The sequence below is a fragment of the Stenella coeruleoalba genome (genome assembly GCF_951394435.1).
Source record: "Stenella coeruleoalba genome assembly, chromosome: 12".
In the NCBI taxonomy this organism is placed as follows: Eukaryota; Metazoa; Chordata; class Mammalia; order Artiodactyla; family Delphinidae; genus Stenella; species Stenella coeruleoalba.
The window spans coordinates 41593750-42133183 of record NC_137158.1 but is presented as its reverse complement, the minus strand read 5'-3'; the positions used below and the strand labels follow the sequence as shown (position 1 = coordinate 42133183).

Sequence of the window (539434 nt, the reverse complement as noted above, 5' to 3'; positions counted from 1 at the left end):
CCCGGTCTGGGAGGATTCCACGTGCCGCGGAGTGGCTGGGCCCATGAGCCATGGCTGCTGGGCCTGCACGTCCGGAGCCTGTGCTCCGCAATGGGAGAGGCCACAGCAGTGAGAGGCCCGCGTACCGCAAAAAAAAACAAACAAAAAAAAGCAACAAAAAAAGGCAATTCAGAAAGAAAAGACAGCTGGAGAGAAAACTTCCATCTTCTTAGGATAAAGAACATAAATAATCATGAACAGAAAGTTGGTAGAAACATGGACATTAAATGACATTCTGCTGAGCTCTCAGATGAAAATGAGAAACAGGTCATTGGAAACTGGAGAAAAGGCAATCCTTGTTACAAAGTGGCAAAGAACTTAGCTAAACTGTGTTCTAGTGTTTTGTAGGAGGTAGAAATTTTGAGCAACGAAATTGCTCTTAAAAGATCTCTCTTTGGGCGGAGGGGAAGTTGGCGGAAGAGTAGGACGTGGAGATCACCTTCCTCCCCACAGATACACCAGAAATACATCTACACGTGGAACAACTCCTACAGAACACCTACTGAATGCTGGCAGAAGACCTCAGACCTCCCAAAAGGCAAGAAACTCCCCAGGTACCTGGGTAGGGCAAAAGAAAAAAAAAGAAAAAACAGAGACAAAAGAATAGGGATGGGACCTGCACCAGTGGGAGGGAGCTTTGAAGGAGGAAAGGTTTCCACACACTAGGAAGCCCCTTCGCGGGCGGAGACTGCGGGTGACGGAGGGGGGAGCTTCGGGCCGCGGAGGAGAGCACAGCAACGGGTGTGGGGGGGCAAAGCGGAGGGATTCCTGCACGGAGGATCGGTGCCGACCGGCACTCCGACAGGCTTGTCTGCTCGCCCGCCAGGGCAGGCGGGGCTGCGAGCTGAGGCTCGGGCTTTGGTTGGAGCGCAGGGAGAGGACTGGGTTTGGCTGCGAGAACACAGCCTGAAGGGGTTAGTGCACCACGGCTAGCCGAGAGGGAGTCCGGGAAAAGGTCTGGAGCTGTCGAAGAGGCAAGAGACTTTTTCTTCCCTCTTTGTTTCCTGGTGCGCGAGGAGAGGGGATTAAAAGCGCTGCTTAAAGGAGCTCCAGAGACGGGTGTGAGCCGCGGCTAAAAGTGCGGACCCCAGAGACGGGCTTGAGCCGCGGCTAAAACCGCGGACCCAAGAGATGGGCGGGAGACGCTAAGGCTGCTGCTGCCACCACCAAGGGGCCTGTATGCGAGCACAGGTCACTATCCACACCCCTTTTCCGGGGAGCCTGTGCAGCCCGCCACTGCCAGGTTCCCGGGATCCAGGGACAACTTACCCGGGAGAACGCACGGCGGGCCTCAGGCTGGTGCAACGTCACACCGGCCTCTGCCACCACAGGCTCGCCCCGTACTCCGCGCCCCTACCTCCCCCCAGCCTGAGTGAGCCAGAGCCCCCGCATCAGCGACTCCTTTAACCCCGTCCTGTCTGAGTGAAGAACAGACGCCCTCCAGTGACCTACACGCAGAGGTGGGGCCAAATCCAAAGCTGAGCCCCTGGGAGCTGTGAGAACAAAGAAGAGAAAGGGAAATCTTTCCCAGCAGCCTCAGAAGCAGCGGATTAAAGCTCAACAATCAACTTGATGTACCCTGCATCTGTGGAATACATGAATAGACAACTAATCATCCCAAATTAAGGAGGTGGACTTTGAGAGCAAGATTCATGATTTTTTCCCCTTTTCCTCTTTTTGTGAGTGTGTATGTGTATGCTTCTGTGTGAGATTTTGTCTGTATAGCATTGCTTCCACCATTTGTCCTAAGGTTCTATCTGTCCGTTTTTGTTTTAATTTTTTCTTAATAACTTTTTTAATTTAATAACTTTATTATATTTTATTTTACTTTATCGTCCTCCTTTCTTTCTTTTTTCCTTCCTTCCCTCCTTCCTTCCTTCCTTCCTTCCTCCCACCATCCCTCCGTCCCTCCCTCCCTCCCTCCTTTCTTTCTTTCCTTCTTTTCTTCTTTCTTTCTTCCTTCCTTCCTTCCTTACCTTTCTTTCTTTCTTTATTCCTACTTCTACTAATTCTTTCTCTCTACTTTTTCTCCCATTTACTCTGAGCTGTGTGGATGAAAGGCTCTTGGTGCTACAGCCAGGAGTCAGTGCTGTGCCTCTGAGGTGGGAGAGCCAACTTCAGGACACTGGTCCACAAGAGACCTCCCAGCTCCACATAGTATCAAATGGTGAAAATCTCCCAGCGATCTCCATCTCAACACCAGCACCCAGCTTCACTCAACGACCAGCAAGCTACAGTGCTGGACAGCCTATGCCAAACAACTAGCAAGACAGGAACACAACCTCACCCATTAGCAGAGAGGCTGCCTAAAATCATAATAAGTCCACAGACACCCCAAACCACACCACCAGACGTGGACCTGCCCACCAGAAAGACAAGATCCAGCCTCATCGACCAGAACACAGGCACTAGTCCCCTCCACCAGAAAGCCTACACAACACACTGAACCAACCTTAGCCACTGGGGACAGACATCAAAAACAACTGGAACTACGAACCTGCAGCCTGCAAAAAGGAGACCCCAAACACAGTAAGATTAGCAAAATGAGAAGACAGAAAAACACACAGCAGATGAAGGAGCAAGATAAAAACCCACCAGACCTAACAAATGAAGAGGAAATAGGCAGTCTAACTGAAAAACAATTCAGAATAATGATAGTAAATCTTTAGATGATCCAAAATCTTGGAAACAGAATAGACAAAATGCAAGAAATATTTAACAAGGACCTAGAAGAACTAAAGATGAAGCAAACAATGATGAACAACACAATAAATGAAATGAAAAATACTCTAGATGGGATCAATAGCAGAATAACTGAGGCAGAAGAACGGATAAGTGACCTGGAAGATAAAATAGTGGAAATAACTACTGCACAGCATAATAAAGAAAAAAGAATGAAAAGAACTGAGGACAGTCTCAGAGACCTCTGGAACAACATTAAACGCACCAACATTCGAGTCATAGGGGTTCCAGAAGAAGAAGAGAAAAAGAAAGGACTGAGAAAATATTTGAAGAGATTATACTAGAAAACTTCCCTAATATGGGAAAAGAAATAGTTAATCAAGTCCAGAAGGCACAGAGAGTCCCATACAGGATAAATCCAAGGAGAAATACACCAAGACACATTAATCAAAGTGTCAAAAATTAAATACAAAGAAAGCATATTAAAAGCAGCAAGAGAAAAACAACCAATAACACACAAGGGAATCCCCATAAGGTTAACAGCTGATCTCTCAGCAGAAACTCTGCAAGCCAGAAGGGAGTGGCAGGACATACTGAAAGTGATGAAGGAAAAAAACCTGCAAAACCAAGATTATTCTACCCAGTAAGGATCTCATTCAGATTTGATGGAGAAATTAAAACCTTTACAGACGAGCAAAAGCTGAGAGAGTTCAGCACCACCAAACCAGCTTTACAACAAATGCTAAAGGAACTTCTCTAGGTAAGAAACACAAGAGAAGGAAAAGACCTACAATAACGAACCCAAAACAATTTAGAAATAGGGAATAGGAACATACATATCGATAATTACCTTAAATGTAAATGGACTAAATGCTTCCACCAAAAGACACAGAGTGGCTGAATGGATACAAAAACAAGACCCATATATATGCTGTCTACAAGAGACCCACTTCAGACCTAGAGACACATACAGACTGAAAGTAAGGGGATGGAAAAAGATATTCCATGCAAAAGGAAACCAAAAGAAAGCTGGAGTAGCAATTCTCATATCAGACAAAATAGACTTTAAAATAAAGACTATTAGAAGAGACAAAAAAGGACACTACATAATGATCAAGGGATTGATTCAAGAAGAAGATATAACAATTGTAAATATTTATGCACCCAACATAGGAGTACCTCAATACATAAGGCAAATACTAACATCCATAAAAGGGGAAATCGACAGTAACACATTCATAGTAGGGGACTTTAACACCCCACTTTCACCCATGGACAGATCATCCAAAATGAAAATAAATAAGGAAACACAAGCTTTAAATGATACATTAAACAAGATGGACTTCCTTGACATTTATAGGACACTCCATCCAAAAACAACAGAGTACACATTTTTCTCAAGTGCTCATGGAACATTCTCCAGGATAGATCATATCTTGGGTCACAAATCAAGCCTTGGTAAATTTAAGAAAATTGAAATTGTACCAAGTATCTTTTCCGACCACAACGCCATAAGACTAGATATCAGTTACAGGAAAAGATCTGTAAAAAATACAAACACATGGAGGCTAAACAATACACTACTTAATAACAAAGTGATCAATGAAGAAATCAAAGAGGAAATTAAAAAATACCTAGAAACAAATGACAATGGAGACACGACGACCCAAAACCTATGGGATGCAGCAAAAGCAGTTCTAAGAGGGAAGTTTATAGCAATACAAGCCTACCTTAAGAAACAGGAAACATCTCAAATAAACAACCTAACCTTGCACCTAAAGCAATTAGAGAAAGAAGAACAAAAAAACCCTGAAGTTAGCAGAAGGAAAGAGATCATAAAAATCAGATCAGAAATAAATGAAAAAGAAATGAAGGAAACAATAGCAAAGATCAATAAAACTAAAAGCTGGTTCTTTGAGAAGATAAACAAAATTGATAAACCATTAGCCAGACTCATCAAGAAAAAAAGGGAGAAGACTCAAATCAATAGAATTAGAAATGAAAAAGAAGAAGTAACAACTGACACTGCAGAAATACAAAAGATCATGAGAGATTACTACAAGCACCTTTATGCCAATAAAATGGACAACCTGGAAGAAATGGACAAATTCTTAGAAATGCACAACCTGTCAAGACTGAAAAAGGAAGAAAGAGAAAATATGAACAGACCAATCACAAGCACTGAAATTGAAACTGTGATTAAAAATCTTCCAACAGACAAAAGCCCAGGACCAGATGGCTTCACAGGCAAATTCTATCAAACATTTAGAGAAGAGCTAACACCTATCCTTCTCAAACTCTTCCAAAATATAGCAGAGGGAGGAACACTCCCAAATTCATTCTACGAGGCCACCATCACCTTGATACCAAAACCAGACAAGGATGTCACAAAGAAAGAAAACTACAGGCCAATATCACTGAAAACTACAGGCCAATACCACCATCACCTTGATACCAAAACCAGACAAGGATGTCACAAAGAAAGAAAACTACAGGCCAATATCACTGATGAACATAGATGCAAAAATCATCAACAAAATACTAGCAAACAGAATCCAACAGCACATTAAAAGGATCATACACCATGATCAAGTGGGGTTTATTCCAGGAATGCAAGGATTCTTCAATATATGCAAATCAATCAATGTGATAAACCATATTAACAAATTGAAGGAGAAAAACCATATGATCATCTCAATAGATGCAGAGAAAGCTTTTGACAAAATTCAACACCCATTTATGATAAAAACCCTGCAGAAAGTAGGTATAGAGGGAACTTTCCTCAACATAATAAAGGCCATATATGACAAACCCACAGCCAACACTGTCCTCAATGGTGAAAAATTGAAAGCATTCCCACTAAGATCAGGAACAAGACAAGGTTGCCCACTCTCACCACTCTTATTCAATATAGTTTTGGAAGTTTTAGCCACAGCATTCAGAGAAGAAAAGGAAATAAAAGGAATCCAAATCGGAAAAGAAGAAGTAAACCTGTCACTGTTTGCAGATGACATGATACTATACATAGAGAGTCCTAAAGATGCTACCAGAAAACTACTAGGGCTAATCAATGAATTTGGTAAAGTAGCAGGATACAAAATTAATGCACAGAAATCTCTTGCCTTCCTATACACTAATGATGAAATATTTGAAAATGAAATCAAGAAAACACTCCCATTTACCATTGCAACAAAAAGAATAAAATATCTAGGAATAAACCTACCTAAGGAGACAAAAGACCTGTATGCAGAAAATTATAAGACACTGATGAAAGAAATTAAAGATGATACAAATAGATGGAGAGATATACCATGTTCTTGGATTGGAAGAATCAACATTGTGAAAATGACTCTACTACCCAAAGCAATCTACAGATTCAATGCAATCCCTATTAAACTACCACTGGCATTTTTCACAGAACTAGAACAAAAAATTTCACAATTTGTATGGAAACACAAAAGACCCCAAATAGCCAAAGCAATCTTGAGAAAGAAAAACGGAGCTGGAGGAATCAGGCTCCCTGACTTCAGACTATACTACAAAGCTACAGTAATCAAGACAGTATGGTACTGGCACAAAAACAGAAAGATCAATGGAACAGGATAGAAAGCCCAGAGATAAACCCATGCACATATGGTCACCTTATCTTTGATAAAGGAGGCAGGAATGTACAGTGGAGAAAGGACAGCCTCTTCAATAAGTGGTGCTGGGAAAACTGGACAGGTACATGTAAAAGTATGAGATTAGATCACTCCCTAACACCATACAGAAAAATAAGCTCAAAATGGATTAAAGACCTAAATGTCAGGCCAGAAACTATCAAATCTTAGAGGAAAACATAGGCTGAACACTCTATGACATAAATCACAGCAAGATCCTTTTTGACCCACCTCCTAGAGAAATGGAAATAAAAACAAAAATAAGCAAATGGGACCTAATGAAACTTAAAAGCTTTTGCACAGCAAAGGAAACCATAAACAAGACCAAAAGACAATCCTCAGAATGTGTGAAAATATTTGCAAATGAATCAACTGACAAAGGATTAATTTCCAAAATTTACAAGCAGCTCATGCAGCTCAATAACAAAAAACCAACAACCCAATCCAAAAATGGGCAGAAGACCTAAATAGACATTTCTCCAAAGAAGATATACAGACTGCCAACAAACACATGAAAGAATGCTCAACATCATTAATCATTAGGGAAATGCAAATCAAAACTACAATGAGATATCATCTCACACCAGTCAGAATGGCCATCATCAAAAAATCTACAAACAATAAATGCTGGAGAGGGTGTGGAGAAAAGGGAACACTCCTGCACTGCTGGTGGGAATGTGAATTGGTACAGCCACTATGGAGAACAGTATGGAGGTTCCTTAAAAAACTACAAATAGAACTACCATATGACCCAGCAATCCCACTACTGGGCATATACCCTGAGAAAACCATAATTCAAAAAGAGTCAGGTACCAAAATGTTCATTGCAGCTCTATCTACAATAGCCCGGAGATGGAAACAACCTAAGTGCCCATCATTGGATGAATGGATAAAGAAGATGTAGCACATATATACAATGGAATATTACTCAGCCATAAAAAGAAATGAAATTGAGCTATTTGTAATGAGGTGGATAGACCTAGAGCCTGTCATACAGAGTGAAGTAAGTCAGAAAGAGAAAGACAAATACCGTATGCTAACAAATATATATGGAATTTAAGGAAAAAAATGTCATGAAGAACCTAGGGGTAAGACAGGAATAAAGATACAGACCTACTAGAGAATGGACTTGAGGATGGGGGGGGGAAGGGTTAGCTGTGACAAAGCGAGAGAGAGGCATGGACATATATACACTACCAAACGTAAGGTAGATAGCTAGTGGGAAGCAGCCACATAGCACAAGGATATCAGCTCGGTGCTTTGTGACCACCTGGAGGGGTGTGATAGGGAGGGTGGGAGGGAGGGAGACGCAAGAAGGAAGAGATATGGGAACGTATGTATATGTATAACTGATTCACTTTGTTATAAAGCAGAAACTAACACACCATTGTAAAGCAATTATACTCCAATAAAGATGTTAAAAAAAAAAAGATATCTCTTGCGGTGGTGGGGAAGATGGACTGGGTAGGTCCAACACACAGAAAGCATGTTGGAAGGCATACTGAGGAGGAAGAAGACGCACCTTAAACACTTCGGGGACTTCCCCAGTGGTTAAGAATCCGCCTTCCAAGGCAGGGGACGCAGGTTCAATCCCTGGTTGGGGAGCTAAGATCCCACATGCTGCAGGGCAACTGAGCCCATGTGCCGCAACTACACAGCCCATGCGCTCTGGAGCCCACGCGCCACCACAAAAGATCCCGTGTGCCACAAGACCCGACGCAACCAACAATAATAAATAAATATAGAGAAGGGCACGTAACTCAGACCAAGGAAGTACAGAATACTCTCTGAAAGTCATGCTTGTTTCAGAACCAATTTATGCCTGTGTACTTGTTACTGTATTTCTATAACTTAATTACATATTATAAATTAAAATCTACGTAAGATAAATAAATTTTAAAAAAACATTTCAGACTTTTGTCTTCCTCTGGTCTTGTCCTCTGTATTCATTTTCTTACATGCATTGGTTGGTCCTGGTCACCCACCTTTGAAAGATCTGGTCCTCCAAGAAAATGCTGTCATGTACCAAGTTTTTCTTTTGGTTGCAAGATCAACCTAAATTAATTGAAACCTATAGATCTTAAATTATAAACAAGATGTTCAAGATTTGACTGAATTCAGCTGTAGGTGCCATATCTGCGTTGAAAATGCATGATTAAATCTCTACTGGCATAATTTGTAAGCAGTAAAATGCAGAGATCTTAAGTGTATAGTTCAACGAACTTTGAGAACTGTATGTATCTATGTAACAAAACCCAAATCAAGAAACAGAACATTTCCATCACTACAGAAAATTCCCTCATTCTCCTTTCCAGTCAATACCCCACACTCACAGAGGCAACCACTGTTCTATCAACAAGTATTAGTTTTGTCTTTTTAGAATTTCATTTAAATGGAATCATACAGTTTGTACTCTTTTGTGTCTGGATTCTTTGACACTAAATAATGTTTTTAAGAATCACCCATATTTGATATATCACTTATTTGTTTCTTTTTATTGCTGAATAATATTCCACTGTATAAATATACCATAATTTATTTAGTAATTTGTCTGTTGATGGACATTTGGGTAGTTTTCTCTTTGTGGTTATTATGAGTAAAGCTACTCATATTTTTGTAGAAGTTTTGTTGTGGACATACATTTTCATTTCTCATGGGTATACTTAGAAATGGAATTGTTAGGTCATAGGATAGGTTTTCTCTTTAAAAGAAACTGACGAAGAGTCTTCTAATTTTGTATCATTTTCTACTCTGTGAGTAGTGCATGAGAATTCCAGTTGCTTTACATTTTCAGTAACATTTAATATTGTCAATCTTTTCATAAATCGTACCAATGTTCTCTTAGGTCAGCCTCCCAAGTCAATAAAATTAGAACAAAAATAAACAAATGGGACCTAATCAAACTTACACGCTTTTACACAGCAAAGGAAACCATAAACAAAATGAAAAGACAACCTATATAGAATGGGAGAAAATATTTGCAAATGATGAGACCAACAGGGATTAATTTCCAAAATATACAAACAGTTCATACAACTCAACAACAAAAAGACAAACAACCCTATCAAAAAATGGACAGAAGTCCTAAATAGACATTTCTCCAAAGAAGACTTACAGATGTCCAATAGGCATGTGAAAAGATGCTCAACAGTGCTAATTATCAGAGAAATGCAAATTAAAACTACAATGAGATATGATATCACACTGGTCAAAATGGCCATCAACAAAAAATCTACAACAGTAAATGCTGGAGAGGGTGTAGAGGAAAGGGAACCCTCCTACACTGTTGGGGGGAATGTAAATCGGTATAGCCACTATGGAGAACAGTATGGAGGTTCCTTAAAAAACTAAAAATAGAGCTACCATATGATCCAGCAATCCCACTCCTGGACATATATCTGGAGAAAACCATAATTCGAAAAGATACATGCACCCCAATGATCACTGCAGCACTATTTACCATAGCCAGGACATGGAAGCAACCTAAATGTCCATCAACAGAAGAAGGATAAAGAAGATGTGGTACATATATACAATGGAATATTACTCAGCCATAAAAAAGAACGAAATAATGCCATTTGCAGCAACATGGATGGACCTACAGAGTGTCATACTGAGTGAATAAGTCAGACAGAGAAAGACAAATATATGATACCAGTTATATGTGGAATCTAAAAAAAGTGTACAAACGAACTCATCTACAAAACAGAAACAGAGTTACAGATGTAGAAAACAAACTTATGGTTACCAGGGGGTAAGGGGAGGAGGGATAAATTGGGAGATTGGGATTGACATATACACACTACTATAAATAAAACAAATAACTAATAAGGACCTACTGTATAGCACAGGGAAGTCTACTCAATATTCCGTAATGGCCTATATGGGAAAAGAATCTTAAAAAGTGGATATATGTATATGTATAACTGATTCATTTTGCTGTGCACCTGAAACTAACACAACATTATAAATAAACTATACTCCAATAAAAATTTTAAAAAACAAAAACAAATACCATGCCCTCTTCTCAAGGTATGACTAAATTTGATTTGTTTTACTCATGAAATGCTTAAATAAATCTTAACTAGCTTAAAAAAAATGGGCAGAAGACCTAAATAGACATTTCTCCAAAGAAGACATACAGATGGCCGATATGCACATGAAAAGATGCTCAATATCACTAATTATTAGAGAAATGCAAATCAGAACTACAATGAGGTACCACCTCACACCAGTCAGAATGGCCATCATTAAAAAGTCTACAACTAACAAATGCTGGAGAGGGTGTGGAGGAAAGGGAACCCTCTTATACTGTTGGTGGGAATGTAAGTTGGCGCAGCTACTATGGAGAACAGTATGGAGGTTTCTCAGAAAACTAAAAATAGAATTACCATAAAACTAAATTACCAAAAAATTACCAAAATTACCAAAGAATTACCGAAAAACTAAAAATAGAGCTACCATATGATCCAGCAATCCCACTCCTGGGAGTATATCCAGACAAAACTATAATTCAAAAAGATACATGCACTCCTATGTTCATAACAGTACTGTTCACAATAGCCGAGACATGGAAACAACATAAAAATGTCCATTGACAGATGAATGGATAGAGAAGATGTGGTACATATATGCAATGGACTACTACTAGTCAGTCATTAAAAAAAAGAAATGATGCCATTTGCAGCAACATGGATGGACCTAGAGATTATCATACTAAGTGAAGTAAGTCAGAAAGAGAAAGACAAATACTATGTGATATCACTTATATGTGGAATCTAAAATATGACACAAATGAACCTATCTATGAAACAGAAACACGGACATAGAGAATAGACTGGTGGTTGCCAAGGGGGATGGGGGTTGGGGAGGAGTGGAGTGGGATGTTGGTGTTAGCAGATATAAGCTTTTATATACAGAATGGATAAACGACAAGGTCCTACTCTATAGAACGAGAACTATATTCAATATCCTATGATAAACCATAATGGAAAAGAATATAGAAAAAAGAATGCATATATATTATATATGTATAACTGAATCACTTTGCTGTACAGCAATAATTAATACAACATTGTAAATAAACTATACTTCAATTAACATATATTTAAAATATTGTCAATCTTTTAAAAAATTTTAGCAATTCTAATATATATGCAATGGTATCTCACTATGGCTTTCATTTGCATTTCCAAGCTAACCAATGATGTTGAACATTTTTTCATGTGCTTATTAATACATGAAAGATCATTAGTATCATCTTTTTGTGTAGTGTCTAAGACTTCTTTCCACTTTTAAGTTGTTTTATGCCTTCTTTATATAGTCTGAATATAAATCCATTGTCAGATATATGCATCACAAATACTTTTTGTTTTAATTTTTAATTTTGATGAGCTCCAATTTTTCCATTTTTAGTGTGTGTATATATATATATCCTAAGAAACCCTTGATTACCCCAAGGTGTGAAGATAGTCACCTTTATTTTCTTCTAATAGATTTTAGTTTTAGCTTTTATTTTTAGGTCTGTGATCCATCTCAAAATAATTTTTGTGTAAGATGTGAGGTAGAGGTCAAGGATCTTTTTTTTTTAATAAAATATCTGGTTATTCAGGTACCATCTGATAAAAAGAAATTTCTTGCCCTCACTGAACTGCATTTGTGTCTTAGTCAAAAAAATCAATTGACTGTGCATATATGGATCTATTTCTGGACTCCTCATTCTGTTCCATTTAACTATTGTCTGTCCTAGCCAATACCACACTATCTTAATTCCTAGAGTTTTATAATAAATCTTGAAATGAGGTAGCAGAAACCTTATAACTTTGTTCTTATTTGCAAGATTGTTTTGGCTACTCTAGATTCTATACATTTCCATATACATTTTAGAATTAGCTTGTAATTTCTACAAAACCTGCTGGGTTTAATTGTAATTGCACTGAATCTATAAATCAATTTGGGATGAGTCGGTATCTTGAGTCTTCTGGCCCATGAACATGATATACCTTTACACTTATTTAGGTCTTTTTTTCTTCTTAACATTTCTTAGCAATGTTTTGCAAATTTCAGTGTAGAATCTGAACATCTCTGTTAAATTTTTTTTTGCTAGTATAGATAGCACCTTAAATTTTTCATTTTCTAATTATTCATTGCCAGTATATAGAAATACAGTTGGTTTTTGCATATTGCCTTTATATTTTGCAACCTTGCCAAATTCACTGTTCTAGTAGTTTTTGTTTGGGGCAGGGGGTGGGGAGGATTCCTTTAGATTTTCTACATATACAATCATGTCATCTGTGAATAAGAGAGTTGAACATCTTCCTTTCTAATCTGATTAACTCTCATTTCTTTTTCTTGCCTAAATGCATGGATTAGCACTTCCAATACAATGTTGAATAAAACTGGTGTGAGTGAATACCTCACAACGTTCTCAATCTTGGAGAGAAAGTATTAGATAAAGGTGTTAGATACAATTTTTCATAGTTGCCCTTTATCAAATAGAAGAAGGTTCCTTCTGTTCCTATTTTGACAAGTTTAATCATGAACAGGTGCTGAATTTTGTTAAATGACTTTTCTGTATATGAGATGATTATATGATTTATTCCCTTTGTGTTGTTAATGTAATGAGTAACATTGTTTTTTGTTATTGTTGTTGTTTTGGCTTTAAGCAACACAAATTCATTATCTCACAGTTTCTGTGGGTCAAGAGTGTGGTCATGTGGGTTGACTGGATCCTCTGTTCAGGGTCTCACCAGATCTCAAGGCAGTAATTGGAACTTCAGTCTTGTCTAAGGCTTGGGGTCCTCTTCCAAGATCATTAATTGTTGGTATAATTCAGCTCCTGTTGTTGTAGAATTGCTTGCAGTGAGTGGAGGGCTATTAGAGGCTGCCCACTGTACCTTGCCATCTTGCCCTCTCAACAACATGGTAGTTGGCTTATTCAAGGCTATCAGGAATGGAGTTTTATATAATGTAATCACAGATGTGATTATTCCATCATATTCACAAGTCCTGCTCAAGTGAGGGAATTATACAAGGTGTGTACATTGGGGCCTACATTGATTGATTTTTGATGTTAAAACCACCTTGCACTTCTGGGATACACACAGAAGAGAAGGCAATGTGAAGATGAGGGCAGAGATTGGAGTGATGCAGCCACAAGCTAAGGAATGCTGTCAGCCACCAGAAACTAGAAGAAGAAAGGAATAAAATTTCCTCTAGAGCATCTGGAGGGGATGTGACCTTGCTGACATCTTAATTCAGACTTCTGGCCTCCAGAACTGAGAGAGAATAAATTCTTGTTGTTTTAAGCCACTGAGTTTGTGATAATTTGTTATAGCAATCATAGGAAACTATTATAGATTTTGTTCATGATGTATTATCATTTTTATAATTTGCTGGGTTTTATTTGCTAATATTTTGTTAAGAATTTTGGTATCTATATTTATGAAAGATAGTGGTCTATAATTTTCTTGTGATGTCTTTGTCAGGTTTGGTATCAGGGTTATGCAGGACTCATAAAATTATTTAGGAAATGTTCTCTCTTCCTCTGTTATCTGAAAGACTTTGTACAATATTTGTATTATTTCTTCCTTAAATATTTGGTAGAAGAAATCAGTGAGGCCTGAGGCCTGGAATTTTCTTTATGAGAAGAATTTTAAGTATAAATTTGATTACTTTTTTTTTTAAGATTTTTTTTATGTGGATCATTTTTTGAAAGTCTTTATTGAATTTGTTACAATATTGCTTCTGTTTTATGTTTTGGTTTTTTGGCCGTGAGGCATGTGGGATCTTTACCTCCCTGACCAGAGATCAAACAACGCACCCCCTGCATTGGAAGGCAAAGTCTTAACCATTGGACCACCAGCTAAATCCCAAGTTTGATTACTTTAAAGGATATAGAGCTGTGCAGATTTTCTATTTCTTCTTGAGTCAGTTTTAAGTTGTATTTTTCAATGAATTTATTTCATCTAAGTTGTAACTATTTCTCTTAAGATGTATACTTACACATGGAACTGTCAAGTCAAAAGGAATGAGTATTTTAAATTATGACAACATTTATTGAGCTAACATGTAGTGAGCATTGCTATATACACTTTGCATATATTAACTCATTTAATTCTCACAACAACTGTATGAGGTGGGTATTATTATTGTCCCCATTTCTAATTAATGAAAAACAGGTGAGACAGAGAGGTTAAGTAACTTGTATGAGTCACACAGCTGATAAACATCAGAGCTAAGCTCCTAACCACTTACACCAGTGCTTCTCAAAATGTACTCCCTGGACCAGCATCATCAGCATCTTCTGGGAACTTGTTAGAAATGCAAATTCCCAGACTCCACCCCATATCACAATATCAGAAACTCTGGGGGTGGTGCTCAGCAATTTGTGTTTTAATGAGCCTCCATGTGATTCTGATGCATGCAAAAGTTTGAGAACCACTGACTTATACCATACTCTTCTCACACATATTCCCAAATTACCTTCCGAAAAGGCTATTACTTTATTTCTACCAGTAGTGAATGAGAGTGTCCATATCCCTCGGCCTTACCAACCTCACTGTGAGCAATCTTTATACACCAGTCTGATAGACAAAGAGTAGTATCTTGTCTCTTTAAGAAAGTATTTCAATCCTCCTTCCAATGAGAGAGACAGGTTCTGCCCCTTCTCCTGTTCTGCTTGGGCTTCCTTTCTTCTGCATGGCTTCTGGCTCTACTGACCTTCCATTTTGGGGGGTTATCAATCCTAACAGTTCTGACTTTGCCAGGCAACCATGTGGTGCTTAGCTTGAGTCCTACGTCAATCTCATTCTTTGGGAGTAGGGAGAAGCAACTAGGAAGTAAATTAATACTTTGCATCATGGTGCCAGTGTGCTGAGTGGCAGTGGGGATGATACAGGAGCAGCAAAGATCTGTAGTCACCCCAAGTGATAGCTTCAAAAGTGTTTGGGGGACCTAATCCCCAATCTCAAGATTTTTTTTGAGAGAGGATACCTTTCTAATGTCCAAGAGCAGAAAACCCTTGGTTAACAAGCGTTCCCATGAATTGATTTCATGGTGTTTCCCATTATATTTTCACCACATTGCAGAAAAGCACATAGACGTTGAGCTGGTTAAATCTCACAGGGCTAATCCCACTATGGTCCCTAATAATTATTGAGTTGTAATATTCACCTCCACATCAGCCATATCAACACAGCATAACAGAAAAAACATGGATTTCGGAGACAGACTTAGGCTTGAAACCCAGCCCTTCTGCCTCTGAGATGTGTGGCCTTGGATAAGTTACTGAACCTCTTTGATCCTGTTTTATTATCTATAAAGTGCCAAAAATAGCACCTATCTCACAGTTTAAGGATTAAATAAGATAATATTTGTTGTGCCCAGCAGAGTGCCTTGCCCATAGGAGACACTCAATAAATGGATGCCATTGGTTTTCTCTTTCCTCTGCAATTTCTCTGTGCTTGAATGTGTGTTTCTAGTGTAAATGATATGTTTAATACCCTTTGATGATCTCTCTTTTGACAGATGACATCTACATCTGTGCAGACTACTAGGTCGGCCACTTGCAGGTCAAGAAGGACACCACCCTTCATGCCAAGGAGCGCTCTTACAAGCAGAGGGTTATGTAACGGGCACCAGGGTTTAGCTTCTTTAATGAAACTCTATCAAAAAATGAGGGACTCCTTCCTTGTGTTTTGGTAGCTTCACCCATCACCTCTTTTTTTTCTACCTCAACAAGAAGTTTATTAAATTGTGTTTCCATACCATTTATAGCTGTAGTTATACCAATGAGAGCAACTCTCATTTCTGGACAAGCAATTGCAACATGAAGCAGAAGCCACCCACCCAGTCTGGATCCAAAGAGTACATAATTCCTCCATTTCTCCACTGCGGTTCTCATAAATTAGCACCTGTACTTCCAACTCCCGAGTGATCAAATCTCAGAAAGACATGGTCCAGAAATGGGCAAAACTCAACTACCAATACTTTCGTACCATTCACATGTGAAACATCTCCAGGAACAAAAATAACTCCTAAGTTTTGCCTTTTAGCCCCTATAGGCTAGGTTTGGAAGGTCCGGCCCACTAAGGGGAGAGGAGGGGAGCAGTAAAGAGAAAGAGATCCTCTCTTTGTGACCACACAAGGAGTCCCTCTGAGAAGAGCAGCCCGTAGTGGGTGAGTCTGGCCATTCCAGAACTCCAGCCTGCCGGTGAGTGCCATTGCGAAAAGGGCTGATGGACTTGGAGCAGTCTGGGCCCAAGCTCCAAACCAATAAAACAAAGTTCCCTTCCAAAAACTCCTGCACTTAGGAGGAACTGCTGGAAGCATCATCCAAATTGAAGAAGGCAGGGGCAGCAAGGCCAAAGGAAAGAGCAGGTCCAAATGAAAACGGGAGGGAGCAGGAGAGGTGGGTCCAGAAAATCCAAAGTAATTTTTTTTCCCTAACCTATTTGTAGAAACTTAAGTTTTGTTTTGTTTTGTTTTGTTTTGCGGTACGCGGGCCTCTCACTGTTGTGGCCTCTCCCATTGCGGAGCACAGGCTCCGGATGCGCAAGCTCAGCGGCCATGGCTCACGGGTCCCGCCGCTCCGCAGCATGTGGGATCTTCCCGGACCGGGGCACGAACCCGTGTCCCCTGCACCGGCAGGCGGACTCTCAACCACTGCGCCACCAGGGAAGCCCGAAACTTAAGCTTTTTAAATGACGAGCATTTCAATTCCACTCACGTATCTAAAAATCTTTTTAAAATACCCACCTTCTTGATGTACCATTGGTTTTAAAAGTTCCATACATTTTTCTGTATAAGGAATAGATTTATATTTGCTTCTCCACTCACACTATGTATATAAAAGCTCTTTTGTCATGAACAAGGAGCTTAGCTTTGATTGTAATATATGTGTGTGTATAATTACTTATTTGCAATTCATAGGAACTTTCATTGAAGAAGATAATCCAAAAGAGAACCACCAGTTAAGTACGGGCTCCTGCCAACTAAATTATGTGAACGGTTCTTGTATGATTGTTTGTAACATGTTCTTTTTTTCTAGTGAGGGTTGGACAAAGGAAAATCAGTTTTTAAAAGCAGAAATTCAGGGTGTGTCTGTCTCATGCAGCCTTAATACTATCTGGTGACTTTCTTCTAAAATTTCCCTACCTCATTTTGCTATCCTATTATTTTAACATTTGGACTTGTATCTTGACACCAGCTAAATAGCGCTTGTTAAAGCAAGGACCACGTTTCTGATTTTGTTCATCTTTGAATCTCCCAGGACCTTGTCAATATAAGGAATGTCCAATTTCACTGTTAGTGAGCTATGGAAGATTCAGGTTGGGCACATGGAATAACTTCCTAAGTGGAAACTTTTAAAATTGGTTAGTGACCTAAGTGAGGCCACATACCCTTATTGTTGGACATTATTAACCATTACATTGCCCTTAGGGTGGTTTAATCCGTATGACTTGGATAGTCTCTTTGGATTGTTCCTGTCCCTGTGTCCTGTGGGAAAACAAAATAATAGAAAGGCTGGACATCTTATCTGGAACTCACCCTGGCCAACAGAATTAACTTTTGTTTGCTCCAAAGGCTAAGGAATGAAAACAACGGACCTAGAATCTAGATCTTTTCACCAGATCTAGTTTCAGCAAACAAGTCAGTCTCCAGCCTGCCCCGGTCGCCATACCCTTTCTAATTCAGAGAAGGGAACAAATGAATTCTGCAACGTTTTTATGCTCTTAAAAAAAGTAGCAAAACGCTCCAAATTAAAACTGTCTAAAATTCTTCTTCTAAATGTACCTGCACATAAAACTTACTAACACCTAACTTAAAATAGTTACGAAAGCAAATGAACGTCCAGTATTCAACTCAGTGTCTCACAAACAGTGTTTCATGGAACACTACTTCGTAGATTTTCACAAACAAAACATGTCCGTACGTGGTCAAATACACCTGAAAAATTCTAGGTTAAACACAAAGTACAGCTGGCGCTGCCCTCTGCAAGCAGCTTCTGCGCTAGGCCAGCCGGGCCGTGGCTGGGATGCCGGCACTGGGCCTCCGGGCGGGAGGAGTGGCATGCATTGAACAACAGCGCCTAGACAGCCGCCACATCCTCAGCGAAGACGGGGATGCAAGCGCCGCCCCACGTTACGATTTTATACACTGGCTGAGTGCACGATCTGATGGCCAAATGCTTGGAAAACACTCGGGTGCTTCTCCCTGAACACCAGCACCCTTCCCTGTCTCCCCTAAGTACCTGGTTCTCCGCCTGGCGCTGCGCGGGAGCCCCTAACCCCAACCTCCCCAGCTGAGGCTGCACTTGGGGGGGTCTACATAACCCCCAGGGGCAGGCACGGCCGCTCGGAGCCACCCGGGGGCGCGTCTCCGTGCTGCACCAGCGGGAGGAGGGGAGGAACCCCCGGCGCAGAGCGCTAGAGGGCCATGGAACGGGTTACCTAGGCTGCCGAGGCTTTGCTCCGCGCCCACCCCAGCCCGCTAGCCTTTCATCTGGCAGATGCATTCTTAGGAGTGATTGCAAACGCGATTCTAGAAAATTCGCTTGCTGATATGATTCTTTCATAAACTGGACTGTTATCCTTATTTTCTACCGTTCTCCCATCATAAAGGGAAACAATCACTGGAAAAACCCAAAGTAAAGACTTAAAAACAAAAGCAGCAGACCTGGTTAAATCCTGGGTTAACGAAGCCATTAAAAGCCAACGCAAAGTTAAATTTTTACCTCCTAGATTTGCTGAACGTGGGTGCACGCCTGGAGTTCAATTTCAGGGCTTTAGTCACTGGTGCCCCACCTTTAGCCACCAAAGGAAAGGCTCTCAGCCATCCTGCAGCCTCCTGATTCCAGGTATACAGGGAAAACCCTGGGTAAGTGGGGAAAGGAAGGAGAGTGGTGGAGTGGTGGATGATACACCGTGGCTCCTCCCATCACCAGCTGAGGTCAAGGCCCTTTACCCACCTGAGGCCAGGTGTTTCTTCTTTGTGAAAGGGGCTCTTGATGCCTACTCACGTTGTTGGGCTGCACGCCACAGGCCTGCAAGGCCTGCACTTGTCCAGCTTTAAGACTGAAGAAAGAGCCAGAGGCAGAAGCAGAGACAACAATGGTTTGATGGATAGAGGAATCTTACATGTCTGAAGCAAAGTCCTGGAGTGACACCCCACTGTGTGCAGCTGACGGTGGGCAGGACATGGTGGCAGTCTTGCTTGGTGAGCGGGGGAGGGAAGATTACCAGTTATAGGGGAATTGATGTCAGGTGGGCTCATTAGTTACGAGGGAAACCAGTGGAATGGCACGCCCCTCACCGCCCCTTTGATAAGAACAGTCACCAGCTGGGGCCTGGGACAAGAACAAAGGAAGATCAGTTGTGTATACGGTTTAGGTGAAACAGGCACTGGTCAGGCAGGGGATGTACAGAGAGCAAGAGAACAGCCATCTTGAGAAGCCTGACCATACACACAGGTTACTTAAATCGTTGCCCAAATATTGGGGAAACAGCAGAAAAGAAAAAAAGAAAACACAAAGTACAGGCTTTCTCAGAGGCTTTCATATGCTGAAGACGTTGTGAATTTTCAGGAACTGATATAGTGCACCCTTTTCCATGCTTATTTGACCAAAGAACTCCTTTTTCCTGCACCTCCAAAGAATGCTCTATGGAAAACAATTTGGAAATCCCTAGTAGTGACACACTACGGGCCTCCTCCACAACCTTCCCCTGTTTTCTCCTTGCTGTCAGAAGCCTGTTTGGTTCATTCTAGCCTTCCATAGAGGCTGGGTCCCTCCTCAGCTCCAGAGGATGGACAGTGACGAGACCAAAACCAACACATTTGATCTCATTCCCTTTGGTTCAAGCATGAGCATGTCATGCAATTCCGGCTGATAAAATTTGAGAGAAAACCTTTTGGGGAGTTTTCTAGGAGGATTTGTTTCAAACTAAAAAAAAAACAAAAACTAAGACACTAACATTCCATTTTCTATGTCTGGACTTCTGTATATGAGTTGGCAACTGTGACCACCAATGGGACCATGGAGAGAGCCAGCTTCAGAGGCACGCTGAAACACCCAAGATCACTGAGAAGATGGAAAGAGCCAGAATCCTCGAGTGGATCGAATCACTGATTTTACCAGCTCTGCAACTGTCCTATCTTCGGAATTCTCTTCTGGGACATTATAAATGTCCTTATTTTAAGTCACTTTGTTTGTTTTAAATACTTGCAGTTAAAATCATCCAGGTATGGGGGTCTAAACTTAAGTCAGAACCTTAATACCACTGGCACAAGTACAGAACATTCAAAATATGTGTTTGGAAATGTTAATTGTTGAAAAGCAGTAGCTTATTTCAAATTAAGTGTCTCCTACCATTATTACTGGGATTTGAAATCTTTATATTTAAATGAATGACTCTAATATCAACATTTTTAGTGTCACTAAATTAGAAAATGAAACATTTATTCCTTAGCAACCGCAATGGGCTATGATGATAATTAATCATGGAAGTGCTGCAACAACGAAATCCATAACCAACCGATGAAATCCCTCAGAGCCTCTTAGGGAGCAGAACGTGCACAACAGCCCCATGTCTCTCTGTGGTGGCCTGGTGTGTGCTGCACCACGTGAGGGCTAAGACTGTTCTCCCCTTTGTGTTCAACACATTTGCGTAGAGTCCTCCCTGTGTGCAAAGCTCTGGGTGAGGTTCCCCTCCCCTGTCCTCCAAGCCTTACTCCCCCATGAAAGTCCTATTTGAGTCTCATTTCTGTGAAACCTCCCTAATTCCTGCAGCCTCCACTAAGCAACCTTCTCAAAGAATTCTTCCTAGATGCCCAGTCTGAACCCTTTACTTTGGCATTTAATTGTACTCACCCCATAGTTTCTCTTATTAGTTAATATTTTATCTGGGCCCCTCTGTTGAATGAAAAGTAATAGAGAGAAGGTGGAAGTGATAAGAATATTGTCTAAGTTGATGGTTCTCAACTGTCAGACCCAACACCCCCTTTTTATATGAAATACTTTTGTAATGCCATTTATCTATGAAATTCATAGCTAAGGTAACTGACCTACACATATAATTTCAAAATATATCAATACAATGCCCTAGCTGTAGTTTAAAAGAGAATAGGAAAGTAACTTATGATAAAGTAATATCTATTTCAATATGTAAATGACTGACATGATTGCATTGCGTTAGAAGCCACAATGAATTATGGAGAAAATGCAGACTGATACAAGATGTCTTACAACTCAAATACCACACATCATGGTGCTATTAGTGATGTGACTTTCTGAAAGGATAAACGAAATTTGCTGAAGTTAAAAAACAAAAAGTCAAAACACAACCTACCTTGATGTATGTGGTAGGCTCAATCCTAGCAATTCAGCATGTATTAAAACTATAAAAAATACTTTCTGTTTATATGTAAAGTAAGTTTAGTTCTAAGTTCAAATAATTATAAACAGGTTTTTCACCTTATGAATGACTGAAAGGATATTCAAAAGTTGCAAGGGATGCAGGACAATTCTTCATTGTGGGGCACAGTCCTGCACATTTTAGCAGGACAACAACTCTGGCTCTTGTCCACTGCAGGCCAGCAGTAAGCCCCAATCATTAGATAACCCCTAAAATCCCCACGAATTTCTCAAAAGCCCTCTGGGAGGTATTGGTTCTAGTGAGATCTGCTGAGCTAAACCAAGGCCAGCTGAAGATGGGATTATTATGGATAATCCAGAATCTTACCCTCAGCTTTAAAGGCCCTGAGAGCCTGAGTTAACCCCATGATGCCAGTTTACTGGTTCACCCCATGGTTCTCAAGGGGGAGCTGCAGACCAATCAAAGAAGGCAGCAAGTCGGGGCCTGGGGCACAGTCGAGGGTGGTCCGTCTGCTTCTTTCTCAGGTGTTTTCCATTTGTTCCATTTACCAGGTGAGTTCCATGTATTCTTCTGTTTGAACAAAGGGTTCCTTAGTTTTAGGAAGTTAATGTTATATATGTTTTGACAGGTTTTTTTCCAGATTTATAATTTCTGAGAGAAGATGTGTTGACCTCCTCACTCCATGCCATAAGTGAATGTCCCATTTGGTTCTTGTTTATGATTTCTACTGCTTTATTGAGACTCACTATGTACTGAATCGCTATCATCATAGTTTCCTTTAATTCTTTGAACATATTCGTAATAGGTGCTTTGAAGTCTTTGCTAACTTCTGGGCCCACTCAGAGTCAATGAGCTCTGGCAACTACCCAAACCTGAATCTCACATCTCAATGTTCAATCAGGATATTTGCTCCCTGTGGTCAAAACTTCAAGGGAAACCATGTCATTGTAAGTAGCTGCCTTTAAAATTCACCATGAGAAATCCCTCTCCAAGGATAGAAACCTCTCAGGCTAAGGCCTTACTTATCAATTCCCATTCTCCTCTGGGGTTGGAACGGCCAAGGAGAGAGGGCCCTAGAGGGAGAAGGACGTGTGAACCACGGCTGAGTAGCCTGAGTCAGCCGTCAGGGTCTTCCGGAAGAACTGCAATGACAGCATCCCCAAGGAGGAAAGAAAGTGTCCCCTCTCTGGCACTTCCTCCTCTCGCAGGTGGCCCATGAGAGAGGGTACAGTGAGCCTGGACACAGAGGATTCCCTGACTTCAAGCTCAAGAGGCTGGAAACTATGATCCATTTCTACTCAAAACACTTCTGACACCAAATGGGAGGTTTTTGACACCAAGCCATTCTTCAATTTTCTGCAGACACAAACTGGGTGTTCTACAATTTAATTCAATTCTGACAGTAACTACCTAGAGTTAGTGAGGTCCCCACAGTTTGAGGGCTCAGTCCCACAAGACTGTCCCCACTTCAGGGCCGGTTGAATGTCTGGGCTCAGGTTTGATAATATGATAGAACAGCTCGCAGAACTGTTATTTACTACTACCAGTTTATTATAAAGGGTACAACACAGGAACAGCCAAACAGAAAAGAAGCACTGAGCAAGGTATGTTGGCGCAGGAGCAGTGGTGGCTGTGGAGCTTCTATGCCCTCTCTGAGCACCTCATCTTCCCAACACCTTGGTGTGTTCCCCAACCCAGAAGCTCTCCAAACCCTGCTCAGTTTTTTTTTTTTTGCGGTACGCGGGCCTCTCACTGTTGTGGCCTCTCCCGTTGCGGAGCACAGGCTCCGGACGCGCAGGCTCAGCGGCCATGGCTCACGGGCCCAGCTGCTCCGCGGCATGTGGGATCTTCCCAGACCAGGGCACGAACCTGTGTCCCCTGCATCGGCAGGCGGACTCTCAACCACTGCGCCACCAGGGAAGCCCCTCCTGCTCAGTTTTTATGAAGGTTCCATTATGTAGGCACGATTGATTAAATCATTGACATTTGGTGATTAACTCAATTTCCAGGCTCTTTCCCCTCCCCAGAAGTTGGAGAGTGGGGCAGAAATCATGCCTCGGTCTTTCTGGTGAACAGCCCCTAACCTGAAACTATCTAAGGGCCCCCAGCCATCTGTCACCTCATACCATACGAAAAGATACTCATCACTCTTGAGATTCCAAGGTTCTCAGAAGCTCTTGTTTCAGGAACCAGGGACTAAGACCAAGTATGATAACAAAAGATGTTACTATTGCCCCTATCACTCAGAAAACTACAAGGGTTTTAGGAGCTCTGTGCCAGGAACTGAGAATGAAGACCAAATATATATTTATTACATCACAATATCACACTGATGTATTCATCTCACAGTTGGATGCCCTGGGAGCCTGTGTCTGGGTTAGAAATACTCAACTCCTCGGCCAAGTTCTGGTCCCTGACTATGCCTGTGTCTGTCTTGTTTTTTAATCTATCTTGGCCTCTCCTTTTCTGTTCTTTCATGGCTGACCCACCCCTAGCCCCACCTGAGTTTATTTATTGGACATTGAATATATTCCACAGAAGCTTCTGGGCCTGGGACCTATTTTGTAAATATCTCCTCTTTGATCCATTGACAGTTTAACCCCCACAGAGTAATATTATTTCTCACATTTCCAGTTCCCAAGAGAGCTCACTTGAGCCTCCAGGCACAGACAACCTCCCCACCTGGATGATGAGCTCTGGAGGGGCATAACGCAGGGTTGGGTCAGGCCGACGTGGGTCCCAACTCCTCCTGACCAGTTGTGTGTGTGCCCTCGGGTGAATAATTTCTCTCTCAGAGCCTTGTGTACTAAGCTGTGAAATGAGAATCATAACACTTACTTCATAGGACTGATATGATGACCAAATGAGATAAGGTGTGGTCAGCACCTGGCTGAGATGTTATTGATAAACACTGTTGTCTTTTTGGTTTCTTCACGGCAGGGGTCATATTTCCTGTGTAGGTTCCTCCTACAACCTCTAGACCAGTGTCTGGTGCCAGCTGCTGCTCAGTAAATATTTGTTAGGGAAATACCTGCTGCTGCTCTAGTCTCCTGCATTTTTTGTTGATTTTCACACTGTGCTCAGTGCAGTCTTGGGGGTTCTGAGGAGGTGCCCAAGGTGCCCACCCCCATATATATATATATATATATATATATATATATATATATATACTTTTTTTTTAAGAAGGTATTCTGTGATTTAAAGTTTGAAAATAACTGCTTTATACTTGGAATAGCTTAGAGGAGGAATTTAGTTTTACGAATGACACATATGTCTATATCTTTATTCTCCAAAACATTAGCCACTGTAATTAAATTAAATTTAGACATTCAATTCTGTTCCTCAATTTCACTAGCCATATTTCAAGCACTCAATAGCCACGTGTGACTAGTGGCTACTATTTTGGATAGTACAATATGAACATTTCCATGATTGCAGAAAGTTCTGTTAGACAGCACTGGTCTATGGTTTATATTATTTAAATCATAGGACTTAATTGACAGTGGTCGGGTACTGTGTGCCGTAATATGTTTGCAGGCTTAAAGGGTAAGTTGAGTTGCCCATAGATGTAGGTTTGGGTCCTGCCATCAACTTGCCTACTGGACTGGCTTCAGGTTCCCTCATCTGTACCAGGGCGGGTCTGGGCCACATCATAGGTTTCCACCTATTTTATCTCCAAGGATCCCTTTGATTGTTACTTTGTTCCCTTGGACCCACACCCAAGTTTAAAATAAACTGCTTTATTAGGTAATAATTGGCTTACCATCCCACTTTTGTTAACCGGTACAACCGGTGCTATTTATAACTACCAACAAAAACCTCTGATCAGCATAAGATTACCAGAATTCTTATTTTGAGTTGAAGTAATTTCAGCCCAAAACTTAGAAATGGGACATTGTGGTTAGCTTAGCCTTATCTCTGATAATTGTATAATTTCCCTGGGGAGTTTTTCAAACATTGAAAATAATGTATTGATTGTTCCTCCCTGTCTCTGTTACTACTTTCTCCCACCCTTAGGGTTTAAGGTGCCCAAGTTAGGAATCTCCTGACTACATGATCATTTAAGATTTCTTTGAATTTTTAAAGGGATTCTGGGTCAAAGGAGGGAATGATCCCAAAAGTCCAATTTGGGAATTTAGAAAATCAATAAAAAGAAGCCAAATTATCAAATGCACAAATCAAACTAAAAATCTAGAATAGTTAGACTTTTCAGTGTAGAAAACAGGATGTGCAGTGTGATTGCATTTTAAAACTATATATTGGGTAAGACTTCTGGCTGTGGGAGAATGAAGAGGTTGGCAAATTCTCACCCCCAAAAATAAAATATAAAACTGGGCAAAATTATAAGAAACAATTTCAAGGCTTTGGAAATCAACCAAAGGGAAATAACAAATTGAGAAACATTTTGTCATGAAAAGCTGCATAAAATTTTATGAAAGAATGATGAGTCTGTGGCTTTCCTGCCTGGAGCTGCTCTCTCCCCTGAGCCCCTAGCACATTTAGCCTGATGATTTTACCAGGGCAATACTGGCTGTGAAAACCAGCAGCCTCACTATCAGAGGTGGAGTGGATTTGATTTGGAATGGAAGGTGAAAACCCACAACCAGCAGTGTTGTCAGTAAAAGTAGCAAACTCAGTAGGAATTGAAAAGGAAAACGCACAGCTCTCCTAGCCTGAAATTGCAGTCCTGGTTGAAGTGAGCCTCTGACGAGCCAGAAATGTAAAGGGGAAATCCTAGAAATGAGAGAGCCATAGAAAAGCTATATAATCTCTCCATGCATCCCTGGCTGACCAGGAAACTATGCATGTGTCTATGCAAGGGAGAGTCAAGAGAGCCTGGAAGAAAGTACAAGTCAGGCAGCCTTGAAAACTGACTGAACTCTGAATGAATTCCTTAACCCACACACACGTCCATCAGCAGAGGATGGATCTTATAAACTTATGGTGTTTGAGCACAATCTCTGCCTAATCATTGGCTGACCACTAAACTATGCAGACACAGGGGACAACCCCTAGGCAGCCAGGCTAAAAATTAAATATAAGAACTTAAAACAAACAAACAAAACAACTGAGCAGAGACATTAGTGGCCATACACTTGAAACCGAGCAGGACCCTGTGGGGCTCCTGGGCATGAAAGCCTTTCTGGGTCCCCCTTTCTAGACCTTCCCTGAGTTCCAAAGGGCAGGTTCAAATGGTTGTTAATCAGGGAAGGGAGGGGATGCAGAGACAAGGGAGGAGCAGTCAAGAAACAACAGTGCAGCCTTGGGACAGGATCCTGGTTCCCCCTCAAGGGACACACGTAACAATATCTTTGAGCTCTTCTGCAGAACTAAAACCCCCAAGAAATGGAAGATGTTAACTCCTTGATGAAGCATTCTTCATTCCAGAGAGAAGGTCACAGTTTGATAATCTTGAGAACCACAGAAGCTCATCAGGAGACCACCTGAGGCCTAATTAAAGGGATGCAGGCCCTGCACACACCCTGATCCTTATCAACAACCCCACCCTTGAACCATTGCTATAAAACTCCTCACCAAATCCCCCTAAGTTAGGACACACAGTTTTTAAGGGCACAAGCCTGCTGTGTCCCCATTTGCCTGTCAAAGCAATAAAGCTGTTCTTTTCTACTTCACCCAAAACTCTGTCTCCAAGATTCAATTTGGCACCAGTTCACAGAGGCCAAGTTTTCAGCATCACACTGCAGAGACACAGATTCTGCTGATTAAGTACAAGCAAGTTAATAAAAACAATAATAACCACCTCAGGAAAATAAATCAGAGTCCAGAGTTGCTACAGTATATTATCTAAAATATCAGGATTTCAACAAAAATTATGAGATGTGAAGAAACAAAATCTGATTCATACTCCAAAATAAATATGGCCCATGCTCAGGGGAAAAAGTAAACAACAGAAACTAACTCTGAGAGGGCCCAGGACTTAGATTTAGCAAGTAAAGATTTTTAAAGCAGCTATTATAAATAGGTTCAAAGAACTAAAGGAAACCATGCTTAAGAATTAAAGCACTGGGTAATGGCAATGACTCAACAAACAGAATCTCAACAAAGAAACAGACATTATAAAGGAAGAAGCTAACGGAAATTGAGTTGAAATATATATAGCCGAAATTTAATAATCTATGAGAGGAGGTCATAGAAGAGTCAGTGAACTTGAACATATTGGGTTGGCCAAAAAGTTCGTTCGGGCTTTTACCATAACATTTGACAGACCAAACCCGAACGAACTCTTTGGCCAGCCCAGTAGCTCATTAGAAATCATTCAATCTGAAGAACAGAAAGGAAAAAGATTAAGGAAAAATAAACTGAGCCTCAGAGACTGGTGGGACAACAATGAGCATATCATTGGAGTCCCTGAAGGCTAAAAGAGAAAGTGGCAGAAAAATATTTAATGACATATGGCTGAAAATTTCTCAGATTTGATGAAAACAACAATCTACAGACCACAGAAACTCAACAAACCCCAAGGAGAATAAATAAAAAGAGATCCACATCTAGACACATCATAGTCAAATTACTGGAAGGCAAAGACAAGAGAAAATCTTGAAACCACTTAGAGAGGATGACTCATCATGTACAAGAGAACAATATGATTAATGATCAACTTCTTGTCAGAAACCACGAAGGCCAAAAGAGAGTAGAATCACATATTCAAATTGCTGAAAGAAAAACACCTGTCAACCAAGAGTTCTATATTTAGTAAACTATTCTTTAATAATTAAAATGAAATAAAGATATTTCCAGATAAAGACTGAGAGAATTTGTTGCTAGCTGACCAGCTTTACAAGAAATACTAAAGGAAGTTCTTCAGGCTGAAAGGAACTGACACCAGATCGTAACTTGAATCCAAAGAAGGAATGAAGAACACAGGAAATGGTAAATACGTCAGTAAATATAAAGTTCTTATAAATATATTTATTTTCTTCTCTTAATTTCTTTAAAAACCATAATGGTTTGTAAAGCTGTAATTATAACACTATATTTAAGCTTATTATACATATATATAATATATAAACAATAGTAGCATAAAGGAAGGGTTGAAATGGAGTTATATTGGAGCAAAGTTGCTGTATTTTACTGGAATTAAGATTGAACTAGATTGTGTCAAGGTAAGAGGTATATTTTAATCCCTAGAGCAATCATTAATAAAATACATTTTAAAAATAGTTTAAAAATCAGCAATAAAGATGTTACACTTAAAATATTTGTTTAACACAAAAGAAGACAGTAAAAGGGCAACAGAAGAACAAAACAAATCTGCAATATATAGGAATTAAAGAGCAAAATGATAGACGTAATCCAATCCTATCAATAATTTCATTAAATTACATTATTAATCATTCAATGAAAAGGCAGAAATTCTCACACTGGCTATAAAACACAACTCAAAGATAAAAATAGACGGACAGTAAAAGAATGGAAAAATATTTGCTATGTAAGCAATAACCATAAGAGAGCTGAAAAGTCTATATTAATATCAGGATATATAGACTTTAAAACAAGAAATACACTGCAGACAAAGAGGTATTTCATAATGATGAAAATGTCAATACATCCAAAAGATATAATAATTATAAGTGTATACCCATCTAACAACAGAGGCTCCAAATACATGAAGCAAAAGTTGACAGAATTGAAAAAAAATTGACAATTCTGTAACTATAGAGATTCCAATACCCAACTTTTGATAATTGACGGAATAACTGGACAGAAAATGAATAATGGTAGAGAAGACTTAAATTGAGGAGAATACACATTCTTTTAAAGTGCATATGAAACATTCTCCAGGATTGATCATATGCTAGGCCAAAAGCCAAATCTAAATAAATTTTAAATGATTGAAATTATTTAAAAGATGTTCTTTAACCACAATGGAGTTAAACTAGAGATCATCAACATAAAGAAACTTGGGAAATCTCCAAATATTTGGAAGTTAAACAATGCACTTCTAAATAACTCATGGACAAAAAAAGAAATCAAAAAGGAAATTTAAAAACATGAATTTAAAATCAACAGAACAAAATATATCAAAATTTATGAGATGCAGCTAAAGCAGTGGTTGGGGGTAATTCATAACCCTGAATAGCTATATTAAAAAAGAAATATTACAAGTCAATTACATATGTTCACATTAAGAGTTAGAAAAAGCAGAATAAATTAAACCTTAATTAAGCAGAAGAAAGGAAACAACAAAGATCAGTGTAGAAATCAATAAAACAAAAAAACAAAAATAAAACAAAATCAATTCTATTAAACCAAAAGTATGTATTTTGAAAAGATTAAAAAAAAAAGAAAAACCTTTAGCTAGACTGAATAAGAGAGAAGACACAAATTATCAAAATCAACAATGAAAAGAGGGGACATCACTACCAATCTGATAAAAATTAAAAGAATTTTATGGCAATAACATAAAAGACACAAATTACCAAAACTTACTCAAGAAGAAATAGAAATTCTGTATAAATCTATAACAAGTAAAGTAACTATTGATGTTTAAACCTTTCAGTAAACTCTAGTAAATTATTTCACTGGTATAACTATAAATGGATTATAACCTTTAAAAACTGTGAATCACTGTATTGTATACCTGTAACTTATATAATATTGTAGATCAACTATACTTCAACTAAAAAACAAATCCAAAACAACCTAGTCTAGGTACTGCTGTGAGGGGGCTTTCCAGATGTAATTAAGATCCCAAATCAGTTGACTTTAAGATAGGGAGATATTCTCAGTGGGTCTGATCTAATCATATGGGCCCTTAAACGATGATAGACTTTCCCTGGTGAGAGAGTTTTGAAGCATGAGAGGAATTTGACATAAGGAAGTATTACAGACTGAACTGTGTCTCCCCAAAACGCCTTTGTTGAAACACTAACCTCGATGTGACTGTATTTGGAGACAGGGCCCATAAGAAAGTAATAAAGGTTAAGTGAGATCATAAGTCTGGGGCCTTAATGTGCTATAACTAGTGTCTTTATAAGAAGAAGAGACACCAGAGACCACCCCCTCTCTGCACACTCAAGAGAAAAGGCCATGTGAGGCCACAGCAAGAAAGCAGACATCTACAATCCACGAAGAGAGGCTCTCACCAGAAACCAATTCAGAAAGCACCTTGATCTTGGACTTGTGGACTTCAGACCTGTGAGAAAATAAACTTCCTCTGTTTAGGCAACCCAGTTTGTGGTGTTTTGTAGTGGCAGCCCTAGCAGACTACTACAGAAATATTCTCCACTTCATGTTTTGAAGACTGTGAGGGTCATGTGACGAGGAGTATGGAAAGTGGCCTCCAGCTGACAGCCATCAAGGAAACGGAGCTCCATCCTATAGCTGCAAGGAACTGAATTCTGACTCAGTCAATTGAGCTCAGAAGAGAAGCTCAGGATCCAGATGAGGACACCTAGACTTCAGCCTTATAAGAACCTGAGCAGGGAACCCCGCCATGCCATGCCCAGATGTTTGCCCTACAGAATAGGGAGTTAGCAAAGGAGTTTTGTTTTAAGTTGCATAAACAAACGAACAAATAATTTCACTGGTGAATTCTACTAACATTTAAGGAAGAAATAATACCAATTCTACACAATCTTTTCCAGAATAAAGAAGAGGAGGAAACACATCCCAACTCAATTTATTAGGGCAGCATTACCCTGATACCAAAACTCTCACCAGCAAAGCCAATTAACAATTCCTGGGAAATAAAAATAGAAGCTGGGCAATAAAATAAAGTCTAACCTGTCTCTTTCTTTTCCTTGGGCTTCTCTAGTTTCACTCGCTCACAGGGTGCCGCATGCAGAGGCCTTGCACCCAGCACATCAGACCAGGGTTCCTGCGAAATGCCTGCAGCCAACACCTCAGCTCCACGGGCCGTGTGCAGAGACGCTGCTCCAGCCCGGCACTGCGATCTAGAACGTGAGCAGCTGCGCAGGCTCCGTGAGAATTCTGCCCCCTCCCCAATTAAGGAGAACCCTATTAAGGAGCCCCACTCACAGCCTGTGAGGAGCGCGCGTGCTCTAGAGCGCAAGCTCGCGTCTCTCCTGTCTTTGACCAAAGAGTAAAGCTTTCCTTTGCTTCTGAACCAAACTCGGTCTCGTTCTATTGGCACAAAGGACACCGGGCAGAAGGACCCTTGTTGGAGACCAACTTGAGAGGGCTGGTAACAAAACTAGAAAAAGATATTACAAAAAATAAAACTACAGACTCAAATTCCTCATGAATATATATGCAAAAATCCTTAACAAAACATTAGCAAATCAAATCCAACAGGATATATAAAAGGATAATACATCACAACCTAGTGGGTTTTATGCTGGTAATCAAAATTATAAATAATAATTGTCTCTGGATCCTGGGATTATGGGTAGTTTGTTTTCCTCTAAATTTTCAATAATGAACATGGCTTAGTTCTTCAACAAGAATTTAAGGCGTCGCGCCCCGCCCAATGCTCCCTGAGCGCCGGGGGCGGGCCTGTGCGGCACGTGGCTGGAACCCGGGGGATATCCGCGCGGGCTTGAGCCATGGCTGAAAGTGGCCGGGCACCTCAGGCTCGGGCCCTCCTGCAGCAGTGCCTGCACGCCCGGCTGCAAGTACGTCCCGCCGAAGGGGACGCCGCGGCCCAGTGGGTGGAGGTCCAGAGAGGATTAGTGATCCACCTGTGCTTTTTCAAGGGAGCTGATAAAGGGCTTCTTCCCAAAATGGTTAATACACTGTTAAATGTGAAATTAAGTGAAACAGAAAATGGCAAGCATGTCTCTGTATTGGATCTACCTGGCAACATTCTTATCATCCCTCAAGCCACCCTTGGGGTGAGAGTAAAAGGAAGAAGCGTGCAGTATCACTCTAACTCTGGAAAAGAAGAGGGGTTAGAACTTTATTCCCAATTTGTGACTCTCTAAAAAAGAATTAGCTGCTAACAGCAAGTGTGCCGAAGCTGGGGTTGTGGTGGAACATGGTACTTACGGCAACAGGTGTTAAAGCTCGACACCAATGGACCATACACACACCTAATCGAGTTTTGAAAAATTAAAAGTTTCTACAGTTGTAATTAGATTCTCTTCCCCTTCTGCTTCAGTACACTCATCTGCAGCATTTTTAGACAAGAAAATCCTGGGTCCCATCCATAACTCTGCAGCCTGCTACTTGGACGACCTCGCCACGTCACCTAAACACGGGATCTCAGTCACCTTCCATCCTGCTTTCCCCTAAACTCACACTCAAAATTTTGAAAAATGCCTTGTATTCGCTTATAGTCATTGATAAGAACATGGAAATGTTCTTAGAGAGCTGTATTTAAGCATTTTGCAAAATCAAGAAAAATATGTTTCTTATACCCTCAAATGTATGTAATATGTAGTGAAAATCACTATTTGTGTTACGGTTACAATTATAATTTTGTCAATTTTGTTTTAGTATTTCAGATTTCCATATTTTGAATGAAATATGCAATTTACTATTCCTTCTAATAACATCTATGAAAATGTAATACAAAAATGTTATTGTACATTTTAATATTATTTTCCAAGGACATCCAAGTGCTTTAAATTATTTTAAGAATCTTTAGTTGATAGAGCAATAAGGTATGGGGGACTAAAAGTTGTTTTTATTTAATATACTAACGGCTTAATATTCTGTTTCTCAGTTTTTTACCAAAGCAATGTGTGTTGCACTTTCTGTCTTTGGTTTTTAAAAGTTACTGTTTCATTAAATTAACGTTCATAAATTTTTTTAGGAAGTTCCTTTCTTGTTGGTTTAGATTGCTATAAAAGGAATAAAAAGGGGAAAAAAAGAATTTAAATATTATTATTTTAAAGAAATACAAAGAATTTTCCTCCAGTATTTCCTGGAGTATATAGGAAGTGGAAGAAACACTGATTTGGGTGAAAGAGTCACAAAGTAAAAACATTTCTCACAGAGTAAAAGATGAAATGAAAGCATGAAACAAAAAAATAGTAAATGTTTACATATGTGATGCCCCCTCCCCTTTCCTACAAACAAGCAGGAGTCAAGCAGAGTTCTTAGTGAAAACCAGGGGCCTCAGCCCCCAAGCCCTTCCCTGCACGATGGGGGCTTTTGCATGTGAACATGAATCAGGCTTTGTAATTTGCATGGCACTTAGCTCCTCTTTGAAGGAAATGTGATGAAGAAGTCATCAAAGTGGCAGTTTTTTAAAATGGCATGTCATGTGCAGAAAAGAGAAATTCCTAAGTATTAATTCATTCCCTGTTCTTAGCTGGGAACTTGAACATTATTATAAGTAAACAGTTGCTCTAGCACCAGGTACTGAATGAGGTTATTGTGCATTTGGTCTCTGCTGATGGGAGACCAGAACTGGCCTACCTCTGAAAGCACTGGCAGAGATTTAAAATGTAATTTTATATTTCGTTTTGCAGTTTGCAGAAGGAAACAGTGGTTGATAAACAGAGCAATTTCTCTCCGTATCAATCTCCCACTTTCCCCGAAGCTCTGGTTCACAGCTCTGGTGACACAACTTCTTCTCCCTCAGTTTGGACCAGAGTGGCACATTTGGAGACTAAATCTTGAGACAGTTGAGGCAGACCCACTGAGCTGGTACCAGTGCTGCGACGGAGCAGGGTTCCACCCTTGGGCCTGCCTGGGTCTGAGATGCGTGGGATCCCTCTCTACTTGGGCCCCAAAAACCTCCCCACGTATTTGACAATGCCCCAAATTCCTTTAAAAAGAGCATTTACACTAGAGACAGAAGGTCCAAAATGCTAATAACTATAGGAAAGGACAACCATGGGCTGATATTCAAACTAAAATGCAAACGACTGATAGAGAGCTGTGTCAGAGAGCTGACTGCTGAGAGTTCAAGGTCCCTGAAAGGAGGAATGGAGGATTCTTCCCACAGGATTTTGCCCATGTTTGGAAGCCATCTCTCCACCAGACCTGAAAACTGCCTCTGTATTCTTGTCAAAGCACAGCTTTGGATCCTTGGGGTCTCTGAGCTAAATAACATAACCAAGAATTCTATGATGCAACATGGCTGACTTCACACAAATAATTACCAAATTGCAGCTCTCATTCAGGGCACACAACAGAGTGCCAGAAGCACCACACACACAGTGTATCTCGAATCAAAAGGAGAAGGTGCCAGGCCTGATTTATCAGGAGGAATAATTCTATGAAGGATGCTGCTACTGGGCTGCGAGCTTCCGACAAGTACAGCAGGAGGCTGGAGGTTGGCTGACTGGGAAGAGGACATGAGACAGAAATTGAGGGTGAGAGCAGTCCAGTTACAGGACAAGAATCAGAGGTGTGAGAGGCCCTGGGCTAGGGGAGAGTGTGCAGGGTGGCTGAGGGCAGCTTGGGACAGGTAGATGAGGATTGGCCTTAGAGGAGGCTGCAGAAGCCCACTGAGGGCAGGGCCTGGGGCCACCAGTGTGCATGAGTGTCAGCAGTTTCCCCTGAGGCTGATTGTGTCAGTGAGGCCCTGACTCCCTTGAGGCTGCCTCAGTGCTCTCCCTGCAAACCCAAAATACCACCCCTGCCCATCTCACCTCAGAATCTGCTCTGCTTGGGTTTGGCCAGGGCCAGGACATACATGAGGAACCTGAGAGGAAACCCCCTTAAGGCTTGAAGGTCAAGTCTTACGATTCCCACCTATGAGGCACAGCTCCAGGGTCACTGTTCACAGAGCCACGCCTTGTCTGCCCCTTTCCTCCACTTCCCATATCCCTGGTCTTGCACATGCTTCTGTTTGCTGGGCTCCGCAGGCTCTTGTTGCTTTACTTGGCATCTGAGTGTCACTGTCCAGGTGCCCACCTAAAATTTTATCAAAATGCAATGTGACGTAATGTGGTGGTTAAGCAGGTGGACTCTGGTGTCAGACTGCCATCCACTGTGCAATCATGGGCACTTAAGCACTTTCTGTCTTGGTTTCCCTATATGTAAAGGGGGATAATAACACAACCTGTTTACCTAAGGTTGTTACAAGAATTGAAAGAGCATTTGCTAATGCCTGGCATGGGTCACAAGAATTGGCTTTAGCTTATTTATTTAGTCATTCAACACATTTGTATGGAGCGCCCGCCAGCCACATGCTGTCTTAGGTGATGGAGATACAAGGTGAGTAAAAGGAAGCACTGTCCTTGCCCTCAGGAGGCTTCCAGTCTAAATGAGGGATGTCTAGACTCTAATCAAATATTACAATGTAATTATTGCAAATGCATTTTACATGTAATATAAAAGATGAAAATGTATTATAAATGTGAGTAACAGGAAACAGTGCTGCCGAGAGGAGGTGTGTAGTACTAAGAGAGTATGATGAGGAGTCTCACTCGGGGAGGGGTGAGATGTGTGAGGAAGGATGAAGGGCACTTTATTTCCTTGATCCCACCTTCTCACCTGGCATCTTGAAATAACCACTAGCTACCCCTTGGACTGTGATTGATGAAAAGGAGCCAGGTAGCTTATTGAACTAAATCAGTGCCCGGTGATTGTATAAACACCAACCACCATAGTGTGTCAGCAAAACATACTATGGCTCTTCCACCAGCTATAGGACATGGGACAGAGCTCCCATTCAGCTGGGCCTCAGTTCATCAGCTCTGGAGTTAACTGCCATAAGCCCCACTCCTAGAGGTCTGTGGGGGCCCTGGCGCCTGAGGAGACCTTGACCTCTGCAGCAGGTGGGGTGAGCCTTGTTGGATGGGTCCTGAGCATTTATGGGGAATATTTCAGACTCTTACAGTGCCTTGAAGCCCAGAGTGATGAATCATGACAGAGGTGCTGAGGGGAGTGTAAAAATCCAATGACTACATTAGACATATTTAAAACGGTTCAGACTCTCAACTCTCAAAGAAATGCTCTATATCTTTGGGAGTATGCACAAGAAAGCGGTAACTGTGGTTACCTCTGGGGGGCTGGGATGAAAATAGAAGTTATTTTTCATTGTCTTCTTTCATACTTTTTGAACTTGTATCTGTATCATTGAATCTGTATCATGTATCTGTATACAAATATAGTAATTTATAATTAAAATAAAACAAATGGTGAGATTTAAAAATAGAACATTGTTAGGGCTTCCCTGGTGGCGCAGTGGTTGAGAGTCCGCCTGCCGATGCAGGGGACACGGGTTCGTGCCCTGGTCCGGGAGGATCCCATGTGCTGCGGAGCGGCTGGGCCCGTGAGCCATGGCCACTGGACCTGCGCGTCCGGAGCCTGTGCTCCGCAACGGGAGAGGCCACACCAGTGAGAGGCCCGCGTACAGCATAAAAAAAAAAAAAAAAGAACATTGTTAAAAGCCAAATAATCGGATGTAAATTATAAGATACAATGGTGATTTTTTTGGGCCTTTAAAAAAGCTGTAGTTTTTGTCCTTTGGTAACCTTACTAGAGCAAGTGATTAAACCAGAAGTTAGGAATTAGTTTTCATTTTTTTCATTCAACAAATACCTACCATGTGCCAGGCACTGTTCTATATACTGGGGATACAATGGTGAACAAAACAGATGCTGCCTCAAATTTCCTTTCCTCATGGAGTTTAAATTTTAGAAGACCTAAGTTTTACTCCTGTATATATTACAAATTAGCTGTTTGACCTTGGAATCTATGGACTTACATGTTCCCATCTTTAAAATTCATACCATACAAGCTCTTAGACAGCTTTAACCATCAATTCTGACTCTAAAAGGTCAATAGTATATAGCAGAGTAGGCTAGGTGCTGTACTGGTTTTCTATGCCTGTCAACAAATGACTACAAATTTAGTGGCTTAAAACAATACAAATTTATTTTCTTACAGTCTGGAGGTCAGAAGTCTGGCACAGGTCTCACTGGGCTAAAATCAATGTGTTGGCAGGGCTATGTTCCTTTCTAGATGTTTTACGGGAGAATCTGTTTTCTTGCCTCTTCCAGCTTCTAGGGGCCATCCGCATTCCTTGGCTGGTGGCCCCCTTCCTCTGTCTTCAAAGCCAGCAAGAGCAGGTCAAGTTCTTCTCACATTGCATCGTTCTGGCCTCTTTTTCTGCCTCCCTCTTCCGCATTTATGGACTCTTGTGATTACACTGGCTCCACCCAGAGAATCCAAGAAAATCTTCCTATTTCAAGGTCATCTGATTGGCAATTCTATCTGTAATTCTATCTGTAATCTTAATTCCCTTTTGCCATGTAACATAACATATTCACAGATTCTGGAGATCAGGACTTGGATATCTTTGGAGGGGGTGCATTATTTTGCCTAATACAGATGTTAAGTAAACAATGCGAGTCAGCATTTCTCTGACTTTTGAATTTCACAAACCATTTAAACAAACAAGCTGTCTGGTTATCTATTTCTATGTAACAAAATCATCCTCAAATTTAGTGGCTTAAAACAATAGAAATAAAAAAAAAAACAGAAATCATTTATTTCCCTCACAAACCTGTAATTTGGGCAAGGCTTAGTGGGGAGTCATCTTTGCTCCATGTCGTATCAGCTGTGGCAGTTCAACTGGGGCTGTAGGATCCACTTCCAGAAGGGTTCACTCAGTGACTGGCAAGTTGGTGCTGGCTATCAGCTACGAGCTCATCCAGTGCTGTTGGCCTGGGCCTTGCTTCATCTCTCTATGGGCTTCTTCTCATGGCTGCTTGAGCTTCCTAACAGCATGTCAGTTGGGTTCCAAGAGGCCCGGGAGGAAGCTGCAAAGCTTCCTATGACCTCGTTTCAGAAGTTCTAGAATGTCACACTTATCACATTTTTAATAAAGTAAGTTTATTACTTTATATATATTTTTAGCCAAGTAAGTCTCTAAGACCCTCCCAGATTCAAGGGGAAGAAAATTAGATGCACCTCTCAGGGGGAGAAGCGCCAAAGAATTTGTGACCATCATTAATCTACTACACACACACACACAAACAAACACACAAACAAAATGGAGGAATAACATAGTACTGTCATATTTTATTTTGATAAACAGGAATATGAAAAGGCAAAACCAAAAGTGTTATCATGTAGTATATTATCCAATCTGTTTCTTTTTTTTTTTTTAACATCTTCAATTTGTTTCTTAAAAATACTTTTCTTCTACCAAAAAAGTAGAAAGGACACAGTACCAGAGCAAATGGCAGTTCTTTAAAATTCAGCAAATTTGCTTAGTGAAAAACTTACTATGCTATGCTTGTTTTTCTCATTTCAGCTTAGGTTAGAAAACTAGGTCATGGATAGGGCATCCAGATGGGTCTTGGGAAACCACCAGGCATAAGGCACGAGTGCTTCTGTGGTTCAGAGCAACAGTCCACTGCCACCCCCTTGTCCTGGTGTGCAGCCAGACATCCACGACCCTGTGTCCTGCTGGCTCTGGAGCCTTACCACCCTATTCCATTTCCAGTCCCCCGGGAGCTGCCAACGGGCAAGCGGGCAGAAGGCTCTGCCTATTGTCTGAGGTTTGCCTTGGGGCCTCCATGACAGGGCTTTTTTCTGGCAGTGTCAGGCTCTCAGGCCCCATCTTGGGCTTCTTCCAATGTGGCTTTCGCTCTGTGAGCTGGGCTCTTCTGACGCCGCAGGCCTGGACAAGGCAGTGATACAAGCAGCCTGAGATGTGGGAAGCCTGCCTGAGGCCTCTGCCATCACCCCGTCTGAGCTTAGCAGAATCCCTGGGGGAGACTTTCAGCACCAGCCCCCACCCTCCATGAAATCCCGACACCCCCTGGGTACTATGGTGTCTCCAGGTTCCACAGTGGAAATGTGTTTTTAGATCAACAAGGGACCTTTACTTGATCTTCTGAGACCCAGGATGTGGAGACCTCTGAGCCAAGTCAATGCTGTTTTTCTGCCTCTCCCACCACAGCCAGACCCAGGAAGGGCAGAGGGCCTGGCATCAACGAGGCTATTCTTAAAAGGATGACTGAGGCTGACCTGTGGAAGGAAGTCACCTGCTCACAACCAGCTCCTCAGGTGGTTGAGGACTGATTTCCCTAGTGTCTCTGACCTGCACAGACAAGCATGTCACAAGTGGGGAGTAGGAGAGTGCCAGCCAGGGAGGCCCATACCCTCTGGGTCACCCCCTGCTCCAAGGCCTTAGTGTTTCGGAGAGCAGAGGCCTAGCCCACTTTCACGCCACAAACGGTGAAGAGGGACATTTCCAAAGTACTCAACGCAGAGGGAGGAGCCAGGGTTTATTGCTGACCTTATTCATTTTAGGTAAGTCGTTCCCTCTTAGAGAAATGATCTCAAATTGGACTTTTGTTAATTAAAGTGTTTGTCATAGGGCCCAGCAGTGAGGCCAGGTGAGAATCCCAGAACCGGAGATACCAAGAAATGTAGGCAACATTCAATTCACAAGTCACTCGGTTTCTTGTACACAATTAGCACACAACACAGGATTGTCAAAGTAGGGGAAACAGAAAAGAGGAAAACGACCACTCCAAGGAGAAGTCCGGGAAGGAGGCGTCTCAGCAGCCCCAGCCTGGCAGCAGGTCCATGATAAGTGTGAGTGGGAAGAAGTCGCCCTCGGCTCCAACAGAGCCTCGCTAGTGTCCCCTCCAATGGCTCTCAGCATCATGGAGTTGGGTCCTCCAGTGAAGAGGCTTCCAATCTCTAGGCTCAGTGGTCTCTCTCTTTTTATTTTTTGGCCGGGCCACGCGGCATGTGGGATCTTAATCCCCAGACCAGGGATCGAACCTGCACCCCCTGCATTGGAAGTGTGGAGTCTTAACCACTGGACCGCCAGGGAAGTCGTCAGTGGTCTCTTTTTAAGGAGTCTGCCAGTAGGGTGTAATGGATACACCCCAGGGTCTTATCTCTATCAGTTGCTCCTTCTGTTCCAGTGAAATCTTTCTGCAAATGTTACCAAATAAATTCCTTACCTAAAGTAACACTCTTAGCTTATCAAAGATGCTAGCAGTCCTACAGCAGACGTTTCAAAACAACTAACATGCAAGTTCACGCTGGCCACTGTGACTCCATTTTGAACGACTTAATGTAGCTTAAATCCTACGTTTTGCACGAGATGAGTAGGAATCACAATGCAAAAGAAATCACATCATAACATAAAGGTCTTATAGGAGTAAAAGGGCAAACTAGATACCAGTCATTGTCTATTCATGTATCTTGGAAAGATGTCTTGTTTTAATGACAGGTGTGGTGAGGGGATGAGACAACACCCCCTCGGGTGTTTCTCAATATGGGACATCAGAGAGCGGGATCGGAGGTCACCCTCCCCATCTAGTGATGCCTCTGAGAAGCAGGTCAGCTGAGCACAGGCCGGTACAGAGCCCTCCGCAATTAGCACAAAGAGCCAATTCAACAGCACACAAAGCTCATCCTCCGTAATTGTCCTAATTAGAAACATTATACATAAGGAGGCGAAACAATTTACACCAACTCCAGCGTGAGCTCAGGGCAATAGAGTTGTTTGTTTTTCAACCCTGAGGCTATAGTCACACACGTCTCAAAAACTAATGCATGTGTATTTTAGAGCCTGATATTTTCAGACGCTCGAGAAAAATGTGGCAGCAGCAATATGCCGTGGCAAAACAGCCTCAGTCACGACTCTCCTCCGCCTTAACTTCCTCTGCTCTCTGTATTGGGGTTAGGATTTTGTTAGTAGCTTACTATTTCAAAACCTAATTTACAATCTGTTCTTTCTTCTCTGTTCTTGCATAACCTTGAAATTTAAACATCTTTCTGTCTGCTTTTTGTCTTTTTCCACTGGGCGGACTCTGATGATGTTTCCCTTGCTTAACAGAGTGGAAATCAGCATGCGTTTCTGTTTAGCAGCGATGCTGCCTGGAGGAACAAAGTCAGCACGTTACTTGCGTTAACACTGATGCTACTTCACTGTTGCTAGGGGAGCCAGAGAGAAAAGACAAAGAGCATAAACCACAGCATCTCATTGATATTTTATATCCGTACTCTTCTCTCCCCTCCTTTGGAGCAGGTTTTTGGTTTTGTTTTTTTTAATTTTCTCTGCATTTTCTCAGTCTGTAGAAGTGGACTGGAATTCTCCACCCCGGCTTCGGGACATTCACGGGGCATGTTATCCAACCCTACCTGCTATGCCCCTCCTTTTTCTGCCTCCTGCTCTGTTCCCTGACTATACCCACAACAGCTGGTGGATAAGTGCATGGTCTGTGGGTCCACATCGCCTGGCTTTGAATCCTAGGTCTTCATCCTGCGATCTTGGGCCACTTCATTAACATCGCTGAGCCTGTTTCCTCCTCTGTAAGATAGGGGATGTGCTTGGTCCCCTCCTCAGGGTATTGTTTTCAGCATTAAATGAGACACTGTATGTGTGAAGAGCCGAGAACAGAATAAGAATTTGATAAACATGGTTTATCTTATCATTAATATTCTCATGGCTTTCTAGATTTTTTTGGTGACTGGTCCTCAGTGAAACTGTGATAATGGAGGACAGCAGCATGTCCGGAGTACACATGGTTCAATAGACTCCACATGATGAATACCATTTTCACTTAGCCCCCAAAAGGGTGCTGAACATAAGGAATTGTTCGTGGTTTGGAAAGCACATCACGACCTTCCCATACTCTGGGGTTGCTGTTTTAAAACGTCTGGGTAGCATTCTATTGCCCTCATGAAGAGGCGAAGACTAATCAATGGACAGAATGCCACGCCAGCCCAGCTGTACCCTGCTCCCTCCTTCCTGCCAAAATTGAAGGCTTTTCCTATGGACTGAGACAGGGGTCTGGTCCCACAGCCTGTTAGGAACCGGGCCGCACGGCAGGAGGCGAGCAGCGGGCAAGGGAGCAAAGCTTCATCTGCCGCTCCCCATCGCTCCCCGTCGCTCACATTACCTCCTGAGCTATCCCCCCACCCCCGAGTCCATGGAAAACTTGTCTTCTGCGAAACTGGTCCCTGGTGCCAAAAAGATTGGGGACCGCTGGATTGAGATAAAAATTCTCTGGAGGCATCACCTCAGGTTGTACGGGCAGTGTGGGGAGTATTAAGTAACACACAGTGAATCTGCCTTAAAGACAATGGTTGAAATCGTTCTTCCTTTAGTTGGATGCAAGGTATATTTTGATATGAGGTTCTTCCTGAGTAAACGATTTCATTTTCCCACGGTTTTACCTATGTGAAAATGCTCTACTTTCAGACTGTGTTTAATTCAACAATCTCGAAAAATTTACAAGTTCACAAAAGAAGTTAAAACAATTACCAAGGTATGTACAGAGGGGTGTTTTTGGACTGCTATCAAATATCTTTATATGCACATATTGTGTGTTTCCCCAGGTGGGCCTCGTCTTGGCCCCGCCTCCTCCTCTGCCCTGGGAGCCGGGCTTAGCTCTGGCCACTGAGGAACTGCAGGTGTAGGAGAGAGGTAAAAAAGTGCAGCTGAGCTCTGAACCCAGGAGCAATCGCAAATAACTCCAAACACCAACACTGAACTCACAGCACAAAGACAAGTTCCGTTCCTTTGTGCTGCCTGGAGCCTTTGCCAGACCTTGGGTCACGTTGCCCGGAACCATGTGGTCCTGCAGTGAAAGGCCCCCATTGTAATGACTAATCAACAAGGCAAAGCCAAGGTTGCCTTGTGCATCAAAACCTGGAACGTCCTGCCTTTTTACGTGCTGAGAAGTGTGTGCTTAGTATTGTGTTCAAGTAAATGGGGAGGGGGCATTTCCTTTAAAAGTACTTAAAGCAAAGAAAAATAGCTACTTATCTGCTGTGTCCAAGTTGGAGGCTTTTTAAATGACCTGAAAAATGGGCTATTGCTTTCATTGTTTCCTTCCTTCTTCCTCCTCCTTCTCTGGGACACTTGTCTGCCTTTCCAAAAACTTCCTCTCATAGTGACCCCAGGTTCCTGTTGGGAATTCTCACCCTGCTGCGTGGATGAACAAGCAAAACAAACTATCATATGTCCTCTGAAAACATGGACAAAAAGACTTGGAAAAGTTTCTGATACAAAATTCCAGCTGGGTTTGGAGTAGTTCTTGTGGGTAAATGATGTAGTGAGCTGAATGTATATTATAAATTCAACACCATTAAGAGCTGACTGTTTAACACTTAAGCACATCATCTTTCAGAGGTGGGCATCTGAGTGCAAAACCAAGACCTTAGCCCTGTCTGGGTGCACCAGTGAACCTATCTTATCCCAGTTTCCTTGTTTATAAGATGATATGTTGGCCCAGATGCTCTTCAGGCTCCCCTGGGAAGTCTTTGGGGTATGAGCTTAAATTCCAGTTCTGCTACCTGCCTCCTTCCTGGTTCTGAGATTCCATAATATCTTGCAATTTTTCTAAGAGATTGAGTTGATAGAGAACATCTGGAGGGAACGGAAGCCTCTACATTATCAATGCAGAAATTGAGGTAAGGGGCCAACACTGAAGGCACAAAAAATGGCAAATGTTGAAATGAGGAAGACAGTGAGACACTGAGAGCAACTAACTCTACTTTCTCTTTGACACAAAGGAGTCTTTATTTGAAGTTCCCCAAGTTCCTTCTTTTCTCCCACGAGCTTACTTCTTTGAAAACAACTTCCATCAGAAGTCAGGAGACCTGGCCCAGTTCAGAGTCTGCCACAAACTCAGCCTGCTCCCTTCTCCCATTCAGTTTCTTCCCTGGCAAATGGGAGGTATGGACTTAGATGATTTCTAAAAAGCTCACCTAAGAGCTAACATCCATGATTCCAGGAATTCCAGGAAATGCACACTAAAACCAGGATTCTGAATCAAGTGAAAAACCAGACCAAGTATTTGAACCAACGATTTTCAGACATTGGACCACAGTAGTGCATGACAGTGATTCCTGAGAGTGGGGGAAAATAATGAGGTGAGTCTTATGATTGCCCCCAGCTTACTGCCTGGAGAGAACTTACAGGCCATAGCATTGGGAAAGGGAATATGGGTGGACCCCAGCAGTATTCCTTCATAGAGAAGATGGTGCTGGGATCCCAGAGAGACCAATGAAGCTAGAATTAACAGAACAGAATACTGGAGAAGAGAGAGCTACACAGAGAGAGAACTCTGGAGTTCTATAGAACGTCTTTGAGTTTTCAGATGAATACTGATCAGTGCATGTATATGAGGGAACTGCATGAGGTCAGGGAAAGAGCCACCCAAAAGGATTAGAGAAAACAGTCCCTGGAGATCACATAGGACAGGGAATAGACCCCATTCCCACCAAACCAGAGTTGAAGATCTTATAATTCATGGGGCACTGAGCAGAGTACTCACAAGGGCATTGTTTCAATTGTGGGGCCTTAGACTAAAAGCTGTTCTGGTCCTTCCTAACAAACCTTAAAAGCAAGTCTTGAAGGGATCAAACTATTTCCAAGTAACTTATGATGCCCAGAACAACACACAAGAATATTTTAAAAATATTGAACAAGGTAAAATTCAAACTAGAGAAATATGAAAAAAATACTAAGGCACATCATAATCATATTTCTCAAAACCAGTGATAAAGAGAGAATCTAAAAGTAGAGAAAAAAGTTATGACATGAAAAGAGGAACAAAGATAAGGATTATATCAGAGTTCTTGTCAGAAACAAAGCAAGTGACAAGACAGAGGAACAATAATCTTTGAAGTATGTAAAGAAAAATATTGTCGATCTAGAATTCTATACCCAGCAAAATATCTTTCAAAAATGAATGCAAAAGAAAGACTTTTGCAGACATGCAAAAACTGAAATAACTGCTCCCTGGTAGACCTGTACTATAAGACATGTTAAAGAAAGTCCTTCAGTTTGACATAAATCATAGCAATATTTTCTTGGATCAGTCTCCTAAGGCAAAAGAGATAAAAGCAAAAATAAACAAATGGGACCTAATCAGACTTAAAAGCTTTTGCACAGCAAAGGAAACCATCAACAAAACAAAAAGACAATCTACAGAATGGAAGGAAATATTTGCAAATGATGTGACTGACAAGGGGTTAATATCCAAAATACATAAACAGCTCACACAACTCAATACCAAAAAAAAAACAGACCAAACAACCCAATCAAAAAATGAGCAGAAGACCTAAATAGACATTTTCCCAAAGACATACAGATGTCTAACAGGCACATGAAAAGATGTTCAACATCAACATCACTAATTATTAGAGAAATGTAAATCAAAACCACAATGAGGTATCACCTCACACCTGTCAGAATGGCTATCATCAAAAAATCTACAAATAACAAATGTTGAAGAGAATGTGGAGAAAAGGGAACCCTCATACACTATTGGTGGGAATGTAAATTGGTGTAGCCACTATGGAAAACAGTATGGAAGTTCCTTAAAAAACTAAACACAGAACTACCATATGATCCACCAATTCCACTCCTGAGATATACCCGGAAAAAACAAAAACACTAATTTGAAAAGATATGTGCATCCCAGTGTTCACAGCAGCACTATTTACAACAGCCAGGACATGGAAGCAACCCAAGTGCCCATCAACAGACTACTGGGTTAAGAAGATGTGGTACATGTGTATGTATATGTGTGGAATATCACTCAGCCATTAAAAAGAAGGAAATACTGCCATTTGCAGCAATGTGGATGGACCTAGAGAATATTATGCTTAGAGAAATAAGTCAGACAGAGAAAGACAAATGCTGTATGATATCACTTATATGTGGAATCTAAAAAATAAATACAGATGAATGTATATGTAAAACAGAAACAGGCTCACAGATACAGAAGTTATGTTTGCCAAAGGGGAGAAGGAAGTGGGGAGGGACAAATTAGGGGTATAGGATTAACAGATACAAACCACTATGTATAAAATAGATAAGCAACAAGGATATAGCACAGGGAATTATATCCATTATTTCGTGATAACCTGTAATGGAGTATAATCTGCAAAAATACTAAATCACTATGCTGTGTACCTGAAACACACACAATATTGTAGATCGACTATATTTCAATTTTAAAAAAATGAAAGAAGGAAAGTCCTTCAGGCAGAAGAAAAATGATACCAAATAAAATTCTGGATTGACACAAAGGAATGAAGAGCTCCGGAAATGGAATTTTATTTACTTTAAACACATTACAAGCTATTGAGTGGGACTCTTTTTGTTGTGTTGTGTTTGACTACTAGGACTCAAGAGTAAAGACAGAGGGGAATTCCCTGGCGGTCCAGTGGTTAGGACTCGTTGCTTTCTCTGCCTGGGGCCAGGTTCAATCCCTGGTTGGAGAACTATGATTCCACAAGCCATGCGGCACGGCCACACACACACACACAAAGAGTAAAGACAGAGAAGTTCTCTATCCCTGAGCTGACATCCATAGGAACCAGAGAACCAAGCATTCATACGAGGAGATCGATGTTCCACCAACCACCATCTTCTACCTAACAAGACTAGGAAGGAGAGAAGGAGAGAGAGAAATCAGTCTAAAAGTCTGGAGTGTAATGATTATGAGGAGATGCTATTCCTCCCCTTCCTGTGGGGATGGGAAATGGAAGTAGCCATACTTGGTCTCTGGTGAGGGGGTTCTAAGAAAATCATTCATAAAGATAGGGTGTAAATTAGTTCCCCATTTGGACATTTAATTAGGAAAAGGGTTTTCTGATTTACCAGTACATCATTAGGAGCAGAGAAGAATCTTGAAGAAAGAAAAGAAGGGAGAAAGAAGGGTTGCAGGAGGTAGTCTGAACGCACCCAGTTTGTCAAGGCTGGAGAAGGAGTTCCCTGTGGTTCAAATGCGTGCTGCTTAGAAAGTAGTTGGATTTGTGCCATCCCCATCCTAAGACAGTTCTCCCCTCCTCCCCAGGAAGCTTAAGCAGAAAGAATTTGTAGAGTATACATCCACAGGTGACAGGAGCTAAGGGGGCATGGATGGGCTGAACCTGGAGTTGCCATATCTCTGCTCTGTAAGTCCTTCTAAAGAACCTACATGTATCACCCAGAGGAAGCCAGCATTCGGGTGCTTGCCTTCCAGAGAGCATCTGCAGTCAGTCCAGGCTGGCCAGAGAAGCAGCAGCTACTACCAGGCATAGCAATTATAAGGCCCGCTGCCCCTTCCCTGTCCTACCTCGTAGCCCAACTAGAGGAACCAGCACTGGAAGGGTAGAGTAGCGACAGGGGCTCCTGGAAATACACCTCCAATCACTCAGGGTCTAGGTTCAAGCTTACATTGCTTAGGGCGGGAGAGGGAAGGAAGTGAGAATAGAATCAAGTTTGGAATTGATGTTTTCAACTGCACTGAGACTTAGTATCTGAAAACAACTGGAAAGTTATGGATCTGCCTAAGATGCCATTAAGAGAGCTACTAACCATTGGGGAAGGTAGACTTGGTATAGTACATTTGGGAAGAGTGTTTAAGAAAAATAAAAAGCTTTTATGTCTTAAAAAACAAAAAAACCCTGTCTTTCCCCCACAGGTACAATTACTTCTGTGAAGATGCTTTTCATCTTAGTGCTCTGATCCCCAGAAGTGAGTGAGGTGCTAATGAGGCCAGGGAGGCACTCAGGAGAGCCCCCCACTGTCACCACCCTGTTCCTGGTAGGCTCACTCCCAGCACATCTGGTCCTTGGGCCGTGGTCTATTTGACTGGAAGGAAAACAGGAGAGAGTGATGACCTGGCCCAGTGAGTAAAAGCCTCAGGAGCTATGTGTCCCTTTTCAGCAGAGGGATGATTTCTGGGGCCAAGCTCAGCTCTGCAGTTGCAGTCCAGGTTGGTCCCATAGGAAGGCCACAGGTGTTGTCTCTGCCTGAGGATGGGATGGGCACATCCTACCTGGCTCTCCTGGGAAGAGCTCTTGGCAACAAGTCAGCAGAAGCTGAGCTCTACCCTGGTTGAAACCTTGACACTTGGTTATTTTCTTTCTTTTTCACTCCACAAGTAATACATGTCCTTAATAGAATAAATTAGAACATACAGGTAAGTGAATGAACAACCTCCCATAATCTCATCACCAAATAGTTACTAACATTTTTGAGTATCTCCTCTCAGATTGGGTGAGTGTATGAAATATATATATATATATATATATATAATATATAGTATATATGTATATATAATATATATATACAGGCACACAAACACAAAATGGATAAATATTATGCACATATATTGTGGGGCATTTATATTCTTCACAACTTTCTGTTCGCTTAAATAATGTCCAATGAACACCCTTGCACACAAATCTTTGCACATATTCTTTATAATTTCCTTTGAATAAATTCCAAGAAGAAAACTGTACCAAGGAGGTAGTATTTTAATAGGTAGTGTTTTAACAGGTAGTGTAGTGGTGGCTCAGAATACGTCACCCCAAAATATACCACTTTGGCATATTGATTATTGTGAATTAAAGGAACTTGAGAAACATCCAGGACAAGAAGGACACTCTGAACCTCCTTTGTCCTCCTGAAAGCAGGAGATAAATCTCCCATGTGAAAGGTACCTCTCCTGACCAGGAAGGCAGAAAACATTCTTGTCAACTGAGATGGGGAATTTAAGACTGAGAAGGCTATATAAACAAACCTCGTTACTTCATCACCAACTTACTATCCCAAGCTCAAATCCCTTTGTCTTGTTAATTGGTCACAAATTTATTGTTTCTTTGTCTAAAAGGTATAAAAGCTTCCTGCTTTGGTCAAGTCTTTGAGTCTCATATCTTTGCCGGGCTCACGTTAGTATATATGTACATAATTAAATTAGTTTTTCTCGTTAATCTCTCCTTTATTACAGGGGGTCTCGGCCAAGAACCTAGAAGGGTAGAGGGAAAATGATTTTTCCTCCTCTACACAAGTAACTGGATTTCTGTGATAGAGGAGGACCTTGAGAAGAAGGTAGAGGAAGAGGAGAAGCTGGACCCCATAGGTTAGAGAAGCTGCGCCTGTCCTTTCCTCCTGTTTACCTATTGTATCCACCCTTCCCCTCTCCAGGCTCCCCTCTTCTCTCTCTCCCCTTTCACCCTTTAATTCCTTCATCCTTTGCCCCTTCTGCCATTTCAGCTCTGGACTTTTTCCTCTCTGTGCTCAAATCCCATTCTGTTTTTGGGCTTTGAGCTCTCTCCATTGCTCAGCCTGCCTGCCTTTGTGCTGGCTTCCTGGCCAAGTGCCATGTGGTGACAACATGGCCGCAGCAACCTCAGCTTTACATCCTTTTGGGTCTAGACAGACCTGCAGGGAAGAGTGAGTGTCTTTTCCAGTGGCTCCCTTAATTCCTCTGTGAACCTCTCATTGGATTGACATAGGTCACATGCTCACCTCTGAACCAGTGACTGTGGCTGAAGAATATGATGTTTTTATTGGTTATATCTGGGCCACTTGCTGCAGCCCTGGAGTTGGGGTGAAGCCTCACCCAGCGCACAGGAACTAAAAGTGGGGGAGGGAGACCCTTAGATGAAAATCAAGCTCTGTTCTGGGAATCTAGCTCTATGCTGGGAACATCTACCTTAGGAAATAGTGAAATGCTCCTTGCATTTTATTTTGCTTTTAAATGAAATAAGTGCTAGAGTCATGTCTAAAGAGTGACTGAAAAGAATACTAAATAAATAAGAATATTAAATGGACACAAGTCTGAAGGGTACACGGTAGCTTATCTAATACTACGGGGTTCTTTTTGTTTCTTAAAAAAAAAATCTCTCCTGTCTCTTGTAAACACAAAAAGGATTCTACTTGAAGAACAACCTAGTCTTCCTTTTCACCCAAATTTACAGCGTTAAAAATAATTTTACTATTAATGAGAACTTTTTCATTCCAGGTCTTGAGCTTTTTATTTTTTTAATTTTTTTTAAGAATATCTTTTTATTTATTTATTTTAAACATAGGGGCAAATCTTCTTTTTTTCTTATAAATTTATTTATTTATTTTTGGTTGCATTGCTGCACGCGGGCTTTCTCTAGCTGTGGCAAGCGGGGGCTACTCTTCGTTGTGGTGCACGTGCTTCTCATTGTGGTGGCCTCTCTTGTTGTGGAGCACAGGCCCTAAAGCGTGTGTGCTTTTATTATTATAATAATAAAAATATTATTATTTTTAATCCTTACAACAACTCTGCAAGGTAATCTTACTAATCCCATTTTATAGATGAGGAAACTGAGGCTGAGGGAGGTTAAATAACTTTCCCAGGTGATACAACTAGTAGCTCCCACCAATTGATTCAAACCCAGGTTGTATATACCAGCACCTCTTTCTCTGATAAGAAAACATAAAGTTCCCTAAACTTGTGTTCAGTTGAATTTCTGAGGGCTTTTAGTGCCCAGAGTGCTTTTGTGCCTTCAGAAGCTGCAGCTTCAGTTTGCTTTTGAACATCTCAATGGCCACAGGGGCAGAGTAGCACTAAATGGCAGAAGAAATCCAAAAGAAGACACTAAAGTTTCAGATATTGCATAGATAGAAAGATATACTACTTGGGTCTTTTCAAATGGGTTAAAGGATGCCACACTTAGGTTTTCCAAAAGAGCTATTTCCTTTTGGCATGCTGGGACTGGTGAGGTGCATGTGTGGGCTACTCAGAAGCATTCTGATGCCATCTCCTGGTATGGTCAAGGGCTTGGGAACTGAGATACATGAGAAACAAGTACCTTACAGTGTATCCTCTCTGTGCCTCCAATGATTTCTACAGGCTGAAGTTTCCTTTTAATTTTTGCATCACATCTTTAGCACAGTTTGACTTCCTGGAACTCTCAGTCACAAGATTTCAGGTTTGAAGTGATAGCTTTTGTTACCACCTTATCTGCTACCAGAGCCCCTTTTCTGTTATAGAAATTCGGAGCAGGAAAGTTGATGCTTTCCCCAACAGGAGAGTTACCAAGAAAGAGTTTGAGTTCCCAAAAGGTGATGGTTCAACTCCAAGCTGGTGAATTTCATGAGCAAACAAAGCTCTGTTTGTAACCCTGTCAGATAAGAATAATCTGCAGTGTGTTTTGTCTTTGGTACAGGAAATGAGAGGTGGGTGATTCCACTTTGTGGAATTTGGCAATCATCTCTTTGGTCAGTATCTCTTATTTTGTTACTCATATTTTAACAGAAAGAAAAGAGGTCTTTTAGAAGACTATGAAACCCATATTTCGAATGGGAAAAGGTAAGAAAGGAAGCGTGGGATGTGTCCAGAGGACAGACAGTTCATACCTTTGGCTGGAGCAAAGGGTATGTGACGGTCAGGAGAGGGTCAGCGCCAGTTCAGGGAGGGTCTTGAAGGCTCAGCTGAGGAGTTTAGGCTTTTTTCTCAAAGTAGTGGAAGTTACTGAGGGTTTTTGATAAGAACTGTGTTTTAGGGAGAATAATGTATTAACAATGTGTGAAATGGAGTGGAAGATAGAGAGTGGTTACAGGGAAACCCAAGAGACGTCCACTACAGTCTCCCAGGCTGAAGAAGGGGAGCAGGAGAATGTCGGATGGAAAAGATGTCATAGGGGTGAGGTGAGGTGGTAGAGCTACTGTAGATGTAAAAGTTACAGGGTCAGAGTGGCTATGGAAGGCACTGGGTGAGTGGGAGGATGGTGGTGCCATGTAGAGATCTGGGGAGAACATGGGGCAAGGGAAGCACAAGTTTGAAAGAAGAGACCATGAGTCCCCTTTTGGGACATACTGAGTTTGAGGGGTTAATGGGACATGTAGGTGGAGATCAGAAGACAACAAAGCCTTGGAGGCTTAAGCTATTAGCTAAGCTTTTGGTCCAAGCTTCAGCTTAAATGAGTCATCTGAATTGAGTTCGTTGAAGCCATAACACTGGATGAGAACATGGGAGGTTTCCAAGGGAGCAATCAAAACTAAGGGGTACCAGGCAGGTCCTTGAAGAATCCTGACTTTGGGAACAGGGGGAGAAGGGGTTAGAGAAACAGTTGAACAGGAAGAGAGCAGGGGTCTGGGAAGCTGAGGAAAGAGTTTTAAGAAGGAGGTGGTCAGTAGTATCCACTTTGGTAAAGGGGCTGAGAAGGTGGAGGATGGAAGCTGGTGATCTTTGAGAGAATCATTAAGGACAGTGGTGAGGGTCAAAGCCAAATTATAAAGCACTGAAAAGTATGTGGGCGTACTTAATGTCACTGTAATAGTATAATGTATATTTAAATATAATATTTAAATTAAATTAATTAAATAAATAATTTCTAAGTATTTACTGTACCAAACAGAAAATTAAATAGTACGTTTAAATATGGTTAAAATGGCAAACTTTGTCATATTTTACCACAAAAAAAGTGGGAGAAAAATTTAAACATCTCAAAAGTCATATCGCTCTCTACACTTCTATGCTCGAAATACATCATAATAAATTGCTTTAAAAAGTAAGTGGAGGGACTTCCCTGGTGGTGCAGTGGTTAAGAATTCGCCTGCTAATGCAGGGGACACGGGTTCGATCCCTGGTCTGGGAAGATCCCGCATGCCGCGGAGCAACTAAGCCCGTGCACCACCACAACTATTGAGCCTGCGCTCTAGAGCCTGTGAGCCACAACTACTGAGCCCACGTGCCACAACTACTAAAGCCTGCGTGCCTAGAGCCAGTGCTCCGCAACAAAGAGAAACCACTGCAATGAGAAGCCCATGCACTGCAGTGCAGAGTAGCTTTCTCGCCACAGCTAGAGAAAGCCTGGGTCAGCCCGCGCAGCAACGAGACCCAGTGCAGCCAAATAAATAAATAAATTTATTTTTTAAAAAAGTAAGTGGAGAAAAAATTAAGTGGTAAGTCAGAAATGGAGGTAGCAAATACAGATGACTCTTTGGAAGAGTCTGATAGCTGAGTGAAGGAACAAAAGGATGGATGGCAATGCTTGATAAGGTTAATGAGATAGAAAGAATTTACTTTTCTTTTGATGAGGCAGCTTGAACATGTTTCTAGATTCAGTGTGAGGATCCAGAGGCAGGGAGAGAATGAAGATGGGCTGGGGGGAGGGCATGTAGTGGGTTGAGTGGTGATGTCCCAAAAGATTGTCTATGTCCCAACCCCGGAACGATGAATGTGACCTTATTGGGAAAGAGAGTCTTTGCAGGTGTAATTAGGGAGTCTTGAGTTCATCTGGATTATCCAGTGCATCCTAATCCAATGACAAGTGCCTTTATAAGAGACAGAAGAGACGACACAGGGAGAATAGGAGAAGGCCATGTGAAGACAAAGGCAGAGACGGCAGTGATGCAGCTACAGCCAAGGAATGCCTGGAAGAGGCAACGAAGGAGTCTTCCCTACAACTCCTCGAGGCAGCATGGCCCTGCCCGCAGCTTAATCTCAGACTTCCGCCCTCCAGACATGATAGAATACATATCTATTATATTAAGCCACCGGGTTTGTGATTATTTGTTATGCAGCCTAGAAAACTATACAGGGGTGGGGAAGGCATTTGGCCACAGTCTGAGGTCCTGAAACAGACCTGGGGCTGTGTCTCAGGCATCTTAGTGTTCTGTGCCGAGCCCAGGGAGACCACAGCTAGGTGCTCAGTGATTCGTTTAGAAATTTGGGGCTCAAATAAACAGAAGAGAATTTCACTCACAGAAATCATTTTCCTTTGTCTTCACTTTTTCTTTTCTCATTCCCTCTCAATTTTAGAAAAATCAACAAAGATCTCACAGTCCTGATGTCTTTCTCTTCCACCTTTCATCTTTTCAGCTGTGACAGTGGAGCCAGCATGGTCCCCAGGGGCTTCTAGGGGGAACCTCTCCTGGGATCTTACACCTCATGCTCATCTGCACAGGCCAAGCGACCTGGGGGCCTGCGATCGAGCTGGGCGGCAGGTGGCGAAGGGTGGAGCCCTGCGGAGGCCTGGAGACAGGCCTTCCCCTCATAAATGTTATGCGTATTAGTTGCTTAGACATCCCAATCCTTCCAAATTCCAGTGACAGAGAGGGCCTCACTGAGGGGTGGGCGCTTAACAACCAGGGAGAGATGACTGTCCCTTTAAGTCAACTTTCCTCTGTGTTTGAATGAGCCATTTATTCCCTGCCGAGCAAGCTGATATATATGGTGGAAAAGCCTTTCCCAGGGAAAAGCTGGAAAGCAGAAGCTCATAAAGTACCTGAGGACAGGAGAGACTGTGCCACATATGATAGCCTTGCACTCTGGAGTCCCACACACACAGTGGATGCCCAGTAACATCTTTTGTTTTTACATCTATAGCAGAAACTTAACTCTATTTAACTTAACCCATATCCCACTCCACTTCCCACACGGAGTGTTTCATCATTACAAAACTACCAAAGTAATTTAAAAATTTTTTTAAAACCATGCTTTACTGAGGAGCTGCTGGCTAAGGCCTTTGAATCTGTGCCCCTGAAGGCTCCAGGGCGGGACTCCAGCTGGGTGGTGTAAGCCTTGGTGTCCTGACGTGGGTGGCAGTTGTTAGAACAGGGACTGTTTAATTTCATTAACACAGTGAAGTATGCTCTCAGCAGGCAGCAATAGCCACGGTACAAGATGCAACCAAATCTGACTGATCCATCTTGCTCTAGCCACAGGCAAACTCTTCCCCTTTACGGGTTCTCCAGGAGAAAGATGGGAATCACACAAGGAGAGCCCCCTTGAAGAGGAGTTATGGTGAAGTCAATCTAAAGTGACCTGAACAATCAGCTGCCTTAAAACTGCTGCAAACGCTGTATGCTACAAAGCAGAATTCACCATCCAGAGGGGCTGTCTTGGACTCCACCCAAGAGGTTTTAGTTTTTGAAGAGCCTAAAAGATTCCCAGCATATCTGTAGGATGAGTTGTGAGAGCCAGATTCCAGAGGATTATATTGCTCATGGATGCTTTAGCACCCTGATTAACAAGAATTTAACAGAAATGAATGATTGTTTAGCTGGAGTAGATGTATCTAAGAAGCAAACCTTTCTTAAACCCCACTAATGTACAACCTCAATCCACAACTGGATTCAATTACCGCGTGGAAAGAAAGGCATTTTCTCATAAAGCCGCTCTGTTTCCGTGCCTGGCTGCGAGCTGGGTCAGCCATGACAAAGACAAGTCTGTGCGTTGTTTTTGGTTGTTTTTCTTTTCAAGCTCTTCCACTGGTACTGCCAGGCCCCAAGCTGTTTGGATCAGTTATGTGGGGGCAGGTTTACTTGTTTTGGCTTTCAGCCTTTCTGTCCAGCGTTGATGATAGAAAGAGGAAGCTTGTGTCCTACTGACCAGTGGAACTGATGGGCTACCCAGCAAGATTCAGCTGTTGTACCATGCTCATGTGCCCCTTAGGAGCAGCATTTGTGAGGAAGGTCAAAATTCTAAGGAAGGAGCGTGGGAGACATTGTAGGGTACTGAAGAGTCTAGCATAAATGAGGCTAGGTGTTACTGTTCTCAAATATTAATAATAATACCTAATATATACAGTGCTTACTATGTGCTATGTGCTATCCTGTCTTAAGAGCTTTACATGTAGTAACTCACTTAATCCTCCCAACAATCCTCTGAAATAGGTACTCTCATTATCTGCACTTTACAGATGGGGAAATTGAGGCACAGAGAGGTGACATGATTTGCCCAAGGTTAAACAGTTAGTAAATGGCTCCGAGCCCAGGCCTTGGTCACTATATCATCAAAGAGGAAGTTGCAGAAATTTTTAAACCATGATTGGCATTTATTTAGCTACTATACATATATGCAGTATTCTTAACTCATGATCTACCTTAATATACCTGAACGACATTTTTGTATTGTAAGGTGCATGTTTTAAATCTTAAGACCCAGCAGACCCATGTGGCCCAGCCTGCCTTGGGGCAGACAAGACATGATGATTACTATGGAAAGCCAGTGGGCTTGCATAAAAGATATTGCACCCAAGAAGGTGAAGACCAGCTCACTCAGCTGCCTGATCAGCAGCTCAAGCTTCTGGCATGAGCTTAGATCTCTGACAGGAAAATCTGGGACTTCTGACCTGGAATGAACATGGGTATAGCTCAAGCTCCACCCGTCTGCTTAATTCATTATGACATTTATCATTTTGTTGCCTCTTGGCTCCAAATTGACCCTTCATTACCTGCTTGGCAATAACGGAAAAGCAGTTCTCTTTGACAGCTAGTGTGGTGTTAAGTTTTGTCAGTAGAGGGTCCTGAAGGGACACCGTGAGAAGAAGGGGCTTCTCTTCCTGGTTCCAGTGGCCTTGCTCATCAGGCTCCTGCAGTGGGCATAGCTCTTCCTGCAGTGCCAGGTAGCCAGCAGCAGTGGTGCCCTCTGTGGGTAGCTTCCCTGGGCACCTCCCTGTGAATGACTTCTGGGGCAATCCCCACAGGAGGCTTCATAGTAGAGCGCCAAAATGGGTGGATGGCTTCCTTGGCACCCCACCGGGTAGCTTCGCAGTGAATTCTGGGGCCTGGTATCCCACTCTATGGATGGCTTCCTCAGCACTCCAGAGAGTAGGTTCTGCAACGTTTCACCGGTCTGGTCCCCTATGAACTTTTCTACCATCCAGAGAGCTGTGGCCATACCCTCTCCAATGAGGTCTAGATCTCAGCCCTGGGAGGAGATGGCCTCTTCGTGAATGCTCTATCTCAGCCCTAGGGGTGATAGCTGCTCTCTGTGTTTGCTATTCCTGTTTTTCTTTAGTGCTATCTCTACCACTTACTAGCCAAACTCACGTACTCTAATTCCCTTTCAAAGATTCTTTTTTTTTTTTTTTTGCCATGCGGCACGGCTTGTGAGATCTTAATTCCCCAACCAGGGATTGAACCCAGGCCCTCGCAGTGAAAGTGCCAAGTCTTAACCACTGGACCGCCAGGGAATTCCCTCAATAATTCTTTAGAGTTAACTTTCCTTGTAGAAATTACTGTGTGGTTTCTGTCTCCTGTTTGGACTCTAACTAATACATTCACTATATTTTTTAGTCCACCATTTAAAATAAAAATGTAGCCTCCTTTAAGAATCATGGAAGAAACAAAAACAACATAAGAACATAAAAACACTTGCACAGTAAATACCAATGCTTAAATAATACATTTACTAATAAGTTAGAAGGCTCTGTGTCCTCTTTCAACCTTTAGCTCTATACCCGCATGATTCTTACATGGTTGCAACCCTTGTGCACAGCTGAGTCTGTGCTCTATGTTTACCAGTTTGACATCAGTTTAAACAGTTTGATGTAGTCCCATAATCCACATGTACCCACTGTCCGCATAGTCTTGCGTTTATCATCACTCAGGGCAATATAATATTCCATTTTTCTATATGCTAAAATCTGTTTAGCTAGTTCTTGATCATGGGATACTTGGGTTGGTTCCTGCTTTTCCATGTTACAAAAAGCACAGCTTGAAATATCTTTGTGCAAGTTGCATCAGCCTCATGTGATTTTTCCTCTTGTCTCTCCCTTGCTGACTTCTCTAACAGCTGGGCTCACACATGTTGCCACTGGTAGACAACAGATTATAGGAAAAGGGATGAGAAATACGGGGGGAATGTCTGCCCAAGAAGGAGGATGAAGCTTTTACTGAAGTAAGGGCTTCAAGAAGCAGCAGATTCTACTCAGGAAGTAACTCCTCCCAGGAACAGAACCGGTCTCAGTGACCAGGGGCAATAACTGGTTGGAGTGGGAAGCACTGGGAAGAAAGTCATTCCAGAGACCAAGACTGTCTTTTCTTGGTTCTCTCATATTGTAACTTGTGACTAATGCATTAGTCATACTGAGAGCCTGGAAACTACGCAATATATACTAGAAAAACATTTTAGTTCTCAAGAATAGCCTCAAAATCTGACAATGCTTGAAGTAATTGAGTGGGAAGCATATTGTGGTTACCTCTCTCTGACATTTTTTTTTTTGCGGTACGCGGGCCTCTCACTGTTGTGGCCTCTCCCGTTGCGGAGCACAGGCTCCTGGACGTGCAGGCTCAGTGGCCATGGCTCACGGGCCCAGCCGCTCCGCGGTATGTGGGATCTTCCCGGACTGGGGTACGAACCCGTGTCCCCTGCATCAGCAGGCGGACTCTCAACCACTGCGCCACCAGGGAAGCCCTCTCTGACATTTTAAACCACCAATAACTCAATTGTTTCCTGAATTCCCAGAGAGTCAGGGAACACGAAAAACCCTCCTTGTCACTCAACTAAGTAAATGTTAATCTCATACTTAAATCTTTCTTTTTCTTCACAAAAAAGCATTCCTGGTATGGTGCCCAAAAAGGAGCTTAAGCATAGCACTCATCATATTGTTCATTTTTTTGTTCAAATATAACGTTTATCTGAAGATTATTTCAACTCATTCTTAAAAGTTGTTTTGCTGCACATGCTTTCCCAGTTATTTTCTCTTATCACTTTGAAGATATCATTCTAGTTTTCTGGTTTCTATTGCTGTACAAAGGTGTTGGCTGACAACCTAATTGTTTCTTTGTAGGACATCTGCCTCTTTTTCTGTTTCTTGCCTTTAAGATCTTCCTTTCTGAGCTTAGCATGCTGCAGTTTTACTTCAACGTGTCTGGGTGTAGATTTTCAAACATTTATCCTGCAAGGTATATACATATATGATGCTTTCTGTATCTGTGGATTCATATTGCTCAGCAGTGCCGGACATTCTCATCCATTATCTCTTTGAATATTGCCTTTTCATCTATTCTCTCCAGTCTTTTCTGGGACTCCTATGATCAGTATACTAAACCTCACTTTATCCTCCATGTCTTAGTCACTCTTTCATATTTTCTATCTTCTTGTCTCTCTGTACTGTATTCTGGGTAATTTCTTCAGACACACTAGTTAACTGATTCTCTTTTCAACTGTGTCTTATTTACTGTTTAATCTAGCCATTGAGTTCCTAATTTCAACAATTATATTTTTCATTTATAAATGTTTTACTTGGCTCTGTTTCAAATCTGCCTGGTCATATTCCAGTCTCTCCGTACGTGCACACACTTATGATTCCATCGTGGATTTCTTTAAATAGTTCATATACAATATTTTAAACTCTGTATTTAATAAGTCCAGTACCGAAGTCCTGGGAGTATAAATGCATTGCTTGTTGTTTCTGCTTTCTCTTACCTGTCGTGGCTTATTTTCTTGCTCTTTGGCGATCTTTGATTCTGAGCTCAATTTGCTCCATCTGTGGGAATCCTGAAGGTCTCACTTGGAGGTGTTTACTTCAGCAGAGGTCTCCCTTTGCTTCCTCCAGGACCCAGAGGGCCAATGTAGCCCCCTTCAAGTGTCAGGGCTTAAAGCGGGAGACTTAGTTTAGCCTTTGTCCCTTGCAATGGGCCCAGGGTTTAGCGTTCTAGTTTGGTCTGCGCTTCCCACCTCCTACTTGGATTGCAGCTCACTGCTTGTTTCTTTGGACTCTGGAGGGTTTCTTTGCTACCTGCAAGCCCAGCAGCACGCATTAAAAACCACACTGTATTCAGGATCTAATTGAATTGTGGCAGGAGGGTCTTCAGATGATCGGCTCTGCTGTAATGCTGGGAATGGATGTCACGTGTTCATAATGTTCAGGGCATTTGGACACAACAGCAATATATGCACATGCAGAAGGAGGCCTAGCCTGCACTTCAAAAGTTTAAGATAAAGATATAAGAAATAATTAGAGAAAATTTCAAAGCTCTCTCTGCCTCTCTTCATATATATGTATGTATGTGTATACATGCATATATGTATAACACACACATATATTTTTATATATATAATAAACAAGAGATGGGTGAAGAGCTGATATGTGAAGTTAAGTATTAGACTCTAAGGAACAGCAACTAGTATTCAGAGAGGAGTAAACAGAGGCACCAAGAGGGAATCAGTAAGACCTTATCTTTGAGTCTCTGTTTATAAACCAGGCCTTGCCTTACTGTTATTTTATCCCTTTGGCTTCATAATTATGACTTAGCTAGTAATTTTCAAATGAATATCCCTTTTGAAAGTCCTCTATAATTTCCTTATTTACAAGATGGGTGCTCATTAGAGTCCTCCTGGCCTTATCAGGTGGCTTTTATCCCTGGACAACGAACGGATGGACCATGTCATTTACTCTCCTTAATGATATTGTAGTGAAGGGTGCTGAAATCAAACAATAGCTCAAAGAGATGCACCTTATTTTCTACTTCTGCATGCAAAGTTAACGTTTTCTTCCTTTCAATATCCACTTATTGAAGAAGGTTTTGAGAGGACTGGTTTCGGTTTTTATCACTAAAATCCCCTCTGATGTGTATACACCTTCCCCCCTGGTACAGCAAAGTCTGTCTGGCTCTGCCTCTGCCCAGATCTGCAGCTCTCTACTGAACTTTGTAGCCTTCAAAACAGAATGATCTGAAACAGGGCCTGCTTCTGGGCTGGGAATTAATTGAAGAAAAAATCTGGGCTCTGAACAAAAACCACATTTAAAAGAGTATGTCTTTTCTTTTATTGGCTTTTGCTCTAAAAAGCAAAGGCTGAAAAACAGCTGTTAGCTGTTTATACAGTATTTTTTATTTAAGTGTTAGACAATAGCTGTTTTCTTCTCCACTTAGAATGGCACATTTTTTCTCGGGCCATTTAAGTCTTCTCTCCGTGTGGCCACAAGTATTGGTATGCACCTCCTCTCTCTCCCTAGGTTTCTGGAGGAGATTAAGGTTTTATGGGGTTTTTTTCCCCTTTTTTTCTTGTGTCTGGTTTTCTTGTTTTAAATTCAGACTTGGGTTTCTCAGGATAGATGGCTGAGTTTGGTATCAGGTCAGAACGCTGCAGGTCAACTTTTGGACCAACTTGACACAAGTACTCACAGCAGACACTCTAGAGGAGGTTTCTTTAGGTGCAAAGTGTTGATCGTTTGTGGCGAAATCACATGAACAGAATTAGTTATGGACTCAGTGACTGTCATCTGTTCTTCACCCCTAAACGTTGATGGGTGGTTTCCACTATTTGTAATTCAGAAGATAATTCCTGCCAATCCCCACTTCTTTGGACATGCTCTAAGGTCACCGTCATTCATCATCACCCCCACTGTCCAGAGCAAAGCAAGATCAGCAGGGGGAAGTTTTGTAGATGAGAGAAAAACACACCCTGGCCTGCAAAGGGACTCAGTCAAAATGTCTTCTTGCATCCTCATCTCATGTGTTACCATAGCAATTCTTTTCACATAAGACAATGGTAACAACATCAAGTTACATGTTATTTCAGGTTTTCCTGGGGTTTTATTTGCCCACATCCTGCTTCCTTTTAATCAGTTTAGCTTCTTCAGGTCATCAACTTGTATTGATTCTGTGCAGGAGAATAGTCTAGCCTACGATGTTTGGAAAGGGTAGCATCCTATACCTCACCAAGAATAAACAGTTGCTGGGTATATCTCTCTGAGATATCAGATATTTAAATCCTGCCTGATGAACACTGAGCTCCTTCATTTATTCATTCATCACACCATGGGCCATGCTACCTCTAACCCAGTGTCTAGAACTCAGGAATTCTTACAAGGTGACATCCGCGAAGCATTGTAAGCTTGTTGAAATAAAGATGCACCTGGATGAAAGACAATCTTTGTACCCTTCACTTGGACCCTAGGTATTTGCAAATCTACAATGATACTGTTACCTCCAATCCCCTAATAATCCCCTAAAGTTACTCCTCAACCTTACTTTTTGTCACATATAATTAAACAATATTTGCTCTTATTTAATAAGGAATAACACATTAGGATTTTTTCTTTTAGAATAATTGGTCCAAATTAGATGATTAGAAAACCAGTTCCCATGTATATAACTCCAAACCCTAGGTTTGTATGACATTATTTCAAAAACAAGATTTGTAATAAATAATATCCCTCTTTGGGAGATAAAGTTTGATATATTAAAGACTCTGAGAAGTCCTGTACTAAGGAAACTTTATGAAACTCTATTTTCACGGGACAACTCTTAAGCTCTCTCAGTACCTCCACTGGGAAAAACTGGTTCTGAAATCTGTCGTGAAGTTCACGTTGCTGGCATCCTCACATTCTGCTTGGCAGCCCAGGCCTAGGAACCACCAGGAATCCTGATTTCAGCCACCCTATCCTCCTGCTGCCACCTCTCCACTGACCTCACCAACTCCCTTTGCTTATGGGGCAGGGTTCAAATAAGGAGCAAACACCCAATAATGGTGTCAGTTCCCATTGACTTCTCAGAGGCTTGAACTGAGAGGGGAGAAGTGCCAGTGGTTGATAAAGAATCTGCTCCTTCTGCATTGCTGTCCTCACCTGCCCTCTTGCTTACTGCGGGCTGCTTCTCTTTTGTGGTGTACCTGCTTCCATTATTAGTAATTGCGTGGTCTATCTGCCACCTTGTTCTATGTGGTGGGCAGAGCCATAATTGGTATGAAAGAGAAGGATGATGAACCACAGCTACACTTACAGAAAGGGGCAGGCATTCCCAAAATATAGGGGTAAGGGCTTTTACCCTTAGCCACATTAGGCTGGCATGGAACATGAAGTCTAAATTGAAATGGGCCTGGCAACCACAAAGAAACACATGTGACTCTGCAAAGGGGGAAAAGTAGACAGTGACTTGGACCACTGCATCACGCCACACAGGCACCAACTTCCTGAGTGCGGAGGCATCCGTTTCAGTCCAGACATCAGAAATCTTTGTAAGATCATGTGCCAACGTTCTGCCCACTCTCCCACTGGGCATCCAGGGGAGGTCAGGGAGAGCAGAGGGGCAAGAAGGAGGAGGGAACAAGCACATTCTGGCCAGTAATTCACTTGAGCAGGGGCCAGTGCAACTTCTCACAGGAGGGTGACTTCCATCTGTCAGTGAAATCTGCCTGTGTGTGTCATGCTTGCCATGCATGCCACAGGTTGCATGTGGTGTTGCACAACAGGTTTATTTCGTTACATTTATGCCCACATCCAGTGTACATGCACACTCTTCGCCAGGAGAAAATAAATAGCTAGAAACCGTTTGCATGACAATGATTAGTTTCATAGCTGAGTAAGTTATTCATAACAGCGCTTTCAGCTATTTTGTTACTAATCTGACCCCAGGAGCAAGTAAGGTTGATAAAATGTTTATGGGCTAGTAAATATTTTTCTACTAATTTGCAAGGCTATAATAAAACCCGTGAACTTGATGGCCTGCAGGAAACATACCAAGAACTGGGAATGTACAGTAATTTGGAGCTAGAAGGCCTCTTAAGGACCTACAGGAAATGACTCCCAGAAAGGAGATGAATTGCAGTATTTTAAACAGAGAAGAATGATGCTAAGTTTGTGCTTAACCAGTTATAGCCTTGGAAAAGATCTTCCAGAAGGAAATGGTGGAAATTTCCTGCTTTCAATTATTCTTGCTTTAAAGAATAAAATTAATTCAAATATACAAAAAAAACAGTCTTCAAATGAAAAGTTACTGGAGCACAGTTTATCCTGCCTTGTAATATTAACTTTTAGGATTGTAAATTGTTTTGTGAAGTATACACAGTCACACTGTGCCCTCTTGTGGCAAAAGTATTATTACAACTAGAACTTAGAAGACACACCCTGCTGTATTTTATATAGTAATGATCAGATACATTTGGGAAAGTTTGTTCAAGGGAAAAGATGGCTTACAGAAGGTGTTTGGCAAAAAGAGGCATTTCTAGGGCACTTGAGAGCATGTACATCTGGGTGAGACTGTCCTTACACAAGGGGAGCAGCAGTTGAAAGGAACCCCAATGTTTTCACAGATGCAAAGAAATATTCATCACAGAAACCTGAGTTTAAATTTTGATATTAAAATTTTTTCACTTTTAACATTTTATAGTTATCCACATCTACGAACAACAGTAACTGCTATCATTTAGCAAACGTGGCAGGCAGTTTGTACACATTATCTCATTTTGACTCAAAACTCTGAGGTTATATAGGGAAACAGAGGCTTGGAGATATTAAGTAACTGTTTGCGTTTATCCAGTTAGTAAATGGCAGACCTGGGATTTGAATTAATCTTCCCCTGATTCCATAAGCCTGCACGTTTTCCATCGTGCCAACTTGACTCTCTAGCCAAATTTTTCTTGAGTACTTAATACATGCGAGACACTGCTTGCCAGGCTCCCTGGGACTTATAAAGTGTAAGATACTCTCCATTCTTCAGGAATTCACGGCCTAAATAGGGGATTAAAAACATACATGGAAAAGAAGCCACCATACAATGCAGTATACAAGGAGTATCCATGTAGAACTATTTTTTAAACAAACAAAGGATCTGTATGGTCGTGTACATTTTTCCCCATCAATGCAGAAAAGCTATGTACATTCTTCAATTGCTTTTGCTATTGCTTTTGGCCTTGAGTGCGGGCAGGACCTGCAGCTTGCTTCTAACCAATAGAATATGGCAAAGCTGACGGGATGTTCACGAGTATGTGTGATTATATGACTAAGTTACTTAAGACTTTAGCATCCATTTTGCTAGGGTCTCTTTCTGGCTTTGAGGAAGCAAATGGTAATGTTGTGAAACCCCATGTGGTAAGGAACTATGGGCAGCATCTAGAAGCTGAGGGCGGCCTCTGGCCAATAGCTAGCGAGATATGAAATCCTCAGTCCTACAAGAAACTGAATTCTGTCAATAAATGTCCCCAGTGAAGCCACGAATGAGACCACAGCCTAGCTGACATCTTGACTGCAGCCTTGTGAGACCCTAAGCTGAGATGTCACCTACCCACTCCTGGACTCCTGACCACATTTTGTTATTCTGAGTCACAAACAAAATGTGTGTTATTTTAAGTCACTAAGTTGGTAGTAATATTGTTACTCTGCAATAGATAAATAGTACAGTTATCTTTTAGAAGTTTTATAATTTTAACTCTCATGTTTAGGTCTTTAATCTATTTGAAGTTAATTTTTATAGATGGTGTAAGGTAAAGGTCTTTCTTTTTCTTTTTCTTTTCTTTTTTTTCATATGACTAATCCAACTCTTCTAACACCAGTTGTTGAAAATATCATCCTCTGCCCACTGAATTACCCTGGGATCTTTGTCAAAAGACAACTGACCATATATATGTGAGTCTATTTCTGAACTTTCTGTTCAGTTGCTCTATCTGTCTACATTTAAACCAATGTACACTGTCTTAATTACTGTAGCTATATAATAATTATTAAATTCCTGTAGCTATATAAATAATTCTTAAAGAAAGTTGCAACTCCTCCAACTTTCTTCCTTTTTTTTTCTTTTTTTCTTTTTTTTTTTGCAAAGAATTTGGCTCTTCTAGGTGCTTTGCATTTCCATATAAACTTTAGAAAGCAGGTTCATCAGTATGCCCTGTCCCGCACCAAAAACCACAGCCTCTGCCTGGAGCTTCCCCAGCCCTATATTACTTGCCTCTGTGTCTCACAATTTCAGGGGACCCATATCAAGCTCTCTGCGAGGTTTCCTGGAAGCTCCTCTTACTAGGGTTGTGAGAAGGTGCCATTGCCCCTCTCAACGTAGTAGCCACTCTTGACAAGGAACCCTATCCACCAGCCCACTCAGTGGAGAGTCACTGGACTGTTTTATGCCTTCAGTGTGGGTTGTATTCTTGGCCCGCTGTGTTGAACATCTTCATCTTGGTCTGTCTCATAACTTGCTTTATATGTCTGATAGTTATATCTTGGCATCTTACTCAAACTTCGAATTTAACATTTTGTTATACATTTAAATTTAGATAAATTAAAACATTTAAATAATTTCATTTAGCATTTTTAGTTGTTTTGTAGGGGGAGGGTTGTCCAGGGAATCAAGTCTGCAATACTACCAGAAACAGAAGTCTGCAGTTATTTTTTATCCCAGGATTGCCACTAACCTCTTCCTGTTACCATTATAGTTATAAATTAATTGTATGGAATGTACAAATTGTTTCTCTGCAGTGCAATTGCACCACAGAACATAGATAGAACTTTCCTACTTGGAGAGGTGGAAGAAATGAAGGAAGACTTCGCCTTCTGAATATATTGGGGAAGAAGAGAAGTGCTCAGAACTCAATAAACCTGAAATTTTCCAAGTCCTTTTCAACCCTTAAATGTACCTCTTGTGAGCACTAAGCCTAGCTCCCAGCTGGGCAGTGCTATATGCAGCAGCATTTAAATGGGAGATGAACAATCCTAACCACATGCTGGTTCTGAGGCAGTTTCATACAAGATGACTGTATAAATCCAGATGAGTGCTTGTTAAACACAGGATTATATACCCACAGTGCTGGGTGGAAAGCATGTAGGCAGCAATAAGCAGGGTGGGCACAGTTTCTAGGATTAATAACATGGCTATCTATCAAAGAAATAGAGGATCTCCCCTGCATTTTTTTTTTTTTTTAAGGAAAAGGCCAATATTTACGCTCAAATATCTTTACAGTTTGGGATACATTTTTTATTAAAACAAAAATAATACATAATTGAGGCATTGTATATACATATGGTTTGGTTTGGGCCAATAATTTTTTTTTATAAGTGTGCTTGGGCCAATAATTTTTTTATAAGTGTGTAGCACAAATCCAAGGAAAAAAATTTGAACTAGTAATTAACTTGGGGTTTAAAAACTTGCTGACGGGGGTAATAATTAAAATAGTAACAGTAGAAATGTTGTATATAATAAAGGTAGCACTTGATCAGTGGAGAAAAAGTGGATTAGTCAGTAGATAGGTTTGAGACAATTGTCAGTCATTTGGAAGAATGTAGTATCCTTATCTCACTCTTTACACTGATGAAAATTCCCAATGAAGCTTTGTATATAAGAGAAAAACACAAACCAACCAGCAAACCTTAAAATGCCAGAAGAAAACATACATATGTAAGTATGTGTGTGCCTTTGTGTGTGCATGCATACATATACTCGTGACCAAAATTTCTTTATCCCTTGACAGGTTGTTTCCAATTTTTCCCTATTACAAACAATAAAATTTCTAGCCCATGTCCTCTTGTGAGAGTTTCTCGAAGGTAAGTTCTCATATTTTCAAAGGATAATATTGGCTGTTGTGTTGAGAGTAGACTTGGGTTAGGGAGCAAGAACAAAAGCAGGGAGACTGGTTGGGAGGCCACTGAAATAGTCCAGATGAGGGGTTAAGTGGCTTAGTGGTGGCAAGGATAGTGGTGACAAGTGTTTGAAATGAGATACATTTCGGAGGTAAAGGTAACATGACCTGCCAATGCTTAGACATAGCATGTGAGGGGAAGAGAAGAGTCAAAGAAGATTCCAAAGTTTGGGGCCTAAACAACTGAGAGATTAAAGGTACCATTCACTAAGATACGGGTCACTGGGGGATGAGCAGCTTTAGGGACAAGATCAATATCATGAAATCTGTTTTGGAAATATTAAGGTTAAGTGCCCATCAGACTTCCCAGTGGAGATGTCAAGAAATTGGAGTTCAGGGAAAAGCTCAGTGCCAGAGATACTGACTTAGGAGTCATCAGCATAAGGATGGTATCTAAAACCATGAGACCAAGAGGGAGTGAGTGCAGAGACAGAAGGGGTTCATGGCTCTTCTTAGAGCATTCCAGCATTAGAAAGTGAAAAGAGGAATAAGATCCAGAGAAGGATACCAAGAAGATATAGCCATCAAGACAGAGGAGACCTGGTTTCCAGTTTGATAAATGCTGCTGACAGATCCAATAGTAACATAAAGACTTACAATCGACTATAGGAATTGACAGTGTGGAGCTCTCTGATGTGGGCAAAAGCCCGACAGGACTGGTATCAAGAGAGAATGGGAGGAGAAGAATTGAAGACTGATTTTATAATCAGTCTTTTGAGGAATTTTGCCTTAAAAGGGAGGAGGAAAAAAGGGACATTAACCTGAAGGGATATGGAATCAAGTGAGGATGCTAAGATCAAGATATCACAACCTTCTTGTATGCCAGTGGGAGATCCCAAGAAGAGAGGGGAATGCAGAAGAGAGAGGAGGTAACTGCATGATTGATGTTCCTGAGTAGGTGAGAGATGGGTACCCAACACACACATTGCTGGGCTGCCTGAGTTAGAACAGTTTATCTTTCACATGGTGGAAAAGCAGGGGTAAAAGCGGAAGAGAGGTTAGATGTGGTGCCGTGGGTGAAAGTTCTCTAATTTTTCTCTGCTATGTTCTCAGTGCAATAAGAGTAAGAGCTGAGACTGAGGGCTGGTTGCTTGAAGGCAGTCACACAAGAGGTGAGGGAGAACTTTTGCCTATAATGGAGGACAGCTGGTCAAATTGTGCCATTAAAGATAAGTGAATTTGCAAGACCATCATGCCTACCGGCCAGGCAGGCTGGTAAGCCGTCTTAGAAAACCAAAGCAGTTTAAGGACAGCTGAGCAGCGGGTGGAGGGGTGGGGAGATGTGGGGTGGGCCTTTACTGAGCAATTGTTACCTTCTATGGCACTGAATTCATTCAACAAACACTGACTGAGAGCCCACACCAGGCCAGGAGGTCAGGATGTGATTGTGGAAGAGATCCCTCATGGATCATATAACCTATGGAAGTATAATTTTCTGTAAGAATAAGTTTCAATTTTAGCAGTGAAGTAAATGGGGGACAAAGGGATGGTCTCAGGTATCTAGTGAGAGTAGGTGCAGAGAAGGAAGGTTGTGAGAACTGACGAATGCAAAGGCAGGGGGATGGGAGGCATACATTTTACAACTCGGAACAGACACAAACATTCCTCCTTAGACTCGGCTCTCCTTTTTACCTGTTACGCAGAGTTAGTTGCTGCCCACTCTGCCATCAGCTTGATGGTGTGGTCTTCAACAAGTCTCTTAATTTATGGGCAAAAGTATCCTAGATGAGTTGTTCTCTGAGGCCCCAGCAACAGTGCCATGATTCTGTCACGGAAACTATTTTTCCATTAGTAGCAAAGGGAAGGTGTTTTGTCAGACTATAATGAAAATCCATCCAAAATATTAACTGTTTTTGTAAGCCTCTCAATTTGAGGAAGGAGATAGATGGGCCTCAGGTTAGACATTTACAATTAGCCTCCTGTTTGCGCTTTGAGACAAAGATAATAACAGGAATAGGATAAGCAGCTTGACTTTGTCTCCTGCGGACAATTCAAGATAATGGAAATGGCAGGAACAGAGATGGGCTAAGCCCTGCTTAGGTAAAAGATAAAGAGGCCACATAGTTCTCATTCTTGGGGTCAAGAAGACCTCCCAGACTGTACATGTGCAGCAAGATTCCTCGGGGGGGGGGTGCTAGCCCATAATATGTTCTGCCAACCTCTCAGAGACCCTACTGCTGGAATCCACCTTGGCTAAAAGATGCACGTGCACACAGGGAAAGGCCCTGAGTCAGACTAAATATGGACCCAGAGCCAGACAAAGCAAGATGACTGGTCAGAGGAACCCTGGGAAACTGCCTCCACATATGTGATTTAAGCCACCCGAAAGGTGCAACTCTCTCTCCGAGCCTGCCTTTGTGCCTATCTGCATGTACCTGTCTCTTAATAAACACTTTACCTGTTTCACTATTCTCTGTCTCTTTGCTAAAATTCTTTTTTTTCAAAGAAGACAAGAGCCAGGGCCCTGCTTCTAGCCACTAGTCCCTGGGTGGTCTAATGGTGAGGATTTGGTGCTCTCACCGCCATGGTCCAGGTTCAATTCCCACTCAGGGAGCTTAGAGCCCACTTCAAGCCACCACACACTGCGGCCCACCCCCAAGATCAAAGTCATCCTGCCTCTTTCCTCTCTTATGGTTCCAGATAAATCCTGAGAGGTCATCATTGAATAAACCACAATTGCAAAAGATACGCTAAAGCGTAGTGGGCTTGGCCTTTTCTGCTCCTTAGCTGGCAAAAATAAAACAATCAATCATAGCAGGATTCTGTTCTAAATCAATTCTGTTCCAAATGCAATTATTGTTTTGGCTTCTTTCTGTCATTATTCCAAAGAGAACCACACTGAGCTCACACACTTTCAAAATGACCATTTGTTTCTCCACACTACAGAAAGTTGTACAGAATTTTCTATCTCAGATCTATTGTTGTTTTCCCATGGCACGTTTACGTCTCAAAGCTACATCACTTGATGTTTATTGCATGCTACGATTTCCATTTACTTCTTTCAAATGCCCTTTCTTAATGGATTTTAAGTAAATACAGTTTTTAGCTAATTAAACTTTACTCCACCTTTTTTCATCTTTATACAGGTTAATTATTTCTTTATTCTACTGGAAACAAAGAAGTTCTAGGTAATGATTAATTTTAGGCAATCACATCAAAGGAGCCATGTAACCATTTCCCATTCAGGGCTAATTGCTGAACACTTAGTAAAGGCAGTAATAATCTTTTTGTTTTATTCTGACCTAACAAATGTTTTTATTTTCCCATATTCTTCTGTGACTCAATTATATTTATCACACAGTGCTAAAAATTAAGCGATTCTAAGTTCCTTCTGCAATTGGAGGTGTGAGTGAAAGATGTTACCAGCCATATCAGTAAACAAAGGATGTTGCAGCCATCAAGCCACTACAGCCGCCCTGACAGTGAGCCATGAGGGAACTCAAGAAGGAGACAAATGGGCTGCCTATCGCCTCAGCCACTGCAGCCGCCCCCAACGGTGCACCTTGAGGGGACTCAGGATGGGAAAGAACAGGATACTGGCCTAGACAGGTAAATGCATATCAGAGGAATGATTTCAGTGAGCCCAGACTCTTGCATCTTCCCATATATAGAAAAATACTAAATTCATTAACTTGAGATTTCTAGTTTTAGTTAATGGTAATATTTTGATATACCAACTACCTGGTCTTCCTGGCAAAACCCCCTATATATCCTGGCTCCTCCTTTACCTCTTCAGAGCAGTTCCCTCAGAGCTATTCTCAGAGGCTGCCTCCTGGGCTTGAAGTCCTCAGAAAGTCTGCCAAATAAAACATAATTCTCAACTTTTAGGTTGTGCATTTTTTTTCAGTCAACACAGGGAATTTCTTTGTGACTGCACAAACCTTCTATATTTTGCAAGCTGGGATAAATCCTCCAGTGCTTTTCTTCCTCAGCTGAGGTCCATCTATCCTTAAAGCTTATTATGAGCTTTCCAAATATCTTTGTATGAATTAGGATTCTGGATTCTATGTTGCAAATAACTCAAAGTAGCTTAAACAATAAAGAGAAATGTCAGTTTATGTAACAGAAAAGTCCAGAGGTAGTTGGCTTCAGGTAAGGTTTGGTCCCGCAAACAATGTCATGAAAAGAATTTTAGAGAGTGTCAGAACATTCAGGAAAAAACATTAGGTTGGTTTCCAGATTTTGTGAGTTTTTTTTTAATTAGTCAGCTTTATTTATTTAAAAAATTTTTTAATTTTTTGGCTGTGCTGGGTCTTCTTTGCTGTGCATGGGCTTTCTCTAGTTGCAGCAAGTGGGGGCTACTCTTCGTCGCGGTGCACGGGCCTCTCATTGCGGTGGCTTCTCTTGTTGCGGAGCACAGGCTCTAGGCGCACAGGCTTCTAGTTGCAGCACGTCGGCTCAGTAGTTGCGGCACGTAGTCCCCAGAGTGCATGGGCTTCAGTAGTTGTGGCGCGTGGGCTCAGTAGTTGTGGCTTGTGGGCTCTAGAGTGTGGGCTCAATGGTTGTGGCACACGGGCTTAGTTGCTCTGTGGCATGTGGGATCTTCCTGGACCAGGGATAGAACCCATGTCCCCTGCGTTGGCAGGCGGATTCTTAACCACTGGACCACCGGGGAAGTCCTGTATTAGTCAGCTTTTTGAAAATCGTAAGGTATTGTCATATCTTTTCTTACTCTAAGTAATTTTGTATTCATTATTTTTATCCTCTAAAGTGGTTTCTGCAAATTGCATAAACTTCAAGCTTCACAAAACCTGGATCTGTCCCTGCTGGAGAGGATAGAAGGTTGCTCTCAGAAGAAAATATGTTATTAAAATGAGGGTGAAAGGACATCTAATGAAAAAACATGACCACTAAAGTTTTAAATCTGTTTTCAACTTCCTTTTTTTTTAAAAAAAATTGTGGGGTGCACCACGCAGCATGAAGGATCTCAGTTCCCCGACCAGGGATCGAACCCACACCCCCTGCAGTGGAATCGTGGACTCTTAACCACTGGACCACCAGAGAAGTCCCTAATTTCAACTTTCTTAGCTTTCAATTCTGCCTATATGAGTCTGATAAATGTTTTGTTGGTAATGAAGCTATTTAAAAGCAGGGACTATGTGTTAAAACCTTGTCTGGCTGTACTTCCAGTGATCAGCAAAGTAATTTGTATGTAAAAACATACTGACTTACTAATGCTTCTTTCCAGTACTCTGATTCCAAAATGATTATACTTTCTTTTTATTTGAACATACACAAAAGTCCAAGCTCCACAGAGGAGTTAAACCATAAATTCAAAAAACCCTATATAGAAATACTATTATAACAATAGCAAAACATTTTTATAGAACAACACAATGACCTAAGCCTTGTCCATGGACTTACTTGTTTTGAATAATTATCTATCGGCTATGTCTCTGATATTTGTTGAAATACAGCTTTAAATGAAGTAAGAAACCTTGCCTGAGATAAGATTCTTATAAATTCGAGAAGTATTAAATGTAACCCAGTGCTTTCCAGCATCCTTGAAGAGTATATGTTTATTTTATTTATTTTTATTTTTTATTTATTAAAATTTTTGTCCGTGCTTCGCGGCATGTGGGATCTTAGTTCCCTGACCAGGAATTGAACCCTCACCCCCTGTACTGGAAATGTGGTCTTAACCACTGAACCACCAGGGAATTCCCCAGCATATGTTTACTTTAGAGAATGCTCTAGAAAAATGCATTTTAGGAAAGAGTTAATGTGAAATTACTCAGGAAGGAAATATTTGAGTTATACTGTTCACCCTAGCACTTCCAGGAGAGATTTGGGATTCATGTTGTTTTGTCATTAACTGAAATTCATCCTCAGTGAGAAAGTTTGTGAGAATGAATTTTGTCAGTTTTGTCTAGAGATTGTTGTCACTGCTCTGGAGAGGGGAATATCTTATTCCTGCAGCATCTGTGGCTTCTTCCAGAACTTCTTCATTTGTCAGTTATGAGTGACACTTTGGTACATTATTAAATAACCACAGTTTTGGGTTTCTTAGGGTCTATTGGGAACAAATCCAAACAAGCCTGCATTTATCTTTTGTACTTTGCCGTTTGCCAAGTCACCTCTCTCAGCACAGCATCTTCATATGTGAAAACAAGGGGGCTGTTCCAGAACGATCTCTGAGGTCTAAGCAGTTGTGACATTCTGTTATTCTAGGATCCTACTCTATATATACTCAGACAAATGTTAAAGACTTGATTAACATGGGAAATAGTTCCATGAAACTCAGGAATCTTCTTCAACATATTGTGAATGTATTGACTTTAAACTTTTCTGGAAATTTTCTGGGAACAAGTAATGTTCTCCAAGATATTTTAGAAAGGAGGAGACTTTTCTTTCCCCTCAGCAGTTACATCACCCTGCCTCAGAAATCATCTTGGATTGGGAATATTTACAGAAGTGGTTGGAAGGCCTCAGAATCACCTGGGGGTCTATTAAACACAGATTGCTGGTATGCACTCTCAGAGCTTATAGTTCAGCTAGTCTAGGGTGGGGCCTGAGAATGTGCATTTCCCACAAGTTTCCAGGTGATGCTGGTGCTGCTGGTCCGGGACCAAACTTAGAGAACCAATGGTTTACAGCATTCACCCACTTAGTTGACCCTTCCCTTGAAGGGTGGAGGACATCTAAGGTTTGTGGCCATTATGTAGGATGTGGTTTACATATTCTTGTCCCTAAAGACACCTCTTCTCTCCCTGCACCACATCGTACTGACACAGGCCAGGAAACTCAAGTCTGTGATACTAGGCAGCCCAGCCAGATGGTGGGTACACAATTTTTAATCTCTGGCCTGAAGTATGGAGGGGGACTAGACAATACTTTCTTCTTTTCACCAGTGGTTTGTACTGGGAGACTTCTTATTTGGGTGGACTGGAGCCAGGTAGCATTCCTGACCTTCCATCCAGTTAATTATAAAAAGATTCTTGTTTAATCCTGAAATATGGCTTTTCATCCATCTATTTATCTATTTGCCCAGCCATTCAGCTATAATTCATAAGTACCCTAGAAAAACTGGAAAATAGATGTAAACAAAAATGAAAAACATTCAAAATTCAATTAGCCCAAGAAAACCACTTCCAAATGTTTTTTTGACAACTATAGAAACACAGATTACAAAAATGAGATCATATTGCTCTGAAACATGCATCACCATCTATTGTGAACATTTTTCCATGTTAATAAATATACAATTATGCCATCATTTTAATTTTAAAATGATATATTATTGATTATAAAAGTAACAATTTCTTACTGTAAAAGCTTCAGACAATCAGGAACATATAAAAAAGAAAGTCTTACCCTGAGGAAAAAGAACAAAGCTGGAGGCATGACCCTTCTAGACTTCAGACTACACTACAAAGCTACAATAATCAAAACAGCATGGTATTGGCACAAAAACATATAGATCAATGGAACAGAATAGAGAGCCCAGAAATAAACCCACACATCTATGGTCAATTAATCTAGAACAAAGGATGCAAGAATATACAATGGAGAAAAGGCAGTCTCTTCAACAAGTGGGAAAGCTGGACAACTTCATGTAAATCAATGAAATTAGAACACTTCCTCACACCATATACAAAAATAAACTCAAAATGGCTTAAAGACTTAACTATAAGACATGATACCATAAAAATCCTGGAAGAGAACATAGGCAAAACATTCTGTGACATAAATTGTAGCAAGATTTTCTTAGATCAGTCTCCCAAGGCAAAAGAAATAAAAGGAAAAATAAACAAATGGGACCTAATCAAACTTAAAAGCTTTTGCATAGCAAAGGAAACCATGAACAAAATGAAAAGACAACCTACAAACTGGGAGAAAATATTTGCAAGCAATGTGACTGACATGGGATTAATATACAAAATATACAAACAGCTCATACAAATCAATATTGAAAAAACAAACAACCCAATCAAAAAATGGGCAGAAGAGCTAAAAAGACATTTCTCCAAAGAAGACATACAGATGGCTAATAGGCATATGAAAAGATGTTCAACATCAGTAATTATTAGAGAAATGCAAATCAAAACTACGAGTTATCACCTCACACCTGTCAGAATAGCCATCATCAAAAAGTCTACAAATAATAAATGCTGGACAGGGTGTGGAGAAAAGGGAGCCCTCTTATACTGGGAATGTAAATTGGTACAGTCACTATGGAAAGCAATATGGAGGTTCCTTAAAAAAATAAAATTAGAGCTACCACATGATCCAGCAATACACTCCTGGGTATGTATCCAGGAAGAACAAAAACGCTAATTCAAAAAGATACATGTGCCCTGATGTTCACAGCAGCACTACTGAGAAAAGCGAAGACATAGAAGCAACCCAAGTGCTTATGAAGAGACAACAGGCTTAATAAGATGTGGTATTTATATACAATGGAATATTACTCAGCCATAAAAAGAATGGAATATTGCCATTTGCAGCAACATGGATGGACCTAAAGATTATCATACTAAGTGAAGTCAGACAGAGAAAGACAAATATCATATGATATCACTTATATGTAGAATCTAACAAGTAATAGAAATGAATCTATATACAAAACAGAAACAGACTCACAGACATAGAAAACAAACTTATGGTTGCCAAAGGGTGGGGGAGGGACAAATTACGGGCATGGTGTTAACAGATAAAAACTACTACACGTAAAATAGATAAGCAACAAGAATTTACTGTATAGCACAGGGAATTATATTCAATACCTTGTAATAACCCATAATGAAACATAATCTGCAAAAAAAAAAAAACTGAATCACTATGTTTCACATCTGAAACAAATAAAATATTGTAAATCAACTATACATCAATAAAAAAAGAAAGTCTTATTTTCCCATACCAAAACATCATTTTTAATAGCTGCAGCGTATTTTACTATGTAGAGAACACCATAATTTAACCAGTCCCCTGTGAACATTTAGCCTTTAAGTTGCTTCATCTTTTGCCTGTATTATAAGTAACACTGCATTGAAAAATTTTGCATATAGACATTTTCACATTTCTATGGTTATTTCCTTATTTTAATGATATTTTTATATCCTTATGTTTATGAGGGTAATGTGTGTTTATAAAACTTAGAAATAATAAAAACTTTTTTTTTTTTTTTTTTGCAGTATGGGCCTCTCACTGTTGTGGCCTCTCCCGCTGCGGACCATGGGTTCCGGATGCACAGGCTCAGCGGCCATGGCTCATGGGCCCAGCCGCTCTGCGGCATGTGGGATCCTCCCGGACCGGGGCACGAACCCGCGTCCCTGCAGGGGCAGGCGGACTCTCAACCACTGCGCCACCAGGGAAGCCCTAAAAACATTTTTTTCTGAGGCAGCTGTGACCAACAGATGGTTGATTAACTGAAAAAGTTGGTAAAGCAAGGAATCAAAAAAAAAAAGAGGAATTTTATGAAAGATTCAGATGACTCTAATGCTATTTAAACTGTTCCAGAATAAAGAAAGAGAAATAAAGCATCCAAATTATTTAAATGAAGCTAAGATAACACTGATAAAAATATACAATTATTGTACAAGAAAACTATAGAGCAGTCTCACTTATGAATATCAATACAGCAATTCAACATAAATATTAGCAAACAGACTTCAGTAGCACATTAAAAGAACAACATTAACAATTAGGAATTCCAGGAATGCAAGGACCATTCAATATTTGGGAACCTATTATTATGATAGGAGAAAATTAATATTATCTTTCCAACAGGAACTAAGAAGGCATTTGATAAAATTCAATATCCATTCTTGGTAAAGATGCAGTAAACTAGCAATAGGTGGATACTTTCTTAAAATGGTTAAATATATCTATCACAGTCTAAGAGCCAGAATTGAGCTTAATGGAGAAACAATACACATTTCCATTAAAATCGAAAACAAGGCAAGGATGTCTAGTAACACTGCAATTATTTAACATTATTCTGCAGGTACTTACTAATTCAGTTAGATAAAAGAGAAACCAGAGGTATATATATATATATATATATTTTTTTTTTTTAAAAGAAGAGCTAACAATCACTATCTGCAGATGAGGTAATGCTATACCTAGAAAGTCTGAGTCAATGAAAAATGATGTCAAACAATATGGGAAGTAATTTGGCTTGGTAAAAAACAAAAACAAAAACAAAAAACCCAACAGAATGAAACAGTCCTTTGGGACTTTCCTGGTGATGCAGTGGTTAAGAATCCACCTGTCAATGCAGGGGACAAGGATTCGATCCCTGGTCCGAGAAGATCCCACATGCCACGGAGCAACTAAGCCCGTGTGCCACAACTACTGAGCCTGCTAGCCACAACTACTGAAGCCTGCGTGCTCTGCGACAAAGAGAAGCTACCGCAATGAGAAATGCAGTCCATGCACTGCAAAGAAGAGTAGTCCCCGCTTGCCACTAGAGAAAGCCCATGCACAGCAACAAAGACCCAACACAGCTGAAAATAAATAAATAAGTAAATAAATTTATTTTGAAAAACCAGTCTTTTAAATAAAAAACAATAATCAATTACAGGATGTAACGGAAGACCTTACTTGCACTGTAACTGAAAAAATAAGCTGAAAAGAAATACGGAAGTTCTAATTAAAGAAAAACTTAAAACACCACTGAGGGATACAAAAGAGAATGTGGACAAATGGAAAGGCATATTCTGCTTTTGAGTAAAAAGACTTAACATTGGAGTCATGTACACTTTCCTTACTTGGCCTTCCCTGGTGGCGCAGTGGTTAAGAATCCAGCTGCCAATGCAGGGGACATGGGTTCGAGCCCTGGTCCAGGAAGATCCCACATGCTGCAGATCAACTAAGCCCGTACGCCACAACTACTAAGCCTGCGCTTCAGAGCCCACGAGCCACAACTACTGAGCCCGTGGGCCACAACTACTGAAGCCCGCACTCCTAGAGCCCATGCTCCACAACAAGAGAAGCCACCGCAATGAGAAGCCCGCGCACCACAACAAAGAGTAGCCCCCGCTCGCCACAACTAGAGAAAGCCTGCGTGTATCAACGAAGACCCAATGCAGCCAAAAATAAATAAATTTATTTTTAAAAAAGACAAAAAAAAAAAAAACAAAAGGTTTAAAAAACAAACAAACAAAAACCTTTCCTTACTTTAAGGCAATCTCAGTAAAAATACTGTAAGGAACTTTTTTGAGACCAATTAAGATACCTCTCAAGTTAATATGAAAAATAAATGGGCAAGAAGAGCCAGGATAATTATAAAAAATAACAGGGGAAAACCAACCCAGTTATTAAAACATTTAAAGTCAAAACAATTTACACAGTGCAGTGTTGGCATATGATAAGCAGCTCAGTGGAACAGAGTATAAAGTCCTGGACTCGACCCCAAAACTTATATATGACATAGTATATGACATTTACTGTTGTTCTGGTATATGATAAAGGCGCATTTCAAATAAGAGGAGGAAAAATAAATTTATCAGTCAATGGCATTGGGACAAATTGGGTAACTCTCTGGAAATAAACTACGTTGGACCCATACTTCATACCTTACACCAAATAAATTTCAGGTGGGTCAAAGACTTAACTATAAGAAGTAAAGAGAAGTAGAAAGGAGTATGGAGATATTTTCATCTTGGAGTAGGAGAATTTTCTAAGTACGATATGAAACCTGGAAGGTTTGAAAAGAAGTTTGATAAACTGAACTATATAAAAATGAAAAAGTTCAGTATGAAAAATATTACCATAAGGAAAGTCAAAATACAAATAAACTGGGCTTCCCTGGTGGCGCAGTGGCTGAGAGTCCGCCTGCCGATGCAGGGGACACGGGTTCGTGCCCCGGTCCGGGAAGATCCCACGTGCCGCGGAGCAGCTGGGCTTGTGAACCATGGCCGCTGAGCCTGCGCGTCCGGAGCCTGTGATCCGCAACGGGAGAGGCCACAACAGTGAGTAGGCCTGCGTACCACAAAAAAAAAAAAAAAAAAAAAAAAAAACACAAATAAACTGGGGGGAATTTGCAATTCTTATCACGCATAAGTTTTATTTTCCTGTTATAATAAAGAGCTCCTACAAAACAGTAAGAAAAATACCTACACCTAAAACAGGATGTGAACGGGAGAGGGGGAAGATGGAGGAAGAGTAAGAAGTGGAGATCAACTTCCTCTCCACAGATACATCAGAAATACATCTACACGTGGAACAACTCCTACAGAAAACCCACTGAACGCTGGCAGAAGACCTCAGACCTCCCCAAAGGCAAGAAACTCCCCACGTACCTGGGTAGGGCAAAAGAAAAAAGAAAAAGAATAAACAGAGACAAAATAATAGAGACGGCACCTGCACCAATGGGAGGGAGCTGTTAAGGAGGAAAGGTCTCCACACACGAGGACGCCCCTTCGCGGGCGGAGACTGCAGGTGGCGGAGGGGGAAAGCTTCGGAGCTGCTGAGGAGAGCGCAGCCACAGCGGTGCGGGGGGCAAAGCGGAGAGATTCCCGCACAGAGGACTGGTGCCGACCGGTACTCACCAGCCCGAGAGGCTTGTCTGCTCACCCGCTGGGGCGGGAGGGGGTGCTGGGAGCTGAGGCTCGGGCTTCGGTCGGATTGCAGGGAGAGGACTGGTGGCGTGAACACAGCCTGAAGGGGTTAGTGCACCACGGCTAACGGGGAGGGAGTCCGGGAAAAGGTCTGGAGCTGTCGAAGAGGCAAGAGACTTTTTCTTCCCTCTTTGTTTCCTGGTGCGCGAGGAGAGGGGATTAAGAGCGCTGCTTAAAGGAGCTCCAGAGACGGGTGCGAGCCGCGGCTAACAGCGCGAACCCCACAGACGGGCATGAGACGCTAAGGCTGCTGCTGCCGCCACCGAGAAGCCTGTGTGTGAGCACAGGTCACTATCCACACCCCTCTTCCGGGTAGCCTGTGCAGCCCGCCACTGCCAGGGTCCCGTAATTCAGGGACAATTTCACCGGGAGAACGCACGGTGCGCCTCAGGCTGGTGCATCGTTACGCCGGTCTCTGCCACCTCAGGCTCGCCCCGCACTCCGTGCCCCTCCCTCCCCCCGGCCTGAGTGAGCCAGAGCCCCCCGAATCAGCGGTTCCTTTAACCCTGTCCTGTCTCAGCGAATAACAGACGCCCTCCGGCGACCTACACGCAGAGGCGGGGCCAAATCCAAAGCTGAGCCCCTGTGAGCTGTGAGAACAAAGAAGAGAAAGGGAAATCTCTCCCAGCAGCCTCAGGAGCAGCGGATTAAATCTCCACAATCAACTTGATGTACCCTGCATCTGTGGAATACATGAATAGACAACGAATCATCCCAAATTGAGGTGGTGGACTTTGAGAGCAAGATATATTATTTTTTCCCCTTTTCCTCTTTTTGTAAGTGTGTATGTGTATGCTTCTGTGTGAGATTTTGCCTGTATAGCTTTGCTTTCACCATTTGTCCTAGGGTTCTGTCCGTTCGTTTTTTTTTTTGTTTGTTTTTACTTAAAAAAAGATTTTTCTTAATAATTATTTTTTATTTTAATAACTTCTTTCTTCCTTCCTCCCTCCCTCCCTCCCTCCTTTCTTCCTTTCTTTCTTTCTTTCTTTCTATCTCTCTCTCTCTCTCTTTTATTGTGAGCCATGTGGATGAAAGGCCTTTGGTGCTGCCGCCAGGAGTCAGTGCTGTGCCTCTGAGGTTGGAGAGCCACCTTCAGGACACTGGTCCACAAGAGACCTCCCAGCTCCATGTAATATCAAATGGCAAAAATCTCCCAGAGATCTCCGTCTCAACACCAACACCCAGCTTCACTCAACGACCAGCAAGCTACAGTGCTGGACACCCTATTGCCAAACAATTAGCAAGACAGGAACACAACCCCACCCATTAGCAGAGAGGCTGCCTAAAATCATAATAAGGCCACAGACACACCAAAACACACCACCAGACGTGGACCTGCCCACCAGAAAGACAAGATACAGCCTCATCCACCAGAACACAGGCACTAGTCCCCTCCATCAGGAAGCCTACACAACCCACTGAACCAACTTTAGCCACTAGGGACAGACACCAAAAACAATGGGAACTACGAACCTGCAGCCTGCAAAAAGGAGGCCGAAACACAGTAAGATAAGCAAAATGAGAAGACAGAAAAACAGCAGATGAAGGAGCAAGATAAAAACCCACCAGACCTAACAAATGAAGAGGAAATAGGCAGTCTACCTGAAAAACAATTCAGAATAGTGATAGTAAAGATGATCCAAAATCTTGGAAATAGAATAGAGGAAATGCAAGAAACATTTAACAAGGACCTAGAAGAACTAAAGAGGAAACAAGCAACGATGAACAACACAATAAATGAAATTAAAAATACTCTAGAAGGGATCAATAGTAGAATAACTGAGGCAGAAGAACGGATAAGTGACCTGGAAGATAAAATCGTGGAAATAACTACTGAAGAGCAGAATAAAGAAAAAAGAATGAAAAGAATTGAGGACAGTCTCAGAGACCTCTGGGACAACGTTAAATGCACCAACATTCGAATATAGGGGTCCCAGAAGAAGAAGAGAAAAATAAAGGGACTGAGAAAATATCTGAAGAGATTATAGTTGAAAACTTCCCTAATATGGGAAAGGAAATAGTTAATCAAGTCCAGGAAGCACAGAGGGTCCCATACAAGATAAATCCAAGAGGAACACGCCAAGACACATATTAATCAAACTGTCAAAAATTAAATACAAAGAAAACATATTAAAAGCAGCAAGGGAAAAACAACAAATAACACACAAGGGAATCCCCATAAGGTTAACAGCTGATCTTTCAGCAGAAACTCTGCAAGCCAGAAAAGAGTGGCAGGACGTATTTAAAGTGACGAAGGAGAAAAACCTACAACCAAGATTACTCTACCCAGCAAGGATCTCATTCAGATTTGATGGAGAAATGAAAACCTTTACAGACAAAAGTTGAGAGTTCAGCACCACCAAACCAGCTTTACAACAAATGCTAAAGAACCTTCTCTAGGCAAGAAACACAAGAGAAGGAAAGGACCTACAATAACAAACCCAAAACAATTAAGAAAATGGGAATAGGAACATACATATCAATAATTACCTTAAATGTAAATGGATTAAATGCTCCCACCAAAAGACACAGAGTGGCTGAATAGATACAAAAACAAGACCCATATATATGCTGTCTACAAGAGACCCACTTCAGACCTAGGGACACATACAGACTGAAAGTGAGGGGATGGAAAAAGATATCCCATGCAAATGGAAACCAAAAGAAAGCTGGAGTAGCAATTTTCATATCAGACAAAATAGACTTTAAAATAAAGAATGTTACAAGAGACAAGGAAGGACACCACATAATGATCAAGGGATCGATCCAAGAAGAAGATATAACAATTGTAAATATTTATGCACCCAACATAGGAGCACCTCAATACATAAGGCAAATACTAACAGCCATAAAAGGGGAAATCGACAGTAACACATTCATAGTAGGGGACTTTAACACCCCACTTTCACCCATGGACAGATCATCCAAAATGAAAATAAATAAGGAAACACAAGCTTTAAATGATACATTCAACAAGATGCACTTAATTGATATTTATAGGACATTTCATCCAAAAACAACAGAATATACTTTCTTCTCAAGTGCTCATGGAACATTCTCAAGGATAGATCATATCTTGGGTCACAAATCAAGCCTTGGTCAATTTAAGAAAATTAAAATTGTATCAAGTATCTTTTCTGACTACAATGCTATGTGACTAGATATCAATTACAGGAAAAGACCTGTAAAAAATACAAACACATGGAGGCTAAACAATACACTACTTAATAATGAAGTGACCACTGAAGAAATCAAAGATGAAAGCAAAAAATACCTAGAAACAAATGAAAGTGGAGACATGATGACCCAAAACCTATGGGATGCAGCAAAAGCAGTTCTAAGAGGGAAGTTTATAGCAATACAATCCTACCTTAAGAAACAAGAAACATCTCAAATAAACAACCTAACCTTGCACCTAAAGCAATTAGAGAAAGAAGAACAAAAAAACCCCAAAGTTAGCAGAAGGAAAGAAATCATAAAGATCAGATCAGAAATAAATGAAAAAGAAATGAAGGAAACGACAGCAAAGATCAATAAAACTAAAAGCTGGTTCTTTGAGAAGGTAAACAAAATTGATAAACCATTAGCCAGACTCATCAAGAAAAAAAGGGAGCAGACTCAAATCAATAGAATTAGAAATGAAAAGGGAGAAGTAACAACTGACACTGCAGAAATACAAATACAGAAATACAGAAATACAAATACAAATACACTCCCAAACTCATTCTACGAGGCCACCATCACCCTGATACCAAAACCAGACAAAGATGTCACAAAGAAAGAAAACTACAGGCCAGTATCACTGATGAACATAGATGCAAAAATCATCAACAAAATACTAGCAAACAGAATCCAACAGCACATTAAAAGGATCATACACCATGATCAAGTGGGGTTTATTCCAGGAATGCAAGGATTCTTCAATATATGCAAAACAATCAATGTGATACACCATATTAACAAATTGAAGGAGAAAAACCATATGATCATCTCAATAGATGCAGAGAAAGCTTTCGACAAAATTCAACACCCATTTATTTTAAAAACCCTGCAGAAAGTAGGCATAGAGGGAACTTTCCTCAACATAATAAAGGCCATATATGACAAACCCACAGCCAACACTGTCCTCAATGGTGAAAAACTGAAACCATTTCCACTTAGATCAGGAATAAGACAAGGTTGCCCACTCTCACCACTATTATTCAACATAGTTTTGCAAGTTTTAGCCACAGCAATCAGAGAAGAAAAAGAAATAAAAGGAATCCAAATCAGAAAAGAAGAAGTAAAGCTGTCACTGTTTGCAGATGACATGGTACTATACATAGAGAATCCCAAAGATGCTACCAGAAAACTATTAGAGCTAATCAATGAATCTGGTAAAGTAGCAGAATACAAAATTAATGCACAGAAATCTCTGGTATTCCTATACACTAATGATGAAAAATCTGAAAATGAAATCAAGAAAACACTCCCATTTACCATTGCAACAAAAAGAATAAAATAACTAGGAATAAACCTACCTAAGGAGACAAAAGACCTATATGCAGAAAATTACAAAACACTGATGAAAGAAATTAAAGATGATACAAACAGGTGGAGAGATATACCATGTTCTTGGATTGGAAGAATCAACATTGTGAAAATGACTCTTCCACCCAAAGCAATCTACAGATTCAATACAATCCCTATCAAACTACCACTGGCATTTTTCACAGAACTAGAACAAAAAGTTTCACAATTTGTATGGAAACACAAAAGATCCCGAATAGCCAAAGCAATCCTGACAATGAAAACTGCAGCTGGAGGAATCAGGCTCCCTGACTTCAGACAATACTACAAAGCTGCAGTAATCAAGACAGTATGGTACTGGCACAAAAACAGAAATATAGATCAATGGAACAGGATAGAAAGCCCAGAGATAAACCCACGCACATATGGTCACCTTATCTTTGATAAAGGAGGCAGGAATGTACAGTGGAGAAAGGATAGCCTCTTCAATATGTGGTGCTGGGAAAACTGGACAGCTACATGTAAAAGTATGAGATTAGATCACTCCCTAACACCATACACAAAAATAAGCTCAAAATGGATTCGAGGTCGAAATGTAATACCAAGAACTATCAAACTCTTAGAGGAAAACATAGGCAGAACACTCTATGACATAAATCACAGCAAGATCCTTTTTGACCCACCTCCTAGAGAAATGGAAATAAAACCAAAAATAAACAAATGGGACCTAATTGAACTTCAAAGCTTTTGCACAGCAAAGGAAACCATAAACAAGACCAAAAGACAACCCTCAGAATGGGAGAAAATATTTGCAAATGAATCAACTGACAAAGGATTAATTTCCAAAATTTACAAGCAGCTCATGCAGCTCAATAACAAAAAAACAAACAACCCAATCCAAAAATGGGCAGAAGACCTAAATAGACATTTCTCCAAAGGAGATATACAGATTGCCATCAAACACATGAAAGAATGCTCAACATCATTAATCATTAGAGAAATGCAAATCAAAACTAAAATGAGATATCATCTCACACCGGTCAGAATGGCCATCATCAAAAAATCTAGAAACAATAAATGCTGGAGAGGGTGTGGAGAAAAGGGAACGCTCTTGCACTGCTGGTGGGAATGTGAATTGGTACAGCCACTACGGAGAACAGTATGGAGGTTCCTTAAAAAACTACAAATAGAACTACCATATGACCCAGCAATCCCACTACTGGGCATATACCCTGAGAAAACCATAATTCAAAAAGAGTCATGTACCAAAATATTAATTGCAGCTCTATTTACAATAGCCAGGTCATGGAAGCAACCTAAGTGTCCATCATCTGATGAATGGATAAAGAAGTTGTGGCATGTATATACAATGGAATATTACTCAGCCATAAAAAGAAACAAAATTGAGTTATTTGTAGTGAGGTGGATGGACCTAGAGTCTGTCATACAGAGTGAAGTAAGTCAGAAAGAGAAAAACAAATACCGTATGCTAACACATATATATTGAATCTAAGGAAAAAAGAAAAAAAAATGTCATTAAGAACCTAGGGGTAAGACGGAAATAAAGACACAGACCTACTAGAGAATGGACTTGAGGATATGGGGAGGGGGAAGGGTAAGCTGTGACAAAGTAAGAGAGTGGCATGGACATATATACACTACCAAACATAAAATAGATAGCCAATGGGAAGCAGTCGCATGGCACAGGGAGATCAGCTCGGTGCTTTGTGACCACCTAGAGGGGTGGGATAGGGAGGGTGGGAGGGAGGGAGACGCAAGAGGGAAGAGATATGGGGACATATGTATATGTATAACTGATTCACTTTGTTATAAAGCAGAAACTAACACACCATTGTAAAGCAATTATACTCCAATAAAGATGTTAAAAATAAATAAATAAAAAAGGATGTACTGTTGAAGAAAACACAGAAGGCTCTTAAATATATGGAAAGATACTCAATCTCACATATAATAAGGAAATGCAAAAAAAGAACAACAACTAAAAAGAACATTTTATATATCAATTTGGCAAATCTCATAAGTTTGCTAACATACTATGCAAGTGAAAGTGAGGGAAAAATAAACATTATTACACATACTGAATGGAGTCTAAATTGGCAGAATGACTCTGAAGGGCAATTTGGCAATATCTATCAAGATTATAGATATGAATATACTTCCACCCAGCAATCATTTCTAGGAAATTAGCCAACAAATAGCTCTCATATGTGCAAATGGTATACGTGCAAAGTTATTCATTGTAGTATAATTTGTAATTACAAAATACTGGAAACAATCTAAATGTTTAGCAACAGAAGTTTGGTTAAACGAACTACTGTATATTCATCCAATGGAAAAAATGTCATGCAACTACTGAAAAAAGAGATGTAGTGACTTGGATTATTCTTCAAGATAGAGTACGGCAAGGTGCAGAACCATTTGTGTGAAAAAAGGAAACTAATAGAAATATATTTAATTTTGCTTGCTTATTCATAAAGTATTTCTGAGTGGATCCCCAGTATCTTAGGTCAGTCTGCAACTAGACTAGATGCCACAGACTAGATAGCTTAAAGGAAAATGAATTTTCTCACTGTTCTGGAGGCTGGAAGTCTGGGATCAGGGTGTTAGCATGCTCACGTCCTGGCGAGGACTCTCTTCCTGGCTGAAGATGGCTCTCTTCTCCCTGTGTGCTCACATGGTGGAGAGGGAGTAAGCTCTCTGGTATCTCTTCTTACAAGGGCACTAATCTAATCCCATTATGGGGGCTCTACTCTTAGGACCTCATCAAAACCTAACTACCTCCCAAGGGCTCCATCTCAAGATACCATCCCATTGGGGTGGGGGGACTTAAGCCTTCAACATATGAATTTGGGGGGGGGGGATACAATTCAGTCCATAGCACTAAGTAACTGATAATAGCAGCCGTCTCTTGGCCCAAGGAGGGAAACAGGAGCTAGGGGATAGGACAGTAAAGGTGATTTTTCACTGTTTGCTCTTTATACCTCTGTAATTCCCCAACAGCAGCTGGATGTCCAACAATTTGATTCAATTCTGATACTATCTACCTGGAGTTAGTGTCAGATCCCACAAATGAAAGGGCTCAGTCCCACAAGGCTGCCCGCACTTCAGATGCCAGTCACAACTCCTGGGCCACCAGTAATTCTGACCAACCAGCTATAAATTGGGGGTTCCCGTGACCCCTTTCTCAGGTATGATAATTTGCTAAAATGGCCCGCAGAACTCAGGAAAACATTTACTGGTTAAGTATAAAAGAGGCAAATGAACAGCCAAATGAAGAGGCACATAGGAGAGGTCCAGAAGGGTCCTGAGTGCAAAAGCATCTGTCCCTGTGGAGCTGGGGCGCTTCATCCTTCCAGCATGTGGATGTGTTCACCAACCTGGAAGCTCTCCAAACCCTGTTTAGGGATGTTTATGGAGACTTCATTGCAAGGGTATGACTGATCAAATCACTGGCCATTGGTGATTGAACTCCATCTCTATCCCCTCTCCTCACCCCTCCCCAGTGGTTAGGGGGTGGGACTGAAAGTTCCAACCCTCTAATCAAGGCTTGGTCTTTTTGGAGACCACTCCTGATCCTGAAGCTATCTAGAGGTCCACCAAGAGTCACCTCATTAGCACGAACTCAGACACGGTTGAAAGGGGCTTGTTATGAATAACAAAAGACACTCTGTCACTCAGAAAATTCCAAGGGTTTTAGGAGTTCTGTATCAAGAAGGGCATGGAGGGGGACACAAAGACCAAATATATATTTCCTATAATATCACAACACCTTTCCTTTTTAAATTTTTTTTGATGTGGACCATTTTTAAAGTCTCTGTTGAATTTGTTACAATATTGCTTCTTCTTTTTTTTTTTTTACCAGAATATTCTCACATTTTATTTATTTCAAGGCACTTTCCACCAGAAAGTGTAAAGAGAAGAAATAAACTACCCTGGTAAAACATTACATTTTAACAAAACAGTGAGATCCAAATGAGACAAAGCAGAAAAACTGACATACTTAATGTTCATTATCTTGAAATGGCTTAAAGTAGTTTGCCTGCTGAAAAAACAGAGACTGCAAAAAGGAGGAAACAGAGAAGTCTGCCAAGATGCCCCCTTGAAGATTTTGAGCCCATGGGGAAGGAACTAAACCCTTTAAACAAAGGTAAAGAACCGAAGAGTAACATCTGAATTCTCCACATCTCGCCAGCACCCAGCTCACATGGGTTTTAGAACTGGCTGATCAAGTCACTCACTGATGGAATTGGTGAATAAAATAGCAACACTTCTCATAAGCATTTAACAACATTTCATGCACGTGACAAACCCCATTCAGGTCCCAATAGCTTATGGATGATTCTTGCCCATTACTATACATCTCAAACCCTCTATTTTGAAAAATATGTCAAATTGATTATATATTAATTATGCACATAAACGATCTTATATACACTAATAATAAAGGACTAGGAATATGCTGAATTACCTAGTGCTTTTCAAAAAATGTACGGTTTTATCTCTACTTCCCTAATATTTTCCTTCCAGCTTCTGCTGTATTTAACTCTTAATTTCCTGAAGATTAAAACCCCCTTTCTCCTTAACTTATTTTTATCCTCAAACCTCAGAGGAAATGATTGTACAGAAAGGTCACACCTGAGGCTGACGACGGAGACAGAATTGAAATTCATCACTTCTAGGGGGTAAGGAAAGGACCCCTGCCCCAATCCTCACAAGGTCCAAAGGGCAGCACAAAGGGCCAGGTCTAGGCCCTGAATGGTCTACAAGGACCGCAGCAGTTTTGCCTTTGCACCCGTTACTGAATTACACCATCACCTGGGGAAGGAAGAAAAAACATGGAACGCTTCATGAATTTGCGTGTCATCCTTGTGCAGGGGCCATGCTAATCTTCTCTGTATTGTTCCAATTTGGGTATATGTGCTGCTGAAGCGAGCACTGCTTCTGTTTTTTATGTTTTGGGTTTTTTTTGGCCGTGAGGCATGTGGGATCTTAGCTCCCCGACCAGGGATCGAACCTGCACCCCCTGAATTGGAAGGCAAAGTCTTAACCACTGGACCGCCAGGGAAGTCCCCCACAATACCTTTTGAATTTTGACCTATGTACACACACACACACTAAATAGTATTAAAATATTGAAGAGGGGGGAATGCTCAAAAAGCCTGAGTTAACCAAGTTCACATAACTTGCTAGGGTGAGACCTGGGCCTCAGATTTCCTTACTTCTATTTAAAGATTCTTTACAATGTGTCATGATTATTTTTTCATCTCTTTGAAGATGTTTACTGCTTTTGTGACTTCAGGGGTCTGAGACTTCTAGTTTTCATATTTTAAAAAGGTGAGTCCTCCAGACTTTGGGGCATGGGACACTTGTGGGAGATCAACATTAATGTAGTTTTTCTCCAATGATCAGTGCAAGACATAGTATACAGAGACAGTTATTTATATCACGCAAACTGGGAAAGACCTGGAAACCATCCCATACAAAATACCTCTCTACTAGTCTGTTCAACGACCTGAAAGAAATCCTACTACTGTAAACCTATTAAGAGAAATGCAAATATTTCTAAGAGAGGTACTCTCACACTCTGAACAACCATTATTAACTCCGCCTGAAAAAATGAGTTTATTAGGTTCCTACCTCCAGGTCAGATTCCAAGAGCAAGCTCCTAGAGGAATGGGACTAAGGATAGTAAATTTCGGTAAAAAAGTTTTAAGGCCCAGTTTTATCATCTGTAAAATGAGTGGGCTGGACCAGTGTCGCCTCAGATTTTCTTCGTAAATACTGCTCTGCTAAATACCTTATTTCGTTTGTTCCATGGAAAAACTGGGATGTGTGAAAAGGGGAGAGGGGATTGTTTTTCTTACTTGTGAGATGAGGAAACTGAGGCTCGAAAGAGTTGGGTCTCTTGTCCAAGATCATCAGCCCAGGAGCCTGTTGGACATGATCATTAAGTCCAGGTTCAGTGACCTTTCCACATCATATTCGTTGCTTCATCTTTTGAGCCCCTACTACAGTGTACGGTGCTGGGATACAAAACTGAAAAGATGAGGCTCCTGCCCTCTTGGGGTCTGGCCGCCATTGGAGAAGATAAGTACCTAGCCACATGGTCAGCTCCATGCTGGAGAGAGAGATAGATGGGAGGATGGAGAGTTGGGAGTGGGGATCAGCTAAAGCTTCACAGGAGAGGCACATCGCTGAAGCTGAACTAGGAAGGATGAGCAGGTGTTTGGCATAAAGAAAGGGGGGGCCAGTGCTCTCAGGAGAAGACTTCACCTTAAAGTGGGATGCAAGGTGCAGTGAGTTGTCTGCAGCAGATTGTCAGAGAGAAACTTTGGGGCAGAGGGGCCTTTCAACCTCTTTTGGATAACATCATTTGTCATTCCCTTGTTCAGGTCTGTGCCAGATTGTTGGGGTCCTAGGCTCCTTCTGACTGGCTCCTCTGCCATCCCTATGTGGTCCTTTATTAAAGGGGCTATATTATGAAAGAAGATGAAAAGTGACAGACGAATAACCGACCACGCCATAACTTCTTCAGTTGTTTTATACTTAGTTTTACTTCCCAGATTATGGAGTAGGGGATTGGAATCGCCCTTGAAGTTTTCACAAGACTCAGTAACACACCCAGGTTACAAGTGAAGGACACAGACAAAATTTTCATCATTGATTAAAGGAAGAAATCCATCAAGGCTACTGCCTGGGCCAGCTGGAGTCATGGGTGAGGGCTCCTGGAACGGGACAGGTTGCTACCAGATGGCTTTGAGACACCGCATTGTGCAAGCCTCCCCTTAACATCCCAGAAACGCACTTTGGAAGTAGAACTAGGAAGTCTCTCTCTTCCCTTCCTCACGTTTGCTCCTCAATTTTTGACCACTTGGGTCAGTATCACTCTGACATACATCTGTCTCTGACATGTCAGTGGTTCTCATTTAGCTCACTTACAGACCTGTAAACACAGACAGACAGACACACACACACACACACACACATATACAGACCTCTTGTACCTCTCTCCTGAAGTGGGTGAAATCCATCTTCTGCTACACTCTTTACATTTCTGACACAAATACAATACTCAGGGCTCCTAGCCAAAACTCTAATTCATTTCATGTTCTTAAAAGAGACCTAAGTTATTCCAAATCTTTTGTCCATTTTACAAATTCCCTCTTGTTTGCTTGTTTTCTTTTACGGTAATGGGGGAACACTGCATTCACCTGAGTCTTTCTTAACACATTGCATTTGTTTATAAGTCAATCCTTTTAAAGCTGCTCCAGGTAGATCCCTTGGTGGGTGTGCAAGTGAAATGCACCAGAGAAAGATTGTGCTGTCTAGGATAAGAGAAAATTGCATAGTTCACGAAAGAGAGTGGGAGGGAGGGTGAAGATGAAAAGAGGAAGGAGGAAAGAGAGGAGCCCGAGGGGCCAGGCCACCACCTTCCCAGTCAGCCAGGTTTGTAACCTCAGGGACTTCTCACCTCTTCACATTTATGTGCCCTCCCCAGGCAGCCAGTTGCCAAAGCCTGCCATTCTTCCTTCTCTGCCTTTTAAGTGGGAATCTCCTTCATTCTGTTCTTACTATCACATCTTTAACCGGGATCCTGAACACTGAGCTCGGAATATATCAGCCTCCCAGCGGACCAATTTATCAGCTTCCCGGCTGACCTTCCTACCACCAACTTCTCTACCCTCTGTCACACTCCCATTATCAGACCAATCTTCCTAAAACATAGTTTGTCCACCACATTGGACAAAGCCTTGGCGGCTCCCCACAGACGTTTAACTAAAGCTCGCTAGTTTTAGCCTAAAATTCAAGGCCCCATGCATGTGGCCTTAACTTACTCTTTTTGGCCTAGCTTCATAGCATTAGCTATTAGTAAACACTTACCAAGGGCCAGGCACGCTGTTAAAAGCTTCTAAATGTTGTTTGTCTAGTTGGAATCTCTTTCCAGGAAAGGCGTTTGTCCCCCCGTTAGTGAGATCCCGTCCGGTGGCCATTAACGAGAGCTGAGCATGTGACACAGACCAGCCAATCAGAGCATTCTTCCACCCCAAGCCGCAGGCCAGCCAATCAGAGCATTCTGCTCTCCCCCATCTCCAAGCCCAGCTTTAGGAAATTTGACTTAAAGGTACGAGAGAGAGTGGGTTTCTCTCTTCTTCTGGGGTTGAAATCTACACAGAAAAGCAGAGAAGAGCAGAGAGGAGACGAGATGGAGAATGAGAGAGAGGGGGAAACCTGATGACATTGTCCCTCTGGATCCCACCACGCAGGCAGCTAGTTATACGTCCGGCCTTTTACCATAATGAGTCAAAAAGTCCGTTCCTTACTTAAGCTTTTCTGAGTTAGGTTTGCTGTTATTTGCAACTGAAACGATGACTAGAGCACTTTACAGGACTTAGCTCATTAGACCCTTACCATGGCCCGGTGAAGTAGGACTGTCACTTTCAATCATTTTGATGAGTCAGTGACACTAGAGAGATGTGACTTTCCCAGGGTCTCGCAGCTTTTATTGCGGAGATATTTACGACCAGGCGTCCGACTACAGAGCTCTTACGGTGTGTTCTAAGGCCCTTCAGGAAGACATGCCCAGTATTTCCTGTGTGCCAGGTAGGAGGCTGAGTACAACACACGCCTGCTCCCATCCCACCTGTTCATGTGCTGCACACTAAGGCCTCACACAGGTCCTGACTTTTTACATCTGGATCTTTACTCAGGCTATCTTCTCCACCTGAGCATGCTCCCTACCCCACCTCTGCCTGGCAATATATACTTAGCCTTCAAATCTGAAATCAAATGTCAAATCCTTCTGGAGGCCTGTCCTCAAAGGCCTCACCCAGAAGAAATTACTTCCTCCTTTGAGTTTTAAAGACTTTGACTTGAACACAGGGCCAAATGAGTGTCTTCTGGGGCTTACTGCACAGTAACTTGTGGGCATTTCTTATGGAGGTTGAGGGGACTTGTGGTTTGAAGTCACCAGATTTCCGCTCCAGTCATTTCAACGGTAACTCTGCAAAACCCACACGTTTTGTAGCAAGCAGTGCCAGTGTTGTGGTCATGAGTGGTAGCTTTAGAGTGAACAGGGCTGGGCTGGAACCTGGCTCTGTAACTCTCAAGCTTCGGCAACCTTAAACAGATTGTTTGTTCTCTGGGTGTTTCATTTTTCTTATCTGAATACGGAGATGAGAACAGCATTGATTTAGAGAGCTGTGAGAAGTAAATGAGATAACCAACGTTAAGGCCTTAGCATACTATCTGGCATATAGCATATATCTCTATCTATCTATCTGTCTATCTATCTAAAGTTTTTATGTAAGGGATCATAGCTTCTACTCATGTTGCCTCCTCATACAGAGCAGACACAAGTAAAACATGTATTTATTAAGCGAAGGACCAGTCTTACAGATATCCACTCCCTTAAACCTTCTCCCAGGCTTCTACAGCAAATGACCAATTACAGCTGCTTGAGGAAATGAAAGACAGTTGGAAGCAGCAGGAGAGAGGTGGGGGGGTGGGAAGGAAGAGGGAAGATGGGGGTCAGGAAATAAAAGCCCCTTTCAAGGAAGAGTATTGGGACTTCCCTGGTTGTCCAGTGGTTAAGACTCACCTTCCAACACAGAGGGTGTGGGTTCGATCCCTGGTCAGGGAGCTAAGATCCCACATGCCTTGTGGCCAAAAAAGCAAAACATAAAACTGAAGCAATATTGCAACAAATTCAATAAAGACTTTAAAAATGGTCCACATCCAAAAAAAAAAATCTTAAAAAAAAAAGACTATCATAAGAGCAGCGAAGGTAATCAAAAACCAGAATTATTTTTGTTCCTTAGACCACCCCTTCCTTCATCCCTTATTTGTCTTCTCTCAGTGGACATCAGGTGAGGTAGCCAATGACATAGGCTCCATTATCTTTTGGAATTGTGCAGCATTACCAGTTCAATCCTCTTCCTATAAGTGGGCATGAGACGGTCGTGCTACAGTGGTGGCAGCAGCTGCACCTGCAGTTGCAGCAGCCTGCTGACTTCTGGGCTGCAACTATGGTGGTGTGACCTTGAAACAAATATTCAAGCTGTGGCCCCTGACTCCTCCTCCAGTCCTTCCAACAATATTGAAAGCATATAATCCCTTTTATTGTATCCCTCTCTTCTTGAAATACCTAGAGAGGTTTCTGTTTCCAGCACTAACTTCTGCTTAATACATATAATATATTTAAAACAGCATATTAAAATTAGTTTTAAAATGTTAGTCAATTTAAAGTTTATTTTAAAATATACTTATAAACATGATATATAGATATGGCAATTATCATGAAGATGATCACCCATGGCTGGATACTAAAGTTGAGGAGACACGGATCTCGTTTAACACTCATAACCAAGTTGGCACTATTATTACCTACAAGAGAAAACTTTGAGAGGTTAAATGACTTGCCCAGGATCACACAGGTACTAAGTGATTGTTCTGACTCCACCTTTTTTAAACTGGAGAAAGGACTTGGAACTTCATTTGATTGTCATCAAGGATCAGACATCAAGCAGCACCTGAGCTGTGTCCTGAAGAATTAATTGATTTAGCCAGTAAGCTGGGGAGGTGGGGGGGGATTTCTAGGCTGAACGAACAGCATGAGCAAAGGGATGGTGGTGTGAATGAACATCCCTCATCACAGGATCCGATGGAACCTTACAATTCTGGAGAAGAGGGACATGACTGGAAGTGATGCTTGAGAGGTAAGCAGGGATCCAGTCCTGGGAGGCCTTGGAGGCCATGCCGAGGAGATGAAACAATTCTGAAAGCCAGGGGGCCATGGAAGGATTTTACTGATGGCATGGTCTATTTACATGGGAATTTTAGAGAGGTCATTCTGGTAATCTGAGGCATGATGGGTGGAGTTGTCTAGTAGAGAGCTGGGATAAGGGGCTAGAGCTATGGGAGAACAGTGGGCTGGGGGGGTCTATAGGTAGGTGATGAGAACAGAAACCACCTATCTTTTTTTTTTTTTTTTTCTTTTTTTGCGGTATGCAGACCTCTCACTGTTGCGGAGCACAGGCTCCGGACGCACAGGCTCAGCGGCCACGGCTCACGGGCCCAGCCACTCCGCAGCATGTGGGATCTTCCCGGACCGGGGCACGAACCCCTGTCCCCTGCATCGGCAGGCGGACTCTCAACCACTGCACCACCAGGGAAGCCCAGAAACCATCTATCTTTGCATGGTTGATGGTCCACATTGAACAAGACAGTCCACATTGGGATGAGGGCTGGGATCTGGAGGCTGTGGGACCACAGGACATCAGAATATTTTCTCACATGCCAGGGACCCTAAGTCACCCAATCTAACAACTACTCTTAGATTTAGAAGGATGCACGAACACTGTTTTCTCTTAGGCCCCTTCCTTTATCCCCTCCCTATCTGCCCCTGTCCCTTCCACCCACTGGCAGAAATACATCTGCACTGTATTTGTGTTAAAATGACCTCATTGTATGTCTAAGATGGAAAGTGTGCTGTTAGTGGGCTCCTCTTTAGGAAAACCCAAGACTTGTCTGAGTGGTGGGTAGTGTTTGAGCCAGGCCCTTTTAGTTTTCTTCCATTCATTTGTGGAGAAACTGGTGCCCTTAGGAAACTGCTTAAATTTTGTTTCATTATTCCCTATGTTTGGATTATGTCCATTCAGTCATTCAATACATACTGACTGTATTCAGTCATTCAACACACCTGCTATATGTCAAAGTTCCTGCCCTCATGGAGATTATATTCTATAGTAGTGATAATATATATATATATGATATGGTAGTTATATATATATATATATATATATATATATATATATATTAGGTTGAAGAAAAATAAAACAAGGTGGCATGGTAAGGGGCTAGAGAGTGATGAAGACTGATACTTGAGGAGGAGCAGAGGAATCTTCTCACAAAAGACAACATTTGAACAGTGACCTGACTGAAGTAAGGAAGTGGCCATATGGCTCTTGGGGAAACAGGTCTCAGGTAGAGGAAATTGAACTCAGAAACAGAGACTAGATTTGTGGTTACCAGGGGCAGGGGGTGGGGGTAGGGGTAGGGAAAATGGGTGAAGCTGGTCAAAGGGTAAAATTACCAGTTATAAGATGAATAAATTATGGGGATCTAATGTACAGCATAATGAATACAGTTAACAATACTGTATTGTATACTTGAAAGTTGCTAAGAGAGTAGATCTTAAAAGTTTTCACCAAAAAACTATATGAGGTGATGGATGTGTTTCCTAACCTTACTACAGTAATAATTTTGCCATTTATACATATATCAAGTCATCACATTGTACACCTTAAAATTACACAACGTTATATGTCAATTATATCTCAGTAAAGCAGGGAAAATAAAAGTTACAGGAAAGTTTCCAGACTGTGGCAGGCAGGGCGTGATTTTTTTTTGTTGTTGTTCTTGTTTTGTTTTTGGTTTTGGCCGTGCTTTGCGGCTTGTGGGATTTTAGTTCCCCAGCCAGGAATCAAACCCAGGCCTTTGGCGGTGAGAGGGTGGAATCGTAACCACTGGACCACCAGGGAATTCCCTGTTTGATTTGATTGTTGTGGCTGTTTTATTTGGGACATAATCTTAAATTGAAAAATAAACAGAAAGTCAAAGTGGAAAAAAAAAAAAAAAAGAAGTTCTGAAGTCGAGGGAATAGCAAGTGTAAAGTGCAGGGACCGGGGTGTGTTTGCTGTGTTAGAGGAATGAGCTAGGAGGCCAGTGTGGCCGGAGTGAAGAGTGGTTGAGAAAGAGAGGTAGGAGATGAGTCAGAGAAGCAGCCAGGGCCATGGAAGGACTTTGATTTTATGCTAAGTGCGCTAGGAAGCTGCTGAGCAAGGGAGTGTCATGATCTGAATTTTATTTATATATGTATATTTTTTTCCCATAGAAAGCAGAAAAATTATTTATTCCAAAAGATGGCAGAAATAAGAAATTCATCCTGAAAATATACTTTGGTATATATTTTTGGTATAATTCTGGTGAGACAGATTTTCCCTCTGAACATGTTCTCCTACTGACTGCCCCACTGCAGTCTTACCGTGTATAACAGTTTTCAAACGCTTCCCTCATTCTCATGTTGTGAGCAGGCAGCAGCCACCTTCAAACCCACAGGATCCGAGGAGACACAGTAACATTATTTCTCAGAAGGATGGTACTTTCTATCTCGGAACAGTACATAAACATTTTGTGGAGGCAGCACAGTTTAGATTAAATAGACACATCATTCATCAAAATGTAAAGGAGACAGGAAAAAATACTGCATTCTAGAATAAGATATTCAAATGTGGTGTGAATGTTTAAGGCAGCTGACGGCCAAAGTGGGCAAGTCAGGGAAGGTGGTCTGGGTATGGAGGTGCTTTTGCATCTAGAGGAGTTCTCTTCGTGACCTCAACGACTGAGCCCTGGCGAGCAGGTCTTCTTCCTCAAGGCCAATGATGTTTGAGGTACCTACCAGATGGTTTCATTTTTCAACTGTGGTCCAAAGCGAGGGTTAAGTTGGGCCAGGACTGCAATCAGCCAAAAGAGATAGCAGCAAACTGAACAGGTCACCAAGATGGTGATGATAATGATGATAACTCCCCAGTTGGGACCCTTAGGGATGAACCCAGGGCACCAAGAAGCCAAGGAAGCCCTAGAACACACTCATCACGACGAGAGGCACTGTGAAGCCAGTATACGCCATGGTTGCTGCGGGAGGTGTCAGTCCCTGCCCCGCCACCTCACTTTGGTCCCATCCGGAAGTGTCAACTTGAATTATATTTTTCAGAAATGCTTGCCTGCTGTGTGGGGCGAGGGAGGAAGCAAGGGGATCAGTTAGGAGGATGTTGCATAATCTAGCAAGGGATGATGGTTTGGATAAAGAGGTTAGCAGTGGAGGTGGAGAGAAGTGTTCAGAATCAAGCTCTATTATAAAGGCAGAGCAACTAGAATTTTCTGATGGAAAAGGATGTGGAGTGTGAAAACGGAAGAGGACTAAAAGAAGATACCAAGGGTTTTGGCCTAAGCAACTGGGTGAAAGTAGTGCCATTTACTGAGGTGGGAAGTTCTGGAGAGAAGCAGGATTGAGGGTGGCCATGGTAAGTTTGAGGTGGCTTTTAGATAGGTGATGGAGACATGGAGAAGGTAGTGGTATTAACAAGTCTGGAGTGCTGGGGTGAGGTCAGCTTGGACATATAAATTTGGGAGTCATTAATGTAAGTTTTGAAAGCCATAGGACTAGCCATAGGACTAGATCACGGGTTGGTATGCTGTTTTCTGTTTGCCAGCAGAAGGGCAAACAGAAGGTCCAGATAGTAAACATTTTAGGCTTTGTGGGTCATACAGTCGGTCATAGTTACTTAAGTTTGCCACTGTAGTATGAAAGCAGCTGTAGGTAATCTATGAATGAATGAGCATGACTATGTCCCAATAAAACTTTATTTGTAGAAGCAAGTGGCAGGCCAGATTTGGCCCATGGACTGTAGTTTACTAACTCTTGGGCTACATGATGCTACTACGGAGAGTGTAAAAAGAGAAGAGAGAGCTCAGAGGCCTGGGGCACTCCAACATATAGAGAAAATGGGAGGAAGGGAAGGATCGAAGAGACTTGAGATACAGAAAGTGGCAAAGTAAGAGGAAAATCAAGAGACGGGGCTGGCACAGAAGCAAAGGAAGATGTTTCAAGAAGGACAATATGATATTGTGGTGCCAGTAAACACTGTGAAAGATTTTGAAATGAGCACCCCCCCCCGCCCCCACCTGCCAAATAGAATGTCTGTCTAGTATACCCTTTAGGGTTATCTTCATCTATCATTGTCTTTGAGCTATTTTATAACTTTTTAAGTTGTGGAAGCCTGATCATAACCAATAATTCTTGTCCACAGAAATGAATTGCATCCTGTGGAATGCAACTGATTGTGCTGGTGGAATGCAATTACCCTGTGGATAGACCAGTTCTGCATCTATTTGTAAATCTGTTCTAGCATTCCTTATTGCTTTAATACTTGGGCTTCATTGAATTCTTCTTTGAACTGATTGTAACATCTTATTAGTTCCCTCATTAATTAATGATTAAAAGAGGGGCTTCTCTGGTGGCTCAGTGGTTAAGAATCCGCCTGCCAGTGCAGGGGACACAGGTTCGGGCCCTGGTCTGGGAAGATCCCACATGCCGCGGAGCAACTAAGCCCGTGCACCACAACTGCTGAGCCTGCGCTCTAGAGCCCACGAGCCACAACTACTGAAGCCCGCACGCCTAGAGCCCATGCTCCGCAACAAGAGAAGCCACTGCAATGAGAAGCCCACACACCGCAACAAAAGAGTAGCCCCCGGGCTTCCCTGGTGGCGCAGTGGTTGAGAGTCCGCCTGCTGATGCAGGGGACGCAGGTTCAAGCCCCGGTCCGGGAAGATCTCACATGCCGCGGAGCGGCTAGGCCCGTGAGCAAGGGCTGCTGAGCCTGCGCGTCCGGAGCCTGTGCTCTGCAACGGGAGAGGCCACAACAGTGAGAGGCCCACGTACCGCAAAAAAAAAAAAAAAAAAAAAGAGTAGCCCACACTCGCCACAACTAGAGAAAGCCCGCACACAGCAACAAAGACCCAACCCAGCCAAAAATAAATAAAATAAATAAATTTTAAAAATAAAATAAAATCATTGATGTGTTCATTGTATATTTGTATGCAAGTCATGATTTTACCTTTTATTTTTTAATTTTATTTTTTTTAATTCATTTTAACATCTTTATTGGAGTATAATTGCTTTACAATGGTATGTTAGTTTCAGCTTCACAACAAAATGAATCAGTTATATATATACATATGTTCCCATATCTCTTCCCGCATGCGTCTCCCTCCCTCCCACCCTCCCTATCCCAACCCTCCAGGCGGTCACAAAGCACCGAGCTGATCTCCCTGTGCTATGCGGTTGCTTCCCACTAGCTATCTACCTTACGTTTGGTAGTGTATATATGTCCATGCCTCTTTCTCGCTTTGTCACCGTTTACCCTTCCCCCTCCCCATAGCCTCAAGTCCATTCTCTAGTAAGTCTGTGTCTTTATTCCTGTTTCACCCCTAGGTTTTTCATGACATTTTTTTTCTTAAATTCCATATATATGTGTTAGCATACGGCATTTGTCTCTCTTTTTCTGACTTACTTCACTCTGTATGACAGACTCTAGGTCTATCCACCTCATTACAAATAGCTCAATTTCGTTTCTTTTTATGGCTGAGTAATATTCCATAGTATATATGTGCCACATCTTCTTTATCCATTCATCCGATGATGGACACTTAGGTTGTTTCCATCTCTGGGCTATTGTAAATAGAGCTGCAATGAACATTTTGGTACATGACTCCTTTTGAATTATGGTTTTCTCAGGGTATATGCCCAGTAGTGGGATTGTTGGGTCATATGGTAGTTCTATTTGTAGTTTTTTAAGGAACCTCCATACTGTTCTCCATAGTGGCTGTATCAATTTACATTCCCACCAACAGTGTAAGAGGGTTCCCTTTTCTCCACACCCTCTCCAGCATTTATTGTTTCTAGATTTTTTGATGATGGCCATTCTGACTGGTGTGAGATGATATCTCATTGTAGTTTTGATTTGCATTTCTCTAATGATTAGTGATGTTGAGCATTCTTTCATGTGTTTGTTGGCACTCTGTATATCTTCTTTGGAGAAATGTCTATTTAGGTCTTCTGCCCATTTTTGGATTGGGTTGTTTGTTTTTTTGTTATTAAGCTGCATGAGCTGCTTATAAATTTTGGAGATTAATCCTTTGTCAGTTGCTTCATTTGCAAATATTTTCTCCCATTCTGAGGGTTGTCTTTTGGTCTTCTTTATGGTTTCCTTTGCTGCGTAAAAGCTTTTAAGTTTCATTAGGTCCCATTTGTTTACTTTTGTTTTTATTTCCATTTCTCTAGGAAGTGGGTCAAAAAGGACCTTGCTGTGATTTATGTCATAGAGTGTCCTGCCTATGTTTTCCTCTAAGAGTTTGATAGTTTCTGGCCTTACATGTAGGTCTTTAATCCATTTTGAGATTATTTTTGTGTATGGTGTTAGGGAGTGATCTAATCTCATACTTTTACATGTAGCTGTCCAGTTTTCCCAGCACCACTTATTGAATAGGCTGTCCTTTCTCCACTCTACACTCCTGCTTCCTTTGTCAAAGATAAGGTGACCATATGTGCGTGGGTTTATCTCTGGGCTTTCTATCCTGTTCCATTGATCTATATTTCTGTTTTTGTGCCAGTACCATACTGTCTTGATTACTGCAGCTTTGTAGTATAGTCTGAAGTCAGGAAGCCTGATTGCTCCAGCTCCGTTTTTCGTTCTCAAGATTGCTTTGGCTATTCGGGGTCTTTTGTGTTTCCATACAAATTGTGAAATTTTTTGTTCTAGTTCTGTGAAAAATGCCAGTGGTAGTTTATTGGGATTGCATTGAATCTGTAAATTGCTTTGGGTAGTAGAGTCATTTTCACAATGTTGATTCTTCCAATCCAAGAACATGGTATATCTCTCCATCTATTTGTATCATCTTTAATTTCTTTCATCAGTGTCTTATAATTTTCTGCATACAGGTCTTTTGTCTCCTTAGGTAGGTTTATTCCTAGATATTTTATAATTTTTGTTGCAATGGTAAATGGGAGTGTTTTCTTGATTTCACTTTCAGATTTTTCATCCTTAGTGTATAGGAATGCCAGAGATTTCTGTGAATTAATTTTGTATCCTGCTACTTTACCAAATTCATTGATCAGCTCTAGTAGTTTTCTGGTAGCATCTTTAGGATTCTCTATGTATAGTATCATGTCATCTGCAAACAGTGACAGCTTTACTTCTTCTTTTCCGATTTGGATTCCTTTTATTTCCTTTTCTTCTCTGATTGCTGTGGCTAAAACTTCCAAAACTATGTTGAATAAGAGTGGTGAGAGTGGGCAACCTTGTCTTGTTCCTGATCTTAGTGGAAATGCTTTCAGTTTTTCACCATTGAGGACGATGTTGGCTGTGGGTTTGTCATAAATGGCCTTTATTATGTTGAGGAAAGTTCTCTCTATGCCTACTTTCTGCAAGGTTTTATCATAAATGGGTGTTGAATTTTGTCAAAAGCTTTCTCTGCATCTATTGAGATGATCATATGGTTTTTCTCCTTCAATTTGTTAATATGGTGTATCACGTTGATTGATTTGCGTATATTGAAGAATCCTTGCATTCCTGGAATAAACCCCACTTGATCATGGTGTATGATCCGTTTAATTTTTTGTTGGATTCTGTTTGCTAGTATTTTGTTGAGGATCTTTGCATCTATATTCATCAGTGATATTGGCCTGTAGTTTTCTTTCTTTGTGACATCCTTGTCTGGTTTTGGTATCAGGGTGATGGTGGCCTCGTAGAAGGACTTTGGGAGTGTTCCTCCCTCTGCTATATTTTGGAAGAGTCTGAGAAGGATAGGTGATAGCTCTTCTCTAAATGTTTGATAGAATTCGCCTGTGAAGCCATCTGGTCCTGGGCTTTTGCTTGTTGGAAGATTTTTAATCACAGTTTCAATTTCAGTGCTTGTGATTGGTCTGTTCATATTTTCTATTTCTTCCTGATTCAGTCTTGGCAGGTTGTGCCTTTCTAAGAATCTGTCCATTTCTTCCAGGTTGTCCATTTTATTGGCATAGAGTTGCTTGTAGTAATCTCTCATGATCTTTTGTATTTCTGCAGTGTCAGCTGTTACTTCTCCTTTTTCATTTCTAATTCTATTGATTTGAGTCTTCTCCCTTTTTTTCTTGATGAGTCTGGCTAATGGTTTATCAATTTTGTTTATCCTTTCAAAGAACCAGCTTTTAGTTTTACTGATCTTTGTTATCGTTTCCTTCACTTCTTTTTCATTTATTTCTGATCTGATTTTTATGATTTCTTTCCTCCTGCTAACTTTGGGGTTTTTTTGTTCTTCTTTCTCTAATTGCTTTAGGTGCAAGGTTAGGTTGTTTATTCGAGATGTTTCCTGTTTCTTAAGGTAGGATTGTATTGCTATAAACTTCCCTCTTAGAACTGCTTTTGCTGCATCCCATAGATTTTGAGTCGTTGTGTCTCCATTGTCATTTGTTTCTAGGTATTTTTTGATTTCCTCTTTGATTTCTTCAGTGATCACTTCACTATTAAGTAGTGTATTGTTTAGCCTCCATGTGTTTGTATTTTTTACAGATCTTTTCCTGTAATTGATATTGAGTCTCATAGCGTTGTGGTCGGAAAAGATACTTGATACAATTTCAATTTCCTTAAATTTACCAAGGCTTGATTTGTGACCCAAGATATGATCTATCCTGGAGAATGTTCCATGAGCACTTGAGAAAAATGTGTATTCTGTTGTTTTTGGATGGAATGTCCTATAAATATCAATTAAGTCCATCTCGTTTAATGTAACATTTAAAGCTTGTGTTTCCTTATTTATTTTCATTTTGGATGATCTGTCCATGGGTGAAAGTGGGGTGTTAAAGTCCCCTACTATGAATGTGTTACTGTCGATTTCCCCTTTTATGGCTGTCAGTATTTGCCTTATGTATTGAGGTGCACCTATGTTGGGTGCATAAATATTTACAATTGTTATATCTTCTTGGATTGATCCCTTGATCATCATGTGGTGTCCTTCTTTGTCTCTTCTAATAGTCTTTGTTTTAAAGTCTATTTTGTCTGATATGAGAATTGCTACTCCAGCTTTCTTTTGATTTCCATTTGCATGAAATACCTTTTTCCATCCCCTTACTTTCAGTCTGTATGTGTCTCTAGGTCTGAAGTGGGTCTCTTGTAGACAGCAAATATATGCGTCTTGTTTTTGTATCCATTCAGCCAATCTGTGTCTTTTGGTGGGAGCATTTAGTCCATTTACATTTAAGGTAATTATCGATATGTGTGTTCCCAGTCCCATTTTCTTAATTGTTTAGGGTTCGTTATTGTAGGTCTTTTCCTTCTTTTGTGTTTCTTGCCTAGAGAAGTTCCTTTAGCAGTTGTTGTAGAGCTGGTTTGGTGGTGCTGAACTCTCTCAGCTTTTGCTTGTCTGTAAAGGTTTTCATTTCTCCATCAAATCTGAATGAGATCCTTGCTGGGTAGAGTAATCTTGGTTGCAGGTTTTTCTCCTTCAACACTTTCAATATGTCCTGCCAGTCCCTTCTGGCTTGCAGAGTTTCTGCTGAAAGATCAGCTGTTAACCTTATGGGGATTCCCTTGTGTGTTATTTGTTGTTTTTCCCTTGCTGCTTTTAATATGTTTTCTTTGTATTTAATTTTTGACAGTTTGATTAATATGTGTCTTGGCGTATTTCTCCTTGGATTTATCCTGTATGGGACTCTCTGTGCTTCCTGGACTTGATTAACTATTTCCTTTCCCATATTAGGGAAGTTTTCAACTATAATCTCTTCAAATATTTTCTCAGTCCCTTTCTTTTTCTCTTCTTCTTCTGGAACCCCTATAATTCGAATGTTGGTGCGTTTAATGTTGTCCCAGAGGTCTCTGAGACTGTCCTCAGTTCTTTTCATTCTTTTTTCTTTATTCTGCTCTGCAGTAGTTATTTCCACTATTTTATCTTCCAGGTCACTTATCCGTTCTTCTGCCTCAGTTATTCTACTATTGATCCCACCTAGAGTATTTTTCATTTCATTTATTGTGTTGTTCATCATTGTTTGTTTCCTCTTTATTTCTTCTAGGTCCTTGTTAACTGATTCTTGCATTTTGTCTATTCTATTTCCAAGATTTTGGATCATCTTTACTATCATTATTCTGAATTCTTTTTCAGGTAGACTGCCTATTTCCTCTTCATTTGTTAGGTCTGGTGGGTTTTTATCTTGCTCCTTCATCTGCTGTGTGCTTTTCTGTCTTTTCATTTTGCTTATCTTACTGTGTTTGGGGTCTCCTTTTTTGCAGGCTGAAGGTTCGTAGTTCCTGTTGTTTTCTGTGTCTGTCCCCAGTGGCTAAGGTTGGTTCAGTGGGTTGTGTAGGCTTCCTGGTGGAGGGGACTAGTGCCTGTGTTCTGGTGGATAAAGCTGGATCTTGTCTTTCTGGTGGGCAGGTCCACGTCTGGTGGTGTGTTTTGGGGTGTCTGTAGACTTATTATGATTTTGGGCAGCCTCTCTGCTAATGGGTGGGGTTGTGTTCCTGTCTTGCTAGTTGTTTGGCATAGGATGTCCAGCACTGTAGCTTGCTGGTCGTTGAGTGAAGCTGGGTGCTGGCGTTGAGATGGAGATCTCTGGGAGATTTTCGCTGTTTGATATTATGTGCAGCTGGGAGGCCTCTTGTGGACCAGTGTCCTGAAGTTGGCTCTCCCACCTCAGAGGCACAGCACTGACTCCTGGCTGCAGCACCAAGAGCCTTTCATCCACAGGGCTCCTTAATTTGGGATGATTCGTTGTCTATTCATGTATTCCACAGATGCAGGGTACATCAGGTTCATTGTGGAGCTTTAATCCGCTGCTTCTGAGGCTGCTGGGAGAGATTTCCCTTTCTCTTCTTTGTTCTCACAGTACCCAGGGGCTCAGCTTTGGATTTGGCCCCGCCTGTGCGTGTAGGTCGCCGGAGGGCGTCTGTTCTTTGCTCAGACAGGACGGGGTTAAAGGAGCCGCCGATTCGGAGGCTCTGGCTCACTCAGGCCGGGGGGGGGGGGGGGGGGGGGGGCAGGGCGGGTCACGGAGTTTGGGGCGGGCCTGCGTGACGCTGCTAGCCCGAGGCGCGCCGTGCGCTCTCCCGGGGGAGTTGTCCCCGGATCCCGGGACCCTGGCAGTGGCGGGCTGCACAGGCGCCCCGGAAGGGCATGTGGCTAGCGACCCGCGTTCGCACACAGGCCTCCCGGTGGCGGCAGCAGCGGCCCCAGCGTCCCATGTCCGTCTCCGGGCTCCGCACTTTTAGCCGCGGCTAGCGCCCGTCCCTGGAGCTCTCTCAAGCAGCGTTCTTAATCCCCTCTCCTCGCGCACCAGGAAACAAAGAGGGAAGAAAAAGTCCCTTGCCTCCTCGGCAGGGCCACACCTTTCCCCAGACTCCCTCCCGGCTAGCCGCGGCGCACCAGCGCCCTGCAGGCTGCGTTCACGCCGCCAACCTCAGTTCTCTCCCGGCGCTCCGACAGAAGCTTGAGCCCCAACTCCCAACCCCGCCCGCCCGAGCAGGCGAGCAGACAAGCCTCTCGGCTGGTGAGCGCCGGCCGGCCCGATCCCCTGCGCTGGAATCTCTCCGCCTTGCCCCCCGCACCCTCGTTGCCACGCTCTCCTCCGCGGCCCCCAAGCTCCCCCACTCCGCCACCCGAAGTCTCCGCCCGCGAAGGGGCCTCCCAGTGTGTGGACACTTTTCCTCCTTCACAGCTCTCTCCCGCCGGCGCAGGACCCGTCCCCATCCTTTTGTCTGTTTAGTTTTTTCTTTTGCCCTAACCAGGTACGTGGGGGGTTCCTTGCCTTTTGGGAGGTCTGAGGTCTTCTGCCAGCGTTCAGTAGGTGCTCCGTAGGAGTTGTTCCACGCGTAGATGTATTTCTGGAGTATCTATGGGGAGGAAGGTGATCTCCGCGTCTTACTCTTCCGCCATCTTCCCGGAAGTCCATGATTTTACCTTTTAAAATTATTTTTTAACGGTGGACATTGAGTAAAATAAGGGTTGAAAACTGACCATAGAATTTGGCAATATGGAGATCATGGTGACTTTGGTAAGAGCTATTTTGGAGAAGTAGTAGTAAAAGATTGGAGCAGATGCATAAAACTAAATGATAAAGACACATGGGCACAGGAAAAAGTAAATAGACCAATGGAACAGATTTAAAGAGTCCAGAACAAACCCACATGTAAATAGAAACTTTATAGATGACAGAGGTGAAAATGCAGAGAAAAGGATGGAATATATTCCATAAATGGTGCTGGGACAATTTTTTACATGTATGGAAAAAAACAAAATTGGATCTTTACCTCAAATCAAATAATCTGTTCCAGTGGCTTTAAGACCTAAATAAGAAAAGCCAAAGGCTAAAACTTTTAGAAGAAAATAGAATATTTTTGTGACCTCATGGAAAAACAAAAATTTAAAACAAAATAGAAAATCACAAACTATAAAGGAAAATATTTATGGATTTGACTTAATTAAAATAAAAAAGTACCACTTCTGATCATCAAAAACACCATAAAGAGATTGAAAATACAATTATTCCTAATGCTTAACTGACAAAGGTGTCTGGAATATGCAAAAAGCCCTTACAAATCAAAATAAATAAAAATAACCTAATAGAAAAATGTGCAAGAATATGAATAGGCAATTCTCAGGAAAGGAAAACCAAATGATCAATGAAGATATGAAAAGATGTACAACCTCAGTACTAATTAGGGAAATGCAGATTTAAACTCCAACATAATACCATTTCACATCTCTGAAACTGACTAATGTTTAAGGGTCTGATGAAACAAGTATTGTGACAAAGGTGTGGGGAATTTTATAGCCTCCCAGTTGGAAGGCAAATTGGTATGACCACTTTGGAGAGCAATTCAGCAATATTTAATAGTTGATGTATGTGCCTTACAACACAACAACTCCATTCCTAGGTGTATACTTTAGAAAAACTCTAATATATGTACATAGGGACTCTTTATAGCAGTATTGCTGTAGTAAAAATCTGAATACAATCTGCATGTCCATCAATTAGAAAATGGTTAAGTAAATTGTGGTTTGTTGGAACAATGGAGTACTAAATAACAATGAAAAAGAAATGAACTAGAGCTGCACATATTAATATGTATGAATTTCACAAACATTCAGAGGAAAGATCAAGTTGCAGAGTACATGCACATACCTAGATTTTAGTGATATATCTTGCACATTTTTTGTTAGATTTATCCCTAAATATTTATATTTTCAGTGCTATTAAAATGTTTTTTTTAAATTTCAATTTCCAGTTGTTCATTGCTAGCATAGAGACAATTAATTTGTTGTATATTAATCTTGTTATCATGCAACTTTGCCAAGGTCACTTTTTCTAATAGGTTGTTTTGTGGTTTTTTTTTGGTAAACTCCATCAGATTGTCTACATAGATTATCATATCATCTGTGAATACAGACAGTTTTACTTCTTCCTTTCCAATCTGGAGAACTTTTTCTTTTTCTCTTTTCTTGCCTGAACCCCCAGTACAATATAGTGGCAGTGAGAGTGGACATCCTTATTTTATTCCTGATCTTAGGGAGAAAGCGTTCAGTCTTTCAGACATTAAGTATGCTATTAGCTATGAGTTTTTTGTTGATGACTTTTATCAGATTGAGGAAATTCCCTTCTGTGATATTGTAATATAATAAGAAATACATATGCCGTCTTAATTCTCAGTTCCCGATACAGAGCTCCTAAAGCCCTTGTAAGTTCCTGAGTGATAGGGGTGATAGGAGGATCTATTGTTATCATATTTGGTCTTAATTCCCAGTTCCTGACACAAGAGCTTCTAAGACCCTTAGAATCTCTAGAGTGATAAAGGTGTCTCTCTGGTATGGTAGTAAGATGACAGGTGGCTGGAGGCCCCTAGATAACTTAAAAATGGGGGCTGGTTTCTAGAAAGACCAAGGTAGGCATTAGAGAGTTAGAACTTTCAGTCCTACTTTCTGACCTCCCAGGAAGGCAGGGGGCTGGAGTGTGAGTTAATCACCAATGGCCAATGATTTAATCAACCATGCCTGTGTAATGTAACCTCTATTGAGACTGAGAGAGCTTCTGGGTTGGTGGCGTGCCTTCCGTGCTTCTTCCTCCGTACCTCGCCCTATGTATCTCTTCATCTGGCTGTTCATCTGTAGCCTTTAATAATAAACAGGTAAATGTAAGTAAAGTGTTTTCCTGAATTCTATGAGCTGTTCTAGAAAATTATTGAACCTGAGGAGGGGGTAGTGGGAACCCTGATTTTTGTCAGTTTATCAGAATTACGGGAAGCCTCGGACTTGGGATTGGCATCTGAAATAGGGGACAGTATTGTGGGACTGAGCCCTCAACTTGTGGGATCTGATGCTAACTCCAATAGTTAGTGTCAGATTTGAATTACATTTAGGTAACCCAACTGGTATTTGGAGAGTTGGAGAATTGGTTGTTGGTATGAGCAAAACCCCACACATTTCATGTCATAAGTGTTCTATGGGCAGAAACAGATCATAATACCTTCTATTACTAGTTTGTTGAGTGTCTTTATTATGAAATTTTGTTAGGTTTTTTGTCAAATGCTTTTTTTTGCATCTATTGAGATAATCATATGGTTTTTCTTTTTTAGTTTGTTAGTATGGTGAATTTTATTGATTGATTTTCAGATGTTAAACCACTCTTGCTTTCTTGGGATAAACCTTACTTGGTCATGATGTATTGTCCTTTATATAGAAAGATGCATTCAATTTGCTAAACTTTTGTTAAGAATTTTTTATGTCTATCTTCATGGGGTATACTGGTCTGTGGTTTTCTTATGTCTTTGCCTGGTTCTGGTGTCAGGATAATACTGGCCCATAGAATGAGCTGGGAGGTATTCCCTACTCTTCAGTTTTCTTGGAGTGTTATGTGCAGAATCTGTATTATTTCTTCATTAAATGTTTGGGCCTCGGCTTTTCTTTGTGGGAAGGTTTTTAACTACACATTCAATTTCTTTAATAGATATAGGGCTATTCTGGTTATCTGTTTTTTTCTTGAGTGGGTGTTGGTAGTTTGTGTCTTTCAGGGAATTTGTCCATTTTATCTATGTTGTGCCATTTCTATTTGGTGTAATTAGAATAGCAGATAAAAGTTCAACTTTCCCCATATCTCCCCCCCCCCGCTTCCCCCACCACGTGTACCTCCCCAGCATTTCCAACCTTAAGACTTTCTAGTTAGTAAGAAGCTACCTAATTAAAAAAAAATCCATTCCAAATTGTTTATTACTTAATGGATTAGTCATTCCAGGAGCATTTGCATTTCAAAAGAAAATAGAATTATTCATAGCAAAAATAAATAAATCGTTAATGGTGTTATTTCAGGCTTTGTGACAAGTAGGTAAGGGAAGTACTTTGGGAGATGCGCTTTCCTCTTTTTCAAATCCTCTTCAAGTACAAGTTTGCTATTTTCACTATTCTGCTTAAGTTTCTACCCAGGGAGTTCCCTTTGCCCTTTGGTTAACATAAGATATTTCACACAGCTCTGCAAGATCCTGCCACTTCTCAGGGTCATCAGAATCCATTCTCTATGCCCTGCTCTTGTACATGCCTGTCCTGGCCCTCAAAAGGGTGGACTTCTCTAAGAAAGCGATATTTGTGCCCAAGAGTGGCGTCCAGAAATGTGCATATAAAACCAAGTGCTGGGGTAGACTCAAGCGCAAGTTTGAGAGCCACGGAGGTAAGGCGCGCGGCTCCAGACCGAACCCCGGCCTCCGCATTCCCGCCTTGAGCTGTCGGGCGACAACCTTTACCCAGGCACCGGCGCTTCCCTCGAGCGGCGACCCAAACGGACGTGGTAAGTGTCCAGAGTCTGATGGGGCGGCGGGGAGGCCGCGGGAAGTGGCGGGGCTGGGCGCACCGTGCTACTGCGGGCTCCGGGAGCACAGCGCACTGTGAAAGAGGCCGCGGCGGCGGGGACTCGCTCGATGGGAAGAGAGAGGAACAAAGCCTGGCCCCGCGCGCGGCTCGAGCACTTTGACGCGCGGGGGACGCAGAAGCCGGGGCGGGCCGAGGCGCGGCGGGCGGGGGCCGGGCTGGGTTGGGCTAGGCTGGGCTGGGCTGGGCGCTGTGCCCGCAGCCCCCGGCTCTAGGCGAGCCTCGCGCGTCCTGCTTAGGAGCGCGGGGCACGGCGGCAGCATGGGGTGCGGCAGCGTGGGGTCCGGCAACTTGGAGCTGATTTTTGACAGCGTGGGGCACTTTGGCAGGTAGGGAGTTGGAGTGGGGGTGAGGAGGGAGGTCGGTGCCTGGGGGCGGAGGGGGAGCCGAGTCGGGGGAGGCGCCGGTGGGGTCTGTTTCTTCCAGTTGCGACGGGGTTCTCGCGCTGAGCTCGCGATCCGAAAACATTTCCATCCCTCCTTTCCCAGAGAAGTCGGGAGGCCTGCGTCCTGACTCCTGGCCCTGGCTGGGCTCATCCTCTCGAACTGTGGCGGCGGCACCTCCCCAGAGCAAGCAGTGGGCTCTGGGGCTCGCTTCGGGAGTGGTGGGTGCAGGGCTCGTCCGGCGCGCCTACCGCTTGGCAGGTGGAACCTGGGGCGCGCCGTCTGCGGGTGCCGGCGTCCGGAGCCCCGGCTGGAAAGCCAGCTCACAGGAGTAGAGGAATGCCGGTTCTTGGCGGCTCATTTCTCTAATCGGCCAAACGGGCTCCTCTTTCACTTCCCCAGAAGACTGCTGCCCCGCCCCGCCCCGCGGTAGAGTCTTCCTCAGTGCCTGGCAGGTATTGAATTGCTCCAGAAACAACCTTTAGCGGTTGTTGTTTTGTTTTGTTTTGTTTTCTGTTTATAGAAACCTAATATGTGCCAGCTACACAGTGCTTTATTTGATGCCCACGGAATCTTGCAAAGGGGGTGAATCCTTATCTTAATGATCGAGAAACTGAGGGACCCACAGGTCCCTCAGTCTGTGGGTCAAGGACCCAAAGCTACGGCAAGGTGGGACCTAGGTTTAACCTTTGTACGATTGTCACCCTCTTTTCATTTGTCAAGTTAATTAAAAAAATTTAAAGTGTATTCATTCATTCATTCATGGAGAAAACACTTCTCTGTCTTACCTGGAACGTTTTGGGAGGAGAGGTAGCTGGGTGAGGGGCCATACAGCGTGCGGATCAGAGGTTAGGAGCTCAGTCTGAATCCTGGCCTGCCACTCACCGCGAACGTGACCATGGGAATACTGTGCCTCAGTTTCCTATCTGCCAAGTGAGAATTATAATCATTCCTGCCTTTAGCTCCCTCCCAGGCTTGTGGTGAAGAGATGATGATGTGCTGTTCTCCAGGGTGGAAAGTTGCACAAAAAGTTGGTTATGATTCTCAGTGTCCACAAAAAAGAAGTGGTGGAGCAGGTAGAGGAGGGGCAGGAGGTCCCAGCTCTCCCCTGCTTCCTCCTGACACCTGCGTTATTGAATGCTGAGCTGTGCCTGGCTCTGTCATAAGTTCTTTGTATATGTCACCTTCTTTAACCTTCACTACAGTCCCATGATATGGGTGGCATCACTGATTTCACACATGAGAAAACCAGGCCTTGCGCCTACATCACAAATCTGTTAGTAGCAGAGCAGAATTGGACGTCCATTGGCCTTCACAGTCCATGCTGTCAACCATGGCGCTCTCCTGAGCACAGCCCTGGGACTCAGCCCATGTATTCCCAGGATCACGTTAGCAGTGAGTGGCAGGCCAGGATTCAGACTGAGCTCCAAACCTCTGATCTACACGCTGTATGACCCCTCGCCCAATATTATCTCATCTTAGACTCCTTGAAGAAGAATAGCATGGGGATTACAAAATCAGCTCTGGGGATGGATGTCTGAGTTCCGATCCTGACTTACCAACTATTAACCGTATGGTCTTGGACATTTGACTTACCACTTCCTCATCTGTAAAATGGGGGTAATAATAGTACTACAAATGTTTATTGTAAGCACTCCACCTTCAACCTCTCATTTCATCCTCACAGTAACCCTATGAGGTAGTAGTTACTAATGCCATTCTTTCCCTATGTATTTTAGGGATTAACTAAGATACTTAGGTGCTATAACAAAAAGATCCCTCAGTTGGATTTTGTTCCTCTCTGGTAACTGTGCAGGGCAGGTTGTGCTCCATGGGGCTGTCCAGGGACCCAAGTGGGTGAGGCAGCTCCGCCATCCGCAGCGCCGGGGGCAGCTGCTCCATGTCCTTACCCACATGGTCAAATGTGGCTCACCATGGTGGGAGAGGGGAGAATGGATTTTGAGAGACAGCTCTTAGCCAGCCACAATAATGTATGCAAAAGTCTTATTATTCAGTGAGTTCTCAATAAATCATGGCTATTATTACCTAAGTCCCCATCCTAGTGGGAAGGGTAGATTGTGAAAGCTGCTTATAGGAAGGAAAAGGGTAACAAGTCAATGCTTACAGCAAAAGGTGAAAATAGTGTACAATACTATAAAATATCACAGTACCCATATTTTCTTTGGCATTTGCTCTAATTGGTCTTTTTATTGTTTATAAGCAGAGTTTATTGTGTATTATTATTATTTAGTCTTAAGGAAACCTAGTTTATTGTGTATTATTATTATTTAGTCTTTTTTTTTTTTTTTTGCGGTACATGGGCCTGTCACTGCTGTGGCCTCTCCCGTTGTGGAGCACAGGCTCTGGACGTGCAGGCTCAGCGGCCATGGCTCACGGGCCCAGCCGGTCCGCAGCGTGTGGGATCTTCCCGGACCGGGGCATGAACCTGCGTCCCCTGCATCCGCAGGCGGACTCTATTATTTAGTCTTAAGGAAACCTAGTGAAAGTGTTAAGTAGAAAACCCTAATTATCTCTCATTTCTCATTAGTCATTTCTAAGGTGCGGAAGCACTATCCTAATCACCTTTAAGAGAGGAAAGCGGGACACCTAAGAAGAATTAGGTTTCCAGGACTCGTCCTGAAGCCATATTGAAGTTACAAAAACTTCAAGGCTTAAGTCCCATGTTAGAGGGAGTTGAGGAAACCAAGATTCAGGCATCTGTGTTGGGGGATCTAAGAACCTGGATCTTTGAGTTATCTTGGGATAAAGGGAGAGATGGTTTAAAATTTCAGAGTTGGAATGTTGAGCCTTGTGACTGACTTAATCTATGGATATAGGTACTGGGGCCAATATATGAACCTTTTAGGTTTTTTTATTTTTATTTTGGTTGCATTGGGTCTTCGTTGCTGCAAACGGGCTTTCTCTAGTTGTGGTGAGCGGGGGCTACTCTTCGTTGGGGTGCGCGGGCTTTTCATTGCAGTGGCTTCTCTTGTTGCAGAGCGTGGGCCCTAGGTGCGTCGGCTTCAGTAGTTGCGGCATGGGCTCAGTAGTTGTGGCACGTGGGCTCAGTAGTTGGGGCTCACGAGCTCAGTAGTGTGGCTCGTGGGCTCTAGAGCGCAGGCTCAGTAGTTGTGGTACATGGGCTCAGTAGTTGGGGCTCGCGGGCTCTAGAGCACAGACGCAGTAGTTGTGGCACATGCGCTTAGTTGCTCTGCGGCATATGGGATCTTCCCGGACCAGGGATCGAACCCTTGTCTCCTGCATTGGCAGGTGGATTCTTAACCATTGCACCACCAGGGAAGTCCCTTAGGTTCTTTTTTGACTTCACCTTATGAACATCATAATAACTAGCACTTTTATGCACCTACAGTATGCCACAGTGCTTTCCATGTATTAACTCTTTACATTCCCACAACAACCCATTTTTCACGTGAGGAAACTGAGGCTCAGAAAGGGTAAGGATCTTGCCCAAAGACCCAGATGGTAAGTAACCAGAGACAAGATTCAAACCATGGCAGTCTGGCTCTGGATCCATGCTCTTAACCACAATGGGATGACACTAGTTATGCTTCATTATACAGAATTATATAAATCTAGGACCAAAAGTAATCTTCTTCACCTGTCACCCAGATAGCATGAGTCTGTTTCCTGGGGGTTCTGATCATCTTTGCTTTTCCTTGCCTCTGGGTTTCCTGTCTATTGTGTCTGTATGACTCTTTTTCCATTAGTGTTTCTCTCCAGCTGTGGGCATAGTGATATGTTGTGTCTCTGTTGTTCTTTTTTTTTTTTAATTAAAAAAAATTTATTTTGCCTGCATCACGTGGCATTGTAGGATCTTAGTTCCCTGAGCAGGGGTGGAACCTGAGCCTCCTGTAGTGGAAGCGTGGAGTCTCTAAGTCTGTTTTTCTGAAGGGGCCTTAGGCTGGGGGGGACACCTTATGGACAACAATCTTTATAAGGGACAAAGTGATATGTTAGAATGCTAGACACCTAAGGAAGTAGGGTTTTGTTTTTTTCAGGAAGTTATCCTTGTAACAGGGAAAGGGAAATTCAAATTGAAAGAGCGCTCAAGACCTTCCCAGCACGTAGAAAGTATAATTATATGAACTAGCATGGTTTGTTTGGGGACTGCTAGGTGGCTTATTATTTATGGAGTATAAAGTATGAGGGTGAGAGAAGGCCAGTGAGGGGTACACTCACAGTCATCCACAAGAATATTTTCGATGTCATGCTAAACAGTTTGGGTATTAGGATCACTGTGGAGAATGAAAGGTGCATTGGAGGGGCAGGAGTTGGGGCAAAGAGACCAGAGAAGACCCAGGTAAGAGCCCTGGTGGGAGATAATGAGGGTCTGGACCGGAGCAGGGGCAGTGTGAGCAGGTAGGATGGGATAGTTTTAACCGGTGGAATTGATAGGTCCTCCAGGCCCTAAGGCATGAAGGAGAAGTGGGAAGGACCACGAGGGCCCCCCATGCCCTGCCCCTACCCCATATTTCTGGTTTGTGTGGATGGTGGTGCCCTAAACTCAGAAGCAGTTACACTCCAGGTGGGGCAGTCTTGGAACTTAGGTATTGAGATCCATTGGAGGCTCTTAACGCAAATTCATTGTGGGAATTCCAATAAGAAGCCAATATGTGGTATTACATTGGTACATTAATGATAGAGGCTTAATGGACACAATTTGACACTTTATCATTGTAATCATTGTTTTTGAATAGCTAGAAATGCTCATAATGTATATGTCTACACATTCCTATATATTTGTTGTTTTTTGAATGTTGGACCATAGTTTATTCCTGCAAGTCACACTGAAAAGAAAAAACAGCTAACATGGAGGTGGTAGGTGTATGCTGCTGTTAGAATCTTGCACCACTAAAGTTCTCCATGGCACAAATTATACCCCTTTTGTTGTCATAATAGATATACATAAATTTTTAAAATTTATAAGTGCCAGTCTTTTTTTTTTTAAACATCGTTATTGGAGTATAATTGCTTTACACTGTTGTGTTAGTTTCTGCTGTATAACAAAGTGAATCAGCTATACGTATACTTATATCCCCATATCCCCTCCCTCTTGCATCTCCCTCCCACCCCTCTAGAAGACACCTTCTTGTCAGCATGGATTGGGTGGCCAACCAGGGCTGCAGCTAGATGATACGCACCATGTGGACAGATTGGGTGTGCCTCGGCAGCCACTCCAATCACACCTCAGCAGGGGCATTGCTGAATACTTTTTCCTCTCCCTGGGTCTTGCAAATATAAGACTTCTAAATTGATGTATTATGTATATACAGAAAAGTGTGTACCCTAATCTACAACTTGATGAATCATCATAAAATGAACACATACGTGTTACCACCCCAGATCACCCCTTCTCATGCCCCCTTTCTCTCCCCCAAACTCACTACTATCCTCACGTCTAACACCATAGGTTAGTTTTGCCTGATTCTAAACTTTGTATAATTGGAGTAAAAAATCACGTACTCTCTGTCTGGCTTCTTTTGCTCAACACTGTGTTTGTGAGATTCACACATATCGTATGTCACAGTAGTTTGTGGATTTTCATGGCTGTGTCGTATGTCATGGCATGAATATTCCACAGTTTATTCATTTACTGTCAACAGATATTTAGATTGTCTCCAGGTTGGGTTTATTATGAATAGTCTTTCTTGTATATGACTTTCGGAGCTCATGTACACACTTCATTGGGTATTTTCCTAGGAAAGGAATTGCTCTGTTACCTGAATGTGCATGTGGTCAGCTGCCAAACAGTTTTGCAAGGTGGTTGTAATAAATTACACCCTTGCAAGTTGTTTATGAGACTTCCAGTGGCTCCACAACAATTGTTAAGTATTTTGAATGTCAAACGTTGTGTCAGCATATGGTTAAACCAGGGAATTCAATTTTTCGGAGCAGGAAGCTTGCTTGCTTATTTATTTATTTATTTATTTATTTATTTATTTACGGCTGTGTTGGGTCTTCTTTGCCGCACATGGGCTTTCTCTAGCTGTGGCGAGCGGGAGCTACTCTTCCTTGCGGTGCGTGGGCTTCTCATTGCGCGGGCTTCTCTTATTGTGGAGCACGGGCTCTAGGGTGCACGGGCTTCAGTAGTTGTGACATGTGGGCTCAGTAGTTGTGGCTTGTGGGCTCTAGAGCACAGACTCAGTAGTTGTGGCGCATGGGCTTAGTTGATCTGCGGCACGTGGGATCTTCCCGGACCAGGGCTCGAACCCGTGTCCCCTGCATTGGCAGGCAGATTCTTAACCACTGCGCCACAAGGGAAGCCCCTCTCCTGGGAAGCTTATTAAGCTTGTATAGAGTCCTGGATCCCACCTCAGGCCTCCTGAGGGTGGGGCAGAGAAGACAAATCCTAGCTTCAGAGGCCTGCCAGGGTAGGTACTCTGTTGCGGGGACTGTGTGTGAATGGAGAATGAGAATAGAACACTTGTGTGACTCTGTAGAGAGCTCTAGTGACAACTGTGGGGTTCAGGTTGGCTGGGGAAGGACCTGAGGCCAGGAATATGGTGACAAACTAGAGAAGCTGGTGGGATTCAAAGACTGGAGCCCTGGACGGTGCAGGAGGTGGGGTGAGTGGGAGGGACAGGGGGAGCTGGGAGGATGGGAGGCCGTGGTCAGAGGGCAAAATGTGAGCTTTTCAGCAGTGGAGCTGCACCAGGTGATGAGACTACTTAGGAACCAAACCCAAACGCCTTCAGGGGCAGGTAAACTTCAGACAAACAAAATCTGTCTGCTGCTTGCGGGGGCTGTGTTGTACTTTGCAGTGTTGGAATTTGGGGGGTGGGAAGGAGTGAAAGACTTATAACAATGATGTATGTTACATTCTCAGTCATATTCATATAGGATGCCTCTTAGGTCCCAAACAGGATTTGGTTGCAAGAGGATCTGGTGCCCAAGTCTTTCATTGCCTCGGTGTCTGGCAGTTAGACACGGGCCCACCGCAGACTCCAGTCTGTGATGATCTAGACAGGGTGATTCTCCCTCTGTTCTAGACACCAGGAGCTTGCCTTTAGTGAAAGACTCCATGCTGCCCTTTTCCTCTGGCATCTCCCAGGCAGCATTTATAACTTTTACCATAATTTATATAACTAATCTCCTGCTGGAAGACATTTAAATTTCCAGTGTTTTCCAGTTACAGACTAAACTTGTACATTAACTTTGGGAGAGTTGATATCTTTATGATGTTGAGTACTTGTTACTCCAGGGAAGTAAAGAATAAAACTTACTCTCAAGGGCAGATGGTAATACCCATTAGTCTAATATCTTCTAGTGTAGTAGAGATGCTTAGGTGCTTGATTTTAAAAAAAGAATTAGTAAATCTGAACTCTTTTCTTAAGTAAGATTAGCTTTCCACTTTATTTACATGAGTAATTTGCTAAGCAAAGATTGACCAAACTTCAGGTCACTGTCGGTTTCAGTCTGTAAATTTCAGACCCTACATTTACTTTTAAAATTTTGAATAAACTTTTAATTTTTGGACAATTTTAGAGTTACAAAATAGGTGCAAAGAGAGTAAGGAGTGTCCCTGTGTGACCCTCATCGTTTCCCCCATTGTTAACACTTTATATTACCATGGGATATTTGTCAAAACTGAGAAACAGACATTAGTACGTTACTATTAGCTAAACTCTAGATTTTATATAGATTTCATCAGTTTTTCCAGGAATGTCCTCTTCCTGTTCTAGGATCCAATCCCGGGTACCACACTGCATTTAGTTGTCATGTTATCCCACTCTTCTCTGGTCTATGGCAATTTCTCAGTTTTTCCTTGTTTTTTATGACCTTGACACTCTTTAGGCGTATTGACCAGGCAACCTATAGAATGTCCCCCAATCTGGGATTATCTATTGTTTTTCTTATGATTAAACTGGGGTTATGGTTTTTGGAAAGAAGGCCACGGAGGTGAAGTGCCTGTTCATCACATCACATGCGGGGGAATGTGATCACCCATACAACATCACTGAGGATGTTAACCGTCAACATCCGGTTAAGGTGTGTTTGCCAGATTTCCTCACTGTGAAGTTTCCTTTTATCCTACTGTGTTCTTTGGAAATGAGTCTCTAAGTCTAGCCAAGCGGGAAAGAGTGGGAATTAAGGTCCATCTTCTGTAGAGAGGGAATATCTACAGGTATTAGTTGAAATTCTACTGTAAGAAAGATTTGTTTCTTCTTTCTTTTTTCTTTATTTGTTCAGTCATTTTCTTATATAAGTATGGTGTATTTGTCAGGGTTCTCCAGAGAAACAGAATGAGTAAGAGATAGATAGATATAGATAAAGGTAAGAGGAGATTTATTGTAGGAATTGGTTCATGTGGTCCTGGAGGTGAGAAGTCCCACAATGTGATGTCTGCAAGCTTGAGACCCAGTGCTATAATTCAGTCCAAGTCCAAAGGCCTGAGAACAAGAAGCTGATGGTGTAAGTCCTGGTCTCAGTCCAAAAGCCCAAGAACCAGGAATGCCAGTGTCTTTGGAGAGCAGGAGAAGACGGATGTCTCAGCCCAAGCAGAGAGAGCAAATTCGCCCTTCCTCCACATTTTGTTCTATTCAGGCACTCAACAGATTGGATGATGCCCAACCTCACTGGTGAGGGCGATCTTCTTTACTCAGTCACATGCTAATTTCCTCCAGAGTCACCCTCACAGACACACCAGAAATAGTGTTTTATCAGATGTCTGGGGATCCCTTAGCCCAGTCAAGTTGACATGTAAAATTAAACAACATAGTATAGGACATCATATCATATGACATCATATCATATCATATATCATATATCCCAAAGTATTAAAAGGATTGTCAGTGCAGGCTATCTTTCAACAGGTTAAAAAAATATATATGACACGAATGCTCACTAGATCTGATTTGCCTTCTGAATGACATAGTTGTGAATACATTTTATTCAAAAGCTATCAGCATGTGTACTGCTGGAGTTCAAATAACTTTAAATGTTGTGAAACTAATTTTATTAATGTAGCTAGTGAGTGAATGGCACTTTCACATTACGGTGCTACCTCAGGTTTTAGCTTGACATTTGGAAAGAGCTTGCTTTGGCTTAAGATAGACTGAATTTATCTCCCAGCTCTTAATTCTGTGCTCTGAGCAAGTCACTGGCCTTCCCTGAGCCTCAGTTTCCCTCTCTGTAAAATGGAAATAAAAACTACTTCATGGAATTCTTAACAAATGTTTTATTTTATTTTATACTTTGGATTATACTGTGCTATTTATTTTGTTGCTCAGATTGTCTCAGCTTTGCCCTTTGGGAGCTCTTTCATAGTGGTTCCTCTGTCCCCCTGACACGCCACCACGTTTTTTGTATTTTGAGTACTTCCTTACTTTCTGATACTGTAAGATGCTCCAGGCTTATTTTGTATTCTCCCTGTCCTGGTCTTAGAATCAGACAATTTTCCTGGTTCCTTTTATTGGAGAATGATATCTAGAGCCCAAGATCTGGGCACCGATGTGCTTGTTGCTCTTGGGATATCATCCCTTTTAGGCCCTGTTGACAGATATATACACATATGTATACACACATATCTACAATTATTTCTGTGTTTATCCCTTTATCCAAGCTAAGGCATAATGGAGACCTTTCATATTTGCATATGTCTTTTTTTAGCCCATAGGCCAGATATAATAACTTGATTTTTTTTTTCTCTTTGCAGATACCAGATATTCCTCTATTTTATATGTGCCTTCCAGAACATCTCTTGTGGTATCCATTACTTGGCTTCCGTGTTCTTGTCAGTGTCCCCACAGCATACTTGCAGGCCCCCAGGCAATGTGAGTCGGGTCCTTTTCCAAGATATCTCTAGTTGGAGGTTGGAGGACATCTGGACCCAGTCTTCCATCGGCCGTGAAGATCACATCATAGTGCAGCTACAGGACGGTGAGATTTGGGAGCTCACAAGCTGTCACAGGTTCCGGAGGGATGACAAGTCGAGTTTGAACTATGATTATAACGGCCGTAAGAGTAGCTTCCCTTGCTTGGATGGCTACATCTATGACAGGAGCAAGTGGCGCAGCACCGTGGTGACTGAGTGGGATCTGGTGTGTAACCGAGAATGGTTTGGAAGGCTGATCCAGCCTACATTTATGCTTGGAGTCCTGCTGGGAGCCGTGATCTTCGGCTACCTTTCTGACAGGTAAAATGAAATGTTTAGTATTGTTACATCAGTGTAGGGTTCATTTTCCTATCTGATTTTCTTAGGGGACAGGGAATTATGCTCAAAACTGTAGTCATTATCATACATCCTATCTCAATTCCTTGTTGATCTGTTATTTAGAGACACAAAATAACATAGTGTTTAGGGGATGGGTTCTGAAGACAGTCTGCCTGTGTTCTGCCATTTATTAGCTGTGGGACCTGGGTGAATTGCCTAACATGTGTTTTAGAATCTCATGTGTAAGCTGGCAATGAAAATAATAGCGCTCACCTCAGAGGGTTATTGCAGAATTAATACAGAAAAAGTACCTTGGACACATAACCACTCAGTAGTGAATTTTTTTTCTTTAAATAGATTTGCTTTTTAGGAGGATAGTCTGGTCCTAAGCAATAATATCTATGAAATTGTGTGATATACCAGCCATATTTTTAAGAAATGCACATTAAAATGAATATGTAGCTCTTAAAAGAAAGCGAAGTTCATCTCTATATGGACATGGACCACACTTTTCGTATCTGTCCTAAAGTACAGAGATGAACTTATTTATTTGGTCCCCATAGTTGTGAGTTTTACAGGTATGTGCTGGGCACTGGGAACCTAAAAACAACTGCTTAGGTCAGAAATCCTTGCCCTCAGGGTGTGCTAGTCAAATGGGGCCAACAAACATGTCCAAATAAAAATTATAGGACTTTGTTTTGTCCAGGGCCATACTAGAAGTAAAAGCAATGGAGGCAAAGACTGTGGAAGCCTAAAGGGAGGAGTACCCAGGTCTTTCCCCCCAACACACACATCCCCCCCAGGAGGTGGCATTTGAATAACGAAATTGGAGCAGAAGCGGAGTCTAGTTATTATTTGGTGATTGAAGTTATGTTTCAGTGTTTAAGAATCTTCTGCTTCATAACTGTCTTCCTGGGAAGTGTGGAAGTTAGGGTGTCAGTGGAGAGAGGAACAAAATAGGAGATGAAGAGGTAGATATTCCCTTTTGGTAAGTCTGTCAGTGCAAGATGCAAGGTGGCTACCAGAGTGATGGGGTCCAGAGAAGGTTCTTGTCTTTGACTGGAAGAGACTTAAACTGAAAGGGCGAAGTCAGAGGTGAGCAAAAGACAGAGGAAAAAGAAGTAATTGGTAGAATAAGGCCTCAGAGGAGGTGGGAAGAGACATGATCCTATACAAAGACTGCAAAATGGTATTTGGAGAGAAAAGGGTGTGGTCTCTGGAGAGGAGGAAAGAAGAGAAGCCTGAAGGCAGATGCAGGTCATGTTGGCAGGTGGGCAGACAAGGAACTTGTGGGGCTTTCTCTTTGATGGTCTCTGTTCTCTGCAGGAGAGGGCTGCTCATCTGCTGAGAGTGAAGACTTTGTGGGTGGTACAGGGGGTTGATCAGGGATGGATGAAAAATAGTTTTAAATGGCATTCAGGACTCAAATGAGATTGGGAACATTTATGTGCAGGGCCAACAATCCCTACTAATGCATGTGGGAGCAGAGAAGGCTGAGGCCATGAAAGTGACTGTTTCCAGTTTGCTTGCATACCCTCTGCTGCACTGGGCAAGCCTGTTGGTTGGAATCTCAGGACTGTATTTTTTTTTACCTTACAATTATCTGTCAGGGACATCTCACAGGGAGAAAATATCTGCAAATCACATGTCTAATGACAGTCTAGTATCTAGAATATATAAAGAACACTTATAACTCAACAATAAGAAGACAAATAACCCAATTTAAAAATGGACAGATGATCTGGATAGATATTTTGCAAAGAATATATACAAATGGCCAAAAAACACATATAAAAATGCTCAACATCATTAGTCATTAGGAAAATGTAAATCAATGCCACAGTGGGATAACCCCTGCTCACTAGAATGGCTATAATCAAAAAGACAGGCAACCACAAGTGTTGCCAAGGATGTGGAGAAATTGGTGGGATTGTCAAACTGGGGCAGCCATCCTAGAAAACAGTTTGGCAGTCCCTCAAAAAATTAAACATAAAGTAGCTTATGACCCAGCAATTCCACCCCTAGGTATATATCCAAGAGAATTGAAACATAACTTTACACAAAATCTTGTTCGCAAATATTTATGGCAGCATTATTCATAATAGCCCAAAAAGTGGAAACAATCCAGGTGTCCATCAACTGATGAATGGATGAACAAAAGGTGGTATTAGCCATGCAATGGAATGTTATTTAGTCATAAAAAGGAATGAAGGACTATAACATGGATGAAGATTGAAAACATAATGCTTAGTGAAATAAGCCAGGTTATATATTGGGCAACTCCATTTATATAGAGAGAGTCCAGAATAGGCAACTCTGTAAAAACAGAAAGCAGATTAGGGGCTGTCAGGGGCTAGAGGGAGCAGAGCATGGGGAATGGTGACTCCTGGGTGCGGTTTCTTTTCGGAGTGATGAAAATGCCTTGGAACTAGATCGTAGTAAGAGTTGCACAACTCTGTGAATACACTAAAAGCCACTGAATTGTGTACTTTAAAAGGTTGAATTTTATGGCATGTGAGTTACATCTCATTTTTTTTAAGTCTGCAGGCATATAATTGTTATTTGTTTGCTTTTTAGGCAAAGAAATGCACTTCCTAATTATGAAAATATAGGGCAAGTAAGCAGCTTATTCTAGTAACAGGATGTAGCAAGACTTCTGTTTTTAGAGGGGCTTAATAAGAGTTGTCTCCCCTTGGTGGGCTGAGCCAGCCCAACAGAGAAGATGATCCAGCAGGTCACAGAGCAGGTCCTGACAGGGAAAGGACAAATCTTCCCTCTCCTTGCTCCCAATCTCAGGTTAGGTGGTCCTTTGGGGACCACCCAGAGTGATCGAGTGTGTATATTAGCAGCTCAGGTGGAGACCAGTCACTGAAAAACTGACCTCTTGAAGAAATCATGTGTTAACTCATGATTTGCTCAAAATAAATGAATGAGTAACAACAATCAAATATTGATACATAAGGTATTAAAATATAGGTAGCACTTATCTTTCTTGAATTAGAGTGGATGTTTTAAACTGTTGCAGCCACACCTTGCTCCTTCCTCTGTGTAATTCTTATTTTTCAGGGCAGGAAGACGACTTGTCTTGTGGGCCACAAGCACCGGTGTATTTTTGTTTGGCATAGCAGCGGCGTTCACGTTTGATTATTACAGCTTCATAGTCGCACGCTTCCTTCTTGCTATCGTGAGTTGGGTTGTTGTTGGTTTGTTTTGTTTCGTTTTGTTTTGCCTCTTTAATTCCACTGCAGGACTTTTATATTAAACCTTAACTCTCTTAGTCTTGTTCATTTAGAATCTAGTGAGAGAGATCAAGGACTAATCTTTGTTCACTCCACTGCAGAAGTCTTTCTGTAGAATATTAATGTCCTATGCTTAGAATGGAACTCATTCAAATGAAAAATTGTTGCTTAGTAAGCAGAAACTTTACGTTTGACTCGATGCCTGACAGGTGATCCACATTCCACGATTACTAACAGCAAGGATTTGTGGAACATCACTTCCACTTGGCATTGTACTGGGGATTCTAGCCGATACTATAAAGCAAAAGAGAGAGAGGAGACAGGGAGAACAAGAGGGAGAGAGGAAGGCATAAGGGGAAAGAAAGGAAAAAAAAGTCATCATTTGTAGCCATTACAAATAATCGCTACAAATTGTTTTACTTCTGAGCAATTGTATGGGTCTAGTCAGGCTTTGTATGCACGAGCCAAACAGAAGGTTCAGTTGTATTGTTAAGAAAGTCATTTGTATAATGTGCAGGAAGAATGAGAACAAGAAGGCATCGGGCATTTCTGTTATGGGGAACAGAGTAGTAGAGTGGAAAGGGCATGAGTTTGAATCCCAGCTTTGTCATGTATTGGCTTCTCAACTGTATGACCTTGGGCAAACACCTTATCCTCTTCAAACCTTAATTCCTGATCTATAAACTGTAGAAAATAATACCTGCTTCACTGGGCTGTTACCAGAATTCATGTAAGCATCCACAGTTCAGTACCTGGCACGGACTTGGCACTCCCGACAAGGGTGCTATTACTGGAAGTGGACCAGAGAGTGAGGAAGCTGTTTGCACACTTGGTGAGGCTTCCAGACAGCTTCCAAACTACCAAACAACAGCAGCAGTGGTTCTGTTTGGAGGTCACTGGTCAAGGATAACCAGGTGAAGTTTTATCTTCAGGGAGAGCTTGTGATCTTGCTGAACACAGAGCAGGGCATGCATCCCCTCTCACCAGAATGGATGATCCAAGAGTCTGGAGAGAAGCCAAGGACTTCAGTCTCAGAAGAAGAGGTCACTGCACCTCCTCAGAGGGCAAGGTGGTGTATTCTCTTTTGGAGTCTTCATCGATGGCTGGGAAGGGTTCCTAGAAAGCCACACAGATGGCCAAGGGTAGGAGGATGCATTAAAAAAAATTTAGGAGAATTGAAGGTGTTGCCTCTTAAAAAAATGTACATATATCTAGGTATGTAGAGAGTTTTTAATACAAAAAATAAAAACCAGCAGTTCTGTCTCCACTGAGGATGGAATAAGAGGAAATGGCTCTGTAGCTACAGAGTGAGATTTGATAAGAGACCTTCTGGTGAGAATGATGGTACAACAGAGGCACAGACAGGACTTGAGAGGGTGTGGAGCCCTCTTTTGGAAGATTTAAGAGGATAATTCTAAAAATGTCGGTTTCAGTCTTGCAAAATACCATGAGTTGATTTCCAGAGCCAAGAAAATGAGACAGGCCACCCATAGAATACATCTGTAAAATGTGGCCTTAATTTTCTGTGGCTCCTTCCTTTGGTTTTTATGGGAAATGTATTTGTGATACAATTTTGAGTAGGGAAGATGCAGGCAGATTCATTCACTCAGCACATTTATGCATCTGCCTACAGAGTGTAATGCTAAGTAAACCTGACCAGGCTGTTTCAATATCCCTACATCGTAGAGCAAGTCAAGACCCTGACGGGCCATTTTAAAAACCCATACAATGTTGACGATGGAGGACTAACAGTGGAGGGGGTCCCGCAGCGGGGGATGGGATGGGGAGTCTGGAGAGTCAGGGGCTTTTTAGTCTGAGGGGTGGGTGAGAGAAGAACCTTCCAGGCAGAGGCAGCAGCAAGTGAGAAGGCCCTGAGACATGAAGAAACTGAAGGTCCCGATGCCTGGAGAATAGAGAGGAGGTGAAATACATGATAAGGCTGAAGGAGAGAGAGAGGACAAGGCAGGGCCTTGTAGGATGACAAAGAGTTTGCCTGGTTTCCTAAAGGCTATGGGAATCCCCTGAAGGAGTTCAGTGAATTCAGGGGTGAAGTGGTCATTTTGGCTGCTATGTTGGCGGTGGGGTCAGGGTAGATGTGAAGAATAGAGTGTTATCAGTGGAGGTGACAGGTATGAATGGTGTCAAGGAGGCTTCTGGAATTATTTAGGCAGTTGTGCAATGGATTGTTTGAACCCAGTGACAGAAGTAACCAGTAGGAAGTGGGAGTGAACACAAAAAGAACTGGCACTGAAAAAAACATTTTGGGGACTGATGTTATAACTTACTTTAATGGGGAAATTTGTAGTATTTGAAGGTTTAAATTTACCAAACAACTGGATTCTTCAGTTTGGGAGTCCTCATTATCAGGGTTCGTTATCTGAGTCTTGCAATTGCAAGGTTTCGTGGGGAAATAAAAGCTGTTGCCACAGAATATGAAACTGACCATTAATACAATAGTCCCCATCCAGCACCTCTCTGCTTACTGCTAGCAGGCCAGCCTCTTTGCGACTCTGATGCAAAGTGAAATTGCAGATCTTACCAAAGATTCTAGATTACAGAAAGTCTTTGAAAGCAGTGGGGGAAAACTGCCTGAATCCTACACAGATCCCTTGACCAAGTGGGATCTGGCAGAGATAAACCAGTTAACTTTTTTTTTAAATTAATTTTTATTGGAGTATAGTTGATTTACAATGTTGTGTTCATTTCCTCCGTACAGCAAAGTGAATCAATTATGCATACACATATATCTACTCTTTTTAGATTCTTTTCCCATATAGAAACCAGTTAACTTTTGAAGAAATTAGCATCCACAAGGATAATGACAAGATGAGCCTTCAAAAGAGTATGATTCAAATATCAAAGGATTAAGAGAGGCCTTTGGAGAAATCAGTGGCACTCTAGAATAATTTTGCAAAAATTAATTTTACGATTTGTTTTATAAAAGTCAAATGTGAAATAATTTTGTAGGAAAAATTCTAATCCTTTCACCACCACCCCCCTCCACACACACACACAAAAATCCATCATTTGTTTCATTCTTTGTTTATTCCATGAGGGGTCACACATTGTTATTATAATCTAAATTTTGTTAAATTAAAGATAGGCCTATTTGGGGGGGCTTACCTGGTGGTGCAGTGGTTAAGAATCTGCCTGCCAATGCAGGGGACACGGGTTTGATCCCTGGTCCGGGAAGATCCCACATGCTGCAGAGCAACTAAGCCCATGCACCACAACTACTGAGCCTGCGCTCTAGAGCCCGCGAGCCACAACTACTGAAGCCCGTGTGCCTAGAGTCAGTGCTCTGCAACAAGAGAAGCCACCACAATGAGAAGCCAGTGCACCGCAACAGAGAGTAGCCCCCCGCTCGCCGCAACTAGAGAAAGCCCACACGCAGCAACAAAGACTCAATGCAGCCATAAATAAATAAATTTATTTATTTATTAAAAAAAAAAGATAGGCCTATTTTCAAAATAAAGTTTTTTCCCCCATTTTTTTTATTGTGGTAAAATACACATAACGGTATTTACCATCTTAACTATTTTTTTTTCTTTTTTCTTTTTTGCGGTACGCGGGCCTCTCACTGTTGTGACCTCTCCCATTGGGGAGCACAGGCTCCGGACATGCAGGCTCAGCGGCCATGGCTCACGGGCCCAGCCGCTCCGCGGCATGTGGGATCCTCCCGGACCAGGGCACAAACCCGCGTCCCCTAGCATCAGCAGGCGGACTCTCAACCACTGCGCCACCAGGGAAGCCCCAATCTTAGCTATTTTTAAGTGCATACAGTTCAGTACATATTAAGTACATTTATATTGTTGTGCAAGCATCACCACTATCCATCTCCGGAACTCTTTTCATCTTGCAAATCTGAAACTCTATATTCATTAAACAATAACTCCCCATTCCCTCTTCCCCCCCCGACCCCTAGCGACCACCATCCTGCTTTCTGTCTTATGAATTTGACTGCTCTAGGTACCTCATAAAAATGGAATCACATAGTATTTGTCTTTTTGGAGTTAGCTTATTTCACTTGGTATAATGTCCTCAAAGTTCATTCACGTTGGAGCATATGTCAGAATATTCCTTTTTTAAAGCTGAGTAGTACTCCATTGTACGTATAGACCACATTTTGCTTATCCATTCATCTGTTGATGGATGCTTGGCTTGCTTCCACATTTTAGCGACTGTGAATAATGCTGTTGTGAACATGGGTATAAAAATATTTCTTTGAGCTCTCACTTTCCGTTCTTTTGGGTATATTCCCAAAATAGGATTGTTGGATCATATGGTAATAATATTCTTAATTTTTTGAGGAATTCCCATACTGTTTTCCATAGCAGCTGTACCATTTTACATTCCTACCAATAGTGCATATGGGTTCTGATTTCTCCACATACTCACCAACACCTGTTATTTTTTGTTTGTTTGTTTTTTTGATACTATCCATCCTAATGGCCATGAGGTGGCATCTCACTGTGATTTTGATTTGCATTTCCCTAATGATTAGTAATGCTGAGCATCTTTTTGTGTGCTATTTGCCATTCCTGTATTTTCTTTGGAAAAATCCATTTTTGAATTTGATTGTTTGGTTAGCAGACGTTTGTTCCTGTCCAAAGCATCCATAAAACATTTGGTCCAGGCCAAAAGGTACTTGATATTTGGTCCTGTCCAAAACCGTTTGGCATAGACCAAATATGCTCATGGATGTTTTGGATAGGAGCAAATTTCAAGGACCTTTAGGTGTGGACCAAATGTTTTGTGGATGTTTCTGACAGAACCAAATATCCTGTAAGGGTTTGTTTTATTGTTGAGTTTTAGGAGTTCTCTACATATTCTGGATGGTAGTCTCCTATCAGATACATGATTTGCATATATCTCATTCCGTAAGTTGGTTTTTCACTCTGGTGATAGTGCCCTTTGATGCACAGAAATTTTGAATTTCCCTGAAGTGCAGTTTGTCTGGTTTTTTTGTTGTTATTGCTATTGCCTGTCAAAATGAAGTTTCAATCAAATCTTTTTTCTTCCCACTAGTTACCATAAATTGTTTGTCCCCATTTAAAATTTAGGATTTGATAATAAGGCTCTTCTCTATATAGATAAATTGATACACACATTTGCAAGGAACTGAGACATAAATTCACACTGTAAAGGAATATTTAAATGAAGCAAAAGGCAGTGTCTGACATTTATATCATGCATAACCAGTCAAGTTTTGCCATTTGGGGTGGACAGGGTGTGGGAAGATGAAAGGACCCATTTAAAGAAGAAGGATGGATCGGATTAAACGCCATTGTATAAATATGATATGGGTTTCAGAAAACAATGCTTTGTCATTTTCTTTCTTGCCTATGTGTGATTTGCAGAGAGATTGGACTCAGTAGTTACGTGTATGACCTTAAATCTGGACCACCCTCCCTGCTTTGTTTTGCAGTCTGGAAGTGGCTATCTCGTGGTGGTGTTTGTCTATGTGACAGAATTTGTCGGCATGAAGTCTCGGACGTGGGCATCCATCCACTTGCATTCCTTTTTTGCTTTTGGAACCATGGTGGTGGCTTTGACAGGCTACTTGGTCAGGACCTGGTGGATCTATCAGATAGTCCTCTCCACAGTGACTGTCCCCTTTGTCCTGTGCTGTTGGATGCTCCCAGAGACACCTTTTTGGCTTCTCTCAGAGGGAAAATATGAAGAAGCACAAAAAGTAATTGATACGATGGCCAAGTGGAATAGGACGAGATCCTGTAAACTGTCAGAACTTTTATCACTGGATCACAATGGTTCTGCTGGTAATAAGCCCTCTCAAGTTGAGAAGCACACCCTATCAGATCTGTTTTATGACTGGAGAATTGGAACAAGGACACTTATTGTTTGGCTGATTTGGTTCACGGGTTGTTTTGGGTTCTACACCTTCTCCTTGAATTCTGTTAATTTGGGAGGCAATGAATATTTAAATCTCTTCCTCATGGGTAAGTGGTTAAATTACATTTAAGTTGTAGCCATGAAGTGAAATTTCTACCAAGTTTTGAGAGTGTTTCTATTGTCTTTTTTTTCTACCAGGAACAATACTGCCAACTACGTGATTATGGTCTCTTTTAGTGTTACACATGTATATATTCTCTTTAAAAAAATGCAAACAGTTAGAAAACTTGAGTCCCTCCTTCCTCTTCTGCCTCTTCTCCTTGTTTGCTTCCTTTCTTTAAGCCCATTGCCATCTCAGAACTATCTTTCAGAGGTAACTTCTATAACCTTTGGCTTGTACTTTCAGATCTCTTTTTATGCATCTCCATACATTTGTGCAGATAAACGTTTTATATTTTAACATAAATGAGATTATTCACTACATACTGTTCTTTGCAAGTTGCATTCCTTTTAATATTTAACATGTCTTGGAGACCTTCTGGTATCTTTCTACCTTCAAATGTCCTTAATTTAGGAATTTTAGTCAGTAAAATAACCTAAATACATGCAACTGTAATTTATGTTGTCATGCTTCTTTTAATTAAGTAGCAGGTTAAAATAGCTTCAGATACTGCTGTGATAGCTTGAGGCGTGACTCCTAGGGTAAACCAAATTCATACCAGACACGAGAGAATTATCAGAAATGCATTTGTCCAGCTGGTTACTTCCATGTAGGCTGCTGGTATTTGATATTATCCCCAGAAAAGTTTGCTTTAAAATTTTTATACATAGCTAACATCCCTTCTCATTAAAGTGCTCTAATGAGACACCTGTTTTTGTTTATTATAGCTCAGCAGAAATTATGAGATAAGTAATTTTAAGAAAAAAACTTTACTCTTTTTTTGGGCAGACCAACAAGTTTGTAAAAAGAGCCTATCTTGACTTCAAATACATTCTATGTGTCAATTGGAGAAAGGATGCAGTATTCGTAGAACAGAGCAGCAAATGGTAGGAGAATGAAGTAGGGTGGGGTGTGGCATAGGGAAGCTTAGGAGTGCTGGAGTTTTAGATCTTTATGCTATAGTCTTAATTTTGATGGAGATGTAAATTCTCAAGAAACCGGGCAATCTCGTAAATATAAAAATCTTTCCGAGACACACACCATGGTTTTATAGTCTCCACTGCCTTTGATTTTTCATGTCATTACCCTTGCCAGCAGCCCTCTGCCTGACAGGCGATTCTAGTCAACACTTCCGAGCTGTGAAATTTTTGAACAAGTTTTCACCTCCTGAGATGGTTTGGTGCTGGTGGGAATTTCAGCTTAGGTTTTGTGCTACTTGCAGGTGATAAGCGCTACAGTAGCCTGAAGGCATATCTTTGAGGTTATGTGGAGACAGGAGCAGAATGGAGTTATACATTATAAAGTAAAGAAGATAAGGGCACATGGTCCTAATCCCAGACAGATTGGGCCTCATTGGTTGCACCATTTCTATCCCAGACATAGTCAAGTCAAAATTTAGATGCAGCATCTATACAACAACTCAAGAAACATCAAGGTGGAATATACTTTAAAAGGTCTCTTCAGCTGTTTCCCAGTTGCTGTGCAGCTTTGCTAGACTCCAGGAAGTTGGTTGGTGGCCTTGCACACAGTGCTGTAGAGAGGGGAGCCCTGAGTCAGACGTGGAGGGAACCAGACCTGAGGGAGGGAGGTTGCAGGAAAGGGGCCTTGGCTCCCAAAGACCAGTCCCTGAGCTGTCACTTACTCACTGGGCTCAAGTCATTTAATCTGAGTTGGAAAGTGGGGGTAATAATCCAGGCCTATTCCCATGAGGTTCTTTGGAGAATCATTGACTTATTTAACCTTGAAAAGTGTTTGATAAACAAACAAGCAAAAAAAAGAGTAGAGTAATAGATGTACCTACTGATCGGGCCTGGAGGCACGGACCCTACAGCAGGGTCTGTGAAAGGGAGGCCTTTTCTCTGGAGTTGTTTATTTTCCATGTTAATGAAAAGGAGGGAGGCTGTCTCTCCAATGGGGCTCAGAATGTTATTTTTTTGTCTTTGCCCAGCCATTTTTTTTGTTTTTTTTCTGAGCAGCTGCAACTGAGTTTAATTTCTGATGTACTGCTAAGAATGTTAACTCAGAAAATATGTGTCCACCTGCAGAGATATGTTCCCAAAACTGTAAGAGACATGTAGACCCAGACCTGCCGGTCCAGGTGCTTGCAGCATTCTGTAGTTGAATGGGAAAATGCACATCAGTCCTAAAAGGCAGTGGTGGGTAGTGTCCTGGGATTAGGCAAGGTCCGGAGGGTCGAAAGAACGGACCTTTGAATTACGTGGACAAGCTGGGCCAGTAAACAGTGACAGTTTCTCAAAGGCTATTATTGGGTTTGGTCAGTTTTGCTGAGAGAACTTCTTGCTTGCTCCCTGATGCATTCTGGCTGATAGATGTAAAGCTGGCACTGAATTTTCTACTTTAATTGCTATGTTCGAAGTTACAGTACAAACATTTCCCCATAGTTCTGCCAAGCAGAAGAAGCCGAAGGTCAAAAAAGATCAATGTTGCCTATTAATTTACATATTTATTCATTCAACCAGCCCATGCTCCAGTCACTGTGTTGTGTCCTGGGGAGCTTCCTGCCTAGTCCGGGATAAGATTCCGAAGACAGGTGATAAGTGCTAGGCAGATTATGTGAGCATTAGCGCACGTCACAGCAAACATCCTGCCCGCTCCAGTGAGTTTAAAAGTCGTGGGGCTTGCTGCCTCTCAGGCAGTTGTTAGTTCTTAGAAGCCCCTGGCAGCAGAGAGAGGGCTGAGCATTCCTTCTGGGGGGCATAGGGAAGCTCTTTAGAAGGCAGGGTCCCCTTGTTAGAAGGCAGGGTCCCCTTGTTCAGTTGGACACTGTGGCTATTGAGATGTATCATTTTGCTCCATGACAGGTGCAGTGGAAATTCCTGCCTACATCTTTGTGTGCTTTGGGATGGACCATGTGGGGAGAAGAAGCATTCTGGTTTTCTCCCTTCTCTCAAGTGCAGTGACCAATGGTGTGATTATGGTGATCCCCAAGGTGAGTTACTTTATGTGTTATTTAGGGAATGGTTAGTTATACTATGACAGTGTGATGGGAGCATTTTCAGCTTAGGAATATGAAGATGAATTAAGACATATGGATAGAGTATATGCTGTACATAGTATTTTAAATGTTTTCTTTAAAAGTGATTCTTTCTCTGTTGAGAAAGTTTGAAAATAGTTGAAGATAGTTGAAGATAGTTGAAAATTTAAGGAAAAAAAGAAATGTGGGGCGGGGGTAGGGGGAAAAGCCTATAATCCCACTTCCGAGAGATGGCCACGGTTGTATCTTGCCAACCTGATCATCCTGAGTGAGAAGAGTGGATTGCACCTTCCAGTAGTTATCGTCATCTTAAACTTTTATTCATTCATGAGAGATCTATCCAGCATCTAGTATGTGCCAGGTTCTTTTCTAGGTGCTGAGGATGTGCAGTAAGTCAAGTTTCTCTGAGTATAATAAAGAAAAGCAAAATAGGATGAGGGATGGAGAATGACTGTGTATGGAGGGGGAACACACATGTGAACTATTTTATTTTATCTAAGGTGACTGAGGATGGTGTGCCTCTCAGAGAAGGTGATATTTGATCAGAAACCTGGAGGGAGGAAGCCATGGAGACAGCTGAAAGATATGATGAGTCTTATGTTCAGGATTGGTCCAGTTTAAGTAGTCTTGTTTTTTTTTTTCCACTGTGGTAGATTAGTAGTTTCCAATTTCTAGTGTGCATAAATCCCCCGAGGAGCTTGCTTTTAAAATTCAATTTCTTAGTGAGAAACAGTGCCATAAACTACTGAAACGACTTTCACGTTCCTGTATTTTGGCAAACTCCATCCCCTAGAATACCTCTTGCACCCAGAAGTGCTCTTCTCTTTCCCCCCAAAATGGAAAACCTGTATTTTCATTCTCAATATGGAAAATGTGGTCACTATGACAATACTTTAAAATACTTTGTTTTAAATCGATTTAATAATTATTAAGCAATAGTATCTCAACATTTAGATCAAGGCATTTTAAGTTTTGCATATTGTTTGAAATTTAACTTAAGCTAACCAGTGACTTCCTTTTATAGTAACGCTTCACTTTGGTGAATCAAATGTTTTAATGTATTGACGTTTCCAGCTGATTGATATATACGACTGATACACATCAGTTAAAACTGCTTAAGACAAGGAGGTCTCTGCCAATTTGAGGGAGCTTCATCCACACCCTTTTTGTTTGTGTTTTTAAGTAGCTTGCAGTTATATTTGTTGAGTTGATGGCAGCTGTCTTTGAGCGGTGAAGATTTAGGGAAACCCTAGAACCTTCAGGTTCTACGGTGGTTAAGCCCCAGCGGCAATGTGGAAGACAGGAAAGTGGCTGATGGGGATTTCTAGAAATAGAGTACTAACCCTTAGCCACAAATTTTTCCCCTCTAATAACACTTCTCTCCAAATGGTAATGTCACAATACAAAATTTTTAAGTCCCATTAATTCATCCAACAAATATCGTCTACAATAGTAATTAAGGTGGCAAGGTGACATTGGTTGCCTTAGTAGAGGCACCACCAAATCTCAGTAACTTCACATCATAGACATTTATTTCTTGCTCATAGAAAGTTCGATGTGGGTGTACCTCGTTGGTGGCTGTGGGAGTGGTGAAGGGGGTGTTCGGCTCCATGGAATCATTCAGGGACTCGGGTTGACAGAGGTGCTGCCACTCCTCACGCATGAGCTCCAAGGTCACCTGGGTCTCAACACCCAGCTGGCAGACAGAGGAGGAGAGAAAAGATCGACTGTGGGAGGTCTCTGAGAACCACTGCAGGAAATAGAACATGTCAGGGACGACAGCAGAAACCATCTGGGAGGGTCTCATTCCAAAGTGTCTCTCCCCAAATAGCTTTTCTTATTTGGTAATTTGAAATCTCCAAGGCTGCAGGGAGGCACAATAAAACTTTCCTCTAAATTTCATAAAGATGGAAAGCTTTTGCAGACCATGTGTCGAGTTTACAAAATAAAACTCTTCATTGTTCTGAAAAATACTGGAGAATTAGAAAGTTTTAAGTAATAATTTTAAGGATTTTCTATTTTTCTTTTAAAAATATTACTTGATGACAAAATGATGGTCTATTTTGCTAATATATATTTTTTCAGGATTACCATGTTTGGTGTGTGGTGGCAACTATGGCTGGAAAATTTTCCATAGGGGCAGCGTTTGGCCTTATATACCTTTATACAGCAGAGCTGTATCCAACCATTGTAAGGTAAGAGTTACTTATTTTTCTGTTGTTTTCTTGGTATCTTTCACTTATGTGTCATTTGATTACATCTGGCCTTTGAGTATAAATGCTTTCTTTCCGTAGAAGTTACTGGAGCTCCAAGCTATGGGAGGGTTACATGATGACGCTAATTCTGAATCTGAGGCTTTGTCTATACGTCATTAGCAAGGATATTAGAGAACTTGTTTTGAAATAACACTCTTATTATCCTAAAACCATTTTAAGTCTCAAATACAGTCGACTTACATGGACTCAAGGCTAATTTTCTCAGGTTGTATCTCTTGATGTCCTGATGTTAGTTGTGTTAGTTTGTCGGGGCTGCCATAACAAAGCACCACAGACTGAGGGGCTCAAACAACAGAAGTGAATTTTCTCACAGTTGTGGAGGCTAGAAGGCTGAGATCAAGCTGTGTGGCAGGTTTGGTTTCTCCTGGGGCCTTTCTCCTCAGCTTAATAAGAGATACTTATTCCTGTTGAAGGCACATTCTTTGCTTCCTACTAGACATTCTATAAGGTTTAAATAACTTTTAAAGGAATGCATGTTAAGATATTGCTTGACTTTAAAAAATTGAAATAGGATGTTCCATAGATATAAATCTTTCGGTTTCCCAAATCCCCACTCCACACCCCAAATAAACTCCTGCTCTACAAGACTGATGTTATCCTCAATATTAGACTCAATGAGCGTATGTAAGGGCCTCATCTGCATAGCTGATGCTGATTGGTTTCCCTGCTTTTTTGGTCTTGAATTGTCTTGAATTATCTGCATGTTTGTTCACACTGCTGTTTCACAGAATGAGAATATAAATCATGAATGATTCTTAAAAAATCAAAGTAAAATTATTTCCAAGTATATTAAGCTAAGTTAAGTTTTACTATTTATTCTCTGCTAGAAGGGTGGACAGGGGCTCTGGGCAGCTGTTCCCTCACTCTCTGCAACCTGTGCCTTTCTCGTCTTCTGTTCTTGCTGCTGTATGAATCCTCTCTGCGTTTCCAGGTCGCTGGCTGTGGGGAGTGGCAGCACGGTGGGCCGTGTGGGGAGCATCGCGGCCCCATTCTGCATTTACCTCTCCAGCGTTTGGATCTTCATGCCACAGGTGTTCATCAGTTGATAGAACTTTACTGAGATAGCAGCGAGGCAGAAGAGCTGACTGCCTCCTTTATTTTTATTTATTGGAAGCCAATTTATAATTCGGTTATGGGGGTTTATAGAAACCTAATTAACAGCTCACCAGCTGGTAAGTAGGGTGGTGGGTTGCTGTTTTTCTTGTTCGTTGATTGCCTTCTCCCCCTCTTCCCCATCCCGCCCCGCCTTCGGCCGTGAGCTGTTAATCAATCGCAGCTCTGCCAGCCAGAGCAGGGCCTCTGCTCAGCACATCGTGAAGCCGGGACTGCGCAGGGAGAGCTCTGGTCTCTGGTCTCTCAGCCTGCGCCCCTCTGTCTGGATCCGCAGGCTGCCTCCCACCCCCAGCGCTTGCCTCTGTGTTCCCACCGTGTGACGGCTGGTCAAGGCCAGTTCTGGAGGCTGCTGCTCCCGGAAGGACCCAGTGGTGTCTGGCGGAGAGGTGTAGGGATCTGTGGTTTCCAGCTTCCCCAAAACTTGAGGGGCTCTTCACAGGCAAGGCTGCCTGCGTGCTTCCTCCTGGCTCCGGCAGTGTGAGCCGTCCTCCTGGTTATGAAGTGTGCGAGGGGTTCTGTGCAGTTTGCACGTGTCCTCGTGGCCGGGCTGAGAGTTTGGGAAACCACGCGGACCACTGTTACACACCCGGGTCAGGAAGAGGATGGGGGGAGGGGAGGGGGCAGGGAGATGCGGACAGTCCGGAATGTCGGGGGTGGCCTGAGGGGCTGCACCACCAAGGGGAGAGCCCTGGGTGTGCCGGCCCTCCCTCCCCCTCCAGGCTCCCTCTCCGGGACTTCTTGGTCCTCGTTCTCTCTAGGCTGTTCCCTCTGGGGCTCCTCCTGTGCTCCTGTCTTCTTCTGATTGCTTCATTCTCCAAGAGCCATTCTGGCTGTCTTTCTCAGTCCCTGCGCGGGTGACCTCTCCTGATTCTGACTTCTCTTCCAAGCAGCAGACCCACTAGCCTCATGGATAGTCTCCCTGGGTGACTAAACAGCTTCACCGTTTCCCAAACCCAGCCGGCCGGTGACTTGCATTTCCTCCACCCGACTCCGCTCTGCGGTAGGAGTCCGTGGCCTGCAGCGTGACCCTTGAGCACCAACTTTTTATTCTCCAACCCACGACACCGAGTCCTCTCCTTCTCTCTCACAAGCAGCCTACTCACCTACTCCAGTCCAGCCCCTCATCACCGCCTGCCTCTCTGGTTCCTTCCCTGCACATGCCCCCGGCCCCATCAGAGTAGTTTGCCGAACCGGAGCTCTGGTCCAACTGCCCCTCACCTTCAGAGCAAAACCCAAACTCTGCCTGATACTCATGGCCTTTCCAGATTGACCCCCTGCCCATGTTCCCTATTTTGTTTTGTTTCCTCACACACTTCCCCCTCCTCTCCACACCCTGTTCTCATTCATCCCCACCGGCGTCCTCTGCCCGAACATCCCCTCTGCAGAGAATGCTCCTCCCCCCACAAACTTCATGTATCTTTATTTTTTTTAAGAGAATGGGACCAGTTTTATACATTCTGTAGCCATGAAAGTAATGTTAAAACCAGAAAAGCAGATGAGGCTTATTGACTAAATCAGGACCACCTGTGGAGGAGAGAAGGGGAGGCTTCTGGGGTACAAGCAGTGTTTTCTTGTGGGTGATCAAGACCATGATGTGTTTGCTTTATAATTATTTCTTAAACTGCATTTGTTTTATGCATTTAAAAAAATTATGTCATTTTATGGTAGATAGGTAGATAGATATAGACTTTTTTTTTTTTTTTTCCTTTTTGAGAGGTAAATCCAAGAACTTTTAGGATCCAGGCTGCCTCAGAAGCTTGCACTCCATCTGGGTCAGAGCCCTGAGGGCTCCCAGGACCGTAAGATGCGTTAAGGCAGTGACTTCTTCCCAGTATGTCTATGAAGTCCCTTTCACAGGGTCTTCCTGGGCTTCGTGGAGAGCAACGGCCTCACCAGGTTCTTCTGGATGAGGATGTCCTGGAGCTTTAGTGGCTGTGACTTGCATGGCTGGGGAAATGCGACCAGAGCTGGACCCACTTGCCTCATTCCTAGTTCGTCCGCCTGCACTGCCTCTGCCGGACAACTAGTGGAAGGCCCAAAGCTCTAGGGGTTTAGATGAGGCAGCTAAACCTCTTTTAAGACCAGAGCAAACCCCACTTCTTTAAGAAGCCCACCCAGATCCAGTGATGCAACCTCTCCCTTTCCCAGGTCTGCATAGCATTTCGTGTGTACCCTTTCCACAGCCGGCTGTCGCAGTCTGGCTCTATTATTCACACGTATGTCTTTGTCCCCCAGTTAAATTGTTGAACTCTTGCAGGATAGGGCATTTTGTGTACCCACAACTGAGTCCACTGGAGCATTTCTCTCACCTTGCGTGCCATTCATGCTATAATTTACTTAATATTTTAAATCAAATAGAATGGCTTTTAAAATTTAGCTTTGCCCTAAACAACAGTAACAGTGAAATCATGGGTGTTATACTAGTTACATGTTTTTCTAAAATACACTAACAATCTCATAAGTAGTAAAACAAATTGTTTGAGGTGTTCTTAAAAAAAAAAAAAAAATCACCTGGCATACACAGGTGGTATGCGTCTGCTCTTTGGGAATCATTGTCTCAGCATGGTTCTCTCTCGTGTCCCAGTAACAGGCACTCAGTCAAGTTTGCTTAATTGGGGGCGTAGGGTCTGGCCTACACAGGAAGGAGTTTTGGAGAATCCACCACTCTTTTTAGGTCACGGACTTTTCCAGAAGCATCTCCTTTGTGCTAGCACTTTATGTTCTTTGTTAAATAAATAAAAGATAAAAATGGAAAAGGTGTTTTTAAAAATAAGCTAAGACACACAGAAGAAGATAGACAAATCTATAAAAGCAAACTGCTATAAAATCACTAAAACCAAATAAAGATTTTTTTTTAAAGGACATCCATAACGGTTCATTATGGACTACAGAGTTAAAAGGGGTTTTTAAATTTTATTTAACAGGTACTTAAATAGTGCTTGTTATGTAACAAGCTCTATTTGTTTGTTTTTTGCTGTATGCGGGCCTCTCACTGTTGTGGCCTCTCCCGTTGCGGAGCACAGGCTCCGGACGCGCAGGCTCAGCGGCCATGGTGCATGGGCCCAGCCGGTCCGCGGCATGTGGGATCTTCCCGGACCGGGGCACGAACCCGCGTCTCCTGCATCGGCAGGCGGACTCTCAACCACTGCGCCACCAGGGAAGCCCACAAGCTCTATTTTAAGTGCTTTACAAGAAGTAGTCTTCACAGAACGCAGGTACTGTTTTTGTTATCCCTATTTAAGTGACAGAACTTGGGTTCAAACCCAAATACCATGCCTTTTGCATAGGTCAAACAAATAAACAACCAGTCCTAAAAGGGATACAGAGAAATAAGTTTTTCCTCCACCCTGACCCTGGTCCCCCCTTCCCCAGGACAACCTCTGTCAGCAGGGTCTTGTGTATATTTGCAAAATTATTCTGTGAAGTTACTTCCTTTGGACGTAGTAGATGTTACTTGTTATTTTTAATGAGTAAAAAAATAAATTATTAAATTTCTCATTAAGCTTATTTATGGGTGTCAAACTGCCTAGGGAGCCAGTATTTTCATTTTGAGGAATAGAAATGGTAATCTAGAAGATAAGCTTATATTTTCTCTTTCAAAAAGAAGCACATGAAAATCACTCCTTCTGTTGCTTTTATTATCAACCATCATTTTTTTAGTAATCTAAGGGGAAAAAGTGGACGCCTAATTCATATCCTGTTTGTATTCATGAACTCATTTGGCAAAGGTTGAGTGTTGATTTTGAATTAGCCTCCCTGCTAGGTGATAAGCAGCAGAGATGAAAGAAACAGCGTTTGTCCTGAGAGATGTCCAGTCTGGTGCAGAAGGTAGAAGCCCCAGAGAAGAGGGCTGTGGTAGGGAAATGCAGGGGTTATGGGGTGGTAGGCGAGGGCTACCAACCGAGGCTAGGGCCAGAGGGGAGGTTTCCCAGAGGAGGGGGCTTTAATCTGTGTCTGGAGGAGCCAGTGAGAGTCAGCAAGGTGGAGGGGGAGAGAAGGGAGTTCCACGCCGAGGAAACAGGAAGGCAAAAACTTAGAGGGAAAAGGAACTTGACCAGTTTGAGTTTGGGTGCAAGCATTACTGCTAACACCCAGGGTGGGTTGAGGGAGCCAGGATATATGGGTGAAAGGATGGGCAGGATCTCAAAGGAGAGCAGAACAGAAGAACATTCAGACCTAAAGGTGGGTTGGAGAGGACAGGATGCAAAAGTTGTATCCACAGGACCCATGATGAGTTTGCATATGGTGGAGGGGGGCAGCTGGAAGGATGGGAAGCTTGTTCTCGGGGCTGGAGGGAACCCAGAGGGGGAACAAGGTTGAGGTGGGGAAGGACAGTGCACTTGAATTGTGGGTGATGAATGTGAGGTACCTGCTTGACGGCGGAGGCTGGGGGAGGCATCCAGGTGGCAGGTCTGGAGCCCAGGGGACACGCCCATGGGAGGTACAGATTTGGGAGTCAGCTTATGAAGAGGTGAGGGAGACTGAAAAGCAGAACCCTGGGAACGGTGGCATTTAAAGCCTGATGGGAAGAGGGGTCCAGGGCAGAGACTGAGATGCAACAGCCGGGGAGACAGGGAGGTGACCAGAACCCCAAAGGAGGAGGGCAAGTGAGGAAGGCAGGACAGGACAGCGGCTAAGAAAGAGCAGAACAGGGAAACGTGCATCAGGTTTGGCAGCTAGGAATCTGTGGCCTGGGAAGAGCAGCTTCTGTGGGTGGTGGGAGTGGGCCATGCTGTGGGGAGCAGGATGGAAGGAGAAGCAGTGAGCGCTGTGGAGAGGATGGGCTGGGGGCTGCAGTGGGTGTGGGCTGAGGCAGAGGGCCTCTTTTGCTTGTTTCAAAAGACTCGAGAGTAGTAATGATAGCTACCATTTATTGACTCCTTAACATAAGCCAGTCCCTGTTTTGAGTGCCCTAAATGTGTCACTTAATTTTATCCTTCCAACAATCCTTTGGGGGCAGGTAGTAGTATTATTTCCATTTTACAGATAAGGAAACTGAGGAGCAGGAAAGTTAAGTCACTTGCCCAGGGTCATACAGGTCGCAAATACAAGTTCCTGGGCAGAGTGGGTGCAGAAATTATAAGAGGCTCAAGAACATCTATTTTTACCGAGGGAAGCTAGCCAGTGGAAAGGAAAGGATCAAACATCAGTGAGAATTGGGATTGACATATAGAGACTACTATATATAAAGTAGATAATCAACAAGGACCTATTGTATAGCACAGGGAACTCTTCTCAATACTCTGTAATGACCCATATGGGAAAAGAATCTAAAAAAGAGGGGATATATTTATAGGTATAACTGATCCACTTTGCTGTGCAGCAGAAACCAACACAACATTGTAAGTCAACTATACTCCAATACAGATCTTTTAAAAAGTTAGATCCAATTGATGCGTTCCAAAAAAACAAATCAGCGGGTAAGAAGGGAGGTCTACTGATGGAGGAAGACCCCACCCCACCGGCACCCTTCCACCTCCCACCCACAGGAGGAGGTGAGAGGTGACAAAGGCTCCTCCTTGCCGGAGGCAGGGGCGGGGCGGGGGGGGGAGAGGAGGGTGAGGGGGCAGGGGGGAGTGGGAAGGGGTGGGGGGAGGGGGAGGTTTTGGGGATGCTTGTAGTGGGGTTGGGGGAGCTGGCCAAGGGCCGTGGGAGACCAGGTCTTCTGCTGAGAGTGAGAGAGGAGATGGAGGGTTCTGAGTTTGTTTAGTGCCTGACTATTCTTACCACCAAGTTAAAAAGGAAAATCCAGTCTTGTCTTGGATATTCCATTTGATTCTATTTCTTGTTTAGACTTATTCAGTGTTTTTCAGACCCTGGCAGAGGGCTCTTCTGGGGTTTCTACGTCCTTTGCAATGTCACTTTAGATTCTGTTACTGCTTCTAGGCTTACTCATGTATTTCTAGATTTAGGTTGTCAGCGTTCTGCAAACAAAGTAAGGAACCGTCTTCCCGGGTCACGTCTGTTAGTGATGTGGCCTCACAGCGCGTCACAGTTGCACTGTGTCTCAGAGGCTGTAAAAGCATAAGTATGCAGATTTATCAGAAAAACGGTGCCTTAATTTATTTTTATGGGGTCTTCCCGGGCAGTATTTTTTGCTAAAGGGGTTTAAATTATATAAGGACAAAGTTTTTACAGACCATAAAGAGATTTAGTTCTAAAATCCACCCAAAATCTACATAGTGATCAACAGAGAATAGATGTGCAGACTTTAGTTTTTAATGTGATTTGCATTTTTAAAAGCAAACACCTTGGTGCTAGTCTAAAAGGTTGCCTTTTATGTGTCAAAACCTGGAAAGTCAAGAAATACTGAATTTTTACAGGAAATCACTTGGACCCACCCCTCCCCCACAGTAGCAGCTAGTTTCCATTGCCTCTGTTTTGTTTCCCCCTAAATTCTGTAGGTTTTGGTTCATTGAAACATTCATTTGTGCATACATGCATTCATTCATTCCCCACCATTTATTGGATGCTGATAGCATGTCAATTTTTGGGGCCGGGGCAGGGTTGACTAAGACAGTCCCTGGCCGTCAAGTCCAAATCCAAGACTCTGGGTTTCCCCATGAGACTCTGGAGTCTGGGAAGACAGGGCAGGGACTTTTTTTCCCCTGTGTAGCTCCTAGGACAGTGCCTACATGAGTAATAATGCAGGTAGTAACTGGGATTTATTTAGTAGGTGGTTAATGAGTGATCAGATTAAGCCTAGTCAACAAATTAAAGAACCCCTGGACCAGCATAAGTAACCAAAAGGTCTCACTAAGGAATAAATGACAACTGTTAGGTCAAATTCAATTCTGTTGCCCTCTGAAAAAGGTTCAGAAATGACTATTCTCTGAAGGATACCTTTCTTTCTCGATGTGTCACTTATTCTTTTTTTAATTCCTTCTAGTTGCTTGTTGGGACTTCAGCCTTCGTGAGTGGAGTGCTAACGTTCATGCTTCCAGAAACCCTCGGGAAGCCTCTGACAACTACTTGGGAGGAGACTGAAAAAGAGAGCAGTTCAGGCAAATTACTTTCCACAACCGATAATACTGCGTTAGAAAATATCGCAGTGGTTAACTCTGAGGATTCCGGTCTTAATAAATAAATGTGCCAGACGTGCTGTGTAGCACCTGAAATATTGTTTAATGCTTTTGTATTAGAGGAACATTATTCTCATCTCCTGCATGTCACGAGTATGTGTCTTTTTTTTTTTTAATTTTGTAAGAACGTTTTGAAACAATGGCTTGGTAAAAGTAGAAGAAATAAAAAGCAAGATGAGAATTCGCATTTTTTTTACACTGCTTTCTTATTGCCACAAAATATTTTTCCATATTTGTTCTTCTGTGTCACTGATTCTTGCAGCCCTGAGGGACTGCTACACACTCCCTTCAGTATCAGGATCCCCTCCCCACAACCGGGGACCGGGACTGTCGACTGGGAAGAGGAGGGGGCATGTGAAAGTGTTTTTCTTTTGACAAAGCCGCTCGAAGATTCTATTTCTGATATTCCTTCCTCTCTTAGGAGAATCATAGCTCTAAATTCAAGTTTTCAAGTCATTCAGAAATGCCCCATTAAAAAACACTTGTCTAACCATAAAAGTTATAGCTACACAAAAAGATATCTTGCTTTCCAGCACCCTGAAGGAAGAGGGCTTGAATATGCAGACACATGTGCTTGTGTTTGGCCCAGTTAAGGGACACACATCTGCTAGGGGCCAGGAGTGAGTTTTCTAGCCTGACAGTCTGATTTTTCCTAAATTTACCAAATTCTCTCCATAAGTCTCATTCCCTGTACATAGAAGCTGTGGCATTTTAGTGTACTGCAAACTTTTTTTTTAAAAAAAAGGGAACTTGATTTTTATTTATTTATTTATGTCTATGTTGGGTCTTCATTGCTGCGTGGGCTTTCTTTAGTTGCAGCAAGCAGGGGACTACTCTTTGTTTTGTGCAAACTTGTTATTGCAGTGGCTTCTCTTGTTGCAGAGCACGGGTTCTAGGCACATGGGCTTCAGTTGTTGTGGCTCGCAGGCTCTAGAGTGCAGGATCGGTAGTTGTGGTGCACTGGCTTAGTTGCTCTGAGGAATGTGGGATCTTCCCGGACCAGGGCTTGAACCCGTATCCCCTGCATTCGCAGGCGGATTCTTAATCACCGCACAACCAGGGAAGTCCGCAAATATTTTAAGTTTGTAGATCATCTAGGAAATTGACATCTGGATCTGTTCCCAATATTAAAAAATTTTTTTAAGTATTCTTGCCTTTTAAACATAATTTATAGAAAGATTTACTTTTGTAAAGATTTTACTTTTGTAAAGTAATAAATTTTGTTTCCTCAACTTCACTTTTTTTTTTGCGGTACGCGGGCCTCTCACTGTTGTGGCCTCTCCCGTTGCGGAGCACAGGCTCCGGACGCGCAGGCTCAGTGGCCATGGCTCACGGGCCCAGCCACTCCGCGGCATGTGGGATCTTCCCGGACCGGGGCACGAACCCGTGTTCCCTGCATCCCCAGGCGTACTCTCAACCACTGCGCCACCAGGGAAGCCCTCAACTTCACTTTTATCTGGCAAAAATAGATTAAGATCCTGAACATTTCAGCTGCAAAATTATGGCATAACCTTATCTGTTAGAGGAGTTTGCAGTCTACATAACTTTCCCATAGGTTTTGGGTATTTTCTTCACTTGGGTTTCATCAGAAGTTCATTATTTTTTCCTTTGCTCTTGAAATTTAGCTGTTGGATATGTCTTATGTCCAGTACATTAGAATTGATGAAGCATTAATGTTATCTGCAGAGGCAAGTAAAAGATTAAGACAATCGTAGAGATACTGTTGTTTAAAAAGCAATTGCTGGGCTAAAAAGCATTGCTTGGGTCTTGATTTGTGACCCAAGATATGATCTATCCATGAGCATTTGAGAAGAAAGTATATTCTGTTGTTTTTGGATGGAATGTCCTATAAATATCAATTAAGTGCATCTTGTCTAATGTATCATTTAAAGCTTGTGTTTCCTTATTTATTTTCATTTTGGATGATCTGTCCATTGGTGAATGTGGGGTGTTAAAGTCCCCTACTATGATTGTGTTACTGTCAATTTCCCCTTTTATGGCTGTTAGTGTTTGCCTTATATATTGAGGTGCTCCTATGTGAGGTCCATAAATATTTACAATTATTGTATCTTCTGCTTGGATTGATCCCTTGATCATTATGTAGTGTCTTCTTTGTCTCTTGTAATAGTCTTTATTTTAAAGTCTATTTTGTCTGATATGAGAATTGCTACTCCCGCTTTCTTTTGATTTCCATTTGCATGGAATATCTTTTTCCATCCCCTCACTTTCAGTCTCTATGTATCCCTAGGTCTGAAGTGGGTCTCTTGTAGACAGCATATATATGGGTCTTATTTTTGTATCCATTCAGCCAGTCTATGTATTTTGGTTGGAGCATTTAATCCATTTACGTTTAAGGTAAATATTGATATGTATGTTCCTATTACCATTTTGTTAATTGTTTTGGGTTTGTTATTGTAGGTCTTTTCCTTTTCTTGTTTTTCCTGCCTAGAGAAGTTTCTTTAGCATTTGTTGTAAAGCTGGTTTGGTGGTGCTGAATTCTCTTAGCTTTTGCTTATCTGTAAAGGTTTTAATTTCTCCATCGAATCTGAATGAGATCCTTGCTGGGTAGAGTAATCTTGGTTGTAGGTTTTTCCTTTTCATCATTCTAAATATGTCCTGCCACTCCCTTCTGGCTTGCAGAGTTTCACTGAAAGATCAGCTGTTAACCTTATGGGGATTCCCTTATATGTTATTTGTTGTTTTTTCCTTGCTGCTTTTAATAATTTTTCTTGGTATTTAATTTTTGATAGTTGGATTAATATGTGTCTTGGCGTGTTTCCCCTTGGATTTATCCTGTATGGGACTCTCTGTGCTTCCTGGACTTGATTATCTATTTCCTCTCCCATTCTAGGGAAGTTTTCAACTATAATCTCTCAAATATTTTCTCAGTCCCTTTCTTTTTCTTTTCTTCTTCTGGGACTCCTATAATTCGAATGTTGGTGCAGTTAATGTTGTCCCAGAGGTCTTTGAGACTGTCCTCAATTCTTTTCATTCTTTTTTCTTTATTCTGCTCTGCAGTAGTTATTTCTACTATTTTATCTTCCAGGTCACTTATCCACTCTTCTGCCTCAGTTATTCTGCTATTGATTTCTTCTAGAGAATTTTTAATTTCAGTTATTGTGTTGTTCATCATTGTTTCATCTTTAGTTCTTCTAGGTCCTTGTTAAACGTTTCTTGTATTTTCTCCATTCTATTTCCAAGATTTTGGATCATCTTTTCTATAATTAGTCTAAATTCTTTTTCAGGTAGACTGCCTATTTCCTCTTCATTTGTTTGGTCTGGTGGGTTTTTACCTTGCTCCTTCATCTGCTGTGTGTTTTTCTGTCTTCTCATTTTGCTTATCTTACTGTGTTTGGGGTCTCCTTTTCTCAGTCTGCAGGTTTGTAGTTCCTGTTGTTTTTGGTGTCTGCCCCCAGTGGCTAAGGTTGGTTCAGTGGGTTGTGTAGGCTTCCTGGCAGAGGGGACTAGTGCCTGTGTTCTGGTGGATGAGGCTGGATCTCGTCTCTCTGGTGGGCAGGTCCACATCCGGTGGTGTGTTTTGGGGTGTCTGTGACCTTATTATGATTTTAGGCAGCCTCTCTGATAATGGGTGGTGTTGTGTTCCTGTCTTGCTAGTTGTTTGGCATAGGGTGTCCAGCACTGTAGGTTGCTGGTCATGGAGTGGAGCTGGGTCTTGGTGTTGAGATGGAGATCTCTGTGATTTTCACCGTTTGATATTAGTTGGAGCTGGGAGGTCTCTGGTGGACCACTGTCTTGAATTTGGCTCTCCCACCTCAGAGGCACAAGCCTAACACCCAGCCGGAGAACCAAGACCCTGTCATCCACACGGCTCAGAATAAAAGGGAGAAAGTAAGAAAGAAGGAAAAAAAGAAAGGAAGGAAGGAAGAAAGGGAGGAAGGAAGGAAGAAAGAAAGCAAACTTAGAAAACAAATCCAGCAATGATAACAAGTGCTAAAAACTATACTAAAAAAGAAAAAAAAAAAAAGGACAGACAGAACCCTAGGACAAATGGTAAAAGCAAAGCTATACAGACAAAATCACACACAGAAGCATACACATACACACTCACAAAAAGAGGAAAAGGAAAAAAAAATTATATATATCGTTGCTTCCAAAGCCTACTGCCTCAATTCGGGATGATTTGTTGTCTATTCAGGTATTCCACGGATGCAGGGTACATCAAGTTGACTGTGGAGATTTAATCCGCTGCTCCTGAGGCTGCTGGGAGAGATTTCCCTTTCTCTTCTTTGTTCTCACAACTCACAGGGGCTCAGCTTTGGATTTGGCCCCGCCTCTGCGTGTAGGTCGCCTGAGGGCTTCTGTTCCCTTCCGGAGAGGATGGGGTTAAAGGAGCCGCTGATTCGGGAGCTCTGGCCGCGGGGAGGGAGGGGTACGGAATGCGGCGCGAGCCTGCGGCGGCAGAGGCTGGCGTGACATTTCAACAGCTTGAGGCGCGCCCTGTGTTTTCCCGGGGAAGTTGTCCCTGGATCACAGGACCCTGGCAGTGCCGGACTGCACAGGCTCCCGGAAGGGAGGTGTGGAGAGTGACCTGTGCTCGCACACAGGCTTCTTGGTGGCTGCAGCAGCAGCTTTAGAGTTTCATGCCCGTCTCTGGTGTCCACGCTGATAGCCGCGGCTCGTGCCCGTCTCTGGAGCTCGTTTAGGCGGTTCAGTCCCCTCTCCTCGCGCACTCTGAAACAATGGTCTCATGCCTCTTAGGCAGGTCCAGACTTTTTCCCAGACTCCCTCCCGGCTAGCCGTGGTGCACTAGCCCCATTCAGGCTGTGTTCACGCTGCCAACCCCAGTCCTCTCCCTGGGATCCGACCTCCGAAGCCCGAGCCTCAGCTCCCAGCCCCCGCCCGCCGCGGCGGGTGGGCAGAGAAGCCTCTCGGGCTGGTGAGTGCCGGTAGGCACCGATTCTCTGTGCGGGAATCTCCCCGCTTTGCCCTCCGCACCCCCGTTGTTGTGCTCTTCTCCGCGGCTCCGAAGTTTCCCCCCTCCGCCACCCACAGTCTCCGCCCGCGAAGGGGCTTCCTAGTGTGTGGAAACCTTTCATCCTTCATGGCTCCCTCCCACTGGTGCAGGTCTCATCCCTAGTCTTTTGTCTCTGTTTTTTCTTTTGCCCCTGTTTTTTCTTTTGCCCTACCCAGGTACGTGAGGAGTTTCTTGCCTGTTGGGAGGTCTGAGGTCTTTTGCCAGCGTTCAGTAGGTGTTCTGTAGGAGTTGTTCCATATGTAGATGTATTTCTGATGTATTTGTGGGGAGGAAGGTGATCTCCGCGTCTTACTCTTCCGCCATCTTGAAGGTCTCCTCCTTTTAGCCATTATTGTGGTTTATCTCTACATTTACTTGGATTGTCTTTAATGTCTTTCAATGAAGTATAATTTTCTCCATAAATCATGCACATTTCTTGTATTTTTCCTAGGTAACTATTTTTATTACAATTAGAGATGTTAAGTTTCTAATATATTTTCTACTGTTTATTTTGGGCATAAAGGAGGGTGCTTGATTTTTCTATGTTGCTCCTATATCCAGCAACCTTGATAAAGAGTGTTTTTAACTCAAAAGGAAAAAAAACCCACTTTATTGGGAGAAAAATTGGGCTTTACAGCATAACAATTCACAGATATGTCATACAGGAAACCAAACATACTTTGTTCCTCTAGCATTTCTTAGTATGCACAGCTTTCTGATTTTATACTTGAAAAACAGTGATGTTGTATATCTATAATAGTTGGAAGCTAGTCATACGTAGCACATCAAACCCGTCTCTGGTTGTAAACATTTCAAGGAGTGCTTTACCACCACATTGGAAAGCTCAGAAAACAACCCACATACAAGTAGGTAAACTTCAGGCAGATGACCTTGTTACCAGTTCTGTTTAACTGTGGACCATACATCAACTTGACCTCAACAGGCAATGAAGTGTGAGGGGCAGTGGAAGCACGTGGATTCAAACAAACAAACAAAAAACCTGGCTATCAGCCTTCTCACTTGGGCAAATCAACCTCTCTTTACCTCAGTCTCCTCATTTGAAAATTCAGGAGCATAATAAAATGTCGCTCACAGGACTGAAAAGATGAGATACTATATCTACATCATTTAGTGCCACCCTGCACAACCCAGATACTGTACCATGCTGTTTCTCCATGCACTTTATACGATTCCACCATGCAGTCAAGGAGAGTGTGGCAGCCGTCCTGTCCAGTCTTGGTCTTGGCCAGCTGGCATTTGGAGCCCATCATGCTGTCTCTGTCCAATTTGATTGTGTCCTACAACATATGTTTCTCCCTTGAGGACTCTGCAATTTAGATTGTTCTGGTGATAGTTTTGGCCCATAATAGCTGCAGGGAAGACTTACTGTGAAGCTAATGAGGCACAAACTTCAGACTCACTTCCCTCACTTGCACGGGCTCTTGAGAAAGACCTTAGCAATTGGTTTATTTGGTTATAAATCTTGGTAAATTTTGTAAAAAAAATTTGCAAAAGTAAGATCTATTCACTGCAATCAGTTAAGACCACTACCTCTTTCTACTCTGTTTTCCTTCTGTAAGATATCCCCTGTCAGATGACATCAAAGTGGTTACAGACATTTTGTTCTTTCATGATTTTGTGTGTGTATATATATATATATATATATATATATATATATACACACACACACACACACACAAAAGAGGGCTTAAACCTGTATAACTTCAGATCCCATAAAAACTGAATCTGTCCTCCTCCCCCCACCCCCTGAATCTCTGTTAATAGCTATGTTGTTAGGTATAAGTTCATATTAAAAATATACTCTCCGAACATATTCAATTGAACAGTCAGTTCTGAGGGGCTGACCTGTCCCCTTTTGATCACTCCTATCAAATACTTACCACATACTCAATACAAAGGGTTCATTCTGTAAAACGGCATTATGCGAAGGGGGTACATAAATTCTTGTGGTGGTGAAGAGGAATATTTTCTTGTTTAAGATTGTGAATTCTGACTGCGGAAACCAGTCTGTGGTATCTCCCCCCAACAGAGTGTCTGGGAGTTGTGGGTGTTCATGTCTTATCTGAATTTGCCAAGGGTCAGTAATGGCTGCTCATTTTATCTCTGAAGCCCACACTGTACCAGTATATACTGACAGCTTCTTGTTCCCTAAGTAACTTCATCTTCTTCCTTCATTCCCTGCCTCTCCCTGTGCCCACCTATCCCATCAGGGACCAAACGTTAGAGATTTTCTTGGATGTACAGGTAAGTCTTTTTTTTTTTTTTAATATTTATTTATTTATTTGGCTGTGTAGGGTCTTAGTTGTGGCATGTGGGATCTATGGTTGAGGTGTGCGGGCTCCAGAGCATGCAGGCTCAGTAGTTGTGGTGCGTGGGCTTAGTTGCCCCGTGGCATGTGGGATCTTAGTTCCCTGACCAGGGATCAAACATGCGTCCCCTGCATTGGAAGGTGGATTCTTAACCACTGGACCACCAGGGAAGTCCCTGTACAGGTAAGTCTTAAAAGTCTTATTTTATAAGGAAGAAAGTGTTCAATTATAGACTCTGCTCTACTTTTGTGTCCCAAGTCGGAGCTAAGCCAATGTATCACAGACTCGAATCTCCCTGAACTCACCCCTCCCATGCTTCCCTGCCCCAACCTGCAGCCATACACTGCTGAATCCCTGGTCCCATGAGCCTTGCTTCCTCAATAACCTCTGAAGAGGCTATTCAAGTTCCATTGGCTTGAGGCCCTTGATGTACTGGCAAACTAACACACCAGCAAGGCTAACATGTCTCGAGCCATTGACGCCCATGGAGAGCAGAGCAGGAGGGACTGGTGGGCAGGGAGGACCCCAACACACTGCACAGGTGAGCCTCTGGGGACCTCCAGAGCCCAAAGTAAAAAGTTCCTGAAAAACTGTTGGAGAGGAGTGTGAAGCTGAGCTCACCTGCAGTCTCAGGGAGATCACATCAACTCCTGGACTTCAGCACCTTGGCAACCACAAGTCTGTTCTCTATGTCTGTGAGTCTATTTCTGTTTCTTAGATAAGTTCATTTGTGTCACATTTTAGGTTCCACATATAAGTGGTTTCATATGGTATTTGTCTTTCTCTTTCTGACTTACTTCGCTTAGTATGATAATCTCTAGGACCATCCATGTTGCTGCAAATGGTGCTATTTCATTCTTTTTTATGGCTGAGTAATATTCCATTGTGTATATATACCACATCTTTATCCATTCATCTGTCGATGGGCATTTAGGTTGCTTCCATGACCTGGCTATTGTAAATAGTGCTGCTATGAACATGGGGTGCATGCATCTTTTCAAATTATAGTTTTGTCTGGGTATATGCCCAGGAGTGGGATTGCTGAATCATATGGTAATTCTATTTTTAGTTTTCTGAGGAACCTCCATACCGTTCTCCATAGTGGCTGTACCAGTTTACATTCCCACCAACAGTGTAAAAGGGTTCTTCTTTTTCCACACCCTCTCCAGCATTTGTTATTTGTAGAAGGAATTTTACACATCTTAATTCAGCAGGTGCTCACAAAATTAGTTCATTTCCAATTTTCAAATGGGGAAACTGAAACTCAGAAGCAAGGTGACTTGTTCAAAGTAAAACAGACAGGTCTCCTGACACCAAAGTACGTGCTTTAGTTAAGACTTTGAGCCTTGGAATCTAACACTCAGATGAAACTTTGCCACTTAAGAGCCTTTGGGCCTGTCCTTAGTCTTTTGGAGCCTCAATTTGCTCATCTATAGAGTGGGAATAATAATAACAGTACCTACCTCATAGGGTGATTGTGTTACATGGTATCATGAATGTGTCTGGCACAGGGTTAATGTTAAATACATATTAGTTACAATATTATTATCATTATTCTGATACTTCAAACTGCTTCCCTATAAACAGACTCACTGACTGTAAAGTGTCTACCACACAGTGGACACTCAGCAAATATTTGAATACGTGGGCTAAAGAATCATTTGATTCTTATCCTAGATTAATTCCTGAATCATTTTTTCCAGCTGCAATCAGGTCATCATCTTAGTGATCAACAACATTATTCTGCCCTCACCCAACCCCACTCCCACCCCCATCAGCTGATTCAGCAGAGCCAGGCACCAGGAGAGGGCCGCTAACTCGGGGCAGCCAAATGAGGAAAACGCGTCTGCTTCTGGATGGAACGTGCTGGAAGTTGGACAGGTTCACCCCTTATTTACCATGCTTACAAATCAGTTGGAGAAATCCCAGATTTGTGGCAAGACAGAGGGTTTGTAAACCAGGAAGAGAAGCGAGGGCTGCCAAGCACGGACCGGCTTCCAGGGGATCAGCAGAGCTGCAGCTCCACGGACGAGATGAGGTCAATCGCTCCTTTCTCCAGGGTAATAAGTGACAGAGACAGAGGCGTGTGGGCCAATGGAGATTAAGATTAGAGGGAATGTCCTTAATAAATCCGCCAATGGGAAGCAGTTTTGCTTCTTCTGTCTCTTAGGGCACTAGACCAACCACTCACTGGGAAAACAAGTTTTGGTGCCAGAGCCTTCGGTGGGTTCCAAGGCTGCCTTTTCAGAGACAGGTACTTGAATGCTCCTGCTTTCCGCTCAGGGGTGGTTCTGGACCTACTCCACGAGTTTGGGGGATGTGTCTAAGGGGGATCAGGTGACAGAGATTCACAGGTCACTGGACCAGAATGTACCCCCTTTGCTGGGTCACTTTTCTCTTCCCTGGTAGCTGGATATTCTCAGCCACAGGTTACTTTCCCTTTCAACTTAATTTATTCAAGCTATTTTGAGAAAGTTGCTGGGAAGGGGAGGCCTTGTGAAATAGGAAAGCCGGTAAGGGGATAGGTGTCTGCTTTCTACCTCTAGGGGCCACGCACAAGACTACGCTCCTCAAGCTTGCCCCCCATCCACTGGTCTGCTCCTTGCCCTGGACCCTTCCCTTCTCTTCCCTCTGCCCTGGCAATCCTGTTCCTTCTCAGCTAGCCAGCCCACTGGGGAGCAGTCAGATAAAATTATGGCTGAGGAAACTGTATACTGCTTGAGAAATGGAAATAACACACACTAAACCACTTTGGAAGACTTTACAATATCTCAGTGCCAGAGACCTTCAGAGATGGAAGTGAGCGCTGACTGCCTTTGCTGTACTCACAGTGGAGCGAACCACGCCACTCCCTCCTGAGAAAAGATGAATTTTACGTGCAGGTGGCCGTGTTTTGTACCACATGACCTGATGCCCTGGCTATTGCTGACTGGACAAGGAAGGACACCTGTGCCAAGGGCAGATTTATAGGCTCTGTCAGCCCAACAAGCTGGGCTGGGGCTAGAGCTTTGTGTAATAGGGCTGGTGACGACCAGTTGGACTAATTGCATTTTCTCTCTCTGGAGTTTCCACCTGAGACCTATTAGGGGAAGTTAGCTGGAACCAGAAGTGGAAAGATAAGCAGGGAAGCTTGGGGGAACACGGGAGCTGACGGTGGAGAGGGCTCAGTGGACTCCTGGTGCTCAGAGGTGAGGCGGTGGGAGAGTGCTGAACCCTCATCAACCCTCTGGTTTCCACCCTGGGTGCCGGTCTCAGGATGCCCAGCCCAGACCCCTGGATGTCTGTCTCCTGCATTTCCCTATGCACTCTCAGAAGAAGCCCCCTTTACAAGACAACCTCAGTGCATCTCTGTTATTTACCACCCGCAGGATCTAATAAAGAATTCACCCGGCCTGGTTTACAGATGAGGGAGTGGAGGCGAGGAGACCATGGCTAGCTCCCCAGGTTACGGAATCAGAACTTGAGTCCACGAAGGAATCCAAGCTCCTTACCTGGAAAGCCTGCTCTCAGAGGATGGGGTTTCAGGACAGAGGTTTTTGTGGGAGGAGTGGGTTTCCAGTTAGAGTGAAGAGCAGGAGAGATGCTGAGTTCCGTTGTTCGGACTTTGCATCACATTGTTATAATTAAAAAGCAGTTTGTAAACAGTAACAGCTGAGTTCTAAATTGCCCCAGGGTCTGGGTCGTGCCCTCTCCATGGCTGCTCCTCAGGAGGTTTCTGGGAGCAGATGCAGCAGCTCTGCTGCTCTTGTCCACCTCGCTTATTTCACCAACCTTCCCTAGGCCGTGTCCACAGGGAAAAGGGTTTAGGAATGAAATGAGTAGAAATCCACCCCCAAGGGCAGACTTACTCAGCTGTCCTTTGTTCTAAAGGCAACTTAGTCCCAGGTTTGGGACTAATGTCTAAACTCCATGGAGACCTTGTTGTCCGTACCCTGACATTTAATGGAAAGAGGGCTTACAGGGAGCTCTCTTTATCCCATGAGAAATGCCGGCAAGAAAGGTCGTATTTGGAGAGGCTGTGGACCTAAGGAAAGAACCTTCAGGGCCAAGCTTTGTACTGGACGGAATAACTCTTGAAACAAGGCTTGTAGCTCACACTGTGCCTCCTCACAGGCCCATGGGTACAGTACGGATTGCAACTGTGGGAGCTGGTGTGATGGGACTCTCCACTGCTGTGTGCATTTCCAAACTAGTCCCGCGATGCTCCATTACAGTCATTTCAGAGCAGTTCAGTCCCGAGACCACGAGTGATGTGGCAGCTGGAATGCTTATTCCTCCTGTTTATCCAGGTGAGAAAGAGATTTCTGCTCCTCTGTCAGATATGATGGACGTTAGATAGAATGACGTTGGTGGAATTCTGTTGACGAAGACAGCTGGATGTTCACGTAAGTGTAATGTGCACTTTTGACATCTTGTTGGTTCATCTGTTAGGAAAGGCTCAGTTATGCAGCAAGACAGAAAGAACCTTCAAATCTTAGCAGCTTAAAAAGCAAAGGTTTATTTCTTGCTCATGCTGTATGTTGATTGAGCATCAGCAAGGGTTCTGTTCATCACTCAGGGGTCTAAGCTGATGAAGCAGCCAGAGCCTTGAATGCGGTCAGTACCTGTAGCTGGGGATTGAGAGCCCTGAGGGGTCTTGCCTTAGCAATTAAAGGTTCATGGTCAGGAAGCAACATTCATCACTTCTGGTGACAGCTCATTGGCTAGTGCTAGTCACATGCTCCCACCCTTCAGAAGGAGGCCAGGAAGTGCAATTCTATAAGGCTCCCAGAAGGTAGACAGCCAGAGTATTTGGTAAACAGCACCAATGGCTACCACAGTTGGTAACTGGTAACTCGAAGTCTTTCTACTGATACCAGTAGTGACCATCAAGTCAGAAAATACTTGTAATGGGACTAACATTATCCTCACTTCTAAGCCAGTTTAAAAACAATCAGTCAATATGTATTCAGGACTAAAAATGCATTGATTTTTTTAAAAAATTAATTAATTAGTTTATTTATTTATTTTTGGCTGCGTTGGGTCTTCGTTGCTGTGCGTGGGCTTTCTCTAGTTGCCACCAGCAGGGGCTACTCTTTGTTGCATTGTGCAGGCTTCTCATTGCGGTGGTTTCTCTTGTTGCGGAGCACGGGCTCCAGGTGCCCAGGCTTCAGTAATTGTAGCACGTGGGCTCAGTAGTTGTGGGTCGAGGGTTCTAGAGTGCAGTCTCAGTAGTTGTGGTGCACGGGCTTAGTTGCTCCGTGGCATGTGGGATCTTCCCAGACCAGGGCTTGAACCTGTGTCCCCTGCATTGGCAGGCGGATTCTTAACCACTGCACCACCAGGGAAGTCCCAATGCATTGATTTTTAAAAACACTTTCATGCGTCCTTTCCATTCTGTATTCGTCATACGAAATGGGAAGAGGAGGAAATAGCATTAAATAGGAAACAAAATCACTTTGCAGCTAATGAAGTTTATACTCAGTGTCTTCACTTCCTCATTTCCATTCTCCTTTTTCCCCTTTAATTTTAGTTTTTATTTTTGTATCAAAGTTATACATGGACATAGTTTAAGCAGTCAAATGCTTATGTTATTACAAAAAAACAGCAATCTGGACTTTGAAAATTGCCCTGCCTATTTAATCTGGAAACTCATGTCTCCAGTTCAAGATACAATCTCTGAGTTACCCAACTGCCGATTCCTCCCTCCTGCCGTCTCTGCCTTTCTGTCCAGAATTGCTGTTTTGCTGGGCTTCCTGGACGAGTCCTCCCATTGGCTCAATTTTTTCCCCTTCCTATTTCTATCTTTTTCTCTTTCTATTTTACTTTCTGGGAGATTTTCTCAATTTTTTCTTTTTGCCTTGCTGTTGGATTTATTATTTCTACCGTAGCATTTTTAATATTCCAAAGATCATTTTTATTCTCTGAATTTCCCTTTGTTATACTATTTGTGTTCTGTGGCTGCAATGTCTTATCTTTCTGAAGACACTAGTAATAGTCTTAAAAGTTTTTCCTCCCTGCATAGCTTCTGTTGTCTCCAAGTTGTGTTTTTTTATTTGATGTGCTCGTTTTTCATGTTACAGGTTTTCCTTGGCCATGTGGTCTGGCCATCTTTACCTGTCTGTTGACCTTTAAGAACAGGATCCTAAACAGCTGATGGGAGTTTCTGGGTCCTTGCGTAGGGCTCGTTGCCTTGAGGCTCACTGGAGTGAGATGGGAGTGCTGTTTGGTTGGAGAACCTCTGATGTCATTATATTTAAGTCTTTCTTCTTGGGCAAGTCATGTTTCCCAGAGAAGAGGCTTCCAGTCCCCTGGCTAGGGTGGGTGAAGGCCTGGCTGGCAGCATTCTAGAAGGAGGGGGAGAAGAGGTCTGAGGTCTTAGCATGTGGTTTGCACATGTTTCCTTAACGCTCTTGTTTTCACTAGGGTATTCCTGCCTTTGCCTGCACTTGGTGTTTTCCTAGTCCAGAGACACCCCCTGCTTCACCTAACAGAGGATAAACCCATTTTCTGCCAGAGTGGGAAGGGCAGTCGCCTCACTATTGCAATCCAGGAAATTGGCTTTGTCAGCACCCGTGATGCTAGTGTACCTCTTGGGAGCTGCCTTGCAGGAAACAAGCACAGGAGCCTGGTGTGTGTGCAGAATGCTAGTTCACACTGGACACCTTTCTTGTGACCAGAGTCCTTGTGTCCATCTCCCAGGCATCCCCTTGTATGCATCAGGCCCAGGTGAATGGTGAGAAGGCTGCCTGATAGTCATGGAATCATCTTCAAATAAGGAGACTCACCTGAGAGTTCATTCAGGCCCCTGAGGCCCAGCTCACCCTTTGGCTGGGTGATTGGGGCCCCTGGATCAGGGTCTTTCTCTCTGGTGCTGCTAGATAGACTTTGGTTTTCTCTCTGGGCTTCTTTCAGACCAGCCCCAGTGATGAAAATCTTCTGTGCCCATAAATGTCAATACCATATGGGGACTATACTGTCCCATAGGTTTGTTGTGAGGATTAAATGAGTTAATACATGTAAAGCACTTAGAACAGTGCCTAGACGTAGTAAGTGCTATGTCAGCACTTGCTATTGTTATTACCGCTACTCTGGCTACAGTTTTCTTTTACCAGCACTTGAACATGAATTAGGTCCCAGGCTTGCTTTACCCACTGTTGAACTGGAATTGTCTATTCTTTTGGGGTGACTTTTGCAGTATGTGAATAGCAGTCACTATTTTGTTTTTTAAGGTTTGGAGTGGGAACAGGGGTGTGCATTTCAATACAGCCTCGTACACTGTCTTAGATTGTTGGGGTATAATCCATATGAGGTCTAATTTAGTTCTCTCCAGTTTATTATTTATTTCCTCCTTATTTGTAAACCAGTAGACCCAGTCTGCAATTTTGGGAGTGTTGAGTTCACACGGGCATATGTTTAAAGACAACAGCACAGATCCACTACTAAAGAAATATTTACTGGCTCCTGAGCAAGTGAATTGCTTTAAAACCTGCTACTGAAATGCCCTCATTCACCTGGAAGCAGGATGCCTCCAGGGGCTTTTCGTCTCTACCGTGAGCTCTAGAGACATCTCTCCAAGCAAAGCTGACCCAGTATCCTCTCTGCTCAGTTCCCCCATCTCCTCTGTGTCTCCCCCTATAGCAGCCCCTCAGGATTACTGTTCCCCAGTCCCTGGCCTGACCCTGGACTCTTTCTCATGACCTTCCCACAGGGATCAGACGGCCAAATACTTCATCCACAGTTGGATTTGTCAGTGCTTCTGTGTCATGCTTGCTCTCTGTGCCTACACTGGACACTATTATTTTGGGGCTTGAACCCTGACCCGTATTTTCTCCCTGGCAGGCCTGGAACCCTTCCAGAGCTATGTCCAGATCCAATCTCCTGTACACAGGCAGGGATGCCTGGGAGATAGGGGGCACTGTTCCACAGGACTCTGACAGAGAGGTGTGGTCCCGGCACACCCCTGGTGACCCCAGGAATGCTACTCCAAGCTGGTCTATGATTCCATGGAATGGAGGGGAATGGAGGTAATGGCAGCCGTGGATGGGGCTGTAGGGAGCTCAGTTCCACAATGCAGGACTTGTTTCCTTGTATCAGAAGGGTGAGCAACCTTGGCTTCCCACTGACATTCAGTCTGTTCTTCGACCTGGTTGATCTGGGCCCCACAGATCTCCCCTTATCTCCTGCCATGTTTTCAGCCCTCAGGAAAGAGGCCCTGGGTTCTTTCTCCTATCATCTCGACTGTGTGGCCAGCTGGATGCCTCAGCCAGATTGGCTAACTTGGCTCAGATTGGTTATGGACCTTTCAAGGACCTCTGAAATATGCCTAGTGCCAAAGGCCAATACGCCCTTTCCAGCTGGCCCATATGTTAGATTTTTCCCTCATCGGTTGATTTCCCCTCTGTTGATTAATAATTATATGAACCGACCCTGACAGCAAGTGTCAACATTCAAAACTCTGGTGGCTGACTGATCCTCCGCCACAATGCGGTACTTTATCTAAATGTTCCTCCCTGCCTCTTTAGTTTTTCCCAGTTTGTAGGAAGGAGCTTCTCTGAAGATAATCATTGTCATTATTTTCCTTTCTGTTCTGCTTTGCTTTTCTCCACCATCACAGACACACCCATTCACAAGCAGAAGCAGTGGTTTAAAGAGACTTTTGATCACCTGTTTGCAATTGCCAATTCTGCAGAAGCTGAAGATGCTGGTGTTCTCCTGGTGTCTGGGTAAGAGAGGAAATCTGAAGTTATTTTAGAATTTAGAGTGATCTTAACAGACTTTAGAGTTCAACAGAAAATATCACTGAGTACCTGCTATGAGCAGAGTGCTGAACTAGATGTAGGAGGATTTAGAAGAACATTTTAGGCTTTACTCCAAAGAACTCAAGAAAGACAAGTTATAGCATTAGACTTTTAAACAATAAACAACCATTATAGTTTCTCATCACAAATGCTATTTTGAGTTTCCTCAGGGAATATGCAGTGATTTACAAATATGGCTAAAAATATATATAGCAGGTAAACACTGAGTTTGGGTTATATGGGGCTGATGGGGGGGGGGGCTGATGGAAAGCAAACAGGTGTGATTGATATGGGAATGGGTGCAGAGGCCCAAGGCACAGGCACATCTTTCTTATTTGGTGTCCATGGAGAATGAAGTGTTCCAAAAAAGCAACTATTATAGGTCACTAAAGTTACCTTTTAAAGTGCCATTTGGGAAAAAATATTTCTGAAATGGTCAGCAAGCTTCATTTGATTTTTCACATCCAATTTCCGAAGAAATGCAAAATTAAAGAGTTTAAAATATTAAACATTTCTAACACAAACTGGCACTTAAAATATAACAATACCTTTCTATATCTTCTCAGACAGAAATCACTAACCATACTGTCACTTTTAAGTTACGACATAACACATACATTGTCTGTGTTATTCTATGTGATAACACAACTATGCCCTACAGCCTTCTGAAGAACAGAGGGATGTCTGCCTTTTACTAAGTTCTCAAAACCACTGCATCTTTTGTGCTGTTTAAAAAAAAAATGTCCTGTCTCCTCTTTTGAGTTCAGGCTGTCTGCTGACATTTTCTGTTGGTGAACGTACCTGTATCAGGCAGATTTCTACTCTATTCCGCTTCTTGCTCTCCCTCACCATCACAAACACCAAACGCTATTGATATCACTAATTTCTCAAAGTCCCTACCCAAAGGAGCAGCTTTACTTCTCTACCTTCTGAAGATGGATTGAAACTGTAACTCTCTCCAGAGCCAGTTGATAAGCCACATAGAAACATCGTTGTCATTGATTTATGGTCACACTTTGTTTTTGTCCAAACCCAGCACGACCCAGTCTAATTCACAAACATCAGCTCTCAGTAATTTTTGGAAAGAGTTGTGTCCAAGATTCAAATGTCCTTTCAAGAGCAAGACGTTGCCACTATTGAGGATATTAAAAGGAATGTACTTTAAGCCATTCTAAAAAAGAGTTATTTATTTTCCTCATATGAATGATTTTTATCCCACTTGCTTCCAAAAAGTATTTGAATCAGTCAAGTGAAGATAAGGGAACAAATGTCCTATGCACCTTGACATAAGTATAAACTTTATTCATCTACTTATTCCTTCAAAACAATTTACTCAGCATTCACCAGTATCAGGTACTCTTCTAGGAATTAGGGAAATAGAAATGAGCAACTTAGTACATATTGCTTGGCATATAGTAGATGCTCAATAAATATGTGTTGAGTGACTTTTTGGGAAAGACAGACATGGTCCTGCGCTCATGTAGCTTATGTTCTGTAGGGAATGTCCTAAATCTAATGAGTTACATATGAGACATGAGTCACCAAGGGAAGAGTACAGGGTGCTATGGAAGCATTTATCTGGAGAATAAACTTGTTCTGGTAAGTTATGAGAAGCCACTCAGAAAAAAAGTGATGTTTCAGTGGAGACCATCCACATGAGTGTAGGTTAGTCTGCTGACCCTGTAGAGGTGAAGGGGACAGAGATAGGGTCCAGGGCAGAGGAGGCAGCATTCAGGTAGAAGCAATAGTACATGCATAGACCTGAATCTAGGCTGACTCTGGTGTGTTGGAGGGACTGAAAAACGCCTAGGGTAATGGAAATCCATTGAGGGATTTACACAGTGAAGTAACTGATCATATTTGCACTTCAAAAACATTCTGTCTGCAGTGTGGAGAACAGATTTGTGGAAAGAGAGATGATGGTGGGATAGATTAGGTGTTGATAGTGGGCACAGAGAACAGATGGATTTGAGAAATGCTTATGAGGAGATTAGATGGGACTTGATAATTGATGGCATGTAGCGGGTGAGAGTGGAGAGAAGGTCAAGGATGATTCTCTGGTTTCTGGAGTTAGCACCTGGGTGGATGGGGAAAGGGGGAGGGAAAGAGCAGTGGGCATGGGGTAAATGTCTGAGACATGGGGGTAGACTTCTCCAGTAGAGAGTAGGCAACATGGGTCTGGATCTGGTTTTGGAGCTCAGGAGAGAGAAGAGGAGATAGAGTCTTCTGAGTGTTTGGCCTATAGTATGATGGTGAAGACAGGGAAGAGGACAATCTAGCCCAGGGATAGTGTGCAGCATGAGACAGCAAGAGGGCCTGTTGTAGAGACCTGCAGCAAACAACATTTATACCTTCCACAGGAACCGTATAGAATGAATTACTTAGAGATATAAATTCCAGTACATTAATTACCATAGCATTAGCAACCATGTATAGCACTCAAATGACTTCCCTTGCTACTTTAGAGCAGCCATGCTTTGCAACATTTATTCCTATTGATGTAAAGAGCCCGATACTTATAAATCCAAACATGTGCCTACCAGCTATTGATAGCAAAGTTATAAGCTTCTTGTTAACAACTAATATCTTTCTAGCCTCATCAGCCCCAGCCATGACTGAACGATAACAGGGCTTGTCCTGACAACTCCTGGCTTCTCTTATCAAGAATGTAACGTGATGATCTACAACTTAATTCATAATTCACAGCCCTGTCTCCTGCACCACCACCGTTGCTTCTTCTAACTTAGATATTTTGTTCAGAATTGAGGCGAACCGTTAAACTTTTGATGGTTTACTTACACTTTATGTAAAGCATTATGCAAAACAGAAAAATCTTTCCTCAAAAATGCATCATCATAAGTAAATAAAGAAAATCTGGGCAAGAGCTTTTTAGAAAAAGAGAGTTAAATTCAATCTTTAAAAGGCACACAACTTTTTAAATGTCTTATTCCAATGCCGCACCCCCCACCCCCGCCATGAACATTTTAAATTTAGCTACTGAGTTATCTGAACCTGAGAGAATTGAAGAATAATTTCTTTCTCTGTATGGGTATAAGAAGTGTGTTTTAAAAATGCTTTAGAGAATGTAACATGGAGTTCACTAGAAATTTCATAGAACTTCAGGAAATTTTTCCACTTTATGTGTTTGAGTTGGCAGATATTTCGGAGCATTCCTACTGAGGAAGTGCCATTCTGGGCTGATGTGGTGCTGGGATTTCGAAAGATGACTGAGGATGAGCTGAAGAAATTCCCCCAACATGTGTTCGGTCAGGCTTTTACTACACTCAAATGTGAAGGCCCTGTCTACCTCCCGTGGTTGGAGAAAAGGTCAGTTGAAGTGGCTCTTTGCTGCTTTCTTTGTCTGTCACACCCATAAATAACTTCATAGCTTCTCTGTGGCTCCTCAGAGCTCTTGTGCACTGTGTCTTGCTGTTCATTAGTGGCTAGGGCTTTGTACAACATTCTGAAGACACTGTGCCACAAGGAGTGAGTCATACCCAAGTTAGTAACACGTCCATCTTCTGCTTCACTGTGCACCTTGATGCACGATTTGGTCCTTCTCTCCGCACCAGTAAGACCCCCTCGTTGAAACAGTATCTTACTTTGCTCATCCGTAAAGTGAGATGTTTGGAGAATATGCTTCCAGCTGTAAAATAATATGATTTACTCTAGTTCTTTCGAGAATCTTAGGCTTATTATAAGTTATTTTTGAATTTTTTTCTCATTAGTGAAAAAGAAAATAACCCCACTATTTTATTTTGTTATGAGCAAGAACTTTAAAAGTGAGGGCTTATCTAAATTAGGTAATTGCTTCCTTACCAAGTTCAGCCCCAAATTTCATGAACTTGCATTTTGGCTTGGTTTTCAGGACTTTCTGTTTCCAGTTGGTTAGGAAACACATCAAGGGTATTTTTATTTAAGACACATCAATAAATCTCTCTTTAGTTTCATCTTGAAATTGCAAACATGTTGAAGGTTGTGAAACTTTGGCCCTTTCAATCCCCAAGTCTGTATATTTGGTAGATGAATAGGAACAATGCAAATTATTGGGTAAATGTTGGAAAAGTGACTTCAGGTAAGCAGTGGCAGCAATGGCTTGGTCCCAGATGTAGGAGATAGGATAATTAATTGGAATAATTAATTAATTCCCTAATTCTTTGTTGAACTTCTATGTATACCTAGCACTGTGCTAGAAGCTAGTCAAAAATGAAGGATAAAATATGATCAATTTTCTTAAGGAATTCATAGTCTATTTGGGGATGATGGTGTATATATGTGTGTGCACATTGATATACATGTTAATTAACAATTACAGTAACACATGTGATGAGGGTTAAATACAAATTTATGAAGGTGGATTGGGAGTGCAGAGGAAGGAACCTAAGTCTGTTAGGCACATGCTGGGAGCACCATGATATATTTTTGTAGCTTTATAAGTGCTCTTTTCACTTTTATCTCTTAGCAATTTATATGGGACTTTTTTCTTCTTAAAGTGCCAGTTTCATAAAACCTACACTTTTGTGCCTTGTCGCTGGCCCATAAACCCCTGTTTGTATGCCAAATTTAAACCACTGTATATCAGCTGATAAATGAACATTTGAGCCATCGTGTGATGGAGTTACCCATCAGCCAACATTCCAGTTTCAGGGCATCACCATCTTTTCTGAGTGGCAATGTTGTGTGGTGTTGCATTTTTGTCTTTATATTATAAAAATGCCTGGAAAAAGAACATTGGAATTGCTAATGCTATTGATATGTAGTTGGGGTATCATATATCTTAATAAAATTCAGATAAGGGGAAATTATTAGGCAAGCCATAAGTGGGAGAGCTCTGTTGTAAATATATACATATTTATTTTGGGCCACCCTCAGCCAGTTTCACACGAGAACATATATTACCTGAACAATGTGTTCAAGTATCACCTTCTAGAAAACAGGCCCCTTATTTCCATAATAACCTTATTTTCGAGCCTAATCTCTAATTGTGGGATGAAGGCCTGGGAAAAGTCTTGATTTTCTCTCATTAGTTGGAAGCCTGCTGTCAGCGTTTTACTTTACTTAAAATAACCCTGAGCGAGTGGTACTTTGTGCCAGTGGGAGCCACCTCCCGGGTGCAACACCATCGGGCCTGATGACCAGCCAGCTGGAGTCATGCCTTGGAGCATGCTGTTTCCTGTCTGTTTTTAGGTGACAGAGTCAAGGAGAAGAGGTCTGAGGGGCTGCTTTTGTCCCCATAGAGTCCCGGGGAGGACTTTTTAGGTCCATTTGTTTGATATACGTGTCCACCATGACAGTGGGTGGGGACATGTGTGCCTCAGACAGACAGTACACACAGTACACACTGTTGCAGGGAAGCCACGAGGAGACCCCCTTCCTAGCTGTCCCACCCCCGCCCCACCTCCTGCTTTGGTACCCCCCTAGGTCCCTGATACTTCGTGCTTCCTCTTAACCCCCAGTGAGGGGCCTGCACAGACAGTATGCAGGGGCCTCCTCTCTGTAAGATTGGTCAGCCCCCCTTCCCTCAGGCCCTGGCACCTGACCAGAAGGCCAATGTGGGGGAGGAAGAGGGTCACCCGTTCCCTTTACTTCTGAGGAAGGCTTTGTAGGGCTGGGACTCCTTTAAGCCCAAGGCAACCCTCTCAGAGCAAGGACTTCAGGCCAGGTGGGAAGCCAGGCAGCATGGTGGTGAGAGCGTGGGACCCCTGGGGCTCCCTCTGTAGGCTGCCACCCACTTTCCACCTCGGATGACCCAGCTGGGGAGCCATACAATCCCTGCTTGTTCCTCACACCCAGGGTCTGTTATGTTGCCTCCTACGCCCCTTCTACACAGTGTGAGTGTTCAGCCTGCAGCGTTCTGACTCAAAAACAGGCATTTTACTTAGCAAGCCGCATAACAATGCCTTCAATTTGAGCTCTATCCTTCTGAAATAATATTAATTTCCAGGAAAGAAAAAAAAAGTTTATAACCACAAAGTAGATCGTTAGCATTTTTCAAAGAACAGAAAGAATCATCCGCTTCTCAAAAAAAAAAAAATCCAATAATACCCAGAACAAACAAATAAACAAAACCCCCTGAGGGTTAATCAGCCATGCAGATCATGTTTTATATCTTTGGCCAGTGGAGTTATATTCTGCTGCTTTGTACTTGCCCTTCCAGGAAATGAATCACAGAGGCAATAAGTCAACTGAGCCTGTCTCTTCACCAGGCATCCTACCTAAATAAATCATCCCGACTGGAGCAGGATGGTCCTGCCTTGGGAGACATTCAGAAAGCGGCATGCCCCATTTCGGTGCTGGGGGCCCTGTAACGTTGGTGCGTTGCCTTCTTTCCAGCAGGCCACGCCTTATTCTGTGGCCCTGATAAGGGCCCTGCACTGAGCACAGCACTAACCACACTGAGCTTCTCTCCCTGCACTTTCCTTCCCACTCATCTAATGAGTCCTCTCTGTTACTTTCCCTGCAGGGTCCCAGACTCTTGTCTCCTATAGCTTCTGTTCTCCTACTTGGCCTGACTCACAGCAGTGCCTATGCCACTCCCTCGACAGTTGGACAGAAATATGGATTGTACATCAGGCATGTGACAGGTCATCCCTGCCTAACAAATGTCCAACTTGCAAAGGTCCCTTCCTGTGCACAGTAGACCCCTGCTCCCCCATGCCCAACACACCCCGTGCCCACCAGAGCACAGCCTTCCTTTTCCAGGCCCCTAGAGAGTTCCTCCTACTCCCAGCATTGGCCCCTGGCCCTTAACCAGAGGAGGCATGGGCAAAAGTTGGCCTTAGACACAGGTCTAATATGAACTCCCCACTTTCTTCCTGGTTACACAAGGATGAGGCAGGAGGGCACCAGCCAGGAAAGTGGAAAATGATGGTGTTTATTTTTTTTTCAGTTTATTTATTTATTTACTTTTGGCTGTGTTGGGTCTTTGTTGCTGCGCCTGGGCTTTCTCTAGTTGCGGCGAGTGGGGGCTACTTTTCGTTGTGGTGTGCGGGCTTCTCATTGTGGTGGCTTCTCTTGCTGCAGAGCACGGGCTGTAGGCGCATAGTCTTCAGTAGTTGTGGCTCGCGGGCTCTAGAGCACAGGCTCATTAGTTGTGATGCATGGGCTTAGCTGCTCCGCAGCATGTGGGATCTTCCTGGACCAGGGCTCGAACCCATGTTCCCTGCATTGGCAGGCATATTTTTAACCACTGCACCACCAGGGATGTCCTATTTTTTTCTGAGGATGGCAACAAGGTTAGTAGGGAATAGATGGAGGCTGGCTGTGGTGCAATGGCCTTGGGGGCTTCCACTGGGGCTCCAATTGCTGCCCTAAGGCAGTGGAAGAGGGGAACCCCACCTGCTGGACTGACTAAGGGTGCACGGCTGCTCCCCTCCGGACCACTCTGCCCATAGAAACCCCAGGCCTCATCCACACCTCCTCCCCAAAGGGAACAGAAGCTGCTCTGTGACTGAACAGGGCTTAGACCGATTAAAATAAGTTCGTGCAGTGGACAAGGCAGAGATGGATCTTCCGAGAAGTGGGAAATAGAATACAGTTTATTTTATTAGAACATGCATTGCAGCAGAACGAGTGAGCAGTATGGTCATCAGATGAGGTTAAAATTATCAGGTTAAAATTATATGGTGAGAGAGACAGACAGAGAGAGAGAGAGAGATTTAGTTGCTTTGTAAACCTAAAATGCATTTTAAAAATTCTAACTATGATATTTTAAGTATAGCTACATTAAGTGTCACTAGGAATAAACAGTGGATTTTCCCCCTGAATCTCTATGCATAGCATTATTTGCCAACTGAGATTTTCAGTTAGTTTTCTTCTTTTTCTCCTTTTCTTCAGACAAATGGACTAAAAATTGTTAATTTTCTGATTGCTGTTAATAAAGTACCCTGCTTCAGGTTTGAAGCAAGGATGCCAATGTGGTGCCACTCTCTAGCTTTTAGGGTTCTCTAGAGAAACAGAACCAAAAGAAAAAATATATATATATAAAGAGATTTAATATAAGGAATTGGTTCACACAGTTATGGAGGCTGACATGTCCTAGGATCTGCACGGTGAGTTGGCAAGCTGGAGACCTAGGAGAGCCAAGGCTGTAATTCCAGTCTGAAGGCTGGCAAACTTCAGACCCAGGAAGAGCGAATGTTTTAGTCTGAGTCTGAAGACAGGAAAAAGCTGATATCCCAGTTTGAAGGCGGTCTGGCAGGAGGAAGGTCAGCCTTTTTGTTCTGTTCAGGCCTTCAACCAGTTGGATGAGACCCACGTGAAGGAGGGCAATCTACTTTACTCAGTCTACCAATTTATGTGTTCATTGCATCCAAAAATACCCTCACAGAAACACCCAGAAGAATGTTTGGCTAAATATCTGGGTACCCCATGGCCCAGTCAGGCCAAAACATAGAGTTAATCATCATATACCCAAACTAGGATTTCATATTGTCTTCAGTATTGGCCAACACTCATGTCAAGTCCACTAGGTATTGGGCATTGAGCTGGGTCATAGGTGTAGTGAGAAGCATAAGACGTAGTCTCTCCCCTTGAGAAATTTATAATTTATTGATATCAGTCCCCTAGAATTTGTTGTGCTCACATCTTGTGAACCACTGTCATGCCTATTATTTCACTTGAACTTGAACTTCACAGCCATCTCTGAAACAGGCAAGGGAGGTGTCATCCCCATAACACAGGTGAGGAAACTGAGGGTCAGAGACAAGAGGTGAGCTGGCCCAGACCTCAAAGCTAAGCTAATGTGAGGCAACTGGGACCTAAACCCATGCTTTCCAATTCTACATCACCTCTCATTTGGAACTTGCTTCATTCTGCCAAATATTTACACTCTGTCTCCCAACTCCTTTGTCAATCCTGAGGAAGGGCCCTTTGCCTCTAAGCAGTACCTTGCACACAGGCATCCAACCTGCACCCTGGTGTAGAGAGCCGCCAATAGTCTTTTTCTCATATTACGTCTCCTATATTCTACAAGTGACCTATGAATAAGATGATAGGACCTGGAGTTATTGTTTAATAGGTACATAGTTTCATTTTGCAAGGTGAAAAAGTTCTGGAGTTGGATGATGATGGTGGTTGCAAACAATGTGAATGTATTAAACTTAATGCCATTGAACTGTACACTTAAAAATGGTCAAAATGGTGAATTTTGTGTTATGCGTATTTTACTACTATTAAAAAATAAGATTACAGAACTTGGATAAACCATTTCTTTTCATTCTTGATGTACTTGGTCCAAAAAATCATTAGCAACCACAACTGTTATTTAGTCCATCAGCTGCAAATATTTTGTGTTCCTCTTATGCTAGCATCCTTGTGGTAGACATAAGGAGGAGTGCATGTGAGCCCTGTCCCAACCATCTGGTTAGGGAGAACAGAGTAGTACACCGGAACATGCAAGAGTTAATTAACAACATGAGACAGAATGTCCAAGGCAGTAAATTTTTTTTTTGGCGGTACACGGGCCTCTCACTGTTGTGGCCTCTCCGGTTGCAGAGCACAGGCTCCGGACACGCAGGCTCGGCGGCCATGGCTCACGGGCCCAGCCGCTCCGCGGCACGTGGGATCCTCCCCGACCGGGGCACGAACCCGCGTCCCCTGCATCGGCAGGCGGACTCTCAACCACTGCGCCACCAGGGAAGCCCCCAAGGCAGTAAATTTAAGTGCTAAATAAATGGCATGAACAAAAAGTGCTTGGGGTTTTTAAAATACCAGGTTAACCTGGTATTTATTTCGCATCTAGAATGATTTAGGAACTCCATTAAACATAAAAAGGATGAAGCAGGTAGTTTGCTTTGAGTTTTTGAAATAGGTATTTATTTAGTTAGGTTCAACTTTAGGAATCCCTGGTTTCCAAGGATGTGAGGCAGTCAGCTAGAATTTGGCCTGCTTGGGCCCTGGAAGCTCTGGAGGTATTTGATCATTCGATGATCTCCTCAGTTTTGTTTCTGAGTTCCTGTCCATCACTTCTGTAAGGGGTTGAGCAGGAAACTGCTATGGCTCACTTCATGGTCTCTCGTTCTCCCCAGGCTAAAAGGAAGTGGGGGTCTGATACTCACCCGAAGAATAGAAGACCTGTGGGAGCTTCACCCGTCCTTCGACATTGTGGTCAACTGTTCAGGCCTTGGAAGCAGGCAGCTTGCAGGAGACCCAAAGATTTTCCCAGTGAGGGGTCAAGTGCTCAAAGTGCAGGCTCCCTGGGTGAAGCATTTTATCCGAGATGGGAGTGGGCTGACATACATTTACCCAGGTATATCCAATGTAACCCTGGGTGGAACTAGGCAAAAAGGAGACTGGAATCTGTCCCCAGATGCAGAAATTAGCAAAGGGATTCTTTCCCGATGCTGTGCCCTCGAGCCCTCTCTCCATGGAGCCTGTGACATAAGGGAGAAGGTGGGCTTGAGGCCCACCAGGCCAGGTGTGCGGCTGGAGAAAGAGCTCTTAGCCCAGGGCAGCCAGAGGCTGCCTGTCGTCCATCACTACGGCCACGGTAGTGGGGGCATAGCCATGCACTGGGGCACTGCTCTGGAGGCCGCCAGGCTGGTGAGCGAGTGTGCCCAAGCCCTCAGGACCCCTGCTCCCAAATCAAAGCTGTAGGCATGAAGTGACAGCAAATGGCCCCAGAAACTATTAATCAAAATATAATTTAAGTACCAGAAGAGATTCAAATAACTTTTCCATTGAATGAAAGTTTAATTGGACATGGCTTTGCTTTCAAAATTAGAAATGATGCAATATGTATCAGTAGACTTAAGATTAGTACTAATCTAACTTAGTACTAGACTTAAGTCTAGTACTAATGACATAGGGCATAAAGCTCTATTTTTGTTAAAAAAAAACTTGCTATAAAGTAAGATTTCTTTTAGATCTCGTGTCCAAGGATCTATGCCGATTCACGTGGTTGCAGGGATTTTTTTGGCTCATAAATCCAGAGGAGGAGATAATGTATGGAAAACACTTAACTCACTGTTGGTTGCAGAGCTGCCCATGACGCTTATAGGTTGCAGTCAAGTGAACACCATAATCCTTTAAAATTACACAGTGATATACAATTCAGGCTTATTCCATTTAGTGGAAGACAAAGCATGATTCCTGCTAGTGCTAGTGGCAACCTCTACTTTCTCTCAGCTGGTACTGATGGTAGAACATAGGGATGATGTTGCCTACAGATGTGGCATTAACTCAATTGCGGTCTGGGGTCAATCACCTGAGGGGTGTACTTTCCACTACCACAAATGATTGAGAGCTGGTTTGTTGGATGGTTGACTTTGCCTGAGCATTTTTGAAGATTGAATAGTATGTGCAGCCAAAGGGCTAATTTGCTAATTAAAATGGAACAATTACTCTGAATAAAATATAAACAAAGAGTTTTCTGCAAGTCGTTAAAAGGTACTGGGGAGGAGTGGAAATGTATCTCATGATAAAATGAGTTTGGGAATTGCTGAATTAATAAATCTAATCTGGATTCTTGACTTGGTCTTTAATCTGTTCATGTGTATTGTGAATTCTTAGGAGGGTTTTTGGCTGAGTGAATGGTAAAGGAGATGCTATTCATTGAGGTAAGGAAGCTTGGGAGAAATATATGTAATTATTTTTTTATGAGAATAGTCTGTTTTATTTTTTTCTAGGACTGGAGAATTTCTAAGTTTGAATATTTCTAATTTAAATATAGGCCTAAATAGTAGGCCTTAATAAGATGTAATGTGTATGGTGTTTATGTTATAGTTATCGGGACTTCCCTGGTGGTTCATTGGTTAAGACTCCACGCTTCCACTGCAGGGAGCACAGGTTCGATCCCTGGTTGGGGAACTAAGGTCCCCCATGCCTTGTGGTGTGGCCAAAAAAAAAAAGTACAGCTATCGTTGAAAAGGTGAATGAAAATAGATACATGAGGGTCAAAAAAAAGAAATATGTGTAATTTTAATTTTTGGAGGATATAGCTTATGTTTAGTGATGATAAGTTCTATTTTAGACATCCTGGGGGGAGACGTGGAACTGGCAAAGAGAATGGGAAAGAGAAAGCCCCCAGCACATGTCCATTCTTGCTGTTTTGTTCGTTGAGCTTTTGCATATGATTTTTTTTTAACATCTTTATTGGAGTATAACTGCTTTACAATGGTGTGTTAGTTTCTGCTTTATAACAAAGTGAATCAGCTATACATATACATACATCCCCATATCTCCTCCCTCTTGCGTCTCCCTCCCACTGTCCCTATTGCATATGATTTTGTTTGCAGAGAATGTTGTGCTGGGAGAGAGAAAGATGGAAAGAGCGGGTGTGCATTGCCAGTGTACTAAAGGACCTTAATCATCCCTTGCAGTATTAAGGTTCCCAAGTTAAATCGCGTGGATTCTTTTCTATAGATTTCCACCAGGGGGTGGTGGTGTATCAAATTCAGATAAATTGGTACATTGGAAAATTTAGAAATGGTTAGAAATAAAAATTGGATACCAGGTGTGTGGAGTATGTGGGTGATTCTTTTGAGGTTTTGGAGTTTATATGCCCTAAATGCAATTGTTTTGAATTCTGTTTAAAGTATTTGAGAAATGTACAAGCTCAGATAGACTGAAAATACACACATCCATCCACACACTCACACATGCACTCACTACATATGACCAGTGAGAAATAATATGTTATGACAAATGGCATTTGGAAGAGGGGGAATACATTTTTTAATGGTTAAAAATGAAAATCTTCAGAATAGGTGTATTTCAGTCATTGTCACAGCAGTTTTAAGTGTACTCAGTTGTTCCTTATGCCCACAGTTTAGACCCTGCAGCATTTTCATTTCCTGTAGGTAGGTTCATACTCTATGACTATTGCCTATTTGCAATGGTCTAAGCAATTACTCTAGTTTAATTTAACTCTGCATTTTATACAAGACTGAAAGATTAGAGGTTTCTTGGGAAAGTGGTCACGGGGGCATGCCCTGATTTCATTTTTACTAATTGATAAATATTTGCTCCTTCTCTTAAAGGTTAATTCATTTCGATCAGTACCTGCCAACCTGGGTTGCACATTAAAGTCACCGGGGAAGTTTGAAAAACTAATCATTCCCAGCCCTGCTCTAGTAAATTAGCATTTGTTGGGGGTTGGGTGGGGCCCTGGCAACAGTATTTACTCATAACCCGCAGAGTTCTATCCAATAGCTGGGACTGAAGGTTATGAGCACTGTTTTACTCCTCTACTCACGGGGCTCTGCCACTTCTATAACCACTCGCCTCCCTTTCCTTCCTCACCATCTTGGGGCATTGAGCTAAGAGGGATGTTCTCACATATGCAGGTGTGTTCTTAGGCACTCCTGGGCAAGGTGGTAGGTAGGAATTAGCTGTCTCCCAAAGTGGCTCTCTAGAAATGCTGGGAACCACATTGTTGGCTGTAGGTCAGCTGCCTGTCTGAAAGATGAGAGGCTGAATATACAAATGGACAGTGGCCAGACTATATATAAAAGAACTCTGATCCATGGTCTGCAGCAACCTGCCTGGGAAACTAACCTCTTTCTTTACAGTAGCCAGCAGGGGAGCCAGTCTGCTATAGGTCAGATTTGTAAGAAGCTACATTGCTATCTCTAGTAACAATCCAGAAAGTTAAACAATCATTTCTGGAACAATTGGTTCCAAATGGCCAGTACTTGGTTAATAACTGCCAGCTGCCCCAATTCCTGTCCTGTTTCCAACTTAGGACCAACCGGAGAAAGCCAAATATGCACCCCTGACCAATCACACAGGATGCCCCACTTCTTAATAGCCTGCCAACAGCTTCCCCATGCCAAGAGCATCCATTCAGGGCACACCTGAAGTCTTCTCTTTTGTCACTATAAAGCTTTCCCACTCTTCTGCCTGCCTTGGAGTTACGGTGGCTGAACTCCCTTACTATAGCAAGCTCTGAATAAATAGTCATTGCTTTTCTCATTTGGCTGGTCTTTTTTTGGTTGTTGTTGTTTGTTTGTTTCCACAAAGATTTCCTGTTTTTGTAAGCTGAAGTCTTAGATCACTATGCTAAAGCCTGAGAATGGGCCCCCATTTTCTATGACAGATCATTTAAAAACTTTTTCATAACATGGAGAACAACCGATTTCCTTCTTAAATCCCTGCTTTCAAGGGTCTGACATTTGTGGCTGAGCTAGGACCTGCTGCAGCCATGACCCAGTGGGACACAGCAGCTTTGCTGAACCTCTTCTTCAGCAGACAGAGGTTATGTAGACTTCTAGGATTTTATTTGCTTAGGAAGAAAAAGTTAAACAGAAAGGCCATAGCCCACTAGGACACGGTTGTACAGAAGAAAGGCTATTTTAAAAAATGATATAGATTCTTCCTTTTATTGAATACATGCATTCAACCCAATTGATATTTGAACTATCTTTTTTTCCTCAATCCATTAAGAGCTTTTAGAGAAAAGGAAGAAAATGATGGTGGGAGCTGTGTCCTCTGGGAGTTGTAGTTCTGGGAAACATGTTCCAGGACTCTCATAACTTGTCAGATATTTGAAATGAACGTAGCACTTAGAGTATTTTTTTCTTGATTCCTCTCATCTTTCTTCTTGAGGGTGTGAATGATGGAAACACATTTGAAACCTGTTTCCTCTGGGTATCATTCACTGAGGAAAAGCTGAGGGAGATGTTTAAGTGGTCTCTTTCTTCTTGAAAAATCTCTGCAGTTTGCCACCAGGCCTGGGGACTTTATTATCCTGAGTGACTTTGCTGCCTATAAATCACAGCCCTAAGTGGCTAAAGGGAATGAGTTAACCAAATGCCTGAAAAAATGTAACCAATGTTTCTTCAATTATTAGCAGAACAATTGACTTGCATCTGGTCAGGGCACCTGCAGACCTGGCCTGCAGTCGTGTTACCTATAATTCCACCACTCAGAGCCTAAATTTCCCTTGAATTACAGTTTTTACTCTGATGCATGTTCTGAGCTATCAGTCCAGCCCCCAATTTTTTATGCGTCCTAGTATTTCTCTTCCATACAAATCCAAGTGGTCTGGCAATGGAACTCAGCTATTGTAGTGAATACTCCAAATGGTTTGCCTGCTCTACCCAGGACCCCTTTTCTGGGAAATCTGCTCAAACCTGGGAGTTCACTATTTGGGCAGCATCCCCAGTACCCTGCCTCTCTGGTTATAGTTATTGGGTCAGAGGAAACTTTCAGCTAGGTTTAGGTTCAGTTATACGTAACAGAAACTCTCCCACATAGCTGCTTAAATAAGATGGGCATGCATTTCTCTCTTACTTGGTAGAAGCCTGGATTTAGGCAGTTCTGGGCTTGTGTGGGGACTTCATCAGTGATCCAGGCTCTTCCTGCTCATGTTCTGCTATCTCAAGGGTATGGTTCCAAGATGGCAGTTGGAGCTCCAGCCATCGCATCATTAATCCACTCCCAATGAAACTTTCCAGAAGACTCACACAATACTTTTGCTTATATCTTATTGCATAAGCCTACACTAGATTCAAATGAAGCTGGGGATGTAGTCTTTTGACTATGTGAACAATGTAAAAGTCAAGGTTTTAGCAGGCTCTGCTAAAAGTAAGTTGGGTTAAGCTAGTCAAATTCTTAAGAATTTGTACCAAAGGATTCTAAAACTGTTTCCTGGTAATGGCAGGCTCTGGAGGCATGTAGACTTGGGGCAACAGTGGAGGCTGTTCAGGTTTATGTAGAGGAAGCAAGGCAAGAGAGAGAAGGCAAAGAAAAGCAGAAAACGGAGAGAAGAAAGCCCAAGGGGATGTACTTTGGGGGAAGCATCAAGAATGACCCAGGTCCTGACCCAGTTCCACTCCTCATGCTGTCTGCCTGGACAGTCAATTCTGCATTCCTCAGAAACCTCATGTTTTTAAAAATTGCTTTTCAGAAATTATTGTGTTAAGAAGAGAAAGGGTATGGGAGCTGGAGAGTTTCAGATTCCCCCAAAAAGAAGTTATTTTTTCCTGGAGCTATTAATGATACATATTATAGCTATAAGAGTAAAATCTTAATATCATGGAGCAAATCCAGCATTTGCTGAATTCTATCTTTTACTTAGAAATCTTGTCCTTTCTTTTCCTAAACAGGGACATTTTATATATCCTTATATCCTTATCTCCTTTATAGTTGTTATCACCCTTTGTTAGGATAGACAAAGTCTAAACTACTCAAATAAATCTCTTGTGTTCTAACATTGGTGTTACCCTACCTCCTGAATACATTATCAGTCCCTGGTCAAGATCCTATTGTAATCAGTGGTATTCTTAGTAGTGCATATTTTGGCCTTTAATTAGTATAATTGAATTATGGCCAATTTGTATGACTGTAGGAGTAATATCTGTATTTCATTTCCTGTCTGTGGATTCTATGGGGAAATATTTTACCATAATCCCCTTTTCTCCTTGAGCCCATTAAGTAGACCCTCTCCTTTCAACCAAAAACTTTTGTCTAAGTCTGCTTATAAAAAATGAGTGGATCCCTGGGATACAAAAACAGATTTCAGCTATCCACTTAGACCAGGGGCAGCAAATTGCTTCTGTAAAGGGTCCAATGGTAGGGTCCAATGGTAAATATTTTAGGCTTCGCTGGCCATGCAGTCTATGTTGCAACTTATCTCCTCAACTCTGCCACCATAGCCTGGGAGCAGTCTGATAATGTGTAAACAATGGTCACGGCTGGGTTCCAATAAAACTTTATTTACAAAAACAAGCAGAGGGCCAGATTTGACCTAAAGGCTGTAGTTTGCCTTGTACTAAACTATAAGCTCCATTTGGGCAGGGACATATCTGATTTGTTGAACAGTTTATACCCAGCTCCAAATGCCAGGTCTGTTTCTTGGTAAACATTTGTTGAATGACTTAGTGAGTAAACTATCAATGTGACATCAATGGACAGATTATTCCAGCTTAAATTTGAAAAAAATTGTCTTTCCTGTTGGCTTTCTGACTGATTTTCCTTAAAAATTGTGAAAATCTATCTATTACTAAAATCTCACAGATTGAGAATATCACAGAGGACTTCCCTGGTGGCACAGTGGTTAAGAATCTGCCTGCCAATGCAGGGGACACAGGTTTGAGCCCTGGTCCATGAAGATCCCACATGCCGGGGAGCAACTAAGCCCGTGCACCACAACTACTGAGCCTGTGCTCTAGAGCCTGTGTGCCACAACTACTGAGCCCACGTGCCACAGCTACTGAAGCCCGTGTGCCTAGAGCCCGTGCTCCGCAACGAGAGAAGCCACCGCAATGAGAAGCCCACGTGCTGCAACAAAGAGTAGCCCCTGCTCGCCACAACTAGAAAAAGCCCGCGGGCAGCAACGAAGACCCAATGCAGCCAAAATAAATAAATAAATAAAATTTATTTTAAAAAAAAAAGAATATCACAGAGAATACATTCATGGCCTGGATTCTCAGGTGGCTGAATTACCTAACCAGCTAGAAGGACCAGGACGAAGAACATTTTTTTAGGAGCAAAGCCATGATATCTGTGCCCCCATTCAAGCCTGTATATCTCACTGGTGTTATTCTACTGAACAAAGGTCTTGTCTTCATGGAGTTTACATTCAATTAGTGGAGGTAGAGTACATAAGTACATACACTCGTGTTCGGAGGTCTTAAGCGCTATGAAAAAAAACTTGTTTAAAAAAAACTGGGAGGCGCAAAGCCTGCTATTTTATCTAGAGTGGTTTGGTTAGTGTACGGAGCAGCACGCACAGTGGAGTGTGGTGGGGTGCTGTGAGCCAGAAGGAGAGTGGGAGCAGATTGGCTCAGCCGTGTAGACGGGGGTCAGATTTGCAGCTATGGTAAGGATCTTGGATTTTGTACTAAGGGCAATGGGAAGTCATCAGAGAGTTGACAGCAAAGGAATCACATGATCTCGTGTTCCTCTGGTTCCTGGATGGAGAATAAACTGAATGGAGAGGCGAGGAAGCAAAAAGGGAGACAGTACCAAGGAGGCCATTGCAGGGGTCCAGGGCAAAGAGGAGAGTGGGCTGGACTAGAGTAGTGCAGGTGGTAAGGAGTGGCAGGACTCTGAATATTTTGAAGGTAGACAACAGGATTCACTAATGGATCTGATGTGGGATGTGAAAATAAAAGAGGAGATAAAGCTGACTCCAAGGCTTTTGGTCTGAACATCTGGATGAATGAAGCTGCTGTGTTTCAAGATGGAGAACACCGAGGGAGAAGAAGGTTTAGTTGGAGGGTGGGAGGTAGAAATAATCAGAAGTTTGGGGTATGTTAAATTTGAGACATCTATTAGGTACCCAGGTGGAGATGTTGAGTACGCAGCTGGATATATTTGTCTGGAGTTCAGGGACAGGACCAGGATGGAGGTATAAATTTGGGAGCTATTAGTGGGAAGCAGCCGCATAGCACAGGGAGATCAGCTCCGTGCTTTGTGACCACCTAGAGGGGTGGGATAGGGAGGGCGGGAGGGAGACGCAAGAGGGAGGGGATATGGGGATATATGTGTGCATATAGCTGATTCACTTTGTTATGCAGCAGAAACTAACACACCACTGTAAAGCAATTATACTCCAATAAAGATGTTTAAAAAAATAACTGAAGTCTCTAAAATAGAAAACCTAAAAAACAAATGTAAAACTTCCCTGAAATAAAGGAAGAATCAAATAGTCTAAAAAAAAAAATTGGGGAGCTATTAGCATATTTAAAGTTATGGGAGTCGATGAGATATTTTGGGAGTGACTATAAAAAAAGAAAAGAAATACCTGAGGGCCGAGCTCTGCAGTCAGTCAGCATTGAGAGGGTGGGAAGATGAAGAGGAGATAGCAAAGGAACTTCCAGTAAGGTAGAAGCAAAACCTGAAGAATATGGTGTCTCAGAAGTGAAATGAAGAGTTTGTCAGGAAGGATGCAGTAATCACCTGTGTTGAATGCTGCTGAGAAGTGCAATAAAGCAAGACCTGGGAACTGACCATTGGATTTGGCAAAGTGGAAATCACTGGTGGCCTGAGAAAAGTAGTTTCTCTAAAGTGGTGAGGGAGAGAGTCTGACTGGAGTAGGATCAAGAGAGAGTGGGAAGAGAGGAGGTGGAAATATTGAGTATAAGACAACTCCTTTAAGGAGTTTTTGCAACAAAAGGGAGTAGAGAAAGGGGGCGGTGGCTGGAAGGGGTGGCTCCAAGAGATTTGGTGAGATGTTCTCCAGCAGCCTCAGCAAGTAGCGTGGAAGATGGTAACTAGACCAGTTCAGGGCTGGGGACTGCAGAATGGGTGCGGCAGGGGGATGGGAGGCCAAACCATCCAGGGTGCTGCTCAGAATGGCTAAAGTAAGCCCCCTGGGACTGGGTTGGATGGCCAAGGAGGTAAAACCATGATCCTTAGGAGGAAAGAAGTAAGGGAACCAGAGAGATAGGACACTGTGGTCAGAGAGAAATACACAGAAAATTAGAATCAAAGAAGTAAAGCATTTGATGTCAACGTCTATACTGCAACATTGAGAATGGCTTTCTTAATCGGAGTGTGATACCAAGATGAATGAGGAAGAACAACCAGGAAACAAGAAGTTTAGAAGACAAAGTAATAGTGGGGAGAGAAAGAAACTAACATGTACTGAGGACCTACTATGGGCTAGGTGCTTTTTACATGTACTATCTCTTTAAAATATCTTCAAAAGCCTGAGATATTAAAATTCCCATTTTATATCCAGGGAAATTGCAATTCAAGAGGTTAAATAACACGCCCAAGGTCACACAGTTAGCAAATGGTCAGAATTTGAACTTGGTTCTGCCTGGCTCTGAAGCACATGAACTCCTGTTGTCCGTTCTTCCTTCCTTGCTGAGGTACAACTTATATACACTGACATGTACAAGTCATACTTGTATAAGTTACAAACTACACAGAGGTAACTATCACCCAGATCAAGATACAGAATATTTACAATGCCCTAGAAGGCTCTCTCATGCCCCTCTCATTTTGCATCCCTCCAAAGGTAGTTTTATGTGTCAACTTGACCAGATCATGGGATGTACAGATAACTAGTTCAACATTATTTCTGGGTATGTTTATGAGATTAGCATTTGAATCCATAGACTCAGTAAAGTAGATTGCCTTCCCCAGTATGGGTGGGCTTCATCCAATCCACTGAGGGCCTGAGTAGAACAAAAAGGTAGAAGGCAGGAACTGCTTTCTCCCCACCTGGCTGCTTGAGCTGGGACACCAGTCTTCTTCTGTCCTCCGTGCTCCTGGCTCTTAGGCCTTCAGACTGAGACTGGAATTTACACCACTGACTCCCAGGCCTTAAAATGACACCACTGGCCTTCCTGGGATTCCAGTTTGCAGAATGCCTCAGCTTGCAGGTTTGGAGCCACAGTAAAGATTTTGGATTTTGTACTAAGTGCAATGGGAAGCTATCAGAGACTTGAGAACAAAGGAATGACATGATCTGGTATTACTCCGGTTGCTGTGTGGAGAATAAACGGAATGGAGGGGCAAGAAAGCAAAAAGAGAGATGTAATCTCCCTTCTCCATAATCACGTGAATGACCAGTCAGAGCAGGGGCTCATGGAGGTGATCGATGGAGTATTAGCTCAGGTCTGTCTCACAGTGGGCCCAGTAGGTCCCCAAACCCATCCTGTGATTATCCCCCCAGTTCTGGAATGCATAATTGGAACAGATGTACTCAGCAGCTGGCAGAATCCCCATGTTGGTTTGCTGTTATGTGGAGTGAGAGCTATTATGGTGGGAAAGGTCAAGTGGAAGACACTAGAATTGACTCTACCTAGGAAAATAGTAAACCAAAAGCAATACCACATTCCTGGAGGGATTGCAGAGATTAGTGTCACCATCAAGGACTTGAAAGAGGCAGAGGTGGTGGTTCTCACCACATCCCCATGCAACTTGCCTGTTTGGCCTGTGCAAAAGACAGATGGATCTTGGAGAATGACAGTAATTACCGTAGGCTTAACCAGATGGTGCCACCAATTGCAGATGCTGTACCTGATGTGGTTTCATTGCTTGAGAAAACTAGCACATTCCCTGTCACTTGGTATACAACTATTGAACTGACAAATGCCTTTTCTCCATCTCTGTCCATAAGGTCTACTAGAAGCAGATTACTTTCATCTGGTAAGGCCAGTAATACACCTTCCCTGTCCTACCTCAGGGGCATAGTTGATGTCAATCCTCTGTCATCATTTAGTTTGCAGGGATCATGATTGCCTTTCCCTTCCACAACATATCACACTGGTTCACTACATTGATGACATTATGCTGACTGGACCTGGTGATCAAGAAGTAGCAACTACTCTAGATTTACTGGTAAGACATTTACATGTCTGAGAGTGAGATAAGTCTGACAAAAATTCGGGGTCCAGTGGCGTGAGACATGTCAAGATATCCCTTCTAAGTGAAGGGTAAGTGTTGCATCTGGCCTTTCTTATAAAAAATTAGAGGTACAATGCCTAATGGGTCTCTTGGATTTTGGAGGCAATATATTCCTCATCTGTGTGTGTTGCTCTGGCCCATTTGCCAAGTGATTCAAAAAGCTGTTAGTTTTGAGAGAAGCCCAGAGTAAGAGAAGGCTCTGCCACAGGTCCAGGCTGCCATGCAAGCTGCTCTGTCACGTGGGTCATACGATCCAGCAGATCCATTGATACTTGAAGTGGCAGTGGCTGATAGGGATGCTGTTTGGAGCCTTTGGCAGCCCCTATAGGTGAATCACAGCACAAGCCCTTAGGATTTTGGAGCAAAGTTCTGCCATCCTCTGCAGATAACTACTCTTCTTTTGAGAAACAGCTATTGACCTGCTACCAGGCCTTAGTATAAACTGAACAAATGACTGTGGGCCACTGAACTACCATACGACCTGAGCTGCCCAACGTAAACTGGGTGTTATCTGACCCACCAAGCCATAAATCTGAGCATACACAGCAGCACTCCATCATCAAATGGGAGCTGTATGTATGTGGTTGGATCCCAGCAGGCCCCGAAGACACAAGTAAGTTACATGAAGAAGTGGCCCAAATGCCCGTGGTCCCCACTCCTGCAACACTGCCTTCTCTCTCCCAGGCTGCATCTGTGAACTCAGAGGGAGTTCTCTATGATCAGTGGAAGAGAAGACTCAGACCTGGTTTACAGATGGTTCTGCACAATATATGTAGGCACCACCCAAAAAGTGACGATTGCAGCACTACAGCCCCTTCCTGGGACAGCCCTGCAGGACAGTGGTGAAGTGAAATCCTCCCAGTGGGCACAACTTCGGGCAGTGCACCTAATGGTATACTTTGCTTGGAAGGAGAAATGGCCAGATGTGATTATATACAAATTCATGAGCTGTAGCCAGTGGTTTGGCTGGATGGTCAGGGACTAAGAAGGAACATGATTGGAAAACTGGACAAGGATATTTGGGGAGGAGGTATGTGGATAGAACTCTCTGAATGGGAAAAAACATGAATATATTTGTGTCCTATGTGACCTCAACAGAGGAGGATTTTAATAATCAAGTTGATAGGATGACCTGTTCTGTGACATCAATCAACCTCTTTCCCCAGCCACATGAACAAAGTGGCCCTTGTGGCAGGGAGGAAGGTTATACATGGGCTCAGCAACATGAACTTCCACTCACCAAGGCCAACCTGACTGTGGCCACTGCTGAGAGCCTAAACTGCCAGCAGCAGAGACCAACACTGAGTCCCTGATGTAGCACCACTGCCTGGGGTGATCAGCCAGCCACCTGGTGGCAGGTTGATTACACTGGACCACTTCCATCATGGAAGGGTCATGTTTTGTTTTTACTGGAATAAGCACTTACTCTGGACACATGAATTTGCTGTCAATTGTGTGCAATGGATTTGCACACAATGCTTCTGCCAGAACTACCATCTGTGGACTTACAGAATGTTTTATCCCCTGTCATGGTGTTCCACACAGCATTGCTTCTGATCAAGGAACTCACTTCACAGCAAAAGAAGTATGATAATGGGTCCATGCTCATGTAACTCACTGGTCTTACCATGCTCCCCACCACCCTGAAGCAGCTGGTTTGATGGAACGATGCAAAGGCCTTTTGAAGACTCTGCTGTGTTCTCCCGAAGGCTGTGTATGCTCTGAATCAGCATCCAGTGTATGGTGCTGTTTCTCTGACAGCCAGCATTCAAGGGTTTGTCACCGGCAAAGCTCACTCGGGTCCCCGGAAAAAATAAGATGGAATCTAGGTGATACGGTCTAACCTCTTCTTTTGTGCTAAGTCTAGTTTCACTCACCTATAGGGTGTCGTGTGCAGAGGCCTTGGAATTGACAGGTTGGATCAGAGTTCCCAGCACAGAACCGCTGTGCCTGACACCCCAACTTCTGGGGCTGTGTGCAAAACACCTCAATTCAAGATGGCGGCAGCAGGACGGGTGCAGAGAGGCTGCGCCTGGCACTGCAATTTGGAGCCACGAGCAGCGCAGCTGTACCGCCCGCCAGCTGATGACTGAGGCTGACACTGACACTGACACGAACCCTATAAAGCTGCCCCGCCCACAGTCTGTCAGGAGAGCGTGGACTCCAGAGCAGGAGATCCTGCTGCTCTGTTCTTTCACCAAAGAATAAAGCTTTCCTTTGCTTCGAACTGAACTGCGTCTCCTTCTACTGGCCCAAGTGACATCCGGCAGGTGGACCCCTTGTTGGGGCCTGACTTAAAAGGTTAGTAACAGGTCCAGGAATCAAGAGGTGGAAATGGAAGTGGCACCACTTATTATTACCCCCTAGTGACCCCTGAGGAAAATATTTGCTTCCTGGTCCCACAACCTTATGCTCTGCTAGCCGGGAGGTCTTAGTTCCAGCGTGAGGTAATGCTTCCACCTGCAGATACAACAGTGATTCCATTGAACTGGGAGTAAAGACTGCTGCCTGCTCACTTTGGGCCCCTCATGCCTCTGAATTAACAAGACAAAGAAAGGAATTTTGGTGTTGCCTGGGGTGATTGGTCCTGACTAAGATGGGGAAATCGGACGCTTCACAATGGACGTAAGGAAGAATGTGTGAAGTACAGGAAATCCCTTAGGGTATGATTACCACACCCTGTGATTAAGGTCAATGGAAAACGACAACAACGCCATCCAGGCAGGGCTACTAACGGCACAGACTCTTCAGGAACGAGGGTTTGGGTCACCCCAGCAGGTTAAGAACCACAACCAGGTGAGGTGCTTGCTGAAGGTAAAGGGAGTACAGACTGGGTAGTGGAAGAAGGTAGTTAAAAATACCAGCTATGACCATGTGAACAGTTAACAGAAACAAGGACTGTAATTATCATGAGTATTCCTCTTTATTTTGTTATGAATATGTTTGTGTGTATGTGTGTGTGCTATTTGCAGCACAGTAATTAATGTTTATGGTTATGATTTGGGGTCGTTGACAAAAAATAAATTGCATTTAGTCTTTTTTTTTTTTTGAGGCTGGGAAAAGTGGAAAGCACTTGAAAAAACGTTTCACAGAAAATAGTTAAAAGAAATGTATTTTAATACTTCAAGGTTGGTCTTCAGTTTAATTGGAACTTCACTAGGCAGGAATACAATGTAGTAGATTTGTTAACAGCCCTTTTGAGTCAGGCCCCAGCATGGGTCCTTCTGCCCGCTGTCATTGGAGCCAATAGAATGAGACTGAGTTCTGTTCTGAAGCAAAGGAAAGCCTTATTTTCGGATCAAAGAATGGAGAGATTCGAACCTGTATTCTAGAGCAGGGGTCCCCAACCCCAGGCCGAGGGCCGGTACCGGGCGAGGCCTGTTAGGAACCGGGCCGCACAGCAGGAGGTGAGCAGCGGGCGAGCTAGCGAAGTTTCATCTGCCGCTCCCCCATCGCTGGCGTTACCGCCTGAACTATCCCCCCCTCCCCCCGTCTGTGGAAAAATTGTCTTCCACGAAACCAGTCCCCGGTGCCAAAAAGACTCGGGACCTCTACTCTAGAGCACAAGCTCTCCCCGCAGGCCGTGGGCGGGGCTGCTTTATAGCCTTCCGGGCAGCGTCAGCGGGGAGGGGAGGGGGCGGAGTTCTCCAGTGCCGGGTGCAGTGTCTCTGCACACAGGCCGCCGCCATCTTGGGCTGAGGTGGAGTGTGCAGCCTGTTTAGCTGAGGTGTTGGGCGCAGACGTTTCACGCTATGAACTTGGGTCAGAAGTTCCGGGTGCAAGGCCTCTGCGCACCGTACGCTATGAGCAAGTGAAACTAGACTGAGCACAAAGGGGGAAAAAAAAGGTTAGACTTTATTTTATTACCCATATTCTATTTTTATTTCCTGGGAATTGTTAATGGGCTTTGCCAGTGACAGATTCCGTGAAATGGTCAAAATTTATTCTAATGTCCTTATAATGCGCTTTTCTGTGATGTAGAGTCTGGAAAGTTAAAAACTACATTTCCTCGGGAATTCCCTGGCTGTCCAGTTATTAGGATTCGGCGCTTTCACTGCCGGGGCCCGGGTCCAATCCCTGGTCAGAGAAATAAGATCCTGCAAGCCGTGCAGCACGAGGGTGGGAGTGGAGGGGCGGACCTACATTTCCTAGACTGTCTTACAGCTAGGGTTCCATATGTGATTAAGATTCCTTTGGACTTGTGTATTTGCATGAACCTTGGATTTGAAAGTGAGTTAAGTGTGGAAACTTAAACTGAGTGAAGTAGATGATGGCAGAGGCTTCGCGGTTCTACATCAGCCACTTCCTGGTTCCGCTGCATCTGATAGTAATGGCAAATGCTTTTCCCAAAATGGCAGAGGCAGTTGGGCATTCTCGGTAGCTCAGTTAGTACCCATTCCTCTACTTTTCCATGGTTTAGGAAGCCACATAATACTTGGAAATAAATACTTTTCTGCTTACATTGCAAGTAGAATCTGTTGTCTACAACTGAATGCTATATAATAACCATGCCAGGTGCCTGAGAAGCTATACGCTCCACCACCCAGTTCTCAGTGCTTGGAACCATGCAGTCTTGTGACCAGGGTTAGGTTAGCCTGTAGATAGACTAGGTAGCACCCAAGTCAAGTGACTTTGGGGGATCCCCTCTGTTCCCTGAGTTTATTGACCTCAAATTTCGCCTGAAACTCTACTCTTAGTATTAAATTTCTTTAATTTAAGGTCTTTTTCCCCTTCCTCTAAACTGTTCCTCTAAACTATGTGCATCACACCCGTGTGGGACCATCTCTTATTATATATAGTGATTTTTAACAGTGGTGAGATTTCCTCTCTGCTGTGTTCACTGGTGATAGGTTGTGGGAGTGAATATACATGAAGGATGGGGAGGGAAGTTGTGTTATAGTCAAAAGGAGAGGCAACCAAAGTAAAAATGTTCAGGAAGGTGTAGCTCCTTAAGCAGACATTATTGATTTACACCTTATGTGAATAAGTTGCTGGTCTCAGCTGAGAGCTGCTTTTGATTAGGTAGAATCAGAGCTGGGGAGGGTTGTGGAGTAAAAGGTGAAAATGTTTGGGAAATCCACATATATCAGGTCTCTTCTGGAGTTGCAAGTGTTTGTTGCCTAAGGGCTTGGTGTGCAGAGCATGGAAGTATTGAAGATACATCTGCTGAGGGTGGTCATGCCTTTATCCATTAGAGCTTAAGTGAGAGAATAGTATATGCTGATATGGACAGATGAGAAGAGGGTGTGTAAACAGTGGGCAATGCATTTGCTAGTTGTTATACTTGGAAGTAGACAAAGGAAAATGTGTTTAGAGAAAAGGAAGGGAGTGGGTAATGGGAGTATTTCCACTCCGAGACAAGGCAGGGCTGCTGGAATTTCTCTTCTGACTAATCCAGGAAGGGTTTGGAGGGGGTGGTGCAATTCTTTTTTTCTTTTTGTCAGTCACATATTAAATACTTCTGGGCTTCAAGTGGAATGATTTTTTTTAAAATTAATTTATTTGTTTGTTTTTTATTTTTGGCTGCGTTGGGTCTTCGTTGCTGTGCGAGGGCTTTCTCTAGTTGCGGTGAACAGGGGCTACTCTTCGTTCCAGTGCACAGGCTTCTCATTGCAGTGGCTTCTCTTGTTGTGGAGCACAGGCTCTAGGCATGCGGGCTTCAGTAGTTGTGGCACGTGGGCTCAGTAGTTGTGGCTTGCAGGCTCTTGAGCGCAGGCTGAGTAGTTGTGGCGCATGGGCTTAGTTGCTCTGCGGCATGTGGGATCTTCCTGGGCCAGGGCTCAAACCCGTGTCCCTTGCATTGGTAGGCAGATTTTTAACCACTGCGCCACCAGGGAAGCCCCCAACTGCACCACCAGGGAAGCCTCCAAGTGGAATGATTTTTAAAGAGCTATTTAGAGGCAAGGTTACTGATTGCTTGGTCAGCAGAATCCTGGGCTTTTAATGGGAGAAGGCTGTGAGATGGGATCATTATGACTATTTTAAAGTTCCAAGGAACAAGTTTATCCACAAAGCATTTCTCCAGTCTTTCCTAGGAGAATTAGAAACACTTTCACAACTATCTAATTTTAATCTTTTCAACATCCTTGTGAGGTAGGTAAGAAATATTTTTACACTTTTTTTTTTAACAGATCATAAAATTTCATGACAAGTAGTTTCCAAAGAAACCACATGGGGCCAAAATGTGAAACCAGTCCGAACAGTCAGTCTTCTGAAAGCAGAGCTGTCTTTCTTGTTGCCGAAGCATCTTGTTCAGTGTGTCCTTTCTTCTTTCTGTTCTGATCTTACGGCTATTGGTGGCCTTCAATGTAGTAATGCAGGGTTTAGCACTGACCTGTAATGGATTCATAAGTGTGTTAATTATGAAGGCTTTCCTCTGGTTCTGAGAGTGGACTGTGCACAGAATATGCTTTTCTTTTTCTTTCTTTTTTAATTTTTTTGCTAGGTTTTAGAGAGGTTTCAGGGCTACAGAAAATTTCTCTGGTACATGAAGCTGTTGAACCTTAGGAGTTGTCTTTTATTCAGCAACTCAAAAAGCCTTTACTGGAGTATGAACTGCTAATGAAAGGCAGAATTAAAAAAAAAAAAGACATGGCTCATCATTATCTTCCTACCTTCTATTACTGTAGAAATAATTCTATTGATCTACTCCACTAAGTTTTACCACTGTCAGTAACAGAGACTTAATTTCTAACAACACCGGATGAATAATAGACGAACAGCCAATTTATCCTGGGATGTTAAAGCCTGAAAGATAATGAAACCACTTCTCTTTAACATAGGATTTGAAACAGGCTACATAGAAATTGTTGTATTACATTACAGCTTGGTGGTCAACAGGATACAGACCTTTGTGTTAAAGGGGTGTTTCTCTGTTTTAAAGATAGACTGTGAGTTTAGTTTTGATTTTAATTTCCTATCAATGAAACCTTAAGCTATCTCCTTTTCATATTTAATTTCACTGTTAAAAAAAAGCTTAGGGGTGAAAGACCCTTGTGAAACAACACCCTTTTGCTTTTAAAGCAGAGTTAGGCAAAATGAAGGATTTGATTGTTCATATAGATGCCCAATGCTGACTAGCTCCCCCTTTATGCTGAAACTGAATGCTGGAATACGACTGTGTGACTTGCAAACTATTTTCATTATTGTCCACAAAACTTGGGAAGGCTCTAATCTAATGTAATAAATATACAAAATCAAGATTTCCTTAAAACTTCACCAGTGTTGCCTTTAAGAGCTTCAAGAAAGATACATGAGATGTATTTTAAGGTTACTCTCAGTGCATTCTGTGAGGCTGCAGCAAAAGTGAGAGGATTTGTTCTGAAATAATTATGCTACACCATTATCTAATTTCGTGTGAAGGAAATGTATAGTTGGACAATGACTGCTTTATTTTCTTATATCTCTGTGTTCGAAACTGATAAAATTCTATACATTACTGGGAGCATGATCTAAAGTAAAAAAAGAGGTCCATCTCAGTCTTGGGTGATAAGGAGAAGCAGAGAAAGACCTAGAAAAGGGTTCTCTTTTTGCACTTAGAATTTTACATTCAAAAGATGTAGAATCAAACTTTTTCATTGTCAATGTATCTGATCTTTTGTGTTTTACTGATTGGTACTGTTTTCACTTTGAAGTATACAGATGGGGGTTTGGGAGAGCCACCATCTGCATTCTTAGGGTCTATGAAGGTCTAAATCAGGCTCTACCTTGAATTCATACCAGTGTCTTCTGCCCAAAAACCATCAATAACTCCTCATTTACCATTAACTGAAAACCTAACTATTCAGCTAGCTTCTTTCCAAACCTGCCCAGGACCTTCCCATCTCTAGGACATGGCAAATTAGTACGAGAAAAGGTCCAGAGGCAGGAAAGCAGAGTGGTGTTTGGGGTATAGCCATTCGGGGTTCCTGGCTGGAATGTGGGGTGCCTGAAGGTTGGGTCCATTTTTACGAAGTCCAGCATTGCAGGGTTCTTCATACACTCATTTTACTGAGCTCCTCTCCATGCCAGAGACTGGTTACAGCAGGGAGGCAAAAATGAATAATTCACCATGCATGTCCCCATCCCTGCATCTACTGTGGGACTTAGACTGGTAAACAAGCACTGCAGAGACAGTTAAGTGCTATGATACCTGATGGGCCAAAGTTATGGCAATAATGGGAATTTGTTTCCTGGTTTTTACATACTATTTTCCCACATTAAAGGTCAACAATGTGGGGCAATAGTATGTAAACCCACAAAGACATTAAAAGAAGAACTGCAGCTATTAAAAACCCATTCCAGTGACCTCATACTTTGCGGTTGAAGCAGCTAAGGGTAGCTACACACCCACAGTATTAGCAAGACACAGAAACTCATCCCCACTCTGTCATCCAGTTTTTTCTTTTCTCCTGGAGGCCCTTTGTGGCGGGAACTATTTCTCCTTCGTTCTCTCCTAGCAACAGCAACATTCTTTCAGACAGCATTTGTCTACCTCTCTGAGCAATCCTCTAAGTCACGGGGTGGGGGTGGGGTGGAGTGGGTGGGAGGCGGGATAGTAGTTCCTGGCCTTCTTCTCCCCTCTGGGAGAGAGCTGCTCTTTGGAAATTCTCAGCAGGCTTCTGCACTGTGAACATTCCTGAAGGAAGTGTGGGGAGATGTGTTCTCTGCAACGGGGTTTGTATCTGATTGATGATGCAAACTCATAGTCGAGTGATCAAGGCTGTGGCTGTTCTGAGGGGCAGGTGAAAAGGTGATGGAGCTGGCCCAGTATGAAGAGCATGCTTTAAAGAGAAAGTGTAAAAGTGAGCAAGCAAACACAATAAGAAAGGTACGGGAGAAGAGTGGTGTGGGTTATGGCACACCAAACCCATAGGAATCAGAAATAAAAGGAAGAAAGGACATAGTTTAGAATACTGCAGGTCAAAGTGGGAAGGAAAAGACTTGCTAGTTAAATTGGATCAAGGTGCTTTCCCAGAAACAATGGAAACCTTAGGAAGATACACCCTGGCATGTGTTGATTCTGAAAGAAAAAGACTGTGGGCTGGGTGGTAACACCAGAAACAGAGGCGTGGTTTTCATTTCCCCTCTTATGCCAGTCAAGACCCAGTCTCAAACCCCAAACAATCCAACCTAAAGGCAAAAGGAATATAATCTAGAGCAAAACTAAAACAAACGTCCTTTCTGACTTACAGTGAGTGACAATAACACATTACACATGACAGCACTTACTGTGGGCCAGGCACATTAAGTTCTTTAAATACATTAACTCATTTAATCATCACAACAACCCAATGAGGAAGGTACTAGTATTATCTCTGTTTTATAGATGAGGAAACTGGAGCACAGAGAAGTAAAGTAACTTGTGCAGGGCTACACTGCTAGTGAGTAGTTTCAGAGAAGCCAAGCTTAGACTAGGGTCTTCTGCTTCATCTGATCTTTTGACTTTGTTTCCTTTACCTGCCTTCTTGAGTCCATCTCTGTTTAACTCTCTGGGGTCCTTTAGTGAGCTGAAGGGCATTGTATCTCAGCGAGGGCTTTGCAGATTTCCAGGTGCTACTGCCTTACTTTGAGTAAGCAAGGAGCAGCTCTGCCCATACAATATTCCTGTGGGTGCCCCCAGCTCCTTCCCCTTTCATTCCAGATCTCTGAGAAATTCCCAGAGCAGATAAGGGAAGGAAATTCTCCTCTCGTACTCCCTTCACCTTCCTGTCAGGTGTCATAGGGAAGAATAGAGTAGCTGCCAAGGGAGACCCTGAACTTTTGAATATGAGGACCCCTTGTTAACTTCTGAAAGTTTGTTAGTAACTGTACTTAGAGGATTGAAGGAGAACATTTGCACCCATGGATACATGGGACACCTTGTAATAACTGCTTCCTACATTCTGCAACCCCTTTATCCCCCTCAACCATCAATATGGCTGGGGTCCATGTCAAGGCTTCTAAAAGTTTGGTCACAGACCTTCTGAAACTTGTTAAATGAAAGATTTTGGGGACTCACCTCTGACTTAATCTCTGGAGGTGGGGCTTGTGAACCTACATTTTCAATAACTCCCAGGTGGTTCTCACACACACTTAAGTATGAGAGCCTCTCCATTATGATCTAAAAATAGTATAGTTCTTCTGCTCTCTCTAGGGCTAGAGCAGTGATGTGATGAAAAAGCAAAATGGCTTTTGATCCCAGGATTTTTAATATATTCACAAGCTAAGTTGAAATGACAGAGCCCTGAGATGTTTGCCTTTGGACATGCTGTGCTTCACTTTATCCTGTCAGTTCCCTGGTGATCTTTTCTGACCTTAAAAGGTTTCTTAAGCCCTTGACTTTGGGAAAGTTTCAACCAGGAATGTTTGTGACTTCAAAGTGATCTGTAGTGGGGAGATTATTTCTGGCATGTGTCTTAATAAGATGAGTTGAGGGTGAGGGAGGGGAAATGCTCCGTAGGTGGTCCTGGTCCTATGAAAGAGGCAATTTTTTTTTTTTTTTTTTTTTTGCGGTACGTGGGCCTCTCACTGTTGTGGCCTCTCCTGTTGCGGAGCACAGGCTCCAGACGCGCAGGCTCAGCGGCCATGGCTCACGGGCCCAGCCGCTCCGCGGCATGTGGGATCTTCCTGGACCGGGGCACAAACCCGTGTCCCCTGCATCGGCAGGCAGACTCTCAACCACTGCGCCACCAGGGAAACCCAAGAGGCAATGTTTTGATCGTTCTTAACCTAAGCTTTATTGTCATAAAATCCAGGAATGTCTGTCTCATCATGAGAGTTGATGTCTATAAATAAACCTATCTAACAATGCTTCAGATATGTTTTCAGAATACAGGAAAGTGTGTGTGTGTGTGTGTGTGTGTGTGTGTGTGTGTGTGTGTGTGATGTGTCTTTTATGAACTTCCTTTCCAGGCCTAGAGCTATCAGCCCTCATAATTTTCACCCATTCCATGTACTGCTCTCCCCACACCCACATCTTTCTTTTTTCCCAGTGGCTTATGTGAAGCATTCCCTGATTCTTCCCAAGTTCCTTGAGGGGAAGAAAGGAACCAGGTTGGAAATATTACCTGTGAGCCATCCAGCACGGGTTTGAGCATGATTCTTTATTGGTTAGGGTGGATGAGCACCAGGATCTGCTGGAAGAAATGTGTTATCTTGGGTCTGATTTCAGCGGGGTTGGGTGTGATGTCTGCTGTTTGTCAACACTTCTAGATGTCTGATTGAGGCCGTATCCACAAAAGGCATTGCAGGGTTGCAGAGGTGAGTAAGACCCCATCCCATGCTTGAGAAACAGCCTGTGTAGAGGAAGGATAAAGCAAGTCCACAAATGCTTGAGTAAGACAAACACCAAGAATGAGAGAACACAGCATTAGGGGATTCAAAAGAGGCAGGAAAGAGCTCTTTCCCAAGCAGGCCGGGGGAATGGAGATATCCTCCAAGCATTTTCCATAAGACTAGCCCAAAGCCGGCTTTATTAGGTTGTAGACTAGGCAGTGGTGTGATTTTAGGGAGGGCTCCCAGCCCCAAATAGCAGTTCCAGTGTCTGTCATTCTATTATAACTTTGTTCTTCTAGGTCTTGAAAGCTTTCATCTTGATGAGTTCTTCCTTTAACATGGATGCTTCTGATGGGGACTTAAGTCGTGTTGAAGTCATCTTAATATTTAGCTACATCCTTAGGGTGGGGAGGAGGAAACTAATTGACAGTTCAGTGAACACAATCCCATCTACGATGCAGCTTGAGATGGGCATTGGAGGGGAAATCAAGTTGGTTCAAGTGTAGTGAGAGAAGTAGGAGGGAACTAAAAATAAACTGATTAGTTTATCTTAGAGGCTGGCTCAAGCTATCCTTTGAGGTTTCCCACTGATAACAAAGGAGTATTTGATGGGCTTTAAATGGCATTAATACAGTCTTTTTTGATGGACTGAAAAATTAATAATAGCTCTTCACATCGAAAGACTTTCAGTTTTGCTTTAACTTATCAATTCTGCCCTTAAAAATTTAACATAATTATTAATACAGATTTGATTCACTCTTCAATTCAACAATTATTTATTGAGCACATACTACATGCCAGGTACAGTTCAAGGAACTGAGATTATAGCAATAAAGCAAAGTCCCTGACCTCATGGAGTTTACGTTCTAGTTGGAAGAGACAGGTAATAAAAAAGCATGGTGTTATCAAATCTCATGGGCAGTTTTCAGCCCACATTTTATTAAACCTCTCAGTCTTTTACTTCTAGAAATACTTTCTTCACTTGGTTTCTGGGACACCACATTCTTACTTTTCTGCCTATCTATCTACAAATCCTTTGTTGGATCCGCCTCATCTTCTTGACCTTAAACTGATCAACCCCAGAGCTAAGCCTTCAAATATTACTTCCCTCACTCCCAACATCAATATGCTGATGATCCAAATTTATATTTCCAGGCTTCACTGCACCCCTGAATTCCAGTCTTTTAAATCCAACTGCCTACTTGACATCTCCACTTGGATGGTTTCCCAAACTTAACATGACCACAAAAATCAAACCCTTGATTTTTCACCCAAACAACTCTTACTTGAGCCTTTCCCTTCTCAGTTAATGGCAACTTAATTCTTCTAGTTACTGAGGAAAAACCTTGGAATCATCCTTGACTTCTTTCTTTTTCTCAGTCTACCTCTGATTCATCAGATTTAGCTACAAAGATGTCTATCACAGTATTGTTTATAAAATGAAAACTTGACAATGATCTAATCATTCAACAGTGAAAGATCTGTTAAATTGTGGTATATGCAGCCATTAAAAATGATGTTGTAGGTTAATAGGTTAATGCTTAGTGACATTTTAATTATGGAACATTTCAAACATACTCAATAGTAGAGAGATGTGAATCCCCATCACCCAGCTACAACAATTATCAGCTCACAGCTGTTCTTGCTTCATTTATACCCCCGCTTATCTCCCACCTCCCCACTGGATTGTTTTTAAGCAAATCCCAGACATCATATTATGTAATATATGATAAATTATGTATTTAAATATTATATAATTATATATTAAATAATATACTTTATTATTTAATATGTAAATTATATAGCATTATGTTACAAAAGCAGATTATAAGGAAATACACATGATACGAGTTCTCTTTTGTTTTATATATATATATATATATATATATATGAATAGGAACAAAATATAGCTCTATTTGAATTGTGGTATTATGAATGATTGTTGATATCTTCTTTTGCTTGTGTATATTTTCCACAATGAACAGGTATTACATGGAGAAAAGAGAATGGGGTTTAGGGGAAGATGTTAATGACAGCTCCATTCCTTTCTAAGTTTGATAACTTTAATTCAGTTTGGATACTTCACATTGTGAAACAGAAATAACCACCTAGTAGAGGTGAGGATCCTAGTCTGTCAGCTTCTGTTCTCTCTCTGGACAGCCTCTAATTAAAAGTTGGTACATTAACATCCATGGCTAGGACTTTCTCGGTGGTCCAGTGGTTGACTCCACGCTCCCAATGCAGGGGGCACGGGTTTGACCCCTGGTCAGGGAACTACATGGTGTGGCCAAAAATAAAAATAAACAAAAATTTAAAAAAACCCCACAAAGTAAAAACAAACAAACAAACAAAATGTCTTCAGAAATAGCCAGTTGTCCTCTAGGAGGCAAAATTATCCCTGATTGAGAACCACTGCACTACAGCATGTGTGCAAGTTGAAATGTATGGTGTCTAGGAGATTAGTAGTAAAAATTTTCGGTTTCACTCCTTTTGTTGGCTGAAACCTTAAGGAGGATGTAATTTGTGATCTGATGAAAGCTGCTTTTGTGGTTTACTCAACTGCACATTTAACCAACCTACGACTCAGTGGTTAATGATTATCTGCATTTTGGAAACATCCAGAAATGACTGAGACAAGTTCAAGTCTATAAGAAAAGCAAAGGTCGTGAATGAAAGATTGCTTGTCAGCTCTCACAGTGATCAGTTAGATTTTCCTCTATCAACTGACCCATTTCCTGATTCATTACCATTGACAACACATGGAAATATGCATGCAAGTTAAAAATAGGAGATTCTTTCCTAGAAAATTAATGATGCTACATACATATAAACAGTTCCTTTTTATTAATAATAAACAAGTGAGACATTTGCAAATGGTAAGGAAAAAGGGCCTTTAAATATTACATTTTATTTGGATTTTCCCCTGCATAATGGAAATATTAGAGAACCACAGAAATGAGATAAGGGAAAACATGAGGTCATCTTGCCTCTTGCCCATTCTCAAGAGCTACACTGTTCTGTGTTCCCCTCCTCCACCCCCAGTTCAGAGTCTCATTTTAATAATATAGGATACTCCTCATGTTTCTCCCCTGGAGAGGAACTCAGCAGATGAGCAGAGGGTATAATTTAGTGGTATAATCTTCAAAAGATGACTTCTTTAGTTAGTGGCACTATGTTGGTTGCATAGAAATTAAAACTTCTAGCAAAGTCCGCATCAGACATTGGTGATCCACAATCACCACAAGCACAATACACATCATATCTTCAAAAGCTTCACACAATTATTTAATAGAGTGCATTTGTGGGATCTTGACTTTTAGTGGTTGTTTCTTGCAGCTGTTGGGTACTTCTAATCCAGAGAATACTGTGTAAAGTAAATATCTTAAGGATATACAAATACCCTTCTACTTTCTTATGTTTATCTATCTTGGAATGCTTAAATTTTGTTTTTCATAACATCCAGGATTTTTTTAATGGTAAATGATAAAAACAGTTACTGTTATTTGAATAACTTCTATAACCATGCATTATTTAGGTACTGAACATAAAATGTTTTATGCAATCTTGTCATTCTACCAGATATACAAGTCTATTTACACGTGAGAAAACTGAGGCTCATAGAGGTTGTCAAAAGTCTCACAGCTTCTGAAAGGCAGGGTCCTGATTCAGCACACAGTTCAAGTGTAACACCACAGCTCATGCTGTTTAAACAGTCACAGAATAATGAGGTTTTCTCTGAGAGTTTGTGTCAGGAAAAGTGTACTTGCTTGGATTCTTTAAAATAGAGCCCATCTATTGTGCAATAGCCAGAGGGCTACATCTATGAAAAATACAAAAATCATAATGAAACACTCAGAAGCCTGAGGACCTAGCGTGCCCAGGGAGTGGACTAGATCAGGTTGAGAAGTTTTGTTACATGTAGAGAAATAGCCCAAGTGTTCTGTGAGTGACAAAGATTAAATCACATCTTTCTTAAGCCAAGGAGATTTTAGAAAGGCGGACGCTATGGGAAATTCCCAAAATTCAAATGGAGGTGGGGTTTCCGTATTTGTTCTCTGCTGTCCTTGCTATAGGCTGTCAGGGGGAGAGGGTTGTTCGGCAGGGGTAATCTAACATGAAAGCATGGAAAATGCAAGCGTAGAGTATGAAAAAAACGTAGCCCCAGCTAAAGAAAGCAAACTCAAACCCAAACCCAAACCTCAAACGGGTGGTGAGAAAGAATTTTACTAACAATTGAAAACGGAATCAGCCAACACTGGACTTCAGGCTGTGAGCGTTCAGGCTGATTAATTGAGGTCAAGGTGGTGATGGAAATACCAGCTGGGGAGCATTTTGCCGAAAGATAAATTTGTCCCTGTTTTTCTCTGCAAGACAGCAGGGAGGTGTGTGTTTGGAGCTAAATTAATTTGATTTACATCATGCCATGGTAACTTCTGTTCTCTCTCCCTGCTGTCAGATATCTTAGCTGGCTTCCCCGCCCCCCCTTCCTTCACCTCCTACACATTTCATAACACGAGGAGAAAGCACGGGTTGGCTTCGGGCAGAATTTAGAAATGGAATAACTTTAATTTGATTATTCTGCATCCAGCGCTATTGTCTCCTCCCCCCTTCCCTTCTTTCTTGAGGGAGAGAAGTTGTAAACCTGAGCATAAGTGTGACGTATTTTTATAATGTGCTTAATGGCACAAACTGCTTGACAATCAGAACTTGTTCCTTGTAGCAAAACCTGTCAGCTCACCTATCCTCCTGTGTTTCTTCAACAACACTAATACTAGAAAATGAAGTTATAGCCTAGGATCCCGTTAGGACTTTTTTTTTTTCGTGCTTTTTCTGGCTATGTAGCTTTCAGGCTCCGGGGGCCGGGCTGGGGGTCGCCTCCTCCGGGACCCTCAAGGTGGGGCTGGGCCCGGAGTCTGGCTTAGCCGAGCTGCCTGCGTGCCGCCTGCCGTCGCCTGCGCCGCCGGGACCCCTCCTGGCCCGTCGTCCCTCTCCCCTGCCAGCCGGGCGCTCTCGACCGGGCTGGATAAGGTTACGCCGAGGCTTCCTTGGACGGAGGAAGGGAGGCGGGTCCGAGCCCGCGCCCCGGCCCGCGTGGGAGTCGCCACAGTTGGCAGCTCGGCCCGAGGGGCCACATCCGGGCTGCGGGTCGGCGCGTGAGGGCGGCGGAGCGCAGCCCCGGGCCCGGCCCGCCATGGCGTGGGAGAGGCTACCGGGAAGGGGCTGCGGTGCCCTGCACCGCTGTCTGCTCGGCGCTGCTCTGCTGCTCGGCCTGCGGCTCTGCACGGAGCTGCGGCGCGCCGGGGCCCAGCCCCCGGCCCGCAGCGGCCTGCCGGGCCCGGCCCCCCGACCGCCCGAGCCGCCCCTACCGCCCGCGCCGGCCCAGCGGCGCGGTGCCAGCCGGAGGCAGGTGACGTACGTGCGCAGCGGGCGCCGAGCGCCGCCGGGGGGCGGCGGGAGCGGGACGCAGGAGCCGGGCTGCTGCCCTCCGCGCGGGCGTCCCCGCCGTAAGGTCAGTTGCAAAAGATACAGTCTTGGGCCTTAGACCCGGATCTCCCTCCCGGTCCTCGCTACAGAGCCCTCATTCAATATTCAACCAGTATTTGCTGAGCGCCCACTGTGTGCCAGGCCCCCTGCTATGCGGGCATCCAGGAGGGAAGGACCAAGCCCTGCTCTCAAGGAGCTTATCTTTTGGGGAGGGAGGGCGTGAGCGATTTACAAGGCCAGGAAAAGAGAGGAGTTGTGGTTTTGTTGATGTTTTGTGCCCCTCCCCGTTTTCTCCTTGAGGCCTGGACAAAGCTGGGTGGGTATCCACTGTGAATTGCTTTTCCATTCTACCTTCATCGCGGTGATGAAGATACACTTAGTCGAAATTTCCTTGAATTCCACCGCAGACTTTGGCAGGTTGTTGGGTGTGGGGTGAGAAGTCGAGCCCCCAGCACCACTTAATGGGAAGTTAATTGGAACTTGGAGGACTGTAGTAATAACCGGGGTTTTTCTTACAACACCAACAGTGTTGGTCTCACTCCCTCATTAACTTCTTGGCTCACACATTAAGTCGTTATCTTACTCAATTTTAACCTCTGATTGTTAAGCCTCTGGCCTCCTATCCACCTGTTGGAGCTCCATAATTTACTTGGTATTTGGGAGTGAAAAGATTAAGAACTGCAGGTATGAGCTTGCCTGGTCTTTATACCCATCAACCCTAACAACGTCCTTTGCCTTGCTTTCCCTCTTTTCTTTGAAACATCCCCCCTGCATCCCTCCAGCTTCCCCACCACCCCACTATTGGGAAGAAAGAAAAACTCTTCCTTGGACTCTGCTGCTTTCTTTAACTTCTACCTTACTTTTCAATATCATGTCCACCAATTTCTACTACTGTTTTCCTTTCCCTCACTTCCTCTCCAAGCCTTGCCCTCTGTCTTTCCACACCACTGCTGTCCCTGTCTAGGCCATCAGTGTTATCTTCCTGGATAAACTCATATATATATATATCTGAAACGTCATTTCCTATGTAAAGTCCTAATTTGCTTTTCTAGAAGAATGTAGTCACTTCTTCATTGTCCTAACGCACTTTTCATGATACCATGTTTTGTTAAAGGCTTTTCAACACTGTTTTGCCAAGGGATTACCAGGTCCCCAGTGCTGCTTCAGGTGCTGGGGACACAATATGAGCTCAGAGTCTAGTGGGGGAGGCACACAGCACAGACATCCAGTACTGTGACCATTGCTATACTTAATGTCTTGAACTCTGCCTGGGGAGTCAAGAAAGGCTAACCCGGAGGGGACCTTTGACCTAGGATTTGATATTTCTTAGGAGTTCAGGTTTTTTTTGTCCCTCTGGATGTCCTCAAATGTTCCATCCTTGGCACCTTCAATCCCACCTTGCACTTGCCCTTTCACATCTGCTCTCAGCCTCCGTTGTTTCCGTTTCACCTGTTCAAGAATCATTCTTAAATGATTAGTCTCAGTCTCTACTTCAGATAACAGAATCGATAACTGGAGCCTGTCCTACAAATGGAAAGGTTTGAAATGCATAGACTCAGAGGGCTACTGGAGAGTAAGTTCAAATCCACCTCCTTTAGGAGGCTGCTGTAGTGATTCCTGCAGGAGATAGTGGTGGCTTAGATAGGATGGTTGAAGTGGAGGTGTGAGAAGTGGTCCAATATTGGATATATTTTGCAGGAAGATGAGAAAGGAGTAGGTTTTTTTTGTTTGTTTGTTTGTTTAGTTTTGTGTTTTCAGTGGAGTGGATGGAAATCAGGAGTTTTGTTTTAAACATCTTGAATTTGAGATATCCTTTGGACAGCCATGTGGAAATGTCAAATAGGCAGTTGGACATATGAGTCTGGAGGTGGAGGAAATGTCCAGGCTGAAGATAGAGGTGTGGGAGTCATCAGTGTACAAGTGGTCCTTTTAAAGCCATGAGACTGCAGGAGATCATCTGGGCAGTGAGGGTGGCTAACAAAGACAGAGATCTGAGTCTGAGCCCTGGGGCTCAGTTTTATTAAAATTAAATTAAAAAAAAAGAAATATTCATATGGCTGATTCACTTCACTGTACAGTAGAAAGTAACACAACACTGTAAAACAACTATACTTCTCCCCCCCAAAAAAGGAAATATTTGCATCGAACCTTACATGTTGTAAGCATTCAATAATGGTAGCTTTAATTTTCACTAATCTGTCCCAAGTCTTTAGCCTCAGCCATTTGCTAAATGTCCTTTGTTATAACCTATTTATATTCCTTTGGTTTACACTGATGCTTTTACCCCCATCCTTCTTTCCTATGATTCATGCCCTTTCCACCCTTGAACATTCAGGTCAAGGATCGTGGCCTGGAAACCTTTACTCATCATTCCTACTTCCTTGCTTATCTTTGCCAGTTTGGGAGACAACAGAAGTGCATTCTGATTTGTGAGTTGCTTTGTACGTGTTTTGACCTAATAATCTATTTCAGATTGAATGTTTTGTCTGCACAATTGTTTGTGATGGAAAGGATCACATTTCCCAAAGTGACCCTTAGTAAATGCTTACTCCCAAGACACCAATAAGTAAAACAAATAAGAATCTTATTATTTCAACCTATTACGTATAACTCTAAGTGTCTTTGGTTAAAAATATATAAGAAAGAATTGAGTGAAAATAGCAATTAAAAATTACTATTTTTAAAGTATTGTTTTAGTTTTTAGCCTCTTAAAGAAAAAAAATTCCCTGGATTTTCTTTTCCCTATCTACTTAGTTATTTATTTTCTTATTTTCAAGGTATACATTCTAAGCTTCCCAAATTCCTAGATAGTAGAAATCTTGAATTTATTTCATTTTTCCATTATTTCACAGTTGAATTAAAATGTTCCTCAAAACTGGAAAGACCAGTTATCTAATCTGTTCTCCCACTTCTGGGAACAGAGTGCAATGTCCCTTATCTCTCAGGGAACAAGTCTTGTTCCTTTTTAGCCTCCCATCAAGACAAGGTGTAATATAAACTGAATGCACAGTTAAATAATTGATATAATTAAAGTTTGGAAGCTATGTGTTAAACTCCTTGGATCCTATTTTATTTAAATTTTGTTTGTTGTGGATAATGATAAATAATGTTATTTAGGTTCTTGGTTACTTTGCCGTAGGCACCTACCAGATTGGTGAAGGAGAAAAAGTTCCATTCTATTTTGAGGATGGCTTTCTGGGTGGATGAGAACCTGCATGAAATAATTGGGTTGCTGAGTGTTTCTTGTCAACATGCTTCCTTTGCAGGTGTTAGAGGCTCAAAAATTTAGCAATTATATTGCCACTTTAATCATAGCTTATGCTTCTCTCAAAGAAAATAATCTATTATAAAAAAGAGAAGTGAAGTGTAGTTCCGGTATAATTCTTTTCCTCTTTTCTCATCCCCTTCTTTCACCAACCTAAGAAAGAAAGAAATAGCTCTAAATAGTAAATCTTCTTTCACATCAGGGGTTCTAATCTTACAGCATTATGAATTGAGGACAAATGAGACATGATGGATAAATAGTGTCTTATGTGATTACGACTCCCCTGGAACCCATATATTTTTGTATATTACAGAGGCTTTAAGCCTACAAATACCACTATAATTCTATTTCATTCCTTTCCTTTCTCTCTGTTTTCTGTCTGTGTTTCTTTATGGTTTTTCTTTCTTAAACAGACGTTTACTATGATTACATGGGTAAAGTTATTCTAGGGGGCGTTAATAGAGGACTAATGATGGTCTTCATGATTTATGCTTTTTTCTACAATCTTGGGTAGATGTTTCTTTTACACGTTGGCAATCCACCTAAAAGACAGCAGCAAAATATATGTCTCATATGCACAGGAGAAGTACTGTTGACAAAATAATTAATCAGTGGTCTATCTAAGAAAGAAATGGAAAATTTTATTTGAGCCAAACTGAGGATTATAACCCAGGAGACAGTCTCTCAGAGAGCTCTGAGAACTGTTCCAAAGAGGTAAAGGGAGAGGCCAGGATATAAGTGATTTTAGAGAAGGGCTAAGTGCAATCAAGCACACAACTTGGTGAAGGGTTACTATTATTCGTAAGGAACAGATATCTTAGTTAATGGTTTTAGTGCTTTTCTAAGTATGGGAAGATGAAAGAAACTGTGTTCATGAATTTTCTCCTGAAAATATCTATCTGAAGGCCTATTCTGCTGGTTTTCTCAGAGCACAGTGCCTCATCCTGATTTTGCCCACAATTCCTTTCTCAGGGTGTATTGTAGGTCAGTGACTGCAGTGGCTAATAACTTGATTCTTGTAGAACTAGATGGTGGGCAACATTGTTTATTTTACAATCCCCTCCCTTTTGGTCTTAATTTTGACCTAAGTTTGGGAGGCATTTCATGATCAATTTGTCTCACAGCACTAGGAATGCGCATTCCCAGGTCAGTCAGGGATTTCATTGATAGGCTATTCAACATGCTGTTACTAGAGTAGGCCCTGTTAACAATAGTCAAAAGCCTCTGGACTACTTGTCTTACTAGTCTGTTATAGTCTAGGAAATGCTTGCCTGTTGTTGCTTTTTCTTATATCTAGAGTTACACTATTACAATCTGTGATCTTACAGGACTATATATTTGGGCATTTGTTTCAAGTTGCCTCATCATCATTCATTTTATTGGAGGCTCCATCACACATTTGGCAGTACAAGAAACAATTATCTTGTAAAATAGGCGGACTACAAGTAATATAGCTAGTAACATTAATAAGGTCCTAAGTAAGTATTTAAGGTAAGAATTTACATTAGTTGAGGCCCAATATCTCCCCAGGTCATCTGACCCAGTCTGTTCTGTACCAGTTGCTATCTTTTAGGGAAATGATATATTAACATTGTACATAAAGTTCACCAAAAAGTCTGCATGTATAAGGTGAGTGGTGGGTCATCGTGACCTTTTACAGGATTGAGAAAGGAAGTTTAACTTCTAAGGAATTACATGGCTGGCTCCAGAAGAAGAAAAATTGATCTTTATGGTTAAGCGGGTATTTCTGCCATTGGGGTGGTCTGGTTAATGTATAATGCAGATGCACAGTGCACGCTGGAAGGAAAGGAGGAGGTCCAAACAGGCAGAGAAAAGAATCTTATGTTTAAATTTTTCTCGTATTGCCTTAAAATATGAATTTTGTTTCATTAGTATTCATACAGGAGACAAGCTTCCTGAAGAAATTTTCTTCTCTCTTACCGGATGTATTTTGCTTGACATTTAATATGTTGGGTAGAAAAGTGACTTCTGAGTCACAGGCCTACAGAACCCAGCAATGTGCTGGCTTGGTTTGTTAGTTACAGATCCTTTGGAACAATGTGTCAGGGGAAAAAAAGTGCTGTTTCCTCTTCTCCTGAAAAACCATATGGCAAAAGTTAGTCTTTCTTCATCACTTCTTGTTATCCTCTTAGTTTTCTAATTCCATGATGGTCATCAAGAAGGAGGAAAAATGGCATAGTATGCCCCTTGATATATCCAACTGCCTTAAACATTATTCTTCTTTACAAAATACTTGAAGGTAGGTTTGAATTGCTTGTAAAATATGGCCCAGCAGTAGTTTCCAGCTACTTAGGTTTCTGCTGTATCCCTACACTTCTGTCCTTCAAGAACAACATTCATTAATCCTCTCACATTGTCCTCAGGAGGCAAAGCATTTTCATTTTAAGCAGTCGTTGAGGGTAATTGAATGTGCTCCAGCAATATGTGGGTGTGAAAGAGCAGTTGCTTAGTTTCACAAAGAAAAGCAGGTTCTGATGAAAACTTTGATGTGCTGTAGGTGGAGAATAGGCTTCTGCACTCCTTCCAAACCCCGCAGTTCCTCAGAGAGCATTCTGTGGGCAAAGAAACTGCTAATGGAGGCCCCACTGTTTTCAACAATTGGTGGTGGAGATTTTAGGGTTTTTTGTGTGCAATTTGTCCAGTTCATTTTCTCCAAGGAACAGAAAGCCTTATTGGTTTTCTCGAATTGGATTTCATTTTTGGTCTGTGAAGAGAATCAGAGCTGTGTAGTTAAACTGGAGACTGTTAAGAGTGGTAGACATTTGATTTTTTTCCATCTGTGTTATGACACCTTTGGAGTCCTTATAAGGAGTTTGACTCTTTATTCTGTGATTCATAGAAAGTAACAGGTGCCTGCTTCATTTACCATGAGATGCTAGCGTTGATAAGCTTCTCTAAAAGCAGCCCCTGAGTCCTCTTAGATACCTCACATCAATCCCATTAATGACCTATAGAGTTTTCTGCTAAAACAGGGTGGGAAAATTTGCTGTCCAAGAAGCATTTTTATTCTGCTCGAATGACTGAAACAAAATTGAGTTTTAGCCTTCTAGTCTAGGACCACATGTAATTTAAACTAATAGCAAGGTGGCTTGTTAGTTTATGGCTCAGGGAGGTAAATTGGACCCGTGAAGAATTTTGTTTGAGCCACACGGTGTTTTTAAGTATCTAAACATAAATATCTTTAGATATGACATATAGTGTCCAGTGGAGTCCAGTTCAGCACTGTCTCCCTTTATATTATCTGTCTGATCTGTGAAGGCATTTGAAGTTTCAACCTCTGAGCCAGATGTCAAAATTTGCAATTGTCCAGATGAATGGATAAAAAAGATGTGGAACGTATATTCCATGGAATATTACTCAGCCATAAAAAGAAATGAAAGTGAGTTATTTGCAGTGAGGTGGATGGACCTAGAGACTGTCATATAGAGTGAAGTAAGTCAGCAAGAGAAAAACAAATACCATATGCTAACACGTATATATGGAATCTAAAAAAAAAAGGTTCTGAAGAACCTAGGGGCAGGACAGGAATAAAGACGCAGACATAGAGAATGGACTTGAGCACACGGGGAGGGGAAGGGTAAGCTGGGACGAAGTGAGAGTGGCATGGACATGTACACTACCAAACGTAAAATAGATAGCTAGTGGGAAGCAGCCGCATAGCACAGGGAGATCAGCTCGGTGCTTTGTGACCACCTAGAGGGTTGGGATAGGGAGAGTGGGAGGGAGATGCAAGAGGGAGGAGATATGGGGATATATCTATATGTATAGCTGATTCACCTTGTTATAAAGCAGAAACTAACACACCATTGTAAAGCAATTATATTCCAATAAAGATGTAAAAAAATAAAACTATTATTTAAAAAAAATTTGCAATTGTTTTTCCTAAAAAGTGACAAGCGAGGTTAATGCTGCTAAGCTCAATGGTAGCATGGCACATAAATACTTAAATACACAGAAGCTGAATGTCTTTTAAGTCATTCCTAGTCAAGAGAGTTGAGTTACCTAAGGCTAGAGTTGGCTATTGGGGAGAGTAAGATTATAGGGGAGTGTACTTAGTTAATACAATATTCTTTTGATTATAAACAAGAAAGATGGACTCTGGCCTAGCTTAAGCAAAAAAAAAAAAAAAAAAAAGAATTAAATAAATGTATTGAAACTTTGGAATTTACCACTGAATTGGAGGAAGAGTTAAATGATCATACTGTTGAGGAGAGAAAGAATAGGTTACTCTAGAATTCCCAGCTTTCCTTGGGCTTCTCCCTCCAGGTCCACCACAGTAAGACTCACCTCCCTCAACTCCTGGGTTTGGTCTCTTAGATACTCACCTTGGGTCAGCCAGCACTAACCACAGGCCACAAATAGCCCAGCAGCCCCTGTCCCTGTGCAGGGAGCCATTTTTAGAGAAAGGAGAGACTTTCTGAGCACCTGGAAATAGAGTGTAGGTCTTTTTTAAAAATAATAATCTCGGAGCTTAGCCTCTGTGCCTCTGTGTGTGTGTATTTCTTTATTGGTTAACTGTTTCTCTATTTAAAACTGTTAAAGATAGCCTTACTTCCAAGTAGCACTCAGCAATAAGTTGGTACCTTGTGCATACTTCTGATTTTTTATTCAGTTTGGTATATATACACAAGATCTATACTTAGGCAATATATATTTTTTTGGCCGTGCCACGTGGCATGTGGGATCTTAGTTCCCCAACCAGGGATCAAACTGGCGCCCCCTGCATTGTAAGCAGAGTCTTAACCACTGGACCACCAGTAAAACGTTATTTGTGAGGACTTTTGTGGAGAAGGTAAATATAATCAGTATTCATCCCGTGATCCCCATTAGGGTTCTCAAACCAAAGTTATTAGAATTTTATGTTCTTTGATTTTTTGTCTGTCAGTTCAGAAAGTTACTTTGCAAAAAAGATCTGAAAAATTCTTCAGAGCATCTGAATATTTATAGCCCTTTTTGCAACTGGTTGGTTTGGGATTCTTTAACATATGATTACTTCTGTATCAGGACTCTCTAGGTTGCAAGTGACAGAACCCAACTGAAACTAGTAAAAACGGATTCATCGGAAGGGTACTAGGGTAGAACTGAAGAAAGAGCTGCAGAAACCAGGACAGCTCTCGGAACTTGATTATGGACTAAAATGAGTATTGAGTACGTTAGTTATCCGTATTACCCATTACCAAAGGTGTAATGGGTATTTATCATTCTTTTTTGGCCACACCTTTGGATTCCCTTTCTGTGTTTGAGGAATTCTCCACCTTTCTAAGAAAAAGGTAAAAAATAAATTTCCTTGGCCCTAAAGGGCATTCTTGTGACCTGGGCTTTACCATTCACATACACCCGCGTGAGAGTTTGGATTGTACTTTAGAGATTTGAAGAAGCAAGCTTCAGCACAAGGATCACAGAGCTCCAGGTTCTAGCAGAGACATCCAGTGCCTAGGGTGGTGAAAAGAGCCATGGAGTCTGTGCCCAGTGGTGCGGTAGTGCGGTCTACACTGGTGTCCACGGTGGTGTTCCTCCTGCTCTTGAGATTCTGTAAGCTAATAAATCTTTAATTAATTCCTTTTCTACTTAACTAGCCAGAGTGGTTTCTGTTGTTTACAACCAAGAACCTTGGCAGATCAATAAATTAGAGTTGGCAGTTGGGAAGGTTACAGCTGTAGCTTTCCCTCTTCAATTTTGCTTGCTCTATTTAATTCAGATTTTGGAACATGATGATTGGGGTCCAAGTGAACTATGGGCTAAGGGACCTTTCCCTGACAAGATAATAACATTTAGCACCAGATACTAAATCATACAAATCTGCTGACTTATCACTAGAAACACCAAGCCCTTTTTCACGGCACCATTTGTCTAGGGTATCGGGCAGGGGAGGCCAGTTTATGCTGTGATCACAGACAACCCTCAAATCTCAGGGCGCTTACCAACAAAGGTTTGTCTTGCTTATGCTGCGTATCCATTGCTGGTTGGCAGGAGTGGGGTGCTGCTCTATGCTGTCTTCATCCTCTCTCTGGACCCCAGTCTGGAACATTGCCTGTCACCTCGGCAGAGCAGTGAGTGCTCTAGAGAGTCTTGCGTGGCATTGTTAAATGCCCTGACCAGAAGCCAGATATAACACTCCTGCTCACAATCCAATGACCAGAGCTGTTTGCTGGGCCTTACCCAGTGCAGGAGGCCAGGGGTCTGCCATGTGCTCAGAAGTCAGAGACAGGAACTGTTTGGTGAGCAGCACTTACGGTCACCACACTATGGTAACACTTCAATCATCCGTATCTAAATGGACATCGTCTAGGTCATGTTTCATGCTTGCCATTTCCAGTGCCTCACTGAATCTGCACATTTGGCAGTATTGAATAAAGCATGCGAGGCTCTTTTCAGGGGATGTAGATCTAAAATGAAGCAGACATCTGAATTTAGCAGAACAGTGAAATAAAACAAGACGCGATTTACATCTTATAAACAGTGCTGTGGCATGTCCTGGAGTTTGTTAAGTACAGTGATTCTCGTTGACGTGTTTATGTTAGATTCTTTGTGCAGAGCAATGATGGGATGATGGTCTGCAGTTCTGCGGAGAAAAAGGGCAAGTTATTTTAATAAATAAAGCCATGAGTGTAAATGAACCGAAGGCCTCTGGTGAGATGAATCAAACTCCATGTTTAAATGCATCTTCATGGCAATCGCTTACTCATTTTTACTTAGAGCAAGCTGAAAGACTTCCAAGCTTGTTTTCAGAATCTGGCCACAAATCAGAGGCAGTATTCATGTTGTATAGTGTTTGCTATTGCGCACAATGACAACAGTATTTTTAGTTTATTTTCCATCTACTTTGAGTGCAGCACAACAAATCAATTTAAAATCCTAATTAGGGCTTCCCTGGTGGTGCAGTGGTTGAGAGTCCGCCTGCCGATGCTGGGGACGCGGGTTCGTGACCCGGTCTGGGAAGATCCCATATGCTGCGGAGCTGCTTGGGCCCGTGAGCCATGGCTGCTGGGCCTGCGCATCCGGAGTCTGTGCTCCGCAACGGGAGAGGTCACGGCAGCGAGAGGCCCGTGTACAGCAAAAAAAAAAAAAAAAAAAAACCCTAATTAGCAAAACACATGCCCATTGAGTGCAGAAGGATTCAGTCACATATGGAAGGAGACCTCTTCTTTCAGCAATTTTTGGGGTAGAATATAGAGAAGCCAAGTAACGCGTGAGATCCTAGGAGACTTATTTACCTGTATTTGCAAATATCATGAAAACACTTCATTATGATGCATCCTCACCTCTAAGATGGGCTCGTAATTTTACACTTGAGGTCAGAAGTTTAAATTCTGCTCCCCTACTTACTGGGTGTGGACAAGTGGCATACCCTGTCTGAACTTTAGTTTCCTCCTCTGTAAAAATGTAGTAGTACTTAACTCATGAAGGTTAAAGGAGAGTGAGTAGGTGAAAACACCTGGCCTATGGAAATAGTCCTGTAAATGAAGATTGTCTCTGTTCAGCCTCGTACTGCTGGCTGTGACACTAGCCCCTGAATCTCAAAAAGGTATAGGCATGTGTGTCTGTGTGGTGTAAAGCACAATATTCATTGGAATTTTTAATACTTCTTTTATTATTCTTGAAATTTAAAGCATATATAATATGCTGAGCCATCAGAGGTGCTGGAATATTTTTAATCTTAAATAAAAGCTAAAGTAAATATTAAATTTTTGTTAGCATTTTTATTATAAGCTTATTCCTCATGTAACTCATTTATTATAAAATTGTTAAGACTTACTTTTTCATATAAGTTTGTGATTTTTTTCTCTTAAATCCAGTTACAAATATCTTTTACAACATTGCTCTGTTAAATAATTTTCGTCCATGTTAGGGTTGACTGTATAAAATGCGTTTCCAAGCTTTCAAAATACAATTTTCACTCAAAAGAATGTTTACAAATCTCCTATTATCTGCTGCTTACTGTAACTCTGCTGCTTCTTTAGTTCAGGAGGGGCCACTGGAGTAATTGTGGGTGAAAGAGCTAATTGCTAAACTGTTTTTCTGGTTCTGTCTTCCACATTTTAGTCTAATAATTAAGTGCGTATTATTCTACTTGGTACTTTGTATGCATTTTATTATTTTTATTTATTTATTTTTTTGCGGTACGTGGGCCTCTCACTGTTGTGGCCTCTCCCGTTGCGGAGCACAGGCTCCAGACACGCAGGCTCAGCAGCCATGGCTCACGGGCCCAGCCTCTCCGCGGCATGTGGGATCTTCCCGGACCGGGGCATGAACCCGTGTCCCCTGCATCGGCAGGCGGACTCTCAACCACTGCACCACCAGGGAAGCCCAATGCTAGTATTCTTTCACTCAATACTCACAAAAAATCTGCAAGGTAGGAATTGTCCTTATTTTTCAGATGAGGGAGCTGAGGCTAGAGACATTAATAAATGTGAGTAAGACATAACTAAAAGGGATGGGATGAAGGTTTAAACTCACAATCCGTGACTCTTTCAATTTGCCCAATGAAATGGGCAGCTAACAACCAAGTCTCACGTCAGATAGATCATTTACCAGCTGAAAATTAAAATCTTCATGTAAACAAAAGACACCACAGAGTTAAAAGGCAAGTCATAGGCTGGGAGAGGATATCTGCAATGCATATCACAAATAAAGGATTAATATTTCAAAGTTTAAAAAAACCCAACAAAACAATAAGAAAAAAGATAAACAACTGAACAGTAAAACAAACAGGGCATTAACTAGGAGTTAACAGAAGAGGGAACCTGGAAGAGATACATATATAACACATATATAACTATCAAATAACAATATAATATAATATAATTATAATATGGAAAGAGAGAGTGTGAGTGCAGAGAGATGATAACTCCTACCAATAAGCAGAATAAGCAAATCAAAACACAGTGGGATTATTTTCACCCCCAGTCATATTGGAACAGTGCAAAATGTCTGATAAAACAAAGATTGATAAGAATGTCGAGGAAAAGGAACTCCTTACTAAACTACTTTATCCAAAGTAGCTCCCTATCCCAGTTGCTCTTCTAATACCTTCTCTTATTTTCTCTATGGCATTCCCACTCTCTGATATTTTTTCCTTCTCTAATTCTTGTTTGCAGTTTCATCTCCTATGAAGGTAGGGGCTCATCTGTTCTGCTCACCACTCTATCCCCAGAGACTATGATAGCATTAGCACAAAGCAGGTGCTTAGTAAATAGGGCTGAAAAACGGTTATTTCAATCCGCTGGGGTACTAGACCAATGTGTTTGAGGAACATTTGGATCTTTCAAGAGCTTTTCTAAAGCCCCCTCCAGATCTCTTAATTTCTCAGTCAGGGTTTTACACCACAGACTCTTGGAACAGAGCTCCCAGTCTTGACTTTGCTTCAGACAACAGTGACTATACTACAGAGATTTGAAGCCACATCCAGCCTGTACCTGTTTTTGTATGGCCCATGAGTAAAGAATGGTTTTTATAAGATAAACATTTTCAGTTGACTTGATGTTAGGAAACACTGACTTTGAACCCCAATGAAGCAAAATACTATCCAAAAGTAATATAGTATATCTATGTTACAAAACATTCTGCACAATTTTTATTATATGTTGAATTTTATCAATAAAAATGTAGAAATTTATCTTCTCTCTTATTATGTAAGAATCTACTTAATATCCTTGATTTTGCCTCTTGGCTCCGCAAGGTCTAAAATATTTACTATCTGACTCTTTACAGAAAACATTTGCCAACCCCTGCTGTGGAAATAGCCTCAGGGCAACCTACACTTGCCTCAGTCGAGTCCACGAGACTCTTGTGCTAGAGTTTTGCCATCCTCAACATGAGAAGAATGGTCCTAGCTTCCAACAGGGATACTGAGAATATGTTTTGGTCCTCTGTAACCATTCATGGGAATGTCATCATAGTTATCCAAGGTCTTTGTTTTGAGACCACTGCCATGCAGTGAATGTTAAAATGGTTTAAATCCTGGTGTTTGCTTACTACTGCCTGTTACCCACCTTTTCTAACACACATGTAGATTTGTTGAGATTATATTGTGACAGTCAGATGACCATATTTTTTCCAGCTTCTGGGTTCACTCTTTGTTTAATACTTAAAATGGTTTGAGCCGTGTGCTGTGAGAGGTCCAGTACCTTTCCTCCCCTCAATGTTCTGATAATATCTGGGGCTTACATTTTTCTGATCACTCTCCTAGCTGAGTGTTTTACCTCTGGCCACTGCTGTCTCCTCTGTTCTGCTCTGCCCACTTCTTTTATCCCCCAGAATGATGCAGGCATTAGTGAAGGTCTTAGGGTAATAGAGATGTCAGTGAAGTTCCAAACAAATTCACCTTAAAATTGATTAAAGATTTCTTGCCCATTGGGAATTTCTTACTGGCTGTCTTTTCTTCTTAGGCTCCTATACCATCGATCCTGCCTTCTCTTATCTACACATCAATCCCTTTCTTCCATTTTTCAAGCCTTCAGACCATCACTTGCCATCCTATTCTCTTGAACTTACAGCAAACAAATCCCAAATGCATGTCATTTTCTTACTCAGGCAGTTTAGTTTTCTCCTCTCCTTCCAGGCCTGGCATAGAGATGAATTATACCACTCTGGCAGGAAAGCAGAATTGGTTGCAATCAGTGTTTGTTTTAAAAAATCATGTTTCCTGGGCTTCCCTGGTGGCGCAGTGGTTGAGAGTCCACCTGCTGATGCAGGGGACACGAGTTTGTGCCCCAGTCCAGGAAGATCCCACATGCCGCAGAGTGGCTGGGCCCGTGAGCCATGGCCTCTGAGCCTGCACGTCCGGAGCCTGTGCTCCACAACGAGAGAAGCCACAACAGTGAGAGGCCCGCATACCGCAAACCAGCAGCAACAACAACAACAAAAATCATGTTTCCTACATCCTCTCTACTATTAGACAGTCTGTATAATGTGCTCAGCACAGTGCCTTGGATGTATGTAGTAAGCACTCATTACCTGTTGATTGTGCCAGCTTATGTCCAGTGCTGGTCCCCTCATCCTGGCTGTGGCTACTGCTGTTTTGTGATATAGGGGAAATATATTACTAGTGACATTTTGGGAACAGTAATATGTTGCTTCATGCAGAACTTCCTTTTTCCTTCATACGTGTCTTCATTACTTCCTTTGGCTTTTGGGGTCCCTGGTGAACTATATTTCCTTCTGTCTGCCATGGAAATTAGTTTACATAGAGGGTGCTAACTTGAACTTTAGGGTTCAAGAGTGCCTAGAAATGGCACACCTAGGAACATACCCAAGAGAATTGAAAACATGTTTGCACAAAACTTGTTTGAATAGTATAAATGAATGTTTACAGCAGCACTATTTATAATAGCCATAAGTTGGAAACAACCCAGATTTCCATTAAATGATGAATGCATTCACAAAATGTGGTATATCTGTATGGTGGAATATTATTCACCTATAAAAAGCATGAAGTCCTGATACATGCTATGATGTGGATGAACCTTGAAAACATGATAAGTGAGAGAAAAAAGTCACAAAAGGCCACATGTTGCATCACTCCATTTTAATGAAATAACCAGAATAGGCCAATCTATAGAGACAGGAGTAGATTAGTGTTTGCTAAGGGGCTGGGGGAAGAGGGGAATGTGAAATGGCTGCTACTGGAAATGGTTTTTTTTTGCGGTGATGAAAATATTATGGAATTAGTGGTGATGGTTGCCTAATCCATGTATATGTTTAAAAGCCACTTAATTGTTCACTTAAAAATGGTAAATTTTAGGGTGTGTGAATTATATCTCAGTTAAAAAAAATTCTCAGAAGCCCATGGAATAAATGGCAGGTGTGAAACCACATGCTTTGCTCTGTCTGGATAAAGGTAAATTAACTGTGAGAGAGCCCTGGGACCCCAGCCTGATGGTGCTCACTAATTGGCATGGGTGTGCTCAACAGAAGGGCAGAGTCCACATGCTTGCTTCTCTAGGAAGTACCTGGCTTGGCCTCTCAGGAGTGGTCACTTGGCTACTGGTGAACTGCATGGTGCTCACTCTCCCATCAGCTCCCCAGGCGTGGCAGACGCATTGCAGAATCAGACACAAGCAGCCGTACATTAGGAATCCAGGAGCCGGCTGTTTGCCAGATAAGGGGGAAGCTGAAGCTGCCATCACTGTGAGCTTGCTGGCCTCCTAGTGCATCAGTTTTTTTGTGCAGAGCACCAGGGGTTTGTCAAAAGAGGTGGCCAAGCACGGGAGCACCTGCAACCGAGCCCACTGCACCTCTTCTAGGAGTGAGTTCTTCTGCTTAGGACTTCAGTTACCTTGGCTCTTTCTTTTTCTCACTTTCACCCACAGGACCCTTGTCACCTCATTCATAATGACTTGTGTGCAGGGAGCATCTTATACATTTTGGAGGGCATTTGTGTTAAAGGGAACAGCAGTTATACCAATACCTGCTTTTATACAACTCTCCCCACCTTCCAAAGGCTTGCTCTGATGTTACCCCAAGTGGCTCTCATAGTAGCTTTATAAGTGAGATGGCTGTTATTTCCATCCCACCAAGAAAGAATCTGTTTAAATAATTAGTTCAAGGTAAATAGAGATTATAACCCAAGTTGGCTGAGGTCATATTTAGTATTGTTTCTACTATATACTATGGCTACCTCCATGCTGAAGTCTGGATCTCAGAAAAATAGTTGACTATTGTAGATGTTAAGTTTGATACAAAGACTTCTTAGATATTTTCCAAGTCAAATAATGTATTTTAACATTTTTTTTTTCTTTTTGCGGTACACGGGCCTCTCACTGTTGTGGCCTCTCCCATTGCGGAGCACAGGCTCCGGACACGCAGGCTCAGCGGCCATGGCTCTCGGGCCCAGCTGCTCCGCGGCATGTGGAATCTTCCCGGACCCGGGCACGAACCCATGTCCCCTGCATCGGCAGGCGGACTCTCAACCACCGCGCCACCAGGGAAGCCCCAAATAATGTATTTTAAAGCTTACTTTTAGCTATTTTATCAGGTTGGAATTTTCAAGCATGCCTTACATTACTTAAGAACAAATTTGAACTGATTATATAATTATGATAGGTCATGTTCTTTTGAATAGTGAATATTCATTTTGTACAGAAATAGTAAAAAATGGCTTATTTAACTAATGTGCACTTAGAGGACATTAACCTCAGTCAGGAGCAGACAGCTCCTGAGTTTTGAAACTGAGTTTTGAAACTGAAGTGCTTGAATTTCTTTGGGTACCCTGGATACAGAGAATTGTTTTGGAAAATCTGAGTGCCTAGGCCTTCCTCCTGGACAGAGAATGTTCTTACTTATAAAAGCAAACCACCAGCACAGATCGGAGCCTGTTTAACACATACAACATTGTATCCTTCCTTGTTATGAGTACTATCTCTATGTATAATTTGTTATTTTAAAAATATAGGCAAGCCAGGATGCTGATAATTAAAATAAAGGCACATATGTTTGGTCAAGTCATTAACCTAATAGGAAAAACAGAGCAAAAGTTCTCTTAAGGTTTTAAAAAAAGTTTCAGTAACAAAACCATACAAGAGTGGGAGAGGACTTCCCTGGTGGCGCAGTGGTTGAGAGTCCGCCTGCTGATGCAGGGGACAGGGGTTCGTGCCCGGTCCAGGAAGATCCCACATGCCACGGAGCGGCTAGGCCCGTGAGCCATGGCTACTGAGCCTGCGCGTCTGGAGCCTGTGCTCCACAACGGGAGAGGCCACAACAGTGAGAGGCCTGCGTACCGCAAAAAAAAAAAAAAAAAAAAAAGAGTGGGAGAAGTGGAGTAAGGGAAATTGGAAATTTAATTTTCTGTGTCTTTTATTGGAGGAGTTCTTAGATTATAGTTATTTTGAAGCCAAAAATTTTCAATTTAAAAATAGAAGTGAAGAAATAGGAACAGATTGGAGTTTGGAGGAAAAAAAATTAGAGCAAAAAAGAGAAATATAACAGGAAGGCTCTGTACAGGGAATGCTTGTCTTCAGCTTCTCAGATTTCCTCAGGATTGTGTAGACAACTAGTGAGGTGAAGACTAGAATCAAGTTCAGAACAATGAGTCTTCACAATTTTTGAGTTATGAAAATTTGATGAAAACAATTAGATGAAAGCTATGGATAAGCATTCCAGAATACTGAACATCTGTTTGCATACACATTTGTTTACAGTTGATTTCAGGGGGTTCATGGGCCTCACAAAAATTCTTCTTTTGAGAGTGGATCAGAATCATTCATGGCGTTTTCAGAATACAAATGCCTCAGCCTCCCATACCCCAGACCTCCTCCCTGAGGGAGGTGTGAGTGCTGGGTTAAGACAGGTTCCATTATGGTTGGGACGGTTGATTCCTAAAGTTGGGATAAATGTTTCAATAACTAGTGTTCGTCTCTAACTGAGGGGTGCCCCCGTGTGATGGGCTTTTGTCTGCTGGAATCATCTCACTGCTGGCTGGGCTGAGCTTCCTCAGAAGGTGGAACTCGGAGTCCTGGTTAACAGCCTGTAGAGTCGGGACCAGCCCAGGTGAGGCCTGGTGTTGAGATACGGTGCTGAGAGGTATTACCAATCCTACTGATGGCCTCTTCTGCTCTCCGGGGTCTCAGGCTACACCTTGAAGAAGAGCCAGGTTTTGTTTTCAGAATAGCAGCCAATGGTTCCTCCCTGGTATTGATTTTTATGTTTTTTCATTTGTAAATAAGTGCATGTTCCATGCTGTTAAAATATTGAATGCTAAAAAAAATTTTTAAGGCAGAAAAATTCATAGCCTCTTGAGAAGCTTATGTTTATTATGTTATGGGTCATCTCTTCCAGTCCTCTGCCTTGTTTACAGTCCTGCTTTATGTTTATATTTCTCTAGCTATTCACCATCGTTAGTCCAGGATCTAAGCTAATTGGTAACGTTGCACTCTCTAACTATGCACTTATGGAATCTCTAAAACGATATAATTAGCAAGTGGGCCCATATCCATAGTCACCAGTTCACAGTAATTGGTTAGTTACATAGAAGGTGGTTAAAATAGAGAATCCCCAAAAGTATACACACAGCCTATTTTAACTTAAAACATATGCAAGTGCATTCTTTTGCCAGTCTTTTGTTCTGAGTATGAGCCCCTGCTGGAGTTCTGGTCTCTTGCAAAAACCCATGAACTGCATAACCCACCATTTTCAGTTTTGGTTTCTTTAAAGTAGAGCAAGAATTTGACACTTGTGAAGCAATCTGAGTGCCGAACATCTCTAGATTTTAGTGATTTTGTTATTCTCTTTTACAGTTACTTCACCCATGCCTAACCCGCAACAGTATTTAAAAAGAGCACCTAGCTTTTCTCGACTTGGTTTTTATAGAAAAGAGAACCCGTTTTCTTTCTGTGCACAATTTCATCATTTTACCTAAATTTTAATTAAATTATATAATTTCAGTAACTTGTACAACTGATATAAACTGGTTTGGGAACAAATCAAATGACTCCTGGTAAAAATATGACTAAACTGGTAGCAGCAGGAGTACACAGGTAGAGTAAATACTGACAACAAAGAGTAGCCCCCTCTCGCTGCAACTAGAGAAAGCCCACCCTCAGCAACAAAGACCCAACGCAGCCAAAAATAAATAAATAAATTAATTAATTTAAAAGAAGAGGATCTACACAGCATTGTTGTACAGATTGAATGATTAGAACTAGATCAGGGCAGTTATGAGCAGAAGGTCAATCTCTACAAGGCTCTGTGGAATCAACCTCCCATGGCAAACATAGTTTTCACCTTTACCTGAGCATTTAATTTTTCTGCATTTAACAAAATTTACAATAACAAATATTTATAGTTTCAAGGTTACGTGCCAACAATCTTTAGAATTATGAAAAAAACGTTCAATTTTATAGAAAAGCTCTGTGCTCTTGTTAACAAATAGATTTGGATAAAAGCTAACTGTGATTTCAAGATATAGAATATGTACAGATTTAACTTAAATTTTATAACCAGTATATAAATATTAATTAACCTTTTAATCTATCAAAACAAATGTTAATTAAAAAATTTTTTTTATATCCCCGCCCTCTTGCGTCTCCTTCCCACCCTCCCTATCCCACCCCCCTAGGTGGTCACAAAGCACCTACCCAGCCGATCTCCCTGTGCTATGCAGCTACTTCCCACTAGCTAGCTATTTCACATTTGGTAGTGTATATATGTCAATGCCACTCTCTCACTTTGTTCCAGCTTACCCTTCTATCAAAACAATTGTTAATTTTTTTACCTTCAGAATCTCTAAATTTTTTCTTTTGATTTAACAGAATTTTTTTTTTTTTTACATTGTATGATTCCATTTATGTGAAATGTCCAGAATTGGTAAAGCTCCAGAGATACAATGTAGGTGGATGGTTGCCAGAGGTGGAGGAGGGGGGAGTGAAAGTATAGGTAATGTTATCATCTGTACCTTTATCCACCTTTGAGCCTGTGTCCTAGATCCCATTTCTAACTAGGCTGACAGTGTCACCTGTAGCCTCTTAGCTTCCCCACATCCCATAAATCCTAAGCTCTGATGACTCCACTTTCTTTGATTAATGGCTTTCAGGAAGGATTTTGCTTCTGCTGGATGGTGACAAATTGTGGGATGGACTGAGGTCACAAAACCTGTTTTCTCTTTTGGGTTCAGTGAGGTTTGAACCCAAGTCTCCAGAGATGAAAAATTACTTCTTTAACCCAGGACATGAGGAGCCTCCCCTTAATCTGCAGGATCTCTGAATATTTTTTAAAATTTTTATTGGAGCATAGCTGATTTATAATGTTGTGTTAGTTCCAGGTGTACAGCAACGTGAATCATGTATACATATACATATATCCACTCTTTTTTAGATTCTTTTCCCATATAGGCCATTACCGAGTATCGAGTAGAATTCCCTGTGCCATAGAGCAGGTCCTTATTAGTTATCTATTTTATTTTATTTTTTTGCGGTACGTGGGTCTCTCACTGCTGTGGCCTCTCCCGTTGCGGAGCACAGGCTCCGGACGCGCAGGCTCAGCGGCCATGGCTCATGGGCCTAGCTGCTCCGCAGCATGTGGGATCTTCCCGGACCAGGGCACGAACCCGCGTCCCCTGCATTGGCAGACGGACTCTCAACCACTGCGCCACCACGGAAGCCCTATTTATCTATTTTATATATAGTAGCGTGTATATATCAATCCCAATCTCCCAATTTATCCCTCCCCGCCTTACCCCCTGTTAACCATAAGTTTGTTTTCTACATCTGTGACTCTATTTCTGTTTCATAAGTAAGTTCATTTGTATCATTTTTTTAGAGTCCACATATAAGTGATATCATATATTTGTCTTTGTCTGACTTATTTCACTTAGTATGGTAATCTCTAGGTCCATCCATGTTGCTGCAAATGGCATTATCTCATTCTTTTTATGGCTGAGTAATATTCCATTGTATATATGTACCAAAACAAATGTTAATTTTGAATGAAATGGCTTAAATTCTCAACAATGCTTTCTTTATTTTTTTCAACAATGCTTTCTTAAAGTTTCTGTCAGAATTCCTGCTAAACTTCTTGTCATCTCTGTTTTTACTTTAATTTGAATCAAAGACATTTAAGGTTGATAATAATTTATTTCCACCTCAATAAATAGTATTTATGTTTAGCTAGATTAAGATATTACTATAAAGCCCAGCTAGTGAATTTCCCTACTTTCTTCAAAAGTATTAAAAAAATTGTCCTTAATCCTAAGAATGCTATCATGTTCTTTCCTCCCTGGCATTTAAATCAATGTAAAAATGTCCCTTGGAATAATATCTCTGGGGGACTGCAAAAGAAATAAAACACATGGTGTCCTCACAAGACTTGTAGTCTGGTTTGAGAAACAAGATTGACACACTTGAAACAAATTATAGCAAACATCTGATTTAGTATAAATGAGAAGTACAAGCAATAGTTGCTGAAGATCCAGCTTTGCATAATTTATTTTGTGTATAGTAGAGGCTTGAGTGATTAGGAAATTTGGGGGAAGTATGTGGGACTAAAACTGGATCCAGAAGAATAAGTGGAATTTGAACTGACTAGGGAATAAGAGAGAGAATTCTGGGTAGGAGGGAAAAGGCCTGGCCTGGCATGTTAGGGGCAAGATGCTTTTAGGAAACAGACCAGAGAGTAGGATCTGTTTTGTAATCAGTGTCCTTATGGTCTTTATCTGAGCACTTCCTAACTTCCCTGAGTCTTGTCTTGGCAATGAATTGTCATTGGTTACACTTCCTTTTTTTTCCTTATGGGAGAATCTCCATAAGACCAATCATCCATTCTAGCCTACCATTCAGTCCTTGACGGCATGGCATTGGGAAGGTTCTGTGGGGATGCGTTTATAATAATGATAACCATCTTTTACCCAGTGCCTTTTAGGGACCTGTATCAGTCAGAATAGGCTAGGTTATACTGCAGTAACAAACATCATCAAAATTTCAGTAGGTTAAAAGAAGAAATATTTATCACTCATGCTGTATTCCCAGTGTGGGTTGGGGAGGGAGGTGAGAGGCAAGATCTCACCTTCTTGCTGTCATTCAGGGACTCAAGATGCCCTTGCCTCAACTTAGATATACCATTGTCATTCATCAGAGAGGCCTGAATCTTTTCTAATCCTCCTTTTTAACTCACTGAGGATTCATCGTCCATGACATTTTCAGAGCCACTGGTGAATTTTTTAGTATATTCCACATCTTATGGATGAAGAATTTCATAAGTTTGTTACCCCTTGCATCAATGAGTGTGTAAGTGCAAGACAGCCATTGTGGTTTTCACCTGGGAATCCCTTCTAAGTTGCTCTTGGGCGTAAAATGTCTATCTTTTTTTTTTGCGGTACGCGGGCCTCTCACTGTTGTGGCTTCTCCCGTTGTGGAGCACAGGCTCCGGACGCGCAGGCTTAGCAGCCATGGCTCACGGGCCCAGCTGCTCCATGGCATGTGGGATCTTCCTGGACCAGGGCACGAACCCGTGTCCCCTGCATCAGCAGGCGGACTCTCAACCACTGCGCCACCAGGGAAGCCCAAAATGTCTGTCTTAACAGTAAAACTAGATATGGGGAAGATAAAACTCTTGGACCTGGGATGAAGGCAGCATGGTGTAGCAGAGCAACGATGGGACTAGCAGCCTAGAGGTATGGGTCCAAGTCGCAGCCCTCCTCCTCCTACCTATGTGACTTGTATGTCACTTCACGTCTCTAAGCTTCATTTTCTTCAATTATAATATAAAGGAGTTGGTCTAGATCACTCTTTAGGTCTTTTAGAATACAGTGATTCTCTATTAGTATGAAACAAATAAAATTTAAGGCTAGAAATAGTTTCTGTCTTCTGAATTCTATAACTTGTTTATTTTTAAAGCTCTTCCTGTGGATGGAAGTTTGCTTGTTTTTCTTTAATGCAAGGAGTGTTAGTGCTCCTTTCTCATACAATTAAGAAATATGGTCAACATTTTTCATCAGTTTAGATCTGCTGTATTTATTTTCACAGTCTGTCCCCTTTACTCTTGTTATTTCCAGTTTGAGATGGGGAAAGGGAACTGGGCCAAGGTCAGATGACACTTCGGCAGCTTCACTTCTAACCTTTGAGAGTCCCTTTCTCTTTCACCAAAGAACTCTCAGTTCAGAGAGTTACAAACCCGGTAATAATTGACCTCCGAAAAGGTCTGCTTCCTTCGGCAATTCTTCGTGTTCCTGAAAAGGGCCAGTTAATGATAAGCTTCCATTTAGGTTTGAAGCTTAAAGTGCTTTTGGTTCCAGAGTTGTCCAGCCAGCTCTCTCTCTGCCTTGTTTTACACTGCTGGCAGCCTCCCACAGATGAAAAAGAAACATTTATTGGGCTGCTTCTACTTGTCAGACACTATAACTTACAGTGCACTCAGACAGAAAAATGTTCTATAAATATAGAATCATGTGAGGAATGTCCCAGAACCAGAGTCTTATCTCTAATTGTCAGTAGGATTCACTTAGGCTACCAGATACTATATCATAATCAAAAGGGCCAGAGAGTGGCAATATGGACAGTATATATGGACAATATAAAGGTGACAGTTAATAATGAATGAACAGACACTTAAAACTGAGAAACACATATATGCATACATACACACGTACACATATACATACATAAATAGTTGTGTGCAACCGATGGCTTATAGTCAGTGGGATATGACAGCCTCATCAGGAAACTGATGATACCCTTGAACCGTGGTGTGTGGTTTTTCTGGGGTCCTGAACCCCATTTTCCTCTTTCTGTCCCACCCACCCTCGGCTGTCCTACTCACGGCAGAGCACCTTGTCTTGCTTGCTATGTCCTTTTTCAAAGGAGGCTACCCAAGCATCATCCAGTGTGTCTGGTTGATTTCCAGGGATGGCTTTGTGTCCCATCTATGCATTGTGCCACATGCAGCTGCTGTTCCCCCTGTCAGCCTGCGGGGTGGCTATTGGATGCTGCAGCTCTGCATCTCAGATGTGGCCTCTGGGATGCATTCTTTTTGCCATGATCCCCATCTCCCTGCACTTGGTGATGCTGGATGACGCATTTTAATTCTTTTTGGTAATAAAAATCATGTCTTGTTTAGACTGTAGAACTGAAACACTTTCCCTGTGAAACTGCTCAGCAGCACTGAGCCTTGCCACTGACAGGCTTTCTGCTCCACATTGTGCCACAGAGCCTCTTTAGAGGTTCGGAGGCTGAGAGGCTAGGGAGGCATCTGCATGGACGTGACTGGCAGCCTCAGGATCACACTGAGGGAACCCATGGGGGGGACTTGTGGTTTGGCATGAGGTTTGAGGACTCATGTGGCTCATGAGAGCCACCAAAGAGTCCTGGGTACCACTTATTGTACAACCCTGGGTCCCAGGTGAACTTGTGGGGAGGATGGAGATTGCTGAGCAGGCATTGGGGGAGCAACCCCTTTTCCTCTCATGCCCCCCACTTTCTTGTTTCCCTTCTCTATTCCTCTCCCTCCCTCCTGGTGGTTTTCCTGTTCTCCCTGCCCTCTGCTAACTCCATGTCTCCTTTGGCTTTGGCAGCTTCTCAGGATTCAAGAATCCTTGAAATAACACACCATTGTAAAGCAATTATACTCCAATAAAGATGTTAAAAAGAAAAAAAAAGAATCCTTGAAATGGGTTTATAGGGGTCCTGCAGACCTTCCATTTTGAGAGGGTCATGTTTTGGGAACTGGTAAATAACTTGGGGGATACTAACTGGCTGGAGTTTTCAAACTGAAGTAAATCCATGACCTCATAACAGATTGATGTTGATTCAGATGATGTTAAGCTTCTAAGATTCTGAGTCCCAAGTCTGGGTAACTTATATGTTTTGAATACAGTGTGCATGTATGTGGAGGGGTGTGTGTGTGCCAGAGAGAGAGAGAGAGAGAGAATCCTTAAAAGTGTGATAAGTGCTGTTTCTACATTCCTTTTTGCTTTCTTAGGCAAACAGTCTTGTATAATCTTACTTTCATAAGACAAATGAAACTCCTCCCTTCCTTTCATGGTTGATGTGTGACCCTAGTGAGATCCATGATTTGACATTTGAGTGCCTACTGTGTATGCAGATGTTATATAGTTTCTATATCATGAAAATGAATGAAAACCTCTGCATTTCACTGGATCTACTCCAGGAATTTGGCTTCTCTTTCTGTTGTCAATGATAAAAACCTAAAATACATTATATATTTTATTCTCTTCACCATCCCTTTGTGTGTTTCAATCTCACCCAGACTTGAACTGTTTTGCCACACACAGAAAACACAGTGAATTTAAAGATGTCAGTTTAAGAACAAAACCCAACTCAAATTAGTTTGGCATTTCTTTCCAACTTACCAGGATAACTTAGAGAATAAATCCAGAGCTGAGCATTTATTCCTCCTTGTCCTTTTATTTTTTATTTTATTTAAAAAATTTCTTCCTAAAAGTTATCTGCTTGAATGATAGTGCATTTTTTCTTGTCAGAGTTGACTTGATTTCTGGTTCCCTTGCTTCCCAGCCTACGCTCTGTGTAATGTTGCAGAGGCGGCAGATTGATGGGGAAGGGATTCACAATGTGCTCTGGATTTGGGTTTCAGTATGTGTGCTTTCTGCTGCCAAAGACATTTAGCAGATGGACTTGGGGAGGTGGGACTGGGCCTTGACAGGGAGGGGACCTCAGGGTAAGAAGCCCTTTTGAGCTCAGCTGGCTCTGCCTTTCCCATCTAGCCATTTGGACCCTGGCCCACTATTAAGTCTATCACAAGATTAAAGAGACTGAGCTTTTTGTTGTTGTCAGTGTCTTTAGTTTTCAGCAGTTTGATTAAGATGTGTATGGGCATAGATTTCTTTGTGTCTTTCTGTTAGGGGTTTGCTGAGCTTCTTGAATCTTTAGGTTTATGTCTGATGTCAAATATGAGAATCTTTTAGCCATTATACCTTTAAATATTTTTTTCTGCACTGCATTCTTTCTCTTCCTCCTCTTGGATTCCAGTAACTGAGTGTTAGATCTCTTGATATTGTCCACAGGTCCCTGAGGCTCTTTTCATTTTTTTAAAAAATAAATTTATTTATTTATTTTGTTTTTGGCTGCATTGGGTCTTCATTGCTGCGTGCGGGCTTTCTCTAGTTGTGGTGAGCGGGGGCTACTCTTCCTTGTGGTGCGCAGGCTTCTCATTGCGGTGTCTTCTCTTGTTGTGGAGCATGGGCTGTAGGCGCACGGGCTTCAGGAGTTGTGGTGCGCAGGCTCTAGAGCACAGGCTCAGTAGTTGTGGCGCACGGGCTTAGTTGTGGTGTGGCATCTTCCCGGACCAGGGCTCGAACCCGTGTCCCCTGCGTTGGCAGGCGGATTCTTAACCACTGTGCCACCAGGGAAGCCCTCATTTCTTTTTCAAATAATGTTTTCTCTCTGTTGTTCAGATTGGATACTCTCTATTGATCTATCTTCAAGTTCACTGACTCTTTTTTGTGTTATATTCATTCTGCTATTGAGTCCATCTGTTTATTGTATTTTTCAGGTCTGAAATGTCCATTTGGCTCTTCATATATCCTATTTCTTTGCTGAGACTTTCTATGTTTCTGTTGGTTTCAAGAGTGTACACTATTACTTCTTGGAGTATTTCTGTAATAGTTGCTTTTAAGTTTTTGTCAAATAATTCCAGTATCTGTGTCATGTCATTGGCATATGTTGATTGTCTTTTCCCCACACCAATTGGGATTTTCCTGATTCTTCATATGCTGAGTAGTTTGGGGTTATATCCTGGGTATTTTGTATGTAATATCGTGAGACTCTTGAGTCATGTTTAAATACTATAGATAATGTCCATATATTTGTTTCTACAGGCACTTGACCTGGTTGGGTTCAGGTCTTAAGTTCCAGCCAGCCTTCTATGGATTATGGTTTCAGTATCAGTTCTGTTTTCAAAATCTTTGCAGTGTTCTTCAGATCTGTCCCACATGCATGACACCAGGGGCCAGTCTGGCACCTGGTGGAAGTCTGTCTGTTAGCTTGGTTCTCAAAGTTTTTGATACGCTAATGGTTCAGATGCACGTGCAGATGCAAGTATCTAGGTATCTGGGGTGGGGAGGGGATTGTTTTTAGCACGTGCACTGATACCAAAATCTGTGGATGCTCCAGTCTCTTATACAATGGCATAGTACGTTCGGCCCTCAGTATCCCCAGTATTCCGCATCCACAGATACCGAGGGTTGACCGTATTATCTAGCTCCCTGCATTTCTGCACCTCTGGCTGGAAAGGCTAGACTTTAGTTACTCTTTGCTCTGCTTGTGTTTTATGGCACCCTTCCCATGACTATGTCCACGTCCAAGGCCAAGCTGCCCGAGAAGAGAGAAAATACTCAGCAGGGTTTGGGGCCACAACCTCAGATCAGAGAAGAAACTTCCCTTTCCTCAGAGTTTTAGGTGCTTGCGGACTCCTGCTGTGGCTTCCACCACTGCAGTGGGATTGCCTGGGAGTTGGGATGCTAGAGTGAAGGAAAAGAAATGCAAGGAGAGAGGGAAATGGGGAAGCCCCCTGCTTTCTCTGAGCATTAGGAGACCCCTTCCCTCCTTGAGCCTGAACTTGAGGGCTTCTCCTGGAGCTCTCGGTCTGCAATGATGTCCACATCCAGTGTGCGGCTGCCTGAGTCGGGGCTTGAGGGGGATACCAGGAGAAAAACAGTGGTGACCTCACTGCTGGTTCCTGGTACTTTTGAGTTCTGGCCTTCAATCTGCCTGCCAGTATTTACTTTTCAGATTCCTCAGATGGCTGCCCTCTGCATTCTATCCAGGTTTTATTGCCGTATTCAGTGCCAGACACAGGGTGCGGGCGTGCTTATCCATGTTACCCAGAACTGAAACTGAGATAATTTTTTTAATGAAATTTTTGCATGGGGTACCTGAATTTTAAGTGTTACAATAAAGTGTGTAACTGACCCCTGCTCTTTCCAAAGCAGGACTGATTCTGAGAGAAAGTCCTGTTACATGAGACTGGTGGGGAGAGACATGTGAGCTGCCACCCACAGACTCAGGGAGCCCCTAATCCCACTCGAGCGAAGTCCTAGAAACTGTGGTTATCTCAGGGCATTCCAGAAAGACAGTGGTGGTGCTTACCTAGATTCATGCTCTGCCCAGGTACCATTTTGTGCCTCCGCCTCCCCCAACAACTCCCACAGCCCCCCTTCTCCTTCTAAAAAGGAGCAAACAATTTCCTTCAATCGTTTCCTGCCTACTGACAGATGTTCTTAATTAGCACAGAATTGCAGCAGAATTGCCAAATAAATAGATTTTGCTTGTTTTGAGTTTGTTTTTTTTTTCTAGAAAGCTTAGGCTTCCCAAAATCAACTCATCACACAGGCTCAGCGTATTGTTTAGTTTGAGTCAAGGACTCACAACCTTGTTCTTTTCCACAGGCACAACCACAGCACAGAAAATCAATTGTTAGCCGTCTCTCCCAGCAGAAAATTGCTGGTTCTAAAACCATTCAAGAGCTTAGTAGCTGTGGGAATGCGCATTTGAGAGTATTGAAACATCGTAAAAATATCCCAGACACTCTACCAATTATCCATCACAATAAAGAAACTGATTATTTAAATCACTTATCATACAATTTCATCCCCAAAGAACTGTAGCATTGAAACACAGAGGAGTGGGACCATTAGACTTCTTCTTTGGTTCTTATTTTAAAAGAAAGTAAAAAACATGCATGTACAAAACTTGCTTGTACAACTGATGGTGGAACTGTTGCTAATTGGACAATTTCTGTGTGGCCTGCATGAGGTCATTCATGGGTGTGGGGAAAACGGCCTCTGAAGAAGGAAGCTGCTGTTCCAAATTTCAAGGCAAAGAAAGCTTTTGCACAAGGCAGAATCGATGATTCTCTTTTCAGGTCATGGGTGGCTCTGCTTTTATATGTGTGTGTATATATATGTGTACATATATATATACATATTTTTTAATGCAACCAGTTTTGCTTGGGGCTTATGGTCTTGAGTTAATATATTTCTATTATATGCATACATATAGGCTGGTAGGCAAAAGAGTATTTTAAAAGATTGCTTTATTTTTTGCATTATCTTTTATTAGTAAAATCTTGGAATTCAGTTTCTCTGGCTTGAAAGAATCATTTTCTTTTTTCAAGAAACAAATTTGATGCTGAAATCATAAATTATAAAAATATGTGGAAGCCGCACGGCTGTGCTTGCTGCGGTCTTTAGAGCCAGATCCATCATCTCTGTGCACCAACTTGGGCTGACTCAGCGATCACTTTTTACCCTTTGGGAAGAGATGCTCAGATGTCTGCAAAATAACCCCCAAACAACATGAGTTAGTTGTGTATAGAATCCTTTGCTTAGTGTTAATTTTTGGAATTTTTTTCTGTATAATCAAAACATTTCCCCTCGTTAGAAACCAGTTCACTTTGCAACGCATGTTTCCTGGAGGAAGTGCAGGATGAATCCTTCACAGACGAAAAGGGGTGGGGGCTGCTGCCTTTCCTCAGAAACCTGGGACCCTGCCTTTTCTGGGATGGCTGTCTTTGTTGTGGGAGGGGCTCCTTTGAACGACTGGCCTGGTGGTTTAGGTAGGGGCTGGACCACAGATTGCAAAGGAATTGGACAACGCCCCGCGCCCCTGCCCACCGCCCCTGCAGGGGCTCAGGAGCCTGGCCGCTCCTCTGTGGCAACGCATTGTGTATGCTCCATTTGACGCTTCAGCTCCAGCCTGCCAGGGACAGACAGACCAGCCCCCAATGACCCCAGTGACTGTACCTCCACCACCTTCTGCTTAAGCTGCTCCTTTACCCACCTGAAGAGGAAGTGGGGGTGACAAAAGGGACTGGGAATCTACCTTCCCACCTCCTGGGAGAGAGGGGGGTAGCCTTGCCCTGGCCACTTGATATTTGGACCACATGGCTAATAGTGGACGCTGGCATTTTAGGGAACTGTTTGAGGGTAAAATCATAATGATAAAATCTTTTTAAAAGAAAAAGATGGGTTTTTTTGCCTTGTACTAGTAAACACCAACCATGGGTATTTTAAGGTGCTCAGAGCATTCTGTTTGTGGGATCTTTGAAGGGCAAATATTGATGTGTGCACTAGAGAATCAAGACAAGTGATAATTGAAAGAGATGATAAAAGCTAGTGCTTTCCTTGGGGAAATAATCACAAACTGCTGTCACACTGATGCCGATGAGAACATTACTTTATGTGAAATGTTTTTTAAACAGCTCAACCAAAGCATTAAGCCAGAGCACTTCTGAGGGCATCTGTCTGCTGTGTATTTCTATTATATCCCCACCTGAGGCCCCTCAACTTACGTTATTCACCATTCCAGCTGTCGCGTTTAGCTTTGTTGTGGTCAATGCTCAGTGAAACTGAAATATCAGATAGCAAGATGGATACTGCTTGTGGATTCTTAAGATAATTATAGTTTTGTCATGTTGAGTCACCGTATGGATTCACTGTTACTGATCTGTGACATTACTTTCGTGTGTTAGCCCAGGTTAAGTGCTTCTACTGTTTTTAAGTTGTCTCTTTAATGAGAGTTTTGGACTTCTCACATTGGAGACTGCTTCCTATAATCTACATTTGGATTCTCTAGCATTTATTTTGGAGTGGTACTTGGGTACTTCTCTCCGTGACCCCTTTGTGCCCTGTAGAGATTTCAGTCAGAGCTCTTGCAGAACTTCATTGCATTTACTGGTGTACACAGCTCTGTCCTATATTAAATTGTAACCCAGAGCCTGGCACGAGGCACAAATGGCCACTGAATGAATGAATGACTCCCTGGTCAAGTCTCAGTGCCTCTTTCCAGAGATGCTGTGCAGGAGGCCTTCCACTTGCCTGTCTAGAGCCACTCTCCATCCTGCTCCTCCTGCTCTGCACCCCCTAGGCTGACCTGTGGGCCCACCACAGCCTCCCTCTTCTCTAGCTTCCCCTTCGATTTGACAGTTAGGGTGGGTATGTAATAGGGCTGGATGTGATGGGATTGGCTGTGTTCTTCTATGAAACACCTTCTCCATGCAGTTTCCCTCTCTGGGTTCCACAAATTCCTCCCCCTCCTTGCTCCTTCAGGCTCAGGGTTTGTAAGGGCTCCCTGGTGCTACCAGCCACAGGTATTGCATTACTCCTTATTTGTTTCCTAAACTCTGCCTACACCTTTGTATTATAAATAGTCTCTCTATTAAATTCTTCCCACTGTATCCTGCTGGGACCTGGCCGATATTTCCCCAGTCACCCAGATGACAAAGTTGTTTGTAACCTAGATATCATAATCTGTGTCTCTTGCATTATTTCAAGTAAACACTCTCCTCTAGGCTGGTCTACAACCAAATGAGAATCAAGTAGAGCAGGGGTCAGCAAACTACAGGCTTGCAGGCCCAATCCAGCCTGCTGGCTGTTTTTGTAAATGGAGTTTTATTGGAACACAGTCCTGACCATTTGTTTACTTACTGTCTTTGAGCTACAACAGGCGGTGAGGAATTGCAACAGAAACTGTATGGCCTGCAAAGCCTAAAATATTTGCTGTTTGACCTCTTATAGAAAAAGTTTACAGATCCCTGATTTAGAGGAAAACCATAATGTGGGAACTTTATCATTTTCATCAAGACGCTCCTGGGCCAGGTGCCAGGGTACTTGTCAGGGTTCCACGACAGTCATGTGGGGAGTTTTAAACCCCAGGGCTGGACAAGCTTGCATGCAGCATTGTGTTGCTGTGCTGACAGCAGCGGCAACCTGGGAAGACACTCTTTGTCATTAGACGCAAAAGGAGTGTGACCAAGCAAAACTAAGAGGTGTTTGTACTAAAGTGTGTCTATAATTTATGGTTTCATAATTAAGTAATTTCCCAGAAAGAATGACTTTCCCTAACGTTTCGGCATTTCCCTGTCAAACTTATCTTGTATGTATCTGTCTCCCCCACCAGACTGTGAGCACCTCCCAGGAGCCTCCAGGTGTTGTTCCCACGTGTGCCGACCAGTGCCTGGCACAGAGTGGCTGATGCTCAATAAGTATTGTTTGACTGAATGCTAGTCAACAGCTAATTTAGAGAAGGAACAAAGAAGTAGGGGGTGGGAGCCATTAACTGGGAAGATACATTACTTAATGTTCTCAGGCTCTCTGACTGGAGTCTCTTTGCCTACTCAACCTTCACAGAACAGGAACAGCTATACGAAAAGCCTGTTTCCCAAAAAAAGGTGCCCCTCAGGGCAGACTGACTACATAATTTGCAGGGCTCAGCACAGAATAAGAATGTGGAGGCTCTTGTTAAAAAATTATTAAGGGTGTCAGCACTGAGCCAAACACAGGCCCTTCTAAGACTGTGCAGGTTGCGTGGCCATGAAACTGTCCCTGCCTTAAGGATTCCTGAGGAAAAGACAGCCTGTGGGAAATCAGTGAGGGTTTTTTCAGTCCAGAGGACTGCAGGGGTCTCCGCCACCGTAAGGCAGTGCAGACCTGACTAGCCAAGAAGACTGTGGGTTCTCGGGACTTGGTGCAGTGATGAGAGTCTCATAATGCCTAACCTGGAAGAACGCCTTACCACTTACAGAGTGTCTGCATTTATCTCTGACCCTTATGCCAGAGTGTACGTACTCTTCTTCCCCAAGCCCACACGCTTGGCTCCACACTGACTAACCTGCTTGCCCCCCGCTCTTCCTTGCTTTCCGTTTAACCTCAAGTAACCTAGGCCACCCCATTTAGGGGCAAAAAAACCATAAATGTACTAAAGTGCCTCAGGGCTAGCCTGTTTCGATATTTCTTTGTGGGTGACAGACAGTTCTTGCCATAATACCTGTCTTAGGCTGTTCTGGCTGCCATAACAAAATACCACAGACTGGCTGGCTTACAAACAACAGAAATTTATTGCTCACAGTTCTGGAGGCTGGACGTTCAAGATTGGTGTGCCAGCGTGGTTGGGTTCTGGTGAGGGCCCTCTTCTGGGCTGCAGATGGCTGACTTCTCTCTGTGTCCTCACATGGTGTTAGGGCCTAGGGAGCTATGAGGAGTCTCTTTTAAAACAGCACTAATTCCATTCATGAAGGCTCCACCCTCATGACATGAGCACCTCCCCAAAGTCCTATCCCCTAACATCATCACACTGGGCATTAGGATTTCAACATAGGAATTTGGGGTGGGAGACAGACGTTCAGACCATTGCAATACCTGACTGGAGAACAATGTGTGTACATGAACAGTCCCTTTATTTTGTCCCTAGAACCCTCCCCTGCCCCTTTCCTCACCTTAAAATGGGGTTTAGGGGCCCATCTTAACCACTCTGCAGGAACCCCTGTGCCCAGACCCCCAGAGTCTTTCCTGACGCTAGATGTTCACCCTGCCAGCTGCTGGGGCTTCTCCCTGCCCAGGCCCCTGCCCTTCCGCATCATACACTCTGGGCAGTACTCTGCCTTTGGGATCACAGTGAGCCTCCGGAGGTTTCCAGGTGGTGACAGCTGTAGGCGGGGAACTTGAGCTCTAGCAAGGATTTTATGACTAGTGCTTCCTTTTGATTGGAGGGGTCCCCATTTTTTATTCTTCTAGGTCACCACTACTTTCCTCCAACCCTTCCTCCACTCTACCCTTGCTGTAAAAGGGGGCTTAGGGTTCTGATCCCCCTGCTCCTGGGAGCTCCTCATGTCGTCAGCTGAAAGCTGGAGGTTGTCTCACAGTGCTAGAAGGCCACCCTTGCCAGCCGTGGTAGTGCCAGCTCCAGGGACTGTTGGCAGGTGCATGGTCCAGATGACAGGTGCACTGAGGTCTAGAACTCTGGGTGCCGCCCCCCGCTTGCTCGGGGGGAAGGTGCCCAAGCGCCCTGAGGATTCAGGCATTATGGGACCATGACAACAAAACTGGCCCCTAGGAGGCACCTATTTCTGAAGCTCTAAGCCTTGGAAACCATAGTAGGCAGGGGAGGTTTTCTCCACAACGGGTAGCGGCTCCGGGTAATACAAAGCCGCAGCTGAGAGAGCCTGACGGGGTCGAGTGGAGTTTGCCTTTGATCAGAAGCTCGAAACAGACACCCCCTCTAGCTTTTGCAGTCTCTTGCTTAATCTGGTAGCCGGGCTTTCTCAGGCCTCATTTGTCTCCCTGTGATTGATGTGGCCTTACCTATAGCAGCTCCGAACCAACTCCCTGCCACAAAGTGCAGCCGTGTTTGTTTTGCAGGCGGCTAGTAGTCTTGCCTCCCTGATGCTCTGCATCCTGCCCACCCCCATCCCAAGCTCCTGATACCTTACACACTGACCTATGTTTTCTCCTTACAGGGTCCCCGGTGGCATATAGACCTCCAGCCTTGGGCAGGCCCTGCTCGGTCCCTGGATGAAGAAGCCTTGAGGTTCCTGAGATACATCAGCACCATTCAGGTTGTGTTTCAGGCACAAGTGGGTATGGAGACTCTGTAAAAGACGCTAATTGCCCCCTTAAAATTTTTATTTATTTATTTATTTTTGGCTGCGTCGGGTCTTAGTTGCGGTGCACAGGCTTCTCTCTAGTTGTGGTGCATGGGCTCTGTAGTTGTGGCGCACGGGCTTAGTTGCCCCATGGCATGTGGGATCTTAGTTCCCCAACCAGGGGTTGGACCCGAGTCCCCTGCATTGGAAGGTGGATTCTTAACCATTGGACCACCAGGGAAGTCCCACTAATTACTCCCTTTTAAAGAAGGCTGGGGAGTTTCTCAGTGCCTCCTGATAGGGACTTGATAGAGTTTCTGATGCCTAGCTGCTTAAATATATTCACTCACTTAGAGGCATATAATAGATGCCTTCCATCTGCTTCGGCATCTTATCCCTTCCAGGAGTATCGTCACCCTGAGATGTTTTAATGATTCATCCCGATGTGTTTTAAAGATCCACTTTAGAAAATTGTTTTGGAAAACCATGTGAAGCGACAGATTCGTGCCCATGAGTAGGCAGTCCAGTGTGTCACAAACCAAAACCATCATCTGGAGGTTCAAATTCCATTTTGTATTTGGAGAAGTCTGCCTTTTCGCTTTTCTGCCACAGAAGCTTGGCAGACAGGGATGCGTTAGGCCAGAGAGTAAAGGAGGCTTTGCAGGCAGCAGGAAGAGAAGCTACTGAATCCGAAGACTCTCTGTTCTTAAGGCACTTTAAATCATTACTGAGCACTGGCCTTCATTAGTGACTTAACACATTGTGGCAGCTCCTGCCCGGGCGACCCGAGCAGGCAGAGACCCTCCCTTAAGGAGAGTCTATGGCTCTTGACACATTAATCAGGAGGTTCCATTCTCAAGTAGCCTGATCTTGAGGAAAGAGAGACGGAAAAGAAAATCAAGGCCCGAGGGAAACTTCGCCCTGAACTGAGAGGTGCTAGTAAATTAGAAACTCAGACTGCCTGTGAAGCTGCAGCTGAGGAGGCTGCACTATGGAGCTGGTATGGCACTGGGGGTCCCTGGGTCTTTTGATCTCCCTTCGGCCCACTCGCTCTTGGCAACCCACTTCCCCTCTCAAACCTCACTGGCGGCCAAGCCCGTTTTTCATCCATGGGAGAGCATATATTTCTGGAATTTTAGAAGGCTAGTTTAGGGGTAAAAGAAAGTCCCATTTCTCATATGATGCAGTCAGACAACCAGGAATTTTAATGTTTGTCACCTAGACATGGAAGTAAAAGCTTGTTGAATTCATCATGAGTAATGGGATGATAAATTGGTCCCTGTGCTTTACATAATTTCGTCTTATTTTGCTGCTGCAAATTAATTTGGTGGGCTCACACAGACAATTAAAATACTGAAATTTTAATTTTATAGTTTGGTTTTACACGAAGAATAAGAAGGTGGATCTCGTAACTATGACTATAAGAAGCCCTTAAAAGCCCTAGAGAAAAATGAGAGGTGTTAAATTTATGAGTTCAATTTGAGAATTGTGAGCTTCACCCCCCAGTATAAATTGACCACATGAAAGCCTCTAAATTCTATTTTATATGTATTTTAGGTTAATGTTCTGTAACTTATAAAAGGCATGTTAACTTAGAAGAAGCTCTTGAGGCGTGAAAGTGTTGTTTCAAGCCCCTCTTGGAGTTTTCCCATGAGTTATGGGCTGAGAGGGAAAAAATTCTTTAAAAAAAGCATCCTGTGATGTAGTTCAATGTTGTGACCCTGGGCAAGTTATTTTGCTTGTTTGGCTCTGGCTGTTCTGATCTTGAAAATGAAGAGATTGTATCAAATTATTTCTAAGGTTCCTCCCAGCTCCGTGAGCCTGTACTTTGTTAAGACTAGTGTAGAATTGTTATTAACCAAGTATTACTGAGCACCTACTATGTGCCAGGAGCACAGGCCTTGGGAATACAGTCTCTGCCCTCAAGTGGCTAACAAACTAGTCGGGAAGGTAGATAAATGGACATATAATTATTATTCAGCTTGATGAGTATAATAATAGAGAGTTGCTTGTTAAAGCTTGCTAGAAGATTTTTTCATCCTCTAGAAAGAACAAGATAAAGTTCCAGACCTCACAATTGCTTTGCAATCAGAGGTCATTTTACCCAGTTAAAGTCCTGTGCTTTTGTGTGCTTCTGAGTCACTAGACCAGCAGGTGGGAGCTCTTCAGAGATGACACTAACTGGTTTAATCAGAATCCTACTGACCAGTGCTCCCTCCCCCTCTCTATGTAATGCAGAGTTTTCGGCTGCTTTGGGAGCTTATGCCTCATTTAGAACTCATCTTGACAATGAAAGCCTGCAAAGCTGGCAGAATATTAGAGTCACTATTACCTAAAATTTTCACAGTTAGCAGTAGTGAGTCATAATGGGCAAGGGAAAAAAAAACCCTCTGTAGGTACTTAAGCAAATTCCACCTCCATCCTCTTACACTGCTTTTATATATATATATATATTTCCCTCAAATCCGTGTTCAAGCTTGTACAGCAAGTCCTAGCATTTGATATGTTTATCAGTTGATTTATTCATTCCTCAATTCAGCAGGCATTTGTTGAGTACCTGCTCTGTGTATGACGCTGTGCTAGGCACTGGCTGGGATGTCAAACCTGAATTAAATACCGCCCCCCAACCCCCGGCCCACAGTGGTGAATGGCTAGGATGCAAGAGAGCTGTGTGTTCTCTAACAGGGTGGACAGATGGGGTGGGTAAACTTCCCCAGGCCAAAGGAGCTTGGGAACAGAAGCACAGAGCAAGGTATTTGGGTAGAGTGGGCATAACATCAAGCTCAGTTTTACTAGGTATTGTTTTCTAATGTGAAAGGCCATGGTTACATCTCTGAGTTCTGGAGTAGACGATACACTGCTGCTAACAAGAAACAGTTAAATCATAAACCCAGTGCTCTGTTCTAAAGGAAGGCTCCAGATCCAGCTTTTTATGGCAACCCCCGAACCATATGCCTTCAGGAAGCATGGCTTGCAGTATGAAATTAATCTAAGCAACAGTTGCTGTTTTAAAAAGAAAAAATACGTTTTAAAGTCAGTCTATCTATCTATCTAATCATCTACCCATCTAACTGATTGTAAGAATGACATAAGAACCTATGGATCTAGAGATTCAGATTTTACAAATTTTACAAACTTTTTTACAAGAAGTTTCTATTATATTTACTGCTACACACATGCACACACACACAAACCGGGATAAAAGCAACAAAAATACAACTCTTTCATTGATATTTTACCTTTCAAAATAATGTATTTCATTAACATACAGTTTGATTATTGAAGTAATTCTTGCCAAGTCCCCAAAATTTAAGGCCTCCCTTTGCCAGATTCTACTTATGGGTTGGCAGAAATGCTGTTCAGGCTTTTGGGATACAAAATGAAATGAAAATAAATTAGATCCCTTCAAGTTAAATAACTAAAAAGCATTTCAGAAAACACTTTTTCCTGGAGTCTATTTCCTTTGTCCAGGCTTAATTCTGTTTATATGGCTAAAATTACAAGGGGAATTAGAGAGAGGGAGAAAAAAACCCATAATTACCTAAGTTAGAACTTAGCTAGGAGTTACTGCCCTCGCTGATTTTGCTCACAAGAGAGTTCATTGAAGCCCTGGCCATAAATCTTAACAAGAAAGTTTGAAAAATCAATATTTAATTAATTTTTAGGAGCTGAATTTTACTGAGTCCTTACTCCTAGTTGTTTTCAAAAGCTAATGTATATTAATGAAATGGTTAATAAATGGTTAAAATGGAAAAACTTCTGTGTTCTATTTTTGAGCTAGGAGAGGAAAGGGGAACATTAGCAGAGATTGAATGGAAAAGAATGTTTTTCCAGTAGGGATATCTGTGCAAGATGAAGTCTGTGGAAGAAGAAGAAATGCTTAAAGTGTTAACTTTAATAGAATAAAACCCCACTCCTCAAGGTTCAGTGGAGGAGCAGCTGAACCTCAAAGCCCTCTATCTTGACTTAGCGGACTCTTGGGGGCCTCTGGCTAATTGTGGGGGCCGCCTCTCTGGCCCTTTGCTAGGGGTGAGGTTGGAGAGGCTGCTGTTTTCAGTTGAAAGCTCTGGCCCAAGTGTAGCCTCTTCCCTTAATTTGCTAAGGCACAGGTGAGGCCAGGCTGGAACATTTCAGTGGGACTTTACAAAAGGCTGCCTGGAAACTCACAGGACCACCTGCGTAACAATCACCTGGGGGAGCTTATTAAAATGCATGTTCACGTGCATCGGCCTCAAAGATTCTGATTTTATAGAATGGAGTGGGACTCAAGAATTTGCATTTTTAAGTACTCCCACATCCATCAGAATGTAGGTGGGCCACACCTTGAGAAACGCAGTGGGAGAGGCTAGAGTTAGGTTTAAATGGTGTTGGGAGGGTTCCATGAACAAGTACCTGCGAAAGTCAGTCTCCTGATCTGTCTTTTGCAGGCTCTTAGGGAGAGTACATACAAAGAAACAATAGCAAATCATCATACCATTTTAATAAATAAATAAATCATCATACCACTTTAATAAAAATACCCCCAGGAAGCTGCCCTAGAACAAAAGGTTCAGTCTTACGAGATCCAGGCACGTCTTTGGGGCCCACCAAACTGCCTGGGCTTAACTAACTGCCTGCAGGAGCCAGGGCGTGGAACCAAGTTCCAGTGAAGGTTGAAGGCATCATAATCTACCTACTAGTGAAAACCAGCCAGATGAACATTGAGCTTTGACTAATTAGATTAGCAGCTTCTCCTTTGGGTGGGTGAGTGGAGGCAAGAAGTGGGCAGGCAGAGGCATAATTTCCATTTATTTGTGGGAGAATCGTAGGAAATGAATTATACAAATTAACATGTTGATGGATCCAGTTAATAAGTGTGTTCTGTACTAGTTGCTTGAGAGAAGATTCAGTTCCATTTTCTATTATCACTTTTTTCTTTAAACCATGGTTGTGGATAGAGAAGTATTGAGAGCAAGATACTGGGTTGAGGATGTTGACAAAAATTAATCAATTAGTGAATCTGAGAAAGAAATGGAAAATTTTATTCAGGCCAAACTGAGGATTATTACCTGGGAGATGGTCTCTCAGCTCTGAGGACTGTTCTGAGGAGGTTAGCGGGGAGGTTAGTAGATACATGATTTTGACAAAGGGGTCCATGCAATCAGTAACACATCTTGGTAGAAAGTTACTATTAATAGCAAGGAACAGGTATCTTAGTTAATAGTTATAGTGCTTTTCTAAGTATGGGCAGATGCAAGAAACAGGATTCATACATTTTCCCCTGAAAATATCTAACTATCTGAAGGCCTATTCTGCCAGTTTTTCCAGAGCACAGAATGTCTCATCCTGATTTTTGCCCTGAATTCCTCTCAGGGTGTACTGTAGGTCAGTGACTGCAGTGGCTAATGAGATTCTTGTAGAACTAGGTGGTGGGCAACATTCTTTATTCTACAATCCCCTCCCTTTTGGTCTTAATTCTGACCAAGGTTTGGGAGGCATTTCATGATCAATTTGTCTCACGGCACTAGGAATGCTCATTCCCAGGTCAGTCAAGGATTTCATTGATAGGCTACTTAATGTGCTATTACTGGACTTGGCCCTGTTAAGTATAGTCAAAAGCCTCTGGACCATCTGTCTTTCTAGTCTGTTATGGTCTAGGAAATGCTTGCTCTTGTTGCTTCTCATGTCCAAAATTACACTATTACAATCTTTGATCTTACAGGACTATATATTTGGTCAGTTGTTTCAAGTCATCTAATCATCATTAATTTTATTGAAGGCTCCATCACACATATGGTAGTACTACAAGAAACAGTTATCTTGCAAAATAGGCAGACTGCAAGTAATACAGCTAGTAACATTAATAAGGTCCTAAGTAAGTATTTAAGCTAAGAATTTCCATTAGTTGAGGCCCAGTATCTCCCCAGGTCATCTGACCCAGTCTGTTCTGCACCAGTCTCTTATCTTTAAGGGGAAAGATGTATTTGCATTGTACATAAAGTTCACCAAAGATGTCTGCACATACAAGGCGTGTGGTGGGTTATAAAATTTCATGTTTAAATTTTTCTTGCCTTAAAATGTGAGTTTTTATTTCATCAAAAGAAAAGAACAGATAAATATTTAGGATTTCACTTTTTAAGCTTTCCTATAAAATGTCCAGATTCTAGCAGAAGGCTCTCTCTCAGTCACTGATAGATAGTGCCAGGATAATTTTGCCAGGCCAGCCCTAGATTACAGCGAGAATAAGGGAGATGCTGGCTCCATGTAATATGCTCTTTTCAGATTAACATTTTGGAAAATCAGTTAAATAAAAGGATTGGGCAAGTCTGGAGTACCTTCTTAAGAAGAAAATTGTCCTGTTATGTTTTCTAATGCATTAAAGCAATGAACCTCAAAACATCCTTTGCATCTGGAGTGGTCTGTTGTCTGGGATGTGACAGCAAAAGCTGCTGCATGATTCATGGAGCATCATGACGACTGTGAGAGTTTTGAGGGATTAGGCGGAAATACTGTTGCTCAGTAAGATAAATACCTTGGCCACAGAACTTGTTTTCTTTGGTTCCAACAGCCTCAGTTGTGCACACAGTGCCAGCCTCCAACACAAGTCAGAATTCCTCACTAAGTATGTTTACTTAATGTGCATTTGAAATTAGAGACTGGCTTCCTTCCACTTGACTTAGATACATGTTCCTTTTGGTTTTCTTATCTAATTTTGATGGATGAGTTAAGAGAGTTGCTTTGGCTAGCTCTGGAAAACCTCCTTCCTGGCTGGGGCTCTTGCCCTTTCCCCCCAGGAGGAATTTCAGTGGACCAGTGTAACCCAGAGAGTACTGTTTTGTTAGTAGGAACTATGCATTAGTCTCACTTGACCCCATGCTGTTTACCTTGGTTAACACATGCTTGGTCAGACCATGGTGGCCCGACTGTATCTGCCTGAGATAAAGAGTAGATAATCTTGTATCCTTCAAAGATCTATGCTCTTGGTCATATCTCACAATTTCTAATAGGAATGCTGTGGGTAACAGACCTCTGTGGTTTGGGAGCACTGTTCTCCATGTCTGGAATGCCCTTCTTGGTCTCAGCCTCTTAGTCAACTTCTGTTCCTCCTCCAAGACTGACATACCTCTGTAGAGCTTTCCTGACTTTTTCTCCCTGCCTTCCTTGCTCCTGATTTGTTCTCCCCTGTATACTCCATGCACAAGGCTATAGCAGTTCTTAACTTCCCTTCAAACCTGCCTCTAGTCTCCACGAGGTTACTTATAATCTAGTATTTGGAATTCCTCCAAACATTTTACAGCAGTCTTGTGATTCCCTGGGGAGGGGAGTAGTTATCAGTGGAGAAGGACATAACTCTCCCGTTACGGTTTTCAGGGACTGGGAAAGCAGTTAAATCTCTACCTACCATCTATCACCCGGTGCTTTAAATTATTCACATTGATTTCCAATCCTTACAGATTGCGTGTGATCACGTGAGCACAGACAGCCTGGCTACTGACTCCAGCCCTTCAAAAAAGCCCTGGTCTGTCTGTCTTGATGACAGGTTTGGCTTAGGTCATCAAATTCGCAACAAGCAGTGCCGCCTCTATTCTTTAGGGTAAGTACATTTTACAGCAGAAAACAAAAAACGCTCCTGCAGGCAGCCAACGCTTTTTCAGCAACACAAATTATGAATGGTTGCAGGGTATAACGGGTGCTATGCTTCTTCTCCTGCCATCATTTCAGACTCATCTCTCTGTTATGTAACTGTGGGCACTTGCAGAGCACCAGTGGCCAGGGCCACTTTCTCTCCCATTCTGTTGGTAGTAAGTTGACAACTTCCATTTTCAGCATGATGATGATCCTCTTGGTGAAGCCGATGATTCTCAGCTAGAATTAGAGCATTCTTATTAGAAACAGAAAAGTATTAAGAATGCACCTAGAAAAAAAAGGAACAGTGAGTATGTTAGAAATTTTATGCTCAGTTATGATGAGTGACCCAAGACAAATGGCCACTGTTGGATTTTTATGTTTTATGTTTATTTTATGTTCAATGCCAATGGTAAATCTGTGTGTACTTTTACACTGTAAAAAGAAAGAAGAGGGAACTCCTATGAAAATAATGAGATTTTGTCAAAACTGTGGGAAGTTATTGATATTCAGTTATTCAGGCTGAAAATGACCTAAATGTATGCATAGATATAGAGGGCTTTTTGTAAAAGGGTGAATATAAAATAATGAGATTATATAAAAAATACACGAAACGCATCAGTATTCATATAAACAGTCCCGAGAATTTTCAGATTATATGTGTCTCAAAAAAAAGGTAGGAGAGGGTTATTTTTGTTTGGAATACTCTGTTGCATCGACTCTAGAAGCTGTGTGGTTAGGTTCTCAGGCAAGATCCCTGGAGTCCTTTACAAAATACTGGGGACCCTCACAAGTGTCCTCTGCTTGTTCCTCACCGATAGGTTTCATCTCCTCTATGATTTACATTCAGGCTCATGAGTGACAGCTGCCACCCAGAATCCTAAATGATAAGGGTTCAGAGCTGATTTTTGGGTGCTGTGGAGACCCACCAAAAGGTGCTAACGCACGGAGGATCACGACCGTTGTCAAACTTCACCAAACAAGAATTCTTAGAGTCATTGTGGATTAAAACAAAAGCAAAAACAACAAGTTTGAAATAAGTTTCAGGATAATGGACACATTCTTCTATGGGTTAAATGAAGAGCCATGGTATATTATCAGTGGAGCGTGGTACACGGTAGGCACTAAATATATATTTGCTACATAAAGATTGCTTGAGGCAAGAAGACTAAAGAGGGAAGCTGGTTCTGCCATGGTTTAAACTAGGAGCCTGAAGATTAGGAAATGAGTTGCTCAGCCAGTTGATTAGAACAGAGCTCTTTTTCTGGGAACCCACCAGCTATGATGCAAGATTGTATAAAGAATGGGAACTTGTGAGAGTCGAAAGTTTATTTTATATCATATTAACAATGTATGAAAATAGGTCATAAAAATAATTGCACAGTACTACATGCAAATTAGAGATCTCAGCTTGGTCCTGTTTTCTTGCTCCAAACTGCCTTTATGTTTTGGTTAATATTTTACACCCCGGAATAATTTCATTTAAAGCATACAACTGTGTAAAACAAAACTGTGAAAGCTGTTTTGGGGGAAATTTTTCACGTTCCTTTTTGCTTTCCTTATACTTCAGAGCCATTAGATGAAGTGGTTCTGCTGTGAGATTTCAGATTATTACATGTAAAAAGGTAGTTTCTTATTTTCATTTAAATGTTCACTATTCAAAATCAACTTTGTAAAGAGCAGATAGGAGCAGTTGAATTCCACTGGGAAAAGAAGTGAATATATTTTAAGTGCCAACATTTGATTTAAAACCTAACAATGCTTAATTGAAAACTGGAAACTAAAGAAAATATTTCTTATGTCCTAAAAAAGGATGCTTTGGATTGTGGATGTTTGTGTTGATTGTCCTGTTACTCAGGATTGAGAATCTTCTCAGGTGAATTGCTTGCTTCAGGGGCAGGTAAATAGCCAACTGACAACACCTCAATTGATGCTGAGGGAAGAAGTGGTGGTCCTGAGGTGCAAGCATTTAGGCGTGTTGGGATAGCTGTGAGATGGGTGGGGAGGGCAGGTGGCAGGTGGGTCACGGGGCACCCACATCCAGGCAGTATGTGCTCCAAACCTCAGGGCTGTGGCAGCCATTCCTATCCTGAGCATAATGAATGAAGCTGCAACGGAGGGGTGAGGAGGGGTGGTGGCCTTCTGGGGGTGAGAGGAAGAAGGGATCTGAGGATATACTGATCAGAAAGCAGAGGCTGAATGCCCTCCTTCTGATCCATGTCCTACCTTTCTTCCACTCCCAAGAACTGAAGCAGCCGTCACCTCTACCTTCTCTCTGATGTCTGAAATTTCTTTACTAAGAATCAAAGCTTTTTATTCTGTAGTTAATGTAAAAGACCTTTTTCTAGGAGAGTATACTCTGAGTAAAGTTCAGTTGAAAATTTAAAGAAGCTCCTTTTCAATTTTGAAAAGGGATAGAATAGACCAATTAAGATAGGGGAAGGCACTGAAAAGGAAGGTTATGTTACGGAGAAAGAGAAAGAGAAGAGATAGGAGGAGAGGATGTGGGTTCACATGATGATATTTTGTCTACTGCATGACTTTAGATGGGGCCTGCCCTGAAAGTCTTTTTGTGTGTGAGGTGGAGGGGTGATGGTGGGGAGATGGGGTGGGGATGAGGGTGGTAGCTAAAGTGCATTGGGAAAATCATCTTTTTATCCTTCATGTCAAAGATTATATTTCAGGGGTAGGAGTGGGAATAGAAGAGAAAACTTGAGAAGGGATAATACATAGGTAAATCTTTTTCATCTCTCCTTTAGTTCTCTGACATGTTAATACCACTTGGTTTGAAGACAGATTCTCAATGTGAGACAGAAGAAAATTTGATACTGATACATGGTTAGGCAACAAGAGCCAATATCTTAGGCAGAAAATCTGGGACTTCTGGTTGCCCTGAGCATTTCAAGAGGAATGAATGAGCTTCAGAGCCAAAATTTTTATCTTTCAATAGTTTAATTAGCACAGCAGGAGCTCATATTCTTTTTTTTTTTTTGCGGTACGCGGGCCTCTCACTGTTGTGGCCTTTACCGTTGCGGAGCACAGGCTCTGGACGCGCAGGCTCAGCGGCCATGGCTCACGGGCCAAGCCGCTCCGCGGCATGTGGTATCTTCCCGGACCAGGGCACAAACCTGCGTCCCCTGCATCGGCAGGTGGACTCTCAACCACTGCGCCACCAGGGAAGCCCAGGAGCTCATATTCTATATGAATGAGGAATCAGAAAATCATGGACCCAAGGACCCTTTTTAGACAATTTTTTTCCTAATCACTCTCCCCATGAAATTTTAATACTATAGATACACCGTATATCTATTTATGTAACATATGTATTATCTATGCTTTAGACATAAAAACAAGAAGATTTTTTTTGGCCCTCAAGAATCAATTTTTGCCTGCTTAGGTGTGATATCATCCCTGTTAAGAATATATTTTAGATGAAGTCTTGTCGTTTTATGCAATGTTATTTAATAAAAATTAATAATTATAAAATATTTTAATCCACTCTTCAATGTCATTTATGCTTTGGAAAACCTATTTCTCCTTCTCTAGTAGTTGGCAGTTTACAGATCTAGATAATTATTTGGCCAGATTCTCTGGTTCCTGCTAGGATGAGGAATGGACGACTGAAACTCCTCCTGGGAAAAACACTAATTGTCTTACTTCTTCCAACCTTTCTGTCTTCAGTGATGAGAGTTAAAAACTTTCCCTGTATCTGCTCTGATTTTATTTTTTTAAACAGCTTTAAATTGAGGTATAATTCACATAACACACAATTCATCCATTTAAAGGGTACAGTTCGATGGTTTTTAGTCACCACAGTCAATTTTAGAACATTATCATCACCGCAAGAAAGAAGGCCTGTACCCAGTAGCACTGACTCTCAATTCCCTCCAACCCTCTTTCAGCTCTTTGTCTCCCAGTCCTAGGCAACCACTAATCTACTTTCTGTCTCTATAGATTCACCTATTCTGGACATTTCAGATAAATGAAAGCATATAATATGTGGTGTTTTGACTAGCTTTTTCACTTAGCATAATACTTTCAGGGTTCATCCGTGTTGTAATATGTATCAGTACTTCATTCCTTTTTACTGCCAAATAATATTCCATTGTATGGGTATACCACATTTTATTTATTCATTCATCAGCTGATAGACATTTGGGTTGTTTCCACTTTTTTGGCTACTATGAATAATATTATTATGAACAGTCATGTATGAGTTTTTGTGTGGACATATGTTTTCATTTCTCTTGGTTATATACCATTTTATGTTCCCACCAGCAATGTATGAGGGTTTCAATTTCTCCACATTGTCATCAACACTTACTATTATTGGTCTTTTTGATTATAGCCATCCTAGTAGATGTGAAATGGTATCTCATTATAGTTTTATTTTGTTTCTCCCTACTGGCTAACGATCTTGAGCATCTCTTCATGTGTTTATACTCTGAGCTTTTGCTTCTTAGGGAACATAAAGGATAGTCACCTCAATACTCTTGGAAATATTTTAAAAGAATAACCAAGGACTTGAAACAGTGCCACATCCATCCCTTCTACTCTTCAGTAACACTAAAGGGGATGCAGTTGCCAGCACTGTAGCTAGTTCAAGGGACACTTTTATACAACATGGGAAAGGCATTTGCTCTCTCAAGAACCTTTACTTATCTGCTGCATAATCATTATAGTGATTAGGCGTGGTGCCCCCTAGAGTTGTTTTGTGCACATCCTGCACACCCACACTTAGGGATCCTAGTTGTTGCTTTCTGAGACATCAGGAGAGGAGGGCAAAAATGGTTACTCTGTTATTCTACTACCTTTGGCTGTTTAGTCCTGTTATCTGCCCCCTTCCTATTTCTTCAACAAATCCCTCAGATTTGATGACCTTTCTGTACTGAAGAGTTTTTGTGATCTCAAACCTCTCCATTAACATATACAGCGTAATATTTATAAGCATGAGTTATATAATTTATCTCTCTGCCACATAGAAGGATAGGTTACAGTCTTCATGAAGGCTTATACCTTTGAATATATGTATTAACAGCTTAACTATTTCAAAAATGGGTTATAGTAGAAATTGCTAATTGTCCCCCAGTATTCATTCTTCCATTCTTCTTTGGTAACGGAACTCCTGAGTTTAGCAGGGCACGTGGCCACCTTGCCAAAGATTGCATATTCTAGCCTTCCTTGCAGCTACAAGTGGCCATATGACTAACTTTGAGCAATGTGATATGAGTGCAAGTGATGTGTGCAGTTTCTAGGCCATGCACCTAGGAGGAAAGGATGTGACCTTCACCTCCCTTTTTACTTTTCTTGATGGCTGGAATGCAGTTGTGATGGCAGTAACTGGAACAACTGTCTTAGACTTTGAGGTAAAAGCCATATGATCATGATCTATATATATGTATATATATAGATACAGATAGACAGATAATTTCTATAAAGTAAAATTTTCTACAGCGAATTCTCTTTCCAGTTAAATAAGTGCAGAAAATAGTTTCCTTATAGACTAAATAGATTTTTGCTATAAAAAGAATTTTCTTTTACTTAATTTATTGTAGTTATTTGTTCAAAGATCTTTCTTCTTTACTACTTCTGAGTTTCTTCAGATCAAGGATCATGTTTAATTTATCTGTCTCTGGTGTCTAGGGTACTGCCTTGAACATATAAAGTGCTCTGTAAATATTTATTAATAAACATGAATAAGTCAGTGAAATGTAGCCCATTCCATGCTGTGTTGGATATTGTACTGTATATTCTGGGAATTCCAGACCCTACCTAATAGTTTTCTTTTACTTAGTGCAGCATTTTGTGGGTTTGTCTGTCATCATTCATCTATCTCCTCAGCACTAGGGATATAGAAATAAGCAAGATTGACACAGCCCTTTACTTCATGGAGCTTTACTATCTAGTAGCTGACAGTTTCCTAGATCCCTAAGTTCACAAATATTCCTTCCATGATTCTGTGTCCTACCCTTACTTGCAGTGAGGTAGAGTGTAAAGAGCCCATGCTTTGGAACTACCTGGATTGGATTTGAGTCCTGATTTTACCCCTTTGGGCCACTTTTTGCAACACTTACGTATATTAAATTTGTTCTTCCTGTTGCTTTTTACACCTACCACAAACTTGACTAATTTAAACTAAGTGTGAAGAAGTAGCAATACCATTTTGAATAAATGAAAGTAAGAATTACAGACCTTGATTAAATAAATGTAGTTTATTACTTTCCAATACAGTACATATTATACATTTAGATTAAATGGATTTTGTTTAGTAAAAGCATAACAGAAAATTTACAAATTTCAGTAGTTTCATGTTATTTAGTGTATCATACAGAATAGTTCCCCTTCATCTAATGATTAACTTATATATGTGTATGTGTACTTATGATATTTCTAATAGAGAATCCTTGTACATGTGTAGAAAATCTCTGGAAGGATACACAAAAAATTGCTAACTGATTATCTCTGGAAATTGATGGCTAAAATTCTCCTGGTAGGAAACTTTTTGTTTTATATACTTATATACAACTTTAACTTTTTCTAAGTGTGTTTGTTATTTTTTTAATTGTAAGAAGCTAGTTTAAATTGAAAACATATCAATACATAATATAGTGCCTTACTAAAAAAACTAGTTACACAGCTGTTATGTGGTTAATTCTTAAAAATTTCTGAGGGCTTGATTAAAATACATACATGTTTTACAGTGGAAAGTGTTTTCTTGAAATTATATTTTGAAAATTCATGGAGAAATCATTCACTTTTTTACATAGAAAATTTATATGGAAATTATATTTAATGAGTACTTATTTGACTAGTGTTTTGTTCTCTTAGTAAAGCTACAGGACTGCCATTTTTCCACTGGGTTCCATGTTTCCATGATAACACAGGTTTTGCTCATCTAAATTTCAAAAAACTCTTTTTTTTTGGCCATGACACACGGCTTGCGAGATCTTAGTTCCCCGACCAGGGATCAAACCCAGGCCCTTGCAGTGAAAGTGTGGAGTCCTGACTATTAGACTGCCAGGGAATTCCCTAAATTTCAACAAATTCAATTAAGTGAAAAATCTCTTGGGACAGGTGAGTTCTATAACATTCTGATCTATAAAGAAATAAATCTGTGTACTAAAAAGTGCTTTGCAGCGTCTACTGCAACTCTTAGATATACATTTAATGCCAGGTTTATCAGTTAGCTGTTGCTATGTAACAAGTCACTCTAAAACTCAGTAGCTTAAAACCATTATTTATTGTTGCTCACATGTCTGCAGATCAGCTGAGCTTCAGCTGATCCACGTCAGGCTCAGCTGAGAGACTTTACTTCAGGCTGAGGTGGCTAAGGGCAGCTGTGTGTTTCATAGAAGGCCAGTGGATTGTCTGGGACACCTCTGCTCCTCATGTCTTTTAGTTTCCTGAGACCAGCAAGCTATCCAGGGTATGTTTTTGTCACAATAATAGTACAAAAGAGTGAACCATTGTTCATTCTTGAAGTGCTCGAAGCCTAGGATCAGGACTGGTATCATGTCCCTTTCTTCCAAAAAGCAAGTCACATAGCCAAGCCAAAAAATCAAGGGACAGGAAAGGACACTCCATACGTGATGAGCATGGCAGTAGTGTGGATGAAGGGGTGAAGAGTTAGGGCCAGCAAGTCAATCTGCAACACCAGATTAGATAATGAACAAATTGGGGGAAAGCTTGGATAGAGATTACAATGGTCTGAGCTGTGTGGGTTCAATAGGAGGTTGAAAATAGGAAACAGGATCTCTTGGGTAGAAGGAATGGGAATGTTTGTGAGAAGAGTGCTGAATCTTTTTCTAGCCAAAAGTGTCAAGAGAATTACAGCTGAAGAATAGCAGAGGGCTAACATGACATGGGTCCGGTGAGATTAAAAGAATGTAGTGGGAGTGAAGGGAGAGAACAAGGCAAACAGAATATTAAGAATGTTTAGGTGGAAGATCTCTGTAGTGAAGACTTACTTTAGTTAACTAAATTGTTACCCAATAAGCTTGTATATTTCCAAATTATAAAATAGTCTGTAATAGTAGAGTCTAAGAGGATGAAGCATTTCTGCCCTGGGTTCAGGTTTGGCCAATGCATTATAGATACTCTGGGATTTTGGTATCTTTAAGCACATCTAATTATAGTATTTGGGGCAGAAAAGTCATAATCACCTTTTTTTAAAAAAAAAATCATCTTCTCTTGGTTAATTTCATGTGTTTTCATTCAAAATGATGCTTTAATCAAAGTTATGAGTCTTATATCACCAAGTAAGGAATATTTATGAGTAAATTAAAAATTTGTAACTATGAATATACCACAATATGTGTTACCTAACTGGGTACTTAAGTACAACTAATTCATGATTTCTACCCCCTGCTGATGTGAATTTAGGTGATATACCTCTTGCTTCTTGAGTACTAGATCCAGTAGAACCACATACGTCTGCCTTTTTTCTTTAACTGTACTATTTAAAATGCACTCCGTTCTTAAGAAAACAGCTGTTGTCTTTAAGTCAAACTGCATGCACAGCGCCATAGCCATGCACCTCTCCCTAAGGGAACTGTTGCTCAGACTTATATTTTTGACATATTCTGAGAAAATCTCTTAAGACGACTAGATAGTCTTCTTTGTTTCATTGCTACTATAATTTATATCTTTTTTAAAAAAATCAATTTGATACGCTTCTACATGTTTGAACATGTGGTTCTCTGGTCTGCATTTAGCACATAATTTCTCTCCTTTCTTTTATCCAGAAGCTTTTAGCTTTAATGCTTTTTGTGAAGGAAGGTTTATGGAATGTGTACAACAAGCCATGTGTTAAAACAGGAGAAGGCTTGATATGACTAAGAAAATTGACCTTGGCACTGTCATTTTTGTCAATACAACACTTTTGCTCCATATATTTTTTTGTTGTTGATTTTCATCCTCTTTCTTTACAGGCTGGGAAGTGATGATACCCATTTTGAGGTCAGCATGGCCAATGATGGATGTGAAGTGCATCGTTTTGATCCTACTGTTAAATCAGCTCATGTTCTGGAGAGTGAGCGTTTTTGGTATCACCGCTTGTCCGTCGACTGGCGGGACTCCCATCCAGCTGTTGCTGCCCGAAAACCATATAGCAACACCAGAAAACTGAGAACCATTTTGAATGAATTTGGGCATCACAAGGTCAGATTTTTCATTTGATTTCATAGTTAAAGTGAACAAACTCATAAGATTTTTTTTTTTTTAATGCAAACCAAGGATTGGATAGTTGAAGGTCCAGTTTTAACCTTACTGATCACTTATCATTATTTATTGAGTCAGCTCTGTAGATATAACGTTTGGGCAAGGATAGAGATTTTAAATTGATTTCAAGATTTTAGTTGCTTTTGAGTAGTGCTAAGGTTTTGACCAAGACTGGGCAAGGAGAGTAAGAAACTTACTCTGGTGTGGGCTCAAGAGTACCATTTCCATTTGGGAACTGATTTTAAATTTCCAGACAGAGCAAACTACTTATGTCAGCTTCAAATACAAAAAGTAATCAGAACCAGGTTTGTGTTTGATAAGAGATCGCTTGTTTCTCACTGTTGTAACAATGATTTTGAGTCTCTTAAAGGTCAGAAGATACATGTAGCTTTGATTAAAATGTACTTTGTAAAATTGAATGGACATTATATGTATTGCAACTGATATAATTATGTCAAAAGACGTCAAATCTCTACAAATATTTTATTGTGAATGGATAGCAAAAGGAAACTCAGTCTTTGAACTGCATGTTTTGAAAGCAATTTTTAGATGTGACTAATTGCATTCTGTAGGTAGATACTAGAGAAATTCTCCTGAGTGTAGTTGTCTTGCCTTTGATTACCAGCTCTTCTTGGGCTTGGCCTATCTTGGCCTATTATTCCCAGCCAGAGATGACATGTAATTTAGGACATGCCAGAATGGGTGTTCCTGAGATACAGTGTACATGGAACTCAATTTTAAATCTGAGTTGGCTGCTTGATCTTTAATAAAAAGACTTTTCCTCTGCACTGTTCTTTTTGCTCCCCCTCCCCCTCCTCCCCTTCTTCCTCCTCTTCTTCCTTTTAAAAAAAAAAATCCAAAAACAGAAAACAAAAACTTCCTTTAATTGGACAACAGGAACTTCTTCAAGAACAACTTCAAAGAATTTGGTGTTCTTTTAACATGTGTTTTGAATTTTGTATTTATTTTGATTTGTATTTTGACTTGCCATTCAGAGTAACTAGCATTTAATAGTTAGGAGCCTTAATGAAACACGTATAGGGGTTTTTGCGTAAAATCTTTGAACAGAACCCAAAGAAGTGAGAGCATTTTTTCAGAATATTGTTTTGTTTTTGCTGCATGTTACCTTCATAGACATGTTTTTTGTAGCTGAAAATTACAGGCTTGACCCTTTTAGCATGTCAACTCTAGGTTATTCAAAGAGCTAACTACTGATTCCTTGTGTTCATTTAGGAGTCTTGCTACTCCCCCTTAATGCTCTTTACATCCTGGCCCTCCACCCCCATTCTTCAAAGAAAAGACTGAGTAGAGAAAAGAGGTGAAAAACACAAAGCCATTTTGCTTTTATTGGATAATATTTTAGCCAAAGATTTGGAAAATGTGAGGATAAAATTGACTTTGAAAAATGATCTGTGGATATAATTTATCTGTGCCACATTTCATATGAAAAACGTATTTTCGGATAACCAGGTAGGCACCTGAATTGTGCTTGTTTAATTAACTCCATGGGAGCTGCAGTGGGCGAACCTTTATGCTGTAGCTGAAGCATGATGCCTTTTACAACACTGCTCCTGAGACAGCAGAAATATTTACAGTGATACTTAAAAGGGATAAATGTTTTAAAGGATTTTTTATATTCTTAGGGCTATTTTATTGAAAACACTAATAATGACACTTAAAAATGATTAAGATGGTAATTTTATGTTGCGTGATTTTTACCATAATAAAAAAAAATGGAGGAAAGAACCCCATAAATAGTGAAAGTGATCTGGCTCAGAATTGCCAAGTATGTATTTGTCGCTTAAAAAAGAGTCCCTTGCTGAAAATCGAAAAGATACTGGTATTCTTTCATAGAGATTTTTTGGGTGAATCCTTTAAAACAAAAACAACAAAATCTAAAGCCATTGGTGAGTGATTGCTTCCATTAGGAACATGCTTCTAGCTAGAAGCTACGTGGTGCCAGATAAAAGGAAACCTCATTTCTGGCCTGCAGCAGGCAAGGTCTGTTTTCATTTCTCTGCATGTGTACAGACCCTGGTAAATACGATGTAGCGCTCTGGCAGGGAAAACAAATGGGAAAAACACACTAAAAAATGTCAGTGTGTTTGCCTTGCCTCCTTCACTTATTTTTCCTGCAAGTGACCATAGAGACCAAAGGGGTTTTGTTGTTTTGTTTTCACTTCATGACTTTAAAATATCACATATAGTTTTGCGATGTTTTCCATTTTAAGGAGTTATTTTTCTTCTTCTCTTTAGCCATATGTACATTCCAGCAACTCAGGAAAAAAATGTAGGCAAAAATGAAAGGCAGAATTTTGAGATGGTGACAGTAAAATGCATGTGGCTTTCTTACTGCTTTTAAAACTCTTGGGTAATTTCAACTTCAAGCCGTAAATCAGAAAACCTTTCTAGAGCATCAAGTGAGAGCAGCTGTATCAGCAAAAGTGTGTGCACGAGAAGCCCAGTCTGTCAGGGAATAATATCACCTGGGTCCAGCATTATTTGGAATGATTAACTGTCTTCTCTTGGCTGAAGTGCTTGTTGCTGTAACTATGCATAAGAATTTTTCCAGAACATGACTAGAAATATCGAATCTGAGATTTCTGCTCATATTAATCATAATGGTTGCTTTCTTCTGAAGACTTTATTACACAGAGTATCCTAAATCATCCAGGCTGGTTAATGAGAATTATTATTTTCAGTCATAACCATGCTGGAGATAATATGAATAACAGGACTGACTGCATTAGAGCTTACCTCTGTGAGCTCATTACTCTAGGTTTGAGGCATGGGTGCTCTTGTTGGTTTTTGGCATTGGGCAAGTCATTTAACCTTTCTGACGCTCAGTTTGACTGTCAGTAAAATGGGGATATTATGATACCACCTAAATGGATTGTTTCTGAGAATTGGGTCAGAGAACACAGTGTGAAAGCCTTCAGCAGAGTGCCTGGCGTCAATTTGTCATTTGATTGTAAATTCAAAGAATTTTTATTAACAATTTCAGTAAGTTTTTACTAAATTTTATAGAAATGTTTTCTTTTTTCTCTTTGTTTCCAGGGAAAATATATTGGCAATTTCTTTGGAAATTGCTAACTGCACCTAATTCTAGTCAAGAGTTTTTAATGAAAGTTTTGTGTGAAATTGAAGGGAATTGGTCGTTCAGACTTGGTCATAGAAGAACTGTTCTTGTTTGCCTCCTCAGGGCACTGAACAGCTTTGTGGTGATTGTATAGAAAGTAAATCCTGTGCTGTATAGAAGTGAAATAAGCTGCTGAGAGTTAATTCAGAGCAGATGTAGACCATGGGGGTTGGGGCAGCTGGTCAGGTGATGCAGGTGCAGCTGACTTCTTGCTTGTTCAGCCCTGGGGGGGCAGGTCCTCCCTCGCCCAGGACGTTGCCCCCGAGGCTGAGTGCCCGCTTGGACTCTGAAAGGAATGCCAGTTTCTGCTTTCCTGGGCAGCCAGCCCGCTATTAATTGCAAAACATCTGTTGTATGCTTGGTGCTGTGTTTAAGAGAATATGAGCTTTGAAATTAAACTACAAAAAGATTCCTTTTTCTTCTCGCTTATCGAGTTTGCAAATATAAACAACATGTTGATACTGCCCTACATTGAAATGCTTGTTGGGAATACTGTTCACACTTTGCTGCTGGAAATGGAAAATGATAAGATTCTTTCAGGAAGAACATCGGACCATGTGTATAAGTTATGTCACTTTTTATTTCTAGAAATCTTCTTTGCCTTAAATTCTGTTTTGTCTGCTGTTAGCTCTGCCATACCAGCTTTTTTTTTTAGCGGGGGGGAAATACGTTTTATATTAAATGATATTCTAGAGTCCTTTATTTTTATATTTTTTGGATATAGTTTCAGTTTATGTGTAGCCTGTAAGAGTGACATATTAAGTATAGGCCTGGACTGTATTTTTAAATCCAATCTGAGAGTCTGTCTTTAAACAGGTGTGTTTAATTCACTTACCTTTATTGTGATTACTGGCATATTGGACAAATTTCAATTCTTTTAAATTGGGCTATTTTTTTAAAATTCGTCTTGGTTACCCTTAAATTTTAAATGTATATTATTAACTATAAAATTTTAAAACAACGTATCAAATTAGTCAGTATTTCTATATTCCTCCTAAACACAACAAGGATCCTAGCAACTTAACTACCCATTGAATATGAGCCCCACATTATCTGGAGTTTTAGTTTACCTCTTTAAAATTTTTATATTTTCTTTTGAAAAGATGTAAACATAAACGTTGGAAGAATAAGAATAATACAATGAACTCTCATATATTCATCACTGAAATTCATCAATTGTTAATATTTTGCCACACTTGCCCTCTCTCATTTGTACAAATATTACATTTGCATTTGACTGTTGTCTCTGCAGATTTTTAAAAAACTCAATGGAAAGGAATGGATGGATACTTCTATAATACATCTATGTATGTGAATTTAATCCATTTGTATTTATCGTGATTGCTGATATATTTGGATTAATTGCATCTTTGTTATATCAGTTGGCATCACGATTAATGTTGAAACAATGAAAATATCCTTATTAAAGTCGGGGAAAAATAAGGATACCTGTCATTATCATTAAAAAAAACTGGATTAGAGCTCTTTTAAAAAAAATCTTATTTTGAGATAATTATAGATTTGCATGCAGTTGTAAGAAATAATACAGAGATTCCATGTCCCTTTTCCCAATGGCAAACCTATAGTATGATATCACAGCCAGTATATTGACAATGATACAGTTCAGATACAGACCATTTCTAGTACTGTTGGGATCATGTTAACTTTTTTTTTTTTCTGCGGTTCGCGGGCCTCTCACTGTTATGGCCTCTCCCGTTGTGCAGCACAGGCTCCGGACGCACAGGCTCAGCGGCCATGGCTCACAGGCCCAGCCGCTCCGTGGCATGTGGGATCTTCCCGGACCGGGGCACGAACCCGTGTCCCCTGCATAGGCAGGCGGACTCCCAACCACTGCGCCACCAGGGAAGCCCCCATGTTACCTTTTTATAGCCACACCTACCTTCCTTTTCTCCACCTCTTTCCCTAGCCCCTGATAACCACTTATCTGTTTTCCATTTCTATAATTTTGTCATTTCAAGACTGTTATATAAACAAAATTGTACAGTGTATAGTCACGGTTATTTAACACAGTTCCTAAGATAATAGTTAACACAATTAGAAAAGAGAAAGAATCTTAGGGGTAAAATTTAGGAAGAAGGAGGTAAAAATTGTTATTATTATATGCATATGTATTATTATTATTGGAGCACTCATTATTGGTAGATAATATGATTGCATACTGGAAAACTCAAGAGAATCTAATGAAAAACTATCAAACAATAAGAGAATTTAAGGAACTGTTTGAGTGCAGTGTACAAAAATTAAAAACATACACTTTCATGAATAACCAGAATATATAAAGGCAGAGAAGACACCATTTACAAAAGCAACAAAAAAAAGATAAAAATAAACTTAAGACATGTGCAAGATCTATAAGAAGGAAACTTTATTTAAGAATTTAAAATAACACTTGAACAAATTCAAAAGCATAACATGTTCTTGGGTAGAAGGACTCATCATCATAATGATTTAATCTTTCTTATGTTAATTTATTCATTTAACATGATCCCAGTAAAATTGCTGGTAGAATCTTTTTTTTTTTTCAGAACAATAAACACATTCATTACACAAGCTAAGATAGGAGGGAGGAGGATTTATTTGATTTTCCAGGCCTTGATTTTCCTTAGATAGAATTCCAGCTCCTTTCCCTCTAGCACGTAGCCGTCTACTCGGCCACACTGGCCTGGTCTTGAAGCAATGCATGCAAGAACCTTGCCCTGCTGGAACTGCTCCTCTAGAAGACTGCTGATTTTGGCATCCTTTTTCTTTCCATCATATTTCTTCTGAATTTTTTTGATTGTTTTTTGTTTAATATCTCTTCCTCCTCAGGAGTCATCTTGGCCCCCTTCTTGCAGCCCAGGGGCAGTGCATAGTGGGACTTGTGCCACTGTCCGTATGGTGTGCTGTCAATGAGCATGATGCAGTTCTTCACCAGGGTCTTGGTACAGAACAGTTCGTGGTTGGATGCATTGTAGACAACATCAGTTATCCTTGTCTTGCACGTACAACATTCCGAGCCCCAGAAGAAGTTCCCTACATCCAGCCTCAAGGCCTGGTACTTCCTGTTGCCTCCCCACCCACGGACTGTGTGTATGCAGTGGGGGGTCAACCTTGGTGTCAGTGGGGTGTCCCAGCACATACTTCTGCTTCTTGTGGTAGGGCTTTCTCTTGCCCCCAGTCTTGTGGTGCTTGTGCCAGTTGTCCCGAGAGATGCCAATCACTCGGTGCTGGCTAGAAAGAGCTGTCTTTACTCCTTTGTATATTCTTGCCTCCTTTGTCACAGATTAATTGACCATAAGTGTGTGGCTTTATTTCTGGGCTCTCTATCTTGTTCTATTGATCTACGTGTCTGTTTTTGTGCCAGTATCATACTGTTTTGATTACAGTAACTTTGTAGTATAGTCTGAAGTTGGGGAGTGTGATTCTTCCAGCTCTGTTCTTTCTCAAGATTGTTTTGGCTATTTGGGGTTTTGTGTCTCCATATATATTTAAAAATTTTATGTTTTATTTCTGTGAAAAATGCCTTTGGTATTTTGATAGGAATTGCATTGAATCTGTAGACTGCCTTGGGTAGTATGGCCATTTTAACAATATTGATTCTTCCAATCCAAGAACACAGCATATTTTTCCATCTGTTTGTGTCTTATAGTTTTTGGAGTACAGGTCTTTTGCCTCTTTAGGTAGTTTTATTCTTAGGTATTTTATTCTTTTTGCTACAATGGTATTGTTTCCTTAATTTCTCTTTCTGATACGTCATTGTTAGTGTATAGAAATGCAACTGATTTTTGTATATTAATTTTATGTCCTGCAGCTTTACTGAATTCACTGATGAACTTTAATAGTTTTCTGGTGGCATCTTCAGGATTTTCTACATATAGTATCATGTAACCTGCAAACAGTGACAGTTGTACTTCTTCCTTTCCAATTTGGAAGGAATTCCACTCCTGGTTATATTCAGGAAAAAACCCCACTAATTCAAAAAGATACATGCACCCCATTGTTCATAGCAGCATTATTTACAATTGCCAAGATAAGGAAGCAGTCTAAGTGTTCATCAACAGATGAATGGATAAAGAAGATATGTTATATATATTTATACACACACACACACACACACACACACACACACACACACACACACACACACACACACACACACACACACACACTGGAATACTACTTAGCCATAAGAACGAATGAAATTTTGCCATTTGCAGCAACATGGCTGACCTTGGAGGGCATTTTGCTAAGTGAAATAAATCAGACTGAGAAAGACAAATACTGTATGATATCACTTATATGTGGAAAATAAAAAATACAACAAACTAGAATATAGCAAAAATGAAACAGACTCAGAGATACAGAGAACAAACTAGTGATTACCAGTGGGTGGGAGGGGTGATATAAGGGTAGGGGAGTAGGAGGTACAACTACTGGGAGTAAGATAGGCTCAAGGATGTATTGTACAATGTGGGGAATATAACCAATATTTTGTAATAATTGTAAATGGAAAGTAACTTTAAAAATTGTGTAGGGGGTGACTGGTTCAAGATGACAGAGTAGAAGGATGTGCACTCACTCCTTCTTGCGAGAGCGCTGGAATCACAACTAATTGCTGAACAGTCATCGACAGGAAAACACTGGAACTCACCAAAAAAGATACCCTACATCCAAAGGCAGAGGAAAAGCCGCAATGAGATGGTAGGAGGGGTGCAATCACAATAAAATCAAATCCCATAACTGCTGGGTGGGTGACTCACAAACTGGAGAACAATTATACCACAGAAGTCCACCCACTGGTGTGAAGGTTCTGAGCCCCATATCAGGCTTCCCAACCTGGGGGTCTGGCAAGGGGAGGAGGAATTCCCAGAGAATCAGACTTTGAAGGCTAGCGCGATTTGATTGCAGGACCTTGACAGGTCTGGGGGAAACGGAGTCCACTCTTGGAGGGCACACACAAAGTAGTGTGCGCATCAGGACCCACGGGGAAGGAGCAGTGACCCCATAGGACACTGAACCAGACCAACCTGCAGGTGTTGGAGGGTCTCCTGCAGAGGTGTGGGGGGGTGGCTGTGGCTCACTGTGGGAACAAGGACACTGGCAGCAGAAGTTCTGGGAAGTACTCCTTGGTGTGAGCCCTCCCAGAGTCTACCATTAGCCCCACCAAAGGGCCTGTAGGCTCCAGTGCTGGTTTGCCTCAGGCCAAACAACCAACAGGGAGGGAACCCAGCCCCACCCATCAACAGACAAGCGGATTAAAGTTTTACTGAGCTCTGCCCAGCAGAGCAACACCCAGCTCTACCCACCACCAGTCCCTCCCATCAGGAAGCTTGCACAAGCCTCTTTGATAGCCTCATCCATCAGAGGGCAGACAGCAGAAGCAAGAAAAACTACAATCCTGCAGCCTGTGGAGCAAAAATCACATTCACAGAAAGACAGACAAAATGTAAAGGCAGAGGACTATGTACCAGAGGGAGGAACAAGATAAAACCCCAGAAAAACAACTAAATGAAGTGGAGATAGGCAACCTTCCAAAAAACAATTCAGAATAATGATAGTGAAGATGATCCAGGACCTCGGAAAAAAGAATGGAGGCAAAGATCGAGCAGATGCAGGAAATGTTTAACAAATACCTAGAAGAATTAAGGAACAAACACCTAGAAGAATTAAAGAACAAACAAACAGATGAACAATACAATAACTGAAGTGAAAAATACACTAGAAGGAATCAGTAGCAGAATAACTGAGGCAGAAGAACAGGTAAGTGACCTGGAAGACAGAATGGTGGAATTCACAGCTGCAGAATAGAATAAAGAAAAAGGAATGAAAAGAAATGAAGACAGCCTAAGAGACCTCTGGGACAACATTAAATGCACCAACATTATTGTTATAGGGGTCCCAGAAGGAGAAGAGAGAGAGAAAGGATCCGAGAAAATATTTGCAGAGATTACAGTTGAAAACTTCCCTAACATGGGAAAGGAAATAGCCACCCAAGTCCAGGAAGCACAGAGAGTCCAAGGCAGGATAAACCCAAAGAGAAACATGCCGAGACACATAGTAATCAAATTGACAAAAATCAAAGACAAAGAAAAATTATTAAAAGTAACAAGGGAAAAATGACAAATAACATACCAGGGAACTCCCATAAGGTTAACAGCTGATTTCTCAGCAGAAACTCTGCAAGTCAGAAGGGAGTGGCACGATATATTTAAAGTGATGAAAGGGGACTTTCCTGGTGGTGCAGTGGTTGAGAGTCCGCCTGCCGATGCAGGGGACACGGGTTCGTGCCTCGGTCCGGGAAGATCCCACATGCCGTGGAGCAGCTGGGCCCGTGAGCCATGGCCGCTGGGTCTGCGCGTCCAGAGCCTGTACTCCGCAACGGGAGAGGCCACAACAGTGAGAGGCCCTCATACTGCAAAAAAATAAAAATAAAAATAAAGTGATGAAAGGGAAGAACCTACAATCAAGATTATGCTACCAGGCAAGGACCTCATTCAGATTCGACAGAGAAATCAGAAGCTTTAGAGACAAGCAAAAGCTAAGAGAATTCAGCACCACAAAAACATCTCTACAAGAAATGCTAAAGGAACTTCTCTACGTGGGAAGAGACACAAGAGAAGAAAAGGACCTACAAAAACAAACTCAAAACGATTAAGTAAATGGTAATAGGAACATACATATCGATAATTACCTTAAATGTGAATGGATTAAATGCTCCAACCAAATGACACAGGCTCGCTGAATGGATACAAAAACAAGATCCATATATATGCTGTCTACAAGAGACCCACTTCAGATCTAGGGACACATACAGACTGAAAGTGAGGGGATGGAAAAAGATATTCCATGCAAATGGAGATCAAAAGAAAGCTGGAGTGGCAATACTCATGTCAGATAAAATAGACTTTAAAATAAAGAATGTTACAAGAGACAAGGAAGGACACTACATAATGATCAAGGGATCAACCCAAGAAGAAGATATAACAATTATAAATATATATGCACCCATCATAGGAGCACCTCAATACATAAGGCAAATGCTAACAGCTATAAAAGAGGAAATCAACAGAAACACAATAATAGTGGGGGACTTTAACACCTCACTTACACCAATGGACAGATCATCCAAACAGAAAATTAATAAGGAAACACAAGCTTTAAATGACACAATAGACCAGATTGATTGATATTTATAGGACATTCCATCCAAAAACAGCAGATTACCCTTTCTTCTCAAGTGCGCATGGAACATTCTGCAGGATAGATCACATCTTGGGTCACAGATCAAGACTTGGTACATTTAAGAAAATTGAAATCATATGAAGCATCTTTTCTGACCACAACGCTATGAGATTAGAAATAAATTATAGGGAAAAAACATAAAAAACACAAACACATGCAGGCTAAACAATACGTTAGTAAATAACCAAGAGATCACTGAAGAAATCAAAGAGGAAATCAAAAAATACCTAGAGACAAATGACAACAAAAACGTGACAATCCAAAACTTATGGGATGCAGCAAAAGCAGTGTTAGAGGGAAGTTTATAGCAATACAATCCTACTTCAAGAAACAAGAAAAATCTCAAACAATCTAACCTTACACCCAAAGGAACTAGAGAAAGAAGAACAAACAAAGCCAAAAGTTAGTAGAAGGAGAGAAATCATAAAGATAGAGCAGAGGGTCTTCCCTGGTGGCACAGTGGTTAAGAATCCACCTGCCAATGCAGAGGACACAGGTTCAAGCCCTGGTCTGGGAAGATCCCATGTGTTGCAGAGCAACTAAGCATGTGTGCCACGACTACTGAGCCTGCGCTCTAGAGCCCGTGAGCCACAACTACTGAGCCCGTGTCCTACAGCTACTGAAGCCTGCATGCCTAGAGCCCATGCTCTGCAACAAGAGAAGCCACTGCAATGGGAAGCCTGCGCACTGCAACGAAGAGTAACCCCCACTAGCCACAACTAGAGAAAGCTCGCGCGCAGCAACAAAGACCCAATGCAGCCAAAAATAAATAAATAAATAAATTTTAAAAACAAGATCAGAGCATAAATAAATGAAAAAGGAACAAAGAAAACAATAGTAAAGATCAATAAAACTAAAAGCTGGTTCGTTGAGAAGATAAACAAAATTGATAAAACTTTAGCCAGACTCATCAAGAAAAAGAGGGAGAGGACTGAAATCAATAAAATTAGAAATGAAAAAGGAGAAATTACAGTGGACACCACAGAAATACAAAGCATCCTAAGAGACAACTATAAGCAACTCTATGCCAATTAAATGGACAACCTGGAAAAAATGGACAAATCCTTAGAAAAGCACAAGCTTCCAAGACTGAACCAGGAAGAAATAGAAAATATGAATAGAGTAATCACAAGTAATGAACTTGAAACTGTGATTAAAAATCTTCCAACAAACCAAAGTCCAGGACCAGATGGCTTCACACGTGAATTCAGTCAAACATTTAGAGAAGAGCTAACACCTGTCCTTCTCAGACTCTTCCAAAAAATTGCAGAGGAAGGAACACTCCCAAACTCATTCTATGAGGCCACCATCAACTTGATACCAAAACCAGACAAAGATACTACAAAAAAAGAAAATTACAGACCAACATCACTGATGAATATAGATGCTAAAATCCTCAACAGAATACTAGCAAACAGAATCCTACAACACGTTAAAAGGATCTTACACCATGATCAAGTGGGATTTATCCCAGGGATGCAAGGATTCTTCAGTACATGCAAATCAATCAATATGATACACCATGTTAACAAATTGAAGAATAACCATATGATCATCTCAATAGATGCAGAAAAAGCTTTTGACAACATTCAACACCGATTTATGATGAAAACTCTCCAGAAAGTAGGCATAGAGGGAACCTACCTCAACATAATAAAGGCCATGTATGACACACCCACAGCAAACATCATTCTCATTGGTGAAAATCTGAAATCATTTCCTCTAAGATCAGGAACAAGACAAGGATGTCCAGTCTCGCCACTATTATTCAACATAGTTTTGGAAGTCCTAGTCATGGCAACAGAGAAGAAAAAGTAATAAAAGGAACACAAATTGGAAAAGAAGAAGTCGAAACTGTCACTGTTTGCAGATGACATGATACTATATATAGATAATCCTAAAGATGCTACCAGAAAACTACTAGAGCTAATCAATGAATTTGGTAATGTTACAGGATACAAAATTAATGCACAGAAATCTGTTGCATTCCTATACACTAACAACAAAATATCAAAAAGAGTAATTAAGGAACAATCCCATTCACCATTGTAACAAAAAGAATAAAATATCTGGGAATAAACCTACCTAAGGAGGTAAAAGACCTGTACTCAGAAAACTATAAGACACTGATGAAAGAAATCAAAGATGACACAAACAGATGGAGAGATATATCATGTTCTTGGATTGGAAGAATCAATATTGTGAAAGTGACTATACTTCCCAAAGCAATCTACAGATTCAATGCAATCCCTATCAAATTACCAGTGGCATTTTTTACAGAACTAGAACAAAAAATCTTAAAATTTGTATGGAGACACAAATGACCCTGAATAGCCAAAGCAATCTTGACGGAAAAAAATGAAGCTGGAGGAATCAGACTCCCTGACTTCAGATTATACTCAAAGCTACAGTAATCAAGACAATATAGTACTGACACAAAAACAGAAATATAGATCAATGGAACAGGATAGAAAGCCCAGAGATAAACCCACGCACCTATGGTCAACTAGTCTATGACAAAGGAGGCAAGGATATACAATGGAGAAAAGACAGCCTCTTCAATAAGTGGTGCTGGGAAAACTGGACAGCTACATGTAAAAGAATGAAATTAGAATGATCCCTAACACCATACACAAAAATAAACTCAAAATGTATTAAAGACCTAAATGTAAGACCGGACACTAGATAACTCTTAGAGGGAAACATAGGAAGAACACTCTTTGACATAAATCACAGCAAGATCTTTTTTGACCCACCTCCTAGAGTAGTGGAAATAAAAACAAAAATAAACAAATGGGACCTAATGATACGTAAAACCTTTTGCACAGCAAAGGAAACTATAAACAAGACCAAAAGACAACCCTCAGAATGGGAGAAAATATTTGCAAACAAATCAACGGACAAAGGATTAATCTACAAAATATATAAACAGCTCATGCAGCTCAATATTAAGAAAGCAAACAACCCAGTCAAACAATGGGCAGAGATCTAAATAGACATTTCTCCAAAGAAGACATACAGATGGCCAAGAAGCACATGAAAAGCTGCTCAACATCACTAATATTAGAGAAGTGCAAATCAAAAGCACAATGAGGTATCACCTCACACCGGTTAGAGTGGGCATCATCAGAAAATCTACAAACAACAAATGCTGGAGAGGGTGTGGAGAAAAGGGAACCCTCTTGTACTATTGGTGGGAATGTAAATTGATACAGCCACTATGAAGAACAGTATGGAGGTTCCCTAAAAAATTAAAAATAAAATTACCATATGACCCAGCAATCCCACTCCTGGGCATATACCCAGAGAAAACCATAATTCCAAAAGACACAGGCACCCCAATGCTCATTGCAGCACTATTTACAATAGCCAGGTCATGGAAGCAACCTAAATGCCCACCGACAGATGAATGGATAAAGAAGATGTGGTGCATATATACAATGGAATATTACTCAGCCATAAAAAGGAATGAAATTGGATCATTTGTAGAGACGTGGATGGACCCAGAGACTGTCATACAGAATTAAGTAAGTCAGAAAGAGAAAAACAAATATTGTATATTAACACATATATGTGGAATCTAGAAAAATGGTACAGATGAACCAGTTTGCAAGGCAGAAAAAGAGACACAGATATAGAGAACAAATGTATGGACACCAAGGGGGGAATGGTGGTAGTGGTGGGATGAATTGGGAGATTGGGATTTACATATATACACTAATATGTATAAAATAGATAACTAATAAGAACCTGCTGTATAAAAAATAAATTAAATTAAATTTAAAAAATTATGTAAAAAATCCTGGAGTAAGGATGTCATAAAAGAAGGAATGATTAATTTGATTACATATAAATATAAAATTTCTACACAGTAAAAATAGCAAAAGCAAAATTAAAAGGCAAATAAAAAACTGAAAAGTATTTACAACTCATTTCATAAGCAGAGAGCTAATTTCACTGGTATGTAAGAGCTTTAACAAATCAATAAGTAAAAGGTTAGCAACTTAACAGAAAATTTGATAAAGACTGAAAAAGTAGTTCACATAAAAGGAAATACAAATGGCTCATGAAAAAGTATTTAAACTTGCTCATAGTATGAGAAATGGAAATGAAACTACCCTTAGATACAATATTCTCAGGAATCAGATTATCAAAGATAAAGAGTGGCGTGAACATAAATTGGTACAGTCTTTATGCCAGGCCATTTGGCAATATCTGTTACACTGCAGATGCAAGTACCTTTTGATCCATCAATTCTACTTCTGTGAATTTGCCATACAGTCATACTCCCATATATGTGAACTGCTATATGAACAAGGTTATTATTATTTGCCTCATTGTTTGTAATAGCAAAGGACAGGAAATAATCTACATGTTTACCATTGTGGAAGTGTTTAAGCAGATTATTTGACTTGTATTCAGAATACATGAAGAGCTGTACAACCAAAAATGAAACAACTCAACTAAAAAATAGGCAAAAGATTTGAACAAACATTTCACCAAAGAAGATATTACAGATGGCAAAGCACACATGAAAAGATACTCAATTTTGTTAATCAATAGGGAAATGAAAATTAAGGCCACAATGCAATACCACTTCACAAACACCAAGATGGCTAAAATTAAAAAGATTGATGATACTAAGTGATGATAAGGATGTGAAGTAACTGGAACCGTCAAACATTTCTGGTGGGAAGGCAACTTCTTTGGAAACGAGTTTGGCAATTTCTTACTACGTTCTTACATTTACCAATTGACCCTGCAAACCCACTTCTAGGTATTTACCCAAGAATGTTGAAAACATATGTCCACACAAAGACTTGTACTTGAATGTTCATAACAGCTTTATTCATTATCACCCCAACTGGAAACAACCCCATTGTCCATCAACAGGTGAATGGTTAAGGAAGTTATGGTTTGAATATACCATGTACAATATACCATACACCATTCCATCCATCTATGATGGAATAGCACTCAGCGGTAAAAAGGAACAAGTATAGTGATACATCAACATGAACAAATCTCACAGACCTCATATTGAATGAGGGAAGTGAGACACAAAAGATTACATGTTGTATGATTCTCTTCAGTGAAGAAGAAAAACTATCCTATAGTGATAGAAATCAGACCAGTGGTTGCCTGAAGCATGTGGTGGTGGAATGGAGGAGATTTACTGAAACGGTCACAAGGGAATGTTCTGGGGTGTTGGTGGTTACATGGGTGTATACGTATGTCAAAACTCATCAACCTGTATACTTAAAATATGAATTTTGTTGTATATAAATTATATCTCAAAGACAAATTGCAGAAGAATGTATGTAGATTTTTATCATTCACATACTTGTTTTTATACATATAGGATCTCTCTGAAAATATATACAAGAAACTGGTGATACTAGTTGACTCCAGGGAGGAGAACTGAATGGATGGGGAAGGGACTCTACTTTCTATATCTTTTAATTTTACACCTTGTGAATATTTGAAAAATTAAAATATTTTCAATGCTTCTCCTCCAATTTCCTTTATTCTCTACTTCTGGTGTTCCCTTTAGATGTCTTTTGGAACCTCTCAGTCTTGAGAGGTTCCTCCTTGTCTCTCAATTGCTTTTTCATATTTTAAAATCTCAGTCACTGGCCTACTTTTGGGTGAATTCTTCCGTGCTGGCTTCCAATTCTTTAATTTTCTTTTTAACTATGTCCAGTCTAGAGTTCATACCCTTTGTTGATATTTTTAAGAATTATAATTATTGTATTTTTCACTTCCAAGATTTTTAATTGGTGTTTTGCCTGTCCGTCCGTTCTTTTTTAGTTCTGCATGTTTTTATTTCAAAGTGTATTGCCACTACTTCCGCCTTTGTGAAAGTAAATATTATTCTTACTGATTGCTCTGAGTGCCCTAAACATACTTGTTTTAAAGTTTTGTCAGACTGTTCAACAAAATTAATTTAATCTCGGAATGAAGTAATGTTCCAGTTATTGGCTTTGGTTGGCTGTTTCTCATCATTTAATTTCTGTGTGTATTTTCGAGTTTCATTTGTTAGTTCATTTTCAGTGGAAGGTTTTTGGTTTGGTTTTGCTTTTTTGTTTCCTTTTTGGTTCCACCCTTCTCTGCCTAGTGATTTTATAATAGCCTTCAGGTCTGGTCTTTTGTAAGCATTTGGGGACTCCTGCTTCTTCCAGTGATACTGGGAATATTCAGTTACTGAACCATCTGGGGTCTGGCTTATTTGCTGTCTGCAGGGGTGAGTCTCTCTTCTCTCACCTCCCTAGGCCAATGACTGGTTTTAAGCCATAGCCGCATCAGTGGTTGTCAGCAGTTTATTTTGAGCTCCTTTCTGGATCCAGGGTACTCCATTACAGACTTTGGTGTTAATCAGTGAATGTGGCCCAGCTGCTCTCTCATGGGAGCACTTTTAGTTCCTGTTCTCTGCAGGAGATGCACCCCCAGGACCACTGCTATACCTGCTTTATGTCGAGAACCCAGCATGTCCTCGCTTCAGTCTTGCTCACTGCTCTGTGTTCTGGTCCATGGAGACGTTCATCTTGTTTTTGAGCCCTGCTTTGATCTTTTTGTCCCCTCCCTCATCATTCTCTTTTTCACTTTGTGTTTGATACAATGGGGAGGATGTGCATCTTGCCTTCATACTTTTCTTTAAATTGATTCACCTTTCTTCCTTAGAATTATTTGCAGAAATAATATCCATGGACTCATGAGTCAACTGTCCTGGCTGTTTTCCAATATACATTAAAAATACCTTACGTGAAAGATTTTGAAATCCTTATTTATCTTGCCCTAAATCATATTCTTTACCAATATTTCTCATATTTGCTGTGTATGTGAACCACCTGGGGAATCTAATGAAAATGTAGATGTTGATTTAGGAGGTTCAGCGTGGGGCCAGAGACTCTGCATTTCTAGCAAGCTTCCAGGCAATGCTGATGTTGCTGGTTGGGGACCATACAATGACTAGCAGCTAGGTGTGTACCACAGTCTGAGAAGCATAGGAGCGGAGGATATTAATAGTAATTGTCAGTGCTGGGACCTGAACTTAAGTGGTGTCACCCAGAGGCCCAGCACTGGGCCACTTTGTGTTCTCCTGATGTCCTCTGCCTCTAGCCTGAGTCCTTACCAAAGGTGGAGCGAGGCACAGATGCTGTGCTTCAGGTCATTTTTCTATTCATGTGCCAGCCTGTTGCACCAGCTTTGTGTACTAGACTTGCTGTTTTTCTGGGACATTTTTTTTTTCTCAGGAGGAAAACTCCTTTATAAAAATATCCCCTGGTCATCTGCCACACCAGTGCAAGGCCCAGACATGCCTGAGTCCTGGATGACTAATGGCTTTACCCTGTAGCTGGACCTCTGCTTCGCAGGTGTGTGCTTCCAGCTGAACTGCGTGGGCCTCAAGACCAGAGACTCTGTATTGTATGGGGTCACATCCCGACTACCCAGTGAGGAGCTCAGGAAATATCTGCTTGTCCACCTGACTTTGTCCTTGGTACCTTTCTAAATAAAACGTGCAGGGTATCAAAGTTTGAATACTTCACCTTTTCCTACAACCTACCGTGGAATTAATCAGCAGCAGTATGAGCATCCAGAGGCCTTAGTCACTGGTATTTCAGAAGAACATTTGGGTAGAAAACTGCATGAAAACAAGATATGCTGTGATAAAGGTAGAAGTCCAGGTGATTCTTTTAGGGCCCAGTGGAATCTTCTATTTAGACTTGTTTATATTCCTTTTTCAAAGAGAGGTATGTATCTTTCTGTATATTTGAAGGCACCTTCATCTCTCAGAATTGCTATTTAATCATGATGGTGCTGTGTTTCTGTGAAATAAGCCAGTGGCAATTTAAGAGTCATGAGTCATTCATGGTACTGAATTGTAATTTGAAATGCAGAGACATCTTTCTGTCTCCATCAATCTGCAGTGGACCCTAAGGACAAGCCATCTTGAGAACATGAGTCAAGCACTTGTGCACTCAACATTTAGGAAATGAGTTTTGGCTTTTTTTACCCTGTTCACGCATCAGTAAATGGTGAGATTTGCTGTGAAACAAAAAGGCTTGGCTCTTCTTAATAATTTTCAAACCGTTCAGTGCCTCTGCATTGAGCTACAGTTTTTGTTTCCTTAGATGTGTCCTCCCCTTGGTTTTCCATGGCCAAAAGCCATGACCGGAAAGGTTGTGTGTGAACAGTGCCCTGGAATCCAGAGACCCACTCCTACCTGTACAACCAAGCGCTTCTCGGATTTCAGTGTTAGAATTCAGAACACCAGAAAACAAACCAAAAATAACAGCAACAGGCCACCGTCAAAGCATCCAGTCTTCTAGGGAGATTGATTCAAATGTCAAGCCCAGGACCAACCTCAGAGATTCTGATTTAACTAGTCTGGCATGGAGCTCAGGAGCCTGCATGTTTAACCAACCCCACCCCGCTCTGCCCCAGGTGATATGAGCATCACCCTTTGAGGAACCTCCCTGTGTAGAGAGGACTTTAGTGGCTCAGCCTTCCGTTTGCAAATCCCTCATCCCCTGCTGTGCATAAAACCCGTTAAACAGGAATGGAGTCCGGAGCCTGGCTGTCAGCTTCTGTAGCCTCACTCCCTCGCTCCTCACAAAGTCTCTGTGTCCTCTGTGCCTCAGTGTTCCCTACTAAAAGGTGAGTGATATGGATCTCTGCCATTTGAGAAGGTTGTACAGGCAAATAAACTCATGTTGGTGACAGTGATGAATGAAGAGTATTCATGGAACCAGAATTGGAACTTTATTTTATAGAGCACTGTGACTGACTCTCACTCCTTTGAGATTTTCAAGGGGGTCCAGTGTTATTACCAAAGAGGAAGATTTCACAAATGGAGGAAATTAGGCTCCAGGAAGCTGGCATTTGTTTTTCTTCGTCGCTGTGTACCAGGGCTGGGTGTATTTGTCTGAGAATCTTCCTTTTTGACAAACTTTGGGGCGTGAGAGCCAAATGAATCCTGAGGGAGCAGAGGGGGTCTCTAAGCTCCAGGTGCCTCTAAAGGTTTCCTTTTTTGTGACTTTCTTTCCTAAAGGAGATGGGCCGATAGAGGGATGCTATGCTCAGTGCTACACAGCTCAGATTCACTGGGTCAGGCAGCTCTGCAAGTTCCTTTATGTGTGTTAAAAAATGCTTAATGCCTTTTGACATTAAGAGCCCCAAGAACTTGCTATCATATTAGCGAATCCTCTGAGGGAGAGATTCCTGAACAAATCTGTGAGGTCACGCCTAGGCCGGCTGTTTCTGCCTCGGGAGCTCAGCCATGCCAGCCTCTGGGGTGCCCATGCATAATAAACCGCCCACAGAGCAGGCTCCAAGTGCATGGGGAAAGGTGGTCGCAGTTTCACTTGGAGGTAAAAGCTGATTTATTTTTCAGCCATGAAAATATTAGAAAAGGAAGATGTCATTTGCCACTTTTTAGTTAAAAATATAAGGACCTTTTAAAAAACACAAATTTCCTAGCATGGAGTGGCATTCAACAGTTTTGCAATTAAAATGATAATGAAACATTTCTCATAAGAACTTCTCTTTAAAATCAGTGCGATGGGTTCACAGCACACCATTAGAAGGAATTATGTAAAGCAGCCTCTCTGTTCCAAGTTTTAAGATCTAATTTATTCCAGATTCTGCGGGAAAAAACCGTTCATGTGACAAGCCTGCTAACAGATGTCAATTTAGTTTTATAGCACATGCCTGCACTTCAGAGTCAGAAAATGGAGATTATTCTTTTCGCCTACTGTTTATTACACGACACAGCTTCATAACACTATGCCCTGGAGGACAGCTGATTAATAACCTGTGGGCAAGCAACTTATCACCCGCTTTCATCTTCTGCAGTGTTGAGTGTAAGCTTTATTTCACATTACCCTTTCGGATTAAGAGAGGTGCTGGAAAAAGCAAAGGTGACAGAAAATGGATTTTTCTGTTTTAATGTCTTGTAGGTCAGAGGACAGATTATACTGTAGTGAAGAGAAATAAGAGAAAAAATAGGAATTATTCAACTAGATAGAACTGAATCTATATAAAAACGTTTTTGTGGTGTTGGTTGGTAAAACAAAGTAATTCTATATGAAAGATATTATGTCAAACCAACCGTAACAAGAACTCTCCACTTCTTCAACATTCACAGGGCCCATTTCTCAATGTTCACACGGTATAGTAATTATTGGTTTATATGTTACATTTCTGTTCACATTCCCATCTGTCCAGTCCATCCATCCATTTATCCATTCCTCCATCCATCTATCCGTCTAATAAATATTTATTAAGCATCTTCTATATGCAAGGACCTGTGCTTAAATAATAAAGATGTAGGGGCAAACAAGTCTCTTTTTAATTGAAAAAATTTTAAATTGTGGTAAAATACACATAACAGAAAATTTACCATCTATCTATTTTTAAGTGTGGTTCAGTAATGCTATGTATGTTCACATTGTTGGGAATCTCTAGAACATTTTCATCCCACAAAACTGAAACTCTGTACTCATTAAACACCAATTCCCCTCTTCCCCCAGCCCTTGGCAACCACCATTCTACTTTCTGTTTCAATGAATTGGACTATGCTAGGTGCCTCGTATAAATAGAATCATACACTATTTGTCTTTTTGTGACTTATTTCACTTAGCATAATGTCCTCAAGATTCATCCATGTTGTAGCATGTGACAGGATGTCCTTTCTTTTTAAAGCTGAATAATATTCCCATGTACGTATATACCACAATTTTGTTTATCCATTTATCTGTCAGTGGACAATTGGGTTGCTTCCACCTCTTGCCTATTGTGAGTAATGCTCACAAAGGGTGTGCAAATATCTTTTCAAAACCCTGCCTCTAGTTCTTTTGGATATATACCCAGAAATGGAATTGGTGGATCCTATGGTAATTCTATCTTTAATTTTTTTGAGAAACGGCCATACAGTTTTTCATAGTGGCTGTACCACTTTACATTTCTACAAACAAGTGTCTTAAGATTTAACACATTTCTAAAAAGGCAGAAATGTGAATCTGTAGTGAGTGCTACAGAGAAGTGTGATGTGCTATGGGGAGTGTTTAACAGAGAAATCCAATCTAATATGCCATTTATTTTTGTATTCCTGATGCCTAGTCGATAGTGGAGACTCGGTAAGTGTTCGGTGGGTGGGAGGGTAGGCCATGGCGACCCTTTTCCTTTGTTTCCTTCCTGCTATGCAGCTGCCCTCTGTACTGCAGGAATGGTAATGGAGGTCAGTGAGAGCATTTGTTAATAGATTACTAGCTTTTCCTTGGTTGCCTCTACGGCTCTTTTGCAAGATTATGGAAAACATTTTCCCAGTAATGTTCTTTTTCTTATTCTGTACCTCGTCTAATACTTAGAGATGTTGAGATGTTTCCAGCAGATATGTCCCTGCCTCTTCTTTGGGGGAGAAAAAAGAAAGCTGCCTGAGTATGTAAGATGACAGTGTAGTGATGTTAGGGAGTCGTGGGGTATTCAGGGAGAAAATGTTCTTTCTATTCTTAGAACACTGCCTGTATTCCCTAGAAAATTTTGTTCTATCAAGATAGCAAAAGGGCCTCTCGCTCATTTTCTCATTCCAGTAACATTTTTCTCAATCCTGTGCTATTTATAGATACTTTCAGTTGAAATTTCATTTTTGAGATTTTTCAAGGGATTGTCTGATATTTAAGATATATAGGCATATTTGGAGACTTAAACTTCTTGATCCTGGTTTTACAAAAGGAATCTTTTTATCTGATCCCCAAACCAACGAAAGACATGTTTATTATTCTGCCCAGTTTTTAATTTTGTTAGCAATTGAGGCAAAGGAAGAGGCTGGCTACAGAAATACTTGGCACAGCTCTTTCCTTAGAAACTTAGATTGTTTTTGCTGTTTGCTATGGCATTATTATTCTGATGGGCTAGAGAGATCCAGTTATCTGTCTGAAATGAGTCCTGAGGGTTTTTCACAGTTGCCCTGCACACGGTATTGGCAGAGGAAAATAAACGTTGATGACATTTTCCGAATGCTGTTTTGGGGGCAGGTGGGAGTATGGGGCCAGGTTGCCCAGTGGAGGGGTCACTGGCTTTCAGCCAAAAGGTCTCTAATGCTGCCTTTCCCTCCTGCTAGTTGTGTGAAAAGCATAGGCAAATTAAGCCCTCTGAGCCATGCTTTATTTTTCTGTAAAATGGGGATGATAATACCTTTTGTGTGAGATTGTTAGGATTAAAGACAAAAGGTCTATAAAGAACCTAGCACACAGTGCCTGGGCTGTTGATCCCCAGATGGTAGCTGTGTATTTAATAGTTGCTGGGTTGAATTGATTTGAATTGTTTTAGGCCGATATTCAAATACTTGGAATGGAATATTATGGTGTGGACCATTTGGTGTATTTCATTGTTCTTCTGCTTTCTTAGTGATAGTGGGGTATTTCCGATAGGTCAGCCATTTACTCTAGAAAATGTTAGGGAGTCAGTATCCTGGATTGGATTTTGGAAGTGCTTAGAACAGCAGCAATGTGAATCTGATGTCCAGACATGCCTTCAATGTCCCTGGGATCAATCTTTCTGCAGTGACAGTAATAAATATGGTTGGTGCGCATTTCAAATAGTTCACCTGCTTCATGGCATTGGTAGAAAGCTTGTAATTCAGTCATTTTTTCCCATGTCCATGTCTTGGGTATAAGCCCCACAGGCTTATTGAGCATACCGTTGTGGAATCATTTGGGTGGTGAGTATTGATGTCTTCGAAGGTATTTTATATAGTAATAACTCTTTAATACTTGCCACTACATTTGCCTTATGACATTGAATCTCCTCTAGGTTGATCTTTCTCTCTCTGAAACCCTCTGTTAGATAATTTTGACTCCTTTTTGGAGACACATCAGGTATAGCACCAACTGTTGGCTTAACTAAGTGTTCAAGAATATTCTGAATAACTAAATTTTCTGACTAAATGAAGGATGTGCTGTTGCTCACCTCTGTCTTTATTGTTCCTCTACTGTGCTACTTACTGTGTTAAGTATAAACACCTCATCTGATGTGCAAGGTCTCAATTCAGTTTCCAACTTCTTTATTTTCCACCACTTTTCTACAGATATTCTATGCTCTAACCTAACTAGACAATTTTATTTCCAACTTGCCAAAACTTCCTCACCCCATATAACTTCAGTCACAATTCCTTTTGTCACTCATATTTTCTCTGTATCTGAACAAGTCAAAATTTCACTCATCTTTCAAGGTCTGCTTCAAATGCTGTCTCATCCACAAAGCTGTTCTTAAAAACATTTATTTTAGTGGTTTTTAATTATATAAATTGCATATGTGCATTGTAGAAAATTTAGATAATAGAGAACACAGAAAGTAAAAAGATGAAAATTAAAATCACCTTTAATTCTACCTCTAAGATAACTACTATTAATACATATAGTCAATCCTTTCAGATTATTCTCTGTATAGTAAATATATTTTAACAAAATTAAAATGGGATCATACTGTATATGCTATTTTATAATCTGCTCTTTTGTTATTGACTATTTTTTTTAGAGCAGTTTTATGTTCACAATAAAATTGAGCAGAAGGTACAGAGATTTCCAGTATACTCCCTGCCCCCCACACACGCAGAGCTCCCATTATCAACGTTCCCCACTAGAGTGGTACATAGTTTATGATATGATTCAGTCTTCTGTGGGTTTGGACAAATGTGTGATGACATGTATCATTATTATGCTATCATGCAGAGTATTTCCACTACCCTAAAAATCCTCTGTTTTTACCTCTTCATCTCTCCTGTTGCCCACTTGCCCCAGACTGCTGGCAACCTCTGATCTTTTTACTGTCTCCATAGTTTTGCCTCTTCCAGAATGTCATACAGTTGGAATCATACAGTATGTAGCCTTTTCAGATTGACTTCTTTCACTTAGAAATATGCATTTAAGTTTCTTTCATGTCTTTTCATGGCTCGATAGCTCTTTTTATTTATTTATTTTTTTTTTAGTGTTGAATAATATTCCATTATCAGGATGTGTCACAGTTTATCTATTGACCTACTGAAGGACATCTTGATTGCTTCCAAGTTTTGGCAATAATAAATGCAGCTGCTGTAAATATCCATTTGCTGTTTTTTGTGTGGAAATGTTTTCAACTCCTTTGGATCTTATAAAAATAGTGTTTAATATTGTATGAAACTGCAGAACTGTCTTCTAAAGCGGCTGTACCAGACCATTACGTATTCCTACTAGCAGTGAATGAGAGTTCCTGTTGTTACACATCCTTGCCAGCATTTAATATCAGTGTTGCAAATTTTGGTCATTCTAATAGGTGCATAGTGGTATCTCATTGCTGTTGTAAGTTGCATTTGCCTGATGACTGACATATGATGTGGAACATTTTTTCATATACTCAACTGCCATATGTGTGTCTTCTTTGGTGAGGTGTGTATTAAGGTCTTTGTCTAATTTTTAATCTGGTTGTGTGTTTTCTTATTGCTGAATTCAAAGAGTTTTTTCTCTGTTTTTGGATGTATCCTTTGCAAATATTTTTCCCAGTCTGTCACTTATCTTTTTCTCCTGACATTTTCTTTCACAGAGCAGAAGTTTTTAGTTTTAATGAAGTCCAGTTTATCTTCTTTCTTTCATGGATCATGTCTCTGGTGTGGTATCTAAGAAATCATTGTCAAATCCAAGGTCGTCTAGATGTTCTCCTATGTTATCTTCTAGGAGTTTTATAGTTTTGTATTTTACATTTAGGTCTGTTATCCATTTTGAGTTAATTTTTGTAAAGGGTATAAATTCTGGGTCTAGATTCATTTTTTTTTTTTGTAGGGGATGTCCAGTTTTTCTAGCACCATTTGTTGAAAGACTGTTTTTCTTCCAATGCTGTCCTTTGCTCCTTTGTTAAAGATCAGTTGACTGTATTGATGAGGGTCTATTTCTGGGCTACCTATTCTGTTCCATTTATCTATTTGTCTATACTTTTGTCAGTACCACAATGTCTTGATTACCATAGCTTTATAGTAAGTCTTAAAGTCAGTTAGTGTTAGTCTTCCAACTTTGTCCTTCTCAATCAATATTGCATTGGTGATTCTTGGTTTTTTCCTCTCCATATAAACTTCCGGATCAATTTGTTGACAAAAGAAGTTGCTGGGATTTTGGTTAGGATTACATTGAATCCATAGATCAAACAGGGAAGAACTGACATCTTGGAAAATATTGAGTCTTCCAAACCGTGAATGTGGAATATCTCTCCATTTATTTAGTTCCTACTGGATTTTATTCATCACAGTTTTGTGATTTTCCTCATATAGATCTTGTACATATTTTGTTGGATTTATATATATTTAAATATATTTATTATATAAATATATACTAATATATAAATATATATTATATATAAATGTATATATTAATATAAAACATACATTTATATGTTGTATATTTATAAATACAACAAATATTTATATATAAATATTTATTAATGTATAATTTATATATTAATATATATTTATATATTATATAATATAATACATATATAATATATAAATATATAATAATATATTTATCCATACAATTGCATTCTCTGTGACTATTTACAAACATGCTATAGAACTATATTTTGCTAATACATAAAGATATCTGAGATAAATGTTAAAGGCCCCAAACAAAGATCCAAATAGTATGTTACCCACTATTTGAATAAACGTGAAGAGTTTTACTTACATATGTATGTGTGTGTACTTTTTTATTTTTTAATAAATTTATTTATTTTATTTATTTATTATTTTTGGCTGTGTTGGGTCTTCGTTGCTGCCTATGGGCTTTCTCTAGTTGCGGCGAGCCGGGGCTACTCTTCATTGTGGTGCGCGGGCTTCTCACTGCAGTGGCTTCTCTTGCTGTGGAGCACGGGCTCTAGGTACGCGGGCTTCAATAGTTGTGGCTCGCGGGCTCTAGAGTGCAGGCTCAGTAGATGTCGTGCACTGGCTTAGTTGCTCTGCGGCATGTGGGATCCTCCCGGACCAGGGCATGAACCTGTGTCCCCTGCATCGGCAGGCGAACTCTCAACCACTGCGCCACCAGGGAAGCCCGAACATTTTTTTTTTTTACCGTGTGTATTTTATACTTTTTCTATAACCTATAATGAAATACATATTTGCAATGTAAATTTTAAGACCTGCATATATTCTGATTAATAGGTGTATCAGAGTTTATTTAACCACTCCCAAAATGTTAGGCATGTCGATTATTTCCAGTTTTTAACTACTATAAACTGTGCAGTGTTAAGGCTTTTCATACATATTGCTAAATTACCCTCAAGAGAATTTGTACCATTTTACTTTACGGGGATTCTTACAGTGAATGTGATTGCTTACCTCTTTGAGTTTCCCAAAATTTTTTTTTTTTTCACACAATAATTCCACATTTACTAGAGGCTGTAATTCAGTGAGTAAAAAATGATACTAGAATATTAATATTTAGATATTGGAAAAGAGTGACAAATGTCTTTGAGATATGACTGTGATTTTTTTTTTAACATCTTTATTGGAGTATAATTGCTTTACAATGGTGTGTTAGTTTCTGCTTTATAACAAAGTGAATCAATTATACATACACATATGTCCCCATATCTCTTCCCTCTTGCATCTCCCTCCCTCCCACCCTCCCTATCCCACCCCTCTAGGTGGTCACAAAGCACCGAGCTGATCTCCCTGTGCTATGCGGCTGCTTCCCACTAGCTATCTGTTTTACGTTTGGTAGTGTATATATGTCCATGCCACTCTCTCACTTTGTCACAGCTTACCCTTCCCCCTCCCCATATCCTCAAGTCCATTCTCTAGTAGGTCTGTGTCTTTATTCCTGTCTTACCCCTAGGTTCTTCATGACATTTTTTTTTCCTTAGATTCCATATATATGTGTTAGCATACAGTATCTGTCTTACTTTCTCTGACTTACTTCAGTCTGTATGACAGACTCTAGGTCCATCCACCTCACTACAAATAACTCAATTTCATTTCTTTTTATGGCTGAGTAATATTCCATTTTATATAAGTGTCACATCTTCTTTATCCATTCATCCGATGATGGACACTTAGGTTGCTTCCATGGCCTGGCTATTGTAAATAGAGCTGCAATTAATTTTTTGGTACATGACTCTTTTTAAATTACGGTTTACTCAGGGTATATGCCCAGTAGTGGGATTGGTGGGTCATATGATAGTTCTATTTGTAGTTTTTTAAGGAACCTCCATACTGTTCTCCATAGTGGCTGTACCAATTCACATTCCCACCAGCAGTGCAAGAGCGTTCCCTTTTCTCCACACCCTCTCCAGCATTTATTGTGTCTAGATTTTTTGATGATGGCCATTCTGACTGGTGTGAGATGATATCTCATTTTAGTTTTGATTTGCATTTCTCTAATGATTAATGATGTTGAGCATTATTTCATGTGTTTGTTGGCACTCTGTATATCTTCTTCGGAAAAATGTCTATTTAAGTCTTCTGCCCATTTTTGGATTGGATTGTTTGTTTTTTTATTATTGAGCTGCATGAGCTGCTTGTAAATTTTGGAGATTAATCCTTTGTCAGTTGCTTCATTTGCAAATATTTTCTCCCATTCTGAGGGTTGTCTTTTGGTCTTGTTTATGGTTTCCTTTACTGTGCAAAAGCTTTGAAGTTTCATTAGGTCCCATTTGTTTATTTTTGGTTTTATTTCCATTTCTCTAGGAGGTGGGTCAAAAAGGATCTTGCTGTGATTTATGTCATAGAGTGTTCTGCCTATGTTTTCCTCTAAGATTTGATAGTTTCCGGCCTTGCATTTAGGTCTTTAATCCATTTTGAGCTTATTTTTGTGTATGGTGTTAGGGAGTGTTCTAATCTCATACTTTTACATGTACCTGTCCAGTTTTCCCAGCATCACTTATGAAGAGGCCGTCCTTTCTCCACTGTACATTCCTGCCTCCTTTATCAAAGATAAGGTGACCATATGTGCATGGGTTTATCTCTGGGCTTTCTATCCTGTTCCATTGATCTATATTTCTGTTTTTGTGCCAGCACCATACTGTCTTGATTACTGTAGCTTTGTAGTATTGTCTGAAGTCAGGGAGCCTGATTCCTCCAGCTCTGTTTTTCGTTCTCAAGATTGCTTTGGCTATTCGGGATCTTTTGTGTTTCCAAACAAATTGTGAAATTTTTTGTTCTAGTTCTGTGAAAAATGCCAGTGGTAGTTTGATAGGGATTGCATTGAATCTGTAGGTTGCTTTGGGTAGTAGAGTCATTTTCACAATGTTGATTCTTCCAATCCACGAACATGGTATATCTCTCCATCTATTTGTATCATCTTTAATTTCTTTCATCAGTGTCTTATAATTTTCTGCATACAGGTCTTTTGTCTCCTTAGGTAGGTTTATTCCTAGGTATTTTATTCTTTTTGTTGCAGTGGTAAATGGGAGTGTTTTCTTGATTTCACTTTCAGATTTTTCATCGTTAGTATATAGGAATGCCAGAGATTTCTGTGCATTAATTTTGTACCCTGCTACTTTACCAAATTCATTGATTAGGTCTAGTAGTTTTCTGGAATCATCTTTAGGATTCTCTATGTATAGTATCATGTCATCTGCAAACAGTGACAGGTTTACTTCTTCTTTTACGATTTGGATTCCTTTTATTTCCTTTTCTTCTCTGATTGCTGTGGCTAAAACTTCCAAAACTATGTTGACTAAGAGTGGTGAGAGTGGGCAACCTTGTCTTGTTCCTGACCTTAGTGGAAATGGTTTCAGGTTTTCACCATTGAGGACGATGTTGGCTGTGGGTTTCTCATATATGGCCTTTATTATGTTGAGGAAAGTTCCCTCTATGCCTACTTTCTGTAGGGTTTTTATCATAAATGGGTATTGAATTTTGTCGTAAGCTTTCTCTGCATCTGTTGAGATGACCATATGGTTTTTCTCCTTCGGTTTGTTAATATGGTGTATCACATTGATTGATGTGTGTATATTGAAGAATCCTTGTATTCCTGGAATAAACCCCACTTGATCATGGTGTATGATCCTTTTAATGTGCTGTTGGATTCTGTTTGCTAGTATTTGGTTGAGGAGTTTTGCATCTATGCTCATCAGTGATACTGGCCTGTAGTTTTCTTTCTTTGTGACATCCTTGTCTGTTTTTGGTATCAGGGTGATGGTGGCCTCATAGAATGAGTTTGGGAGTGTTCCTCCCTCTGCTGTATTTTGGAAGAGTTTGAGAAGGATAGGTGTTAGCTCTTCTCTAAATGTTTGATAGAATTCGCCTGTGAAGCCATCTGGTCCTGGGCTTTTGACTGTTGGAAGATTTTTAATCACAGTTTCAATTTCAATGCTTGTGATTGGTCTGTTCATATTTTCTATTTCTTCCTGATTCAGTCTTGGCAGGTTGTGCATTTCTAAGAATTTGTCCATTTCTTCCAGGTTGTCCATTTTATTGTCAAAGAGTTGCTTGTAGTAATCTCTCATGATCTTTTGTATTTCTGCAGTGTCAGTTGTTACTTCTCCTTTTTCATTTCTAATTCTATTGATTTGAGTCTTCTCCCTTTTTTTCTTGATGAGTCTGGCTAATGGTTTATCAATTTTGTTTATCTTCTCAAAGAACCAGACTTTAATTTTATTGATCTTTGCTATCATTTCCTTCATTTCTTTTTCATTTATTTCTGATCTGATCTTTATGATTTCTTTCCTTCTGCTAACTTTGGGGTTTTTCTGTTCTTCTTTCTCTGATTACTTTAGGTGCAAGTTTAGGTTGTTTATTCGAGATGTTTCCTGTTTCTTAAGGTAGGCTTTTATTGCTATAAACTTCCCTCTTAGAACTGCTTTTGCTGCATCCCATAGGTTTTGGGTCGTTGTGTCTCCATTGTCATTTGTTTCTAGGTATTTTTTGATTTCCTCTTTGATTTCTTCAGTGGTCACTTCATTATTAAGTAGTGTATTGTTTAGCCTCCATGTGTTTGTACTTTTTACAGATCTTTTCCTGTAATTGATATCTAGTCTCATAGCATTGTGGTCAGAAAAGATACTTGATACAATTTCAATTTCCTTAAATTTACCAAGGCTTGATGTATCCTGAGAATGTTCCATGAGCACTTGAGAAAAATGTGTATTCTGTTGTTTTTGGATGGAATGTCCTATAAATATCAATTAAGTCCATCTTGTTTAATGTATCATTTGAAGCTTGTGTTTCCTTATTTATTTTCATTTTAGACAATCTGTCCATTGGTGAATGTGGGGTGTTAGAGTCCCGTACTATGAATGTGTTTCTGTCGATTTCCCCTTTTATGGCTGTTAGTATTTGCCTTATGTATTGAGGTGCTCCTATGTTGGGTGCATAAATGTTTACAATTGTTATATCTTCATCTTGGATTGATCCCGTGATCATTATGTAGTGTCCTTCTTTGTCTCTTTAATAGTTTTTATTTTAAAGTCTAGTTTGTCTGCTTTGAGAATTGCTACTGCAGCTTTCTTTTGGTTTCCATTTGCATGGAATATCTTTTTCCATCCCCTCACTTTCAGTCTGTATGTGTCTGTAGGTCTGAAGTGGGTGTCCTGTAGAGAACATATATATGGGTCTTGTTTTTGTATCCATTCAGCCATTCTGTGTCTTTTGGTGGGAGCATTTAATCCATTTACATTTAGGGTAATTATCGATATGTATGTTCCTATTTCCATTTTCTTAATTGTTTTGGGTTTGTAATTGTAGGTCTTTTCCTTCTCTTGTATTTCTTGCCTAGAGAAGGTCCTTTATCATTTGTTGTAAAGCTGGTTTGGTGGTGCTGAACTTTGTCAGCTTTTGCTTGTCTGTAAAGGTTTTAATTTCTCCATCAAATCTGAATGAGATCCTTGCTGGGTAGAGTAGTCTTGGCTGCAGGTTTTTCTCCTTCATCACTTTAAATATGTCCTGCCACTCCCTTCTGGCTTGCAGAGTTTCTGCTGAAAGATCAGCTGTTAACCTTATGGGAATTCCCTTGTGTGTTATTTGCTGTTTTTCCCTTGCTGCTTTTAATATGTTTTCTTTGTATTTAATTTTTGACAGTTGGATTAGTATGTGTTTTGGCATGTTTCTCCTTGGATTTTCCCTGTATGGGACTCGCTGTGCTTCCTGGACTTAACTATTTCCTTTCCCATATTAGGGAAGTTTTCAACTATAATCTCTTCAAATATTTTCTCAGTCCCTTTCTTTTTCTCTTTTTCTTCTGGAACCCCTGTGATTCGAATGTTGGTGCATTTAATGTTGTCCCAGAGGTCTCTGAGACTGTCCTCAGTTCTTTTCATCCTTTTTTCTTTATTCTGCTCTGCAGTAGTTATTTCCAGTATTTTATCTTCCAGGTCACTTATCCGTTCTTCTGCCTCAGTTATTCTGCTATTGATCCCTTCTAGAGTATTTTTCATTTCATTTATTGTGTTGTTCATCGTTGCTTGTTTCCTCTTTAGTTCTTCTAGGTCCTTATTAAATGTTTCTTGCATTTTCTGTATTCTATTTCCAAGATTTTGCATCATCTTTACTATCATTATTCTGAATTATTTTTCAGGTAGACTGCCTATTTCCTCTTCATTTGTTTGGTCTGGTGGGTTTTTATCTTGCTCCTTCATCTGCTGTGTGTTTTTCTGTCCTCTCATTTTGCTTAACTTACTGTGTTTGGGGTCTCCTTTTTGCAGGCTGCAGGTTCGTAGTTCTCGTTGTTTTTGGTGTCTGTCCCCAGTGGCTAAATTTGGTTCAGAGGGTTGTGTAGGCTTCCTGGTGGAGGGTACTAGTGCCTGTGTTCTGGTGGATGAGGCTGGATCTTGTCTTTCTGGTGGGGAGGTCCACGTCTGGTGGTGTGTTTTGGGGTGTCTGTGGACTTATTATGATTTTAGGCAGCCTCTCTGCTAAGGGGTGGGGTTGTGTTCCTGTCTTGCTAGTTGTTTGGCATAGGGTGTCCAGCACTGTAGCTTGCTGGTTGTTGAGTGAAGCTGGGTGTTGGTGTTGAGATGGAGATCCCTGGGAGATGTTTGCTGTTTGATATTACATGGAGCTGGGAAGTCTCTTGTGGACCAGTGTCCTGAAGTTGGCTCTCCCACCTCAGAGGCATAGCACTGACTCCTGGCTGCAGCACCAAGAGCCTTTCATTCACACGGCTCAGAATAAAAGGGAGAAAAAGTAGAAAGAAAGAAAGACGATAAAAGAAAATAAAGTAAGATAAAAGAAAATAAAGTTATTAAAATTAAAAATAATTATTAGGAAAAAAATTGTTTTTAAATAAAAAAAAAACAAAACCAAAAAAACGGATGGATTGAACCCTAGGACACATGGTGAAAGCAAAGCTATACAGACAAAATCTCACACAGAAGCATACACATACACACTCACAAAAAGAGGAAAAGGGGAAAAAATAATAAATCTTGCTCTCAAAGTCCACCTCCTCAATTTGGGATGATTCTTTGTCTATTCAGGTATTCCACAGATGCAGGGTACATCAAGTTGATTGTGGAGATTTAATCTGCTGCTCCTGAGGCTGCTGGGAGAGATTTCCCATTCTCTTTGTTCTCACAGCTCCCAGGGCTCAGCTTTGGATATGGCCCCGCCTCTGTGCTTGTAGGTCTCCGGAGGGCGTCTGTTGTTCACTGAGACGGGACGGGGTTAAAGGAGCCGCTGATTCGGGGGCTGTGGCCCACTCAGGCTTGGGGGAGGGACGGGTGCGGATGCGGGGCGAGCCTGCAGCGGCAGAGGCCGGCGCGACGTTGCACCAGCCTGAGGAGTGCCGTGCGTTCTCCCGGGAAAGCTGTCCGTGGATCCCGGGACCATGGCAGTGGTGGGCTGCACAGGCTCCCAAGAAGGGAGGTGTGGATAGTGCCCTGTGCTCGCACACAGGCTTCTTGGTGGTGGCAGCAGTAGCCCTAGCGTCCCATGCCCGTCTCAGGGGTTCGCGCTGCCAGCCACGGCTTGCTCCCGTCTCTGGAGCTCCTTTAAGCAGCGCTCTGAATTCCCTCTCCTCGCGCACCAGGAAACAAAGAAAGGTCCCTAAAGGTTTGTTTGCATGTCTTTTATAGAACGTAGCTAGCTCCCTGTATCATAATTACCTGGATATGTAGTGTATCTTTGTGATACATTGTTTCTGTATGATACACTATGAAATTTCTGAGATAGTGACTCTATCATATTCACCTTTTCTCCACTGCAGCACACAACATAGTGCCTGGCCCATGTGAAATATGTAACAAATAAGTACAGGTGCAGTTAAATGAGTTAGTTTCACACTGTTAGTGAGCATCTTTCTACAATGATGGTAGTGAAACTTCAGCTGGGTGAGCATCCTGAGCTCATAACCCCCTTTATAGGCCACTATACTCATTGTGGAACATCGTGAAATACCAATATCTGTAATTTAATGATTTGACCTAGGAATAATTTCACCAGGAGAAAACATAACTCTTTATATGTATGTAATATAAACTCAGAACAAAGGCCACGTGTAACCAAGCTGTAGGACTAAGCAGGATTAACGACTTTAGCCAATTAATAATTGGTTGCCACCTTCCATTCATTTTCCTTCTATTGGCCCTTGGTGGCAGACAATTAGCAGAGAGTATGAAGGCTTAAGAAACACTGATGATTTTTGTCATGTGGGAAATTACCTTGATGCAATATAGCCTTCACATATACTACCAGGTAAACTATCCCATGGGTTATGCATCACAAATTAAGATGCTTTAATCACATGGTTTATTGAATCAATTAAAAACACACAGTGAGAAGTAAGGGGAAAGAGATGGAGTAGGTGTATGTACTTAGGTTTGGGTGCAAGTGAGGTAGAAGGACCACGCTGCATGAGTCTTGGTCAGTTGGTCAGTCTCCGCCTCCTCTCCCCCCACCCCACGTTCTCCCCCTGCAACCCTTCCTCTCTCATCAGCCTTCCCTGCTGATGGTGTGGTTACAAGGAACAGACCTGAGGTTTGGAGCAAGAAAGCTCAATTAGAGAGATACAGGGACAAGTGTGTCTGGCCACAATGGTAAGCTCACCAACTAGTCTATGAGCAGCTATGGATTTTATCTGGCAGACTCTCTGTGGAGCTAGAATGGGTGTAACCAATGGGTGACCAATTTAAGACTTCATAAATATTAAGTGTCTCATACATCATGTATGTGTAATGTTTAGTGACAATTTTAGTGTTTACCTAGCATTTCTATCTCTTTCTATGTTCAGCACATCTATGTATTTTATTTATGCCTAATGTCTCATAAGTTACTTATCTGTATTTAGCATATCTTACAAGTTTCACCTATCCCATTTGATTTCTCATTTTCTGTAGCAGAATTGCATATTCTCAAATAAAACAATTTAAAACTTAAAACTGATAAAATTGTGTTGATTGTTAATCCACTTCAGCATTTACATGTTCAAACATCTGTATCCAGTATTCCATAGAAGCCATTAATAGGCCCTAGTTAATAAAAAAAAAATAAAGTGAGCAAAGTGAGGTATTTGACAATCCTGTAAAGTCACTCTGAACTTCACTCTTGTGGTATAGAAATTAGCTGTAGAAGATAGAACTGGGTATGCACTTATCTTAGGACTGTCCCTGGAAATTGTTTTCATTTTTTTTTTTAAATTTATTTATTTATCTATGGCTGTGTTGGGTCTTCGTTTCTGTGCGAGGGCTTTCTCTAGTTGCGGCAAACGGGGGCCACTCTTCATCGCGGTGCGCGGGCCTCTCACTGTCATGACCTCTCTTGTTGTGGAGCACAAGCTCCAGACGCGCAGGCTCAGTAGTTGTGGCTCACGGGCCTAGTTGCTCCGTGGCATGTGGGATCTTCCCAGACCAGGGCTCGAACCCGTGTCTCCTGCATTGGCAGGCAGATTCTCAAACACTGTGCCACCAGGGAAACCCCTGTTTTCATTTTTTTTTTAAGATATATTTGATGACCATTTTTAAAAAGCTCTTTATTAAATTTATTACAATATTGCTTCTGTTTTATTTTTTGGGTTTTTGGCCATGAGGCATGTGGAATCTTAGCTCCCCAACCAGGGATTGAACCCACACCCCCTGCATTAGAAGGTGAAGTCTTAACCACTGGACTGTTTTCATTTTTTAAAAACAAGATTTCTTATATGAATTTGTTCTTTCATCATTCAACTCCCTTAAAGTTGATCTGCAGAAAAAGTTATTTTGGCATATTTTTAAGCCCCATATTGCCCAAGACAGTGCTTTATGACAAGTAGAAATTTTTCTCCTGTGGTTAGATTCTGGTTAATTGAGATTTTGCTGTTCAGCTGATGGCTATCATTTCAGAGATGGTTGTCCTGGAAGATATGTGTTTGAGGTACAAAGTCTCTGTTTTAGGTACAGGACAGCCAGGATCTTAACACTTCATAGAAAATTGAACTTGCCAAATCACGAAGTCCCCACTCGTTAGCCATTGGTCTCAGTTTCTTCCCTAATCTAGGTTTTAACACAAGCTGTTTCAAAGAGGAAAGTAAAGAGTTAAACTTTAACCTCATCTAGTTTTCCTGTAAAAAGTGCTAATGTGTGGAGAAGCCAAAAGCATGACCAAGGGCTTCCCTGGTGGCACAGTGGTTAAGAATCCGCCTGCCAATGCAGGGCACACGGGTTCGAGCCCTGGTCTGGGAAGATTCCCACATGCCGCGGAGCAACTAAGCCAATGCACTGCAACTACTGAGCCTGAGCTCTAGAGCCCGTGAGCCACGACTACTGAGCCAGTGTGCAGCAGCTACCGAAGCCTGTGCACCTAGAGCCCGTGCTCCACAACAAGAGAAGCCACTGCAATGAGAAGCTTGCGCACCACAACGAAGAGTAGCCTCCACTCGCCGCAACTAGAGAAAGCCCACAGGCAGCAACGATGACCCAACGCAGCCAAAAAAGAAAAAAAGTATGAGCAAGGGACATAAACAGAAGGAATATTCTACCCACTGGAAAGTCTGCTCTCAGAATGCCCTTTGTTCATTTAACAACACAGGGAACCAGAAATGGAAGACCCAGCACACTCAGTGAAATAATTACTTAGGGCTCAGAGAGTTACAGGAAGTAGAGGGACAGGGATTTGGCCAGCAGTGTGGTTTTTACATAAAACAAACATGTGCCAATGTCATGGATGGCACTTTCTATAAGTTTCCCCATGGCAGTTACTCGAACTTTTCTCCCTCATGGTTGGGCCTATAACAGACAAAAGCTGAAGAACATTTGTCATGTACAGAAAACCAAATATCATTCCTTTTGCTTCTTACACATTGTTATCAAGGGTATTCTTTCATTAATGTTTAGGGGAAAGTCAGAATAATTTTGCATGCTTTAGTTCAGACCAGAATATTCCTATTTATATTTTTTGACAGGCTCACATAAGTGTGTTTAATTGAGGCAAATTCAGTTACGTATAAGAAGACTCCACATTCAGTAATCAAAATGAAGAATAAGATATTGTGGATAAGAAAATCTCCTATCTCAGTAGAAGAATGTTAATGTATTGGAACAGCAAGAGATATTAAAGGAACTTTGGCTTTATATGACATTTTCCTGACAAAGATTCCTGTACTGTAACTTAAAGTGCACTTTTTGAGGAGCCTTTGCATTTAGAGTAGATTTAACAATCATAGGTATAATATAGAGTAGAAATTTCCAAGATATTATTGAATAGCAAAGAATAAATGAATCCTGTTCCCTAGGCAACCACATGGAGGGGTATAACATCCCTCATGCTCCTGAAACGAAGTTTAAAGTTGCTACTATTTTTGGTTTTGGCTTCCCCTGAAAATGGTTTTTATGCCTTGAAAACTTTTTTATATATATAATGAATTTTGAGCCCTTTCCAACTCTTCTCTCTATAACATTAGTCTTGAATATAACAGCCTCTCCATCCTTTGATCTCAGCATGTGTGGCTATAAGAGAAATGGCCGCCCTGGAAATCAGATCAAATTGGGGATGGAAACTAATATCACGAGAAGTGAGGGTAGAGCAGAGACACTTCCAGCCATTCAGCAGGCTTTCATAATTTCAGGAAGAAAAGTACTCTGGGGTTTTCTAATCCACTCAGTCTTTTATGTCTTTTTGTTTTTGTTTCTTTTTTTTAGCTAATATGTTATAGGACACTCAGCTTTTTTAGGGGAAAAGCATTTTAATGATGGGATGGATGCATTTCTGATGTTTTCAGTAGTTTTTTTGTGTGAGTGCCCAGTGTCATCTGTTTGGGCTTTTTATCTCCTGTGTGATTCTCCAATATTGACATCCTTTCTCATCTGTCACTCTTCTCTCAATCTTTTCCCTTCTTGCTCTCTTGCCTTAATTCTATTTGTTTTTTTTTGTTTGTTTGTTTGTTTTTTTGCGGTACGCGGGTCTCTCACTGCTGCGGCCTCTCCCGTTTTGGAGCACAGGCTCCGGATGCGCAGGCTCAGCGTCCGTGGCTCACGGGCCCAGCCGCTCCGTGGCATGTGGAATCTTCCCAGACCAGGGCACGAACCCGTGTCCCCTGCATCGGCAGGTGGACTCCCAACCACTGTGCCACCAGGGAAGCCCCTTATTTGTTTTTTAATGATTTATTTCTACCAGACCAAAAGTGTATACACTGAGCGATTGTGATCTTCTGAGCACCGACCCTCTAAAGAAGGTACACTGAGAAATCCCTGCAGATGTGCCTGATGTGGGCAACCTTTCAGAAATACGGGGTCTGGTTGCTGACACCATCTCTTCCATCTTGGGGCTGGTAGGGTCTAAATACCCAGAAAGTCCAAGGGACTTCAGGAATGCCTTCCAATAAAAATATCTCTTAAGTACATTCTGCTGGTTAGATTCATTTGAGTTAATTAGCTAATCTTTTATTTTTTTCCGGTTTTAATATTTATTTATTTTGTTTATGTTTTTGGCTTTCTCAGGTCATAGTTATGGCACGTGGGGTCTTTGTTGCGGCACGCGGGCTTTTCTCTAATTGTAGCGTGCGGGTTTTTCTCTCTCTAGTTGTGGCGCACGGGTTCCAGAGCGTGTGGGCGCTGTAGTTTGCAGCATGCAGGCTCTTTAGTTGAGGCACACGAGCTCAGTAGTTGTGGTGCAAAGGCTTAGTTGCCCCACAGCATGTGGGATCTTAGTTCCCCAACCAGTGATCGAACCCGTGTCCCATGCACTGGAAGGCAGATTCTTTACTGGACCACCAGCGAAGTCCCAATTAGCTAATCTTTTAAAAAGCCATCTCTCTCTGGAAGATTGAGCTTATTCTTGCCTGGACATCAGCTACTTAAATCATATGACCTCATTTGCTTCTCGGGTAGGTGTCTCATAACACTTGGCTGAGGGAGTGGAAGTTGACCGAGATGGAAAAGTAGGAAATTTCTGTGTCTGGCTTGATGAACATTTTGTAGTAAAGAGCTTTGTCCAGCCAGAGGGCATCTGAGAGTGAATGCCATGGGTGTGAAGTCACAGGAGGTGAGAGAGGAAGGCAGAAGGAGGGCAGGAAGGAGAAATACTTAGGTATAGATTTCCTTCTTGGTCATTTCGATTGTGGCTGTGGAAGTGCCCAACAGCAGTTTCTTAGCATGCTTTCCTTGTGCAGGGCAGCCATAGATTGTTATGTACTTGTTATGTACTAAGCACTCTGAATTACTTCATATTCCATGCCACAGACAAAGAAGAGAGCCTGGATTTTTGTTGTTGTTTTTTAGTTTTGCTGGATACTGTTGAACACTTTTTAGGTGTTCAGTAAACACTTTTTGAGGCTCTCCTGTAAATCAGGAACTCAACCAATGAAGGGCAGCAATGATGAGGGTCCTTTCCCTCAAAGACATCATGGTCTGTAGGGGGAGACAAACATTTGTGCAAAAATTATCCTGAAATGTACTAAGTGCTAATGCAAGAGAAGCAGAAGAGGAGATGTATAGCTCCTTTTAGGTGGGGGGTCAGGGAGATATCACAGAAGAGGTGATACTTCAGCTGGCTCTTAGAAGTGGAATGGGAGGTTGTCAGAGGTAGGAGTGAGGGGAAATAGTAAGTGCAGGGGTGGAGACTTGAGAAAGAGAATCGTGAATTGCAAAAAGATAAAAAATTCAGCGTGGCTTGCACAAAAAGTGATCTGTGGAGAGAAAAAGGATATGAGGCAAAAAAAGAAGGTTAAGTCCAGGCTGTGAGGGCCCTAGTGAGCCCTGTAAAGGAGCTTGGATTTCATTTTGTAGCTACAGGGAGCTAGCAGAGGCCCTGAAACTGGGGACTAAAATACAGTAGGCCCCTACACATGAACCTTCAAGTTGAGAACTTTCAAATATGCGAACGTGTGTTCGCATGTCAAGTCACATAAGTTCACGTGTTCACATGTCTGGCATACACTGTCACGTTCGTGCATCCTCTACAAGTGGTTGTGCTTTTGTGTACTTTACTGCACAGTACCGTATGGAGTACAGTAGTACAGTGTCTTTATTTCAAGCCCAAGATGTCCAGAAGCAAGTGTAAAAGCAGTGGTAATGTAGCTGGTACTGCTAAGAAGCGCCAAGAGATAACGATGGAAACAAAAGTGGACGAAGAAGAAGTAACTGAAGAACTGAAGAGATTCATGACACAGGAAATGGCAAGGGGATTTTCTTTATTTGAGGAGGCTTTGTTAGTTTTTGAGGCATAGGACCCAAACATAGAACAGTACGTGAAGGTTGCAGCGGCCGTTCAGAATGCAATCCAGTGCTACAGTGTCATCTATGATGAGAAGAAAAGAGCTACTACCCAGACATCGCTGGATCATTTTATTAAGAGGGTAGATAGAATTGAATCCAGCAAGGAACCAGAACCGTGCAGCCAACGTCAGGCATGAGTGAAACTGCAGCTTGCCCTCCATCTTCTATTGCTGATGATCCTTCAGCTCTACCATCTCCCACCTCCTCTCCCTCCTCCAGCCAGTAACTCTTCTTGCCTGTTCACTCAGTGCCAGCCCCTGTATGCCAGCTGTTGTACTGTACTACTGTACTTTTCAAGGCACTGTACTGTAAGATTAAAATTGTTTTCTTTATTTTTTGTGTCTTTTTTTTTACATATTATTTATGTGAAAAGTATTAGAAACCTATTACAGTACAGTATTGTATAGCTGATTGTGTTAGTTGGGTACCTAGGCTAACGTTGTTGAACTTAGAATTAGAAACAAATGGGACTTACGAACATGCTCTTGGAACGGAACTCGTTCATGTGTAGGGGACTTACTGTAATTAGGTTTAAAATTAGGTAGATAATTCTGGAAACATTGTGGAAGGTGGACAGTTCAAGGCTGTGAACTCTTGAGAGAAGGCATAGTTCATTAGAAATATTGGGCAAGCAAGTACTAAAAAGATTGATAAGAGCCAGTGTTGGTGAAGGTGCTATCAGTCAGCCTTGGCATTTTAGCAATAGCTATTACATCTATCAATCTCTACCAAAATTTAAAATGTGGGCAGGAATAAGGTACTTTTACTTTTTGTTTTATACATTTCTGTCCTAGTTGCATTTTTACAACCGCTTTAATAAAACAAATTTATTTTTGGAAAAAAAGTCAAATCCTACTGCAATAAAAAATTAAAGCTACAAAGTCAGAAAGAGAAAGACAAATACTGTATGCTAACACATATATATGGAATCTAAGAAAAAAAAAATGTCATGAAGAACCTGGGGTAAGACGGGAATAAAGACACAGACGTACTAGAGAATGGACTTGAGGATATGGGGAGGAGGAAGGGTAAGCTGTGACAAAGTGAGAGAGAGGCATGGACATATATACACTACCAAACGTAAGGTAGATAGCTAGTGGGAAGCAGCCGCATAGCACAGGGAGATCAGCTTGGTGCTCTGTGACCACCTAGAGGGGTGGGATAGGGAGGGTGGGAGGGAGGGAGACGCAAGAGGGAAGAGATATGGGGACATATGTATATGTATAACTGGTTCACTTTGTTATAAAGCGGAAAGTAACACACCATTGTAAAGCAATTATACTCCAATAAAGATGTTAATAAATAAATAAATAAAATAAAAATTAAAGCTACAGCATGAAACATTTTAAAACTATTTAAGAATTCATTTTAAAAGAAATATTCATTACTAAAACATTTAAAGTTGCTCTGGGGCTTGCTATAAACAAATTTGAACTGGGTTTTGTCTATGAAGAAAATAGAAATAAGTCACATTACCCACAAATAATGAAAGCTGGTTGTGCACTATCAACAATTTATTATTTTCCTCCAGGGATCTGGTTAATCCAAATTGTATATAACTAAAAATAAATATTTGATATTTAGCTATGAAGTGTACATGTCTAACTGCTTTTTGAATGTGGGTTTTGAAATTACCCCATAGATAACTGAGAACTGACTTCAAAAAATATATAGGCTATATAGACTTTTTACAATAAACTATGGACTCCTTTTAATCCTTCCCTGTTAATTTTTTTTTCAATTTCAAATGTGTATCTGGTTGACAATTTCTAGCACATAGATCAATAAGCTCGCATCTGATACAGTACACCACGCTCAGTTTTTTGAAACAACAAATTAAAGATGTATGCTCTTAACTAAAGATATTAAGAAGCTGTTTTTGGCATGAATTCTTTAGTTAAACATCCAGTTAGTAAGGAACTCAACTAAATTTGGCAACTCACTTCAGAAGAACCAAGATGGTACTGCTTTTCCTCCTCTCATAAGAAACAAGACAATTAGAACACATTTATCTCCATTTAGACATTTATGGAAAACACTGGTATGAGGATCACTAGTAACTGAAAGAATTTAAACTTGCTAAGTAAAATGTCTTGTAAGAGTTTTGGCTTTCCAAGAAGTTTATGTGTTATTACTACATTATATTCAGGGAAGTAGCCAGTAGGCTGTCATTCTACTTAATATGATTCAGAGCTAACCTTGGTGCCTGAAATATGTCTGCCTGAAACCACTCACTCCCTGAAATATAGGGAAGGTGTTGTTCGTGGTGACAGGTTAACAACGGACTGGCCACCAAGCTCCACAAGTGGTGTATACCCGTTAGGGAAACGACATCCTTCCTTTTGTTTCTATTGAAAAGATGCCATTTGGAAAACTCCTCTAGCTCCAATAAAACTGCATTGCCTCATGGCTGAAACCTCCCAGGCATCAGCAATTCTTTTAAAAAATAAAGGAAGATGAATAAGAGGATAGAGAATCCTGGGAACCTCAATTTAAAAATTATAAAAACAGCTACCACTGAAATCAAGCAAGATGATGAAGTCCTTGGCTGACAACCCATAAAACTTTCATGATTACCTCCACTCTCTCTGTTCTGGGCCAACACACAGGCTTAAAAAAAAATCTATTATATGTATTGATCTCTTTGATTCAGTTAGAAGTGTATAGATTTGGGTGATTTTCAGGTGATCATCTGCCAAATGTCCCACATGTCAATTCATAGCAAACAAAGTAGTAAAGGCACCTTTTCACCTTAACTGTTGGGCAGCCATTCTACTTGCTGTGAGACTGAGGAATAAGAAAGGTTTTAGGGCTGTTAGAAAGGAGAAATCTCAACCAGAAGTCCTCTACAAGGCACAGGGCAGTTGGAGGATGAAGCTGAGTCTCCTCTCCCCCCTCCTCCTCCTTCACACCCTCTTCTTTCACCTCTTCCTTGTCAAACGAATGAGGCTCTTGCACACTTTTTATCTTGATAAATGTTTAAATGACTCCTCCACTTCTCCATATGTGCTTCCTTTCTTTTGAATTTGCAATCTTTCCTGCTTGTGTAATTCAGAGAGTGCCAGGTGTAAATCAGTAGATGTTGTAAAACATGAAAAAATACAAATTTCTCACTAAATTCATATTAGCATGAAAATACAATGACAACTCTTATTTTTCAGGAAGGTCAGTTCCCATCTTGTCACGTAACTCTATGGAGGGTAAATTGTGAGGGCGCATCTTCACTTCTATGGAGCAGAAAGTCCCAGGACAGCCTACTGAATTACGTCTAAGAAAAGCTTGGCCTGTTTTCAGATGTCTCTAGAATGTTCCAGTCAAGCTGTTGAAATGCTCTTTGCCTGTAAAAAAGGGCTCCGTACATGAGTATTAAGCAGATGACCTTTTAAAGTGAAAAAACAAGCAAAGCAAAAACTCCCCATTAGAAAGAGATTTCAGAATTATATGTACTGTTTGATCTCAATTATTTTCTAAGGTAGATAAAATACTGCAAGAAATATAACCAAAATGTTAATAGTTATTTCCACTTGGGACTGGGATTTTAAACAGTTTTTTCCTTCTTCTCTATATCTTTTTGTACTTTCCCAATTTTTAACAAATTCGTGTCTTATTTTTATAAACAGAAACAAACAAACAGCATCCCAAATTATTGCCCTTTAGGGAATGGAGAGGCCTGAGGTGGATGGAATGTCATATATTTGTTTCTTGGTATGCTAGGGTTCAAATAATTTTTTTTTTGGACAATTTAACACATGACATGGTGTTGGCTATAGACCTGGCCCTTTCTGGTTGGACCTGAATCTGAAATTAGGAATTAAAGGGAATACATAATCCATTTTTGGTGTGGAGGGGATGAATTAGCGGGAGGAAACCCCTCTTTAGCTAAGGGACACGAGTCTTGTGTCTGTTGTTCCAGCCAGCCTCCACAGATGCAAATGGTGGTTTTCTTATTATTATGTATTTATATTACTTTGTATGGAACTTTATAAAACATGACTTGGTAAAGAAAATGTCTCAGCCCCAAGTTATGCCTTTTGGTCATACAAAAGTTATGAAATGAATATAGTGACAATGTTATTATTCTAGAAAAAGTACGTGGAACAAAGGGGAGAGGGCACTAGTTCCAATGATAAAATAAGCTATTGATACAACTGCTAAAATGTGGGTGTTTTGTCTAAAGCCAGGCCTAATTGCTACCTTTTACCCCCAAGAATGGCAGCAAGGGGGCCATACACATGCTAGGAGCTCAACAAAGATGTATTAGGTTAATAAACACTCCATATTTGCTTTCCACCTGTCTGTCATTTTTGCAAAGGGAACTGTAAATCCAGAAACCCTCCACAATATCATATTTTGTGCTTGGTTTCCTTAACATTCTGAGGATATAAAAAGATGGTGTTAAGAACGTCTGTTTTGATGTCAGACCCAGTTAGATTCCTGATTCTACCACTTAATAGCTGTGTGACCTGGGTTGGTTGATTAACTTCTCTGAATCTCAGGTTTCTATGGAAACTGCTTGGGTTTGGCTTTGGCTTCACCTCTTGCAAGTTGTGTGACCTACCTAGGCCTCAGTTAGCCCATCTGTAGCATGAGGATAATTAAACACCTCATTTGTTTGTTGGGAGATGAATTGGGGGCATTGAATGAAAAGTGCTTAGTATGCTGCTTGAGTGGGCATATAGCAAGTGCTTGATTAAAGTAGGCTATTAATTTTTTTTTTATTACCAGTAGGTATAAGATAAAAAGGTATGTTCTGAGGGATGGCGCATCTAGAGCAAATGTTAGGGACTTTTAAGTAATATCCAGTGAGAACCAATGAGAAAATTTCTCCATCATTGTCTTAACATTTTCCCTAAGATGAGGCTTTAGATACAAGCTGTGTCTGAATATCTAGCAGATTTCTTTGGGTATTTTATTGATAATTTCCATATGTGATAGTCGGCACTGATATTTCTGTGTATAAAGTTTTTCTCCCCTCATTGAAATTGCTACATAAATTTAACAGGAGGTTCAAAACTGGTACTGCTTGAATTTTTTTCTTGTAGGTTTTTAAAAAACTCTTTATTTTTTGGCTTTTAGCCATACATCTGTTTATAGTTCGCTATCATTTAATCCTCTTTTCTCTTGAGTTGGGACTTGTACATATGTCTTGATTATAAGCAGAAGTGATTTTACCTAATTCTGTATTTGTAATTTTATATTTTTTTCTTAAAAAGGGTCCTCAAATTAAATAAGCTTCAAGCTTCACAAAACCTGGATATACCCCAATTATAAGTTACATTTGTTTTGCAGGTGAAAGACTTGACACATTCAACTTAAAATTGCCTAAAGTGAATGTTATTATGAGAGCATTATAAGACTAAAGATATCTTTATTTTCTTGCTCCAGTTGAGGACTGACTGAATTTTGCTTTGATTCTTCAAGAGAATGTATCTGTGCTTTCAATAAAAATATACAAATGTGTAGATTTCATTGAATGGTCAAGATAATAAGTCAGTATCTGGCTTCTTAAGCATATACTAGAATTTCAAATGTATAGAACAGATCAAGAATAGTACTAACTTCATTAACATGATGACTCAAACCTAGATTTTTCAGGCTAAAAGAACTGACCAGGTGTATTTTGCAGATCCATTTTGTTAATGCATTGTAAATTTATGCGTTAAGAGAGGAAGGGAGAGTGCAATGTGGTGGTCATAAGAATTCTGGGAGGAGAGGAAATGCTATGGTTTTGGAGCAAAGGAAGAGGAGGCCAGAAAGAAATATGTAGGGAATCTAGAGGAAGAGTAGTAATTCCAGAATTAGAAAGTTGCTTACCAATTCAGGAAGTGCTGAATAAGTTAATTTCCAGCAGGCATGGATTCCTGGTCTGTTTCACTGCCACTAACTACTTCTTCACAGAAGATTTCAATTCTAAATAAATTTTTCAACAGAGACACCACTCTTTATTAGCAGCTAAGAATACTAGAATATGTTGAATGTATTTAAAATTAGGTTGACTGGGGGCTTCCCTGGTGACGCAGTGGTTGAGAGTCCGCCTGCTGATGCAGGGGACACGGGTTCGTGCCATGGTCTGGGAAGATCCCACATGCCGCAGAGCGGCTGGGCCCGTGAGCCATGGCTGCTGAGCCTGCACGTCCAGAGCCTGTGCTCCGCAACGGAAGAGGCCACAGCAGTGAGAGGCCCGCGTACTGCAAAAAATAAATAAATTAAAAAAATAAAATTAGGTTGACTTACATGTGAAAAAAATTATAGTGGCTTAAACAGTAGGAAACTTTTCTTCCTCTCATATAAGAGAAGTCTAGAGGTATGTAGTACAAGTCTTGTATAGAGACTCCATAGTCACCAGGAATCTGAGCTTCAACCAGCTCGTCTTTCTTCTTAGGGTGTAATCTTTCTCCTCATGGTGCAGTATTGCTGCTGCAGCTCCAGCCATCACATTCTCACTCCAGGCAAAGGGATGGAGGAAGCACTAAGTACAGCCTTTTCCTTTAAGGGAACTTACTGGAAATCCCACATGACAATTTTACTTTTATATCATTGGTCAGGTTTTAGCCACATGGCCACACAGCCATAAGAGAGACTAGGAGATACAGTCTTTTATCTGGGCAGCAATGTGATCAGCTAGAAATCAGGGTTTTGTTATTGAGAAAGAAGAAGGAATGGATATGTGTGCAAGTGATACCTCTGCCATGCTACATTTCCCTTTAAACTAAACAATAGTATATGTTGCTATTTTTCTCTACTAAGAGAAAAGCATTTTATAGGATCTGAATTTGTACTAATGTTCTTAGTGGTGAGCTGGTATTGATCAGAAGTAAATTTAGAAAATGCCAGATTGTGCTTTTCTGGGCACTTCTGGTGCAAAGTGATTCTTGGCAGAGAGGGATATTGAGAGAAGAAAGGAATCATGCTTCTTTCTCAAATATTGTAGCAGTCATGAAATAAAACACTTCGCTAGTCCTTAAGTCTCAAGGAAAATAAAGCTTAGAGTTGTAGACTCATCTCAAAGCTGTATTAATGCGTGATAAATGTTACTGGATGTATGTGTATGTATGTGTATGTGTATCTAAGACTCAGAGCAGAGAGTGATGTTTGAGATGTAGAATATCTGCCACTGATTAATTAATTTGTGATCTTGGACAAATCATTTAGCCTCTTAGGCCGCAGTTTTCCTTGTCTAGAAAATGAGGAAGTGGCCCAGATATTCACGTATCATTACTGGCTCTAATCTTCCAGAACCTGGATCCTGGGAGGTCCATTTAACCATCTCTCCATTCTCTTATCCATCCACCTGTCCATCTATTCACTTGTCCATTCATCCATCTATCTACCTATCAATTATTTTTACTTTTTTTTTTTTTTTTTTGCGGTATGTGGGCCTCTTGCTGTTGTGGCCTCTCCCGTTGCGGAGCACAGGCTCCGGACACGCAGGCTCAGTGGCCATGGCTCACGGGCCTAGCCGCTCCGCGGCATGTGGGATCTTCCCAGACGGGGGCATGAACCCGTGTTCCCTGCATCGGCAGGCGGACTCTCAACCACTGCGCCACCATGGAAGCCCAGGCACATTTTAATATTAGCTTAAATAAGATAATCTTAACTGAGGCAGGGCTAATGAAGGGGTTATGGACCACGCTGAGCATTTGTGAAAATAATAACAGCTGCCACAAACAGAGCACATACTCTCTGTTAGGTGCTGTGCATTTCTGTGAGTTATGTGCATTTCTCCTTTAACCTCAAGAGAGCCCTGTGGTAGGAGAGGCTAAACAACCTGCCCTAGACCCATGTGATAAGGCAATTGGCCCCAGAGCCAAGGTCCCAGGGACTAGAATTTTCTTAGAAAAGTGCTCTTGGAAATAAACACATTTTTCTGTACACAGTCAAGGAGTACAAGCCTTATCAACACCTTGGTGATATGTTTAGGAAACCCTGACCTAACTGTATCCTAGTAAAGAAAACATCTGGTGTTGGAAACCCACCATATACCTTCCAAGCCAAAGATGACCAGTGTGTAGATACTTTCTTTCTCTCTCCCTTTTTTTTTTCCTTTTTTGGCTGCATCGGGTCTTAGTTGCAGCACTCGGGGTCTTCCTTGAGGCGTGTGGGATCTTTCGTTGTGGCGCGGGCTCTTTGTTGTGGCGTGCTGGCTTCTCTCTAGTTGTGGCATGCGGGCTCCAGGGCGTGTGTGCTCTGTAGTTGTGGTGTGCAGGGTCCAGAGTGCATGGGCTCTGTAGTTTGTGGCACATGGACTCTCTTGTTGAGGCGCACAAGCTCAGTAGTTGTGGCATGTGGGCTTAGTTGCCCCACGGCGTGTGGGATCTTAGTTCCCCAACCAGGGATTGAACCCATGTCCCCTGCATTGGAAGATGGATTCTTTACCACTGGACCACCAGGGAAGTCCCTACCAGTGCGTAGATACTTTCTGCATCTGCTTATGAGAAGGGGGAGAACCCAACCTGTGCTGAGGCTGAGTTCTTTGCAAACACACCATGAAAAGCTCACCCAGTGTCATCGGCCAAGTCCGATGTGTGGTTCTCAAAGTGTCATCCTTGGACCAGTAACAACATCATCAGCTGGGCTCCTGGTAAAAATGTAAATACTCAGGCCCCACTCCAGATCCACTGAATCAGAACCTGTGTGTTCACAAGCCCTCCAGCTGATTCTGATGCATGTGATACTCTGAGCAGCACTGTCCAATAGAACTTTTTGTGCTGATGGAAATTAAAGCAGTTGCCTGGTGCTGTCCTTGGTGCTGCCTGACTCTGCCCTGGGCCAGGTCCCTTGCTGCCACCTCAATCCTGCCTAAATTTGCACTGCTTGGTTCCTTGCTGTTGCATGTCACCAGTAGCCCTGCTGACTTCTTGACTTGTCACCAGCTCACCCATTTCCTGTCTCTGACCTAGGTTTCTGGGGTTACATGTTATATGACCTCACCCAGCCCAGAATGTTCTTGCCCGGCAGCTTCAGGTTAACTCCTTTGGAATAGGCTAGAGATTTGGCAGGAAAAAAAAGTGTTTGCAAATGTTTCCCTTAATTCCTTTAAAATTCATTTACAGAGTGTTGCTCCTTGCAGAGGTCACTTCTGTGAGCCGATTACTACATACAAATCATTTTCTTTTATTATTAGTTCAGAATTGCTCCTACATTAGCTTAGAGTGACCCTTCATATTTCCCATACTATGCAGGGCAAGTCTTATCTCCCCCTTTCTGTAGTGGTAGCAAAAATCCTGTAATGTTACATTTCTGCCAGCCAACACTGATAATTGGGCCTGATTTAGTGTGTTTAAAGTTTAAGGCTTTTAAGGAGACTTTTAATCCTCTTCTTCATTTAAGATAAATTTCTTGTATTTTTCTACAAAAACAAGATCCTCTTTCTAATGTGTTCAGCTTTTAATTTTGTAGGTGCAGATATATCTTGCTTTAAGCAGACAGTATATAAAAGCCTGGATTTACCTTGCTTCAATCATTAAATAACAACTTTTCATAATTAAACTAAAAGCCAGGAAGAAGTTGTATTGATAAAATAATTTTAAAATTATGATTGAATATTGACCTAAACCACGGTGAATATGGAGAATGAATGCAGCATGTATTGTTGGGGTGCTAAGTAATTGCTGAGAAATTAATTTAAAAATATTTATAAATAACTCAATGAGTGGTCAAATAATAATTTAAAAAATAGAGCCTAATTACAAAAATCAATTTCCACACTTTTTCAGGAATCTATCTTTTACAAAATGTGAGATATATCTGTAAATGCCATATACGTAGTATCTGATTCTTGCCTCAGAACCAGACTGCCCATAGTGAGGCAAGCAGCTGTGTTTGCAGGTCAATTCTGGTATGAATGGGAAATCCCTTGTTCTGTGTTAGTCGATTGATAAGCTGTATGGTTAATATTGACATTTTATTGGCGTTATGTAGTTTTGGCTCTTAGCCAGGGATTTTGACTAATATAATGATTAATTAGCTTTATGAGGGATGGTGATGCCAGTTTGAAGCTTTAATACACATTTTCTGGGTGGAAAAAGAATCTATCTTCTTTTAAAGATTTAATATAGAACAATAGATAAAGCATTTTTTATTAAAATGTTTAAAATAAAAAGTTATATAAAAACAGTTTAACATGTATTTAGTTAAAATTGATTTGTCTTGTTTTCTCTTTCTTTAAATGGTTTTTGTCTTATCTAGAGAATCACTGGGACATAAAAGTATAGGTCTGTTTAGGAATGCTCCAGAGTGTCATGTGGCTTCAGGGTAAGAAAACAAGCGAGTGTAGACTGGGCTGATAACAGTGGAGGAGCCTTTTGTGGTCTGCCTGCCCGTGCTTCCCACCTTAGGGCAACCTGGTTTGTCCTCAGTTTCTCAAGAGAAGGGATAGGAAGGGGTTGCTGGTTAGTAAAATTATTAAAGGTGTAAACTGTGCCTATGCTTTGAACCTGCTACTCTGCTTCTGGGAGTGTTCTTCTTCTAAGGAAGGAATCAAACACACTTAAATATTTAGCTGCAAGTTGGTTGAACATGTCAGTTTGTAACATCATCCAGTTGGAAAGAACCTAAATGACCATCAGAAGGGGAATTTGGTTAAGTAAATTAAACCAATATAAAAATTGTTAAAAAAAATTATAGCTGGAGGCTTCCAAATTCTTTTTTTCTTAGGCAGGAAAGCTCTTTCTTAAGCAAAAATTTACAAGGGATTCCAAGCATATAAAAGAGGGAAAAGGGGAGCTGCTCCTGTTGAATCGAGGCAGAAGGTCTGGGGCCTCCTCCACATCTCCCTCACTCCTGCAGGGGCCTTACTCACCTCCATCACATTCTTATGAAAGCTCCCAAGGATGCTATTTGAGAGAACGTTTTAGATGAAAATTTATTGGCCTGGAAAAATATTCATGGCCTGTTACATTAAAAAGCAAATTTTAAAACAGTATAATTCTAATTTTATAAACAACATGTGTATTTGAATTATGCCCATGTAGGCTGTAATCTGTGGGGTGTGTATGTGTGTGTGTTTAAGACAAAGAAAAATGTTTAACAAGAAGTATACCAGGTGTTCAAATGAATTGTTTTTAAACTCTAGATGATGTGTATTTTAATTCTTTTTCTTTTTGCTTATCTGTAGCTTTAATTTTTAAATAATGACTATGTACTGGTTTTTTAATAAGAAAATATCTTTGGTTAAATATACATTAATTTCTAGAAGTCATAGCTTTGGAAAATATAGTATTTGACACTATACAAGTAACTTGTAATGTTTCAAAAGAAGACTTGCATAAACAGCACTTGGTCTCTGTTCTAGTTATTTCCTGTCACATAATGAGTCACCCTCAAAACTTAAAGTTTCTTAAAACACCAGCAATTGATCATTTTATTATCTCTCCCAGTTTCTGGGGGTCAGTGTTTGGGAAGGGCTTTTCTGGGCAGTTCTGGCTCAGGATCTCTTATTGGGTTGCAGTCAGATGCTGGCTGGAGCAACTGGGGTCAGTCAGGCATCACTCTCTTCATATTGATTGAGTCTCTTCGTATGGTCTCTCTGCAAGGGCTAGTTTGGACTCATAGCATGGTGGCCTCAGGGCACTTGGGCACCTTGCATGTTGGCTAAAGTTTTCAAGAGAAAGAGTACCAGTGAACAAAGGAGAAGCTGCATCACCTTTATGGCCTGTGCTTGAATGTCACCTAGAGTCACTTCTACCAGACTTTAGTAGTCCCTAGTCACAAGCCCATCAAGATTCAGGGGGAGGATAACAGGACAGGATACAGAATTTGTGGGGCTGAGTACAAAGTGAAAGTGTAGGGTCTTTTGTTCAAAACGTATTAAGAAATTCAAGTCAGTGACAACAGAGCATTAAACCAAGTGTTGAGCCCTTTTAAGTGCAGGGCCTGGTGTGACTGTGTACGTTGCATCCCAAGAAGCTATCCCTGGGGAGGGGACATCAACTTCATCTCTTGATGGGAGGAAGATCAAGGCCATATTGTAGAAAAGCATGTGAGATGGGCATTAATGGTGAGACCACCTTTGGAAAATAAAATCTGCCACAGTGTCTATGACTTACCTTCAATTAATTAGATGGCTCACATTTTTACTACCCAGAACTGGAGTAGCCATTAGCTATGCAGGAAGAACTGCTGGCCCTCTCCAGCAACCGGGCTGCCATAGCAGTAACAGGGATGTATTTTAAAACTCTTCGTGCAGAGATACTGGTTGCCTCTAAATAAAGTACAGCAAAAATACCTGTTTTATATCTGTTATGGACTGAATTGTGTCCCCCCCAAATTCACAAATTGAAGCACTTATCCTCAATATGATTGTGTTTGGTCATAGAGCCTTTAAGGAGGTAATTAAGGTTAAAATGAAGTTGTAAGAGTGGTGCCTGATCCAATAGGACTGGTGTCCTTATAAGAAGAGGAAGGGATACCAGGAGTGCTCATACAGCGGAAAGGCCATGTGAGCACAGTGAGGAAGCAGCCTTCAGCAAGCCACGAAGAGGGACCTTAGGAGAAACCAAACCTATTGACACTTTGATCTAGGACTTCCAGCCTCCAGAACTGTGAGAAAACAAATTTCTGTTGTTAAGTCACTCAGTCTGTGGTATTTTGTTATAGGAGCCCTAGTAGACTAATATATCTAGGACTTATACATGTTTACTTGTTCTTTTCAGAATTTTCTTTATTAGTCATCTTTAATCCATTGGATATCCCAGGTTCTCTGTCAACTTCCAAGGAAAGCCAGTTCTAACAGAAAATACCATGTTTTAATTAATGTCCCTTCTTTTTTTTTTTGGCTGCACCGCGAGGCTTGTGAGATCTTAGTTCCCCAACCAGGGATTGAACCCGGGCCCTCGGCAGTGAAAGCATGGAGTCCTAACCACTGGACTGCCAGGGAATACCCTAATGTCCCTTCTTTAATAATATTCTGATGAATAAAGGCTTTATTATTCATTTTTCCTGGAGTGTTGCTTGTGTTCATTTAAGGCTCATGTCTATGGTAATACTGTAGTTCATTCATGGATTTGTATATAAAATAATATTGTTTTCAATCATTGGGGTCAATTATCTGCAGACATGGCTGTGAACAATGACTATCTCCTCGTTTCTGTGTATGCCACTCCTCCCCTCAAGAGTGGCATCTATTTCATCTCCCCTTGAATCTGGGCTAGCCTCGTGGTTTGCTTTGGCCAATAGAATGCAGCAGAAATGATGCTGGTGTTGCAGCTTCCACTTTGCCCTCTTGAAAGTTAGCAGGCATGTAACAAAATCTTCCTATCCTGCTGGAGAACCCCCCCAAAGGGGAAAAGGCTCAGGTGGGAGCTGTAGGCATGAGGACACTGACTGCCTGAAGGAGTTCCAGAGGAGGGAGAGGGATGGGCTAGGGAACAGGAGGGTGCCAAACAGGAGCCACACCTGCTGGGCCTGGTTGTGTGGCCAAGAAAGACCCAGGGAATGAAGCAAAGGGGTTTCATGATGATGGTTTTAATTGGCTTTGGAGGCTTGTTGATCTGCCTTGGGTTTGACATTTAGCAAGATTGGAGCTGTCAGTGTTGGCTGATGTAGGGGACCAGCAGGACAACATCCATAATTCCCTCAGATAGTTGCTTGCCCTTGGATCTCTGGTACAGGACACTTTCCCTAGGCACTGGCCGCAGAAAACTGGCTCCTAACACATACTTGCCAAAGCTCTATAGCAGTAGTTACTTCCAACACTGTTGTGTCCTCCCAAAATACGTACGTTGAAGTCACAACCCCTGGTTCCTCAGAATGTGATCATAACTGGAAATAGAGTCAGAGTCAAGCCAGACGTAATTAGTTTAAATGAGGTCATAATGATGGGGGGTGGGTCCCTAATCCAATATGATTGGTGTCCTTATAAAGAGGGGAAATTTGGACACATACACAGGAATAACATTGTATAAAGATGAAGACAGAGATCAGAGAGATGAAGAAACCAAGGAATGCTAAAGATTGCCAGCAGACCACCAGGAGCTAGGAGAGAGGCATGAAACAGAGTATCCTTCATAGCTCTCAGAGGAACCAACAGTGTTGGACACCTTGATTTTGGACATCTAGCCTCCAGAAATGAGACAACACATTTCTGTTTTTGAAGCCACACAATGTGTGGTACTTTGTTACAGCAGTCGTAGCAAACTAATACCCATGCCAGTGCACCTTACTCTCCTTTCCTCTCATCTCTGCATTTCTGGGTGGATGAACGCAGGATAAACTGTGCCCATGAAGAGGAAGCTGCCAGGTGGCCTCACATCTTAATCCAGTTAAAATTAAAATTCTCATTTCCTCAAAAAGTTCTATAAAAGGTGATTTATTATATATATCAGGCACAAGGAAAAGGAGATAACTTTGATGGGAGGACTACTTTAATGCCTCTGAATTTATACCAAATAGGTTGCTTCATCTACTTCCTTTGAGAATATGTCCTCAGTTATTCCGGAGTTTACAGAGAGCTAACATTTAGTTGTTTTTCTCAAGAAACCTGATTTAACCTAACTGTATTAGGATTGACACTTGATTATTCCGATATAGTAATTTGCATGATTTTTAGTGCCATAATTGTTGAAAGCTGATATTAGAATCTTAAGAGTGGCATACCTTATTCAGAGATGTTTAGCACCTTATAATAACAATAATACTGGGTGCATTACGCAGTAATAATAGAAATTACACTTGCAAAATAGCTGTGGTAATAGAACATTCTGAAATGCAAGAAATAGAAAAAGCACACTGGAAGAGAAAACCGTGTTTTATTCACCGCATTTGGCTGTCTGTGCGCTAAGGCTGGAAAATAGGAAAGAGCTATGTCTTCCTCAGTGTTGTACTACCCCTGGGCTGCATGATTTAGATCAACCTTTATAATTCTGATTGAAGTGGAGAATTTTCAGTCACTGGATTCAAAAGGGGGTGGGGGAGTGTGGTCATGTTTGAAATACTTTTTGCTCTTTAGTTGGAATAACATTTTTTTTTTTTTTTTTTTTTTTCTCACTGTTGTGGCCTCTCCCGTTGCGGAACACGGGCTCCGGACGCGCAGGCTCAGCGGCCATGGCTCACGGGCCCAGCCGCTCCGCGGCATGTGGGATCTTCCCGGACCAGGGCACGAACCCGTGTCCCCTGCATCGGCAGGCGGACTCTCAACCACTGTGCCACCAGGGAAGCCCCCTGGAATAACATTTTGTAAATGAAAATTGCATTTCTAAAGAAAGCATGTATTTGCTATGAATTAGCCTAATAATTTGTTTTTTTCCAGTTGCGCATAACTTCTTTTATATAAATTTATTTATTTATTTTTGGCTGTGTTGGGTCTTTGTTGCTGTGCGCGGGCTTTCTCCAGTTGTGGCGAGCGGGGGCTATTCTTCGTTGCAGTGCGCGGGCTTCTCATTGGGCTGGCTTCTCTTGTTGGGGAGCACGGGCTGTAGGCGCGTGGGCTTCATTAGTTGTGGCATGCGGGCTCAGTAGTTGTGGCTTGCGGGCTCTAGTCCGGTTGCTCATAACTTCTGATTGATGGCTTGTTTTAAAAATATGATTGAAAAAATATGTTAAGTATATTCCTCTACACTTCACCAATATAATTTTTAGGCCAATTTTAGGCTGAAATTTTAGGCTGATTAAGTTTACTCTGCCCCTCTAATACTTTGATTTATTGATCATATTCAATATATCCAAACTCACAGAAAGCCATAGTAAAAAATAAACCTGTAAGAAACCTAAGATATTCTTGACTATGTGAACTGACACAACAAATGTTGATTTTGAATATTTTCTGTATAAGTTAAAAAATTCTGTGAAGTTTTGATTTAGTATTTCTTTTGGCAGCCTAATTATCCTAATTCAGGAATATTCTGCTTAAAACTTTGAAGATTAAACAAAGCCAAGGATGCTCCAGGGCAGCAGAGATAAGAAAAGAGTGAATTAACTCTATTGTGTCCAGTTCACAAGAATTATTTCAGCCTTGTATATGTTCACATGAAACCTGCCTTTGCTCGCTTCCTTTTAGAAAAGAAAGTTGCTTTTGTTTCTTTAAACTTTTCCCTTTGATTTTGGAAGCATTGAACAACAACAACAACAAAAAATCTGGTTTATGGATATCTAGCCTTTTCTAAGGCCTCCTGATATTCTTGGGGTTGTTACTATCACTCTTTCTCTGGTGGACCAGGAGGTACTATCCAAGGCAAGTGAGTGAAAGTCTCTCCTGCAGGGTCTCAGTATGCTGGGCAAAGGCCATTTTCTTGGATCAATTATATCTGAATTCTATGCATCTCCTCCAGTCAACTCTGAAATGACACAAGGAATTTTACCATTCACTGAGAGCCTCACATCTCAGCTGCAAATGAGAAGCTTGTCAAATAGACATGCACTGAGAGAAAGGAGAGGCTGGGGCAGGATTGGCCTTGGTTCTTATTCATCCTTCTGAAAAGTCAAAGATACTTCACTTTCATGGGTAGGATTTTGGTGACTTCAGTTAGCAGCTTCCTGAAGAGCTGTTTAGGGTTTTGCTGTCACCTCTTGGAACTATAGGCTTTGCTCTATTGCAGTGATTCCCTGCATGTTGATTATTCCCGTTTGTGTCTGAATGTGCCAGCCTTCCTCTGTGTGGTCAAATTATCCCCTTTAACTTCTCCCTCCATTTCTTGGCAGCAGAAAAGTCATTTTTACCAAATCCTTGCGTACCGATAGGGCTGTTTTGCTGAGATAATGTATGTGGAAAGTGATTCTTTAAGCTGGAAGGTGCTCTGCTTTCCAGTGTAAAATGGCGATGCTGATAACAATACTTGTACTCACTGACCCTTACTCCCGCTCCAATAGCACCTTATTTTCCAAACCAAAGCCTTTTAGGAACTCTGAGTTACCATTTTTCCTCTTGTGGTTTATGGGAATTCAACATCATGTCGTGGTTAAGAACATGGGCCATGTAGACAGACTCAGTTCAGAGTTCACCACTGTCTCTCAAGCTATGTGACTGAGGATGAATTAATCTCTGAGTCTGGTTTTCTCAGCTTTAAATAGGGATACACCGCTGTAGAATTGTTGAGAGGAGTAAATGAATATTGCGAGGTGAAGCACTTAGCATAGTGCCAGGAGCAAAGTAATTAGCTTTCATTGCTTTCTGGAAGTATTTGGTATTCTGCTATTCTAACGGATTTTGTGCAAAGTCAGCAGAAAGGAGCTGCTTCTCGTAGCTTGATTAATTGCAAAATCTCTCCCATCCTACTCTTCTTCCTATGTTCCATTTCACCTGGAATGTGAACGTGTATTCATTAAATGAACAGAGAATGGTTTTATTAGAAATTTTTTTAGAACACTGTACTGGTATATACTTTTTAAAGCAATCATGGAATAATGTTAATAATTTTCTTTTTCAAGTCCAGAATTCAGATACCTGAGAACTCTTTCCCTGGCTTCCAATCTTGATGAAGTTGGTGGGGGGGTAAGGTTTTTTGAGATGGTTCCTGTAGGCAGTGGCCCTTTGTCAGTCCCTCCCTGCAGGCTACCATTCTGCCAGGACATGGCTGGGTTCCTCTGAGCAGCATATAGGTTGCTGGGGAGAGGCTGTGGACATGGTGCTTCGTGATATACATGCTCCAGCATCTCCTTCTTGGACATCCATTCCCACTGGGCAGAGAGTAAGAAGGTCCATCATGATTTCTGACTGGTATTTCATTATTTGTATATTAACATTTGGTGTGGTGTGAGGTTAGGAATTCATGTCATAAGTGACCATTTGAAAAAGACTTCTAACTCTAAAATTTGAAAAATTCTGCTTTCTTGGAAGGTAGCTACACAGTGATGCTTCTGATATCAGTGGTATTTTTAACAATGTTTATTGACTCTGCTAATCTCATTTCATCATTTTGTTACAGATTGATGTTCTCAAAGCAGATCTGGAAAGCGCAGAATGGAAAGTTTTGGAAAATCTTATTCTGGAAGATGTCCTTGAACAAATTGGACAGCTCATCTTTGAGATCCATCTCCACTGGCCCGGGTTTGAGGTCAGTGGCAGTGACAGCAGTGTTGTGCGGTTCTGGTACAGCCTCCTCAAAGAGTTAGAACTACAGGATTTCAGGCTTTTTCACAGTTACAAAGATTTATCTAAACCTCAGCTATTCCTGAAGAAAGATATTTTCAATGCGAGTAGCTGTTATACTCTGAGTTGGGTGAATACAAGATGGAAATAGGATGCAGGAGCTCATCAACAACTCAAGGAAATATTTGCAGCATGGATCATGTCCATGATTCTAGTTATTCTGGTTTACTTGTCCAGTCTCCCACTAGCCTGTGACCTGCTTGAGGCAGGGATTGTGTTATTGCCTTTGTAGTACACGTAGCCTGGCATCTCACACATGGTAGGGGAACAGTTAATACTTGCTGAGGGGATGGACACAGGAGTGCCACAGTAGTCAGTCTCCATCTGCCCAAACCCAGGCTCTTTGCCTGTCTGCCTCTGACAGAGTGGGGATGCTTGTCCTCTTTCATTTCAGCTTGGAAGATAATCCCACACTTATCTCAGTTTTCCCTAAAATTAATTATGTATCTGTAATCCATGAATTTACCACCATGAAAAAGAAATTATTTCACATTTCTGTTTTTACTGGGTTGATGAGCTCCTTAAACGTGTAGCCTGCTGTTTAAAATAGGGCCTTTCATCTGATGTTAACTCACCTTTTCCTAGGATTTTCTTGTCCAGTGTGTCAATAACATTCTTTACAGCCTTGTAGATTTCAATTATTCTTCCTCAGTTTTTGTTGAGGCCATGCTGTGACTTTATAAGAACCACTGATTCTGGTTTCTGGGAACTCAGACACACCAAATTCTGTAACTGAGTTTAAAAGACTAGAGTATCAAGTTATTCAACTCAGGATTCTTTTCATGCTCAGCCTTAAATCCCCTCTGTTCCTATGAAACTAAACACAAAGCAGAACTTGGGTGTCTTCAAACCTGATTTCTCAACCTCTGACTTGCCTATGGTGTCAAATCTTTTTTTTTTTTTTATTATCTCCAAGATTAAGTTTTTCCTTGCTGCCAGTTGGCATTCATTGTAAGCCTGTGGCCTGAGGGCCAGAGTCTCTCTCTTTCCCGGGACAGGTACAGTGTGTTTTGGTAATACCAATCCTTTTTTGTGTATATTTTTTAATTAAGCAGATAATGCATGTTCTCAGTAGTTCAAACAATCTCTATCATTTCTATTTAGAGGATTAGACATTTCCCCCTACAAATGATTTTCAAAAATCCTATTTCAAATAAATTAATTAAATAGTATAAAAATAAATCAAATTATTATCTTATTATAAATTAAGTACATCTTCTGGTATTTTTTATATCCCAAGAGAGCAGGAATACATACACTGTTCATTTAAGGAATTTTGGGAGAGCATAAAATACTGATTACTACTAGACCTCGATTCCTTCTCCCCATCGTTTTACCTCCTTCCACCCTAGACACGCCCTGGGTTGCCTTTTTGCTTTTTGCAGTGGTTTGAAAATACCATTCCTCAGGTGAGAAACCAAAATACAATAGAGTTATATCATCTTACTAACTTGGGTTCAAAAGGGAATAAGACTTTCTGAATTAGTAGTGATGATTTTTTAAAATATAAATGAGGTTTTTTATATTAAAACTTATAGTACACTAATAAAAGTCATTGAAGTGAGAGGACCAGCTTGAATAACTTTGATTTGAAATAACAGTTTAGTTGCTTTCAATGTCCCTAGGTATTTCAAAAGTACAAAAAGTTTATCAAACTCAAAAGTGGTTTTTACTGTTAGTTTGCATGGTGTAGCCTCCAAAACAAAGTTAACTTCAGTCCTGTTTGGATTATATCACAGATTGTCTTTCATTTTTTAATAAAAATTTTATACACTAAAGTAAACACAGATCTTTTTATACATTAAAATTTTTAACCCTTCTTATATACCAAGGTATGAAGTATACTAATCCTAAGTATCTAGTGTGACTAGGTTTTAGATGTATTCACACTCATACCAAGATTTTTAACTCATGGGATTGAAGATTAATGGCATTACTGAAAGCCCCCTTTGTACAGGACAGGTTACCATTGATTCTGGATTGGTGGTGCAGAACATTGACTTCATCACACTATATATATCTGAGCAAGAATGGAAGTACTGTTAAGAAAAAAATAAAGACAAACTCAAAATAAATCCCAAACACACCCACCCACACCCACCTACTAGGCAGCCTGTTCAATTGTTATTTGTACTTATTTTATGATATTTTTTCTAAGACTGTCCTTCATTCCCTTCATGGAGAGTTTGAAATTTGTGATGAATATTCTGACTGTTGCTATGGTTTCCCTGCCTCTAGAATTATTATGTTTATTGTGTGGGCCAGGGTTTTTTAACCTCAGCATTATTTCCATTTGGGGCTGGATAATTCTTTGTTGGGGGAGGGAGGGCCATTCTGTGCATTGTAGGATGTTTAGCAGCATCCCTGGCCCTCCCCCTAGGTGCCAGGAGCACCACAAAAACAACACAAACAAAATACAAAAAACAAACATACAAAATCAAGAGCTGCTATTCATTGAGAGCTTACTATGTGCCCAGTACTGTGCATAGATTATTCCTAATTCTCCAAACAGTCCTATAAGGAAGTGTAATTTTCCCAATTATACAGGTAAGGAAACTCTCAGAGGTTAAATACCTTATTCAGATTATTCAAATGGTGAAGTAGGAATCCATATCTCAGACTGCCAGATCCCAAAGCCCATGCAGGGCCCCTCCTCCGTCTGCTTCAATAGCCTTTGACAAACGTAAGGACATATTTTTGCCTCCCGATTAGTAAATGGGAAGAAAAGCCTACAAATTTACTAATACCAGACCTGCAAATCTGTTAGAGTTGGGATCATTTTTATAGCATGCAGGTTTAATTTAAACAGTCTACTTAATTAAAATGTGCCCACCAAATGGAGGCTTACTGAAAAAATATGGGGTCCCAACAGTTTCTCTGGTTGCCAGGAAAGATCTTGCAAGTCCTGGAAATGACCCTTGGCCCTCATTGGTCCCAATATGCCGCACTTTGCTCCTAGATTTTAGGGAAGGCCCAGTCACTTGGAAGTGTAGTGTAAGTTTCCTTTGTTTCAAACTCGCCTTTGACCTGCAGATATATGAGCTCAGATGTGAATATCTGTGACATACATCTCTTAATTAACTCCTAACAGAGCAGTGCTCATAAATGAATCTGAAGATAGAAATTTAATAATGCTCTTCTCAGATGATTTTAAAAACTGTTCCTTTTTGGATGAAAGACATATGAGGATGTAAGAGATTCAGAGGTCAACCTTTTAGCACAAAAGGTTGTGCTAAATCACGATTTGAGATTAAAGTCAAAGAAAAGCAGTTTTCCCATTCTCCCTTTTCTTAGAGTGATTGTATTTGACACAGTTATAATAGGTTATCATATAAATATTTGTAACTATTTGACATAGTTCAAATGAAGTGAGCCAGGAAGAGATAAACAAACATGTTAGAATTGACTGAAGGTCCGCTAGTATTTACATCAGGGTGGAACAAAAGCAAATTCATGAATTTACAGTGTTTAGTCCAAATCAGTTATTCATGTAAGCATTTCTGCTTTGACTATAAGATTTTAGTATATAGTAAATACAGTACAAGATTTGCATTTCCTAAGTGTTACATGTTTGGATTTTGCAAAGCTTGAATTAATACCAGGGAGCCGGCCTCGTTGTCATATTTCTCCAGATGAAAAATGAAGGCCTCATTTAAACAGATTATTCTACTTGACTATACAATGGTAGGTACCTACAAGCTCAATTACATAATATAATTCTCTTCTTTTGGAGATAAACTTATTTTGCCTTTTAAGCAATAACATAATTCTTTTTTGTACTAGCCAATTGCTGGTTCTTTGTGAATTCAGTGCATTTAATTGTATGCTAAAATATGTTCCTTTTTCTTACATTTAAAGAGGTATTTGAACTTTACTTATCACATGAAATCGTAATCCAAAGATTCAGGATATTCTTAAACTGCTTAAATTTAGAAATTCTATAATTTTATTGTATTTCTGTCCTTAAGAAAAGTAAATCAAGCAAGCTTAATATTGTCACACTTTATATTTAGCACTGTATGGAGAAATGCTAGTCCCCAACACTTGTTAAAACTAATTGCTGTGTAAAACTAGCAGTTTATATTCTCATATAAAATATTATAAGTTTTTCTTAGTGATTGGTTTTATGCAATAAGATTGTCTGAAGTAATAAGGGTTTTTTTTCCTGTTAAGTTTGGATTCTAATCTAGACTATTTTAATATAGAAACTCAGTATATATAGGACAGATATGCAATCAGTGTGTACCAGGGAGCAGAGTTGGTGAATGACTGTGGTCCTCAGTCCTCCAGAGGTTCTCCTCCACTGCATTGCCTCCCACAAGACCCCCAGACCGCCCCAAGATCAAGCAATTAATGCACAGCACAATAGGCATCCTCCAGGACCCTGCACCATCCCTGTGTTTAGGTTCTATTCTAACTGCTCTATGTCATGCGTTACCGGTCATTGGATATTTTGACATCGCCCCTAGGTGGGTATATATAATAACCAAAAGTCCAAGTGGGTTCCATAACATTATTGAGAAACCACAATTATGTATCAATAAAAATAAGCTATTAGTTATCTGTACAAGAAAGTATTACTTCTCAAGGATTGGTGTCAGATCGAACATCGTTTTCTCAGGGACTCCCATATTGAAGGCCCCCAGCTATGTCTCCTTACAATGTCTTCTATTCTCCCCCGCTTCACACTCCTTTTACTTTAATGGATCTGCTTGTGTAATGGCTTTCCCAGCAGACTGTAAGCTCCATGAGGGTAAACACCATGTCAGTATTCCCAGTGCCTACCATGGAGCCTGCTAGGTCAAAGGTGCTCAATAAATATTGTTGAATATGAATATAAAGAAAGCTATTTCACAAAGGATTTTTCAGTGAAATTATTTCATCATCATTTGTTATTGACTTTTTTTCTGGTATTAAAAATGTCTTTGGAATTTAGATGGACCAATATTTCTCATTTTGGTTAATTTAATTTTAGGCACAATTTGTCCTTTTCTTGACATGGTTGTTTATTGCACTGCTTGCAATAGTCCTCATTCCTGATTAAAGGATGCTAACCTGAAGATCTTTCTTGACCTCAGGGACTTGAGAGCTATATAATAATTGAATCGAATAAATACAATAATAATTAAAGGCTCAAGTATTGGTAGAAGGTACCCTAGGATATAAAACCTCAATCTTCCTTTCTCATTCCTCATTGTCCTTTTTTTTTTTTTTTAACCAATTCCCAGAAAACACACTTTAGAGTCAGTGTATTTGGTCACAACTCACAGTAGCATGGAGAATATTTTTCAGTTTATGAGAGAAAGAAGGTATGATGTAAAGGACAGGGGCTGGTATTTCTACAAAAATGATTAAAATCACATTGTTTTTCTAGGACAAAAAAAATTAAGGTAGTTGTTCAAAGAGTACAAACAAGGTGAGAGAGGGTATTATGTTCTCCAGAATATTTGAAGTCTGACCAAGAAAAGTCCTTTCGGGCAGTTATCATTAGGTCTAACTCTCAAGGAAGAGGCTATGAGAATCTCTTTAGCTATAGGTTCTGTTTTACTAAAAGATGAAATAAATACAGTCTTTAAAACTACCTCAGTGAAAGCAAGCTGGAAGCCACAAAGATTACAACACAAATCTTGACAGTTTTAAAAATACACACTTAAGTGGCAGTATGTAGAAGAGAAAGGATAGCAGGATGAAGGGAGAAAGATTCTGACCCTGCTGCTAACCAGCTGCGTGATACCAAGCAATTCATCACCCTCATCGGCCTATTTTCTTATCTTAGGTTGGAATATTTGATTTCTAAGGTTTCTTCTAGCTTGAAAATCTCATTATTCTAGCATTTTATAATTAGAGAAGGCTTAGACAGTGGTTAGGTAATTTCTTGATTTGTGTGCTATAAAGTCTTAGGATAAATTCAGGAGAATCCAAATGATATGTTTATTCAGAAGACAAGCCCCAGATAAAAGATGAATCCATTATGATGCCCCTCCAGTCATCGAGTGAAGTGCCCTTAGGTAAAGTACCTTTTTAGGATAACACACTTAAACTCACAAGGTTCTAAAAATCAGAATGTTTCAGACTGCACTTGTTTACACTTCAGTGTTTTTAGACTATCCTAACAAAGTGGCAATATCCAAAGATACTAGATTAAGTATTTATCTTTATGGTGATCCTCTGTATGTATATGTGTGAATATGTATGTATGCATTTATCTATGTATGTATGTCTATGTGTTTATGTACATATATGAATGCCCAAGAAAGAAAAATCTTCAGGCACAGAAAGCCCGGGGGACCCTAGAACCAGAGAGGTAGAGCAGGAATCTACACTGCAGTGGTCCTAGTTCGGTATACTAGTGATGGCCAGTGGCCTAGAGCATTAGAGATAAGGCCTGCTATGTTGGGGGAAAGGATTGGAACTGAGTGAGATACTTGAAGCAGTGGGACCCTTGGAGGGCTACAATCTCGATGGAAGAGGGTTCTAAAAACTACCCCTATCCCCCTTCCTCCGAGCACAAGGAAGTCTACCCTTGCTATAGCTCTGGAGAAAATCAAATTTTCTCATGAGAATTTGAAAACTTCAGCCTGTTTAAAGAGTTGAATCCATAATCACGTGGTTAAGAAATCCATAAGCTGAAAAATTTAGATATAAAACTGGTTCTAGGGGGTGATGTCTCAGGGGTACATGGCAGAAGCAAATGTAAAACCACTCAAAGGGACTCTTCAACTTGGACTACAAAGTATTTCTTCCAAAAAACAAGACCCACGTAAGATGAACTCCTAATAAAAAATTACAACTGACAAGGAAATGGCCCACCATGAGATAGAGTTAACAGACACATCATACACTGGGATTTTCAGTCCAAGAATTTGCGATAACAGAATAACAATCTTAAAGAAAGTATAAATTATTTGATGTGATTAAAGGCATAAAAAACTATATAGAAACCATAAAAAATAAGACATATGAAGAACAGGTAGATATAAAAAAGTACAAATAGACCTACCACAAAGGAAAAATAGTCACTGGAATGAGTTTAATGAATTAAACAGCAGATTAGACACAGCTGAAGAGGCTGTAAAAGTGAACTGGAAGATAAACCTGAGGAAACTGTCCAAAATGTAGTACAGAAAAATATGAACATTTATATTGTTTAAATAAGACATCTTATGAGTAGTTTGAACCTTAAAATGTCTTTCAGAAGATGAAGCAGTAAAGCTGGGTATTTGAGCCACTGTGTGTAAAAAGTGGTACTAGAATTGTATGGACAGTATGGTAACCAGCAGTCACACGTTGCTACTGAGCATCTAGCATGTGGCTAGTATGACTGAGGAGATGAATTTTAAATTCTATTTACTTTTAATTAAGTTAAAAACTTATACTTGATTCAATTATTAGAAAACTCTTAGTAGGTCTGCTTGGAACAACTTAGGCGTGTAAATCTACTTTGTGTGAAACAGATAAAATATTTGATGAAAATTTAGTGTCTGCATTGAGATGTGCTGTTAAGCGTAAAATATACACCAGATCTTAGTATGAGAAAAGTAAAATATTAATTTTAAAAATAATTGAATGTTGAAAGAATATTTTGGATCATATATTATTTATACTAATATCCCCTTTTTAATGTGGCCATTAGAAAATTAAAAATTATGTATATGGCTCATGTATTTCTATTAGTGCTATACTAGAACACATACTTAAATACAAAATGTTTGAGATTTGAGTTAGTCCCTCAGATCTCAAAAATGCTGAAGGTTGGAGAGTAGGATGTGGGGAGCTAAAAAATCATCTGAAGACAGTTATTGCAGTTACAGGAAGCTGTAAAAGCAAAGGAGTTATCACTTTGTCACTAAAAATAAAGCCACTCTAAGGACTCTGGCTGCAAGTTGTGACTTAAGTTTCAGATAAAATTTCAGTGTTTAGATTGAGAAAATTGTTTCTACAATTATTAAAGTGACTTTGAACAGGGAAGGTGTACATATAAACATGTAAAATGTATATCATATTCACATACATACATGCATATAAATACATGCACACACATACACACACGTGTATATATTTTTGGTTAGCTACATTTCTCTGAGTTTACACACTCTAAACAGTGTAGTTTCTGAAATCCTCAAGATAAACTCAGACTCCGCTAATTCTCATTCTTAGTGTGCATATCATCTGGGGAACTTACTATAGTAAGTGCTGACTTTGAACCAGGGAATGAATATATAGTATTTGTAAAATTGCAGTCTTTTGCTAGTTCATTCACTTTATTTACCCACTGATCAAATAAATATTTGATAACATAAATTTTGAACCAGCTGCTAAGATGGAATCTTCTTTCCTCTGGATCTTCTCTTCTCTTTCTTAGGTCCCTTAGTAATTGCCTTGTTTACACTGTATTTCATCAGTTATTTCATGATCCATTAAGAAAGAATGCCGCCAATTAAACTATGACACATCATTGATTTTAAGACATAGCCCTATTTCAGAGATGTTAAAAATGTGAAAAACCTGCATCTTTGATGAAATATAGCATCAGTGTTCCCTAGGTCTCACTTTGAGACCCAAAGTTAATACTGCTGATGGATATTTTGGCCTGGATGGCACTTCACACTTCCCTTCTCCATACCTGAATTCATTATGGTTTCCTCAACCAACCACTACTTTCTTCTGAATTCTGTATCTCAGTAAGTGACACCATCTCCAGGTGGTTCTCAGTCTACACTCTGAGAAACAGTATTCTTCAAGTAGAGTCTCTATAATTGTTGCTAGTGTTGCAGTTCTTACAGCTACCATCCAAGGGTTTGCTATTTCATTGTCCATGTTTTCTTCCAGGTAATTAATAAACATGCTGAGGACATGAACCAGCCTCACAATGTATCCTCAAAAATCACTCTATACTGTTCTACTTAGAGAAGTGCCTGTTTGAGGCTACGCCCTGTTCCTTATCTTAAAACGGGCTCCCTATTTAGGACAACATATTCTCAGCCTGTGCTTCAGTATTGAAATATTCATTAAACCTTCACTAAAGCATCACTTTTATTCTAACTTTTAGGAAGGAAATCTGTCCTGGGTGTGACAAAAGGGTTGCGGTGAGGAAAAGGAGCCAGATGGTAACCACTTAATTCCAGTCACAACATAATCTGTAAACTTTCTTATGCTGGAAAAGAACCCCACTCATTTGTATCCTCTAAAATGGATGCAATCATGACTCAGTGGCACCAAGTGGATAAATATGGACTGTGTTAAACTTAATCTATGTGCTCTGAGGACACTGCCCTGTATTTTTGTCATTTATTTAGAATAAACCCATTAATATACTATACTCACCTTTAAAGCATCATTTCTCCCCAGAAAATCAAAATGACCCATTTAAAATATGCAAATGGTTTAACGTGGTGTCTCAGAGTTAAGACTTAAAAGGAGACTAAGAACGAAAATTTTGATAACACTTTCTACAAAAGTGCTTTATTTAAAAATACAGTCTTTTAAAAAAAAGCGACAACTTTTATATACAGTTCCTTAGTTTAGAAACAGTTAAAAACACAATAAAGTAAACCCATATTTTGAAATTATGATTTGTAACATACACAATACTGGTGCTGAACAAGATAGTTCAAATGTATGATTAACTTTTTGTCCCATCATATTTCAGTAATTCACATTTGTTAAAACCAGTGGTTGGGACTAAAGAAAAGCTCCTGTCTGAATTTTTTCCTCTCCAGGAAATGGTAGGCACCCTTCCCAGCAGATAAAGAAATAGAAATCACAGCAGCCAGGCAGTGTATTCTTATTTCTTTGAGTGCCTGTGTGTCCAAAAATACATCTCTACCACTTTTATTCTCTTTTTCTATTTTCTTCTTTGAAATTTATTTATATGTGGCTATAGCACCTGGTCATCTATACCAGGTCTTTTTAAATTTAATGTTTAAAAATGGAAGTTCTAAGGGTATGGAGCATGAACTGCTCTTGATAGCACAGGACTCAGAGCTAATAATGATGTTCCTAGGATATCAACACTCAACATGATTCTGGTCTCCAAGTCAGCACTCTGAGCAGCTATGAACCAATCTTTTACAGCATGGTATTGAAATATTTCACACTACATTCAAACATCTAACATAGATTTGTAAAAAAACAGGAGAAATGTCTTGTCAAACTAAAGTGCTCTTGGTTACTATATTTAAGAGGCTATCTTGATTTCACAATCTGAAGTTGAAAAAAAATTTTTTTAACCAATCACAGTCCCTGCTTCTCAAACTGGGAAACCTAGCCATCTTTCTGGAGTGTCAATTTTACCCAAAGATTTGGAAAGAAGTTTAAAATTTTTCTAATCTTAAAAAGTTTTATTGAATATATTCATAAGAAGAATCAGATTAATTTTAATAGATAAAACATACAGCTTCAAAGAAATTACAAGTTGACATTTTGAACTATGTCCTCACATCCAATCTCCTATGAGGAGTATTTCAGTAGTAACAACAGTGAAGAGGTGAGTGACCTAGGAGACCCTGATTTTTGAAAGTGTAGCCAGGTCTTTATTGGACAGTAAATACAAATACAGTTCAAAGTCTTGATTCATCCTCTTAAGTTCCATCTTCAAAAATAATGTAATTCTCTAATTATATACAATCCTGTCTATACTGATCAGGAAGAAAGTCAAGGAAAGAACTCTGGACTGATTTTTATTTTACACTGTTTAATAATTAGAGGAATGCTGCAGTCAGAGAAGATTGCTGGCTTACAACTAAACAGACACAACATATGTCATAAAAAATAGTGGAACTCGTGAATCCGAAAGATTAGAACTTGACCCACTGAAAATAATGGGAACAGTAACTGTGGGTGGTTTTATCCTTCTTTCAGATTCACATTAAATTATACCATCCCTGTTCTTCCCTTTTTGTTGAAGAGGTAATCCACTAGGGATTCCTTCTTAGCTCTAAAGGGATCCTTTCAGTACGTCATGGGAGTAAACCCAAACTGCCTGCCAAAAATAACTACTTGTCAAATATAAAGTTAATGGTCATTCTCTGTATAAATAACATCTATAAAGAACAAAATGAAGTTGCCAATGAAATTATACGAGCCAAATTTACAAAGTTTTTTTCTTTTAAAACAATGGTTCAACTTCATAAGGCCACGTAAGAAAATCATAATCTGTAAATCAAGTTGTCATCTAACACATTTAATAATTAAATATAGTTAAATATGATACTGGATCAAAAATGATCCCAGATAGTATAAGGATTAATCCCATTAATCCCACAATTTAATGAGACCATCCCAACCACAAGTTATGACTTTAGATGTTTCATGAGGATGCCACACTGCACCTATACACACTTTATCATGAGCTTTGAATCTACTGTAGAGTTTTGTGGTCTTCCAGTCCCAGATGTTTAATTTTCCATTTCCATCTCCTGAAATCACATAGCTATAATGAGAAGAAAAATAAATTCAAATTATTCAAACACCTTCAACTGGTAAAGTGGGTGAGGAACAGAGAAATAATTTATCTTTTCACCTTAACGTAAGAAAATCACTGTGATTATATAATACTTAGAATAATAAGGTAGAGTATAAAGCAGTCTATAATTTAAACTTCTATCAGAAAACCTCCCCACTGAGTGACCAATCTAAGAGTGAAAAATTATTTTTAACTTGGAAGATTGGGAGAGCCAGGGGCCACAGTGAATGCGGTATCACAATCACTCTCTAGACAGTCAGAAACAGTGTAAGGGAACCAATTTCATACAGAGCCAGCAAACACATGTAGACCCATTCAACTATAGTGGACTCTACCACCTTCGTAATTATTTTTGGCTCCAACAGCTTCTGAATATATACAAGATTCACTCAGAGGTAGGAGTCTAAATCCCAATTACCAGGCTAAACATACAAGTTTATAGGGATTTCTAAATTAGTGATACCCATACATTTTAGCTTAACAATAGGGGAATGAATGCAGAGTTTCACTCTTAGGAAGGCTATAGGCTTCAGAAATCTAGTGTGACCAGAAGATGGATTTGAGGTTTCAGCACAGAAGAGCTGTAGTGAAACTGTTAACTTCAACCCTGCAATACAGGATTAATTCTTCTGGTGCTCATTCAATCACAGCAATATAGAGATTACAGTCCTTCCAGCCTTGCTTAGAAACGCAGAAAGAAAGTAGGACATAGCCTATAAAGACAGGGATTCATTATGTGGTTAAAGGGCACAGAACTAAACAATATAAAGAGACAGACTAAAGAACTTAAAAAAAAGCCAAATGTAGCTGTCTTAATTTGTTCTTGCCTTTTATCTGGCACTTTGACAATCTGAACAATTCTCATGCAATTACATATATAAAAGTGATTTGTACAGTGTTATTTGTACAGCAGTAGTTTATATGATTATATATGAATATAGGAATACATGAGAAGGTTTAAACTTACCTCATGTCTGGTGAAAAGTCTACCTGACAAGCATAGCCTGCTACCATATGGCCCTTAAAAATTTTTTTCTTATTTAATCTAAATCTGTTCTGTGCTCCAAAAATTAAGATTTGGTTGTCCATTGATTGGCACGCTAGCCATTTCCCTGTAAATTCAATAAATGAGACATTTTAGAGGAAGACTGAAAATTTTAAAAAGACTTTATTTAAATATGTTCAATCATTAATATTATTTTATTCCCAACTACTTCATAATAGTAGGAAAATTAATTTACCATACCACCTGTAAAGTGTTACAAATTTGTTGCTGGTGAGAGGTATTTATATATAAAGTAATGGATTTTGCTCATACAATCTTATATCATTTAGCACTTTTCCTATAAAAGCTTTTTTGTTTGTTTAAATTAGGATATACAAAAACTCTGAGTTTAGCATTAATAAAACTAAATTTTATGAAATGAAATTAATTTGTAGTAAGTATAAACAATAGAACCATGGAGAGAAAGAGACTTATTTATGTTAATTATGGAAAGAGGAAGGATAAACTCCAGGTGAGAAAACCTAGGATTATTAAATAAAACTGTATAAAGAAAGATATGACTAAAAAAATTCTAGTAACTGTTGTTGTGGGCCACACTTGTTTTTAAAAAATTTTTTTATTGAAGTATAGTTGATTTACAATGTTGTGTTTAATTTCTGTTGTATAGCAAAGTGACTCAGTTATACAGATATATATTCTTTTTATATTCTTTTCTATTCTGGTTTATCACAGGATATTGAATATAGTTCCCAGTGCTATACAGTAGGACCTTGTTTATCCATTTTGTATATAATAGTTTGCATCTGCTCATCCCAGATTCCCAGTTCCCCCTCCCCCCACCTCCCCTCCCCCCACCTCCCCTCCCCCCACCTCCCCTCCCCCCTCCCCTGGCCACCACAAGTCTGTTCTCTGTGTTAAGTCTTTCTGTTTCATAGATATGTTCATTTGTGTTGTATTTTAGATTCCACATATAAGTGAAATCATACGGTGTTTGTCTTTCTCTTTCTGGCTTACTCCACTTAGTATGATAATCTCTAGGTCCATCCATTGTGCTGTAAATGGCATTATTTCATTCTTTTTTATGGCTGAGTAGTATTCCATTGTATATATGTACCACATCTTCTTTATCCATTCATCTGTCAGTGGACATTTAGGTTGTTTCCATGTCTTGGCTATTGTAAATAGTGCTGCTATGAACTAAGGTGCATGTATCTTTTCGAATTATAGTTTTCTCTGGTTAAATGCCCAGGAATGGGATTGCTGAATCATATGGCAACTCTATTTTTAGTTTTTTGAGGAACCTCCATACTGTTTTCCTTAGTGGCTACACCAATTTACACAGTATAAGAGGGTTCCCTTTTCTCCACACCCTCTCTAGCATTTATTATTTGTAGACTTTTTAAAGACAGCCATTCTGACTGGTGTGAGGTGGTACCTCATTGTAGTTTTGGTTTGCATTTCTCTAATTAGCAATGATGAGCATCTTTTCATGTGCCTACTGGCCAGCTGTATGTCTTCTTTGGATAAATGTCTATTTAGGTCTTCTGCCCATTTTTCAATTTGGGCCACCTTGCTTTTATCTACCCAGGATCCACCAAAGCCACTAGAGTCTTAACTGCAGTATCTTTACATCCTATATATTTGTAAACATGATTAACTAAGGGATGACTCTAACAGTGCTCACAGTCTGACTGGGTAAATGGCCTTGTTCAAGATGGGCACAGTATTTGTAATGGATGGTTTAAAAATACACTATATGAAATTCAGGTGCACAGTGACAAATGTGACTGTATACAATATAGTGATTATCAGAACAGCACCCAGTGAGGTTGCTCTTCTCATAAAAATCATAGGGCATTTGACAAATATCACTGATTTGCCTGTGGCAGATGCCCCGACTAGAAAAGCAAACTCTTTCTTGTCCCCTCTTCCTCGCTCTATACTCACAGTAGCTACTGAGTTCACAATGCTGCCCAAATATCGGATCCTCCACTTTAATATCGTCATGTAGAATTATATCAGTATATCTGTAGTACTTGTACTTAAAAGGCAATGAATTATTAAATAGAAAATGGTATTAGACTTATCTTTTTAATTTTTGCCTGAAAAAATCTTTTACAGTAAATTGCTAAGGTGTTCTCTATGAGGAACCAGAACAAAATTTCCTATTCTCTGAAAGAAAAAGAGCTCACAATAAATCACTGAGCTGTTGAACATGATTCTGTTGGAAGGATAATTACATATAAAAAAACAAATCCTGATTCTCAGATAGAAATCCTTAGATGCTCGGGCAATGTTAGTTGCAAATCATCATTTCTTTTATATTTACCTTTTAAAAATAACAAGAGAATGGGTGAGGTGACTCACACATGAAAACCAGTGATTATTTCTAATATTGAAAAGATTTCCTTATATAAGTATGGCACTGTGACAGACTTCCCCTAGGAGGGAATGGCCAAGGCTCTTTTGAAAACAGAGCTCATTTAAAAACACTATCTACTAACTTACCATTTGGAGACAAAGTCACTGCAGGCATTGAGTGCATGCTGGGTTCTGCTATATACTTGAAATCCACAGGGATATCCCTAAAAATTAAAAATAGCATATCAGAATAGTAATTTCTAAAAGTACTTTTAGAATAATAATCTCTGAAACAAAAGAGATGCTCTTGAAATTATATATTTAATAAACCTTTCATGAAACTTCCTGGAAGAAGGAAAACCACAAAATGACATTCTATTGATTATTATAAAGCTTTTACTTTACAAATGACTTTCCATGATAATTACAAGTGTCAGTGATTTAGTTTTCTATCTCTATTTGATTTAAACTTTGGCCTTTATGTTTAAAAAAAATCTGTTACTATAAGTTCTTTAATAATGAACTCATCTAAAAATGTACCACGGTAGGCAGAAGCAAGATGTCTGAGCAAGCCTACAGGGAAATATTCTTATTTTACCTGCCAGTCAACCATAACTTGTTACTCTGCAAGCAGGTGAGAGTGCTAAAGAGCTTTCAGCAATGCAAGCAGATAGATGTTAGGCAAAGATGTACAGGGATCTGCAAGCAGGTCGAGCCCATCCAGATGGGTAAGGGATGGGTAAGGTAGATTAAGTGCTTGGTACCTGGACATCTTCTGTTTTTCAGCTTATTTGTAAAGTATTCCAAATGTGTACAGTGTAGGAGAAAAAGCATTAAAATTTTTTTCTTGTGAGTGATACAAAAGATAAAACAAAAACAACAAAAATCCAAAACTAGTCACCTAAATCTAGACCTATCCAAAATTCTAAGTGTCTTTTCATTTTTAATATTCTCCATGATAAAAAAATTCTTTACTAATTCTGAAGGATTTTGGTCCTTCAGAGACCATGAGACATCAGAATTGTTTTTTATAGAGTAATGTGTGGGAAATGTAATCTGATGAATAATACAGACTATAAAGCACCAATTTCAATGTCAAACCATGGTTCAAGTTCAAAGACTTTGATTAATTAGAACAATAATAATAATTTGCCTTTTAAGTAAGCATCTTCTCTAACCATCTCTCTATCAACCCGGAAGAAGAAGCAAATGATTGGAAAAAACTCTATCAGAGTCTTGGTTGGAGGAAAACATTTTCAGGTATAACCTGAAGAACAGTATCATTTATCAAATCTCCAACCCTTTAATAGCTCTAAGTTACCAGTGAGAACTGACATTCAGAATGAATGACCCAAATGTATTGAGAAGAGCCTCAACCTTAAAAAGGTTCAACTACTTTTCCCTTCTCATTATTAGTGGCTGATAATTTTATAACATGAATTAAAAAATAAGAGCATTTTCTAAATTAAGTTAATGATAGTTCAGGTTCATATCAATCAATGGTTTACTAAAATTTAAACAGATCCCTTACTTCAAGGACTCTTGGTGCAATGAGCTCTATAACATGAAAAGAATCTGAACACCTGTGAACTTCATAATTGCTAGTAAAAATGCTAGGCATAGTTCTATTTAATAAACATAATACTATATTCTAATTAGAAATTGTAAATCAGTATAATAAGCTAGTAACTTATGTTACAAATAATCTTCAGTCTGGAAATGAGATCATCAAAAAAACAAAACCTAACAAAAACCTATGAAATTTTAAAAATAAAAGAGACATTTGTGCCAACCACTGTAAAATTTTCTTTTAAAAACATTTTAAGAAAAATAAATGCCTTTGGGAGAAAACATGCCTATAATATCTCATGAATTTAGAATTTAGGCAATTAGGATACCACAGGATGCTCAATATCTAATTACAATCTCCTGTTCTTCTTTAAAACTGTATAATAGTCTTAGTTTGTATAGTATTGTTTAAGAAAACCAAGGTTCCTTTGGGTGAACCTGGAGGGTAGGTGTTATGCTAAGTGGAATAAGTCAGACAAATACTGCATGGTATCACTTATTTGTGCAGTCTTAAAAAAAAAAAAGTCAAATTCATAACAATAGAGAGTGGAATAGTGGCTGCCAGGGGCTGGGTGGAGGGGTGGGCAGGGAATTAGGCAAAGCTAGTAAAAGGGTACAAACTTTTATCTGTAAGATTAATAAGGTCTGAGGTTCTAGTGTATACACCATGGTGGCTATAGTTGGTAATACTGTATTGCATAATTGAAATTTGCTAGGAGAGTAGAACGTAAGTGTTCTTACCAAACAAAAAAGTAAACATGTGAGGTGATGGATATATTAATTAAGGGTTAATGAATTATTTCACACCGTATACGTATATCAAATAATTATGTTGTACACTTTAAATACATTACAATTTTATTTATATCTCAGTTTTAATTATACCTCAATAAAACTGGGGAGAAAAAAAGGAAAAGAAAAATCTTTGGAGTGGCTTCCCTGGTGGCGCAGTGGTTAAGAATCTGCCTGCCAATGCAGGGGACACGGGTTCAAGCCCTGGTCTGGGGAGATCCCACTTGCTGCGGAGCAACTAAGCCCGTATGGCACAACTACTGAGCCTGCGCTCTAGAGCCTGCGAGCCACAACTACTGAGCCTGCATGCCACAACTACTGAAGCCCGCGTGCCTACAGCCCATGCTCCATAACAAAAGAAGCCACCGCGATGAGAAGCCCGCGCACCACAACAAAGGGTAGCCCCCGCTCGTCGCAAGTAGAGAAAGCCTGCGCGCAGCAACGAAGACCCAACACAGCCAAAAATAAATAAATTAAATAAGTAAATTTATAAAAAAAAACAAAAAAATCTTTGGAATCAGTTTGATCTGAGTTTGAATTCTGGCTCTTTCGTTTCTCGGGGAACCTTGGGCAAATTACTTAATCTATCTCAGTTTCCTTATCTATAAAACAGGAATAGGAAATACACCTATCTCGTAAGATTACTTGCCCATTAAATGAAATAGTTCATGTAAAATGCTTAGTGTGCCTGGGACATAGAAAGAGCTCAATAAATGTAAGATCATTAATAATCACGACAATGAGTTCCTTAGATATTCAGTGCATACTACATGCCAGGCACTGTGCTGGTGTTGAAGACAGATGGAGAATTTGACTGACACAGTTCTTTCTCTCATGATTAAGAACTCGTCAGGATGCAACACTGTAAATCAACTATACTTCAAAAAAAATTAAAAATAAAAAAAGAACTCAGCAGGGAAGAGAATAAATAAGCAAGAACTAAAAAGCTGTGAGAAGCAAAGGGTTGTCTGTGGGATAATAGAGAAGATGCCTAATCTCATGTGAGGATTGGTTAGGAAGGCTCGAATAGCAAGTGAGAATTAAACTAAAATCTACAGGATGTCATCATTTATAATGAACCAGTATCATGAGTCTTAGGAGTATTTCTTAAGCTCTGAGAAGGAAAAAAAAGAAACATGATCATTTAATCAAAATATTTTACTGACCGATGCTCTAATTAGAAAACATACACAAGTGTTCTAAAAGCCCTGTAACTGGTGCATCATTCAAACATTTACCAATTTCTTTTATACTACTTCCCATTTTCAAATGGAGCCGAAAATATCTGATAGAAACACCTGAAAGTTTAAGTATAATCAAACTGTTACAGTACATAAAACAAAACAGCTATATGTACACTAAACTATCTAGCTTGTTGTGCAAATGGTCTATATGGCTCATATAAAACTATATCCTTATCAGGTCCTCTGCATGTAACATCATTTCTGAAGTAGAAGAGATCTTAGTTATGAGATAGTCTCAAACCATGGACATTAAGAATGATGTTAAGACTATGTGTAAAGTACAGTCAACTCTCCATTAATTGGGGGTAATTTGGAGGGGTATACTGGTGATGGGAGAAACAGCAGTTAAATTACATTAAATCTTCAATTACCCAAACTGTCCTGACAATGGTTAGGGACGTGCTCAGGTCCCCAAACAGACTCAGTTTCAGGAGGAAACTACTGCCTGTAGTTCAAGGCTTCTCACTTCCCACAGCTGAACAACTTCTGGGGGTAGGGAGATAGTTTCTAGTCCCCACAAGGCTGTAACCACAGTTGAGTTGTGCCTTATAATTGACTATCAAAACAAGCTGGGTTCCAACCAAACATTAACTCTAAAAAAAAGATTATTATGCATTGCTTTGAAAATCAACTATAAAACATGATCTATGATAGATACTTAGTGAAATCAGCTTTAGTATTTCTTGACTTTAGAAAAGTGTTTTTTTCTCTAGGAAAGCAAAATTAAGCAATATATTCTGATTATACTCTACAAGTAAAACATTATGGGCTATAAACAGCAGGACACAGGGGTGATGACATGGGGCAATTTTCAGTACTGAATAATCAAAATGCAGACATTTAAAAAATTAAGAGATTTAAAAAATATTTTCTTTGGGTTGGTTCTAAGGCTAGGATGTTATGCTCAATCCCTAGCATAAGGAACACAGTCTATACGTGTGTGACCCCTACTTTTCGTCAGTCATTCTGCAAAGATGAATAAGATACCTAATAAAGAATGTAAGATGGCACTATATAAGCTTTTTTACTAGTGCAAGAAAAAGGACTCAAAATACATATTCTTTAGAAAGATTATCTAAAGACTATGAAAAGTAGCATGTTTAAATTTTTATTTTCATATTCTGGATACCTAAATAGTTAAACCAGTTTGACTGACAGGCCAGAGATCACAGTTGTGAAAATATTCAAATTGAAAGCCTTTCACTACAAAATTTTAAATTGTTTGCTTTATATTAATTAGATTTTCTACTGATAAAAACTCACCATTCCCAAACTCTTAGGCTCTTATCATCAGATGTGCTCACAAATCTCCTATTCTCATCAACAAAAACAATGGTGTTGACAGCTCCCAAATGCCGATCATATTCCTGTACAATTTCTCCACTTCGAATGTCCCACTGTATATCAAATAAGAGAAATGGCAAAGAGCAGATTTATGAAAACAAAGATCATAACTGTGGAAAATGGAGAAGGAAAAAAGATCTCCAAAATCATGTTTTTATAGATTTACTGCTTCCAAGACTAGAGCATCAGCACTCCCTAGAAGTAGCAAACATTAAACAAGTTAATATTCCTTATTCTAGCCCCTCATATAGTGTAAAGCTCAGGAATCTTAATAAAAATATTGTGAAAAGACTTACTTGCACAATCTTTTTATCAGACATCCCAGCCACAAAGAGATTTTGCTTATCTTCATCAGGATTAAATTTGACACAATAGGGTACTTTTCGGTTTGTAAATCTTGATATACACTGTCCTAAAACCAAAGACCCAAGTTAAAGTAGGTAAAATAAATTTGACCCTTTAAAGATAACCCTGGGATTAAGATCTAGAGATCATTTGCTAATAAATTTTGAGGAATGGCAACCTGCTTGTTCTTTACTGTAAACTACATTGTCCCTTTTCAAGGATTTTTAATGATTAAAAATAGTATATTCAAGGGGCTTCCCTGGTGGCACAGTGGTTGAGAGTCCGCCTGCCGATGCAGGGGACACGGGTTCGTGCCCTGGTCCGGGAAGATCCCACATGCCGCGGAGCGGCTGGGCCCGTGCGCCACAACTGCTGAGCCTGCGAGCCACAGCTACTGAAGCCCGCGTGCCTAGAGCCTGTGCTCTGCAGCGGGAGAGGCCACCGCAATGAGAGGCCCGCTCACTGCAGCTAGGGAAGGCCCGCGTTCCCGCGTGCAGCGGCGAAGACCCAGTGCAGCCAAAAATTAAATAAATGAATGAATAAATAAATTTATAAAAAAAATGCAGCTAGAGTTGAGGACCACTGCCAAAGAGGTTAAGAGTATGGGCTTTGGCATTACAGAGACCTTGGTTTGAACCCAATTCGACCATTACTAGCTGTGTGACCCTAGAAAAGTTACCTCTTAAGCCTCAGTTTCCTCATCTATAACAATAATAGTATTTAATCTCATAGTGATATTTTAAGGATTGACCAAGATACTGCAATATAAGCACTTAGTACAATGCCTGGTAGACAGTGTTCAATAACTATTACCTATTTTCTTTATCCTTAAAACTCAGGATGAAAGATGGTTGTCTAATTATATAAAATTATACTAGCCACAACGTGCTGATGTAATCAATATGTCTGTGAATATATAAAACCAATCTTTCCATGGAAGTTTAGACCTACATTTTAACCAATTGGGGCAATTAAATTAAATTCTGCTCATCAGTTATTTATTGTGCTTCTATGTTGTGCAATGCAGTGTGCTAGGTTATGTAGGGGAACAAAAAGATCAATTAAATAGTCTACGGAAATTTTTAAATTTCCTTGTCTATCAATATATTTGCTTTATAAATTGTAAATATTTGGTGGAAAAGAAATTTCATAGTAAAAGAGCTACTTATATAGCTGAGTTTCAACTCTACAAACATTTTGTGATATTAGCTGATAGTCAATGATATGAGAATCAGCAGTTAGGGAAGGTACCATTTTACCACAGAAGACCACTCACATTGTTTCATTTAAAAACACTAATTTATAAGGTAAATAGATGTTAGTATAAGTGAGCTCTTTCTTACCTGTCTCAGTGTCCCAGAGCTTAAGATACCTGTCATAAGCTGCACTGAGGAACTGTGTTCCTGCAGTATTAAAGCAGATGTCCCTAACAGCTTTACTGTGACCTAAAGGCAGAGACAATAGAAATGGAGGTGAGGTGAAGTATGTTCTTTTAAAATATAAGCACCATAAGAGAAACAGCATTAAACAGTATTTTTCAAGCCATGCTGTGAGTCAAAATCACTGGAACCCCACATGCTGATTTACTGACTCAGAATATGTTATGTGTGGGCTTGGGAATGTAGGTGGTTTTTTTCCCCTTTGAAAAGCTCCTCTGGTGATTCTGATGCATAAAATTTAGGTAAGAACCAAAAGAAAAGATGTAACTTTGTTTTAAAAAGTCTCTCATGCACTCTCTTAATATGTTATACATACAGCTGATGACTAAACAGTCAAAAGAATTTAAGGAAACATAATAGTCCAGTTATTGCCAATGAAAGAGAAATGGCTGGTGACGTTTTGAAGGTTCACTCTGAGATTACTTGCCAAGCTGGAAGTGAAAACAAAGTGACCTAAACCTAAGGTTCATGAAGTTGTGGCCTTTGTTCAATAATTGTCTATTTCTGTGATCACATTCCCGAATTTCATAGAAATGGATTCAGAATCTCAGAGACTAAACCTTTTTGAAAACAAATATTAACTATTATTTAGTTTTAAAATGGCATTTGACAATAATGTTAAGGTGCTTTCCTTGGAAATCAATCTTGCCTGACCAGTGAATTCTTCTGAAAGTTACAGAGGCAAATAAAATATGATTAAATGAAAGCAGAAACTTTCCTACTCTTTACCATCCCACCATGACAAAGACTGCCAAGCACAATTGTGCAAGATGTGCATGGCACAAATTGTCAGCCGTACCCAGGGGTCCTGAACCACTACCACCGATGACCTCCAGTCATGGCAATTAGGCATTCTTTTGTACAGCAGGAGTCCCAGTCAGAGCTGCTATCATCTTTCTAAGTAGGAAATTTTCAGTTTTCCACTGAAAAACTGCCAGTGCAGGGGAGACAGATGGAGATCAAATCCCCTGTGTCGCAGGAGACATTTTGTTCCCTGTACACGCTGAGAGCCTTCCCACAAGTCTTCTTCTGGGCTGCCCTGGCATCTCGGGCCGCATTTGTGCAGTGAGGCCCTAAAATCGTAACAAAGCACTGGCAAATGGACCCCCACTTAAATCTAAAAACAAAGCCAATGTAATTCACACAAATACCATTTCAATTTGGTACAGTTAAATTTCAAAACATAACTAGCCTTCACACAAAATCTGACAAAGACAATAAACTAGTATCTACCAACAAGGCTGTCCTCTTTTTGGCTTTCTTTCCTTCAAGGAATTCTCTCAACCTTATCTCTTTATCTGTTTTTGTTGCCAATTCCCAACCTCTCTGCAAAGCTCAACATCTGGCTATCTAATTGCTTACTGGACATTTTTATCTCAGTATCTCAAAGGCAGCTCAAATTCCATTAGTCTGAAATCTCATCGTCTTCCTATGATGAGTAGCACCACCATTCTTCCAGCCACCTGAGAGTCACTCTAGATTCCTGCCTCACTCTTATCACTCACTTGCTAACCAAGTCCCATTGGTTTTAACTCTTTTTTTTTTAATTTCTATCTTAAAATTTATTTTTTATTTTTACATCTTTATTGGAGTATAATTGCTTTACAATGGTGTGTTAGTTTCTGCTTTATAACAAAGTGAATCAGTTATACATATACATATGTTCCCATATCTCTTCCCTAACTCTTGTTTCTTTCCTCTCTCTCTGCCGCTTTAGTTCAGGCTCTCATTATCTCTAATCCAGACCAATGAAATAACCTTGTAAATCACTTTCTTGCCTCCAGGCCTGCCCCACCAAAGCATCCTCCATACTGCCACTGTGATCTTTGTAAACTTCAAATCTGATCACGTTGCTTTCCTGCAAGAACAGTTCAGTGGTTGGCTTCCCAAGGCCCCCAGGACAGTCTAAAGGTCTTCCATACTCTGCCCTCCTCTACTGCTTTTCTCCACTGTCATCTCGTACTATATCCCTCAGGCTAACAATTCTGAAGTATAAGTGGTTCCCTCAAAGCAGTATGCTTTCTCATTCCACTCTTGCTTTAGCTTCTGCTGCTGTCTCTTCCTAGTTCTTTGTCTACATGGGGAGACTTACCCCTCCTTCAAGACTCAGCTCAAGTCCATGAAGGCTTTCCTTCATATCAGTGTAGTAAAATTACTGTTAATGTTATTGTAGTTTAAAAAGTCTTTCCAAACAGATTTATAGCCAGAGAGAAAAGAAGTATTACCAATAAATGTTCGCAGACAGCGCCTGTCTCCGTAAACCTCCCATAGCTGGAGAAAAAACAACACACAGAAACATTAAATTTAATACAAAACTTTGATAAAATGACAACTATCAATCACTAACAATAGTCGTATGCCAGCTATGTATGTGCATATCTGTGTGTGTACAGGTTATTTAACCAAAGGCATTATATATCATTAAACATATTGTTCAGTGCTGTTAGTGACTTGCACTATTTGGACTACACACATACGCATGTGCAGACACATACACACACACTTTAAAGCTAAACTCTGAAATCAAGAGAACTTAGATGGAGCTTATACAGGTGGTTTTCATTTTCTTCTTGTTCTTTTCTGTATTTGATATATTTTCTATGATGAAAAGTTTCTACTTATGTAATACTATGAACTACTTTTAAAAGAATTATGTTATTAAAATATTATAACATTTTGGTACTGAGAGGTTTTTTTTTTAACTTTTCTGAAGTATTAACTTATAAAAGCTGTTATGAAAATGATAATCTAGACTAAAATATAACAAGTTCATAATTCTGATCACATCTAAAGCGAATTAATACAATAGCTTTGAAACTACCTTTATTATTGCCTGCCTCAAATCCAATCCTTGACAGTGTTGCTAATGATCTAAAATAGAAAGCATTTCCTGGCCACCCAGTGCCTACAGGATAAAGTCTCAGTTCCCATAGCATACCAGGAAAGGACCCTAGGTCCTGGTCCTTTGCCTTGATTGTAGTCATTCTATGCCTCTCAGATTTTAGACTCTAGCAGTCACACCACTTGCGGTTTTCAGCACATACCATGCTGATTCATTCTATTTACTCCTCTCAGACATACTCTACTCCCTATGCCCTTCCCCTGCTTACTTAGTTACCTTCCTATTGAGGTATGCTTCCTCTCTGAAACCAGAATACCTTGCATCTGCCTCTACAATGATCATTTACATCATAACGAAACAATCACCTTAAGAGCAGGGACAGTGCCTAAACAATTTTTTAAAAATTTTATTTATCTATCTGTCTTATCTATTTATTATTTATGACTGCATTGGGTCTTTGTTCCTGCACGTGGGCTTTCTCTAGTTGCGGTGAGCAGGGCTACTCTTCGTTGCGGTACGCAGGCTTCTCATTGTGGTGGCTTCTCTTGTTGCCGAGCACAAGCTCTAGGTGTGTGGGCTTCAGTAGCTGTGGCACGCAGTCTCAGCAGTTGTGGCTCATGGGTTCTAGAGCACAGGCTCAGTAGTTGTGGCTCACAGGCTTAGTTGCTCTGCGGCATGTGGGATCTTCCCAGACCAGGGCTTGAAACCGTGTCCCCTGCATTGGCAGGAGGATTCTTAACCCCTCGCCACCAGGGAAGCCCCTAAACAATTTTTCATCCTCAGTCCTTTGCACATAATAGGTACCTAATAAATGTTTACAGACGTGAACAAATTAAATTCTATGCTGGTCAAACAGAAGACCTTAATCTCAATTAACATAGTCTGTATAAACTGCAAGTTAAAGGAAATAAGTCTTTTTACTCCAAACTGTTGTCCGGTCATTTTAAGCCACTAAGTTGAGGTAAATGCCTAAATGGTTGCTCTCATCAAAAAAAGCTGCCTTTATATGTTGTTACTACCCATGAATTATTTACAAAGAATAAAATTTTCATGAGTCAACTTTCCAAGACTCAAGAGCACTATAGGGTTGATATTTATTGACCAGTATAATGATCCAGACACAGAAGACATAAAAAAGATAAAAACCATGCTTCCAGATTTAAGTTTTTAAAAGGCTTTCCCATATTCAAGTTGACATGTATTGGCAAGTGAGTTTTTCTACCACACATTCTACAGCTGAACATCAACTAAAGTTGGACCTTCCCAAGACTATAAAAAGTGTGAGAAGAGGCTGGGAGCAATTCTGCTACTAGCATTTAGAAGAAAAAGGGTGAATTACATTATCTGCTCTCTAAAAATGGGTTTTCTATCACATGTCCTCTCTACCTTTAAGGTACTAAGGAACAAATGAACTCAGTTACATATCTAAAACCTCTATAAAAATGCATTATTGGTGATTAAATATTTATGTGCCTAAAGCCAATGTGATTGATTATGTCCTAATCAGCTATCTAAGCTTACAAAGAGCCTAGCCAAGGGCCTCCCTGGTGGTGCAGTGGTTAGGAATCCACCTGCCAATGCAGGGGACACGCGTTCGCGCCCTGGTCCGGGAGGATCCCACATGCCACGGAGCAACTAAGCCCGTGCACCACAACTGCTGAGCCTGCGCTCTAGAGCCCGTGAGCCACAACTACTGAGCCTGTGTGCCACAACTACTGAAGCCCGTGCGCCTAGAGCCCGTGCACCGCAACGGAGAGAGCCCCCACTCACCTCAACTCGAGAAGGCCTGCGCATAGCAACAAAGACCCAACGCAGCCAAAAAATATAAATAAAAATTTTAAAAAATTAAAAAAAAAAAAAGAGCCTAGCCAATTGGACCACAAAGCCATATCTGAATCAACGTGTTTGGAAGCAGTTCATAAACTGCTGCATTCACAGGGCTTAAGAGAAAATAATTAGCCTCTAATTGCCTAACAAGCCCAGATTTATCTATAATAACCGAATAGATTTAACCAAAGCACTAGCTTTGTAGCACTCCTACTCTGTTACTGAAAACTCACCTTAATTTTACAGTCCATGGAACAAGACAGCAACAAATGGCCAGAGAGAGGAAACAATCTGACTGCGCTGACGCCCTGTAAAAAGGAATTAAAATTATGTCAGAAGCATTTGAAATCTCAGCTAAAATTAAACAGAAGGGAAAGACAGTGTATTTTTAAGCCACCTAATTTACTATTTTTCTTCATTCTAAAAATCATACCCTAGAATAACCTTCGTTAGTATTCTAAGAGCAGCCCTTTGGACGCTAAGCTTTTCAAGATTTTTTTTTTAACCTTCATTACCGACTTCCTCACCCAAGGGAATTCTTGGTCAATCATGTTACTAATGCCCTCACTCCTCTTCCTTCTTTTACTCAGTACCTTTGCTCTTTGCTAAGAGCTGGAAATTATCAGTTGGAACAGTGCAGATGACAAAGAATAGTAACATCAAAATTTTCAAGTGTCTTTGTCTCTGCATCAGTTTAAGAATATCATAGTGTATAAACCAGGGAGCATCTAATCTTCTTTGAAGTGTGATAACTCTAATTGCTAAGGTAAAATTATTGAGGCTTTTGTGCTAGTATCAGCCCATTACTCACTGACTTGGTACCCAAGAGGAAGAATATTATGGCAGGAACTTGGAGGCGAAGGCCTGGGCTACCATAAGGGGATAGGACACCAAATCATGAATGCTTATGTCACGGCCCAATCAGATGACCTTGAAGACTGAGTATTCACTTGTGACTCATATGTGTTGGTACCGCCAGAGTCTGACTCCGGTTTATCTTCAGTTTGACCTCCCTGTTCTATCTTGACTTCTCTACATCTTTACTAGAAATATTGAATGTCCCACATCAATAGCTGAAAAGTTATGCTGGTGTCACTGTTATACATTACAACAAACAAAAACAACCAATTTGCTTACCTTTGTGTGTCCGGACCACACATGAATTTGTTTTTTGGGAAGATAACACTTCTCAGGTGGCACAGGTGACCGCAGATTAACACCAACATCCTGAGGTATGTGAAGATAGGACCTGCCTTGATAGTCATACATTTCTTTAACTGAAACAAGAAGGCAAAAGAAAGCAGTGAACAAATAAAAGACATAGTCATGAAATCTACATTCTTAAAATAATAACAAACATTTTATTCATAGGGATATTGTTGCATATCAAGGTTTTGGTAAAAATACTCTGATGATGTTAAGACCAAGAGTCAGCTAAAATTTAACTGCCTGAAATCATAGCTATTATTTACAATTAGTGGTAGTATTTTAGAATCCCTAAATATCGAGAGAATATCAGACCTTTAAATAAGCTCTTACTTCTTTATCCAGTTACACATTTTAGTGGCATATACAAAGACTCCACTGCAGTACAATTACAGCGAGAGAAGAAAAGATAATACTTGGGCCTTGTGAGTCATTGGCAAAGAATCAGAAGCAAAACAGGATAAGAAGGAAGTTAAAACAAAACAAAAATATATCAACTACCCTTTTCCCTGCTTTCCTCCTTTATGTCCTTCCAGGTTCTTTTTCCAATCTCTTTTCTACTTTCAACCCAGATTTTACAATAAAGTCACATGTGAGAATTAAATGACATAGTATATATAAAGCATTTAGTAGCATGCTGCACAGAGTAAGTACTCAATAAATGTTGGCTATTATTGTTATTATGGCCACAAGCACCACAGTACTAAATAGACTCCTTGGAGATAAAACTGGAGCTTGAGAAGCTAAACGTGACCTCGTGAAACCTATATATTTGATAAGTGATATAACATTAGAATAATCAATACTATCAGAACTGAATTATTCTTTTAGTCTGGTAGTCACTACATAATTTCCCCAATATAACTAGTTACTAATGAACCAGGTAGAGTTTAGAATATAATTTATTTTGGTGAATATGCATTTCCTTCTACAAATCAAAGTAAGTATGAGAATCTTAATCTCCAGTCCACTTACATGAAAAACAAAGTTGATTCTTTTAAAGTATAATTTAGTAACAGTTACGAACTGTGATCATACCTGGAGAATATTTGGCTTGGGTTAAAAACAAAAGGTTAAAATGACTGGGGGAGGGCTTCCCTGGTGGCGCAGTGGTTTAGAGTCCGCCTGCCGATGCAGGGGACACGAGTTCGTGCCCCAGTCCGGGAAGATCCCACATGCCGCCGAGCGGCTGGGCCCGTGAGCCATGGCTGCTGAGCCTGCGCATCCAGAGCCTGTGCTCCGCAATGGGAGAGGCCACAACAGTGAGAGGCCCGTGTACCGCAAAAAAAAAAAAAAAAAAAAAAAGACTGGGAGACTAGTTATACATCAAAAAGAGTCAACTTTATCTTAGGAAAGAACAGACTGTGAACCATAATCTCCTTTATCTACCTTTAAAAAAAAATTCATTAGCACTTCAAAAAAAATCATCTGTGGCTATCTCTTTAATTAGAACATAGAAGAGGTTTGCTATAATTTCTTTGGGATGCAAACTGTCCAATATAATTCTTAATAAAATGAATTCTAGCAGCTGATTAGTAAAGGCAATACATATATTATGTGAACAGAGTAAATATCTGAAAGTTTATCATAAAAATGAGGAGGCATAAAAAATATATTACCATGTAAGATTGTCTTTTCCTCTCCAGGTTTCTCTTCTTCCTGTTTGCCTTTTTTCTGCCTCTTTGCTGTAATTTCATCCAATTCTTTTTGTTCTTCCTAAGGGAATTAAGGAGTGAACTTTTAAAATGGATGTTCTAGAACCCCATCCTGGCCAACATTGGTCATAAATTCTTTATAATGAGGCACACTTTTTTGGTGAGGCAATAGCCGCAAGTATGTCTCCCAGGATAACAATCTCAACTCTTTGGCAGACTACAAAATGGCACTAAACACACAGTGGGTACTAGTTAATACTTCTAAACTCATTGTATACAAAACCCATCCTTCTGGGACACCTAGAAAGTAATTTGATGTATTATGCTAATTATGTAAGTGAAAAAATGAGGCAATTAGAAAATCTAGTACCAGAAAAGACAGTGAATTTTAGTAGATGATGTTCTTCAGTAAACAGCTTTTAATAGTCATAAGGATATAAGCAGTGACTACAGATTTGTGACACAACTTTTGTGGGAGAAGCAGTAAAAGCAAGGTGGGGTAGTAGTAAATCCTTATAATAACTGAGAAGTCAAAATAAATAAAGAGCAGCATATATGTATTACTGAGATAATTGGATGTGAGATACAGCTAGAATGTAAGCTTCATGAGGATGCGATTTTCTTAATCTTTTCCACTGCTATATCCCTATGACCTAGAACAGTGACTGGCTCATAGAGACAGTAGGATTAGGAGGTGGAGAGGGGCAAGTAGGGTTTTATAGTTTTACTTTATAAACTTCATAATATTATGAAAAAAAATAGACATACTACTTTGTTAAAATTTTAAAATAAATTAATAAATAAAACCCATCATGAATTCTAAAATCATAGGCTGATTCTGTAATTACTATCTGAATATCTGGCATCAGAAAATCAGCTACCATAGCACCTTAATAGTATTATCAAGGTGATTTTTATTAAAAATCGTTCAATATTGTATTTTAATTAAAAAGTATGGAAGATAATAAATCAGAAAAATATAAACAAAAATTATTCCAAAGAAAAACAAAGGAATTATTGTATTTTCTCTATCTAAGGCAGAGAAATTCTGATGAGTCATTTGGTTCTCTAAGGAAACCTCGTTTATTAATATAGGTATCCTTCATAGAGACATAGCAGACACCTGAATTGGCAATGAAAAACATCACAGCTTACTTCTGAAGGTTTGGCTACATCTTTTTCATCCACATATTTTGCCCACGGTCCCAAGAAACCATCAATATTAGATGCATCATTTTCTTTGAATTTTTTCCTCTTTTCTATTTTCTTCTGACCAGTTTCAAACACAGTTAAACCTATATTAAAAACAAAAAAGCAGAGATCATAAATATGGATATTTTCTAAAGAAACAGCAATGTATATATTTATATATATTTATAAACACAAAATATTTAAAACACAAAACGAAACCTACATGAATCAAGATACACCAACTCATGCTATATAAAAAGAGACTCAACCTTCTGGGCAAAGCAGCTTTCTAACACTGCAATATGTTGCAAATTCTAGTATATGTGAAGGAAGAAAAGACCCAGCTATGTAATCCTGCAGTGGTACACAATCTTTTTAATTAATCACAGATCTTTATCAGTAGATTTTACCACTTTTTGAAAGAAACATAGGAATTTAATAATGCTGAATAATGATAAAGTTACCTTTGAAAGCAAGAATAAGCTAAAATTTCTCATTCAAAAGCTGAATTAGATAAAATTACATTAAATAATTAATAACTTTTCCTTGCTTTACTTGCTTCACTGTATTGTAATGCAACAATATAAATTAAAGAAGGTTTCACAAGAATCTGGTACTTCTTCCAGGTGATCTCAATCTAAACTTGACCTCTAATACCATAAATCTTAACAGTAAGAAGAAAAGAGGAAAGAGGATGTTTCTGGTTGGGATTCTCATTTGATCAGTAGGAGGTGGCATGCTGTGTGTAGTCATTAAATTGGAAAAAGAAAGGTTTACGGGAGTCAGTCAAAATTTAACTGCTAACTGAGAATCTAGCTACATAAAGATGTAGCTTGTAGAGGTCTAACAAAGAGAAAAGCTTAACCTATATTAATTCAAATCAGTTTCCTTTAAGCTGTGTTATAACAAAAGGTTGTTAAAATCCTATTTTAACAACAATCTAGCTCATAAACCATCATATAGGCTAGCGGTTCCCAACCTTTTTGGCACCAGGGACTGGTTTGTGAAAGAAAATTTTTCCATGGACCGGGGGGTGGGAGGGTGGGGATGGTTTGGGGATGATTCAAGTGCATTACATTTATTGTGCACTTTATTTCTATTATTATTACATTGTAATATATAATGAAATAATTATACAACTCATCATAATGCAGAATCAGTGGGAGCCCTGAGCTTGTTTTCACTTGCCACTCACTGATAGGGTTTTGATATGAGTCTGCAAGCAGTTGATTTATTATGGTCTCTGTGAAGTCAAACCTCTCTGCTAATGATAGTCTGTATTTGCAGCCGCTCCCCAGCGCTAGCATCACTGCCTCAGCTCCATCTCAGATCACCAGGCATTAGAGTCTCATAAGGAGCGCACAACCTAGATCCCTCACATGCGCAGTTCACAGTAGGGTTCGTGCTCCTATGAGACTCTAATGTCACCGCTGACCTGATAGGAGGTGGAGCTCAGGTGGTAATGCAAGCGATGGGGAGTGACTGTAAATACAGATGAAGCTTTGCTCATTCGCCCACTGCTCACCTCCTGCTGTGCAGCCTGGTTCCTAACAGGCCACGTACCAGCACCTGTCTGTGGCCTGGGTGTTGGGGACCCCTGATATAGGCTCTAGAGTTACTAAGTGCCTTCGTACAAACAGCATACTCTTTTTCTATCGAACATTTTATGGATAAGATTCCAAGGGGCCAATGAGCTTTGTGGCAAGTTAGCATTTAGATTATGATGCTTTGTCTTAAAATAAGTACAAAATGAATACAAGTATAAACATATGTTTTAAAACACATATTCAAACTCAAGACTTCAAAGCAACCCTTGAAAGACAATCTCCACAGACATGCACGATGAGATTTTTTTCTGCTCTCTTAAAATGGAGCTTGACATTAGTGTTGAGAAATAAACTGCTAAAATCAGATATACATTAGTTTTCATTTCTTGAATGATTTCCACAGGACTGGAACTGTGCCAAGAAATCACTCCCCACCCCCCAACCCCGCCACTACAGGTATGACTATCTTCCTTACAAGGTTGCACACCTAGTAAGTGGCAAAAGCAAGCTCCAAACTAATATTTCTATACATTGCTCTAAACTATATCCCACTATTGTCTCAACTTAAAAAAAAAAAAATCAAGAGATAAATTACATACTAGTTTTTCCCTACTGTCCAAAGTCAATCTACAACCAATAAGTATAGGTATATATATTTGATATTAAATATTGATATTTCAAATAAATTACCTTGATTTTTTTCCGCTTCTTCTACAGAACCAATATACTTAGTAGACACTTGATGGTTATCTAATGAAGGGTCCAAGGCATAACCTGAAAGGAGCAAAGTACAAATTACTGACTCCATTTTTTTCCATTTACAATTCATTTTGATTCTATACACATTTACTCATTTTACATTTTCCTTCCCAGATGCTGAAAATGGTCTCTTTTTTTGTTTGTTTTCTTGTGACTTTATTTCTTCCTTATGTTCTGAAAGTATTACAGCTTCCTTTATCATCAGGATGTACACACCAATAATTCTATCACAAGCAAACCAAATTTTCGATTGTAAAGTTGCTTGTGCAAGATAATTTCAAAGACCTTTCATTGTGTTGGATCTCTCTGAGCTTATCTCCAAAAGAGTTATCACTTTACTTTATCACATTCAACTGTCCACTGTTACTCTGAGGACTAATCCTTCTTTCATGAGCTATGTTTCTATTTAGAATCATTAACCCAAATCTCAGGCTGGACAATGAATGACTTCAGTAGAACAGATGAATCTAGCATATTGACATTACATTACTAACAGCCCGTTAGGCCAAAATATCAAACTTTAGTCTTAAATTTTCTAAGAGCTTAAAAATATACGTATATCATACATTCAGGAGTTTAGAAATCTTTTTATTTTTGGTAACAGATACTGCATGGTTTAGTTTATCAAGTTATATAAACTTTTAAATAATTTAAAAAAGAAATAGGGTAAGAAGAATTACATAAAATTTAGCTATTATTTTGCAAATGCTATTCTCAGTAAAGATAGTCTTCCCTCCCAATGTAAAAATAGTATATTTCTACTTCATAAATCATTATTTATATTTCTTTGGTAAGAGCAGTAAGGATATCTATTAGCATATTTATGTACTCCTTCAGCTAGAGTGTGTAGCTACATATAAATGTAGTCTTCAGTGGTCTATGGGAACTTCAGGAAAGAAAGTCTGTATTAACTGAAATCAGTTTTTCTTCAATTGGGGGTGCTAGTATGATAAATGTTTGGTAAAATCAGTTTTAGTAATAATCCAGTATATTCACAAAAGAGAGCTAGATCATTAAATCAGTCTATGGCCTACAACCCATGTGAACAAGCATGAAATACTACATAAGAGTACTTGCGCATTTTTCTTTAGCGGTACATTCTAGTGAATGTAGCTAACAATTAAATTTTCTTATATATTTATTTACATTTTAATTTTCCAGCTGAAGATTAAAGGGAACTTCTTCTGGGAAAAAGAAAAAGATTTGTCATTTAACATACTTTTCAGACAAGCTAAGCACGTAGGTATTCAACTCACCCTCATAATACGCTAACACTGAACCAACCACCTAGGTATTAGCTCATTTGCATATAGTTTTTTTTTTTAGTATTAAAATATGTTCTTGGCCTGAGGAGAGAGCTTGATGGCAGAAAGCAGCTTTGCAACCTCTGAAATCACAGGTTCAAATCCCATGAGTTATTTTATCTTTCATCTCTTTGACATAGAGAATAGTGTTTAGTGTTCTATAAATTATTTTTCTAAAATGAGACTTCATAAGGCTCATGTAAAATTTAAACATACCCTAAGTTAAAAATCCCCATCTCAACCATAAAAATTTATCTAAAATGTAATTCTGTCTTGAAGGAGATATATATCTACACAAATGGCGTTGCATTATGTGTTTAGGGAGATGGTGTAGGAGGCAGAGAGGGAAGGGAGAACTCTGGTTCTTCTTATGGTCTCTGTGTAAGCACCAATTGCCAGCTCATCTGGCCTGGAATTTCCTCTTCTTCTGAGGAAAGGAACTTATGTTCTCCTCCTTCTCCACACCCTCTGCGGTAAAATCTTTACTGCCACTGTCACCATTACCACTACTGCCTCCCACCCAGGTAATTAGGGGATAATAGTATTTCCCTTTACTAATAAGGGATGTTAAATATTTATCTATTGATAAATGTCTTACTAGAAGTTAGCCAGCAACAGAACAAGATATAACTCTAACACTACAGAATTTTAGTCCAATTAGTTTTCTACCAACCTATGTCTCAAATAAGTGAATATATCTATATTTAAGTTCTGAAATATTCTTATCTATCTTTCTGAAGCTTATTTTCCATTTTATCTTTTTAATAGAATTACTGTTCACTTTTTAAAAAAATTTTAAATTTATTTTCTTTATTTTTTTGGCTGTGTCAGGTCTTAGTTGCAGTACACAGGATCTTTCATTGCAGCGTGCTGGCTCTTCATTGTGGTGCGCAGGCATCTTTCTAGTTGTGGCGTGTGGGCTGCAGGTTACATGGGCTCTGTAGTAGTGGTGAGGGGGCTTCAGAGCACGTAGGTTCTGTAGTTTGTGGCATGCGGGGTCTCTTGTTGAGGTGCGCAAGCTCATTAGTAGTGGCGCATGGGCTTAGTTGCCCTGCGGCATGTGGGATCTCAGTTCTCTGACCAGGGATCGAACCTGTGTCCCCTGCATTGGAAGGCAGATTCTTTACCACTGGACCACGAGGGAATTCCCAGTGTTTACTTTCTTTCTTTGTAGTTTTACTTGAAGTGGCTCTAATAATATTAGTTTTATTGTTAGATTCTTAAGATTAGTAATATTAATGTCTCAATAGGTAAATGAGAAGAGACTGTAAACAATTTGCAAAAGAATGATTACAAATATATGAAAAAACCTTCAAACCTCACTAGTAATCCAAAAGGATAAAGTTAAAATAAAGAAATACAATATTTTGACTATCAAATAAACAAAGGAAAAACAATCATATGGATCTTGAGTAAGGAAAAGTAGGATTTTTATACATGGTGGTGGCAGTAAAAGTTGGGAGAATTCTTTTGGAAAACAATTTGACAATATATAACAAAAGTTTTAAAAACATTTACATTCTTAGATCCACTTCTGGAGATTCATCTTAATAACGAAAAACAACCCATAAAGTTTTATGCACAAACAAATTCACTACCACATTTTAAAAAGCATTTTACTGCAGCTTAAAATATACATCACCACATTTTAAATAATGAAAACTAGAACCAACTTGCAATCTAAATGATACAAGAATTTTTTCATAAATTATGACATCTTCATTCAGCAGAGTATTTTAAAAAATCATTTAAAAATGTTAATAAAAGCTTTGTGACCGCCTGGAGGGGTGGGATAGGGAGGGTGGGAGGGAGGGAGACGCAAGAGGGAAGAGATATGAGAACATATGTATATATATAACTGATTCATTTTGTTGTAAAGCAGAAACTAACACACCATTGTAAAGCAATTCTACTCCAATAAAGATGTTAAAAAATGTTAATAAAAGGGTTTAATAAAGAGTTAATATTGAAGTTAAAACTCAGTTAATAATGAGTGTGGTGAAACTAAATGTGTTTATTAATTAAAAAAATTTTTTTTACTGGAGTATACTTGCTTTACAATGTTGTGTTAGTTTCTGCTGTACAATGAAGTGAATCAGCTTAAACGTGTCTATTTAAAATTTTCCACTTTCATAGACTGGTGTGGAGAAAATCATGAGTGAAAGGAGGACAAAGGGGAGGAACCTTACTGAGAATCCCCAAGGAAGACCAGTAAGGGAACAGGCCAGAAACCCAAGACAAAAAGGGAGGAGAACAGGACAAAAGAATTCATACAAACCATTGAGAGACTAAGAACTCAGGACAAACATGATAAATGGGAGCTAAAAGCAAAACTGTAGCATAAGTAAATGGGATGATACAGTAAAGGAGACTGTCTTTACAGATTAAGGAATAGAGGTGGCTGTGATAAACTAAGTAAAATAATACACTTAGATTATAACACTGCTATAACCATTTAAAAATGGTTAGAAAAGTAGGATCAGTGTTCTATATCCCAGCAGAGTTATAGAGTGATAAATATGAGACTTAGATGAATTCCTGGACTTCCCAGGTGGTACAGTGGTTAAGAACCCGCCTGCCAATGCAGGGGACACGGGTTTGATCCCTGGTCTGGAAAGATCACACATGCCGCGGAGCAACTAAGTCCGTGCGCTACAACTACTGAGCCTGCGCTCTAGAGCCCGCGAGCTGCAACTACTGAGCCCATGTGCCACAACTACTGAAGCCCGCGTGCCTAGAGCCCATGCTCCGCAACAAGAGAAGCCACCGCAATGAGAAGCCCCGGCTTGCTGCAACTAGAGAAAGCCCGTGCGCAGCAACGAAGACCCAACGCAGCCAAAAATAATAAATAAAATAATTTAAAAAAAGCTGAATTCCTGTGCCATCTCCTTCATGTCTCGTAGGTAAGAGAGACATGTCTTGTGTCTTATACAAGATATAAGGAAGGTTTGCTCCCTGGTACTTTGCAAATCAGAAGGTAACAGAAAGGTCTCATAGCATTACATTCCATGTGTAAGAGTGAGAGGAAAAACTCAGATAGGAATTACTATCAGAAGCTAGACAAGAACTTTCTATGAGAAAATAAGACTTTTAAATTAACAGAAGCTATACTTGCTTAGTACTTGGGGGTAAAGAAAAAAAGACTGCTAAACTTGAGGTTGGTTAACTTGTTTATTTAAGTTCAGATAAATGGTTCTCAGTTCTAAGATTCTCATAAGGGAGACAGACATACATTACTTAATTTGCAAGTGGCTACTCCTTTTATTCCAGGCCACCTAACATAGTATATACCCCACATTCCTTTTTTATGTCTTTGACTCACTAAATAGTTCAATCTTTGTTCTAGTCCACGCCCTCTTAATGGAAGAGGCAAAAAATACCAGCTATTATTTTTCCAAGTAAGCTGTTTCTGAACCTGGGTCTAAAGCCAACTGAATAGCTTTCAATGCGATAGGATAGTTTTTTCACCTGTTTTATTTTGTTCTAAAGATTTAAGCTACCTAAAATATTGCTTAAGGCCCTTCCTTCTAAAGTCTAAAAATAACCCTGCAGAGTCTTTAAAAGTCCATTTTATTATAGGCTAGGATATAATAAATTCATGATGCAATAGAATTGATTTTTATGTAATGCACATATACTTTAGATTTACATGGGATCCCTTATACAATCAATGGGTACAATGCATTTATAACCATTTTATTGGACTGGAAGTGTCACTGAACTCTTTTAGGAGATTTCAGAGGTATAAAGTCTTTGCTATGACTTTTGGCACCTGTTAAGTCAATTATAACCTAGCCACAGTGAAATATAATTTAATATATGTCAATCATTTTACAACCAGTTTCCAAGAACATATTGTGGATAAATAAATAAGACTATCTGTACTAAACCTCTAAACTAATTCACGATGAATCAGTTTGCATGGCTCACTAAAAACTAGAAAAAAGTAATTTTCTAACAGAATAATTATGTAAATTGTAATATAAACCCATCAGTGGATGTTACATAGTGCTTAAAAATAATAAGCTTTGAGATTATAAAGTAACATTGAAAAATGCTTATGATAGAATATTGAATTAAAAAGTTGCAAAATTTTCAGTTTAGAAGGATTACAGCACTGTAATACAAATATGTATAATAAAAAAGACTTGGAGGAATAAAATATCTAGTAAAAGTAGATATTTTAGTATAGTGGGATTATAGGTAACCTTTTTCTTCTCTTTCCTAAATGTTTAAAATTGGTTTATGTTATTTTTTAGTGAAAACAATTGCTATTAAAAAGCATCACCGAATACATAACATTTCCCATGATACTGCTTTCTTAACTTTATTTTGGGTGCTATCTTATAATAATGGAAGTTAATCATAGATAGGACAGAAAAATCTGTTTAGAACTTTAAAAAAATCCTATAAGAAATAAAAGGAGGAGGTATTAGAATTTTAACTGCAAAGAAAACTAAATGAAAATAAGAGAGACAATGTTGCTGATGTCTAAAAATGTGATTATTAAATCTCTTGTTAAAAAAGTTCAAAGTTTTCTTTTTCAGTTACTCTTTGGGGAAGAGAACATCAGCATAAATAATTAATTCATAAAGATCACAACTACAACAGGCATAAAAACATTCTCAGTTACTTTGCTCACCCACCCTACCAAAAAGCTCTTCAAAGCAGAAGGTGATCAGTGTGTCTGTCAACCTACAGATGTAGATTATGGGAAGAGAAAGAAAAGGCACTACCAAATATGGACAAAGCTGATATAAGTGACCAGACCTATGGTCTGTGGAACCATGAGCAAGGACATTTTTATAAAGACCATCTTCTTGTAGAGGGGATCCCCAGCCTTGTATGCACATTAACTTTCTCAAATCCCACCGATAGGATATAATTATTTTACGCAATGAATTTGTGGCCATTCCATTTCCTGATAACCCTCAGTAATCAACAGAAAACTTTTCAGAGATAAAATCTGAGAAAGAGAGTTAAGTCAACTAGTACATAAGAAGATAAAAATATACCTCTTAACACTATCCGGTTATTTACCAATTTCAATAGCAGTCTACATGCAACAGTCATTCAATAACAAGTGTTCATTAAAAAGTACAACAGAGAGGGCTTCCCTGGTGGCGCAGTGGTTGAGAGTCCGCCTGCTGATGCAGGGGACGCGGGTTCGTGCCCTGGTCCGGGAGGGTCCCGCATGCCGCGGAGCGGCTGGGCCCGTGAGCCATGGCCGCTGAGCCTGCGCATCCAGAGCCTGTGTTCGCAACGGGAGAGGCCACAACAGTGAGAGGCCCACGTACCGCAAAAAAAAAAAAAAAGTACAACAGAGAATGTTCTGTTTTTAAGACCACAGAATATTTCTAGTACTCAGAAATCAGAACAGATTTAGAATGACAGCTAAAAATATTAGTGCACCTTCCTATTTGTATAAATATTTATAGATGTGTATAAGAAAACATACTACCCTTTTAAGGAATCCAGGTTAATAAATTTAAAAAGCCAGAAGATAAAATCGATCATTGCGCGCACACACACACACACCCCCCACTTCTAATAAGGTTTAACCTGAAACTCGCGTATCATCTTACCGTATGTGGCAAAAGTTCTTCTTTGCTGTTCAAACATAAAATCATTGATGTGGGCTGGTTCAGCATATCCAGAAAGCATATTTCTAGGGGCAGCCATTTGCTGTGTTCTGAAGGGATTTTCTGGTCCAAACTACAATGTTGTAAGAAAAAAAACAAACAAAAAAACCCAAATTCTCAGTGTATAAAGCTAGAATGAGTAGAATTATTGTACAATGTATTTTTAACTCTAAATCATCAGGGGCCCATTAACTTGTGTGGGAACATGCTTACCTCCCATGGTTTAGTACAACTGGACAATGGCTGGTTAGCACTGTTTGGCAGCCACCAGGACTGGAGAGGAACCAGCTCACCCAAGCCTATGTGTGGCTATTGAAATTTAAATTAATTAAAATATTCAGTTCCTCAGCCATACCAGCCACATTTCAAGAACTCAACAGCCTCATACAATTACTTGCTACTACATTTTCATTATTGCAGGAAGTTCTGTTTGACAGTGTTGCTCTAGATAATTGAGACACACTATAGTTTTGTCTAAACGATGATTTGGGGGATTTTTGGAATGGTACCATGATGTAATTTAAAAAACACATGTTTCTCTGCTACTAGATTATGAGTTCCTCAAAGGTGGAGACTTAGAACCGTCAATACTTTCCATAGTGCCTGGCATATAGAAAGCACTAATGAAGGAAAGATTAATCAGTCTCACTGGGGGCAGAAGATAGGAAATAGACAGTAAAAGTAAAGTCCTTGAAAAAGTCCCTAGGAAAAGACATTACAAATGTAAATAAAACTTCTCCACTCTGAAAAGTCACACTATGAAAATCTTACACAAAATAGTGCCATTATTATCTGTATGTTTACAATGTTTTGAGTTTCCAGAATGGCTTTCCAAATGTTATTTAATTTGATCTGTACAAAAATTCTGGAAAGTTAAAGAGGTATTCTCTTTCTCATGTTAGAAATGGAGAAAAAGGTCAAGATGGCATACCTTGCCTGCCTAAAGTCACTAATGCTATTAGAAAAGGTATCGGGAAGATCCAACTCTTTTCTTTACAGTTTTAAAAATAAAGAATAAAATGAACTTCCCACTTTGGAAACAGTGGAAGTAGACGGGATATTTTTATTTGAATTCTGGAAGGTCGACTGTCATAATAAATATTTTGACATTAGAACATCTTAGGTCACTACCATTTGAAACCACCTTTTCCATGATACACTTCCAGAGCCATAAATATAAATTATTGACCTTTCCTTAACCAGAATGTTGTCTTCTCTACATATCAACATTATGCTATGCATAAAAATCTGAATTTAAACGTTAATTTGCCTTATAATTTTTTCTGCTTTAGAAGAAAATAAATTAATATTCCTTTCTATTGACAGCTTCCATTTCTAGGTTTAAAATGATTCAATCTTAAGATATCTAATTCATATATAAAGCTTTTATTACTATTTATTCTAAATTAAAGGATAGGGCAAGACTTTATAGCCCGTATTAGTTCTTCCTGAGCTGACGGGTGGAAATGTAGGGAAAAAAATCTAGATTGCTGAATGCTGGAAGTTACAGTTAACTTCATTCAGTCATGAAATTTATTACATGAAATTTATTACAAAAACATCCATAAAATCAAAGATAATAAAATGACTTAAGTTGACTAGATGATCTAATTGCTATAGTCAGTTAACATCTGCAAAGCAGCATGTGATATTTCTGGGGGTAAAAAAATTCCAAAATGATAAAAATCCCCATTGCCTATATTGTTACTCCTATCACATCTAATAAATTACCAATCATTATGCTTATAATTTCCAATTTCAAAAAGGAAAGTACAATTTCCATATTCTAATTCTATTAAAATTTTACAAAAAGGGAATAATTCTTCTACAGGTCATACATATCAAACTGCCTCCATCTTTTTTTTTTTTTTTTTAAATAAATATTTATTTATTTATTTATGGCTGCGTTGGGTCTTCGTTGCTGCGTGTGGGCTTCCTTTAGTTGTGGCCTTACGGGCTTAGTTGCTCCGCGGCATGTGGGATCTTCCCCGACCAGGGCTCGAACCCGTGTCCCCTGCATTGGCAGGCAGATTCTTAACCGCTGTGCCACCAGGGAAGCCCTGCCTCCATCTTTTAAAGAAAAATTCTCAGTGTTAAGAACTTTGATTTCTGTAAGAATATAGATCCATATATTACAGCAAAGTATATCTTGTGGTACTCTTCCTAACACTGTCTAAAAATTTAAACGTGCTTATATTTTATACATATTTAAGCTGAGACAAGAAAAAAATCTTCCACTGATATAGGAAGCTGCCTGGGGTAGGCTCATCTACTTCTGGCTCACCTTAACTTTCTGGTTACTGGCAGCTATTGGAGCTGACCTCAAAGACGTTACATGTCAACAGAGGAAGGCAGAGAATGTTATTCAGCAGGACTCAGTTCTTACCAATTACTCTCTGAGATGTTCCTGGTCTGTGTGAATATGCAACTCTTAATTCTGGGTTAACCATTAAAAAAACAAAACGATGCATATTTAAAAATACACAAAACTGATTTCTAAATGCTTCTTTTCGACTTTTGGTAGTTAAGTCTAAGCCTAAGTTTGTATACAAGTGATTTTTTTAAAATACATATTCAAGTTAATTAGGTATGAGTATTTAATAGTTTTTGGCTAATATAATATTGAAGTATATCACAGTCAATTACAATTGTAAATCTCCTATATAAAATATACATATTTAAGTATTAATTCAGACATTGCACCAAAAACGAAAATGTTTCTGAGGTAAGTAACCTTACCTCTTTCATCTCAGTGAAGTAGTGATTTATTTATAAACTTGGGAGAAAAGCACTTTTAATTTAAGACATTAGTTGATAAATCTAAGAGATCCATGTATTATAAGGCAGTGGTTCTCAAGTCTTCAACAGGCAGAGTACTTGAGGGTTGATGCCTTAGCAGTATAACATCACAGGAATTAAGAAAATTCATATAAGTAAAAATTGACTATATGAAATCATAACCATAAATTCACATATAGGAAAAAAAACCCAAGTTACTAAACAAATAATCATATACTCAAGTTGCTGTATTAAGTTTTCCATTAATATTCATTGAAGTAATCAATGTATAAAACATTTATAAACAAAGTTTAAGGTGAGAAGAGCATATTAATTGTTATTTTCTATAATTTTGGAAAAGATCACCACAATTCAATTTTATTGGCAGAATACCTCAATCTTGTAAGACATAAGCACAGTTTAATTATTACGATAGTATATTTTATTAGTGGTTCTATGACCTTGCACCTCAGTTCCCTCATCTATAAAATAAAAGAGCTGATCTATATGACTTCTAAAGTCCATTTTAACATTAATATTTATAGCAGCCCTTTTGGCCAGATTTTAAACAGTAACTGGCATTTTCCCCCTCTAAACTTTTATAGTTTTTCTATTCCTAAAGTAATATTATTTTAAGGAGTCTGAAATTCTCTCTGAGGCTTATGGGTTTTATATGAGTCTAGAGAAGCTAACAAACAGACTTTTCTCTAAGCGGATCCAACAGGATTGAGTGAAATGAAGAAAATCACTAGACTAAAACAATGGCTCTTATGTCTTCAAGTTCCTTCTGTAATTTGAGAAAGCTTATCTGGATAACTAGGTAGATCAACTAGGAAAAGTCCTTGGTTGGGAGGGAAACAGTAATTTATAAAATAAAATAGCCAATTTGTTAGTTTACTGAACTAATAAAGTCAAAACTGCACCTTCTAAATGGTCTTACAGTTATGGTGTGATTGTTAAGAATGATCTGGACTCAAAGCCTCAAATATGGCACTTGCTGGCAGTATAATCTGACAGTTGAATTCCTCACTATAAAATAGGGATAAAAGTACTTACTTCATAGGGTTGTAGTGAGGGCTAAAGGAGATAAGGTATACAAATCCCTCAGTGTGGTACCTGGCATAGTGTACTAAATGGTAGTTTTATTAGTCTCCATCCCTGTTCTTTTCCATCATGCAAACCTTTAAAATTAATCTTCCTAAAAATTCATCTATTAAATCAAGACCGAACTCTTTACCTTGGCCCCTGAAGCCTGTGCAATACCGATTGTACAAAGTACTATTCTAGCCTTATCCCGTTCTCCCCTACTGATAATGACTAAAACACTGCTGTTCTTTAGATTTTATGATTTGGCTCATGCTGTTCCCCTCTGTCTGGAATCTTTCCTCACAAAGGCCTATCTCGCCATCAATGCCAATAATATTAACATAAATAACAGTAAAGGCTATAATTTATTAAATGCTTATTCTGTGCCAGACAGTTTCCTAAGCACATCGCGTATTATCTCATTTATCCTTATAATTTGGTCAAGTAGAAATTATCTTCATTTTACCTGTGAAAAAACTAAGATAATCTAAGGTCACATAAGAGCTAATAAGTGGTCTGTTTAGCCCCACATCTCATGTTCTTAACCTGGACTGTATCACTTATTTCAAAAAACATTTGCCAGTTACAAATACTTTCATGGAACTTTTATCTTTATAACGAGATGCAGTCTCTCCTTAAACTTCACTGGTGCTTTAGAGGCACTATAGGAAATAGTGTGGTCTCCATCTTTTTTTTTTAAAAAGCACTTAGCATGTCCTCTCTGGTAAACACTAGATTGAGAAGAAGGATTAAATCTTGTCTCTAATGATGGATTCTCAAAATATGAGAACTTGAATTTCATCCAGCAAAGTTCCTGGTAATACCCTTCCAGACTTTGCCAAGTTATACAGACCCTAGTCATAAAGTTCAAAGTTGATAATTTATTATGTCACAGACAATTCCTTAGAAAAATTGTAATTTTTCTTCACTTTTCAGTCCCATCAGTCTTTCCTTAAATTGTTGACAATAAGCACTGAAATGTTCCTGACATAAACTAGTTGATATATTTAATGTGAGCTTCCCTAACACGGGAAAAAAAAGAACAGAAAATTAGACTGATAATCCCCCAAAGAGAATGATAAACCTACTGCCTCGTCAATAGCACCAAAAATTTTTTGACCTTTTGAATTTTTCTTGAAAGTTTGGAAAACTAATCATACAGCAATATATTAGTTATGCATAGGATCTAAAAATTTAAGAAAAACAGGCTTCATAGAAAATACACTGACACAGGAATGTCATACACCATGCCACTTCCAAATTTTCTTATTTTCTAAAGTTAGTGGCTTAAATTGAAGTACTTTACATTAAAAAAAAATCATGCAGCGTGCCAGCGCTAAAATGGTGCCAAGGGATATAAAACAGCCTATAATTCAACAGGTTATAAGGATTTAGGAAATAATGGAATAAAATAAAAAATGTACCAGTCTCAGAGCATGAGAATGAGTTTTTTGCTTATTGTACACTTAGGAGAACAGCTAGAGCACTAGCACTGACATCCTTGGCTGTGCTATACATTTCCACTGCCATATTTTAAGTGACTATGGAAACCTAAGCAGGCAAAAATTACATGAAACAGCTTTATCAAAAAAAAAAAAAAAAGACAATGACTATATGCTAAAAAATGAAAAATATTAAAAAGTACTTCTTTCTCCACCAGGGTGCAATAAGATATAGCTCCTCATCTCTATCTTTAAAGTGCTCTTAAAGATCCAGCTACTGAAACCATATTATTATTTCTTATAATGACCTTTTTCTGATATCTGTATCTTGTCAGTCAAGCATTCTTTTCTCCTTTTTAAAGGCTAAATACCTAGAAATCTAATCTTTTCTACAAAAACTTTCCTAAATGGACAATTTTCACTATTTCTGCTTTTTTTCTTCTTCTTCTTCAGCTTTTTTAAATGCTTCCATCATCATTTATCATCATCAGAAAAAAGAATCCATAAGATGTCTGACTCAGAGCAAGCAATAAACCGTGTGACTATTTTTGAGCAGTGACCACGTCAGTATGGTACCTCTTTTTAGTGTTTAACACAGCAGCATTTGTCACTAGATGTTTCATAATATACTATGCATTAATGATGCTAATCAACCAAAATTTTTTCCGTCATGGTTAACTTGTAATACTCCCTTATCAAAATTGAGAGGAAGATGTTAACTAAGTTTGCATCTAAGAATTAGATATTATTCTTACAAAAGCATACTATTCAACTTTTGGAGAATAGAAGGATATCTTTTCCTTTCTTTTTTTAATTGAGATATAACTAACATATAACAGGATATATTTTCTAACAGTTTAAGTAGTATACTTTCATCAGAAAACATTGAAAAATTCACCGTTTATCTACGTATGTATAATTTAAATACTATAAAGCAAAAGACACTCTTAACTATAATACGTTTTCTTACCTCAGGAGCAAACATGGTCTCATAGGTAGGATTATACTGAACCTCTTTGACAGCAGGGTCAAGGTGAACTCCAGTCTCCAAATCTTCCTACAAGAAAACCAAACAAACGTGAAAGATACAACAAGTATTTACTGTATTTTAGAAACTACATTAAGGTCACACTAGCCATTTTAACATCACTTTTATGAAGATTACACTAGTGCTATGTGATTAGTATAAAATTCTATATATTAATGTATAGAATTATATCTAGGTCTAATAATCAAAGACTAATAAAAGTAATATAAACAGTTATAGAGGTTAGAATGCATAACAAAAATTCTTTCCTTCAAAAACATTGACTTTGGGCTTCCCTGGTGGCGCAGTGGTCGAGAGTCCGCCTGCCGATGCAGGGGACACGGGTTCGTGCCCCGGTCCGGGAAGATCCCGCATGCTGCAGAGCGGCTGGGCCCATGAGCTATGGCCGCTGAGCCTGTGCGTCCGGAGCCTGTGCTCCGCAGCGGGAGAGGCCACAACAGTGAGAGGCCCGCGTACCGCAAAAAAAACCCCCCCAAAACATTGACTTTATTCCATCTGAACAAATTAAAATTTCTAAGTAAGTTAATACTACTCAAAGCCTTAAAGTAAGAGAGTCCAGCTCTTTTTTATGAACTCAAAAGACCTGATCTTCTGGTCCCAAATTCAGGAGAAGCACTCCTTTTCAGCAGACCGTATTAGATATGTACCCAGATGGACCTGCTTAGGGACTGCAGAAGAAACAAAAGGAGGTGGCAGGGCCCAAATCTTCTAAATCTAAAGTCTAACAATCTACATCGACTATTAAATTCATCCCCTAACTTAATGAACATAAAAATCTCATCTCCACTAGAGAATCACTGGTAGTCTATCTTTTGTGTAGCCCCACCACATAAACAATACATGCAATACATACAATATAACAATTTTCTGGCCTGGATCTCTCCCTTGAACTCTAGGGATTTATATATCTGAGCTTCAACTCAACATCTTTTCTCCCAGGATGTCTAACAGACATCTCAAACTTAATATATCCAAAAAGGGAACTTCTGTTCTCCCTTCCCCAGTGACTCCTTCTACCCTCCTCTAAATTAACGACTATCCCACCCTTACATGTGTTCAGGCGAAAACTGCCACAGTTATCCTTGACTCCTCTTTCTTTCACGTTGTATATCCAACCCATCAGCAAATCCTCTGCCTTCTATGAACACCCAGAGTTCAACCACTTCTCAAGTCCTCTTTCACGATCACCTCAGTCCAGTTTATCATTTTGCACCTGTTACTGTAATAGCCTCCTAACTGGTCTCCCTGCTTATGCCCTTGTCTACCCACAGCCTCACTCCACACAGAGGCCAGTGTGATTCTTTTAAAATATTAGTCCAATTATGTTACTCGTTCACTCTAAATCCTCCGGTAGCTTCCCCATTTAGGGTAGGGGCCTTACAAAGAACTACAGGGCTCATTACCAGTTGTTTTCAGAAAGTATGGCTCCCAAGGGTAGTTTTATAGGCCATTTTTGTCTTCCTGTATTGTCCTGCCTGAGCATTTACTAGTAAAAACATGTTATTAGTACATGTTTAATTTACATATCAAACATGATATAAAGTTGCTTTACAAAATTTAATTTAATTAGGGTATTCAAGTTATATTTTGAAATTCTTAAGGAAGTTATATATCATCTATGGGTTATATTTCAGGAAAGCTTAAGTTACAAAATCACTATTATAAACTGAAGAAGTCTGAATCTAACTGGTTGAGAGAATTTACCCTCCAAATCTGTCCCTTGCCCCTACTAACTTCTGTCTTCACCTAGCCCTGTGCCTGTGCTCACTTTACTCCAGCCTCACTGGCTCATTTGTTATTCCAGGAATTCACCAAAAGACAGTCCTGCTTTGGGGTCTCCACACTTACTGTTTCCTGTTCTTGGAATGTTCTTTCTCTGGATACCCACATGACTGTTCTCTCTCCTTTCAGGTCTCTGCACAGTTTTCCTACTTTCCCCTTACCTTGCTTTATTGTTCTCTATTATATTTATCATCACCTGACATGAATTAATTGTCTACCTCCCTCTATTAAAGTATAAGCTGGCCTCCATAGACTGGTGGAGTCCAGCAGGAAGCTTTAAAGAAGTTTCATGCCAGGCCTCACCTCATATTTTCTCATTTAATTCCTCCCGAGTGAGGCCCGGCATTGGTTCAAGCTTCCCACGTGATTCCAAAGTTGCAGGCTGAGAACCAAAGTCTAAGCAAATTGACCATGAAGTCCTTTCACAGAGGAACAGAGAGAAGTTTGAAAAAGGACCAGATATTCGGAAGCCCTGGTCTGTAGTGTGTATGTGTATGTTTCTTTGTGTGATATTGTTTGTTTAGGTTTGCTTTTACCATTTGTCCTAGGGTTCTGACTGTTCGTTATTTTTTTTGTTTATTTGCTTGTTTTCTTGTTATGAGTGTGTGTGTATGTTTATTTCTGTGATTTCTGTCTGTTTAGTTTTGCTTTTACCATTTGGTTTGGGGTTCTATCTGTTAGTTGTTCTTTTTTTTTCCTAGTTTTCTTCCTTTTCTTCTGAGCCATGTGGCTGGCAGGGTCTTGGTGCTCCAGCCAGGTGTCAGGCCTGAGCCTCTGAGGTGGGAGAGTCAAGTCCAGGACACTGGACCACCAGAGACCTCCCAGCCCCATGTAATATCAATCGGCGAGAGCTCTCCCAGAGATCTCCGTCTCAACATTAAGACCCAGCTCTACCCAACGGCCTGCAAGCTCCAGTGCTAGACACCCCATGCCAAAAAACTAGCAAGACAGGAACACAACCCCACCCATTGGCAGAGAGGCTGCCTAAAATCATACTAAGTTCACAAACACCCCAAAATGCACCACTGGACATGGCCCTGCTGACCAGAAGGACAAGATCCAGCCCCACCCGCCAGAACACAGGCACGAGTCCCCTCTACCAGGAAGCTTACACAAGCCACTGAACCAACCGCACCCACAGTGGGCAGACACCAAAAACAATGGGAACTACAAACCTGCAGCCTGCAAAAAGGAGACCCCAAACACAGTAAGTTAAACAAAATGAGAAGACAGAGAAATACACAGCAGATGAAGCAGCAAGGTAAAAACCCACCAGACCAAACAAATGAAGAGGAAATAGGCAGTCTACCTGAAAAAGAATGCAGAGTAATGATAGAAAAGACAATCCAAAATCTTGGAAATAGAATGGAAAAAACACAAGAAACGTTTAACAAGGACCTAGAAGGACCAAAAAGCAAACAAACAATGATGAGCAACACAATAAATGAAATTTAAAATTCTCTAGAAGGAATCAATAGCAGAATAACTGAGGTAGAAGAACGGATAAGTGACCTGGAAGATAAAAGAGTGGAAATAACTGCCGCAGAGCAGAATAAAGAAAAAAGAACAAAAAGAATTGAGGACAGCCTAAGAGACCTCTGAGACAATATTAAATGAATCAAGATTCGAATTATAGGGGTCCCAGAAGAAGAAGAGAAAAAGAAAGGGTCTGAGAATATATTTGCAGAGATTATAGTTGAAAACTTCCCTAACATGGGAAAGGAAATAATCAAGTCCAGGAAGCGCAGAGAGTCCCATACAGGATAAATCCAAGGAGAAACACGCCAAGACACATACTAATCAAACTATCAAAAATTAAATATAAAGAAAAAATACTAAAAGCAGCAAGAGAAAAGCAAGAAATAACATACAAGGGAATCCCCATAAGGTTAACAGCTGATCTTTCAGCAGAAACTGCAAGACAGAAGGGAGTGGCAGGACATATTTAAAGTGATGAAGGGGAAAAACTTATAACGAAGATTGCTCTACCCAGGAAGGATCTCAGTCAAATTTCACAGAGAAATTAAAACCTTTACAGACAAGCAAAAGTTAAGAGAAATCAGCACCAACAACCCAGCTTTACAACAAATGCAAAAGGAACTTCTCTAGGCAGGAAACACAAGAGAAGGAAGAGACCTACAAAAACAAACCCCAAACAATTAAGAAAATGGTCATAGGAACATACATATTGATAATTACCTTAAATGTAAGTGGATTAAATGCTCCAACCAAAAGACATAGACTGGCTGAATGGATACAAAAACAAGACCTGTATATAAGCTGTCTACAAGAGACCCACTTCAGACCTAGGGACACATACAGACTGAAAGTAAGGGGATGGAAAAAGATATTCCATGCAAATGGTAATCAAAAGAAAGCGGGAGTAGCAATTCTCATATCAGACAAAATAGACTTTAAAATAAAGACAAGAGACAAAGAAGGACACTACATAATGATCAAGGGATCAATCCAGAAGAAGATATAACAATTGTAAACATTTATGCACCCAACATAGGAGCATCTCAATACATAAGGCAAATGCTAAGAGCCATAAAAAGGGAAACTGACAGTAACACAATCATAGTAGGGGACTTTAAACCCCACTTTCACCAATGGACAGATCACCAAAATGAAAATAAATAAGGAAACACAAGCTTTAAGTGACAGACTAGACCGGATGGACTTAATTGATGTTTATAAGACATTCCATCCTAAAAAAACAGAATACACTTTCTTCTCAAGTGCTCACGGAACATTCTCCAGGATAGATCATATCTTGGGTCACAAATCAAGCCTTGGTAAATTTAAGAAAGTTGAAATCATGTCAAGTATCTTTTCTGACCACAACGCTATGAGACTAGATATCAATTATAGGAAAAAATCTGTAAAAAATACAAACCTATGGAGGCTAAACAATATGCTACTAAATAACCAAGAGATCACTTAAGAAATCAAAAAGGAAATCAAAAATACCTAGAAACAAAGTGAAAACACGACGACCCAAAACCTATGGGATGCAGCAAAAGCAGTTTTAAGAGGGAAATTTATAGCAATACAATCCTATCTCAGGAAACAAGAAAAATCTCAAATAAAGAACCTAACCTTACACCTAAAGCAGTTAGAGAAAAAAGAACCAAAAAAATGCCAAAGTTAGCAGGAGGAAAGAAATCATAAAGTTCAGACCAGAAATAAATGAAAAAGAAACAAAGAAAACAATAGCAAAGATCAATAAAACTAAAAGCTAGTTCTTTGAAAAGATAAACAAAATTGATAAACCATTAGCCAGACTCATGAGAAAAAGGGAGAAGACTCAAATCAACAGAATTAGAAACGAAAAAGGAGAAGTAACAACTGACACTGCAGAAATACAAAGGATCATGAGAGATTACTACAAGCAACTATATGCCAATAAAATGGACAACCTGGAAGACATGGACACATTCTTAGAAAAGCACAACCTTCTGAGACTGAACGAGGAACAAATAGAAAATTTAAACAGACCAATCACAAGCACTGAAATTGAAACTGTGATTAAAAATCTTCCAAGAAACAAAAGCCTAGGACCAGATGGCTTTACAAGTAAACATTTAGAGAAGAGCTAACACCTATCCTTCTCAAACTCTTCCAAAATGTAGCAAAGGGAGGAACACTCCCAAACTCAATCTGCGAGGCCACAATCACCCTGATACCAAAACCAAAGACGTCACAAAAAAAAGAAAACTACAGGCTAATATCACTGATGAACATAGATGCAAATATCCTCAACAAAATACTAGCAAACAGAATCCAACAGCACATTAAAAGGGTCATACACCATGATCAAATGGGGTTTATCCCAGAAATGCAATGATTCTTCAGTATACGCAAATCAATCAATGTGATACACCATATTAATGAATTGAAGGAAAGAAACCATACGATAATCTTAACAGGTGCAGAAAAAACTTTTGACAAAATTCAACAACCAGTTATGATAAAAACTCTCCAAAAAGTAGGCATAAAGGGAACCTACCTCAACATAATAAAGGCCATATATGACAAACCCACAGCCAACATCGTTCTCAATGGTGAAAAACTGAAACCATTTCCTCTAAGATCAGGAACAAGACAAGGTTGCCCACTCTCACCACTATTATTCAACATAGTTTTGGAAGTTTTAGCCAAGGCAATCAGAGAAGAAAATAAATAAAAGGAATCCAAATCGGAAAAGAGGTAGTAAATCTGTCACTGTTTGCAGATGACATGATACTGTACATAGAGAATCCTAAAGATGCTACCAGAAAACTAGTAGAGCTAATCAATGAATTTGGTAAAGTAGCAGGATACAAAATTAATGCACAGAAATCTCCTGCATTCCTATACAATAACAACGAAAAATCTGAAAGAGAAATTAAGGAAACACTCCTATCTACCACTGCAACAAAAAGAATAAAATACCTAGGAATAAACCTACCTAAGGAGACAAAAGACCTGTATGCAGAAAAGTATACGACACTGATGAAAGAAATTAAAGATGATACAAACAGATGGAGAGATATACCATGTTCTTGGATTGGAAGAATCAACATTGTGAAAATGACTCTACTACCCAAAGCAATCTACAGATTCAATGCAATCCCTATCAAACTACCAATGGCATTTTTCACAAAACTAGAACAAAAAGTTTCACAATTTGTATGGAAACACAAAAGTCCCTAAATAGCCAAAGCAATCTTCAGAAAGAAAAACGGAGCTGGAGGAATCAGGCTCCCTGACTATAGACTATACTACAAAGCTACAGTAATCAAGACAGTATGGTACTGGCACCAAAACAGAAATACATATCAAGGGAACAGGATAGAAAGCCCAGAGATAAACCCACGCACATATGGTTACCTTATCTTTGATAAAGGAGGCAAGACTATACAATGGAGAAAAGACAGCCTCTTCAATAAGTGGTGCTGGGCAAACTGGAGAACTACATGTAAAAGAATGAAATTAGATCAATTCCTAACACCACATACAAAAAATAAAATCAAAATGGATTAAGGATCTAATTGTAAGCCCACTCACTGTAAAACTTAGAGGAAAACATAGGCAGAACACTCTATGACATCAATCACAGCAAGATCCTTTTTGACACACCTCCCAGAGAAATGGAAATAAAAACACAAATAAACAAAGGGAACCTAATGAAACTTAAAAGCTTTTGCCCAGCAAAGGAAACCATAAATAAGATGCAAAGACAATCTTCAGAATGAGGAAATATTTGCAAACAAAGCAAGTGACAAAAGATTAATTTCCTAAATATACAAGCAGCTCATGCAGCTCAATATCAAAAAAACAAAGCTGCAATGAACACTGTGGTACATGACTCTTTATGAATTATGGTTTTCTCAGGGTATACACTGCAGCACTATTTACAATAGCCAGGACATGGAAGCAACCTAAGTGTCCATCGACAGATGAATGGATAAAGAAGATGTGGCACATATATACAATGGAATATTACTCTGCCATAAAAAGAAACGAAATTGAGTTATTTGTAGTGAGGTGGATGGACCTAGGGTCTGTCATACAGAGTGAAGTAAGTCAGAAAGAGAAAAACAAGTACTGTATGCTAACACATATATATGGAATCTAAAAAAACCAAATGGTTCTGATGGACCTATGGGCAGGACAGGAATAAAGATGCAGACGTAGAGAATGGAGTTGAGGACACGGGGAGGGGGAAGGGTGAGCTGGGATGAAGTGAGACAGTAGCACTGACATATACACTACCAAATGTAAAACAGATAGCTAGTGGGAAGCAGCTGCATAGCACAGAGAGGTCAGCTCAGTGCTCTGTGACCACCTAGAGGGGTGGGATAGGGAGGGTCAGAGGGAGGAACAAGAGGGAGGGGATATGGGGATATAGGTATACATATAGCTGATTCACTTTGTAATATAGCAGAAAGACAACACTGTAAAGCAATTATACTCCAATAAAGATGTTAAAAAAAAAAAAGCTACAGAAGTTGGATTTTGTATGCACGAATGTGGCCTTAACCCCCTAGAACTATTCCTATCATGTCACCATCTTTGTTGGCCACTTGCGGATGTAGGATATATCTGTAAACATAATGCAAAGATAATGCAAAGTAACATCGCAAATTTTGCAAAACAGGTAGAAAAGCATGAAGTTGACAGTGATGCTGGAGAAGAAGCAATGCCACTGACAAATGAAGATCTCGTAGAGTTAGACCAGGTAATGACCAAAGATAGAAAACTGACAGGAAAAGTAATACTATAGGCACACAGTTATTGTTCCAAAATTTTGTCACTATTAAAACACCCCCCACCAAAGCAGGTGACTTAGTTTCTCTACTTTACAAAGATAGAGTCCTTCAGGTCAGACTCTCTTAAACTTCCTTCCTCTCTTGTTTCAAATTTGTCCACATCTTTATCTTATCTCTTGACTTCAATTTCCAGCCCCAATTTTTATCTGCAGCCTTGACCATACCTAGCCTCTGTATTCACATATCTAACGGCCTACTGAACTTCATTATATGGATATTCCACAGCATCAAACACCTTGGTATGTCCAAAACACAAGATACCATTTCCCCATGACTCCACTGTCACACACGAACAAATTAGGCACTGAGTCTTACTGATTCTACCCCTAAAATATTTCTCTAGCAACCCTATTCCCACCTTCCATTCTCCACCATCCTAGTTCAGACTTCATATCTTGCCTGGTCTATTATAGTATGTCCTTATCTGCTTTAACGTACCCCCATTTTTGCTGTATTAGACTAATTGCTGACTTTTTAAAATATCAAGCACTTTCATGCTTCCTGTGTTGTTGGCAATGTTACTTTGTTCCTTATGCATTTCCCTTTGCTATCTGATAATATGTCATCTTCTTCTTTTCCCTGATACCGCCCCTCCTCTTGGCTCAGGAAAAATGCTTTTTCATCCACAGTCCTAAGAGATGTTACACATAACTCCTAATAGCCCTTGTGATACATTATTTGTTGCACATGACTTTTACTTATATTTTATAGTCTTACTGCCCAGTAGAATGCAGGGCATGAAGCGCATGTTCAATAAATATTTGTTAAATTAAACTGAAGAAAGATATGTCAAATTCCTAGAGAAATTAAAGAGGATGAAGGCTGACCAAAGATCACTGAAATTGGCAATTATGTCACAGAAAACCTTTGCCAGAGCAATTTTGGTAGCGGGGTGAAGTATGGAGAGCCAGTTGCAAGGGGCAGAGGTATAACCGAGGATTTAGAAAAAAAAAAGACATCAATATTTTTGCTCTTTCAAGACATCTGGCAGTAAAGAAGAAGAGATGGGGTACCAGATTGAAGGATTTTCAGGGTAAAATTCAGTTTACTTTTTTCCTTTTAAAAGAAAAGGCTAAGCCAAAGATTTAGTCAATCATAAGCTACAGGAAAGGAGCAAGTAGGGAGAAACATATGATAAGAATGAGGGAATGATCAAAAAGGTATGGTCATTCTGGAAGAGGTGAGAGGGGAGATAATCCAGGATACAACCAACTAGCCTCTGAAAAGAGAAGGAGAATCCTCCCTGAGATGAAACAGAGATTACAAAGACAGAAATGGGTGATGGGTGATAGATTTTTGGAGTTGGTGGGAGATGTTGGGAGTAGATGATGATAGATCTGAAGCTAGCAAAGAGCATAGATGATCTTTTAATTTTCTTTTAATCTTTTAGTGTTGGGAGTCATCACTGCCACTTAAAATATTCTTTTTCTTTGCTTCTTTGTGGACTAGCTTTAGACTAGAATTTAGGTGGGTGCATCTGCCTGAGAGCCCAAATTATAGTCCTAAACCTTAGCTGAAAGGGAGTTGGGAGGATAGAATCTGGGTTTCCAGCTTCTGAAGGTAGGAGGCAGGGAAGGATGCTGTTTACATTAAGACTATTAAGGAAGGGGGTTCAAATGCTGGGCCACCTATATTACCCTAGAAAGCATACCCCAATCTTCATTGATTAGAGAGAGTATCTACCTAGGGCTCAGTAGCAAAACCAAGTACCACAAAGTTAAACTGCATAAAAACTAAATTAAATGCTTTTCTCTCTTTTATAAGGATAAACTGCTTATAATAACAAAAGGCTTAGCCGTGTTCATACTTCCCCAATGGCTTTTTTAGAATACAGTTGTTAGAACCACTTTATAATATGGTTTACCAGATCTTTCTGATTAAGGGTATTTTAAATATTCTAAATTTGAATTATTTTGAACAGAGTACCACAAGACATCAAGTTTTAAATGCAAAATACAATTTTAAAAGAACTACTCTTAAAAAGCAATGTGGCAACTAATGAAAATATAACTAGGTCCTCCATCTCTGGCTCCTGCTAAAATTATAGAACAAACTGGACAACTCCTCAGAAAATGAAGAGTTATTAATTTCACGTTTAATTAGAAAAAGTTGGACAACACCACAACCTTGTTTTAATACCCATGAGGAGTTCAATAACAATTAGGCATGCAATTGAAATTACCAGAGAATTACAAAGGATTTCTATTCAGCTTTCCTTATCCATAAAAATTAAAGTGCAGTAAGTAAAGTATACCCTATGAGTCAAGTAAGTTTAAATATGTTACCTTTTGTTGATTCAAAGTAATTTGAAAATAAAATCATATAATATTTACCTTTTAGTCCTTTTCACATTTCTTACTGTTATACAAATAAGAAAATGGATGTGAAAGCACTTTGTAAACTATAAACAAGACATAAATATCAACCATTATTACAAACTATCAATTTATGTTATAGGTTTTTTGTCAAAAAATAGAAATGAACAGACTTTCTATAATGGGAGTTTAAGTGGCTGAGGAAAAATATAGAAATTCATATAAAGATATCTTTTGAGTTTGGCCCTTAACAAATACAGAGGAAAAAGACTGTAATAAAAGACAAAGATGGACATTACATCATGATAAAGGGGTCAATCCAGCAAAAAGGTATAACATTTGTAAATATCTATGCACCCAACACAGGAGCACCTAAATATATAAAGCAAGTATTAACAGACCTAAAGGGAGAAATTGACAGGAATACAATAATAGTAGAGGACTTTAATATTCCACTTACATTAATGGACAGATCATCCAGAAAGAAAATCAATAATTATACCAGATAGACTTAATAGATAAATACAGAACATTCCATCCAAGAGCAGCAGAATACACATTCTTTTCAAATGCACATAGAACATTCTCCACGATAGATCATATGTTAGGCCACAAAATAAGTCTCAATACACTTAAGAAGACTGAAATCATATCAAGCATCTTTTCAACCACAATGGTATGAAACTAGAGATCAATTAAAAGAAGAAAACTGGAAAAACCACAAATATGTGGAGATTAAACAATATGCTACTGAACAACCAATGGGTCAATGAAGAAATCAAAATAGAAATTAAAAAGAAAAATACCTTGAGACAAATGAAAATGGAAATACAACATACCAAAATCTATGGGATGCAGCAAAAGAAGTTCTAAGAGGGAAATTAGAGACATAGGATTACCTCAAGAAACAAGAAAAACCTCAAATAAACAACGTAACTTTACACATAAAGGAGCTAGGAAAGAAGAACAAATGAAGCCCAAAGTTGGTAGAAGGAAGGACATAATAAAGATCAGAGTGGAAATAAATGAAATAGAGACTAAAAAGACAACAGAAAGAAAAAGACAAGAGCTGGTTCTTTGAAAAGATAAACAAAATTGATAAACCTTTACCTAGATTCACTAAGAAAAAACAGAGGATGAAATAAATAAGATCAGAAACAAGAGAGAAGTTACAAGTGATACCAAAGTACAAAGGATTATAAGATACTACTATGAACACCTATATGCCAACAAATTGGACAACCTAGAAGAAATGGATAAATTCCTAGAAACATACAATCTTCGAGACTGAATCATGAAGAAATGGAAATCTGAACTGACCAATTACTAGTAAGGAGACTGAATCAGTAATCAAAAAACTCCCAAAGAATAAAACTCCAGGACCAGAAGGCTTCAATATGCTACCAAATATTGAAACGTTTCACACCTATCCTTCTCAAACTCTTCCAAAAAACTGAAGAAGAGTGAATGCTCCCAAATTCATTTTATGAGACCAGCATTACCCTGATACCAAACCAGACAAGGATACCACAAAAAAGGGAAATTACAGGCCGATATTCCTGAAGAACTTAAATGCAAACATCCTCAAAATGTCAGCAAACCAAATTCAACAATACAATAAAAGGATCATACACCACGATCAAGTAGGATTTATTCCAGGGATGCAAAGATGGTTCAACATCTGCAAATTAATCAACGTGATACAGCACATTAACAAAGAATAAACATCATCGCAATAGACATAGAAAAGGCATCTGACAGAGTTCAATATCCATTCCTTATAAAAAGTCTCAACAAAGCAGGTATAGACAGAATGTACCTCGACATAATAAATGCCATATATGACAAACCCACAGCTAACATCATACTCAATGGCAAAAAGATGAAAAATTTTCCTTTAAGATCAGGAACAAGACAAGATGCCCACTTTCACCACTTTTATTAAACATAGTATTGTAAGTCCTAGTCAGAGCAATTTAAGCAGGAAAAAGAAATAAAAAGCATCCAAATTGGAAAAGAAGTAAAACTGTCACTACTGGCAGATGACATCATTTATATAGAGAAAACTCTAAAGACTCCACCAAACAACTATTAGAACTAATAAATGAATTCAGTAAAGTTGCAGGGTACAAAATCAATATACAAAAGTCTGTTGCTTTATATGTTAACAATGAACCACTAGAAAGAGAAATTAAGAAAACAATCCAATTTACAATAGCATGAAAAACAATAAAACATCTAGGAACAAATTTAAACAAGGAGGTGAAAGATACATACACTGAAAACTATAAGATATTCATGAAAAAAATTGAAAAGATACAAAAAATGGAAAGATATTCTATGCTCATTTCTTCTATACTGTTATGTGTATTTAAGACTATACTTGAAAAAAAATTATTACTATGGCTGCACCTCATAAGTTCTGATAAGCACTGTTTTCTTATTGTTTAGTTCAAAATATTTTCTAGTTTTTAAAAATTTGGCCCATGGTTTACTGAGTACAATTTATAATTTTCAAATGTGGGAATTTTATAGTTTATCTTTTTGTGACTGATTAGCTTAGATGCACTGTGGTCAGAGAATGTGATTATATGACTTAAAATGTATTGAGATTTATTTTATGGACTAGTACAGGGGTTGGCAAACTACAATTATTGGGCCATGTCCAGCCCACAGTCTGCTTTTGTACCAACAAGCTAAGTAAATGTAAGATATTTACATTTTAAAGGATTGTTTAAAAAAAGAAAGAGGGAAAGACATTCATTAAGATGTGACAAAGACTGTATGTGGCCTGCACAGCCCCAAATATTTACTGTCTGGCCCTTTACCAAAGTTTGCCAATCCCTGGCCTAGTATATGGTCAGTTTTTTAAAAATGTTTTATTACTGCTTGAAAACAGTTTTCTGCATTGAGTGCCATGTCCTTTATACCCTTCAGATACAGTTTGCTAATTTCGTTGTTTGAATTTTCTGTGTCATCATTGATATTGTTTTGCTTATTCTATCAATTATTGAAAGAGGTATATTAAAATCTTCTGCTGTAATTGTAGATTTGTCAGTTTCTCTCGTAGTTATAAAAACCTTTTTTTTTTTTTTTTTTTTTTTTTTTTTGCGGTACGCGGGCCTCTCACTGTTGTGGCCTCTCCCGTTGCGGAGCACAGGCTCCGGACGCGCAGGCTCAGCGGCCATGGCTCACGGGCCCAGCCGCTCGGCGGCATGTGGGAATCTTCCCGGACCGGGGCACGAACCCGTGTCCCCTGCATCGGCAGGCGGACTCTCAACCACTGCGCCACCAGGGAAGCCCCTATAAAAACTTTTGCTTAAATATTTTGCGCTTACATTATTAGGTGCATATAAATTTAAAATTGTTATGTACCTCTTTGTGAACTGAACCTTGTATCATTATGAAGTGATCCTTTTTCTGTTTTAAAGTCTATTTTATTGACCCTAATACAGCCAATGCCATTTTCTTCTTCTTGGAATTTGCCTGATATATTCTTTTCCCCTCTTTTTATTTTTGATCTTTCTGGAGATCTTAGCAATCATGGCAAGGCAAGAAAAAAAAAAGAAAAAAGGACTGCAAGGAAGAAAAAAATACTCTGTTTGCAGCTGATACCATTATTTAAGTAGTAAGATCAGTCAAAAAATTAAATAATGGAAAAAATAACACAATTTATTATTATAATAGCATAAAACTAAGATGCACCTAGAAATATCTGCAACAAAACTGTTCAAGATACTGATAGAGAAAATTATAAACTTTCAAAGAAATTAAAAACCTAAAGAAGACCTAAATGAATGAACAGATATAACACTGTCTTCAAATTGATCTAGGAGTCAACCCAACTCCAAACAAAATCCCACCTGGGTGTTAGCAGAATTTACATATTAATTCTAAACCGTATACAGAGTTACAGGGGACAAGAATAGCCAAGACATTCTTGAATAACAACAAAAAAGGATGGAGGTGGGGTGGGGGTGGGGGAGGTAGAACAGCCCTACCAAAGATCGAGCTATATTATTAAAAATGTTCACACCATACACAAAACTTAATTCCATGTGGAGTCATGACTTAAATGGAAAAAGCAAAAATACAGTGCTTTCAAAAGACAAAATGGGAGGATATTTTTATGACTTTGGGAAAAGGAAGAATTTCTCCAACAAGGAAAAGGAACCACAATGCATAACAAGCCACAAATTTGCAACACATAATTGATGAAGGGATAGTATCCAGAATATATAAGGATCTCCTACAGATCAAAAGGAAAAAGACAACCCAACAGTAACTTCAAAAAATCAAATCAAATCACCTATAAGGTACGTGAAATCTCATTAGTGTTCAGTGATATGGATTAAAAACATTACATAAGTTCATACTTTGCCAGAATGCTTGCTATTAGTCACAATACAATTTGACAAATACAGATGAACTTATTTGTATGCTTCACATCTCCTCCCCTGGACATTTTTCTGTCATTAAATTTAGTGGGTGTAAGCTTTTTTAAAAGCATGTTAACAAACGAGCGATGATCAATATCCCTTACTCTCTCATCATAGAAACCAGATCACTGTGGGGTTTAGCCCCAGCTCTGCTTCTAATGGACCTCTGATACCTATTCAGTCTTTCCTCCTGGATTATCTTACTTATAACTTGAAGTGATTGAACTGAGTTTTAGAGACTTCCTCTCACTCCCACCCAATCAATGTACCTTGAATCTCAACATACATGCTTTTTCAAGACTTTGGTTTTCACTTACTCTTTCATTCATTTTCTCACCTAATGTATTTCTCTTAATCTTGTGTACTAGGCATTGAAGACATGAAAACAAATATACACAACAATCTCTGGTCGCCAGGGTCTGGTCCAGGGGAAAGAAAAAAATTAACAAATCACAGCAATGTGGCAAGTGCTATAACTGCGATGTGGAAAGGGGGCTACGGTAGACAGAGGAAATATGTGCACTGAGACTGAAGGACGGTAGAGTTTTCGGGGGTGGGATGAGGGGAGGCATGAGGCAAGGGATCTCCATGCAGAGAGACTAGCGTGGGCAAAAACTTGAGAGAAAAAAAGAAAATAGGCTTTGGGTGCTTTGTAGAGAGTTCAGCATGGGAGAATGGCAGGTCTCATAAGGAACTCAAAAATTACCCAGCAGGCAATAGGATGTCTTGGGGCAAGGAAGTGATATGATAACACTGTAATTTAGAAAGACCACTCTGAGTGCATTGTGAAGGGAAAAGTGGGTATGGAACTGGGAGACAAGAATGGAGGAAGTAGAAAGACCAGTTAGAAGGTTATTATAATTGTCTTGAAGAAAAATTATAAGAATCTGAACAGTGGCAGGAGGAAAGAGAGGAAAGAGAGATTTGATAAACATCATTGGTACTATTGGGTAATGGGTCCTGGTAATGAACAGGACCCATTACCCAATAGCAGGGGTTCAGAAAGAAAGAAGAGTCAAGAATGACTCCTGAGAGAAGTAAGGAAGATATGAAGTAAGGCTGTGTCAGTAAAAATGGAAAGGAAGGAGTTGATGTGAGAGAAATTAATGAAGCAGAAATGTTAGAAGCAGCTGAATGACTAGCTTCAGGGTCTGAGGAAGAAGGAAGAGAAAAGGAAGACCCCTCTGTTCTTGGCTTGGACTAATGGGTGGGTTGTGGGGTCATTAATCCAAATGGGAAAAACAGGTGAAGCAGATCCCGAGGGAAAGAAAATGTCAATTTTTTAGCACATTGGATTGGAGGTGCCTGAGAGCTATCCTGGGAGAGACGGCAATAGTTCTGAAGCTAGCAAGGAGTTTAGAATTGGATAAGGTTAGTGTGCCTGGCACATGCTTTATGACAAGTCTTGAACTCCATGAGATAGTTACTAGTGTTATCCCTACTTCACAGATGAGAAAAAGCTTAGACACAGAGCACCTAATTTATCCAAGGTCACCATCTGGGTAACTGCTGGAGGTAGGACTTGAATGCTGGCGGTCTTGATTCCAGAGCCTGTGTGAACCACTTCACAGTGTTCACCTGTAAGTCATCAGGAGAACTGCAGGTTGAAGGCCTGGAGAGTATGAGGGGTGCAAAGGGGGACTAAGGACAGAGTTTCAGGAAACATATTGAAAGGGAGGGCAGAAGAACAGGGGATCAGAAGACTGCGGATGGCCCCATGGAAGCCAAAAAGAGAGAAAGTTTCAAAAAAGAACTATTTAATAGTGTCACTTGATGCAAATATTCAACTCAGATGACAGAACTTGACAAATGGAAGGGCAGTGACATTACTCAGGGAGAGTAAGTTTCCCAAGAGGCTAGGGCAAGGCTGCATTGAGTTGAGGAGAAAATGAGATAAAGTGAGAGAGCTTCAAAAAGCTGAGCTGTGAAAAGAATGAAGACTCAGGAGGCTGCTAGAGGAGGGGTGTAAGTTTGGGGAGTTTGTTTTGTTATAAAAGTAGGAGGATCCTAAGCATTCTTTCATACTCGATATACATTAGTAAAAAGTAAAATCCATGAATAGCTCACTAAAAGCCTGTAAAAGACTCAGGTATATCACTATCACTAGACTGGGAAACATCTTAAATACAAAGGAGTTTTTGCACACTGCCTCCCGTCACCACATCTTCAGCTCCTGATCACCCCCACTGGGCTCTACTGGGCCTCTACTACCAACTGGTGGATGCTCTTCTCCAGCTCTAGACACACAGACCTTTCCTCAGTTCTTCAAACACACTAAGCTCTTTGCCATCTCAAGGCTTGCTGTCTCCTTTTGCTGGGAAACTCTTGCCTTATCGTGCACTTGGCTGGCTTTTTCCTGTTCCTCAAAGCTGCTTTTGCAAGAGGACTTCCCTGACCAATCTACAGAAGTCATACTCCTAGCTTATTCTTCATCACTGAACTCTATTTCACGGAATTCTTTTTCCTTTACAGTACTCAATCCAATCTGTAACCACTTTATTTGCTCATATTTTATTGGCTGCCTCTTCCACTAAAATGTACGCAATCATGATGTCAAAGATGTCTGGCTTGTTTGCCTCTGTGTCTTCAGCCCTTAGAACAGTTCCTGGCAAGTAACATGTGTTCAATAAATATTTGTTAAAGGAACTATATAACTCAATTTCTCCCTCTGTCACTTTCCTCAATTGGGATCATGCACACTGTTTCTTAAATCTAAGGCCTTTTCTCACTGTCTTGACTTATATATGCACTTTTATTAGATACCAGGAGCTCTGCTGCAAGCTTTATTTTTATCATTTCATTTAATCGTCACAATAGTCCTCTCATATAGATAGATAGGTCCTTTTAAAATTATATCTCCATTGTACAGGTGAGGAAACTGAGGACGTTGTACAACTTGCCCAAGTTCAAACAAGTGGTGGAGCCGGGATCAGAATTTAGTTCTGACGTCAAAAACAAAACAAAGCCAGGCCACAGCTCACTTCAAGTGTGGGCACATACTCTAGTTTGGGAAGTCCTTATTTACCTTTGTTTATGTTGTTACACCTACTCCATCCAGGCCACATCCTAATCCATAAATTCAAATTTCACCCCCTCTTCCCGCTTGCTTTCTGAAGGTGGGAGGCGAGAGCAGGGAGTGCAGGGCTGTCCTGAACTTCCAGTTCCCAGCTTCTCCCAAGGAGGATGCACGTAGGGAGAAGAGATCCAAGCGTTAGCCACTTACCTTTCAGGACTGAGGACGAGGTGACCCGGGGCCTAACAAGTTACTGTCGGATTCTGGAGCAGAAACCGACAATTCCAGCCCCGCAATAGTAGCCAAAACGCTTACCTTAACTGCCACCTCCGGAGCGGAGTCCACCGCCACTGCCAGAGAGGACTTATCTGAAGACGATTTAGTCAAGTGCATAAGGGAGTCCGCGGCTGGCAGCGAACACCGTCCACCCTCACTGTCCGAGTCCGATTCGGACCCTGAACCCGAACCATACGAAGCAGCCAGGGATTCGATCGCAGCCGACATGACGGCAACAGACACTCTGCGGAGACCAGGCCCTAGCGGAAGAAGGAGTAGCTTCAGGTCCTGACAGATTGCCATGACACATTATTTAGCTCCTTTCCTACGAAATCGTTTATATTTTAAAACAATCATTACAGTAGATTAATTAGTATTAGAATAAGAACAACAGGACTTGGAATTTTGAAACATTTACTTAGGGAAATAGAATTATAATAGCTTATAACTTTCGGGACCTTTGCGGCTAGATTAAAGACTACGAGTTCCGAAATGCCTTGAGGCCTCGAAGTGCTACGCTTCCGGCGTGCCGCGCGGCGTGAAGTGGGAGAGGCACGATGGGAACTGTAGTTTAGGTCAAGGGGGCGGGGCGGGGTGGGCAGGCCCCTCTTTGACCCCGCCCCTGAATGGTAGGTTCATTCAATTGGCTATCATCTTTCCTCATTCCCTGGCCGAGCACTGTTCTCTCCGTCCCCCTCCCCCAAACTGAGGATTGGGCAATACCATAAAGCCTCAGGAAAGGGGGGGGGAAGAGAGATATTCATTTCCCCCACTGATGCGTGAGTGGGTGGGGGCTGAGTTTCCCACCACAGATGCACCTGGGCACTGGGAGCTGAAGAGGAAAGTGAGAATCATAAGTGGGAAGACCTTGACTGGCGGGGAATAGCTCCTTTTGGGAAAGATGGGGGATTAGGTGGCGAGAGTCCTGCGGTTCCCCCTGCTTCAGGCGCGGGTCTTCGAGCCCGGTTGTGGAGAGTCGCGCGCTGGGAGGGGGCAGCTGGGGGGCGGCGGCGGCGGCTCGCGGTGTTGTTCGCTCGCGCGTCGAGCACACGGTGGGTCCGGTGACCGGCGGTCGTCGCAGGCGGCGTTCCTTGTGGCCCGGTACCTCGGCCACTGCCCACAGCGGGTTCCACCGGGAAGCCTGACAATCCTGGAGGCTCTAGGTGGAGTCCCTGGAGCTGAGAGGGACCGGCGGCCACCGCCGAAGCATGAAGAAGGGGTAAGGCTAGAGCCCCTCAAGATTCCTCGGTGAGCGCGAGTCTCTTAGGAATTGTTTTTTTTGGGGGGACAGGGTGCCAGGAGAGGAACTCTTCCTCACTGGCCAGAACGGAGAGGTGTGCGTGGAGCACTAACCCAGCAAAGGTTGCGAGGATGGGCGCGCCTACCCCGCGACGGCCCCCACCCCCATTCGCGGGTTTCCAGAGCTTTGGCAGCCAGACCGCCGGCCCGGCTGGGTACCCAGGGACACGGCGGCCGGCGGGCGCACCTGGGGCTCGGTTGCGGGGACCGCCCCGAGGCTGCTCTAGGCGGGGAGACTGCGGGTCTTACTTAGGTGCCACCGCCTGAGAGCCCCTGCCCCCGCGGCCTGCCCCTGTACCTCCTCGCTCTGGGGGAGGCTGCGGCACCCGGTGCCGGAGAAGCCCCGCTCGAGATACGTGCCCGAGGCTCTGTAAAGCCAGCTGGTGCGTTTGCGTTTTTGCGCCGCGCGTCTGTGTCTACAGAGACAACGGTAAAGCGAGTGCGGGGATCTCTTTCTTCGCTAGAAGAGGAGGCCAAGCGCGGTTCTAGCCTCCGATGCCTGCTATGGGGAGGGGGGTGCCTTGAGCAGAGTTAGGGAGCTGCTCACCCAGCTCCGATGTCAGCAGGACTCGCCCATTGTGCCACCCGGATAATTATTCAACTCTGCAGCATCCATTGCACCTTTCCCATTTTTCTTTTCCCCTTGCTGTAGCATGCCCCCTAGCTTCGGTACTCTGACGCCTTCTCTTGCACTTGCGGATGATGAACTGGAATAATGGTGAAAAGAAAGCACATCTGACATGAACATTCATAACCTGTCCTATAGCCGATTAATTAACTAATCCCCAGATAGACTAGATACTTGAATACGACTCAGTCTAATTCTGTCCTTTTCTATGTAAAGTGTGCCTAGGATTATATATAGGTTTTTTTGTTTTGTTTTTTTGTTGTCGGTGTTAGATCCATGTATTAGCTAAGTCTTATTCCTGTCCGGTAATTGATGTAATTGATTTATTGGTTTTTCAACCCGTCTAATGTTTTAAATTTAATTTGTATAGGAGATAACTTTCATTTTCCTAATTGTTGGTAGCACTGTATCATAATTACAGATTCAGTCTCAGTCATTGAACTCTCAGGAACAGTTTTTTCCCTTATGCTCTAAGTTTCTGTTAGGAAAAGTGTATTTTTTAATGTCCAATATTTGATATAAAATTTCTCAAGTTTTGAATAAGGGAAGTTTTGTATTTGTTTTTCAGTAGCGGAATATTTGATTGCCAGTTCTAGCCTTCGGTTGAAAGAAAGGAAGCACTTAATATTTAAGATGGGGTTTTAACTGCCATAACATTTCCTAAATTTATCTAAATTTTACTTTTTATTCAGTTCTTTTCTTTGCAATATCATGTATTTAATTACTTGTTATAGAATTTCTTCTCATTTTTCCAACTTCTGTCTACAAGGATGGGTAGGCTACAATTTTGCACGATCTACTTGAAAAATGAAATATTTTTTGAACATGGAAGAAACAACTGTTGGTTATTTATTATGTTAAAAACTGTTTACATCCCACTATTTAAAAATAAACGATTCACGACCAAAAATAAGTGTTTTATTTTTCTTTTTGTGATCCTCCCTTTCCAGCTTTTCTTGTTTAAGATTGTTGCCATAACCCTCTTGGTAAAACGGAATTGCACATAGACATTGCAGAGGCAGTTGTTTTAAGATACAGTAATTGTTTTATGGCACTTGGAAGTGGCGCACATATAATATAACTTGATGGTGTAGCATCAGTTGCTTGTTAGGAAATGACCTTGCAGTTTACAAAATGGACACCTTGTCTTGGTTTCTTTATATGTAAATGGAAATAAACCCATTTATGCCACTAAGTAGTATGCATAAATTAAGTAAATATGTTTTCATGACGCTTTCAAAGAAAATTTAAATATTTTAGCTAATGAACGATGAAAATATTTCAGTGTAAAATACAGTGAAAAATGTCATTAGGAATTTCTGTGGCATGTTAGAATGGATGATTTACATTGAATTTTGCTTTGGAGACATATGGCTGTAAATTGAAGAATGTTTCTCATCTATCAAGTTTTTAATAATTGAAAATTTAATAGGTATTATAGTTAATACATATATGTAGTTGTAAATATAGGTATAGTTAATATTCATGAAAAAGTTATATGACTTGGTAGTAAACAAGTAGAATATTGAATTAAGTTTGTGAAAAAGAAAATCTCCAGAAAATATTAAGGCCTTTTTCATTGAAAAATTTGCAGATGACACAATTCAAAATACATTTTGAATTTGTAATACATTGATTTTTGTAGTGTAATATAATACATTGACTTTGTAATACATTGAAAATACGTTGATCATTTGTGAGGTGTGATATGGAGCTACTTTGTTTATTATTCAGGTTTGTAAATAACCATTTATATATTCAGAGACGGTGTATAAATATAATACTATATTTAATTATACATTTTGCTTTATTGTCAGAATAATTTAAGGTATTTCCAAGTGCTTGATTTTCATTATCACAGTAGCTAGTAGCTTTTGATTTTATTATCGTGGGATTAACTGTTAATTTTCATAGCAAAAACTATTAAAATATATTATTATTACTTTTACCAAAACAGTGCTTTTAGTTACTTTGTGGGTAAACTTCATATAAATAAGACTATTCAAATGTCTTTAAAGTTACTATTGTATAGCTTCTATTTTTGAGAATTAATTTGATGACATTTTTAATGTTTTCTTAAATGACCAACTAAAATTTAGCTGTCATTATTACTTGGATAAGTACAGTTTACTCAAGGTTTTTCTAAGCTTCTTGAGGACAGGAACTGACCCAGTGCTTATTGTCATAAATCTGAAATTGCTAGCATAGTGTTTAGCAAATAGTATAGGTTTAATTTTTTATTGGACAAATAAAATGAATGAATGAAGACTATCCATTGATTTAATGTACCATATAGACATTTTTTAAAAGATCTATCAAATAAATTTTTAATTCATAAAGCTTATAGCTTTATCTCAAGAGAAAAGAAAAAAAATGTATTTGGAAGTTCTTTGAACTTCATTTACCTGTTCAGGCATAATTCCTTTAGCCACACATTTTTTGAACTAGCACTAAATACTATATAATGCATACATTGTCAACCTTTCGTTTATGAAATGATAATAATTTTCTCCTTATTTCTTACAGGTCACTTCATGAAAATGTACATTAAAGGTTTTTTTCCCTAAATTAGATGAGTATAGATATATGTTTGATTCTTTTTGACTTTTCATTTTTCCAGTAAAATATTAATAAAAATGTGTATGTAGAGTATATCCTGTGCTAAATGTGCCTGAGTACCTAATTTTAAGAATAAGTGACCTCTAGGGTGGAGATTTTTATAAAATGAAGAATCTTGTGTTTTTAGTTTATCATATTCAGTTTATAATTTTGAATCTTTGTGTAGTGGTAGTTCCTAACTTACAATAGGATTAATTATATTTTAAAACTTGTAAAATAGTTTAGAACTTGGAACTTACGTTCTCAGGAACAATATGCTTGGTTAGATTTGCAGACAACTCACCAAATTTAACCTATAATATACTTGAATTTTAAGAGTAGACTAATACTATTAGAGAGTTGTAAAATTGTATTATTAGTTAATATAAATACTATATTGAAAATACCTATTACATTGAAAATACCTATAGGTATAATACCTATACCTATATTGAAAATAATGTGTACAACAATCTTTCTGTGGGAAAATCAATTCAGAATCTACCTTGAAATGCTAGGAATACGTTTCTCTTGTGCTAGACATAACAACGTTATTAGGAACTTGTCCTCTGACACCCACTGGACATGAAGAGGAAGATTTTCCTCAGTTCAGTGAGTGGTGCAACCTTACATCATCTGGGGCAAGAGGTCAGAGAATGAGAAATTGGAAGGAGCTAAGATCTGTTTTGTAACGTTGGACAAGTCATTTTACCTCTTAAGGTCTTTGGTTTTCTCATTTATAAATTGAGAAGGTTGAAGTAGATGATCTCTGAGGTTCCTTCTGGTTACAAATAAAATTCAAAGGCGTTTTGAAGCTAAGTGTAACCCTTTTTTCTGAGAGTTCATTTTCCCTTTCTAATGTGACTGCTTATATACTTCCTGTCAGAAAATTTCTCCTTTCTGGATCTACCTCTGGAAAGATTATAGTCTTACTCTTTTTCTCACATGCCTATTCGTGGGAGCAAGACTTTTTAGGTTTTTAAAGGAATTTTTGTTGTTGTTACGGTTGCTGTTTTGTTTGCTTTTGTTTTTATTCTTTTTTTAAACTCCCAGCACCACCAAGAAACAGAATTAAGATATCTCCAGAGAAATTGTTTTAGAAGGCAAAAATATTGTAACTAAAGTTGTGGAGTGGGTGTATGAAGGTAAAGAGTTGGAATATGACCTGAGAATAGGGTTGTCAGATAATGTACGGGGTATCCTGTATTTTTATTTGCTAAATCTGGCAGCCTTGCCTTGGGTGCTGTGGATCTTTTGGCCGGGCAAGAGTACGGTGATGGGGTGGTTGGAGGCAGAGGGAGACAGGGAGAAAGTCCTCCTTCAGGACAGGGCAGTTTTGTTGTTGGTGTTTTGGTTGGTTGTTTTGTTTTGCCCTCATTCATTTTTGTGTTTCTAGTACTTGTTCTTTAAGCTAAATGGATGTTTGAGCTGATATAATTATGACGGAAGAGCAGGTAAATCTCTTAGGAAGGTGGTAAGATCAAGATGCTGTGAGAAAAGGGGTTATGAAACACAGCTGTGTTTGTCATATACACTGGAGTATTTTGTAGGTTTTTAATTAACTTCTTATTTGGAGGTTAATAATATTCAAGAATAACAGGTAACAGGGTAACGTGGTCTCCTAAGAGGAAAAGAAGTACCATTGCATGCTTGCTCCGCGTGCCAGCTACTGTATAGGTACTGTTATATTTATTGTCTTACTTATTTGATATCATAGTCTTATGAGGATTTTATGGAAGAAGGGGGTTAACTGAATTAAACAAGTTCATCCTGCTCAGCAGGAGCACAGGTTCCCTGGGCACCACTCTCTTCCCTTTACTGCTGAAGCAGCCATTTTAATAACTTGATAATAGTAATTCTGCCTGCCTGCTACCTCTCCTTCATCTGCATTTGCATAATCTAGTGGTGATTGTCCCATGCTAAGCCAATTATTCATTCAGCACATAATTAGTGAGGGCCAACTAGGTGCTAGATAGATACAGAAAAGAGAGTAAAATAGAGGTCTTGATTCTCTTAAGCAGCACCGTAAGAGACTGATACTAGAGAAAGGCACACATTTATCATTAGAAATTGTGATGAGCGCTCTAAAGGACAAGAACAGGTAACCTAGTTTACCTTGGAAATCAGGGACAGCTTCTTTGAGGAAAGATTGGTGGACATTACCTATGTGAAAAAAGAATAGAAGGTAAAGAATGCGTGGAAAACAATTTTTGAGATGGGAAAGAACTTGGCAGGTTCAAGGGACTAAAGAAAGGCCAGAGTAGATGAAGCTGAGCTGTGTAGTGGGCAGGAGGGCTTTTGGAGGTAAACGGGAGGCAGACCAGGCAAGGCGCATTAGCTCTGGCTCAGTGAGAGGTATGGATTTCTACTTTAAGTGTATTGGGGAAGGCCATGAGGAATTTTAACCAGGTTAATCCTGAATCAGTTCTGTCCTTTAAAAAGATCGCTCTGGCTTAGAGGGGGCCAGGGAGGCCAATCACATTTCTGCCCATTTCTGTAGTTTATTGGTCCAGTTCTAGACGCCCGCACTGAGCCAGGCTACTCAATTTTTCCTGGGTCCTAAGTGCCCAGAGGGTGGAATAATTTGTTTTCTCTCCAGTGGCTGAAGCTATAAAACACAAAACTGAGAAACTGTTAATGGCCTTGTTTCTTGCCCTGTGAAGTAGATAAGCAGGGGCATCTTGAAGAAAGAACAAGAAGAGAAGCAGATACAGAGTCTTGGCTGTGTTCAAGTGACTTTGTCCATGGTCCTGAGATTGGGTTGCAAGAGGCACCCTAGTATCTTTGTTATAAGTTGTCCTTTGTTACACAAACTAGTTGGAATGATATTTTTGGTGCTTGGCAACCAACTAATTGAGTCCTAGATTAAGTAACTTGTACAAGGTCACAACGGTAATAAAAATGGTAGAGGTGGAACTTGAATAGAGATTTCAAAGTCCCATTTTTTCCTATAACCATATGCTGCCAAGCCACCACTCCTTAAATTAATGATTCTAAAGTGATTCTAAGGAGGTGGGTGTTGGGTGTGATGACACCTGTTGGATGATGATGGCAGCAGTGCTTTATTTGGGGTATGTTTTGCAATGGTAAAACTTCCTGGCATTCTTTTCCGTTGAGTAACAGTTACTCAGGTCTACTCTAAAAAGTTAGCCTTTCTATAATGACTAACTCATTTGAAAAGAAAAAGAGAAAGAAAAAGCTTGTGTGTCAGGGAATGGATTAACTCATTTGATTCCTCTACTGAGAAATGTGAAGTCTGTTATGTTTTCATGTTATGCTACAAAAGTAAGCTTTTTTGTTTTCCATTCTTTGATAAGACGTATGTTGTCTTATATCTGGGTTTTGTTTGCTTGTTTTTTGGTAAATTTTTGTAACATAAATGTGCTTTATATAAAGCCAGAGAATTGTGGAAAGGTTAAGCAAAATGGGAGGAATATGAGAAGCATTTTATATTTTAGTTGGAGAAGAAAACTAGCACTCATTTATTTTGAAAACCAAAATAAAAGCTTTGTGTGATACACCATAATACATGGCTAGAAATCTATCAATTTTGTTGATATTTTCAAAGGACCCTTTTTTGTTTCATTGGTTTTCTCTGTTGATTTTCAATTTCATTGATTTCTGCTCTATTTTTAAAAAAATTCTTCTGATTACTTTAGGCTTATACTGCTCTTCTTTCTCTAGTTTCCTAGGGTGGAAGCTGAGATTGATTTTAGATCTTTCTTCTTTCCTAATATATGCAGTCAGTGCTATAAATTTCCCTTTAAGCTTTTGATAGATCTCACACATTTTGATGAGTGGTATTTTAATTTTCACTTACTTCACAATATTCAAAAATTTATCTGAGACTTCTTTGACCCATATGTTATTTAGAAGTGTGTTATTTAGTCTTCATATATTTGGGGATTTTCCAGCTACCTTTCTGGTATTACTTTCTAGTTTAATTCCATTGTGGTCTGAGTGTATACGTTGTATGATGTCTGTTCTTTTAGGGGGAGGGTGTTTTACAGCCCAGAATATGGTCTATCTTGGTGAATGGTCTGTGTGAGCCTGAGAAGAATGTGTGTTCTTTGTTGTTGGGTGAAGTACTATATAAATGTCAATTAGATCCAATTGACTGATGATTCTGTTCAGTTCAACCCTATCCTTATTAATTTTCTGCCTGTTGGATCTGTCAGTTACTGATAGAGAGGTGTTCAAGTCTCTGTAATAGTGAATCCATCTATATTTCTCCTTGCAGTTCTGTCAGATTTTGCTTCACATATTTTGGTGCTCTGTTGTTAGGTATATACATTGAGGATTGTTATGTCTTCTTGGAGAATTTACACCCCTATCATTATGTAAAGCCCCTCTTTATCCCTGGGATATTCCTCTGCTCAAAAGTGTCTGCATTCTCTGAAATTGTGTCTTTATATTTAAAGTGGGTTTCTTGTAGACAGCATATAGTTGGGTCTTTTTTTTTTTTTCTAGTGCACTCAGATGTTCTTTTAATTGCTGTATTTGAACCATTCACATTTAAAATGGTTATTGATACAGTTGGATAACTATCTACCATATTTGTAACTATTTTGTATTCATTACATTTGTTCTTTTTTTAATACTTTTGTCTCTTTCAGCCTTCTTTGGCTTTAATTAAGCATTTTATATGGTTTCATTTTTCTCTCCTTTCCTTGCATATCAACTATATTTCTTTTTAAAATGTTTTTAGTGCCCTAGAGTTTGCAATGTACATTTACAACTGATCTAAGTCCACTTTCACATAACATTATGCTGCTTCACAAGTAGCACAGGTATCTTATAACAGAATATATCAGGGACTTCCCTGGCGGTCTAGTGGTTAAGACTCCACGCTTCCACTGCAGGGGCCACGAGTCTGTTCCCTCGTCGGGGAACTAAGATCCCGCATGCCTTGCTGCATGGCCAAAAAAAAAAAACTAAAAACAAAACAAACCCCAGAATATTCCCAATTCCTCCATCCATTCCTTATATCATTGCTGCCATTCATTTAATTTATGCATATACTATAATTACCCAATACTTTGTGGCTATTATTACTTTGAACAAAACAGTTGTCTATTAAAATCAAAGAGAAATTAAAAAAATATTTTATTTTACATTTATTTATTCATTCTCTGTTGCTCTTCCTTTCTTCATGTAGATCCAAGTTTCTCATCTATGTTGTTTTCCTTCTCTCTGAACTTCTTTTATCTTTTCTTTCAAGGCATGTCTACTGGTGACAGATTCCCTCAGTTTTCACTTGTCCAAAAAAGTCATTACTTCTTCACTTTGAAGGGTAGTTTCTCTAGGTTGGTGCTTTTTCTTTCAACACTTAAAATATTTCACTCCACTCTCTTGTTCATGGTTACTGACAAGATGTCAGTGTAATTCTTATCATTGTTTCTCTATTCATAAAGTGTTTTTTCCTCTGGCTTTTTCAGTATTTTCTCTTTGTCTTTTAGTTTTCTGCAGTTTTTCATTCTTGGTGTAGTCTAAGCTTCATGGATTTATGGTTTGGCTCCTATCATTAATTTTGGCATATTCTCAGGCATTATTACTTCAAGTATTTATTCTACTCTTTTCTCTCTTCTCTTTCTGGTATTTCCATTATACATATGTTACACCTTCTTTAATTGTCCCACAGTTCTGGGATATTCTGTTCTGTTTTCTCATTCTCTTCTCTCTTTGCATTTTAGTTTGGGAAGTTTCTGTTGATACTTCTTGAAGTGCGCTGATTCTTTTCTCATTTGTGTCCAGTTTACTGATGATCCTATCAAAGGCATTCTTCATTTCTGTTGCAGTATTTTTTATTTCTAATATTTCTTGGCTCTTAGAGTTTCCATCTCTCTGCTTACATTATCCATCTGCTTTTGCATGGTGTCCACTTTTTCCATTAGAGCCCTTAGTAATCATAGTGATTTTAAATTCCCAGTCTGATATCATAAAACCTCTGCTATATCTGAGTGTGGTTCTAATGCTTGCTTTGACTCTTCTGACTATGCTTTTTCTTTCCTTTTAGCATGAATTTTAATTTTTTTTTTTTTTGTATTTATCTGACTGGGAATTAGGCTGTGATTACTGTTTGCTGTAGCAGTAGGTGTCAGAGGTTTCAATTTCCTTTAGTGTCCTTGTTTTTGTTTCCCTTGTTGTCTTTGGATTTCCCTAGAAACACCTTCTTAAATAGAGTTAGAGTGTTACATTTTTTTTTTCAGCCATAACCCTGTTATTGTGTAGGAGCCCTATTCATGTGGTGGTAAGGTGTAGGGGATGGAAAGTGGTCTATAACCCTATGATAAGATATCAGTCTTTTGCAGGGTCTGTGCCCCTGAGTCTTCACAAATGCTTCTCAGCTTCCGCTCTTCTTTCTGTAGGTATGTCAGTAAGGCTAGAGTGGGCAGGAATTGGGTAATTTTCTTCTCCCAAAGTTGGATAAAGCTCTGGCAAAGTCTTTTCCTTTGCTGAATAGGCTTTTGTTGTGGAGAAATCTCTGGACTTATATCAGAATGGTTACTTTCCCCCTCCTCTGGCCAAACAGGAGGTGATTTTTCTCTGATCCTCACTATGATAACCTTGTGGGGCATAAAGCCCAGGAAAGTATAGCAGCCCATACCTCCTTAGAGGAGACCCACAGGAGTTTTAAACTTTCAAACTAGTCCACAGTAAGTGTCCAGCAACTTGTTGAAGTTACCATTTAAGTGTTCATACCAATTCCTGGCTCCCGTGGCTTCTGCTTCAGTTAGCTAATCTATATTCTCTGGATTCACTGTTCTCTCTAGTTTCTTGGGTGGCACTTTGTCCTGTGACTTCAGTCTCTGATGGATCTAAGAAAAGTCCATTGGTTTTCAGTTTGTTCAGCTTTTGTTTCGTTATGAGAGAAAGAGTGATGGCTTCCAAGCTCTTTACATGTTGGAGTGGAACCTGAAAGTTATCGTATGTATTTTAAAAAACTGCATAGTATTTCATTGTATAGGTAAACTGAAATTTATTTCACTTATTCCTCACTGGTAGATGTTTAGGTTGCTTCCTTTCTTGTCATATGACAAGCCATGATGTAGTAACTGTCCGTGAATAAACTGTTGTTTTGATTTTAATGGCTATTTTCAGTTATCTATATTTCCTCCTGCAGTTACATAGAAATTAATCAGGAATTGACTGTATTTAAATCAGAAGACTGAATTTAATTCTTAGTACTTTCACTTATTATGTACTCTTGGACCATTTTACTTCTGATAAGTTTCCTTATTTATGAAATGTAAATGATAAAAACTACCTTGAAGAGTTGTTGTGAGGATTAAATAATATAATAGAAGGCATTTGTAAACTATAAAGCACTATATAAAAGTTGGGTAGTTTAGGTATATCCAGTTGTGATATAAACTGTGAGTCTTAGTAATAAAGCACTCTGTTAATTAAATAGCTTTAGACCAGGCTGCTTAGTATACAGTATTTTGAAAGAAGATACTTTGATTTATTGATAATTCTGAGAAAGGGGGCATAGTTGATTCTGAGACAGGGGTCATAGTTGATTCTGAGTGAGATAGCTAAGTAACAAGTACACTTTGAAAACTTAATTGAGGAAATAATATGTTGGTGGAAGCTGATATAGTATACTCTTAAACTTATGATAGAATACATTAAGTTTTTTTTTTTTTTTGAGGTACGCGGGCCTCTCACTGTTGTGGCTTCTCCTGTTGCGGAGCACAGGCTCCAGACGCGCAGGGCCAGCAGCCATGGCTCACAGGCCTAGCCGCTCCGCGGCATGTGGGATCTTCCCGGACCGGGGCACGAATCCGTGTCCCCTGCATCGGCAGGTGGACTCTCAACCACTGCGCCACCAGGGAAGCCCACGTTAGGTTTTATGAAGATAAGAACTAAGAAAAGTAAGCAAAGCTAATTTTAACTTAGCTTTGCAATTATGCATTCGATATGTTGTTCTAAAACTTTGGTAAGACTTAATCAGATAGAATTTTGATTTTTCATTTATTTCAATATTCTTCTCCAAAGTGACTTAGTAATTTTTGAGGTCATATAGTCTTTAGTGCCTTGATACTCAGAAGTATGATCTGTGGACCAGTAGTGTCAGCATCATCTTGAGAGCTTTTTAGAAATGCAGAATATGAGGCTTACCCCAAATCTACTGAATCATTTTAACAAAATCCCTGGATGACTGGTATGCACCTTTACATTTGAGAAGCTCTGACTTAGTATACATAAATCTTGCAGTTGAGAAAGACCTTTGTCAAGGTTTTCAACTACGTAGTATTTCTGAATAGCTTATGATTTAAAGAGAGAAATGGGTATTGGGTTAAGTGTAACTTTACCAGTATTGTTAGAAATTATGCTAAACAGAGGAATGCACTAATCTATTTTAAAAATCTTACACACTTCTAACAGAGGTGAGGATAGGCTGTTGCAAGCCTAATGATCTATAGGTCAATAATGAATTTTTTCTTAAAAAGAAAAATTAAGTTAATTTTTAAACTTGTCAAATGTGGTAATGATTTCTTCATCTGACTTCATTGGGAATTGAGAGATTCCATTTACATGTCTTTTCCAAAAAATTATATCTTTTCCTTTTAAAAGTAAAATTTGTGTTTTAATTACTTTCCATGGAAATAGTTTTAAAATTCACTTTTTAAAAAAAATTTAAAAGTTTTAAAATTTAAGGAGACTTTGCTTCCTTAAACAAAGTGCATGGAATACAATTTAACCTTTTCTTAGTAATAAAGATTCCCCTAGCTCCTACCAAAGCCTTACCTGTATAGATGCTCAATTAAACTGATGAATTGACTTATTATGAAGACCTTCTGTTATTGCAGTTTGTTGTAATACAGTGATATTGATTATTAAAGGATATAGGATTATTTATCCATATAACAAATGATCTGCATTGCTGGCCTACATTACTGTGTTTGCAATTTTGAACTTTCCCTATCTTTCTCTGTCAGCTTTCAGTGTTTATATGGCTGCTTCTCTCAGCTGCCCCCTTTAATTTGTTGTTTCTAACTGCACTCTAAGAAACCAGATGAGACTATATATCACATGAGGGTCTTGACCTCTCCAGTCATTCATTCATTAATAGATATTTATTGAGCACTTATTAAATGCCAGGCTCTGCTAAGTACTGAGTATTCAGTGGAGAACAAAACAAAATCATTGTTCATGTGGAGCTTACATTCTGGTTGGGGAGATAGGCAATAGACAAATACCTGTGTAATACATAAGTAATAAATACCTATGTAATAGATGTAAGTTCTATGAAGAAAAATAAAGCAAGGCATAGATATAGTAAGTAATGGGAGGGACCACTACTTTAAATAGGGTTGTAAGGGAGAGTGAAGGGAGCAGAGAGCTGAATGAAGTAAATTGAGATATGTATAATATTTTTTTAAAAAAGGGTACATAAATGTAGTGTACAGACTATGGCTTCCACTTTGCCTAGAATCCTCAGGTGTTTATTTAAGGTATAAATCTTAAGTATTTCTGCAGTTTTGAACATGGCAACCAAAAGTATGGTTACCATCACGCTCTCTAAGGATTTTTATGTTACTTCTGGGAATGAAAAGTGGGCTGAAAGATGAGGTTTAAATTGACAGAATATTGGAATTTTTGGAACATTTGAATGGTTTAAAAGAACAGTGGACTAGAATACAGTGATCAAAATTAGAATTGTTCTAAAATTTAAGACATAGATTGATTTAAAATAAAGATGTGCTATAAGCAGTCCCCTGAAGAAGCAGAATGGCTTCCCATGTGGCTGTATTGCTCTTGACTTAATAGTGACACCAGTAATCACAGTAGCACCATTTTTTGAGCCCCTATTATGTGTTAGGCACTGTTCTAGGCATATGTATGGTGTAATCTTCAAAACAACCCAGTGAGGAGGTATAATTCTCACTTTTATCAGGTGGAAACTAAGGTTTAAGCATAGACAGCTACAGTCTTTCACAATACTAGCCAAAATCTAACTGCCCAATCTCTTATGCTTACTCCTGACTCAGGTGTCCTCTAGATGTAGGGGGAAAATGGGATTATTTTGATTAACTTGTTAGGTGGCAAAATTGGAGGTATGTGTTGGGGATTGGTTCCAGAGTTCAAGCCACGCGCAGAGTAAAAATCGTGTACCAAATTAGTGAACTATCAAAAGAGTTGAATGAAAATGGCTGTATCATATCCTTTTGATGAAAATGCAGTTATTTTGCCAGCAATTTGCATACAATCAAAAGTTTACTGAATTGATATTGTAAAGAAACCAGTACTTTGCTTTAAAGATGACCTCAAATGCTAGGTGATTAGGTGATGTTATTAGAAATAGAGAAGTCCAAAGAATGAGTAAATTTTCTTTGCGGGGAGAGTGGGGAGTCACTGATGATGAATATGATTTTGGATATGTTGAAAATGAGTTAATGAGACATTATTGTGTTGCTGTCTGGCAGACGGCACAGGTCTAAATGTTTACAGGGATGTTAGGGTTGTTTGTATCAGTAATTTAGAGATGATAGTTCAAGATCTGGATATAGATGGATTTATGTATAGAATGTATGTATAGAATGTATGTAGAATTTATGTATAGTATAGAATGAACTGGGGTATAACTGGGGAATAACAAAACTGTTGATTCCTGACTCATTATTTACAGAGTGGAAATTAAAAGGACAGCCAGAAGAGGATGCTGAAGATGTGATCAGAGAAGATGTAATGTGTTGCATTCTGATATGACTGTTCAGTAGGAACCAGAGGATAAAGTAAGGCCTGTGGTCTGGGGCAATTCTCCTTTGAAAAGAAATCTGAAATGCTAGTGAGGTAGGAAGGGAAGCAAAGCCAAAGTATGTTGATGGTTTTGAAAACAGAGGAGAATGAAAGGATCACAAGGACTGGGTAAGGACAAAGAAATTTAACAATGAGGACTTGGAGGGGTGGAATAGAATATTTAGGTCAGAAAGGGACATTTCATAGATGGAGATCTTAGAGGCAGAACTGTAAGAGTCTATACTGACTCTTGATGTATGCTCAGTAGCAGAGGGGAATGGGCTACTCCTCAGTCCTCAGGACTGGAAGGACTGAAGTTTGAGCCCTCAAGAGAGATGAGGTATACTTTACACAGCTTTGCCCTAGTCTTTATGCCTCTAACCGTTGCCCTGGGGTTAGTAGGCAGTGCACGCCACATTATTTGAAGTGGGAATTTTGGAGGGAGAAAAAGCATCGTGCATTACTTGTGAATGCTCAATTATAAATATATTCCCCTTCTTGCTTGCAAAAATAAGTCTTTTCATTGTGATAGAGACAGGCAACAATTGTGTACCTAATATATAGGAGATCAGTGTTAATATCATTTTTATCATCAGTGTAGTCATGGAAGTAAATGAAATAAAGAATATCTCTTAATGGATATGTATATAAAGGCTTTAGTTTCATTAACATTAAAAAGAAAATGTAAATTTCTTTTTGTAATTTTATGCTAAGTACAGAAAGATGACATTAATGACCTGTCATCAGTTGAACATGAATTTTAATATATATTTCATGTAATAGAGATGGATTTATGAGTTCTCCAATTAATTTTTTTAATTTTTAAAAATTAAAAAAATTTATTTTATTTATTTTTGGCTGCGTTGGGTCTTCATTGCTGCGTGCACGCTTTCTCTAGTTGCGGCAAAAGTGGGGGCTACTCTTCATTTTGGTGGCTTCTCTTGTTGCAGAGCACGGGCTCTAAGCGCGCGGACTTAAGTAGTTGTGGTGCGTGGGCTCAGTAGTTATGGCTCGCGGTCTCTAGAGTGCAGGCTCAGTAGTTGTGGCGCACGGGCTTAGTTGCTCCGGGGCATGTGGGATCTTCCCAAACCAGGGCTAGAACCCGTGTCCCCTGCATTGGCAGGCGGATTCTTTTTTTTTTTTTTTTTAACATCTTTATTGGAGTATAACTGCTTTACAATGTGTTAGTTTCTGCTGTATAACAAAATGAATCAGCTATATGTATACATATATCCCCATATCCCCTCCCTCTTCTGTCTCCTTCCCCCCCTCCCTATCTCACCCCTATAGGTGGTCACAAAGCACCGACCTGATCTCCCTGTGCTATGCTATGCGGCTGCTTCCCACTAGCTATCTATTGGCAGGTGGATTCGTAACCACGGCGCCACCAGGGAAGCCCTCCAACTAATTTTAAGTTAATTAAATCTGCTCATTAAAAGTCTGACTGTTGGGCTTCCCTGGTGGCGCAGTGGTTGAGAGTCCGCCTGCCGATGCAGGGGACGCGGGTTCGTGCCCTGGTCCGGGAGGATCCCACGTGACGCGGAGCGGCTGGGCCCGTGGGCCATGGCCGCTGGGCCTGCGCGTCCGGAGCCTGTGCTCCGCAGCGGGAAAGGCCACGACAGTGAAAGGCCCACATACTGCAAAAAAAAAAAAAAAAGTCTGACTGTTATGTGAGAAGTCATGGTAAGAGCAGAAACTGCTGGCTTAAATAGTATTTACTGTAATATTCTTATGGAGTCTTTTTAGGGTAAAATGAGATACTTGTTATAAAAAAGACTTTTGAAACAAGTCTATATTAATATAAGTTGTTACTGTTATAGGCCCATATGGGACTAGGACCATAGATAAGGTCATGATTTACATTTTTAATGAAATATTTAATGTGGTATTTAAATGTTTCCAATGTAATAAATGACTAGAATAAATAATGTTTGTTTTGATATTCATCAATTTAGCTTTATTATTTTTAATTTTTAAGTAACTATACTAGTAATACTGAATTTTAAAGAAAGATGGTGATGATTTATTGAAAATTAAATCACTTATTTTCTTTTTAATTTTTTTGTATTTGTTTTTCATCTGCAGCTGCCTCTCCGAATGATAGAATTAGCCATAACTGACCTTATTTGAGGATTACAGTGAAGCAATCAAATCCTTTAAGTTAGGTATAGATGTATCTTATTTTAAGGAAATTTAATATGAAACTGCTAATGGAGTAAGTATAGATAAAAATAAGAAAAAAGGCCCAAGGACTAAGTCCTAGGGTACTCTTAATATTTAGAGGTAGAGAAGATGAGGAGAAGGAGGTAGGGGGAAAGCCAGGAACTTGAGGTTTCCTGAAAGCCACATTAAGTGATTTCGAGGAGTGAACAACTGTGTCAGATGCTGTTAGGAGGCTGAGTGAAAAGAGACTTCAGAATTAACCACTGGATATAGCACATAACTGACCTTGGTCAGATGGTTTGATACAGTGCTGGAAATGAAAGCCCGAATGGGGCAAATTTAAGTGAGAATTGCAGGAGAGAAATCAGGAACTAATTCAAGGAATTTTACCAAAAAGGAGGGTGGAGAAATCAGGGAATGGGGGGTTGAATGGCTAGAGGCAGAAGTAGGACCAAGAGAAGTTTGTATTTGTTGTTGCTGTTCTGTTTTTTTTTTTTTTTAAGATGGATGAAATTATAGCATGTCCTTCTGTTGATGACAGTGATCCAGTAGAGGGAAAACAGTGCTGCAGAAGAGAAAGAGGGGATAATTAATCCTTACTGTGTAAATAAGATTTGGGAACTGGCCTGGAACTTTCCCACCATGTGAAATGGTTTCTGTGGAGAAATTTTTCACTTCGACATATGCAGATTACAAATGAGTAGTAATCCAGCTCATCTACCATTTTATACTTGTAGATTATTATTATTATTATTATTTTTGTGGTATGCAGGCCTCTCATTGCTGTGGCCTCCCGCGTTGCGGAGCACAGGCTCCGGACGCACAGGCTCAGCGGCCATGGCTCACGGGCCTAGCCGCTCCGCGGCATGTGGGATCCTCCCGGACCGGGGCACGAATCTGTGTCCCTTGCATCGGTAGGCGGACTCTCAACCACTACGCCACCAGGGAAGCCCACTTGTAGATTATTTTTAGTGATGGGATGGAAATTGTTAAAGCCACCTACCAGTTTTCCATTGTGATAACTGCATTTATTTTCAAGTCAGGAATAGGATTGTAATATGCTGACAGAAGATAGCTAAGCAATCTCACTGATGTACACTGAATTTGCACTATGTTTTAATCCATTAGTCAAGATTTTTTTGCTTGCACATTTCCAGAAAGAAATGTACTCTTCTGCACACTGAAGTTGAGTAGTATAATATTACTACTATAAATTTAAATCATTTTTTTGTTAATAGGTGGTAGAAAATAATCATTGTATAGCAGGATATGAGTATTGACTATATTGGACTAAATGGTTATTGCTATTTGATTAAATGGATTTTTGAGAGCTGTATTGGAATATAACTGACATACAATGAATTGTACACTTGGATAAGTTTTGAAACCATCATGACAATCAAGATAATAAACCCCTCCCCTCAATTTCCTATTCTTCCTTTGTAATTCCTATATCCTGTCTTTCCTACTCCTTCATCTATCCCAATCCCTACCCTAGGCAACAACTAATCTACTTTCTGACACTATAGGTTAGTTTGTATTTTCTAGAACTTTATATGAATGGAATCACACAGTATAGAGTCTTTTTTGTTTGGCTTCTTTCACTCAACATAATGATTTTAAAGTTCATCTGTATTGTCACATCCATCATTAGTTCATTTTTTTGCCGAATACTATTCTATTTTGTAAACACTATTCCAGTGGAAAGCAATTTGTTATTCATTCGTCTGTTGGTGGTCATTTGGGTTGTTTCCAGGTTTTGGCTATTACAAATACAGCTACTGTGAGCATTCATGTAGAAGTCATTGTTTGGACATATGCTTTCCTTTGAGTAAATACCTAGAAGTAAAATGGCTGGGTCATATAGTAGGCATATGTTTAACTTTATAAGAAAGTACCAAAGTCTATTTCAAAGTGGTTATGTCATTTTATAATATTTCTACAAGCAAGGTAGGAGTTCAGTTGCTCCACATCCTCACCATTTTAGTTTTAGCCATTCTAATAGGTGTGTAGTGGTATCTCCTTGTGGCTTTAATTTGCATTTCCCTAAAGACTAATGATGTTGATCATCTTTTTATATGCCATTTGTATATTTTCTTTTGTGAAGTATCTGTTTAAATCTCTGGATGTTTAGCTTTGGATTATTTGTTTTCTAATTGAATTTTGAGGGTTTTTTATTCTAGATACATGTGCTTTATCAGATATGTGATTTGTGAATATTTTCTCTCAGCCTGTGGATTGTCTTTTCATTCCCTTAATGGTATCTTTCAAAAAGCAGAAGTTCTTGATTATGATGAATTCCAATTCAAAAATTTCTTCTTTTATGGATTGTGCTTTTGGTGTTATATCTAAGAGATCTTTGCCTAACCCGAGGCTGTTTTCTTCTAGAAGTCTTATAGTTTTACATTCTGCATTTAGGTCTATGACTTATTTGTATATGGTATGAAGTAAGGATCAGAGTTCTTTTTTTTTTTTTAATACAGATATCCAAATGTTGTAGCACCATTAAAAAAAAGAATATTAACTTTGCACCTGTGTAAGAAATCAGTTGACCCAATAATCCATCAGTTGGATTATTTCTGGAGTTTTTTCTATTCCATTGGATATTTGTCTGTCTTTATACCAATACCACACTACCTAGAATAGTGTAGCTTTATAACAAGTATTGAAGTCAGGTAATATAAATCCTCTAATATTGTTTTTCTTTTTCAGAGGGCTCTGTATTTCTTCTTGAGTGAGCTTTAGTGGTTGTCCAGGAATTTTTTCCATTTCATTTAAGATGTGGAATTCATTGGTATAAGTTGTTTATAATATTTCCTAACTATTCTTTTAGTATCTGTAGAATCTATGATGATAGCACTCCTCTCATTCCAGATATTGTCAATTTGTATCTCCCTCAAATGCCACCCTCCCCCCCTCAGCCTGGCTAGTGGTTTATCATTTTTATTGATGTTCTCAAAGAACTAGCTTTTGTTTTTGTTGATTTATTGCCCCCTCCATTATTTTTCTGTTTTCTGTTCCATTGATTTTTGCTCTCACCTTTACTATTTCCTCTATTTTGCTTACTGCCAGTTTAATTTGCTTTATTTTTTCTAGTTTCTTGAGGCGAAAGTAGTTGAGGCCATTTATTTGAGACCTTTCTTCTTTTCCAATATAGAAATTTTAGTGCTATAATTTTCCCTTTATGTACTGCTTTAGCTGCTTCTCTCAAATTTTGATACATTTTTCTCATTTTCAGTCAATTCAAAACAAGTGTTTTTCTTTTTATTTCCTCTTTGACTTGGGGTTATTTGGAAATATGCTTCCTGATTTCCAAATATTTGAGAATTTTCCATATATCCTTCTGTTGTTGATTTCTAACGTAATTAGATTGTGGTCAGAAAACATACCTTGTAGGATTTGGATCCCTTTAAATTTAGTCTTACTTATTTTATGACACAGAAGTGGTCTCTCTTGGTAAATGTTATTTATATACTTGTAATACTTGAAAAAATGTGTATTGTTTTGGGATAAGATGTTCTATAAAGTTCACTTAGGTTAAGTTGGTTGATGGTGTTCTTCTAGACATCTGTATGCTTATTGATTTTCTGTCTACTTATTGTATTAGTTATTGAAAGAGATATGTTGAAATTTCTAACTGTATGTTAGTACGAATGATTCCCTTTATCTCTGGTAGTATTCTTTCTCTGAAATCAGCTTTGATGTTAATATAGTCACTCCAACTTTTTTTTCTTTAGCGTGGTGTATCTTTTCCTGTCCTTTTACTTTTAACCTATTTGTGTATTCATATTTAAAACATGTTTCTTGTAGGCAGCGTGTGGGTGGGTCTCATTTTTTTAATCCAGTCTTACAGTCTCTGCCTTTTAACTGGCATGTTCAGATAATTTATGGTTAATGTGATTATTGATACGGTAGGGTTTAAATCTACCATTTTGCTATTTGTTTTCTTTTTGTCTTAACTGTTCATCAATCTTTTATCTCCCTTTTTGTCTTCTTTTAGATTAATTTTTTTAATGATTCTATTTTTTCTCCTTTGTTGGCTTAATAGCTATAATTCCTTGTGATATTTTAGTGTTTACTTCAGAGTTTATAGTATACATCTTTAACTTACCATAGTTTACTTTTAAGTGGAATGGTGAATTTTTCACAGATCAATTTGTTCAGCTTTCAAATTGTCACTACAGGCTCACATTCATTTGGACTTTGGAGTCATATACACCTGGATTCAAATCCCAGCCATGATACTTACTCAGTGTAGGATTGCTTACACTTTCTATGCCTTAGTCTTCTCATCTATAAAATGGAGTTAAACTCTTTCATAGAATGGTGCCTGACATACAGTAAACTATAATTCGTAGCTACTTTTATTAAAAATCATGTTGATGAAAATCTCTTAACGAATTCTAGCTACCTTGACATCATTCTATTTTTCCTATCACGCTAAAGTACCTATTACTTCTTTTTTTAAAATAAATTATTAATTTAATTTATTTTTATTTTTGGCTGTGTTGTGTCTTCGTTGCTGCGTGCAGGCTTTCTCTAGTTGCGGCGAGCAGGGGCTACTCTTTGTTGCGGTGCGCAGGCTTCTCATTGCAGTGGCTTCTCTTGTTACGGAGCACGGGCTCTAGGCGCACGGGCTTCAGTAGTTGTGGCTCATGGGCTCTAGAGCGCAGGCTCAGTAGTTGTGGCGTACGGGCTTAGTTGTTTTGCGGCATGTGGGATCTTCCCGGACCAGGGCTCGAACCCGTGTATCCTGCATGGGCAGGTGGATTCTTAACCACTGTGCCACCAGGGAGGCCCCATTATTACTTCTTTAGATTAGTCATTTGTCTGCTACTGTTCTGCCTTTCTCAATTTGAATCATTCCTCTTGCCAAGTTAATCTTTCTCCAATATAACACCAATCATATCACATCATTTCTCAGTTCAAAACTATTTCCACCTGACTGCTCACTTCCTCCAAAATTAAGGACAAACTCTTCATACTGACAAGCAACATAGCCCATTGTATCTGTCTTCAATTTATCTTTCCCCTTCTTTTCCTTCACTATTCTTCTACTTTTATTCTGTATAGTTCAGTCAAACTGCATTCTCTTTCTTCTCCAAATATATACTGTAGTTTCCTGACTCCAAATTTGTTGTTGCTATTTTGTATGTCTCTATAAAATTTTGAGAGCAAGTATGTCTGAAAATTACCTCTTGTACTAGTGTTCACCTGTCATGATCCTTTGCATCTTTGAAGGCTCTCATCAAATTCCATCTATTTCATTGAGCTTTTCCTGATACTTAGCTGGTTGTGGTCTTTCCATTCATCATATTTCTGCAGTTCTCCTGTGCTTTTCTTATATCACTGGCCTTGTACTACCTTTGGTTATACAGGTCCAAAATTCCTTACCTGTAGTTCTAAAGTTCAAAAGACTGAAAACTAGAAGTTTCTTTTTTTTTAAAAAAAAAAAGACTAGATTGGTGGCTCTGGTAGGCAAAATAATGGCCCCCCAAAGATGTCCATGTCCTAATCCCTGGAACCTATGGACATATTACCTTATTTGGCAAAAGGGACTTTGCAGAGATGATTAAATTAAAGAACTTGGAATGGAACTTGTATAAAGGGCCAGAGAGGAAATATTTTAGATTTGCCATATGATCTCTGTTGTATCTACTCAGCTCAGTCATTGTAGCCAAAAAGCAGCCACAGTAAAATGTAAATAAAGGAGTATAACTGTTTCAATAAAACATTATTTATAGACAAGGAAAAAAAAAAAGATCTTGCAATGGGGAGATTAGCCTGGATTACCTAGATGCACTCAGTGTAATCACAGGAGTCCTTATTAGAGGAAGAGAGAAGCAAGGGAGTCAGAAGGAAATGTCATGGCAGAAGTAGAGGTTAGAGTAATGGGATTGCTGACTGTGAAGATGAAAGAAGGCCAGGGGCCAAGGAATGCAAACAGCGTCTAGAAGTCAGGCAAGGCAGAGAACAGATTCTCCCATTTATCCTCTAAAAAGAACCCAGCCCTGTAGACACCTTGTCTTTAGCCCAGTGAGAGTTCTGACTTTTAGAAGTATAAGATAATAAATTTGTATTGTGTAAGCCACTACGTTTTGTGGTAATTTGCTACAGCAGCAGTTGGAAGCTAATACAGTGATAAAACCTGACCTGAACTGATGGGAGGCTATTTATAGTCAATATTTATACCAGTTAGTAAATATTTATATATTTCATCATAGAAATAACAATGTTGGATCATAGGGTGCTGACCTAGACCTTGCTGAGCGGTTTCTTAATATATAGTATATATACTGTATTACCTTTCTAAAATCTGGGAAATTCTAAATTCTGAAACACATTTTCCCCCAAAGGGTTTCAAAAAAAAGAGTTTGTGGACCTAAAGTCATTTACACTAAATAATGTCTCTTTCCCTCTAAAAGATTACTATAAGCTAAGTGAGGGCAGAAATTGAGATTTATCTTTGTGTCTCCAGTTCAATGACTTACAGGTAATATGTGTGAAAAAAATATTATTGAATTGACCTTAAATATTTGTATACACTGTGGGGAGTATAAAGTTGTAGGAGATCTGCCAAAATCATCTCAGATCCTAGTGAGGGAGATAAGACATGTATTGGCTCATGATGAGGCATTCCAATGTAAGTGACATACAAATAGCATCAGAGAAGAACTGAAGTAATCTGTGAAAGTTCCTCTAAAGAGGCGACTTTTTAGCTGTAACAATGACTACCATTTGTATAGCACCTTCTGTACTAGGTTCTTAATGTGCATTACTAAATCCCCACAAAAATCTTATAATAAAACAGATGCTCAGGGATGTTAAATAACTCAGTCTTAAAGGTGAGTAGATTGAGATTGGGGAGATTGAGGAGGAATGGCATGAGCAGAAGTCTGGAAGTAGTTGTATAGAAGTCACAGAATAAGTTCAGAGAATTAGATTCTTTTAAGAGTTTATCTACATAATACTGTAATTGATCCAAAATATAGTTATCTGTTAAATAAAATGTTAACTGTTAGTCTCTCTGGTTGCTGGGATTTGAGATAATTTTATTTTCATGTATGTGAATATTTTCTAAATTTTCTTCAAGAAACATGTACTGATTATATAACTGGCAGCAATAAACATTATTTCACATGATTAAAAGACAAGTATGGGGGCTTCCCTGGTGGCGCAGTGGTTGAGAGTCCGCCTGCCGATGCAGGGGACATGGGTTCGTGCCCCGGTCTGGGAAGATCCCACATGCCGCGGAGAGGCTATGCCCGTGAGCCATGGCCGCTGAGCCTGCGCGTCCGGAGCCTGTGCTCTGCAACGGGAGAGGCCACGACAGTAAGAGGCTTGCGTACCGCAAAAAAAAAAAAAAAAAAAAAAAAAAAGACAGGTATGTTGTTTCTGAATATAGTTGGGAAAACACTTCATTTGAAGCTAACTACTATTTGATATATATTTTTTTAAATTAGTGAGCTATCTAAACTTATTTAGTTTGTTATACTGTACTAACTTACATGCCATATAGATATGTTATTCCACTTTAAAGTAACTGACCTTAGAAATTCCCTCTTTCAACTGCCTGCAGAGAATCATTATTTAAAAATCTGTTTCAACATTAGTTATTCCTTTTATGCTGGAAACAGTGTAATTCTGTCTTTGGAAATACACTGTACTGTGTTTGAAATTAATGTATAAATTCCATTTCTGTATATTTCAGCAACCTAGTATTTAACCTGAGAAGTGTTCCTATAGAGAAATAGAAGAGGTGAGAAAAGCCTATTCTGAAGAGTCACACTAGCAGTAATATGATTATCCCTGTAGATACTCTGGGCACATAGGAATTAGGTTTTATTTGTTGGACAATTAATAATCTAAGATGATGGTAACAGGTACTTATTTTAGGCAATAAATTTTATTTTCATGTTGGGTGTTGACCTTGGAAATCTTTTCATTTTCATTCCCTGTGGTAAATTTAGTTTTGTCCATCCTTCTTTTATTATCTGCAGTTATTGGAGAATAAACCAATATGGTACCATACAAAAAATTAAACATTGATTATTTTAAAAAATATTTATTGAACACTTACTATGTAGCAAGCAGTATGCTAAGTATTTATACAGTAATGAATGAAACATAGTTTGTACTCTCAGGGAACTTACAGCCAGGTAGGAAAGATATAACAAGTAGATAAGTAAGTATGTATTTATAAATTGAAAACATGCTATGAAGGAAACAAATAGGGCACTATAATAGGACAAGAAGGGGATGTATGTGAGAGGAGTTAGGAAAGGCCTGTTTGAGCCTTGAGAAATGAAAAGAGGCCAGTGGCGTCAAGAGGGAACAGTACATACAAAGGCCCTACAGTGAAAAGAGCGTGGTACGAAAGGAAAAGGGTGGTGTGACTGGAGCAACAAAGAGAAGGGTTAAAGGTGAGGATGGAAAGGTAAGCAGGGTCTCGTAGGCTACACTGAAGGGATTACATTTAGAATAGGGAAGCTGTCATGAAGGGTTTTAAGCAGGAGAAATAATGTGATCAGACTTATATTTTAAGAATATGTTTTTTAAAAAAAAAGAATATGTTTAGCTCCTCTAAGAAGGCAAGAATGGACACAAGGAGACCAAATTGGTGTCAGTTATGGTTTGAGCAAAAGACAGTAGTAGCTTGATTCAAGGTAGTGTTAGTGGAAATGGAGAGTAGTAGATGGACTTGATATATATTTTGAAGGTAGAATCAACCAAGATGAGGGGGATGAATAGACATAGGAGTCAGAATGATTAATAGGCTTCTGACTTGGGTAACTAAATGCATATTTGTGAATATCTGTTTATACATACAGGTGACACAATTTATTGAACTTGGTATTCCTATTAGCTATTGCAGGGTTTGACTGTAAAAAGGAATATATTTCCATTAAAATAGTATATCCCAGAAATTTCTCCGAAAATAAATACTTCCCTTATTAATACTTCTTTCTTATTCATGATTCAAGGAAGGCATCATAATGTGGGAGAAACTTTTAATAAAGTTTATAAGAGCAGATTATCTTGCTGTACCTTCAGTATTTAGTACAGTGACTGACATAGGCAACAGGCATTCAGTAGAGATTCATTGAATGAATTCTGTTTGAAAGAAAAATAATGTGCCCAGAACCAAACTGAAACAAGATGATTCCTGTGCCATGTAAACTGGTTTTCATTAAAGTTGCCCACAGGTGTTTTGTTAGGTTAGGTAGACTGTGACAAAGAAATCAAGCAAATATGACTTAAACTAACATCTCAAATTATAAAATATTTTGTTATGTGACATTATTTAGAGGCTATTTTATAGAGGTGTTATAGGACCACTAGGATCTTGCAATCAATTTCTAGACAAATAGGGTGATATAAGGGAAAAAACATTGAACTAGGTAGAACCTAGGAAGCCTGATTTCCGATTTTGACTCTGCCATGTATAAGTAATAATATTTTGGGCTAGTTACTAGCTCTCTACACTTCAGTTGCCCCACATGGAAAAATAGGATTAGTCTATATCTCTCTTGAGGACTTTTTGTAATGATTTAATGTAATGATTAAATACATAAAACATTCACATCTACATGTATAAAAAGACCTTAACAATACCTGATATATAGGTCTCTGGGTAAATTGCAAAAATGACCACAATAAGCAGCTCCTTGACTTTGTTTCTCCATCCTTTTAAGTCTTGGCTTGCCTTGTGATATGCTTTGGCCAGTAAACTCAGTGGAAGTGATGTTTTATGAGTTCTGAGCCTGGGCATTAAGAGGAATGTTTCCACATGTAATCAAATCTAGGCTAGCCAGATAGATGACAAGGGATCATTTAGAACAGAGACAACCATACCAGCTGAGCCTTCTTAGACCAGCCAGTCTACCTGGCATCTGTCCACAGCACATGAGTGAGCCTGGCTAAGATCAACAGAACTGCCCAGCTGAGCATAGCCCAAATTGCTGACTCAGAATTGGTTGTTATTTTAAGCTACTAGTTTTTGAGGCATTTTTTTATGTAACAGAAGCCAATTGATAAGATCAGTGTCCTTAATAAATCTTACTAAATTATAGAAAAATAGAATTTATTGAGGTGCTGTTATTTGCCAGATAATTTAAAATTTTTACATGAATTTTTCTTGTTTCTAATCCTTAAAACTGCTCGTAGTGATTTCTTGATTAGTATGATCGAACTTAGGTCTCCCTGACCCAAAGTTTGTGCTCTGTCCAGTAAGCCATGCTGCCTTTCAAATGAGATTATTTAAAAATGTTTTATAAACTTAAAAAAAACACTATAAAATGTTACTATAGATGAAATTAATATAGTGTATTAGGTCCTTTCAGATTGTAAAGAAAAATGCTCAGATTTCCTTAGCCAATGGAGGCTCACTCCAGAGTAGGGTCACAAAGAGGCTGAGTAGACATACAGCCCCTTGGGTCCTAGTGCTTACAGGATAAGGATTTACATTATGTTTTTCAGGATGCAATAATAGCTTTAGTGACCAGTTTTTCAGTGTTTATATTGCATTCCTGTTACCTAATAAACGATGTGAATTTGTTTGTCACTACCTTCCACGGAATTGTCCACTAGGGCAGAGTTTTGTGCCATGTCACTTTATAGATGACTAGCTTTTCCTATGTCTTGTAATATGTGGCTGCTTTTAGATCAAATACCAATCCAGTGGTTGTGATCATATTATCAGGTTTGGTTTAATTGAAGGCAAAGTAGTACAACTCAGTTTTACTCTACGAAAAGATAATTTCATTTATTTAGAAGGGGGTTGTGGGCTTGTGTCTGTTATCTCTCACAGGATAATAAACCACTGCAAACCTTAATGGCTTAAAACAACTATTTTATTTGTTCATGATTCTGTAGGCCAGTAATTTGGGCTGGGATCAGCTGAGCAATTCATCTGCTGATCTTGTCAAGGTTACTTACATGACTGCAGTTATCTGGTGGCCCAGTTTGGGTTGGAGAGTCTAAGAAGACCTCATTCATGTGGCTGGCAGTTGGTTCTGGATATTGGATGGGCCATAGATCTCCAGGAGGCTATCTGAGCTTATCTGTGGAAGACTTCAAAGAGAGCATTTATAGGAGCTGTGAGGTCTCTTGAGGCCTAGACTTGGAAATCACAGTGTCACTTCTACCACATGATATTGTCAAAACAAGTCACAAAACCAGCCCATATTCAAGGAGTATGGAAATAATGTAATAAAGAGTTGCAAAGAATTTGCAGTCATTTATAATTTACCATAGGTCCTGAGGCACTTAAGGTTGCATGAACTGGACAATACCTATGGGTAATAATACACAATTATTAAAAAATTACCACACAAATTTGACCTATGTTATTTGGTAGAATAAGCTAGGGAGTCAGAGGTCTGAGGAAATGTGGGAGGTGATAAGAAGATGGAGTCTAAGGTAATTTCCTTAAATGGCATGGAATAGCAAAGAGAAATGTTATTTGCAAGGAATAGATCCTCACAAAAAGAATAATTTCACAGTTTTTATCTTTTTTATAAGACAATTACATGTAGCTAGACTTTTAGAAATCTGAAAACTGGATCTCTTTTTTTCTATCCTTCTTCATCCTTTGATATAAAAAGGAGGTGAAAATGTATTACTGCCTTCTGACTTAATAGCCTCTAAAGCAATTTAATTGAATGTACTTTTGGACTATTAGGAGTATATAGACACAAGGATAAATGACTAAGATATATCTTCATTTTGATTTTAATTTATTTTTTATCTTTTTAAATTTTCTTTTAATCTTCATTTTTAACTGCAGAATTACTTCTTGTGATATTGTGATATAATAAGAAGCATATAGTTGGTCTTTGTCCCTGGTTCCTCGCACAAGTTGCTAAAACCTTTGAGTGTCTTTCTGTATGCAGATGAGATGACTAGTGACAAGGGGCCCCCTAAATAGCCCCTAGGTGGGGACCAGAAAGACCAAGCCTTGATTAAGAAGCTTGGGGGGGCTTCCCTGGTGGCGCAATGGTTGAGAGTCCGCCTGCCGATGCAGGGGACACGGGTTCGTGCCCCGGTCCGGGAAGATCCCACATGCCGTGGAGCGGCTGGGCCCGTGAGTCATGGCCGCTGAGCCTGTGCGTCCGGAGCCTGTGCTCCGCAACGGGAGAGGCCCCCAACAGTGAGAGCCCGCGTACCGCAAAAAAAAAAAAAAAAAAAAAAAAGTTTGGAACTTTCAGGCTTACTCCCCAACCTCCAAAAAGGGAAGAGGGGCTAGAGATTAAGTTAATCACCAATGAACAATGATTTCATCAACCATGCCTATGTAATGAAACCTCTGTAAAAACTCTTAAATTACAGGGTTTGGAGAGCTTCCAGATTGGTGAACACATTGAGCTGCTGGGAGGGTGATGTGCGCAGACAGGGCATGGAAGCTCTGCCCTGATTTCTACCCACTCCCAATACCTTGCTGTTCAAGAACATGGCTGTTCTTGAGTTGTGTAACAAACCAGTAATAGTAAGTAAAGTGCCTTCCCGAGTTCCATGAGCTGTTCTAACAAATCTGAGGAGGGGGTCATGGGAACCCTGATTTAGAGCCTGTTGGTGAGAAGGATGGAAGGCCTAAGACTTTTGACTGGCTTCTGAAGTTGCGGCAGTCTTACGGGAGTGAGCAACCTGTGGGGTTGCGCAGTCTCTGGGTAGTTAATGTCAGAATTGAATTGACGTGTAGGACACTCAGTTGATGTCCACAGAGAATTGGAGAACTCCTTGGTATGGAAAAATCTACACATCTGTTGTCAGAAGTGAGGTGTGCGTAAAAACAGATCACAGTACTTCTGTTCTTCTGAGTCTGTTAAAACTAACGTTCAGATTTGATTATTGATTATGTTAAAGACCAGACCAGTCTGTCTGAAGATTCAACAAAGCACTTTTCTACAAGCATATACATAGTGGATTCTGTGGACATGCAAAATAATAGTTCATAAAAGGGAAGGTGGCAGAAATCCAGACTACTACTGTTCCTTTCATTCAAATATTGTTCTTTAAAATGAAAGAAAGTCATTCCAATTATAATAAGATAGGGTAGCCCTTTATCCTTGGAAGATTTTTCTTTAAGAAATACTTACAGAATTTTTTCACAGAAATAATAATTAACATTTTTGAGTTCTTATTTGCTATGTACCAGGCCTTCTGCTAGTCATTTTAGCTTATTTAATCCTCACAAACAACCAAGTGAAGTAGGTACTATTAATCCCAGAGGCACAGAGAGGTTAAAGTCTTTAGCACAATTTGTGAGTGGCAGAACCATATTCAAACCCCATCTCCTCTGTTGTCAAACTCTGTATTCCTAAACATTATAGGAAACTGCCTTTAAATTTTACAAATTAAGTTCAACTAGCAATATTTTTGCTAGAGGACAAAGTAAATAAAAATGTTTCATCTATTGCTGGAGTATAAAATGCCAATATTAGTTTATTGTTTTAATAATGTATGTAATACTAAAACTGAAATAGGTTTCATCTCATGTCGGCTTTCCTGGGGTCTCTGCTCATTCTTTGAGCCTTGCTTTCCATAAAATGAGGATGCTATTGTAATCTGAATATTCTCTGTAAAGACTCTACTTTTGGTGTGTAAATGCAATCTGAGAATGACATTGGTATTTTAAAAACATTACAGTTTTAAATCTGTTCAGGATAAAAGGGTTCAGAAATATTTTGGTCAAAATGAGAATTTAGAATAGGAGAATTATTGTTGGGTATCATTTTTTTTTCTCATTATTAAACCCTCTTCCTAGTCTTTTGCCCTAATTTCCTGGTCCATCGAACTGTTTCTTTTCACATGCATTCATCTGTTTCCCATTACCCTTAGTCCCTGATACTGACATTCCATTTTGGCTTGGTATACCACTGATTTTTCTCATAAATGTTTCTCTTTTCCCAGCTACACGCTTGGTTCCCTTTTAAATTCAAGCTGACACGACTGCATCCCTACCCTTTCTCCTTTTATAAAAACTTTAAATTTTTGTTGTTCCTTGCTTCCTTTATTGCTAGAATTCATGCCTCTTGCCAAGAGTCTAAAGGAAGAGGTAAAAGGGGGTGTACACAAGAGCTAAGTCTTCTAGAACACTGTACTCAAACTTTATTGTGCATCCTAATTACCTGGGTCTGGATCTTGTTAAAAAAGTAGATTCTGATCAGAAGTTACAGGGTGGTATTAAAATTTTGCAGTTCTTACTTGTTCCCAGGTGATGCTGGTTTAAGAACCACACTTTGAATTAGTGCTGCTATGGAAAGTCTAAGCCAGAAGGAAGTAGTTAGGAAAAATATCGCCTTAAAGGAGACTCATTCTTAAATGATTATGTTATTATAAAAGTTCCCTTGCCCCTTTGGCCATGTGAGGGCACAGCAAGAAGACAGACATCTGTGAACTAGGAAGCCGGCCCTCACCAGATATCTTGATCTTGGACTTCCCATCCACTAGAACTGTAAGAAATGAATTTCTTTGTTTACAAGCCACCCAGTCTGTGTTATTCTGTTAACAATAGTCTGAACAGTAAGGCAGTGGTTTGAGTAAGAAGAGATGGAGAAGACACAGACATCTGAATAGAATACCTTCTAAGTTCCTAATATTGCTAGAACTCTCTTAGGACTTTTTGAAAATTGTGGTAAAATATACATAACATCTTACCATTTTAAGCATTTTGAAAGTGTTCAGTTCTGTGGCATTAAGTACATTCACATGTTGTATGACTTTTTAAAATAGATTTTATTTTTATAGCAGTTTTAAGTTCACAGCAAAATTGAGTAGAAAGTACAGAGTTCCCACATACACACTCACTCTGCAAAGGTATGCCTACCCCAGTATCAACATTCTGCACCAGTGGTACATTTGTTACAATCAATGAACCTGCACTGACACATCATTACTATTCAAAGTCCATAGTTTACATTGGTGTTCACATTTGGTGTTATATATTTTGTAGATTTTGATGAATGTCTGAAGGCATGTATCTACTGTTTTAGTATCATCCAAGAATGCCCTAAAAATCCTCTGAGCTCTGCCTATGCACCTCTTCCCTACTCTCAAACTGTGACAAACACTGATTTTCTACTGTCTCTATAGTTTTGCCTTCTCCAGAATATCATATAGTTGGAATCACACAATATATATTTTCAGATTGGCTTTCTCTTAGTAATATGCAATTAAGGTTCCTCCATGTCTTTTCATGGCTTGATAGCTCATTTCTTTTTAGCACTGAATAACTTTCCATTGTTTGGATGTATGTACCATACTTTATCCTTTTACCTGCCGAAGGACATCTTAGTTGCTTGCAAGTTTTGGCAGTTATGAATAAAGCTGCTATAAACATCCATGTGCAGGTGTTTGTGTGGACATAGGGTTTCAACTATAGGGTTCCTTGAATAAATACCAAGGAACTTGATTGCTAGATCATATGGTAAGGGTTTATTTAGTTTTATAAGAAACTGCCAAACTGTCTTCCAAAGTAGCTGTACAAATATTGCATCCGCATCAGCAATAGCAATGAATGAGATTCCTGTTGCTCTACATCCTCGTCAGCATTTGGTATTGTTGTCAGTATGGTCTAATAGGTATATAGCAGTATCTCGTTGTTTTTTATTTTATTTATTTATTTATTTATTTATGGCTGTGCAACGTGGCTTGTGGGATCTTAGTTCCTCAACCAGGGATTGAACCTGCACCCTCGGCACTGAAAACGTGGAGCTCTAACCACTGGACTGCCAGGGAATTCTCATTGTTTTGATTTGCAGTTCTCTAATGACAGATGATGTTGAACATCTTTTCATATGCTTATTTGCCATCTATATCTCTTTTTTGGTGAAGTGTCTGCTTAGATCTTTTGCCTAGTTTTTAATCAGATTGTTCCTTTTTTTTAAAACTGTTTTTGAGAATTCTTTGTATATTTTGGATAACAGCCCTTTTCCAGTCTTTTGCAAATATTTTTTCACAGTCTGTGATGTGTCTTCTCATTCTCTTGATAATGTCTTTTGTAGAGCAGAAATTTTTAATTTTAATAAAGTCCAGCTTTTCAATTCTTTTCGTGGATCTAAAAAGTCACTGCCAAACCCAAGGTCATCTAGATTTTCTCCTATGTTATCTTCTAGAAGTTTTATAGTTTTTCATTTCACATTTAGGTCTTTGATTCATTTTGAGTTAACTTTTGTGAAGGGTGTAAGGTCTGTGTCTGTATTCACTTTTTTGCATGTAGATGTCCAGTTGTTCCAGCATCATTTGTTGAAAAGACTGTCTTTGCTCCACTGTACAGGCATACCTTGGACATGTTGTGGGTTTTGTTCCAGACCACCCCAATAAAATGTATATCACAATCAAGCTAGTCACATGAATTTTTTTGTTTCTCAGTGCATATAAAAGTTATGTTTGTACTATACTGTAGTCTATTACATGTGCAGTAGCACTATGTCTAAAAAAAGTATATATCTTAATTAAAAAATACTTTATTGCTAAAATATGCTGTCATCTGACAACACAGTGTTGCCACAAACCTTCAATTTGTAAGAAATGCTGTATCTGTGAAGCATAATACAACTGAGGTATGTCTATTATTACCTTTGCTTTTTTGTCAAAGATCGGTTGACTCTATTTATATAGGTCTGTTTCTGGGCTCTGTTCTGTTCCATTGATCTGTTTGCCTGTGCTTTTGCCAGTACTGCACTGTCTTGCTTACTGTAGCTTTATACTAAGTCTTGAAGTCAGGTAGTGTCAGTTTCCAACTTTTTTTTTCCCTTCAGTACTGCATTGGCTGTTCTGGGTCTTTTGGCTTCCACATAAACTTGAGAATTAGTTTGTCAGTAGCTACAAAATAAATTGCTAGTATTTTGATTGGGATTACATTGAATCTATAGATCAAGTTGGGAAGAACTTACATCGTGACAATATTGAGTCTTCCTACCTGTGAACATGAAATATTGCTCCATTTATTTAGTTCTTCTTTGATTTTTTTAAATCAGAGTTTTATAGTTTTCCTCATATAGCTCTCATACAAATTTTGTTAAATTTATACCTAAGTATTTTTGGGTTTTGGGGTGCTAATGTAAATTATGTGTTATTAATTTAAATTTCCAATTGTTATTGCTGGTATATAGAAAAACAGTTGAGTTTTATATATTAACCTTGTATCCTGCAGCCTTGCTATAATAACTTACTACTTCTGGAGTTTTTTTTGTTGTTGTTGATTATTTTGGATTTTCTACATAGACAGCCATGTTATCTGTGAATAATGACAGTTTTATTTCTTCCTTCTCAATCTGTATACTTTTTCCTTTTCTTGTCTTATTGCATTAGCTAAGACTTTGAGTAGGATATGGTGATATGGAACATCCTTGCCTTGTTTCTGATCTTGGCAGGAAAGCTTCTATTTTCTCACCATGAAGTATGATGTTAGCTGTAGGTAACAGCTTTAACTATTAGGTGTTCTTTATCAAGTTGAGGAAGTTACCCTCTATTCCTAGTTTGCTGGCCATTCTGAATTTATCATGAATGGGTGTTGGATTTTTGTCAGATGTTTTTTTCTACTCTATTAATATGATTGTGTGACTTTTCTTCTATAGCCTGTTGATGTGATGGATTCGTTTGATTGATTTTTGACTGTTGAACCAGTCTTCCATAACTAGAATGAATTCCACTTGGTCATGGTGTATAATTTTTTTATATCTTATTGGATTGATTTTGCTAATTTTTGTGGGGGATTTTTGCATCTATATTCATGAGAGATGTTGATTTGTAGTTTTCTTTTCCTGATACTTCTTTGTCTGGCTTTTGTATTAGTGTAATGCCAACTTCATTGAGTTAGGAAGTATTCCTTCTACTTCTGTCTTTGTTTTATGACTTTTGAAGCAAGCAAGTGCTATCTGCCTGATATATCTTAGTTTATATTTTACCTGTTTTGAGAATACTATACAATGAAAAAGTGAAAATGTGATTAGGTCAGAGTAGACTCACAGGAGAGGAATCATGGAAAAAAAGGGGAGTTGGAGCAGATTTTATCTCTCTATGTTCTAGGACCTGTCCCCCCAAAAAGAAAATATTTTTCATAAGTAATCATTCTCAATAAATTCAAATTCCTTTTACTCTTTAAAAACACTTGAATATATTTCCTAAAATATATTCACTGAAATGCCCAATAATCACTCAGATATGTCCGTGAGAGCTAGAATGAATTTCACCGCTTACTTGTGCTCTTTCAAAATTGCTTATTAATCAACTTCAGATTTATTAATGTTAGTTGGCGGTAACAAGTCCACCATTATGTGTTTTGTTTTAGACTTCTTTTCTTTATTTGCTTATGTGTGTAATACTTCTTAATTGAAGACTACTCATAGAGGCTGAGTTCTTGCTGAACTGTGGTCCTTCCATAGAGGTCAGGTTAAGGCTGGGCCATGGTTCTTGTTGTCACATAGCCTGTTCACAGAGGACAAAGTAACATTGTTCATCACAGTAAATGAGAAATCTGGAATGCAGGCATCTTTGTAATAATGCATTGAAAATGCATTGTATATAATATGTGTGATATTGTATTTTATTAGGCATATAGACAACAAAATAAAACCATGGAAAGAAAGATACGTTGAAAAAAAGTAGAATTTAGAAGAGACTTAGATCTTTGCCTGTTAGCCCATTGTCCTTGTTATCATTCAAACTGTTTGTAGAATCCTAGTTCCTCCAAGGTTTTTTCCAGGTACAGAAGAGGAGACTTCACAGCTTCTCCTGAAATCTACTTTTGGAACTCAAAAGAGCTCCTCTCCTTTTTTGCAGCAAAGGTAACTCTTTGCCTGCCACTTATCCTCTCCCTGCCCCACCTCAGGCTCTTAAAACAAACTTATGTATGTTATTTATCAAGAAAAACAAAAACATATGTTCACACACAGACTTGCACAAAATGTTCATAGTCATTTTATTTGTAATAGCCCCAAACTGAAAATAGCCCAAATGTCCATCAACAGATGAATGGATAAATTAGGGTACATCCATACCATGAACAGTAAAATTCAATAATAGTAATGAATGAATTGTTGATACGTGCAACAACAGGGATGAATCTAAAAAACATCATTAGGCTAATGGAAAGAAGACAGGCAAAATGTATAAATATGATTCCATATATACAGAATTCTATAATAAGCAAACAAATCTATAGTGACAGAAAGCAAGTCAGTGGTTGATTGCAGGCATGAGTGGAGGAAAGGATTGCAAAGGGGCACAAAGAAAATGTAAGGAGTGACTGTAGTGATTTCACAGTGTTAAATTGTTAAAACTGCTTTAAAACTAATTAAATCGTACAGTTATAAATATGTACACTTAATTTTCTGTTGCTGCTTAACAAATTACCACAAATTTACCAGATTAAAACAGCATCTATTGATTATCTCACAGTTTTGTAGGTCAGAAGTTTGAGTGGGCTCAGCTGGTTTTCTGTTTAGAGTCTGATAAGGCTGAAATCAAGGTGTTAACTGGGCTACATTCATTTCCAGAGGCTTTGGGGGGGAAATCAGCTTCCACACTTATTCAAATTGGCAGAATCGGTTCCTTACAGTTGTAGAACTGAAATTCTTGTTTTATTCCTGGCTGTCAGCCAAATGTTGCTCTTAGGTCTTAAAGACTACTCTCAGGTCCTTTCCAAGTGGCCTCTGTCTTCAAGCCAGCAATGATATGATGTATCTCCCTCATGATTTGAATCTCTGACTTCCTCTTCTGCTATCAGCTGGAGAAGACACTCTGCTTTTAAAGGGCTCATGTGATTAGGTTAAACCCATGCATATAATCTTTGTATATTAAGGTTGGCTGATTAGCAAACATAATTACATCTTCATAATCTCTTGTAACATGTAATGTAATCACAGGAGTAGTAGGAGGAGGTGCTGGAGATCTGGGGGCTATCTTAGAATTCTGCCTATCACATAGGACAGTATACTGTACTTCAATTATACCTCAATAAAGTTTGTATGTGAGGTTTTTTTCTAAAAATAAGACAAAAGACCTAATAATAATAATGGTTATAATAAATGCTTGCAGAGGGATGATTGTGAGACTTAGAAAAGATGTAGATTGATTATTCTCACTGATTCAGCATAGCATTTGCATAGCATTTCCATGTCAAAGCCAGGGAATAGAACTAAAATATTAATAATATGCCTAGCACCTTTTCAGTATTTGTATTTTTTTCACCTGTAATGAGAGGAAACTAGAATGTTGAGGATGTAACTATGAATCAAACATAATAGAAAAGAGGTGATTTTGAAAGTTTTACAAGTTCTTGACTCAAAATTGTGATTAATGAATATTATAATTTAATTGTATGTCTACCAATATAAATTTAATAAAGTCCCTATTCATTATTTAAACTTGTATGATAGATGAATTAATGTAGCTATGAATTTTGTTGATCTTATTATTTAGACCAATCTTGGAATTCTTGAGTTTACAGAATTCTTATATTACAGAATGTAGGGAATACTGTTTGTATATCATAGAAGAGATTTTATGTATTCATCATTTACTTTCTAACAAGGATTAAATCAAGAATAATATATTTAATATTTTATTATAATTATTATTTAATGGCCAAAGATTTTAGAAATTTAAAAAATATTGTAGACTAGAAGCTTTAGAATAAAATGTGATTAGTCTTGGTTGGATCATCAAATTATTAGTGTACAATACCAAGTGTTAGCAAGGATGTCAAACAGCTGGAATGCTCATAAAGAGCTGGTGGGGTATAAATTGGTTCAAGCACTTTGGAAAACTATTTAGCAATATTTACTAAAGCTCTGCTTATGTATGTGTATATATACCCTATGGCCCAGCATTTTACTGCCTCCAGTCATTTCACATATGTTCCATAATAAACAATAAGATCTCTTTAAAATTCTTTAAAGGCAAATGTTTGTGATCTTTTGCTCCTTAAGAAGACTCGTATGTTCTTTATTGAATATCAAAGTTCAAATTTTTCAATTTGATTACATTTTATCTTCTAGTTCTATTGATACCTTTGTGTTCCTTTCAGGCAGGTTTCCTTACTTTTCCTCTCTTATTCTTGACTTGAAATATCCTGTCTCCTTGCCATTTTATCCATCACAGACATCAGTGTTGTCCAGTACAACTTTCTGCAGTTATGGTATAATGTTCTACAACTATGTTGTCCGGTATTGCAGCCACGAGCCACATGGGGCTATTGAGCACTTGAAATGTGGCTAGTGTGACTGAAAAACTGAACTTGAAATTATTTATTTACTTTTAATTTAGCTACATGGGGCTAACAGTTAATATATTGGATAGCACAGGTCTATATCAATATTGTCTTCCTTATCTCTTTACGTTGTTTTGATTTCATTCTCTCTACATACCTAATAATTTGTCTTATCCTACTTTTAGACCATAGCCATATGTTAATTTTTATTGTTTTAAATTTTTTGACATATATCTTTGTTTCCTTATTATCTTGTAAGCTTCTGGGTAGTGAAGGTATTTTATTTCATTTATATCTCTTTTTCCACCTGTGTTTTGATCATAATATATAATCTTAAAATATTTGTTGGAAGAGGTAGTCACCTGGGAATTGCGGAGCTTCAAAACACCATCGAAAATCTTCTAGAGTATTGTGAAATTTGAAGGCTGATTTGTCAAGAACATAAAATGGAATTAAAAAATACTAACAGATTAAGAGTAGAGCAGTAGATTAAAAATCTGGAAACCTAAAATCTAGTATTAACTTTGATGTTAATTTTGTGAACTTGGACAAGTTTTAATATTTTCTCAGGTAAGTTTGTTCATCCAAAAAAATGAGATTAAATGGTTTTTAATATCTCTTCCACCTTAAGATTCTTTAAAGAGGTCTACTTTGAATTGAAAACTATTAACAGTAGGGATTAATGTTGATACTGGTTTTATATGTTTAAAATGTTCAAGAGGAGAAAGCACATGTTGAAATGCCAGTACATCCCTTTGTGTAGTGAAAAATTATGTGAAGATCTAATGAGACAATGCACAAGAAAATAGCAAATGAGCTTCTTTGTAGCAAACTGAATACAACTAAGGGAAAATAAAACTATGTTTAAATGATTATGTATTCCAAGTAATTAGTTACAAATCCAGGAATAAGATTTAGGAGAAAGTGTCAACTTGTTGTAATGAAGGAAACACTGAATTGGAAGCCAGAACTGAAATTATTATCCCTGCAATGCCGATAGTTAGCTATATGGCAGCATGTGGTAAAATTGAAAGGATATTTACTTCTGCATGCCATAGCATCCTCTATTGATATCTTCAGGACCATCGCATAAACCAAAGAGTGTACCCATACTCTTTCAAAAGACCTAGAAATAATTTGACTATGCCTCATATCACTGTTTACCTGTGTCAACTGGCAGAAATACAGGCCTTGTTTTCTGTTATCTTCTGAACTCACATCTTCATACTGCTTTGAATAGCTCCTCGTTTGACCCATTTCTCCATCTTTCTCAAATCTTCCCATTGTGCTCCAGAGAACTTCTGTCTCTGTGACCTGCAAACTTTTCTATGTATAGTCATTTTCATTCTCTTCTCCAAACTTAAACCTTCCATCTCTATCAATTCTATCTTCTAACCATTAATGTTGGTGAGAAATTCAAATAAATTAGTATCCATTGTGCACTTACTGTGTGCCAGGGCCTTTTCCCCACCAGCTTCACTGAGATATAATTGACAGAACATTGTATAAATTTAAGGTGTACAATGTGATAATATGATACAAGTATGTATTGTGAAATGATTACCACAATAAGATTAGTTAACTGCATCCATCACTTCACATAGTTACTTTTTTGTTATTGTGAGAACATTTAAGATCTACTCTCTTAGCAACTTCCAAGTGTATAATACAGTATTGTTAAATATAGTCACTATGCTATTCATTGGATCCCCCAAATTTATTCATCTTATACCTGGAGATTTTGTACCCATTTCCCTCAATCCCCATTCCCTGGCAACCACAATTCTACTTTCTGTTTCTGAGTTTAGCTTTTTTAGATTCCATGTATAAGTGAGATTATACATTGTTCATCTCTGTCTGGCTTATTTCACTTAGCATAATACCATCAAGGTTGTCTCAAATGGCAGGATTTCCTTTATTTTTATGACTAAATATTATTTCATTATAAATACTGTATATAGCACATTTTCTTTATCTCTTCATCCGTCAGTGGACACTTAGGTTGTTTCCATGTCTTACCTATTGTGAATAATGCTGCAGTGAACATGGGATTGCAGATACCTCTTCAAAATAATGATTTCATTTCCTTCAGATATATACCCAGAAGGGGGATTGCTGGATCACGTGTTAATTCTATTTTTTTTAATTTTTTTGAGGAGCCTCCATACCATTTCCATAGTAGCTGTGCCAATTTACATTCCAACCAACAGTATACAGTAGTTCCCTTTTCTCCACTTTATTTGTTTTTGGCTATGTTGGGTCTTCATTGCTGCGTGCGGGCCTTCTCTAGTTGCGGCATGTGGGGGCTTCTGTTTGTTGTGGTGTGTGGGCTTCTCATTGCGGTGGCTTCTCGTTGTGGAGCACGGGCTCTAGGCACACAGGCTTCAGTAGTTGCAGCACATGGGCTCAGTAGTTGCAGCACGCGGGCCCTAGAGCACATGGGCTTCAGTAGTTGCGGCACACGGGCTTCTGTAGTTGTGGCGTGCTGGCTCAGTAGTTGTGCCTCGCAGGCTCTAGAGCACAGGCTCAGTAGTTGTGGTGCACGGGCTTAGTTGCTCCGTGGCATGTGGGATCTTCCCAGACCAAGGATCGAACCCATGTCCCCTGCATTGGCAGGTGGATTCTTAACGACTGAGCCACCAGGGACGTACCTGTTATCTCTTGTCTTTTTGAGAATAGCCATTATAACAGTTGTGAGGTGATAATCTCATTGTGGTTGTAAATTGCATGCTATCACTTATATTTGGAATCTAAAAAATACAACAAACTAGTGAATGCAACAAAAAAGAAGCAGACTTACCAATATAGAGAACAAACTAGTGGTTACCAGTGGGGAAGGGGAGGGGCAATAAAGGGATGGGGAAGGGGGAGGTACAAACTATTGGGTGTAAGATAGGCTCAGGGATGTATTGTATAACACGGGGAATATAGCCAGTATTTTGTAATAACTGTAAATGGAAAATAACCTTTAAAATTGTATAAAAAATTTTTTAAATAAGAAAAAAATTGCATTTCCCTGATAATTAATGATGTTGATCATCTTTTTACTTGTTGACCATTTGTATGTCATCTTGGGAAAATGTCTGTTCACTCCTCTGCCCAATTTTTTTTTATTTTTATTTTTTATTTATTTATTTTTTGCACGGGCCTCTCACTGTTGTGGCCTCTCCTGTTGCAGAGCATAGGCTCCAGACGCGCAGGCTCAGCAGCCATGGCTCATGGGCCCAGCCGCTCCGCGGCATGTGGGATCCTCCCGGACCGGGGCACGAACCCGCGTCCCCTGCATTGGCAGGCGGACTCTCAACCATGGCGCCACCAGGGAAGCCCCTCCTCTGCCCAATTTTTAATTGGATTGTTTGGGGGTTTTTTGCTGTTGGATTGTGTGGGTTCCTTATATATGTTGGATATTAACCTCTTATTAAATAAATGGTTTGGAAATATTTTCCCCCATTCTGGAGGTTGTCTCTTCACTTGTTGATTGTTTCTTTTGCTGTGCAGAAGCTTTTTAGTTTGATGTCATCCCTCTTGTTTATTTTTGCTTTTGTTACTTGTGCTTTTGGTCTTGTATCCAAAAAAATCATTGCTAAGACCAATGTCAAGGAGCTTTTCCCCTTTGTTTTCTTCTAGGAGTTTTACATTTCAGGTCTTACATATAAATCTTTAATTCATTTCAAGTTAATTTTTGTGAGTGGAGTCAGATAGGGGTCCAATTTCATTCTTTTGCATGCGAATATCTACTTTTCCCAATACCATTTATTGAAAAGACTATCTTTTCCACATTGAGTATTCTTGTCTCCCTTGTCAAATATTAGTTGACCATTTATACATGCATGTATCTCTGGGCTATTTATTCTGTTCCATTGGTCTGTATATCTTATTTTTCTGTCAGTACCATAATGTTTTAATTTCTATTGCCTTTTAGTATAAAATCAGGAAGTATGTTGCTTCCAGTTTTGTTCTTCTTTCTCAAGATCGATTTGGCAATTTGGGTTTTTTTGTGTTTCCATATTAAATTTTAGAGTTGCATTTTCTATTTCCGTGAAAAATGCAACTGGAATTTTGATAGGAATTCAGTGCATTCAAAATGCATTGAATCTGTAGATGGCTCTGGGTAATACGGACATTTTAACAATATTAATTCTTCTAGTCCATGAACATGAGACATCTTTCCATTATTTGTGTCTTCTTCAATTTCTTTCATCAGTGTCTTATAGTTTTCAGTGTACATATCTTTTACCTCCTGGGTTAACTTTATTCTTAAGTATTTTGTTGTTTTTGATGCTATTGTAAATGGGATTATTTTCTTTATTTTTTTTCTGGATAGTTCATTGTTAGTGTATAGAAATGTAGCTGATTTTTTTATGTTGATTTTGTATTCTGCAACTTTACTGAATTTATCAGTTCTAACAAATTTTTTTGGTAGTCTTTAGGGTTTTCTAGATATATACTGTGTCATCTGCAAACAGACATAATTTTACTTCCTTTTTACCAATTTGGATGCCTTTTATTTCTTTTCATTTTTTTTTCTTTTGCCTAATTGGACTTGCAGTACTCTTGAATAAAAGTTGTAAGAGTGGACATCCTTGTTTTGTTCCTGACCTTAGAAAAAAGCTTTAGCTTTTCACTGTTGAGTATGATGTTAGATGTCAGCTTGTCATATATGACCTTTACTATGTGAGATATGTTCATTCTATACCAAATTTGTTGAAAGCTTTTATCATGAAAGAGTGTTGAATTTTGTCAAATGCTTTTTCTGCATCTATTGAGATGATCATATGATTTTTATCTTTAATTTTATTAATGTGATATATCACACTTATTGACTTGCATATATTGAACCATCCTTGCTTCCCAGGGATAAATCCCACTTTATCATGATATATGATTCTTCTAGTGTGCTGTTGAATTGGTTTGCTAGTATTTGGTTAAGAATTTTTGCATCTGTATTCATCAGGGATATTGGTGTACACTACTAAGTGTTGTGTAATGTCCTTATCTGGCTTTGGTGTCAGGGTAAAGCTAGCCTCATAAAATGAGTTTGGGAGTGTTCCCTTCTCTTCAGTTTTTTGGAAGGGTTTGAGAAGGATTGGCTTTTAATTTTTCTGTAAATGTTTGATAGAAGTCACCAGTGAAACCATCTGGTCCTGGGCTCTTCTTGGTTGGGAAGTTTTCGATTATTGATTTAATTTCCTTACTTGTTACTTATTTGTTCAGATTTTCTATTTCTTCATAAATTAGTCTCGGTAGTTTATATATTTCTAGGAATTCATTCATTTTTTCTAGGTTATCTAATTTGTTCATGTATAATTGTTCATAGTAGCTGCCTATGAACCTTTGTATTTCTCTGGTATCATTTGTAATGTTTTTTTTAACTTCTGATTTTGTTTGAGTCCTCTCTCTTATCTTCTTGGTTAGTCTAGCTAAAAGGTTGTCAATTTTATCTTTTCAAAAACCAATTCTCAGTTTTACTGACTTTTTCCTATTGTCTTTCTAGTCTTTATTTCATTTGTGTCTTCTCTAAGCTTTATTATTTTCTTCCTTCTGCTAACTTTGGGCTTAGTTTGTTCTTTTTCTCATTTCTTGAGGTGTAAAGTTAAGTTTTTTATTTCAGATCTTTCTTTTTTCTTAATGCAAACATTTATCGTTTTAAGCCTCCCTCTTAGAACTGCTTTTGCTGCATTCCTTAAGTTTTGCTTTGTTTTGTTTTCCTTTTTGTTTGCTCAAGATATTTTCTCATTTCTTCTTTGACCCATTGGTGGTTCACGAGTGCCAAGGACTTGTCTAAAAGCTCTATGTGTAATAACCATTTTAACCTTCATAAACAACCCTTGAGGTAGGTGTTGTTATTATCTCCATTTTAAAGATGAGAAACTTGAAGTACAAGTGGTCTCATAGACAGTAAATAATGGAGCCTCGTGTGATGAAAATGGAAATGGCATAATTTTATTAGAGGCAATTTGGAAATAAATACTTCAAAGGCATTGAATTTTTCATATTCTAAGAAAATAACCTGAAACTTGCATTAAGATTTATATAATGAAAAATTTTCCAGTAGTATGTATTATAGTAAAACTTTTAAAGTCACCAAAATGTCCAGCATTAGGGGAATCCAAATAAATTATGATAAATCTTATAGACTATAATGTGGGCATTAGAAAGCATTTTTCCCTGGTGTTTGCGAGGATATGGAAATATAATTTGTAGAAAATTTTTAGAAGGTTATTGGTCAATATTTCAAAAAATTAAGGAATATACCAAAAGTTTTTTGTCAACAGGTCTTCTGCTAGGAATTTAATGGATATTCTTGTACAGGTTGGATATGGTGAGACTGGAAGGAGTCAAAGAAAAATCTGTTTCTAACTTTCTACTCTCCAATGGAACTGTTAATTAAAATAAGAAAGAGATAGGGTTTTTTTGCTGGGGAAAAATAGCAGCTTTGGTTTGGGGCTTGTTGATTTTGAGGTTTATTCATAGGGAGTAAACAGTATCTGAAAATACATATCTGAAGATAAGAGAAACACTGGCCCGAGAATGAGAGAAAGACAGTGGGAAGGGGGAATAAAATTTTCCATATCTTGGCATAAATCACATGCAGGAGGCTGGGTGGGCTTATTCTCATCCATGGTACATACTGATGTACTTTTATACTTTTAAAAAAAATGTGTTAATCTGTTTCGGTTGGTGAAAGAATCATTTTGTTTCTCCTCTTAAGTGAAATTTTGGTCAGTTGCTGAATAGTGAACTGTTAGAATGGTTTTATAAAGTCTGTGTTATATAAATTCATCTTAATATAATAGAAGTAATAGAGTATGATAAGACACACATGCATACAGATAGGTTCTGTTCCTGGCCCTGACTCTTTTTTTTTTTTTAACATCTTTATTGGAGTATAATTGCTTTACAATGGTATGTTAGTTTCAGCTTCACAACAAAATGAATCAGTTATATATATATATATATTCCCATATCTCTTCCCGCTTGCGTCTCCCTCCCTCCCACCCTCCCTATCCCACCCCTCCAGGCGGTCACAAAGCACGGAGCTGATCTCCCTGTGCTATGCGGCTGCTTCCCACTAGCTATCTACCTTACGTTTGGTAGTGTATATATGTCCATGCCTCTTTATCGCTTTGTCACCGTTTACCCTTCCCCCTCCCCATAGCCTCAAGTCCATTCTCTAGTAAGTCTGTGTCTTTATTCCTGTTTCACCCCTAGGTTTTTCATGACATTTTTTTTTTTTTAATTCCATATATATGTGTTAGCATACAGAATTTGTCTCTCTCTTTCTGACTTACTTCACTCTGTATGACAGACTCTAGGTCTATCCACCTCATTACAAATAGCTCAATTTCGTCTCTTTTTATGGCTGAGTAATATTCCATTGTATATATGTGCCACATCTTCTTTATCCATTCATCCGATGATGGACACTTAGGTTGTTTCCATCTCTGGGCTATTGTAAATAGAGCTGCAATGAACATTTTGGTACATGACTCTTTTTGAATTATGGTTTTCTCAGGGTATATGCCCAGTAGTGGGATTGCTGGGTCATATGGTAGTTCTATTTGTAGCTTTTTAAGGAACCTCCATACTGTTCTCCACAGTGGCTGTATCAATTTACATTCCCACCAACAGTGTAAGAGAGTTCCCTTTTCTCCACACCCTCTCCAGCATTTATTGTTTCTAGATTTTTTGATGATGGCCATTCTGACTGGTGTGAGAAGATATCTCATTGTAGTTTTGATTTGCATTTCTCTAATGATTAGTGATGTTGAGCATTCTTTCATGTGTTTGTTGGCACTCTATATATCTTCTTTGGAGAAATGTCTATTTAGGTCTTCTGCCCATTTTTGGATTGGGTTGTTTGTTTTTCTGTTATTAAGCTGCATGAGCTGCTTATAAATTTTGGAGATTAATCGTTTGTCAGTTACTTCATTTGCAAATATTTTCTCCCATTCTGAGGGTTGTCTTTTGGTCTTCTTTATGGTTTCCTTTGCTGCGCAAAAGCTTTTAAGTTTCATTAGGTCCCATTTGTTTATTTTTGTTTTTATTTCCATTTCTCTAGGAGGTGGGTCAAAAAGGACCTTGCTGTGATTTATGTCATAGAGTGTTCTGCCTATGTTTTCCTCTAAGAGTTTGATAGTTTCTGGCCTTACATTTAGGTCTTTAATCCATTCTGAGCTTATTTTTGTGTATGGTGTTAGGGAGTGATCTAATCTCATACTTTTACATGTAGCTGTCCAGTTTTCCCAGCACCACTTATTGAAGAGGCTGTCCTTTCTCCACTGTACATTCCTGCCTCCTTTGTCAAAGATAAGGTGACCATATGTGCGTGGGTTTATCTCTGGGCTTTCTATTCTGTTCCATTGATCTATCTTTCTGTTTTTGTGCCAGTACCATACCGTCTTGATAACTGTAGCTTTGTAGTATAGTCTGAAGTCAGGGAGCCTGATTCCTCCAGTTCCTTCTTTCATTCTCAAGATTGCTTTGGCTATTCGGGGTCTTTTGTGTTTCCATACAAATTGCAAAATTTTTTGTTCTAGTTCTGTGAAAAATGCCAGTGGTGGTTTGATAGGGATTGCATTGAATCTATAGATTGCTTTGGGTAGTAGAGTCATTTTCACAATGTTGATTCTTCCAATCCAAGAACATGGTATATCTCTCCATCTATTTGTATCATCTTTAATTTCTTTCATCAGTGTCTTATAATTTTCTGCATACAGATCTTTTGTCTCCTTAGGTAGGTTTATTCCTAGATATTTTATTCTTTTTGTTGCAATGGTAAATGGGAGTGTTTTCTTGATTTCACTTTCAGATTTTTCATCGTTAGTATATAGGAATGCCAGAGATTTCTGTGCATTAATATTGTATCCTGCCACCTTACCAAATTCATTGATTAGCTCTAGTAGTTTTCTGGTGGCATCTTTAGGGTTCTCTATGTATAGGATCATGTCATCTGCAAACAGTGACAGCTTTACTTCTTCTTTTCCGATTTGGATTCCTTTTATTTCCTTTTCTTCTCTGATTGCTGTGGCTAAAACTTCCAAAACTATGTTGAATAAGAGTGGTGAGAGTGGGCAACCTTGTCTTGTTCCTGATCTTAGTGGAAATGCTTTCAGTTTTTCACCATTGAGGATGATGTTTGCTGTGGGCTTGTCATATATGGCCTTTATTATGTTGAGGAAAGTTCCCTCTATGCCTACTTTCTGCAGGGTTTTTATCATAAATGGGTGTTGAATTTTGTCAAAAGCTTTCTCTGCATCTATTGAGATGATCATATGCTTTTTCTCCTTCAGTGTGTTAATATGGTTTATCACATTGATAGATTTGCGTATATTGAAGAATCCTTGCATTCCTGGAATAAACCCCACTTGATCATGGTTTATGATCCTTTTAATGTGCTGTTGGATTCTGTTTGCTAGTATTTTGTTGAGGATTTTTGCATCTATGTTCATCAGTGATATTGGCCTGTAGTTTTCTTTGTGACATCCTTGTCTGGTTTTGGTATCAAGGTGATGGTGGCCTCGTAGAAGGAGTTTGGGAGTGTTCCTCCCTCTGCTATATTTTGGAAGAGTTTGAGAAGGATAGGTGTTAGCTCTTCTCTACTTGTTTGATAGAATTCGCCTGTGAAGCCATCTGGTCCTGGGCTTTTCTTTGTTGGAAGATTTTTAATCACAGTTTCAATTTCAGTGCTTGTGATTGGTCTATTCATATTTTCTATTTCTTCCTGATTCAGTCTTGGCAGGTTGTGCATTTCTAAGAATTTGTCCATTTCTTCCAGATTGTCCATTTTATTGGCATAGAGTTGCTTGTAGTAATCTCTCATGATCTCTTTTATTTCTGCAGTGTCAGTTGTTACCTCTCCTTTTTCATTTCTAATTCTATTGATTTGAGTCTTCTCCCTTTTTTTCTTGATCAGTCTGGCTAGTGGTTTATCTATTTTGTTTATCTTCTCAAAGAACCAGCTTTTAGTTTTATTGATCTTTGCTATTGTTTGCTTCATTTCTTTTTCATTTATTTCTGATCTGATTTTTATGATTTCTTTCCTTCTGCTAGCTTTGGGGTTTTTTTGTTCTTCTTTCTCTAATTGCTTGAGGTGCAAGGTTAGGTTGTTTATTCGAGATGTTTCCTGCTTCTTAAGGTGGGCTTGTATTGCTATAAACTTCCCTCTTAGAACTGCTTTTGCTGCATCCCACAGGTTTTGGGTTGTTGTGTCTCCATTGTCATTTGTTTCTAGGTATTTTTTGATTTCCTCTTTGATTTCTTCAGTGATCACTTCATTATTAAGTAGTGTATTGTTTAGCCTCCATGTGTTTGTATTTTTTACAGATCTTTTCCTGTAATTGATATCTAGTCTCATGGCGTTGTGGTCACAAAAGATACTTGATACAATTTCAATTTTCTTAAATTGACCAAGGCTTGATTTGTGACCCAAGATATGATCTATCCTGGAGAATGTTCCATGAGCACTTGAGAAAAATATGTATTCTGTTGTTTTTGGATGGAATGTCCTATAAATATCAATTAACTCCATCTCGTTTAATGTATCATTTAAAGCTTGTGTTTCCTTATTTATTTTCATTTTGGATGATCTGTCCATTGGTGAAAGTGGGGTGTTAAAGTCCCCTACTATGAATGTGTTACTGTCAATTTCCCCTTTTAAGGTTGTCAGTATTTGCCTTATGTATTGAGGTGCACCTATGTTGGGTGCATAAATATTTACAATTGTTATATCTTCCTCTTGGATCGATCCCTTGATCATTATGTAGTGTCCTTCTTTGTCTCTTCTAATGGTCTTTGTTTTAAAGTCTATTTTGTCTGATATGAGAATTGCTACTCCAGCTTTCTTTTGGTTTCCATTTGCATGAAATACCTTTTTCCATCCCCTTACTTTCAGTCTGTATGTGTCTCTAGGTCTGAAGTGGGTCTCTTGTAGACAGCAAATATATGGGTCTTGTTTTTGTATCCATTCAGCCAATCTGTGTCTTTTGGTGGGAGCATTTAGTCCATTTACATTTAAGGTAATTAGCGATATGTGTGTTCCTATTCCCATTTTCTTAATTGTTTTGGGTTTGTAATTGTAGGTTCTTTCCTTCTTTTGTGTTTCTTGCCTAGAGAAGTTCCTTTAGCAGTTGTTGTAGAGCTGGTTTGGTGGTGCTGAACTCTCTCAGCTTTTGCTTGTCTGTAAAGGTTTTAATTTCTCCATCAAATCTGAATGAGATCCTTGCTGGGTAGAGTAATCTTGGTTGCAGGTTTTTCTCCTTCAACACTTTCAATATGTCCTGCCACTCCCTTCTGGCTTGCAGAGTTTCTGCTGAAAGATCAGCTGTTAACCTTATGGGGATTCCCTTGTGTGTTATTTGTTGTTTTTCCCTTGGTGCTTTTAATATGTTTTCTTTGTATTTAGTTTTTGATAGTTTGATTAATATGTGTCTTGGCGTATTTCTCCTTGGATTTATCCTGTATGGGACTCTCTGTGCTTCTTGGACTTGATTAACTATTTCCTTTCCCATATTAGGGAAGTTTTCAACTATAATCTCTTCAAATATTTTCTCAGTCCCTTTCTTTTTCTCTTCTTCTTCTGGAACCCCTATAATTCGAATGTTGGTGTGTTTAATGTTGTCCCAGAGGTCTCTGAGACTGTCCTCAGTTCTTTTCATTCTTTTTTCTTTATTCTGCTCTGCAGTAGTTATTTCCACTATTTTATCTTCCAGGTCACTTATCCGTTCTTCTGCCTCAGTTATTCTGCTATTGATCCCATCTAGAGTACTTTTAATTTCATTTATTGTGTTGTTCATCGTCGCTTGTTTCATCTTTAGTTCTTCTAGGTCCTTGTTAACTGATTCTTGCAATTTGTCCATTCTATTGTCCATTCTATCTCCAAGATTTCGGATCAACCTTACTATCATTATTCTGAATTCTTTTTCAGGTAGACTGCCTATTTCCTCTTCATTTGTTAGGTCTGGTGGGTTTTTATCTTGCTCCTTCATCTGCTGTGTGTTTTTCTGTCTTTTCATTTTGCTTATCTTACTGTGTTTGGGGTCTCCTTTTTTGCAGGCTGAAGGTTCGTAGTTCCTGTTGTTTTTTGTGTCTGTCCCCAGTGGCTAAGGTTGGTTCAGTGGGTTGTGTAGGCTTCCTGGTGGAGGGTACTAGTGCCTGTGTTCTGGTGGATGAGGCTGGATCTTGTCTTTCTGGTGGGCAGGTCCACGTCTGGTGGTGTGTTTTGGAGTGTCTGTAGACTTATTATGATTTTGGGCAGCCTCTCTGCTAATGGGTGTGGTTGTGTTCCTGTCTTGCTAGTTGTTTGGGATAGGGTGTCCAGTACTGTAGCTTGCTGGTCGTTGAGTGAAGCTGGGTGCTGCTGTTGAGATGGAGATCTCTCGGAGATTTTTGCTGTTTGATATTATGTGCAGCTGGGAGGCCTCTTGTGGACCAGTGTCCTGAAGTTGGCTCTCCCACCTCAGAGGCACAGCACTGACTCCTGGCTGCAGCACCAAGAGCCTTTCATCCACAGGGCTCCTTAATTTGGGATGATTCCTTGTCTATTCAGGTATTCCACAGATGCAGGGTATATCAAGTTGATTGTGGAGCTTTAATCCGCTGCTTCTGAGGCTGCTGGGAGAGATTTCCCTTTCTCTTCTTTGTTCTCACAGTTCCCAGGGGCTCAGCTTTGGATTTGGCCCCGCCTGTGCGTGTAGGTCGCCGGAGGGCGTCTGTTCTTTGCTCAGACAGGACGGGGTTAAAGGAGCCGCTGATGCGGAGGCTCTGGCTCACCCAGGCCGGGGGGTAGGGAGGGTCACGGAGTGCGGGGCGGGCCTGCAGCGGCAGAGGCCGGCGTGACGTTGCAGCCTGAGGCGCGCCGTGCGTTGTCCCGGGGGAGCCGTCCCTGGATCCCGGGACCCTGGCAGTGGCGGGCTGCACAGGCTCCCCGGAAGGGCGTGTGGCTAGTGACCTGTGTTCGCACACAGGCCTCCTGGCGGCAGCAGCAGCGGCCTTAGCGTCCCATGTGTCCCATGTCCGTCTCTGGGCTCCGCACTCTTAGCCGCGGCTCGCGCCCGTCCCTGGAGCTCTCTCAAGCAGCGTTCTTAATCCCCTCTCCTCGTGCACCAGGAAACAAAGAGGGACGTAAAAGTCTCTTGCCTCTTCGGCAGGTCCAGACCCCTCCCCGGACTCTCTCCCGGCCAGCCGCGGCGCACCAACGCCCTGCAGGCTGTGTTTACGCCACCAACCTCAGTCCTCTCCCGGCGCTCCGACAAAAGCCGGAGCCTCAGCTCCCAGTCCCGCCCGCCCCAGCGGGCGAGCAGACAAGCCTCTCGGCTGGTGAGTGCCGGTCGGCCCGATCCTCTGCGCTGGAATCTTTCCGCTTTGCCCTCCGCACCCCTGTTGCTGTGCTCTCCTCCGCGGCTCCCAAGCTCCCCCACTCCGCCTCCCGAAGTCTCCACCCGCGAAGGGGCTTCCTAGTGTGTGGACACTTTTCCTCCTTCACAGCTGTCTCCCGCTGGTGCAGGACCCGTCCCTATCCTTTTGTCTCTGTTTAGTTTTTTCTTTTGCCCTAACCAGGTACGTGGGGGGTTCCTTGCCTTTTGGGAGGTCTGAGGTCTTCTGCCAGCGTTCAATAGGTGCTCCGTAGGAGTTGTTCCACGCGTAGATGTATTTCTGGTGTATCTGTGGAGAGAAAGGTGACCTCCGCGTCTTACTCTTCCGCCATCTTCCAGGTCTCTTCTTAAATAATACCCCTGGCCCTGACTCTTGAGCCACTCATTCCACCTCTTTGAGTCATGTCTTTGGCTTGGCCTATGGTTCTCAGTCTGAATATTTTTGGATGTTTGTGAGTTTTCTATGAGAATTATAATTTTTTATTTTTATTTTAAAAAGGAATTAGTCCTGTCAAGTAATTTTAGTATCTCTGTTTATGATTATGTTTAGCATAATTTTGGTGCCAAATAGTACAGCTTTAATTATTTCAATCTAATAATGATATCACAGGGGCACACTTGCTACATAAATGTTGTATTTGTAAATAGTAAAGCCTAAATAGTGTCAATCAGGTAATGAATGAATAAAATTTCACAGCAGTTTAAATAGAGAAAAGGCTCTTATACATAGTAGGATAGGCATAAACAAAATAAAGGAGGTTTTTGGAGCAGTCAGTACAAGATTCATATAGCAAGCAGGATGGAATTAAAGCAAAATGGTTTCATTGTATTTAATACTGTTATTTTGAATTTTATTGGTTTTTTCTTGAATTTATTTTAAATCTATTTTGGTTTCATAGATTTATATATATATTTGGCATAAGAGTTATAAGCATAAGGATTTTACATCTGATTGTACATCCATATACTGCTAAGTAACATTACATTAAAAATAATTTAAGCTAATATCAAGGGTCTGAAAGATTTTTTTCTCTTCCAAAAAAGTGCTAAGGTGGTACTTCCCTGGTGGTCTAGTGGTAAAGACTCTGCACTCCCAGTGCAGGGGGCATGGGTTAGATCCCTGGTCAGGGAACTAAGATCCCGCATGCTGCACATCACGGCCAAAAAAAAAAAAAAAATGGCTAATACATTATTTAGTTTTTGATGTGTAAACGTTAAAATTTTCCCTATACTATATATCACTTCACTGTTAACTTTAAGATATTTAAGGAGATCTTTTAAACTCTTGTTTAGTAAATTTCAACAAAACAGAGAAATGAAATTCGTCCCATTATGGATATACAGTTCCACAGAATAATATGGCTGTTGTTATTGTCAATGGTCATCATCCATTCTGTTTCATAGTACACATGAAGAGAAAGGTACAGTTCAACATTGGAGAAATTAAATTGTTACCGCAGAAACCCATGTTTTGCTGTGCTGTTCCCTACAGAAAGAAGATGGCTGGAAATTTCATATGAGTGGGGAAACTGGAAGGTGAAGTGCTAGGAATATTGTTTTACCCAGGCTCTCTACTCTAGAAATCAAGTGAACTCAAGTTACAGGGTACGGAGATGGGAACAGTGTGGGGAAAAAAATGAGTTAAGTGTATCTAAGATTTCTCCTTTGGGCTGAAATAGATAAAAGAAGACATATGGAGAATAATGAATTATAAAGAAATAAAAAGGGAAAAAGAAAGTCACTAAATGCTCCTTTATCCTCTCAATTAGTTTTGGTTTTAAAAGCCATCATTCCCCCATAACCCTATGCTGCAAATACTATGAAATTACTGTCTCTGTGATCCCAGTTACCTGGTTATATTTATTACTAGTATTGGTCATAAATCTCTTCCTAATCTTGTAGACTTTGTAGATAGGGAATAATATATCATATAATTGATGTGATTTAGAAATAATTTTCAGTTTTGGCTGACGTAGAAATTTTCTTAAGCCAAGAATTTGGGCCTCACCCCTACATCTAATCCATCATCAGTCCTATTGATTCTACTTTCAGGATATATCTTGAATTGACATGCTTCTATGTCACCATCATCTAGTCCAAATGACTACTATCTCTGTTATCAGGACAACTTCTGTCATCTTGTACCTGGGTTTTCTAACTGGTCCACCTGCATTTATTCTGCTATCACTCACCCCCCCAAGTCTCCATGCAGCAATTAGAATGAACAGCAATTCCTGATCTTGGCACTTCTTTACTTAAAATTCTTAAGTGACTTCCCATTAGGATACATTGAAAATCTTTGACATTACCTTCAAGGTCCTACTTGATCTGACCCCCTACTGACTCTCAGTCTATGCTCAGTGTACTCTTGTCCACTGTCCTGCTCTCATAGCTGCCAGTACATTAAACCCCTTAGCGGTTAAGGGCCTTTGCGTGTGATGCACCTTCTAAGTTAGAATAAAAACATACACACACATGCTCCAACTCCCCCAACCTAGCTAGCTAATTCCTAATAATCCTCTGGTGCCAACTTAAGTGTCATTTTCTTGAGGAAACAGATCTCTTTATAATACCTAGTACTTTTTACTTCATTGCACTTATCATAAGTATAATTAGATACTAAATTCTAGCTAATCCCTGGGAGATTGTTTTTGCTTACCTTTTTATCTTCAGCAGTTAGCATAGTGCTTGAGCCATTGGTGTTCAGTAATTGAATGTCTAGATGAATGGATGGATGGCAGTGTGTCAGTATTGCCATTTTCATATAAAGTACAACATATAGGTAATTATTGCTTTTAGAGATATTACTTTCCAATAGAATAAAGAACACGTGATCTCGTTTTTCAAATAATTTAATCTGCATTTGTGGTTTACATACCTCAAATTTCAAATTAACATCTCTTAAAACACTAAAAATAACCTTGGAGCGATTTTATGCCTGTATGATTTATCCAAGTGAGTTTCAGTAGTGGTTGTATTAATTTAAAAGAAATACATATTTTCTTTGAGAGTAACATGGAATCAAATTTGACTACACTGAATCTCATTTCCACTCTAGAGGTGTTTAACAATATTAATTATTTCATTAGCATCCACTTTTCTTTTTGAATCTAACAGTAACGTCAGTAATGAATTGCAGTGTGTAGCTTATTTCTTCATTTCTTTTTTGCTTTAGTTCATATAGCAGTGTATTCTTTTCAACCAAAATTTAATACTTTGCTATTGTGACTTGAGGTGAAAAATATACTTTCTTTTTCGTAAAGATAGCACTCTTCTTAGGGCACATTCTTTAAGCAAGGGCCAGAGCACCTCAAAACAGTCAAATAACTGTAGATGTTCTGCATGATCAATAGTTCTTTAATCCTGTGAGTGCCTAGTTTGGCTTTGTCATCTCTTCGTGTGTAGAATTTTAGAGATTCATGAGTAGTGAGTAGTTTTAAAGTTTACTGCTCATAACAAAGGGGAAATTTGTTATTTTTATATATTCCCAAGGAATATATAAAATTTATTTAATTCTTCTGTTATGCATAATTAAGTGGCTTCTACTCTTAAGGAGGTAGGAAATTTCTTAAAAAGTATTTGCACCCTCAGAAATTCTTAAAGTATTTAAAATACTGAAATTTATTTTTATTAGAATGGTCATTTTATTCTAACCTGTTCCCTTAGGTTACATAATACAATATAATCCTTTAGTTTGGATCCTTATAAAGTTTGAAAATTATATTTCCATGATTTAACATAAAGCTTTTCTTATTTAATATTAATGTCATTAAAAAAAATCAGAAATACCCTTAAACAATCATAGATTAGTTGTTTCATTAATATATTAGTGAATATAAGGAATTAATACCTGTCATTGATGACATAATAAAATACTTTTAATTCTTATGCTCTTTCTATAACCTGCAAAGCAATTATTAACTGTAATTACTTTATGGCAGTCTTTTAAAAAGCAGCTATTTTATTTTCCTTGGAATTGCTAACTGAAGGAGTCCTTTAAATATTTAAAATAAATTTTATGGGCTATTTTTGTGTTCTGAAAATGATAATTTATTTTTCTAATATTTAAAGCCATAAAATTGCTATGATACCTGATCTTGGGTTATTTTTAACACTTTACATATTTATACTTTTGTGTATATGTATGTGTGTATGTGCATGTCTGTGTGTGTGTGTATATTATATATATATAATATATATATATATAAAATATATAACTGGTCTATGTGGTCCATGCTTTCTCTTGGGAGGGTGAAACAAGTAAGCCTGTGATTCCACAATACAAATAGAATAGAAAGATATTATTTTTCTCAAATGTATTTTCCATACACATAGAAAAGAGCAACTCCCTAGAATCATAATTAAATAGTTGCTTTAGAAAGGTGTGTGTGTGCGTGTGTCCTCTCCACTCAGTAACCTAAAGAATTTTTTTTGCCTCCTTACAGTTAAAGGTTTTCTCCTTTTTCCCTTTATTTATCATCAACTATTGAACATCTTCCATTTCTTAGATCTTGGAAACACAAGCTGAGTAAGGCAAGATTTTTTTGTCCTCTAGGAGTTCTTATTCAAGCATAGACATGTAAACATATAAGTATAATACAGAAGAGTATAATTGGTAGTATTTGGATAGATGCATATGTGGGTCAGAGTTGAGGGCACCAAAGAGTAGGTAGTTACATCTGCCTGGGGCTTAAATCATGCTTCAGAAAAGAGGTAATGCTTGAGTCTAGTCTTGAACAGCTATTCTCTGTGAGGATAAAAAGGGAAAAGCATTCTAGACAGAGAACAGCATGAGAAAAGGCAGGACTATAAGGCAGCAAGGTGTGTTAGAGCATGAGGTAGAAGGAGTGTAGTATGAATGAAGCTAGGAGACATTGGGAGGGACTAAATCCTGAAGAACTTGGTATATTATGTTTGGACTTTATCCTGGCAGCAATGAACCATTGAAGAGTTTGTTTCTGTAGGACAGTGACGTTACCAGCTTCAAAATTTTGACAATATTCTTAATGCTGTGATGGGAGTGCTGATATAGATGGCATGGCAGGAAAAAGCTGTAAGCCTCAAGACAGAAAGTCTAGTTCAACCAAGTGAGAGATGACCAGGGCTTGAATTAAAGCAGCAGAAGTTAGAATAGAAAAGGAACAATAGAATATGAGAGATGTTTATGAGATAGAATTAGTAAGGCTTTATTTCCTATTGGATATAGTTGGGAACTGTGGTGGTAGGACAGTTAATTCAGTGATGTCTAGATTTGAAGAGGAAATATAATGAGTTAAGTTTTGGACATATTGAATTTGAGGGATGTTACAGAACTTCCAAGTACAGATGTCTGGGAGATAGTTGCATAAATGCATCTACAGGTTAGGAGAGAGATTTGAGTTGGAGTTCAGAATTGTTGAGCTTTTCGATAAATATATATTGAATTATTTTTATGTGCCAGTGATGTACCCAGCATCCAGCATACTGTGAGGAACAAACTACACGATATCTGCTTTAAAACTAATAAAGGAGAGAAACAGAAATCAGTCATGAAGATATGTCATTACAAACTGAGACAAATGCTATAAGGAAACATTATAAGGTCCTATGAGAAAATTTTAACAGAAGGGCCTGATCTAGTCTGGGGCTGGGGCATCAGGGAATGCTCTTATTTGAGTTGAAATCTGAAGAACTAGTAGGAGTAGGGAAGAGAGGGAATGTGGGCAAGAAGAGTATCCCGGACAGAGGGAACATCAGCATCATACTAATAAGGTTGTCAAACTGAGTTAAAAAAATAATGAATGAAAAAGAAACAACTGTATGCTATGAAATGACATGTATAAACCATAGGGGTAGGTATACAAGAAAGTTGAAAGGAAAAGGATGGGAAAAGCTATATCATGCAAACAAAAGCCGTATTACTAGAGATAAAGAGAACTTTATAGTGATAAATGTACTTGATAACATAGTCTCAAAATGTGTAAATCATCTGGAGAATTCGATAAATCTGTAATTATAGTGGAAGATCTTAACACATCTCTCTGATAGAACCAGAACACAAAAAAATCATTAAGACTATAGAAGATTTGAGCACAATTAGCAAATCCAACTAATGGACATATGTAGAACACTGTAACCACCAACAACAAAATATACATTCTTTATGTATAATTGACTATATGCTGAGCAATAAAGTAAACACAAATACATTTTTTTTACATCTTTATTGGAGTAATAATTGCTTTTCAATGGTATGTTAGTTTCTGCTTTATAACAAAGTGAATCAGTTATACATATACATATGTTCCCATATCTCCTCCCTCTTGTGTCTCCCTGCCTCGCACCCTCCCTATCCCACCCCTCTAGGTGGTCACAAAGCACCGAGCTGATCTCCCTGTACTATGCGGCTACTTCCCACTAGCTATCTATTTTACGTTTGGTAGTGTATATATGTCCATGCCACTCTCTCACTTTGTCACAGCTTACCCTTCCCCCTCCCCATATCCTCAAGTCCATTCTCTAGTAGGTCTGTGTCTTTATTCATGTATTAGCCCTAGGTTCTTCATGAGGTTTTTTTTTTTCTTAAATTCCATATATATGTGTTAGCATACGGTATTTGTCTTTCTCTTTCTGACTTACTTCACTCTGTATGACAGACTCTAGGTCCATCCACCTCATTACAAATAGCTCAATTTCGTTTGTTTTTATGGCTGAGTAATATTCCATTGTATATATGTGCCACATCTTCTTTATCCATTAATCTGATGATGGACACCTAGGTTGTTTCCATCTCCTGGCTATTGTAAATAGAGCTGCAATGAACATTTTGGTACATGACTCTTTTTGAATTATGGTTTTCTCAGGGTATATGCCCAGTAGTGGGATTGCTGGGTCATATGGTAGTTCTGTTGTAAACACAAATACATTTTAAAGGATTGAAATAATACAGAATATGCTCTCTGACTATTAATGCCATTAAGCTAGAAATTAGTAACAAAAAATAATTGGAAAATCTCCATATGTTTGTTAATCAAAATAATATACTTCTAGATAACCCATGGAGCAAAAATAAATCACAGTGCATATTAGAAAATATTTTGCAGTAAACCATAACAAAATTATTACATATCAAAATTTGAGGGATAGGGGCTTTCCTGGTGGCGCACTGGTTAAGAATCCGCCTGCCAATGCAGGGGACATGTGTTCGAGCCCTGGTCCAAGAAGATCCCACAGGCCACAGAGCAACTAAGCCCGTGCACCACAACTACTGAGCCTGCGCTCTAGATCCCATGAGCCACAACTACTGAAGCCCACGTGCCTAGAGCCCGTGCTCTGCAACAAGAGAAGCCACCACAATGAGAAGCCCATGCACTGCAACAAAGCGTAGCCCCCGCTTGCTGCAACTAGAGAAAGCCAGCATGCAGCAACAAAGACCCAACGGAGCCAAAAATAAATTTATTTTTTAAAAAATTTGAGGGATACAGTTAAATATATGCTTAGAGGATAATTTATAGCTTTAAAACCATATGTCTGAAATGAAGCTGAATATCAATAAACATCTATATCAAGAAACTTTTTTAAAGAGCATCATATTAAACCCACTGAAAGCAGGAGAGAAATAATAAATCAGCAATAATGAAATTTAGTGAAGCCAAAAATTGGTTCTCTAGAAAGATTAATAAAATCAATAAACCCTTTGTGATTTAAAAAAAAGAGCATGCAAAATTAATATAGTAGATGAAAGCGAGGATATTTTACAATCTTATGATCATAGGAAAGTCATAAGAATAATCTATGTCAATAAATTTGAAAATTTAAATGAAGTAGATAAGTTTCTAGAAAATGCAGCTTACCAAAAATTAACAAAAGAAATAGAGAATGTCAAAAATTCTATGACAATTAAAGAATTCATATTTTTTAATAATTTTTATTGGGAATATAGTTGATTTACAATGATGTGTTAGTTTCAGGTGTACAGCAGAGTGAATCTGTTATATATACATATCCACCCTTTTTTAGATTCTTTTCCCATATAGGCCATTACAAAGTATTGAGTTCCCTGTGCTATAGTAGGTTCTTATTAGTTATCTCTTTTATATGTAGTGGTGTATATGTATCAATCCCTATCTTCCAATTTATCCCTCCACTCCTTTACCTGCCAGTAACCATAAGTTTATTTTCTACATCTGTAACTCTTTTTCTGTTTTGTAGTCTTTTAAAATTTTTATTATTTATTTATTTTGGCTGCGTTGGGTCTTCATTGCTGCACATGGGCTTTCTCTAGTTGCGGTGAGTGGAGGCTACTCTTCATTGCGGTGCACCGGCTTCTCATTGAGGTGGCTTCTCTTGTTGAGGAGCACAGGCTCTACGTGCACGGGCTTCAGTAGTTGTAGCACCCAGGCTCAGTAGTTGTGACTCACGGGCTCTAGAGCACAGGCTCAGTAGTTGTGGCACATGGGCTTAGTTGCTCTGAAGCAGGTGGGATCTTCCTGGACCAGGGCTCAAACCCGTGTCCATATGTTGGCAGGCGGATTCTTAACCACTGTGCCACCAGGGAAGTCCCATAGCCTTTTTTAAGATTCCACATATAAGTGATATCATATATTTGTCTTTCTCTGTCTGACTTACTTCACTCAGTATGACAATCTCTAGGTCTATCCAAGTTGCTGAAAATGGCATTATTTCATTCTTTTTAATGGCTGAGTAATATTTCATTCTATATATGTGCCATATCTTCTTTATCCATTCCTCTGTTGATGGACATTTAGGTTGCTTCCATGTCTTGGCTATTGTAAATAGTGCTGCAGTGAACATTGGGGCACATGTGTCTTTCCAAAGTGTGGTTTTCTCCAGATATATACTCAGGAGTGGGATTGCTGGATCATATGGTAGCTCTATTTTCATTTTTTTAAGGAACCTCCATACTGTTCTCCATAGTGGCTGTACCAGTTTACATTCCCACCAACAGTGTAGGAGAGTTCCCTTAAGAATTCATAATATTAAACCTTCCCACAAAGGAAACTTGAGGCTAAATGGCTTCATAATTGAACTATACCAAACTTTTAAGAAAAAAATTATGCATATCTTATACAAATTCTACCAAAGAATAGTTGAAAGAGGGAACATATCCCAACTTGTTTTATTAGACTAGCATAACCTTAATACAAAAGACTTCTCAAGGACAATACATGAAAGGAAGATAATAGACCAATTTCTTTCATGAACATAAATGCAAAAATTAATAAACTTAGTAACAAACCAGAACCAAATCCAGCAATACAATAAAAATGATATAACCTTCCTATTTTGAGATCAGCTGATTAGCAACCTTCATTCCAACTGCTATCTTAATTTCCCTTTGCCATGTACTACAGTCACAAATTCTGGGGAATCGAACATAGATTGCTTTGGAGGGCCATAATTTTGCCCTGCCACATACATCTCAACCAGGCTGGGTTTATTCCAAGGATGCAAAGCTGTTTAACATAAAAAAAATCAATCAATGTAGTTCACCACATTAACAATAAAAGAAGAAAGTCTCATAATTATAATAGATGTAGGAAAAAATTATAGAATCAACATTATTTTTTAAAAATCTTAGCAAATTAGGAATATATAGGAACATCCTTAATCTATTAAAAGGTGTCTACAATGGAGAACAGACTTGTGGTTGCCAAAGGGGAGGGAGATGGGGGAGAAAGGCACTGGGTGTTTGGGGTTAGCACATGTTAACTATTATATGTAGAATAGATAACAGAGTCCTACTGTATAGCACAGGGAACTGTCTTCAGTATCCTGTGATAAACCATAATGGAAAAGAATTTTTAAAAGAATGTATATATAATATAATATAATATATAATAATATAAATAACTGAATCACTGTGCTGTCTACCAGAAATTAACACAACATTTTAAATTAACTATACTTCAAGGGAAAAAAAAAGTGTCTACAAGGCAAAGCAACAATAACAACAAAAACCCTATATCAGTCATCTTGTGAAATACTGAAGGCTCTCCCTTTTGGTTTAGGGAAAAGACAATAATACTCTATTTCACATTGTATTAAAAGTTCTAGCTAATGCAATAAGGAAAAAAAAGGAAGAAAAAATTAAAAATAAATGAAAATTAGAAAGGAAGAAATAAACAATCATTAATCATATATAATAGATTGTATACATTTTAAAAATCCAAAATAATTTTAGATAGGTTAGTGGAGATTAGGAAAGTCTCCTGATATGCAGTCAATATTCAAAAATTAACTTATTTTCTATATATACAATAAAGAGAAAACAAAATATGCCATTTCTAGTACTGTAAAAAAAAATCATATACATACAAATGAATCTAACAAAGGATGTGTGACTTCTATTCTGAAAATTATAAAACATTATTAAGAAACATTCTAAAAACCTGAAATAATTGGAGGGATACACTATATTCATGGATAGGAATATGCAATGTTGTACAGATATCCCTACTTCCCAATACGATCTATAGATTTAGTACAGTTCTGGTCACATTCCCAATAGGTGTGTTTGTGTCTGTGTGTATAACCTGATAATCTGATTCTAAAATTCACATGGAAGTACAAAGGGCCAAGAATAAACAGCATTTTTGAAGAACAAGGTAGGAGGACTTACCCTATTCAATATCAAGACTTACTGTAAAGCTCCACCTTAAAAATACATAGACACTTGGTTTAAGACAAAAGCGTCACTGTAGAGCAATAGGAATGAACAGTCTTTTCAGTGAATGGTGTTGAAATATTATGTAGGAAACTTGCCTGCTACCTAACACCATTCACAAAAATTAATTCCATGTCAATTATAGATTAAAAGTGCAAGGCAAGGGCTTCCCTGGTGGCGCAGTGGTTGAGAGTCCACCTGCCGATGCAGTGGACACGGGTTCGTGCCCTGGTCCGGGGAGATCCCACATGCCGTGGAGTGGCTGGGCCCGTGAGCCATGGCTGCTGAGCCTGCACATCCTGAGCCTGTGCTCCGCAAGGGGTGAGGCCACAACAGTGAGAGGCTCACGTACCGAAAGGAAAAAAAAAAAGTGCAAGGCAAAACAACGAAGCCAAGAGATAATATCATACTTATGATCTTAGTGTATAAAATGATTTAAAACCTATGCTTTCATTTCCACTAAGATCAGGAATAAGACAAGGTTGCCCACTCTCACCACTCCTATTCAACATAGTTTTGGAAGTTTTAGCCACAGCAATCAGAGAAGAAAAGGAAATAAAAGGAATCCAAATCGGAAAAGAGGTAGTAAATCTGTCACTGTTTGCAGATGACATGATACTGTACATAGAGAATCCTAAAGATGCTACCAGAAAACTACTAGAGCTAATCAATGAATTTGGTAAAGTAGCAGGATACAAAATTAATGCACAGAGATCTCTGGCATTCCTATACACTAATGATGAAAAATCTGAAAGTGAAATCAAGAAAACACTCCCATTTACCATTGCAACAAAAAGAATAAAATATCTAGGAATAAACCTACCTAAGGAGACCAAAACGTGTATGCAGAAAATTATAAGACACTGATGAAAGAAATTAAAGATGATACAAATAGATGGAGAGATATACCATGTTCTTGGATTGGAAGAATCAACATTGTGAAAATGACTCTACTACCCAAAGCAATCTACAGATTCAATGCAATCCCTATCAAACTACCACTGGCATTTTTCACAGAACTAGAACAAAAAATTTCACAAGTTGTATGGAAACACAAAAGACCCCGAATAGCCAAAGCAATCTTGAGAATGAAAGAAGGAACTGGAGGAATCAGGCTCCCTGACTTCAGAGTATACTACAAAGCTACAGTAATCAAAACAGTATGGTACTGGCACAAAAACAGATCAATGGAACAAGATAGAAAGCCCAGAGATAAACCCACGCACATATGGTCACCTTATCTTTGATAAAGGAGGCAGAAATGTACAGTGGAGAAAGGACAGCCTCTTCAATAAGTGGTGCTGGGAAAACTGGACAGGTACATGTAAAAGTATGAGATTAGATCACTCCCTAACACCATGTACAAATATAAGCTCAGAATGGATTAAAGACCTAAATGTAAGGCCAGAAACTATCAAACTCTTAGAGGAAAACATAGGCAGAACACTCTATGACATAAATCACAGCAAGATCCTTTTTGACCCACCTCCTAGAGAAATGTAAATAAAAACTAAAATAAACAAATGGGACCTAATGAAACTTCAAAGCTTTTGCACAGCAAAGGAAACCATAAACAAGACCAAAAGACAACCCTCAGAATGGGAGAAAATATTTGCAAATGAAGGAACTGACAAAGGATTAATCTCCAAAATTTACAAGCAGCTCATGCAGCTCAATAACAAAAAACAAACAACCCAATCCAAAAATGGGCAGAAGACCTAAATAGACATTTCTCCAGAAAAGATATACAGACTGCCAACAAACACATGAAAGAATGCTCAACATCATTAATCATTAGAGAAATGCAAATCAAAACTACAATGAGGTATCATCTCACACCAGTCAGAATGGCCATCATCAAAAAATCTAGAAACAGTAAATGCTGGAGAGGGTGTGGAGAAAAGGGAACACTCTTGCACTGCTGGTGGGAATGTGAATTGGTTCAGCCACTATGGAGAACAGCATGGAGGTTCTTTAAAAAACTACAAATAGAACTACCATATGACCCAGCAATCCCACTACTGGGCATATACCCTGAGAAAACCATAATTCAAAAAGAGTCATGTACCACAGTGTTCATTGCAGCTCTATTTACAATAGTCTGGAGATGGAAACAACCTAAGTGTCCATCATCGGATGAATGGATAAAGAAGATGTGGCACATATATACAATGGAATATTACTAAGCCACAAAAGAAACGAAATTGAGCTATTTGTAATGTGGTGGATGGACCTAGAGTATGTCATATAGAGTGAAGTAAGTCAGAAAGAGAAAGACAAATACCGTATGCTAACACATACATATGGAATTTAAGGGGGAAAAAAATGTCATGAAGAACCTAGGGGTAAGACAGGAATAAAGACACAGACCTAATAGAGAATGGACTTGAGGATATGGGGAAGGGGAAGGGTAAGCTGTGACAAAGCGAGAGAGTGGCATGGACATATATACACTACCAAACATAAAATAGATAGCTAGTGGGAAGCAGCCGCATAGCATAGGGAGATCAGCTCAGTGCTTTGTGACCACCTAGAGGGGTGTGATAGGGAGGGTGGGAGGGCGGGAGATGCAAGAGAGAATTGATATGGGAACATATGTATATGTATAACTGATTCACTTTGTTATGAACCAGAAACTAACACACCATTGTAAAGCAATTATACTCCAATAAAGATGTAAATAATAATAAATAAATAAATACATTTAAAAAAACCTGTGCTTTCATACTAAACCAAAAAGAAAAAGAGTGATAAATTCCATCACTTTCTCATAAAAGACATCAAGAGAATGAAATAGCAAGTGACACAAGAGAAGATGTTTTCATCATATATAACCTTTAAATGGCTCATATCCAGTGTTCCTACAAATCAACCCTAACACAACAAATGGTAAATAGAAAGTGGGCAAGAGCATTGACTAGGCACTTCTCAGATGAGAAAAATCCAAAAGATAAACACGTGAAAAGGTGCATAAACTCTCAGTAACTGGGGAAAACATAAAACTGCAGTAAGTTATCACAATTTACCTACAAGAATTGCTAGATTTTTTAAAACTGACAGTACCGAGTGTTGTGAGGATGTGGAGCAGCAGCAGCCTCTTACACTGCTGAAAGGAGTATACATTAGTACAGTCGCTCTTGGAACAGTTTGACATCGTCTCCTAAAGTTCAAGCTGTGCATATCCTTAACCAAGCTATTCTCCTAAGTATATTTCCAACAGAAATGTGTAGATAAGACACATTTGTAAGACTTGTACCTGAATGTTCATGTACAATGTTCATGTTATTCATAATAGCTTCAAACTGGAAACACTCATGTATATAATAGCAACATTAGAATGTGTAAATAAATTGCGGTGTAGTTATACAGTGGAATATCTTACAGCATTGAAAATGAACATCCTACGGTTACACAAAGCAACATGGATGAATGTTACAAATATGTTGACTGTAAAGGGTAAGACACAAAATAATACATATCATATGGTTCTATTCACATAAACTTCAAAAAGCAATAAAAACAGAACTACAGTGTTTAGAGTTATCTGCTTAAGGTGTGAAAGTATAAAGAAAAACAAGGAAATATGTATTGTAAGAGTCAGAATAATGGTTACCTTTGGGGAGAAAGGAAGCGAGGGTGACTGGGGAGGAGACCAAAGTGGGACCGTTCTGGGATTTTTATTTCTTATGTTAGCTTGCTAGGGGCTTAAATCATTGAGCTGCACAATTTTGTATACTTTTTTTCCTACATGTTTCATGTTGTACAATTGTAAAAAGGTTTAAAATTGTAGAGAGAATGCTGAGCAAACAGGTCAAAGAGGACAGATTTCATGTAAAAGTTTGTTTTTAAAGAATGGTGATGAGTAACACTTAAATGCAATGAGATTTATCCAAAACTTTCCATTTGGTAGTGATTAAAACTCAGTAAATACTAAATGCCTTCCTTCAGTAAACATTGTTTACCGGTAGGTAAGTATAGGCAGTCCTCACTTTGTATGGTAGTGTGGGACCAAAAAGAAAAAAAGATGACCATACAAGATAAAACTGTACAAAATGATCTTAATGATCAGTGGGAAAAAAATAACAGTTGTTCCATAATCTTTAAAAATTTTTGTCAAAACATTAAAAATTCTTCTATGTTGGTTATAAATATATAGGGAAATGAAAAAATTAGTAAAGCTAATATTAATTTAGTATAATGTAATATGAAACATTAGAAACAATTAGAATTATAGTGCTTTATTTCTTTGTAAAAACCTTAACCAAGAGTAGCTTGAACAGTGCTTTGCCTTTTCCTTGTATAACTTAGAAAAACAGAGCTAGTAGAGTAAGCATCTTTTCTGTCCCATGGTAAATTTTCTTACTCTTTTCTACTAAATTTGGATCAGCTTCCAACACTTTATCCTTTGCACTTTCAGTGTCATGAAATATCTCCAAGAATTCCTTTATTGTGAAGTTTTTTGCTGTTGTCACTTCTTCTGGGACATCTTCCTTTTTGTCACAACGACTTTCCTCATTTACATCAATAATTTCACCTTCACTAAATTCCTCTGACTGCATATCTGTGTCTCTCAAACAGTGGCAGTGACAACATTCCTGCAATCAGCTGTTTTTTCTGTTACTCAACTTATATTCAATTTGAATTTCACTCCAGTGTCATCATTTTTCCTTTCTGTGCCACACTTTTATCTTTGTTGGCCAGTTCCCTCTTTCAGTTACCATTTTGTAAAATTTCATATGAGTTTATCACTGGGAGGCAAGAAGGTAAACCAGCTACATGCTTTGCTGTCTGTAGGTGAACTGAGTAACAGATGAGAAGTGACCTATCACCAACAGACTTTGAAAAGAAGTGATGTGATTGGTCACTGAAATGATGTGCATCTCTTATTAACATAGTGACCTGTGAACTGTGAAGTGCCAGCAAAGAAGTTCGTATTTATGTAGTTACTCACACTTAGTATACTGTGGTAAGTGAAGTTGGAGCCATGTTGTTGGGGGACTGTTTAACAAATTGTGGAAGCTGAAATTTGTGCATATGGGAAGCCTGGGAAATGAGGACTGACTGTAATACATAGAAGGTTGAGCCATTTGATCAATTAAATATTTGGTTGGTTTTGATTAGATTGAGGATGTAGGGCTACTTGGACTATCTGATTTCTGAGCTATTGAATGCCTGATACATTTTATGTGGAAGTGTAATTTTGATACTACTCTTGCAGTTTCTTTAATCCTTTTAGATACTTCCTTACAGAGGACCTTTCATACTAACTCTCTAGAACAAAACCCCTAGTTGTATAGTAAGTAAAATCAGTGGTTTTAGGAGAATAATAGTGATGATGATTATGAATTCACCATGAAGCAATTGACATTGAAAGTAAGTTTTTAAAAAAAAATTTTACATAATGTAGACATTCTAATAATTGAAGATAAAAATGGTTAACAAATCAACTTTGATTCATTTAGCCCGGTGACTCCATTTTCACCATCTTCATACTAGCAAATATTTTATTATTAAATGAAAAAGATAAGGTCTCACTCTGTGTTGGTCGAAACTGAAGTGTTAATTTATTGTTTGATTTCCTACAGGTGAACTGCCATAGAGGTTGATCTCAAGATGCCATTAGTGAAAAGAAACATCGATCCTAGGCACTTGTGCCACACAGCACTGCCTAGAGGAATTAAGAATGAACTGGAATGTGTAACCAATATTTCCTTGGCAAATATAATTAGACAACTAAGTAGCCTAAGTAAGTATTTTTACATCAATTAAAAATATTACTCGCTGGCTTCTCTGGTGGCGCAGTGGTTGAGAGTCCGCCTGCCGATGCAGGGGACATGGGTTCGTGCCCCGGTCCGGGAAGATCCCACATGCCGCGGAGCGGCTGGGCCCGTGAGCCATGGCCGCTGAGCCTGCGCATCCGGAGCCTGCGCTCCGCAACGGGAGAGGCCACAACAGTGAGAGGCCCACGTACTGCAAAAAAATACTACTCGTAAACCAGAATGTTATGCTTTAGGGTATTAAGATGATACTCTTGTGATTAATTTGGAGGGGGGGGGGATAGTTGATGAGAAGAGTACAAAGTTATCTTGAAAAATGTAGTCATTTTAAGTAAAATTAATGCGTTTTAGAATCATTTCTTCTTCCCCTGCATGTTTCCTCTGGGAAAGGGAAATAAGGATAGAATCTTTAGGAACAGAATCACATGATGGTTAAGAATTAATGAGATTGTTTTTAAAATATAATTCAGTCTGTAAAAGGTGGTGCTCAAGTTGTACTTTTGCTTGCTTGTTATCGCTATTTACTTTTTTCGAGGCTTAAACTATTTGTGTTTGGGGTTGCTAGTATCTCTCTCTTTATATACATATATATATATCTTACTAGCATAGGGAAATATTTTTTTATTACCAAATATCTAAAAGTGAAAGATGTGGAATAGTAACTAACTAGTCAGAGGATTTAGGTTAGTCAGGTGAGTTGTCTAAAGGACATTAGGATATCAGTCAAGTGCAGCATGATGGCAGACAGAAGGCAAGCAGGTTGGTCAGATAATAAAGGCCAGTGGAAGGGACAGGTTAGGGGAGGAGGAGACAGGCAGTCTGTTTCCATTATAAGATTACATAACAGAGCTACTAGGTTAAGGAATTAAATAAATTATTTCCCATTTATTCTAAATGTAATATTAGAAAAATTTTTTTAAATATAGTTTATCTTTTGAATTGAAGGATTAGCTTTTTATTAGACATTTATATTTCATTTTAAAGATAAAACAAGATGGTTTTAGTCTACATATCTTCTCTAAGTAGTCCTAGATTTATCAGCCATACCCACCCACATAGGTTGGCTTTATAGGCAGGATTAGCTCCTCTTTTCTTTACCTTTTAACTTTTGTCCTTTCTTTTTATAATTGACTACTTAGCACAAGGTAAAAAGATGTTGTTAATCTGATTTGTTTCAAGTGAGAGCATTTGGACATACACTTGTAGTCAGAGCAACATAAAAAGTTATATTTGAATATTCTTGGTGAGAGCACTAAATTTCTACATTGCCTATGAAATAGTTGTAGGAGTAAATGAAAAGACTGTTTCTTTGAGTTTAAGTGTATTTGTTGTCTCATTTGATGGGGTTTTTTTTTCAGGTTAGTTATCAGCAGTGAATCATTAATGTATTGTTTACTTGTTTCTTCCTTGAGAAATTCAATATAAAGTGTACTTTGGAGACAAGTCAAAAGAAAAGGCCTAGAAAGTACATTAATATATGATTATCCATATTGTTTAAAGTCATTTGCTAGCACTAATCAGTTTTATGATCTGTTAGATTCTATTAACGTAATATAACTTCATATAAAATTCATATATTCTATATGTATATGGGTACATCAGCTTGTTAATATTAGAATACATGTTAAGAGCATAGAAATGACATTAATAAATTTGGTTAAAATATTTCTTTAAATTAAAATGAATATTAGATCTAATATAAACAACTTCTTTTAGGTATATTTTCAATGTAGAATTTAGAACTAATGTGTGTCAGTTTTGCAGTACTAACCTGTTTCTTACATAATCTGAAGGTGAAAATTTAAGGAATTTTCAAGTTTGATACAGAAAGTCCATATAAGCAACATCTGTCAGCAAGCACATGGTCATGTTGTAGCCAGACTGAAAATAGAAATACATTGTAAAGATATAACTAAATTAGGTTTTGGGTACTTCAAACTTGGAATCAGAGACTATAGAGGCATGTTCTAAGCAGTTTGTAGAGATTTAAAAAAAGAAAAAAGAAAAAGCATAAAATATTGTAGCAAGGTGTAACAATAGTTTACCACTCCAGAATTAAGCTCTCTGGCAGCTTTCCCATGTGACATAGTTGAGAACCTGGAATTAAATTTAAAAGACCTCTAGATAGCCAGAATAAACAAGCCCAAGCACTAAAGACCATGCACATAAAATAACCAGTTGATCCCTCTCCCAACTTGTTTACTTTTACTTTGGTAATTCAGACAGGGTTTATGATGTGGTTTCCAAACGTTAATGTTTCAGAGCATTAAAAGAGGAGATACGGGGCGGGGGTGGGGGGTGGGGAGATAATAGAAGCAAGCAGTACTGAAGCCAACCAAAAGATATAGTTTATAGCAAAGGAAGAAGTGACATAAGGGAAAAAGCAACATAAAAACTGGAAAGAGGCCATTTAATGTAAAAGCAAATATTCTTATACATTTCAAAGCTGTTGTTTCTCATAATCAATTCATGACTATAAGTCCTCAATAAAAGGTTAAATTATGTTTAATTTTTATTTAAGAAGACAGGGAAGCTTAGAGTAGATTTTACATTTGTTTCCATCCAAAATAGTTAAAATAATAATTAATGCATTAAATAATTTCTGAATTACTTAGAAAGCTAGGCTATTCAGAATGGTTCTAGGTAATTCAGATTTTCACTTTGGTACTATTCCTAACACCAAAAGTGCTATTGCACACAGCAGTGAAGGTCAACTCCAGAGTTCATCATTGCTTGGAGCTGCACATCGTCCTGACCTCTTCCTTGCAAAAATATGCATCTGGTTCAGTTGTTTTTCCTAGCGGAACACAATTCTGTTTTATAATAGATAATTACTGAAAACATAGAATTCACTTTATTTAAATTTCTTATGCTATACCAAAAGTTTCCCCATTTTATTGCCATCTTATTTAACAACCATTGGGACTCTAATTACCTGAGAGATCTTTTACATTTTCTTTTCCCAAGGCCTTTCTCTTATTGAATATGGTCAGTTCATGCTACCAAGATGAGCTGATAGAGCCTACTTCTTGTTCTCAATCATAGAAAATTTGACAGATAGATAGGAAAGTAGATGGGTGAGAGGATGGATAAATAGATTGGCTCTATAAGACTAATTAGATAATAGATAGACAATGGACAGATAACACTGAATATTTTGCTGTGTGATAAAGGTACATGTTTCTTGTCCAAAAAGAACATACCCCATTTAGTTGAAGAGTCTAATATTATGAATTCTGTGAGTTTCAAACAGTGTGAGCATCTATATAATTAAAATCAGGAGTTTTAGATTATAGGAACTGAGAAAAGGGAGATAGGCATAGGTGAAGTCATTAGAGGAGGCTTGCTGAATGAAATATGAATTGAATTGGGCCTTTAAGGAACAAAAGAATTTGCAAACTGGAGATGAATGAAGAAGGAAGGCATTTCAACTTGCATGTAGAAGTAGGCAGATGAATGGAGGCAAAAATAAATATATGAGGGGGATTAAAGGGACAAATGATATTAGACATGTAAGGTGGAGCTTGATTATGGAGGACAGTGTTAGCTGAGAGGATTTAGATTTTAACATCAGAGGTAATGAGACCTCATAGATTCTTGAGTAGAGACATAGTATAATAAATGTAAGGTTAGTTGAAATTCAGATCATACACAATTAGTTTTACATTGTGAACTTTATTCCTTTCACCTGTCTCTGGGAGGGAAGGAGGAGGTAGATGTGGAAAGTAAGAAGGAATATGAAAAGAGAACAGATGGGGTTGTTTATCTTACCCACTGCAGTGCTTTGGTGCTTAAACCTGAGGTGGGGAAAGTGTAAACTCTTTTTAAAAAAATCTGTTAAAAAAAAAGAAAAATCTGTGGGCCCTCTTTCCAGAAAAATGCAAATGCATTAAAAATCTGCATGTAATTTAAGGTGGTATACAGACTATAACTTAAAGATCCGTGTATTAAACTAAGTTCTTTTAGGTTTAAAATTGTCTCTTCCATCTCTGTATCCCTAACATTTGATGAATAAATGTATGGAATGCTTCCCTTATCTGCCAGAGAAACTCTGTGCCTCTGGAAGTGTCTCTAATACCATCCCACACCCAAACGTTTAGATGCTTCTTTCTCTGTGCTTTGTGACTTTTACGTCGTTTTATAGTAAGAGCTGCCTGTTGTTGAGCCCCTATCCTGTATCAGGTACTCTACAATTGCACCCCATCCTCTCCTTCTTTTTTCTCCTTTTCTTATAACTTCTTTGAAGGAGATATTTTTATTCCTGTTTTATGGGTGAGGAAATTGATGTCAAGGCCTCAAAGTGAATGGAACAAAGATTTGGACTTATTTATTAAATTGGTTTTCACGTTTATTTAAATATTTGTTTCTCCCTCTGTTCAAAACCCGTCAGTGGCAGAGAACTTCGTCCAATCATTTTTATATCTCCAGGATCTGGTACACAGTCTGGCACATAAGACATTCCCAGTCATTTTGGCTTAAAGAATATATGTGAGCGAATGAATATATACAAAATTATCCTTTTTCTCTTAATTTATTATAGAGAGATTAAAGTTATGATTTTTTCCCTAAAGATTATAAAATCTTCTAGGACAGGTATTTTATGTTTTATTTCTTGGTGTCTTCAGTAAGAAATACACCTACCAGGCACAGGGTGAGCCCTCAGTAAACCTTTGTTGATTTAACTGATAATATATTGAAGTGCTTTGAAAAAAAGACAGCCATTGTTCAAATGTAAACTGGTGAGATTAATGAATTCATTCTATAAGTATTTAGTACCCTGTTACAGGACTCTATAGAGCTTACTGTTGAGCTACATTTAACCTAGCCTGTACGCTTGGGTCTAAAATGTCTTGATTTAGGAAGACCATCAATTTTTTTTTATTCAAAGGTATAGATAGTGATTGACTTATCTTTATATTGTGAGCATTTATTTATATGTTCTAAATACACTTGAACATTTTAAAATTATAGGTCATCTAAAACTTCTCCCTGGCTTATTTACTAGATAGAAATTTTTATTTCTCCTTTTAGAATGGGATTATTTTGGCTTATTCTTTACAGTAATGGAAATTTACATGACTAGAGGAATTCAGTGATTTTAGATTTATGATGTTTTAAGAAACTAGAATGAGAGAAAATATAAAATATCTCTCATAAATTTTCAGGATCTGTATTTTGGGTGTACCTGAGATTAGGTCATCTACTAGGTTTATGAAATATCTTGGATTCTGCCACTTGGCCTGAAATTCGGTTCTAGTGTACAGTCTGTTTATGACTGCTGAATTGGGATTAGAGATGTTTTATTTATGTGTACTTTACATTATAACCTCTCTAACCCTCAACAGGTGTAGATAGGGATAAAGCAGGAGAGTATTTCCTTAGCCACAAGTCACCTACCAGGAAGTGGTAGAGCTAGTATCTAAAACTGTATTTCCCAGGGTTTGTGTTTTCTTCTCACTCTGTCACAGTTGGATTACTTTAGGATGGGTTTAAAATTTAAACTACTTTCAAGTAAATACCAAATTCATTGGGGCAGCGTTTTTAAATGTTAAATTGTTTGATATTTATCTCAGATAACATTAACTTTTATGGTATATGCTTCATTTTTGCTTAGGTAAATATGCTGAAGATATATTTGGAGAATTATTCAATGAGGCACATAGTTTTTCCTTCAGAGTTAACTCATTACAAGAACGTGTGGACCGTTTATCTGTTAGTGTTACACAGCTTGATCCTAAAGAAGAAGAATGTAAGTTTATTCATGTTATATTTTCTTTCACATGTATGTTTTTGGTTAGGTGGGATGAGTGATATATTTAAGAACACTATTATACATGAATTTATTAAAAAAAAAACTGGGAGAAATGTGCTTCAATTAATGAAAGAAACATACACACACACACACACACACACAAAACATGAATTTACTACACCTCGGGGGGCAGGGGGAGACCTTCAAGATGGCAGAGGAGTAAGACGTGGAGATCACCTTCTTTTCCACAAATACATCGGAAATACATCTACATGTGGAACAACTCCTACAGAACACCTACTGAACGCTGGCAGAAAACCTCAGACCTCCCAAAAGGCAAGAAACTCCCCACGTACCTGGGTAGGGCAAAAGAAAAAAGAAAAGACAGACAAAAGAATAGGGACGAGATCTGCCCCTCTGGGAGGGAGCTGTTAAGGAGGCAAACTTTCCACACACTAGGAAGCCCCTTCACTGGAGGAGATGGGGGGTGGGCGGGGGGGTGAAGCTTCAGAGCCACGGAGGAGAATGCAGCAACAGGGGTGCAGAGGGCAAAGCGGAGAGATTCCCGCACAGAGAATCAGTGTCAACCAGCACTCACCAGCCTGAGAGGCTTGTCTGCTCACCCGCCAGCACAGGTGGGGGCTGGGAGCTGAGGCTTGGGCTTTGGAGGTCAGATCCGAGGGAGAGGACTGGGGTTGGCTGCGTGAACACAGCCTGAAGGGGCTAGTGCGCCACATCTAGCTGGGAGGGAGTCTGGGAAAAAGTCTGGAGCTGCAGAAGAGGCAAGAGACCATTGTTTCGGGGTGTGCGAGGAGAGGGGATTCAGAGCACCACCTAAACGAACTCCAGAGATGGGCGCAAGCCGCGGCTATCAGCACGGACGCCAGAGATGGGCATGAGATGCTAAGGCTGCTGCTGCAGCCACCAAGAAGCCTTCGTACAAGCACAGGTCACTATCCACACCTCCCCTCCCAGGAGCCTCTGCAGCCTGCCACTGCCAGGGTTCCGTGATCCAGGGACAACTTCCCCAGGAGAACACACAGCATGCCTCAGCCTGTTGCAACGTCATGCCAGTCTCTGCTGCCGCAGGCTCGCCCTGCATTCCGTAGCCCTCCCTCCCAGTGGCCTGAGTGAGCCACAGCCCCTTAATCAGCTGCTGCTTTAACCACATGCTGTCTGGGTGGGGAACAGATGCCTTCAGATGACCTACACGCAGGAGCGGGTCCAAATCCAAAGCTGAACCCCAGGAGCTCTGCAAACAAACAAGAGAAAGGGAAATCTCTCCCAGCAGCCTCATGAGCAGTAAATTAAATCTCCACAATCAACTTGACATACCCTGAACCTGTGGAATACCGGAATAGACAACGAATCATCCCAAAATTGAGGCAGTGGACTTTGGGAGGAACTATAGACTTGGGGTTTGCTTTCTACATCTAATTTGTTTCTGGTTTTATGTTTATCTCAGTTTAGTATTTAGAGCTTATTAACATTGGTAGATTTGTTTATTGATTTGGTTGCTCTCTTCCTTTTTTTCTTAATATATGTATTTTTTTTCCTTTTTTTCTGAGTGTGTATGTCTGTGCTTCTTTGTGTGATTTTGTCTGTATAGCTTTGCTTTTACCATTTGTCCTAGGGTTCTGCCCGTTTTTTTTTTTGTTTGTTTTTATTTTGTCATAGTTTTTAGCACTTATCATTGGTAGATTTGTTTTTTGGCTTGGTTGCTCTCTTCTTTCTTTCTTTCTTCTATTACTTTTTTTTTTTTTTTTTTTTTTGTGGTACACGGGCCTCTCACTGCTGTGGCCTCTCCCATTGCGGAGCACAGGCTCCGGACGCGCAGGCTTAGTGGCCACGGCTCACGGGCCCAGCCGCTCCGCGGCATGTGGGATCTTCCCGGACCGGGGCACAAACCCGCGTCCCCTATATCAGCAGGCGGACTCAACCACTGTGCCAGCAGGGAAGCCCTGCTTTTTTATTTTTAATAATAATTTTTTAATTTTAATAACTTTATTTTATTTTTATTTTATCTTTATTTCTTTTTTTTTTTCCTCCCTTTTATTCTGAGCTGTGTGGCTGACAGGATCTTGATGCTCCAGCCAGGTGTCAGGCTTGAGCCTCTGAGGTGGGAGAGCCAAGTTCAGGACATTGGTCCATCAGAGACCTCACAGCCCCACATAATATCAGTGAAAGCTCTCCCATAGATCTCCATCTCAACGTTAAGACCCAGCTCCACTCAAGGACCAGCAGGCTACAGTGCTGGGCACCCTATACCAAACAACTAGCAGGACAGGAACACAACCCCACCCATTAGCAGAGAGGCTGCCTAAAATCATAATAAGGTCACAGACACCCCAAAACACACGAATGGACTCAGTCCTGCCCACCAGAAAGGCAAGATCCAGCCTCATCCACCAAAACACAGACACAAGTCCCCCCCCACCAGGAAGCCTACACAGCCCACTGAACCAACCTTACCCACTGGGAGCAGACACCAAAAACAACAGGAACTACGAACCTGCAACCTGCAAAAAGGAGACCACAAACACAGTAACTTAAGCAAAATGATAAGACAGATAAATACACGGCAGATGAAGGAGCAAGGTAAAAACCCACCAGACCAAACAAATGAAGAGGAAATAGGCAGTCTACCTGAAAAAGAATGCACAGTAATGAGAGTAAAGATGATCCAAAATCTTGCAAATAGAATGGAGAAAATACAAGAAATGTTTAAAAAGGACCTGGAAGAACTAAAGAGCAAACAAACAATGATGAACAACACAATAAATGAAATTAAAAATTCTCTAGAAGGAATCAGTAGCAGAATAACTGAGGCAAAAGAACAGATAAGTGACCTGGAAGACAAAATAGTGGAAATAACTACCAAAGAGTAGAATAAAGAAAAAGAATAAAAAGAATTGAGGACAGTCTCAGAGACCTCTGAGACAACATTAAACGCACCAACATTCGAATTATAGGGGTCCCAGAAGAAGAAGAGAAAAGAGAGGGACTGAGAATATATTTGAAGAGACTATAGTTGTAAACTTCCCTAACATGGGAAAGGAAATAGTCAAGTCCAGGAAGTGCAGAGAGTCCCATACAGGATAAATCCAAGCAGAAACATGCCAAGACACATATTAATCAAACTATTAAAAATTAAATACAAAGAAAAAAAAGCAGCAAAGGAGAAGCAACAAATAACATATAAGGGAATCCCGATAAGGTTAACAGCTGATCTTTCAGCAGGAACTCTACAAGCCAGAAGGTAGTGACAGGACATATTTAAAGTGATGAAAGGGAAAAATCTACAACAAAGATTATCCAGCAAGGATCTCATTCATATTCAATGGAGAAATTAAAACCATTACAGACCAGCAAAAGCTAAGAGAATTCAGCACCACCAAACCAGCTTTACAACAAATGCTAAAGGAGCTTCTCTAGGCAGTAAACACAAGAGAAGGAAAATACCAACAAAACAATCAAGAAAATGATAATAGGAACATAGATATAGATAACTATATTAAATGTAAATGGATTAAATGCTCCAACCAAAAGACATAGACTGGTTGAATGGATACAAAAACAAGACCCGTATATATGCTGTCTATAAGAAACCTACTTCAGACCTAGGGACATATACAGACTGAAAGGGGTTGGAAAAAGATATTCCATACAAATGGAAATAAAAAGAAAGCTGGAGTAGCAATTCTCATATCAGACAAAGTAGACTTTAAAATATAAACTATTACAAGAGACAAAGAAGGATGCTACATAATGATCAAGGGATCAATCCAAGAAGAAGATATAACAATTGTAAATATTTATGCACCCAAAAGAGGAGCATCTCAATACATAAGGCAAATGCTAACAGCCGTAAAAGGGGAAATCGACAGTAACACAATAAAATTAGGAGACTTTAACACCCCACTTTCACCAATGGACAGGTCATCCAAAATGAAAATAAATAATGAAACCCAAGCCTTAAACGACACACTAGACCAGTAGGACTTAACTGATATTTATAGGACATTCCATCCAAAAACTACAGAATACACTTTCTTCTCAAGTGCTCATGGAACATTCTCAAGGATAGATCATATCTTGGGTCACAAATCAAGGCTTGGTCAATTTAAGAAAATTAAAATTGTATCAAGTATCTTTTCTGACCACAATGCTATGTGACTAGATATCAATTACAGGAAAAGACCTGTAAAAAATACAAACACACGGAGGCTAAACAATACACTACTTAATAATGAACTGACCACTGAAGAAATCAAAGATGAAATCAGAAAATACCTAGAAACAAATGACAGTGGAGACACGATGACCCAAAACCTATGGGATGCAGCAAAAGCAGTTCTAAGAGGGAAGTTTATAGCAATACAATCCTACCTTAAGAAACAAGAAACATCTCAAATAAACAACCTAACCTTCCACCTAAAGCAATTAGAGAAAGAAGAACAAAAAACCCCCAAAGTTAGCAGAAGGAAAGAAATCATAAAGATCAGATCAGAAATAAATGAAAAAGAAATGAAGGAAACAACAGCAAAGATCAATAAAACTAAAAGCTGGTTCTTTGAGAAGATAAACAAAATTGATAAACCATTAGCCAGACTCATCAAGAAAAAAAGGGAGCAGACTCAAATCAATAGAATTAAAAATGAAAAAGGAGAAGTAACAACTGACACTGCAGAAATACAAAAGATCATGAGAGATTACTACAAGCAACTCTATGCCAATAAAATGGACAACCTGGAAGAAATGGACAAATACTAGAAATGCACAACCTGCCAAGACTGAACCAGGAAGAAAGAGAAAATATGAACAGACCAATCACAAGCACTGAAATTGAGACTGTGATTAAAAATCTTCCAACAAAGAAAAGCCCAGGACCAGATGGCTTCACAGGCGAATTCTATCAAACATTTAGAGGAGAGCTAACACCTATCCTTCTCAAACTCTTCCAAAATATATCAGAGGGAGGAACACTCCCAAACTCATTCTACGAGGCCACCATCACCCTGATACCAAAACCAGACAAGGATGTGACAAAGAAAGAAAACTACAGGCCAGTATCACTGATGAACATAGATGCAAAAATCATCAACAAAATACTAGCAAACAGAATCCAACAGCACATTAAAAGGATCATACACCATGATCAAGTGGGGTTTATTCCAGGAATGCAAGGATTCTTCAATATATGCAAAACAATCAATGTGATACACCATATTAACAAATTGAAGGAGAAAAACCATATGATCATCTCAATAGATGCAGAGAAAGCTTTCGACAAAATTCAACACCCATTTGTTTTAAAAACCCTGCAGAAAGTAGGCATAGAGGGAACTTTCCTCAACATAATAAAGGCCATATATGACAAACCCACAGCCAACACTGTCCTCAATGGTGAAAAACTGAAACCATTTCCACTTAGATCAGGAATAACACAAGGTTGCCCACTCTCACCACTATTATTCAACATAGTTTTGCAAGTTTTAGCCACAGCAATCAGAGAAGAAAAAGAAATAAAAGGAATCCAAATTGGAAAAGAAGAAGTAAAGCTGTCACTGTTTGCAGATAACATGGTACTATACATAGAGAATGCCAAAGATGCTACCAGAAAACTATTAGAGCTAATCAATGAATCTGGTAAAGTAGCAGGATTCAAAATTTATGCACAGAGATCTCTTGCATTCCTATACACTAATGATGAAAAATCTGAAAATGAAATCAAGAAAACACTCCCATTTACCATTGCAACAAAAAGAATAAAATACCTAGGAATAAACCTACCTAAGGAGACAAAAGACCTATATGCAGAAAATTACAAAACACTGATGAAAGAAATTAAAGATGATACAAACAGGTGGAGAGATATACCATGTTCTTGGATTGGAAGAATCAACATTGTGAAAATGACTCTTCCACCCAAAGCAATCTACAGATTCAATACAATCCCTATCAAACTACCACTGGCATTTTTCACAGAACTAGAACAAAAAATTTTGCAATTTGTATGGAAACACAAAAGACCCCGAATAGCCAAAGCAATCTTGACAGTGAAAACTGTAGCTGGAGAAATCAGGCTCCCTGACTTCAGACAATACTACAAAGCTGCAGTAATCAAGACAGTATGGTACTGGCACAAAAACAGAAATATAGATCAATGGAACAGGATAGAAAGCCCAGAGATAAACCCATGCACATATGGTCACCTTATCTTTGATAAAGGAGGCAGGAATGTACAGTGGAGAAAGGATAGCCTCTTCAATATGTGGTGCTGGGAAAACTGGACAGGTACATGTAAAAGTGTGAGATTAGAACACTCACTAACACCATGTACAAAAATAGCTCAAAATGGATTAGAGGTCTAAATGTAAGGCCAGGAACTATCAAACTCTTAGAGGAAAACATAGGCAGAACACTCTATGACATAAATCACAGCAAGATCCTTTCTGACCCACCTCCTAGAGAAATGGAAATAGAAACAAAAATAAACAAATGGGACCTAATTGAACTTCAAAGCTTTTGCACAGCAAAGGAAACCATAAACAAGACCAAAAGACAACCCTCAGAATGGGAGAAAACATTTGCAAATGAAGCACCTAGCAAAGGATTAATCTCCAGCATATACAAGCAGTTCATGCAGGTCAATATCAAAATAAAATAACCGAATCCAAAAATGGGCAGAAGACCTAAATAGACATTTCTCCAAAGAAGATATACAGATTGCCAACAAACACATGAAAGTATGCTCAACATCATTAATCATTAGAGAAATGCAAATCAAAACTACAATGAGGTATAACCTCACACCAGTCAGAATGGCCAAAATCAAAAAATCTAGAAACAATAAATGCTGGAGAGGGTGTGGAGAAAAGGGAACCCTGTTGCACTGCTGGTGGAATGTAAAGTGATACAGCCGCTATTGGAAACAATATGGAGGTTCCTTGAAAACCTAAAAGTAGAACTACCATACGACCCAGCAATCCCAATACTGGGCACATACCCTGAGGAAACCATAGTTGAAAAAGAGTCATGTACCACAGTGTTCATTGCAGCTCTATTTACAGTAGCCAGGACATGGAATCAACCTAAGTGTCCATCGACAGATGAATGGATAAAGAAGATGTGGCACATATATACAATGGAATATTACTCAGCCATAAAAAGAATTGAAACTGAGTCATTTGTAGTGAGGTGAATGGACATAGAGATTGTCATACAGAGTGAAATAATTCAGAGAGAAAAACAAATACCATATGCTAACACATATATATGTGGAATCCTAAAATAAAAAAAAAAAAACTGGTTCTGAAGAACCTAATGGCATGACAGGAATAAAGACACAGATGTAGAGAATGGACATGAGGACATGGGGAGGGGGAAGGGTAACCTGGGATGAAGTGAGAGAGTGTCATGGACATATATACACTACCAAATGTAAAATAGGTAGTGGGAAACAGCTGCGTAGTCAGGGAGATCAGCTCGGTACTTTGTGTCCACCTAGAGGGGTGGGATAGGGAGGGTGGGAGGGAGATGCAAGAGGGAGGAGATATGGGGATATTTATATATGTATAACTGATTCACTTTGTTATACAGCAGAAACTAACACACCACTGTAAAGCAATTATACTCCAATAGTGATGTTAAAAAAAAAAAGGAATTTACTACACAACTTTTTTACCCACGACCTTTGTTGTACATGTTGTAATAGATCGGTGGCTTATGTATAAATGCCATTAGCATGAGTCTCCTGGGTTTTCTCCTTTTTTTCTTTTTTCTTTTTTTTTTTTTTTTTTTTTGCGGTACGTGGGTCTCTCACTGTTGTGGCCTCTCCCGTTGTGGAGCACAAGCTCCGGACACGCAGGCTCAGCGGCCATGGCTCACGGGCCCAGCCGCTCCGCAGCATGTGGGATCTTCCCGGACCGGGGCACAAACCTGTGTCCCCTGCATCGGCAGGCGGACTCTCAATCACTGCGCCACCAGGGAAGCTTTTTTCCCCCTTTTTTACCTCTTCTTTTTGTATATTAAATAGCTCTTCATTTTTTGACATAAAATTTTTTTGGCCAGACTCTTCCTCCAGTTTCTTTGTCTTTTCTCTCTTATAATTTGTTTGTATACATTTGTCTTAGAAATAATTTGAAAATTACCTGAAATTCTTAGGTTTGATTGTTTAAGAATGCAATTCCTTTTAATATACTTGTGTGTGTGCATATTGCTAAACTGCTAGAATCTGATCTCGTTCTTTCAATGTTACTTCCCAATTTAAATCAACATTTCCAAAAGAAAAAAAAAGTTCCCAAATTGCCAGTATATAGGACAAAAGTGTTCTATGCTGAGATATTAAGCTAGGGATATTAGGTTTAAAAAAATAATAATGGTAGAAAGTTTAGTGGTAAAACATTTCATGCCTTGATAGAAAACATTGAGTGGTGGTGTTTCTCAAATGCCTCTTTCTGTTTTGTTTATTTTTTAAGAAGGAAAACTGAAACTACTAAGAACATAATTTTCACTTATCTACCCTAGAGTATTATTTAATGTGAATCTCTTATAATCCTCTGTTCAAAATATTTTTTGTGGAATAACATTTTTATTATAAATGTAAGTTATATAATAGATCTAAACTTGAACAGTAAAAATATTAAAGGAGGGCTTCCCTGGTGGCGCAGTGGTTGCGAGTCCGCCTGCCGATGCAGGGGACGCGGGTTCGTGCCCTGGTCCGGGAAGATCCCACATGCCGCGGAGCGACTGGGCCCGTGAGCCATGGCTGCTGAGCCTGCGCGTCCGGAGCCTGTGCTCCGCAACGGGAGAGGCCACAACAGTGAGAGGCCCGTGTACCGAAAAAAAAAAAATTAAAGGATATCGCTGAAAAAAGCAAAAGGTAGAATATAATGATGGCTGTTTTAGTGATTGAACCAACTTCTGACATAATTTAATGCCTGAATAAGGAGAGGTGAGTACTTAACTATGCTAAGTTTCCTCTACATGCAAAGATATAAACTCATAGGTCTGGATATGAGAAAAAACCAAGACAGTACTTTAAAAAAAAAACAGCTTTATTGAAATATATTTCATACACCCTACAATTAACTCGTCTAAAGTTAAAGTGTATGATTCAGTGGTTTTTAGTATTCTCACCGAGTTATGCAACTATCACCACAGTCAGTTTTAGAACAATTTCCTCACCCCAAAAAGAAACCCTATATCCAACACTAGTTACTTCCCATCTCCCCTTCTCCGTAGCCTCCAGCAATCACTAATCTGCTTTCTGTCTCTATGGATTTGCCTATTCTGGACATTTCAAATAAATGGAATCATGCAATATATGGTCTTTTGTGACTGGCTTCTTTCTAAGCCTAATGTTTTCAATATTGGTTCATTTTGTAGAATGTATTGGCATTTGCCTGATGACTAATGATGTTGAGCATCTTCTCATGGCTTATAAGCCACTTAGAATCGAGTCTCCAAGCAGGAAAGTGGTGGAGCTAGGACTTAAAACCAGGATTTACACCCAGGTTACTCTGAGTGAAGTGGACCAAGTGCGCGATTTTGAGACTGTGTACAAAACAGGGAGCAGATTGTTGGCATGTGGGTAACATGAAATGAGGTGAAGTCAGTGTAGTCATGCCAGATCTTTCTTTTGTCCAAGAAGCCAGGTATCTAGATTTTTATCTCTTACCTCTTGTTTTTAAATGTTGACAACTGCAACTAGTTCAGTTAAAAGCAACTAAGACAAAAATGATTCTATTTTTGTGCAAAGGGCTGGATCTATAACCTGACTTTACATTGTACCAAAAATCTAACAGAAATAGATAGTAAAAATGTGTTTCTTCCTTTAATAAAACTACAGTCAAATGTAATTCACAGTGATGTATAAATGTAAAAAAAAAAATTAATAAAAAGAATAATAAAACTTAAAAAAACAAAAGAAAAAAAACAAAACAGGGTTTAAATGACTTACTGGCCATTTGTGTATCTTCTTTGGAGAAATATCTGTTCAGATCCTTTTCCCATTTTTAATTCGGATTATTTTTCTTGCGATTGTTGAGTTACGCAAATTCTATATATATTCTGGATCCAAGTCCCAAATCTTATGATTTGAAAAGATTTTCTCTCATTCTGTCGGTTGTTTTTTACTGGTGGTATCCCTTGAAACATGTTTGTGTATATTATAATGTATACAATGTATATTGTTATACGTCATGAAATTCTTGAGATAAAAATCATTGCTAATATTAAAAAAAAATTTATGGCCATACTTTCAAATATGTCATTTATATCCAAAATTTCTTTTTTAAATAATTTAAACATGTAAGTTACAAGTACATTTCATCTAAAAATATAGAAATATACAGGCAGTTCTTTTATGTAACAAATAAAAATTAATATTTAGTTTGAAAATACTGTTAAATTTTAACAGGTATTTTAGCATTCCCATTAAAATTGAAAATGAAAATACAGATACTAGTAAATAACTTAAGGTGTGTTTAAGTGTTTTAAAAAATTCTTAATGTGCCAACAACTATCAGAATTATTCAGTTTCCTTTAAAATTATATGGAGCATTGGGAAAGAATTCAGAATCTAAAACGTTGAACTACTTAATTTGAAATTGCCATGGGGATGTTGAATAGAGGAATTTTCAAAGTTATTTTACCTAGATTTTTTAACTCAGTTAAAGTTCACATAAAATAACATTATGAGTAGAATAATAAATTACAGAATGTAATATCAATATTTTGGGATTTTTAATTACCATTAAATAGTAAGTAACAGTAATTTAGAAAGGGTAAAAAACTGAGTCTTTAAACAAAGCTCTGTACCATTATCTTTAATTCAGTTATGTTTACAAACATATTGTGCTGACTTACTGTGTTATATAACACTAAGTAATATCAGATGTCATTGTTGGCAACTGGAAGGGGCTTTGTCACATTGGTCTGTTAACAAATGAGAGAAATGATAAATGAAAGGAGCTGAAGATAGAAAAATGCTTATTACTTTACATGTTCTTTATATCCTTTACTAAGACAGCTTTGGGAAATCAAACACTAGGTTTCATACTTACAGTTAATAAGTGGGGTAGGAGGGTGGCAAAAATTGATCCATTTTGATTGCAGAAAACAGAGGCCACTTCTGATAGGAGCCAGAGGAACAGCATGTGGTACTGTGGCAGAGAGATTAGCCTCAAAGGCAGACAGATCTGCGTTTTCTGTTCTGGCTCTACTGCTTATTAACCATTTTACCTTGGGCCAGTTATATAATATTTTCTATTTTCTTATGTTTAAAAATGGAATAATAATTCCTATCCCATTAAATTGTTATAAAGCTTAAGTAAAAATTAGTGAAAGCATCTAACACTATAGTTTATACTCATTAAGTATCTCTCATACTACTCTTTAGTGATAGTGGGAAAAAAACTTTTTTCCTTCTCTGAATTTTATTTTGGTGTTTTTAAGTCAGAAGTGGAATTGCTGGGAATGCAGTCATGTTGTGGCTATTGCATAGCCAGCCTCATTGCTCCACTTATTTCATAGACCCAAACATTCATGTTGAGTGAATTTTATTTGTAAGGATGAAAGAGATACTATTTTAGGGAGAAAAATAATTTAAGAATTGTTATGATTATTTAATACTGACCTTTCTATGGTATAAGGCATTTGTACTAAAACCCATATTAGATATGTTAAAAAATCACCTAATTTTTTAATATCAAGAAATCACTCTAAGAGTTAAAAATCTAGTATTTTGGTAAATTTTTTATTTTAACATGCTGCACAGTCCAAAAGAAACTGAGCAAATGAAGTTATTTTAAATCCTCGTATGTATGATGGGGCTGTGTTAACTTACTGGAGAAACTAATGTACAAGATAGCCTCAGTCTTCAAGAACTAGTAGTTAATTGAAGACCCTTATAGAACAAGATAAAAGATAAGTGAAATAGACAACAGTACAGATTGCCCAGTACTTGAAAACTTAATTTTCTTTACAATAAGTTTGTTTTAACTTTATAGTCCATGTATCATACTTATAGCATACTTAAAGCATAGAGGGCAATAGTGCATTTAGCCCAGAATGCCACTGATAACTAAGTAGTTCCTTCAGTGTTATTGGTATAAGCTAAATAAAAGTAATAAAGGGAGATGGAAAAAAGATTATAGAAAAAAAGAGGAAAATGTAGGTTGGTGGGGACTGGGGACGGCAAGGAGAGAAAAGGAAAAGGTGCACTTGATGGGAAGTGTAGCATATGCTTCAGGTGTCATTAGAGCCTTAGAAATCAGAGGTTGCATTAAAACCCATCTAATTGGAAAAATAAAGCACAAAATGATGTGGCATATAGTGATAGAACATTTAAAATATGGTTCCTGATTCATAAGCCACTAACAGTCATGACCTTCTGACTTTTAAACAAATACGGTATATGAATTTGTCCTTATGTTAAATCATCTTAGTAAAATAAAACAATACATTTTGGATTTTTGTTTTAGTGTCTTTGCAAGATATAACCATGAGAAAAGCTTTCCGAAGTTCTACAGTTCAAGATCAGCAGCTTTTCGACCGCAGGACTTTGCCTGTTCCATTACAGGAGACGTACGATGTTTGTGAACAGCCTCCACCTCTCAATATACTCACTCCTTACAGGTCAGTACGCTAATAAGTAAGAAGGCCGGTTATTTATTTCAGACTTCAAGTTCAGATATGTAGCAGTCTACCTTTAAATGCTAAATCCCCAAACATTTTTTATTTCACTGGTCTCCTGAGCAATGCAGAGAACCCTCCTTATCCACCACCTTTAGAAAACCTTTGCTTTATTCACTAGGTGAGTTCCCAAGGTTTGGGCATACAAAAAACAAGACTTACTCAAAGGAGTTGTTTTGACAGGTGTTTTTAAGAAAAGCCAATGGCAAACATGAATATGAAGAGACAAGGAGTTGTTATTGTCTTTTTAATTTAATTTCTAATTAGATGGAAAAGAAAAAATAAAGAGTTCAAAATCCCACCACATTAATAAAATATTGTTTTTTTCTGGTTCTTGTCTACTCTTGATCTTTGCATTAAATATCTGTGTATTGAATATGTAGTATCTGTTTTTAAATTTTTTTTACCATTTAAAAACTCTGGACTTATTCAGCCTTTCTTTGGAGTCTTTCACATGAATTGTTAAATGGGTGATTTAAGAGGCACAACACGTGTCCTGAATAAAATGGTATTTGGATAGTTATTTGAAACTATTTGTCAGTATGCAAGGCATTGGATATAACTATTACTATTAGAATGACTATTTGGTGATATTTTTTGGATTTGGTAAGATGATAAGTAAATTAGAGTATTGGCAGAAACCCTGTATAGTTTCTCTGTTCTGTTGTCCTTTCAGGCTTTTCTCTTTGGCAGAATCATTTGTAATTACAGGACTTATAGAAAACTTGGCATTCAGCAGAAGTTAGGGATGAAAATTGTCCAGTTGTACCTTTAAATTATTAATACCAACTCTGAAAAACTTCTGGTTTTCCAGAAGTTTCCTGTCTGATTTGTGAGAAATGTTCTATTGGTGCATATTCTCATTTATTTTGCCAATATTTTTACACATGCTATATTTTGTTAATGTAAGAGGAAACAATTTTAGTAAAATTACTTCTATTCCTATTGCCTCTCTAAGTCTTACTAATGTATATTTTAATTGATATTTTATACTTCAGAGATGATGGTAAAGAAGGTTTGAAGTTTTATACCAATCCTTCATATTTCTTTGATCTATGGAAAGAAAAAATGTTACAAGATACGGAGGATAAGAGGAAGGAAAAGAGGAAGCAGAAGGTATTTCAAAAAATTGAAGTTAGTTTTCATGTATTTGTGATTTGTTGCATATGTGGGACTTTATTAATTCTGTACTTTGACAGTTTTATTTTATTTGGTCCATATGGTCAAATACTGAAGTCTTTATAACCACGCAGAAAGATCACAGTCTAATGGGGAGCAAATGAACAATTAGGTTATTATAATATGGTGTGATAAATACCCACCTAACAGAGAGATATGCATGGAGGGTTTGAGTAGCACAAAATAGCACCTGCTTTAGGGAGGACGGGGCTGATAAACACTTCAACAAAGCTTATAATGAATCTTGACGAGCAAATAAGAACTAAGTGGTCCAGGGAAGAGAAAGGCATTCTGCTAAAGCAGAACAAAGGAGTATTGTACAGATATTGGTAAAGTAGATTAAGTTAATATTTTCTTACCACAGAGCATATCCTAAATGGAAAGCTTATAACAGTCTCACTAAATTCCCGTTACCTGTCTGCTGTATTATCATTTTCTACTTTCTAATAAAGTTCACTTGGATCTGTTTTATTCCATGTTAATGATAACTAGAAATATAGAAGGAGGAAGCAAAGTTGGATTTAGGCAGAATTATGAAGGTGGCAAAGTTTGTCTTTATCATCCCTCTGTTTCTTCTATAGCTATCTCTGCTCTCCCTGCTCTTCCCCAAAATGCCTACATGTTATTATTTTCTGCACTAGACAGTGTACCAGTGTTCTAGCCAGAGTTTGCAGACTGGTGACTGGTAGCCCAGACTATGCCTGCAAGCAGTTTTGTTTGACAAACACAGTGGTTTTTAAATTTTTGAACTGGAATGCCTTAGATGGACATACCCGTCTAGTTCAGTGCAGGCCTCATCTTATATCTGGCTCTTTTTATTCACGTATGTTACCTGCTTGGCCCCTTTGGTTTCTTTCTATACTTTTTCTCCCACAGTTGGAATCACTTTTTGTTTTATTTTTCAAATACCCTATTTTCTGTTGAGTGACAGTTATTATGGTTTAATTGGGTAATTGGATTTTTTTCTAATGTATTGGCTAGCTAATTAGTCGTTTCTCAGATAATATAACCTTAGTAAATTTTCAGGTTTTGGCTAGAGGTAGGCAGTGCCTTTAATTGTAGAAATTTCACTCATTATAGCAAAAACTAATAATGTGGGAGCAGAGTTGATGAATCTGTTTTCATCTGAAAGGACTTTCTGACCTCAAGTTTTATTATGTAGACATACTATTTTTATCTGATACATCAATTTCATTTAAAGGTTAAAAAAGCATTCGAAAGTGGGATTACAAACAAACTAGCTAAGATTTAACTCTGAATGCACAAATGAACTGTATCTCTGTTACTTTTACTATATTATGATGACATTGTCTTTTTCAATACTGATGTTAGAATTCTATTTTCGTTGTTATAACCTCTTTTTAAAAACGTAGTACTTCAGCATTTGGCTTTGTTTCAATACATCTGTTATAGCAGAAAAATCTAGATCGTCCTCATGAACCAGAAAAAGTGCCAAGAGCACCTCATGACAGGCGGAGAGAATGGCAGAAGCTGGCCCAAGGTCCAGAGCTGGCTGAAGATGATGCTAATCTCTTACATAAGCATATTGAAGTTGCTAATGGCCCAGCCTCTCATTTTGAAACAAGGTTTATTTTCTTTTGTTTGTTTTTTTAAACAAAATTAATGGTAAAACACTGGCTTTATTTCTAATATCTATATGTCTAAGTCTTAGGTCCTGAACTGTTGAATTGACAGACTCTGTTCTATAAGTATTGAGTTGATTTTGAAACCCTGACCATTGTGAGCCTATTGAAGTCTGATCTTGGGCAGATCATTTTTGTACCCGGACTTCAGTTTTCTCATCTGTAGAAAGAAGTGGTTGGAGTAGATGATCTTCGATGTTTTAACTTTCATATGAGGTCTCAGCTCACTCTCAGTAGTTCAGGCAGAGTCTGTTAGAATTTCATAATAGAGTAATGGGGTCTGGATTTTTTTTTTGAAGTATTATTGATTCACTGCATATAAAATAGGAGTTGGAAGGGGGTTGTATTTTGTTCCTTTTTCTTTCCCCTGACTTCCTTTCTATGCCACATCTTCCACCTCAGATATATCAGGACTTTCAAAACAAAATTACTCATCCCCTTTTGCAGAAATATGCAATAGGTCCTTTTCCTTTCTCAGTGGCCAGGGACCCTATCTAACTAATATGCAACCCTAACAAACATTATACTAGCATCTCTCTGTGAAGAGATTTGTGTACAGTTGATTATAGTTATTATTATATGTTTTATAGTTATTGATTTTTGAATGGAAAAGAACTTAAGACTTCCTTTCGAATAATACATGTAAATTATTGGGTCATAAGTGTAAATTATTTTGGCCTATTTTAGGAGTAATATACATATAAGGTACTATCCATATGTAGTACTGAAAGAAAGAGACTGAAAGGATTGATTTTTTAAAAAATTAATAATCTGTAGACAGACATTTATTTCTAATCACTGTTAAGTGATTGAGGTATTGAGCCTACCCAGTTGTGTAAATATAATAATTTCTAACTTGCTTTGTACACATCTTTTAAATCCAGCTTTGTCTCCAGCATGCACTACAGTCAGTAAATATTTATGTCTTCACATGCTCAAGGTATCTAAAATTTTGCTTACATCTGACTTAAGTCACATGTTATTATGTTACGCAGCTATTTTCTGAGTACCCTAGCACCTTTGAAAACAGCAAAAAGACAAAAACAATGTAGTTAGCCATGTCTGTGCTACTGGTATCACAGACCTATCTCCCTTGGGTGCCAGACACTTGGAAGTCATTTAGGTTTAAAAGAACAGCAGGATATTCTGGTGGTAGAAAATTCCAGTTTTCATATTCTAGCTTGTTGTCATTGGCATCTTATTGTAAAGAAAAAAATTAAATAGAGGCAGATAGCTTTGAACACAATTGGCTGAAAGTTATTTTCTTTTCTTGTTTATCAGATTATGAAAGTAATACTTTTCACCCTTGTGAATTGAATTAGTATTATATTATAAAATAATAAAATAACTGAAGGTCATCATAATAACCTGAATCAGCAAGGAAAGGTTGCGTTGTGAGCAGCATTCTGTGTTTTAAAAGCAGGATGAATGTAATAAATTTCTGAAAGAAGTTTCTTAAAGTAGTTAAAATATTGGCATTCAAAGGATAAACCTTCAATATCTCATGTAGAACATTTTACTTCACCAATAATTCAAGAAAAATACACTGATACTGTATGTATTTTTTAGACCGCAGACATATGTGGATCATATGGATGGATCTTACTCGCTTTCTGCCTTGCCGTTTAGTCAGATGAGTGAGCTTCTGACGAGAGCTGAGGAAAGGGTCTTAGTCAGACCACATGAACCACCTCCACCTCCACCAGTGCATGGAGCAGGAGATGCAAAACCCATACCCACCTGTATCAGGTATGTCAGAACAAGCACATGATGTTTCATCTCAGATGTTGGTAACCTTTTTCTTTAAAGGCCCATATAATAAATGTTTTCGGCTTTAGGACATATGGCTTCTGTCACAACTACTCAACTCTGCCATTGTTGAATGAAAGCAGCCATGGACTATACATAAATAAATGAATATGTTTGTGTTTCAACAAAACTTTATTTACAAGAACAGGGATCGGGTCAGATTTGATCCGTAGTTTGCCAGCCTCTCATAAGAGCTGACACATTCTCTTGGGAAATTTTAGCTAATGATAACTTAAAGATTAAAGTGTGTTTCATTTTATTATAGCTTTGTTATCAAGCACATGATCTGCAATATATTAATAAAAATTAAGAATTTTTGGTATGTGGTTAGGGACAAAGAAATGGGAACCAAAGACTTGATTATAAATGTTAATTTAATATTAGGGGAAATACTCTAAGAATTTGAGAGAGAATAGGCAATTGCTCATAATAATCTTTTAGTAAAGCTTTTTGAAGTTTCATTTTGTCCACTGTTATCCACATTATAATTTTTTTTCATAGAGAAATAGAGATCAGCTTTACAATTTCCAGTTAAAAAGATCAATCTTATATTACTGACTCATTTGATGTTCCATCCTCAACAAGGAAGAGGGGCATAAATTTCCTTTTGTGGTTTGTAATTAGTTGTCATTGATTTAACTGAAATGACATATAATGAGTCTTAATAGCTTCAATACAAATACAGTATTGTTTTGGCCACAGGTATAGCAATACAAATGTTGTAATATGATAAATGTTGAGTCATTATGAAGACTCATATCCCAGTGTAAAACTGAGCATTTTATCAAAGGAAGGATAAAATGCTCGAGTGGATATGAAAGTTGCATGAGAGGATGAGATCGTTTAGAATATTATAAATCAAAGCGCCACATATTGATTTTCTTGCTAGTGTACTTTTAGTTCTCATTTCATTCTAAATATTGCTGAAGAATTTTTAATTTTTATAGGAACATGTTAATGCCTCTACCTTGATAGAATTACTGGTAGCCATTTATGTTTTGTGTGGTTAGTTTTTTCTCTTTAAGTAACTTGCTGGGATCTCTTTATCATTTCAGTTCTGCTACAGGTTTGATAGAAAATCGTCCTCAGTCACCAGCTACAGGCAGGACACCTGTGTTTGTGAGCGCCGCCCCACCACCTCCTCCACCACCTCTTCCATCTGCCTTGTCAACTTCTTCATTAAGAGCTTCAATGACTTCGACTCCCCCCCCACCAGTACCTCCCCCACCTCCACCTCCAACCACTGCTTTGCAAGCTCCAGCAGTACCACCGCCTCCAGCTCCTCTTCAGATTGCCCCTGGAGTTCTTCACCCAGCTCCTCCTCCAATTGCACCTCCTCTAGTACAGCCCTCTCCACCGGTAGCTAGAGCTGCCCCAGTATGCGAGACTGTACCAGTTCACCCACTCCCACAAGGAGAAGTCCAGGGGCTGCCTCCGCCCCCACCACCACCTCCTCTGCCTCCACCTGGCATTCGACCATCATCACCTGTCTCAGTTGCAGCTCTTGCTCATCCTCCCTCTGGGCTACATCCAACTCCATCTACTGCCCCAGGTCCCCATGTTCCATTAATGCCTCCATCTCCTCCATCACAAATTATACCTGCTTCTGAGCCAAAGCGTCATCCATCAACCCTACCTGTAATCAGTGATGCCAGAAGTGTACTTCTGGAAGCAATACGAAAAGGTAATTTTCTCAAGAGCCGTTAAAAGCATTGCAATGGTAGCATTAGAACTTTTCTAAATATTGGAGACAATAATGTTTTCTTCATTTATAAAAGTTTAGATGCTCATGTTTTTGTACAAGTGATCTTTAGAAAGTAAAGCTATGTTCAATTTATATTTTAAGTCTTTTTCAAGAAAATATGTCACATTAATCATTTTATTTTCATACTTAGTAGGTGTTCTTGAAATGTTTATTGAATGAATGAGAAATTAAAAGTATCAGACTTAAATGTTATAGAAAATTTAGTTAAAACCCTTTGTAAATATTATATTCAATATATATAACTCCTTTTAAAATGGTGTTTTCTTCAGTGTTAAGGCTGTCCATTTGATATGTAAGTGACACTTGCTTTACCAATACCTTTAAAGGATTAAGGTTCCTACCTTAGTAACAAAGGAACAACCTGTCACATTCATTTATTTATTCAGCCAACGTTTCCTACTATATGCCAGGCAGTAACAGTATAGAATGAATAATAGTGCCTTTCCCTCAAGTACTGGGGAGAACAAAGCCACAGAAAATATGCTCAACGATGTTTAATTTATTTGACCGTAGAGGTAACAAACAAAAGAAATGTATCACCTGGTTAACTTTAGGAGGTGGTGAGTAGGGAAGCACAATAGACCATAATGGCTAAATAAACTATAGACATCTACTGGGGTATGTGGTAAGTTTCATCAAATCTTCAAATTCTTTTTAATAGATCTTGCTTTTTATTTTCCTGTTAGTATTTCTCATGTGTATTTGAATTTATTCGATTAATAATATCTAATAATATCTAGTATTTTGGTTTACAATGAATGGTTTGGATTTACTATATCAGGTATTCAGCTACGAAAAGTCGAAGAGCAGCGTGAACAGGAAGCTAAACACGAACGCATTGAAAATGATGTTGCCACCATCCTGTCCCGCCGTATTGCTGTGGAATACAGTGATTCAGAAGATGATTCAGAATTTGATGAAGTAGATTGGTTGGAGTAAGAAAAAAATGCATTGATAAATATTACAAAACCGAATGCAAATGTCCTTTGTGGTGCTTGTTCTTTGAAAATGTTTGGTCATTCCAGTGTTTTGCTTTCTTTTCCTTAAGGTAAATAACCCTTTTCCTCCATAATTTTTGATTTCTAAGAAAAATATTAGCATACATTTCAAACTAAATGTTTTACAGTGGCTTATCTTTTTTTATTTTTCCCTGAAAAGGCATCATTTGGTCAAATAAACCACTAAGTATTAAGCATGGACAGCTGTTATTAGAGTAGCTGATTCAGTTTTTTGATATATCTTAATTGTGCACTTTGTGAATTTTAATTTAAAGAGAGCAACTGAGATTAAAAATCTTGAGGGCAGCTGTATCTGTTAATGAGCCTTATTCCATTTCCTGACGTTTTAAAAGAAGAAACACTACCTTTATATGAATACACTCAGAAAGTACATTTAGCTTGTAGTATTGAATTCTCTTAAAGGAATGCTTGAATTTTTAATTATTGTTTTATTGTTTTAAAATACTTGCCTTATTTGAATGTTTAGCAGTATCCCCTTCCTACTTATATATTGTGTGGTACAATTTTGCTTGCCTATAAGAGTTTAAAAATTTTCCATGTGAAATACTCTGACATAAACCATGTAACTTACATAACTGTTAAGAATAACAGTCTGATTTAATAAATGGTTCATTTTAAAGGTTCATGGGTGTTACCTCTTTGAATAAAACTTTCTGATAGTTTATCAAATAATATAAAGTAGGCTCTAAATAGTCAATGAAAAAGTTAAAAAGTACTTAAGCTGTATAATTTCCTCTTAATTGTACAGACTCATATTGTCTAGTGCATAAGGTAGCTTTTATGTCATTTTTTCCTAAAGTCAAAAGTCAGTATTTTTCAACTCCTTATGCTCTTAAATTAAAATCTCAACTTGCTCTCTAATTGCAGCACATCTTGACTTCAGTTTAACAGCATTCTTGAAATTATGTTTTGCAATGATAAAATTAGTTGTTAATGTTTACACAGTCCAGATTCAGGGATGAACGAGAAGCAGCATCAATATCAGATTATTTAGTATGAAGAAAAGACTAAATGAGGCTTTGGTAGTTTGACTATAAAAGTGACTGTAATCTTCATCCTTGCTTCTATCCCATGAATAGAGGGATCCCTCTATCCCAGCTACTCCCATCAAAAGATGGGTTCTGTTACCACCCGCTTTGAATCTGAGTGTCCTGAGACTTGTTTTAGCCAAAAACATGTGGAAAAAGTAAGCTCAGCCGAGCCTGCTAGAAGTTCAGAAACCTTATGCAGAGAACTATCCCAAGTGAGGCCAACTTAGATGAGCCAATTGCAAGCTCACCTGCTGGCTGACTGTAGACAGATGAGCAAGCGTAGCTAAAATTAGCCCAGCCCAGAAGAACTGTTCAGCTGACCTATAAATTCATGAGTAAAAGTAAATGTTTATTGTCTTACACCTAAGTTTTGAGGTGGATTATTTCACATAGCATTGTGGCAATAGATAGCTGAAACATGAGGTCATTGGTAACCTGCTAATTTGAGGGGGTTTTAGGTAGCTAACTAATGATCTGTAATCCTTGTAGAAGAGGAATGATGAACTAAGTCCTCCAATAGCAATACGGTTTGGACATAAAAAACATTTCCCAATGGCTTTAAAAAAAGATTTGCTTTTAGGTAGATTTGCCTAGACCTAGAACAAGAGATTAGATAGCCATTTGAGTTTCCTTCCCACCTTACAAAACTGTATATTGTTGAACTTAACTCCAGAAAATATACCAAAATTTAAAGTTTGTCTTTCCAAGGTGCTTATGATCAAAAAGCAGTAGCTAGTAGATAGTTTTTGTAAAGCTCAATTGTGGCCAGGTAACTAAAAAGGGAATGATACTGGTATTGGTGCAGTTAAGGGAGATACAAAAGGAAATGGTTGAGGATTTCTTTTTGTCTTTTTTTTTTTAATTTTTATTTTATATTGGAGCATAGTTAATTAACAATGTTGTGTTAGTTTCAGGTGTACAGCAGAGTGATTCAGTTATACACATACATGTATCTATTCTTTTTCAAATTCTTTTCCCATTTAGGTTATTGAAGACTATCGAGCAGCGTTCCTTGTGCTATACAGTAGGTCCTTGCTGGTTATCTATTTTAAATATAGCAGTGTGTACACGTCAGTCCCAAACTTAACAATAGAAGTGGATCTGTTGTAAAGCCTGGAAGTGTATATCCTAAATAGTTTATGATAGTTTTTTTTGTTTGTTTTTCAGAACATTCTAGAAGATAAGAAAGTGCCCACAGGCTGAAGAGGCCATACATGTAGTATTTATTTTAAAATCAAAATAACTTTTCAGTCTAGTATTCAACTTACCTTGATGAGAGACTTTTGGAGCAAATCATTCAGTAGTTAATTTTAATACCCTAAGAAGAATGAAAGTTACTGGGTAATGACTATTTTCTTTCTTATTGAATTATGTTACTGTTCCACAAGGTCATGCATAAGCATAGAGTCAGAAAAAATTAATTACATATTGTGAAGAAATAATTGGCTTCACTTGTTATGGTTGAAGTCACCCATTTACCTCCATATTACCAAATCTAACAAACACTGTTTAGTTTTTAATTTATTTGATCTTCATTTTCTGCATATACTCTACCTCCTTGAAACTGTCAGTCCCTCTGACATTCTTTTTTTTTTTTTTTGTAACACTGTTCCTTCCCCTTCCCAATAATGGTGGGACAAAAGAAGGGGAGGAAAATACTTAGCAGCAGTGGAATTTGGGATGAAATTCAGTCACTATGGAGGGAAAGGAAGTGTGTCTATAACTTTTCCTAAGTAAGGGATATTTGTAAGCTGCAGATTTATGAGGTGTTTTAAGCTATAACTACTACTTTTCATAATTTATAATCTATTTGGGCAGATGAGATGACTTCTGAAGCATTTTCATATTATAAATATGTATTAAAGATAAATAAGAAAAATGTTCATTTCAGTTGTGTTCTGTAAATTATGAGACACTACCCTTTATTTCCACTTTTAAAAATCCCTACCCTTTTTCTTCAACAACAATCTCACATCCATATTTTCATGAAGTCTTCTCAGATCACCACAACTACAGTTCATATTCCTTTTCAGTTTCTCTAATTCTTTTATAGGCTTTCTTCAAGTGATACTTAAGCCATTTTGCATCACAGTTATTAACTACTCGAGCTTGCCAAATCGGTAACTCACAAGACAGCAGCGGCCTTGTCTTAAACAGGCAACTCACAATATCTCTTCTTGTAAACGGGTTCGGAAATATCTTTTTTGTTCTGTCCACTAAGACTCTTAAAATAATATCTTCCTAGACACTGCTCCTGCTTAAAAAAATTTCCTCTGCTGATCTCAGTAATAGAGTTGACATAAAACTAGTCCTAGCTTCATAAAAACTCTGTGCATGCACGCACACGTGCGTGTGTGTGTGTGTGTGTGTGTAATTTAAGAAATGGAAAGCATAGAATCGCCCCTTCTGGCCAAAAGGTGAAAGTTATTAATATTTCTGAAGTAATTTATTAATGCAGGGAACAAAATTGATCAAATGTTTTAATTTAATAGGAATTCTCATGAATGACTTTCAAAACATAGCTTTGACTTTGACTTTAGTAAACATACCGCTGCTGGGTTTTTTGTTGGTTTTCACTCTACTACATTTATCTTGACCCCATATTTTTATTTTTCTGAAAACTACCTCCCTAAACTGAAGCAAGCATAAATTATTGAAAGCTCCTAAATAGTCCAATAAATTCCTTTTGGAATTCATGATCTCTATGTTAACTACTTAATAAATAAGTGCAAATAAACCAATGCAGGATATTAATCATGCAATATCAGGATTTAAAGGTGGCTTTGCTGCATTGAACTAATGAAAATGAAATATCAAATTATGGTATTTCTAAATTGTGTCATATAACTATAGTTAATAGAAATCATCTTACTGAAGCCAAACAGAAGGCATAGAACCCTTGTAATACAAAGAATAAGTCTTTTCCTCCCTTTATTCATTGCTGTACTAAGAACAAATTTATTTATGTTCTCCATGACTTGGCTGTAGAATGCATCAGTAATCTCTGTTGCTTTTCAAGTCTGACAGCCAGGCTCTGAATAAAGAATGAATACCAGCCTTGAATGAACATTTCAGGCACTTTTTTTTTTTTTTTTTTTACAGACTAGTTATCAATATCTTTTCTCATTATTGTAAGGCCAGCTGCCCTGACTTTCTTTCTTTAGAAAAAAAAATTTTAAAGACAACTGAGCGTGTATTGAAGTCATTTTCCTCAGGATATTTATACTCTCTTCTTTTTGCTATAATAGATAAATTTGTTTAGTGATAATGATTTTGAATATTTTATAGTCTATATAAATATGTTCCTTGTGTATGTGTCTGTGTAATACTCAAAGACTTCTTGATAGATTTCTTATTTATCCATCCTGCCTTTAGGCTAGCTGTTTCAATACTACTCTCTTGATATAGGACATTGATGTCTCCAGGAGTAATAAAACTACAGCTTTCTGGCCTGGAAGCAATACAGAAGACACAAGAGTCATCAAATCACAATCTGTCTTCTATTGTAACAGCTTCCAATATTACTTAAAAGTATCTATTTCATTCTTACCTATGAAAGCCATGAAATGTTATACTTGACTTTAAAGAAAACCTATAGCAACTTTTTATCTAGACCACACCAGATAAAGGAGCACACCTATTATTAATGATTTCTTTTTCTTTTTCTTTTTACATTTATTATATTTCTATTTATTCAGCAAAAATTTTTGATGCCTGCAGTTATTCTGCTGGGTATTGGGGATACAACAGTGAATAGACAGAGGCCTACTTTCTGAGCATACAGATAAATTAACAAAGAACAATGAATGTTATGTTAGGGAAGCTCCTAGCACAGACACCAAACCTAGTCTAGGCAGTCAGGAAAGGCCTCCAAAAGGAAATAATATTTAAAGTTTGAGGTGGCCTAGGCAGGCGAATGTTGAAGTGAGGGTGGACAGTCTCCCAGGCAAAGGAAATAGGAGTGTGCATGTCTGGCAATGCTTGATGCAAAGCATACAAGGAGTGGAGTAACTAGAAATGAATTAGAAAGGTAAGCAAGAGCAAACCATGAGAAGGTCTTAGGAGCTAAGAAGGTAATAGGTAATATTACCTTGAGAAGGTAATAGGAGCTCCTGTTAGGGAGCTTGCATTATATTCTGTGGGCAGTAAAATTGAGGAAGTGACATCAGAGTAGCATTTTGGAAAGATGATTGGCAGCTGCAAAGTGGTAAATGAGTTAGAAGTACACTTGGAGGTCGAGACCAGTTAGGCAGGTACAGTAGATGACAGATAATAATTGGGGATGATGGTGACAGAGGAGATAGTTAACGAAATAGGTTCAGGAGATATTTAGGATGTGGAATACACTGAACTTGGTAATTGGAGAGGAAGGAGTCAAGGATAATTTCCAGAGTCCTAGCTTACTGATATAAAGACCATTAAGAGGAAGAACAGGTCTGGGAGGATGAGTAATGCAGTTTGGGACATAAAGCAGGGAAGGGATTACTGACATGATTGGAGGGAGGGATTAATCTTACATTCGTAAAAGGAAACCTTGCCTGCAGGAAGGAGAAAAGGATGAATGTGTAAAAAAGATTTGAAGTTCTGGTGCCAAAAAAGTTGAGAAAGTTTCCTTCTCACGGCATCTGTTTTCTCTTTGAAGTAGATGACAACACTGCTCAGGATAAATGGGGAGCAGGAGAAGTGACAGCAGTTTTAAGAAAAGTAGAGAAGGTTTGAAGTAGTCATGTGAAAAATGGGAGAGAGCTTTCCAGGGAAATAGGAAATTGTCATGCAATATTGAAATATTGTTGAGATTGGTGACCATGAATTTATAGTGGTTCCAGTCTGCAATATGTAATTTTTTTCCCCAGCAGTCTGAAGGCAATTGTCAAAAAGAGACAGTTGGATTTATCTAGAGTTGGGTTTTGACTGTATTGTGAGATGGAAGAACCATCTCCTTAGTATCTTAATCCCATGCTTAAACTTCCATGTTGAAGTTCTTCTCATCTAATTTACCATAATACTAGTTTGATCTCCTTTTCTCATTAAGTATACTTAGTAGGCTCTCCTGGATGGTCAAATCCAGCAGATGAATCTTCTGTCTTTAAGACCTTACATTCCACCACCCTTAGGCTCAACACCATCTTGGTTTTCTTTCTACCTCAGTTTATTATGCAGTTTCTCCTTTTTATCCTGTTATATCTGCAGAATCTCTGCTCTATTCCCATTTTAACATGCTCAGCTACCCTTTATTCTGTTATCTTTCAGATCTAGAAATCTTCTTCTAAGGATTTTGTCAAAGATAATTCTGCCGTGGAGGTTCTAATTCAAAACAAAGCAGCAACAAGGGGGGAGGCTTTGGGGAATTTGACTTTTTATCTACCCCTTTCATGTCTATATTATCTCTTCCGCCTCATTTACTTTGTTGGTAAGAATCCATTTTCTTTTGAAGACACTCAGCTCAAAAAATAAGTACTATGTGTGATGTGATTCTATTAATTTTGTTTTTTAGAGCGTATTAAAATGAGTCCATATTTTTAGATTTGATTCCTGGGTTGGTTAATTTTCCACAACTCTTTGGCAATAAATTGTTTTTTTACCCTTAGCCAAACATCTTAGAAATGTGTGGCATAGGGTCTCAGTAAAAGAATCTGAATAATTCAATGTGAACTACTTACCATTGTCAATAAAATAACTCAAAGATAAGGGCATACAAAGCAAGTACTAATCCTTTCATCTTGATATCAAAGACCAGACCATTCATTTTGTTTGGTTTTTTAATCTTTTTTATTGCAAAACATGCATACAGAAAAGTGCATAAAATTTTCAGCTCAGTAATCTTACTGCAGTGTGAATACAAATGTAACCATCATCCAGGTCAAGAAATAGAATATTGTCATTACTTCCGAAAACCTCTCTCATGCCCTTCCTAATTACCACCCCTTCCTTCAAGGGTAGCCACTATCCTAATTTATGGTAATCATTTCCTTGCTTCTATATAGACTTATACCCCCTAAGCATGTGTTTCTGAATGTAATAATTTTGCCTATATTTTGAACTTAACATAAGTTGAATTTTTCAGTGTCTGGCTTCTCTTACTTAAAATTTTATTTGTGAAATTCAACTATATTATTGTATGTAAACTGCTTTGTTTATTTTCATTGCTAATAGTGATCCGTGGTATAAATATACCACAATTTATCTACTCTACTGTTGATGGATATTTTAGTTTGCAGTTTGGGGCTTTCAGAAGTAATGCTGGTGTGAACATTTTTGCATATATTTCTTGTTCATGTGCAGGCATTTATGTTAAGTATATATCTAGGAGTGGAATTGCTAAATCATAGGGTATGATATCTTCAGCTTTAGTAGTAATGCCAAATGATTTTCCAAAGTTGTACCAATTTATTCTCCTGCCAGCAGTCTGAGAATTCCTGTTGCTCTTTATCTTTGCCAGCTTCTGATATTACTGTTTAATTTTAGCTATTCTAGTGGGTTTGTGGCAGTGTCTCATGGTTTAAGTTTTCTTTTCCCTGATTATTAATGTTGAGCATCTTTCCATGTTTTTATTAGATATATCTTCTCCTTATCTGTGGCTTGTCTTCTCACTTTAATGGTGCTCTTTGAAAATAAGTTACTAATTTTAATATAGTTCATTTTATCAGTCTTTCTATGGTTAGTGCTTTTTGTGCCGTATTTAAGGAATATTTCCCTATGCCGAGGTTATATGATTTTCCTATATTGTTTTCTAGAGGCTTTGTTATTTTACCTTTCACAGTTAGATCTGTAATCCATCTGGAATTGATCTTTGTGAGCCATATGAGGTGAGGTTAAGTTTCATTTTGTTTTCATATGGATATGGAATCAACTTAGCACCATTTATTGAAAAGACTGTCCTCTCCCCACTGTTCTACAGGGCCAATTTATTAAAAATACATAAACATAGACAAAAAATAAATATACATATATATTTATATTGATATATGATTTATGATATGACTGTGTAATGATGACAGTATAGGTACAAATAAATGAGTCTATTTATAGACTTTATTCTTTTCTATTAGTCTATTCTTATACCAGTATCACAGTTTTTTCTATTGGTTTTAGCCTTATAGAAGGTGTTGATAGCCAAGAAATCAAACCCTTTCACCTTATTGTTTTTCTTTAAGATAACCTTTACTATTTTTGGCCCTTTGTATGTCTATATAAATTTTAGAATCAGATTGGCTGCTAACATGTTGGCCATTCAGAGGCAGAAGTGGCTTGATTGGCCTTGGTAAGTGGAAGCCCATCACATGGTCTTCATTTCTGCCACCATGGCCACTCTGCTCATGTGCCCTTATGCCACTCTTCCTGGTCTTGGCATAGCAGACCTCCATCTGAGCATTTAAATGTTTCTAGAACTCTGTGGCTCTAATGAACAGATCTTCAGTCAGCCACTCAGTTGTATCTGATCTTCTACAGCTAGAAATAAGGGCCTTTTTATAAGCTACCAAACTAATATCTCACCCATAGACTTTAACTGCTCATCAACAGCCCTCATTTCTCACCCTCCCTCTGTAGAGCATCATAGTAACTTGGCAGTAATCAGCCAATTCCTCTGTCGTTTTAGACATTGTTCTCCCCATTTCATTGAGATGCCTGAATCGATACACAGGCAAGGGCAATCACCTCCCCAGCATGTTTTCCCAGGTCACCATTGGTGAAATCTTTAACTGTTTGGCCACTACCGTGTGCCAGGGACTATCCATGCCCCACATACTACTCAGAATGACATTCCTCTTTGCCTACCAGGTAATTAATAAGCCAGTCTACAACTCGATCCTACCACTTGTGTTCTTAGATCACTTCCATTACCACCTGTGTTAGTTTAGGGTCCTCTGAGATGCATATGCCAAGACAAGATTAGATGTACTAGATATTTACTGAGGGTAATGCCTATGAAGGAGAAAGGGGAGGGAGGCCAGAGAAGGCCTTTGGGTGGTAAAAGGAGAGGAGGGGAAAGGATGATTGGTTGAAAAGTATCTTGAACTGCAGTGCTGTTCTAAGAAAGTTTTGGCCAGGCCTGTGGGGACTCCTCACACCAAAGTTGCCTTGTTAGAGGAATGGACCAGTATTACTAACCCTGCTGTGCTAAATCATTGGCTAGGGTTAGTGAAAGGTAAACTTGGCCTTTGCCTGAACATAGTAGTAGATCCAGAAGGGCAGCAGCTGGGGCCTTACCTTAGTCAAGTATGCTTCCCCCAGCAGGAGATCTGAATGGTGCATTTTTATGGCCACCAGAGATTGCTTTATTGCCTTTGTCAAAATCCAATGAGTGTATGAGTGGAGGTCTATTTCTAGGCTTTCTACTATTTAACTGTTTTAATTGTGTGTCCTCTGACAGTGCCACACAGCTTTGATTACTGGTACCTTTTGTAAGTCTTGGAGTCAGGTACTGTAAACCCTCCAATTTGTTCTTTTTCAACATTGTTTTATATATTCTAGGTCCTTTATAGTCCCACGTGAATTTTAGAATAAGCTTGTCAATTTGTACAAAAACTTTTTTCTGGGAATTTTGACTAGAGTTGCTTTGAATCTATAGCTCAGCTGGGAGAATTGACAACAATATCAAGTCTTCCCATGTCTCAGTGGTGAACATGGTCTGTGTCTCTAATTCTTGGCAGTATTTTGTAATTTTCAGTGTAGACGTTTTGCATTTTTTTCTATCAAATTTATACTGAAAGTAGCTTATATTTTTGACAGTAATTTTTTTATCTTTACAGTAGTTTGCTGTTAATCTATGAAAGTACAATTATTTTTTGTATATTTGCTTTGTGTCCTCCAAACTCGCCAAACTCATTTATTAGTTCTGTTTTGTAGAATCCATAGAAATTTCTCTGTAAACAACCATATTATTTGTGAATAGAAACAGTGTACTTCTTTTCTGACATGTATGCCCTTTATTTCTTTTTCTTGTTCTATTACCCTGGCTAGGACTTCCAGTGCAATGTTAAATAGGAATGGTAAGAGCAGATATCCCTGCTTTGATCCTGTCTTTAGTAGGAAAGCATTAATTAAGTTTGATGTTACCATTAAGTATGATAGCTGCAAGGTTTTTGTAGATGCCTTTTATCAGACTGAGGGAAGTTCTCATCCAGTCCAAATTTGCTGAGAGTTTTTTTTTTTTTTTGCTGGACGTGGGCCTCTCACTGTTGTGGCCTCTCCCGTTGCGGAGCACAGGCTCCAGATGCGCAGGCCCAGCGGCCATGGCTCATGGGCCCAGCCGCTCTGCGGCATGTGGGATCTTCCCGGACCGGGGCACGAACCCGTGTCCCCTGCATCAGCAGGCGGACTCTCAACGACTGCGCCACCAGGGAAGCCCCTGCTGAGAGTTTTTCATCTTGATTTGGAGTTGAATTTTGTCAGATGCTTTTTCTTTACCTGTTGAACTGATGATTTTTCTTCTTTCTTCTATTAATTTGATGAATTGCATTGATTGATTTCCGAACATTAAATCAAACTTGCTAGATAAGCCTTTGCTTAATCATGATTTTTTTTTTAGTATACTGTTAGATTTGATTTGCTAGTGCTTTGTTAAAGATTTTTGTAATCACTGTTCAGGAGGGTTAATAGTTCTTTTTTTGGAATGTCTTTGTCAGATTTTCACATATTGATATGTGTTTATGCTGGCCTTATGAAAGTGTTTCCTCCTCTGTTTTCTGAAAGAGTTTATGTAAGATTGGTATTTTCTTTTTTTAATGTTTCATAAATTTCACCCATGAAATTATATGTGCTTAGAGTTTTCTTTGTGGGGTGGTTTATTATAAGAGATTTAACTTCTTTAATAGACATTGAGTTATTCAGATTTTTAATTGTGTCCTTTTCATCTAAATTATTTAGTGTATTGACATAAAGTTGTTCATAATATGTCTTTATTGTCCTCTTAATGTTCTTAGACTATGCGGTAATATTATGAGTTTTTTAGAATTTATCTTCCTTGGAATCCAGAAGGGCTTCTTGTATCTGTGGCTTGATATCTATCATCAGTTTTGGAACATTCTCAGTCATCATTTCTTTAAAATGTTCTTCCTGGATGTTTTCTTTCTTTTCCTCCTGGAACTCCAATTACCTACATATTAGATTGTCTCAGTGTCTCTTCCTTGACTCTCTCCCTTTATTTATTTTTTTTTGTATACGTTGGGTCTTCGTTGCTGCACACGGGCTTTCTCTAGTTGTGGTGAGTGGGGGCTACTCTTCACTGCGGTGCACAGGCTTCTCATTGTGGTGGCCTCTCTTGTTGCAGACCACAGGCTTTAGGCACACGGGCTTCAGTAGCATGTGGGCTCAGAAGTTGCGGCACGTGGGCCCTAGAGCACACAGGCTTCAGTAGTTGCAGCGTGGGGGCTTAGTAGTTGTGGCTCGTGGGCTCTAGAGCACAGGCTCAGTAGTTGTGGCACATGGGCTTAGTTGCTCCGCGGCATGTGGGATCTTCCTGGACCAGGGATCAATCCCGTGTGCGCTGCATTGGCAGGCGGATTATTAACCACTGCATCACCAGGAAAGTCCCTTCTCTTTATCTCTTTATTTTTGTTTTCTATTTTCCATTCTTTGTCTATCTGTGTTTAATTTGGATATTTTCTTCTGTCCTCCTTTGTAATTCACTTAATCTCTGTCTAATCTGCTGTTATACCCATTGAATAAGTTCCTGATTTCTGTTATATATTTATCATTTTTAGAATTTCCAATTTTTTTTTAAGTTTTCTGTCAGAACTTTTAATTTTGTCTTCTATCTCCTTAAAAATAGTAAGGATAGGAGAGAGGGGGAAGATGTCGGAAGAGTAAGACACGGAGATCACCTTCCTCCCCACAGATACATCAAAAATACATCTACAAGTGGAACAACTCCTACATAACACCTACTGAACGCTGGCAGAAGACCTCAGACCTCCCAAAAGGCAAGAAACTCCCCATGTACCTGGGTAGGGCAAAAGAAAAAAGAATAAACAGAGACAAAAGAATAGGGATGGGACCTGCACCAGTGGGAGGGAGCCATGAAGGAAGAAAGATTTCCACACACTAGAAGCCCCTTCGCAGGCAGAGACTGTGGGTGGCGGAGGGGGTGAGCTTCGGAGTCACGGAGGAGAGCGTAGCAACAGGGGTGCAGAGGGCAAAGCGGAGAGATTTCCGCACAGAGGATCAGTGCCGACCAGCACTCACCAGCTCGTGAGGCTTGTCTGCTCACCTGCCGGGAGGGCAGGGCTGGGAGCTGAGGTTCAGGCTTCGGTTGGAGCGAAGGGAGAGGAATGGCGGCGTGAACACAGCCTGCAGGGGTTAGTGCACCACGGCTAGCCAGGAGGGAGTCCGGGAAAAAGTCTGGACCTGCCGAAGAGGCAAGAGACTTTTTCTTCCTTCTTTGTTTCCTGGTGCACGAGGAGAGGGGATTAAGAGCGCTGCTTAAAGGAGCTCCAGAGACAGGCACGAGCTGCGGCTAACAGCGCAGACCCCAGAGACGGGCATGAGATGCTAAGGCTGCTGCTACCGCCACCAAGAAGCCTGTGTGTGAGCACAGGTCATTATACACACCTCCCCTCCCGGGAGCCTGTTCAGCCCGCCACTGCCAGAGTCCCGTGATGCAGGGACAACTTCCCCGGGAGAACGCACGGCGCGCCTCAGGCTGGTGCAACGTCCTGCTGGCCTCTGCCGCCGCAGGCTCTCCCCACACTCCGTACCCCTCCCTCCCCCTGGCCTGAGTAGGCCAGAGCCCCCGAATCAGCAGCTCCTTTAACCCCGTCCTGTCTGAGCAAAGAACAGACGCCCTCCGGCGACCTACACACAGAGGTGGATCCAAATCCAAAGCTGAACCCCGGGAGCTGTGCGAACAAAGAAGAGAAAGGGAAATCTCTCCCAGAAGCCTCAGGAGGAGGGGATTAAATCTCCACAGTCAACTTGATGTACCCTGCATCTGTGGAATACCTGAAGAGACAGTGAATCATCCCAAATTGAGGAGGTGGACTTTGAGAGCAAGATTTATGATTTTTTCCCCTTTTCCTCTTTTTGTGAGTGTGTATGTGTATGCTTCTGTGTGAGATTTTGTCTGTACAGCTTTGCTTTCACCATTTCTCCTAGGGTTCTATCCTTCTTTTTTTTTTACTTTAATAAAAATTTTTTTTCTTAATAATAATTTTTTTATTTTAATAACTTTATTTTATTTTATCTTATTTTATTTTATCCTCTTTCTTTCTTTCTTTCTACTTTTTCTCCCTTTTATTCTGAGCCGTGTGGATGAAAGGCTCTTGGTGCTGCAGCCAGGAATCAGTGCTGTGCCGCTGAGGACGGAGAGCCAACTTCAGGACACTGGTCCACAAGAGACCTCCAAGCTCCACGTAATATCAAACGGCGAAAATCTCCCAGAGAACTCCGTCTCAACACCAACACCCAGCTTCACTCAATGACCAGCAAGCTACAGTGCCGGACACCCTGTGCCAAACAACTAGCAGGACAGGAGCACAACCCTACCCATTAGCAGAGAGGCTGCCTAAAATCATAATAAGTCCACAGACACCCCAAAACACACCACCAGACGTGGACCTGCCCACCAGAAAGACAAGATCCAGCCTCGCCACCAGAACACAGGCACTAGTCCCCTCCACCAGGAAGCCTACACAACCCTCTGAACAAACTTTAGCCAGTGGGGACAGACACCAAAAACAACAAGAACTACGCACCTGCAGCCTTCAAAAAGGAGACCCCAAACACCGTAAGATAAGCACAGTGAGAAGACAGAAAAACACACCGCAGATGAAGGAGCAAGATAAAAACCCACCAGACCTAACAAATGAAGAGGAAATAGGCAGTCTACCTGAAAAAGAATTCAGAATAATAATAGTAAAGATGATCCAAAATCTTGGAATTAGAATAGAGAAAATGCAAGAAACATTTAAATTATTATTAAACAATAAATGAAATTAAAAATACTCTAGAAGGAATCAATAGCAGAATAACTGAGGCAGAAGAACGAATAAGAGACCTGGAAGATAAAATAGTAGAAATAACTACTGCAGAGCAGAATAAAGAAAAAAGAATGAAAAGAACTGAGGACAGTCTCAGAGACCTCTGGGACAACATTAACTTCACCAACATTCGAATTATAGGGATTCCAGAAGAAGAAGAGAAAAAGAAAGGGACTGAGAAAATATTTGAAGAGATTATAGTTGAAAATTTCCCTAATATGAGAAAGGAAATAGTTAATCAAGTCCAGGAAGCACACAGAGTCCAATACAGGATACATCCAAGGAGAAACACGCCAAGACACATATTAGTCAAACTGTCAAAAATTAAATACAAAGAAAACATATTAAAAGCAGCAAGGGAAAAACAACAAATAACACACAAGGGAATCCCCATAAGGTTAACAGCTGATCTTTCAGCAGAAACTCTGCAAGCCAGAAGGGACTGGCAGGACATATTTAAAGTGATAAAGGAGAAAAACCTGCAACCAAGATTACTCTGCCCAGCAAGGATCTCATTCAGATTTGATGGAGAAATTAAAACCTTTACAGACAAGCAAAAGCTGAGAGAGTTCAGCACCACCAAACCAGCTTTACAACAAATGCTAAAGGAACTTCTCTAGGCAAGAAACACAAGAGAAGGAAAAGACCTACAATAACGAACCCAAAACAATTTAGAAAATGGGAATAGGAACATACATATCGATAATTACCTTAAATGTAAATGGATTAAATGCTCCCACCAAAAGACACAGACTGGCTGAATGGATACTAAAATGATATCCATATATATGCTGGCTACAAGAGACCCACTTCAGACCTAGAGACACATACAAACTGAAAGTGAGGGGATGGAAAAAGATATTCCATTCAAATGGAAACCAAAAGAAAGCTGGAGTAGCAATTCTCATATCAGACAAAATAGACTTTAAAATAAAGACCATTAGAAGAGACAAAGAAGGACACTACATAATGATCAAGGGATCAATCCAAGAAGAAGATATAACAATTGTAAATATCTATGTTCCCAACATAGGAGCACCTCAATATATAAGGCAAATACTAACAGCCATAAAAGGGGAAATCGACAGTAACACATTCATAGTAGGGGACTTTAACACCCCACTTTCACCAATGGACAGATCACACAAAATGAAAATAAATAAGGAAACACAAGCTTTAAATGATACATTAAACAAGATGGACTTAATTGATATTTATAGGACATTCCATCCGAAAACAACAGATACACATTCTTCTCTAGTGCTCATGGCACATTCTCCAGGATAGATCATATCTTGGATCACAAATCAAGCCTTGGTAAATTTAAGAAAATTGAAATCGTATCAAGTATCTTTTCCGACCACAACGCTATGAGGCTAGGTATCAATTACAGGAAGACATCTGTAAAAAATACAAACACATGGAGGCTAAACAATACACTACTTAATAACGAAGTGATCACTGAAGAAATCAAAGAGGAAATAAAAAAATACCTAGAAACAAATGACAATGGAGGCACGACGAACCAAAACTTATGGGATGCAGCAAAAGCAGTGCTAACAGGAAAGTTTACAGCAATACAATCCTACCTTAAGAAACAAGAAACATCTCAAATAAACAAACTTGCACCTAAAGCAATTAAAGAAAGAAGAACAAAAAACCCCCAAAGTTCGCAGAAGGAAAGAAATTATAAAGATCAGATCAGAAATAAATGAAAAAGAAATGAAGGAAACGATAGCAAAGATCAATAAAACTAAAAGCTGGTTCCAAGAGAAGATAAATAAAATTGATAAACCATTAGCCAGACTCATCAAGAAAAAAAGGGAGAAGACTCAAATCAATAGAATTAGAAATGAAAAAGGAGAAGTAACAACTGACACTGCAGAAATAAAAAAAGATCATGAGAGCTTACTACAAGCAACTCTATGCCAATAAAATGGACAACCTGGAAGAAATGGACAAATTCTTAGAAATGCACAACCTGCCAAGACTGAATCAGGAAGAAATAGAAAATATGAACAGACCAATCACAAGCACTGAAATTGAGATTAAAAATCTTCCAACAAACAAAAGCCGAGGACCAGATGGCTACACAGGCGAATTCTTTCAAACATTTATAGAAGAGCTAACACCTATCCTTCTCAAACTCTTCCAAAATATAGCAGAGGGAGGAACACTCCCAAACTCATTCTATGAGGCCACAATCACCCTGATACCAAAACCAGACAAGGATGTCACAAAGAAAGAAAACTGCATGCTAAATTCACTGATGAACATAGATGCAAAAATCCTCAACCAAATACTAGCAAACAGAATCCAACTGCACATTAAAAGGATCATACACCATGATCAAGTGGGGTTTATTCCAGGAATGCAAGGATTCTTCAATATACACAAATCAATCAATGTGATACACCATATTAACAAATAGAAGGAGAAAAACCATATGATCATCTCAATAGATGCAGAGAAAGCTTTCAACAAAATTCAACACCCATTTATGATAAACCCCTCCAGAAAGTAGGCATAGAGGGAACTTACCTCAACATAATAAAGGCCATATATGACAAACCCACAGCCAACATCATCCTCAATGGTGAAAAACTGAAACCATTTCCACTAAGATAAGGAACAAGACAAGGTTGCCCACTCTCACCACTCTTATTCAACATAGTTTAGGAAGTTTTAGCCTCAGCAATCAGAGAAGAAAAGGAAATAAAAGGAATCCAAATCGGAAAAGAAGAAGTAAAGCTGTCACTGTTTGCAGATGACATGATACTATACATAGAGAATCCTAAAGATGCTACCAGAAAACTACTAGAGCTAATCAATGAATTTGGTAAAGTAGCAGGATACAAAATTAATGCACAGAAATCTCTGGCCGTCCTATACACTAATGATGAAAAATCTGAAAATGAAATCAAGAAACCACTCCCATTTACCACTGCAACAAAAAGAATAAAATATCTAGGAATAAACCTACCTAAGGAAACGAAAGACCTGTATGTAGAAAATTATAAGACACTGATGAAAGAAATTAAAGGTGTTACAAATAGATAGAGAGATATACCATGTTCTTGGATTGGAAGAATCAACATTGTGAAAATGACTCTACTGCCCAAAGCAATCTACAGATTCAATGCAATCCCTATCAAACTACCACTGGCATTTTTCACAGGACTAGAACAAAAAATTTCACAAGTTGTATGGAAACACAAAAGACCCCGAATAGCCAAAGCAATCTTGAGAACGAAAAACGGAGCTGGAGGAATCAGACTTCCTGACTTCAGAGTATACTACAAACCTGCAGTAATGAAGACAGTATGGTACGCACAAAAACAGACATATAGATCAATGGAATAGGTTAGAAAGCCCAGAGGTAAACCCATGTACATATGGTCACCTTATCTTTGATAAAGGAGGCAGGAATGTACAGTGGAGAAAGGACAGACTCTTCAATAAGTGTTGCTGGGAAACTGGACAGGTACATATAAAAGTATGAGATTAGATCACTCGCTAACACCATACACAAGAAGAAGCTCAAAATGGATTAAAGACCTAAATGTAAGGCCAGAAACTATCAAACTCTTAGAGGAAAACATAGGCAGAACACTCTATGACATAAATCACAGCAAGATCCTTTTGGACCCACCTAGAGAAATGGAAATAAAAACAAAAATAAACAAATGGGACCTAATGAAACTTCAAAGCTTTTGCACAGCAAAGGAAACCATAAACAAGACCAAAAGACCACCCTCAGAATGGGAGAAAATATTTGCAAATGAAGCAAGTGACAAAAGATTAATCTCCAAAATTTACAAGCAGCTCATGCAGCTCAATAACAAAAAAACAACCCAATCCAAAAATGGGCAGAAGACCTAAATAGACATTTCTCCAAAGAAGATATACAGACTGCCAAGAAACACATGAAAGAATTCTCACCATCATTAATCATTAGAGAAATGCAAATCAAAACTACAATGAGATATCATCTCACACCAGTCAGAATGGCCATCATCAAAAAATCTAGAAACGATAAACGCTGGAGAGGGTGTGGAGAAAAGGGAACCCTCTTGCACTGCTGGTGGGAATGTGAATTGGTACAGCCACTATGGAGAACAGTATGGAGGTTCCTTAAAAAACTACAAATAGAACTACGATATGACCCAGCAATCCCACTACTGGGCATATACCCTGAGAAAACCATAATTCAAAAAGAGTCATGTACCAAAATGTTCATTGCAGCTCTATTTACAATAGCCAGGAGATGGAAACAATCTAAGTGTCCATCATGGGATGAATGGATAAAGAAGATGTTGCACATATATACAATTGAATATTACTGAGCGATAAAAAGAAACGAAATTGAGCTATTTGTAATGAGGTGCATGGACCTAGCGTCTGTCATACAGAGTGAAGTAAGTCAGAAATAGAAAAATAAATACCATATACTAACACATATATATGGAATTTAAGGGGGCAAAAAATGTCATGAAGAACCTAGGGGTAAGACGGGAATAAAAACAGAGACCTACTAGAGAATGGACTTGAGGATATGGGGAGGGAGAAAGGTAAGCTGTGACAAAGTGAGAGAGTGGCATGGACATATATACACTACCAAACGTAAAATAGAAAGCTAGTGGGAAGCAGCCGCATAGCACAGGGAGCTCAGCTTGGTGCTTTGTGACCACCTAGAGGGGTGGGATAGGGAGGGTGGGAGGGAGGGAGACGCAAGAGGGAAGAGATATGGGAACATATGTATATGTTTATCTGATTCACTTTGTTATAAACAGACCATTGTAAGAGACCATTGTAAAGCAGTTATACTCCAATAAAGATGTAAAGAAAAAGAAAAGTAAGGATAGTTCTTTTGTTTTTTTTTTTCTGCGGTACGCAGAGGCCACTGTTGTGGCCTCTCCCGTTGCGGAGAACAGCCTCCGGACACACAGGCTCAGAGGCCATGGCTCACGGGCCTAGCTGCTCTGCGGCATGTGAGATCTTCCCGGGGTTACGAACTCGTGTCCCCTGCATCGACAGGCGGTCTCCCAACCACTGCACCACCAGGGAAGCCCAAGAATAGTTCTTTTATAGTCTTTGTCTGATAATTCCAGTATCTGGAATAAATCTGGAAAGATCAAGTATTCCCTATTTCTAATGTCTGTTATTTCTGTAGGTTTTCTTTATGTTGTCTTCTTCCTTTATGTACCTAGTTATTTGTGATTATAGAAATAATTTGAAGGTTTTTTAAACAATGATACCTTCTTCCAGAGAGGATTTGTTTTTACTATTTTCTGGCCCAGCAATCAGTATGGGATTACTTCAGTCCAGTTTTAGGAATGGAGATATTTCAAAGTTGCATTGCAGGCCTTATAGACCCTGTCTACTTTTGATTTGACCTCACTCCTAGGATACAGCCCTTAAGGGTCCTAACCTAAAGTGAAGAGGTTCACCTGGCCTTCCTCTATGGCCAGTCCCAGACTCCAGTTCCTATCCTCCTAGCACCATGAGGGTGTCAGAAGCACTGCTTATTTTCTCAGTAATCCCCTCAAGAATCATTAAAGTCATCCAAGAGAAAGTAACTTGGCCATCCAGTTTCCCCAGATCTTGGCCTGGCAGTTCTTTACGATCTAGTTGTCTTTCAAGTGGTTTCAAGCATATATCTTTATATTAATATTTTGTCCAACTTTCTTATTACCCTCAGTAAGAAGGTAGATCCAAATTACCTAGTACCTCTTTACCAGAAGAGATTGGCCAGCCTAATCTCTCTCTCTCTCTCTCTCTCTCTCTCTCTGTTTTTTTTCCCTCCTTTATCAACTAAAAGGAAATTAGTGTTAAGTCCATTTTTTGTACTAATAAAAAGTAAAAATTAATAACCAGCATTTTCCATCCTGAACATGCATTACATAAAATGCACAATTTCCAAATTTTAAGTGAGTTCTTTAAGCTCACAATTAAACTGTTTGCTGTGAAACTGCATGCAGCTGCATTTAAAGACACATCAGAACAAAAAGAACTGTGAACAATCCGGGTTATTTTTAACTAACAAAGGGAAATGTTCAAAAGCGTAGTTACAAAGGCTTACATAAGTGGAGACAGTGCATCCCTGGAGTTTTCTGAAGAATGAGAAAAAGCAAATGACAGACCTGTCAAATGGCTCGCAGTTTACTGCTTGGGGACTTACAGGATGCTATCTGAAGTTATACAAGTTGTAAAAACTTCATCATAAATCAAAATTCCCCAGTGGCACTTTACTTTGAAGCATTCTTGCTTAAGGGAGGGCAAGTGTGTTTGAAGCATTTATTTATACTTCCATTTCTATTTTAACTGTTTGGTGACTGTAGCATCTTTGTTGATTACAAATGGTGCCCTAACAGGTATCACTGGTAATACCTCTGCTGGAGGATAGACACTGTGTCTTACTTATCTTCTTACTCCCAGTTCTTGGTATAAGAACTGGGTATGTTTCTTTTGATTAAAAAAAAAAATCTTGGCTATTTTTTGGTCCTGTATTCTTCCAGATGAACTTTAGGACCAATTTATCAAATCCCATTAATACTTTTTTGAGATTTTGATTGAAATTCCATGGGTTGGTGACTATGCATAGATTGTATACCTAGAATATGACCCCAATCTCAGGGAGCAAATGTCAAGCCACTCCCAAAAACTCCCTTTCCACACTTAGAGGACAATCAGCGTTGGCCTACAAATTTTGCAGCTGAGCCAACAACCAGCTACAGAACCCACTGTTAGGCATCTCCAATCTTTATTAGTCTCTTTCTTGAACCAACTGCCCTATCTACCCCTACTCAGTTAACCATGAATTACCACGTGCCTCGTAAGTCCACTCTGACCACTTCTTCTTTGTCCTTGTCAGTGCTCTACCTTATCTACCTTATACACTGGGCAGGAGTGGAGGTGGATGATGGTAATTTTGCATTCCCTAGAGGGAGGAGTCTGGTCCCATTTGTGGTTGGTTAGTGGTAGTGTTCTTGTAGGTGGTGTACTTGTCACTTGTCCTTTCTTTGGGTCTTAACAGTTCTGGGGAAACAAAACAGAAGAGTCCAAATCAACATCCTGTTTACAGTTAGATTATTACTAGATACCTTATTATCTTTTTGGTTATAATTAAATGTGTCTTTTTATTATATTTTCTAAATGCTAGTACATATATTTTTCAAATATTGGTACTTTTCCAGCAACCTTGCTGAACTTGCCTAAGAATTATAATAGTTTATGGATTCTCTTGGATTTTCTAGGCAGAGACTGTAAAATCTTTGGAAATAGGCACACTGACTTGTTAAAGTTGGTATCCCTAGCATGAACACAGTACCAGGACACATAAATGTGGAATGGATGGAAGCCATATATAACTAAAAAGTAAAATATTCTCAATTAAAAGAATAATAAAACTGATCATTGTAGTGTCTCTGTTCCTTTGAAATATTGGGACTGAGAGGTTTTTAGACATTTGAGAAATTAAATTCTGTTAGTTTTATTGTAAAACCAGAACCTTCAGTGAGCCCTAGGATGCAAAAGAGGGTCAAGATGCAAATGTCTACGGCTAATATCTAGGACTGGAGGACATCTCAGAGGAAAGCTGTCCAAAGCGGGGCCAGCCACCAAAGTGCCATCCCATAGAGGGCAAAAGGGAAGGCTCGGGAGGAGGAAGCAGCTGCTAAGGGAAAAAAACAGACAATACAAGTAAAAGAGACCTTTCCCATCCTCCTTGGAATGTTCCAGCCTCCTTATTTGGTAGGCACCTGCTCTCTTCTTCTACCCCTTCTACTTCTTAATCAAATATAAGACCTTAGATAAGCTATACATCTTGCCTGCCCATCCATCCTTTCTGTCTACTATTTTCCTGCACAGTCCACTTGCCATTAGCTCCGTCCTGAAAATGTTTTGGCTATGACTGATAACCTGCACTGTGCTACTCACTAGCTATCTATTATTGAGAAAAGATGCTTGCAAAACAGTCCTCCAAGACTCTTGCACTCCAGCAAGGCCCTGACCACTCTTTATCTGGGCTGTTTCTCAGGGTTGTTTTTGCAGTGAGCAACCTTGAAGGATAAGGCAATGTCTCCCTCCCTGGCAAAGAGCAAACTTGCCTGCTTCCTTCTTTAAAACAGCAGGTACCCCAAGCTTGTTGTTGCTCTCCTGTAATGCAACCCACTACAGCTCCGTCTACATCGAGGCCCATTCACATCACCCCTGTAGGAATTGGAGCTTAGGGAACCACTGCGAACCTCTGACACTCTGGCCACTGCTTTTGCTGTAATAGGCTTTCATTTCTTATTCAGAAATCTCATGTCTTCTGTCAGCATCCAGGAAACTAGCTTGCAAGTAAGATGCAGTCTTAGGCCCTTTATGAGTTTTGACAGACTGAACTCTAACCGTGGCTGTCCTACCAATCAAGTTGTCTGGGACTTGCCTGCAAATGAAACCATCAGAAATGATTACATTTTCCCTTTTTGCTATCAGCCTCTACATCATTCCAGGAATATTCTGAAAATTGGGCATATCTTAGAGGAGATATGCTCTCCTCTAAGATATGAGAGGATCTTACTCTCAAAACCAAGGTTTGGAATTCTGAACCAAGGCCGGAAAGGGACAATTTCTTCCCTGAAAATATGGCCATATTAAAATCATTCTTCCTGTAATTAATGAAATGTGACAATCAGTAACAGAACTGTAGCTTATTATAGGGTCTAGGCCTCAGGGGACTCCCGTGTGCTTGGTTGGAAACTTAAAATCTGCCCCCTTTTCTTCTCCTTCCCTCCTCCTGTCCGCTCTCTTCCCCTAAACCCCAAAATAGGGCAATTAACTTTTTACACATATTTTATTTGGAAATAATTTCAAACTTATAGAAAAGTTGCGAGAATAAGAATCATACAAAGAACACCCAGATACTTCTTACCCAGATTTACTTGTTATTAACATTTTACTGAATTTTCTTTATTATTTACTTTGTGTGTATTTGTATGTGTACTTTTTTTTTTTTTTTTGCGGCACGCGGGCCTCTCACTGCTGTGGCCTCTCCCGTTGCGGAGCACAGGCTCCGGACGCGCAGGCTCAGCGGCCATGGCTCACGGGCCCAGCCACTCCGCGGCATGTGGGATCTTCCCGGACCGGGGCACGAACCCGTGTCCCCTGCATCAGCAGGCGGACTCTCAGCCACCAGGGAAGCCCCGTATGTGTACTTTTTAATGAACCATTTGAGAGTAAGTTATATACATTTAGGCTATTAGGTTTTTAAAATTTATTTATTTATTTTTGACTGCGTTGGGTCTTCGTTGCTGTGCACGGGCTTCAGTAGTTGTGGCTCGCAGGCTCAGTAGTTGTGGTACACGGGCTTAGTTGCTCCACGGCATGTGGGATCTTCCCAGACCAGGGCTCGAACCTGTGTCCCCTGCATTGGCAGGCAGATTCTTAATCATTGTGCCACCAGGGAAGCCCCTAGGCTATTAGTTTTATATCTAACCTTACACTTGAGATCTATCTTTTCCCAAATTCCATTCTATTGTGAATAAAATGTTGGCCTGAAGTTGCTATGTACTCAGACACCTTTATTATCTTGAGAACTTAATGAGGAACTTGGTGGCTGAGAGTTGGGGCACCTAGTATTTCTCTAAAAACATGACTATTTTCACCTCACAGGAATATTATGCTATTTTATGTCATAGTTCTATATGTATATATAATAATAAGTTATTGTCTTCAAAGTGTGATATTTTTAGAGGTACCATTAAAGATGTTTTTTTATTTCATTCCTTCCTTAGGATAGGATATAATTTTAAGTTTTATGGTTTCTACTGTTATTTGGAATGTATGATTTTTTAATATTTACTTAATAATTTTCTCCAGAATTTTATATATGTTGGTGGCATATGGTTTATATTACAGAAAATTACAACAAAGGAATTCTGACTGATTATCTCAGATTGAAAACACTTTGCAAATGCTCATATATATAAACATTATTAATTATGGCTTGTAGTGACTACTCATGGTACCAGAATTATGTGTAAGAAAAGAAACTTAAAGAAAAGGTACGGGCTTCCCTGATGGCGCAGTGGTTGGGAGTCCGCCTGCCGATGCAGGGGACGCGGGTTCGTGCCCCGGTCCGGGAGGATTCCACATGCCGCGGAGCGGCTGGGCCCGTGAGCCATGGCCGCTGAGCCTGCGCGTCCGGAGCCTGTGCTGCGCAGCGGGAAAGGCCACAGCAGTGAGAGGCCCGCGTACCGCAAAAAAAAAAGAAAAAGAAAAGGTACACGTGAACCAGCTCATAACAGAGATTAATTTTTTAATTATCTGGGTAACTGTGCCCATGGTCTTGGCACCACTCTGATGCCAGGTAAATAAGGTGGAAGATACTCTCTGAATATCTTAATGAAAAATTCATAAATTCAGGAATAATATTAATGGTGGTTATATTTCATTAAAATATGATTTTATTATTGGCCAATGGTGATTTATAACACTGAAACCTGAGTAGAGATAAGCAGAAATCATAGCCAGTTTGCTTGTACCAGTTAAGAAACTTAGTGCCAGGTCCACATTAATTCCACAGTTAGTTTTAGGAAAGAGAGGAGCTGGTTTTAATTAGGATTGAAGTTTCCTACTGTGGCTTGTGCTTGGAATAAGAGAAAGAGTGTTACATTAACTTAAAATGACATAAAGTTTATCTTCCTAAGAAAATAGAGCCAGCAACTTCTTACCAGAATTTTATTGGGTTGGCCAAAAAGTTCATTTGGGTTTTTCCATAACATCTTACAAAAAATCTGAATGAACTTTTTGGCCAACACAGTACATTGTGGGAAGGCAAATTATAAATGGTTCTATCAAAATTTCAACTAACGTTAATAAAATATTTTAACTACCTTTTTACAGCAAAAGCTGGAAGGCATTTTCTTTTTATTTGTTATGCATACATAAAATTATAAAATATATAATGAAACCCACATATCTTCTCCCATCTTAAGAAATATACATTAACCAATACAGTTGAAGCTACTTGTGTTCTTCCTGCTAGACGTAATTACTACCATGAATTCAGTGTGTTTATTATTTCCGTGCACTTATTTATATTTTTATTATATATGTATATATATATTCATACTATATGTATACATATTACATATGTTTGTATATATTCACACTATATATTCATACATATGTATATAAATATTCATACTATATGTATATATATTCATACATACTATATGTATATATATAAATATATTCATACTATATGTATATATATAAATATATTTGTACTATATGTATATGTGTGTGTATGTGTGTGTATATATATCCCCAAGAAATATATAGTATCGTCGTGCCTAGCTTTCTTTTTTATAAATTTTCTGTGTGTGGGAGCACCCCCATGCCGCGCAGTATGTGGGATCCTTGTTCCCTGACCAGGGATCGAACCTGTGCCCCCTGCAGTGGAAGAGTGGAGTCTTAACCACTGGACTCCCAGGCAAGTCACTGTTGTGCCTGGATTTCAAATTTTGTATTCATGATATACTATGTATATTCCTCCTTCTTTCTTCAACAATATATTTGTGAGTTTTACCTATGATGATATATGTTGTTCTAGCTCATTCATTCTCACTGCGCACAGTATTAAGCCAGAGTATTAATAGATTATGACTAATTTATTTATTTTCCTATTGGTGACATTTATTAGGTTGAACCATATGAAATTTCTGTTTCCCCAGGAAAAGACGATTAACTTTCTAACATGCTATGAGTACATGAACAATGTGATTCATGAAGGATGACCTTCCCTGCTGTGACTTAGATATTCCAAGGACAGGGGTAAGATATGCAGCAACAAGGAGGCTTTTCAGAGAAGATGTGGGTGTAGAAATACACTCCTGGGAACCAGAGTGAGGTAACTGAATAGAGGGAGAGGCTGGGGTCACTCAGCTCACTAATGTAAGAACTTGACAGCAAGGACATGGAAGAATAAACTTGAATCTGCTAATGGAGATGCTTGGCTCTGATTAGTACATTGGATAAGGAGCTGGAGGCCCAGGGCCAGGAGAGAAAGGCATGTTGTTGATTTCCTGGTAGAGCCCAGAAGACAGCAGGCAGGTTGGTCTTAGGAGACTGGTAAGGCAGTTTTGATGTCAAAGAGATGGATGGACTTGGACCCAGATGGGAAAACATCCTCTTTCTCCAGAAACAAGAACAGCCTGTCTGAAAGAAGAAGTCAACCCAGCATGGGATTAAAAAGCCCTGGACAAAATGAGTAAAGGGGATCAACTGTATGGCGACAGATGGAAACTAAATTTTTGGTGGTGAGCAAGCTGTTGTGTATCTAGAAGTAAAAATACAATGTGGTACACATGAAATTTATAGAATGTTAAAAACCAGTGTTACCACAATAAAATAAAAGCCTTCAGGACAGGCAGGCAGCACCCCCATCCCTTGCCCCCTTCTACGCCCAAGAGCTAAAAACTAGGGAAGGGATTTACAGGGTGGTCTGAACAAGACAGTTTAGTCTGTGTCAACCACTTGAGTTACTAAGATTTGCCTTGTGCTATAGTAAAGATTACAACCAACAACAGTCATGCTGTGTTACAGGAAAGGGAATGGATGGGGTTCAACTCTGAAAGAAGAGAGTAAAAAATCACGAACACAAGGGAGCGGCCTATTCAGGTGAAATTTCCTTGTCCCCATTTTTTAGGGGGGGATCAGGGGAGAAGGACTTCTGAATAACAGCTAAAAGTACAAAGCAAATGATTAAACCATGACAAAAGGGCAGGAGTTTGAGGGAAGTAGAAGGCATGCTATAGGACTTAGTTTTTATCACAGGGAAATAAACAGCATTCAAGATAATCCTTAGGAAGGGAATATTTAATGCTTTTTTTTGTAGTTAAAGAAACATATTCACATTCTTAAAAACCTTATAGGCATAATCCCAGTTACGGAAATACAATAAACATAGAGAACACTTGGATGAAACTTGTCAAAAGATCTCTAGATCATAAAATTATTATTTTTTCTACATAAAAAATTATTTCAAAAAAAGATTTAGTTTATTTAAAAACCATATTTTAGAGTTTTTAAAAAATCTACCAAAGACCACACTAGTGCTGGGTTGGATCACTAGCCAGAGCAAGCCTGGGGTAGGAGAGAAGGAAAGATATACACACACCCTACATGCATATATATCTGCAGAGAGAGAGTGTTTTATATTCTTTCCTCCCACAATACATTTTCCATCTCACTCACAAGGCCCCTTCCATCTTATCCCACCCCACACATTGCTTCCCAACTACCTCAGTGCTACCTCTGTCCACTGTGCTGGCAATGCTGCAGCTCCCTAACGTCGCTGTGTCCCACCCATAATGCTTTACCCCCAGTCTCACCAAAACTTCACCAGTTCTCTTCCATTCCCCAATGGGCTTATTATACACTATCAGTAAGCTAACAAGCTAATCATGAAAAAGTTTATCATGAATAATTTATTTTATTACCCATAGAATCTTTAAAGTTTGGATGCCTCTTAATTCATACCCAAGAGCTGAGCTTGTGGTTTGATTTTTATGGCTTGAGATGTTTTAGTTGTTTTGTGATTTCAATACTGAGAGAGAGCCTCTAAGTGGTATCTCAGCAAACACAGCTGTAGAGTAAGGAACATCATTCTTAGTCTAGCTGTTGCCTGCTGAGCTGTTCCAGCCCTCATGTTACATGTTATGTGACTCTGAAGAACCCTATTTTTCTTTGGTAAAGCTCACATTGTTCTGTGTATGTCCTTTTGAGATCTTTGGATAAATTAAATTGTGCCAGGTATCCCATTATCCAGTATAAGCGCTAGTCTTTCTAGAAATAGGAGAAAAGAATAAAAGTTTAGGTAACATGGAATAGGATATGAAACAGAGCCATCTCTGGGCTGGTTTAAATTAAAATACTTCATTCAGTTTCTTGGAAAGTTGATTGAAGGAAGAAAATACATATTACGCATGTAACTTTATTTAATATATTCTCCTAGCATGAGCTACCCTTTAGACATATTATATGTGCTTCTGTGTAATTCATCAACAAGATTTATTAGACCTCTAACATCAGTATTTGATTCAGCCTTATATTTCCAGCAGGAAATGATATGTCTTCTCAAAGAAAAGGTGCAATCTCTGGGGTTCTTTCAAATATGCTCCATTTTCATACCTAAAGATACTGCTATCAAAGTGAATTTTTTATCAATAGCAGTACAAACTGTCTGGAGGTTATTTGTGGCTTTAATTTGGTGTTTGTTAGCTAAGCTAAAAGGTAAAGGTACTAAACTCACTTTGTTTCTTTTCTGGAATCCTGTTGAACTCCACAAATAGAGAATTTTTTAAACAATATGGAATAGAAAATTGACCTGCTATGGTATTGTAGAAAAAGATACCCTAGTTAAAGGCCAAAACATAGAGGATGCGATATCTAAATAATAATAATTCTAAATAAAATATTTTCAACCATCCAGTTTAAATGCTTTAGATTACCATTACTTTTCAACACACCAAAAACATTAATGAACATTTATGTGAAAGGCGTTTCATACAGAGGCAAAGCACCTAGCATAAATATTCAACAAATATTTGTGTAGTTCCACAGTGTAATAATAATAAGACATCATGATGAAACGACCCATTCGTTCAGTATATCTTCAGATGTTCCCAAGTCCTTGATGGTAACAGTTTTCTCCAAACCTCTAGGTATCACAGATCTGCCTTTCATTGAGATTATATATTCAGATGGACCTTGTATCTCCTTTAGCTGAAGAAACTAGTATTGGCATGTCACCTCTTTAAAAATCTTACTTTGGCATATACATTATTTTTTTTAAGAAAAAGACATGAATGTAGGATGTATTTCTTTTTTAACTGCCTTGTCTCCATTGTCAGGGGTGCTTGCTTGAAGCAGAAGTGAAAAGTTGTTGGCTGAATTCAGTTGAAACTGGATCTCCTGCCAGTGGACAGTATGACAGTAAAGGGGTATAAAAAGGGTTTATCTATGCTGACAGGCAATGAGAATTTAGAGATGACTCTGAAGGGTCCCCTGACATCTCTGCCATTTAGTGTGTGGCCTAACTGCTATAGTCCCTTGCCACGTGTGGATGCCATTACTAGACCCTAGGACATCAGAGAAACTTGAAATGGTTAAAGACAGAAACCAGATACTGTTTTTTTTTCTTTTGTCTCATTTTAACAAACTAAAATTAATTGCAAAATGGAATGCTTGCAAAATCTGAAGTAATTTGAAATGTTTGAACTAGTAAGTAAAACCACTAACAGCTAACACTCATATGGCATTAACTATCTGCCATGTACTGTTCTAAGTGCTGTACATATATTATGTCATTTCATCTTCACAGCCATTCTGTAGGATAGGTATTAGTATGGTCCCTATTTTACAGAATCAAGGCACAGCAGAATAAATAAATGTCTTGAGGTCACCTAAGTAGTGATTGGCAGAGCTAGTATTTGAACCCAAATAGCCTGGCTCCAGAGCTCCTGCTTTTCACCATTATTCCATTCTATTTCTTATACAGTGTGAATATTTTCAACATCAGATGCCTGGAGAAGGTGAAGCAGTATCTCCTTTAGCTGGACCTCTGGTAAACCCAGCTGGATTGGAATTGGTGACTGTTGGTTGTATACATGCATTATTGAGCTTCTGCTCTGGTCTGAGTTGCTCGCTCACACAGCTGTTTCAGTTGCATTCAACTTAACTGAGGATGTGGGGAATTGTCTCTTGAGAAAGAGCAATGTATCTCTCTTAAAGCTTTGGATGTGGTGATGGAGGTATCATTGTTCTTCAACAAGACATTAAACATTACATAATCCCAGTAGGGAAAGACCTATTATGGACCACAAAAAAATCCCACCAAAACAGACTGTCAGAAAATATGGAAGAAACATATTCAATGTCTATTTTATCTTTTAAAGTAAATAAATGGATGGCTAGAAAGTAACTTTGTACCTCACACAATAATAGATCTAAAGCTCCATCAGTATACAGCAGTCTGTTCAGGCAAGAAAAGCTTTGACATAAGTAGTTCCAATGGAACAGAATTCACCTTGTGATTAACCACTGGTGTGATTTGAAGACTACCAGCTTATCTAAAAAAACGCACCCTAGGACGCATTAATTTCGCTCTTGTAGGTGCACTCTTTTTTTGTCTTAAGGCTTTATCTCTTCATGAGTCTCCTTTTAAAATGTAGCTACTCCCGAGAGAGAGGGCACAGCTTTGCCTTATCAGCCTACACCTGATACTGTTCATCACTTTGGCAGGGTTATATGACAGGCAGCTGCATGGAAGAATAGCCCACGGAATCAGGCAGAAGAGTGGAGGAGAAAAGGTGCAGAGAAGGGTCAGAGACAAACCCCATTACCTCACAGATTTTCCCATGTCTGGTCCGCCTCGGAAATTTGATGAGTACTGTATTCAACCTAGAAAAAAAAACAAGGCTTTTGAAAGCCTTTACAAAGAATGTCTTGTTTAACAGTGATCCCACCATTCTTCTGGTTGCTTGAGCTTAAAATCTTAAATTCTAAGGCATAGAAAGTTGTTCACTACTTTCTTTCCACTCCCTGAACCTAGTCAGTTATCAAGTTGCATCACATTTCTCTTTGCATGGTCTCTTCTGTTTACCCCTTCCTTTGAATTCCAGCTTTTAACATCATAAATCAGACCCTTGTCACTTGCCTAAATTACTAAGAGAAAGGTTGCTCAGGGTGACCATGGATCCTAAATTCCCCTGAGATGTATAATTCCCAAATGAAATTAGGCAGGCCCCTGAATGGCCTCCCATTCATAAGCATTGTTTCTTTCACCTCAACTGTAAATTCAGGGCCACTTCCTAGTGAAAGAAACTTTCATGAAGGAAGGACAGGAAACATTGCTGAATGGGGTCGGGGACCCAGGAGGTTGGGGGAGCAACAATAAGATTTGGAGAGCTCCACCGTCAGGTACAGAGGAGAAAGGAAGAGAGCGGGAAGCTCCAAGTACTACTGAGCAAGGAACTCAGAAATATGATGATGACAACTTTTAAGGTTCTGGATCCTCTAGGAGCCTTGTCATTGCCCTTTTTATTTCCCTAAAAAAAAACCTAGAAGAGCCTGCATGCTTAATTTTGGAGATGAAAGAGAAAGGGGAAAAAAGCAAGTTACTGATCAGTGTTTAGAAGGTTGCCATTTAGGTAAATCCATATGCATAATATCTGCCTGTACATGTAGAAACCGTCTCTGCAAGGATACCCCAAGAGCTGGAAACTGGGCTCCAGGGAGGAAAACCAAGGCCAAGAGGTAGGAAAGTAGGGAGACTCATTTTTTACTCTGTATTGAATGTTGTAATGTGAACAAAATATATTTTCAAAATTAATAATAAAGTAGGGAGAAAACAGTATAGAGGTACATGCTCCTCCACAAGCTGCTCTGTGTGGAGTGAGAGCTGCAAAACGAAAGTCAGGTAGATCCCCCAGGGAGCCATGAGAAGAAAGAATAGGGTGCGTGGGAAACCTATGCTTCAAGATTAATCCAAAACTGGGAGGTTAAGAACAGAAGACCTGGCTCTTTCCAAAAAATATGTAAAAATCTCCCTCCAGTTAATTATGGAAATGGCAACCTGACCACAACTTTCCTGAAACATACTATTCCCCACATCGTGTTGCTGCTCAAACACCTTCAGTGGGTTTGGGGCTTCCAAAGGTTTCAGTGGTCCCAAATTATGAGTTTTTTTCTCATTCCCTTAGATGATTCTAATGTACAGGCAGAGTTGAGGATCATTGCCCTAATAAAAGCAACCTAAAGGTCAGAAGTCAGTAGATGACGTGAAGGAGAACACTGTTTTAGGGCTTAGCATGTGGGAGAAGATGCAGGAACTTCAAGTTCAGTTCAGCCTCCGCCTTCTGCAGACCCATCTGGCAGTGGATTTGTGGAGAAAGTTCCTGTGGAGAAGGATTAGAACAGCACATTGACAACCAATAGCATCCTTGTGAAACCCAGATTGGATTCTGAAAACAAATTCCAAATAAAGTTAAAAAAAAAAAAAAGGATAGATATATAGGATCTGGCTTAAGTCTATCATGAAAATGTATAAATCTAATGCGTGGTAGATGCATACCACTTCCCCAAACTATTTTTAATATATTCCTGGACAAAAGGTGAGTAAACCAGGCCCAGAGTCTAATCAAAAGCTTGTTGATGAGAGAGACGTCCATTCTCCAGAATCTACCTGATGGAACAGCCACAGTAAGTGGCCAAGAAGAGAGTTCAGGTTGGCTTTGCCACTGCCTGGTAATGTGACATTGGACGTCACTCAGATTCTCTTGGCCCTAGTGTCTCCATCTGTACTGTGAGGGGAGATGTTCTGTGGCACCTCTGCTCTCTGTGATTCTGTGAGGGAGCACACTACTTCCTCATGCTGGTTACGACTGTAGGATCTGGGCACAGTGCCAGGCTTTGCATCCCACCTTGCCCCTCACCTGCTGAGTGTGTGACCTTGGTCAAGTTTATTAACCTCTCTAAACTTTAGTTTCCTCATCTGTAAAAATGAGATAATAATAGTACCTATTTCATAGTGATGTTGTGAGGAGTTAATGAGAAATGCACATAAAACACTTAGCACAGTGCCTGGTAATAAAGAAATAATGACTGTTGTTATTCTAGGTATAGAATCAGAAGGCACCATCCAGTAAGATAGAGACCAGCCAGGCCCATCCCTGTGTTAGAGTTGAGGAAACTGGCTCAGAGAGGCTGACTTGCTCAAGGTCATATATTTCACCTTGCATGCTTGGGGATTGGGACATTACGATGAGTCCTGGCAATGCTGTTTAGCCACCAAGACTCCATCAGGGGTGCACACAGTAGTCTTTGAATGTGGCAAAATTAAGGAACATAGAGGGTACAGTCTGCACCAGGTTTAAAATAAGCATAATTACTAATTGGGAACAACAGGAAAACTTTATTAAAGGTACTTTTTAGGTAGACATCACACAATACCTTGTAGTGAAAGGATTAAAAAGGAAAAAATATTTCAAATACAAAAGGCATACTCTGCCACTTAAACTGAGATAAAGTTCCAGATATTTACTTTAAATCCTACCCTCTTTTATAGGGTACACAAGACAATTTCCCCCTTTGGTCTTAAATTAGCAATTAGTATTTAGGACTGGTGCCACCGTACAACTTCCTTGCTGCCCACTCTCCAGGGGCAGATGTAGCTCACTGAAATCTTTCAAGCCAACTGGAGAGAACAGGAAACATACACCTGGACCCGCCCTCCTCCCCATTTGTCCATTGCCTGCTGTTTGACCTTAGCCAAGTCACCCAACTTGACTTGAACTAGGTGGTCTCTAAGGCCTCTTCTAGCTAAGAGCAGAGACTGTGCAGGCCATTAAGAGCATGGATGCTGAGATCAGAACCTCAGGTTGAATCCTGGCTCCATATCCCACTAGCTTTGTAACCTTGGACACGTCCTTTAGCCTTGTTTGCTATGGTTTCCTCATCTGTGAGACGAGACTACTAACAATACCACATCACCAGGTTGCTTTGAGGAGTAAACAAGTGAATGTCAAATGTGTGGCAAGTAGTTAATGCCCAATACGTGGTGGCTACTATTAAAACTTATGTAATTCTGTAATGATATGGAGGAATTTTTTTTAGCAACTAGAAGAGGGATTCCTCTGGGAGAGGCACATATATTGGGAGGATGCCTTGGTGAGCAAGGTTGGGGCAGGTGAGCCCACAGGACACACGGTGGGAGGAACAGCTGGTGTTTGCTCTTGGAGGAGGAGGGTATATATCTCCTTTGAGGAGAGAAATCTCTTCTAGCTCCAAAATCCTATTCTAGTTCTATCCAGGCTCCTCTGTTAGCTAGATTTCTGAAATCCATTTTATATCAGAGACATGGGAGAGCACCATGTTTTGACCCCAGATGTGTTTAATTCTCCAACAGAATGACTTACGTTACGGCCTGCTTTGTTTCAGGAGCCAGATCATTTAGAAACAAAATCAAAAGTAATTTAAAAACCATTGAACCACTACATGTCACAGCCAACGTGTTACACAAATTATGGTTATTTCCTTTATGCATATGTTTATTCACTCATTTACAAATATTTGCTGATAACCCACCACGTGCTGGGTACTGTTCTGAGTCCTGGGGGAAAAGCAGTGAACTACAACAAAAAGTCCCTGTTTTTAAAATCTCACATCCTACTGAGGGAGACAACTTTCTGTGATAATATAGGTAGAGGTTAGTGTGACAAAAAAAAGTAAAGCAGGATAAAGGGATAGAATGGATGGAGTGAGTGTTGTTAACTAATATAGACAGGGAGGATGTTTCTAATGAGACAGGAAACTTGGAGAGAGGGAACGAGCTCTTCCGGTGTTCCAGGCAGAAGTGGCAGCAAGTGTGAGGCTCTGAGGTCACGTTTGAAGCAGCAAAGAAAACCAATGTAGGGACTTCCCTGGTGGCCCAGTGGTTAAGATTTTGCCTTCCATTGCAGGGGGTGCAGGTTCAATCCCTGGTCGGGGAGCTAAGATCCCACATGCCTCGCGGCCAAAAAACCAAAACATAAAACAGAAGCAATATTGCAACAAATTCAATAAAGACTTTAAAAATGGTCCACATAAAAAAAAAAACTTAAAAAAAAAAAGAAAGAAAAACAGTGTGTCAGGAGTAGAGTGAGCAAAGGGGAAGGTGGTCAAGAGGACGTTGGAGGGGAGGGTGCACCGGATCATGGCCCAGAGGCCACTGGCAAGAGCTCCAGCTTCTGTTCTGTGACCAGAAGATACTGGAGGGTTTTGAGCAAGGTAGTGATAGGATCTGATTTGTGTTGTTAAGAGATAACTGGCTGCCATGTGGAGAACAGGCCGTAGGAAAGAACAAGGGCAAAAAGCAGAGAACTCAGGAGGCCGCTGGCGCAATCCAGGCAGGGGTGCCAGTGCCTTGACAGGGAGCAGAGGACTGGCTGAGAAGCATTCACATTTGGGATGTACTTTGATGGTGGGACCAACCATCTACTCCGGGAGGGCTGTCTGGGACATGCTGTGTGTGTGGTGCCTGTTAGACATCCACGTGGTCACATTGAGATGGTGGTTGGCTACGTCAGTCATCAGCCTGCAGATATAGTGAGAACGCTGACACTAAATGAGATCACGTAGGGAATGAGGGTAGAGAGGAGGGGAGAACTTCCAAGGCTTAGGTCATCCAGAGTTGGGGAAGAGAAGGAAGATCCTGCAGAGAGGAGGGATCAGGAGCAGCCAGTGAGGTGGCAGGTAAACAGGAATGAGTTCTCCGGTCAAATGGAGGACATGGTTCAGGACAGAGGCAGCAATCAACTGTGCCCAATGCTGTGGTGAGAAGGGTAAACTGAACCTAAGTCCCTGTAACATTAAGCTCACCAAGCCCCATTCCATGCAAGGGAGGCCTCCCTTCTGCCCACTTCATATACCAGATTACTAAAGGTCCCTGGGACTCCCCTCGTGGGAAAACTTTGTCTCACCTTATCTGAGGAGCTCCTTTGGTTCCAGGCTTTTTTTTTTTTTTTTTAACGTTTTTATTGGAGTATAATTGCTTTACAGTGGTGTGTTAGTTTCTGCTTTATAACAAAGTGAATCAGGTATACATACACATATATCCCCATATCTCTTCCCTCTTGCGTCTCCCTCCCTCCCTCTCTATCCCACCCTTCTAACAGGTCACAAAGCACCGAGCTGATCTCCCTGTGCTATGCAGCTGCTTCCCACTAGCTATCTGTTTTACATTTGGTAGTGTATATATGTCCATGCCACTCTCTCACTTTGCTCCAGCTTCCCCTTCCCCGTGTCTTCAAGTCCATTCTCTAGTAGCTCTGCATCTTTATTCCCATCTTGCCCCTAGGTTCTTCATGACCATTTTTTTTTATATTCCATATATATCTGTTAGCATATGGTATTTGTTGTTCTCTTTCTGATTTACTTCACTCTGTATGACAGACTCTAGATCCATCCACCTCACTACAAATAACTCAATTTCGTTTCTTTTTATGGCTGAGTAATATTCCATTGTATATATGTGCCACATCTTTATCCATTCATCTGTCGATGGACACTTAGGTTGCTTCCATCTCCTGGCTATTGTAAACAGAGCTGCAGTGAACATTGTGATACATGACTCTTTTTGAATTATGGTTACTTAGGGTATATGCCCAGTAGTGGGATTGCTGGGTCGTATGGTAGTTCTATTTTTAGTTTTTTATTTTTATTTATTTATGTATTTATTTTTTGCGGTACGCGGGCCCCTCACTGTTGTGGCCTCTCCCATTGCAAAGCACAGGCTCCGGACGCGCAGGCTCAGCGGCTATGGCTTACGGGCCCAGCCACTCCGGGGCCTGTGGGATCTTCCCGGACCGGGGCACGAACCCATGTCCCCTGCATCGGCAGGCGGACTCTCAACCACTGCGCCACCAGGAAAGCCCTATTTTTAGTTTTTTAAGGAACCTCCATACTGTTCTCCATAGTGGCTGTATCAATTTACATTCCCACCAACAGTGTATGAGGGTTCCCTTTTCTCCACACCCTCTCCAGCATTTATTGTTTCTAGATTTTTTGATGATGGCCATTCTGACCGGTGTGAGATGATATCACATTGTAGTTTTGATTTGCATTTCTCTAATGATTAATGATGTTGAGCATTCTTTCATGTGTTTGTTGGTAATCTGCATATCTTCTTTGGAGAAATGTCTATTTAGGTCTTCTGCCCATTTCTAGATTGAGTTTTTTGTTTTTTTAATATTGAGCTGCATGAGCTGCTTGTAAATTTTGGAGATTAATCCTTTGTCAGTTGCTTCATTTGCAAATATTTGCAAATATTTTCTCCCGTTCTGAGGGTTGTCTTTTGGTCTTGTTTATGGTTTCCTTTGCTGTGCAAAAGCTTTGAAGTTTCGTTAGGTCTCATTTATTTATTTTAGTTTTTATTTCCATTTCTCTAGGAGGTGGGTCAAAAAGGATCTTGCTGTGATTTATGTCATAGAGTGTTCTGCCTATGTTTTCATCTAAGAGTTTGATTGTGTCTGGCCTTACATTTAGGTCTTTAATCCATTTTGAGTTTATTTTTGTGTATGGTGTTAGGGAGTGTTCTAATTTTATTCTTTTACATGTACCTGTCCAGTTTTCCCAACACCACTTATTGAAGAGGCTGTCTTTTCTCCATTGTATATTCTTGCCTCCTTTATCAAAGATAAGGCGACCATATGTGTGTGGGTTTATCTCTGGGCTTTCTATCGTGTTCCATTGATGTATATTTTTGTTTTTGTGCCAGTACCGTGCTGTCTTGATTACTGCAGCTTTTGATAGTCTGAAGTAAGGGAGCCTGATTCCTCCAGCTCCGTTTTTCTTTCTGAAGATTGCTTTGGCTATTTGGGGTCTTTTGTGTTTCCATACAAATTGTGAAATTTTTTGTTCTAGTTCTGTGAAAAATGCCAGTGGTAGTTTGACAGGGATTGCATTGAATCTGTAGATTGCTTTGGGTAGTAGAGTCATTTTCACGATGTTGATTCTTCCAATCCAAGAACATGGTATATCTCTCCATCTATTTGTATCATCTTTAATTTCTTTCATCAGTGTCTTATAATTTTCTGCATGGAGGTCTGTTGTCTCCTTAGGTAGGTTTATTCCTAGGTATTTTATTGTTTTTGTTGCAGTGGTAAATGGGAGTGTTTTCTTAATTTCACTTTCAGATTTTTCATCATTAGTGTATAGGAATGCAAGAGATCTCTGTGCATTAATTTTGTATCCTGCTACTTTACCAAATTCATTGATTAGCTTCAGTAGTTTTCTGGTAGCATCTTTAGGATTCTCTATATATAGTATCATGTCACCTGCAAACAGTGACAGCTTTACTTCTTCTTTTCCGATTTGGATTCCTTTTATTTCTTTTTCTTTTCTGCTTGATGTGGCTAAAACTTCCAAAACTATGTTAAATAAGAGTGGTGAGAGTGGGCAACCTTGTCTTGTTCCTGATCTTAGTGGAAATGGTTTCAGTTTTTCACCATTGAGGATGATGTTGGCTTTGCGTTTCTCATATATGGCCTTTATTATGTTGAGGTGAGTTCCCTCTATGCCTACTTTCTGGAGGGTTTTTATCATAAATGGGTGTTGAATTTTGTCGAAAGCTTTCTCTGCATCTATTGATATCATCCTATGATTTTCTCCTTTAATTTGTTAATATGGTGTATCACATTGATTGATTTGCATATATTGAAAAATCCTTGCATTCCTGGGATAAACTGCACTTGATCACGGTATATGATTCTTTTAATGTGCTGTTGGATTCTGTTTGCTAGTATTTGGTTGAGGATTTTTGCATCTATGTTCATCAGTGATATTGGCCTGTAGTTTTCTTTCTTTGTGACATCCTTGTCTGGTTTTGGTATCAAGGTGATGGTGGCCTCGTAGAATGAGTTTGGGAGTGTTCCTCCCTCTGCTATATTTTGGAAGAGTTTGAGAAGGATAGATGTTAGCTCTTCTATAAATGTTTGATAGAATTTGCCTGTGAAGCCATCTGGTCCTGGGCTTTAGATTGTTGGAAGATTTTTAATCACAGTTTCAATTTCAGTGCTTATGATTGGTCTGTTCATATTTTCTATTTCTTCTTAATTCAGTCTCGGGAGGTTGTGCATTTCTAAGAATTTGTCATTTTCTTCCAGGTTATCCATTTTATTGGCATATAGTTGCTTGTAGTAATCTCTCATGATCCTTTGTATTTCTGCAGTGTCAGTTGTTACTTCCCCTTTTTCATTTCTAATTCTATTGATCTGAGTCTTCTCCCTTTTTTTCTTGATGAATCTGGCTAATGGTTTATCAATTTTGTTTATCTTCTCTTGGAACCAGCTTTTAGCCTTACTGATCTTTGCTATTTTTTCCTTCATTTCTTTTTCATTTATTTCTGATCTGATCTTTATGATTTCTTTCCTTCTGCTAACTTTGGGGTTTTTTTGGTCTTCTTTCTCTAATTGCTTTAGGTGTAAGGCAGGTTGTTTATTTGAGATGTTTCTTGTTTCTTAAGGTAGGATTGTATTGCTATAAACTTCCCTCTTAGAACTGCTTTTGCTGCATCCCATAGGTTTTGGGTCGTCGTGTTTCCATTGTCATTTGTCTCTAGGTACTTTTTGATTTCTTCAGTGATCTCTTGGTTATTAAGTAGTGTATTGTTTAGCCTCCATGTATTTGTATTTTTTTACAGATTTTTTCCTGTAATTGATATCTAGTCTCATAGCGTTGTGGTTGGAAAAGATACTTGATACGTTTTCAATTTTCTTAAATTTAGCGAGGCTTGACTTGTGACCCAAGATATGATCTATCCTGGAAAATGTTCCATGAGCACTTGAGAAGGAAGTCTATTCTGTTGTTTTTGAATGGAATGTCCTATAAATATCAATTAAGTGCATCTTGTTTAATGTATCATTTAAAGCTTGTGTTTCCTTACTTATTTTCATTTTGGATGATCTGTCCACTGGTGAAAGTGGGGTGTTAAAGTTCCTGACTCTGACTGTGTTACTGTCAATTTCCTCTTTTATGGCTGTTAGTGTTTGCCTTATGTATTGAGGTGCTCCTATGTGGGTTCCATAAATATTTACAATTATTATATCTTCAACTTGGATTGATCCCTTGATCATTATGTAGTGTCCTTCTTTGTCTCTTCTAATAGTCTTTATTTTAAAGTCTATTTTGTCTGATATGAGAATTGGTACTCCAGCTTTCTTTTGATTTCCATTTGAATGGAATATCTTTTTCCATCCCCTCACTTTCAGTCTGTATGTGTCTCTAGGTCTGAAGTCGGTCTCTTGTAGGCAGCATATATGGGTCTTGTTTTCGTATTCATTCAGCCAGTTTATGTGTTTTGGTTGGAGCATTTAACCCATTTACATTTAAGGTAATTATCGATATGTATGTTCCTATTACCATTTTCTTAATTGTTTTGGGTTTGTTATTGTAGGTCTTTTGCTTCTCCTGTGTTTCCTACCTGGAGAAATTCCTTTAGCATTTGTTGTAAAGCTGGTTTGGTTGTACTGAATTCTCTTAGCTCTTGCTTGTCTGTAAAGGTTTTAATTTCTCCATCAAATCTGAATGATATTCTTTCTGGATAGAGTAATCTTGGTTGTAGGTTTTTCCCTTTCCTCACTTTAAATATGTCCTGCCAGTCCCTTCTGGCTTGCAGAGTTTCTGCTGAAACATCAGTTGTTAACCTTATGGGGATTCCCTTGTGTGTTATTTGTTGTTTTTCCCTTGCTGCTTTAAATATTTTTTCCTTTGTATTTAATTTTTGATAGTTTGATTAATATGTGTCTTGGCGTGTTTCTGCTTGGATTTATCCTGTATGGGACTCTCTGTGCTTCCTGGACTTAACTATTTCCTTACCCATATTAGGGAAGTTTTCAACTATAATCTCTTCAAATATTTTCTCCGTCCCTTTTTCTCTTCTTCTTCTGGGACCCCTATAATTCGAATGTTTGTGCATTTAATAGTCCCAGAGGTCTCTGAGACTGTCCTCAATTCTTTTCATTCTTTTTTCTTTATTCTGCTCTGCAGTAGTTATTTCCACGATTTTATCTTCTGCGTTGCTTATCCATTTTTCTGCCTCAGTTATTCTACTATTGATCCCTTCTAGAGAATTTTTAATTTCACTTATTGTGTTGTTCATGATTGCTTGTTTGCTCTTTAGTTCTTCTAGGTCCTTGTTAAACATTTCTTGTATTTTCTCCATTCTATTTCCAAGATTTTGCATCATCTTTATTCTCATTACTCTGCATTATTTTTCAGGTAGACTGCCTATTTCCTCTTCATTTGTTAGGTCTCGTGGGTTTTTGTCTTGCTCCTTCATCTGCTGTGTGTTTCTTTGTCTTCTCATTTTGCTTAACTTACTGTGTTTGAGGTCTCCTTTTCACAGGCTGCAGGTTCATAGTTCCCGTTGTTTTTCGTGTCTGTTCCCAGTGGCTAAGGTTGGTTCAGTGGGTTGTATAGATTTCCTAGTGGAGGGGACTAGTGCCTGTGTTCTGGTGGATGAGGCTGGATCATGTCTTTCTGGTGGGCAGGTCCACGTCTGGTGGTGTGTTTTGTGGTGTCTGTGACCTTATTATGATTTTAGGCAGCCTCTTTGCTAATGGGTGGGGTTGTGTTCCTGTCTTGCTAGTTGTTTGGCATAGGGTATCCAGCACTGTAGCTTGCTAGTCATTGAGTGGAGCTTGGCGTTGACAAGGGGATCTCTCGGAGATTTTCACCGTTTGATATTACGTGGAGCTGGGAGGTCTCTGGTGGACCAATGTCCTGAACTTGGCTCTCCCATCTCAGAGGCACAGCCCTGATGCCTGGCTGGAGCAACAAGCACCTGTCCTCCACACAGCTCAGAATAAAAGGAAGAACAAAAGAAAGAAAGTAAGAAAAAGATAAAATTAAATTAAATTTAATTTAAAAGTTATTAAAATAAAAAACAAAAAATAATTGTTTAAAAAAATTTTTTAAGTAATTAAAAGAAAGAAAGAAGGGAACAACCAAACCAAAAAACAAATCCACCAATGATAACAAGTGCTGAAAACTATACTAAAAAATAAATAAATAAACAACGGACAGACAGAACCCTAGTACAAATGGTGAAAGCAAAGCTATACAGACAAAATCACACACAGAAGCATACACACTCACAAAAAAGGGAAAAAGGGAAAACTATATATATATATATATATATATATATATATATATATATTTGCTCCAAAAGTCCACCTCCTCAATTTGGGATGATTCTTTGTCTATTCAGGTATTCCACAGATGCAGGGTACATCAAGTTGATTGTGGAGATTTAATCCGCTGCTCCTGAGGCTGCTGTGAGAGATTTCCCTTTCTCTTCTTTGTTCGCACAGCTCCCAGGGTTCAGCTTTGGATTTGGACCCGCCTTTGCGTGTAGATCGCCTGAGGGCGTCTGTTCTTCGCTCAGACAGGACGGGGTTAAAGGAGCCGCTGATTCGGGGGCTCTGGCTCACTCAGGCCGTGGGGAGGGAGGGGTACGGTTGTGGGGCGAGCCTGCGGCGGCAGAAGCCAGCGTGATGTTGCACCAGCCTGAGGCGCGCCGTGCTTTCTCCTGGGGAAGTTGGACCCTGGCAGTGGCGGGCTGCACAGGCTCCCGGGAGGGGAGGTGTGGACAGTGACCTGTGCTTGCACACAGGCTTCTTGGTAGCTGCAGCAGCAGCCTTAGCGTCTCATGCCTGTCTCTGGGGTCCACGCTGATAGCCGCGGCTCGTGCCAGTCTCTGGAGCTCCTTTAAGCGGCGCTCTTCATCCCTTCTCCTCGCGCACCAGGAAAGAAAGAGGGAAGAAAAAGTCTCCTGCCTCTCCGGCAGCTCCAGACTTTCTCCCGGACTCCCTCCTGGCTAGCCGTGGCGCACTAGCCCCCTCAGGCTGTGTACACACAGCCAACCCCAGTCCTCTCCCTGGGATCCGACCTCCGAAGCCCGAGCCTCAGCTCCCAGCCCCCGCCCGCCCCGGTGGGTGAGCTGACAAGCCTCTCGGGCTGGTGAGTGCTGGTCGGCACTGATCTTCTGTGCGGGAATCTCTCCGCTTTTCCCTCCGCACCCCTGTTGCTGTGCTGTTCTCCAAGGCTCCGAAGCTTCCCCGCCTCCGCCACCTGCCCTCTCCGCGCGGGAAGGGGCGTCCTCGTGTGTGGAAACCTTTCCGCCTTCACAGCTCCCTCCCACTGGTACAGGTCCCATCCCTATTGTTTTGTCTCTGTTTTTTGTTTTCTTTTGCCCTACCCAGGTACGTGGGGAGTTTCTTGCCTTTTGGGAGGTCTGAGGTCTCCTGCCAGCATTCAGTAGGTGTTCTGTAGGAGTTGTTCCACATGTAGATGTATTTCTGATGTATTTGTGGGGAGGAAGGTGATCTCTGCATCTTACTCTTCCGCCATCTTGAAGCTCCTCCTGGCTCCAGGCTTTTTAATGACAAGTATAAAGGATTTGATGAGACGAAATGAGCTCACCCTATGTGTTCAACTATCTGGTTTACTAACAGTTGAACATTTTTTAAAAATCGCCACAACTAAAAAAATCTAATATATGGTGGGGTTCTGTTGTTAACTCCAGTCCCTCCTCCCTGTGGAAGGGGTGAGGGCTTACCCAGGAGCCTGATAGAAATACCCTGACCCCACCTGGGTTCAGTTCTTGAGTGTGTGCTGATCTTTTCCATGTCATGTGCCAGTTTACATCAGAATGGTCACAGCTGGGTGGACGTATTCCTGACAGAATTCCCATTCTGTTTGCAGGAGTTCAGAATCCACTCTTTATGTTCACCTTCTTCAATTGCACCCCTCATTCTTGTTCCTAATCTGCTGCTTCACAGACCCATGTGGTGTCAGAACTTAAGGAAGTCTGCTTTCCTCCATGTGCCCTTTGTGGGGCTGGCCTGCTGCCTCTCCTGAATGGCTTCTCTCTCCCTGCAGTGTGGGGAGGACTGACAGGGCCCATCTCATTTTGGGCAGGGAAAGAACAACTTCTAAAGCAAGTTGCTATAGTTACCAAGTCTCCCCCAGTGCATAGCAGTTGCTGGCTTTATGCTCCTTTTTTGTGTTGCTCTATCAGACACTCTCCTTCGTACAGCAACTTGGGGTTTTGTTAATAATCATCATGCCCACTTACACATGGGCCACGTACAGAATGAGAAGCACAGGGACTCTATTATGGGGAGCACGCACATACACCCACATGCCCATACATGCATATTTTAAGTTTGACATGCCTTAAATCACAGATGTTTTTCAACCAGAATTTCTTGCACTGAATCCATTTTAAAAGGTTTTCTACAATGATAACATTATATATGGAATCATTTTGTACATTGCAGAAAAATGTTTGTTTCTATGTTTCTGAACACAAATTATCTGCGTGGAAAGTTTCCCCAATTCTCTTCTCAGTAATTATCTATTTTCTATCTCTAGGAGAAAGAAAATAAAATAGAAGTTGATTGTAGATTAAATGATTCATTTGTGAGCATTTTTGAAAGTTAATGTTTCAAATCAGACCCATTGTTGAGAGTTTTCCATTATTTGTGCATGATGGTAATTACCAGAAATGGTGACATTTGGAGTCTAATTGAGTTCCTCTCTTATCTGACAGGCACAAATGTTCTAAGCAGAAATTCAGAAAATTAATGCGGTGAGTGATGAACACTGTATGAACAGAGCCTTTCCCTTCACCCAGCTCTCAAGGAAAACACACCCGGACGCCAAACCAGAATTGTAGTTAGTTAGCATCTCAAGGCAGGCATGGTGACAAGAGCTGTGTGTGCTCCTGGATCTCCCCTCATATGCTTCCATCCTCTCCCCACCCCATCTTCTCCTGTCCTTCCCAGGCTTCCTTGCCTGGCGGGGCACATGTGCTGCTAGGAGTGAACAGGCCACTGGCCCATCCTCTGAGCTGACTTTCTAGCTGGAGATTCTTGGCTTTGTATCTCCCTTAGGTTGCATTGCTGAAGTGAGGCTCTTGGTGGCAGCCCTGGCTCTTTGGCTCATCATTCATGCCCCCTGGCAGATTAATTTGGGGATCACTTCCTCTGTCTGAAGGTGAAGACCTTTACCTGTCACCGCCTCTGAGGTATGCCATCTGGGCCACCCACAAGGAAGGTCAGCCTGGGCACTGCATAAACTACAACATGCTAAAGTGATTGGGAGGGGAAAAAAAAGGCAGCTGTGTCTCTTCCACAGGGGTGGGCGTCCACATCTGGCAGGTGGCTTCTGGGTCTGGTGGGTGGGCTTCAGTGAGCTGCTTTCTTACTGGGAAGTTAAAAAATATGGGTGTAATGTTGAATTTCCAGATAGGTTTCTCCAAAGACAAGCCAAAGTAAGAGCAGCCCCAGCGGGGGAGGGGAGGTGCCTACACTGGCTAGTCCTGAAAGTCCCTGAAAGTCCCAAGGGGCGGTATAAATCCATGCAGCCTTGTCACCCCCTCACCCAACGCCTAGCTACCTGCTACCCTCTTTCCCCCAGACTTGTACTCTCCAAGCAGAATGGGGCCCCTCTGTCACTCTCCCATCGAGGCTGCCTGCCCTGTTTCTACCTGCTCCCTAGGCTACTTGCAGCTAGTTTCAAACTGTCTGCCGCAAGTCCCCCAGCCCCCTAGGAAGGCCCCGTGTGAGACCCAGATTTCAAAGCACTTCAGGCCCTCTGGAAGAAGAAAAGGAAAAGACTATATCTGTCTCCCTGAATTCTCACTCTGCCTCCTGGACCCAGAAAGACCATCAGTCTCTGCTTAGGGTCCCCCTCCCTGCCCTGCAGCCTGGAACTCTCTCCAGGCAGTAGACTGCATCAAGTGTTGGACTCACCTCATTTATTTCTCTTCTCTCAGGGATGGCTGTCCCATGCTGCCTGTTCTTCAGTGTCTGAAAACCATTGTTTCATATACCTTATCTGTTTTAGTAGGTCTTTAAGGCAGGGGGACAAATCTAGACCCTGTTACCCCACTATGGCCAGAAGCAAAGTCCTCTTCTTCATGAAACACATTCTTTTCTATTGGATTCCATGCCCTGACATTCTCTTGCTTTGTCTCTTGCTCTCTAGGAGCTCCTCTTAGTCTACTTGGCAGGCTCGTGCTCCCCAGCCTGCCATTAACTGTTGGAGCTCCTCCATCATCCATGGCCCTCTTCTCTCCTCCCACTCTCTAACTGCTCCCTGGGCGACCTTGTCCAGGCCCAGGGCTTTGGTAACCACCTATATTACAAACTAGGTTCCTGGTCCCGAGCTCCTGTTACAGATGCCCAACTGCCCTTGACTACACAACTTGAATGTCCCTAAGCACCTCAAACTACATGTCTGAAGGGTATTCATTCTCTTTTCTCAGATTTGATCCTTCTCTTACTATATAACCAGTTATGAAGTCAAAACCCATATATCTCCCTTGACACCTCTCTCTGCCCCCCACCTCATATCAAATCCACCAAGTCTTGCTGATCCTTCTTCAGAAAGATCTCTAATACCTGTTTCCTCTTCATCTGTACACTGTGGTCCAAGTGGTAACTCCTAATTGGTCTTCACCATCTCTTCCTATTTTGTTCTCTACTGCAGGCAATAGTGATTTTTTTTTTAAGTGCATATCTGATGACTTCCTGTGACTGCTTCGAATACTTTAAAGACTTTCCATTGTTCTGCCCCATCTGGCCCCTCTCTAGCTTGGGCTCACAGCACACCTGGTCAATCTCCGCTTCCCACCCTCACTGGCCTTCTTCCAGTCCTCAAAGGCCACACTCCCTCCTGCCACTGCTGTCCCCTCTGCTTAGAATGGCCATCGCCCACTTTGCCTGCTTCTCCTCCAGAGTCAGGGCAGCCTGACTAGGTCAGGTCCCCTGTTACATGCTCTCACGGTTCCATGTACCTCCTTTTCTTGGCACAATTATAACTTTAGTTTTATTTGTCTAATTCTGTGATCAGTGTTGGTCTTCCCCCTAGACTTGGTAAGTTCCATGATGGTTGTTAAATCTATTTTTCCTCACCACCATTTTGCCAGCTCTGATGTTCAGGTTTGGGACTCTGGAGTATCCTGGGGAGCACATGAGTACAATGGGTGCTCGGGAAGCAGGAAGAGTTGCCCAGCTCCCCGGCCCTGGGAGGGGCCCTGAGGGAAAGTCACACACCAGGGGTACAGGGACCACAGCTGTCCACCAAGAGAAGGAGAGGATAAGCCCCCTGTGGGGGCTGGGGCACCACAAACTGCTGTGCTTCTGACGTTGTAGTGCCCTCTCTGCTACCAAAGTGGCGGAACTGTTCTAAGCTCTTAAGGTGATCCACTCAACTTTATTGTCCTTCCAATATTTTAATAAAACTTTTAGACAAAAAGAAAGAAAAAAAAAATAAAACCAGGCATGACAACTGGAGCTATCACCTCAAAGACCCACAGAGGAGGCTGCTACTCTGAGCTGCGGGCACATGAATGGCACACGGGGAAATATCAAGGTATAGGCTCTGGCTGCGGATTCCTCCACTGAGTGAGGGCCCCGCCTCAGGCCCCGCCCTCTCCTCCTCTAATCTGTCACTTTTCCTCACGGGAGAGAAGCACCAGGAAAGCATGGGGGCTGAGCCGGGCCTGGTCTCGGACCCAGAAACCACACACAGGCCCGGGGTAATTTCAGATCCCCTGCAAGAAAGGAGCAACACGGTTTGTGCACAGCAGGGGGTTCTTTGCATTTTCTCCTTGATGCCACATTGAAGCAGTGTTTTGCTGAGGGAGAGCCCCAGGCCCTCTGTGTGAGGTGGGGTTGAGCTCACAGCACGGAGCGCCTTTCTGACCGCAGGCAGGCTCAGGGTGTTTCTTCTACACAAAAAACACGACCGCCTCTTGAAAAGGTGCTAGGCAAGGACCTTACGCTTAGAGAATATTTCAGCGTGCAGCATGTTAATATGGGCACGAGCGGGAGGGAGGGTTAGTATGTTATAATGAAGGCCCCAGAGGGAGCGTTATTAGCTGCGCTCTGACAGCAGATGGCATTTGTTCTTTTTTTTTTACATCTTTATTGGAGTATAATTGCTTTACAATGGTGTGTTAGTTTCTGCTTTATAACAAAGTGAATCAGTTATACATATACATATGTTCCCATATCTCTTCCCTCTTGCGTCTCCCTCCCTCCCACCCTCCCTATCCCACCCCTCCAGGCGGTAACAAAGCACCGAGCTGATCTCCCTGTGCTATGCGGCTGCTTCCCACTAGCTATCTACCTTACGTTTGGTAGTGTGTATATGTCCATGCCTCTCTCTCGCTTTGTCACAGCTTACCCTTCCCCCTCCCCATATCCTCAAGTCCATTCTCTAGTAGGTCTGTGTCTTTATTCCCGTCTTACCCCTAGGTTCTTCATGACATTTTTTTCCCTTAAATTCCATATATATGTGTTAACATACGGTATTTGTCTTTCTCTTTCTGACTTACTTCACTCTGTATGACAGACTCTAGGTCCATCCACCTCATTACAAATAGCTCAATTTCGTTTCATTTTATGGCTGAGTAGTATTCTATTGTATATATGTGCCACATCTTCTTTATCCATTCATCCGATGATGGACACTTAGGTTGTTTCCGTCTCCTGGCTATTGTAAATAGAGCTGCAACGAACATTTTGGTACATGACTCTTTTTGAATTTTGGTTTTCTCAGGGTATATGCCCAGTAGTGGGATTGCTGGGTCATATGGTAGTTCTATTTGTAGTTTTTTAAGGAACCTTCATACTGTTCTCCATAGTGGTGTACCAATTCAAATTCCCACCAGCAGTGCAAGAGTGTTCCCTTTTCTCCACACCCTCTCCAGCATTTATTGTTTCTAGATTTTTTTTTTTTTTTTTTTTTTTTTTTTTTTTTTTTGCGGTACGCGGACCTCTCACTGTTGTGGCCTCTCCCATTACGGAGCACAGGCTCCGGACGCGCAGGCTCAGCGGCCATGGCTCACGGGCCCAGCCGCTCCGCAGCATGTGGGATCTTCCCGGAACGGGGCACGAACCTGTGTCCCCTGCATCGGCAGGCAGACTCTCAACCACTGCGCCACAGGGGAAGCCATATTGTTCCTAGATTTTTTATTTTTATTAACATCTTTATTGGGGTATAATTGCTTTACAATGGTGTGTTAGTTTCTGCTTTATAACAAAGTGAATCAGTTATACATATACCTATGTTCCCATATGTCTTCCCTCTTGCGTCTCCCTCCCTCCCACCCTCCCTATCCCACCCCTCCAGGCTGTCACAAAGCACCGAGCCAATATCCCTGTGCCATGCGGCTGCTTCCCACTAGCTATCTACCTTACGTTTGTTAGTTGTATATATCCATGACTCTCTCTCGCCCTGTCACAGCTCACCCTTCCCCCTCCCCATATCCTCAAGTCCGTTCTCCAGTAGGTCTGCGTCTTTATTCCTGTCTTAACCCTAGGTTCTTCATGACATTTTTTCCCCTTAAATTCCATATATATATGTGTTAGCATACGGTATTTGTCTTTTTCTTTGACTTACTTCACTCTGTATGACAGACTCCAGGTCTATCCACCTCATTACAAATAGCTCAATTTCATTTCTTTTTATGGCTGAGTAATATTGCATTGTATATATGTGCCACATCTTCTTTATCCATTCATCCGATGATGGGCACGTAGGTTGTTTCCATCTCCGGGCTATTGTAAATAGAGCTGCAACGAACATTTTGGTACATGACTCTTTTTGAATTATGGTTTTCTCAGGGTATATGCCCAGTAGTGGGATTGCTGGGTCATATCGTAGTTCTATTTGTAGTTTTCTAAGGAACTTCCATACTGTTCTCCATAGTGGCTGAACCAATTCACATTCCCACCAGCAGTGCAAGAGTGTTCCCTTTTCTCCACACCCTCTCCAGCATTTATTGTTTCTAGATTTTTTGATGATGGCCATTCTGACTGGTGTGAGATGATATCTCATTGTAGTTTTGATTTGCATTTCTCTAATGATTAATGATGGTGAGCATTCTTTCATGCGTTTGTTGGCAGTCTGTATATCTTCTTTGGAGAAATGTCTATTTAGGTCTTCTGCCCATTTCTGGATTGGGTTGTTTGTTTTTTTGTTATTGAGCTGCATGGGCTGCTTGTAAATTTTGGAGACCAGTCCTTTGTCAGTTGCTTCATTTGCAAATATTTTCTCCCATTCTGAGGGTTGTCTTTTGGTCTTGTTTATGGTTTCCTTTGCTGTGCAAAAGCTTTGAAGTTTCATTAGGTCCCATTTGTTTATTTTTGTTTTTATTTCCATTACTCTAGGAGGTGGGTCAGAAAGGATCTTGCTGTGATTTATGTCATAGAGTGTTCTGCCTATGTTTTCCTCTAAGAGTTTGATAGTTTCTGGCCTTACATTTAGGTCTTTAATCCATTTTGAGCTTATTTTTGTGTATGGTGTTAGCGAGTGATCTAATCTCATACTTTTACATGTACCTGTCCAGTTTTCCCAGCACCACTTATTGAACAGGCTGTCCTTTCTCCACTGTACATTCCTGCCACCTTTATCAAAGATAAGGTGTCCATTAGTGCGTGGGTTTATCTCTGGGCTTTCTGTCCTGTTCCATTGATCTATATTTCTGTTTTTGTGCCAGTACCATACTGTCTTGATTACTGTAGCTTTGTAGTGTAGTCTGAAGTCAGGGAGCCTGATTCCTCCAGCTCCTTTTTTAATTCTCAAGATTGCTTTGGCTATTCGGGGTCTTTTGTGTTTCCAAACAAATTGCGAAATTTTTTGTTCTAGTTCTGTGAAAAATGCCAGTGGTAGTTTGACAGGGATTGCATTGAATCTGTAGATTGCTTTGGGTAGTAGAGTCATTTTCACAATGTTGATTCTTCCAATCCAAGAACATGGTATATCTCTCCATCTATTTGTATCATCTTTAATTTCTTTCACCAGTGTCTTATAATTTTCTGCATGCAGGTCTTTTATCTCCTTAGGTAGGTTTATTCCTAGGTATTTTATTGTTTTTGTTGCAGTGGTAAATGGGAGAGTTTTCTTGATTTAACTTTCAGATTTTTCATCATTAGTGTATAGGAATGCCAGAGATTTCTGTGCATTAGTTTTGTACCCTGCTACTTTACCAAATTCATTGATTAGCTCTAGTAGTTTTCTGGTAACATCGTTAGGATTCTCTATGTGTAGTATCATGTCATCTGCAAACAGTGACAGCTTTACTTCTTCTTTTCCGATTTGGATTCCTTTTATTTCCTTTTCTTCTCTGATTGCTGTGGCTAAAACTTCCAAAACTATGTTGAATAATAGTGCTGAGAGTGGGCAACCTTGTCTTGTTCCTGATCTTAGTGGAAATGGTTTCAGTTTTTCACCATTGAGGACGATGTTGGCTGTGGGTTTGTCATATATGGCCTTTATTATGTTGAGGAAAGTTCCCTCTATGCCTACTTTCTGGAGGGTTTTTATCATAAATGGGTGTTGAATTTTGTCGAAAGCTTTCTCTGCATCTATTGAGATGATCATATGTTTTTTCTCCTTCTATTTGTTAATATGGTGTATCACATTGATTGATTTGCATATATTGAAGAATCCTTGCATTCCTGGGATAAACCCCACTTGATCATGGTGTATGATCCTTTTAATGTGCTGTTGGATTCTGTTTGCTAGTATTTGGTTGAGGATTTTTGCATCTATGTTCATCAGTGATATTGGCCTGTAGTTTTCTTTCTTTGTGACATCCTTGTCTGGTTTTGGTATCAAGGAGATGGTGGCCTCGTAGAATGGGTTTGAGAGTGTTCCTCCCTCTGCTATATTTTGGAAGAGTTTGAGAAGGATAGGTGTTAGCTCTTCTCTAAATGTTTGAAAGAATTTGCCTGTGAAGCCATCTGGTCCTGGGCTTTTGTTTGTTGGAAGATTTTTAATCACAATTTCAATTTCAGTGCTTGTGATTGGTCTGTTCATATTTTCTATTTCTTCCTGATTCAGTCTTGGCAGGTTGTACATTTCTAAGAATTTGTCCATTTCTTCCAGGTTGTCCATTTTATTGGCATATAGTTGCTTGTAGTAATCTCATGATCTTTTGTATTTCTGCAGTGTCAGTTGTTACTTCTCCTTTTTCATTTCTACTTCTATTGATTTGAGTCTTCTCCCTTTTTCTCCTGATGAGTCTGGCTAATGGTTTATCAATTTTATTTATCTTCTCTTGGAACCAGCTTTTAGTTTTATTGATCTTTGTTATCGTTTCCTTCATTTCTTTTTCATTTATTTCTGATCTGATCTTTATGATTTCTTTCCTTCTGCTAACTTTGGGGTTTTTTTGTTCTTCTTCCTCTAATTGCTTTACGTGCAAGGTTAGGTTGTTTATTCGAGATGTTTCCTGTTTCTTAAGGTAGGCTTGTTTTGCTATAAACTTCCCTCTTAGAACTGCTTTTGCTGCATCCCATAGGTTTTGGGTCGTTGTGTCTCCATTTTCATTTGTTTCTAGGTATTTTTTTATTTCCTCTTTGATTTACTCAGTGATCACTTTGTTATTAAGTAGTATATTGTTTAGCCTCCATGTGTTTGTATTTTTTACAGATATTTTCCTGTAATTGATATCTAGTCTCATAGCATTGTGGTCAGAAAAGATACTTGATACAATTTCAATTTCCTTAAATTGACTAAGGCTTGATTTGTGACCCAAGATATGATCTATCCTGGAGAATGCTCCATGAGCACTTGAGAAGAATGTGTATTCTGTTGTTTTTGGATGGAATGTCCTATAAATATCAATTAAGTCCATCTTGTTTAATGTATCATTTAAAGCTTGTGTTTCCTTACTTATTTTCATTTTGGATGATCTGTCCATTGGTGAAAGTGGGGTGTTAAAGTCCCCTACTATGAATGTGTTACTGTCGATTTCCCCTTTTATGGCTGTTAGTATTTGCCTTATGTATTGAGGTGCTCCTAAGTTGGATGCATAAATATTTACAATTGTTATATCTTCCTCTTGGATTGATCCCTTGATCATTATGTAGTGTCCTTCTTTGTCTCTTCTAATGGTCTTTATTTTAAAGTCTATTTTGTCTGATATGAGAATTGCTACTCCAGCTTTCTTTTGATTTCCATTTGCCTGAAATATCTTTTTCCATCCCCTTACTTTGAGTCTGTATGTGTCTCTAGGTCTGAATTGGGTCTCTTGTAGACAGCAAATATATGGGTCTTGTTTTTGTATCCATTCAGCCAATCTGTGTCTTTTGGTGGGAGCATTTAGTCCATTTACATTTAAGGTAATTATCGATATGTGTGTTCCCGTTCCCATTTTCTTAATTGTTTTGGGTTTGTAATTGTAGGTCTTTTCCTTGTCTTGTGTTTCTTGCCTAGAGAAGTTCCTTTAGCATTTGTTGTAGAGCTGGTTTGGTGGTGCTGAACTCTCTCAGCTTTTGCTTGTCTGTAAAGGTTTTAATTTCTCCATCAAATCTGAATGAGATCCTTGCTGGGTAGAGTAATCTTGGTTGCAGGTGTTTCTCCTTCATCACTTTAAATATGTCCTGCCAGTCCCTTCTGGCTTGCAGAGTTTCTGCTGAAAGATCAGCTGTTAACCTTATGGGGATTCCCTTGTGTGTTATTTGTTGTTTTTCCCTTGCTGCTTTTAATATGTTTTCTCTGTATTTAATTTTTGACAGTTTGATCAATATGTGTCTTGGCGTGTTTCTCCTTGGATTTATCCTGTATGGGACTCTCTGTGCTTCCTGGACTTGATTAACTATTTCCTTTCCCATATTAGGGAAGTTTTCAACTATAATCTCTTCAAATATTTTCTAAGTCCCTTCTTTTTCTCTTCTTCTTCTGGAACCCCTATGATTCGAATGTTGGTGCGTTTAATGTTGTCCCAGAGGTCTCTGAGACTGTCCTCAGTTCTTTTCATTCTTTTTTCTTCTCTGCAGTAGTTATTTCCACTATTTTATCTTCTAGGTCACTTATCCGTTCTTCTGCCTCAGTTATTCTGTTATTGATACCATCTAGAGTATTTTTAATTTCATTTATTGTGTTGTTCATCGTTGTTTGTTTCATCTTTAGTTCTTCTAGGTCCTTGTTAAATGTTTCTTGCATTTCCTCTATTCTATTTCCAAGATTTTGGATTATCTTTACTATCATTATGCTGAATTCTTTTTCAGGTAGACTACCTATTTCCTCTTCATTTGTTAGGTCTGGTGGGTTTTTATCTTGCTCCTTCATCTGCAGTGTGTTTTTCTGTCTTCTCATTTTGCTTATCTTACTGTGTTCGCAGTCTCCTTTTTGTAGGCTGTAAGTTCGTAGTTCCCATTATTTTTGGTGTCTGTCCCCAGTGGCTAATGTTGGTTCAGTGTGTTGTGTAGGCTTCCTAGTGGAGGGGACTAGTGCTTGTGTTCTGGTGGATGAGTCTGGATCTTGTCTTTCTGGTGGGCAGGTCCACGTCCAGTGGTGTGTTTTGTGGTGTCTGTGAACTTATTATGATTTTAGGCAGCCTCTTTGCTAATGGGTGGTGTTGTGTTCCTGTCTTTCTAGTTGTTTGGGATAGGGTGTCCAGCACTGTAGCTTGCTGGTCATTGAGTGAAGCTGGGTGCTGCTGTTGAGATGGAGATCTCTGGTAGGTTTTTGCCATTTGATATTACATGGAGCTGGGAGGTCTCTTGTGGACCAGTGTCCTGAAGTTGGCTCTCCCACCTCAGAGGCACAGCACTGACTCCTGGCTGCAGCACCAAGAGCCTTTCATCCACACGGCTCAGAATAAAAGGGAGAAAACGTAGAAAGAAAGAATTAGTAGAATTAGAAATAAAGAAAGAATAAAAGGAAGAAAGGAGGGAGAGAGGGAGGAAGGAAGGAAGGAGGGAGGGAGGAAGGAAAAAAGAAAGAAAGAAGTGAACGTAAAATAAAATAACGTAATTATTAAGAAATTATTAAGAAAGAAAATTTAAAAATAAAAACGGACGGATAGAACCCTAGTACAAATGATGGAAGCAAAGCTATACAGACAAAATCTCACACAGAAGCATACACATACACACTCACAATAAGAGGAAAAGGGGAAAAAATAATAAATCTTGCTCTCAAAGTCCACCTCCTCAATTTGGGATGATTCACTGTCTATTCAGGTATTCCACAGATGCAGGGTACATCAAGTTGATTGTGGAGCTTTAATCCGCTGCTCTTGAGGCTGCTGTGAGAGATTTCCCTTTCTCTTCTTTGTTCGCACAGCTCCCGGGGTTCAGCTTTGGATTTGGACCCACCTCTGCGTGTAGGTCGCCGGAGGGCGTCTGTTCTTCGCTCAGACAGGACGGGGTTAAAGGAGCCAGTGATGCGGGGGCTCTGGTCACTCAGGCCGGGGGGAGGGGCGGGCACGGAGTGCAGGGCGAGCCTGCGGCGGCAGAGGCCAGCAGGACGTTGCACCAGCCTGAGGCGTGCCGTGCGTTCTCCCGGGGTAGTTGTCCCTGGATCCCGGGACCCTGGCAGTGGCAGGCTGCCCAGGCTCCCCGGAAGGGGGGTGTGGATAGTAACCTGTGCGCACACACAGGCTTCTTGGTGGCTGCAGCAGCAGCCTTAGCGTCTCATTCCTGTCTCTGGGGTCCACGCTTTTAGCCGCGGCTCGCGCCTGTCTCTGGAGCTCCTTCAAGCAGCGCTCTTAATCCCCTCTCCTCGCGCACCAGGAAACAAAGAGGCAAGAAAAAGTCTCTTACCTCTTCTGCAGGTCCAGACTTTTCCTCGGACTCCCTCCCAGCTAGCCGTGGTGCACTAACCCTGTGCAGGCTGTGTTCACACCGCCAACCCCAGTCCTCTCCGTGGGATCCGACCGAAGCCTGAGCCTCAGCTCCCAGCCCCGCCCGCCCCGGCAGGTGAGCTGACAAGCCTCTCGGGCTGGTGAATGCCAGTCGGCACCGATCCTCTGTGCGGGAATCTCTCCGCTTTGCCCTCCGCACCCCTGTTGCTGTGCTCTCCTCCGTGGCTCTGAAGCTTTCTGCCTCCGCCACCCGCAGTCTCCGACTACAAAGGGTCTTCCTAGTGTGTGGAAACCTTTCCTCCTTCATAGCTCCCTCCCACTGGGGCAGGTCCCGTCCCTATTCTTTTGTCTCTGTTTATTCTTTTTTCTTTTGCCCTACCCAGGTATGTGGGGAGTTTCTTGCCTTTTGGGAGGTCTGAGGTCTTCTGCCAGCGTTCAGTAGTTGTTCTGTAGGAGTTATTCCACGTGTAGATGTATTTCTGGTGTATCTGTGGGGAGGAAGGTGATCTCCGCGTCTTAGTTATTCCACGTGTAGTTGTATTTCTCGTGTACCTGTGGGGAGGAAGGTGATCTCCGCGTCTTACTCTTCCGCCGTCTTCCCCTCATCCCCGGCATTTGTTCTTAAAGAATGCAGCAGTTCCTGACTCTGCCTTGGAATCTGAAAACCAGCGCGCGTGTGCACGCACACACACACACTCACACTCACACACACGCACTCACACACACACACACACTCACACTCACTCCCTCCCCCTCCCTCACAGCCCTGAGCTCTTCAGGAATGGAAGAGGTGGACGTCAGGGGAGGTGAAGGAGACCTCCCGGTGCAGCCATTCCTGGAGCCTGGCTGGCGTCCCCTCCTCTTCTGGACTCTGCAGGGGAAGCACAGCCTCAGCCCTGAGGGGAGGGCCTGTCAGCCAGAGCCCTCTTTCCCAGCCGAAAGCCTGGCCTAATGCTGCTGAAGCTGCAAAGGCATTTGAAGCATATCTCCATGGGCTGCAGCTCCTCACTTCTCTTTGGGAATTTTCGACGTGGAAGAGATGGTAACCCTGGTGCAAAGATGTGTGCATGTGTAATGTAGCTATAGGTTTGGGGCATGGTGCCTGGTAGGGAGGACATGGGAAGAACAGTTGAATGAGTGTTATTACTCCACAGTCCTGCCCTCACTGGACAAAAAATGTCCAAAGGTTTGGGAATCAGACAGATTTTGTAATCAAATATCAAGTTTACTATCTGACCAAGTTACTTAAGCTCCCAGAGCCTGTTTCCACACCTATAAAGTGTGAATAAATGTCTCTTTCTTGGGGCTTATCTTAGGAGACAGTCTTTGAAGCAGAGATCTGTGTACAGGAAGTTCCTGGGAGAATGCTTTCATGGGCCAACATGTGGAGGGAAAGGCAAGGAAGCAGGGTGGGCAGGGAGACAACCTGGGACAATGAGGCACAAGGCCTCAGCTGGTTTCACAGGCAGCTCCAACAAATGGCCTTTCAGAGTTGTGCCACCTTGAGTCAAGGGGACCAGGCCTTCATACCTCACCTGAATCCCACATCAGCCAGCCTCTGGACACTGTGGTAAGGAAAGTGACCCCAAACTGCCTTGCCCTCCCTACCAGGTGAGGACCTGGGCAGTGAACTGCAGCAACTGCTGAAGGTGTTGACATAACATCTATATAATAAGGTAAGAAACATAAATAAACAAAACCTAACTGGTTCATCTTTTCCCAGCCTCATTCTTGGAAAAAGTAGCATTGTGTCATTAAAGTTCTCGGCTGCCATCCTGAAATTCAACACCCCAGAGGGGAGAGAGAAAGCTTTTGTGTTTCAAACTCACTTAGGGTCAGCAGGCTGGATGGTCCCAGCCCAGAGGGGATGAGGCGCATTTGAAGATAAGGAGATGGAAATGGTCCTGATTTTAAATGGAAGTGGAGAGAAACTCCCTACAACTGAGAGAAGATCAGTGAATGTGGATTCTGACCTGTGAAGGTGGGTCTCATTCCACTTCTATTTAGCCCCCAGAAAATGATGTGCATTTGAGAAGAGGGAGAGTGTACATTTTTAGTTGTTGCTTTGGAAATCTCAGAAAAGACCTCCTGGACTGGTGCCTGGCAGAGAAGCAGCAGAACTGCCTCTTTCCAAAGACTACACAGAGTCCCCCAAGAGACGCCAGCAGGAATTGAAAAGTAGATGCCCTTTCCAGAACGCTCTAGGCTGCTGAAGACTCATTCCCTTGGGACTTTTGTATCACCCTAAGGAGGGGAAGCTCCCGCCATCACTGAGATTGACTTTTCCACTAGCCACCTGGGTGGGAGCCCAGAGTGGTCATCTGATTTAGAGAAATAAAGAAATGAAACAAATTTTGTGGAGTACATTTCATACCTATCTCACATGTTTAGCAGCTAGCAAGTGCCCACACCTAGTGAGCACAGAGTGAGAAGTCCGTTCCTTTCTCTTTCCTGTCCCCTTCTGTCAGGGATATACCTAAACCTTGCAAACAGTTGAAAAGCTTTTCCTGTTTAAAAACAACAACAAAACCTGGAGAGAAAGACATAGGTCATTGTTAGCTTTGCTAATCAATTACAAACATGTGTTAAATATTTACTGTTAGGTTCCTAGCAAGATGGCAAACTAGATCAGGCTGCTTGCTAACATTGAAGCAAGAGGGAAATGTGCATTTGGGAAAACAAACAAAAACAACCAAAGAAACAAACAAAGCCCTCAATAAGCTGCTGGGAAGGTTGTCTTAAACTCTTATATATGGAGGGGGTACTGCAGCCTGGGGTGGCAGGACCCGGAGGCAGCAGTGAAGAGACCAGTTGGAGAAAAGCCGTTAAAAGGCCGTCCTTGCATCTCCCTGGAGTAGCCTTATGACAATCATGACCTGACTCTCTGTGCTCGTAGCCTGGACTATTGGTGCAGGTATTTGCAGGGCAAATTCATGGCAGCACAACAGCCCTGCTGAGGGAAGAGTGATGGAAACAGATGTGGACTGAACAGCTAACCTCTGAGAGTCATTCCTCACCTCTCCCTCTCCACACCCCCAGGGGTGGGGAACAGCATGTTAGGGGACTACCTCCTCCCAGTCCTGCCTTATCCTAAAGACTTAAAGATGAAATCTTGACGAGAGGAGGTGCCTGACGGAAAGCCAGCAGCCCATAGGAACTCCATTCCCTCCTTTCTCCCCATATTCACTGGAACTGGCCTGGTTTCATGTCTTTGGCTCTTTCCCAATATGTATTAAAAAATAAAGTAGAGGAAATATTAACAGATAAAATGAGGAGAGGGGAGTAACACAAGCTCACAGGCCAAAATGACCGGAGAAATACAACTACCAAAAAAATAAATAAGCTGCACAACATATGTCATCAGGCAGAAGTATTTGAACAGATGGACCAAGAATTTAAAATAAGCACTATAAGTACACCTAAAGAAATAGGGGCGATAGTAATAAGAATAAAGAGTCACCAAAAAGAACCAAGTAGAACTACTAGGTATGGAAAAAGTAGGCAATAAAATAAAGAACACCATAGAAAGGATAACTAGTAGGGTTGATACAGCTAAAGAATGATTAGTGAGTTAGAAGATCAGATTGAGAAATTCTCCCAGAATGCAACAGAAAAGGGTAAGAGGAGAAGAAAATACATATTTAAAATAAATAAAGCTTAGAGAAATGGAAGATAGAGAAATGTCTACATCCACACGAATAGAGTCCTAGAAAGAGCGGAAAATAAAAACAAGAAAAGGCAATATTTGAAGAAATAAAGATAAATTTTCTGGTATTAAACTACTATATCCAGACAATCTGCTAATCAAATGTAAGGACATAATAACAATATTCTCAGGCATAGAAAGCATTAGAAGTTTTGCCACAAAAAAGACCCATATTAAAAACACTTTTGGAAGAAGTATTTAAATAAGAAATAAATCCAAATGATGGAGCAAGATTTATAGGAAGTAAGAGTGATCAAATATCTTGGTAAAGCTTATCTTTGTCTTAAAAGCTAAGGTTGAAGGAAATATATTTACATAATGTGGTATAAGAAAGATATTTGGGTTTTGTCCCTAGTTCCTGGCACAGAGCTCCTAAAACCCTTGGAATTTCCTGAGTGATAAGGTGACAGAGCATCTTTTGACTAATAAGGCAAGGTCTGTCAGGCCCCTAGATAGCTTCTGGATGGGGGTTGGTGGCCAGAAAGAAAAAGCCTTGATTAGAAGCTTGGAACTTTCAACCTTACTCCCCAACCTCCAAGAAGGAAGAGGGGCTGAAGATTGAGTTAATCACCAGTGGCCAATGGCTTCATCAATTTTGCCTATGTAATGAAACCTCCTTGAAAACCCCGAAATGATGGGGTCTGGGAAATATCCAAACTGGTGAACACATCCACATGCTGGGAGGGTGGTGCACTCCAACTCCACAGGGACAGAGGCTCCTGTGCTCAGGACCCTTTTGGACCTTGTCCTGCATACCCCTTCATCTGACTGTTTATTTATAACCTTTATAATAAACTGTAATAGTAAGTATAGTATTTTCCTGAATTCTGAGTCATTCTAGCAAATTATCAAGTCTGGGGGAAGGGTTGTGAAAACCTCTGACTTTGTAGCCAAATTGGACAGAAGCATGAGTAAACTGGGAACCTGAGACCTGTAACTAGCATCTGAAGTGAGGGCAGTCTCCAGGGCTAAGTCCTTAAACCTGTGGAATCTGACTAACTCTGGGTAGTTAGTGTCAGAATTGAACTGTAGGGCACCTCGATGGTGTTGGGGAGTTGGAGAAATAGTGTTGGAAAAGACTCCACGTATTTGGTGTCAGAAGGAAAAAAACCCCTCACATAAAACCCAGAACTAAAATTCTATCAGCATGATGTAGGGAGCAGAGTGGGAGGGAGCCCAAGAGGACATGAGATTATGGTAAATTAAGGCAAGGATATGTAGACAGCAGTGCATTTGGGAAAACTTCATATATGCAGTGGAACTGAGGAACAGAGGAAAGAGAGAGTAGAGCAAACAAAATAGTCGACAACATGGATGGACCTTGAGAGCATTGTGCTAAGTAAATAAGTCAGAGAAAGACAAATACTGTATAATCTCATTTATATGTGGAATCTAAAGAAAAACAAACTCATAGATACAGAGAACAGGTTGGTGATTGCCAGAGGCAGGTAACACAAGTAAAGATGGTCAAAGGTACAAACTTCCAGCTATAAGATAAATAAATCCTGGGGATGTAATGTATAGCATGGTGATTATAAAAAAGAAATAAATAACTAAATGAGATAGTGGAACTAGAGCAGCAAAAAGTTAAACTCACCAAAGGCAGAGACTCTCAGAGTGGATTAAAAAACAAACAAAATATGACACAACAGTATGTTGTCTACAAAATTTATGACAAAATACAGAAAGTTGACAATGAAAGTAGATAAAAAATATATACCAGGTAATTATGAGTGAAAAGAAAATTAGAGTAGCAATATTAATATCTTACAGAATAGGAATTTAAGGCAAAAAATATCACAGAGGATAGATGATAGACGTTATGTTGATGTATGTATAAAAGGAATAACAACAAAAAATTATGAGCATATATATACCTAATAAAAAAGCTTCAGAGAATGACAGAGAAAAATAGATGATCCTACAATGGTAACTGGAGAAAGACTGATCGAGTAGATACGCCCACCCCCCAAAAAAAGGGAAAGAAAGAAAAAGCAGTGATCAAAGACCTAACAATAAAATTAAACAAAGATTTCAAGCACACATGGAACATTTACAAAAATAGATTATGTTTTAGGCAACAAATTAATAATGAATACATTCAGACACTAACAAGAAAACAACTAAATAGAACTAAATAATTCCTTTTGTTAGAAAACAAAATAACATACTACTAAACAACATTTGCGTTACAGAGAAAATAATAAAGAAATTTTAAGAAATACCAGGACTACAGTGAACACTACACGTTAAAATTGTGGGATTCAACTGAAAATTTCAGGAACATTTACAGCTTCAAATATATTTGTCAGGAAACAAGGAATATTAATAATAAATGAAGTGAACAATCAATAAGAGAATTTGGAAAACAGCAATAAAGCAAACAGGAAAGAAGGAAATAATTATAAGGGCAGAATTCAATAAAATAGTGAACAACAAAAAATGATTGACAGGATTAACAAATTTTTTTTAGTACCAACAAGACAGATCTCTCGCAAGACTAAAAGGGGAAAAATAAAAAAAGACAAGGCATAAATTTAAAAATACAGAATTAAAAAGAGGGAAATAACTATAACAGAAAGATTGGAAGAGCACATGGACACGTATCTGCCACTAAATTTGAAGGCCTAGGTGAAAGAAATGAATTCATAGAAAAATATGAAATGTTAAAATGGTACAGGAAAAAACAGCTTGAACTAGATCAAGTATTAAACAAATTGAAAAGATCATCAAAGACATACCTTCCAAAAAATCCCACGCTCATACAGTCTCATAGGTGAATTTCACCAAACTTTCAAGGAACAGATATTCCTATCTTATACAAGTTGTACCACAAAATAGGAAAAATGAAAGCTGCCTCATTCATTTTATGAATTTAGTGTACTCTTGATTGCAAAGACAGAAGAGAAAGAAAATTATAGACTCATTTCACGATGAACGTAGATACATAAGCAGAGAATAAAATATTCACTGAAAACATCAGTTTATTGTAAAAATTATACATCAAAATCAAGTGAGGTTTATCCCGGGAATAAAATGATGGCTCAACAAGAGAAAATCAATCAGTGTAATTCCCCACATTCCACACATATAAAGGAAAATTATTTAATTACCTCAATCTTTGCAGAAAAAGCTTTTGAAAAGGATCAATACCTATTTATGTTAAAAACTCTTATCAAACTACGAGTAGAATACTTATTTACGATAAAAACTCTTATCAAACTACGAGTAGAAGTAAACATCCTTGAATTGATAAAGCTTATATACCAAAATCTTACATACAGTAAATATACTTATGCATAATGATGAAACTTTAGACACAGTTCCTTTCAGATAGGGATCAAAACAATATCCCTTACATACTAATAAAAGATAAAGATGATGACAATGATGACTACTGCTACTATTAGTATTAATACTACTTAATACTATCTTACACAGGACTCGTGATCCTGAACAACCTATTGGGGAAAAAATATGTTCTTTAAAGACTGAAAGGGAAGAGTTGAAACTTTCATTGTTTTCAGTAGATATAATCATCTTTCTAGAAAAATAAACAGAAATTATAAATTGTTAGCAGTAATACAAATTTAGCCATATTACTGAATAAAGATCAAGTTGTAAAAACGGCATCTCTTACACTATATAATCAGAATTAAGATACCACTCATAATAGAAACAAAAAACCGTAAAGTATCCAGGCATTCACTTGACCAAGACTACATGATAACTCTATAGAGAACACATTTAAACTGTTATAAACACCATAGAATATGTCAGTAAATGGAGAGAGAGTCCATGCTCTTGAATGCTGTGATGTGGTATTATAAAGATGTCAATTCTTCCTCAAAGTAAGCTATAAATCAAATGCGATTTCAATCAACAGTCCAGCTGAATTTTTTTGAGGAATTTGGTTAACTTTAACATTTATATGAAGAAATAAAAATTCATGGCTAATCAGTCTTAAAAAAGAAGAGTAAAGATAGGGAGGGGGGCTAATCCTACTAGATACTGACATACTACAAAACCAAATTATTATTTTTTTTAAGTTTAGTTTTGGAGTACAAACAAATAGATCAATGGAACAGAATGGAGAGCTCAGGGACAAATCCAAGTATATGTGGAAACTACAGGATAGAGGTGACAATCCTAGGCAAAGGACAGAGTGTTTAGTAAAAACATGTTTGGAGATCTGGTTCACTTTATAGAGAAGAATAAAACTGGATCCTACACAATGCCACATCACTGGTGGACTAGAGATAAACTAAAAATGAAAATATGAAAGATAAAATTATAAGGTTAATCCAAGATAATACAGGAGTTATCTTTGTGACCCAGAAGCAGGGAAAGACTTTTTAAACACATCTTTAAAAGCACAAATCACATTGCAAAAATAACAAACAACAAATAAATGAATTGGATTAACTAAAAATTAAACGTTATTTTTCAGTGAAAAACAAAGTTAATGGAGAGAAGGTAGGACAAGAGGAAACATTTTCAAAATTTAAGCTAAACCTGGGATTAATATTTAGACCATATGAGAAACTTTTGGGAAAAAAAAAGACAAGCTCCAGTAGAAAAATGGGAAAAGGATAGGAATAGGACATTTATAGCCAGCCCAGAAGCTAATCATATAACACTGGGCCATGTATAGGAAGTGAAGCTTCAAATAATTAGTAATCAATGCAAATGAAAACGAGATATTAATTTAGACTAATTAACCCAGCAAAAATATGAAGTTGGATAATGCCAGATATTTGTAAGAATGTAGGAAACCTTATTCACCACTCAACAGAAGGAATGACTGGTTCATTCTTTCTGGAAAGAACACAAAAAAGGTTTCTGGTCCTACTTAGAAAAATTTAGTATATGCATCCCCTATGACTCAACAATTCTCTCCTGGGTGTTTATCTCAAAGAAACTCTCACCAGGTCCATGAGGAGATTGCTCGTTACAGTATTGTTTGTGGTGGCCAAGTGTTGGAAATGAACTCAGTGTCCCTTACAAGGAGAGCAGAGGTAAAATGTGATGGTGCACTGCCTGGGTTACTTTGCAGCAGTTGTACTCATCCAAGTCACTACGAGAGAGCAAGTTGGATGAATATAGAAATCACAATGCTCAGGGAAAAAAGTAACAAAGAGTGTGGTACACGACACAATATCACTCAAATAAAAGTCCAAGTATACAAAACAACAACATAAAATTTATAGGAATACAGATATGCAAAAATACATACATGAAAAATATTGGAATGTCTGCTTATGTGAACGTGATGGGAGAATGAGTGTGAGACATGAGGAAAAAGGAATAAACTTTTAAAAACAAATGAACAAATAAGCAAATAGAAAGTATGAGGAACTCATAATCACCTTGGGTAGAGGTCATTTTAATAGACACATTGCTAGAGAAGTTTCTGCTTAATCATGTCAATTTTGATTAATTTGCTTTGTGCAAAGGTTAAAAAAAACCCACTATCACTTCCAAATTGTTCCCACGATGCCTCAGGATATCTCATGTAATGAAGTTTAAAGGATAATTCTAAAAGCAAAATTATATGTTAATCAGTTTAACTTAAAAAATAAATCTAAAAAATATACAGCGTCTAAGAGGGAAAGAAAGGAAAATCACCAAGTCAACGGCTGATGTGATAAATCATCTAAAATACTGTCATCTGTAGTGGTTTTTTTTTCCTTATATCCATTATATAGTTCATGCTAAAATGTAAACTCGTTTACTCTCATTTAGTCCTCCTCAGATGGTGCTCACCATTTATATGAACACCAATGTGTTTGACTTCTGTTTTAATTACCTCAGCCTTGATCTCTTAAGACTCCTGTTTGGGACCAAGCCCCGGCCTCCCGGGAAGACAGAGCAGCCTCCACCCTGACCCGCCTGCACTGACTGCTGATTTCTTGAAGGCTTTTCTGTCTCCCTGGATCCATTAATAAAATGCAAATTGCTTTTTGAAGGGAATTCTTAGTTGAAGCAGACTGGCCAATCCTCTTGCGTGTGCCTATTCGTTGGAAGGCAGCCAGCAGCCGGACAAACGGGGAGAGGAAGAGAGAGGATTAGGATGGAAGAAGGAAAACACACGTGTGCTTCCTCTCGACTTTTTCTGGGGCTGGTCGTCTCCCACTAAGCTTTAATAGCATGTGAAGACTTGAGCCCAGTACACCGTCGGTTGTGCTGACTGACCCCTTAGACGGGTGTGAATGAGGTTGATGTTCATCTTTTCGCGGGTTCCCTGGGACCCTGCTGCATATCTCATTTCCCTGAAGTGGGAGCTCTCTCAAGTCACACTAAGGTTTGATGGGTGCTGAGGGGGACTCACGCGGACTCCGGGTTGGGCTGCTATTCATGCATCCGGCATTCAGCTTGCTTCTCCGCGAGGCCTCGGCCCCGAGGAGAGATTTCAGTTTGAGATGGACTGCTACCCAGCTCCTCTTTCAACCGTAACCCGCGCATATCCTGTTTCCTTGCGTCTAGTCCTCCTTCCCAGACTTTTCTCTCACTTTCCTGATTTTGCAGTCATGAAATACGCGACTCCCTTTCCTCCTACCTACACTGTTGTTTTCTGCATCCGCAAGAACTGGGGAGACTCTCCCAAGGCTTTCTCAGGGGCATGTGTGTGAAAAAAACAACTGTGTATCGACGTTTTTGCAGATTACCACAATAATGTTTTGTTTGAGAGATACTATTTTCTGCTCTGTATACAAACATGTAGGGAAAGTGTGTCTTTCAGAAATCGTCAGCTCTGAACGTGAGTTCACTTTGCAGAGATGTGCTGGGTCGGGGTGGGATGGGGCTGGCGCTTGCCAGTTGTGCACTTTTCTTCTCAACTCCGTGCTCAGTCACATCACAGTCGCTTGAAACTGGCCACAGCAGGAGCATTTACACCATGGAAACTGGCAAACACTACAGATCAGGGCTTCCTGGCCCCAGCGGGTGGGTGGTGTGGCTATTCAACATTTACCAGCCTACCACTGCTCTGAGGGCTACAAAAATTACTTAACAGGGACTTAGAGAGACACGGTGGGAACTGTGAAACAGAGACTCTCATCTGGGGAGGTTATGCCTCAAATTCTCAAGTCATCACTGGGTGGGGCTTAACTGAGGAAAGAGATTTGCTGTTGGCAGGTGTGGCTGACAAGCTATTCTGATGATTGGAAACACTGGAGTCTGAGGCACAGACTAACCCAAGCCCAATTCTGAGATAGGACATCTGAGGATGAATTAGGTGAAATAAGTAAGCACATTTAAAAACTAACAGATGTGTTTAACGAGAGTAGTAGTATTTTGAAAATTTTACAGGATAAGGTTCTTTTTATTACTGTAATTTATAACTGATTTTTTTATTTTAGCAAATGTGTAACAAATTTTTATTTGAAGATGTGACAAATCAGGACTGTATGTGTACCTCTGAACCCCCTTTGTTCTTCCATTTCTGAGGGTGACTGTCCAACCTGCAATGTCCTGTGTTTACTGGGTGTGAGAAAAAGTCCTAACTTGTGCCACAAACCCTCAAAGCCCCAGGGCCCTGTACACAGGTGTCCTGGGCAGTAAGGAGGGATCCCTTACTGCCAGTCTCTGGCTGATGACCCCAGGGGTTCCCCATGTGGGGAAGCCCCAGTTGCTGCACTCTTTGGGGGACCTGGGCTCCTAGCGGTGGTGGCAGCCAAGGGTGGTTTGAGCACACCCCACTCTCTGTTTGAAAGGTTGAGAGGGGAACCATTCAGACAAACGCGGGGAGAATGGACACACAGCCATTTCCACGGTCATTCTCTTGCTTGGAGGCGCCTCTTTTCTGCAGGCCCAGTTAATTGTTGCAAGGGTGGTAATGACCCGCTGGGGAAGGCCTCAAAGAGAACTCTTTCTATTCATTTTTTTAAAAATAAAATTTTTGCAATATAATTTTTGATGTTATGCTTAGTTCAGAAAATTCACTTGCAGTGCCTTCCCATTACATGTTATTAGATACCCAGAACCATATAGTATTGGAGCTGGAAGTCCCTGCTTACCCCACCCACCAGAGCGCCTGTGAGGGGAAGGCACCCGCCCAGTCCCACAGCTAATCAATGGCCAGACAAGGACAGAGCCCAGAACTCCGAACTTGAACTTCTAGACTCCCTTACTCCTCTGATCCTACAAAACTTTCATAAGTGCACTGTCATCCCTCAGTGTCTGCTGAGCGTTGGTTCCAGGACCCCCAGAGGATACTGCAGTTGCTCCAGTCCCTCACAGTCTGCCTGCTGTGGGATGCAGAACCCGTGGATGCAGGCGGTGTTGGAGCCCGACTGTAGACGACTGTATATGAAATGGACACCTGGTTATGCAGAGGTGATTTTGAGAATAGGGAGCTGGTATTGACAGGCCATTTTTAAGTATATTTCCTAATTTTTAGGTCTATTTGTGTAAAATGGACACATTGGGCAGAAACATAAGATATTGAATTTTCTAAGTATCTAGCACGAGTCAAAGGCTAGAGTAATATTTACAAAGTGGGTGTACAGCGAAATGTTTGTCCTCAAACAGGGATTCTGGATGACCAACAGGTGGCAGTATTTCCCTGCCTTATACAATCCTGTTGGACGGCTGAGAGGAGGAATACTGTTCCTGGACGGATCTCTGGGTTAAACACTGATAAAGAACTTTAGAAAAGCTGGCAGCCTTCGTGGATGAGCTAGCGCCTGGCAGTGCCCCCGGGGGCCCCCTGCACCAACCTGCCCACACTGTAATAGAGGGGTCACCTGGCAAAGTCCCCTCCTCCAGAACAATCTGCCCTCAGGTCTCTGAGGGAAAAGAATTGAGGAGAAAAGAGAAAAACAGTGCTGACCAGGCTGGGCCCAACTGGATTGTTACTTCAAGTGTAATTTATAAAATGCTTTGAAATAACTCTTTTCCATTTGCTTTTAACTTAAAACCACAGTGGGGCATACTTGAGGCAGGAGGTGAGATTTGGGGATGTGTTCCCAGTGACAGCTGGTCCAGTGGGGCCACTGTCTGGTGGTCAGGATGGAGCCAGCAGAGTCATTGGGCTGGAGGGATGGCCTGGGTCAGGCGCAGAAGCAGGAAGGAGGGCAAACCACACCACAACCCACAGCCCATTGCGTCTGGCTGTGCGCCCCAGCCAAAAACTAAAAACAGCAAGAATAATAGTAAACATTTATTGTGGCCTTACTATGTGCCAGGCATTGTTATACGCTTTTCACATTGTTTAATTTATTTCTTACAACCACCGGTGAGGTAGATACCATTATTATATCCATTTGACAGATGAGAACATTAAGTTTCAGAGAGAGAAATTTGACCGTATAACTAGTAATGGATCCAGAATGTGAACGGCAAACCCAGGGGTCTGATTCTGTGCTCTGCCTCTGGTCGACTCCAGCTCTCCAAGCAGAGACCTTCAGGCCTTGTGGAGTCCGGGCCAACTGCCTCGTTCAAGTCAGTCCCTGTTTCTTTAGAAACCGTGGTGTTGTCTGTTGGAGGAGGAACTTGTGGAGTCGGCTTCTGGTGCCCAAGCAGGGCTGTACCAGAAGTGATGCCCCACCCAGGGTCAGCTCCTCATGAACACCTGGACTGAGATAGTTTACTGCAGCTTCATCACTGGTGAGAATTACACTCACCTTTTTTGAATAAGAATCACAGATTCTTATGGTTGCACCAAATAGCAGGGGTCAATACCCAGAGTAAAAGTGGCCTGGACATCTGCCTTTCGTGGACAATCTCCCAGGGCTGTACGAGATCCCCGCTATCGACAAGGTCCATGGGGAGCCATAGTCTAAGCTTTGATTGAGCGTAAACAACACTGAAACCCTTCATTTCAAGCTTGAGGGACTCTTGTGAGGGTTTGCAGACTGAGGTGTCTCTGACAGACACCGATGGGCAGTGGTCAATCTGGGGTAAAACACCTCACCTTGGTATTTGGTTTATTTTGTGACTTATTCCACTCCACAGAATATGGTTTAGATCTTCATTCATTCATCCTTTTGAAAGCATTTACCTCTTAGGCACCAAGCTCTGTGCTCAGCCTGGGAATAATAAAAACAATAATAAGCAGCAGCAACAGCTAACATTTATTAAATGCTTATCATATACCAGGTCCTGTGCCAGGGATCTTTAAGTCTTAGGGAGCTGGGTCTGCTCTGCATTCATAGTGGGTAGCTGTCATCTGTCTTACCTCTCACCAAATCCTATGAGGGAGGCATTATTAGTATCCTCATTTACGTATGGGGAAATTGAGGCACAGAAAGGGTAAGTAACCTGCTCAAGGTAATATAGTTGGGACATATGGATCTAGGATTTGAGCCCAACAGTATGAGTCTTTGGGCTCAACCATCGAGCCCATACTGTGCTGAGTATATATGGCGTATGAATAAATGTCCCTTAGGAAGGTCTACAAAGTGGCTGTCAAAGAAGATGAATAGCAATTACCAGAAAAGAACCAGAGCCATCCTTTGTGATGGAGCCAGGATTTGAACCCAGATCTGTCTAACTCCAGAGGCTGGCTCTAACCAGTTGTACTACACTGCCTGGTGGAAAGGATACTAGGGTGCAAGTTTGGGTGTTGCAGCAAAGGCTGGAACAAGTGTGGACAAAACAAGCTAGAAGTTTATTTCTCTTACATCACAGTCCAGGGCTGTGTGGTGGCTCCATGGTGGTGGACACCAGGCTCCTTTCATCTCAGTGCACTGCCACCCTCAAAACTCAGCTTCCATCTTGTGGTGTAAGCTGCTCTAACACCAATGACGAGGTCTGCATTCCAGCTTTGGGAAAGAGAGAAGGGGAAGGGGAAAGCAGTCTCCTTCCCTTCGAGGGCACCACCTGGAATTTGTTCCCATTATTTCATCTTACGTGACTGTGATCAGCACTTAGCCACGTGGCTGTGCCTAGCTGCAAGGGAGGCTGGGCATACAGCGGGAACGGCCTAAAATTCTATTCTTTTATAAGACGGCAAGAATGAATCATGGCATACACCTAGCATTCTCTTCCACAGAAAATATGTACCAGAAGTGATGCATATGGAAGGCCAGATAGGTGAGGGAGGCTGTTAGGAGCACACACTCCCTGGTGCAGAGTCAGAAGTTAGGCTTCTTGGGTTTGGATGCTAGTTGCGCTGGTTACATTTGTCATGTTGAACCTTCCTTAGGGCCCCATGAAATTCCCAGTCCTCCTCCAGCACAAGCCTGAGCTCTAGCCACCCTCCACCCTACAGAAGCATGTTGATTTTTTGTTGATATTTCATTTCTCCAAACATAAAATAACTTGAAAAGAAAGGGATAAAACCAAAGTCAAGAAAAATGAGCACTCAAGGTAGACTCAGGAGATTAAAAGCACTCTTAACCATTGTAAGGCTCAGACTAGTGGGCAGGAGATTCATCCCAGAGATGTGAGTCTTCCCCTCCTCTGAGTGAGGTCAGGGGAAGCCCCAGTTCTCTGATGCATCCTTGCAGGGGGACACAATTCCCTGTTCCCTTCAGGGACACCCCAGCTCCAATCTTCCAGAACCAGGGGCAGAGTTCACTTGACACTGGGGCTTGCCTTTCTTTTGAAGTCCCAACTACCGACTCACAACTCACATTGTATCAACTCACATTGCACCAACGCACAAGTTAATGTGCATTATCTACCCCCAAGTGAGAACATTTCCTTTAACCATGTAACTCTCTATTCCTATGAACCTAAAGCCTCTCTGTGCTCAGTTGCCTTATTTATATGGCATAGCTGTTTGGGGGTGCCACAGGGAGAATGTCATTGTTGTCCTTACATGGTTGACTTCTATATAGTGGGTTCAAATTGTTTCCTTAGTGACTCCCTGACAGGGCTCCATCCAGGTTATCTGGGGCATGAAGCTTACATAGTTTTGGAGGTCCTCTTAAAAACAAAAACACACATTACAAAGTTAGGTATAAAAGTATTTATTTATAATGAGAAAACACAAACAAATCAAATATAACACAAACATTATAAAATTCAAACAATATGCTATTTTATTTATTTTTTTTAACTTTTTTTAAAAAAATTAATTTTTAAAATTTATTTTTGGCTGCGTTGGGTCTTTGTTGCTGTGCGTGGGCTTTCTCTAGTTGCGGCGAGTGGGGGCTACTCAATGTGGTGGCTTCTCTTGTTGTGGAGCACGGGCTCTAGGTGCGCAGGCTTCAGTAGTTGTAGCATGCAGGCTCGGTAGTTGTGGCTCGTAGGCTCTAGAGCGCAGGCTCAGCAGTCGTGGTGCACAGGCTCAGTTGCTCCGCAGCATGTGAGATCTTCCCGGACCAGGGATCAAACTCATGTCCCCTGCATTGGCAGGTGGATTCTTAACCACTGTGCCACCAGGGAAGCCCAACAATATGCTATTTTAATTAACTTTGAAACACTCTTATAATGCTTTATTCCCTTCATTTATTTATTTATCTTTTCCTTGCATACTCTTTGATCACCTCTTCATATGACAATGATTTTGTAGTTTTTTTTTCTTTTTCACTATTGTAAAATTGTATTGAATACAGCGGAACATAGTAGGTGGTGTGTGAATGTTTGTTGAATGAGTAAGTGAATTCTCTTGAACATTGATTTACAGTCATTAAACAATCTTCTTTATGATCTCTCCTTCAGAAATAAACCATAAGCCAAGTTGTTAGCTGAATAGAGAAAGTCATTACTTGTAGTTTTTCTGGGTTAATAAAATAAAGGCTTATAATTATTTGTCCCTGATTCTTACAATTATTTAACTCTCAGTGTAGTATATATATATATATTTTTTTTTTGCGGTACGCGGGCCTCTCACTGTTGTGGCCTCTCCCGTTGCGGAGCACAGGCTCCGGACGCGCAGGCTCAGCGGCCATGGCTCATGGGCCCAGCCGCTCCATGGCATGTGGGATCTTCCCGGACCGGGGCACGAACCCGTGTCCCCTGCATCGGCAGGCAGACTCTCAACCACTGCGCCACTAGGGAAGCCCAGTGTAATATATTTTTAATGGAGAGAAGAGAAAGATACTTCATCTTTCCTCTGACTTGGCTGATCAAACCTGGCCTATTTTTTCTTATTATATTTTAGCAAACTTCCTTCCAGCTTCACAACTTTTCATTGGCAATGCCATGCAAATGTTTAGGCTTGTTGTCAGATGTTTGAAAACTGCTATCAAATTTCTTTCATATGTGAGCTGTAAGAAGTGGATGAATTTTCCACAGACTTGCCTCTGGCTTCATACATTCCAGACCTTGATTCTCCTTCAATACCCCACTCTTCCAGTATGTGCTCGCATTGCTACACAGCCCCTGGCCTTGCACATTTGTGTCAGGAGGGCAGAGGAGAATGCCCAGTGGGCAGTGGAAGATTTCCTGGAAGCCCTTCCTCAGGGTGGCTAGCAATAATCTAACAAGACATGGAAATAACTGTGGACCACAAAATGTCCCATGAAACCCATATTCCTTACTCTGTTTCTCCTTAACTCATGCCCAGAATGTCTCCATCACTCTACAAGAGTATGTTGGAGGGGATGGCAGAAGGGAAAGTCTTCACTGACTGAGGTTATAAAATATCTACACAGTTTACAAAAACATGATGTATGAATGCGTTGCTAGGACCCTACACAGAACCTTGAAGTAAGGCGTTCATTCACCTCAGGATTAGTCCACTTCTGCTGCTGCTGAGTTTGTGGAAATGAAGCAGAGACTCTTCCTGTCTCGGCTCTGTGTTTAGCTTCTGTGCTGGGGATGCATGTTGCAGGGACAGGCCTAAGCATGGCTCCCTCTGTGCTGGGACAGCTCTCCGTTTAGCCTGGGGCCCAGGACAGAGAAGGCCAGGACCTGCCTTTTAACTCTCCACCTCCTTTGCTAAGATGCAGGAAACACAGGCTCTCAAATTTTGAATGATAAAAACAGCTTTGGAAGGGGCTGTCTCCCCATTATGGCAATTTCTGCCCGAAGAAGAAGGAAGGCAAACTCTGTTTTCTCTTACGGTCCCAAGGAAGAGTGTGTGAGAGGAGGGGAGTTGGGGGTCTAAGGTCTTGGGTGGGCTGGTGTCACGGCGGTCCAGCCTGACGGCTCTGGTCGTGGGACTGGTTTCTCGGGAGAGCGCATGTATCAGGAAATTAATTCTTGTCCAATTAGAGGTGAGAATAGGACAATACCTGGCAGTGTCTGCGGACACTGTGAAGGCAACGAGATGGAACAGAGAATTTCTTCACTTGTCTCTGCCAAGCCAAAAATGTATGTCAGCACCAACAGCCTGGCTCATTCAGAAATTGGGGTTCAGGGAGTCACAAAGAGATATTCTGTTCAGGGGATCAGTATTAGATTTTATGTTTTTGTGGGGCTGCAATTGGCCGTTGGAGATGAAGGGTTGGGCTGGCTGGTCTGTAAGATCCCTCCCAGGGCTTCCCTGGTGGTGCAGTGGTTGAGAGTCTGCCTGCCAATGCGGGGGACACGGGTTCAAGCCCTGGTCTGGAGGATCCCACATGCCTTGGAGCAACTGGGCCCGTGAGCCACAACTACTGAGCCTGCGCGTCTGGAGACTGTGCTCCGCAACAGGAGAGGCTGCGATAGTGAGAGGCCCGTGCACGGCGATGAAGAGTGGCCCCCGCTCGCTGCAACTGGACAAAGCCCTCGCACAGAAACAGGGACCCAACACAGCCAAAAATAAATAAATTAATTAATTTTAAAAAATTAAAAAAAAAAGATCCCTCCCA

At 40.0% G+C, this 539434-nt stretch overlaps 5 protein-coding genes, 1 long non-coding RNA gene and 3 pseudogenes across 19 annotated transcripts; 5 read left to right on the top strand and 4 right to left on the bottom strand.

Annotated features, from left to right (window-relative positions):
* Positions 1-32280: 32280 nt before the first annotated feature.
* On the top strand, positions 32281-32784 carry LOC307195300 (D-aminoacyl-tRNA deacylase 2-like; annotated as a pseudogene). Its single transcript has one exon. The product of its transcript is annotated as a D-aminoacyl-tRNA deacylase 2-like (transcript).
* Positions 32785-86173: 53389 nt separating this feature from the next.
* On the bottom strand, positions 86174-92544 carry LOC307195304. Of its 2 annotated transcripts, none has more exons than XR_013830779.1 (3): positions 92430-92544; positions 90413-90479; positions 86174-87210 (listed from the first exon to the last, which is right to left on the bottom strand). It is a non-coding gene; the product is annotated as an uncharacterized lncRNA (long non-coding RNA). The 2 variants fall into 2 exon arrangements; XR_013830780.1 differs by lacking the exon at positions 86174-87210 and adding an exon at positions 89334-89363.
* Positions 92545-97975: 5431 nt separating this feature from the next.
* LOC307195244 (V-type proton ATPase subunit e 1-like) lies at positions 97976-98235 on the bottom strand (annotated as a pseudogene). The gene has a single exon. The product of its transcript is annotated as a V-type proton ATPase subunit e 1-like (transcript).
* Positions 98236-119339: 21104 nt separating this feature from the next.
* On the top strand, positions 119340-144460 carry SLC22A16 (solute carrier family 22 member 16). The gene is made up of 8 exons (XM_079939777.1): positions 119340-119440; positions 121107-121586; positions 124671-124788; positions 130272-130803; positions 133679-133806; positions 135937-136046; positions 137059-137158; positions 144130-144460. The coding sequence occupies exons 1-8, from the start codon at positions 119376-119378 to the stop codon at positions 144325-144327; spliced, it is 1731 nt and encodes a 576-aa protein (XP_079795903.1). The 5' UTR covers positions 119340-119375; the 3' UTR covers positions 144328-144460.
* An 11284-nt stretch (positions 144461-155744) lies between these two features.
* DDO (D-aspartate oxidase) lies at positions 155745-171066 on the top strand (the record flags this gene model as incomplete). Of its 2 annotated transcripts, XM_079939254.1 has the most annotated exons (4): positions 155745-155916; positions 160224-160332; positions 163558-163734; positions 170436-171066. In XM_079939254.1, the coding sequence occupies 4 exons, from the start codon at positions 155745-155747 to the stop codon at positions 171001-171003; spliced, it is 1026 nt and encodes a 341-aa protein (XP_079795380.1). In that variant the 3' UTR covers positions 171004-171066. The 2 variants fall into 2 exon arrangements, with proteins under 2 accessions (XP_079795380.1, XP_079795379.1); XM_079939253.1 differs by lacking the exon at positions 163558-163734.
* Positions 171067-184462: 13396 nt separating this feature from the next.
* On the top strand, positions 184463-309464 carry METTL24 (methyltransferase like 24). 5 transcript variants are annotated; one of them, XM_079938838.1, is made up of 5 exons: positions 184463-184509; positions 232415-232531; positions 239974-240113; positions 249076-249304; positions 307247-309242. In XM_079938838.1, exons 4-5 carry the CDS (start codon positions 249110-249112, stop codon positions 307559-307561), a joined length of 510 nt encoding a protein of 169 aa, XP_079794964.1. In that variant the 5' UTR covers positions 184463-184509; positions 232415-232531; positions 239974-240113; positions 249076-249109; the 3' UTR covers positions 307562-309242. The 5 variants fall into 5 exon arrangements, with proteins under 5 accessions (XP_079794964.1, XP_079794963.1, XP_079794962.1 ...); XM_079938837.1 differs by lacking the exon at positions 184463-184509 and adding an exon at positions 185418-185560 and having other exon boundaries at positions 232415-232513; XM_079938834.1 differs by lacking the exon at positions 184463-184509 and adding an exon at positions 197953-198457 and having other exon boundaries at positions 307247-309463.
* LOC307195220 (small ribosomal subunit protein eS8-like) lies at positions 255070-255787 on the bottom strand (annotated as a pseudogene). Its single transcript has one exon. The product of its transcript is annotated as a small ribosomal subunit protein eS8-like (transcript).
* Positions 307284-466302, top strand: WASF1 (WASP family member 1). Of its 5 annotated transcripts, none has more exons than XM_079938830.1 (9): positions 307284-307375; positions 439776-439936; positions 445582-445716; positions 458208-458361; positions 459417-459534; positions 461011-461183; positions 462810-462989; positions 464105-464733; positions 465596-466302. In XM_079938830.1, exons 2-9 carry the CDS (start codon positions 439804-439806, stop codon positions 465751-465753), a joined length of 1680 nt encoding a protein of 559 aa, XP_079794956.1. In that variant the 5' UTR covers positions 307284-307375; positions 439776-439803; the 3' UTR covers positions 465754-466302. The 5 variants fall into 5 exon arrangements, with proteins under 5 accessions (XP_079794956.1, XP_079794959.1, XP_079794955.1 ...); XM_079938833.1 differs by lacking the exon at positions 307284-307375 and adding an exon at positions 372496-372751 and having other exon boundaries at positions 461014-461183; XM_079938829.1 differs by lacking the exon at positions 307284-307375 and adding an exon at positions 372496-372751.
* Positions 315964-371731, bottom strand: CDC40 (cell division cycle 40; the record flags this gene model as incomplete). The annotated part of the gene is made up of 15 exons (XM_079938828.1): positions 315964-318901; positions 319902-320046; positions 322449-322525; positions 327170-327303; positions 327547-327662; positions 328939-329040; positions 331260-331305; positions 333937-334011; positions 334841-334980; positions 336529-336625; positions 337720-337859; positions 339993-340076; positions 346951-347080; positions 353284-353370; positions 371543-371731. The coding sequence occupies 15 exons, from the start codon at positions 371729-371731 to the stop codon at positions 318724-318726; spliced, it is 1740 nt and encodes a 579-aa protein (XP_079794954.1). The 3' UTR covers positions 315964-318723.
* Positions 466303-539434: the final 73132 nt, after the last annotated feature.

What these genes read in the sequence shown, in the direction of transcription:
- WASF1 (XM_079938830.1), top strand. Translation starts at nt 439,804, where the DNA reads ATGCCATTAGTGAAAAGAAACATCGATCCTAGGCACTTGTGCCACACA. An exon ending in TAGACAACTAAGTAGCCTAA is followed by an intron (nt 439,937 to 445,581) that starts GTAAGTATTTTT and finishes ATTTTTGCTTAG; the next exon opens with GTAAATATGCTGAAGATATA. An exon ending in TGATCCTAAAGAAGAAGAAT is followed by an intron (nt 445,717 to 458,207) that starts GTAAGTTTATTC and finishes TTTTTGTTTTAG; the next exon opens with TGTCTTTGCAAGATATAACC.
- SLC22A16 (XM_079939777.1), top strand. Translation starts at nt 119,376, where the DNA reads ATGCGGGGGAATGTGATCACCCATACAACATCACTGAGGATGTTAACC. An exon ending in ACCGTCAACATCCGGTTAAG is followed by an intron (nt 119,441 to 121,106) that starts GTGTGTTTGCCA and finishes TTCTCTTTGCAG; the next exon opens with ATACCAGATATTCCTCTATT. An exon ending in TTCGGCTACCTTTCTGACAG is followed by an intron (nt 121,587 to 124,670) that starts GTAAAATGAAAT and finishes CTTATTTTTCAG; the next exon opens with GGCAGGAAGACGACTTGTCT.
- METTL24 (XM_079938834.1), top strand. Translation starts at nt 198,140, where the DNA reads ATGGCGTGGGAGAGGCTACCGGGAAGGGGCTGCGGTGCCCTGCACCGC. An exon ending in GCGGGCGTCCCCGCCGTAAG is followed by an intron (nt 198,458 to 232,414) that starts GTCAGTTGCAAA and finishes TTCTCCTTACAG; the next exon opens with GGTCCCCGGTGGCATATAGA. An exon ending in AGGTTGTGTTTCAGGCACAA is followed by an intron (nt 232,532 to 239,973) that starts GTGGGTATGGAG and finishes CAATCCTTACAG; the next exon opens with ATTGCGTGTGATCACGTGAG.